At 41.6% G+C, this 554394-nt stretch overlaps 168 protein-coding genes across 168 annotated transcripts; 89 read left to right on the top strand and 79 right to left on the bottom strand.

The window, feature by feature from the left end:
* Positions 1–7129: 7129 nt before the first annotated feature.
* On the top strand, positions 7130–9491 carry EAE98_006151 (uncharacterized protein; the record flags this gene model as incomplete). The annotated part of the gene is made up of 4 exons (XM_038953773.1): positions 7130–7156; positions 7502–7902; positions 8104–8741; positions 9064–9491. The coding sequence occupies 4 exons, from the start codon at positions 7130–7132 to the stop codon at positions 9489–9491; spliced, it is 1494 nt and encodes a 497-aa protein (XP_038810168.1).
* Positions 9492–11844: 2353 nt separating this feature from the next.
* EAE98_006150 (uncharacterized protein) lies at positions 11845–14234 on the top strand (the record flags this gene model as incomplete). The annotated part of the gene is made up of 3 exons (XM_038953772.1): positions 11845–13295; positions 13421–14040; positions 14134–14234. The coding sequence occupies 3 exons, from the start codon at positions 11845–11847 to the stop codon at positions 14232–14234; spliced, it is 2172 nt and encodes a 723-aa protein (XP_038810167.1).
* A 1303-nt stretch (positions 14235–15537) lies between these two features.
* EAE98_006149 (uncharacterized protein) lies at positions 15538–17178 on the top strand (the record flags this gene model as incomplete). The annotated part of the gene is made up of 3 exons (XM_038953771.1): positions 15538–15712; positions 15775–15978; positions 16037–17178. 3 exons carry the CDS (start codon positions 15538–15540, stop codon positions 17176–17178), a joined length of 1521 nt encoding a protein of 506 aa, XP_038810166.1.
* Positions 17179–18294: 1116 nt separating this feature from the next.
* EAE98_006148 (uncharacterized protein) lies at positions 18295–19074 on the top strand (the record flags this gene model as incomplete). The annotated part of the gene is made up of 1 exon (XM_038953770.1): positions 18295–19074. One exon carries the CDS (start codon positions 18295–18297, stop codon positions 19072–19074), a length of 780 nt encoding a protein of 259 aa, XP_038810165.1.
* A 3688-nt stretch (positions 19075–22762) lies between these two features.
* EAE98_006147 (uncharacterized protein) lies at positions 22763–24396 on the top strand (the record flags this gene model as incomplete). The annotated part of the gene is made up of 3 exons (XM_038953769.1): positions 22763–22905; positions 22964–23244; positions 23315–24396. 3 exons carry the CDS (start codon positions 22763–22765, stop codon positions 24394–24396), a joined length of 1506 nt encoding a protein of 501 aa, XP_038810164.1.
* An 848-nt stretch (positions 24397–25244) lies between these two features.
* Positions 25245–26805, top strand: EAE98_006146 (uncharacterized protein; the record flags this gene model as incomplete). The annotated part of the gene is made up of 3 exons (XM_038953768.1): positions 25245–25443; positions 25510–25725; positions 25781–26805. The coding sequence occupies 3 exons, from the start codon at positions 25245–25247 to the stop codon at positions 26803–26805; spliced, it is 1440 nt and encodes a 479-aa protein (XP_038810163.1).
* Positions 26806–27758: 953 nt separating this feature from the next.
* On the top strand, positions 27759–29633 carry EAE98_006145 (uncharacterized protein; the record flags this gene model as incomplete). The annotated part of the gene is made up of 3 exons (XM_038953767.1): positions 27759–27960; positions 28038–28250; positions 28528–29633. 3 exons carry the CDS (start codon positions 27759–27761, stop codon positions 29631–29633), a joined length of 1521 nt encoding a protein of 506 aa, XP_038810162.1.
* Positions 29634–31181: 1548 nt separating this feature from the next.
* Positions 31182–32172, top strand: EAE98_006144 (uncharacterized protein; the record flags this gene model as incomplete). The annotated part of the gene is made up of 3 exons (XM_038953766.1): positions 31182–31495; positions 31570–31729; positions 31795–32172. 3 exons carry the CDS (start codon positions 31182–31184, stop codon positions 32170–32172), a joined length of 852 nt encoding a protein of 283 aa, XP_038810161.1.
* Positions 32173–34390: 2218 nt separating this feature from the next.
* Positions 34391–35260, top strand: EAE98_006143 (uncharacterized protein; the record flags this gene model as incomplete). Its single annotated transcript, XM_038953765.1, has 1 exon — positions 34391–35260. The coding sequence occupies one exon, from the start codon at positions 34391–34393 to the stop codon at positions 35258–35260; it is 870 nt and encodes a 289-aa protein (XP_038810160.1).
* A 1407-nt stretch (positions 35261–36667) lies between these two features.
* EAE98_006142 (uncharacterized protein) lies at positions 36668–39088 on the bottom strand (the record flags this gene model as incomplete). The annotated part of the gene is made up of 4 exons (XM_038953764.1): positions 36668–37874; positions 37928–38013; positions 38069–38594; positions 38649–39088. 4 exons carry the CDS (start codon positions 39086–39088, stop codon positions 36668–36670), a joined length of 2259 nt encoding a protein of 752 aa, XP_038810159.1.
* Positions 39089–39378: 290 nt separating this feature from the next.
* On the bottom strand, positions 39379–41069 carry EAE98_006141 (uncharacterized protein; the record flags this gene model as incomplete). Its single annotated transcript, XM_038953763.1, has 2 exons — positions 40391–41069; positions 39379–40344 (listed from the first exon to the last, which is right to left on the bottom strand). Exons 1-2 carry the CDS (start codon positions 41036–41038, stop codon positions 39379–39381), a joined length of 1614 nt encoding a protein of 537 aa, XP_038810158.1. The 5' UTR covers positions 41039–41069.
* A 453-nt stretch (positions 41070–41522) lies between these two features.
* On the top strand, positions 41523–42260 carry EAE98_006140 (uncharacterized protein; the record flags this gene model as incomplete). Its single annotated transcript, XM_038953762.1, has 1 exon — positions 41523–42260. The coding sequence occupies one exon, from the start codon at positions 41523–41525 to the stop codon at positions 42258–42260; it is 738 nt and encodes a 245-aa protein (XP_038810157.1).
* A 465-nt stretch (positions 42261–42725) lies between these two features.
* On the top strand, positions 42726–43713 carry EAE98_006139 (uncharacterized protein; the record flags this gene model as incomplete). Its single annotated transcript, XM_038953761.1, has 2 exons — positions 42726–42971; positions 43028–43713. 2 exons carry the CDS (start codon positions 42726–42728, stop codon positions 43478–43480), a joined length of 699 nt encoding a protein of 232 aa, XP_038810156.1. The 3' UTR covers positions 43481–43713.
* A 449-nt stretch (positions 43714–44162) lies between these two features.
* EAE98_006138 (uncharacterized protein) lies at positions 44163–45284 on the bottom strand (the record flags this gene model as incomplete). The annotated part of the gene is made up of 1 exon (XM_038953760.1): positions 44163–45284. One exon carries the CDS (start codon positions 45282–45284, stop codon positions 44163–44165), a length of 1122 nt encoding a protein of 373 aa, XP_038810155.1.
* Positions 45285–45780: 496 nt separating this feature from the next.
* EAE98_006137 (uncharacterized protein) lies at positions 45781–46120 on the bottom strand (the record flags this gene model as incomplete). Its single annotated transcript, XM_038953759.1, has 2 exons — positions 45781–45816; positions 45890–46120. 2 exons carry the CDS (start codon positions 46118–46120, stop codon positions 45781–45783), a joined length of 267 nt encoding a protein of 88 aa, XP_038810154.1.
* Positions 46121–48601: 2481 nt separating this feature from the next.
* EAE98_006136 (uncharacterized protein) lies at positions 48602–49237 on the bottom strand (the record flags this gene model as incomplete). Its single annotated transcript, XM_038953758.1, has 1 exon — positions 48602–49237. The coding sequence occupies one exon, from the start codon at positions 49235–49237 to the stop codon at positions 48602–48604; it is 636 nt and encodes a 211-aa protein (XP_038810153.1).
* A 2826-nt stretch (positions 49238–52063) lies between these two features.
* Positions 52064–52924, bottom strand: EAE98_006135 (uncharacterized protein; the record flags this gene model as incomplete). Its single annotated transcript, XM_038953757.1, has 1 exon — positions 52064–52924. One exon carries the CDS (start codon positions 52922–52924, stop codon positions 52064–52066), a length of 861 nt encoding a protein of 286 aa, XP_038810152.1.
* A 5481-nt stretch (positions 52925–58405) lies between these two features.
* EAE98_006134 (uncharacterized protein) lies at positions 58406–60333 on the bottom strand (the record flags this gene model as incomplete). The annotated part of the gene is made up of 2 exons (XM_038953756.1): positions 58406–60035; positions 60086–60333. The coding sequence occupies 2 exons, from the start codon at positions 60331–60333 to the stop codon at positions 58406–58408; spliced, it is 1878 nt and encodes a 625-aa protein (XP_038810151.1).
* A 753-nt stretch (positions 60334–61086) lies between these two features.
* On the top strand, positions 61087–62471 carry EAE98_006133 (uncharacterized protein; the record flags this gene model as incomplete). The annotated part of the gene is made up of 4 exons (XM_038953755.1): positions 61087–61237; positions 61296–61749; positions 61797–62226; positions 62280–62471. The coding sequence occupies 4 exons, from the start codon at positions 61087–61089 to the stop codon at positions 62469–62471; spliced, it is 1227 nt and encodes a 408-aa protein (XP_038810150.1).
* A 616-nt stretch (positions 62472–63087) lies between these two features.
* EAE98_006132 (uncharacterized protein) lies at positions 63088–65274 on the top strand. Its single transcript, XM_038953754.1, has 5 exons — positions 63088–63472; positions 63638–63679; positions 63876–63922; positions 64018–64196; positions 64342–65274. Exons 1-5 carry the CDS (start codon positions 63348–63350, stop codon positions 64789–64791), a joined length of 843 nt encoding a protein of 280 aa, XP_038810149.1. The 5' UTR covers positions 63088–63347; the 3' UTR covers positions 64792–65274.
* A 921-nt stretch (positions 65275–66195) lies between these two features.
* On the top strand, positions 66196–68629 carry EAE98_006131 (uncharacterized protein). Its single transcript, XM_038953753.1, has 3 exons — positions 66196–66830; positions 66922–67611; positions 67662–68629. Exons 1-3 carry the CDS (start codon positions 66531–66533, stop codon positions 68319–68321), a joined length of 1650 nt encoding a protein of 549 aa, XP_038810148.1. The 5' UTR covers positions 66196–66530; the 3' UTR covers positions 68322–68629.
* A 403-nt stretch (positions 68630–69032) lies between these two features.
* On the top strand, positions 69033–71060 carry EAE98_006130 (uncharacterized protein). The gene is made up of 2 exons (XM_038953752.1): positions 69033–70557; positions 70633–71060. The coding sequence occupies exons 1-2, from the start codon at positions 70181–70183 to the stop codon at positions 71030–71032; spliced, it is 777 nt and encodes a 258-aa protein (XP_038810147.1). The 5' UTR covers positions 69033–70180; the 3' UTR covers positions 71033–71060.
* Positions 71061–72991: 1931 nt separating this feature from the next.
* On the top strand, positions 72992–75073 carry EAE98_006129 (uncharacterized protein; the record flags this gene model as incomplete). The annotated part of the gene is made up of 1 exon (XM_038953751.1): positions 72992–75073. The coding sequence occupies one exon, from the start codon at positions 72992–72994 to the stop codon at positions 75071–75073; it is 2082 nt and encodes a 693-aa protein (XP_038810146.1).
* Positions 75074–85714: 10641 nt separating this feature from the next.
* Positions 85715–87386, bottom strand: EAE98_006128 (uncharacterized protein; the record flags this gene model as incomplete). The annotated part of the gene is made up of 4 exons (XM_038953750.1): positions 85715–86142; positions 86197–86860; positions 86913–86938; positions 86990–87386. The coding sequence occupies 4 exons, from the start codon at positions 87384–87386 to the stop codon at positions 85715–85717; spliced, it is 1515 nt and encodes a 504-aa protein (XP_038810145.1).
* A 2698-nt stretch (positions 87387–90084) lies between these two features.
* Positions 90085–90934, top strand: EAE98_006127 (uncharacterized protein; the record flags this gene model as incomplete). Its single annotated transcript, XM_038953749.1, has 3 exons — positions 90085–90164; positions 90214–90557; positions 90615–90934. 3 exons carry the CDS (start codon positions 90085–90087, stop codon positions 90932–90934), a joined length of 744 nt encoding a protein of 247 aa, XP_038810144.1.
* Positions 90935–93294: 2360 nt separating this feature from the next.
* EAE98_006126 (uncharacterized protein) lies at positions 93295–93549 on the top strand (the record flags this gene model as incomplete). The annotated part of the gene is made up of 1 exon (XM_038953748.1): positions 93295–93549. The coding sequence occupies one exon, from the start codon at positions 93295–93297 to the stop codon at positions 93547–93549; it is 255 nt and encodes an 84-aa protein (XP_038810143.1).
* A 1440-nt stretch (positions 93550–94989) lies between these two features.
* EAE98_006125 (uncharacterized protein) lies at positions 94990–95694 on the top strand (the record flags this gene model as incomplete). Its single annotated transcript, XM_038953747.1, has 1 exon — positions 94990–95694. The coding sequence occupies one exon, from the start codon at positions 94990–94992 to the stop codon at positions 95692–95694; it is 705 nt and encodes a 234-aa protein (XP_038810142.1).
* A 725-nt stretch (positions 95695–96419) lies between these two features.
* Positions 96420–97082, top strand: EAE98_006124 (uncharacterized protein; the record flags this gene model as incomplete). Its single annotated transcript, XM_038953746.1, has 1 exon — positions 96420–97082. One exon carries the CDS (start codon positions 96420–96422, stop codon positions 97080–97082), a length of 663 nt encoding a protein of 220 aa, XP_038810141.1.
* Positions 97083–99226: 2144 nt separating this feature from the next.
* EAE98_006123 (uncharacterized protein) lies at positions 99227–100354 on the top strand (the record flags this gene model as incomplete). The annotated part of the gene is made up of 1 exon (XM_038953745.1): positions 99227–100354. The coding sequence occupies one exon, from the start codon at positions 99227–99229 to the stop codon at positions 100352–100354; it is 1128 nt and encodes a 375-aa protein (XP_038810140.1).
* A 389-nt stretch (positions 100355–100743) lies between these two features.
* Positions 100744–101648, bottom strand: EAE98_006122 (uncharacterized protein; the record flags this gene model as incomplete). The annotated part of the gene is made up of 2 exons (XM_038953744.1): positions 100744–101273; positions 101351–101648. The coding sequence occupies 2 exons, from the start codon at positions 101646–101648 to the stop codon at positions 100744–100746; spliced, it is 828 nt and encodes a 275-aa protein (XP_038810139.1).
* Positions 101649–102603: 955 nt separating this feature from the next.
* EAE98_006121 (uncharacterized protein) lies at positions 102604–103494 on the top strand (the record flags this gene model as incomplete). The annotated part of the gene is made up of 4 exons (XM_038953743.1): positions 102604–102699; positions 102796–103204; positions 103291–103390; positions 103461–103494. The coding sequence occupies 4 exons, from the start codon at positions 102604–102606 to the stop codon at positions 103492–103494; spliced, it is 639 nt and encodes a 212-aa protein (XP_038810138.1).
* A 500-nt stretch (positions 103495–103994) lies between these two features.
* On the bottom strand, positions 103995–105133 carry EAE98_006120 (uncharacterized protein; the record flags this gene model as incomplete). The annotated part of the gene is made up of 2 exons (XM_038953742.1): positions 103995–104451; positions 104505–105133. 2 exons carry the CDS (start codon positions 105131–105133, stop codon positions 103995–103997), a joined length of 1086 nt encoding a protein of 361 aa, XP_038810137.1.
* Positions 105134–105172: 39 nt separating this feature from the next.
* EAE98_006119 (uncharacterized protein) lies at positions 105173–105688 on the top strand (the record flags this gene model as incomplete). The annotated part of the gene is made up of 3 exons (XM_038953741.1): positions 105173–105196; positions 105449–105549; positions 105613–105688. 3 exons carry the CDS (start codon positions 105173–105175, stop codon positions 105686–105688), a joined length of 201 nt encoding a protein of 66 aa, XP_038810136.1.
* A 1424-nt stretch (positions 105689–107112) lies between these two features.
* Positions 107113–108893, top strand: EAE98_006118 (uncharacterized protein; the record flags this gene model as incomplete). The annotated part of the gene is made up of 5 exons (XM_038953740.1): positions 107113–107358; positions 107417–107446; positions 108258–108422; positions 108476–108838; positions 108891–108893. The coding sequence occupies 5 exons, from the start codon at positions 107113–107115 to the stop codon at positions 108891–108893; spliced, it is 807 nt and encodes a 268-aa protein (XP_038810135.1).
* A 2410-nt stretch (positions 108894–111303) lies between these two features.
* Positions 111304–112104, top strand: EAE98_006117 (uncharacterized protein; the record flags this gene model as incomplete). The annotated part of the gene is made up of 2 exons (XM_038953739.1): positions 111304–112049; positions 112101–112104. 2 exons carry the CDS (start codon positions 111304–111306, stop codon positions 112102–112104), a joined length of 750 nt encoding a protein of 249 aa, XP_038810134.1.
* Positions 112105–112481: 377 nt separating this feature from the next.
* On the top strand, positions 112482–115699 carry EAE98_006116 (uncharacterized protein; the record flags this gene model as incomplete). The annotated part of the gene is made up of 7 exons (XM_038953738.1): positions 112482–112496; positions 112544–112795; positions 112845–112964; positions 113012–113650; positions 113698–113931; positions 113980–114315; positions 114365–115699. 7 exons carry the CDS (start codon positions 112482–112484, stop codon positions 115697–115699), a joined length of 2931 nt encoding a protein of 976 aa, XP_038810133.1.
* A 16350-nt stretch (positions 115700–132049) lies between these two features.
* EAE98_006115 (uncharacterized protein) lies at positions 132050–139162 on the top strand (the record flags this gene model as incomplete). The annotated part of the gene is made up of 1 exon (XM_038953737.1): positions 132050–139162. One exon carries the CDS (start codon positions 132050–132052, stop codon positions 139160–139162), a length of 7113 nt encoding a protein of 2370 aa, XP_038810132.1.
* Positions 139163–143338: 4176 nt separating this feature from the next.
* On the bottom strand, positions 143339–145152 carry EAE98_006114 (uncharacterized protein; the record flags this gene model as incomplete). The annotated part of the gene is made up of 2 exons (XM_038953736.1): positions 143339–144715; positions 144772–145152. 2 exons carry the CDS (start codon positions 145150–145152, stop codon positions 143339–143341), a joined length of 1758 nt encoding a protein of 585 aa, XP_038810131.1.
* Positions 145153–147568: 2416 nt separating this feature from the next.
* EAE98_006113 (uncharacterized protein) lies at positions 147569–149204 on the top strand (the record flags this gene model as incomplete). Its single annotated transcript, XM_038953735.1, has 5 exons — positions 147569–147609; positions 147936–147961; positions 148085–148161; positions 148351–148596; positions 148653–149204. 5 exons carry the CDS (start codon positions 147569–147571, stop codon positions 149202–149204), a joined length of 942 nt encoding a protein of 313 aa, XP_038810130.1.
* Positions 149205–156219: 7015 nt separating this feature from the next.
* Positions 156220–156756, top strand: EAE98_006112 (uncharacterized protein; the record flags this gene model as incomplete). Its single annotated transcript, XM_038953734.1, has 2 exons — positions 156220–156658; positions 156737–156756. 2 exons carry the CDS (start codon positions 156220–156222, stop codon positions 156754–156756), a joined length of 459 nt encoding a protein of 152 aa, XP_038810129.1.
* Positions 156757–164198: 7442 nt separating this feature from the next.
* Positions 164199–165854, top strand: EAE98_006111 (uncharacterized protein). The gene is made up of 4 exons (XM_038953733.1): positions 164199–164524; positions 164655–165074; positions 165132–165445; positions 165500–165854. Exons 1-4 carry the CDS (start codon positions 164364–164366, stop codon positions 165571–165573), a joined length of 969 nt encoding a protein of 322 aa, XP_038810128.1. The 5' UTR covers positions 164199–164363; the 3' UTR covers positions 165574–165854.
* Positions 165855–168573: 2719 nt separating this feature from the next.
* On the top strand, positions 168574–170502 carry EAE98_006110 (uncharacterized protein; the record flags this gene model as incomplete). Its single annotated transcript, XM_038953732.1, has 5 exons — positions 168574–168759; positions 168844–168927; positions 169094–169145; positions 169225–169789; positions 169839–170502. The coding sequence occupies 5 exons, from the start codon at positions 168574–168576 to the stop codon at positions 170500–170502; spliced, it is 1551 nt and encodes a 516-aa protein (XP_038810127.1).
* A 982-nt stretch (positions 170503–171484) lies between these two features.
* Positions 171485–174834, top strand: EAE98_006109 (uncharacterized protein; the record flags this gene model as incomplete). Its single annotated transcript, XM_038953731.1, has 3 exons — positions 171485–171597; positions 171678–173280; positions 173338–174834. 3 exons carry the CDS (start codon positions 171485–171487, stop codon positions 174832–174834), a joined length of 3213 nt encoding a protein of 1070 aa, XP_038810126.1.
* Positions 174835–175978: 1144 nt separating this feature from the next.
* On the bottom strand, positions 175979–176806 carry EAE98_006108 (uncharacterized protein; the record flags this gene model as incomplete). Its single annotated transcript, XM_038953730.1, has 1 exon — positions 175979–176806. One exon carries the CDS (start codon positions 176804–176806, stop codon positions 175979–175981), a length of 828 nt encoding a protein of 275 aa, XP_038810125.1.
* Positions 176807–178146: 1340 nt separating this feature from the next.
* On the top strand, positions 178147–179747 carry EAE98_006107 (uncharacterized protein; the record flags this gene model as incomplete). Its single annotated transcript, XM_038953729.1, has 2 exons — positions 178147–178167; positions 178410–179747. The coding sequence occupies 2 exons, from the start codon at positions 178147–178149 to the stop codon at positions 179745–179747; spliced, it is 1359 nt and encodes a 452-aa protein (XP_038810124.1).
* Positions 179748–183136: 3389 nt separating this feature from the next.
* EAE98_006106 (uncharacterized protein) lies at positions 183137–185723 on the top strand. The gene is made up of 7 exons (XM_038953728.1): positions 183137–183729; positions 183787–184002; positions 184053–184314; positions 184362–184631; positions 184678–185000; positions 185069–185299; positions 185388–185723. Exons 1-7 carry the CDS (start codon positions 183528–183530, stop codon positions 185477–185479), a joined length of 1596 nt encoding a protein of 531 aa, XP_038810123.1. The 5' UTR covers positions 183137–183527; the 3' UTR covers positions 185480–185723.
* Positions 185724–186333: 610 nt separating this feature from the next.
* EAE98_006105 (uncharacterized protein) lies at positions 186334–188203 on the top strand (the record flags this gene model as incomplete). Its single annotated transcript, XM_038953727.1, has 3 exons — positions 186334–186753; positions 186806–187939; positions 188003–188203. 3 exons carry the CDS (start codon positions 186334–186336, stop codon positions 188201–188203), a joined length of 1755 nt encoding a protein of 584 aa, XP_038810122.1.
* A 361-nt stretch (positions 188204–188564) lies between these two features.
* On the bottom strand, positions 188565–189295 carry EAE98_006104 (uncharacterized protein; the record flags this gene model as incomplete). Its single annotated transcript, XM_038953726.1, has 2 exons — positions 188565–189126; positions 189183–189295. The coding sequence occupies 2 exons, from the start codon at positions 189293–189295 to the stop codon at positions 188565–188567; spliced, it is 675 nt and encodes a 224-aa protein (XP_038810121.1).
* A 4615-nt stretch (positions 189296–193910) lies between these two features.
* Positions 193911–196651, top strand: EAE98_006103 (uncharacterized protein; the record flags this gene model as incomplete). The annotated part of the gene is made up of 2 exons (XM_038953725.1): positions 193911–194868; positions 194928–196651. 2 exons carry the CDS (start codon positions 193911–193913, stop codon positions 196649–196651), a joined length of 2682 nt encoding a protein of 893 aa, XP_038810120.1.
* A 4567-nt stretch (positions 196652–201218) lies between these two features.
* EAE98_006102 (uncharacterized protein) lies at positions 201219–201657 on the top strand (the record flags this gene model as incomplete). The annotated part of the gene is made up of 3 exons (XM_038953724.1): positions 201219–201262; positions 201295–201485; positions 201542–201657. The coding sequence occupies 3 exons, from the start codon at positions 201219–201221 to the stop codon at positions 201655–201657; spliced, it is 351 nt and encodes a 116-aa protein (XP_038810119.1).
* A 1836-nt stretch (positions 201658–203493) lies between these two features.
* On the bottom strand, positions 203494–203805 carry EAE98_006101 (uncharacterized protein; the record flags this gene model as incomplete). The annotated part of the gene is made up of 1 exon (XM_038953723.1): positions 203494–203805. One exon carries the CDS (start codon positions 203803–203805, stop codon positions 203494–203496), a length of 312 nt encoding a protein of 103 aa, XP_038810118.1.
* A 24-nt stretch (positions 203806–203829) lies between these two features.
* Positions 203830–204484, bottom strand: EAE98_006100 (uncharacterized protein; the record flags this gene model as incomplete). The annotated part of the gene is made up of 2 exons (XM_038953722.1): positions 203830–204282; positions 204341–204484. The coding sequence occupies 2 exons, from the start codon at positions 204482–204484 to the stop codon at positions 203830–203832; spliced, it is 597 nt and encodes a 198-aa protein (XP_038810117.1).
* Positions 204485–205938: 1454 nt separating this feature from the next.
* Positions 205939–206175, top strand: EAE98_006099 (uncharacterized protein; the record flags this gene model as incomplete). The annotated part of the gene is made up of 1 exon (XM_038953721.1): positions 205939–206175. The coding sequence occupies one exon, from the start codon at positions 205939–205941 to the stop codon at positions 206173–206175; it is 237 nt and encodes a 78-aa protein (XP_038810116.1).
* Positions 206176–206864: 689 nt separating this feature from the next.
* EAE98_006098 (uncharacterized protein) lies at positions 206865–209159 on the bottom strand. The gene is made up of 5 exons (XM_038953720.1): positions 208750–209159; positions 207958–208697; positions 207315–207865; positions 207214–207253; positions 206865–207119 (listed from the first exon to the last, which is right to left on the bottom strand). The coding sequence occupies exons 1-5, from the start codon at positions 209046–209048 to the stop codon at positions 207070–207072; spliced, it is 1680 nt and encodes a 559-aa protein (XP_038810115.1). The 5' UTR covers positions 209049–209159; the 3' UTR covers positions 206865–207069.
* Positions 209160–210444: 1285 nt separating this feature from the next.
* EAE98_006097 (uncharacterized protein) lies at positions 210445–212142 on the bottom strand (the record flags this gene model as incomplete). Its single annotated transcript, XM_038953719.1, has 1 exon — positions 210445–212142. One exon carries the CDS (start codon positions 212140–212142, stop codon positions 210445–210447), a length of 1698 nt encoding a protein of 565 aa, XP_038810114.1.
* A 6995-nt stretch (positions 212143–219137) lies between these two features.
* On the top strand, positions 219138–221160 carry EAE98_006096 (uncharacterized protein). The gene is made up of 2 exons (XM_038953718.1): positions 219138–219981; positions 220181–221160. The coding sequence occupies exons 1-2, from the start codon at positions 219555–219557 to the stop codon at positions 220666–220668; spliced, it is 915 nt and encodes a 304-aa protein (XP_038810113.1). The 5' UTR covers positions 219138–219554; the 3' UTR covers positions 220669–221160.
* A 469-nt stretch (positions 221161–221629) lies between these two features.
* On the top strand, positions 221630–222484 carry EAE98_006095 (uncharacterized protein; the record flags this gene model as incomplete). Its single annotated transcript, XM_038953717.1, has 1 exon — positions 221630–222484. The coding sequence occupies one exon, from the start codon at positions 221630–221632 to the stop codon at positions 222482–222484; it is 855 nt and encodes a 284-aa protein (XP_038810112.1).
* Positions 222485–223279: 795 nt separating this feature from the next.
* EAE98_006094 (uncharacterized protein) lies at positions 223280–224303 on the top strand (the record flags this gene model as incomplete). The annotated part of the gene is made up of 4 exons (XM_038953716.1): positions 223280–223293; positions 223356–223412; positions 223477–224056; positions 224115–224303. The coding sequence occupies 4 exons, from the start codon at positions 223280–223282 to the stop codon at positions 224301–224303; spliced, it is 840 nt and encodes a 279-aa protein (XP_038810111.1).
* Positions 224304–225652: 1349 nt separating this feature from the next.
* On the top strand, positions 225653–226183 carry EAE98_006093 (uncharacterized protein; the record flags this gene model as incomplete). The annotated part of the gene is made up of 1 exon (XM_038953715.1): positions 225653–226183. The coding sequence occupies one exon, from the start codon at positions 225653–225655 to the stop codon at positions 226181–226183; it is 531 nt and encodes a 176-aa protein (XP_038810110.1).
* Positions 226184–227137: 954 nt separating this feature from the next.
* On the top strand, positions 227138–227854 carry EAE98_006092 (uncharacterized protein; the record flags this gene model as incomplete). Its single annotated transcript, XM_038953714.1, has 1 exon — positions 227138–227854. The coding sequence occupies one exon, from the start codon at positions 227138–227140 to the stop codon at positions 227852–227854; it is 717 nt and encodes a 238-aa protein (XP_038810109.1).
* Positions 227855–229434: 1580 nt separating this feature from the next.
* Positions 229435–231085, bottom strand: EAE98_006091 (uncharacterized protein; the record flags this gene model as incomplete). Its single annotated transcript, XM_038953713.1, has 6 exons — positions 229435–229697; positions 229746–229800; positions 229836–230429; positions 230477–230628; positions 230685–230978; positions 231004–231085. The coding sequence occupies 6 exons, from the start codon at positions 231083–231085 to the stop codon at positions 229435–229437; spliced, it is 1440 nt and encodes a 479-aa protein (XP_038810108.1).
* Positions 231086–231244: 159 nt separating this feature from the next.
* EAE98_006090 (uncharacterized protein) lies at positions 231245–233762 on the top strand (the record flags this gene model as incomplete). The annotated part of the gene is made up of 2 exons (XM_038953712.1): positions 231245–231611; positions 231665–233762. Exons 1-2 carry the CDS (start codon positions 231541–231543, stop codon positions 233760–233762), a joined length of 2169 nt encoding a protein of 722 aa, XP_038810107.1. The 5' UTR covers positions 231245–231540.
* Positions 233763–234818: 1056 nt separating this feature from the next.
* EAE98_006089 (uncharacterized protein) lies at positions 234819–235718 on the bottom strand (the record flags this gene model as incomplete). Its single annotated transcript, XM_038953711.1, has 3 exons — positions 234819–235087; positions 235227–235332; positions 235506–235718. 3 exons carry the CDS (start codon positions 235716–235718, stop codon positions 234819–234821), a joined length of 588 nt encoding a protein of 195 aa, XP_038810106.1.
* A 2525-nt stretch (positions 235719–238243) lies between these two features.
* EAE98_006088 (uncharacterized protein) lies at positions 238244–238620 on the top strand (the record flags this gene model as incomplete). The annotated part of the gene is made up of 3 exons (XM_038953710.1): positions 238244–238248; positions 238322–238504; positions 238563–238620. 3 exons carry the CDS (start codon positions 238244–238246, stop codon positions 238618–238620), a joined length of 246 nt encoding a protein of 81 aa, XP_038810105.1.
* Positions 238621–240657: 2037 nt separating this feature from the next.
* EAE98_006087 (uncharacterized protein) lies at positions 240658–240990 on the bottom strand (the record flags this gene model as incomplete). Its single annotated transcript, XM_038953709.1, has 1 exon — positions 240658–240990. One exon carries the CDS (start codon positions 240988–240990, stop codon positions 240658–240660), a length of 333 nt encoding a protein of 110 aa, XP_038810104.1.
* Positions 240991–241980: 990 nt separating this feature from the next.
* On the bottom strand, positions 241981–242508 carry EAE98_006086 (uncharacterized protein; the record flags this gene model as incomplete). The annotated part of the gene is made up of 1 exon (XM_038953708.1): positions 241981–242508. One exon carries the CDS (start codon positions 242506–242508, stop codon positions 241981–241983), a length of 528 nt encoding a protein of 175 aa, XP_038810103.1.
* A 435-nt stretch (positions 242509–242943) lies between these two features.
* Positions 242944–244141, bottom strand: EAE98_006085 (uncharacterized protein; the record flags this gene model as incomplete). Its single annotated transcript, XM_038953707.1, has 5 exons — positions 242944–243036; positions 243084–243685; positions 243744–243858; positions 243903–244001; positions 244055–244141. 5 exons carry the CDS (start codon positions 244139–244141, stop codon positions 242944–242946), a joined length of 996 nt encoding a protein of 331 aa, XP_038810102.1.
* Positions 244142–245191: 1050 nt separating this feature from the next.
* On the bottom strand, positions 245192–247621 carry EAE98_006084 (uncharacterized protein). The gene is made up of 6 exons (XM_038953706.1): positions 247381–247621; positions 247211–247326; positions 247053–247154; positions 246821–246998; positions 245446–246772; positions 245192–245392 (listed from the first exon to the last, which is right to left on the bottom strand). The coding sequence occupies exons 1-6, from the start codon at positions 247453–247455 to the stop codon at positions 245376–245378; spliced, it is 1815 nt and encodes a 604-aa protein (XP_038810101.1). The 5' UTR covers positions 247456–247621; the 3' UTR covers positions 245192–245375.
* A 411-nt stretch (positions 247622–248032) lies between these two features.
* On the bottom strand, positions 248033–252545 carry EAE98_006083 (uncharacterized protein). Its single transcript, XM_038953705.1, has 3 exons — positions 248632–252545; positions 248397–248570; positions 248033–248337 (listed from the first exon to the last, which is right to left on the bottom strand). The coding sequence occupies exons 1-3, from the start codon at positions 252157–252159 to the stop codon at positions 248212–248214; spliced, it is 3828 nt and encodes a 1275-aa protein (XP_038810100.1). The 5' UTR covers positions 252160–252545; the 3' UTR covers positions 248033–248211.
* A 233-nt stretch (positions 252546–252778) lies between these two features.
* Positions 252779–253108, top strand: EAE98_006082 (uncharacterized protein; the record flags this gene model as incomplete). The annotated part of the gene is made up of 1 exon (XM_038953704.1): positions 252779–253108. The coding sequence occupies one exon, from the start codon at positions 252779–252781 to the stop codon at positions 253106–253108; it is 330 nt and encodes a 109-aa protein (XP_038810099.1).
* A 741-nt stretch (positions 253109–253849) lies between these two features.
* Positions 253850–257386, bottom strand: EAE98_006081 (uncharacterized protein). The gene is made up of 2 exons (XM_038953703.1): positions 256520–257386; positions 253850–256316 (listed from the first exon to the last, which is right to left on the bottom strand). Exons 1-2 carry the CDS (start codon positions 256712–256714, stop codon positions 254109–254111), a joined length of 2403 nt encoding a protein of 800 aa, XP_038810098.1. The 5' UTR covers positions 256715–257386; the 3' UTR covers positions 253850–254108.
* A 1441-nt stretch (positions 257387–258827) lies between these two features.
* Positions 258828–259698, bottom strand: EAE98_006080 (uncharacterized protein; the record flags this gene model as incomplete). Its single annotated transcript, XM_038953702.1, has 2 exons — positions 258828–258834; positions 258977–259698. 2 exons carry the CDS (start codon positions 259696–259698, stop codon positions 258828–258830), a joined length of 729 nt encoding a protein of 242 aa, XP_038810097.1.
* A 1017-nt stretch (positions 259699–260715) lies between these two features.
* EAE98_006079 (uncharacterized protein) lies at positions 260716–261416 on the top strand (the record flags this gene model as incomplete). The annotated part of the gene is made up of 2 exons (XM_038953701.1): positions 260716–260904; positions 260988–261416. 2 exons carry the CDS (start codon positions 260716–260718, stop codon positions 261414–261416), a joined length of 618 nt encoding a protein of 205 aa, XP_038810096.1.
* Positions 261417–261899: 483 nt separating this feature from the next.
* On the top strand, positions 261900–263030 carry EAE98_006078 (uncharacterized protein). The gene is made up of 3 exons (XM_038953700.1): positions 261900–262539; positions 262599–262698; positions 262808–263030. Exons 1-2 carry the CDS (start codon positions 262088–262090, stop codon positions 262612–262614), a joined length of 468 nt encoding a protein of 155 aa, XP_038810095.1. The 5' UTR covers positions 261900–262087; the 3' UTR covers positions 262615–262698; positions 262808–263030.
* A 1757-nt stretch (positions 263031–264787) lies between these two features.
* EAE98_006077 (uncharacterized protein) lies at positions 264788–266868 on the bottom strand (the record flags this gene model as incomplete). Its single annotated transcript, XM_038953699.1, has 3 exons — positions 264788–265100; positions 265171–265179; positions 265634–266868. The coding sequence occupies 3 exons, from the start codon at positions 266866–266868 to the stop codon at positions 264788–264790; spliced, it is 1557 nt and encodes a 518-aa protein (XP_038810094.1).
* Positions 266869–267763: 895 nt separating this feature from the next.
* EAE98_006076 (uncharacterized protein) lies at positions 267764–268383 on the bottom strand (the record flags this gene model as incomplete). Its single annotated transcript, XM_038953698.1, has 2 exons — positions 267764–267916; positions 267973–268383. The coding sequence occupies 2 exons, from the start codon at positions 268381–268383 to the stop codon at positions 267764–267766; spliced, it is 564 nt and encodes a 187-aa protein (XP_038810093.1).
* A 302-nt stretch (positions 268384–268685) lies between these two features.
* On the bottom strand, positions 268686–269057 carry EAE98_006075 (uncharacterized protein; the record flags this gene model as incomplete). The annotated part of the gene is made up of 1 exon (XM_038953697.1): positions 268686–269057. The coding sequence occupies one exon, from the start codon at positions 269055–269057 to the stop codon at positions 268686–268688; it is 372 nt and encodes a 123-aa protein (XP_038810092.1).
* Positions 269058–269364: 307 nt separating this feature from the next.
* On the bottom strand, positions 269365–269964 carry EAE98_006074 (uncharacterized protein; the record flags this gene model as incomplete). The annotated part of the gene is made up of 1 exon (XM_038953696.1): positions 269365–269964. One exon carries the CDS (start codon positions 269962–269964, stop codon positions 269365–269367), a length of 600 nt encoding a protein of 199 aa, XP_038810091.1.
* A 280-nt stretch (positions 269965–270244) lies between these two features.
* EAE98_006073 (uncharacterized protein) lies at positions 270245–270724 on the bottom strand (the record flags this gene model as incomplete). Its single annotated transcript, XM_038953695.1, has 1 exon — positions 270245–270724. The coding sequence occupies one exon, from the start codon at positions 270722–270724 to the stop codon at positions 270245–270247; it is 480 nt and encodes a 159-aa protein (XP_038810090.1).
* A 293-nt stretch (positions 270725–271017) lies between these two features.
* EAE98_006072 (uncharacterized protein) lies at positions 271018–271525 on the bottom strand (the record flags this gene model as incomplete). The annotated part of the gene is made up of 2 exons (XM_038953694.1): positions 271018–271302; positions 271370–271525. 2 exons carry the CDS (start codon positions 271523–271525, stop codon positions 271018–271020), a joined length of 441 nt encoding a protein of 146 aa, XP_038810089.1.
* Positions 271526–272047: 522 nt separating this feature from the next.
* On the bottom strand, positions 272048–272504 carry EAE98_006071 (uncharacterized protein; the record flags this gene model as incomplete). The annotated part of the gene is made up of 2 exons (XM_038953693.1): positions 272048–272126; positions 272188–272504. The coding sequence occupies 2 exons, from the start codon at positions 272502–272504 to the stop codon at positions 272048–272050; spliced, it is 396 nt and encodes a 131-aa protein (XP_038810088.1).
* Positions 272505–272945: 441 nt separating this feature from the next.
* On the bottom strand, positions 272946–273326 carry EAE98_006070 (uncharacterized protein; the record flags this gene model as incomplete). The annotated part of the gene is made up of 1 exon (XM_038953692.1): positions 272946–273326. One exon carries the CDS (start codon positions 273324–273326, stop codon positions 272946–272948), a length of 381 nt encoding a protein of 126 aa, XP_038810087.1.
* A 324-nt stretch (positions 273327–273650) lies between these two features.
* EAE98_006069 (uncharacterized protein) lies at positions 273651–274082 on the bottom strand (the record flags this gene model as incomplete). Its single annotated transcript, XM_038953691.1, has 1 exon — positions 273651–274082. The coding sequence occupies one exon, from the start codon at positions 274080–274082 to the stop codon at positions 273651–273653; it is 432 nt and encodes a 143-aa protein (XP_038810086.1).
* A 278-nt stretch (positions 274083–274360) lies between these two features.
* EAE98_006068 (uncharacterized protein) lies at positions 274361–275027 on the bottom strand (the record flags this gene model as incomplete). The annotated part of the gene is made up of 2 exons (XM_038953690.1): positions 274361–274869; positions 274955–275027. The coding sequence occupies 2 exons, from the start codon at positions 275025–275027 to the stop codon at positions 274361–274363; spliced, it is 582 nt and encodes a 193-aa protein (XP_038810085.1).
* Positions 275028–275559: 532 nt separating this feature from the next.
* On the bottom strand, positions 275560–276579 carry EAE98_006067 (uncharacterized protein; the record flags this gene model as incomplete). Its single annotated transcript, XM_038953689.1, has 1 exon — positions 275560–276579. The coding sequence occupies one exon, from the start codon at positions 276577–276579 to the stop codon at positions 275560–275562; it is 1020 nt and encodes a 339-aa protein (XP_038810084.1).
* A 424-nt stretch (positions 276580–277003) lies between these two features.
* EAE98_006066 (uncharacterized protein) lies at positions 277004–277546 on the bottom strand (the record flags this gene model as incomplete). Its single annotated transcript, XM_038953688.1, has 1 exon — positions 277004–277546. One exon carries the CDS (start codon positions 277544–277546, stop codon positions 277004–277006), a length of 543 nt encoding a protein of 180 aa, XP_038810083.1.
* Positions 277547–278290: 744 nt separating this feature from the next.
* Positions 278291–278767, top strand: EAE98_006065 (uncharacterized protein; the record flags this gene model as incomplete). Its single annotated transcript, XM_038953687.1, has 2 exons — positions 278291–278657; positions 278706–278767. The coding sequence occupies 2 exons, from the start codon at positions 278291–278293 to the stop codon at positions 278765–278767; spliced, it is 429 nt and encodes a 142-aa protein (XP_038810082.1).
* A 548-nt stretch (positions 278768–279315) lies between these two features.
* EAE98_006064 (uncharacterized protein) lies at positions 279316–279669 on the top strand (the record flags this gene model as incomplete). The annotated part of the gene is made up of 2 exons (XM_038953686.1): positions 279316–279424; positions 279455–279669. The coding sequence occupies 2 exons, from the start codon at positions 279316–279318 to the stop codon at positions 279667–279669; spliced, it is 324 nt and encodes a 107-aa protein (XP_038810081.1).
* A 1807-nt stretch (positions 279670–281476) lies between these two features.
* EAE98_006063 (uncharacterized protein) lies at positions 281477–282957 on the top strand (the record flags this gene model as incomplete). The annotated part of the gene is made up of 4 exons (XM_038953685.1): positions 281477–281552; positions 281600–281695; positions 281747–282006; positions 282055–282957. 4 exons carry the CDS (start codon positions 281477–281479, stop codon positions 282955–282957), a joined length of 1335 nt encoding a protein of 444 aa, XP_038810080.1.
* Positions 282958–283327: 370 nt separating this feature from the next.
* On the bottom strand, positions 283328–283954 carry EAE98_006062 (uncharacterized protein; the record flags this gene model as incomplete). Its single annotated transcript, XM_038953684.1, has 1 exon — positions 283328–283954. The coding sequence occupies one exon, from the start codon at positions 283952–283954 to the stop codon at positions 283328–283330; it is 627 nt and encodes a 208-aa protein (XP_038810079.1).
* A 725-nt stretch (positions 283955–284679) lies between these two features.
* EAE98_006061 (uncharacterized protein) lies at positions 284680–285312 on the top strand (the record flags this gene model as incomplete). The annotated part of the gene is made up of 1 exon (XM_038953683.1): positions 284680–285312. One exon carries the CDS (start codon positions 284680–284682, stop codon positions 285310–285312), a length of 633 nt encoding a protein of 210 aa, XP_038810078.1.
* Positions 285313–287938: 2626 nt separating this feature from the next.
* EAE98_006060 (uncharacterized protein) lies at positions 287939–289126 on the bottom strand (the record flags this gene model as incomplete). The annotated part of the gene is made up of 1 exon (XM_038953682.1): positions 287939–289126. The coding sequence occupies one exon, from the start codon at positions 289124–289126 to the stop codon at positions 287939–287941; it is 1188 nt and encodes a 395-aa protein (XP_038810077.1).
* Positions 289127–289143: 17 nt separating this feature from the next.
* Positions 289144–290166, bottom strand: EAE98_006059 (uncharacterized protein; the record flags this gene model as incomplete). Its single annotated transcript, XM_038953681.1, has 1 exon — positions 289144–290166. The coding sequence occupies one exon, from the start codon at positions 290164–290166 to the stop codon at positions 289144–289146; it is 1023 nt and encodes a 340-aa protein (XP_038810076.1).
* A 5083-nt stretch (positions 290167–295249) lies between these two features.
* Positions 295250–296638, bottom strand: EAE98_006058 (uncharacterized protein; the record flags this gene model as incomplete). Its single annotated transcript, XM_038953680.1, has 3 exons — positions 295250–295602; positions 295657–296523; positions 296578–296638. 3 exons carry the CDS (start codon positions 296636–296638, stop codon positions 295250–295252), a joined length of 1281 nt encoding a protein of 426 aa, XP_038810075.1.
* A 652-nt stretch (positions 296639–297290) lies between these two features.
* EAE98_006057 (uncharacterized protein) lies at positions 297291–298347 on the top strand (the record flags this gene model as incomplete). The annotated part of the gene is made up of 3 exons (XM_038953679.1): positions 297291–297573; positions 297778–298028; positions 298123–298347. 3 exons carry the CDS (start codon positions 297291–297293, stop codon positions 298345–298347), a joined length of 759 nt encoding a protein of 252 aa, XP_038810074.1.
* A 6394-nt stretch (positions 298348–304741) lies between these two features.
* EAE98_006056 (uncharacterized protein) lies at positions 304742–305806 on the top strand (the record flags this gene model as incomplete). Its single annotated transcript, XM_038953678.1, has 1 exon — positions 304742–305806. One exon carries the CDS (start codon positions 304742–304744, stop codon positions 305804–305806), a length of 1065 nt encoding a protein of 354 aa, XP_038810073.1.
* Positions 305807–307500: 1694 nt separating this feature from the next.
* On the bottom strand, positions 307501–308478 carry EAE98_006055 (uncharacterized protein; the record flags this gene model as incomplete). The annotated part of the gene is made up of 1 exon (XM_038953677.1): positions 307501–308478. The coding sequence occupies one exon, from the start codon at positions 308476–308478 to the stop codon at positions 307501–307503; it is 978 nt and encodes a 325-aa protein (XP_038810072.1).
* Positions 308479–310068: 1590 nt separating this feature from the next.
* Positions 310069–311673, top strand: EAE98_006054 (uncharacterized protein). The gene is made up of 2 exons (XM_038953676.1): positions 310069–310438; positions 310507–311673. The coding sequence occupies exons 1-2, from the start codon at positions 310240–310242 to the stop codon at positions 311571–311573; spliced, it is 1266 nt and encodes a 421-aa protein (XP_038810071.1). The 5' UTR covers positions 310069–310239; the 3' UTR covers positions 311574–311673.
* Positions 311674–312809: 1136 nt separating this feature from the next.
* On the top strand, positions 312810–313684 carry EAE98_006053 (uncharacterized protein; the record flags this gene model as incomplete). Its single annotated transcript, XM_038953675.1, has 2 exons — positions 312810–312984; positions 313035–313684. 2 exons carry the CDS (start codon positions 312810–312812, stop codon positions 313682–313684), a joined length of 825 nt encoding a protein of 274 aa, XP_038810070.1.
* A 1931-nt stretch (positions 313685–315615) lies between these two features.
* Positions 315616–316999, bottom strand: EAE98_006052 (uncharacterized protein; the record flags this gene model as incomplete). Its single annotated transcript, XM_038953674.1, has 3 exons — positions 315616–315772; positions 315952–316799; positions 316859–316999. The coding sequence occupies 3 exons, from the start codon at positions 316997–316999 to the stop codon at positions 315616–315618; spliced, it is 1146 nt and encodes a 381-aa protein (XP_038810069.1).
* A 1184-nt stretch (positions 317000–318183) lies between these two features.
* On the bottom strand, positions 318184–320535 carry EAE98_006051 (uncharacterized protein; the record flags this gene model as incomplete). Its single annotated transcript, XM_038953673.1, has 1 exon — positions 318184–320535. One exon carries the CDS (start codon positions 320533–320535, stop codon positions 318184–318186), a length of 2352 nt encoding a protein of 783 aa, XP_038810068.1.
* Positions 320536–323250: 2715 nt separating this feature from the next.
* Positions 323251–325874, top strand: EAE98_006050 (uncharacterized protein). Its single transcript, XM_038953672.1, has 3 exons — positions 323251–323794; positions 323850–325320; positions 325380–325874. Exons 1-3 carry the CDS (start codon positions 323423–323425, stop codon positions 325421–325423), a joined length of 1887 nt encoding a protein of 628 aa, XP_038810067.1. The 5' UTR covers positions 323251–323422; the 3' UTR covers positions 325424–325874.
* Positions 325875–327553: 1679 nt separating this feature from the next.
* Positions 327554–330944, bottom strand: EAE98_006049 (uncharacterized protein; the record flags this gene model as incomplete). Its single annotated transcript, XM_038953671.1, has 2 exons — positions 327554–330606; positions 330662–330944. The coding sequence occupies 2 exons, from the start codon at positions 330942–330944 to the stop codon at positions 327554–327556; spliced, it is 3336 nt and encodes a 1111-aa protein (XP_038810066.1).
* A 2269-nt stretch (positions 330945–333213) lies between these two features.
* On the top strand, positions 333214–334474 carry EAE98_006048 (uncharacterized protein; the record flags this gene model as incomplete). Its single annotated transcript, XM_038953670.1, has 5 exons — positions 333214–333304; positions 333359–333513; positions 333573–333712; positions 333774–333836; positions 333886–334474. 5 exons carry the CDS (start codon positions 333214–333216, stop codon positions 334472–334474), a joined length of 1038 nt encoding a protein of 345 aa, XP_038810065.1.
* Positions 334475–335755: 1281 nt separating this feature from the next.
* On the top strand, positions 335756–339114 carry EAE98_006047 (uncharacterized protein; the record flags this gene model as incomplete). Its single annotated transcript, XM_038953669.1, has 4 exons — positions 335756–335986; positions 336047–336795; positions 336853–337822; positions 337876–339114. The coding sequence occupies 4 exons, from the start codon at positions 335756–335758 to the stop codon at positions 339112–339114; spliced, it is 3189 nt and encodes a 1062-aa protein (XP_038810064.1).
* A 1997-nt stretch (positions 339115–341111) lies between these two features.
* Positions 341112–342853, bottom strand: EAE98_006046 (uncharacterized protein; the record flags this gene model as incomplete). Its single annotated transcript, XM_038953668.1, has 4 exons — positions 341112–341776; positions 341830–341995; positions 342053–342142; positions 342203–342853. The coding sequence occupies 4 exons, from the start codon at positions 342851–342853 to the stop codon at positions 341112–341114; spliced, it is 1572 nt and encodes a 523-aa protein (XP_038810063.1).
* A 17470-nt stretch (positions 342854–360323) lies between these two features.
* On the top strand, positions 360324–361564 carry EAE98_006045 (uncharacterized protein; the record flags this gene model as incomplete). Its single annotated transcript, XM_038953667.1, has 3 exons — positions 360324–360945; positions 360999–361483; positions 361532–361564. The coding sequence occupies 3 exons, from the start codon at positions 360324–360326 to the stop codon at positions 361562–361564; spliced, it is 1140 nt and encodes a 379-aa protein (XP_038810062.1).
* Positions 361565–361696: 132 nt separating this feature from the next.
* Positions 361697–363035, bottom strand: EAE98_006044 (uncharacterized protein). Its single transcript, XM_038953666.1, has 2 exons — positions 362369–363035; positions 361697–362298 (listed from the first exon to the last, which is right to left on the bottom strand). Exons 1-2 carry the CDS (start codon positions 362857–362859, stop codon positions 361989–361991), a joined length of 801 nt encoding a protein of 266 aa, XP_038810061.1. The 5' UTR covers positions 362860–363035; the 3' UTR covers positions 361697–361988.
* Positions 363036–368246: 5211 nt separating this feature from the next.
* On the top strand, positions 368247–369728 carry EAE98_006043 (uncharacterized protein; the record flags this gene model as incomplete). Its single annotated transcript, XM_038953665.1, has 4 exons — positions 368247–368262; positions 368367–368513; positions 368561–368937; positions 368991–369728. The coding sequence occupies 4 exons, from the start codon at positions 368247–368249 to the stop codon at positions 369726–369728; spliced, it is 1278 nt and encodes a 425-aa protein (XP_038810060.1).
* A 145-nt stretch (positions 369729–369873) lies between these two features.
* Positions 369874–371088, bottom strand: EAE98_006042 (uncharacterized protein; the record flags this gene model as incomplete). The annotated part of the gene is made up of 4 exons (XM_038953664.1): positions 369874–370182; positions 370235–370263; positions 370317–370490; positions 370551–371088. The coding sequence occupies 4 exons, from the start codon at positions 371086–371088 to the stop codon at positions 369874–369876; spliced, it is 1050 nt and encodes a 349-aa protein (XP_038810059.1).
* A 1821-nt stretch (positions 371089–372909) lies between these two features.
* Positions 372910–374490, top strand: EAE98_006041 (uncharacterized protein; the record flags this gene model as incomplete). Its single annotated transcript, XM_038953663.1, has 3 exons — positions 372910–372967; positions 373361–374121; positions 374206–374490. The coding sequence occupies 3 exons, from the start codon at positions 372910–372912 to the stop codon at positions 374488–374490; spliced, it is 1104 nt and encodes a 367-aa protein (XP_038810058.1).
* Positions 374491–374665: 175 nt separating this feature from the next.
* Positions 374666–376430, bottom strand: EAE98_006040 (uncharacterized protein; the record flags this gene model as incomplete). Its single annotated transcript, XM_038953662.1, has 6 exons — positions 374666–375006; positions 375181–375718; positions 375776–375911; positions 375973–376109; positions 376253–376290; positions 376403–376430. The coding sequence occupies 6 exons, from the start codon at positions 376428–376430 to the stop codon at positions 374666–374668; spliced, it is 1218 nt and encodes a 405-aa protein (XP_038810057.1).
* A 555-nt stretch (positions 376431–376985) lies between these two features.
* On the bottom strand, positions 376986–378299 carry EAE98_006039 (uncharacterized protein; the record flags this gene model as incomplete). Its single annotated transcript, XM_038953661.1, has 2 exons — positions 376986–377902; positions 378041–378299. 2 exons carry the CDS (start codon positions 378297–378299, stop codon positions 376986–376988), a joined length of 1176 nt encoding a protein of 391 aa, XP_038810056.1.
* Positions 378300–379211: 912 nt separating this feature from the next.
* On the bottom strand, positions 379212–380414 carry EAE98_006038 (uncharacterized protein; the record flags this gene model as incomplete). The annotated part of the gene is made up of 1 exon (XM_038953660.1): positions 379212–380414. One exon carries the CDS (start codon positions 380412–380414, stop codon positions 379212–379214), a length of 1203 nt encoding a protein of 400 aa, XP_038810055.1.
* Positions 380415–381251: 837 nt separating this feature from the next.
* Positions 381252–382484, bottom strand: EAE98_006037 (uncharacterized protein; the record flags this gene model as incomplete). The annotated part of the gene is made up of 4 exons (XM_038953659.1): positions 381252–381477; positions 381527–381681; positions 381733–382290; positions 382341–382484. The coding sequence occupies 4 exons, from the start codon at positions 382482–382484 to the stop codon at positions 381252–381254; spliced, it is 1083 nt and encodes a 360-aa protein (XP_038810054.1).
* Positions 382485–382741: 257 nt separating this feature from the next.
* EAE98_006036 (uncharacterized protein) lies at positions 382742–385681 on the top strand (the record flags this gene model as incomplete). Its single annotated transcript, XM_038953658.1, has 6 exons — positions 382742–382880; positions 383187–383454; positions 383505–383519; positions 383565–384001; positions 384051–384259; positions 384308–385681. 6 exons carry the CDS (start codon positions 382742–382744, stop codon positions 385679–385681), a joined length of 2442 nt encoding a protein of 813 aa, XP_038810053.1.
* Positions 385682–386933: 1252 nt separating this feature from the next.
* Positions 386934–388246, bottom strand: EAE98_006035 (uncharacterized protein; the record flags this gene model as incomplete). The annotated part of the gene is made up of 3 exons (XM_038953657.1): positions 386934–387404; positions 387466–387518; positions 387577–388246. 3 exons carry the CDS (start codon positions 388244–388246, stop codon positions 386934–386936), a joined length of 1194 nt encoding a protein of 397 aa, XP_038810052.1.
* A 4174-nt stretch (positions 388247–392420) lies between these two features.
* On the bottom strand, positions 392421–397128 carry EAE98_006034 (uncharacterized protein; the record flags this gene model as incomplete). The annotated part of the gene is made up of 5 exons (XM_038953656.1): positions 396802–397128; positions 396211–396754; positions 394657–396173; positions 394090–394582; positions 392421–394030 (listed from the first exon to the last, which is right to left on the bottom strand). Exons 1-5 carry the CDS (start codon positions 397051–397053, stop codon positions 392421–392423), a joined length of 4416 nt encoding a protein of 1471 aa, XP_038810051.1. The 5' UTR covers positions 397054–397128.
* A 3379-nt stretch (positions 397129–400507) lies between these two features.
* Positions 400508–402298, bottom strand: EAE98_006033 (uncharacterized protein; the record flags this gene model as incomplete). The annotated part of the gene is made up of 2 exons (XM_038953655.1): positions 400508–402115; positions 402176–402298. The coding sequence occupies 2 exons, from the start codon at positions 402296–402298 to the stop codon at positions 400508–400510; spliced, it is 1731 nt and encodes a 576-aa protein (XP_038810050.1).
* Positions 402299–403506: 1208 nt separating this feature from the next.
* Positions 403507–407556, top strand: EAE98_006032 (uncharacterized protein). The gene is made up of 3 exons (XM_038953654.1): positions 403507–405837; positions 405892–406003; positions 406056–407556. The coding sequence occupies exons 1-3, from the start codon at positions 404594–404596 to the stop codon at positions 406830–406832; spliced, it is 2133 nt and encodes a 710-aa protein (XP_038810049.1). The 5' UTR covers positions 403507–404593; the 3' UTR covers positions 406833–407556.
* Positions 407557–409178: 1622 nt separating this feature from the next.
* On the bottom strand, positions 409179–411132 carry EAE98_006031 (uncharacterized protein; the record flags this gene model as incomplete). Its single annotated transcript, XM_038953653.1, has 2 exons — positions 409179–409697; positions 409750–411132. The coding sequence occupies 2 exons, from the start codon at positions 411130–411132 to the stop codon at positions 409179–409181; spliced, it is 1902 nt and encodes a 633-aa protein (XP_038810048.1).
* A 2329-nt stretch (positions 411133–413461) lies between these two features.
* Positions 413462–414564, bottom strand: EAE98_006030 (uncharacterized protein; the record flags this gene model as incomplete). The annotated part of the gene is made up of 3 exons (XM_038953652.1): positions 413462–413866; positions 414226–414501; positions 414559–414564. 3 exons carry the CDS (start codon positions 414562–414564, stop codon positions 413462–413464), a joined length of 687 nt encoding a protein of 228 aa, XP_038810047.1.
* Positions 414565–415009: 445 nt separating this feature from the next.
* On the bottom strand, positions 415010–418248 carry EAE98_006029 (uncharacterized protein). The gene is made up of 2 exons (XM_038953651.1): positions 415708–418248; positions 415010–415658 (listed from the first exon to the last, which is right to left on the bottom strand). Exons 1-2 carry the CDS (start codon positions 418121–418123, stop codon positions 415297–415299), a joined length of 2778 nt encoding a protein of 925 aa, XP_038810046.1. The 5' UTR covers positions 418124–418248; the 3' UTR covers positions 415010–415296.
* Positions 418249–418572: 324 nt separating this feature from the next.
* On the bottom strand, positions 418573–422704 carry EAE98_006028 (uncharacterized protein). Its single transcript, XM_038953650.1, has 2 exons — positions 419799–422704; positions 418573–419741 (listed from the first exon to the last, which is right to left on the bottom strand). Exons 1-2 carry the CDS (start codon positions 421965–421967, stop codon positions 418839–418841), a joined length of 3072 nt encoding a protein of 1023 aa, XP_038810045.1. The 5' UTR covers positions 421968–422704; the 3' UTR covers positions 418573–418838.
* Positions 422705–425078: 2374 nt separating this feature from the next.
* EAE98_006027 (uncharacterized protein) lies at positions 425079–426588 on the top strand (the record flags this gene model as incomplete). Its single annotated transcript, XM_038953649.1, has 3 exons — positions 425079–425404; positions 425457–425491; positions 425546–426588. The coding sequence occupies 3 exons, from the start codon at positions 425079–425081 to the stop codon at positions 426586–426588; spliced, it is 1404 nt and encodes a 467-aa protein (XP_038810044.1).
* Positions 426589–427455: 867 nt separating this feature from the next.
* Positions 427456–430066, bottom strand: EAE98_006026 (uncharacterized protein; the record flags this gene model as incomplete). The annotated part of the gene is made up of 6 exons (XM_038953648.1): positions 427456–428641; positions 428705–428992; positions 429049–429507; positions 429582–429675; positions 429797–429921; positions 429994–430066. The coding sequence occupies 6 exons, from the start codon at positions 430064–430066 to the stop codon at positions 427674–427676; spliced, it is 2007 nt and encodes a 668-aa protein (XP_038810043.1). The 3' UTR covers positions 427456–427673.
* A 1582-nt stretch (positions 430067–431648) lies between these two features.
* Positions 431649–432233, top strand: EAE98_006025 (uncharacterized protein; the record flags this gene model as incomplete). Its single annotated transcript, XM_038953647.1, has 1 exon — positions 431649–432233. The coding sequence occupies one exon, from the start codon at positions 431649–431651 to the stop codon at positions 432231–432233; it is 585 nt and encodes a 194-aa protein (XP_038810042.1).
* Positions 432234–432698: 465 nt separating this feature from the next.
* On the bottom strand, positions 432699–434010 carry EAE98_006024 (uncharacterized protein; the record flags this gene model as incomplete). The annotated part of the gene is made up of 2 exons (XM_038953646.1): positions 432699–433849; positions 433902–434010. 2 exons carry the CDS (start codon positions 434008–434010, stop codon positions 432699–432701), a joined length of 1260 nt encoding a protein of 419 aa, XP_038810041.1.
* A 1593-nt stretch (positions 434011–435603) lies between these two features.
* Positions 435604–437193, bottom strand: EAE98_006023 (uncharacterized protein; the record flags this gene model as incomplete). The annotated part of the gene is made up of 1 exon (XM_038953645.1): positions 435604–437193. The coding sequence occupies one exon, from the start codon at positions 437191–437193 to the stop codon at positions 435604–435606; it is 1590 nt and encodes a 529-aa protein (XP_038810040.1).
* A 2506-nt stretch (positions 437194–439699) lies between these two features.
* On the top strand, positions 439700–440159 carry EAE98_006022 (uncharacterized protein; the record flags this gene model as incomplete). Its single annotated transcript, XM_038953644.1, has 3 exons — positions 439700–439740; positions 439810–439892; positions 439963–440159. The coding sequence occupies 3 exons, from the start codon at positions 439700–439702 to the stop codon at positions 440157–440159; spliced, it is 321 nt and encodes a 106-aa protein (XP_038810039.1).
* Positions 440160–440862: 703 nt separating this feature from the next.
* Positions 440863–441719, top strand: EAE98_006021 (uncharacterized protein; the record flags this gene model as incomplete). Its single annotated transcript, XM_038953643.1, has 4 exons — positions 440863–440881; positions 440970–441147; positions 441206–441399; positions 441457–441719. 4 exons carry the CDS (start codon positions 440863–440865, stop codon positions 441717–441719), a joined length of 654 nt encoding a protein of 217 aa, XP_038810038.1.
* A 2753-nt stretch (positions 441720–444472) lies between these two features.
* On the top strand, positions 444473–446312 carry EAE98_006020 (uncharacterized protein; the record flags this gene model as incomplete). The annotated part of the gene is made up of 3 exons (XM_038953642.1): positions 444473–444727; positions 444791–445831; positions 445881–446312. 3 exons carry the CDS (start codon positions 444473–444475, stop codon positions 446310–446312), a joined length of 1728 nt encoding a protein of 575 aa, XP_038810037.1.
* Positions 446313–446829: 517 nt separating this feature from the next.
* EAE98_006019 (uncharacterized protein) lies at positions 446830–449016 on the top strand (the record flags this gene model as incomplete). Its single annotated transcript, XM_038953641.1, has 6 exons — positions 446830–446972; positions 447024–447098; positions 447148–447687; positions 447745–447960; positions 448011–448294; positions 448346–449016. The coding sequence occupies 6 exons, from the start codon at positions 446830–446832 to the stop codon at positions 449014–449016; spliced, it is 1929 nt and encodes a 642-aa protein (XP_038810036.1).
* Positions 449017–453508: 4492 nt separating this feature from the next.
* EAE98_006018 (uncharacterized protein) lies at positions 453509–454483 on the top strand (the record flags this gene model as incomplete). Its single annotated transcript, XM_038953640.1, has 1 exon — positions 453509–454483. The coding sequence occupies one exon, from the start codon at positions 453509–453511 to the stop codon at positions 454481–454483; it is 975 nt and encodes a 324-aa protein (XP_038810035.1).
* Positions 454484–455599: 1116 nt separating this feature from the next.
* Positions 455600–457150, bottom strand: EAE98_006017 (uncharacterized protein; the record flags this gene model as incomplete). Its single annotated transcript, XM_038953639.1, has 4 exons — positions 455600–455711; positions 455878–456333; positions 456387–456897; positions 456985–457150. 4 exons carry the CDS (start codon positions 457148–457150, stop codon positions 455600–455602), a joined length of 1245 nt encoding a protein of 414 aa, XP_038810034.1.
* Positions 457151–457872: 722 nt separating this feature from the next.
* On the bottom strand, positions 457873–459315 carry EAE98_006016 (uncharacterized protein; the record flags this gene model as incomplete). Its single annotated transcript, XM_038953638.1, has 1 exon — positions 457873–459315. One exon carries the CDS (start codon positions 459313–459315, stop codon positions 457873–457875), a length of 1443 nt encoding a protein of 480 aa, XP_038810033.1.
* A 536-nt stretch (positions 459316–459851) lies between these two features.
* EAE98_006015 (uncharacterized protein) lies at positions 459852–461671 on the bottom strand (the record flags this gene model as incomplete). The annotated part of the gene is made up of 4 exons (XM_038953637.1): positions 459852–460812; positions 460859–460986; positions 461042–461427; positions 461557–461671. 4 exons carry the CDS (start codon positions 461669–461671, stop codon positions 459852–459854), a joined length of 1590 nt encoding a protein of 529 aa, XP_038810032.1.
* A 1860-nt stretch (positions 461672–463531) lies between these two features.
* Positions 463532–464805, top strand: EAE98_006014 (uncharacterized protein). Its single transcript, XM_038953636.1, has 4 exons — positions 463532–463801; positions 463890–463981; positions 464053–464223; positions 464281–464805. Exons 1-4 carry the CDS (start codon positions 463738–463740, stop codon positions 464455–464457), a joined length of 504 nt encoding a protein of 167 aa, XP_038810031.1. The 5' UTR covers positions 463532–463737; the 3' UTR covers positions 464458–464805.
* Positions 464806–467858: 3053 nt separating this feature from the next.
* EAE98_006013 (uncharacterized protein) lies at positions 467859–468606 on the bottom strand. The gene is made up of 3 exons (XM_038953635.1): positions 468451–468606; positions 468146–468246; positions 467859–467995 (listed from the first exon to the last, which is right to left on the bottom strand). The coding sequence occupies exons 1-3, from the start codon at positions 468454–468456 to the stop codon at positions 467947–467949; spliced, it is 156 nt and encodes a 51-aa protein (XP_038810030.1). The 5' UTR covers positions 468457–468606; the 3' UTR covers positions 467859–467946.
* Positions 468607–468998: 392 nt separating this feature from the next.
* Positions 468999–469828, top strand: EAE98_006012 (uncharacterized protein; the record flags this gene model as incomplete). The annotated part of the gene is made up of 5 exons (XM_038953634.1): positions 468999–469073; positions 469158–469196; positions 469256–469339; positions 469415–469738; positions 469805–469828. 5 exons carry the CDS (start codon positions 468999–469001, stop codon positions 469826–469828), a joined length of 546 nt encoding a protein of 181 aa, XP_038810029.1.
* Positions 469829–472638: 2810 nt separating this feature from the next.
* Positions 472639–474710, top strand: EAE98_006011 (uncharacterized protein). The gene is made up of 2 exons (XM_038953633.1): positions 472639–473145; positions 473207–474710. The coding sequence occupies exons 1-2, from the start codon at positions 472920–472922 to the stop codon at positions 474508–474510; spliced, it is 1530 nt and encodes a 509-aa protein (XP_038810028.1). The 5' UTR covers positions 472639–472919; the 3' UTR covers positions 474511–474710.
* Positions 474711–475935: 1225 nt separating this feature from the next.
* On the bottom strand, positions 475936–476992 carry EAE98_006010 (uncharacterized protein; the record flags this gene model as incomplete). The annotated part of the gene is made up of 3 exons (XM_038953632.1): positions 475936–476398; positions 476542–476701; positions 476782–476992. The coding sequence occupies 3 exons, from the start codon at positions 476990–476992 to the stop codon at positions 475936–475938; spliced, it is 834 nt and encodes a 277-aa protein (XP_038810027.1).
* A 1803-nt stretch (positions 476993–478795) lies between these two features.
* Positions 478796–479927, top strand: EAE98_006009 (uncharacterized protein; the record flags this gene model as incomplete). The annotated part of the gene is made up of 5 exons (XM_038953631.1): positions 478796–478851; positions 478904–479135; positions 479186–479254; positions 479307–479630; positions 479688–479927. The coding sequence occupies 5 exons, from the start codon at positions 478796–478798 to the stop codon at positions 479925–479927; spliced, it is 921 nt and encodes a 306-aa protein (XP_038810026.1).
* Positions 479928–480058: 131 nt separating this feature from the next.
* On the bottom strand, positions 480059–481942 carry EAE98_006008 (uncharacterized protein; the record flags this gene model as incomplete). Its single annotated transcript, XM_038953630.1, has 6 exons — positions 480059–480222; positions 480364–480651; positions 480703–480833; positions 480883–481492; positions 481560–481806; positions 481859–481942. The coding sequence occupies 6 exons, from the start codon at positions 481940–481942 to the stop codon at positions 480059–480061; spliced, it is 1524 nt and encodes a 507-aa protein (XP_038810025.1).
* A 1093-nt stretch (positions 481943–483035) lies between these two features.
* EAE98_006007 (uncharacterized protein) lies at positions 483036–486593 on the top strand (the record flags this gene model as incomplete). The annotated part of the gene is made up of 3 exons (XM_038953629.1): positions 483036–483079; positions 483130–484233; positions 484289–486593. The coding sequence occupies 3 exons, from the start codon at positions 483036–483038 to the stop codon at positions 486591–486593; spliced, it is 3453 nt and encodes a 1150-aa protein (XP_038810024.1).
* A 962-nt stretch (positions 486594–487555) lies between these two features.
* EAE98_006006 (uncharacterized protein) lies at positions 487556–489969 on the bottom strand (the record flags this gene model as incomplete). Its single annotated transcript, XM_038953628.1, has 6 exons — positions 487556–488547; positions 488603–489090; positions 489147–489212; positions 489264–489401; positions 489454–489486; positions 489599–489969. The coding sequence occupies 6 exons, from the start codon at positions 489967–489969 to the stop codon at positions 487556–487558; spliced, it is 2088 nt and encodes a 695-aa protein (XP_038810023.1).
* Positions 489970–490653: 684 nt separating this feature from the next.
* Positions 490654–492885, bottom strand: EAE98_006005 (uncharacterized protein; the record flags this gene model as incomplete). Its single annotated transcript, XM_038953627.1, has 2 exons — positions 492370–492885; positions 490654–492316 (listed from the first exon to the last, which is right to left on the bottom strand). The coding sequence occupies exons 1-2, from the start codon at positions 492795–492797 to the stop codon at positions 490654–490656; spliced, it is 2091 nt and encodes a 696-aa protein (XP_038810022.1). The 5' UTR covers positions 492798–492885.
* Positions 492886–495576: 2691 nt separating this feature from the next.
* On the top strand, positions 495577–497313 carry EAE98_006004 (uncharacterized protein; the record flags this gene model as incomplete). The annotated part of the gene is made up of 2 exons (XM_038953626.1): positions 495577–496039; positions 496097–497313. The coding sequence occupies 2 exons, from the start codon at positions 495577–495579 to the stop codon at positions 497311–497313; spliced, it is 1680 nt and encodes a 559-aa protein (XP_038810021.1).
* A 1130-nt stretch (positions 497314–498443) lies between these two features.
* On the top strand, positions 498444–502728 carry EAE98_006003 (uncharacterized protein). Its single transcript, XM_038953625.1, has 6 exons — positions 498444–499600; positions 499659–499786; positions 499852–499916; positions 499978–500307; positions 500354–501590; positions 501638–502728. Exons 1-6 carry the CDS (start codon positions 499394–499396, stop codon positions 502356–502358), a joined length of 2688 nt encoding a protein of 895 aa, XP_038810020.1. The 5' UTR covers positions 498444–499393; the 3' UTR covers positions 502359–502728.
* Positions 502729–503027: 299 nt separating this feature from the next.
* Positions 503028–505768, top strand: EAE98_006002 (uncharacterized protein; the record flags this gene model as incomplete). Its single annotated transcript, XM_038953624.1, has 2 exons — positions 503028–504945; positions 504993–505768. 2 exons carry the CDS (start codon positions 503028–503030, stop codon positions 505766–505768), a joined length of 2694 nt encoding a protein of 897 aa, XP_038810019.1.
* An 844-nt stretch (positions 505769–506612) lies between these two features.
* Positions 506613–507732, bottom strand: EAE98_006001 (uncharacterized protein). Its single transcript, XM_038953623.1, has 2 exons — positions 507313–507732; positions 506613–507202 (listed from the first exon to the last, which is right to left on the bottom strand). Exons 1-2 carry the CDS (start codon positions 507358–507360, stop codon positions 506822–506824), a joined length of 429 nt encoding a protein of 142 aa, XP_038810018.1. The 5' UTR covers positions 507361–507732; the 3' UTR covers positions 506613–506821.
* A 1027-nt stretch (positions 507733–508759) lies between these two features.
* EAE98_006000 (uncharacterized protein) lies at positions 508760–510558 on the top strand (the record flags this gene model as incomplete). Its single annotated transcript, XM_038953622.1, has 8 exons — positions 508760–508824; positions 508881–508926; positions 508993–509073; positions 509147–509168; positions 509243–509295; positions 509363–509920; positions 509971–510224; positions 510273–510558. The coding sequence occupies 8 exons, from the start codon at positions 508760–508762 to the stop codon at positions 510556–510558; spliced, it is 1365 nt and encodes a 454-aa protein (XP_038810017.1).
* A 784-nt stretch (positions 510559–511342) lies between these two features.
* Positions 511343–512989, top strand: EAE98_005999 (uncharacterized protein; the record flags this gene model as incomplete). Its single annotated transcript, XM_038953621.1, has 1 exon — positions 511343–512989. One exon carries the CDS (start codon positions 511343–511345, stop codon positions 512987–512989), a length of 1647 nt encoding a protein of 548 aa, XP_038810016.1.
* A 250-nt stretch (positions 512990–513239) lies between these two features.
* Positions 513240–514101, bottom strand: EAE98_005998 (uncharacterized protein; the record flags this gene model as incomplete). The annotated part of the gene is made up of 2 exons (XM_038953620.1): positions 513240–513587; positions 513652–514101. 2 exons carry the CDS (start codon positions 514099–514101, stop codon positions 513240–513242), a joined length of 798 nt encoding a protein of 265 aa, XP_038810015.1.
* Positions 514102–516792: 2691 nt separating this feature from the next.
* EAE98_005997 (uncharacterized protein) lies at positions 516793–518136 on the top strand (the record flags this gene model as incomplete). Its single annotated transcript, XM_038953619.1, has 1 exon — positions 516793–518136. The coding sequence occupies one exon, from the start codon at positions 516793–516795 to the stop codon at positions 518134–518136; it is 1344 nt and encodes a 447-aa protein (XP_038810014.1).
* A 972-nt stretch (positions 518137–519108) lies between these two features.
* EAE98_005996 (uncharacterized protein) lies at positions 519109–520380 on the bottom strand (the record flags this gene model as incomplete). The annotated part of the gene is made up of 1 exon (XM_038953618.1): positions 519109–520380. The coding sequence occupies one exon, from the start codon at positions 520378–520380 to the stop codon at positions 519109–519111; it is 1272 nt and encodes a 423-aa protein (XP_038810013.1).
* Positions 520381–520991: 611 nt separating this feature from the next.
* EAE98_005995 (uncharacterized protein) lies at positions 520992–522129 on the top strand. Its single transcript, XM_038953617.1, has 3 exons — positions 520992–521167; positions 521232–521377; positions 521442–522129. Exons 1-3 carry the CDS (start codon positions 521080–521082, stop codon positions 522045–522047), a joined length of 840 nt encoding a protein of 279 aa, XP_038810012.1. The 5' UTR covers positions 520992–521079; the 3' UTR covers positions 522048–522129.
* Positions 522130–523317: 1188 nt separating this feature from the next.
* On the bottom strand, positions 523318–524989 carry EAE98_005994 (uncharacterized protein; the record flags this gene model as incomplete). The annotated part of the gene is made up of 4 exons (XM_038953616.1): positions 523318–524207; positions 524260–524461; positions 524517–524783; positions 524837–524989. 4 exons carry the CDS (start codon positions 524987–524989, stop codon positions 523318–523320), a joined length of 1512 nt encoding a protein of 503 aa, XP_038810011.1.
* Positions 524990–525393: 404 nt separating this feature from the next.
* Positions 525394–526906, top strand: EAE98_005993 (uncharacterized protein; the record flags this gene model as incomplete). The annotated part of the gene is made up of 2 exons (XM_038953615.1): positions 525394–525941; positions 526042–526906. 2 exons carry the CDS (start codon positions 525394–525396, stop codon positions 526904–526906), a joined length of 1413 nt encoding a protein of 470 aa, XP_038810010.1.
* A 481-nt stretch (positions 526907–527387) lies between these two features.
* On the bottom strand, positions 527388–528360 carry EAE98_005992 (uncharacterized protein; the record flags this gene model as incomplete). Its single annotated transcript, XM_038953614.1, has 2 exons — positions 527388–528160; positions 528213–528360. The coding sequence occupies 2 exons, from the start codon at positions 528358–528360 to the stop codon at positions 527388–527390; spliced, it is 921 nt and encodes a 306-aa protein (XP_038810009.1).
* A 2018-nt stretch (positions 528361–530378) lies between these two features.
* On the top strand, positions 530379–531462 carry EAE98_005991 (uncharacterized protein; the record flags this gene model as incomplete). The annotated part of the gene is made up of 2 exons (XM_038953613.1): positions 530379–530465; positions 530518–531462. The coding sequence occupies 2 exons, from the start codon at positions 530379–530381 to the stop codon at positions 531460–531462; spliced, it is 1032 nt and encodes a 343-aa protein (XP_038810008.1).
* Positions 531463–532093: 631 nt separating this feature from the next.
* Positions 532094–532592, bottom strand: EAE98_005990 (uncharacterized protein; the record flags this gene model as incomplete). Its single annotated transcript, XM_038953612.1, has 3 exons — positions 532094–532124; positions 532186–532439; positions 532512–532592. The coding sequence occupies 3 exons, from the start codon at positions 532590–532592 to the stop codon at positions 532094–532096; spliced, it is 366 nt and encodes a 121-aa protein (XP_038810007.1).
* Positions 532593–532850: 258 nt separating this feature from the next.
* EAE98_005989 (uncharacterized protein) lies at positions 532851–533306 on the top strand (the record flags this gene model as incomplete). Its single annotated transcript, XM_038953611.1, has 1 exon — positions 532851–533306. The coding sequence occupies one exon, from the start codon at positions 532851–532853 to the stop codon at positions 533304–533306; it is 456 nt and encodes a 151-aa protein (XP_038810006.1).
* Positions 533307–533805: 499 nt separating this feature from the next.
* EAE98_005988 (uncharacterized protein) lies at positions 533806–539213 on the bottom strand (the record flags this gene model as incomplete). Its single annotated transcript, XM_038953610.1, has 2 exons — positions 533806–538775; positions 538830–539213. 2 exons carry the CDS (start codon positions 539211–539213, stop codon positions 534072–534074), a joined length of 5088 nt encoding a protein of 1695 aa, XP_038810005.1. The 3' UTR covers positions 533806–534071.
* A 1263-nt stretch (positions 539214–540476) lies between these two features.
* EAE98_005987 (uncharacterized protein) lies at positions 540477–543749 on the top strand (the record flags this gene model as incomplete). Its single annotated transcript, XM_038953609.1, has 8 exons — positions 540477–540546; positions 540617–540759; positions 540806–540973; positions 541032–541202; positions 541256–542580; positions 542628–542710; positions 542762–543068; positions 543128–543749. 8 exons carry the CDS (start codon positions 540477–540479, stop codon positions 543747–543749), a joined length of 2889 nt encoding a protein of 962 aa, XP_038810004.1.
* An 842-nt stretch (positions 543750–544591) lies between these two features.
* Positions 544592–546463, top strand: EAE98_005986 (uncharacterized protein). The gene is made up of 3 exons (XM_038953608.1): positions 544592–544998; positions 545056–546093; positions 546151–546463. The coding sequence occupies exons 1-3, from the start codon at positions 544690–544692 to the stop codon at positions 546229–546231; spliced, it is 1428 nt and encodes a 475-aa protein (XP_038810003.1). The 5' UTR covers positions 544592–544689; the 3' UTR covers positions 546232–546463.
* Positions 546464–546845: 382 nt separating this feature from the next.
* EAE98_005985 (uncharacterized protein) lies at positions 546846–548711 on the top strand (the record flags this gene model as incomplete). Its single annotated transcript, XM_038953607.1, has 3 exons — positions 546846–547144; positions 547422–547821; positions 547887–548711. The coding sequence occupies 3 exons, from the start codon at positions 546846–546848 to the stop codon at positions 548709–548711; spliced, it is 1524 nt and encodes a 507-aa protein (XP_038810002.1).
* Positions 548712–550944: 2233 nt separating this feature from the next.
* EAE98_005984 (uncharacterized protein) lies at positions 550945–553826 on the bottom strand. Its single transcript, XM_038953606.1, has 3 exons — positions 553162–553826; positions 552934–553111; positions 550945–552886 (listed from the first exon to the last, which is right to left on the bottom strand). Exons 1-3 carry the CDS (start codon positions 553168–553170, stop codon positions 551136–551138), a joined length of 1938 nt encoding a protein of 645 aa, XP_038810001.1. The 5' UTR covers positions 553171–553826; the 3' UTR covers positions 550945–551135.
* Positions 553827–554394: the final 568 nt, after the last annotated feature.

The raw sequence follows: 554394 nt of genomic DNA, 5'->3' as shown, positions 1-554394 counted from the left end.
TTAATATTAAAGAATATATTAAATATAATAAATTAATATTTAATCAAACAAAAAAGAATATTTTGTATATATAAAAAAAGATATTTCAATTAATTAATTTATATTATTGTTTAATTAATTTTAATATAGGAGATTATATATAGCTTAGTATAAAAAACTTTTTAATATAATAATCTTCAAAAAAACTGAATTATTTAATTTAGGGTAAATTCAAGATTATTAGTTAAACTAGAGATTTCTTTTAATTAGATCTATTATTTACTATAAAAATCTATTTTGTATTTCTATTTAGTAAATTTTGTAAAGTAGTAAATAATTTATTTCTGAATAAATCATTGAATTATTGCCTTTAATTAATATTATCAATAATACTGAATAAAAAGTGGAATATATTTTAGCTATTAAAAAAATATATTGATAATTTAAATATAGAATATTATAGTTAAATATTAATGATAATCTTATTTGATATTCTATTTTTGATCTTAAAACTGTTCTATATTTCCTTTATGATTTTTATTTACAAAATCCCTTTCTATTAAGACTTTTTGTATATCTATTTGAATAGATTTGTTTCTATAAAAGTGAAAAGAATGATTATAATTTTATAAATAATAATTAATATATAAATAAAAAAAATCAAAATTTTTTTTTATATATTAAAGTAATAAAGAAATCATAATTTTATAAATAATGGAAAAGTAATTGAATAAAAACTAAATTATTAAAACAATATAATAAAAAATATCTTTTTTTTACCTTAATAGTTTTAAAGTAAGTTAGAGAGAAAGCTTTTATAGGTATTAATGATTATAATTGGATAAGATATAAAAGTAAAGATTAAATAATTTAAATCGAAATATTAGCTAAATTTCTAATTAATAATAATAATAAAAATATATAGAATAATTATAAATTAAAAAACAAAATAACTTTTAATTATAATATATATAATAATATAATTGAGCTTATATTTAATTGTTTATAATTATTTATAAATTATTAAAAGCTTTATTTTTATTTATATTATAGCAAGTCAATGTTATTATTCTAGTTTATTTCTCTATTCCATAGCTTTGATTATATAATATTCTATATTCTTTCAAATAAAAGTAATAAAAAGTATTTCTTTTAAAATATAATTTCTTAATTTTTTTTATAAATTAAATTATTAAAAAAAGAATTAATTTTATTAAAAATTAATAAAATTATAATTTATCTTTATTATATTACTATATTTAATAATAGTTGTTTAATACTAAAGAAATATCTCATAAATCTTTTAAAGAATAAGTACTTATATTTATGCTTATTAATAAGATAAAATAGGTAATAAGTTTAATTAAATGATTAATTAGGAATTTGATAGTATATATTGCTTTCTTATTGAAGATATAGTTATATATACAGTTCATATAAATCCAATTATTCTTCTAAATATATTGTTTTTGTTAATAATCTTTATTTAAAGATTCTAATTTATTAATATTAATAAAGCTAATGTCTTTATAATAGAATATATCAAATTTGTAATTAGATTAATTTTGATATAAAGTCTTTATAATCTTTTTTTTAATAATTTTCTATTATTATTTTTAATATTATTAAAATGATATATTACTATAACTAATTTGTTAGTAAACTCTTTTTTATAATTATTAATATAATTAATTAAAGGATTATATTCTTTTTTCAAATTCTACCTAGAAATATAATAAAATGGGTATATCTAATAAACAAATTAAAGATTAATTTCATTTTTAAGGGTATTATTCTTAATAATTATAATTATATTTATTAAATAAATTGATTATATACTAAAAATAAATAAATAAAAACCTTATTTATATTTCTTATTAGAATTATAATTATTTTTATAATAAAGTTTTTCTTTTTCGAACTTCTTTCTCTCGGCAGGCTGTTTGTTTTGTATAATAGAAAAAGCAGTTGTTCTCTTTTTTATAAATTAAATAGAAAAACAAATCAATAAAATAAATATAGAAAAAATTATAAATAATTTATTATCATATACACATTTTCCCACTATTAAATCTATATTGATAATAGTTTATTTTTATTATTATATTTCTTTTTAAAATCAAAAATATATTAACTAATAAATATAAAAGGGTTAATTAATTAAAAGAAATTTAAAAGAAAAAGGGGATTTAATTAATCTATATACTTATAGAATTCAATTAATTATTAAACTACAAAATGGTTTTCTTTATTTTATATATACCTTTTTATTGTAAAAAAGAAAAACTTATATATATATTTATTTATTATATTATTATAATCAAATAATAATAATACTATTTTATGATTATCAATTTAATAATTAAAATAGATAATTATAAAGCTTGAGGGCAAGCTTTTTCAAAAAAAAGAATAATATTATAGATTAATATCTAATTGTAATTATAATTATATATATATATATATATATATATATATATATATATATATATAATTATATATATATAATTGATATATAGATATACTTGATAAATACTTTATTTCTAATTCTATAATTATAGATTTTAAGGACAAATTGTATTCTGCTCTTGTAGTTCTTCTAAGGCAAAGCGTTACAATTTCTATCTGTAATTCAGAGTTGAACTCTCCTTACCTGTTTTACTGAATTTTTTATATTAATAGAAATACAAATTCCTAAAAACTAATAAAATTACAGATTGGTTTGATATTATTTTAATAAAACTGAAAGTTTTGATTATTTAAATTATTCAGAAGTATAAAGATTATATAAACAAGATGTATATTAATATCTTTCTATATAAAAAAGGGAATATGGTATAGGTTAGTATTAAAAATATAAAAACTAATTGATTTATAAAGAAAGGTGATAATAAATAAATCAGGCTCTATAAAATTCTAAAAGTTTATAAATACATCTATCTATTCTAATTATTTATTATTTTTAAAATCTTTTTAGTATTTTATAATTCACTATTTAAATTACTTTATAGCTCAATTAAATTAATTAGTTAAGTTATAATCAATAAAGCAAAGTCTTATTATAATTAAAATCAAATTTTAAAAAAGAACAACAATACAAATAAAGAAACTAAACAATAAAAATTCGATAAATTACTTGATTGTTATAATAAAAACAGATTTTATTATCAAATTAAATAGAAATATTATTCATTATTATAATAATTAGTTAAGGATTTTAAAGATTAAAAGGAAATGATTATTATATTTTATTTAGTAAATCCAAATAAATCGGATTTGTTTATATAAATAGGATTTAAAAGATCTATTACCTCAAATAATCCTATACTAAATATAATTCCAAAACAAGAATGGGATAAATCGAGAAAGAGTGATTAGTTAATTATAGGTTTTAAAAGAGTTTACTTTAAAAGAATTCATTTCAACTCTATAACAAAAATCAGAATTTTCTAATATTATTCCGAGAGATTTTAGATTTTTATTTAATCAAATTCGTTATTTATTTAATTTAAAAATAATAATAAATTAACTTTATAAATTAATTCTTTATTACAACTTTATCAAAAATTAACAAAATTAATTGGGTTATATTTTAATTTACTTAGGATAAGTAAGCTTTAAGAGAGGGGTATTGTTACAATGTCAATTACATTGCTTTTATGTTTTAGGTATATATTATTAGTGTATTCTATTTCTTATAAGAGGGCTTTACCCTTCCATAGCTCTTCCATCCTTATAGTACAATATAAGTCTTTACCCGTACCTTAACAATAGACTCTTATATGTTAAGCTAAATGATTGTTAACTGATTGACTAACTAACTGACTGACTGTCTGTCTGTATCTAGTGGTCTGTAATAAAAAAGAGACTAAATATGTATTAAAGAGGGTGAAAAGCTTAATTGTATTTCTTATAAAAGATTGAAACTATTTAAGGTACTAGAAAGCTAGAAATCATATTAAAAAGGATTGTAGTATTTACTCTACTATCTAGTTCATTTTAAAAAAGATTATATGCCTTTGTATAGAAAATCAAGTTATCCCTTGAAATGTAAGACCAACTACTTCGAAAATAGAATTAGCTTTCAAACTAAAAACTGTAATACATTATTCACTTTTCAATTTTTTAGTATATTGAAGTCTAAATTATTTTTCCTATTGTATTATTGTATTGTATACAATATCCCTATCAAAACTGAATTATATATAATATATAATCGAAGAATTTGAAGGGTAGGTGTAGAAAAAGATAACTTTATTCGAATTTAAAAGAAAATACTAAAATGATCTGGATATTCTATATTATATAATAGGATTTTCAATTAATATTGAATCATTATATAGTACTCTAGAACCTATTAATAGTTCTAATAATATTCTCAAAACTGTAAACTTAAAATGGTATTGTAGAAAATAATTATAGATTAATTTGTAGTATAATTAAAAGATTGAATATTGTATTATTGAAAAAAAAGGAGATTCGAAAAGTAATTCAAATAAAATCTTTAAAAAGGTGATTTCGAAAGAGATTCGAAAGATTTTAAAAAATAATATTATTCGAAAATTGAAATAGAGAAATCGAAAAGAGAAATCAAAAAATCGAAAAGAAGAAAGATTTCGAAAGGTATTGCAACCTACAAACCATCATTAAAAACATTATAAAAAACTGTAATATATCGTATTAAAAAGAATAAAGCAATTTATAATATTTAAAAAATATTTTCCATAACTAATAGCTTTTAACTTGAAAGGAATTAAAAAGAAATTGGAAACTATATTCATTTTGTCCCTATATAGATTACCAAAAAAAGACTAAATACATAACCGATATCCCTACTATGTATACGGCCCTGCTATGTGCACGCTCTTATTATTTATATAAAATATTATATTAAATTAAATTAGAAATTAAAAAAGCAATGAAATCATTTAAATTTAAAATTAAGATAAATTGATTAAATTAATATAATATTTTTAAATAAAAAATCTGAAATTCTGAAAGTTTATAATAATAATATTAATAAATAAGATATTGAATTTTTATATAAGAAGTTATTTACTTATTAATATATCTTATAATAGAATCGGAAATATAAGTTTTATTTAAGGAAATTATGAATTCTTTTATATTATAATATAAAGTAATTGAAAAAATTAAACTTTTTTCTCAAAATTCTGAAATTATATCAATATTAAAATCTGATAGTTTTTAAAAAGAAAATTCATAAGAATTAATTATTAATAAAATAATGAATTTATAATATTTAATTTTACTTTTGAATTGCATAATAATAATAATCTTTAAAATATAGAGAAATATATTAAAATTTATGATTTATTAATATTTTATTTAATTAAAGATTTAAAAATGAATACTAAAAATTTGATTTGATATAATATTAATTATAACATAAGCTTTTATTAATTATTATTGAAAATTTGATTTCTATAATCTTCAATTATATATATTCCATTTTAATATTAAAGAAAAAAGTTATATCAATTGATTTTTGATTTAATAAACTTTTTAAATATTTGAATTTTCAGGATTTATTAATATTAAAATGATTTTTGTTTAGATTTTCTTTTTTTAAAAATTGATTTAATAATATTTTGAATTACAAAAACTTTTTTCTTGAAAAAACATATATTATAATAATAATTTTATAATTAGAATTTCATTATATATTATAAAACCAAGATTTAAATAATTTTAAAAATAGAATTTTAAAAATAAAAGATTTATTTAAAGAATTTCTTTCAATTAAACTAAAATTTATATATTTTAACTTTCAACATAATTTATTTCAAAAAGATTATAATATTCAAAACTTTAATATTCAATATAAATTTAAATTCGTTTTAAAACTCACTTTTTAATTTCTTTAAGATAATAAAAATAATTAGAAAATCTAATAATCTATATTAAAATCAATTCTTATCACTTTTTTGATTTTTTTGATTTCTTTATAAGAAAATCAATATCAAAAAATCTATTAAAATATTTTTTCATTCTATAAATAGACTTTAATATAATCTTTATTGAAAACTTATATATTAAAATCATATATTCCTTTTCTTTTATTATTCAATCGATTTTTGTTTTAATAATTTAAAATTTTGAAGAATCAAAAAAAAAAAATATTATTGAATTTTAGAAGTAAATTTTATCTTATTCTAATGATTTTTGAATTTTAAATTGATTTTTATTTTGATTGAAAAAAAACGTACATATAGTAGGGGCGTGTACGTAGTAGGGATATCGGTTATTGAAAAGAATAAAAAGTTTAATTATATTTCCTATAAAAGATTAAAGTTATTTAAGATGCTAGAAAGCTAGAAACCACACTAGAGGGGGTTGTAGTATTCACTCTGCTATCTGTAACAAAGATAAAGATAAAGATGAAGTAAAGATATCCGAGGTTCGCTCGGTCGGCTCGGCTCGGCGGATATGGGTGGGGTGGGGTGGGGGAGCTTTCCCCGCCTTTTTTTGGTGGGATGAGAATGGAGACGTCATTTATGATGTGTGTGGTGTGTACTAGGAGCAGCTGATGTTACTAGGTAGGTTATGTATGTATATGTATATGTATATGTATGGATACGTGGTGACTTTGTGTTGAGTTGAGTTGTATTTTACTGCGTTGTTATTTCTATGCGCAAGTAAAGGAATATATAAGGAGATAGGGAAATAAGGAAGAGGATTGATTGATTGAGATTGTGCTTGAGATTGAGATTGAGATTGAGATTAAGAACAGGTGCCAGGCGACGATTTGTACTCTGCGACGGATACGGGATTGAATTTTTGAGGAAGGATTGAAAGTTTGAAGTTTGAGAAGTTGGTGATTGGGATTGTGAGATTGGGATTGGAATTCGAAAAGAGGAGAAGAAGAGGAAACGGATAAACGGACGAGCAAACGGACGGACGAGAGGGAAAGAGAGGAATCGAACGGGGATAGAAGAATAAGAACTAAAGGAAGAGAAAGAGAAAGAAAATACGAAAGGAAAGGAGAAGAACGAGAGTACACGAACGGACGGGAACGAAGTGGGAGAACGGAACGAAATATAGTAAAGGACGAGAATAATAGGGAACGAGAATAAGAATAATAAGAGACGGACAGCGACACGGACAGACAGAGATAAAGATTGCAAAGATGTCCGCGATACGGGTTGCTCCTACGGTTAGTGGGTTTTTTCTTTTCTTTTATCGCTTCTTTTTGATTTAGGGTCGGATGGGGTGAAGGGGGTGGAGGTTGTTTGATTCGGGTTTGGGTTTGGATCTCGTTTTGGGTAGAGTGATGGAGGTGAGGGGTGAGAATGAGAGGTGTGAGATTGAGAGGGGTGAGAATGAGAGGTTGTGTGATTATATGTAGTGAGAGTGTAGGTATGGGAGATACTGGTGTATGGTAGATAGATAGAGGGAATTGGTAGATTGGCAGATGAGAAAGTTCGAGCGCAGCGAGGTTTGGGGGTTTGGGGGCTTGCCCCCATGACTATAGAACAAAAAGCTAACATTCCCTCTCCAGAAAGCCGCTCGAGCCATGAGCCTCCTCCGCACAATCCAATACACCCACCCACCCTCCTGTCCCTGCCACAACAACCCCTCGCACCATCACCACCACCCCAGCTCCTCTCTCCTCTCTCAAACCAAACGGAATCTCCAGCGTAACTATGCCACGCCTATGGATCCCACGCGCGAAAAAGAATATGCGTTTGAGATGGCGGCTTCGTCGATACGGTTTGGACCGGGGGTGACGAGGGAGGTGGGTATGGATTTCAAGAATTTGGGGAGTAAGAGGGTGCTTGTTGTTACGGATGGGGTAGTGAAAGAGTTAGAAGCGATGAAGCAGGTTAGGGAGGGTCTTGGGAGGGAGGGAGTGGAGTTTGAGGTTTTTGAGGGGACCAGGGTGGAGCCGAAGGATACGAGGTGGGTTTGTTGGTTTTCTTTTAGGGAGAGGGAGGGTTTCTTTTTTCGACCATTGGACTTTGCACTCTTTGGTTCGTGTGGTTGAAGAGTAAGAGAAAATGCACAGCTTCAAGTGGAGCAAGCGTATTAATCTCAGAAACGTGATGAAATTCCTGCAAATTGCTGTATTCCAAATGAACACATTTTCTAACAGATGAATAGTATCAAAGAAGCAATCCAGTTCTCCAAGAACTATCAACCAGATGCTTTTCTAGCAGTCGGCGGTGGCTCAGTTATCGACACTGCCAAACTCATGAATTTGTACACCTGTTATCCAGATGCCGATTTCATGGATTTCGTAAATGCACCACTTGGTAAAGGTAGACCTATAGATAAAACTCTCTTACCTCTCATAGCCGTTCCCACCACCGCCGGAACCGGCTCCGAAACAACAGGTACCGCCATCTTCGATCTCGTCTCTCATAAAGCCAAAACAGGCATCGCTCATCGAAACCTCAAACCCCTCCTCGGTATATGCGATCCTCTCAATACACGCACGATGCCCTCTGCTGTACACGCTAGCTCAGGCTTAGATGTTCTCTGTCACAGTTTGGAAAGTTGGACCGCGATCCCCTATTATGAGAGGACGCCCAGACCTCAAAATCCAATCATGAGACCGGCGTACCAGGGGGCCAATCCGATTAGTGATATCTTTTCTCTGCAGGCGTTGAAGAGTACGGCGAAGTATTTGCCAAGAGCGACGAAAGATCCGGAGGATTATGAAGCGCAGAGTCAGATGTTGTTGGCGGCTACTTTGGCGGGAGTGGGATTTGGTAATGCGGGAGTGCATTTGTGTCATGGTATGTAGATTGGTTTCTTTTGCTTGGTTGGGGTTGGTAGTCGATGTTGTTGGTTTGGTGTATGGAATGCTATAAATTGCAGTCTAGAGGACAAGAGCTTTGAAGGTTGAAGTTGTTTCGATTATTGAGTTTCTTTGAAAGAATGGACTTGATGAGATGATGGAAGCATTTTCAAGACTTCAAGTTTGACGTATTTCGGCTCTGACTGCAGTCTGAAATTTCGGGTATACTATATGACTCTTAAGTTATATCAGCGACTACCCACACTACATCAACTAGCAGTATGCTATTCATCTTCCAAACCATATACTAACAGACCTAGGAATGTCCTACCCAATATCCGGTCAAAATCCCGGCTACACGCACCCCGGCTACGTAACCAAAACCCCCATCATTCCGCACGGCGTATCCGTTGCGGTTTCCGCCCCCGCCGTCTTCCGCTTCACCGGTGCATCGAACCCGGAGCGTCATCTGCAAGCAGCAGAATGCTTTGGTGTTGATATCTCGAATGTGAAGAAGGAAAGCGCGGGTGCGGTCTTGGCAGAAGCGTTGGAGAAGTTTCTAGAGGAGTTGGGGGATCAGCCGAGGGGTCTGAAGGATTTGGGGTTCAAGAGGGAACATATTGATGGGTTGATTGAGGGGACTTTGCCGCAGAAGAGAGTTTTGATGTTGGCGCCGAATTTGGCGGAGGAGGTGGGGGAGGAGAGGGAACAGTTGAGAGGGCTTTTTGAGGATGCTATGGGGGGTTGATTGATTGATTGATGGGTTAGTTTGGCTTGAGTTTGTTTTGTTAGTTTATTGGTTTGTGAAGCTTTTGTAAAGTGTTTTTTTTTCTTGAGAAGTTTTGTCCGTTTATGTATACATGTATGTATTGTACTGGACTCAAGTATGATTGTTCAACACAGTATAAAAATTATATCGTTCGTTATGTTACTATTACTGTTATCTGATTCTCTCTCTACAAAGGAATGGTCAATGAAACTCGGAGGTAGAGGTAGAGGTAGAATGACCTCTGACTTTCTGGTGATTGTCGTTGATTGTCTGTTGTGGTCTCTTGAATCTTGAATCTCGACCTCCTTGTTGCTCTAAAAGGGGTTGAGAATGAGTTAACCCTCTTATTCACTTTTTTACTTTTTCACTCTTGGGTTCGCACAATGGATATGGATATAGATATGGATATGGATGTTATGCTTATTTTTTATTTGTGAGGGTGGATAGGTAGGTTGGTAGGTGAATAGGTAGGTAGGGATTGAAAATTAGATGGATATTCACTCCTTCTTTCTTCTCTTTCTTCTCTCTTTTTTTTCTCTCTTTTGCCTTCTTTCTTCAGGAAAGGTTGGAAAGCTTGGAAAGGATTGATAATCTAGGTGCTGTATAGTATCTAGGTGTATCTAGGTAGGTAGTTGGGATGGTTGTTTGGTTGGTAGGTAGGTATGTCTATTTGCTTGCTTGCTTGATTGATTGAATTGGTTAATTGGTTCTCTAGGGAGGAATAGAATGTCAATTTGAATTGGTATTTGAATATGGATTTGGATATGGATATAAATAATTTTGTTATATTGTATTGAATTGAAACGTGAACTCTTGGTTGATTGGCTGTTTATTTGATGAATATTTGGGATTCTTTGTAAATCTTCAAAATAACAAGGAGATAATTCAACTGATCTTTTCATTCTTCAATTTTTTTTATATATCTTTTTGTGAACTTGAGAATTTCAATAAGAAAGGGTGCATACGGTTGAGTTCATACTTGTCGAATTCACTTATTTTGATTTGATTATAAAAACTTTTTTTTTTTTTTACATAACGCTGACTGGCTTCTAATAGTCGGCTCTTAGAAGCGGCTTCCTAGTTCCTAGTTGGGGAAAGCGGTTGTTCTCGGAAAGCGGTTGTTCCCAAAAAATTTGATAGGGAATTTTATTCAATTCTTAGAAAAAGAATATTAGATTTTATATTATTGAATTACTATAATTTTATTAAATTTAATAATATAATCTATTATATTTAGTTTTAATTTTATTTATTATAATAGAAATAATAAATAAATAATAAGAATTAATATTTTATTAATAATTATATAATTTATAAAGGTTGTAGTTGATATAATTCAATTATTATAATATTTTCGAAGTTTTTTGAGAACAACCGCTTTCCGGGAACAACCGCTTTCCCCGACTAGGAACTAGAAGGTTGCTTCTAAGAGCTGATTATTACTTCTTATCTTTAAATTTGGATTTGGATTTGAAAATTTGGATTCGACTTTATCCGAATTTTTGATAATAGGAAAACCTTTACTTTACTTCAATCTTTCTTTTTCTGCGAAGCTGAGAATGAGAAACTGAAGTTGAATTGGAACTTGAATTGGGTGGATACCTGATCTGATTTGATTCTATCCGACTTGACTTGATTTAATTCAACCCCTTGAATCTTTTCCACAAGTTCAACTTAATGTCAACTTCGACTTTATCCGACCTCTTGAGTTTTTAAGTTGTTTATACATACAATCAATCAATTACCTACTTACTGTCATTCGGACCAAACAACAACAATCGAATTTTCACATTATTTACCTACTACGTGGGTGTATTGTATGAAAGGAGCTTTTGAGTTTTTCTTTTGTGCAATCTGTGCAATTTCTGTTATTGAGGGATTTGTGGATTGGATTGATCTGATCTGATTTGAGAAAGCTCTAGAATAGGGGAATTGGAAGATCGAAAGACTGTGTGCAAAGAGGCTAAGACTGAGGATTGGATGAAAAGAGAGTTGAAGACGCAGATGAAAGGAGTCTGGTTTATTTGATAACTACTCATCTAGTAGTTGATTAGATTTAAGTTTGTGGAATTGGGAGAGTGGGAAAGGAGAAGAAGAGAAAGAAGAACAAGAGAGGAGTTGAGAAAAACTAATAATCTGCGACTGGGCTGGACTTTGAGTAAGCTTTGAATAACGTTTATCAATCAGTGTCAGACTTTAGTCGCATTGAGTCGAGTCGAGTCGAGTCGGATCACCATTTTCAAACTATCAACAAACAAATATCTTTCAAGTTCGAATTGTCAATCAATCACCCTCACCAATACCCTTTCATCTCAATCTCACAACCATCAAAATGCCTCACCACCTCTCCTCTTTCTTCAAATCCGTCGGCAGCGTAACCGAAAATGCTTGGGAGAGCGCGACGAACAATCTTTCTAATAGTCCGAAACGAAATCGCGAGCGTGGTTTGACTGTTCGTCAAAGTTTTCAACAAGCTCAGCAAGCTCAGCAGGCCCAACAAGCTCAGCAAGTTCAACAAATTCAACCAAGACGCTTATTCCCAGCTGTAAGACCAGCGCCTGTCCCTACTACTGCTACTGCTACTGCAGATCAACCTATTGGTCTTGGCTTAGGTCTTGGTATGGAAGTGGGACTTGAATCGGCTGATCATGAACATGAACAAGTTGGTATTCCAAGTGGTGTTGAAAATCAAAATCCAAACACAAGTTCCGACGCCATGGTTGATACAATTCACACAACTCACACAAGCACAACCAACAAAATAACTTCAAACACAACCTTCCCGCCACTCTCAACCTCAGCCCTCACAAAGACCTCTAGCAAAAACACTCAAAGAAGTGCGAATAGCAAGGAGACAAGCACAAGCAAGAGTGGAAATAGTTATAATCCGCTGGTCACTACAAGCTCGACATACACGAATCCGAGCGAGAATTTGCCGCCGACGCCAAATTTGAGGGCGGTAGAGGTAGGGAGATTTGGGGATGTTGTTGGTGGTGGTACTGCTGCGATTGGTGGTGGAGATGATAGTGCAGGAGGAAGTGCAGGAGGAAGTGCAGGAGGAAGTGCAGGAGGAAGTGCAGGAGGAAGTGCAGGAGGAAGTGCAGGAGGAAGTGCAAGTCATAGTCAGAGCGAGGAGATTAGTCCGGTCGATGGAATGGGTATGTTTGGTCCTGTTCCTAATCCTAATCCCGGTTCTGCATTTATTTCTAGTGGTAGTGCTGGTAGTGGTGCAGCTAGTGCGGGAGGAAATGCTACGATTGCGCATGAGCGAAGCGAACGTCATGGAAGTATTAATATGCAGACTCCTATTGTCACGGCCTCGGGAACTCGCGTTCATAATTATCGAGGTGTGGATCATGGTGCTGTTATGATTCCTGGTTCGGCTTCGGCTTCGGCTTCGGGCTCGGGTATCAATACTCCAAGATTGATTGCTGCTGGAATTGGTGCTTCTGGACTGGCTACTCAAGGAAGAGAACGCGCTTTTACGATTCCGAGAAAACCTGTTCCAATGACGATTGTGGTTGGCAATACAGGTCTTGAAGTTGTACCTTATGGACGTCCGATCGAGGACATCGAAACTGGCGCTTGCATTGTCAATAGACAAGAATGCATGGACTGGAAAAATCAATTTGAGGGAACAGGACGAGGACGAGGACAAGATGGAGATGAGAAAGATGGTGAAGGTGAAGGTGAAGATGGAGAGGGAGAGGAAGTTGGTGAGAGTGAGGAGGAGAGAAAGGAAAGATTGGAGAAGGAGAGAAAGGAGAGAGAGAAGCGAGATCTGTGAGTTTTTTATAACCTTTTTTATTTTCAAGTTTTTCTACAGTTCTCGAAGCTATCAAAGCTATTTTTTTACACTCGCCATCCATCTACTCTTATCCAAGAAGAACAATGACTAACACTCCCAGCCTCCACGAAAACCCCCTGCTCTCCCATCCGGTCAAGCCTACCACAATTGCCACCGGTACCCCACCCACCGTCTCTCCAACCTATATCGCCTCTACTTCTCTCAGCTCCAAACGTCGGGGTTTTCGTCGCTCATGGACCGCTCCTATCAATGGCTTTAACTTCACCAGCCTCGGTGGAATCGGCGTCATGGGATTCGGAAATTCAAACCAAGATCCAAATATGCATGGAGGACTTGGCGATACGGGAATGGGAACGGGGATGGGAATCAACCAGAGAGGTACTGCCAGAGATAGATATTCTGGAAATAGTAGTGAAGCAATGGGAATGGGTTCTAGACGGGGAAGTTTTCTGCGCAGAGCAAGTGTGAGTTTCAAGGGGATGGGATTGGGGATGCAGGGATTTTTGAGGGGTACGAGTGGAGGTGGTGGTGCGCTTGCTGGAGCTGGAGCAGGTACTGCTGCTGCGGAGAGAATGGGTATGAGTATGGATCATACGCGTGAAGGTGGAGCAGCTGCAGGAAGCGGAAGACCGGTCACCATGCAATCGGAGTATAGAGGTGTAGGTGGATATGTGGGGGATGACGCTATGGCTCTTGCGCGGGAGAGAGTTGCGGAGGCTGGTATGTGTTTGCTCTTGTTTTCTTTCCTTTCCTTTTGTCGATTATTATCATGGTCTGAATTCAAGTCGCTAATGGTTTGTTTGTGATGGATAGAAAATCAACGACGAAGAAGTCATCGCCAATCAATGGTCCTGCCAAAATTCGAATGGGAGGAAGAGTTTGCTACTGCGGAGGAGGATGAGGGTGATGCTTGAGTTCTTGTGTTGCTATCTATCTAGTGCTAGTGCGTTTACGCATACTAGGTGATTCGATAACTAGAAAGGATGGATAGTTTTCATTTTGCTAGGAGGTTGCTTGTTGTGACGGTTGGATGGGGGGATAGGACAGTCACAGTTAGGGGTTTTTAAGAGTGCAATGACTACGACTACGATTATGAAGGAATGGACGAAGTGGAAGAATTAATAAATAAATGGATGGATATGGGTACAAAAATAATGATGAGGTCTAGCTAGATAGTGGGAAGTATGTAGGGGAAGTCTGGGCTGGGTGCTTGATTTAGTCACGCACTTTACTTACTTCGTTTACTTCACTTGTTTCACATAGTAGATAGATAGTCACTTGAGAGATTTGAAATCGAGAGTTGCTTGCTTTTATTGGGATTTGTTTGGTGGGGATGCTGATTTGTTGTGAGTGTGAGTGTGAGTGTGAGTGTGTATGATGTGGGTTTGAATATGGTTGTTGATGCGGCTGTGGTCATAAAACCCATCTTGTAAAAATAGACTAATGAAAATAGACCTGGATCTCTATGAATACCTACATGAGTCCACATTCATACCTACATCATATCCATCCGGTATTGTAAATAAATAGCTCAGAAACAAACACAAACTCACTTGGTTTGGTGGGTATAAGAGTGCATAAGTGGAAAATATGTGAGACGAAGAGGAGTATGTCTAGTTACACTAGAAGTTTGTGTTAATACGTAGGTGTGTTTGTGGTTTTTTAAGAGACTAGGTAATAAGATTGTTTGGGTTTCTCGTTCTTGGGGTTTATGATTTCTTTATAAGTATGTTGTTTTAAGTAAGATCTTACATAGTTTAGGTAGGAGATAGAAAGACCTTTATTGTTTGTTCAGGTATGGATGTAAAGGCTGTTGAGTGAATAATCGTAGGGATATTTGATGCTAGAATTTGTCATGATACTTTATTTCCCCGCTCTTGGTTGGAGAAATTTCTTGATATAATTATTAGCTACAGTACAAAGATGTGCTACTGTCCAATCAAGGAAACTGATTGGCTCCACAGCTTCTTTCTCTCTCTCTCTCTCTTTCTCTCTCTATACCCCCTGTGTGTTGCTTCATCTGAAACCTTTTTGCCGATTCTTTATTTCTACATTTATCTCCTTCATCTTGGATTCAAAGCAACTAAATATTGCAAACATCAAGGCATATCTACAAGGATATTGAATCAACATCTAATCATTCTTGACCTACCACATACCAATACTCTACGTATTTGAAGAAGAAAATTGAGGATGAAAGTCCGAAGAAAATTGAGGATGAGAGTCCCGACTCATCTTGGGGTTGAGTTCAAGACTAAACCCGTTGCTAAACGAGATGTCAAGGACAAACTGGAATCAAGAGCTACTGAACAAGTAGTGCAAGGAGAATTTCGTTTCATTCAAGAGTTTGAATCTTTCTGGAGAGATGGCAAGAGATTTGTTCATGGTCCTGGTATGTTTGACATCTTTGCATGTTGTTTAATTTTGATGGTCACACTACTGAAACTGCTTTAGACATTAGATACTACAACACAAGAGTCCCTGAGTACAAGGAAGAATGGAATAGTAACGATTGCTATTATGTCTCAACCATGGACATCAAATCTCTATCTTATGTCGATACCCCAAAGACAGATCCACACTTAGTTACACACATAAGTGAAAGACAATGGAATCTGCCTCGAAACCATCCACATCACCTACTCAACTTTCCTCAAGGTATGTATGATATCATTTGAAGCATAGAAAGTTTGAATACTAATCTTACTATTTACAGAGGTTCTCGATCTGATCCTGGGCTTCACATTGGTCATCAAAGATCATACTATCACACCCGATGTCACTTCAAGCAACAAAAAGAATTCATATAAAATGTCACAATCGTACACATTGGACGGCCAGAGATATAAACCAGGCAAGAGATATAAACCACCAAAGTTCTTTAACATCGCCCATCCGGTTCCATTGAGTACCATTATCACTAAGAAACATCATGATTCAGAAGGCGCATACTTCATGCTTCATGAAGTTTACCGTCCAATGATAGATGCAACAATACTTCGAGTTTGTAAGGCTATTTCAGTTCAAGGGACAAAGATGTTGTATGAAAAGAATACATTTCAGTTCTCCATGACGCAGGTTACCACCACTGCATGTCCAGGATATCTGGTCTCTGGGAAAGTCCACAAGCCCCGTGTGGTACTGAAACACTGTAGACGAAAACAATTGGATTCCGTCCCTATCCCTGATATGCCAAACCATAATGGGTACTTGCCGATGGCATTTCAGGCAATTGAAACACAGTTGCCATTATTTGATCTTGAAGAATATCTCTACCACGATCACTTCATCCGATTCTTACGCGTCATTGGTCCAGCCAAAGCTGCTATGATCAAAAAGTTACATTTTCACGGATTAACTGTCACACATGAATGTCGAGGTCCTAATCTTCGTCCCATTCCAGCCCAAACCCATCAGGACGCCCACTGTAACTGCGAAGACGACTTGTATGACAGCCTTTTCTTATATATTCCGTTAATCAACAAGTTCTGTACCAGTCTCCAAACAATGGTGATTGGCATTGGAGAAGACAAAATGTATATGCCATCTTCTCTCATACAATCACAGACTACTGTTAGATTTGAAGCTCTCAATGAGCTGTTGAAAACACTGAAGACGGTCCGTCGTCTTGAGATCTATCAATTGAAGGAAGCTAATCCAAACTACTTTGTCTTTGAGATTGGATCGAATAGGATAGCTCACACTTTCCTTGAACTTTATAGTAGAAGAGTTGTAGAGCTGGAAAGAAAGGTCACTAGGTGGTTCAAAGAGAGAGCAGATAAGTGGGAACATGAGGAGATTGAGAGGCAGAAGAATCTTATGACTTTTGAGACACCACCCCAAACAGGAGAAGAGTAATGATTGCATTGGATTTCCCTTGATAGAATTTCAGCATGGATGCTCTGGTCGAACAAAATCGTGTCACCTCAAATCTCTAGTTAGTATTTTGGGACTTTAATCAATATTCTTTGTGTAAAAGTCTTGTGGAAAGCAAGGGAGTGAGTTCAATGACAGATGAGTGGATTGCTGAGGATTCTATTTCTAACCATAGGGGGTACAATCTAGATTAGATTCAATACCACATTGCCATGGATAGTATTGGCCTTCCTACTTGCTCAGCCTTCAATGCAATGTTTAAGAGCATAACTATGTGATAGAAAAATGAACAATGTTTGACTCTGTGGTCATAATCTCAGGAAACTGTTTGTCATGACATTCTCTTCTTTATTCTGTTATATATACACCTCATCCACAGTATCAAAATATCTTGAAGATTTTCATTTAGGTTTATCCCACCATGACTAAATAAACAAATGTGAATAATGAAAAAACAATTTCGAGTACTTTGCTGACAGCCCATAGTTCTCAGTTGATATGAGGGTAAAGAATTTCAAAAATAGAATAAGATATATAAAATCCGAGCGAGAAGCACCAATAAACTGCCAAGGCTCATTTATCTCGCTAATCAGTGTCACATGCAGTTTCACCTGAAATGGAAGGTTCCCAGGACTTAAAGTCTGGTTTTTAACAACAGAAAGTAGCTTCCTTTTCAAGGTCAAAGCGGCTACTATTTTCTTGTGTTATTTTAAGTGCCGGTAATCATCTCTTTGGACAACCTTTGGACAACCTTTGAACAACGCCATTGCCAAATTATTTGCTAAGCAATTTTGACAAATTGAGACTCGAAAGCTACTGCCAGATTACCAGATTAAATCATCAAGTGAAATCGTGTATTTCTATCAGGGGAAGCCAGAAGGAAATGGGTACAAACTCAATTACCACAAATGATAACAGAAGTTTATCAACCTCTATTTACTTTGGCTCTTGGTAAGTTTGAATCCACAATTACAAGTACTCCACAAGGGATGCAAATGTACTCCATATATCTAATAAATTTACAGCGAACCTTAAACCTTTTCCACTACGGAAATTCAGGTTTCGCTGAACCATCTATCAAATCCAAGTTACATCACGATGGTGCGACTTATCGAACCTTCACAGTCGCAAGACATCAATGTGATCTCAGCCCGTACAGCACAGAGCCCAGCCACTTCTTCAAGTGAGGAGGAATCCAATCAAACGAGTAGAATGGTTTCCAAGAGAGTTATTCCAGGCACAAAGGCTGCAAGAACCAACGCGAAAAAGCGATTTCATCATGGGATTTGGATTGAACCATCAGTTAAAGAGTCTGACATGGATTGGAAACCTACTGATGAGCAGTTGACATTTGCGAATGGTATCGGCTGGGGAGATAGTCCAGTCTCGAAAACAGTCGAGAATAAGATGTTCAGGCTTTTACGGAAGGAAGTTAGTGTAACGGAGGGAACAGATGTGAAAGAGAGGACAACTGTTAGAAAGCGAAAGGCAATGAGTATACCTGCGCCTGTTCCAACAGATGAAACGCCTGATAGTACTGATAGACGAAGTCAGAGGGTACGGAAACAGGTCAAAACATATAATGACAGGGCCTTAGCTAGGATAGCTGTATCTTCCAGGGAGGAGTATCGAAGTGATAGTGATGATCCAGAGAGCGCAGCCCAGGAACAAACCATGTCACCTATACAGCCTCAAATAGCGGTGGAGGATCCAGTCGGCTCACCTGCTAGATCGGAGGCCGAGTCTTCGGACAGGGAGCCTGAAACTATCGAGAGACGAAGTCAACGAGCCCGTCCCATGGTCAAAACTTACAATACCAAGATTCTGGCTGGCACAGCTGTGCATACTCCGGCAAAGTACATAAAGAGTCAGACTTGAGGGGTTGAAGCACGGCGACTAAGAATGGTATCTGGACGAAGCCGAAGAAGGAAAAAGGATTAAAGTTTTCTGTGCCGTTGGCATAAGGTTCAAAGCTTGAGAAGCGTGGATATGGGGAGTCTCGGGAAATACTAGAAGCTTATGGTACTCCACATTGTCATCAGTGTCTTTTACCCTGGATGTTGCTACTACGGTAATCTTTGGCTTTCATGTATTCTGATAAGTGTGCGTAGAAGCGCAGAGAACTGACTAATGGAGTGGAGATCAAGACCGGAGGAAATATGTATTGATGGTCTCAAAGATTTTTCTTGTACCATGCTAGCCAGTCACTTTCAAGGCGAGAAAGGAGTGTCACTGGCAGCACTTGATCAACGACTAATGTAAGAAAATGTGTTGATTCGCGTGCAAAGGATCTTATTACTTTCTCGAGATTATTTCAGGCTATCAAGGAACGATTATTTAGACTGCACAGCCTATCAAATACAAAATTGGCTACTCAGAATAAGACTTGAATAATTCAAGCTCGAAAACTATTGGCTTGCAGTAAAGAAATGTTTGACAAATATGTGTGAGCTCAACTAAAATTGTTGTAAAGTATTGGTCCATCCAAACTTTCCTCTTTCTGCCTCTTCCTTCTAAAACGACATGTGTTGATACATACCTACGTAGACGAATCACCTGTTCTATTGATCAAAGACTCAGTAATAAAACCATTCTGATGAGTTAACTGTGACCCATAGTTATGATAGTGACCCTCTAGACTAATTTCTACCATTTGAAAACCTCCTTTTATGTGTTCGAGTGCAGTCTACATTCTTTAGAACCCTCCGCATATGATTCGCTAAGACTAATAATCACTAAAGAAAGTTTATTGGTGAGTAGGGAATTGCTTTTGCGAAGTACACCATCGAAAACTTGATCAGAGATAAAGAGGTCGAGAAGAGTGGTAGTCGGTTTATTTTTGACGCTAGTATGTCGATTTCTACCTTGTACAACTATCTGTATTAATATGTACTCTAGATATAAGACTCTATTACGATAAACAACAGCGTCGTGGCGAGTTGGTTACCTTCCTTTTCAACTCGGAGTATCGTAAAGCACCTCGGCTCAATGAAGTCGATAGAACCTCTGACTTGTTATTGCGTTGTCGTCAGTTGCTTTGTCTAGACCCTATAGATTCTTGGAATCTACCGACATCTCACCCTCGTCATATCCTGAAGTTTCCAATAGGTACGTAACTGCACTTAAAATCTACGTTGGTGATATTGTACATGCAAATTGTATTTTCACTTGTGATTTTTCATGGCTGACTTTTGTGTTTAGTATAGAAATTATCAGCAGAATCCTTAGTTTCATTCTTGTTGTAGAAGAAGAACAAGGCTCCTTGGTCTCAGACGCAATTACCTGTAACCTCAACAGCCAGTTCCTCTATCGAGAACCAGACTACAGTGTTCATTATTCCGAATATATTGGTCCTATATGTCAAACAGATCCCTGGCTTTACTCGCAGTACTCGATTCGATTCCGAAGAAAAACCCACAGCTTTTGCAAGCTCGAAACAGGCAGTCAGACATTGGTGAAAATGAATCATCTAGTTGACGATCGCTTTATCGACGCAAGTTGTTTACGTGTCTGTAAAGACTTTTACAATATTTGTTCAGCGCTACTTTATCGAGACAACAGTTTTACTTTCACTACATATATATCCAATATTTTAAGTTCAGGAATTGGAAGCGCGTGCATGGTAGATGAAAGTAACTCCAGAAAAAGAAACCAGTATGCGAGATTTCGGACGCCTGATCCAAGTCTGCTCTCTCTCAGTGATTGGAATGATGAAATTGGTAAAGGCATTTCTCAAATCAAGGATCCTTTCACGGTAGACCGAATGAGTTGGCTGTACTACGACCCATTTCTTCGATTTCTTCATTCTATAGGTTTGAAAAATGCAGCCCTCTTGAAAACGCTTCAATTTACTGGAATAGCCAGAAATCATACAAGCCATTTACCTAGAGATCATATTGCCGCCCTACCGTCAGATGACATACGACCTATTTTACAACTTTACGTCAAATTTATTAACCAACTATGTCCAGGGATACAGCAAATTACCTTGAACATCCATCCAGAAGAAGGTGGGGACGGAAATCTCGAAAAGGATCTATCTCTACTCTTGGGAGATCATATCAGGGAGCTGAAGACTGTCAAGATATTGATATTACCTACTGCTGACAGTAGTAGTCAGTCTGAGAAGTACGTTTCCATGAAATTTCCCCTTGCAACAGAGACAATGCAATGGTTTACAGACAGAACAGCGAGAAGAGTAGCTGAGGATCGGAAACTCGCAGGATTTATGCTTTAGAGTTTTATGAGGTAGGATTTGCATCAGGAGAAGATGCTTTCTGGGAGCGGTGTTGAGATTTCATTTCCCCAGTTATGTTAATATTTCCATGAGGGTATACAATCAAAGAATATTTTGAGAGTTCTTGTGATATGGCGCAAGTGATCCACTAACAAGTGACTAATAGCTTGTTTCGAGAGTAAGAGTTTAGCTCAAACGTCCTCGAGTGCTACTCAATCTCTATGACAACGAATGCGTTCAATACTTTACAAATGCGATTGAGTATGGAAAGACAAAGCATTTTTTGTGGGGATTTAGAAATTTTCATTATTATATATTCATACCTGTCATTAATTTCTATATAAAAGTGTATAAACTTCTCAGCATTCAAATTTTTTATAACTGATTTCTTAGGCTAAAACTTCAAGCATCGTATAGATTACTGTATTTGTTAAATCAGATAAAACTCGCTATCTGAACAATACAGGAGGAATTGATAGTGGAGAAACCAAAGTCTAGGCTAGCATTTTTTAAGCGAGCGCGGGGTTTCTAGTAAGGGGGTTTTGAATTTCTCCCTAAGAAACAGTTTCGTATCGCAGGATTATAATATAACCATTACAGTCAAATTACTCTCAATTATTAGCTGATTCAAGGATGATTCAAAGAGGAAAATACTATGCAAATGATACGGATTAATTGACCGCGGCTAAATTATCACCGTTTACCGCGCTCGGCGAAGCAAGCAAATGGCAGCGAGACATCAGAAATCGCACCAATGTTCATGAGCCTCAATAAGGATAACATGAAGCGCATGCTTATACTTGGTCGCTTAGCCGTACAAGTTGCTAGTGCTATTATATGATTCACGATCAACTAATAATCATTAATCGCATTATGTGGTACGTTGTGAATGGAGAGGTAGATTCTAGTACGGCATCTTTATACAGATTGAATTATCTGCTTAAAGCTTGATATAGGACCGTACGAGTCCGTATTGCTGATACATCATTAGCAATCCGCCAACCATGAAATAGATCTATGATACATTATTAGCTTTAACGACGATCTTTGTTGAACTCTTTTGCTACGGTTGTTGATGGTACCAAGAAGACTTCCACAAGTACTTATATAAGGAAATTAACTTCCCACCTCAGAAAGTTCTCTTGCTCTCCTTCTCATCTTTCATCAATAACTTCTTTGATAAGGACTCCCTTCTTCAACAAATTCGGCTAACAAGAACTTCATCTACTAAGAATTTCATTTATCAAGACCTTTATCTTACATACAAAATTTCAGATGAATTTATTAAGTTCAGTATCAGGCCACTTCAATCTTCCGTTAAGACCAAAGATGTCTGCAAAAGAGAAAAAATCTTATATGGAGAAGCAAAATTCTCTGAAAGAGCAGCTCCGCGCATCTACCGAATTTCCAGATCTTACTCCTGAGGAGGCCCTTCAGAAACGAGTTCTTGCTCGCTGGATCCATAATCAATGGTTTGTGAAAGATGGAATACGCCATATCATTTGCAGAGGCATGTATATCACTGAACAGCTTTAATCATTCAATGTATACTAACTTGATGATCATTTTAGATATTGAATACTACTATTATAAAGCCCAGCCTCGACTCTGGAAAAATCTTGAACGTTGGAGATCAACGACTGAGACTCAGGTTTATGTCGATTATTGGGACAGTCCGGTTCCGCTAAAGGATGTGGACCGCGTGACTAAGGAGGCACTGGCAGCTCGTGAAGCAATTGGTATTCATCCAAGTGAGGGGGGTTGGAATCTACCGAGATCTCATTCGAGACACTTGCTCAACTTTCCGCAGGGTAAGTTTGCTATCATTAAACTCTTATGATTTCCCAAGTAGATAGTGGCTAACTTTTGTTCAACTTATAGAGATTCTGGACAAGATTATTGGTTATAATCTCATTGTCGGCGAGGACGTAGGCTCTATAGCCCCTAGAGCAATGACTAGTAACAAAAACAGCGACTACCAAGAAGCCCATTACCAAATCGCTCGCCCTCCTTATCCTGGACCTGTTCGCCAAGACCTCCCATGTAATGGGTACCGTGTGTATGCCTTTGCTGAAAGATATCATCCATCCATTGCAATGTTTGGAGATACTTTTTTCGAGAGAGGACCACAATCCATCAAGAGAACAGAAATGAGCGATGAATTTGGGCCTTACATTCAGATGCAGAATGTCTTACGTCCAATGATTGATTCAAGCTGTCTCAGAGCATGTAAAGCTTTCCACAGTTATGGTACGGAGATGTTGTACAGACATAACACTTTTACGTTTGACATTGCAACTTATAGGAATCCGCGAAAATTTATGATGTACGATCAGGATGGACCTCGCTCAAGCTCGACCGTCCTCAAACCAGATAGACACATAGAGAGTGTTGGAGTACGACAGCCATATAACGAATGGTTAGCCGAAGTTAAAGACGTAGTGTCTCAAGTAAAACAATCTGTTAGCGTCAAAGATTTAGCAGGCTGGGCTTACCAAGATCCCTTCGTTCGATTCCTTTATAACATTGGCCCGGAAAATGCGAAGCTTATCAAAACTCTCCAGTTTTCTGGAACTATGAAAACTCATCGCTGCGATCCAGGAAGAGATCATCATAAGAATTGTGGCGAGGGTTTCATGTTGAACTTCCTCATCTATCTACAATTTATCCGTGAGCTTTGTCCGCACTTAGAAAAGCTTGTCTTGAACATCGCTCCGGATGTTCATCGTCGTTACGACAATAAAGAATGGTTGAGATGGTCTAGCTTCCTGGTAAATCTAACTCCGCTCCTGAAAGATCAACTTAGAAAGTTAGAGACAGTCAAAACTTTAATTCTTTGTACCCGGAATGAAGCGAAACCAACTGAGCAGAATCATCTTTATGAACCAATGAAGTTTCCTCTTGCTGTAGAAACATGTAAATGGTTTGAGGATAGGGCAAAAGGTTGGGCATCAAATGCTTAAGATCATTCGAGAGTGCTCAAAAGATAATATATGGATATCAGGTTGAGAGAGTCAAGTCAAGCATGATTTGGTTTCATTGGACGAGGGTGCTAGGAGTTCGGTTCAGTCTTTTGACCTGTGTATCTCCAGGTTTTTCAGCAAGTAATTAATGGACTCCACTGATACATTATCATGAATCATCGAACATTATTTTACACTTACAATCGTGATTCAACAACTTTGTAGAGTTTTACCCAAATAGCGATTTCACTGACAGCTAACGACCAACCCCGTGCACGTATAACAACAGGTGACTTTGAAAAGCTTGCTTTAATTGTATTCCTATTTGCCAACGAATAACTCTTCCAAAATATATAAACACCTTGCATTCATCACCCTAACATTCAGTTCTCATCATTCAAAAACATGACTTTACTGAACTCTCCCGTGAATCGGATGGAAAATTTTGAGCAAGAGAGGGCATGGAATAATGTAGCCGCTGTTATTGCGAGTGATGAATGCGCAAGTAAGAATTGAGCAGAGTGAATATAAAGATTCGTATAGATTCCCACTGAATTACACCATACGGCATCTCGAGTGTATACGCTCGGATTTTTCATTTGAATATTGATGCGCTAATGCGTCGCTTCATGTCTGCTGTATAGACTAGCGTCGAAACAAGCGAGTCGAACTATTTCCCATGGCTTCATAAGCTCCCTTCCCTCCAAGATCCATTCCTACAAAGTTTTCTACAACATCAACTCGAACATCAATTTCAACATCAACACCAACTTCCAACACCAACTTCCAACACCAACTTCAACTTCAATATCAAATTAACATCTCATTTCACCCCTAACTACATCAAAATGCCGGCACCTATGCTTTATGGCCGCACTATTCCGTTTGGACCTTACACTCCAGAGGATCTAGTACAGGCACGCCGCGAGAATCCAGAAGAGAAGCTGGCGTCCAGGGCTTTGGAAAAATACGCCCACGCTAATTGGAACGGATCAGCCAGCAACAAATGGTTCTGGAAAAACAACTGCCGCTACACTTGCGGTGATGGTATGTTTAAATCACAGTAACAATCTAGTAATTTTAAAGATTTCTTGCTTACTTTGATCATTTCAGACATCATCTATAATCAGATCTGGGTACCCAGAACCAAAGAAGTTCGTTGTCCTTACAACGGTAAGAAGTACTTGGTTCCACTGGGTGGTCCCCCAACGCTGTCACAGATCGATGTACCAAAGCCACAGAGGCTTTCAAAGCTACTTGCTCACAAGAGCGATATGGAATGGTGCTTGCCTCGTGATCATCCCCGTCATCTTTTAAACTTCCCGCAAGGTACATTAACTCTAAAATTCCGATTGCAAACTGAATACTAATCATCTGGACACAGAAATTCTGGACGCAATTTTTGGGTTCACATTGAGCACTCAGAATTTCATTGTTGCACCTGATGTCTCTACCTCGAACAAGATGGACAAGTATGAAGACTCTAAACTCCATTCAACCTACACGTTGGTGGAGGCAGGTTATCGTATGGCTCAACCAAATACGCCTCATTTCGAATCTCTCGATATAAGCACAGTGATACACGAGCAACGATATGATGCACAGGGAAAGTACTTCGTTCTTCGCAGAGTTTGCCGCCATTTGATCGACGCAACAATTCTGCGGGTCTGCAAGAGCATCTGTGACCAGGGGAATGAACTTTTATATGCAGGAAACGAATTCAAGTTCTCAACAACAAAGACCGGCAAATTGGGTGCCGCAGAAAGCTTGTTTGAAGATGGGTTAATTCCAAGCCCTGGGTCGCATAGGTCATTTTGCCAGGGAAGAGACTGCCAAAAAGCCACAGAGATACGACAAGAAATGGCCGATGATGCTATCAGTATCATACAAAACAGAACACCGGTGCAAGATCTGTACTTTGATATGTATCACGATCTCTTTGTACGATTCCTTCGTGCCATTGGGCCAAGCAAGGCCGCGATGATCAAGACTCTGCATTTTAGCGGACCCATCAAGCAACACTATTGCTCTCAGGACTCCAGTTGTACGAAAGCTTACAAGTGTTGCGAAGATGACTTGATCGAAAGTCTTCTTTTATACATTACTCTCATCAAGAAGTTTTGCAAGAACTTGCAAAAGTTAGTAATTGTCATGAGGAAAGACTTCGAAACAAGCGATAGCTTCAGGGGAGGGCGAACATTCTATGACTACGAAGAACGAGGACGCCAGTGCTATGCACGCCTGCAAGACTTGCTAGAAAATCAAATCAGAGAGTTGAACACGGTTCAACATCTAGAGGTCTATGAGGTTCACCGGGATGAAGTAGAGTGTGCGAAAGAAACAGAGGCATGGTTTTCTGAGAGAACTCGCCTGCGGGGACTTGAGGCACTTCAAAAGGCAAAACTGTAGAGCAGAATGCAGGCTTTGACTTTTGGTGATGATAACGCCAGTAGCTCTGTCGAAACTTCTGTTTGATGTTTCGGAACCAAGGCTAATGCGTCACGCCTTTCAAGGGACAGCACTACCGATGATCAGGCATTCATCCAGGGAGTTAAGGTGCTGGATTTATAGCAAAAATGTCTTTTAATAATTGAAACATCACCCCACACTCAGATTCCAGGTGCTTATATTTGCAAAATTGTGATGAAAATAACGAATCAACTGTTGAAATGACAAGCTTTTGCCCACTGACTCTGTTCTCAACTATGGGACCATTGATTTATAGTATCAACGAGCTTTGACTAACAATTTACAAGTAAGTCTTCACAAGATGTAGATCAAGTACTTCTTGTCGTTTCTTTGAATTTACTCTCTCTTACTTCCCCTGTCTTATTCGAGTGTTGTTGGACCGTCTCATTGTTTTCTCTGCTCTATTGTATAACTCTATACCCATACTGTGTCGATAAAGCATCGAGAGTGGACAAGATGTACGCTTAAAAGCAATGAGTTGACCGTTAGGGAATGGTACTGTGTTGTGACTAACCATGGATCATTTTCCCGTGTTTCCAGTGCCAAAAGTCGGCACGTGTTTCAACTTGTATTTCTAGCAATATCTGGCTTCACTAGACGAGATACATGAATTGAGTGAAGTAGAAGAAAAGTGAATATGAAAGGTCTGGCCAGAACGGGAAATTGAAGTCTGGCACGTGCCTTTCTCAGTCTCATGCCTCAAATCTCAAATCGAATGTCAGTCACAAACTTCAGTTCAGTTTCCTGCGAGATCAAACCCAACATCAATCACACAAACAAGAATGTTCGAATGGATTGATACCATAAATTGATAGTGATTTCTTCTCTCTTCTTTTGTTTCTCTTCAATAAATTCTCCATTCTCTCTCAAAATTGTGTATTGCCAGAACAAAGATGCCACCACGATTTTCTCCCCGTGTTCCGCGCGAACATATCAGCAATCTTCCGCCAATGACTCAACACGACCTTGATGCCGCACGCAAAGAATTTCCAGAGGAAAAGCTTCCATCAAGAGCCCTGGAGAAGTATGCGAAGAAGCATTGGATTGAAGATCGTTACTTTTGGAAGGATAATTTTCGTTATGTCTGCGGCTCTGGTATGTTGACTCAATCCAAGCTCAAAGAGTAACTTTGATTGCTTGAGGGTGCAATATACTTATTTTGTCAATCGCAGATGTTCAATATTTCACAGCTACCATTCCTAGATGCGAAAGGAAAATTAGCTATGACCCGAAGAGAATATACCACGTTGCTAAAAATACTCCGACATTAGCTATGATCGATCGACCGAAGAAGAAAGGACTCCAGAAATTGGTCGCACATCAAAGTGAAGGCGGATGGGCATTGCCTCGAAATCATCAGCGGCACTTGTTAAACTTTCCTCAAGGTAAGTTGTTCGTTTTATAATGAATTCATAGACGATGAGCCCCTCTTCAATCCCCAACTATCATAATTGTTCCACACTTCTTTCATTTCTTTCCAAGAAGACATGGTTTTATTGTTCGATCTTCTATGGAAACGGGAAAATCGATTCTACAAGACTCCAGAGAGTCCAAAAGAAGATTTCATGAGCATAATTGCGCCAAAATTTCTCATGGTATTATGTATTCATACATTCGTTGTTGATTGCTATTCTATTATTCACCGCTGATTGTGCTTGACAGAAATCATCGATGCAATCTCCGGCTGGGTTTTGACAATTGAGGATCATGCAATAACTCCAGACGTCACAACATCAGATTGGGCACAGGTTTTTAAGTCTCATAAGACCTATTCCCTGGATGGTGAACAGAGTCTTAAATCAGAACTCAGCTTTAACACTATTATCACACAACCTTGCAAAGATCAAGAAGGAAAATACTTTGAGCTTCGAAAGGTATATCGCCCCAAGATAGACGCGACTCTATTGCGAGTGTGCAAAAGCTTCAGAGACAATGCAACCAAGTTGTTGTATAAGGAAAACGTATTCCATTTTACAACCATGGATTGGAGTGAAGCCGGTAGTCCCATTTCTTGGATTGATCGCGAGAATATACGCAGCTGGAATATCGAGGGGATCATACAGCGCCCGTTGCATGAAGTTCCATTACTGTTCACACGAGTTCACGTGACAGAGCCATTTGAAAGTTTCGAGCCCGACTCCTTTGCCGTTAATGACGCTATTCGCTTGATTGAAAGCTCGGGGACTCCAGTACTCGAAGACTGTTGGGCTGCATACAGCTATCACGACCACTTTTTCCGCTTTCTCCAAGCGATTGGCAAAGAGAAGGCTGGAATGCTAAAGACTTTAAAATTCAGTGGAACAGTCATCCTACACATGTGTGAGTTCAGCGGCTCTGCGCATGCCCCCAATGGTTTAACAAAATCGTTGTGCTCTAAGGACCTGGTCGATACCCTTCGTTTGTATATTCCGATCATCAATAGGTTCTGTACCGGTTTGGAGAGGCTAGTGATTGAAGTGCAGAAAGACCCCCACCAAGACTGGTCGTTACTACTTGACTTGGGTTCTTTGGACTCGGCCGAGAGTGTTCACCAACAGTACATAACCTCCCTGCTCGAAGGAGAGCTCCGAAAACTCAAGACAGTAAAAACACTGGAAGTGTATGAATTGTTTGAGGTCGAGGACGCCGCCTCTGCAGCAGAGCCTTTAGTCGATGACCCCGAGCCCAGAAAACTCATGAAAAGAAAGAAGCTTGATATTGCAGAACCGACGATAGTATGGTTTAGGGATAGAGCAAGCAAGTTGGGTAATGGGAAAGGAGAAGAATGAAACAGTAGCAATGAGGATATCTTCAGGGCGCCTCAAATTGCATGATGAAGGATATTTTATATATGTGCCAGGGAAGGCACTGAATGGGGGATGAAGAAGACAGTTCTGAGGAAAGTGCTTTTGCTTTCAGGGATTGATGATGATCTTGTAAGCGGTAGCTAGAATGGAGAGAAATTGCACCTAATTAATAATAGCTTGTGCTCGTCCACGTGAAACTCTCTCAAACGGGTGTTCACCTGTTTGTGTCCGCAATTTCAAGCATTCAAAGTCTCGGATTGTTGATATAGATATCCTGGGGCGATATACCTTTCGAAGCTCAAAGTATGTCCCTTCTTGATCTTTGCAAGGATACCTCAGTATTGGTGAACCGGGCGGATGTCCAAATATTGTTCGTAGATTGGTGATAAGACATTGACAATTCAAAACACTCAGTCTGGTCTTCATATAAAACATAATGAGTGATTTGACACTGGCCCATGAATTTTTGAAAGTTGGAGATGCCTTGGACTTTTGGATCTCGTTCGTTCCTTCAATCGTGCTTGGTGACCATTTGCTGCCCCCTTTTCACATCCATCTTGCCCTCTTCATTCCTCGTATCGTCTTTATTGAAACATTACCACGAACTCTAACATCTCAACAACTCATACATATCTCCGGACTCTTATCTCGTCACATGTTCCAAACACCAAGAGTGAAGCGGACTCATATAGCTCTCCATATCGTCTCACTCCATCAATCTCATCTTAATGTATCATGAATATGCACCGCTTTTCTTCGAAATCACGATTCGAAAAAGGACAAATGGAAGAATCAGTCCGCAATCACGTGCACCTGACTCAAAAATTGGGGCTAGAGTAACCTTACTAGCGCCAACAGATCATGACGGCATCTTTGAGTTCCTCCCCACACTCCGAGACTCCCAACCTTTACTGACATCCTTCATATGAACATCGATTTGTCCTTAGAATAAATCTTATACAGAACATTAACGGATAACCACTTTATACATCATGTACCAATTGTGAAAATTCCGTCTCATATCGCAACGAGATCGCCACTTTCAAGTATAAATTCACACCTTCCACATGCAGATGTGAATCATGATCCTAACATCATACCATCAAAACCCCAACTTCAAATTCTCGTGCGCCGCGTACGTCAACCACATCTTTCCGCAATAGACAATACACCCCATACCCAAGAACCGGGTGAGGGGTCGCAGATGTCGATCTTTGACGTCGATCTAGGACATGCATATTCGGCGCACGCGTTTGTATCGATGTGGAAACGTGGGGTGCGGAGAAGAGCGCTCGGATCCAAATAATGCTTCTCTGTATCGTGTCACAGCGGAAAGAGATAAATTTCCGCGTTTTTGTCACGAATGATATTCCTTTTGAGTGGAAAGAATGCTCCGAAGTTGATGGCTATCTTGCATTGGCGTAGATCATCACCATGTAAGTAATACAGCATCAAATAAGTATATCGACCCTTCTTTCCTTTTTTTTTCTGCTTCTTTTCATACCCCCTACCCCAATTCTTTACAAAATAATGGCATCATCATCGCACCATGACCACACTCCTAATCCCGTCCTCTATATCGGCAACCCCTTAGCCCACGCTCATACCAATTCCTCCAACTCAATATACTTTGCCCCCTTTGCTGGTGCTCTCCAGCCCGGTCTGTATCGAGCTCCCAAGAAAAACATAGCGAATCCTGCACCTTTAGGACTTGCTGCTTTTGCATTGACGACATTTGTATTGAGCTTGATAAATTGGCATACGAGAGATGTTTCGGAGCCGAATATTGTGGTTGCGTTGGCTTTTGGGTATGGTGGGTTGGTTCAGTTATTGGCGGGGATGTGGTATGTTGAATTCTCTCATATCTGTTGATTCGGATTAGAGTGTGTGAAACTTTTGCTGATGAGGAATGACGCAGGGAAATGGCAGCCGGAAACACGTTTGGTGCCACGGCATTAAGTTCCTACGGAGGATTTTGGATATCTCTCGCGATTATCTTGACACCAGGTGGATTTGGAATTCAAGCCTCCTATGAAAATCCAGTACATTTTTACTATGCGTTTGGATTTTTCCTTATGGTATTTCCTATCTTCTCAGTTATACCCCGTTCACCACATAAGTCTACCAACTAACATTTCTCCAGGGCTGGTTCATATTCACATTCATCCTCTGGATCCTCACCCTTCGCTCCACCGTCGTCTTCTCCTTTCTCTTCTTCATGGTCGTTCTCACCTTCCTAATGCTCGGTCTCGCCTACTTGTATCCTGGAGAAGCAGGTCCAAATGTGGCTTTCCAAAAAGCAGGCGGAATGTTTGGACTCCTAGCAGCGTTTGCAGCGTGGTACGTGACGCTAGGTGGATTGGCAGATGATTCGAATAGCTTTTTCACGGTGCCAGTGTGGCATTTCCCATGGAGTGATAAGGGGAGAGAGACGAGAAGGGAGAGGAGTGGAAGTTTGGAGGAAGGGAGTGTTGGAGGGAGGAGGAGCGAGGAACAAAAGATCAGACAAGCGAGTGCTTAGTTGAGGGTGGGTGAATGTTGATGTGATCGGAAATTGATCTGAACGATATTTAAAATGGGTAGATGGGTGTCAATACTCTGTGGAAATAGTTGCGACGATGTAGCGAATGTTTGTAAAAGTTTGAGACGTACATATACCATGCATGAAAGATTTGTAGAAATAGAAGAAATGAATAACAAAAGAGATGATCCAATTGAGAATAGTGTTATCAATGGCCACCACCATTACACTTGTCTTTGAAGCAAGGATGACGTCAAAATCATTCACTGTCAATATCAAAATTTTCCTCGCTCTAGACTATCAGAACTGATGTTCCGCGCTGGTTGCTAGCGGTATTCCGCATGAACCGGAGAATTGGTGAACTTCAATTATTGGGGCCGTGATCGAAGCTGTTGCAGATACTGAATGTGATATCGTTATGGGGCCATGATCTCGAAGGAAAGACTTGAAAGGAAAGATTGGTTACTAGGTACCCAGAGTCCTTCTTTCTGACCGACTTCAATTTCTTCGTGCTTAAAAGTGGCAGAAACTTGGTAGCTCATCGTCGTTGGAAGACTTTGTCGCACAACTTGCGAATAGCTTCAATAATCAAATGACATCCCACACGAGAATCCCACCACCACAAATTCTTCTTCACAACCCAGCCCAAGGCCAAATCTGCAATGAAAAAAAAAAGATTCAAAAACTGGTCAGACGTCCATCAACACCCACCCCAATCCAGACTCCCAAGAGAACCAAAAGAGGGTCGAGATCATCACCACTTTCTATACAATCAAGCCACTGTCTCCAGCCACTCAAACGCCATCCTTGCGGAAAGAACGAAAGCAAAAACGGTTTCACTCTAGGGTATCGAGGATCGACTCATCGTCCCAGTTGGAGTCTGTGGCTCTTGTAGAGAACACAGAAGAAGGACGTTTACTAAAGAAATGATTCTTTGAAGTATTGTCGATACTTTTTTTCCCTGAGGGTCTGGGGACGAAGGGATTTTATAGAAAATGAAAGTGGTCTGTGCGTGGGAGAAGCGAGTGCAAATGCTGCAAACATGGATGGATTGGGACTAGGGTGGAAAAATCTGTAGGAGAGTGGGGCGGGAGATGTGTTTGGACTCTGGAGATGTTTTTGGGATGAATTTTTTGGAGGGGGACGGATTAGCCTTGCTGCGAGGCTGGACTTGGGATGTGCGGCTGTGTGCACATGGCTGTGTGGCTGTGTGGCTGTATGGCTGTCAGTATGGCTTGATTGGTAGATTTATTATTACCTACCTAGGTATGTATCCTACCTCCCTACCTAACCTTGGAAGTTGTCTGTTATATCCCTGCTACTTGGTGAATGGTCTGTTCTGCTTTGAGTGACTTCAGTCCTTCTTCATTCCTCACTCTCATGACTTCGAAATGCTCAACCAACCTGTTTGAATTGAATTGTGAAGTGATCGCTTGGGAAATGGCAACCAGACATTGCGAGGCTGTCAGCATTATTTCCAGTTCTGGCAATCTTGGACACTTTCCCTCGTATTGCTTTCGTTACCTACTCAGTATATATTCGTATGCTCCGAATCTTAACAGAAGAATACGCTCAAACTAAATGTTCAGGATTATTCGCAAATGGCATCAGTACTAGGTAGGATAGGTAAGCTTGAGTTGCGAAATGTTATTCGAGTATCGTTGCAAGTTGCTCTCTGGCTCAGAATTGTGAACTTTGAAGTCAAAGATGTTGTCATTGATTCTATATACCTCTCACAATCTTTGGATTTGAAGCTTACTACTTGGCTCAATGTACTTGTGGCTTGAGTATTGATCAACATATCATATTCCTTCAAACCTGGAATTGAATTGATCTTCAATGAAGAAATACTTGTCCTCTTGCTTAGCCCTACTCTAGTGAGTTGGCTAACCTGACTCATCGACTATAAAAGACTTCCAACTTTCAACTTTCAACTCCAACTCTCAAGTTCTAAGGTTTACTTCAAAAAATACTTCTCCTACATATTGATACTTTTACAAGTATCAATATCTTCTTTCTCAATCCACCTTCGATCGCTAGTGTTACCCACGAAGAGTGATCACGCTACTTGAGTTCCTGAAAGGCCATCTAACAACGGTCGATGATTCATACATTCATTGTCCTCCTATCGTGGTTCATTTCAGCAGTCGCAACTGCAACTTTCATCCAATATCTTACTACTTTTTTCAAAACTCTATATACCACATTTTCATGCAACATGGCACCGAAACGGAGGTCTAAGATTCTCAAACTTCTTCCTTCAAGGGTCAGGAAAATACTTCCTTCTGGAGCTGCTTCAAAAAATTCAGATGATAAATCGTCTGTTGCCAATCCATTTCCATTTCTACAACTTCCTGCAGAAGTGCGGATTCAGATATATGAGCAACTTAGTCCAATTTCGAAACCTAAGTCCAAAGAATTCTTAGTGATCACACGGGGTCATTCAAGAAGAGATCCCGAGCTTGTAACATGTACTACAAAAGGGTGTTCAGAGGAAGATGATAGTCGTTGCTACCCAGAAATACTATGTTTGAATCGGCAGATTTATCATGAAGCCATGCCACTGTGGTATGGGGTCGATAAATTACATTTCTGGATAATAAGCCCAGCAAGCCCAGCAAGCCGATTCCACAAAAAAAAAAATCTACCGCGCCATTTACCTGACTTCCTGAGATTTATGACGTCGCTTCGCATCGACATTTTTACTGAGGATGATGATACATCATTGGCGTTAAAATCACGGAGACCAAAGATGTCTAAATTTTTAATAGAATTTGGAGACCGTTTGGCTGAACATGGCAATCTCAAAGAACTTCACATTCGCTTCTCATTGCGAACACCAATACCACTTCCACCCTCCGCAGCTCCTTCACATGTTCTACGCAGTCTTTTGGAACCTTACTTGGTACCTTTTCGAGGAATATCAGGACCATTGAACCTGACGACATCAATCGACGTACGAGAAGCGCATGAAAGTAATCAAATCAACCATGAGGGAAGGATTTATGCATCGGTGGAGGAAGATGCACGTGCGTATCTGGACACTTTCGAGTCTGAAATGCGTCAAACCACGAAGTTGATACATTGACATGCTACAACCATCACCCGCATCTCCGCTTCCGCAAAATCATTGTAGAATTAAGTCTTACGTGTTTTGATACGAATACACCGTCCCTGAATACGAGATATCATCAATCAGTATTTGACCCCTTTCGGAAACTTGGAGAGATGGTAAATCGATCTACTCAGCAGTACTACATCTCAATATGATATTGATTGCATAGTATTTCCCGATCGCAAAACTTGTCCATCACAATGTATTCTCCATCTATGCGACGAAGGAATTTTTGGCACAATGTCGGTGTAATATTCTTTGTACAAAATCAGAAGCTCAAGTCAGATGTCTAGTAAATACATTTATATAGATTTTTATTATATTAATAGAGATATTAATTAATAAATCAAAAAAGTGATTTTCGATATAAAAAAGTGATCTAAAACAGGGGTGGTCAGAAAGTAGGGTATCCAACTTAGTTATGAATATGAATAATTTACACGCCGCCTTCAACAAGCGAGCAAGAGGCACATTAGAATCGAGTCGAGTCATGACATGTGATTATATAATTATGTAGGGAAATATTAGATGTATGGTGACTTTTAATGTGATAGTGGGATATTGATATCATTGAACATATATAGGAGCTTTTCAGTGATGACCTTACGCATTTTGTGTGGAAAGTTGAGGATTTGCTCGCTTTCGTACAGGAGTGCTGTGGAGGTTGGATGGGTGTAGTGGTAGGATGAGGTAGATTTTGTGGATGTGATGCTTTTAACTTTTCTGAAGAAGGCGGTGATTGTATAGTGATTGTATAGGAATGGTTTCTGGGAGATTTTGTAGAATGGGGAATTGCAAAGTTGGGTACTGGGGTAGTATTAAGATATGTGGTGTTTCGTGATCAGATGGGATATCCGAAAGTTTACGGCAGTTGTTCGATTTCTTTGGCGACGTATAGAGTGGATTGGGTAATTTGTTAAACACTAGGTAATAGGTATGAGTAGATGATAGCTATGCCGATTATTGAATTGAAAATCGGGCAATGGAAAAATCGTCAAATGTGAACTTGGCGATGAAAGTCGTATTCAACATCATTTGGACAATAAAGTTTATGTCGAGCTGAAGATGGAAAATTATTGATAGTGGTTTAATACAACCTAGAGAATCGAGAGATAACAATATCGCAGAGCTTCCGGAGACTATCAACCCAAGACAAATAAAAGCAACGTCCCAAATAACACTGCCTGAGTACTTAATCAAAGATAGAGATGAGCACCTAACCTGGGGAAAAATGCAAAAATCGCGCTTCTAACCCTCGAGATGATTTCAGATAAATAAATAGAAAGCATGATCCGTAATACCAATTTCCGATTCTGATCCGTTGTTGATCGAGTGTACAGTCGTGGAAGATGTCATGTTCAAATCAGTACTTCTCTCGTATCACTCTTCCCCGGGTCTTTTGGGTGAATCCTTGCTTAAGCCATACAAAGTACCATTTCGCAAATTTTCCTCAATCCGTTGGAAATCTGCCTCGGTAACAATTGTATACCAATCCTCGTCTAGTTCTTGAACCATGCTATAACAAATCTGAGGGGGCTCAAAAGGTGGCGATTGTAGAGTGAGCTCCATGGCCGAGTTGGGAAGTAGTCGCTCTTCCCATTGTCCAGGCATATTCATGGAGAACTTTCCGCTTTCGATGAAAGCTTCGTCAACTTGTGAGAGGCATCGGCCTGCACCATTCCTATCGCGACGTTTTCGACCAGCTTCGCATAAGAATAGAGGATCAAGATGTGAGTATTCAGGTCGAGTGAAACTGGTTATTTTCAGTGAAAGATTTTCATGCTGATCTTCGTGAATAATTTCAAAATATGTATCCCTGCAACAATTGATCATATGCCATCTTAATGCAGGATGTGCGGTGCTCTCTTTATCGCTATCCTCCCCGTCGCTATTCTCCCCGTCGCTATCCTCCCCGTCGCTATCGTCCTCATAGCCATGATCCCCATTGCCACGTATAATATATGGATGGCGAGAAAAGAGATCAATTCCTAACTCAAAGAATGGTTTCGACCATATTCGAAAGATGGCAGTGGTAATTTCCAGGCTCCAAAAGCATGCTTTCATGATCTCTCCAACTCCACTTATGTATATTCCAGTGATAGTACGCAGGATGTGCTTTTTATTTGATTTGCATGAATATGAGGGTATTAGTATTTGCTTCAAGATAAGGGCGAGCTTGTACTCGAATGGGACAACTCTATACCTGCGTGCCCCATGAAACCAAATATTGAACAAAAATTTGAGCCAATCGTTTACAAGGCTTAAAATCATGTTTTCCGCAAGATTCCGGCAATAATATGAATCGAAAGCCCCGAGTTGGAAAAACTCTTCCGCAAACCTGGCAACCAAAAAGTCGACAACTTCGGCATCTTTTTCCCTTCTGATGCTCTGTTGCACAAAAAATAGAGAAAAATTGCTTCCGATTGATTGAGCTGGTCTTTGCTGAAATATATAACGCCATACGGAAATACTTAAAGGATTGAAAAAGGCCAGATGTGAGCGCGATTCGTATAACGGCCATAGCTCGAACCCAGCTTCAAATATCGCAGCAAAAGAAGGCAATGTTGATGCCGTGAATACAGAGATACTGTGATGATATATGAGTAAGTTTTCTTGGGACTTGATAGAAGAATAGCCTACATGCCATAATCATCCTCCCAGTATAAATCTGCTCCAAGATCAATAAGCATTGTGCAAAGCTGCGAGTTGTCGTTCGAGAAGGCTATCTGTAAAACAATAAGCAATGCAAGTTTATGTATCTTTTCGTGTTGCGATACCTACATGTAAAAGAGACTCTCCGTCCTCGTCGACATCATGAACAGATGCTTCACCACGATCTAGTAACCTCCGAACAGCTTGAACATTACCATATCTACAAAGTTCAAAAATTGCTGAATCATCTGGTCGACGCCGAACAACATCAAGTGCATAACGATCAAAATTACTTGTTGCCATGAATCTGAGCCCCTTTCGACATGTCGTAAATCCCATTAAAAGTTCAACCAGGAAAGTCTTGGTGGTTGTCGAATTATCGGCATCGTCTGTCCCATCGTCATCGTTATATCGGCGAGTAGTAGAAATAGTTCGGAAATTGAGAGTTCCTAGTAAGAAATTCGTCTTATATTGATTGAAAGACTTGGAAACGCTACCAGCAGAACATTTCCATCCACCTGAGGGAAATAATTGACGATGTGTCATTTCTTGTGATGTTTGAAGTGCAATTTGGTGTGTCGAGTTTGTTGTAGCTATAGAGCTGATATTCGTGCTTAGGACATCGAGCCTACTGCTGACTTGAATCAAAGATGCTCTGTACTCAGTGGGTCAATTAAATAATCATTTTATAGGCAGAGGGTCATATTACTGTTGTCTGCTTCCCTGAAGTAGGGCCATAGTGGTCTTAACGCTTTCAAGGTTATCCCTAAACCTTTCTATCTTGCTCGCTTTCAAGACCATCTGAACTTTTCTCCATTGCCTACCGAGACTCCCATTGGCAACGGATAGCTTTCGCGACAAAACCGAGATAAACTCTGAGAGTTGATCAATATCGTCCTTTGCTAACTCCAGAGCGTCATTGACCATGCTTTCGAAATTTGTAGGTATGCTTCCAGCTTCATATTCAAGTCGAATTGTATGAAAGACGCTAGCCACAAGTCGAAGCTGTTTAGACAAGCGGCGAATGTCTGAAGGAGCATCCTGAACAGCTTCCCAGAATTCAGCTGCTTTCCTCAGGGCATCCCCAAGTTGTACCGCTAGTGTTGCAATACCAATGACGCTTGCTGTGAGACCGACAGGATCCGCCATAATGTACAATATTAAGACTTCTCTGAGAAAATGAATGATAAACAATAAATGAATTAGTATATGTTGGGAGCAAAAGAGTAAGTCGCGATAAACGTATATTTAAGTGGTGTGTTGCACTCAGCATCAAAAAGAGATAAGCCTCGCGCAACCAAACTAGCAAACCAACCATTCGAGTGAGGCACTGCTGCATGACATTGGCTTTGGCTGCAGATGTCACAATTTAACCAGTATACAAGTCGCGAATAGTTATTGTAGGTGGTTGACCCTATTATACTACAGTAATATGTATATCATGACATTCCTTTTAATTCTGCCTCGACCTCCTCGACAACAATTGCCCGAACATCTTCCCAAGAAGTACTAGGTACAACTCTGACGCGTTTCTCTTTTTCTTCTAACCCAACAAATTCTTTGGGGAGTACTGTATCAAAGCTGAAGCTCTTTTCATCCTTCAATGCAAGATCAACAGCATTTGCAAATTTGGCTGGGTGTGCTGTTGAGAGAGAAATGTGATATGCATTTGGTGAGCGGGAGACGGATCGTAATGAAGCAGCTACACCAATGGCTGAATGTGGATCCAAAACGTAGGAACCACTAGTATAGAAATCCTTGATTGTGTCGATGGTTTGCTTATCGCTGACTCTTTCGCTCTCGAAATCTCTGTTCGCAGCCTTGAGAATCTCGTCTTGGACATTGAATCCACCATTTGTTTTCAATTGTTTAAGCCAAACCTCGACTTCCTGGCCAGCCTGCTTTTTATTCCACTCATCATCCATACCAGCGGCAGAGGCATACTCGTAGGCCAGAAACCACAGCAGTCGCTCGAAATTACTGGAGACAAGAATGTCCATAGCTGGGCTAAGAGTCTCCTTGACACCATCTTCGTGTGCTTTGACTCCATCTTCAACGAGTCCACCTTCAGCTTCGACACCATGAACCGCCTTCTTCTCGTAGTGTCCCGTTTTCCAGAAGCGGTATAAAATGTCATTCTCATTCGTCGCAATCACAAGCTTTTCAGCCGGTAGACCCATGCGCTTCGCGAAATATCCAGCCAGAATGTCACCAAAATTGCCAGTAGGCACCACAAAGCGGACTTTGTTTTCGGGTTTATATCCAGACGACTTTTGAAGAGAGAAGTATGCATGGAAGTAGTATGTGGTTTGTGCCAAAATTCTTGCCCAATTGATAGAATTGACAGCTCCAAGGTTCATCGTCTCGTTGATCTGCGGATCCGCGAATAGAGCTTTGACAGTATCCTAAGAACTATTAGACATGTCAAATATATGTAGATGTATGACTCACCTGGCAATCATCAAAAGTGCCTTCAACAGCCAAGTTGTGCACGTTGGCATCCAAAACTGTCGTCATTTGAGCCTCTTGCACAGGGCTGACTCTACCCTTTGGATGCAAGATGAAGACTGAGACATCTTTCTTGCCTCGAAGACCGTAGATAGCTGCAGATCCAGTATCACCACTTGTAGCCCCAACAACTGTAAGATGGTGTCTGTCTTTTCCCTCCTTGCCTTTGTTCCGCCTGATGAGGAAGTATTCGAAGAGATTTCCAAGTAATTGTAATGCAACATCTTTGAATGCAAACGTAGGACCGTGGAATAATTCTAAAAGGTATAGATTATCCTTTTCGCTGAGAGGAACGAGAGGTGTAGTTTCCGGAGCGCGAAATGTAGAGTAACTTCGATTAATGATATCTTTCAAGTCTGCAGGTGGGATTTCGGAAGGAGAGATGTAGAGGGAAAGGATTTCGAATGCGAGGTCAGAGAATGACAAGTCCTTCCATTTTGACTCCCAGTTCTCAGGTACTGATGGAATTTGTTCAGGAATGAATAATCCTCCATCAGCAGCGAGACCTTTCAGCACGACTTCTTCGAATGATAATCCGTAGTCGCCACCTCTGGTCGACAGATATCTTTGTGAAGGGGTATGGTCAGTCATGATGCTCAGTTTAGATTGTGGTTAGATGCGAATAACTTCAATTGAAACAATGTTTTTGATCAATGCAAAGATCCGCTCCGATGTCGGGTTCTATACGGAAACCCCGCCATCTAGCGTATCCTCCGCAACCCCGCTGCCCAGCGGAATATTTTCAACATTTATGATAAATCACTTTGTTCCCGATCGACAGTCTACATCAACGTTGTATTCGACAATCCGTCATGATGGGATCAAACGGGACTGGCTTTTCTTGAAGAAGGGCCATACTTGCACATTTTGTATCACACTGGAGAACGATAAAGTATCATATCTCAAGTATGGAGACCGCGGGAAGAGGTGACTTTTCTCCTTAATCGCCCATTCGCCAGGTAAGTTGCATATTGCGTGATTGTTGGGTTTCTACAGGTGATCATATACCTACCGTTTGAAACAGAAATATCAAGAACATCCATATTGCTTGGAATTGTGATCCCAGAATCACATCATGGCACAAAACATATACGATCAAGATGACTTCTTCAAAGCATATGCTCAGCTTCCACGCTCTGTCCATGGATTGGAAAAGGCTCCTGAATTTGAAGTGTTACGTTCTTGGTTACCAAGCCTTGAGGGATCGAACTTCCTAGATCTTGGATGCGGATTTGGCTGGATGTGTAGATGGGCGCGAGAAAATGGGGCAAAATTTGTTCAGGGTACAGACGTATCTGAGAATATGTTAGCTCGAGCACGAGAGTACCCAGAAGATCCTTCTATCAGTTATCGCAAAGCCGACCTGGAGACGTTACAGATATCTCCAAATGAGTTTCATGTTGCCTACAGCTCTCTAGCTCTTCATTACATCGAGAATCTACCATCTCTTGTCGAGCAAGTTTATAAATCACTGAAGCCGGGAGGAGCTTTTATCTTTTCTGTGGAACATCCCATTTGGACTGCTCCACGGAACCCTGACTGGATTAAAGATGTGGAAGGTCGAGACGTCTGGCCACTAGATGGTTATCTGCTTGAGGGCCCTCGAACGACAGATTGGTTGGCGAAAGGGGTAGTCAAACAACACCGTTCGATTGCTACATATATCACGATCCTTCTTGGTGCTGGCTTCATATTGTCTGCAATCGATGAATGGGGACCAACACCAGAGCAGATAAAGGAATTTCCAGACTGGGCTCGGGCAAGGGATCGTCCTCCGTTTCTACTTGTAAAGGCTACAAAAACGGCCAACTAGAGTACATAAAACACCATAATATTGAGGAATGGCTTGATGCCGCCCGTGCCGGCTTCTTGAATTGCAAATCCGGGCATCGTTTTAGTACTGCTTCAGGCGAACGCGATAAAAGGGTCATCTAAGATGTATGTACCTTTCTTCGATACTCGATGTTAAATCAAAGAACCAAGGCTTCGATTAAGAGATTATTTCGGAAACTTTCGGCTCGTCGTACAATTTAATCAATCTGTATTTGAGATCACATTGCTATCATTATGTAATATCGAAACATCAATGCTTTCAATATCTGATTTCGTTTGAGTGATACCACTTTTTACGTCCCAATGAAGGCCTGCATTACAGGGGCATCAAGCTGTAAGCACAAGCCAGCTAATCCACCGATCATCAATCTCAAAATTCATCCGTTCTTAAGATGACTCCTACGACATCTTTCTGGAGGTCAATCGAGCGTCGTATGCTCCCGTGATGTTCGAATCATCTCGCGCAGATTATCATGGCTGGTTAGAGTTCAAAGAAAATGCCCTGCCCAGCAATATATTCGGCTACCTACTCGTCCAATACTTCCTCCGGCATTTCAAAAGCAAACCTTTCGATATTGCATGCTACGATGATCCCACTGAGATCGCAAAATGCGGGGCACTTGGCCAACGGAGCTTTCTGAAACAACCATTACCAATCCGAGAAGGTCCCAGACCTGAGAAGGGCAAATGGGTACACTGAGGTTAATCCTCCAGACCTCCAAACGAACTACTAACAAGCCAATATAGGTAGTGCCCCACAGGCAGATCAACCAATTCGGTGAAAATTATATGCACAAACTAATCGATCAAGCCATTATCGACCTAGCCAAAACTTATCCTGAGCACGTAATTCTGACTACATCTGCCCTCGAAAAGCACGGCGATGCTCTCTTAATCGCAGAGAAAGTCCCAACACCTCATCTCCCAGCACGGAAAACGAAACGAGAAATAGCACATGTTCATACAGAAGGAAAGAATGTGGATTATTCAATGCACGCAGTACTCTCGCCTAGGGATTGCAAAGATGTGATTGAGAAGGGCTGGGGTGAAAGAATGACCTTGGCTGGCACATTAAAGATGCCTGCGGAATATCTGATGGTATATACCCCGAGAACAGATTCAGAATTGAAGATTGTGAGAGATATCTTGGAGGCTGCGATTGGGTTTATGACTGGTGCGACGAGACCTGTCGAAGAGTAGCGAATAGGCTATTCAGCCGAGGAAGACACATCATAGATCACAGTTTACAGCCTAATCACATCTTTCTCGGGTGTATATGTCTATATCTTTGTGATGATGGAATATCTGAAACAGTCATTTCGAACAATTTTCGGACTCACTATCTTCAGCAAGAGTATCCCAAGTGGGAAATGCGATCACTTTTTCTATCCGGCCACAAGCCTAATTTAACCCACAAAAAGTTCACAGTTCAAAGACAAATATTCACAAAATTTCCTGAAAGGTATTCATTCGAATATCTAAACATTGAGTATCTGGCATAAAAAATAATAGCTATCTAGTGTGTTTTTCTAACCTAGATTCATTATCCACCCAAACCATCCGACCGTTTCCATTCCTATCCTTCCAGGCTTGCGCCATTCTTATATGTACCGTGTGTCCTGTCCCATACCATTTCATCCTATTCCCTCGTTTCATTCATTTCTCTTTATTTTATAAGGGGTATTGTTTTCATCCATCCATAAGAAACCGCAAACCAATCCACACGCATGTCGCACACAAGACCAAAAGTAAAGTACAAAAGAGAAAAGAAAATACATGTCCAGTTCGTTGACCCGAACTTTTCGTTTCCAACCATCAAACAATCAATCGCCCAAATCGCAAATTCCAAGAAAAAGAATCCGACAAAGAAAACCACCATCCATTAATGATTCAAAGGATAAGGATGATACTTCCCATCATTGGGATACATATCATCGTTCGCACTCCCCACACTCCCACCACTCAATCTTGATCCTCTCGTTCCCGCAACCCCAGCGCCAACATTAACAGGTACCTCCCCCCTAATGTAAGGTACCTCATCTCTTTCTCTCCTTCCATAAGTACTTCCCATCGTCATCCCCGGATATCCTTGTGGCGCACTCGTATATCCGCTTGGGGAGGTTCCATAACTAACACTCGCTCTTCTTGCTCGTCCCGGAACTGCATTCGCTCCCATGGAACTCAATGGTGTGAATGGGTTCTGCATTTTAGCCGCTGGCGGAGTACCCGAGTTGCGTTTTTCGCGAGAGGAGGGAAGATCTTCGTCTCTGTATCGAGAGCTGGGACTCATAGGATTAACATCTCTTTCATCATCGCGATAAAGTGGTGAAGATGGTGCATCTCTGTAGCTTGTTCTTCGCTCTCTAGACTGATGTTGTGCTCTAAGTCTTTCGTCTTCTTTCCTCCTAGCTTCCGAATCGCGTTCTTTTTCGCGGCGTGTCATGGGTGGTGTATTTCTTTCCACTGTTACTGGAATTCTTTCTCCTCTTTCCTTCTTCTCGGGTGTAATCTTAACATTGGTATCGGATCCACGGACTCGAATTCCATCACTCTCTTTTGCTTCCCGTCCATCTTTAGCTCGAGACTTCTCTTTCTTCAAATCTTCAATTATACGGAGAGACTCATCCCTTTCACGACGGAGCTCTCGTTTCTCCCGATTGCTTTCTACTAATGTGTCTTCTAGAGAGCGGTTCTTCGATTCGAGAGATTTGATGCGTTCCTTAAGTGTACTGAGTGCTTCATTGAGGGCATGAACATTCTGTCTTTGCTCTGCGCGGTCGGCGTCGGTAAAGAAAGATGCCGAGTTTACTGGCGCAGTAGCGGAATTGGAAGAAGAGGAACCGACTCCAGAATCAGAGGGGTGGCGTTGATGAGAGAATGAGGGACGGCGGGGTGTAGATGTGGTTTTAGATGTAACGGGTGGTGATGAGGGAGTTCCGCCGTGGACTGAAGATCCTTTGGTGGAAGAAGTGTAGTGCACTTTCTTGACGGGCTTGGAAGACATGCTGAGAATGCTGTGTTTGTGTACAAAGGTACGTTTATGTACCACTGTAACTATTTGTGTAACCTGAAAGGTTTGCTCCGAAGCAACTCGTACCAATCGTACGTTGTGTTTCTGACCCGACGATGTCAGATTGCGATTGCGATTGATAAATCAAATGAGAGCGAGAAAATAATTGGATAACGGGTATGGGTATTGATGCAGTAGAAAGTAATCTATTCGTCGCTGATGTGAAATGAATGGATAAATGAGACCAATTCTATTCGAGAATTATTCTTTGCAGGTAGGATGAATGTAGATGCAGATGTAGATGAGATGGGAATCGAATCAATAAATACAAGGCTGAACAAGAAACACCTCTTTTTGATTCCTCATTCCTGGCCGGAAATTTACCAGATATATACTCCTATTCTACACCAATTTCCAAGCCATCCGATACATAGCCATATCATTCCAATACCATAGCCAACCTGCCCCATGAAAATGAACACAAGAAGGATCAATAAACATATGACTCTTCTTCGAAAACCGGTGTCTATTATCTATCCTTCTTGTGCTTAGCCTAGTACCTGCCTACAAAGCATCCGGGTTTCGAAACAATCATGTACCCTTTCTGCCTTGACTCGATTCGAGCTTCCAATCACAGCCTCAGTCCTGCTGGGGTATTTGACATTTCGCACTTTTCCTTCGCGGCTCATGGCGTAACCGGGGTTTGAAAAGGGATGGTTTCCTAATGATCTCACCGAAGTGGATCCTGGTTGATCATCCCGTTGTGCATATTTCTGGCGTAAATCCAATCGCCAGATGATATTTTGTTTATTCCTTCCTCGTTTTGTCATCTTCTACGCATCTAATTACTCGGAGAAGACCCCTTTGCCATTTCCGATGTCTCGAAATGATAAATTAGAGGGATAGAGGGAGAATGAAATTACTTTTTGGGCCCCCAAACTTACTGTATTTTCAACCCGTAGCTAAAATCCAAACATCCCAATTCTATGTCCGAATCTTTCGTAAACTATCAAATGATGATGACTCAGTCTCAAACATCCCTTTCCTCAGCTATCTCCTCGTGGCTTTTCTCACGTCTAATCACGCTGATTGGTTAGCGAACGATCGAGAAAATTAAGCCCTTGTTCTCACAACCCATTTGACCCCAGGAAAGGGGCAGTGTTTGGATGTTTCTCTAGCCTTGTCTATATCGTTTTCTTCTTCCGGGATTTTGAATTCGCAAGAATCGTTCGCAATTAGTCAAAAAACGCCAGGGCAGACCGCTAATAGGTTCTTCCAGGGATGAAATTTAGGCTGTGCCTATTCCTTGACATAAGATTCCTCGATTGTTAATCAATGAGTAGATTTTTAAGCACATCTTATTGGGTACCTCGAGTACTGTATACGGATTAGGTTAGAAATGCCCAATTCGGCGAAGATCGGAATTCATTTATCTACGAAGTAGGGTTGGTGGGTGTCGAGAAAATGGGTGTCAAGGATAAGAATTAAAGTAATATTGTCCGTTGGGTCGACGTTGTACCTACAGATGCTAGTATTGTGGGTAGGACGATTGGAGTTGGAGGACAAAGTTACGAAGGCTTGAGCCTCAAAGAGTGGAAACTTTTCTTTTCTTACTTGTTGGAAAGATCGAACAACGATATGAATAAGATGATGACAAAGTCATGTACGCACAAAATATCAAAGAAGAAATTAGAAAGTGGCATGGGATTTAGACAACATGTCGGTGCGTGAGGTGGTGATGCGGGGTGGCTGCATGAAGGGGCACATTTCGATTGAACAATTCATTGTTTTTTGTTTGTACATGCAAAAGCCCTCCCTCCAATACTGTCGAGATTACTCACACGGTATATCTTTAATTATTCCTCTCGCTCGACCGATCTTTGTATTCCCAATTCCTCATTTCCAACAATTAACCCACCATCCGTCCATAGCACGGGACTCTACATAAAAACACGTACAGTTTTTATGACTCTTTCCCCCTCCTTTTCCCCTTTCGCACCCCCGTCCTGCCTATTCTTCACGTGTCAAAAGTCTCAATTGTCTTTTCGAATTTCACGAATCGAGAGGCTATGGCAATGTAACCTACGCTAAGAGACCTAGACAGGAAACTAGTAAACTGCCGAGACGCGAGTTTGACGTCAAATATGCATCGATTAATGACAGTGTGATAAGTAAAATGCATTTCTTATCGTTTATCGTTTGTGAAAATTAGATGGAGGAATAATGACATGCTTTGAAGCCATTGCTTGTACTCGGTGTATGGTTCATTGTAATTCCTGGATGGACGCTGGAAATCGGCGACTGGAATGTCGACGTGTGAATCAGAACGAGTTTCTGCGAAAACCAGGGATTAACCCCACGATATCTATTCTTTTCTTTTTGTGTGTATCTCTCCAAAATTCTTTTCCTGTACATCCATAATCCATATCAAACTATTACATTACACAACCAGCGACTTCAAGCAAGATCCCAAATTAACCCGTCTGTCCATGCCGTCAATGTGTAGAAGTCCGAGGGCAGAACCGTGTAACCCCTCTTGACCCCTCACCTGAACTTTAACGATCATCCTTTTTTTTCGCTTTCCTTTCGAGGCGACTCTTGTGGGTGGGGCAACGGATACTCACATATCTTATACCATGAAATGGGTTGAGAGTACATTTGCATATGCCAATTAGCGAGAAGGGAAGTCATCAATCTCTGCATTCAATTGCACACACATAAAGCCCCGTGTATAGGATACAAAGCCAAAGGAAAAGCACCAATGAATAAGCGCCGATATCATTCAAAAACGTTCAACAATCTTTCCATCTCCATCATTCAAGGGATTAAAAACTAACAGAAGTAGACTAATATCTGGCGACCAAGAATTAGACCAGTGTAAAAGAGCAAGTGCAAGTGCAAGAAATTAAACCCAATACATTCATTCTGAAGAAGAATAAAAAACAAGCAGACTAAATCTAAGCAGCTACAAGGTGTCAAAATATTAAAGCATTCAACAGCATCGTGAATAAATCCTCCTCTCTTTTCTTGAGTTTTTTCTAAGGATCGTTAGTCTGCGAGTGTTGGTGTATAGGTGCGGCGTATAGTACGTACATATTGTTCGCCACACAAGAACGATCTGTGGCCCTCTTTGGTACTGTCATTCCCAAGGCTTGGTATAAATTGACGCCGAAAAAATCATGGACATCCGCCTCTTTGTCGTTGTCGGTGAAACGCAAAAGATCGACGTGCTCTTGGATGTTGAATCTGAATCCGTAAATTGTGAAATAGACATCGCATCTAGAATGCAATATAGCAACTAGCACCACCCTTCAAACCCCCTCAACACGAAATCCTTTGCTCACAATCCATCTTTTCAACTGTCCCAACTTATTATCCTTCTCCGCCAACCACCGATTCCTCTCACTAAGCTTATCATCCATAACTTTGATCAGCGCGGTCAACCTCTCGATCTCGGCAACTTTATCCTCAAGTCTTTCTTTTAATCCCCCTTCACTCAGAATTCCTCTCCCAGTCAACCCCCTTCTCATCAATCTGACTCTCTCCTCCGCTCTCTCACCCCTATACTCAGCTCTTTCTCTCTTCCCCTCCAATTTTGCAACCCTTTCTTCTAGATATTCGATATCCCCACTCTTCTCTTCACTCTCTCTTCTCAGAACTTCTTTATCTCCCTTAAGTACCTGCACGATATCTCGTAAAGCACTATTATCAGAGATCAATTGCCAGTTCCTGCTCTCTGCAACTGCTAGTTCTGTTTTGAGTGATTCGGCAACAGCTTGTAGTTCTGCATTGCGGTCTTCAAGGTCGCTTGCCATTTCATGAACCATGGTGCGGGATTGAGAAGTGGAGCGACGATGAGAATTTGAATTTGAGCGGAAAATGATGCGTTCGTGGCCGTGACGATCGCGTTCGAAGAATCCACGAGAGCGAGGACGATCGTAGGACATTTGTGTTGTAAATTTGGATTTTGTGAATTGGGGATTTTGGGATCAAGTAGTAGACGAAGAAGGATTTTTGATGGGTAAGTGGATTGGTGAAAGATGAGATTTGAGATTGACTATATTTGACAACAACTTGATCTAGATGTGCTTAATGGGTCCTTTCTCAAAGATATGGATAAAATTGATTGGAATGGCTGAATATGCAAGTAAGTATGACCTGCAGCTTCAGAAGCGCGTATGTATGTATGTGTAGAAACAGTATTGGATGATGCACTTCTCGGATTGTTCAATAAGAAGGGAGAGGTTTACAATATATGTATAGCTGCCTACATAAAGGGAACTCACGCGTGTAGTAGATCAGGCATAGGCAAATTGCAAAATTTCTCTAGCAAATCTCAAGAATATCGAATTTCCGCACAGCCTTGTGAAACATCATGTGGCAAGACGATAATATTTTTGTCATAATCTAGATCCGAATAGAAACTCCATAACAAGATTAACAAGGCTATGAAAACACGACAGAGGATTTCGGAATATTGTAGAAGAAATTCGCGGCTTCGGCGTCAATTCTTTCCATGGATTGTGAAGGCCGAGATAGAGAAACGCCTCGTTTGGATTACTTCATTTCGCATCTCATCCGATCTGATTCATGCTTGACAAAGCGATTTATCCGTCCGTGTGTCATATGTAAGTCCATTTGAACAGAAGCTTCTCGCCACATCTTCATTGAAACGTCTAAAATTGGGGACAAGGGACATGGTGAAGAAAAAAGTCTCACTTGCCTTGTAATGCCTATTCTCTTGTCACTTGCTCCACTCCCCCTCCATGCCAAAAAATCATGCATAACCAAAAATCGGCTCCCCCCATACAGAAACACAACTCCTGTCGTACGAAGGTCCCCAAAAGTACGAGCCACTCAGCTGTCCAAGGATAAATGGTTCGCTCAGAGGATTTTACCCCTCCTGTAAACTTGCGGGAACTAAAGCTTTACCGTATCCAATAACGCATTTTCAATGACTTTGACTCAAAACGAAAAGTGTCAGAGCATAACCTGCTGTGTGACCAACTTTCGAGCCTCTCAATCACTACAATGTGGAGTGGCTGTGCGGCCCCCAAATATAAGGCTGAGGCGTAATCATTCTCGAAAAGACCCGATATCATTTGAACAATGTCTTGCAAAACAATTTCCCAGGGAAGCTTGGCTTCTCAAAGTACAAAACGCTGATGTCAGATTTCCCATTGCATCATTCCACATTCGGAACTTTCCAAACTAGCCACTTCACAAGATAAATCCTAAATCTTTCAGCCACATATTGGTCTGTCGTCACGATGCAATCGTAACGTTATTGGAGAAGAATTTAATGGTTTGATGGCTTGAGGAAATGGCTGGAAATGCGGCGAAGTCATCCAGACCCTGCCGCTCATGATGAACTCAGTGGTCAGAACCAAAGAAACACACGAACAAGACATGGAAAACGTGGTATGATGGAGGGGGAAATCTCTGCAAGGCAGAATCTGTGAAGGCCGGATGAATGTGACACTCGGATATGATGATGAATAGAATTACAATATTTCGAAATATGTGATGGCGTTTCCTATGCTAGAGAAGAGCTTTCGTTCGGCGTTGAGTAAGCGCGAGAACCATTCTTTGCTGGGAACTTGTTATATTGGGCAACCGATTCAATCAAACACGCGGATCAAAAGGTTGCCGAATGAAGAATATCTTGATATACTCGTTCTGGAAGCATGGGAGGTGGATGGATGAATGAGGCTGTACTCTTTTCTCAGCGCGTCGGACACGAGTGGAAAACCTGGAGATCATGGCACAAGTCGCACGTGATTGAATAATAATTATGCACAAGCAAGGCACATGCAACGATTGCATAAATACCCCAATGCACCGACAGCACAACAACACAGACACGAGATTTTGAATCTTACATACATGGAATACTCCTTTTCAGATCACCCACCGGCTTCCCAATGTGAACATCTATCCCACTTGAACTTGGTATATGTCTAGCGGTCAAGCGGCTACTTATGCAAAACAAACGCTGAGTATCGGATGAGATGCGGTGATTCTGTATCCTATGCTATGCAGATTATTAATGCTTGCGCATTGTGGCGGCATCCTGTCATCTTATATACTGTAAGACTTGAGAACATGCGGCCGCAAGCGGTCATCGTCTAGACTGAAGCTTTCTTGAAGAGGCTCGTGTTACCATGCGGGGAAGCCAGCTAAAAGTCATTAAAGTCGTCCTTGTTGCCGCTATTCCACATTACTAACGCCGGTACCTTGATGCGGACTAAGAGCGGGCGGATTGGAAACCGCATGCACTTCGCCCTGATGACGATGTCACAGATATTTGCAATATGAGTTCGCAGCAGTTTTGCATATTAGTACGCGGTGAGTCTATGTATCCTATTCGCCCCCTGACGTTTCCATCTAAAGTCTAAATGGCAAGCTCTCTCTTTACTCGGGTGCACGTGTAAGTTTGAGTAATGATACTCTTGATCGGACCCAAAAGCCAAAGGGGCTACGCGAGAATTGGTCTAGGGATATTTGAGCCAAGACATCAGAAGCATGAGTGGAATTTCTCGAGCATTGAGCAGCCTCCAAGACCAAAAAGTACCTTGGAAACGAAGTAGTCTCCATTCTATGCATGCTAACATTTATCGATATTTCAATTTAATATTTGCGGGGATCAAGTATTCTACAATCACTATGCTCTCAAAATATTGCTAGGAAGTGTAGATTTGACGATGCACTTGCAACAACTATACTAGCCAAATCGATGTACTCCACCGAGCATCTCGAATTTCATGCATCATTCAGACGTCTTTTGATCCATCCATCCACAGCTTCCTCACAAACCCCCAGTAAGCCTTTTCACCACCCTCACCTCTAAACATTTGCGCATGCTTTCCTCCCGCCATCTTAATCCTCTCAACCCTATATCCCTTCTGAGTACCTACTTCCCCGTGCTCCTCGACGTCTTTCCACTCAATGACTTCATCTTCCTCGCTATAAATATACCCCCTGGTAGCTTCCTTCCTTACCAACCTCTCATCATTCAAACCCTCCAATGGTCCCCTCACCAAATCTCTCCACACCCAATGTGGACAGAGATGTACGATAACGTACAATATAGAAGCAGCTATAATCGCAATGACTGCTAGGGGTATATACAACAACCAAGGAAGTTTGGCTCCAGGCACATGGAGCAGCGCGTGCAAATCTCGCTTAAACCACGGAAGGGATGGACAAGAATCATATACGATGCTGGATATAGGAAGCGGTTTTCCTTTCAGAGATTGATATAACCCGGCGATTCCGTAAAATCGTTTAGCACCTCCGTTACTAATGCAATGGACTAACAACCTTGCTCCTTGATCCGATGATTCGGAAAATAAAGCATCAATAGCAGGAGCGGCGTCTTTGCGTCGTCGGGTTTCGGATTGGAGGAGGAACTGAGAAGTCTTCATAGTGCAAAGGACAATGCGAGAGAAGGGGAAAAGATTGGTATAGTAGGTGGTATAGTAGGAGATATGCTTTGGAGCGGCATTGTTCCAGCTGCAAAGGAGGATAGTTGACGGATCGGATGGAGGTGGTGCAGTGGTGGTGGTAGGTGAGTACAGATAGACGCAGGGTGATAGTCTATTGAAAGCAGAGAGGGGTTTTGGTTGCACCATTTTTGTTGCACTTGTCATCGCAATCGGAATTCCTGATATATCACAAAAATTTGAACGAAGAAAAGAAATGAAAGAGGATGAAATTTGCAGGATGATAAATCTTTCACTAAAAGTTTATATCATTCCGCGAATCCGCCGACTGGGCAACTGTGCAGAAAACCTTTTGAAACCAGTCCAACCAAGACTGCCAACGCGGCAATTTTACTTAAGGGATCCTCATGTTGAAAAATCGCGAATCTGTTGAGCAACGGGTTTGCCCCAGTTTGGTGACACTCCCGATACGTACGTATCGCCGGCTCGAAAGCGGGTCTTTCCTTGTCATACCGAGGTCCGTGGTTTTGCTTCGGATGAAATGATATGAGAATTCATCAACGTCCACACTGATATCGACGCTGACAATGGAATAACTTTGACGGTCTCATTCGTTCCTTCTAGCCGAAGATTAATCATTTTGAACATGGCCACGGAGTCACTCAAGCTTTCTGCTATCACAACATATTTCTCGAAGGCTTGATTTCCGGATATCACACAAACGGCCATCCTTCGAAATTAACTCGAAGACTTGCCTGGATTCTCTCAAGAATGATGCGGAATCATCAAGCGATGTTAATTGTATCTCTACATTTAGAAAATATTCGGCGTTGAACTGGGAAATGTCTAAAGCTTAAGTAAGCAATGACATAAGCAATACTCCAATTTCGTGGCCATCGAACGTAGTCAACTTCAATGGCAAAACAATCAGCTAGAACTCACGCCTTTTCAGGGATGAAATCTGGTGGTTGTATCTATGGTATCCTAGAAAACGGCCTATCTGGTATCTTGGAAGTTCAGATACAAGCCTGTCGCATACCCACATCATCTCTTAATTTTAATCCGGATCTGCTTACATGAGCCCTCAGACTGAAGCAGAAAGCTGTTCAAAATGACACAATGGTGAGAGACATGCAGAAAAACAGACGAGTAAGAATAGGGAGATCTAAGAGGGCTAGCGAAACTTTGATCGTAGCTCGATATCCTGCCATATGTCCGAGTGTGCACAAAGACAGACGATACTTTCCAGAAAAAGTAAAAGTATACGACACAACCCGTTTGAAAAATTGAAAAGTTATTATTCTATATAAGTGATGTCTGTAGTATGAAAGATCCGGATGCCTATTTCCTGCCCCTTTTCGCTTATTTTTAACACCGAAAAGACTGGTGAGTTCTGAAATCATGTGGCTGGGAGGGAACATTTATTGCGAAGATGTATTTCAAAGCCTGGAAGACTAAATGGCCACACGAGTGGGACACTTTCTCGCAGGAAGAGGTTCATCTCTCTCGATCTTAGAAGGCCGGAAAAATAATGCGGTCTTATCTTGGTTAAGCAGAGGGAAAACTTTAAGTTAGATTCAGCACGAGTCATTGCGGTAGACGCGAGGTTTCGGAGTACTTACTAGGTTTTGACTATTGTTACCGGTATATTGATGTTTGAATTCCTCATTTCGAGCAATTGCCTATCAATAAAACTGTTATGGCTCAGATTTTGCTATAAAATTCTAATCGAAAACGCGGATTGCACAATCACGAGGAAACTCTTCTGACTCTGGAATGGCCGGAACAAAGTTTTTCAAATACAGTCAAGCTCTGCCATTTCTTCACCCAGATCGCAGATGGGCCAACCCAGTCTGACAAGAATTCCACAGAATTGTACAATGAAGTAGATAAATGTAGCGAGTAGAATAATGGATACGATGAAAGGTGATTGAGGAATATATGAAGGCATTACTTTTGTGACGATGAATCTCGCATATAACAATTTGGCGAACTCTGAATCATTGAAAAACTATAATATCATCATTATATATCAAGGGATATCATACGGCGATGATGTGTTCATCAGGAAGCTGTACTAGCTAAGGAGGTGCTGGATTTTCAGAACCTCAGTCGTAGTGCTATCCTTTCGTAATTTGGGAGATTTCAAGAATTTTGAACATGCCAATACTTGCTTTGGCTAATCAACAACAAAACTTCCGAAATATCAAGGGTAAAGCCGTATCTAATGATGCCCTTCGAAAAGGCGTACTCGCTTAATGAATAAAGTTAAATTTCTAGACTGACCGGAGATGAGGTCAACAACTCATCATAGTCGTTATTATACGGAGAATTACAATGTATCATGTAGCAAGCATCATGATTGACAAGATTGAATATCACATTGGAAGGGATGTGAACATGACACCGTGAATTGCAGTCCTCACAAGGAGAAATTCCCCAAAACTATTGTCCGGTCAATGAGAACCCGTCCTGGTGGTCGCTTATTTCACTTCAAAAGAATCGTATCAAGTAGGTAAGAAACTGATTACTCGCATTGCCTTCTATGTACCCTCAGCTTAATTCTCTCAATGTAGAAATCTGCCATCTCACCTCATTATAGTGATGGAGAGTTTACCGCCGCTTCGCATCATCCAGTTTTTCTTGTGGCTTTCGACAACAACGAACAAATGACCAGAGTAGAGCTCCTCTCTTTGAGCTCGATACTCGATCTGGTTGCTTATGACTATTCACATGATTACATAGGTGTTTGACTACAGTAAATATTTGGCCTCGGAAACTAGTACAAATTATTCTCCACAGGTCAAGTATTTGAAAGTGCCAGAAGTATAAAATGATTGCTCCGAGGGGCTTGAATGGAGCAGGACCGAGAAAACGAGTCACTCTGAAGCAATTGCAAGGCAAAGATTCTCCATGACTCGACCGAGTATTGACTTCCAGACGCCGTGTACTCATATGAATATTTGTAGGAGAAATTCGCTCTTACTGTATCTCGTCTGTCAGCCTTGATATTGTCAATTTTGAGTTAAGAAATCCAAAATTTAGCGCCAGTAGCCTACCTGACAGTGAAAAGCACAGAACGGCAGCGAAAGGAGTTGATCTGGGAGTTAGGAGAGTACAAATGATAGGATACGCTCATCAGGAAATAACTATTTCAATCCAAATCGCACAGCTAATTATATAGTTATTTGCAAATTTGCTTCCCTTAAGAGAGCATAGCATTCTGTGAAATGTATATTTCATTATACCTCTCAATAACAGCTCTTATATAGCAACCTGAAGATATTTTTTACCAACTCGGTAGAGATGATTGAAGAGGACCCTCGCATACGAATCTGGTAAATGAATTCTTAGCGAAGTTATACATAACCGGTATATGGTATATATATTGTGTAGGGATTGTATAAGCTAGCTTATGTAGTGTAAGTCTTTTCATTATTTGTATACAATATATAATCCCTATACAATGCTTATACGGTGTAAACTTTTTTATGTGAAAATAAAATATGATGTGATGTAGATGGGAATAGTTTTAAAATAAAATAAAAAGAAGAGGATCTTTAATATTAGCTAAGTGATGAGTAATCAAGCTGATATTGATTGTTTTTATTTTTATTTTTATTTGAAGTTTTATATATTATTATTATATTATAAAAAATATTAATTTAAATAAAATGATTGAGTAATTTAAAATTATATTTAATATTAAATAAAAATTCAATTAAATAATTAAATATTAAATATTAATTAGTAAGTTGTATAGGAGATATATAAGAAAACTTATATTATATAAGCAAACTATATCATATAGAAAATTCTATATTGTGTATATATTATATAAATTCGCTATATAATGTATATACTGTATACTCGCTACGTATAACTCCACTAAGGATCTCGTAAGTCCCATCTCACTCTAGAAGTCTTTGCAAATGATTCACTTCCCAAGCAGTCAGAATATCATCCATAATCATCAAAAATCTCCTGTTTACCACATAAATATAGATATATCCATAGCACTCCTTTTCCTCACATGGCCGGCCTAGAAGAAAGCTTACCATTTGAAAGACAAATGAGGTTCTGGTAATCTACTTATGCATATCTGTACCCTTAAGAGACTTCCTCAAAACATTCAGTTTCTTAGAATAAATATACAAATGCAAATACCTAACGCAACAATAGGTAAGATAGAACGACAATGACTCCTTGTCGATGGGAACTCATAAGAAATGACGACAAATATTGAACCACCAACAGCATCACGGAATCTTCTATTCCTCACTAAAAATACTGATACTTATCGGTTACAGTTTGTTAACCACAACTCCAGAAGATAGTTCTGGCCGAAAGAACAATAAAGTCTCCAATGCCCATATGAAGGGTTTTCGAGGGATCTGTATGATTTGTTGAAATACCAATACCCCTATTTTGCAACCCTTTTATACCTGTGAAAACCCATGCACAACAATCCTTACTCCCCAAGCCAGATTCAATTCACCTCACCCCATCTTTCCCACTCCATACCCACTCCATTTTTGGTGGAGTACCCTCATGATCACCCCCCTCCCTCCCCAAACAATGATTCACTACCAGCTCCACACTGTGAACAATCTTGTTTTCCATATGCTTCCTTAAAAAGGCTCATAACATCCTCAATCCAGATGCAAACACTTCCAAAATCAAACACATGATTTACGAATGTGGACTGTGGCTAACAATCTACGTTTCACTTTAGCACCATGAACACAGTGATTTCGCCGCTTCTTGGTCCCAGAGGAAACTCTGCTCAGTGTTGTTCAAAAACACCAGACGACAGTATGGGGGAAAACGACGATAAGAATACCAATGACAACAACAATATAACCAGATGACAAAGATCAAAATTACACGTCAGATAACTGAGCACCCTCAGGATCTACATACCATAACCAGTACAAAACTTTGCACCATTCTACCATTATTGGCCGGGCCATGTAAAATATGGTGCAGCTAATGTTTCCATTTATTTGTCAACCTACAGAAAGAAGCCAGAGGTGATTATATAGAAGAAAAAAATTCGCGTAGCATTTGAACATGCCAGCTCCGGGGTCGGAGTCTAGGAGCAGGAAGAAGTGTGAGAAATTCAGGCAATGACCCCGAGCAGATAAGAGCATGTTATGCATTGGACGATAGCCACTGCAGACGACACGGTTCGCTTCGTTGAGCATAAGAATTAAGCAGATCAATGAATGCATCCACAAGAAAAGGATCAATGAATAATCTCAAGATTTTACTACGTAATACTAGATCAGACACGAAACCCCGTTTGGGGAGTTGTGTAATTGTATTCATGTCAAAATCTCCCGCCACTGCAGAACCAATACTTCCTGGTTCTTCCCTCTCGCTATCACGTATGGCCTTGCGCGCATGCTCGTAATTTATGCTTCTTCTACACATAGTCCCATCCCTTTGAGCTTCAGACCAAAATTGGACAAGCTGGTAATAAACCCAAGTTCCGTTTGGATCTCATCCTTGGGCTTCGTAGCCTTTGAGGCACTTTAAATGGATACTTTCTATGACGCATTGAATTCTGATATTTCCGATGATGGCTCGTATTCTCGATAGATTGGCGAACCACTGCTAATCACTTTTCGAGAATCTGCTGAATCATCATTCTAAATTAAGAGAATCTCACTTGGAAGCTGATCCTGCAGGCGTGACTGGAGTTGATTTCGAAGAATCCGCGGCTGAAGAAGATTTTGGGGAGTCTGCGACTGGAACATCCACGCGAGCTCTTCCACCTCCATTTCTACCACCCCTCCTACCCATAGTTCCACCTCTACCACCACGCGGAGCGGGATTAGCAGATGGTGGTGCAGGTGCTCTTGGGGCCGGAACAGCACGTGGTACAGGATTTGCAGTATTCCCCTTTCGTGGCATAACGTGAACGGTGCCTTGGGCCACGGAAACTGGGTTGGCAGCCATTGCCTTCTTTAAACCTTCTGCATCTTCAAAATCGGCATATGCAAAGCCTTTCTTTTTGTCTATTTCAACCATAGAGACCTTGCCAAACTTCTCTAATGCTTCTTTTAGCAATGGTTCGGTCACGCCTTGAGACGGATTGGCATGTTTGATGAAAGCTTGTCGGGAAATTTTGGATGAAACATCCACCTGAGCTTTTGACCCTCGGTTTGAAGTAGCCTGTTGAGGTGCTACCGTAGCTGAAGTGGCTGGAGTAACTTTTGGAGTTGGTTTTGATTGAACTTGGGGAGTAGATGAGGGCTGAGAAGTGGCGGTACTTGGTCGTTGCTGGGGTCTTTGATTATCGGGCTTTCTTAGCAAAACCATAGGTGTGGTTGGGGCAGAAGTAGTGGTAGTTGATGGCTTATTGGTAGACGATTCGGTATTGTGATTTTGATTACCTCTCCTAGATCTTCGGCTACCTGATTGAGCGCTAGGCTGAGCGGGAGGAACTTTTGGACCTGTAGGTGTTGTAGGAGTAGCTGGGGAAGATGCGTTGTTGTTAGAAGTTGAGGTGGGCTTTTCAGTAGACTCCGCCTTTACTGCACTAGCTGTATCACGTTTGATACGACGATGCGCCTGCGAAGGATTGAGTCCGAGATCACGTCGAAGCATACGAACATGAGCAGCGACAACGGCTTGTCTTTCATTTGCAGGAATTTTAGAAGTATCAAGCTTAGGTACATTCTTTTCAGTACCAGACTGAGAAGATGCGGAGGCTGCCGATGAGGTTGATGCAGCTGCTGTTCTCTTGCCAGCTTCCCTGTTCAAAATCTTGACAGCTTCTTGTGTGGTTGCAACTTTGTCGGATTTGGAATCCTTGCTGGACTTTTTCCCATCACCTGTAGAATTCGATCCTTCACTTGTCTTGGACTTTGAAGATTCCTGTTTCTTTGCTGCTTTGGCTGCTGATTCCTTCGACTTATTGGCCTTCTTGTCTTTCAAAAATTGAACCAAGGGAGTTACTGTGACCTTCTCGGCCTTTCCTGTTGGGGGATCTTCGCCCTCTGCGCCAACTTCTTTTGTGGTAACTGGATTAGCTAGACCCTCCAGAAATGCCATGAATTCTGGGTCTTGATCGATTGTACCAGCCCGGGCATCTGTACGACGTTTGAGACCTGCGGGGACTCTGCTGTATGGCGCAAATTCGACAGTGGGTGGTCCAATAAGACAAGAATTTGTGGATGTATTTCTTGCATCTTCAAAACTGGATTTTCGCACGACGTCGGAGAATGGCAAAAGATGATCACTATTGGTCAAGTGAAGATATGCTCGAGAGGGACGGGATGGTTTGGAAGGGCTGTATATATTTGTAAGTAATGTCGGTGCATTCTTCGCGAAAGAACATACTCTTTAGAATCCTTTCCTGGTTTGTATTGAAACCAATCAACCTTCCCTTGCCCTACCTTCCATTCGTCACCAAGCAATGAGCAGAATTCAGTCTCAGTCAATCCGGGAGCCAGTCTGCGAACAATGAGTTTCGTTTTGGAACTTGCTGGCTTGCTAGCAGATTGTTTGGATGCATTTCCCGATGTCTGAGTAGTTGTTACAGAAAGAACACCATTGGTATTATTGCGAGAACCTGCTGTGGTAGCCATTCCGAATGGTAGTTGTATAACGAATGAAACTTTGAGGTCGACTTTCGATCAGATTATTGCGCCGAATGATTTGAGGCCTGTGGGTCTGAATAATTGATATTCACGTTCCTTAATTTGTACGGGCTTGCAGATTCATGAGAAGCACATTGATGTAAAGAATTGCGACGCCCATCTGTTGGAGAAATCACCCACTGGCTTGTATTATGTTTGTGCAGGTAGGAAATAGCATTATTGTGCTCGAATATATGATTGCTGATAAGGTTCAACGTGGGGCATCACTTCTGAGGGAATGCCCTTGGGTCGGACAGCCTAACCACCGAGAATACGGTCACCATTCACATAATCTATGTCAACTTCTTCGGTTATACTACGATATCGGGCATAGCGCAGCATGATTCCAAGTGCACCCTCAGATGAGGCAGTTGAAGAGGTATTCTATCAGGAGGATTACGAACCATCACATTAAGACGACTACGACAACTCCCAGAAAGCCAATATCAGCTCTCAATAGGGCATTGAACAAACCAATTGCGACAATTCCAGAGTGAGAATTGTTGAAAAGAAATCCATACCAACAAGCTATACCTGCAACCTCGAGACGATTTTAGAAAACCCGGCAGATCTCAAAGAGGATTCAGGAACGGACTCAACTCTCCTAAAGTCGAGAAATTTTGAGTCGCCATATAGTCCTGCTTGTTCACGCATCCAAAAGGAAGCTCAAGACTTCGCCATCACCTTATCAGAATACACAACATGAGTCCCACGGTACCCCGCCCTGGAGCTGCGAAATTGGGCCCTCGTTCCGGTCTGGAGGAGTGGTTAGCAGAAGCGAAACAATGTCATTATTTACCAGAGTGGGCAATGAAACAACTTTGTGAGATGGTAAAGGAGTGCTTAATGGAAGGTAACACTCTTCTGAATCATCATTTTGTGTCTTCTTGTACTGATCCTTCCCTCGACAGAGTCAAATATACAACCTGTCGCAACTCCTGTTACCATTTGTGGTGATATCCATGGACAATTTTACGATTTACTCGAACTCTTCCGTATCGCTGGTGGTATGCCGGGCGAGACAAATGTTCAAGCCCCCACCACTGTGATCAACACGGATGCGCTCGAACCACCTACCGAGATTACAGATCCAAAATTGAAGAAGAAGATACGAAGTAGTGACAGTGGTGTGGAAAGCGCAAGTGGAGGAGACGATGATGATGACGATGATGAACCTCGAGGACGACCACGTACTGCAGGTGGATCAAATCGCAGTACGAGTTCCGGAGCAGATTCCGGGATTAATGTCAACAACAATCAAGTCTCTGGAAATGGGAACCAAAATTTCATCTTCTTGGGTGATTTCGTCGATAGAGGATATTTCAGTCTGGAAACTTTCACATTACTTATGTGCTTGAAAGCTACGTAAGTGAATCACTTCGTTTGGTCTGACCCATCTCTAACGATATTAGATATCCTGATAAGATTACTCTCGTTCGCGGAAATCACGAGTCTCGTCAAATCACGCAAGTATACGGGTTCTACGAAGAGTGTCAACAAAAATACGGCAATGCTTCGGTTTGGAAATCTTGCTGTCAAGTTTTCGACTTCCTCGTCCTTGCAGCAGTTGTTGATGGAGAAGTTCTTTGCGTTCACGGTGGTTTGAGTCCTGAAATTCGAACTGTTGATCAAATTAGAGTTGTCGCACGTGCTCAAGAAATTCCTCATGAGGGTGCTTTCTGTGATCTTGTATGGAGTGATCCTGAGGATGTTGATACTTGGGCTGTTTCTCCTCGTGGGGCCGGTTGGCTATTTGGAGACAAGGTTGCCAATGAATTCAATCATGTCAATGGTTTGAAGCTTATTGCTCGTGCTCATCAACTTGTCAACGAAGGATACAAGGTATGCTATTTTACCTGCTAAGATGAGAACGGAGATATGCTAACATTTTTCAGTATCATTTCGCACAAAAATCTGTCGTTACTGTCTGGTCAGCTCCTAACTACTGTTACCGATGTGGTAACGTCGCTTCGATTATGAACGTTGGAGAAGATCTCAATCCTAAATTCAGCATTTTCAGTGCCGTACCAGAAGATCAACGTGCAGTTCCAGCTGGTCGGAGAGGTGCTGGGGATTACTTCCTTTAATTATACCACACGTTCTTTACTGTCGATACATTCTCCAATTTCAGGAGATGCATACTGGATATCCACTTAGGCGTTTGTTTTTTAAAGGTCGGCATTTTATGAAGGCGTCTGTTTGGTCACATTACCCCTGTACAACAATAGTTGAATCTGGTTTCTGTCTTTTGTTTTTTAATCTAAATCGAGATGATGGGTTTGGCTCGGCCTGATCTGGCTATTTGACACGGAATAGGTGTGGAATGAAAGGTATCTATGGATCTTAGACCTTATGAGTTGATGAGTTGATGAGAGATGGTTCAAGAAATACATGGCTTGTTATATGAAGCGTAGCATAAGCATACAAGATGATACAAATTCGAGTCGTTGCATTTCGAAATTCTTAAAGTCATCTCTTGCAAAAACACATGTGAAAATGTGAAAATGGTCCAGTTCACCGCCAAGCATGTAGAGTAAAGGGCCTCCAATTGAATATCGAGGAAATTCGGGGACTTTTGATGTATCTATGCGTGCTAGCATCTACCTACCCCGCACAACCGTGCCGTTCTTACTTTGTGACTCAGGTTGATGTATGGATAGATGAGTCTTTTTTTGTTCGACATCAATTGTATTGTTGGAAATTCTTTTTTTCGAACTAGACTTTCTCTCTTGAACTTGTAGGATCACATTATATTACATTTTCTCTCTGAGCAAATAAAGCATATACATCACTTCTCCCATCTACCTACATATACCTACATATACATATATATTCCTCATCCATCTGACCGGAACCCTCGATTTTTCATCTACGTATTTATCTTTGGCAGTTTTCCTCTGTTCCTCAGTTCCTGAAGTCCGATTTGTAGAGAAGTAAAGAAGATAGAAAAAAAGCTAAGGAAAATGGTTAAATACTTCCCTTCTATCTCTCCAGAACTAGCGGAGTGGGCAATGGCTCAGCCGGTTTTCTTTACAGGCTCGGCGCCAACGTATGGGAAGCATGTTAATCTTAGTCCGAAGGGGTTGCCGTGAGTATCTGATTCTTTTTTTGGTTTTGGGGGAGCTGGGGTGAGGGAAAGAGGGGGGAAGAAGGATGTTGGAGAGAGAGGTGATATGGATGATGAGGTGGAGGGAATGGGAGGGGAAAGAGGAGGAAGAGTAGAGGAAATGTTTACTGATGTTTTGGTGATTAGAGACGCGACGTTTAAGATTTTGGGACCGAATAGTTGTGCTTAGTGAGTTGTTGTTCTCTTTCCTGTTTCTTTTTCGATGGGGAAGTGGAAGATTCGAAACTTTTAGAGGGTGCGATGATGTGTGACTTTAGTGGTCATTGATCTTGGTGATGAGTGCGGTGGTGGGCTTCCTTGTTATCGTCCCTATTTCTACTCGCGGCCTTCAAGTTTGCGGATAATGAATCTGATGCTTTCACAGTATCGATGCAACTGGTTCGGGCGTCGAGACAATCAGCCATATCTATGGTTCGTTCATCTATCTTCCTTCTCCTCTCCTCTCCCCCTTCCACAAAAAGCAACCTTCTAATTTCACCATCTGCCCCTCACTAACTACCTCCAAGAGAACAGTCGCGTAACAATCATGTTCTGTTCTTTCACTTCCTCTCCCCGCATCATGCGATTTTTCTGTACGGGACGTGTAGTCGAATGGAATACACCTGACTTTGCACCTCTATTGGCTAGAATGGGAAAGTCGAATGTGGATGGTGCAAGAGCTGTGATCTTGTTGGATGTCTGGAAGGTGTGTTTTCTTTTTTCTTCCACTGATTTTCATGAATGCATCTTATGATTTAGCGCAATAGAATTCTGCTCTTGACTTCAAGAAATAGAGGGTTCGAGACAAATGGGAGACATTCAAAAGAAAAGATTATTGACAGGAACATTAGGTCCAAACATCTTGTGGCTACGGCGTCCCCCTTCTTACACCGCTTCCTGTTCAAATTGACAATCCATCCTCTGGTCCCTGGACCGATCGTAAAACTCTAGGCCACTGGGCCGGTCAAAAAGTAGAGAAAAACGAAATGCAGGATTACCAGTTGCTGAACAACAGTTACTCACATGATGCCCTACCTGGATTGAAGAGTGCACGGAAACAGAAACTGGGGAATAGTGTTATAAGAGTCAAGGTTGATGAGGCGATGTTCTGGGGAAGGAGAATTGTGAAAGGAGAATGGAGAGGTGTGATCTTGGGAGTGTTGATGGGTTTGTTTATGGCGTTGCTAATGAGAGTATGGGGCAATGAGGGAGGACTTGGAAGTGTAGTAGGGAGAGCAACAGAGGTCAGAGAGATGATGGGGAATTTGACGGGGAGGAATCATTTGGAAGTTGAGCTCTGAGGGAATAAAGCTGCTATACTTTCCTTTTCTCTAGTTTCGAACTTTTTTGGAGCTCAATTTGGAGATGGTCAATATGATTAGATACTCAGGTGATCTTACATAAAGAAGTTGCTCAAAGTTCAAATTGTATATCGATAGTAGACAAGTCCTTCCGTCTGCCGTTACCTATGGTAGACAAGATGTAACCTTACACGCGTCACCAACCAACAATCTAATCTCCCCATCCCCCTTGAAGCCTTACCTCTTTCCTTCCACACCATCTCATCTTCCCCAGATCTCTCAGACGGTATGTCATAAGCACACCTCATTTCTCATTTTCCATCCCTTCCCATTGCAATTTTAAAATTGTCCGGGGATGGTGGCGTTGGTCAAGCTTTTTCGCCAAGCATTGCTTATTTGTCTATCTGGAACATTTTTGTCTGGGATTTCGCGGATATTTGTTCAAATTTGATTCAGATGGGTTTTTTGAATATTGATTGATTGGCGATGCTAGGCCTTATACTCGAAGACATCAGAGCCCACGATGAAAAAGGGTGCGGAGTTGCGGATACTATCTGAATACGGTATTAAACTATATATCGATCCATCAAACTCGCAGCTTTCGTGTTTATCCCTGACAACGGTATCAGAAACAACATGTCGAGAGATAACATCACATTTCTTCGGTCCGGTTTGCAGTATCAGAATTCTTTATACGGGGTCTAGGGGGTCTTTCATCCAGAAGTTCATTTCATTAGATCTTAACTTTATTTTGACCCGTCCAGTACGAGAAGTCGGAGTGCTGCTTTGAAGGAATTCTCGTATTCAAGTTGCTGTTCCTGGTATTGAGTGGAGGAGAGAAGTTCGGAGGGGTGATATGAGGGAAGGTGGACGGCTGGACGGTTAATGCAGCATGGTTGATCTACACTTAGTAATGTTTGTTGATGGCTTGGCTATCGAAAACACGGATGATAGATAGCCTTTTCGGTACGCATTGTGGGTGTCACTTTAACTTGGTATATTATTGTTATTTTGTTCAAATTTTAATATGCGAAGTCAATTTCTCATCGGGCGTTGTATCGCTCTGTTTCGAGGTCTTGTGATCTTTGTAATTAATATCTTTATTTCTTCAAATCATTTATTGTCATCTCGAGGGGGAAAAGAAATTGCCGTTCACCGGTGTTCCTTTCCCATATGGTTACCCCCCTCGGATGTTTGTACAAAGTATAGGAAATGTGCAAGTGCTAAGTATGCCCTTTTGGTTAAAGATCCTCAATACATGCATGTAACCTTACTCATCAATCGCCCCAAAGTTCAAACGCCTTGATGCCGTCCACCAGGTCCGGATATCATCAGGAGACTTGTTCCTGACTGGTGGCTCAGGGTGGCTCACCCTAACATCTCGTATTCCATATCACAACCCTTACACTTACACTTAGGGACCATGAAAAGTATGGATATCTTAATTGGGACAGGATATGGTATGCAGGAAAGATCGGGTTTGATTTCGGTTTATATTGGCTCTTCCTTTTGTTTTGATTTCTTTTGTTTTTGAAATTGTTTACACTCTTTCTGTTTTGCGTCTTTTTTTACATAATTGAAGAGTTGGTGATTGTTTCAACATTTTTTGATTTACACATACATTCAGTCTCTCGTTCTGCTTGTATCGTACGCATTGCACTTGTATTTCGAGTAGTTTACTCTTGTTCCATACCTCCATTCGTTACAGTCTTTTGCCCTCGGCTTTACACAACATCACGATGAAGTACTCACTTATTCCACTCGTTCCCCTTTTCGCGGGTTTATCTCAAGCTGCAAGTAGTGATGATTGGGCTGGGAGATCTATCTATCAGGTTATCACAGATAGATATCATCGATCCTCAGATTTAGATGCTCCTTGTAATATTACAAATTATTGTGGAGGTACTTGGAATGGCATCACGGAGAATCTGGATTATATCCAGAATATGGGATTCACGGCCGTTCAAATTAGTCCTGTCAATTTGAACATTAACAGTACGACGATTTATGGACAAGCTTTCCATGGATATTGGCAAACTGTATGTTTTCTCTTGGCCGAGCTTCTCTCTGTTTGCATGCAATTGGCTTGCTATTGTGATAGCATGGAAAGTTCTAACATCAATATTCTAGTCTCTTTACGATCTTAACCCAAACTTCGGTTCAGCAGATGATTTGTTGAAACTTAGTGCAGAACTTCACAAGAGAAAAATGTACCTCCTAGTCGATGTCGTCGCTAGTGAGATGGCTGTTGACATTGGAGACCACAACATGACAGCAGGAACCAAGATCGATTATTCTGCTTTCTCTCCCGCTCCATTCAACGATGAAGCATCATACAACTCATACTGCCCAATCGTCGATTGGCAAAACGTTACAGAATATCAAAATTGTTGGTTGGGATACACCGGGGTCGCAACTCCAGACATCAAAACGGACAATAAAGAGATTGCAGCTGCGTTAGGAACCTGGATTAAGGAGCTCGTCGCCAATTACTCTATTGATGGAATTCGTGTCGATGGTGCTAAACAAATCACATATGATTTCTTCCAAGATTTCGTCGAAGCGGCCGGTGTGTATCCATTGGGAGAAGTAGATGATGGTGATGCTGCTTTCACATGCAATTATCAACAGTACACTGAGGGATTGGAGAACTACCCAGTTTATTTCACAACCATTCAGGCCTTTACCGCTGGAAAAATGTCCGGTTTAGTCGATATGGTCAAGAGTGTGGGAGCTTTGTGCAAATCTCCACAATATCTTGCCAATTTCATTGAGAATCAAGATCAACCGCGTTTTGCATCTTACAATGATGATGAGACTGTAAGTCTCTTCCATTCATCATCTCATACCGGATTACTAACACAAAACAGCTCGCAGCCAACGCAATGGCCTTCACAATCCTCGCAGATGGTATCCCCAAGTACTACTATGGACAAGAACAACATCTCCAAGGCAACTATTCTCCATACAACCGTCAAGCTCTCTGGGAAAGTAAACCAAGCACAACTGCTCCTCTCTACACTATGACAGCTACTCTCAATACCCTCCGTAACCACGCTATCTCCATCAACTCAAACTACATCACCAACTCATCCATCCTACTCCACAGCGACGATTCCACATACGCAACACGCAAGGGACCAAACGGTGTTCAAATCGTCTCAGTACTTTCCAACCAAGGTTCCAAAGGAGGAGCTTACACCCTCGCCATCAATAGCGCCGCAGACGCTGGAACAAACATGACAGAAGTCATCACATGTACATCATACATCGCAAGTGAAAACGGCACGCTCTTCGTCGAAATGGACAAAGGAGAACCAAGAGTCCTTTTCCCTAGCTACCAGATGAATGGAACAGGTGTTTGTGGATTTGACGTCGATGCTAGTGCGGGAACAGCAACAAGCACAGGAACGGCAACTGGAAGCGCAGCTAGTGCGTCGAGTACGAAGAAGGGAGATGCGAGTGGATTGAGGGTTGCGGGATGGGTGTTTGCGGGTGCAATGGGTGCATCTGCTTTGGCTTTTATGTAGAGGGATTCTTGGGGATTGAGTTGTGGTTAGGGGTCGGGCTACTACATGTACTTATTACTAGGTAGGTATCTGAGTGATGAGCTTGATGTCTTATGTGTGTGTGCATTTGTTTCTAGTTCGATGTACTGCGTGCGTGCATGCATGTATAATGGGATTGGATTGGATTGGATGATAGATATCATGACGATATTTCTAGGAATGAAAGGTGGATTATGTGGAAAGGAAGAAAGAAGAAGAAGAACCTCGGATATAACATTATATCGACTTTTATTTACTTAACAAAAATTAATCAATTAATTATTTTCACATGATTGTTTTGTGACTTTCTATGTTATTTACTTATAATGTTTTTCTGTAGATCTTCGTAATAGTGAAGAGGATGCCATGCTTCGTTGTTTGCTTGTAGGTTGCATATTGATATATTCATGGTTGTCCTAATTGAGATATATACCCGCATCTTACACTTCCACGGTTACTTGTATGCTCAAGCAAGTCGGAATACAAAGCTCGGGATGGATGGATGAAGAGACCATGAAATCTATCGTGTTATTCATCCAAGTAATCATTTTCCATTCAGAAAGAAAAGCGAAAAGAATTCGTTGTACATCTTATCTTACCTACCTATGTAGGTACGTCCTACCATATCATATCATATCATATCATATCTCTACCCCATCCATCTCATCAAGATCTCCAGACCACCCTATCCTAGCTCCTCGATAAGATCAAAGACACATGAAAGGATAAGCATGAAAGGAAAGAAGATCTTAGCGTCAGACTATCAGCGAAACTACCTACCTCACCATCTCCCACTTTCTCACACCCGTCTCCTGATTTGACATGATGTGATATGATGCGATGCAATGTGATTGGATAGGATAGGATAGGCCAATCTCAGATCACATGAACGAAGGAAGGGAAAATGAAATGAAAAGATTTTTGTTGCGTATCTGAAGTAGGAGGAACCTGGTCCAGCTGAAGTGGAGTGAGTTCTGGGAGGCGGGATGGGGGACTGGACCGGGGTGTTTACGTACATGATGTGTGTGATTTTTCTTTTCGATTATGGTTAGTGGATGATGTGTCTTGTTGCTGAGTACTTATTTGTTTGTTGGTCGTCGCTGCGGATTGGAGAAGTGGTTAGATGGATGACTTTCTTCTTGGAATCGAATCTGATTGAATGATCGAAGGTGAGGAGATTGGAATTCGCGCGGGGGTTTGGTATTGATGGTAGTTCTATCGTTTTTGTTGCGAGAAGGGATAAGAGTCGTACGATATCGAGAATTCCTGCAAGACGGGGGTCTTGGAGATGTGGTCAAAATGCTGACAATGTTGGCGGGCTGCTCTTTGTCCATTTGATTTTGTGGTAGAGTCTGGGCAAAGTTGCATCTTACTTTTTGTTCTACATCCCGATTGTTTCTTGGTACTGCTTTGTACACACTTGTGCTACTTCGCATTTTAATGGTTTCTATTCCTAGGGAGAAGTTACACAAGCCATGCTAGCTGAGTAGTCTGCGGCGTTCGATTGGCAAGACGAAGCTGCGGATTGATGAATCAGATGGGTGCATCTGGACCGAACATGAATTGGAGAGCTCTTTCATCTATTCTTACCATTCGATAAAACTCTCTTTCAAATCCCTTCTCTTTGGAATTTTATTTGGAATTTACCCCGCGTTTACCCCTCATTGTGTCTTTTATGGCACAATCTCATCTTCTAGATATTGTTGTTATTTCCCTACCTAATATGTTTCTCGACATAGAAAGAGAGCCGGTACTTTCTGTCATTCATAATTCCCTTCAATCCACAAGTTAATGCGACTCACAACTCCCAAATAATTCAAACCTCACAACCCATCATCAAAATGACATCTCTCAAACCTCGCACTATAATAATAATCGGCGCCGGCCCCCTCATGTCCCGCAGTCTCTCTCTCTACCTCGCTTCTCACAATTGGCAAATCATTCTCATCTCTCGCAATCACTCCTCTCTTCTCTCTCTCGCCTCAGAAATCAATGATCTCAACCCCAAAGCGCCCAAAGTCCTCGTCCACCCAGGCGATGCTAGTATCCCATCTTCTCTCCACAAAGCTCTAGATTGGGCTGCCGAACAAGTGGGTGGAAAAGTAGATGTTCTTTGCTATAATGCTGCACACGTGGCTCCGAGTCCTATTTTGGAATTAAAACCGGAGGTTTTGACGCAGGATTTCAACATTACAGCGATGGGGACTTTGGTTGCTGGGTATGTTTATTCCACATTTATCACAATATCAGAATTGGATGACTGGAAGGAGAAACACTAACTAAAAATCTACAGACAATGGTATATGAGTCACGCCAACACCTCCCATATTCCCCAAGGCGAACATCCTCTTTTCCTCGTTCCCGGTGGCCTACTTGATAAATACCCAGATCCTAACATCTCCGCTCTTTGCGCCACCAAAAGCGCAAGCCAATGTCTTGTTAAAATGTTTCAACAAGTTATGGCGCCAAAGGGAATCCTAGTCGGCGCACCAATTGTAGGAGGAGAAGTGGTAAAAGAGGGGAAGATGTCTCCAGATCGTATTGTGGATGGTGTTTTTAGGCCATTTTTTGAGGAGAGAGAACGGTATGGAGGGAATGAGGGAAAGTGGGTGTTGGAAAGAATTTGGTTGCCGGAGGGGGGATATGGAAGTACAGGGACAGGTGGAATTGGAGGGAATGAGAGTGGGAAGTAAGGATTGTGCTAATAGGTTGACGGAAGTTTGATAAGGGGGGCTTTGGGTGGAATTGGAGGGACGGGGGAGAGGAGAGGAAGGTGAGGTACGAGATTGTGAGTAGTGCCACTGTATGATTATGAATTATGACTAATGTGATTTTTCAATTTGAGGTCTTAGGGGATTAAGCATGCTATAATCAGCAATGATGATGGCAATTTGTTTCTCAGACAATTGGAGACAACACCTGGAGTCGTTCTTATTTTCAACAATCTCCTCGCTCGCCATTTCAAGGGAAATGGTAATATTTGTATCTAGAATGAATGGGTATAAGGCCAAGAAGAAAACGCTTCATTCCAGAAATGATGTGGGTATGGAGTTATGTAGTTCTGTTCTCATAGTTCTGCAGTGTTGATTTATTACTACAAATTCATGAAAATAATACTTGTTGCGTAAGATATTTTCACCCCTCAGTAACCCATGTCCTCTACAACAACTGATAACAATAAGGCTGAATAGACCCGATCTATTCTTGGCATGGAGCTTGTCACTAGTCTTGGTGAAACAATGAAATCTTCGTGACTATGTGTTGAAATGGAAAAACTCGAGTGCTTGTTTGTACTATATCATGACATTGTATTTTTCGGTAAGTTGAACCAGGCCTTTGCAAATACTCTCTCTGATTCTATCCTATCATACACCTGTTTCTAATCAACAATCAATCGATCTGATATTAAAATTCAAAGACATCACTCAGTAGCTGTTAGTTTAGAAAAGGGTTTGTCCCTTTACAATGCCAATATCAGCACAGAGTCACAATGCTGCTAAATAACGTAAGATCGGCAGAGAACCACTGTATGTAAGGGGAGCGGGAGCCCCAAGATTACCGTGTTCGGGCCGTCAAACGAGCTTGTAACTTTTCTCCACATGATAAGCTTTTGAGTATTTGCGATTTTTTAAGGACGACATATCATTGTGGCTCTTGGGAGGGTTTTTATATGATAATATCACTGGGTATCATCTCATCAAGGATGTTTGATTCTTGAAAGAAAAGACCAATGATTGAGAGTGGCTACGCAACCAAAGGATCACTATCGATTGGAGATAAAACTCAATGACGAAAATGCAACGTCTACATATCTGTCAGACAGGAGCAAATGCAGATATATCGGCTTGACTTGCTTTCCAGATTGATACTTGGCATTGACGACATCCATCCGATAGATGACTCCTTCGAGGTTTGAACCAAGCAATGCCCAAAGTTTCTTGAATCAGGGAGAAGCTTTCATTGATCATATATCACACTTTACGATTCCTTGGTTGATGATTTCCAAAATGCTTGTTCTGATCTTCATCCTTGCCGTTTCATAATTTTCATTGGATTACCAACGTCGTTTCAGCATCGGACGTCTGGTGTCTGATCAACCACGGTTGGATTCTTCCTTCCTATATATCTACATGATGAGTGGGAAAAGAATAGAGCAAGACGTCAAAACATGAGGTCAAGGATTCCATGTCGTTTCAAAGAATGAAAATCCTAGTGGATTTGTCGATGATTTGGATATCAGATTGCTGATGAGCGGTATGCACGTATCGTTCTTGTGAAGAATGGGAAATATTCTTGAGAGATCAAATGGGGATATCTTGATATTCATGCTGATCTTTAGTCCTAGGAACTGGACACTACTTGCTGTTTGAATAAAGCCAAGGGATATGTTCATGTATCATAGTTGATCTAAGAAAAGAACTCTCCATCTCTCATATTTTCTCATCTCCCATTGATTTCAGAGCTTTTCTTCATAAACTCTTATTTTTATTCCGTAATTTCATGAGACACTTGCTCATTATCTCCTACATGAGTTTCTCCGATATTACGACCCTAATCCATTCTGTACTCCGATTTCAATAATCCAATGAAGTCCATTTGTTGACGCTCCCTACAAAAATTCTTTCATACTCTCATTTATATCGGCCATCCAAATGGGTGGATTTTCTCAGTCGAGATCTTTTCTCGGCGATGCTATATCGATAGCGTCAACACCTTTACGAAATAGTTTCGAAATAAGTTGTCGATCTCCTGTTACACCACGACGACCGTATTCATCGAACAAAGATGGAATAAAAGGATTATATGTTGATGTCGATCGGTCGAGAGGAAGCTCAATATATGGTGAATCCAAATTTCTTCAAACACCCCGGAATTATCTGTTAACACCAAACGGTCGGGGAAACATAAAATCAAAAGAATCAGATGATGAGGATGAACAATTCGATTCATATTCAGGTACCACTTTAGCATCGCCAGCCGAATCGTTGACCTTTCTTCCACGAACTCCATTATACAATGTAGATCCAAATACACCCGAAATCGCCAAGCTCGGTACCTTTTCCACAATAAATATAATAGTCGGCAAAACCGTCGGAGTAGGGATTTACTCCATACCTAGTTCCATTCTCCAATCTGTAGGAAGCGTAGGAGCCAGTCTTACATTATGGGTCGTCGGATCTCTGATTTCCTTCTGCGGGCTCGCAGTATATCTCGACTTGGGGACTGCGCTACCAAGATCCGGTGGCGAACGCATATATCTCGAGAGGATATTTAGACAACCGAAAATGTTGGCGACGTGTGCATTCATGAGTTATGTTGTGCTTCTCGGATTCTCGACACCCAATTGTATCGTTTTGGGAGAATATATAATGTACGCCCTTGAAATTGATGCAAATAGGTGGAATGTCCGTAGTATTGCAGTAGCAGTCATTACACTAATATGTTTCATCCACGCTCGCTATCAACGAACCGGTCTCCGCATAATCAACATTCTGGGCGTGGGAAAAATGTTCTTCGTCCTCATTGTAATTCTCTCCGGGCTCGCCGGCCTCCTCATGCGCATCGGATCCTCTTCCTCCATCATCCCCCGCCGTCTCAATCTCATCTCTACAGAATACATTCCCGGAGCCCCACAACATCTCTCCACCGCCCAACGCAACTTCTCCCACCTCTTCGCAAACTCCTCTACCCAACCCCACGACTACGCCACCGCGCTCCTCAAAATTCTTTACTGTTTCCGCGGCTACTCAACCGCTAATCAAGTCCTCTCCTCCATTCGAAATCCCATCCCCACTCTCCGCACCGCAGCCCCTATTGCGCTTTCCCTCGTCTCCGCCGCCTATATCCTCGCCAACATTGCATATTTCCTCGTCGTCGAACTCGACGATTTTCGCTCCGCGGGAGTAGTCGTCGCAGGACATTTCTTCCGGAACATTTTCGGGAAAGTGGTTGGTGAAAATGTATTACCGATTGCGGTAGTAGTATCAGCTTTTGGAAACATCGCCGCGACAAGTTTTGCACAGGCGAGAGTTAATCAGGAACTTGGGAGAGATGGACTCTTACCCTTTTCTAATTTCTTCTCGGGAAAAGAAGGGGAAGCGCCGATCCCGGGATTGTTTCTTCATTGGTTTGTCAGTGTGTTGGTTATTGTCGTGCCTCCGCCGGGAGAAATATATAATTTCTTGGTGGATATTGGGGGATACCCCGTTTCGGTCATTTCGGTTGCTGTTAGTGGCGGTTTGTTGTATTTACAACTTACACCGTCGGAGAAATACCAGTCGCCTTTTAAGGCGAAGAAGGTATATATTGTGATTTTTATGCTGAGTAATTGTCTCTTGTTGATTTTACCGTGGATTAAACCGGCAGAGGAGAAGGGCGATGAAAGGTTTCCTTATTATGCGTATCCCGTGACCGCATTGGCGATTCTGGGGAGCGGAGTGGTTTATTGGGGATATTGGAGGTTGAGGGGGAAATGGACGAGAGGGGGTGAAGGGGGGTATAGAGAGAATTTGTTGGGAGAGAGAGGATATGCGGAGATAGGGAGGGAGGGGGGAAAAGGACTGGGGGAAAATGATTGGAGGGAAGGAAAAAGAAATGATGGTGTGGATAAGAGTTTGGGGGAGAAGCTGAAGGTCAAGGAGAGTGGGAATGCGACGGGCTCGGGCTGTGCGTGTAATTGTGCGTGTACGAGGAAGAGAAATGTGGTTAAGGTGGGGGATAGTGAAGAGAGTTAAGTTGGTGATGAGGTGTTTTGACTTTGATCTATGGGAGGAAGAAGATGGCATTTTCTGAGGATTCGGGGTAAGGGTACATATACATAGCGTCGGCGTTCTGTTCTGCAGAGGATAATACGGAAGGAAATGGCATGGAGCGGGAAAGATACCATAGACTGTATTCTACGATCTTATACTTAAACTTCCTTTCTACAAACTTCGTGCAAATTATGCATTGATTGTGCCATCACATTTTCTTGTCGGTATTCACTAATCACACTAACAATGTTTCACATCTCTTTTTGCACAGATGTAAGATCTTACCACTAGATAGGTAGGTAGATATATAAACTCCTCTTCAACCCAACTTTCCAGATCCAAACAATATGCTACGCCAGACATACAGAGATATATGGCGAGAATATCTATTCGCCATCTCCCATCCTATCTTTACATTCCCTTAAATCTCAGCTTTCTCCATTTTTCGAAACTTTTGTTCTATATCCTCCTTTATTAGTAGTGTTGTTACTATTATTGTTATAATTGTTGTTATTGTTTTTATCGTCAGTTTTAACTCTAATCAAGTGTTTTCGTATTAATCTTGTTATTATCCCATAACACTCTTCTGTTATTATCAATCTTTTTACTATTGTCATTTTGACGCTCGCTGCCGTCGAGATTGAATTTTTGTAAACTTCCATATCATTATAAGAGTTCTGGAATCTTCTCACCGCATATTTAAACAAGCTCTTTCCAGCCATCTCATTTTCAACATCTTATTATAAATATTCAATGAAAAACCCAAAAATCATTATTTTTTTAATTAAATTCAAAAATTCTATTCAATTTTATGATGGCAATAATCAACATCAATTTTATCAAAATTGGGGTACTCCTTATCATACTAAAATGATTCAGATATATAATAATAAAAAATCCTAGAAATAGATAGAACAAAATTTGGGTATTCTTCGAAATACAATTAAAAGTATTTTTAAATCGAATTTAGTTTGAATTATATACAAAGAAAAGATTTATAAGCTTTTTATACTAACACCTAAAAAGATTTAACAAATTATGTAGTATTTAAGTAAAGATTAGAATGGAAGGAGAATGACTTTTGAGTAGATTCAGAATATGCTAGGATTGCAAGTTTTAGTGTGTATAATTTGTCAAAAACTATACTGGTATAGCTATAAATACTATGTAATATATCCTAAGCCCTTTATTTCAAGGAAATAAGCAAAAAAGAGGTTGCATTTTGTTAAATCTCATCAATAATAGGGTACTAGTAATATTACTACTACTAGACTAAAGAGAAGGGATTAGAGGAAAATTGTATGATTGAACGAGAGCTCTTTCAAGCTAGAAAAGATTAAAAGGATTTGGGTGATTCATAGACCCAAGGAAAAAAGGTGTTCTATGTGTATTAAATCTGTATATCGTTCAGAAAGAACTTCAGTAATAGTATAGGGTACAATCAACTGAAACTATAAATCCCCATTAATCTTTTTACAAAAAAAATCAGGAGTTAAAGGTATTATTAGTTCAGTATATCATGATTAGATTCTTTAATTTATCATTTTTCTGTTATTTAATAAACTAGGGTTCTCTTTTATTTTCATAAAAGATAATTCAAAGGTTCACTCCGGGCATACTCGACTAGCTCGATTAGAGTATAGCGTACAAAGCTTTAATTAACCTTTCTTCTTATTAAATCTTAATCCAATTAAAAAAATATAAAGGTAAATAAAGGAGGAAATAAAAAAGCTTTCATTTATACCTACTTTTGTTAAAGAATTAAAGTGTAAATTCAGGGTACTTTGGGAAAAGATTGACCCTATTGAATTTAGAGTATATATAGAGAAATTAATTTATAAATTAGAAAATATAATTAAAATATAAGAATTAGTTATTATTTATTAATATATATATAGATTTTTATTAATAAATAATATGGTATTAAATAATTATTAAATTTATTAAAAAATGGGTGGAAAATAGGCAGTGTGCGGTGAGTAAGTTCGATAACTCTTACATAAGCTCCCGTCACATTGGCTCTCCAAATTTCAAGCTTGGAACTAGAGAGATTTCTTGGACGGCATATAAGATATGAAAAGAGGAAGTATAGTCAGGTGTGTTGGTGGTAGGAGAGAGGGGTGCTTTTATAGTCGGTAGTGGGGATTATTTTGCCGGACGGGGAAGGATCACGGGTGATGGGAATGGATAGATGGTGGGTGAAAGATGAAAGATGAAGGTGTTGAATTTTACATTCAATATTATAGCTCAGGCAGCTTTATAGTTGGGGTATATAATGATCTCATTGCTTCTATGGAATGAAGATAAAGATAAAGATATGGATTGGCCTCCTTCATATGGCGGCACGGCTGCTTGGCGGGGGACTTCTGATTGGAATTGATCCTTTTCTCTTTGCTTTGGAAGTTTGTTACGAGCTTGGATGGAGATTCATACACTAATAATTACAAATCTTTGGTTTCTACATATTTGTTGTCTTATCATGAATGATTATTGTCATTCCCCATAACCAGAGCTCGCAAATCGGAAAACAGACGACATGTGAATTAAGGTGACAGTGATAGTTATCTCACCACTGAAGCTTAAGAAACTTGTCCTGATCTGTCCATATAGGAGTTATTATGCCCTCCTAGAGTCCGAATTTATTGGACTGGGAGTTCTACATCGTTTTTGGGGATATTCCATGCTGCGCAGTTGTGTATCTCGTGTCTGCTGTGTGGGTTCTTATATACAGGGCTTGGGAGAAAATGAGTACAGAATAGGTAGGCATGCTCATGTCTGGATCAGTGAATGAGTGAATCTGTGGACGACGGACGTACATGAAGAGTAGCAGTTTGTATTGCCTCCTTACTCCACACCCCTGTTCAATTTCCATTTACGTACACACTCTCATATTGGAGACTTTGTATCTATATAAACGCCTTGATAAATTGTAAAAAAACTTTCATTCATAAAAGACCAATGGCCTCAATCAAGCAATTCATGTCGTGTTATTGGATAAATTTACTCTAGGAAGTAATTTCGAAGGTTTTGCGCGGAGTGAGCTGTTTTCCTGTAGGAAAGAAGTGGATATGAACTAATTTGTGTCGTTTGACAAAGCTATAAAGTGTTTGTCATCGTTGGACTTGATTTTTATCATTCTTTCTTTAAATTATTCAAACATTTTCATCACTTCAGCATACACCAGATAAAAGGTGATATGAGGCATGATCCTCAGATTTGGTTCACTCATTGCATCCAAGTAGTGGAAGATGGGCCCCTATACCTTTAAGATGAGGGTAAGCCGTAGAGCTTTAATGATCTTTGCCTAAGACTATTTACAGATTTATATATCAACGATTCAGAGTTGAAGTCTGAAATTCACTTCCCGTCTACTCCAACTTGAGTGCGGAGAAACCTGTGAATCCATCGCTTGGGAAGTCAGTATTCTCTTGCTGAGTTGGAGGAGTATCAAGTGCATAAACCAATGCATTCTTAGTGAATTACTTCCAGCTCAAAGCCTAGCATCTCGCTTGCAATTTTTCTTGCAACCAGTGAGCATAAAAAAGGTTTAGGGTTAGGAAGGTAAACGAACCATATGGATAAATAGGCTTGATCTCCCGACTAACGATGGTTGAGTGCTGGGTAATTGGATGCGTTAATATCAAAAATATAGTTTAAAATGGCTATCAGAAGATCGATCCATGGAAATGGGAATCAACAAGAAAGAAATTGTTGTTGTCAAATCCTAGAATCGTTGTAATTTGGAAATGATTTATTATCATTTGTTGAACTCAAGATGATAATGTCTTCTTTGCTTCTTTTGAACATTGAATTTGATCAAAAGACTTGAGAATCATGTAGACCTGATCTAAAGTTGACACAGATTGATACTCAAAGAATCAAACAGTTCTCCACGCCATATCCCTTGCTCCTAGCATGCTGCAGGTGTTTAATCATCTTTGAAAAGCTTAGAAGAAGCCTCTAAATGTAAAAAAGACTTCAAGATAATGAGAGGAGTGAATGACCAACCTTGGAGCTTTTCGATTCAATCGGAGACTAGAACAAGGTTTCCCATTCACTACGGCCATTATTGAGTTAAGTCCACTAACAAGCTCGATACACAGCTACTGCATAATATGTGTCTAAAAATGCCTCCCATGGATATAAAGGCTTTCAGTCCTTCAAACTGGATTCCTCGCACTTCCCACTGTGCGCTGTATTCTATCCAGGATGGTCAAACTGTTTGGATTCTGTGTAACCAAGATGTCTTAGTGTTTCTACAATCTCTTTCTGAAAATTCTTGAAACTGACCGTGCTGTTGCTCCGAAGGTGATGATAGTTGATGCTGTTCATGAATGTTGTCAGACTTCTGTTTTACTGCCGAATTCAAAAAGTTCATCAAAGTCTGTACTATATGACATTGTAGATAGTAAATCTTAAATCTATGTTGTAGTATCTACATCCAAAGCAATACCTTTCCGAAAGAAGTCAAAAACAGAAGTCCCTTCTTGGCCTTTGGCTTAAATCTTGTCCGGTAGTTAGTGAGAATGGAAAGAAAACTTTTCATTCTTTTTATATCTGCATCTTGAATCTTCTGACTTGTAGAGACTCTGAAAAGGAATTAGCTCTTGAGTCCTGGGGAATCAGTATTTCAAATGTTCAGCAGCACACTTCTCGAAAGAGCCAACTCAATACTTCGGGTGCTCCGCTTGCTTTTCTGCGACATTAGGATTGAGAAGATGACGTCTACCTTAGTTAAGTTCCCCAGCCTCTTATTGAGATAGATCTATATTTTAACAGTAATTTTATCGTTATGACGCATCGAGCTATTCGCTTCCATTGTTTCTATCTCAATTTGTTGTCGGCGGTATATATTGATATTGTCACTCATTTTTACCACATCTAAATTTCAACGATCAGAGATTTTATTTCTGTACGAGAAGGACATAATTGAGGCTCCGTAGGCAAGATAATAAGCAATATTCGACATAAACCTTGCATGAAGCTGGAACGCTACTCTTTCTGTTGCTTTAAGAATTGTAAATCTCATGATTTAAATACCCATCGATGATTTGAATTGAACTGAGGTTGGTTGCGAAAATGACTCACAGGAGAGAAACTAAATCTAACATGGCCATACTGAGGTTCTTTGTTGTAGTTTAGGTGTATAAATTGGAGTCCTCAAAGTTTCAACACCAAATAGCAAGAATCCATTCAAGACGATTACAAGGGGGTAGTGGAAGAGAGGTTGAGATTGCTTACGATGATGATTCAACTCGTATTAACTTACGAATAGTCAATGGTGCCCGGCAGAAATGTCCATTTCTGCAGTCTTATTTATTGCATTTATCATTTATATCAGTCACTGTTGTCTATTCTAACACTTTCCTTATCCTCTATATACCATCATGTCTATGTGTATAACCAAATATGCCGGAATTGAGAGATTTTCTGCTTAATTATACGAAAACAGCTTCACTGACATAAACTCTTCTGTCTGGAAAACTGCCAGCCTCTTTTGCCAAGCTAGCAATTAATAATATTGGCTACGATTATAGATAGCAGTCATCTTCCTATCTTATATAGTTGTTACATAGGGATGGTCAGAAATCATTCTGCAAGAAATGCATAATTTAAGCGAACACGATCTCTAATTTAGGCTTTCATAAATCCTTTGGTGTATAAATGGGTCGAATCAGAAGGTGTTCGCTAGCAGCAATTATTGAAAATAACATTTACGGGTCTATGATCTCGACCCAGCTCTTTGAACCGAATCAAAGCGTATTAACCAAAACCTTTTCTCGACAAGTAAAACTTTGTGAGAATCCAAGATTTCGGACAAGATCTCGCAATTTCGAATTTTTACTGTCATTTCTTTCGAATACTCAGGTAATGTCTCTCAGAAATTTTCCATCGTTATCAAAATACATCTATGAAGTTGATTGTTTCCATTCACAAATCGTGGACATTCCTCGAAGTGGATTTGTTTCCATGTTCTTTTCGGATGCACCGTGACGTTCCAAGAACACCCCCTTGTTCGTCTGTTAATTGGTAGTTCTACCTTAAGCTACAGATAAATAATACTTGGCCATACTTCCTGTTAAATATGTTAAAATTTATAAATTTTCAAGATGACATGCGCAAGATACACAAATTGACTCTCTAAAGCTGGATGTCTGTGGCAACAGGAGCAGGGCCTGTATGAGTCATCAATTGTATCTCTAGTTAGACTCATCTTCGAATAAATCAGTTCAAATTCTGGATCTTTTCAGCTTTCAAAAACCATGTATTGAGTGGATATACCACTGATACTTTGAGCCCCAGTGTCACCACTAGGAATTATACTTCACCCGACCTTACGGCAGTTGAAGTACTCTCAGGTAGTCGAAACTGATCCAAAGAGGGACAAAACAGGATTTAAGTGTTTTTGAAACCGTGCCTGGGTCACTGTCATTTCAATTCGTTTTGTTAAAAACCCTATCGTCACTGTCATATCCATGTTTCGACCTCTTAGATAGACTAAGATATAAGCGGAACGTTGTCAAATGATAGCTGAGTATTTGAGCAGTCTTCAATGCTATATAGAAGAAATAAATTGAGGAACTTCCATGTCATCCAGAACTCAAGAAATAGCATTGAAATTCTTCGACACAAAAAGCTGGTGCTTACCCTTTTTAGGATGGCGAGGCGCCACTGATACAGCAATGATGTATATTTCCCATTGAGGTCTCATCCTAACCCTAATTTGGCTACCGCCTGAGGCTTTCTTGCTACCGATTTGACGTTGATCTCGTGTGTATGAGATGATAGTGTAACGTCAACAAATATCCCCATCGCGCTCTCCAGAGCTGAGCTTGGAAAACTCAACATGAATACATCATTAATCGAAGACTTGGCGTGTAGATGACTCTGCAGGCATCATCTGAAGTACTATGATAGCATCAATTCGAACTACCTATGTTCTTGGAGGGCTCCAAGTCTTAAATAATAACGCTATGAAAAGTTTGACAGGGCATACACCTCATTATTCCAATGTCTGTGGAGTAAAAAAAATCTTGCAGAGTCGATTCACCTATGACACATCACTGTATCCATGCAAGTTCTGGATATTCTGCTTATTTAAAGATCTAAAAGCTCTACACGTCTTTTCGAATATTTCAATTTTGCCAACATCCCATCTGCATCAGGAGACGGGCAGTTTTCTCTCGCGACAGCTCAAGATTCCGAACGGGTGATTTCATAGTTTGAGTGTGATATTCTCAGCTATTCTATGACCCTGTCCCATCACGGAGAATAGAAGTATTTTATAATAGTATAACGATCTTAGCGACAATGAAGAAGTGCTAACCTTGTTATCATTTCTCTTGACCATTGCTGGATATCAGACGGTAAACCCAGAATCTATTGAAGGTAACATTTGACTCTTGTAGATGCTTTGCAACGCACGCAGAAAAAACTTTCTTGGGGGTCATTCTTTTGGTTGTTTCACTGACACAATCTGCGGTTTTAAAACACAGGGTATCTGCCTTTTTTATAATCGCTCACCCAGTTTCCAAGCTCAACTTTGACATCTCTTCACTCCCCAGAAATTTCAGAAAAACATGTCCACATCTCTCTGTTCATACAATCAAGTGTACCATTAACTTTCACTCTCCTGCCTTCTCGTAGAACCCCGCGTTCCCAGAATTACGCTTCCTTCAGACCCACCGTGACAATCACCAAATCACCTCTCACTCATATAAAAATAGCTCCGTATCCCCCTTCTGATATCCATAGACAGCCGGGCAGTTACGTGCATCCTTCTGAACTATTTTCCACTTTGATCCTAACTAAGCCTGCAAGCATACCTCCTATCCACGAATGGAATATCACGAAGATTTTACTTTCTCGCGGAGAACATGGTGTAATCTGAACTCTGGAGTTCTTGAGATGATAACCTACATTTGTGTTGTCATTACTTGAAGTTTCGTCGAATTTAGAATGAGAGAAGGAAGCAGATTAGGCAACCCTGTCATTAGAGCGATGAATACTGACGAGAATTCTGGAGAAGGAATACTTGCTCTAACACCTCCAGTACCAAGTCATTCTCCTGTTTAATCTCCTTCTCCGAAGCTCTGGATGAGAAATGAAGATCTCTAGGATAGAACCTTTTTGTAGGCACGAAACCTATCCAGACTCAGTTTCAACCTAAGAATACAGATTCACCAATCCATTCAGATCTTTTAGTTTCCCTCACATGCCCGCAGTTTCTTGAGGGGTCCTTGGTTGCAATTCACCACTGTATCTACTTCCATGGTCGAACAATTCACGGATTTTCACTCCCAGGAATTACTTCTCCATCTATAATTGCTCCCTTCTCCTCTCTATAGAAAAGATAATGCTCATTCAAAAATCTCACCACCGCAGTAGGAAGCAACTCCCTCCAGCCCAGATTTCCGGAGTAACCTGGTTTTTCAACGTATGGAAAGTAAGTGACGCCTGTCTATTATCAATCTAGATGCTACAATACGGGAATAATCCTGTATCAGAAATAATAAGTAACTTTTATCGTTATATATATATCTATCACTGTCAATCTTAATTCAACACATCGCAAACCTACAAGCGAGAACTAGGTATCCCACAGAAAGAAAAATAGAGCCAAGAAACCAAAAAGCAAAAGTCAGAAACCCAACGCGACTGTAGCAAAACAAATCATACTTTCTCAGAAGCTCTTGGACAAAGATTAGTTCCTGAACTTAGTCGTAGATACAAAGAGCAGAACAGATATCTAATCTAGCACTTTTATACACCTGGGTATCTCGAATCATAAGATCGCTGAACATCACATCTCCATATTCGGGTAGGATATCCACATCCCACAACTTCAGATCTTCCGCTCCCAAATCTCATCACCTGGGAGTTCTCCCTCCCTCCCCCCCTATAAAGATACGATGATCTCCCTTCCAAAGAAATCAAAGAATAAAGCGATGTATTACAGAAATCTAATGGGATAAATACATAATTTGGTCATGATTTCATTACTCTCAGATTTTACAGGACATTTGTGTGAGGCAAGCACAATTTCGAATTCTGGATTCCGGGATCAGCTCGGAGATAATTCTCGTTGTTATTTAGTTGAGGTTTTGATTGCCGTTGTTGAGACTTATAACTATCATTCCCTAGATTTTTAACAATACATCATCATAACCAGATCAAGGACAACAACTCACCACCCAACAGACATCCTATTCCATATAAAACAAACGACCAAATTCAAATCCTATGACCAAAACACACTCGTCGAGAAGATTCCTAATCTTTCCAGACTATGAAATTCTATAATTGCATTGGTATAGAAAACAAATCTCCAAAACTCACAAGAGAGATCTTTTATATATGAGAGATACGTACTAGGTATACACAAGAACCAAAAACTGCACATGGGGGAATTTTAAGCTAGATATTCTCTGGGGGATGTATTTGGAAGCAGATACCTATATGGATAGACTCCACCTATCACCTCAGCCGCAATGAATAAACTAGGTAATTCACCGCTTGACTTCCGCCCGACTTCCCCTTGCAATTCCTCGACCTAGGTAGCTGGAGGTATATAATACCCTCCGAATAGAAGAGTGCATCTATCCATATTCTCCTCTGTCGAACAACTCATGATGGCATAGGTCTGCTTTTCGAAAAGGAAACACAGATATTCCTATCGCCCGCTAACTTGCTGCTCTAGATAATACCAATCATCTTCAAGGATACCCGTGAACGTAATGAGGTACCCAAACCAGCGCATTCCCACAAATAGAAAAAGAAGAGAGGGAGGGAGTATAGACCATAATCTTCTAGTTTCCAATGACAGTAAAAGTCAAGTAAGATCAAACAACAAATACAAAATCCTTCTTCGCTATTGACTCCCTCCGTCCCTCCTTCTTATCATTATCATCATCAAACAAAGACGAGTACTCACGGAAGAGCTCAGAAAAAGCTGGATAGTAAGAGAAATAGGGAAAAATAACCAAAGGGAACAACCACCAACCACCATATCAAATCTCACAATGAATAGGTAGGTATTTAGGTACCTAAACCTAGGTATCCACAATCGTCCCAGTTCTTGATTGTGCCAAAAAGTGCTCTTGTGAGAGTGAGTGGTCGAGGAGAATAGAAGGGGATGGGTGGGGGGTTATTTATATTGTCCACGGGTATGGTTTATCTTTTGGGATAGGTACCTAGGGATTTGATGATGATGATAGGGTGTGGGGAGGGGGGGGGAGAAATTGGGAGGTAGTTAGGAGGATGAGTGAATTACGATTAGGTGATCTTCCTACTTGGGGATAAAATCAATATCATCCATCTACTACTCGATTCTTTATCACTTGAAAATTAATAGTAGTGAATACCTAGGTAGCCAGCCCTAAATACCTAGGTATGCATGACATAGAATCAATCCACCAAAACCAAAAAAAATCAAAACGCCCAAAAAAGAATCTTCAATTCATTCCATTCATTAACCTAAGAGTCATTATTTGGCACGCGCCACTCCATTTATTTTACCCATTCCATTATGCAAAAAGGCCTACCTCCGTGTGTATATGCATCCAGTGCCCAATATGCTCATCCATCAAATACAACCTCCTCTCCCATAATTCCATTTCACCCCTACCTAGGAATCAACCCAATCTGCACGCCCTTCGCACTACAAAGCGTCAAGGCAAGCTGTTCCCCCCATACCGTGCCATCTCTATCTTCTATGCTTCCAAACTCCTGCAAAAGTCTCACAATCGTATAGCTCGCTTCCGCCAGCGCAAATTGTTGTCCTACACAGATTCTCGGTCCGCCGTTAAATGGGAGGTATCCCCAACCGGGTCGTAATCCTTCTTCCGGGGCCCAACGCTCTGGTCGGAATTCCTCTGCGTCGGGTCCGTATATATCGGTTCGACGATGCATAGTGTAGGTTGACCATGCGACGGCTGATCCTTTGGGAATAAAGATTGGGGATTTGCGATCTGGACCGCCGCCAACAGGAAGAACGGTGTCGCGGGCGGCGAAACGGGCGTTGGCTGGGACGACGGGGTAGAGACGGAGAGCTATTGATGAGTGTTAGATAAGACTTTATAGAGAGTCGGAAAATGGAAACTTACATTCGTTTAGAACGTATTTCATGTACTTCATTCCCTTTATCGTCTCGTAATCCGGTTTTTCGCCACCCAGCTCGTCAACTTCAGCCTGTAACTTTTCCCAAATATCCGATCTGCGCGCAAGAACATGAAAAGTGTTGCTGAGTAAACTTGCAGTTGTGTCTCGACCAGCGAGTAATATATTAAGTAATTCATCCCTCAATTGTTTAGGATCTCTTGTTGCTTTCACCATTTCTGTAAGGAAAACGTATCTACCAGCTCCATCACCTTCTACGGCCTTTTCTTCTTTCGCATCAATTTTAGATAGCGCATCGTGGACGATTTTGTCGACGAATGAATGTACCGTTTTGCATGCCTCATCAAACTCAGAATCGCGCATGAAACTTGATAGCTTGCCCATTGAAAATCTTTTCTCTACTTTCATTTGACCGAGATCAAACGATGATCCAAAATTTTGTTGTTCGGAGCCTTTCATACTGGTGAGTGAATGAACTGATTGACCAAAAAGGAAGTCTGTAGCCGTGTCAAGAGTTAATTTGAAGAACAATGTCTGAAGATCGAATGTTGCTCCATCTCGAGGAATCTGCGAGAAGAGAATTTGGACGTGTTTTTCAAAGATGTTAAGATCTGCTACTTGAGACTTATTGAAGTTTGGTCGTACTAAAGCCTAATATTGAATCAGTATTTGGACAATCTGGATAGATGCTTCCATATCATACCCTTGAATGTTCCCACTGTGCCCCATCTATACAGAGGTTAGTTGTAATACGGAGATTATAATCATCACATGACAAACCTGTGGTAAAAATTCCTTCACCAAGAAGAGGTGCAAAAGCTACCCGTCTTCCTCCTAAGTCATAGTCCTTGAACTTGATTGAAAGTAGTGTCTTGATATTTTCCGGTTCGATGGTGTTGTAGAAATTGAATCCCATCATTGATAGAACGAAGGTATGTCCATTGTCCCTGTATCTTTCGAATCCGGTCTTCAGCCTTATTTTCTGTTTGGATGAATTGATCTGAATCTTGTACATGTCCCATCCTATAATACGTTCGCGTTGAGGTACTCTGTGAACTGGCTTGCAGCCATGTTCCTTCTGAAATCGTCTTGCAGAAATATACTTTGTGATTCTGTTGATAAGAAAAGCTGCAACAACAACAACAACAACAACGAAGAAGAGGCCATGATAGGCCATTGGAGGAGGAGTCGAAGGGGTGATTGAAAAGATGAGATGAGGCTTGAGATGATGAAGCAATGAGATAGATTTGGAGATATTTCTCGGTATTTAGATGGAGAGATTGAAGAGGTCGAGGCTTATTGAATGTACGTTGATATAAGCATTGAAAAGGCTGAGTTCCTAGAACAGCTGAGATTGTGGAGGGGGCTGATTGTGATTGGAATCTATTTGACGGGTTCGGACCATTCAACCAAACGTTTGCGTCAAAGTCTGAAGTTTGAAATTTGAGGATTGAAGATGTTGAAAGAATTGAAAGGATTGATTACGCAACCAATGCTTGATTTGTTTCTTTTCATTTTGCTCGTCGACCCACAAGACGTTGTCTTTCATATGTCAAGGATACTCATTCGTTCAATAACGAGTGATTCATGATCTGATCATGGGTTCGAAGGGATCCTTGTTTTGATGGAATGCCATAAACGATGCATCAAGGGAGAGCGATTTGCCTCAATCGCTTGGAAGGGGATTAAGGTATCATTGAAGAATTCCAACAATTCATTTTGTGTATCAGATCCCATTTATCATCCTAGCTGGCTTACCGGTATCTGTATTGTGCAACCATGTTGAGCATCTTTTAGATCTCACGTACACGTTTCCTACTCTTCCTATTGGTGTTGTTAGGATTTCGTTTCACCCCATTTTGGTTATGTGGTAGTAATCCCATCTCCACGTTGGCTTGATTGAGGCGAACACATCTGCGTATTCTGCTATCCGTAATAGTGGGAGACAACATGCACTGATCATAAGCTGGCGCCATCAAAGTGAATCTTCATGTTTGATTGTGTACGAAGTTACGAAGTTACGAAGTGGGATGTAAGATCTTTGTTATTTGGTTGGTCAGATTACGAAGTTATGAATACAAGATTACCTCGGTTGCTGACTAATTTAGTTTCAAGTTTCTGATTCGTGAATTTCCTGTTACTTCGGCTCCCTGACCAGGAATAGATTATGGCCGAGATCTGCTTAGTTCTTCGGACAAAAAAAGATATTGCATCTCACATCTTTTACCGAACGAACGGTGTACTGGTATATCTGGGTATATTCCTTTATTGCATAATTCCCCAAGGAGAAAGATTTGCATCATAAAATACATAAATTGCATAAGACTTCCCGAGTCTAGGTTCATACATATACGTAGCGGGCATCAATTGAAGATGCGAGTGGACAACAGTACGAGTTCATTATTGGTTTCTTGGTGGCGGGATTCATTTCTTCGGTAGTGTCAAACTAGTAGAAACCATCTTTCTTCGAGGCGAATAAGATCAGGGGTTTCATAAGATTCGAACATTTCGCTCTTTCTGAAGATTCTGATTCGGTTTCTTACGCCAGATTAGTTGTATTCGCAATTCGCCTTTGTGGATTTTTCAGCAACGGCCGAGTTGAACTATAAGATTCGATTTTCTTTTCTCGTTGGCCGTTCGGACAGTCCGGAATTCAATAGTTAGAATGAAATATGGATTACTGCTGAAAGACGATCCTGCTCCACAGATGTCATCCGGGATAAGATTCGAGAGCAGTGGAAGTCGATGTCTTCGTATATGTTTGATTTAAGCAAAGCTGCTTGTCGATATGCGATCTTTTTCCCTGGATTGCTTGCAAAGCTGTACTTTGATTTTCTGTTTCCAGCATATCATGCCCATGCAATTTGGGTCCGGCGTGAGGCCAGTAGCAAAGCAGATGCAGGACAAAATTGATGGATTGAAGCTCAAGAAAGGTTTGTCCATCACTTTTTTTGGAGGAGAACAGTTGCAACTGTTATTTCCCGGATCGTCGCATGAACTATGTTGTTGGGATCGGCGAGGTTGCTTTTCAATCGGTATTGAAAGACGTTCCTTCACTCGGGCCCTGTGAGACATTTAGGATTATTGCCGGTATTCTCTTGCACAAAGGGACCGAACTTACCGATAACACAGGTAGGCCGAGACTGTCAATTTTCCGTCTGCAAACGAAAAATGGTCGTCTTGGCCGAGTTTGGAAGATTCTTTGAAAACACAGTCGGCAAATTCTCCAACACTTGGAATGGGAATGAAATGTTTTGGATGCAGCCACTGTTTTGTTGAGTCTGAGGTGTCACCGAGCTGCAGTCATTATCTGGATGTGAGATGTGAGATGTGAGTATTTCTCCGATTTGATCAATGTAGCCAGTGTGCAGATTTCATCCAGTCGAAAAAGCGGTACGCCAAATCACGCAAAGAAAACCAGACATTGAAACACTGATAGTTTGGTTTGATTTTGGTGTCAGTAGAGGAGGTACATTTCAGTATTTAGTACTCAGAATATAAAAACCCTTACATCCAGACATTTTGGAATATCATTCAAGATTCGAATATAAATGATTATTGTTCAATTTGACATCGAGTATGAAGAGAATACACATGGAGACATGCTTGATGGATCAAGGGACGTGCGTTAGACCAAGGTCAAATCAGAGCAGAGAAACGGTTTCACCACATTATTCTAGCCAATTAAAACAACACCATTCACTCAGAAAAGTGGAGACCTACCTTAGCGCTTATCGTGATGGACTACAAAGGGACTCAACTTCACTCTCATTTCTTGATCTTCTTTCTTCCTTCAACAACGACAATTATTATCTTTCGATAATCAAAGAAACTTCACCTACGGGTCATAAGGCCCGTTAAAAAACTATACAACAATGCCGGTCACCGCTACTACAACAGCAACCGCCGGACGTCAATCCACCATCGGATTCTACGCACCACAGCAATCAGTCTAGTTCGAGTAGTCTTCTTGATCTCCAGAGTTCTTCGCTTTGGGATCACAGCTCTACTCAATTATTCCATGAATATGATTTCGGTTTCGATGTAAATGCTCAATGTTCTGTTTCCTCGGCAGCAGATTCCTTGTTTCCTCTCGATGCATTTACTGCCCCAGTCCAAGAAGTACCTTTCCAGAATTCCCCTGATTGGTACTTGCCACAAACCGATTCTTTCCAATTCCTCACATGGAATGATCCGTCAATAGGAGGAGATTTATCACTTGATTCTTCTTTTCCCATCGCCGCTGGTGCCTCTATTGGTAATGATAATTTCCTGGGTCAATCGGATGTTGGATCCATTGACAATATGTCTCAATCCCATTCATTTCTTGATAATCAAACTCATCGGGGTAAGTTCTGATTCCCACTTCTAACTTCATTTAACATTACTAACATATCTCCAACAGCAATATCCACCGATCAATCTTCCCCTACCTCTTCAAACCCCAAATCAACTTCCTCGCCAACTCACTCATCTCCACCTTCACCCCCCTCTCCCAAAACTCAAACTCCTACCAGTTCTTCATCCACCATATCACGAGTTGAAAAACGCAAGCTAAACACTTTAGCTGCTCGTCGATATCGACAAAAGCGCGTCGATCAAATGAGTAGTCTCGAGGCTGCGCTCAAAGAAGTCGAACGAGAACGAGACGCCTTGAAAGTTCGTGTTGCGAAACTGGAGGGTGAGACGGATATTTTGAAAAGTTTGTTGAGTAAGAAGAATTAGGATCCGGTTTGGAAAGGATGGAGGGGTTTTTGACGTGCTATTTGTTCCCATGGGCGCGATTATCGAGACTTGAATTGAATTATCATACACCACCATTAGTTTGCCATTCGTGATAAAAGAATTGATATGTGAAAGATTTATGAAGTGAGAAATTCAGACGATGTCGGTTCGATAGTTCATGGACCAGCAGATTGATCACTCATATCGGCAAAAAGGATTTGAATCACAGTCTCAGATGCATTGGGGGTTGAAGTAATTTGGGAGTACTCACATCTTCTTCTCATAAGTTCTCATATATCGTTTCAATGCAATCCATTTGGATACTCACACTCTCACATCTTTCGAGCATTAGATCACCATGATATTCTCTATAATTCATTATATATATCATTCCCATCACATACATACATACATCATCTTCCACACAATAACTCATATTTACAACTACAAGAACACTCATGAGAAATATCTCATCATTATCCCTCAGCATGAGTCGAAATGAATACCTAGGTACCTATTCATAGCTCATTATGTTGAGCATATATCACGGTACTTGCGGTGTTGTATTTCTTCTCGTTTATGTAGTGTGTGTGTATACCTATGTAATCTTACCTATGTATCTATGTACCTATGTATATCAAATATTTGCACATACCTACCGTACTCGATCAATGAATGAATGATAATATTCTATTTATCAAACTCATTACTCTACGATATACGTAACTCTATACGTATACCCAGAAAACACATTCATTCTGTCTGTAATCTGTAATCTGTAACAAAACAAAACAAATCTCACCAAACCCTCACCAAACCCTCACAAAATTCCCCCTCACTCTCCTCTCTCCATCTCCCCCTTTCCAGCAAATAAAATATTACAATGACGTTCCTAAGAAAATACTGCGATCTGATTGGGTGTTCGATTATGTGGGGGGGGGAGTGGGGAGTAAAGATGAGTGATGAGGAAGTGTGAGGAATTGTGAGTGATTATGAGTGATTATGAGTCATTTTTAGGGGATGTCACGTGTGCTGCGTGGACGGTGGGGTCTAAAAATAGTTTGGGAGGGGATGGGATTGGAGTGTTGTATTTGTAGAAATGTCTATGTGATGGATCTTAGGGATTCCGATGTATTAGAGATAGAGATAGAGATAGAGATAGAGATAGAGACTTGTATTGTGGGTTTCTTTCGAGTATTGTTTGATTATGTGATGTTTGAGGATGATGCGAGTTTCTGTCATGTGATTTGCATTTTAAGCTAACTAGATTAGATTAGCTTGAGAGAGATACTGCACGTGATGCAGGATTCGGTTGAATTATTGATTTGATTTGATTTGAAGTTGTGAATTGTAAGATCTTATGTGCGGAGACTCTTTCACTGTTGTTTCTACTCGTGTTTACATATCATTAAAGTATATATCATTCAACCTCATATCTCATATCTCATATATTGAGCGGTTCGTGGTATGTATGTATCACGCGGTCTTTGATAACAAGTGCTGTCATATCACAATCTCAGATTCTGATTTTACACTTTACTTGACTTAAATTACCCTTCGATAACCATCCTGGTATATGCAGATACAGTCCATAACCACACAATGCCAATATCATAATCGGTTTCCATCACCATTGTGATTCTGGAAGAGGTGTGGACTTCGAAGATGCTTCTTGTTTACTTTCGTCTCTCGTTCATTGCTGGGGTTGCGATGGGTAGGTTGTAGATACTTTCACATTTTTCTGGAAGTTCAATGTACTCTGTTAATGCAGGGTAATAACAGTCTCTGAATTCTTTATGGTTCCGGAAGCTGCGGTTGGAACTGGCTGAAGATATCTTGCCCAGTCGATAGATCTTGTTTCTCTAAGGGCGTACCATGGGTTTCTTATATGATTAGGGTTTCGTTCCAATTGCGGTCAAACCAGGACCATGCATAAAAACTTGGGGTCCAGGAGAAATTTAAGGTACGAGGCATAATCGGGAGGAACTTATTGCCTTCGTATGCCGGATGACGACAAGGAGTCCCAGGAATAGTATTAAAGTCACGATTTGGAAGTCACCTGCTGTAGATGCACTTCGACTTTGGCGACCATTCTTTCAATATTCCATTTTCTTGTTGTTCAATTCTTTTAATTTCCAATGATACGCAGGAAGATTTATTGATCTAGCCGGCTCAATGTTGGTCTTATTTACATATCTCTTGTCAAACGTGGGTGACGTTACAGTGACGGAGGATTAAACTCCGTGGTATCACAATGTTTAAACAAGCTGAAAAATCGATCCTCTGACAAAATGCAATACACAGCATATATGGCAAACGATAGACATCAGAGACTAAAAAAGAGCATCGAATTCTAGGCGATGGCCTTCGTCGGAAGCGCAATTTCGAGAATCGTTGCCAGTGTTGCAACGCTACAGAACGAGACCACTTTTGCTGTTTCAAGCTTAAATCTAAATTTCACGTTGATCAAATTGAAGGCCCTGAGAGTGTATAAGGGTGTCGGAGAAAGCATCTCGAGTGCACGGAAGCACAATGCTGAGACTGGCGGACTTCACAAGACAGCACGAAAGTTAGAGGCGCTTCTTAACGACAAGGCTCCTCTGGCTCCAGAATAATCCATAATTTTTGGAAAGACGATTTGGTCGATGTGGCTAACTGGGATGAGATTTTGACACTCAACAGAGGTGCTCTTTCGGTCATGAGAGCTACGGGAAATTGGCTCGCAATATCATTAGCTCCTGCTATTTTTGTACAGGCTCAAAGATCTACAGTTTTAGTGCCTAAAGATGTTTGCTGGACCTACTGGAAAGAGCATTTACAGAGAAAAGTCTTTGGTATAGGATATGAAGATATCTCGATTAGCTAAGGTAATTTCATTTGTATTTTGTAGTCGGCTTTTCTTTCCAGATTGCAGATGCTATGCTAGCTCTAATATAGCAGAATGGGCGATCTTAAGAAGTGGTGGGTAAACAACTTGATGCCACCAGGAGACGAATCCTGATGGAGAATTCTTGGAATAAGAAGAAATGCGACTAAATCATTTAGTCTTTGTTCGGTCAAGATCCGAATCATATCAATCTTTTCGCGATATATTATACGTACTCGAGGGTTAAGGATGAGCGCAGCTGCCTGCTAATCAAAATATATTGACAATTCAGATTAGAAGACACTTTTCCTTGGGAAGGATCTTCTGGATGATGTCCCATCGCCATTCCAGATATATGATAGGCTCATAGTAAGAATAGCAGCAACAGCGGGAAGAGTAGCGTGTTTTCTAGAGCCTCTTTTATGCTAGTGTGTGAAATATTTTGGTAGAAGTCTACCGTTTCAACAGTTTGAATCATGAATTGTGATGTTTGACGATCATTTTTATAATGAGATTTGGGTTTTGATATGTAAATGGCGTTCGGATTTCAATTTGTGTCTGGAATACTCAGTGTTACTATGTCTTTTACAAATTTCAAGACTGTTCTGCTACGGTATGATCGAATATGGATAGGATATGAGTTATGTGATCAACACCTGACGGATGGGGATTGAGTTTGTTGTGATTCCAATCGCGCAAGAAAAATTGGGAATGATTCTTTAATTCCCTGAGAGAAGTCGTATGAGTGTTGGATGTATAGAATATTCATATGGTGGGTTTTGAGTAATATTGATGAATATATTCATTCGCGATGAGTATTGGGATCGTATCTCTCTATGAGTCTATCCATGAAGAAACCACCTATACCCTTTCCTTTCCCTTCCGGCTTTAGGATTTTTTCTCTTTCGTTTTTACATACTCAAAATTGAAAAGTTGCATCGAAATACACCATCACTCAGTACATCACGACATCAAGGATAGCAAGCTCAACATCTGTTACACTTCACGCTTACACATTCTTCTACTGTCGCCAAATTCTAAATTGGTATGTGGATGCTCTATACGTTTAGCTGCTGGTGCTGACACAGAATATATTACCAAAGATATTGAGTAGTTACGTCTCTCAAACAAACCATAGACTTTTAACACTCGGTGACCAAGGTCAAACAGCAAATTCGCTTCATTTACGATGGAAGGACATCACCGCCGCCACGGACATTCAAGCCATCGGGGCGATAAACACGATGACACGAAAAGAGCTGAAGAACAACGCGATGACCCGGAATACCAAGAAAAATTGACTAAGGAGTTGAAAGAGCGTAGACGTAGAAAAGAAAGACGCAAAATGGCTCGAAAAGCTGTTGACTCTAAGATGGGTTCACCATGGTGGTCTGAATTGAATGCTTCGGAGGTTCTAGCCCGAGAGTGGATGGCCGCAGAAAGAGAAGAAAGGGTGTTACGTGACGCTGACGAATGGAACAAGATCCATGAGTTCAATAAGATTACTCAATCCGCTCATGATAGAAAATGGAAATATTCCGCTTTTGCTGAGGTGGAGAGAAAATTCAAGATTAAAAAGGCAAAGAGAGATGAAGAAAAGAGAGAAAGAGAACACAAACTCGAAGAAGCATGGAATCGCGAGTTCTACCGCTGGAATGCCGAGCTGGAGGCTGCAGGTATCCAAGACGGCCGATACACAAGACCTGATGAAGACGGTGTTATTTGGTCCCCTCAAAGCCTTTTAAATATCGATAATGATATTAGGAAGATGCATCTCGAAAAATGTATGCCAAGTATTCAAGAGCCTGAAAAGAGAGGTAGACACTGCATGGACTGCAAAGATGAAAAAGAGGTTGGTCGTTTCTGGAATGAGGTCCGCCGGTTCAAACTCTAGGGGCATGAAATATTGTACTGTTAGCAATCCTTCCACTAGGAAGTAGATAATCAGAAATTAATGCGTGACTTTCAATCCGAGATTTAAAATGATAACATGCCACATGTGACGCTAAAGTGACTACCTGAGAGGATGATTACAGAATAAACGAGTTTTGGGCAGAGGAGAGGGGACATACTGAGTTCATTGTACTGAACTTGTCGGTATAGTAGATTTCTGTTGTACAGAAATGGCCTGTACAATAGGAGTCTATTAAAAAGAGATACTTTCACAACATAGAATTGATGTATGATTAATAAGTTCTGTACAATGAAGATCGATTGTTCGAAAATGCTTTATAAATTAGAGATTTATTGCTTAGATATCTCTTGTACAATAAAGACTGAGTGTACTGAAACTACTTGCATAATGAAAGCTCTTTGTTCAAAAAGATCCCGTGGAATTATGATTCATTGTATAAAATTCGTTCATACAGCAAATATTCATTGTACTGCATTGATTCATACATCTTTCTAATCACGGAACACTCAATGAATAACGTTAAAATTTCTGACTCGAAATGATAAATATACACATTCACATCCAAATTTACTCATGCTTCAAATAATCATAACTTGCTTGATTACTCAATACTTAAGCTTCCAGATCCCCACTTCTAACAAACTAACTCCAGTCCACAAAGCAATTCGAAATATCAAACTTCTTCTTACCCACAACAGTACATCATGGCCAATAGACATCAGAACAACTCCAAATCATTCAGATCCCTCGTTCCAAATATCGACATGGGTCCTCTTCTAGGCACCCAACGCTCATGGAACGATATCGAGAAAGCTGTGTCAGCAGAAAAGCAAAGAGAGGAAGCAAGCAAGTCGCCTGCCCAAAAAGCCAAGGAGCAGCATGAACGAGAAGCAAAGCTTGCTAGACACGCTAGACGTATGCAAAATCGTGTCAAGATTGAACGTATGAGAGGAACACCATGGGATACCGAGCTAAAGGCGACAGATAAAGCGGCGGAAAGTCTATTCAATTTCATCAAAGCACAAGAACAAGCCCGACATTCCAACAAATGGGGAAGTAAGATTGCATCTAAACTCCATTCGAAAGCAACACAAGAGCGAATCGAAGCGGATGCGAAACAGATGCTAGTGTTGGAGAGGAACTTTGATATGGCTAGAAAGGCGGAAGAAGAGCGTTGGCTACAGGAACTAGGCGAGGATCGCAGTGCGAGAAACGCCAAGATACATGTGGAGAGTTGTATGACATCAGTAAGTGGTCTACAACGAGGAGGCTCTTGGTGCGAGGACTGTCGGTATGATTGTGCACTTGCTTTTTATGCGGAAGAGAAAGAGCAAAGTAGGCTTAGGGCTGATTATTATCGAAATTAGAGAGTTGGGTGTGTTCATGACGATTTCTGCAGGCTTGTCCTATGGAAATGCGTAATTTGAGTGTACTTAGCTTTTTAATACGGAATTTGAATTTTTTGTTACTCTTGACTTTTGAAATAGATCGTGAAATGATCTTGATATGACTGTGATTGACAATTGATATCGATGAGTCTTGTGAATTGTAAATGTGCATCATCACCTGTGTGAATCACCAACAAAACTATGTCTGATTTCCATCAATTCAATGGGAAAGAACGAGCTATGAATTATTTGGAGTTTCTCGTACTCAAGCGAATCGCCTCCTGCATATTCGAGCTCTCTTTATTCTTTACATTAGAAATTCCGAATACTACCTACACGAACACTAACTTTAGTATTGCAAATAATATTGATTCTTAAGTCAACCTTCTTACCATCAGCTCTATTTTGATATTCACTTTTTCCAATGCTCTGCTCATTGCTCATCCAGAGCCTCACTTTGAATAATTCTCGTGGTCTCGAACCCTATCTGATGGTTCTGCTTTCCGAATCCCAAGCTTCTATTCCAAGTATAGGGCTTGACAGTTAATATTTACTGAGAACAAACCTATCTATATTTGATCTCAATGTATAAATTCACAGTTTCTGCCAAGACAAATAAAATACATGAAGACTAGTTGATGGTTATCAAAGTCTTATGTAACGACACATGCACAGATTTATAGACATAAGCTGAGATGCATAAGATAGTAGGACGGGAATTCTCCCGAACCGAACCTTAAGTTTTGCGCTTTTCGCGCCTGCCATTCCAACTGAGTCTTCAAATTCATCATGCCAAGACGCTGGAATCATCAAACTAAGAGTGTCATCGAGTAAAACCTGTGCATGAAAGATTTCAGGATTAACAAGCGGCGTCGGTTTATAGAAGCACGGAGAGAAACTGTTGATAGGAAGTGAGAAGCAACTTGAGACGCAGCAAGAAATGCAACAGACAGATTGGCAGGAAAGTAAATATTGGAGGCAGAGCCGCGCAGGAGACAGCAAAAAGAGGAAGAGTAGTCACTGGTGCACATGCAGCGTGAAGTAAAAGAGTGAACCGATCAAAAAATAAAGCAGAACATGGAAGAGAAATTGAAATTTCCGAGATAGGACAGCGGGAGTATTCTCCTTGAAATCAAGAGGTAAACCTGGTACGCGAAACTGATCCTGCTCATGTCGCTTGGACTAGTCTTTTAGACAGAGATGATTGTATTCGGGTGGTACGTATATCGAGAGGGTCTCCGAGAAGGATGAGGTGCGTTGCAAAGATGATGCTAGTGCCATTACTGAGAGTTAACGTTTCGCAATTCTGAAGTCCTCGAAGGAAATACGTGCAATTGTAAAGTCGGAAGAATTGCAAAAGTGGTGTCGAATGAAGGAAGCAGAGAGTAACTAACAAGATTCTTTTTATAATCTTTCTTGTTGGCCCTATAAGAATGTTATCGTTGTAGTGATGGGGGGCTAAAATTTTAAATGATATACTGAAAAAGCTGTGTTTTTGAAGTACTAGTCTGTACGGGTCTGAAAATATATATCGGATATAAGAAAAGAGTCAACCGAAAATCAAATCAGTGATGGACTTTTCCTATCGAAAAGCGTGTGATGAGCCAGTGCATCTCCTATCTATCTTCGAGGGAGAGACATTAGAGGAAAGCGCGAGGAACGAGTCCTCATTGTGCTTTTACTTTCTGTTTCTATCACTCTTTCCTCTCCCAATTTCTCCTGTTTTCCTCTCTATTTACTTCGCATCTTTCAAACCAGGCTCTTATACTCGAAAATCAAATTAACAACATTCAATTATCCAAAAAGCATTCTTCAACCGTTGGAAACCAGTTTAGTATACATGTTATATAATTTTACACATCGCTTTTGCACCTCCTATCCTTAATACTTGAGCATTCATCTCCCAATAACTCGACCGTCAATCAAAATACCGCAGCTCATTACTCTATTGAACGATATTCGACAGTCCATTCTTCACACCAAACCTCGTGCGAGTTATTACATACGCTTCCAAGCATTTTTTGAACTGATGACAAGGAATTCTGCACACTTGACCTGATCTTCAGATCCACTGCCGTCTCATAACGTCACGATATCTTTATCCAACTACAGCCAACAACATCATGGAAAATACACGTAAGAGGAAAAGTGTAAGATTTTCCGGAATAGATTCTGATTCTGAAGAGCCACCGTCTATGCCATTGGCACCAAGAATTGGAACCTCTCAAACTGTATCTAATTCTCAGACACCAAGGGTTGAAACCTCTCAAAATGCATCTAATTCTCAGACACCAAGGGCTGGCATATCTCAAGCTGGATCTAATCCTCAGACACCAAGGGTTGGAACCTCTCAAACTGCATCTAATTCTCAGACACCGAGGGTTGGCTTATCTCAAACTGTATCTAATTCTCAGATACCAAGGGCTGGCATATCTCAAACTGGATGTAATCCTCAGATACACCGAAGAATCGAAGCTGCACTTGCCTCAGTACATATTATGGACCCGGTTCCACTTGAACGCCGACGCCACAGACGTATGAGAGTGCGAGAAACGATGGAATCGACAAATGGACCTTGGGACAAAGAAAGAGAGGAATTAATTGCATACGCGAATAAGCTAGCAAGGTTTGAGTCTACAAGACTTCAGATAATCAGATCGAAGAAAGAGAATTTGACGGCGACAGAAGTGGAAGTCATTGAGGAATTGAAGCGTCAAGATGAGAGGAGAGCAAAGAGTGAGGAACGATGGGAAGAAGAATTGAAAAATAATTCGGGTCTGATCAAATCAGTCACGAAGATAAAGAGACGTAACTCAATTAGAAAAACTCTCAAGCAAGAAAAAATTGCTTACGAGGCTGTCAAAGATAATCTCAAAACGCAAGCGAGAGATGCTGAATGCGAAGTCGACAGAGAATATTTGCGGAAAAAAGAGATGGATTATGAAATCAAGAGATTATGGGAAGCTGAAGCGACTAGATGGGAGATGGAGCTGGAGATCCCAACCCTTCTGAGAAAGTCTGGACTCCCGACAGAAGAGCGGGACTATTTGAATATCTCTATAGGTAATTCTTATGTACATAAAAGGTGGTGTATGGCTGGTCCAGTTGATAGGGAGCCGTGGTCTTATCGTAACAATGAACGCAAAATGGTATGTGAGGATTGTAGGGCTGATGAAATTTGGAATAACAGAATGCAGGAGAGCTCAGAATTGCCGGGTACTCCACTTCAGGTTGTCAATCCACTTGTATAAGCGTGTGGGCGTTATGATGTAGTATTTTTTGCCTCAGCAGCGTGCTCATAGAGAAGTTGGCTAGCGAAATATAAAAATAACTTCAACTTTATCAAGTATTCATAATCCCTGCAATAGTATTTTTTTACCGCAGATTTTGATTGCAAGACTGAAATCATTGATAACCTTGAAAGCTCGCTAGTGATCTCATGGGCCTTGACAAGAGTTCAGTTTTAACGAGGAATGGACTAACACTCTAGCAACTTAAACTTGTTCCTTCGAAGCTTCTACTCTCTCCATACTCTGTACTTCAATACATAAGTTTCAGATCCCATCGCAATTTCTTCTTGCATGACACTATCCATTGAAGGAATCGATGTTGTTCAGTTAAAATTGCTTGAAGATCCTATTCAGTGATATCGCAAGAATGGACTTGAGAAAGGCATCCGAAGACTGGTTTGATCATTTTGTTGTTGATGATGATGGAATATACAGCTAGGTGAATGATCAATGTACGACGTCTGAGGAGCAACGAGGTTATGATCTTGGACTTGGGGAATCAGTGTGGTGATAGGAGGGAGGAAGTTCGATATAGCGGGTACGGATATAGAGCTGGTGATAAATATTTTTGGGTGTGTTGGGTCGAGGATAAGTTCCGGGGTGGTGTTGCTGCTGCACTCTGTTGCTTCCTGCTGATCCGACATTGGGCATTTCGGGGATGGAGATAAGGCTTTCGGAGATGATGATGTGGGACCTTTTGCTCTTTTTTTGACCTTGTCCTTCTGGACATCGCTTCTTCCACTTCTCTTGGCCTTTCTCTTCCTTTTTTTGCTCTCCGTTCTCGACACATACTTTCTGGGCTTTTCCGATCCCAGAGTACCGATAACATTGGAACTTTCTCTCGCATCGTAACCAACTGACTTCGACGTATTTGTGGGCCCTTACACTCATCAGCTTTATATCCTGCCCCAGAACTCCATCAATCCACCCCCTCCCACAAAGAAAAGAATAACTCACCATCAACACCCCAATCCTCCCCAGCTCCACCTAATCTCCCACAAACACACCCTTCAAGTTCATGTGCACAACTCTGCATCGGACGACCTGGCTTGCGTACCAAAACCAGCAGTCGATTGGTATGCGTACATTTTGTTGCTCTATGCCCGCGGATACATGGTTCGCTGTTGATTCTTGGATCAGTTGAATGAAGGTAAATAATAGGAAGGTAGAGAGATAGTTGCAGAGAAAATGGATGCGGGAAAGCAAAGAAAAAGTGGGGATACCAGGAGTATTTTTTGGAATCGACGACGGGCATGTTGATCGGGTGCGGTGAGATTCGAGAACAGGGAGTTGTGCTTCAATGAGTATAGATTACTGATCTACTCATGATAGTTTCGGACGATTTTCGCGAGCCGAATATGACTCAGTCGTATTGCGGGCAACAAATAGTTTCAATGAGTAGAGAACAACAACAAAGTGTAGCTAATCCAGGAAAGAAATCTCCACCCATAAATTTTATGTTCTTTAAACCAACACCCACTCCGAATCATCATACCTACTAAGATATAACACCCATCCAAAATTCCACATACAGCCCACACTACACGCAGACGCGTGTACTTACTTTCTCACCTCCTCTCCAGAATCATCGATTACTAAGAAACCTTCTCAACTCCCTCATCACTCTCCCATTATCAACCCATCTCACCAATCCATCTCATCCATCCAACTAACAAGTCAAGTATCCATCCAGCAAGCTATACATTTAGTATACCCAATATGCAAGCCAAGCATACTATGAAAGTGAGCACATTAGCGCAACTTTAGCTGCGCGAATTTGAGCGCATTTTCGACGATTGGGGAATTTCCTATCAGGGGATTGAGAGACGTTGTAGATAGGTAAGTAGGTATGTAGCAGTACTATTACTTTCATCGATAGTTCCAGAGCGAATGTGAGATTTTTCATAATAGTTAATATTGCCACATGACACAGGTCGCTCTGATTAATCGGAATCTGGAAAATTGAGACATTGGACCCCGATTTATTTGATAGTTATGTGTTTGTCGTGTTTGCGCACATTTGAGCAGTATGTAGGTAGCGAGGTACGAGGAGATCCTAACTGTTGATCATAAAATGGATTGAAAATGAGAAAGGACGTATCATACCATATCTTGCATAAAACTGCTCCTGACTTCTCCGATACACTTTGCGTTTCGATACAGCAGGCGGTGATTTGGGTCAAATTCTCGAGGCGATTGAGAATTTCAAAATGAATATGGATATGGATATGGACATGAGTATGGAAATGGATATGTCATCCAGCACTGCGAACACATCTCTATCCCACACTCCCTGTAAGATGTCTGTGAGTCCCTCCACGTCTCCTTCGTATCTCCATCACATTTCCATACATTCGGCAACTTCAAAAGGCCTACTACCATACTAAATTAGCCCACCCTAGATGCTCCTCAACTTCCACACCACATCAACCTGCTACCTCCACCCCTCCCTCCAAGTCCACACCTCCATTCAATTCCTCCTCGTCTGTCTCTTTTCCTTCCTCCTCCCTATACTCCTCGAAACAACCCGTCGTTACCAACGTACCTACGATCGGTATCTGCGTTCCAAGAACGCACATCGTGCACAGCAGAAGTCCCTTGAGACAGCAGACGAAGACGGAGAGGACAAGCTTCTCCTCGGACATAATGACAATCCAAAACGAGCAGATAAAGCTGGAATATTGGAGTGGAAATGGATGCGCATTCCACGGATTTCAATTGAGGTCTGGGAGCAAGTTTCAAGAGCAGGGATTCATGGCCTGCAATTTGCGATTTCTTATACGATGATGATGATGTGGATGTATAGTAACGGTAAGACTTTTTAAAATCTCATCATCCTAATGCCGCCCAGTTCCACTAAAACACCTTACTCGCGGAGCCCATACTAATTGCAAAAGGATATATCATAATCTGCATCCTACTGGGTGCAATGACGGGATTCGGAATGTTCACGCGTGATGTGCTGGAGGTTTCTGGTTATAAACATTTAGAAGAGGGGTAAGTTTGTATCCTTCGAATATGAATATACTTTGCTGGGTATTCGAAACGTAACTAACAATTGATATAGTGAGAATGATGGGAGAGGAGAGAGTTGTTGTTAGATCGGGAAGAGAGAACTTTGGATAGGTTATTTGGAAAGATGAAATGACGGTAAAGTGACTGATGAGATTGAGATTCGGAGAGACTGGGCAAGGAAAGCAGTCGGCAAGAAGTCGAAGAGGGGACAAAGTCTTATTGAATAAGGAGTGCATATCTAAGTGTACATCAATTTATGTCTCCCTGTATCGACTCTACCTACCCATCACACGGGGTGCTGGAAATACCAAGACTAGCTGGAATAGTGATGATTGTTTCTCTTTCAGAACAGATCCTCATGTGGATGCAGATGCCGATTCTCATAAAGTTTGATTCTTGTGGTGGTTGCAAGATGCTGTGGGTAGAGAAGTGTCCCATGAGCCTCAATTTTGAGGACTGTATTCGACGAAACCATATTTCCCAATTTAAATCCCATAATCCAATTTCACATTCCCATTTCGAATGACGCTAAAGTTCAAAAATTGATTTCAAGTAATGACTTTTTATGTCGTGTATCTTGAATTAATTAGGAGGCTTCCCCCTCCTCGTTTGCTACAGGTTCGACGATCTGAGGTGCGGCTTCGTTACTACTTGGGACTGCTCCGCCATACATGTTGGCCAATCGTTCTTGCTCCTTCTTCTCACGTAATGCCTCAGTCTCTCGTCGCATTCTCTCCATATTCCATGCATCATCTTCATTATCATCGCCTTCATCCTCATCTCCACTGGCTTCCCAATCTCCCTTCTCGAACATAGCACGACCGGTAGCTTCTTTGGCAAGTCTAGCTTGTTCTTCACCAGCCTTCTTGTCCATACGCTCGGCTTTCCATTTAGCAAATGTCTCTGGCGTGACTGGTGTTAATGTGCCAGTAAGCTTGTGTCGTTCAGACTCAAGGAAATCCTCAAGGGTAAGTGTCTTTAGAGGTGATTTATCCATAAGAGCCTTTTCTGCAGCACGTTGTTCTTTGGTTTTGAGGACGAATCTGGATACTGGTTAGTGATTGCACAAATAATTGAATAGAGCAATGTAACATACCCTGGCGGTAACTTATGTTGGTACATACACTTGTCCCCTCCATTTGGACATGTCCAAAACCAACCATATTTTCCCTCCTCTACAGCATCGATAAAGAATTTGCAAACTTTCTCCGTTGTAGTCTTTTGATTTCCCTTTTTCGATAATACAACGGAGCGCAGTTTCTCCTCGTCCCAATCATCTGAAGTTTCCTCCTTTCTTTTCTCTGCTTCTGCCTCTCTGGGATCTTGCGCAAGATCGATTTTTGTTGATTTGCGCTCAATGTTAAGGTCGTGTGAGAATTTACACTTCCTACCCTTCTCACAATGGCCCTTCTTATAAAATTGACAGAGAACTGTTTTGGGATCGACACCAAATGGGACTTTCTGAACTTGTACAGGCTTGAATAATTCAGCTGCCTCTTTCTTCGCCGCTTCTGATGCTATCTTTTCTCGTTCTCGCTGTTCTTTCTCGGCTTGTCGTCTCTTTTCATCGGGAGTGCCTCCAGCTTTATACGAAGTTTGCATTCGCTCGATTTGTTTTTGCGCCTGGGCTCCCTTCTTGTTTTTCATTCCAAAAGTCTTGTCTGCCACTGTGGCCGGTGCCTTTTTAGGCTGATCCGGCTGGCCTTTTCCCTTCTTTGGTGGCATTTTGTCGGATTGTTGATCAAGACTCTGTGTATTGTATAGATGACTGATTCAATCGATAATCAGGTACGCACCAGACTCAATGGAAGGGTATCGATATGCGGAAAAGACTGTGTTTGTATTCTCCTGATGTGGGACTAAAGAAATAGTACGGAGTAGTAATTTTTAGACCGGTGATGAAATCAAAATCAAAATCATCATAATCAAGGACTTGATTGATCTTGGTGGGGTTAAAATTTAATGGCTACTTTAGCGAATGGGGCTAGTAGGGGAGTGAAGCTTGGACTTTGGCTCCATCAAGCTGGCCTTACATGAAAGCCGCGAAGCTGTTGCGACACGAACGATCTGACTTGCTTGAATCAACAACCTCAAAGTCAATCACAATTAAGTACAATTGATGTAGATATCGAAGCTTCGTGGTATGTTCCCCTCAAATCTATTGTTTGTTGATTGAAAGGAAAGAAATTCTAATAGTTATTTAGTCTACTCATCGTCTCTCTCTCTTTAAGACCTTACGTGGCCTCCTTCAATACTCTTCCCGAATCGCAATTCGCATAACAATTATACAAGATGATTTCGGACGATGAACTTTACCGCCTCGCGATCTTCCTTGGCTCAGCTGCAATGCTTTTGATCGTCCTCTACCACATTCTCGAAATCAACTCGGTGGAAGAGCCCAAATCAGACAGCAAAGTTAGCTCCACTTCCACATCTCAAGACAGCAAAGCAAACGTGGCAGGAAGATGATTGGAGAGGATAGTTTTGATTTGAGAGGATGACTGCTTCTGCCATAGAGCAGGATATATGTGGCTATAGGGAAACTGGGACTGAAAGGTGACTGTGTATGACATATTTCCACAACTCTCTGGGCATTTGTACTTTCTGGAGTTTTATGGGCGGACCGCTGGACAGATGTTGCTAGAAAGCTATGGAAAACCATGCGGAAAATTCTTGGGCGTTTCATTTCATACTTTGACCCTCCTACTCATAGAGCCAATGTATCGAATCTATTACAAGGTTGTACTGAGCTGCATTTTTGCGCGCTGTATTCAATACATGGGTTTCAAATATGAATCGAGGATTGTTCTGGTAACTGGAGAATTGGTCGATTGAGTAGGAAACCGAGTGCTTATTTGAGTGAATTGCGATATCAAGAAGGGACAGGATATTCCAAGGTTCGAGGAAATAGCATCGAAACCTGTTTGGAGCAGTCCCAATTTCGCTGTACTAAATTGATCTTCGTGTATGAAGATATGAATAAGGTCCTACATACCGTATCCACCTATACTGTAACAATGTATCTGTCTCTTATTCACCAGGTACCCGTAGCCAGTACATGATTGACTGCCTGCAACCCGTCAACCTGTCGAATCGAATCAAACTTCAAAGTCATATGTGGAAATGTGATCAAGAAATCATCCAAAGGTTCTGGTAGAAAGAATTCACTTTGGGCACAGATTGGAAGCTACGCTACCTCGCTACTTGAACTAAGCTCAAATTGGTTAGAGAAGTCATGTGTTGAGAGAAATGATGACTCAACCATGGACTAGCGTCAAATCGTGTCGCAAAGTAAACTCAGCCTCCTTCCTTCCAACTCCTTTCAAGAACAAACAAATACTTCGGACACTTTCGACATAATCCATCGACAACTCGAACTTCAACAACTTTCTATTCATAACTTTTTAAATCCACAAGTTCTTCAAAGAAGTTAACTTTATTAATCTGCGACTCTATCCAGCTTTGGATAATCGCAAATTACCCTTGCCATAATAACAACACCTTCAGGCGCGTCTTCAGCCATAGCCTGATCCTCATAGAACGCATTTCAGCGCATCAGAAATCAAAGTCAGCTAGCTTCTTTCCCATCTTCGAAATTTATTGATCAATTCATACTCGGTCAATACTTTTTCTACATTATTTGATCCTAACGTTACGAACAATAATCAGCCAATTTCTCACTTCCCAACCCAAAAAACTTCACAATGTCTTCTGATAAACTCGGTCAATCTCTCGATGAGATCCTTGCTACTCAAAGAGCATCAGGCACTGGACGTGGTGGACGTGGCGGCGGTCGTCGTGGTGGACGTGCTCCAGGTGGTCGCAACGCCACTGCAGCTCCAGTCGGAGGTGTATCCAAGAGCAAGAAGCCAGTTAAGGGTGCAGTAAAGCCTGCTCCAGCTGGTCCCTCGGGAGGAAACGCCCCATCTCGTATTGTGGTTAGCAACTTGGTATGTCTATCTCATCACATCTTACTCGAGGCTCAACTGCTAACGACTTTTACGTCAGCCATATGATGTGACAGAACAACAGATTAAGGTATGTTGCCGTTAAGGTCTATGGCCTTGAAGGAACTTTTATCGATATTTTTATACGCCTCTTCTTGATTCGTCGAAGTGGTTAAGGCCTTGACCATACGAGGACCTATCCCTATTACCCATCACAAAGTCTTTCTTCATACCTTTGCTCGCAAATCGCTTGATGCATTGGTAGGATTGAAGTTAAGCTCGTCAGATTGCATAAGACCAATAATTCTTCAGGATGCCTGGCAAGCTCCTGATTTCGAACTTGGCGCAGGCGAACGATGGTGTAAATTGATGACTGGCATGCCATTGCATGGCAAGAATAATGGAGAGTTCAGAGGGGTGAAGGCAAGACAGAAAGACCCAGCGAGCAGAGTGGTTGAGCAAACACAGCGCAGCAAAGCACATCACAGCACAGCTTTCATCTTTTTGGGCGTTTGTTCCGAGACGGTGCTCTTCATTTCATGGAGAAGCAGTCGCACCTATCTTGTGTTTATGAGTTATGGAGTTTATGATTCTTTGACGTGCTGCACCTGAACATCTCTCACACAGAGACGCGTCGATGGGATACGACAATCAATATTACCGATTGAGCATGTTGACTGTTCCTCAATTTGAGTCGATTGAATTTGTTCTTCAGACAAGCATACTGATAGTATCACTAACGCTGATCGCTCGCTCGCTGGCTGTTTTCCATGGAGGTGTCGGAACGGAAATCCTTTTGGAATATCGCGAATGCCCTTTTTCTATGTGGACTGCCGACTTCGAAGAAAGTTCCTGCCGTGCATCTTTCTCAGTAACTAATACCATGTGTTTTCAATGATTAGGAATACTTTCACGAAGCCAAATTGCACACCAAGATCGTTCAACTAGTTTATGGTCCAAATGGAACTAGCCGTGGCGAAGCCAATATCACCTTCCATCGTCAAGGTGATGCTGCCGCTGCTGTATCCAAGCTTAACGGTGTCAAGGTTGACAACAGATCATTGAGGGTAATTTTTATCACTAGTCATCGTACTCAAGTTCATTCACTTACTATCAATAGGTTCAACTTCTCGTTGATGCCGAGGCCGCCAGCATTATGGAGGAGAAGCTTGCTAAGAGACTTACGGACCGAATTACAAGCGCGCCAAAATCGCAACCAAAATCTGCTGTTTTTTCAAACAAGCCAAACAGCAAGGATCAAGCTGGGAAGCGAGGAGGAAAGAGAGGCTCCCGTGGTGGTGCCGGTGCCACTAATGCTCGCCCAGCTAAGAAGAAGACTGCTGAAGAACTCGATTTGGAGATGGCCGATTACTGGGAGAGCGGAAACGCCGCGAATGCAGAGACCGGTACCGATGCTCAAGCTACAAATGCTGCTGCTGAGCCAGCTACCAATGGAGACGCAAACATGGATGACGAGATCTTGGTAGGTGTCAACATCTCTTCATTTGAATCATAGCATGCTAACTTTGTTACAGTAAAAATGCTCTCAACTGTCTGTAGAGATATTTACGAGAATGAAGCACCATATTGAGAATACTTCCACACCCTGCACCAACTTCCCTCTTTACGCTTATGTCGATTGTATTATTGCTACTTCCTCATGCTTTCTTTCTGCGATTTTCTAGCTGGGGTTTCTTTTCTACAGATGGGTGGGGTGGTTGGGGCATAGGAGTGAAGTGGAGGAATGACCAATGAGTTCCACAAATAATGGTTTTATGATGAGAGCGAGGATGGGTCGCTCACCTTCCAAATTGTATTCGAGCAATAGCGTCACAGAAATGGATATTTTCCTTTAAGCATTCTTGCTTTGGCAGCTTTTTCTCTCCAATGTTTGTTTTCCAGATCATAAACTACTTAGATGAAATCAATACATTGGCTGTACACTTAACTATAACATCGTTGAATTCTATTCCATGTCTTTTTTCCAACCTCGTGCAGCACTTTAGATGAGTCTCTAAAATAAGATTCAGACATCTAAGTTTACATGACATCGATACACATTCAGTGCTTCCTCCACGACGATGAGTCTAGGTATGGGGTGCTGGGCCTAAAACATTCATGATTGGTATCTTATCGGTAGGTACTAGGTGTTAGTACATGTGTGTGGTTGTGTGACTGTATGGAGCAGGCATGCGTCCTTGTTCGACGAGATGAATGAATACGTGAATTGATGGGTAGGGTTGGGATATGTAGGTTTTTTTTGGTGAGTTTTGACTTTTGAGTGGGAATTTGTAAGGCTGAGATGTGCTGGGTTGTGATGTTTGGGGTGGGAGTGTTCGGGATTGCAGTGGAAATTCATGTCTTGATGGGGGTGAAGAGATGTGCTGGGGATTGAGAGATGATGATTGGGTGGTTTTTGTGTATATAGGTAGGTGTTTTTTTACTTTATATTGGTGTGTTTGTAAATTGGGAGGTGGATTAGAGTTATTTTTGCGGGAGGTGAGTTGATTAGTTGATGTCTAGAGTTTGATTTGTGGGAGAGCGTGATTTAGTATGTATGCAATGTGGTGAGATTAGAGGTGGATTGGTGGGGGACTAGGAAGACGAAGAGAGGGAGAGAGGGGGGAGGAGAATTTGTGAGTTGAGGGCTTAATGTGGTTTGGATGTGCTGGGGTAGGTGAGTGGGAGTTTTGGGGAATGGGAATGGATTGAGGGAAAAGGGAATTTTTGGATGGAGGTTTCGGGGTTGAAGAAGAGGGGGGCATGAGATGTTATGGGAGGGTGTTAGTGCATGGGGGACATGAGGAGAGGAGTGAGATTGGACTTGTGATGGCTTCTGGTATGTGATATCATATGAGAGGAGACTTCGTTTCGGGTGTTTTGGGGGTGGAAATTTGTGATGCTTGAGGTGTGTGGGTGGTACTATGAAGTAAGTCCTGCAATGTGTGGTAGAAGAGGATAGAGGTCATGGTATAGAAGGTCGGATCTTGGGGGTCTATTTTGATTCTTGAAAGACGGGGTGATATGAGTGGGGAGAGAATGGGTGGTTGTTTTGCTCAATAGAGAATGAGCGGTTGGTGGATTAGAAGTTTGGAATAGCATGTGTAACATGTATACTGGAAAAGTAAAATGCGAGGGCACTAAAATTGGTGAAAATGATATGATAGTTGCGATTCATTGATCAAAGCGGAATCATCAGAGATAAAATTGTGTGTGAATAAACCGCGGACTAGGTGTGAAATATAGAGTGTGGCGTATGGGATCGTGAATCAGTGGCAGGGTGTAAGCTCTGCACTGTGGATCATTACTGTTATATGAGGTGCTCGATCTAGTTAGATAGTATCAGTATTGAAGTCGGTGACTACAAGACTTGATCGTCCAATGTTCACCAGCAAACCTGTGAGTACATTAATGACTGTTCATTCCAAGATCTCCTGTCGATTCACAAATTTATGTGCACTGCCTTATGCTCAAGTCTTTTTCCACACCCCCTTCGCGCTTTTTTTCTCCCATCAATCTTCAAACAGAAAATATCCAAAACCAAAACGATAATATACATACCAAACATCCTGACTACAAGCTGTTCGCAGTCCGCAACCTTTACCCAAGACTATCAAGTTGTCCTATTCCGACTTATTCATTCGATCCCCTCGACAGCATTACCACTCGATTCAATCATACGATCCTCGATTATTTCTAGAAATCCATCTTCTCGAGAACATCAAATTCTTCAAGGGCGTCATAGCTCAATACAAAAATTATAAGCCGTTCCGATTGTGTATATGCTTTTTAAAAAGGCATAGATAGACACAAGCGAATTTCGATCATACGTCGAGAAACAACAAAACACGCCAACTCAAATAGTCCTATTTCGAATCAAATTTGCATCGCTTCTCATTGTCACCTTGACGTGCCAATACGATTTGAATCAGCAAATCTTAGTTCGTCATGCCATATAATCTAGGAGAGGGAATATGGCAACCAGCTGATTATGCACCTGACGAAAAGTGCCTTTTGACAAGCTCTCAAAAGAGGCGTAACTTGGGAAAATGGTTATCAAGTAGAACACCGAAAGATAAAGAAAGATACAGACTGGAGAAGAAACAAGAAGATTGTGAAAGGACTGAATTGGAAACATTAAGGGGGGAAAGCGAGAAAAATAGAAAGAACAGAGCAAGAAGTCGCGAGAGCGCCCGTGAGAAGATTGAGAGGAAGCGAGGAACGCCGTGGGATAGGGAGAGAAAGGACTTGGACGAGGCAATACGGACTTGGATACGAGAAGAAGTACTTGAAAAGGAACAAGAAGTTGAGAATGAGAAGCAATGGAATAGAAACTTGAGGTTTGCGACATGCTTTCGTGGAGATAAATCTTCGGAAAAAATTCAAGCGTATATGAAATTGGAGCAGGAGGCTGAAAGAAAGGCGAACGAAAAGGAGAGAGCCCGGAGGAAGCAAGAGAGGATTGCAAAGTTTGAAGCAATGGTGAAGGCAGAGGCAGATCGTTGGACAGAGGAGTTGGACCTAGCCAACGCAGCTAGAGTTTATCCTTATGACGAGACTTCTGAGGACAGAATCGATCTTGTCCATAGACATGGCTGTATGCCAAAAACCTATACTTCTACCTCCAGAAATCAAGAATGTGCAGATTGCAGGGAAGATGAAGCTGCAGCAATGAGGATATACTGGCAAGAAAGGTGGGAGATGGAGAGGAGACTACATCAACGGAACACTTAGTATAATTCTAGTTGACCATCATGCTCGACGTAGCGGTGGATGTTTGATGGTGGATGTTTGATGTATTTTTAACCTAAGAATACTCTCCTTTCAGGGAGAAAGACTGGGAGCTTATCTTCCAATAATAGAGCGTGACTTTCAAATCATAACTTCCCCTTTTTCTTTGGTTAATCGTGCAGAAGAGGATATCCGTTTGATTGGTAAGAAAGCCAGCATGAGACGCAGATTGAGGTGTCGTTCCTTCCACATGTAAACAAACATACATACATTAAAAGTCCGTGCACCGATGGCCTACACTAGCCTTGAGCTCACCCTGGCCAGCCTTGTGTTCACCGAAGGTATTCTATACATTCAACTTCTACAATCCGCTATGAACGCGATGAAATGTTAACATGGCTCTAACTTCTGTATGTCAATTCTTCCATCTCGTTTGGAAAACACTAACAAAGTGCAGTGGAAAACGTTCGATTTCTTCGAGGTCAGCCAAGTCAAACCGCCGGATGATGAGAGTAAATCCTTCTTCGAGAACAACGAAATAAGCTGCGTATGCTCCGGTTCCGAGAATCTCTTCATAGGGAGCTATGATGGAATTGTGCGAATCTTATCCTCGAACTTCAAGATCCTGCGAACATTCCAAGCACACGATGTTGGGTCGATAACTCATATGAAACAAGTGGAAGGCACATCGTTGCTGGTTACAATAGCTGTGCGTGTCAACGTAGGGTGATACAACATCAAGAACTGATGTATTTTAGGAAGATTTATCAAATGAACCGATTCTGAAAGTATGGGCATTGGACAAACCTGTGAAGAAGACAGGCTTGCCGACATGTCAATCGAGTTTGAGTATCCAAAATGGGCGGAAACAGTTTCCTGTCAGTGGCATCTCCGCAGATGTGGATCGATCGCTAATTCAACCCAGATCTCTGCATTTACCGCAATGGATGATCTTTCACAATTGGCTGTGGGATTCGGAAATGGTGCAGTGACCGTTATAAGAGGAGATTTGATCCATGATAGAGGAGCGAAGCAAAGAACAGTACACGAATCCGAGGAACCGATTACCGGACTTTCATTTCGAGAAGAAGAACGACTTGTTAATTTGTACATCGCCACGACTTCCCGTCTCGTGAAGCTCGTCATTTCAGGAAGAGCGCATAATCAATCAGCAAGACCGGTCGAAGATTCTGGATGTGGTGTGGGATGCATGACGGTGGATAAAAAGAATAGTGATATATTAGTAGTCCGAGATGATGCTATCTATTACTATAGAGTCGACGGTCGAAATTCGTGTTATGGTTATGATGGCCCAAAAAGCCTGGTAGCAGTTTATGGGGATTATGTTGCGATAGTCTCTCCCCCCGCAACATCAAGTGCGACGAAATCCAGTGCCATTCGGCGGTTTGGTGGGGCTCATGCAGATGATTTATTCAACACGTCGACATTCACCTTATTGGATACAGATCTAAAATTTGTGGCCCACTCGGAGTCATTAGTTTCGCAAGTCAAAGACTTGTTTATGATTTGGGGCGATTTATTTACGTTGACACAAGATGGAAAGGTTGGTAGTATTGGTCGATATCTTGATGCAAGCTAACAATATAATAGATACATCGTTATCATGAGAAGCCGTTACAACAGAGACTTGAGACTCTGTACCAAAGAAATCTCTACGTTCACGCAATCAATTTGGCTCAAAAGGCTGGTATGGACTCTAAGCAGCAAAACATGATTTTCAGAAAATCGGGGGACTTCTTATATCAAAAAGGAGACTACGATGGCGCCATGCAACAATATCTGAAAGCGATTGATAGCACTGAACCATCACAGGTTATCCGAAAAGTATGTCGCACTTGTGAATTCTTGTTAGGCTGTGGCTAATTTACTTAGTATCTTGATACTCAACGTATTCATAATCTGATTGAATATCTCGAAGAGCTTCATGAACACCACAAAGCAACAGCTGATCATACCACTTTACTTTTGAATTGCTATGCGAAATTAAAAGATATTGATAAACTGGAGAAGTTCATTAAATCTCCAGGTGATCTGAAATTTGACCTCGAAACCGCCATTACAATGTGCAGACAAGGTGGTTACTATGAGCAAGCTGCTTACCTTGCGAAAAAGCATGGCGAACATGAGTTAGTAGTGGATATCTTGATAGAAGACTCGAAACGATATCCGGAAGCTCTACAATATATCTGGCGATTAGACCCTGATGCTGTAAGATTATTCACGTCATGACTACAAAATATACTGACTTCATTAATAGGCTTATCCAATTCTCATGAAATATGCTAGAGTTCTTTTGGGGCATTGCCCGAAAGACACAACTCAAGTCTTCATTGACTACTACACAGGAAGCTACAGGCCAATGAAAGACGTTGTTATCACTTCGGAAGCCCCTGTACAGCATGCTGGGTATGCGGCTGGTGCCGCGGGTGCCGCTGTCAATGCTGTTGCAAACATGAGGGATTTGATTCCACTCCCTTTCATGAACAATTCGACTATTTCTTCACCTGCCACTGTAGGCAATGTTAATGCTACACCAGCCGACGGCCAAGTAACTGAAGATCTTGAACCACCGCCACCGGCTTACAGCCCGCCGCAACCAAGGACTGCGTTCTCTTCTTTCGTTGATCATCCTGAGGAATTCATAGTATTCTTGGAAGCATGTCTCAAAGAGCCGGGCCTGAAAGAACGCGATAAGATTGATCTGTATACGACCCTGTTCGAGATGTACCTACATAAATCGAATGAAAAGAATGGGCGTGATCGCGAAGAATGGGAAGGTAAAGCGAAAAAGCTTATCGAGGGTGAAGATATTCCCATTGATATTTCTAACGTACTTTTACTTTCCCATCTCTCGGACTTCAAGGATGGTACTACGCTTGTTCGTGAACAAGCTGGTCTACGTTTCGATATCTTCCGATCATATGCTGCTGCAAAGGACACTCGCGGTGCTATCAAAGCTTTACGAAAGTATGGCCCCGAAGAGCCTCAGTTATATCCAGCAGCCCTTGCATATTTTACATCAGACCCAAGAATTCTCGAAGAAGCTGGGGACGAATTGGACGCAGTATTGGAAAAGATCGACGCCGATGGACTTATGGCACCTTTACAGGTGATTCAAACATTAAGTACCAATGCGGTAGCAACCATGGGTATGGTAAAAACCTACCTCCAACAGACAATCGAACGTGAACGCAAAGAAATCGCCACCAATCGTCGTACTATCACTTCATATCGTACAGATACGGAAAGCAAACGTCAAGAAATCAACGAACTTTCGTCCAAGCCTCAAACTTTCAACGCCACACGCTGTTCTTTCTGCAGCACACAACTAGATCTTCCCACGGTCCATTTTCTTTGCAAACATAGTTTCCATCAACGATGTCTCAAAAATGATGACGAAGGAAATGTGGAAGGAGACTGCCCAACTTGTAAAAAGGAAAATGACACGATTAAGGCAATCAGGAGAGGCCAGGAAGAGACAGCTGAGAGGCATGATTTGTTCTTGGATATGCTTGGTAGGAGTGGAGATAAGTTTGGGATGGTGGCGGAGTTTTTTGGTAGGGGGGTTATGGAAGTTCCGGGGGTGGAGTGAAGGAGGGATGAGAGATGAATCGAAAAGGGGGTGGAGAAATTGTAGATAGGATGGAGTGGCATAAGATGACATAATAGGTTTGGTTGATATTAATACGAAAGAAATAATCTTTCTTCTATATCCATCAATATGCCATCTCTTATTTTGATTCTATCTACTTGTCGATGTGTCTGTAATTTTCACTTCAAACTTTTTGGGTGCCAAGGTAGTACCAGAATTCCATGCTTGGAACGCTGATCTCTAGAGCTTAGTGCAATAGAGGCAGACAATCAAGCTTGTTTCATCTTGTGTGGCTTGATAAATATCAAAGTTCGATTGTTGCATGACTGAATTTCAGCCACAAAGTCTAAAGCTTGGATTCTTGATGGGTGAAGGTCAGTGCTAAGCTAGGACTGTGTCTAAAGTATTGCTAGTTGGGATGCTGTGGCTAGTAAGGGGGAGTAATCTATTTTTAAAACTCATAATGGCGTAATTGAACGCTTGATGCGTATGATTATGATGGAGTCGATGATCTTTTTTTTTGGCTGAGTTGGGATTGCTTGGTATGTGTGGTGATGAAAAGAGGAGAAAAGTTTATGTTGGATTTGGTAGGTGTGGATACCAAAGATGATGATTAAATGAACGGGAGTGAGTGATTTTGATTGTTAGTTTGGAGGATAGTTGTTGTCCTAAATTCGTGTTGTTAGGGGAAAGATGATGGATGTATCACCTCGGTTGTAATTCGAGTTTCTTTGAGCTGGTCCTGCTCTGCTGGAAAGGGGAAAGGATCGACTGCTTCGTCCGGGGTTTTTTGAGAAGAAAGATATTCTTTCTCCCAGCTCCCACGCTTGTCCCTGGATGTAACTAAAACTTATCCACTAAGAGGAGAAAGTGACTAGCAAAAGTTTTGTTGCACATCTACATTCGTATTCTTACGGGGGTATCCTGACAAGTGGAGGATCAGTATATCGAAGTCTACAAGCCGGTACTGATAGCTCCCTTGCTAATATTGTTAAGTGCGACCAGTAAATTTATTATCATCCACTGATAGCTTTGAGATGGAATGGTATCGCTTTTGTTGCGTATCTGTGATTGAATTTGTGGGGGTATCCTGACATCTTTGGAAATAGTGAGATAGTTGGTGTGGTTAATGTTGGTTATTTGAAGGTAGAGTTCGCTCTAGAGAGTAGGAAAACCTTTTTATTTCTGAAGTTTCTTGGCAAGGAGGAAGGAAATGTATTTTTACGTCTTCTCGCGCTCAGGCCGGTGAGAGATGAGTCCAGGGTGAAAGATAGATAGAAGTAAATTCAATAGATTGAATGAAACCAGTCGGTCAGGTTGGTGATTGATTTAAAGAAATTCAAATACAGAGGAATGAATGAAGGGAGGGAATAGGAGGATGAGAAAAGAGAGAGTAGGGTTTTGGAGGAAATATCAAATGGCTTGAACTCTATCTCCTGATAAAAAAGTACGACCAGGGTCTGGAACGAATGTTAGAAAAGATAATTCAAGCTCATTCTTTCTTCCCTATGTTATTAATTCCTTCTCATTTCCCCAGGCAAAGTTACCGTGGAAGAATTACATTTCTAATTAACAGTATATTGGTGATGTCAAAGCCTAAGATTATGTATCTTACTTCATTAAACTCACTTTACTAACCGAACACTCTACGACCAACAAACTAACTTCCTATCATAGAATTTCATTTCTAAAAAGTTTTGTTGCAGATCTGAATCATACCCCAAAAGGAATAGAGCATATAAATTGATTAGCGTTTGAGAAATCTCAATCCGATAGACTGAGAATAAGGACTTCTAGTTCATGAGATAGGGGTAAAGCTAGAAACATTGAAACTCTTGAATTTAAGTATTTAGTGAATATGTTGCATATATGCATACTACCCGATGAAGTTAGCTCTATGAAACGATGAAATGGGAGACTTCAACCGAGATGAGAGAGGCAGCTAGAGGCAGAAGTCACAATCGAGGCGGGGCCCTAGGTTAATCTAGAGGGAAATTCTGTGGTTTGTTGCATATCTGCATACTACTCCATTAAGTTAGTTCCGTGAGACGATGAATTGGAATATTTTGACTGGTTGAGAGGGGAACCTAGAGATAGAAGTCACAGTCGAGGCGGGAGCTCGGTTAGTTTGGTTTTAGGTTCAATCTAGAGAAAGATTCTGGGGTTTGTTTCATCTCTGGATCAGAAATAAAGGTGTTGGTATGATAAGTAAATCTAATGGTATGGTGTTGGTATGGTGTTGGTGTGGTTCTAGGGCATCTTTTGGGAATTGTTGCTTGTCTGGATAAGAGATAAGGGAATTGGTATGATGAGTGTCTTTATTAGTGTGATCTTCGTGTGGTTCTTGGGACATATTCAAGGAATCGTTGCTTGTCTGGATAAGACATAAGAGGCCTAGTGAGATCTAGGGGGGAAGAGCAAAAGTTCTCAGTGTAGGTATCTAAATATCTGGAAAGCGACAAGGGGATTGGACTACCGTAAAACGCTTGGGGAAAAAATTATATCTAGTCTCGGTAAAACAATCTTACTCGGTAAAGTGATCTTGGCCCTGGTGCGAAAAGTCATCTAGTCTCACAGATATACTTACTTAGCACATCACGCTAGCACTAGTGAGGTAATGACATCAGATAAAGTAATGTCAAAAAGAAAAGCCACCTGTCACCTGTCACCTGTCTTCAATCATCCATCATCTGTAATTCTTCATGATGACCGTAACCTCTCGTTCACCCTCCATTACTAATTTGTTACAACTGGATGATTTGAAGCCTACGACAATTGATAAAATTCACAATCTCGAATGACTGAAACACTAGATAAAAATAATACATGCCGAAGGTATACTTTGCTTCGAGTCTCGGTGTATACTTTTCCCTATTTTCAGAATGAGTTGATGGCCAAGTATGATCTTGAAACTTTGGCTTCCCTATTCTGACCACATTCCTTGTTTCTTCCCTAACTATCGAAGCCTAAAAATTTCCAATCCAGTCATACTCTATATTCTGCCCCAAGACGGACTAACTACTTAACTTTTACCCTAATATTTGATGATCACTTAGTACTTGCCGGCTATTAGAAAAATTCTGCCGACCACCCTAAGGTGGTCGGTAGCACCAACCCTGATCTATAGCAACCTTAATATAATAAAATTATTTTATAAATCAATAGTAAATCAACTATATAATATATAATATTAAATTTTAAAATAAATTGTAATTCTAATTAATTTTTTAATCAAGTATTCAATTTCTAATAATATGTAATTAATTAAGAATTATTATTATAATTCTTAGTAATTTGAAATATAATAAAATATAATATTTTTTTATTGAATTTGAAAAATGATATAATTATTTTTATTAATTTATAGATTTTAAATAATTAAATATATAGATTATCATTATGATTTTAATAATGTATTTTATTTAATTGAATATTTAATATTAGTTTATTATTATCTTTCTTTTTATCCTTAATCTAAATATTCTAAAAATCCTATTAATTATTACTAATTTTGATTTTCTTTTTATAAGATACTTTAAATAAATCTACCTTTCTTTTTTCTCAATTAGTCTTTTTAATTGTAATCTTTTTTTCTTTAATAATTTTTTATTAATTTATTATTTCCAATTATATTTTTTCACTAGCTTCTTTTATTTCTTTTTAAAACCTTTGTATTGTTTTTCAACCTCTTTTTTTATTCTTTTTATTTCCTTTTCTACAACTTTTTATATATTTATAATAACTTTATTCATTATTCTTTATATCTTTTTAATCTTTTTATATATATCCTTAATAATCTTTTTCTTTACCTTTCTAATCTTATTTCATTCCCTTTATACTTTATCTAACTTTCATTAAAAGATTTTATTAATAATAGCTATTAATTTCTTTATTTTTTAAAATTCTATTTCTATTATTTCCTTATTCTATTCCTTTATCTATTTTAAATCTTATCTAATAATTATAACCTTTCTATTATTTATAGGTTTTATATATCTATTCTCATTATTTTTATATAAAAATAATAAACTACTACCCCATTTATCTTATACACCTCTTTCTTTCAATTTACTAATTATCAGTTTACTCTATATACTTATTATTATAACTCCTTTTCGAAATTTATATAAAGAGTATTTACAAAAAAAAATAATAACTGATTTTTATATTTATTAATAAATTTATTATATTTAATAATACTTTTTGTAATATATAATATTATAAAAAAAACATCATTTTCAATCAAATTATACCATTTGTCAGGGAGCGACCACCTGACAGGGTTTATATAATAGATCCACTGTTTCGAATGCATTCGGAATACTCTGTTAGAGTAGATAATAGCAATGAATCAACTAGGTGTAATGTAGCACAAAGACTTTTCATTAATCCTTCTAAACTATGAAAATTCTACAATTTATAATTGTGCGCGGGTTGGCGTCGGCCCGAAGTAGCCCCGCAGGGGCTACTCACGTGCCCTCGCCAGCCCTTACACGGATTGACCGTGACAGAGCCCCCCATATTGCACGTCGCGTCCCGAGACGTGTATGTTTACCTCCCGAACTCGGCTCGTGTAACACAAGAAAATGGGACGCCGAGTGATCGCGTCCGTGCCGCATGCCAAAAGGAAGTAAGAACGCCATAAAGCCACAAACAATCAATAAACAACATTCCAACGCGTTCACCGCTCTCACTGGCAGATCACCAGGGGCTCTATAAGTTCCCTCCAATTTCCTGAGTTCGTTTCCCCTTCTAGCAGATCATTCTTTACTACCTTTTCACTAGTCCTTGTCTTATCATGGCTGCCCCTCAACCCATCGGCCCCCAGGCGATTGCGGCTCGGTCTGCAGTAGGTCCTGCTGGTTTGATTATCCCTACATGTCTTCGTTGCTCCAAGCGTATTGCGTCCTCTGCCCCCGAAGATTTCTGTCACTACGACAAGGGTCCTCACGCTAAGTGTAGCTACTGTCGTGCCCAGAAAAAGGTCTGCCAGTCGGTGCCTCCCCGATACATTCCCGACGTCAACTTGCTGTATCAAACCCAAGCTTTTTGGCAGGCTACTCCTGCTGGTAGTCAAGAGGAAGAGAACGCCGAGACTGTGATGGTACGTCGAAATGAGCGCTACGTCAGGAGTGTGGAGGCCTTTTTGCGAAAGGAGGATAAGCAGGGTGGTACTAAAAAGCCAGAGTCATTCGAGGCATTATCTCTGCTTGCCATAAAGAAGTTGGATCGAATAGGCGATCTCATGGAGCGCCTTGTGGACTCTTATCGAGCTGTCGTCGGTCACCCTTCGTCTCCCCATAGTGGTGCTCAGCTGACTTCTTTGGATTCTAGAATAATTTGCCTGCACTGGATGCCGCTGTTCCAGGCTCCGTCATGAGACTGGTAGCCGCAGTAGATTCGGATGATGAGGGCGACTTCATGGCTCCGGTTGTTCACCCCCGCGCTGTCAACGCCCCCGCCCCGCCCCCTGCTCCCCCAGGAGGTAAGGCTCCGGGTGCCGTGAACATGCTAGCTGGTTCGGAGGGCCGCATCCCCCCTCGTACCGACACTCAATCGTCGTCTCGCCCCCGTTCCCGCACTCGTTCCTCTATGCCCAAGAAGGATCGCCTTAGGTATCCTGATGAGTCCCTTTCTGATCTTAGTGGCGACGAAGAGGACGACCCTTTTCTCCACCAGGTTACCGGTGCCCCTCAACGTTCTGATGTTCCCCGTATTTCTAAAGGTGACATCAGTATTACCACCCCTCAGGCGAAGAAGCGTGCTGCCGGAGATTCGACAGCTTCTGCCCGTCGATCCGCCACCGGGAGCTCGGCCACCCAAGCCATCCTTCCTCCTCGTAAAGCTTCCCGTGCAGTTTCGAAACAAAAGGCAGCGTCGGTTGCTGCTGGTTCCCTCTCTGATTCTCGACGTCGGGACACTGGCGCTCCGCCAAAGGCTAAGGCTCCTCGCATGAGTCGTCCCGTCTACACTGGAGAGTCTGACGCCGTTGCGAGTTCTCCTGAAAGTGTTCGATCCCGCAAACGCCCGCGGGTTGCCGACAACCCGTCGACGGAGGTTCGAAAGTCCAGCGAGGCCCTTGTGAAAATGGAGGAGAAGGAAAGTGTGGATGAGGATGAAGTGGATATGCCTTCGGCGGATGAGGGTGAGCGAAGCGATAGCGATGTAGGTAATGCTATCTTTGGGGTTCTCCTCTCTACACCGGATCTTCTTGATGTGTAGGGTAGAAGGATTAATTCTTGCTATAGGACCCTCTCAACACGCTAATGTAGCGATGCCTTTACGACGGCGTCCTCGTGTTAGTCAAAGGCGTACTCTTGCTAGGGACGAGGCTTTATGGAAGGAATGGCGACAATCTCATCAGCCGAGTACCGACGAAGATTCAGATAATATCGACCCTGATACTCATGAATTGAAGCCTGAAGCATTCCAGAGACGTCAGGATGAGTTGGTGCGCTTGGCAGTAGCATGCGGTATGCCGGCGAGTGAAGGGTTGCGTCCTCGTTCTTATCAGGGTAGAAAGGAGTGGAGGGAGGAACGTCGCGAACAGCTTCGTATTGCTGGTGGTTCGCTTGTGGGTACGCAGCGGAACCCTATTGTCTTGTAGCTTTTTTCCTTTTTTCTTTTGAGCTGTGTATTGGTAGTTCTCTTCTTTTATTGTATTCTTCCAGTACTTCTTTCGCGTTGTCGAGATCGCGGGGGGCTTCCCACGTATCTTCCGCTGGTTGGTAGCCTTTCCATCGGACTAGGTATTGAACACCTCTGCCTCTCTTTCTATGTGCTATGATCTTCTCCACTTCGTGTTCCAAGTGATCGTCTATCTCCTCTGGTGGCGGTGGGTCAGCGGTACCCTGTCGTTCATGCCATGGTTCCAGTAGGGAAACGTGAAAGACATTGTGAATCTTATAGGTAGGTGGTAGCTTGAGTTCATATGCTTGACCACTGGTTTTTATACCTATTACTTGAAAAGGGCCTATGAACCTGTCCGAAAACTTCTTTTTGGGTCGAAGTTGCTTGATATTTCGGGTGCTTAGCATCACTTTGTCTCCGATGTTGTATCGCTGGGTTATCGTGCCATCTGTATCCTTTGACTTTCGGTCTATAGCTGCTTGCCACAGTTCTCTCAATTTTTCCCTTTCTTCATTGAGGGAGGCGATTCGCTCGCGTGCTGCTGGTGCCCTCCCTGTGGCATCGGCGTCCTCGCCGATGTAGTGGAATGTTGGTAGGAATCCGTACATCGCTTGGAATGGGCTTGTGTTTATTGTACTATGCCACGTAGCATTATAAGTGAACTCTGCGAGTGGTAGTAGTGAAGACCAATCGTCTTGTCGGTAATTAGAGTAACAACTGATATAGTGAATCAGGTTCTGGTTCTGTCGCTCCGTTTGCCCGTCGGTCTGAGGGTGGAACGCAGTAGACAACTTGCGTCGTATTCGCAGATAAAAAAGAAAACTACTCCAGAACTTGCTTGCGAACTGTGGTCCCCTATCTGACACGATACCTTCCGGTGCCCCGAAGTCCTTAAACACACTCTGCATCAGCGTTTGAGCGAGTTCCGGTGAGGTGATCGTTTTATTAACGGGTACGTATCGGGCAAGCTTCGTGAACCTGTCGACAACCACTAAAACCGCATCATACACATGCTTGCCCAATTTCGATGGGGGTAGATCTGTAATGAAATCCATAGTTATCTCTTTCCAAGGTCCATGGGGAATAGGGAGGGTCTGTAACTCGCCGTAGGGCTTATGCCTTTTGACAGCGGTACGCTGGCATACCGCGCATGTTTTAATATGCGTTTTTACATCCTTCCTCATTGAAGGCCAGAAGTATTTAGATCTCAAGATTTCTAAAGTTTTAGAGACACCCCAATGTCCACCCGTAGGGTCATCGTGATGGGCTTCCAAGATCTCTGCTCTCAAAGCAGAGTCTGGCGGTACGTAGGCGTTCCCATTGTGTCTAAGAAGCCCGTCGGCGCCCACCTGCCAAGGTGAGGCGACTCCAGCGGAGCGCAGTCTTTGATTCAGGTACTCTTTATTCTTTATAAAATCGTCATCCGCTTGGAGACGCAATAAAGCATTTCTCATCGTCTCTGATACTGGCTCGAATGCTGTTTCGTCTCCTGCTAAAACACAAGCTATCCGACGTGGTATCGACTGTTTGCAACCAGTTTCAACCAGTGAACACTTGAGTTCACGGAACGGTAGGCCACACCCTTCCCTTTGTAAGAGGCCTATGACGTTACGCAGGGGCTCCGTCTTCTTGACGGGGGAACTTTGAAACAGATTCATAATCATCGACCTATTCTTCAGTTTATTCTGAAGGGTCGGAAGCATATCATTTATACCGTCCGTATCGACAGCGTAATCAGGGCGGCGCGACGGCCCATCTGCGGGATTCAATCTTCCGGCCCTATATACTATCTCGAAATCATATGCAGCCAAAACCTCCGCCCACCTTGCTTGCCGGCCATTCAGGCTTTTCTTTGTCATGAAGTGCTGGAGGCTGTTGTGGTCCGACTTAACCACGACAGTATGTCGACTCCCTATCGCATAGTGGCGCCACTGTACGAAAGCGGTATATATTGCTAGTAATTCTTGATCATGAGTGAAATATCGTTGCTCCGCTGGACTCAGCTTCCTCGAATAGAACGCGATGGGGTGCCACCGTTGGATCGGTGCCTCTTTGGTTCCTTCCGAGAAGAGCTGTGACAACACGCAACCCAAAGCAAAGATCGACGCATCGGTTTCGATCATCATACGGAGTAAGGGGTCGAAATGCCGGAGAATAGGTGCCGATGTGAAGGCTTTCTTTAACGCTTCGAACGCCTTTTGTGCTTCGTCAGTCCACTTGAATTCGACCACCATCTCTCCTTTCTTCGTTCCCTTCAACAATGCGGTCATACCGTGAGCCACCGCCGAGTAGGCCCTGATAAACCGTCGGTAAAAGTTCGCGAAACCAAGAAACACCTGTACATCTCTAAGGCTATTGGGTATTGGCCATTCCACTATGGTCTGAATGCGGCCTGGTTCCATAGTAACGCCTGCGGGCGAAACGACGTATCCCAGGAATTCCACCTCATTGGTATAAAAGACGCACTTCTTTAGCTTTGCGTAGAGCTTGTATTCGATGAGTCGCGCGAGGACCTTTCGGACATCCGTCGTATGCGTGGCTCTATCTCTTGAGTAGATCAGAATATCATCAAGATACACCACACAGATGCTATCCGTCAAGCCGGACAAGGCTTGATTGATATATGTCTGAAATGTCGCAGGGGCATTGGTGAGGCCGAAAGGCATTACCCTATACTCGTACTGGCCATACCGCGTGCGAAACGCAGTCTTCCACTCATCCCCCGCTCTTATGCGGATTCGATGATAAGCGTCCCGTAAGTCTAGCTTGGTGAATATAACACCTTGTCGGAGTCGGTCTAGGGATTCACTGATAAGAGGTAGGGGGGTTCGATCCTTTCTGGTGATCCGGTTAAGCCCTCGATAGTCGACACATAGTCGATGGCCTCCCCCCTTCTTTGGAACGAACATGATAGGCGCCCCTGCCGAGCTGATAGACCTTCTTATCCACCCTTTTCTTTGGTACTCATCTAGGTACTCTCGTAGTATTGCTGACTCTTCCTCTGATAAGGAATAAATCGGGCCCCAAGGGGGGGTCGAACCGGGTTCGAGGTCAATGCGATGCTCCATCGGATGGTGTTCGGGCAGAAGGCTACTTTCGTCTTCCGAGAAAGCCTTCTTGTACTCCTGGAATTCTTCTGGTATCTCATGTGAGGTCAATGCGAGTACCAGGCGGCCCCCTTTTATTTTTGATTGCGAGGCCATTTTGTCTGGGAAGATCGCGAAGACTGCTTTGCCTTCCTTCATTTCCCGGTAAAATTCTTTCGCAGGAATGATCTCGAGATTGCTCAAGATGGGGCGGTATCGGAGTGACGTCGACTTCCAATCGATATCGGGGTTGACTGTTTGTAACCACGGGAGACCTAGGATGGCGTCTATCCGTGGTAGGTCCAGCACCGCTGATGTGAAGCTATGAGTGTGGGTTCTCTTTTCCCCTTTTTCATCTTTCACTTCGACAGGGAATTCATGGTCCCCGTACGACGCAATTGCGGTACCATTTGCCGACACAAGGGGAGTGCTTTTCTTGGTAGGGGTCCAGTCCCATTCGATACACTTGCTTTGCTGTATAATATTGGCTTGCGCTCCCGAGTCGACGAGGCATCGGAGCGCTATCGGCTTGCTGTTGTTATTAAAGATCGCCGTGACTGTAAAGATTGTCCGCCCTTCTTTGTGTGGACCCAGCGTCAATGGGACGCTCATTATAATTGCTGGGTCTAGGCGTTTCCCGTGCGGGTAGCCTCAGGGGGGTTATTTTGGCACTCGTTTTCTTTATGCCTTCCCCCACAACGTCTACACGCAAAGTCGTTCCGACAGTTCGAAGCGATGTGCCCTTTCTGTTGGCATTTATAGCATATAGCGGTCCGCATACGCTCCGCATACGATACGTTGGCGGGGTGTCTTGATGTCTTGAAGGATTCCTCTCGAGAGGGTTGATTTGATTCTTGGACCTCTGTTTTAACAGTTAGGGTCGGGTTGTTTTCCAGGTGGGGGCGTTTAGATGGATTTCGATATCGAGAGGGTGATTGGTTATGCTTGCGGGATCGATGTGAGTCCCCTGCGTCTCTTCCTCGGAATAATTTCTCCACACTTTCCAGTCTACAGGCTTGTCTTATAAGCTCATTGCGCGACTCAGGTTGTTGTGGGGATTCCGATATTTTCCTGGCTATACTGGGTAGTAGACCCGCTAAGAGCCTCTCGACCCGAACACTCTCCGCCTCCTGCTCGATGTCCTCCTCAAGGCCTTCTAGGTAGGTTACGAATGCGTTCACAGTTTCTCCTTCTTTTTGCCTCGCATGCACGATCTTTTGGATTGCTCGTCGCTGTCTAGTCCCTTTGTCCATGATAGCGTCATACATGTACTCCCTGAAGTTTTCCCAGTTCATCTCTTCGTAACTTGACTCGCTCATATACCGACGCCAAATCGCCAGGGGCTGCCGTTCAAAGTATTGGATGACATGTTCTATTTTCTTAGTATCGGTGGGAAAATGGTACCCACCGTCGCTTCGAAACATGATTTCTGCCTGGAAGAAGAAGTTCTTAGCTTCCTCGATATTCTTTCCTTCGTATTGTTTCAATCTCTGCAACTTCGGTGGTTTTCCCCGATCAAGGTTGGTACCCTGGTGGGTTGCATTCGGTACGGCTGCGGGTCGGTTATGCTCGACCGGGGTGGTTGCATATAAGATGCGGTCCATAGCCACCCTGTGAGCCTCTCTCATAGCTGCCATTTCTTCTTTCATTTCTTTAAGTTGTTGGGCCAACGACACATCCTCGTTGTCACCAGGGGGGTGCAATTGGGCCGAGTGGGCATCGCTGCCGATACTCTGCAGGAATTGATCGATAGTTTCACCGGATTGGTCTTGAGTCGCACTGCGGGTATCCCGCTCTCCCCTTGGGACAGGTGTTCTTCTTGTTGAAACCATAGTGGTACCGATGGTTGCTCGACTAAGAAATAGTTGACGGATTGCTCTATATAGGGGAATGAAAAGAATTGTTAGAGTAGATAATAGCAATGAATCAACTAGGTGTAATGTAGCACAAAGACTTTTCATTAATCCTTCTAAACTATGAAAATTCTACAATTTATAATTGTGCGCGGGTTGGCGTCGGCCCGAAGTAGCCCCGCAGGGGCTACTCACGTGCCCTCGCCAGCCCTTACACGGATTGACCGTGACAAAGATTGTATTTTGATAAGATAATCTTTTAGAAAAGGAAGGTAATAATTTAGAGAATAAGAAAAATGAAAAGAAAGCAAATATTATTCAATTTAAAATTTGTAAGTGTGGTTTAAAGATATTAAAGTTTTAGGATTGATTTTATATATTTAAAAAAAAGTATATTATAAAACAAATTAATTAGTAAATAATAGTAATACTAATTAATTAAATATTTTCTAATCTTTATAGATATTATATTTATTAATTTACTGATATTTTTGATCTTAAAATAGTTTGTATTAATAAAAAGATATTATTCAAACGTTTTTAGTATATATATAAAAATTAGAATTAAATCAATAATATTTATATTTATAAAATATATTTTTATTAATTTAAAAAAAGCTTTATAGTTAACAAAAAGCAGAGAAATAAATTTTTTAATATTTTCAAATTCAAATTTATTAAACGAAATGCTGTTGTATTAATATTAATATAGGTTTTTTCGAATAGATTAATTAATATTTACAAAATTAGTATTTATATTCTAGTAAATTAATATTTTTATTTCTATAAGAAAACTCTTATATCATTAATTTAAGAATTTGTAAAGATATATTGTTATTATAATTACTATAAAAAGATAAATCTCGACTTTACTTATTATTATTATTATTCCTTTTAATAATAAATCTTTTAATAAGATTTAGAATCTAATAAAATATTACATTACAATATATAAATCGAGAATTTCATTTGATTTTTATTTCTTTTTTTATAATTATTATACAATTTAATAAAACTTTTAATTACATCTTTATACACAATAATACAAAAAAACTATACATAAAAAATAATACAATATATACTAATAATCTTATCGCATATATTATTTATTTAATTAATAATAATATTAACAAGTTTATATATAGAGTTTTTTATAATAAAATAAAAATAAAAATCAAATAAAATATAATATAATATAATCTTTTTAAAAAAACTTTTGGAAAATTTAATAAATTTTTTGAAAAGGAATATTTTTAAAATATAATCTTAAAAAAAAAGTATGCAGGTTACACTAAACTAATCAAATTTGAATAATTCAACAAAATAAACATTATACTTTAAATTTTTATTATTAATAATAATCTAATAAATTTCAATTAAAATATAAATAATTAAGAAAATAAATTATTTATTATATTTATTATTCTATATATAACAATAAAACTAGATTCTGATAGTAATATAAATTTAGTTTTTAGAAATAAAATGAAATATAAAAATATTATAAAAATTTATTATAATTTGAAATTTATTTTTAATAAACATATTATTGATAATAAATAATACAAAATTCCTGAATTTTTAATTAAATATTATTTAACTTTATAAAACCTTATTGAGTAAACTTTTATTAATAAATTTTTTTAAAATAATATAATTATTTTTAATAAAATAATGAATCTTTTTATTATAAATAATCAAGATTTTAAAGAATAATATAAAAAATATAAAATGATTTCCGAATTTTTTTTTATACAAATATTTAATAATACTAAGTTTATTAAAAAAAGTTATGGAAATAAGTTTTATTTTGAATTTATTAATAATATTTCAAAAAATAAATATAAATATATATATATTAAATCAAATAATAAAAAAAAAATTAGATTTATTTTGCTTAATAATAATAAAAACTCTAATTCTAATAAAAATCCTAAAAAAAATCCAGATGATATTTTAAATAAAAATCTTAATTCGAATTATAATCTAGATTCAAATTTAGATTAAAGTAAAACCAAATTTTTAAATATTTCAAAATACAAGAGATTTAGATATAATAAGACTTCAAAGATAAATAAAAAATTAGAATTTGAGATACAAAAAAGGACTTCTAAGTAATACAAAACTAATAAAAGTATTGAAATTTTAAATCAATAAAGCAATCGGATTTAATAATAAATTTCGAAAATAGTTTTAAATTATTGAATTATTAATTTATTATAATTTTATCAAAATTCAATAAAGTTATATCAATTGATATCAAAAGCTGATTAATAAATTGCTATATTTTGAATTATTAATATTTATATCCATCTTTATTTTATTTTTTTTATTTTTTTTTCTTTTAAAATATACTTCTTTTTTTTTTTGATTTGATTGGAATAATCAATTTTTTTATATAGAGAGGAATATGAATAAAACTTAGTATTGGTTATATAATCTCTTTTTGTAATTAATATTTATAGGTTTTTTTTATATAATTTAAAAAAAGCAATCAAATTTCTATTTATTTTTTTATATACTTTGTGATATACTATATAGTATCTATTCCTTCTTTTTTTTACTAGAGATATTATATCTTAGTAACTTATCTATAATATTTATGAAGGACTACTTTATGACCCTACCACCTTCTACTCTTTTACAGTACTTCAGAGTAAATATATTATTAACTCATAATAAAAAAATTTAGTTTATTTTTAGTAATTTTTATTAAAAAGTTATTAAAGATTTTATAAAGTTTCAAATTTATATATAATTCTTATACAAATTTAAAAATTAAATCTCTTAAAGCTTTAGATTTCAATACAAAAAAAATCCTGAAAATCTGAAATTTTCACAATAAGCTAAAAATAATCTATATTATATATATATAAATTTTCAATGAATTCTATCCATAAATAGGAAAGTTAAAAATTTCATTTTTTGTATGAAAAGTGGCCTAGAACGGGGATGATCAGAAAGTGGGGTACCCGACTTATTACATTTATTTAAATCGAAATCAAATCAATAAATTTGCTATAATGAAATATTAGAATACAACATTTATATAGTTTTGACAAGGTATAGAAAAGTTACATTTTAAAAACTGAATAAAAAACTGAGCATATAATTAGCTAGGGGGTTGCGGGATCAGTGAGGCGAGGCATTTGTAAGGGATCTAGGCCATGATCGTAGAACATTCCGGCCGCCGCCTAATTGTGAATAATACCGAGGCCGATAACGCGCATTTAGCATAAACCCCAAAAATAGATTTCTGCCTAATGAAAAAAGAAATTTTAGAATCTGTATAATGTATTTATAGAAATCTTATAAAAAAAGATAGAATTCAACCTTATAGAAGACTTTTTGTAAAATAAATCATATCATTGAATAACCTTTAGGGTTAGCTTTATTTATATATTTTTAGAATTCATTTCGAAATTTTCTATAAAAAATATACTAATATTTAAAATCTATTTTTGAATAGTTTTTTTTATAATATATAAACTACTTCGGAATAAATAAAGCAAGCAAAATAAGCTTAATAAGGATTCTTATTTAAAACTCGAATTCAAACTTATCTTATTTAATAAATCATATAACTAATATAATTTCAAATAGTTTCTATAATATTGAAAAAAAAAATTCAATTCAATATATAACTTTAAAGAAATTAATAGAAAAAAAGAAAAAGAGATTTAATTATTAATTAAAGTTTAAGAAATCGATTAATATATTTTTTTTTATCTATTTCAAAAATTAAAATTTATATTCAATTCTAACTACTTTTATTATATTCAAAAATCTATTTTATATTAATACCTTAATTATTAGGCTTAATAACTAATCAAACCTTAAATGATATCTTTAATACCAAATAGAATATTTTAATTCAATATATAACCTTAAAAAAATTGATAAAATAAAAACAAAAAATACAAAATTATCAATTAAAATTCAAGGAATCGATTAGTATAATAGCTTTTGAATAATCTCAAAAATTGAAATTTATATTTAATATAGAAATATTCTAATCAATTTTAAGAAGATTAAAATTCGATATTCAATCTTTTATTCTTAAAGTATTATTAAATTGAATATAAATTTCAATTTTTGAGATAATTCAAAAGCAATTATATCAATCGATTTCTTGAATTCTAATTAATAAACATATTCCTTTTCTATTCATTTTATCGATTTATTTAAGGTTGTATACTAAATTAAAGAATTCTTATTCTTAAATACACACCACTAAATTCTAAATTAGGTTTTAGCTTAGGCAGAAATCCATTTTTGGAGTTTGTGCCAAATGCGCGTTATCGGCCTCGGTAATAGACTACGCCAATTCCGCACCCCAGCGGCATATTAAATCGGAAGCGCTTCGATCGAGTTATCCGTTTGGTCGGGTGAACCTATCATGAAGTCCCCCAGACGCAGCATGTTTTCTCAGAATACCGTCGATTCACAAAAGCGGCATCCATACCACACAATTATTGCACGACCTCGGACCCGTTCTCGTTCTCAACCCTGGTGCTGAACAGTGGCTGGCTGAAAGCTGCCCACTAGCTTGATTCCTAACCCTTTAGAGATACATAGAAAGCTTGTATGGGTTGGACAACCTTTGCTCACAAGACATTCCCTAGCAGGATTGATTCTTTGGTTAAGGTTATATATTATGGTCATATCTTGTGGTTATACCTCATGGTTAAAGCTTAGTCAATATCTTTTTGAGATAGACCAAGGCAACATCCATTTATTAATTGAACTTAGCAGTTCAATTCTCTGGTGAATCCCTTAGAATGTACGGTGGAAATAGAGGCAAGAAGACCCATATAGCAAGTGGTCATTCGGAGCATGGTGCGGCTAAGGCTGGGGATGGCGGCAGCAGTTCCCATGGCCGACCATCTTTTCCTGGCTCATTTCCTAGTCTTGGGAAGGGCGGAGGAGCTATCAAGTCAATTGGAGCCAACATCGATGTGAACGGCGCGAATGGGACTTTATCATTTTCGGTACCCATCCCCATCTCGAGCTCTCGATCCGGTTTTGGGCCTGCTCTGAATCTTACTTACGATTCAGGGCATGGCAACGGTGCTTTTGGCTTCGGATGGGGTCTCTCACTCTCTTCCGTCGTCGGACAAACATCTCGTAATATCCCCATTTATGATGACGAGAAGGATATTTTTGTGCTCTCCGGCGAAGATGACCTCGTTCCTCGACTCGATAATGACAAATGGCAGGAGAAGACGATTGGGGAATTTCGTGTTCGTGAATATCAACCACGGGTCGTCTCGCAATCTATGCGTATCGAGCGCTGGAGCAAGATGGCCAGCCCTTGGGACATTCACTGGAGGACGATCAATAGCGAAAACGTCACTTCAATCTTCGGACGCGATGAAGACTCTCGGATCTCGAACGGAGCCACGGATAGACCATGTATATTTGCCTGGCTCATTGTTGAGACTTACGATACTTTGGGTAATGCTATACACTTCTCGTACAAACGAGAAGACGAATCTGGCCTCTTCGAGGATGGAATGCCTCTTTGCGAAATGAATCGCTCTAGCGATTCCCGTCAGCGGCAAAAATACATCAAGTCGATCAAGTACGGCAACACCACCCCCTGCCGCCAGATACAAGATTGGGAAGCTTCCGTACAACCATCGCAATGGATGTTCGAGGTGGTATTTGACTATGGTGAGCACGCGCAAGACGTTCCCCTCACCACGGCCGTTCAAAACTGGACGACCCGTAAAGACCCCTTCACAAGCTGCTCCACTGGGTTTGAGATCAGAAACTATCGGCTTTGTCGTAGGATCTTGATGTTCCATCACTTCCCAGATGAGATAGGTGTGAAGGATGCTCTGACCTCGTCGCTCATGTTGCAATACAACGAGAATCCGCATGGTAGTTTATTGTTGTCCTGTACTACTCTCGGTCATTCAGTGCTGAACGAGGCGAGTGGTCTTAGTTACATCACAAAATCTATGCCTCCTCTTGCCTTCAAGTACAGCATATTACCTTCGCCAGAGACACTGCAGCTGAAAAAGGCTGAAACATCAAACATACCATATCTGCCAGGTGTGACCTTTGAGAAGTCTGAATGGATCGACTTGAATGGCGAAGGCTCTCCAGGAATTTTAACCACTTTGGATGGCGGTACCCTGTATTTCCAGCGCAATCAGAGCGCTCTACGAAATAAAATGGGACCATGGTTCACAGACACCCAAGTTCTCTGTTCACAGCCTGTGTCAGGGTTGCCAGAAAAGCATCATCTGCAAGATCTAGATGGCAATGGCTACCCAGACCTTGTGTGTTTTGACACGTTCGGTCGACCTTATGGCTACTTTGAACGTAACGAAACTGGCGGGTGGTCAGACTTCTCTACCCTATCTTCTATCTCGTCTACATTAGTGTCGTCTGACGGTACGATATATATAGATCTAACTGGAAACGGTCTCGCAGATGCCCTGGACCCGCGATCACTTGATTCCCTTGTGTGGCAACAATCACTGGGCAAGCTTGGTTTCGGCGCCCATCAGGTTTCACAAGTACCAAGCACCGGAACTTTTAGACTTCAAGGTGACGATAGGCTGTCTGTCAAATCAACTGATATGACTGGGGATGGCTTGTCGGATATCGTTGCGATTTCCAATGGACGAGTGTCATATTGGTCCAACATTGGTTATGGTAAATTCAGTAACGAGGTCATAATGTCTAATGGACCCGTCTTTGATAACGACGATTCTTTCTCTCCTAAGAGAATCCACTTGATCGATGTGGATGGCTCAGGTACAGCAGATCTCCTGTACATACTCCCAAATGGAGGTGCAAATCTATACTATAATCTATGCGGCAACTCCTGGAGTGACGCAGAATACATTGCTGCTTTCCCTCTAGTAGACAATTTGGCATCTGTTCAAGTCGTGGATCTTCTCGGTTCTGGTACATCGTGTCTTTGCTGGACAGGACCGTCTCATGATGCAGCTGATGCAATGTGTTTGCGATACTTGGACCTAATGAATTCAGCGAAACCACATCTTCTGATATCCTATACGAATGGGATGGGATTACAGGTGGATATTCAGTATGAGCCTTCTACCCATTTCTACCTCGCCGACGAGTCCGAGCTGCATCCTTGGGAAACGAGGCTTCCATTTCCGGTTCATTGTGTCAGCCAGATCACAACTACGGATCAGATCTCCAGCATATCCAAAGCTGTGAAATACAGATATCACGATGGCTTTTTCGATCCACAAGACAGAGAGTTCCGCGGCTTTGGCATGGTCGAGCAATACGAAGAGGAACGTTTCCCTACGAAGGACCTTTTCTTCACCACTTCGTCGTCATTGACAAAGACTTGGTACAGTACCGGCTCAGATCGACCTACTAGTAGGCCGTACTTCTCATCTTCGGCCATCTTTCATCGCTTGCATCAGCTGGATTATCAAGTCGATATTCACGAAGCTAAGCGGTCTTTGCGTGGAAAAATTTTGCGATCAGAAACATATGATTCTACCCCTGAAGGTATTCCGTATGTCGTGACTGAACATGCGTACAATACTATTAGCGTCCAGCTCAAAACAGATCAAACCATCAATGGTGTTATCAGGGTCTTGCCAAGCGAGATATTGACAACAACCCTCGAGATGCAGACAAGTGATCCACATATTGTTCACACCATGGTTTTAAGTACCAATGAATTCGGTGACCCACAAAAATCGGCGACGATCACATATCAGAGCAGATCTAACAGTCCATATAATACTGGGGCTGGGAGAGGAGTCCTGGACTTGTCAACTGTTATCAAGGTCGAGGAAATTGCATACACGAATTCGATCAGCGATGCCTTCAATTTCCGTAAACCATTGCCGTGTCACACAGAGCTGTACCGCATAAATAGCACAGAGCTATCGACAATTGTCGATCTTAACGGACTGGAACAATTTTTAGGAAGCCGGGAGACAAATAACCTTCGAAATGAGACGTTACATGAAACTCGCGTCTATTACAGAAGCTCTGATTTGACTAAAGTGTTACCGCTGGGGAAGCTTGAGACCTTCTCTATTGCGCACCAGACTTTCGTTCTTGGCTTTACTGCTGAGATGCTTGAAGATATGATGCTGCAAACAGGCGAATTTAGAAACCAGGCGGACCTGTCACAAATAGTCAAACAAGGCGGGTACGTTGACCTGGACACGAATGGATGTCTTTGGGCGCAATCCGGGACCCAGTTCTTCTCATCGCTAAAAGAAAGTACTGAGCTTGCAGCTGCGCGTTCAGCTTTTTTCGTTCCAAACTTTAGCACTGATCCTTTCGGCAATCAGTCCACTGTCGAGTTTGATGAATACTTCTTGCTGAAAAGAAGCGTGACAAATGCGCTTGGCAATAAGGTGTCTTGGCAGAACGACTACGAGAAATTGCAATCGGTCGTCATCGTCGATGAGAACTCCAACATACACGAGTGTCTTTTGGATCCCTTAGGGCACGTTGTCGGCACCGCCGTTGTAGGCAAACCTGATAAAAGCACGGGTATGACTGTACAAGAACTAGATCCAACACCCCACCAGGATCTCATCGACAGTTTTTTCGACCAGCCCACAGAGGCTTTGAGTAAGCAGCTCCTGGGCTCAGCAGACGAGCGAGTCATATACGACCTCAAGCGTCGCCATCGTTATGGTACGGCACAAGATAAATTCTACACTGCAGCGATAGCCTCAATTGTGCGTGACGGTTCAGGGGTTGCTGGTGAGTATGATGTAAGTTTGTCGATTACGTACCTCGACGGCCAATCTCGTCCGTATCAGAAGTTCGACTACCATGGCCAAAAAGATTCTGAGTGGCGTTGTGAGAGCTGTGTTCTGAAAAACAGCCATGATGAAGTTGTTCAGACCTACCAAGCGTTTTACACCCACAGTCATTTGCCAAGACCGCCGTCAAATCTGGATGTGCCTGTTCAAACATCAATCCACGACGCCATGCAACGAGAAGTCGTTACACTGTTTCCAAATGCAACCTGGAGCAAGACTGTATATTCTCCATGGAGCGTAATCCATTATGACGTAAGCGACACCATCCACATCTCCGACCCTTCTCGGGACCCAGATATTGGAAGATTTGTGGCTGGACTTTTGAGCAATTTGCAGTGGATATCTTGGCTGGAGACTCGAAAGAAAGGTGACGACTTGCAGCGCCTGGCAGCCGAGAAATCCGAACAATACCCAGTCGCCCCTGTTGTCACTCGTATTACCACTGAAGGTGATGTCTGGAGGGAGACAGAGGGCGCAGATTTACTCCTTCGAAACGTTGAATATGTGCACGACGGCAATCACAACATAATCGCGGAGTACGATACGCAGGGGCGTGCTGTCATCTCCCGGCGATTCAATTTGCTCAACCAATGTATATACCAAGGCACTATGGACGGCGGAGACCACTTTAATTTCGCAGACTGTCAAGGGAAGCCTCTGCTATCATGGGATCGACGTGGCACCATTGAATTGTTCCTTTATGATGAACTTCGAAGAGAAAAGGAGACGTGGGTCACTACCAAGCTCCACACTAAACAACTGATTGCGTCACTCATCTACGGGGAGGAACATCCAACTGCCAAAGATTACAATCTCCATGGCCAGATTTGGAAGCAAATGGACCAATCCGGCATCGCGATCTTCTCAAATTATGACAATCGAGGGAACTGCACTGCTCAGAGCATGCAGCTTTGCAAGGAATATAAGACAGTAATTTCATGGCAGAGTCGAGTTGAGATGGAAAAGACTGTCTACGACCGGCATGACTTTTACGATCATAACGGACAGGTTCTAAAAAGTCACGATGTCAACAAGAACCAGACCAAGAAATCTTATGACCGGCTGGGTCGTCTCACGCAAGTCAGCATGTCATCTCCGGCTGCTTCAGGCGCGTCAGATTGGAAGCCCATCATCTCTCAAACCACATTCGCGGCTGACAATCTCGTGCTGGCTATTACTTACGGAAATGAAATTCAAGCAGCTTATGCTTATAACGCTCTCACCAGACAGTTGGAAAACGAAAAGGTTCGTGACAAGAACGGCAAGGTGTTAGAGGATGTTACCACTGCTTACGACTGTTTGGGTCGCAAAATCCGCAAGGTCAATGATGCACAGCAAGACGTCTTTTTCCGCAATCAACAAATCAAACCTGTGTCTTCATATACTTACGACGTTCTTGGTCAGCTGATTGCGGCCACGGGCCGAGAACAAATTGACAGCAGCGACGGAAACGGATCAATGGCGAGACCCTACAGTTCAGCTGGGAGTCTTGCCAGCCAAGGACAAAGAAGTGAACAGCAACTGTGCGAGTTCCTTGAGCTTTATAAATATGACAGGGCCGGCAATATGACCTCCATGAGTCACCAGCCTACGTCCGATAGGAAGGTCGGTGGTTGGACTCGGCGATACTTCTATGAAGAACCCAGCTTCCTGGACCCAAATGTCTCGAGTAATCGCTTGAGTCGTACCGTGGTATCAGGAACTGAAGAAAGATACGGTTACGACAGCGATGCAGGCCAACTTGGACTTATCACCTCAATGCCCGGGTTTTCTTCTTTGCAATGGGGTTACAACCAGATGTTGTCATCAAGCTCGAAGCAGACAGTGAACAACGGCGTTCCTGAGACAACCTACTTTGTTTACAACCGTCAAGGACAAAGAGTTCGAAAAGTTACCGAACGATCCTCAATTCGAGACTCATTCGGAAGCAAGATGGCTGATACAATCCAAATCGGAGAGGCCAAGATTGAAATGACCTTCACTGGTAATGGGACGCTTCAAAGGACCAGCAAAGTCTCATCTATCCTCGGAGCATCTCGCATAGCCTCTGTTGAAAGTAAAGACGATTTTATTCGAGACATTCTTTTCAGGTACGAAGCAAGTCCCAGTTTGGAGCTCGATGCACAAGGTCGGGTTGTCAACTACGAAGAATATTCGCCGTACGGCGCCTGCACGTTCAAGGCTTCTGCTGGACAGATTGGTGCTTCACGAGAATACCGCTTTCGTCAATACCTTCGAGACTCAGAGACTGGTCTTGATCTCTGTGGTGCACGATATTATGCTTCATGGCTTGGGAGATGGCTGTCGCCAGATCCTGCTGGGACCGTGGATGGACCAAACCTATACGGATACTGCACCAACGATCCAATAAACTTCATCGACTCGGAAGGTACTGTCAAGAGCTTGGAAGTGAAAGGCAAAGTAATGATGACGGATGGAGTAGCTAAAACCATCACGAAAGGGGCGTATAGGGCACTATTCAAAGAAAAATTCAAAGAACGTAACACTCAACGATCAAAAGAAGGTAAAGGCGCCTATGACCCAAGAGTTGCAAACAATTTGTACAACACTGCCCGGCAAGCCAAAGATGAACGACGTAGAGTAATGGTCGAACGCAAAGAGCAACAGAAGACCCAATCGGGTGGCGAGCGGTACGATCGCGCACACTTTTTGGCCAGTCAGCACAAGGATAATTTCAAGGAGTTCGGAATAAATGCCCATGACTACGTTGTCCGACTCCACTCCACATTGAACCAATTCTTCATGAGACAGACCTTTGATAGGTCCTGGACTAAATTCTGGGAGAACAATCATGCGAGGCTCCAGAAAATGGTCGAGGACAACATGAACGGGAACGGTTTGGAGAGGGCCCAAGACGAAATCTTCAATCATACCCGGACCTTGATGTACGACACAGGACTGATCACCCCTGAGGAATTTGATCAGCACCGTATCAGTTACGAGGATCGACATTACGAATGGCCCAAAATGACTTCGGAAAATCCAGAAAACGCTTACTTTGTCACCCCTGAAGTGAAGACCAAAAGCCTTGCAGCGTACGAGGTATTCAAGAACCACAATAATTATGATTGGTTTAATCCCTAGCGTTCAAGAAAGACGAGAGCCACTGCATCCCACTTCCAACTGCTTTCCCTCGGCGAGTGAGAGGCTAGACTAGGGGAAGATAATGGATATGTTGTTTTCATCTAGATTGTTCAGAATCTGAAGCGAGTAAATAAGATTATACTCAGTCTTGATCACATTTTACAAAGCGAGCTTATACTTGATTAATTCATTCAAAAGTAAGCGATCTTGGAATATCGTGTTTGTGTGATGAGAAATGAAAAGGCCATCCAAAATGTTCTAAACATCTATAGACTAGAGAAAGAGAAAGTTCAGGAGACCCTACAGTACAAGTAATTTTGTGCAGGAGACTTGGCAGATGCGGCGCTAGTAGCAACTCTCCATCTTTCTACTCTGCTATTAGAGACTGCATATCGTCTTCATCTGTTTAAAGGATAAGTCATTGAGCCGACAGGAACAGTGTATATTCAACCACAGTTGTGGCCCGACCATAGAGCACCCCATTATGCCTAGGAAGAATTGAAGACACCTTGTTAGTAATTTAATCATATTCCAATCAAACTGAGAGACCTGTCAAATCCAGATGGTATAGTAATGGAGAACGCATTCACAACGGAAACATGAATTTGATCTTGCCAGCGTCTTGAACCAGAGCAGAGCCCAAGGACTAAATTGTCACAAGGGCATGCTCTTCTTAACATCAAGATCGTGAGGCCTATCCTTCAAATTCAAGATTTCAATCCGTTTGAGATCAAGACACAGGTTTGGAGCCACAAAAGCTCCGTCTCGTGAATCATTCCAGTATGAGCTTTCGCTTAGACTCTCAGAAGTCGAGATTGTTGGCTGCTCAAACATAAAGGTATTTTCTGCACTCTTAGCCGCGTCGATCATGATGTGATATGTTTGATGTAACAGCTTCTGGCATCCATCCATACATAAAGGCAACTAATATCATAATATAAAGAGATTTCGTATAATAATTAAATTTACAAGGAAAAGAGCAGAAGACAAAAAAGAGAGTTTATATACTACGATTTCATCATAAGATGAAAGAGCTCATTACATAATCGGGAAACAGTTGATGAAAGATTCACTACATACCCAGGAGGTTTAGGCTAGCCCACCCCATCCCATTTTAAAATCTCTCGGTTAATATAAATATCCCTTCTCTCCCTTCATCGAATCCCCATCAAATCGGAAGAGCAAACACGCACACCAATTGCAACGAAAAAAGAACAGCTGGTGCTTCATAACAGAATCTTTTGTGTCTTCTCGAGCAATTCATGATATAGAGAGCGAAGATGGAAATCTATAAGGATAGAGCTGTCGAGACTTTGTTTTTATTGTCATTATCTCTCCATTAATCTTTTTCATTCCCATAATATCAATCACTACATCCACGACATGAACATCACCACTGCCATCGTTATCCTCATCGCCATCCCTATCGCTATGAGCCTCGCTCCATCAATCATCTCATCTATCTTCTCCATAAAATCCCCATCTCATCCCCCTAACCTATGATTCAAGACGCCGCTCTTCACCCATTAGGCAAAGTATTCTCTATGTTCTCAAAATTCGAATAGAGACTAAAAGAAAGAGGAGTGAAGGTTTATATACTTCCCGCTTCCTTTACCTTGCTCCATCTTTGTATATCACGTTTGTGAAAATATGGGGAATAAGTATTGCTATACCAATCCAAGCACTCTACTACCTCTCTTCCAATTTTACATCACGCACATGTTCCTCATAGAATCCCTCTCACGCACTATGCATATATAAACCCGCCCTCCCTACCTCCACCCTCCTCTATACAAACCACAATCCCAACAACAACAACATGCCATGACGAAAACCTGAGAAGAAGGAAACGGGTTCCAAATCACAACCTAGTCTGATTCAGCCCTTCTACCAGATATCAGATATTCAAGCACCTCCGAGCTCCAAATTCCCCCCCAAATCTCTCTCTATAAAAACATGGAAAAAATATCCGTGGGTGGGCTTTTATCATCATATTCCTCCCTTGTCAATCCAAGTCCCTCCTTATTGTTGCTATCATCATCATCATTTATTTTCTTTAAAAAGAAAGATACTCTCCTCTCATCCCCCTCATCCTCCTCTCACACCTCCCCTTTATCCTCTCCTCCCCAAATAGATTATCATTATCATACAAAAAAACAAAAAATGAAAAATGAAAGACGTAAAAAAGGAGATAAAAAGCTAGGAAAAAGAAGATTAGCAATATTTATATTTCCGACCGAAAGAATTCAAGTTATAAGCTGTAAAAATATATATAATATTAATACAAACATTTATTATCTACCTTCTCCTGCCTTTCCACTTTTTCACCTCTCTTTCAATTCATCTCCTCTCCCCCTCATCTCATCTCCTTCCTTCCTCTCTCCACACCCTTCAAAAAAAAAACGCACCTCAAATACTCTAATAAAATCCCTCATTCACTACATCCTCTCTCTAACCCTTTATCTTCATCTTCATCTTCGTTTACCAACCAAAAAATAGAATAAGTATATCAGGATAATAGAATAAGTAAATAGCGGAATAGAATAACAAAAATTAATAATCTAACGAAAATATCTCAATCTGATATCTAGTGCTAATATCAAACTTTATTCGATTTTTGATTTTTGATTTCTCTTCTTTTCACAACAGTTCTCTCTCTACTTCCCCTTGATTATTCCTCTCCTTTTCTCACCCCTTTTCCCCCTTATATACATCTTTTTCCTCCGCTTCTCTCCCGCTTATCTTTTCCTCATCTCTTATCTATTTCTATCATTTAGCCCTTCCATCCATTCATCCATCCATTCATCCCTTCTTCTTCTTCTTCTTCTTTTTCTTCTTCTTATTTCCTCCCTTTTCCTCTTCTCTCCTGTTCTCGTCTATTCTCATCTCTCCTATCTTTCTCTCCCCCTTCCTCCTCCTTCCACCCCCCTAGCCCCAATCCACTCTCCAATTCACTCTCCAATTCACTCTCCAATACTTAATACTTAACATCCATACCCCCCATACATCCCTCAACACCCACCCCTCAACACCTAAATCTCAAATCAATAATACAAGCAAAACAGCCCTTAGCTATTACTATCATCCATCTAGCATTTACTATCCATTTCCCCATCAATTCCCCAACCCTCACCTATCCATTTCCCCACCCATTCCCTACCCATCCCCCATCCCCTATTCCTATTCCCTATTCCCCATCCCCATCCATCCCCCAGCCCTCACCTACCCATTCCCCATCTCCACCCACACTATATAAATCCTCATTATCATCACCCACATCACCATCAGCAATACACAATACCTCCACCACAATCCCCATCCCCATTCCTATCCCTATCCCTATCCCTATCCTCATTCTTATCCCTATCCCCATTCCTATTCTTATCCCTATTTCTATCTCTATTCCTATTTCTATTCTTATTCCTATCCCTATCCTTATTCCTATTCCCATCCCTATCCCTATCCCCATCCTCATCCCCATCCCCACCCCAATCAGCAAGAAACAAACAAACCTTGAAACTTTCAATTCCTTACATACATATACACGAGAGGAAAAAGTATACAAAGTAAACAGATTCTATATCCCGCAAGAAGAAAAGCTGTAAGAAAAGCCATAAGAAAAGTTATAAAAAAACCTCAGAGATACAAGAAGAGAGGAAATTCATGATATACCATCCATTTATTTACTTATTTACTGTGTGGGATACTCACTCCCACACGCACAATGTACCACACAATACTCTACTCTGCAACCCTGATATCTGCACCTCACAAAAACTCCTTTCCATCCTAATCATCATCCAACCCAGCCCACCTCACCTCAACCTCTTCACCAACCACAAAAAGAAGCCACCTAACAAAAGAAATAGAACTAATATTCTCAGAGAGTGACCCAACCCAAACCATTCATGAATCATAAACCCACCCAGAATCCAACCAGCACATACCGAGCCCTCTCCTTTCCAAAGATAAAAGACAAGAACTCCGGTGCTAAATGGACGGACGGATATATAACTATTTTAACCCCAACTCCCTTGCTCCTTGCTTCACAATGTACTGTCCACCCATTCCATCCCTAAGTATTACCAGAAAAATTAAACCCCTTCACAGCCCAAACCCTAGTCATTCCACCAGAATATAAACATCTCAACTCTCCCACTCATACCCCTTGACCCACTAAGACCTTCCTTGACTTCTTCCTCTAACTGGTGTTGCAGTAGTAGCTGGTGCACTTATATCTCTCCTCGATCCACCCTCTATCATTTGCTTTCTCGGAGTCATCTTGCCTTCTGCCAAACTTCTAGCTCTACCTCTTCTTTCTCTAATCATAGCCAAGGCTTCTTCTCTTGACACTGTCGCTGTCAAAGCTGGATCGATTCTACCATTTGGGAGAGTGAGGGATTTCGGTGTACTTGGTGCAAATTCGATTCTTTGTTCTTCCGAGGGAGAAGCAAGCGGGATACGGGTTGTGGTTGACACTGTGTGGAAAGCAGGTTCATGGTGACGTTCGTGGTCATGTTCGTGTTCATGTTCATGGTCATGTTCATGATGTTCATGTTCATGGGTTTGTGGGTGATGAATTGTGGTTGAAGTGGAACCGTTTAGATCTTCTGGAGTTGTTTCGTCTTTATCTTCGTTCTCAGGGAGATTGATCGGGCTTTGAAGTGATCTGGTGACTTTTGGACTGGTTGGCTCATTAAAGATAGAGAGTAAAGAAGTATTGGTATCGGAAATAAGAGCCGCAGCTGGTGGATCGTGAGAAGGAGTTACGTCTCTTCGTTGATGAGTAGAACTTCCAGATGTTTGCTCGAACTGCATTTTGGTGTCCAAGGATGTATTCTCAACTGGTTCTGCTGCCGATTCCTCAGGTACAGATTTGAAAATACCTTCAGAAGGTACAAAAACTGTACTTGTTCTTTGAGTTTTGGATTGTCTTGTCGAATCTTCACGATGTTCTTGTGTATCAGTTGACTTTCTTTTGTTGGATTTTGGCTCGCATGTATGGATGCTCGATTCCATCTCCAAAAATTCGACTTGATCAAGGGCTCGGTTTGCTCTTTGAATTTCCCAATCCAATTTGCGTCTAAGTTCATCAAGTTCTTCTTGTCCAGCGCCAGATGCCAATGCCATAGCATCTATAGATTTTCGATCATTCTTTGGCGATGGGAATTCGTCCTTGGTGGATTGTGGTAATGGTATATGTCCTTCTGCTGCAATTCTGGCGATTTCTTCATTCTTAGCGATCGTCTTAAATGCATCCCTCTCCTGTTCAACCAACTGAATCTTCTCTTGTAATCTTGTCAACTTTTCCTGCGCTTCCACAAGTTGATATTTTGCTGTGAATGCTTCTTGTTCCCTCTTCACACTTCGTGCTTTTTCTTGTTCCAAACCACCTTGAACCATCCTTAATGTATCCCTTGAAGATTTGAGTTCTTCTTGTAATTTGACAACGACTGATTGTGATTTGAACCCTTCTTTCCGAGCTCTTCGAATTTCCTTCTCCCATAATGCTTGTGTATGTGAATGTGTTTCCTTGGCTCGACCATAGTTTTCCTAATAAGATAAGAGGTTAGCAGATGATCGGAATGACGCGCATGTCGATAACATACCATGACACTTTCAAGTCTTTCTCCAACCTTTCTTTCCCGTTCTTTTCCTTCCTCGACTTGCCTCCTTAATATCCTAGCCTCATCCCTATATCTGCGCATTTCACTCTCCGCCTCCTCTCTCCCAACCATGGCGCGCTTCAAAGCCGCATCATTTGCTTTTCTTTCCAACTGCTTCCCTTGATAAGCCAAAGAATTGAACTGGGCAATCTTCTCGTTGACTGAACTATCTCTTGAATGTTTACTCGATTTCGAACCCTTCTCTGTAGCGGTAGGAGATGTCGGTAAATCCCATTGTTTTTGTTGATTGGCACGTTCAGGAGATATTTGATTTAATGGAGATCCTGGAGGACAATTCTCTGTCAGTTTTTTAGGTGAATCCATGATTGGATTTGATTCAGAATCAAGTTGAATGGATTTGATTGTATAACCAGAAATCTATCAGTCGGTATGATGTCTTGAAAAAGAATTGTACAAACTCTGATATTAAGTTTATGGAGATATTATTGTAAATTGTGGTCCGAGTTTGGATTGTTTACTTCACTTACTAATGCTTATCTTGGTTAGTGTGGTTACCCGGAGAACAACAACAAGGAATCTGGAGCTGAAGCTGACTAATACACATTCAATATACCTAGGTAATGTAGGTAGTACAGAGAGAGGTTTGAAGAAAGATGGGATGAAAATTTATGTACAGAGCGAAGAGCATGAATGATTGGTATGATGGACATCGAAAATATGTGTAAACAGAGAGATTATCTATTTGATATTTCAATGCTTGAATTTTGATTGGTTCTCTTGTCTATAACTCTAATAATTTTGGTAAAATAGCAGTACTTCAAATCCTTACTCTTGACTCCGATCTATTGATTATCATGAATATTTGAAGCCGTATTGCCTATATCAATAAGGAAGAATATGACGCTCCGCTGGGCCACTGCCGTGGAGGCTTCTTCGCTTCGCTCCAGAGGAGATGGATGTGATAGTAGATACTTTCTTTTAGTTGATGATTCTCTCTAGTTCAAATTCCGTAAAACACCACTGACCGATTCCGCCGTTGTCATGGTCGTGTGCTTGGAGATAACCTTGGAGACGACTCTCTTCTCGAATTACTCAGAACTTTTCTGGGCAGCTAACATCATCAAGTTTATTCTCTCAACGAATCCGTATATATCAACATAGCTTGATTTCAACTTCCGATTAGTCTGCCTCCACGGCAGTGGCCCCCGGAGGGCCAGCGGAGCGTCTTTGCGAGACGATGAATCATAATCATCAAAGCAAGCCTCCAGATCCTGATTTATCATGGTCGGAAGTCTTCTGATGATGACCTAAAGAGATCGAAAGTCTTCCACTCCCTCCCCCGCCCACCAACCCCGAAGTCCTCGGGAGTGCCAGCGGAGCGTATTTTCGATGAACTGTGTGTTTCCATTAGTGTTGATTCGAGACTGGAGCTTTCTCAGAAGTCAATCCAAAGTTCTTCCTATACTTATAGCTTGCAATATATGTATGCTCCATCTCACGGTAATGATGAAAAATAGAGAAAGAGTACCGTTGGGTAGACTCCCTGCTCTTTTCGGTTCATCAATATGACGATTGAGTTCATTGAGTAAATCTCAACCGTACCATATCTATTTCATTGAGCAGCCTCATCATATTCCCAAGCCCAACCTACTTATCTTTATACGGCGCCTTCTCAATCATGGTTGTCTATTTCTTCGTATGCAAGTACCTCATCCACAACTAGCACCACCACTTTTCTATGCTTACTGATTGACTCGCCAAAAATCAATATACCCACCAAAGCATGACATTGCAGTATCAAACACCAATCAAGTACACTAAATACTTGAAAAACAAGGAATTTTTTCTTAGAGTGAACGGAAAAAAAAGAAATGGAGACGAAATGGAAGTTATGAAACGGGGACATGTTTTATAGAAGAATCTTTACTCTCGATGCAATTGATAAATTTCCGATCATGATAATGGTATCAAGGGGAGGTGAGGTAGCTTGTTGATGTTGTATACCTAGTCGCCAGAACCCTTGGTCCTAAAAATTTATCGAGGCTACAAGACCAACACCTCGGAAAAGATAGGGTGAGGAGTTTGTAGGCGAGTGAAGGAATGGGATTTTGTATGGGGATGGGAGTGAAGACAGAAGCGAAAGAGAGAAGAAAACAATAATAAGATACGTAGATACGAGTAGATAATAGAGAGGATACAACTATACATAAATGAATTAATCTATTAATATAGAGAAATTCACAATAGAAAACTTATAAGCTAATAGATATCAATAATTATAGAAGAATTAAAAATAGATGCTCAAGTGTCAAATTAATACTTTAGATATTTTCTTAAAAAAAAATTATTATTATTATTATTCTTCTTCTCTTTTCCAACTCTATCAAAACGTATCAATTCTTTGCCGCCATCCAGTCAAAAAGGACCTCAATCTGGATGGATGTCTATCTCTTCTCTCTTTATCTCTCTTTCGTTTCGTAGTAGAGTCTACAAAGTGCGGGAGTGCGGGCAGCGGATAGAAAAGTTAAGGATAAAAAAAATTCCTCGCGCCCGGCTCAGCCGCTAAGCCCTTTTCGTCATTAGTTCCCACTTAGCGCACTGTCTCTGTGGGTAATTTCGGAAGCTGTCCATCTTCACACTTGTTAACATAAAATCTTTTCCTGGGGCCAAAAATACAACTTCTTCTTCCCATTCTTCTTCTTGTTTTTCCAACATCAACCACCTTAATCCCATCTCCTCTCAATCCTTTTTCGATCTTTCGATCATCAATACCGTCAATATGAGCAACTTACCACCAAAGAAGGAGTCCGTCATGGGCGTGTAAGTTATATCTCTTTTCCTTTACCAATTCTGGATTCTCGTTTTCCTTGTGAAAGAGCTCGACGACCATGGATGGAATTTTGATTGATTTTTCGGAATGCCACATGAACAACTACATCAACATGGAATCGAGAGATGAAACAAGAAAGAGATCAATTGGAATATCTCGAATATTATCCAGATCTTCGTTATCCCACATCAATAATTCCTAAAGTTATCGTTGTTGTTCAATGGCATTCCTGATCAAGCAAATATTCCATTTTGGCCCCGAGTTCCCACAAACAAATCTGTTCAAGTCAATCATGATACTGACAATCTTTCCATAGTCCACCTTTCATCATTGACTTCTTGAGTACGTTTATCTCCCCTCCTTCGAAATCGACAAAATTTACAATCTTTTCCCACGGATTTTGAAAAAATAATGGAATTCGGAGGGGTTTTGATATAATTTTCACAATACTGACTTGTGCGATAGTGGGTGGTGTCTCCGCTGCCGTCTCCAAGACCGCCGCTGCTCCCATCGAGCGTGTCAAGCTCTTGATCCAAAACCAGGTATGTTTATATCGAACATTTCTTTTCAATCTATTCTTTCGGATACAACAATTTGCACATGCACATGTGCAGATTGAAGTAATGTGCACAATTTCCACTTCGGGTATCTGAAAATATGGAAAATCATTACCCCAAAACGAAATCCATCCCACCTTGGAATCTACGTTTACTAATACAATCGGTTCATAGGATGAGATGTTGAAGACTGGTCGTCTCGACCGTAAATACGATGGTATCGTTGAGTGCTTCAAACGTACCACCGCACAAGAAGGTGTTGCCTCCTTATGGAGAGGTAACACTGCCAACGTTATCCGTTATTTCCCTACACAAGCCTTGAACTTCGCTTTCCGTGATACCTACAAGTCGATGTTCAACTTCAAGAAGGACCGTGATGGATATGCTAAGTGGATGGCCGGTAACTTGGCTTCCGGTGGTGTAAGTTTATCATTTGAATTCCTTTCATTATACACATACTAATTTAATCAAAAAAGGCTGCTGGTGCCACTTCCCTCCTCTTCGTCTACTCCCTCGATTACGCCCGTACCCGTCTTGCCAACGACAACAAGAACGCCAAGACCGGTGGTGACCGTCAATTCAACGGTTTGGTCGATGTTTACAAGAAGACCCTCGCTTCCGATGGTATTGCCGGTCTCTACCGTGGTTTCGGTCCTTCCGTTGCTGGTATCGTCGTTTACCGTGGTCTTTACTTCGGTATGTACGATTCCATCAAGCCAGTCCTCCTCGTTGGACCTCTTGAGGGTAACTTCCTTGCATCCTTCTTGCTCGGATGGACTGTCACCACTGGTGCCGGTATCGCTTCTTACCCATTGGACACCATCCGTCGTCGTATGATGATGACTTCTGGTGAGGCCGTTAAGTACAAGTCTTCCTTGGATGCTGGTCGTCAAATCGTTGCCAAGGAGGGAGTTAAGTCTCTCTTCAAGGGTGCTGGTGCCAACATTCTCCGTGGTGTTGCAGGTGCTGGTGTCTTGTCCATCTACGATCAAATGCAAGTCTTGATGTTCGGAAAGGCATTCAAGTAAATGTATGTAGAATGGAGTCAAGGGGGGGTTGATTGTGATGGTGGTTGATGATAATGCGAAATGAGCGCCTCTGGGGTCGGTCGCCGTGGTTGAAAAGCGACAAGGTTGAAGTTGTTACAGACATCCATTGCTATGGTGTTGGAGCAACTTGCAATGATAGTTTGCCATAAAAAAGAAAAGACAAACTAGTCGCCGCTGTACTTTATTACCTAAGCAATTTTTCCCTGTTCCTCCTTTTGATCTTGTTGTCTTCAAAGTCATCTCATTTGATTTTCATGTGCCGAAAAGTTTCCTTGGATTATTTTGCGCTGCGAATTCAATACATAGAATGTGAAGATGGATGGATGGTGGTTTGAGAGGTGTTCAAAGAATATGAGGGTTTATAAACTAATTATGTGTTGATCCCTTGCGTGTTGTGATAATATGTCATGATATGAGTATGTTTGTGGTTGCAAGAGTTGAATGTCAAAGTGATTAATTTGACTGGGCCCGAGTAAAGTGCAAATATAAGTAAGTGATCAAGTGTGTGGTGTACATTTGAGGAATGCGTACGCGAGAGTGCAGGTATATACACAATTGATATTTATGGGCTGGGGTGGAATAGATGTTGGAGGCTGGGGAAGGGTGGAGGGGGAAAGGAGAAGTTGGTTAAGGTGGAGGGGAGAGGGAGAGGGGAGAGGAAGTGGTATTTTTGTGTGGGGGTAGGGGTGGGGGGTGATAAGAGGTTGAGGGAGAGTGGAAGAGGAGAAGAGAAGGAAGGGAGAGTGAAAGAAGAGAAGGAGAGAAGAAGGATGAGAGGATGAGAGTGAGAGTGAGAGTTAAATTGGTGCGGTTAATGGGTAATGCTCATGGAAATCGGTCTGGGATATAGCATGGCATTGTTTCCGAATCTCGATTGCTTTTTATATTATCTTTTGAGAAGGTATGAGTGAGTGCTTTTGGAATTTGGAATTTGGAGATGTAGAGGGGAGGGGGGGGATGGGATGGGGATGGGGATGGGGATGAGAGTAGGTAGTGGGTTCGGGTATGGGTATGGATTTGCATATGATAAGAAGTGGAAAAGAGGAGGGTAAATAGAATACATAAAATTAAGTGAATCTAAGTATCAAAAACGAACCTCTAATACCTGGAGAGGAAGTGTCAAACATAGTATACACGAGAGGGGGGTATATATAGGTATATCCAAGCTCGAGTTTCTTTTGTATCAGAGGAGATGGAGTCGAATACATAAAGAACAAAGGTAGCTGCGGGCTGCGGGCTGTGGTGTAGTGTAATGTAGTGTGTTTTCTGACGAGGATGTTTATTTGGTTTGTTTGTTTGTATTGAGCTGAAGAGTGTTTGTTGTTGATGGGATGATTTGGAGAAGGGGGATGGATGGTAGATGGTAGGTAGTTGAGTTGAGTAGAGACTGATGATGATGATGATGATGATGATAATGATAATAGCGAAAGCTATGGCTGTGATGATAATACTTAAGCGGGGTTTTAAAAACGATAATAAAAATCTATGGGATGTAGGTAGTAATCTTATGGATTTGATGGGATAGATAGGAAGTAGACTCTTGAAACTTGAGATGAGAGATGGGAGGAGAGAGCATGGATGGGTGGATGGATTGGAAACACGGGGCTGAGAGTGTGAGATGCTGATAAGCCATCGATGTTGATTCTGTCCTATCTCTTTTAGATATATGGATGAAGTTTCATGAGTGGGAGGCTTTCTAGAAAGGGGTGGAGTGGAGAGTTTGAAAGGAGATGCATGGGGTGAAATGCGGATTTGATAGATGGCTGAATGGATAGACACCCATCCAGTCAATTATGCTTAATAAGAATTCATATCCCGAGTGATATGACTCTCCAATTTATCTAGGAGTTTCCATGATTTCTGGGATGATTTGAGGAAAAGGGATGTGATGTGATGAGTTGCTTCTGGAAAGTTGAAGAGGAGATGTTGAGATTAGAGGTCGTGAGTGGGAATGAATAGTGAGTGTGAGGGGTGTAAAATTTCGCATTTACTGCTCTATGTTTTTTTTTGTTTTTTTTTGCTTGTAGGTAGGTATTCTTGTGTGTGGGTTATAGCTATGTTGTGTGGGATAGATGGATAGATGTATTTCCGTGCGATGTTGGGGAGATGGGTGTGATGGATTGTGAGTGAGAGGGGTAAGAGAGATGGATTGGATGGTTAGGGGATGGGTTGGGGTATTGGGGAATGGATAAAGTAAGAGTTTTGATAACAAGGGAGTGTTGGAGATAGTGAAGAAGAGATGATGATGATAATATCATAGCTATTCTAGCAATGGTAATCCGATGTATTGCGTTTGGAATCTCTGGATCTACTAGATTCGAGCTTCCTGGCATAACCTTTTAGGCAGTAGCAATACAAAAATGACCTGAGAAACAAATAATCGATGGGATATGAATTTTCCTGGAACTAACCAACAGATCAAGAGGGTTTTGATGAGATGAGAAAGAAGAAAAGTTAAAAGGCTTTATACTAAAAATTGGGAAAAAAATAGAAGGGGGAAATCAAGGCTAGAGGTGGATCTGAATGGAGCGTGTGTCTCTTTAAGTGATTTCTGATGCGTATACCGATCTGAGTTTCTTGTAGATCTTAGTTTGAGATTCACTGGAAATCGAAGAGTAAATTTGAGTGATAGGCTAGAGATAGAAATTGAAATATTTGTGTTAGAGGTATATTTAGATGCTATCACCTATTTCGAGTTTTCTTCTTTGTAGAGACTTCTCCTTAAGAAAGTTGGCGCACAGGACAACGTACTGCATTTAGTGGAATATATGAATGGAAATAGAGAATGGAGCAGGGGAAAAGTGGAAGGAAAGGGTGGTGAGAGGTGGAGTAGGATAGTATTGATGTCGCGATTTAAGGTGGTGATATGGGTATAATTCAATAAAAGGTATTTGATAGCAAGAAGTACTGACGTGAAAGAAGGAATATATCGATAATGAAAGTTAATCATGGTAGTGATAATAAGCTACGGATGATAAGAAAAATGGGAATCTAAAAGACTTGGCCCATGTATTGCGAAAGGAAATAGATACATCAGCTTGCTATTATCCTTCAAGGAGGGATGGAAGTACTGGACCCTCGCAGTGATTCCACATGGTATTGAAAAGTTCCAGACGTGATGTGATTAGAGATGAAGTAAGATATAACTATGGGGATTTATATCCAGAATGAAGGAAAGAAGTAGGGCTAGAGATGGAAGAAGCGGTTTTGCATTAAAGCGGAAAATTGGGGGGAATGAGATGAGATGATGTGAGTATGTTGTTAAGAGAATATAGGGCTGTTTTGGCATTGTATATAAATCTACCAACAGGAGTTGAGTTCGACTTTCTCTGTTGGGATAATTACTAGACTCCAATTAGAAGTTGAGCATGTTTGTGGTGTAGTATAGGAGTTTGTAGTATCTAGATGAAAAGAGATTGAGATATTGAGATATGGTTAAAGGGGAATTTGGTAAGGAAAAAGAAGAAAATTGGTAATGTAAAGGGCTAAAATTGAAATGAATATAATTTTGATAATAGATTTATTTTGGATAATAATAATTATCAAAATTAAAAGTCAATAATTGAAAATTTTAATAATAATAAAAAAACAAAATAATTTTTTATAATAAAATGAATAAATTTGAGATTTAAAAAAAATTCTTATAGTTATTAGAAAAAACAGAAATATGAGATATAGAATAGAGATTTTTCGAATTTATAATATTCTATTAATATATTGTTATATATAAACTAAAAATATATATAAAAAAGAGAATGTTTATATAAAAAATAGGATAAGATATGAAACGAAATAAAGTAAGAGGAAAGGAGAATAAGAGGTATAATAGAGAAGAGATATATCAAGGAAGAATATAAGCATATTTGTAGTGTAGTATAGGAGTTTATAGTGTTTAAATAAAAGGAAATTGAAGTATTGAGATATAGTTAGAAGGGAATTTAATAAAGAAAAAAAAGAAAATTGATAATACAGAGAATTAGAATTGGAATGAATATAGTTTTGATAATAGATTTATTTTAAATAATAATAATTATTAAAATAAGAAGTTAATGATTAAAAATTTTGATAATAATAAGAAAACAAAATAATTTTTTATAATAAAATAAATAAACTTGAGATTCAGAAAAAAAAAATTATAATTGTTAGAAAAAATAGAAGTATGAGATATAGAATAAAGATCTTTCGAATTCATAATATTCTATTAATGTATTATTATATACAAAATAAAAATATATATAAAGAAGAGAATATTTATATAAGAAATAGGATAAGATATAAAGCGAGATAAAGCAAGAGGAAAGGAGGATAAAAGGTATAATAGAAAAGAGATATATCAAGGAAGAATGTAAGTATGTTTATAATAGATATATGGGACAAGTATAGGTTGATAGAAACATATACCAAGGTATATCAATACATGCCGTCTTCGGGTTATAATTTTTCTGAAAAGTTCCTTGCAATTTGTCAACTGCAAGAAGTATGGAGCTTTGGTCCCGTGAGTGTTTACAGTGATGGGGGTGTGGGAAGTGGAGAGAAATTCGAGAGAATGCAGATTTGTACACCGAAAACTATTAAATGTGAAGGTCAGGAATTGGTGACTGAGGATCTAGTGATAGCAAGAGAAGCGAGTGATAAATAATCAGAAGAATCGAGGTTGATGATAACAAGAGGAGTTGTTGATGACAATCACGGAAATCATTAACATGCTTCTGGCAAAACTGGAATAGAGACCTTACTGTTCGGATTCTAGAGGAAAAGGCAAAAGGGCTAGGAATTCGAAGCCCATCGCGTCTCACCACTTTTGCATTGTATAGATACAGTTCTACATAAATCTGAAAAGTAAGATTTATATAAAGATCGGTAAAATCTAGTATATTTGAGAGGAGGAAGTAAGAGGTGAGATTTATAAGTCTATAAGAGCAATAATAAGGATGTTTTTTTCCTTCTGATTGTCCGTTCAATATTCAACAAATCATTTCTCTTTTTTTTTTTTAAAGAAGATCGATATTATAGATTTTAACTTCTTTATCAATTCCTATTTCACATTAAGTATCTTGATTAATTAAATAATTCTGTAATAATAAAATATTCTTTTTAGAAAACTTTAACTCTCTTCTATGATACAGATTAATATCAAAACTTTAATATTAATATTCTCAATTTGATAATGACATCGAACGCACTGGAAAGGTTCCGATAGACCCCTTATTCGCTTGTTTGTATTTTCTCACTCCGCTTATACACTAGCCCTGCTTTTTCGTCGAAATACACGCAAAGATCAAGCCCTTAGCCCCGAGAGAGTTCTTCAAGGGATACATTAGACTTTTTGACTTCTTTCCTTCTCTGATCGGCATCAACTATCCTGAGTTAAAGTAAAAGCCAGCCCAACAATTGTAACATCAAGGATGAGCCTCCTATGCGGCCTCTCTATCATTCCAATACTGACTCTCCAATATCATAATTAATATCCTTTGTTATCCCAAGTATCAGACCCTTTTTCTCCAAGCGATGTTCTCGCTGTAATAGCAAGGTATTTTCGCTTTTCATCACGGAGTCGTACTTCTGCATCAAAGGTCTATACGATGACAGAGTAATCCACCCCTCGCTAAAGTCACAACCCGACCGAAAAGTTTGTTAGATGGGCTTTGTATATTGCGAAGTAGAGTACCTTTCCGTCGCACCTCAAAACATCTGCTGTCTTACGGTGTCGAGATATAGGCTCTGGATCTAAACATCCGTATCATGCTTATGCCAGCTCAGCGGCTAAATGACTGTATGAAGCCGTATTTAATTGCATGATTTCTCCTACAGTAGATGATCGAGCTAGGAAAGGGTTGAGTTCGATGTAGACTTCAAAATTTGATAGGTTTAGAATCATTCCGGAAATCCATCTTGGAGGTTAGCTTTTATAATAATAAGAGAATAATATTATTGTAATGATAATAGAAAATCTACTCAATTTAAGCTTAGGAATAAGTAGAATATATAATATAAGAATTAAATTGAAGTTAATTTATAAGAGCTAGACTGAATTGAAATTAAATTGCTTACTTTTTTTAGGTTTTCTTTGAAGAATATCCTAGATTTATATAATTTATAATGAAATTCTAATAGTTTTATATTTATAAAGAAAATAGATTTAAATTTTATCTCATAAAACTATATTGTATTATAAAAAGAAAGTATATCAATCAATGTAGTCTATTTTATCAATAACTTTCTATATGATTTCATATCATTTTATTCTACTATAAATCAATTTGATAAAGGATATTGTTAAATAACTATATATCATATAATTTTATAATATAAAATTATATCACAAATATATTATTCATCAAAATATCTCTTAATTAGTAAGATATCAATAAGTGATTTAATAGACTTATTATAGAGTTTTACAATCCATGCGCTAGTGTCACGGCGCCAACTACGTTGCCTTCATGCCTCAGGCATAGACCATTAGCGTGCCCTACTTCCTATAAGAGGGCCTTACCCTTCCATAGCTCTTCTACCCTTATGGTACAATATAAGTCTTTACCCGTACCTTGACAGCTAGATGGGCTCTGAAGTAAGAAATACCAATTTTAATGGACTCTGAATTTTGGTCTGCTCAATTGTTGGTAGGAATTTCATGTCAAGACATGATTTAGATAGTTTGTTGTATTAGAAAGAAGAAAATAGTTCTAGGTGATGGTATTCAGAACAAAGAACGTTGCCGTATGCCCTTGAACTACAAGGCGATCAAGCTTTCGGTAAAATGATGGCTAAAATGATGGACAGTAGTAGTTAACAGTAGTCAGTAGTAGTTTTCCATATAGTCTCTCCATTTCAACAAACAATTATTAAATTCTTAGAAACTTACATTATCCAGTCCAACTTCGATACTCATTTACAATCCATCCGATTCTCTTTCATTTCAAAGTCACCTCATCAAATAGCAATTGAGTTCACCCCTTACCAAAGTTTCACCACACTGCTCATGTCTTACATCATGCCGATCCTTAACGCCTTACTCTTGGGAGCAATTATCGTATCAAATTTTCTATTTGATTTTGGTATCAGCACCAGCATCGGGAGATTTTGTAATAATTTCGCTTTCGCTCGACTTGTATTTATTCTCCTAGCAGTTTTAGAGATTATCATGTTAATTCCAGAGATCTTGAGGGCTCCCATTACGGCATCCATAGTGATGATCGAGATATACGCTCAAACAATCAAAATTCACACAATGAACACGAAGTCGCTTGCTGCCATCGACAAAAATGGACTTCCCTTGATTCTGCATGGTCCTGAGCGACAAAAACTTCAGTCGCTCCAGAAATATAGCCTCTTTGTTGCTAAGATAGCGCTGGCAGATTCTGCGATTTTTTTGGGAACTATCGGTGTCATTATTATCGCTAGTGCCATTCGATTTGTATCCGCGCTATTAAGTAAGTGAGTGATCGATTTTCATCGCATTTCATGACTTGTAGTCGGAATTTTATGCTAATAACTATATAGAAAGATAGATGCTACTGGTACTTTGTAATGAATCAAGGCAGTCAAACTGCAACCGCGCTACGATCTTGTCATTTACCTAGCAGCTTGTCTGAACAACGTTACTGAAGATTAAATAACATACGCCAATCTAGGAGAGTTGGGCGTTTCGCGATGAAGCTTCTTATCGTCGTCGATGATTAGGGATTTTGCATGGTTGGCGGTGCTTCCTAGTCACCATGAGCATTGTATATGGTTGAGGTGATACTGAGACTAGTACGATTCGCATCTATACAATTCTAAAATGCGCAATAATGATAATAGTCTCCAATAAGTGAAAAATCGTGATCAGAATGAAAATCAGGAATCGAGGATATGTGGATTCAATAGTATCAAATCCACAGTAGGTAGTGAAGATGCTCATGCGTGACAGAAATAAACGTCACGCCACGATACAGCTAGAGCAGGTGAAAAATCTTGCTGGCTCCAAATTCACTTTCTGAAACTGAGTAAAGTTGGCTGATAGAGAAGCTTAATAGGAGAAGCCACATTGCAGCACTCGCTGCATGAGATTTACTAACAGGGTTGCTTGATTCTTCACGTTATCATGAGGCATTTCTAGCTTCTACTGAAGCCAGGATTGATTGAGAAGAAGGGATCAGACGAAGTATCGATAAGTCAGTCGAGTATCGTTGAATGTATAAGACTCGGTAATGTCCATTTTTACCAACAGAAGAACTTTTTGAATAGACCCCCAAGCTCCAGTCAACCCGGGGAAGTATTTGCTTAGAAAAATATGAGTGGCCAGAGTATTCTGGAATGATGTTTGGCGTAAGCTTCCATAGTGTATCATTGATAGAGTCATAAAGAAAGGATTTATCGGAACAAGCAATGATAATATTCGTCAACAAAAAAAACAGATTAAAGCGGTGATGAAAAACTGACCGTAATCAACAGCGGCTTGAAAGTCAAGAATGACAAAAGATAGTAGGTTCACGAGAACAAAAGGTGCCAGTCGGCATATCTGAAGCTGTGGGCAAGAGATTGAGTACTTTAAAAGTGACTCTGGCGGAGCATATTAAACAAGAATGACACCTTGATTCATCGTCTGCAATTTTCCAACTGCAACTACTTTTTGAATGTCAAAGATGAAGATGTGCTTTTATAGTTCTATCTGGGCTATTTTCCGGCTAGAAAGATATTATCCGACGTGCATTCTTGGTCAGAAAGAACCTGGGAGGTTTTCGAATGAAGCAGAAACAAAAACCGAATTGTAAGTCTTTAAGAGCTAAACTTCCATTCGAAATATTTTCCTTCTAGAGAATTCGGATAGTCCTCTGAGCAACAAAAGATGGAATTTGGACACAGGCTATTCGGCATATGATTTTGAGCTATATCATTTCACAACAGTAGATTGGAACTTCTTGATCATACTTGACATACAGCTATGCGCGACATTGATTCGCATAGACATCTAAAAACAACAATAAGACAGTGAAAATCTGCAAGTGTGAAATGTTGAGAAAATCGACGTTGTTAAGGCTTGATGGTTGAAGATCCAAGTTTTGGTCAGATTTATGAACTAAATAGTGGCATAGAGGTGGATTGATAAGAGGTTGGATGTTTGAGTCCCGAATGAATTATTGACTGGTGGCTGGGGTAGATTTACTGCTCAAAGCTGTACAATACTGATCAATTTATATTGAGATGGAATACGAATCCATTCAATACTGTATGGAACTATGTAGGTATGTGATAGAGTCTGTGATAGGCGGATAAGTGAGTGAGATTGTGTGGGGGAGAAGTATATAAACCTTCTCAATTCTTACAGTGATTTTCCAGTCAATGAATATGAAAATTGTGGATTTGACTCTTAGGGTTGAAATTTGCGTGAAGTATGCTCTGCAATTAACTTCTCGAACCTACAGTATGACTCTATGTAACCTTAGGTATGGATGCGGACCTGGGTCAAGTGGGGAAATATAGATAATGAGAAAGCAATGGGATGATAGTATCAATGAAACATGTGAACTGGAAATTTGACGACAAAACTCTTATTGACAGCAAGAAACAGGATAAAGCAGTGGTTATATGAGTATATAGACGTCCCTGGAGATAGCTTCATCTCTCCAGGTGGCCTTCCAGGACACACGAGTTACATTTGGGACTCCCCGAGCGGTATTAACAGTCTTAGTCTCTGAATATCAAGTTACATATCTCTGTCAAGCTTGGAAGATGATATTAAGGGCCATTTTAAAGGAGGAATATATTTCATAGCCCACTCACTCATTCATATCAACTGACACAAGTATCGAATAAGGCATGCTTTCCCATCAGAATCTCCTACCCGTGGGTTCGATTCCAATCCTCATGCTTCTGAAATTTTGTAAAGTGGATATTTAAGCCGAGCAATTCATACTATTGGCGAGTAATCACTGTATGCGTCAGTCGACCTGGATATTGCAAGTGCGGCCTGTATCCTCGCAGAGCAAATAGAGGGACAATTTGGAGTTGAGAACAATGGTATCATATGAGCCTATTCATTGAATGTTGAAAACGAAATTTACAGTTTCTTACCAGCAGCAACGGAGAATGATGTATGTAATGAAAATAACAGTCACAAAGTATGGTGTCACTTTCGACAACGAAAATAGTTTCAGGACTCGAGAGTCTTGGGTTTTCAGGAAGCTCTTAGATATGGCTAGCAACTCAAAAGGTACAGATTCCAAGATATACCATGACGGGCTTCATGCCGCAATATCGCCTGTGCAGGCATGGGTATGAATTGTAATAAGAGTGACGGAGAAAAAGTTTCTTTTATTCAATCGGAGCTTTTTATAGTGATTAAAGAGAGACATAATGTCATTTTCGGCATGGTTCTTTTTTGGCGCAAATCTGAGTGAATTTTGGAAATGGAATTGGTGAATAGACAAGGAGATTATGGAGTTGGGCCTGACTGGGCCGGATCGAATGGTATATAAAGAGATTCAATTCCTACTTTTCGCTAGTCAAGAGTCGAGAGTAAAATGCAGGGCAAAAAGCGAAAGGAGCGAAGGAGAAGAAGATGTGTATCTTTGGACAACGTATGCTTAACATTTCATTAGATTATGGAGTTCTTGTCCTTCAGCTTAAGGAACAGATTATATGACCAGTTGGGGCAGTGAATATTGCTGATCTTTCATGAACATGAATAAAGCGGCAATAAAACTATGATTTGGTGAGAATGTGAATGAATAATTATCGTTGAGATGCATTGGCAGTAATATCGAAAATGATAATTGATAGCCGCCCTTATACAGATAGGTTTAATCGAGTCTCTAAACACCGTAATCCAAGTTTCAAGGAAAACCACACATGAACCAGCAGGAATCGTTGAGCATAGGAAGGTCCTTAAACTCAAGAATGCATCTTTTGTAAACGATTTAGCATTAAGAAAGGATGGAACAGATGTCCTTTTTATGCATGAAGTTACGAGTTGAAGTATTCGCTATCAGCAGGCACACAAGTGAAAAAATCATATCCCATATATCATCTGGAAGTAGTAGATTAAAGCCGTTTAGTAGTTCTCTAAGTAATCATGAATTATCTAAAACCAAGCAAATTTACGCGCCAGGGAGCCTGTCACTTGATATACCGAGTAAAGGGTTCACAGACGCAAGAATTGTCCAGTAAGAATGTGCGCATGATGGGAAAGAATAACATGGCAGATTGAATTGCAGGTAGATGAATACATATTATTGACAACGAACGAAAAGAACGAAAAGAATCGGAGGTAGCACAATTATAAAAATCTGTGAAATCGACAATGCTAATACGAGTAATATAGTAAGACATCACAAAGTCGGTTTCCATTATATCAAGAACATCAGACCCTTGGTGAACATCATTAAAATGAGTACCTTAAGTTGGTATTGAAGTTGCACCTTTGTGAATCCACTTCATAAAAGTCTCGTTCTGGCGTTCAATGTCTTGACTCAGAGTGCTTCTCTTATGGTTCTCTTTTTCAGATCAACTAAAGAAATGACACAGTTTGCGCAGATATCATTGGTAGTATATTAGGCTTGAGAATCTGAAATTGACATTACCTCACCCTTGCTTACTTTGGAAATCTGACCGACCATTAGTTGCAACTATCACCAGGGCGCGCCACAATTGACTTTGGTGCCCATTTAAAGATATAAAATAACCTAAATGGTCTTTCCTTTCTTCACAGGCAAAACCAAGAGCGATATGCACAGAAGTAAGGCGCTCCGCTCCGCGTTTAGTGCCCAAACGATTCTATCAGGATTTTGGCGTGGTGGGGAGTAAAAATGATGTTGCGACGCATCCTAACAACTCGGTTTCGGGCGCATAAATGATGATAAGGAGAAGAATAATGTTATGGCGACAAAAGCGAGAACTACTGACAACAAGAATGAATACAAATTCCCTTAAGAGTTCAGGGCGCTTCTCATTTCACTAGATAAGTAACCTACAACATCTGGGATTATATTTCAAGAGAGGACGAATAGGTATTCGCTCATCGTTAAATGTTTTATGGTGTGTTAAGCTTACACTTGCAAATAGTTGCTCATGGTAAATTTTATACTAGGAATTTACTTCAATATCCCAACTCATTGTGAGGTATCTGCGGAGCTAACTAACTCAGGAGCTAGATGATATTGAGTATCTTTTGTTTAAAGTGGATCCGCAGTCTCGTCATTCCGAGCCATTCATGACGGGAGGGTATATAAATCTTGGAGAATGAAGAAATTCGAAGACTACTAGGAATCGATAGACATACAATACTCAACTCAAGAAAAAAAGGGTCAGGGAGCTAGCTCGATAATGTGGAGCACAATTGCGAGGCTCATTTCGAACTCTGAAGTATGAATACTACGTATCTTGAAATACGACAGTGTTGAAAGTGATGATGTTATTCATAGATGATATGTTCGCTAATACCTTGACGACGTTGTTAAACTAGTATAATTCAACTGCGTAATAACACATGATAATAAAGTCATTCACAGCAAAAGCAGAATTCCCAGCAGTGAATATGAAGAAAGGGGCTAGAAGAAATGTTGAAATCATATTTCGGTATGGTCTTCGGACCTCCAGGACTCGAGGGCAAGTCAGTGGAATCTATTGTGCATCCACCTATCATTTCTTCGCGCAAGTACTTTCCTTTATAGCTTTATCAACAAATATTGAGAAGCTCGCAAGGAGTCAATCTTTCAAGTGAAGCTTCATTACCACTCTTTTGCCAAGAGAGTTTGACACGCATGGCTCTACTGGCAAAGGTTCTTGTGGCTATAAAAACTTTGGATCATTAGCCAAGGAGTTCCATAAAGAAAAGACAGTAATATCTGGATTTGCTTCTACAGGGACAAAAGATCTTTGTGGTGAGCACGCGAGATAGAATGTTATGCTGGGGGAAGAAAAAACACTTGTGATGATTTCTTAGTTATTCTTCAGCACATGATGTTTGAAGTATATAAATCGATCATTTAATAGGCACATGATAGGTTTCGATAATAATACTATTGGAATGACAACAATAAAAAAGGGATGACACTAGAGAACTACCTAACAAGTAATCATGAACCATAAACCTGAAAGGCAGGTATACGATTTTTGCCGGTACCTATTTCGAGCCAAGACACTCCAGTCAGATCCAACATGTCGAATGTATCTTTGCGACAGCTCTTTTGCGCATGACAAGGGTCTCCATCACTTGCCAATACAGCTTGACCTTACGGGGGTGGTGGAAAGATTACTTCTATAGATTTTGCAGGAAAGTTCTTTGAATTTCTCAGTGAAGCAGCATGATGCAAAATTAGCAATGGAGAGATAGAATGAGCGAATATGCCACGGAGATATGGCAGGGCCTTTAGGTTTCTCATATAAAACCTTCTTGAAATTTATCGTGTCGTAGATTAAAGGCTTCCATTCTGCCATCTTTCGCAGTTTAGGCGCCGCACTCTGTAGTGCTGTGGTAACAGTCATTAGGTTCTTGGTGTTTGTAATTTGCAGATCTTTGATATATATTTGGATGGCTACGCAATACATATAGGGGTTTCGACACCTGCGAGAACGGTGATCGAAACTATACAGCAATGGCGAGAGAACGAATCTCGACAGTCAAGTAGTCTCCGGTTTCCGGATTATTAGCCTTCTTATTTGTGGCCTTATTTATGTTTTTCCTGAGGTTCGGCATAGTTACTTGAAGAGCAAAGATATATTCAGAATTCTCCCCCTTAACCTCTATCCACAGTGGTTTTAATTTCCTTTTGATGGCAATACATTTATTTAACTAGTAGGGAGTTATATAGGGATGAGATATGGATGCGATAAGATTTTACAAAGCTAGTTCTGTACAAAGTAAAGACTTTCTAAGTATTGTAAATTTCATTTTATCTGGAACATATAAAGCAAGACTTAGGTAGGGCCATGTACAATTAAATATGAACTTGCTGTGGCGCAGAAGGTCTTGATATTGGTCAATTTGCACTCCAAGCTCCCGCCAGAATAGTAACTAGTAGTAAATCTCGTTTGGGGGTAAAGTACAAGATATTGTTCGTTTGTTGAATGCAAAACTGGTAATAAACTTCGTTCTTTAAGGTGTGACAGTGACTGGGCTGGATAACAATTGACAGTCTTGATAGAGTATAGCGTAAAGTCAAACAACACTCAGGATTGAGTATGGCAACGAGAGAGGGGTCAAGATATGATATCGAGTGGTACAGTACCCAAGCAGGCTCGAAGGAGATACCTAGTAGCTGAGTTTGAGAAGTTGCTTGAACATCAGAATACTATGTGAAGAATGGTAAAGTCTTACTAAATGAGCACCATATAGACTATATGGAAGAGGCCAAATCCACAAGTTCAGAGGTAACCCTCAAGCTCGTAAAATATAACCACACAACGAGATACCCGATGAGTTTTGCCGGATAATTCTTGGCGTCCCTTGCATCAACTACCGTCTTCGTTAGGTGTAGGAGCAAGACTCCGTGATCAAAGACCTCAAATCTGCTACATTTGCTTTCTCATACTCATGGAAGAATTCATGAACATACAGAGCCTCAACTATGAGACATCTGACGCCATATTGCACGCCTCAGACACACCTGGGCAACGCATTGAATTTCCGTTTTATCCGACGATAATATTCAACGCACTGGCATTATTATGATTGACGTCGCTACGTCATTGGGATAGCCCTCAAAGGATATGGAGAAATAGGGTTTTCTTCCAACATAGGCAAATATGAAGATATACTTATCCTCAGAACATCGCCGTCCTCACCATGGCTGAAGGATGAGATGGACTTGATACATATCATATTCTTGTAGAACACACGTGTAAGAAGGATTGGGATTCGGTTTAAACAATCCGGTTTTCCGAACCCAAAAATAAGGCATCCACCATCCACACGGTTAATCTTTAAGGCGACCCAAAATAAATTATTAGTCCGAAAGGTTCCGATCCTCTAGCGTCAAAAGTTTTAATTGTCGTTTTTCTTTCTAATCAATAATATTGCATTTTATTCAATTGACCACCTTATCTTCTCTCCACCAACGAGATATATCTTGTTCTGTCTTTTCCTTCTCTCAGTAGAAGAAGTATCTAATAATAACCTCACCTCTCCTCTCAATTCTTTTTTTCTAGATATTCATCATGGTTGGCTCTACTGGTTCAACAAAGGTGGATGCAGTCGTCCAACAGGTCGCTGCTAACACCCCAGAGAAGCTCAGTGGTTTCGCACTTTACTCCAGATTTGCTTTGGCAGGAGCTGTCTGCTGTTCAGTCACCCACGGTGGTCTTACTCCCGTCGATGTGTATGTATTAGATTTCTTGTTGGATTTTGCGCAATCCGAGGATTCGATTCGATGGATGGAGAGATAGAAGTGGGATTGGAAGTGGGAGATAACCAAGATATCAAATTACTAACATAAATTTTCTCTACAGCGTCAAGACCAGAATCCAACTCGACCCCGTCACATACAACAGAGGATTGATCGGAGGTTTCAGACAAGTTATTGCAAAGGAGGGAGCATCTGCTCTTTTGACCGGTGCTGGACCAACCTTCGCTGGTTACTTCCTTCAAGGCGCATTCAAATTTGGAGGTTATGAACTCTTCAAGCAACAAGCCATTAACATGATCGGTTATGAAAATGCCGTCAACAACAAGACCGCTGTCTACTTGGCTTCTTCCGCTACCGCCGAATTCTTCGCTGATATCGCTCTTTGCCCTCTTGAGGCTACCCGTATCCGTTTGGTCTCTGACCCAACATATGCCAATGGTCTCATTGGTGGTTTCTCCAAGATGTTGAAGAACGAGGGTGTTGGTGCTTTCTATGCTGGTTTCGGACCAATCTTGTTCAAGCAGTAAGTTTTGAGATTTTCAAGCGATTATATCGTTAGGATACTAATGTCATCAAAAAGAGTCCCATATACCATGGCCAAGTTCGTCGTCTTCGAAAAGGTCGTTGAGGCTATCTACACCAAGGTCGACAAATCCAAGACCTCCGACGGAATGCAAACCACCATTAACTTGGGATCCGGTCTTATTGCTGGAATGGCTGCCGCCGTTGTCTCACAACCAGCTGATACCATGTTGTCAAAGATTAACAAGACCAAGGGTCTTCCAGGAGAGGGAACCACTTCCCGATTGATCAAGATCGGTAGAGAGTTGGGTTTCAGAGGTTCATACACAGGTATTGGTGCTCGTCTTGCCATGGTCGGTGCTATTACTGCTGGTAAGTAAATTCATTTCCACATTTTCACATCAATTTACTAATCAATTTTTGTAGGTCAATTCGCTATCTACGGTGATATCAAGAAGGCTCTCGGTGCCACTGGTGGTGTTGATTTGGCTGTTAAATAAATGATTGTATAGAAGCAGTTGTTTAAAAAGGGTTTACGGGATCGTCGGATATCTTTTAGCGAACCCGCATGCATTTGTTTGTTCCAGCAAACCTTTTCTTCCTCGCCTTTATCGAAAAATACTCCGGTCTGTCTTGAAATAGAGAAGGAATAGATTAGATGATGGACTGGAACTTCTAGAAGAGGATGTGGAGGAAAGGAAGGGCTTTTCATGGCGTCTGTCTGTATAATAGAGACTTCTCTCCAATAGAATAGATAACAATTGGATGTGGTTTATGTTGATTGGTTTTTGGCCTTTGATCTCGAGTGTGATGTGGTGTGCAACGTGAAAGAAGATTGGGACCCGAGTCAGTGATTGTGATGTTGGGGTTTACCTCTGTCTCTCACTTTCTCTTCTTTCTCCTGAATCTGGATCTAGATGTGTAGTGCGAACTTGGGAATTTGTTCCAAGGTTACTATGACGACTCTAGGTGGGAGAGGGGGGAAAGGGAAGGGAAGGGTGTCGAAGATTAATATGGTTGATTGTATATCAAAGTACAAGCCTACATCTCATTACCTACACCTCATCACTTCCCACGACTCTCATTCATGTTGTGTGGTTTTCTACCATTGCATTTAACTCTCCGCTCCTGGTATGGCTTGATCTTGGATGCGTATGGCTTGACTCTGGATGTGTATGGCTTGACTCTGGATGTGTATGGCTTGACTCTGGATGTGTATGGGGTATGGGTAGTAGGTATGGAGTATATAATATGTGATGTGTGATATGTGATATGTGATATGTTGCTTTGTTTATTTATTCCATTTGTTTTGTAAATTTGATGGTGATGATGATGATGATGATTGTGGATTATATGAATTATGTGAATTATGAGAGGGGAGAGGAGGGAGAGGAGGGAGAGGAGGGAGGATGGAAAGGAGGGTTTTATTTGTAGGGGGTGGAGGTGGAGGTGGAGGTGGAGGTGGATGAGATGATTGTGTTGGAGGGGGAGAAGGGAGGGGGAGAAGGGAGGGGGAGAAGGGAGGGGGAGAAAGGAGGGGGAGAAGGGGGAGGATTGGGGTTGGAGTTGGAGGTTTTATGGTGGGGTTAGAGTAGGAGAGTAGGAGATGAGGAGAGCAATACGCGAAGAGTGGTTGTTGTGATACTTTTACTGCATATACATTGTTGGATTTTGTTGAGTCCAGGTATTTTGAAGGGATGGAGAGTTTGAGCCGGAATGAGTAACTTGAAGTTCTCGATTTCTTGACAACTTCTCTATATCAGATTGAGCTATATCCATCTCTTCGATGTAGATGACAGTTGGCTCTTTCACGCAACTAAAGTGTATCTAGCAGTGTTGACCTTGTAAGGAATGCTCGCTGATTTTTGTTTGAATATTGTTGGAATTTGAATTTACTCTCAAGCTCATGAATGGCTTTTTGGGTTCGATTGATAAGTTGTGATGGATTGAGGATATAAATTGTGTAGTTGTTGCTCACAACTATTGGGAGATGGAGATATAGCCTCGAAATGGAAACTTGTAACGGAATGTCAGATTTCAGTGTCGATATTTACTGATTAATAAAGAAATTGTGATATAAGTTTGATAGTATTATAATTTCTAATGTTTGCCTTCTGAAATAGACAGCTTCTATTGGAAAAGAAGAGGAATAGATAATTGAATTCACAAACGAAGAACTTAAGGAAGTTTCACCCTTCATTTGACATTGACAAGCGAATGGCTACTGTACCTCATTCTTACTACTTGATCAAGTGGCCTCTAACTTCAATGATTTGTATAGCAAAACATTTCTTGTTTCCAGATTCAGTGTAATACCAATCAAAATTATGAATTCATATAAGCAAATCCATTTTTGCTAGACCAGTTCATCACTATTGTGAATTAGACACCAAACATTTGAGAGGCTCCAAAGAACAAGCCGTGGTACTACCGAATTGCATTTACATTTGATGTCTAGCTCAACGATGATACTGCATATGCATGATGGACGTATTACCATATGTCAGTCCAGCATCGATATCTCACCGCATATTCATCGAATCAGCTTTCATTTTGTGGCTGTGATGTACGAACGTGTGGTTATTGCGGGGGTACGTACCGGTACACATAGTTATGTACGATGTACTCGAGTATCCAATGGTCGTTCGGTCCTGAAACCCCTCCCTTCCCGTCTTTGCCTCTGAGTCGTCCCAATACCAGGGGAGAGGTCTACATCCAAGTACCAAGTATGTATGTAAGTAAGTTGGAAAAGTGCCATGTGTTGTACAATCGCTGGTCATCTTCTCCAAATGCATATAATTGAGAGATATCTACTAGGTATTCTTGGCAGGGGATAGATAGATGCTTGATTCAACAAATCGACTCCGTCGGTAGAGCAGAATATATGCGGGAAGAACAGACGGGAGGATAAAAAGATAAAAAGATGACGCAGATATAAAATTCAATCCACAATCTCAAAACAATGGTTTGATCGGATAATTAATATTTACATCTCTTTCAACCAATCATTTCAATCAATTTCCATATATGATAAATAAACTAAGCTTTTCTGCCAAGATTTACCAAAAGATCCCAAAACAGCTGGAGCTTACATCCTTGAAAAGAGGGGCAGAGTCCTCGTAAGTTTATGGGAATGATGAATGGAAATCAAGAAGGGAGTCGGAATTTTCCCACTAAAGTCTAGAAGTGATACGAAGACCATTATTCACGGTTTAATCAAGGATGGGTGAGTAGATAGATATCCATATGAATACAAGATTTATCGACTTATTACTCTTTTGATTTTGTTTTCTGTTCTCTTCTGTTCTGAATCATCTTCTTCTCGTCTTTCCACTCATACGATACAACTACTTCCATTCCCATCTCTCCTCAAATCCCACCTCAAACCATCAACATCTTAGTCTTCGAACTCGATCAACAATAAATCATCTCAACCATCAATAACTTCATTATCTCAATTCAACTCAATCCTAATCACCACACAAACAACCACCGCAACAATGGTGCACCTTTCCCAAATCCCTAGCAATGATAAGGTTGCTGCTCCCCTCGTCGAAGGGTTGAAGAAACTTACAATGGCTGCCTCGAGCGAGGAGGATCGATTCACAACTAGTGTTTATGGTTCTAGATTTGCTGCAGAGGATCTGCCAGAGCATGAGATGCCGGATGGAGAGATGCCCAAGGAGGTATGTGATTTGATGCAGAATTGGCATCTGAATGCGAATCTGGAATTGGGACAGAAAGACTAATTTTATGTGGTGCATGAATAGGTTGCGTATCGCATGATCAAAGATCATCTTTCACTCGATGGAAATCCGATGCTGAATTTGGCATCTTTTGTTACTACATTTATGGTGAGTTTGTTGAACGATTTCCTTGAGTTTCATGAGCGTCCCGGTCGTTGGAGTCGTTGAAGTCTTTGAAGATATTGAGGCTATCGATCATGCGCACCAATCACGCTGAGTGCGATTGAATCGAGGGGATTTATGAAATATCTTGTTCAATGCTAATAGTATGTAGGAAAAAGAAGTCGAAGACCTCATGACTGAGAGTTTCAGCAAGAATTTCATTGGTACGTCCACTTTCTTCTCATCCTGCTATTCCGCTTTCCATACCTTCTTTACTCCAACTCACGCTAACTTTTCGGGTAGATTACGAAGAATATCCTCAATCTGCAGACATTCAAAACCGATGTGTTTCCATGATCGGTCGTTTGTTCAACGCTCCTACAAATGAAGAAGGTGATGCTGCCGTCGGTACCTCGACCGTTGGTTCTTCCGAGGCCATCATGTTGGCAGTTTTGGCCATGAAGAAACGCTGGAAGAATGCTCGTATCGCTGCTGGAAAATCAACCGATAACCCAAATATCGTTATGTCTTCCGCTGTTCAAGTTTGCTGGGAAAAGGCAGCTAGATATTTCGAGGTTGAGGAAAAATATGTTTACTGTACTCCAGATCGATATGTAATTGACCCTGAGGAGACAGTCAATTTGGTCGATGAGAATACCATTGGTATCTGCATTATTCTCGGCACGACTTATACTGGGGAGTATGAAGATGCCAAGGCTGTTAACGATCTTTTAATTGAGAAGAACATCGATACCGTCATTCATATTGATGCAGCTTCAGGTGGATTTGTAGCTCCATTCACCGTACCAGATTTGGAGTGGGATTTTAGATTAGAAAAGGTTGTTTCTATTAACACCAGTGGTCACAAGTATGTTCTTCATCCCCTCTTACCTACACGACGACTAACAAAACTCTAGATATGGACTCGTTTACCCTGGTGTTGGTTGGATTGTCTGGAGAGCACCAGAGTACCTTCCCAAGGAGCTTGTCTTCAACATCAATTATCTTGGTGCTGATCAAGCTTCTTTCACTCTTAACTTCTCCAAGGGTGCTTCTCAAGTTATCGCTCAATATTACCAACTCATTCGTCTTGGTAAGCAGGGTTACAAAGCTATCATGAGCAACTTGACAAGAACCGCCGATTATCTCTCCGATTCTCTTGAACAACTCGGTTTCCTTATCATGTCGCAAAAGAATGGTAAAGGTCTCCCACTCGTTGCTTTCCGTATGGACCCAAACTCCAACAAACATTACGATGAATTCGCAATCGCTCATCAACTCCGTCAACGTGGATGGGTTGTCCCAGCATACACTATGGCACCAAAGACTGATAACCTCAAGATGTTACGTGTAGTCGTCCGTGAGGATTTCAGTAAATCAAGATGTGATTCATTATTGAGTGATATCAAGTTATGCTGCAGTGTCTTGGATGAGATGGATAAAGATACTGTCAAGAAGAATCAAGAATATATTAAGTCGCATGCTACTCACTCTGGAAAGAGCAAGCATAACCATTCTCACTATAAGAATGAGAAGCATAGTTTGCAAGGAAAGACTGGAAAGACTCATGCTATTTGTTAGTATGGCAGATCTTTGGATTTTGAACTCATGGTGTCGTTTGGATTGGGTATTCGATGGTGATATTTGAAGGATGGACGATGGAAATATTGATAGAATGGTGGAATGGCGGTGGAAAAGGTAAAAACGAAAGGATGGATGGATGGATTCATGGATGGATTTATGAATGATGACCGCTTAACGAGAAACAAACTATTCGTGGATTTTCAGTTGATTTTAAAAGGAAGTATCTAAATATACTCGACTATATACAAATTCATCTGCAAACTCTACATCGCCAGTATATGCATGTCCTGCTTGTCCTACTATATATATATATATATATATATATATATATATATAAACATCTGCCAATACAGGCTATCGACGCTGATCCGCCTCTATCCGTAAGCGCGTACTTGACCCTAGCTTTTCCCCGGGATCGGCACTTGGACACCCTGTATTTTTCTGTACCAGGTATCTATTACTGTAAGACGGAAATTATCGTTCTAGAAACGGAATTTTGCTTCATCTTGCATCTGGTGTTCAACGGTTGGCGCTCATTGGGTTTTATGAAATTTATTTCTTGTTTGATACCCAATCTCACGATTCATTTTATAGTGGGGTGATTGTTTCTGCGAGGGTGCGGTGCAGTCCATGATAGATTGGGCTTAAGGCAAAGAGGCAAAGACAGGAGAGAAAAAAAGGAAAGGGAACAGAGACACCGAGTACAAAACACTAGATCGACAGTGACGACTAGAAGGGACGAAACGCAAAGGGACGAATCGAGAGAAGGAATCCGGGAAAGACAATACGATACCAGGTTGGATGAGACAAATCAAACGAGCTCAACAAACGAGAGAAAGAAACGACGTATGATGTGAGTGGGGATTCCTGTTTGATTGTGTCTGAGGTTTGCGCGAAGTGAAGCAGAGTTTCCGAAGGGATACAGGAAGATTGGCAAGAGGGCTTACGGAATAGAGGATTTCAGAGCTGCAGAGGAGATATGAGCGCTGGAGGTGGAGCAGGAGCAGGAGCAGGAGGTGTACCGCAGAAACAGATCCGCTTCGTAAATAATGAGGGACAACCGCCTGCGAAAAGGCGGAGGGTTAATGCTGCGTATGTATACTTTTTGGAACAATCGCAGAATGAAGGGGTGATTTACCGAGAGTATAGCTAATTTTCAATGCGACATATAGATGTCGGACCTGCAGGAAACGGAAAACCAGATGCGATGGAAAACGACCACTTTGTTCGACATGTACGGATAATGGCCATGAATGCATGGGGTATGCGGAGGGATCTGATGGAGCTACGAACTCGACAAGGAAAGAGGTGAAAACCCCAGATGGTGGGGAAGGAGATGAGGGGGATTATGCACATTCACATCTGCAGAGGCCTGGGTTGTTGAAAGAGAACTCGAGGGATGCGGTACCGCAACAATTTCAACAAAGAGCGAATACGACTGCTGCACGGACGAGAGTTGAGGTTGATCAATCATATATGCACGATGCGTCTCGAAGGTTGGGAAGTGAGGATATGGGGAATAATCGACCTGGAAATCGAAGGGTTGATTACAGAGATGCAGTTCTATTTCCGGATGAGAGTCCCAATCCGCTCGAAAGGGATCAACCACTTCTCAGTGAAACTACCATCAGTGAAAGCCATCGAGTGCCATATTTCAGATATTTTGGACCAACGGCGATTGTACCCGGATTCAAGCAGATGGTAGTTTCTGTTCGAGAACATAAAAGGAGTATGGGTGCTCCATCGTCTTCTTCTCTCACAATGTCACCGATATCCGCGAAACATTCTAGTGGGGGTTCTGTGAATGGAACACCATCTCAAGCGGGGACTGAACCAAGGTCTGCAATCGATATGCCACTCTATGATCCTAATGATCCATTACCGGTCAATAGACTTATCATTCATCTTGTGGAGGTCTTTTTTGCTCATCTGGGTTGTAATTACCCTTTTCTATCGAAACGACAGGAGAATTTCAAACGGCTGGTAGAAGAAAAGAAAGTTGAACCTATTCTTGTAGATGCAGTTTGTGCATTAGCGGCTCGTTTTTCAGATCATCCACTTCTTACTACTTCACACGATTCACCACAACCGAAATCAGAATATGGACAAGTCTTTGCTCAGCGAGCTAAAGCGGCTGTTGTGGATACATTTCCCTGTCCCACAGTTGGAGCTGTACAAGCTTGTTTATTACTTGCTTATGAGGGATTTGGTGCCAATCAAGATAGTGCGTTGTGGATGTATCTTGGATGTGCCATACGGATGGCTGTGGATCTTGGACTTCAAAAGTTGGATGGTGTGAAACATCAAGGGCAGAAAGATCCAGGATATCATAGGTCGACAAATGAAGGAGAATCGGATGAACCGGATGCGACTATCACGGCGGAAGAGAAAAGTGCAATTGAAGAAGAAAGGATAGATACACTCTGGGCAGTCCTCATGCTTGATCGAGTTATCTCTTCTGGAACTGGTAGACCAGTGAGTCTCAAAGATGAAGATCTCGAATTGACACTTCCATCCGTATCCAATAATACAGAAGAAGCATGGCCAGATCCTTTTCCTGCACTTATCCGAATCATACATTTATATGGTCTAGTTTCAGATTTATTGAATAGAATAAGAGGTGCGGACGATATTACACCCGGGTTGATTAAACAGCTCAAGGGCATGGAAAAGGATTTGACTGTGCTGTATCAAAGTCTGGATGGGAGATTGGAATTTTCAGCGACCAACTTTCAACATTATGTTAAGAGTGGGGAGGGAACAAATTTTATACTTGTGAGTTTTTCTTTCCTTCTGGAAGTATGCCGATATGTTTTGCTAATTAATATCAAGGTTCATTTTTGGTTTCACACCTTAATCATGCTACTTCATCAACCTACTTTGATGCAATCTCTCGAAGGACAAGTTCTACAATTACTTCCTCATAGTCGAGAACTCAGCATGTCATCTGCTAAAACTATTGCGGATATCTTGGCTTTTGCTGAACTCATTGATCCGAGATCATTTATTGGAAATCCATTTACATGTCAACCGATATACATCGCTGGGTGTGCTTTTCTTAAAGAGATTGCGTTACATACTTCTCAACCATCTTCTAGAAACCCCAGTCCTCGTCAAAGCCCTCCATCAGATACTGTGAAACCAGGTGGAAATCACAACAATCAAGGAAATCAAAAACAGAAACATTCATTGCTTGCAGCAGCCGCGAATCAAAACTATCAACGATGTCACAAAGCTTTACAACATATCGAATCTTATTGGGCTGGAACACGATATATTCGAGTAGCTATGGAACAGAAACAAAGTGGAATAGATCCACAAGAAGTCGAAACATATACCGCGGAAGAATATACCGAAGCTACTAAACCAAGACATGAAATTATACCTAATTGGAGACGAAAATTCTCTGCAAATTCCCCTGGTAGATTTCCGGAATTTGTACGTTCACCAATGATGGAAGCACTTCCTGGATCTCCGGCAATAGATTTGGCTCAAGCTATTGGTTGGTCTCTGACTGGAACTACTAATTCTCCAAGTTCCAATTTGACATTCATGTATCAAAATCAAAGTGCAGCGGATCATTTGGAGATGAGAGCCCAGAAAGAATATGGACAGGGAAATATGATCTATGATCCTATTAGACAAAGTTTACCAGAAAATACAGCGGGTGGTACGTCGACTAGTGGAAGGTTTGATAGATTTATAGGGGCTTCGAGGAGTAATCATATGCCTCCTCCAGGACCAAAATTCATGCATGGTACGAACTCAAATATTGATGCTAGTGCAACAGCGGACGCGGAAATGTTATTGGGGTTGGGTGCTGGAGGAAATGGGAGTGGCAGTCCATATCCGACACCGAGGAGTGAAAACCATGCTTTTGATCCAGGACCAAGAAATACGATGAGTCCAAGACCAGGAAGTTCGAGTACACCTGGTGGAGGAGGTGGGTATGATTTCTCACATACGCCATCGACATCTAGAGCGGGAGGATTCTATAATCACAACAATCATAATCACAATAATAATAACGCAAGTAATCTACACGGTAATAATATACATGCGGTTAATGGGCACGCAAACGGATCGGGTAATGGACCGGGAAATTCATATCATACGGGCAATCACACACATACACATTCACACGGTTACATGGGTATGGGCATGGGAAACCATGGGATGGGCGATATGATGATGGAGAGTCAGGATATTGATATGAGGGGTTTGGGGGAGGATATGATGCCTTGGTTGGAGTATTTACCGGGGGATATGTTGGGGTTGAGTGGGTTTTTTGGGGAGGAGGGAGAGGGTGGGGGTGGGGATGGGGGGTAGGGTTTAGATGGGGAGGGAGAAAGAGAGGGGAGAGAGAGAGATGGGGAGGGGGAGAGAGGGGGGGTGGCGGGTGAAGAAATTATAATTATATGGTTATTTAATTGACTATGAAGATTTAATTGAAAATGATAAATGTGAACCAATTTTTTGACGATAGATTATTCGTGTTGACTCTTGAGGGGGTAAGAAAGTTGATTTCTCCTCTCGTTGTAGGAGTGAATGAAAGTCGCTAATTAAACTACCCGGGCACCTACTGTAGGTAGATAGGTAGGTAAGTAATCCAGCAAATCTTGTGTATCCTGATTCACCTCTCTAATCGGTTGAAATCATGCTATTGCCATAATACCTCGTGCTATAAGTCACTCGTGCTATAAGTCACTCGTGCTATAAGTCACTCGTGCTATAATACCTCGTGCTATCATCTAAGGTTACTTGGTTAAATCTTAAATCTTAAATCTTGAATCTCAAATCTCAAATCTCAAATCTCAAATCTTAAATTGTCTGATGGATTGATGGATTGATAATTTGTTTCTCTGTTTGTTTGTTTGTTTGTGTCTCTGTTTGTGTCTCTTGTTATTGTATGGATGGTTTGATGATTTGTTAACGTCAACGCCTCTATGCCTGCCTACCCCCCGCCCTTTTGCTTTTTTTGTTTTTTTTTTTGGTTGATTGATTGATTGGTTGATTGGTTTATTAGGTAGATGATATTGTCTTGTATTGATTCTTTTCTATAACTATAACTTATTACATTTTAAGGTTTTTTTTATTTCTCTAGATATATAGATTACAAATTATTATATTAGTTTGTATAGGGATTTATACTAAACTACATATATATACCTATGTATATATATATATACTTTTGATGATTGATTCGTATCTAATCTTAAAAGCTTAAAGGTATACATTAGTAAAAGTGTAAAATATTTATAATCAATGTTCTCAATTTTTCATGCTTTATATAAGCTTCGAGCTTATATTATAGGTATTGAGGCCCTAGCGTATAGACCTTTATAGAAGTCTACTGCAAGAGTCGCTACGCTCGTTAGAAAAGCGACGATTAGACTAAGAGTAAACTCGTCATTTCTTCTTTGTTTTTAAACTTCCCACTCCCCCCGCTTCTCTTACACTGTCCTCCACTCGCTTAAACGATATTGTCTTGCATCGATTCTCTTCTGTGACTGTAACCCAACATCTCTTCTTCTGCTTCTTCAAAGATATCCCCATTACCATCTGATCCCTCCCCTCCAAAACATACTCCCCATCTACTCATTACATAACTTGTCGCTCGCATAATAGAACATATGACAAAGATTGCGAAACAGACGATTGCGAATTCGATGCCTTTGAGTTGAGGGGTATCGAGTTTCTGTGTTTGGGCTTGCACGGAAAAATTTGTGTTGATGAGATCATCTGGGCTGTGAAGAGATGCGAGAGTGGAACATTTATGCGAGGATTGGATATCTCGCTGTAGAGCCGAATTTTTGTTCTCAATGTGGGTTGGAAAAGGAGAGAGTATAATGATGGCGAGACAGAAAATTAGTAGAGTACCGGAGATTATCTGGATGTTGAGGAGTGAAGAGCGCTGGATGGAACAGTGCCGGAAGTGGTTGAAAGTGGGTTGGATGGTTGAGGCGGTTTGGTGTAGGTGGGTGGTGTAGTTGGGATGTCTGCAAATGCAGAGTTTGCGTGGGAGACATCGGTGGGGAGTGGAGAGGAGAGGGGAAGTTTCGGATGGGTCGCCGCTGGAGGGGATGGGGAAGATGAATTCTGAGGGGGGTGGGGTGGGGTTGTTGTCGTTGGGGGAGGGGTTAGGATTTGTTGCGATGGAAGAGGGAGAGGGGGAGCGAGATGTGGATCTGGATGCGGATGGTTTGGTTGGAGTGGAGATTATGCTGGTAAGCGAGGAGGCGCCGGAGAGGGAGTAGAGTGAGGTGATGGATCTCGGTCTTGGTCTTGGTCTTGGAGACATCTTTGGAGTGGGTTTCTGTATTGTCGTTAGATTAGTCGGGAAGGGTGAATGAGAGATGAGATGAGATGAGGTATTGGAATATAATTGTGGATGTGTATGAATAAAAGAAAAAAATTGTAGATTAATCGAGTTGGATGAATACTTACTCTATTCAGACGTTGCAGGAGTTATTTTGTACGATTGGTTTCTCTCGAGAAAAATCTACGAGATGTTAGAGTTCTCAATTGGGATAGAGAAAAGTTTCTTGTCGAGCGGATGTTGATCTTTTGAAAAGTTGATAGGTTGATGGTGAGTATGTCTCTGGAAGTTCTTCGAATTTGTACGTGGGTTTGTGGAGAGAATTCGTCTTCTGTTATAATGTACCACATTCTGAGGAATTCCATGAAGAGGATTTTGTATATAGATTTTTGAATTATTACGGTTGGTTAAGTGGTTCTGAGTGGGAGCTTGGGTGGCAGTACTCCGATGAAGACTTCAGAAAATTGAGATTTTACGGTTCAGAAATTAGAACTGGCAAACTAGTAACCTTGCTTCATGCTGAATTGTGGTAGATTATGAAGCAATTCTTTCTTGTTCATTACTCGCATCATACTAGTCAAGTACGATGTAGGGATTTCTCTAAATTAGATAATGAGAGGAAATTTTTGCAGTATATTTTTGGTATGGTGGCTAGACGACGTTGATGTGCTTGAACACGAAGCAGTTGCAGAGATGAGTCTGGTGGTCTGAGACGAGAGATGGATAAAATGAATTTTTGGAAAAGACTTACTATCCGAGGATCTAGAATCTTGATCGAGAAGTTTCCATTATTCTTCGTGCATACTAAACCGTAAGTTTTGCTGGAAGATGAAATGATTAGATTATAGGGGATACTGTCTGAAGATTGATGGACTCCGAAATTCACATCTACGGTACTAGATGATTCTCTATCATTGTGGAATCTATCACTAACAAATCGAGTCTATTACAAATTTTCTGGAACTAGTACATTCACTTGCAAAAGTCAACTCCAAAAATTTCACATAGCCCCTTCACTCGGTTCGCTTGCTACGGTAGGTAGATATTCACTCTTGTGACATCATTACATAAACAAATATTCTCAAACGCTAGAAGTTACTATTTACGCGCATTAACAATAGCAACCGTTTCATCAGTATCAATTCACCGTATTGAAATCTTCGGGTTGGATACTTAAGGATTTCTTCTCCCAATCCACTCATTTGATGCACAAACATCTTAATAGATGGTTTTCAATTTCAACTTTAAATCATATTCAAATCCATATATTCAGTCGGGAAAATTTACAGAGAATCAAGAATTGTACAAATATAATAATTAGAATGGTTTTCAGTAAAGGTATAGTCAATTTCTGTTCTACCATTCCTTTCTTTTATCTTCCATCCTGCTTTTTCCATGTTACCACTCTCCCTATTATCTCAGCAAAAACTTTACAGTAAATTGACTAATCACCATAGAAGACTCCAAGGGTTTCCGCGACTCTAGAAAACTCACCAAAATACCAAGAAGTGTCGCAGCTAGTGCACATCCCCATATCAAGATGAATTCCAGTACACCTACATTTAACTCACCCGAGAAATCCTAGAGTAATTGTCCCGCTTGTAGGACTCCCGAGACTCCAACACGGACTTGGAAGATTCCTAAGGGGGATAACAAAGACAAGGACAGAACTGGAAGAACTTTTATCTCAAAGATTCCAAGTAGTCCTGGCTCAACGCTTCGCACGAGCCCGATTGCTTTTGCCCTTGCTGGTCAGGTGAGTTTACGTTATAAAGATGCTCCTAGCATTTCTTCATCGGATTCGGGCTCGACTGTTAGGGAAAAGATCGCTGAGGCAATGGCTACAAATCAATTTGCCATTCCCGATCGTGATCTTCCGCTATCTCCACAGGTTAAGACTAGAACAACTGCACCACAAATGAGTAGTCCTCTCGCAAACAAGGGAAAGAGTTTGCCCACTACCGCTGTTTCGCCGCCTGAGCCCGTTATCATTAAGGGTGTCGTTTCTCAGACGGAATCGCCCCTACTTGTTTCTGGACCAATCGCTTCTCCTGCTGTCCCAAGTCCAGTACACACGTCTGACGCATCGTATACCTCTTCCACGCATGCATCAACAAAAGTCTCCACAGCACCCTCAACACCTAGTGCTACTCGCAAGCCCGAAGAATCATTTCCATCACGCCCTATACAAAAGAAAACTCAATCAACACCACTCCTCCCAAAGCGACATCGTTCCTCTACTGGGTCTTCTCGTCACGTTGTTGCATCCAGCGCTCCAACCGAATTCTATGAGTATCATACCATTAACGGTATCATTGATCTTCCTTTCGCCTCCAAGAAATATTCCTCTGGAGATAGCTCTGAATACGATTCTGGCGTTTCCGGCTCCGGATCGACCTCCTCGTCTCGCACGTCTCTTAAAATAATCTACCGGGGCTTTTTGCATAATGTGAGGCCCAGAGTTCTGGGTGCATATATTTTGTTCGGAGGTTCCATCATCTGGCTTGTTTGGATGACTTCGAGTAAAATACTTTCAGGCAAGAAAGGAAATCCAGGTCGTAGCCATGGTGGGATTGGTGGACATGTTCCTCCATATGAAATGAGCATTCCTATATTGACTCCATCTTTTTCTACTCATGGTACCGAAGAGTTTATGCCTGTTGACGAGCCATATCTCACTACTGGAGGTGTCAACAATCGTCAGGCATTACAGAATCCCGACAAGTCATGTCCCAATCCACCGTCGAAGTCCGAACCAGAAGAGAGCTTTTGGGATACCTTGTGTGAAGTCTTTGTGGCTTTGGCGTGGCTATTGGGTATAATTTTTGTCTTACGTTTTATGCCCGTGCTGATCGCGAATTTACTTCTATTCTTTTTTTATGGTGGCGAGGCAGCTGATGGAGATTGGAGTGAGAAGGTGTGATCGAAAAAGTCTTGTTCGGGGTGGAAAGATTGGACCGAATTCTGTGATTTGAAGGTTGAGATTCTGAGAATTTAGGGTGGAAAAATTGTGAGAAGGGGAGTATGCCAAAATAGATTGTGTGTTATGAGATGTGAGATGAAGGTTTAGCATGGCAGAAGATGCTTAGGCACTGAAGTGGCTCTTGTCTTGACTTAAGGGAAGGAAGTACAGAATCAAAAATGATTGCGCGTTTATTTATGGGAGATCCAAGGAAGGATATCTGCATTTTCTGTTATCTTGAGTGTATATTAACGGGGTTTCGGGGCGTGGTCTGGGAGTTGTTTCTCACCAAGGTAGTGAACTTTCACTACCTATGTTTTATTTCTGCGACGAATAACTCATGATAAATGATGGTTGAATATCTCGTCTTCAAATGGAATCTTTACTTGTGATTGAATGTAAAGTATCGACGTGACTTAAACATAACACCACAAGCACTATCATCGAAGTATTTGTTGCCTCTTTCGAATGATTCAATAGCTAGAGCTCAAACATGCAGAAGGAACAGATCTTATATAGATTCACGCGTATCAAGGAAACAGGTTTTGTATACTTGAAAGAGCTGGTACAAGGTCTTGAGAGCAGATTGACTTTTATCCGGTCGGATCCAACAAGTCGAAGTCCAGCTGAATCTACTGAATCACAACATCGGTAGTAGTCTACCATAATCAAATTAGCCCCCGCTATCATAGACACGATTCATTCATGGGCAGATATTTGTAGGCTGTATGTTTAGCTTTAGCCTCAATATCAGCCGTAATTTACAACTCTGGGCAGACGATACTGTCTTGATAGGCCTCCACTTGAAAGCTGCCTTGTGCCGTGATTCTCTCGAGCTAAGGCATTTAATATGAATGAATGAAAACTCTTGGAATCTTGGAATCCCTCGAATCTACCATGGTCAGATATCAATTTGAGATATATTTTACCAACGCGTTCATCTCATGGAGCAGGTCTAAGTGGGCTCTCGGGGATTACAATCTACCACATTGTAATCAGAATTACCTGTTGTTTCAGAAGTCTACGATAATCCACACGAAGAAATCCCTATTCTGCGAGTAGAATTGAACAGCGTATGAAGATTAGTCCTCACTTGAGTTGCATGGTCTTGGTAATGGGGAGTCGTCGGATAATGTGAGGAAGAAGTGCGGGAATGATCCATCTTACGTAATCATTTCAGTCGACATTCCAAGCTCTGAGCTAATGGACCCCCAAGATCGGCATCTAGCTAGTCAATTAGACTGAGATGCGAACAACACCTTATGACTTTGTTTTGCTCCTTTTCCTGGATTATTCGAGCAACCGCGATTAAGAGGCTCTCTGCAGATTGATACACTTACTGCACAACACCTTTGATTCAAAGTTCCTGGGACAGCAAACTGAGTTGCCCCCCGAACAAGCCGAGCCTTTCGATTTAATGCTTTGCTATCTGCGGATTTCCTCGACCGCGGAACCACTAGTAGATTCGACCTCCTAGTGTACTCGACCTCCTAGTCTATGAAACATATCGACACTCAAATATGGCAATGAGGGTGAGTGCAGTGCATCGGGTATTTGAAATTCACACGGCATTTTGGGCAGTCAACTCCGATGAATCTATCGCGAAGCTTGCAAAGTCTCCAATCACTCGCGAAATAATGGCATATATGGAAGAGATGTAGCTGGTGCAGAGGTCTACGCATCAATGCTGGGGAGGTATCGCGAACGAAGGTCTTGCAGGATTGCCATGCGTTCAGAAGCTACGAGATGGTGAAAGTAGGGATAGCCATCAATGTGGTGGTTGCAGGAAAGCCTTCGGGCTGATTGCTGAGCTGCTCCGTCCCCCGACAAGCACTGCTGTTCAAGAGACCAATCTGCAACAAGATGGGCTCTAAGAGATGTTTTCATACATATTCAGACTACGAACCTCAAGATAACTTTCTCTGATACTTTTCTGGGGGTCTACCACGTCCTAGATGGCACATCTTTGAGCTAGGTTATTGATTACGATACGATTGAAGCAAGCACGGAAATATTGACAAAGTGAGGTCGATGTAAAAGGTCAACAAGGGCGAGACTCGAGCTCATCTCATCCACAAGAAATCTTGACTACATACTTTTGAATCCTATACCTGGTGTTATCAAGGAGTAGTTGCTCTAGCTTACGTTGCATACCAATGCTAGAGCTCGATATAGCTAGCTAGGAGCATAGAGAGTCTACCATGGAGGGTTTTGGTGAAACTAGAAATTTTACTAGTTTCTCAAATTGCCTTCAGAGCTTCAAATATACACATCGGAACGCGAGCTTGAAGGATATCGAGTAGTTGTTTTGCATGGCCAACAAATGTTCGCTCCTCTACATCCTTATCTCGCAACAGGCTCCAAAAGAAAAAGGATCAAGCATCACTGGACAATATATAAATTAACTACGCCAATTCCTATTGCACTCCGTATTTGCTCCTGTTCACGAAGCCTCGTCTTGAAGAGGCACGAGCTTACTTTTGGCTTGATCCATTCGACTATTGTAAATATCACAGCTCGTCCAATGATATTTTTCAATCATGAAAAGGACATTCTGTCTTTTCGCGAAGATCGCCATAACTACAAAGTGGACTGGAAGTCATACTACTTGCCTTTCTGCAGTTTCGTAGACCGAACAGATCTTGACAGGGTCCAGAATTCAGGGTTCGGAAGTCACATACCCAGCATAAAGTAACATAATTTGTATAGATTATACACAATTCTGTGTGAATGGAGACCATTGAAACAGGTATTTTGAGGTATGAGGTCACTAGAATTCAACTACGTGAAAAATCAATTTTGAAAAATTGAATGGAGATGAGTTGCATTCTGTGGACTTGTGTAACAAATAGCCCAATTTTACTAGCCTGGCGATTCAAAATCTACTCGAGAGAACTTGGAAAACGTTCTGGATGCCGTCAAACCCTGTTTGGAATCTGGAATTTTGCCTTGGACTTTGGAAAGAGAATCGGGACCCGCCGAAACACGATGGGGGTCACTTCTAGATCATTTCGAAAGATATGAGCATGCTTGCCGTTGTACATCCTTCTTTTCACGATGAATTAGCCCGGTATTTGAAGCTGGAGTCTCGGAGAAAGAGTAATATTTCCTGAATCGAACCCTACATCTTCAGTTCCGTGCATACATATGCAGTGAAACGGAAGGAAGCTCATCTTCTAGAAGATCTCCACCCCCAAATTGACATGCATTAGCTCTCCACAGCGCATAAAGTCGCTGCAGGAACTCCGGCTTTCTTCTTGGATATGGAAGGAGACAAGAAATAAGATTCTGATTGTGGAAAAGTCTCCTAAAATCCGCTTTACCTGCACATATTAACAACCTTTTTGTAGAATGCATTCTATAAATTCCAAATACCGGTCGCATGACCCCCACGAACCTATTTATCCAGGCACTTGGAGATTTTCGGTCCTGACACCGTCTTGGCTACATTATTTGTACAACAGGAAGATGCCGACCAAGGCGCTAAGTGTGCAGTCAGCGCGGGGTCAAAAGCCCCCTGAAATCATTCATGTGGATATTGAAAAGCTATATCTGCACGATCGGACGCATTCAACTTTCGTTTAGTTTCCTCCGCGTCTAGTTATTGAATACCATACCACCTTCCTCAATTCACTTCAACGCCGAACCCAAAGAACGTTCTGGAATAAAATATCTTTGGGCGTCAATATTCTTCAATAGTTCGAAGATTTTTAGGGATCGGGTTTGAAAACAGGGTTGAAAATGGGTCTAGTCAATCTAGGTCATGAAGCAGATCCCGTTCTCACCAGGATTGTTGATGAGGATAAGGTGGCTTGGTGGAGAAAAAGGAATTTAAGAATCTTGTATCTTTTGCTATATCCAACATGTATGGGGATTGAGATGACGTCGGGGTTCGACTCTCAGATGATCAATGGATTGCCGTTTATTCCTTCTTGGAATAAATGTGAGTTTAGTGTTTAGTAAGTTTATTGGTCGGAGGAATATTGATGATGAAATACAGACTTTGGTGAGCCGACGATTGACGGGGCTGGGAATTCGACGTATGCTCTGAAGGCAGAGCTTTTGGGCATTGTGGCTGCGGCATACAGCTTAGGTGCTATTTTGTCGGTGCCGTTCGTACCAATGCTTGCTCAACGTTTTGGGCGTAGGTGGTCCATAATGTTTGGGTCTATTGTGATGGTCGTTGGGTCATTTCTTCAGGGCTTCTCCATCAATGGTATGGCCATCTGAACACCTCTGATTGGGTATACACTCACCTTGAAACAGCTGCGATGTACATCGTTGCCAGAATGTTTCTTGGATTTGGTATTGTCTTCGCAATTGTCTCCGGATCAGCCATGCTTGGTGAATTAGCATACCCGAAAGAAAGGCCAGTTATGACTTCTCTCTTCAATGCATCTTGGTTTGTAGGATCTTTAGTTGCCTCCGGTATTACCGTTCGCACTGCAACCATCAATACAGATTGGGGATGGAGAATACCATCTCTTCTTCAAGCCTGTCCCTCACTTATTCAGATCATCTTCGTCTTGTAAGTATATCTTGAATTTACCAAGATACTCCTAACAACAGACAAAGCTTCCTGCCGGAAAGTCCTCGGTACCTTATTAGCAAGGACAGACGAGACGAAGCATTCGATATCTTGGTCAAGTATCATGCAGAAGGAAATCGTGATTCGGTATTCGTTCGTGCTGAAATGACTCAGATTGAAACAACGATCAAACTAGAAGTAGAAGCTTCTAAACGATCTTGGATGTCCATGTTGAGTACTCCTGGAATGAGACGCCGGGTATTTCTCGCTTCTGCTATGGGAGTCTTCACACAATGGTCTGGCAATACTTTGATTTCGTGAGTGCCCTATTCATTCGCTCATCTCATGATTTAACAAACCCAGATTCTACCTTTCCAAGATCCTTGCCATGATAGGTTACACGGATACCAACACTAAAACCATGATTAATCTCGGATCGACAGCTTGGTCTTTCTTCACAGGAACCTTAACTGCCCTCATAGTACCAAGGTATAAGCGCCGCACTATGTTTTTACTCTGTGCTTGTAGTATGTTCTTCGTGTATATAGCATGGACAATCAGTATGCAACGAGCTATGCTAGCATATGATACCAATCGGCCCAACAAAGCTGCTGCCATCACCACACTATTCTTTATATTTCTCTACTCGCCTTGTTATAATATTGGGAACAATGCACTTGCGTATAGTAGGTACCATCCTCTGACCTATCAAATGCCGAGATCCAAACCCACAAACCATACTAAAACCCCACAGCCTATCTAGTAGAACTCTTCCCCTACGCGGACCGTTCTCGTGGCATCTCCATCGAACAATTTTTCGTCCGAGCCGCTAATTTCTTCACCACCTACGTAAACCCCATCGGTATGGGCAATATCGGCTGGAAATATCTTATTATGTATTGTGTAACCATTTGTATTGAGATAATCGTGATATATTTCTTTTATCCTGAGACTCAGGGACGCACGTTGGAAGAACTTGCTTTTCGTAAGTGTTTGTGTCTTTGGTTTCGTGGAATTCGTATATCAACTTGCGAATCCAATTGAGCACCACTAACTGGAGATCTTGGGAATAGTATTTGAAGACAATGCATTGGCAGAGAAAGCTGCTGTGGCTGTGGAGAAAACCATACATTTTAACCACTGTGAAGAAGCAAGGACTGCATAAAACTGAGGCTGATATCCCGCACCCAATTGTGCGGAAACGGAACAAGATCGCATTCGTACATACTGCATGATTCAGCTGAAAAGAAATTTCTGATACTTCATATTTCTTTTGTTGTTTGTACTTCAACAAACCCCTATTTTTCAACATTTGTTTCTGGTTCCTTCAGCTATTTATCTGATTGTATACATCTTCAGTACAGGTAGAAATCGAACCACAACTAAGAATTTTCTTCAAAATCAAAAAATTAAGCTTCACATCTTGAAATCGTGAAATGTCAATACCTTATCAATAATAATCTCCAAACAACCTCCATCTCGCTGGCGCGTCCTTACACGCAAAGATCCCCACAATACGTGCACGTTCGCCGCGCGTTAATCTTAAATGACCAAAGTTCCCCATTTCCATCTACATACATATCCACTATAGGAAAATTTCCAAAAGCTTGACACCTATTCAGAAATCATGATTTGTGCTTGGCGGTCTTGAATGGATACCATATGGATCACATTGGTTTGCTATCTCTAGAACGTCAGCCGCGTCGTAAGGAGAAGAGGATGTATGCTTTCGGTTTGTACTGTGGGTAGGCTCATTCTCTGAGTCTTTGTGTCTTTGATATGTGAGAGTAAAGTCGATATGAGGTTTCGAAGAGTGCTTTTCCTTTTCTAGTAGATGTTATTTATTGCATTTGCGTCTTTTCCCGTTTCAAATTCTTAATTTTTTCTTTGTGATTTTCAACCCCTTTTCCCCTGAAAATTATCTTTTGTTTTGAGTACGCAGCGCCTTTTGATACCCTTCTGTTCAGCTATTTCATATTCGATACCCCTCTTTCCATAATCAAACTCCCAAATCACCTAATGCGGGGAATACAATTCACATACCTTATCCCCATCCTCTTTGGGCGTCTCATCAACGCGACTCCAGAAACCTTCCCTTACATTCGATCTACAGAATTTGACGCTGGAGATTATGGTGCCTATCCGAATCGCACTTATACGACACGCCCAGACTTGATCTCTCCTCGTCTGAATATCCTCCAACATGATCCGAGATGTGATGATGGATTATATACGATGATATCTCTCAGAGGTGATAAAGTGCATATCACGGGACAAAGCCCTATGATCCATGACCACCAAGGAAATCTCGTTTGGATGAATGCATCGTATGGAGAAACATTTGGGCTAAATGTACAGAGATACAAAGACGTGGATTATTTGACGTTTTGGCAGGGTGATGATTCGGTGGGGGGACATGGGGAGGGAGTTTATATCTTGGTATTTTTCTCAGATGTGTAGACATGTGATCTATACTAACTATCTCATCCAGCTAGATTCCCAATACAAAGAAGCCTACCGTCTAACAGCTGGCAACAACGCCTTAGGAGACCTCCACGAATTCCACATAACACCTGAAGGAACCGCTCTAGTAACCCAATACATTCTCAAAGAAATGGACATCCAATATCGTCGCCGCTTCCGTAAAGGCTGGGTTTGGGATTCCGTAATCCAAGAAATTAATATAGAAACCAACGAGATTATATTCGAATGGCACGCATCCGAACATTTCAACACCGAAGACTCCTATTTTCCAGCAGGGAGTGCGGGATTGAGAAGTAGCCATGGGTACGATTTCTTTCACATCAATAGTGTTGACAAAGATGGATTGGGAAATTACCTGATCAGTTCAAGATATTATCAATCCGTGTCTTATATTGATGGGAAGACGGGTGAGATTCTTTGGGAGCTTGGAGGAAAAAGGAATAGTTTCAAGGATTTGTCAGATGGGAAAGCTACAGCATTCAGCTGGCAACATGATGCCCATTGGACTACAGATCGTAAGGGAATTACCTTATTCGACAACGGGGCACGTTATGGATTGAGACCACAAGTTGAGAGCTCTCGTGCTATTCATGTATCCCTCGATCTTGAAGCCATGACTGCGGAAATCATACGCGAATATGTGAATCCGAGAAAAATCTTAAGTGCTAGCCAAGGTAATATGCAAGTACTCGAAAATGGAAATGTAATGGTTGGATATGGGTACAACGCTGCTTGGACTGAGTACAGTTCTGAAGGAGAAGTTCTCTGTGATGTTCATATTGGATCTCAAAAGACATTCAATACAGGAGCGGTGCAGACATATAAGGTGTTGAAACATGCATGGATTGGCAGGCCCGATACAGTGCCGGATGTGAAGGTGGTGCAGAACAACGTGTATGTTAGTTGGAATGGGGCTACGGAGGTTAGAGCATGGGTTCTGGAGGGAGCGAAGGCTGGCAGGGGAGAAGGAGGCGAAGAGGAATTTCACATGGTAGCTGAAGTTCAGAAGAGCGGGTTTGAGACTAAAATCTTGTTTCAGAGAAAAGCTTGGTGTTGGGTGAGAGTTATCGCTATTGATGGCGAGGGTGTAAAGCTGGAGACTAGTGAGATTTGGGCTACTGGAACAGACTGTAAAGATACGGTATGTTATTCTCTTACTGACTCCCATCGACTCGTTGAGATGTCCCAACTAACGATTCAACAGATCGATCTACCCGAGACAGAGGAAATAAAAGAGGAAGAAGAAGAGGCTGCAAAGCCATTGATACCATCAAGGTTTGTATTAGAAGTAATAGCGCTTGCAGGATTTGCATTTGGAATGTTGGAGTTATGTAGAAGGAAGTTTTGGAAACGGACATTGTCCAGTTTCGGATATAGAGTGCTCCCTATCCAAGCGCAGGATTAAGGTGCCGGGAAATGATGTTTTTAATGATCAGAAATGCTTTGAATTCTTTGATGTTGTGAATATACTTGGCGTACTCATGACCTTGACTTCTTGGCTATTGGCGCCCAGAAGCCTCTTCTGCGGCAATGGAAAGCTGCCTTTCCCAATTAGGATTGACAATTAAACAGCCGCACATCATGCTATGTGGAGAATATCACAAATTTGGGAAATATAATGGATGAAAAATTTGCGCAGTTCTTGACTTCAAGAGAACTGGCCCTTTGAATTTGATATGACTTTTATTAACCCTCTTCGTAGTTATAGCCCCCACAAAACGCCAGACACCATTCTGATATGCATCATCGAACATCCAGAGAGAACCTCATGCTTCGGTAGTAACAACACCGCCAGCATCCTTCCACTTTTGTACTCGTCTTCTGATGTCCGATTCCGTTTGTTGCATGGGATTCAATCTTCTGTCCCTGACCATGGCTCCGTAGTTCTCTCCCCATCTCTTGACCAACTTCTCAATCCATTCTTTCTCCCTCTCACTCTGTTGTCTCTCCCTCTTCTCGCCTGCTCTTGAAGCTTGTTCCTCCAACATCTTTACAATCTCGTTTTTGGATGCGGAACCCTCCTCATTACCGAAACCTTCGAAACCTTCTCCATCCTCGTCATCCGAGTTCAGAATATCGTTCAATGGATTTGATTTCTTCTCATCGTGAATGACCCTGATAATCTTTCCAGTCTCTGGATCTCTCTCGACTCGCGCTTCAGTTGGTGCAAAGTTCTTTGGAATTGCATTCGAGATGGCGAGCTTGTTCGCAGTGGAGGTTTTTGATTCGGATCCCGCAGTCTTCTTCTCGATACCACCGGTAACGGTATTGAGACGACTAGTTAAGCCAAGGCGGCGGTAATTTTGTGTAAGAGTTTCATCTTGTCTCCTGCGATAAGTGATTAGGATTAATTGGAAACATACAAAGCTGTGTAGCAAACTTACCAGTTTGCAGCGACGATTGCATTGCCTAAAGGATTGATACGCTTAGACTTTGGCTTGTGCTTGATCTTATTGTTTCCAGATCTGTTCTTCTTCTTTTGGAGTTCGCGACCCATTTTCTATGATTGCAGATGATATATGAGGTGGTGGAATAAGATTGTTTTGATAATGTATTGTTACCTCTCAAACTCTAACTTCGAAAATCTTCACATTGAATTTGAAAAATTCGAAGCTAGCCTTATCAGCGAGCTTATCATCACATGATTCAGATGATCCATTTTAACATTTCAGATCCCGTGATCCAGTCGCGTGACTCTCTTCCTCTTGTAGAATCGACCTCGGCCCCGAACAGCCTTTTTTTAGTCGTCTCATGTATATCTTCATCATCTCGATCTAATCATGGAAGCGAGAGACTTAAGCAGTGTCTTAATATATACTTGCATTGCGATTAAGCAACTCTCATCACATATGTGAATGTCTTCATCCCAAGTGGGCCTTACATACCTCCAGTTGTGCCTGTCTAGCTGATTGAACTAGAACAGTACAAATGTATATTGCTTCCGCGTGTCCAATAACGTCTCCGGAGATGTCAAAAGTTAACACGGAAGAACCCCCACTCCCCCAATCCCCACGACTTAGGTACTAGATACTTATCTAAAGTATTGTTGTCAAACAAACAGTGATCCAATGCTAATCTATGGAGGTGCACCTATCTAAACGAGAATGGTATTTTCTCCGGGCTTCATATCCGTCAGAATCGTACCTTTCAGCATGGTGTGAATATAAAATTCTGGGATATATATGGACTTGGTTGGTTGTTCATCGGATAAATTCATCGGATATTTGACAACATGTCACTATTTCTATACCGATGGTAATATCCGAAATCGAGGACGATTAGGTATGAATGCTGAAGAAATCTATTTTGCTTTGCTACACGGAGCATGGGCAAAATGCTGTGCACTTCGTACCCCCACAAAGTTGTCTTACTCTCTTCACGATCTACCTCATCTTTCCTATTCTCTTCTTTTCAGCCTTTGCCTTTGAATATTGATTTGTCAGTGGAGGAGGATGAAGAGGCGAAGTCCTAAAAGGATCAACAGCCAATCCCAACGCAGCTGGTGTAACGTTCCATCACAGTCTGTAGATTTCTCGCTTGACAAGTGACTTGAGCAGTAAAGAAATATCTAGACCAATCAGCAGCAAAATATTAAGTGCGAAAGGATTTCGGAGTAGGCGGCGAAGTTCGGCAACGGACAGCGCGATGAGAGGCTAGCGGTAGGATTCAGTTCCCGTTAATTCTTCTTGATCCCCTACAGACTGCATCTATGACTTCTTCAAAATAGCCGCGCAAAAAATCATAAAGAAGGCTGTTGTATCATATGATTCGCATCGTTAACCATCCATTGATCATTCATTGATGTCGGTAGAGCAACTTTAGGCCAAGTCCGTCAATCTACTGAGGAATTGAGATGGTGGGCTGGTCCACCTTGTGGTGCGGGTAAATGAGATAGGTCAACTTGGCATATCCGAGACATCACGAACGATGGCGTATCGGAGATATTACCAATCTTGATAACATTGCTGCGTGCTAGATAGGACGCCAAATAACCCAAAATTTGACAGACCTTGAAAGTTCTATTAGACTTTCTCACAACTAGGTCTTAAATTCTATTGTTAATCGCCCGTTGTCATGATTTCCTTGTTGTTTCGTTAGCTCCCTTACCAATATGTACTCCGTTAATGTTTACTGTCATTATTGTGCTGAACCACCGAGCCACCATGATTCCCGTAAAGTTTAAACAACTAACCTTGCTGATATTTCTAAAAACACATATGCTTGTGAACCAAAAGTTGTCCAAATTTGACTTCAAGAAGAATTAGCTCGTTACTTCGGCTGATCGCTGGAAGGCATCTTTGAACTTTTTGACTTGTACCTGAGACAGCTCGAGGCTAGCAAACCCTCGTAAATTATAAAATTGTACATACATCCGGATCAGACTGGTCTGAAAAATGAGGAAAAGTAGCTGGATATCGCCCTGCTTTTGATGAGATACTGACTCGCGATCAAGATGAAGGAAACGACCGGCAAAGTTGTAACCTCTGAGGGATTAACAGGGATCTATCTATCCCCCCTGATCCACTTCCACCGGAGTTGAGAAGCCACACCGAGGCATCTAAAGCCTGCAATTGGAAGGATTAAAGATATCATGTAGGCACGGATTTGCTAAAGCATATAGGTGAACCGATTGGAAGAGCGCTGGAGGAGAGCTGTATGTTAAGGTTATATGTTTGTGATATAATATTGCTTTGTATCGTTCTTCGGGGAGTTCCATCGTGGCGCCAATTCCTTCTATGCGTCTTCGAAAGCTTCTAGCTCGTATCCACTCTAGGGAGTGCAATCAAATCTTGTTGAAGAGAGGCTTTACAAGGATTGATCGGCTTGGTTGCGGTGCTCGGTTTGTGATTTGCCGAATCAACCTTTGGGGGAGCCGCCAAAGATTCATTTTATTTCATGCAGCGATTGTCTAACTTGTCTTGCAGTAACATATACGGGAATCATACGGAAATACTACACCCCTCTTGTGAATTTCGTTGATGATCATCAAGGATTTTACTTTGATTTGAGGTCCAGCCGTATAGATTCAACAGATCTGCAATTGTCTAGATTGGACCCTTAATCAATGGTCATGCGTATCACAGTGTATGTAATAACAATGATTCTGTTTGTCAGAATCATTACTATTCTTATCATCCAGTCTTTAGCATTCATCCAGAGGTTTGTGAAAGCGGAATGAAGATCATGAGGGGGATCCTAGTGCAAAATGGCCCATAATGAAGGCTAGTCGACGGCCAGATGCATACAAATTGATACAATATGGAGTATGATTGATATGAGTGGCTCGGAAGACTTGATATCATTTTGTGGGTGTTTCTTGCTTAGTCCAATCGAAAAATATGATGAAAGAAATATCCAACTGCCATACAGAAGGATGAAGTAGATTTTTTTCTACGAGACTCGAATGAATCCTATCCGCACCTTACCAGTAGCTCTTCTCTCATTTCTTACAGTTTTGCGTCTTTCGCGCTTTATTAGCTGCAGAATATAAACGAGCTTGAGCTCTGCAGGCAAGTAACCAATCGTATACTAGTTTGCTACCCAACCTCATTAAGACCCATGATGAAGTTAGTTCTTCATGGACAGCTCAGACATGAAAATACATACAATACCCCTCATTAGGTACGGTCAGTACTACCCTCTCCTGCATTCAAATGCAAATAGTATAGTGCTTCTTATCTATTAGCAATCTTACCGGATGTAATCAGACGCTTTGTGCCTTGATCGCACATTGCGTCAGACTGGGATCAAAGAGTCGAATTACAGCAATTTCCTTTCCATCGCCCTTCATCATTTCAATGTCCTGGGTAAAAGTCCTAACTATGCCTTGCATTGTCACATCAACAATCTCGTCATAACGCAACTTTAGTATTGCAACACGGGATATGAACGCTTTCTTGATGTTTTGCACAAGTAAAACAGGGCCAAGGCGAGCTAAACATTGTCAACGGCCGGGCTACTAATTCAGGCATGTGCACGGCAGTACCGAACAATCAGGGGAGAAATAGAATCATCGTTTGCCTCCCCACCGATACTGCATTTTAGTGGTTGCTTGACGCCAGTGGCTTGTCGACAGTTACCTGTTACTTCTCATCTCCGAAATTCCTACACTCTGTTTTAAGCCATATCTGTACCTATCATTTTTAAACTCCTCTCGTCCAATAACTATTATGGGAAATGATGCTAGTAAAATGGGACATGGGATTTCATGACGGTCCAAGATATATAGAGCCTGTTAAAACTAATCATAATTTAGAACCCGGTTGTTGTATGGGGTCTGCTGGCACTTCTCGAGATAGCTTCCGCAATGGCGAAATATCCCCCCGGCTTTCAGATCAACCTCCACGGCACAGAAAATGAACGGACATGCTTCAGTGGATTGATTGTGGATTGAGACATATTAAGCTTATTCATATGAAGCTCTCGATCTCATATCTCTTCACGAAAATCAGGTATATCAAAGTGGGCCAAGATGAAGCAGAATCCTAAAATTAAGCATTCGGACCAAGAACCAATGCAAAAGCCAATTCAAAATTCCTCCAATCTTCGTTCTTAAGCCAAGATTTTCACGAGCACAACCAACTAAGAATATCGTTGATGTTGCTATTGACTATGTGGAAAGTAATTGAAAGAAGCAAAGATTCCTGCATGGAAGGCTGCGTTGTGCTTCCTCTGCAGACAGTGAATAATTTCTGATTAGTCGAATTATAGATTAAACCACTCGGAGGTGGTAGTTGAAAATGGCCCTCGGTTCCTAGAAAAACCGCGCTACTCCCACTTCACTACCCTGTCCACTCTACCCTACATCACAATCTTTTTACATTTCCCTTTTCCCCCCTTGCAAAGCCGCAGTGCTGATCCCCACCCGTTACTTGAATGTGCGCCGGGGCGGACCTACTGTCTAGGGGTCATTCATCGTCTAGCTCGGTTTGCTCCTCATAACTCATTGACATGCCCACCATGTATTTCTCCAAGTATTGCAACCCCAAGCTTCAGCCAACGGCTATTCTCCACATGCTTCTTTGGTTCACTTGGCTACATTATATTTCAATGGACTTGCATTTCTCTTTTCAATCAAATCTTCAAGTTCTTACCTCATAATTACCATCAAAATGACTCTCCCTGTAGCCTGTCCTCCTTCCTCTGCCTCGTCGGATCCGCCTACTGTCGCTCAACGCAAGCGACGTAGGAGAGCTCCAGCCAGCGGTGCATCGGACGATTGTTTCGCTTGTAGCAAACGCAACGTAAAATGCGACCGGAGAAGACCATATTGCTCGCAATGCCTGGAAGTAGGAAATGAGTGCTCAGGTTACAAAACTCAATTGACTTGGGGTGTGGGAGTGGCAAGTCGAGGAAAACTGCGAGGTTTATCCTTACCCGTTGCAAAATCCCCTCCTGCTCCAAAAAGTCCACCCATTACTCGTCCTCGAGCTGCCTCTACCATTGCGAGAACTTTGGAAAAAAATGAAGAGGGTGTTCGAATCAAACTCGAAAATGCAGCTTCTGTACCGGTTAGCCCATTTATGACATATGATTTTGTCAATATGGCACCTCATGGAAACGCTTCAACGGCTACCCAAATGTCAGATTGGAATATAACCGCACCATCTCACGAATTCACAATTCCAAAGTACCATCCTGATACACAACAACGGCATATGCAAAGATCTTTACCCCCACAACTTCATCGGATACATACGCTTAGTATCGGAAGACCAGAAGGACTTTCTAGTTCCGTGGACTCTCTGAGTCCATATCCTGACAGCGAGTATACATCACCAATCAGTCAGTCTTTTCAAAATGATGAAGTGCCCTTTCTCAACAGCCCGGCGCCGTTGTACAACAGCTATTCTTCCAGAAATACCTCGGTAACAGATCAAAGTTCGGATATTATGGGAAACTCACGTGGGCCTACATCATGTCCAGATCAATTTTACGCTCCATCAGAAATGAGCTCAAGCATGAGTTCCCATCAAAATATGTATGACTTATCAGAGGGACGCCAACCTCAAAGATCTCATCAAACGTCTTCTTCAGTACATGAAATCTTCTATGATGATGAAATGTTAGGTGAATAATTTCATTCGACGCGTTTATTGAGACCCCCTTTGCTAACTATTGTTTACTAGGCATTCAAAACTCTCACGAGCCTGAAGTATTTGCTACAAGCGCTAGGTCAAGTCATTTTGGTTGGACTTCTATAAATGAAGATGATGTTGGTTCCCCTACGTCGGAGACAGATACTTATGGTCATATCACTGGGCATGATTCCATGTCATCTTCACTTACATCTGAAATGTCACCTCGAATCTCATTCTTTCTAGATTACTACGAGAAAATCATCTGCCCGTCGGTAGTGGTCATCGATAGCCCCTCAAATCCATATCGCGAACATATTCTCGCTCTAGCATCCTCAAGTCAAAGTCTTCAACATGCCATTTGTGCGCTTGCTGCTTGCAACTTACGCATGAAACGAAAACAATCATTAGGTCAAGATCATTGGCGTCAACCAATTGAACTCGAACTTCAAGATCGTATAAATGCGGGGTCTATCGGCAGACCGGTTTGCACTAGAAGAACCTCCACTCAATCAACATTAACCGATTCTTTGAGCACCGACTCATCGCTCCAAGAAGAATATCAACATCGCTCTCTAGCTGTTTCCCTGCTTAATCAACAATTGACCGACCCTTCCAAAGCCCGCCACGATTGTGTTCTCGCGACACTCTTCATCCTCTGTCATTACCGAATGTGCGAATCTGGTATTGCTCAATTCCGTACTCAATTTGCCGGAGTGAAAAAGATTCTCGGGATGCGAGAATGCGGAACCGAGACCGGTAATTGGGGATGGATGGAATCCCTCTTCACTTATTTTGACGGAATTGCCGCTTCAATCAATGATCGTGAAGCTCAGCTTCGAGGTGGATACCTTGAAATGCTAGCTAGTCCATCTAATCCCAATCACGGGCTGGAAAACATGGCAGGTTGCGACGCTGTCCTTTTCAAAACAATCGCCAAGTTGGGACGCCTTAATCTATTGTCGCAACATCGTCCAGTCATGAACGATGATTTGACCCACCCCCCTCATCCAAATCATATTCACCATGCCAATGGACTTCACAGACCTCGTCTAGCTGGCCAAGCACTTGTCGATTTTTATAATCTTCACTCTCTTTCATTCGACGGCAATGGTTTCGCTTCAACAATGTCTCTTGACGATGAACCCACTTTTCCTATGCAAAGTCTCACACCTCTCTCGCCTACTTCTTGCTCTCCAACAACATCTGTTCCATCCTTCATGTCCACTGACGATCCACAAACTACATTCTGGACCGAATGGAAAGCCGCTCGCCTAGCACTTCAAGAGTGGGAGTTCTCTCCTTCTCACATTGTCTCTTCCCTTCCAGTCACTCCAACTCCCACTCAGCTCCGCGATTTCGGATATATTTCTGAGGCATTCCGTTACTCAGCTCTTTTATACACCGAACGTCTTGCATGTCCCAAAACACCAAGCTCGCATCTCAACTTCCAAAATTTGGTCAGCCAAGTCTTGTTCTATGTAACAAGTTTGGAGACCAATAGTGGATGTGAGAAGTTCTTGTTGTGGCCCCTTTTCATAAGCGGGAGTGAGTGTGTCAACGAATTGCAACAGAGTATTGTAAGAAGTAAATGCAGAGAGATTATGGGGAGGTCTGGATATCTTAATAACTTGGCGGGATTGGAAGTTTTGGAAAAGTTATGGGCAGAAGGGAAAGATGGTAGAGCATCTCCGGATGCGATGAGAGGTCCAGGCGGACCTTTCAAATGGAGTAAGCACATGGAGGGCATTGAGGGTGAGTGGATTATGGTTTGAGTTGTCTATATGGTTGGGGTATTTGTTTATGACGACTTGACGACTACTTGTTTTCTGTTGTTACGATGATATCCATTGTTGTCCATGTCACATTTATCATGTCTTTCAAGTACGTTAAGCTACGCGAGGCCTTTTTTTATTTTACATGTTTATTATAGCCACAATGCTCTTTTCCTTTGCACAATCTGGAGAGCGATTGTGTGTGGTTGTTGATTTTATCTACGGGGGGGTGCTTCTGGTGCATGGAGTGGGTGGTCGGCAGGAATAATGGGTATTGGTCGCGGGCTGGTATGGATACGAAAAAAAAAATGATGGAGCAGGTGGGCGTCACGGGTGCGGAAAATGAAGGATGTCCACTCAATCATGTTATGCCTGCGCCCTTTGTCTCATGAGTTACGAATTATGTCATAGGAAAGAAACTTTATAGACAATATGAGCAATGTTTGATATTGTAGACGTTGATTTCACACAGTGGATTATTGAATGTATTTCGTCCGGGTAACCTCCTCAGTCCATACACAAAACCATATGCATTCTTGATCTCTACCACAACAGGTTTTCTCTCATACTTCAATTTGTTTCTTGACGGTTTGAATGCACTTCGACGTCACGTCATGTCTTCACATACAGGCACATGTGCAGTCACTTGTTTACAACGTACAGATTAATATACAACAAATGCACAAGGCCCAAAAGTCCTCCTATTTCACATTGATCTGCATATGCACCGTTCATCTCTAATCACACCGGTCCCGAAAATAAATTATGGGAAGCGAAGATACTGAATAAACGAATAAATTTTAACTCCGAAAGTGGGATTAGCCTATCTTTCGTGATGCGATATAGAATTGTCGAAATGCCTCAGTTGCAGATAAACCAAGCATTTTCTCGCATATACGAGAAAAAGCTTGGCTTAAACTTAAAAAGGAAAATTGTGCTTCCTCTCGGTACTTGAACTGGGTCCATCAAGTGCCAAGTATAAGGATAGGGACGGAGTGGAGGGATTCTTTGCGGATTGGTGGAATCGAGTGATTGAGGAAGTGGAAGTGAAATTAAGCAAGTCTAAGCGTTGCTTAGTGGGAGGTCGAGATCAAGGTCGTGGACGGAACGGCACGGTAATGGGATTTGGAAGCAATGTGATTGATTGATGGATGCGAAGTGGGCGGATGGAGCTGTGACATAAATGAAGGAGAGGGGAAATTTCCTTAGCGGGTCCGCTCTTGGCGTTATCATTGCATGCCCAGACATATCTCGGAACGAGACCGTGCATACAAATTGAAGATGTTCAGGTTCATGCTTGAACTTTTGGAGGTAGGAATATCAAGTCGATAATCTACTCCGTGGTCCATAGCCTCAGTTGTGGTGTGCGATTGACGATCCCTCCGTTGTACAGGTTCGGATCTGGTCCCTTTTTATGGCTGGCCACAGCGCTTGACATGCGGGATGATCCACATGTAATATCGACAATCTTTGTTGGCAGCTTAAAGTTAATTAATGCAGATCATCTACTCTTTTTATGTGTCCAACGCCTTCACCAAGGTACCGAAGCCTCGGTTTGCGGATATGTTGGTTTTAGAAGTCTCCTAGTTTCCGGAAGTCAAGATATGAAGGGGTCTGGAACAGGCGTTCATTTCTCTCAAGATACCTACAAATCTTTCGTTTGGAGGAGATACAGCCCATGTGGACATTTCCAGCGCCTGTAGAGAGGGTGATCTGCACCTTGCCCAAACTCTATAATCCCGATGCAGATATTTATCGATGCCAAATTACCATGACACTGGCAAGATATTGAAATGTCGAAGCGACTGGAGAGTTTGTATGCCACATGAACTCCGATCCTTCTCAATCGATGGAAGTGAGGCCAGCCAGAATTTATGGACCAGCCAAGCCTTAAATCAAACTCAAAATATCAAATATAATCTCATGTTTTGAGTAGCGATTTTCTCTGCGATTGCAAAGAAGCTTTTTGCTATAGCTGGTCAACACCCTCATCCCATGTTTGAAATCAACTTGTTGTCAATATACCTGATACGTGGAAAGAACAAGTCGTAAAAATTTATTGGAAAGGCTCTACATAGGTAGGCAGACGCCTGTCCAGGCTCAATTTCTTTCTTTGTTCTCCTTCAAACATTTTTTACTTCAGTGTGCAGTGCGAGTCTCATTGCTCCTTCCTTGCGGTTCTCAAGAAAATTGGAAAGGGATACTTCGTTCTTATCCTGTTCGATTCTCCGAGACGCCGTTAGAAGATGAATTACTCGATTACAACATTATACCTTAAGAAGAACATTGTAAAAACTATCAAAAAACTATGCCCGGCGGAACGCACCCCTTTGAAGTCACAGACCAGAAGGCCACAATAGCTAAGTCGCATAACACCTATTACCACTGAGATTGGAGGACACAATCCATAATCCAGCATAGAATGAATTCGATGTCTGGAGCTATAGTGTGATAACCACTGTTTCCATTAATAGCAACCAAGCGGTGTTGAACTAGTCGATTTCCATACAGATGAGCTGAGAAATTCAGATGAAGATGACGATCCAGTCCATTCCAGCTTGACATATCATCAAGTTTTACAAACACTACTTGCAGCCGCCTGCATGAAAAACGGTACCATTGTATCGGCCCAATTAAGAGAATTGACAGAGCTCAATAGAACAAAAACAAGTCCTTGATGATTGGAACACGAATCCTCACAATACCATACCATTCTTCCATTCAGTCTTCCCTCCAGGCTAGGAGACACAACACTTCGATAACGATGTTTTTGATTCTCTACACAATAAGTACCCTCTTTAAGGAGAAGTAATCAGAACGCTCTAGAAGGATGGCTAAAATAGAGGCTTGGCACCCATGGGTTATTTAGATTATACGAATACGAACTTGGGAGCTCACACCCACGACCCCGGTTCCTATACTGAAGGATGGCTCACTGCATTATCAAGGAGTCCCCTCCTGTAAGTCACAAAGGTAGCGTTCGACGAAGATGTACTTTGCAAATCTGAGACGCAGAATTTCGGAGAGAAGATTATCAAAGTCCCTTGAAAGGAAGAAAAAACGTCGGCACTTCGACAGTTGATCAGGCTAGTGGCTCCTGCAAATAATTCAAGATCAAACCCCGCGGCAACCTCCACACTTCTCCTATAGCCTAATGAGCATTTAATTATGCAAAAATATCTGGCGAGTACTTACGGATCTTCCTTCTAGTTCGATGTGTCTTTATTTCAGGTGTTGATCAGGAAAGACGGGCCTATCGGGGTACTTTAAGGGGGTAAGAATAAAGTTTCTGTGTCGATCAATTACTGAGTGAGTGGCACATGGGTTCAATTTGAGAGAATTACCCAAACGACAGTCGAGATTCTTGAGCAGACCAACGGTACGATTTCCTGCAAGATTGTCAGTTACGGACCTGTGATGAATGAAGCCAGGACCAGGCACATAAAATGCGCTGCTCGCGCGAGTAAAGAGAAAATTTTAAAGCAACTTCAAGAGAAAGATCATAAACTGAACATTGCTACCATAGACTGTTACCGGCTCGAAAGGCTTAGGACATTCAGGCACCGCTAAGTTTTGAGGTCTCAACCTCAAAGCCAACTCCAGGACGACAATTAAGAAAAAGTGACGAGAGCAAAAAGTGATTTCTTTTTCTGTGCTAGATTTTGATATGATCCGGTGCAACCAAGGTCTATAAAGGATGGTAATATGTTTCGTTCACTCTCAAGTATGAGCTCTAAAGTCTGAATTACAGTTGGACAATCAGTGATCCTGCATTCCTGGCTTCAATTGGAACTTTCCAATCCTCTGAAATACTAAATATGTTTCAAATATTTAGTTGTTTCAAATATGATAGTTGACTGAAGTTGTAGCGACAAGCATGGAAGAGATCGCCTCAAAGTTTCCAAAACAATCTTATACGGCCAGATACACCAAATAGAAAGCCTAGGCGAAAGGCCTAATTCACTTTCAAATTTTAGTCTGCCACGAAGTTTCTAGAGGGGACCTGGCAGGCTCACGGAAAGCCTCGCCTAAGGTTTCTCGAAGACTATGTTTGAGAAAGATCTACTTGCCAAGCGATCATTGTGAAGAGAAATTTCAACGTCATCCCTTGTGTAAGAAAGTAATCGGGAGTCTAATTGGTGAGATAGAACTCTCCTCAATTTGATTCACATCATACACCACAGTTCGGTGACTTACTGATTGATTTTGATGTAGGGATGGGCTTTGTTCCAAGACAGACCGATGGCGTCGATCTACAATGTGGCAGAGATGCATTGGCCATATCAATTTCGCTTTTCATGTAGCATGATGCCGATAAATTATATAGCAAGACTTGGTGCAATCAACGCTCAAGGAATCTCCGAGTTGCTTTCCACGAAATAGGCACAAATGTTATATGCAGAAGAAGGCTGGACTGGGATTGCGCCTTCCGACCACGACACTTGGATCACCGAGAGGCTTACACAATTCTTTGCACCAGCCGGCTGACCAGATGGTATGATCCAACGTCGACTGATGCTATCATGGAACAACTGTCAGCCTGTCTCACGATTGCCGCTCTGAAATCATGGTTTCAAAAATATATACCACGCCGAATTTTAGCTTGACGCCGTCTGTGCACTACTTCTGTTAACACTCTTTAGACTGAAACTGGAATTGGGAGCTGTCGCGTCAAAACATCCTTCTGCAGATAGCAGCTCCGGCCCGTCAGCGATAATAGTGGACAGCAATGCTGACGATACTAGCCCAGCTGTTTGGGTTCGTAATAACGGATTGGGTTCAGATGGGGAGAAAAATGGTGCCATCCAACAGATTGGTCATTGGCAAGGCTTCAGTTCTCCGAAAAGAACCCCCCCCCCCCCCCCAAAAAAAAACTGAGAGATCCTTCAGAAGTCATTGGATGGGGAAAGCTTCATCTTGAGCAAGTTTTGCAAGTTGCAACTCCAAAAGGGGCTAACCCAATAGCTTTCATACTCCACGATACCTTACACTATTTCTCTGCATAAGAAAGCATGAAAATGAGAATTGTTGGAAGTTCCTTGGAATAAGCGAGTAATTTTCAATCGATCTGCATGCTAATATCAGACCGCATGTCTATTGGCATTTTTTTCTATTGAAAATCCAAGCCGTCGCAACTCCAGTCCTCGAGTTACATACCCATTTGTTAGAAACTTTGGAGAAGAACTCAGTAATCTTACCTCTGAGAACTCTTACTGGAATGAAGAAGAACCGATCGATGAGCCGTCAATCGGAATGGAAGGAAATTGATCAGCCGCTCATGCTACCTCATTTTACGGAGTACGGGACCTTCAGATCAGACCGTCCGGCTATGTAGATCATGCATGAATGACAACGTGTTGAGCGAACACAAAAAGAAGCAACGTGATGGTATGTGCCATTTCTCATTTATTTTCATCGTAGTTCTGCCATAATCGACATTATTTCTAACTCACACCGAAAAAGGCCACCAAGCAGTGCCTGTATTGCAGTGGACTCGGTATATAGACACTCTGAAAAGCACCATCATTGCCGAGAAGTGGAGATTACCTTCGTTAGAGATCATGTACACGAATAGACTCATACAGGAGTGTAAGATTATCAACAGTGAGGCGTGGCAGGCCGAATATAAGCTTTCATTGCATGAGGATAATAGAATATACAAAGCGAATTCAGAATCCCAGACCATTTGAATGTTTTGATTGGATAAATGAATCGAAGACTTCTGATTGTCGTACTGTATTTCGAACTATTGAAAACCTTGGTCGAGTATGTATATCTCTCTTAGAGGCGTCGACATGACCGGCAAATTTTTGAGATCTCTTAGCCCTTCGCCTCAATTAAATCCTGAACTCAAGTGGGAAATTACTTGCTGTCTATGATTGCGTCAGTCTTTCTGTCAAGTCACATGATCTAACTTTGGCTGACATACCTTTCTCCTGACGAGGTTCCATGGTAGGAACCCGCAGACAGGTTCGCACTCTCCAGAAGGTGGATCCTATAGAAAACTAATGGATTATGATTCGAGTGAAGCAGCTGCTGGTAGATCACTGATTTCATCCTTGAACCACTGGTTTTCTTGTATTTTCCGCGAACCTGGTCTAGTGGACGGAAAATATCCTTAGTACATTGAAAGAGACATACCGAGCTGGAACACTTGATAGCCCATCCCATGGAGTACTTTCATGGTCACGAGGGTATGTTATTACAAATTCTGACTTGAGTTCCCTCAAACTGGGAATATCTCCAATGAAAACACGCTAGAAGGTTTTCTTTGAAATCTTTTACCGGTCGCAATTTTCTGACCTAACAGCTTCTCGGTACCAAAGGATTTCACACCTGCTCTAGCATGCCCTGCTGATAAGCGCTTGTTCTGGGATAACTTCGATATGATTGATTTCATTGTGAAGGCGACGTATGTTAAATGGCAGTCGCGATCGAGCATGCTCGCTGAGAACACTCAACCAGCTCATTTGGGGCCAGTGAAACCACGGGAGGTGTTGTTGGGAACAATTGCGACATTTTACTAGTATCTCGCAAACAACCGGTTGAGACGATGTCCAAACCAAGAGCTTGCAGTAGATCCAGATACTTTGAACGACTACTAGTCAATTGTCAAAATCCCACTTGAACAATAGGGCCTTGGTGTTCGAAATCATCTGAATCACGTTTTCTCAATGCGAAATCATAACTTAATAAATACACAACAAGTAACAAATTGTATTTTAACTAACCACTACGATTCTGTCTCTTACTAAGCAAGGCCCTCTTCTCCCTATTGCTGCCAAGGTCAAACATCTCCGTGGCTGGAAGGCACCCCGCATCCTTTGAGACGGCATTTAAGTTTACGTCGCCATCTTCCAGTTGGTGACCAATTGGCGCCATCCACCTTTGTACATACTTCTTGCCTGGTCATGATCATATTTAACCGCGTCGTGGTCCTCCCATCTTTCATGCTCTTCATTGACCAATGTGTGGCTGTCCAAAGTCTCATCATCCGAACCTTCTTCATCGGAGAAGTAGACAGGAATCCCAGTTCTCTGAATGCAAAGATTGAAATAGTCCGCCGCAGCAAATCCGAATCCCCATTTTATTATTTGACGAACGTACTTTCGGACTTGCTCTTCCTGGGCATTAGGTCGAACATTGTTGTCCATCACAAATCCAAAGTCAATGGCTGTTCACAGCTTGCTGTACACGTAATACAGCTGGTCGTTACTCGCACTTTCTGCAAAGAACAGTTCCAGATCTTCTCTCGCATTATTGGTCCGACACATCTCCTGGAATTCGTCTGTGTAGATCGCTTCTGCTATCATGCTCGAAGTTACGTTTTGCATGCGTTCAAGAATTTCTCGCTCCAATTGCGACGCATATGTGTTGACAGCACGACGGTAGTGCGCACGTTCGTGGCTATTGCCAGAATACCGGGTGAGATATGTAGGCTGTATACGAGCGAATTCATCAGGCTCAATGGCTCTCTGAGGCAATTGTACACACTTGACAAGGCTTATTGTCACAGGAGGCAGATCGGCAGTATACTCAGTCTTGACTTTCAATCTCTTTTGCTGGCCTTCAACTTTGGGTAACTGGTTTGCAGCAAGGAAATCTGACACAGGTCTGTGATCTATGTTTGGCTGATAGTAAACAAACCAGTGAGTGTTGTAGTGAAATACGCAACATTTAGATGCTTACCTTGACCTTTTGGCTTGCTGATACTAACTTGGGTTCTTTCCACGCTGCTGGATGGCTGTCTTGATCTCTTAAACTGTTAATGTAATCTCCCGTCGCACGGAAGTCGCGATCATGAGTGATCAGTGGTGGTGGCACGAAAACCATATTGACAGATCGAACGTTACTTGGAGGAACAAGAGGAAGAATTCAAGATCGAGAGTTGCTTGGAATTGAGAGTTGCTTGGATGTACAAGAAAAAGAATTGAAGACGGAAATTGATTTGGAGGAAGAGAAAGAAGATTTAAAAAGAATTGAGAAAAGAAACGGAAAGGAGAGAGGAAATTTCAATAAGGAAGTCTTAAGCGAGCAGGTCTCGTAAACGATCCTTCCCTCTGATGTACCAGAATTATTTCCATCTCGACCAAAGTATTCAAGTATCTGGTCAATTAGAATCAAAATGGCAGGCAAACATACCGAGTTGATCTCTCTTGATGAAGAATTTGAAAGTACTTACAAGTATGTCATCAGCCTTGCCCAAGGAATTGTCGACACTCCTGGATTCTGGCGTTGACTTCTCATCACTTCAACAGAAAACACAGCAAAAGTATTATTTCCAAATTTTACCCTTTCAAATGATGATAAGTGGGCAATAACTTAAACAGTCTCAAAAGCAGCCTCTAGATTATCAGCCTATGAGGTCCAAGTTTCTCCAAAGAGAGCCAGTAGGGGCGAATGGCCCGGATAACCCGCATGTACCACACAAGAAAACACCTTGGCACTCTTTACAGCTTGTCAATGCCATATAATTTCTCAATCATGGAAGGTACAACGATCAGCCGATATCCTGCGAGCTAGCAAACTTGAAAGATCACCCAAAACTGAATCTTCACTTTCAGTTTTGGGAGACGTATCCTCATCATTCTTAACCATCTCCATCTTGATACTCGATATTTCTGTGTATACATGAGTTTTTGTTTCAGACCGACCAGATAGTCTCAATTATTTGCATCTTTCAACGTCATGCCCGAGTTTCCACCATCTCTATCCCTTCTCCTCGCCGTAATAGAAAGTCACTCCCTCCTATCACACTTTGCAAAAATAGAAGAACTTATCGGAGTATGGAAGAGAATCGAAATAAAAGATTCTAGCCGAAGAACTGTGAAAGAAAAGGTCACCAATGTTATCAAGGCAGTCGTGCTTGGTGATGAAGCCGCCGTAGGTGCAGCCACTAGAGATGCAGATTCGAAGGAACTTGGAACTGTAGCAGGTGCAGTCATTCATGTTGTCATCAGGAGTAAAACTCGACCTTTTCCTGTTGCAAACTTATAAACTATCACTAACTTTGATACTAAGAAGCTGAAGTGCCCCCTGATTGGCGCTGGGAAGGTCGTTATTACGAAATTGGTATGATTCAATTGAGCTCTCATAGAAATCGAATCATTTGCACAATGTACTAACTTGATGCCAGTAGCATATACCGAAGATAATTGAAACGATCTGTTGCGGCTGTTGTGCGATTTCACACCGGAAATCGACGTACACGCAGTGGCCATTAACATAGACGTTGACAACCATGTTGTTTGGGAGGTTCCACGCACTTCTTTCATTATCCGGGAATCATGTTAGATATCACCGTTTGCAAGCCTCCTTTGTGGGCTGAGCAAGGCGAAGTTCTGTTTGACAAAGAATACTTCATCTTGGAGAAGGATCCTGCGCATGGATTTTATTTCAACCGACAAGTCAGCTTCCAAAATTGGGGTGTGGCAGAAAGCAAGACAGAAATGCCGTCAACAAGACCAGAAAGATGTCATTTGTTTTGGTTCAGAACAACAACCACAGTACAAAATGGACCATAAGCTACACGAAAAAACTGGGCTGGAAAGAAGGAGGCGGCTTGGGTGTCCATCATGAAGGCGTTGGTTGTCGAGTATCCAAAAGCTGTGAAAATTGAATATATTATTCAGCGGCCTGGGATATCACAAACTCTTGAGGGCTACAGAGGAAGGTGAAATGGTTTTTTGCCACAATCCTCGAGACGAAGCTCATTAGGAGGATTACAACTTCGACCTATCAAAGCCGAATTACGAAGAGTACCATTACTACAAACATGAGATGATATTCGTCTCACCGAAAGACAACGAGGAAACGTTGGAGATGGCTGCCGCAACTTTGCTAGGAGTCCCCGCGAACCATGGAATGAATTCCACGTGAGAAAATAGCAACAGTCCGTAAGAACGCCGAAATGGAAGCTTTCAGGGAGTTCAGAAAGCGGGGTGTGTTAAAGGATGGGGAGTGGGTATATTCAAAGCATGAACGATACATGAAGCGCGCTGCAAAGCAGGCGACTTGGCTAGCCAAGTTTTCAGAATTCATCATTTCAACGGCAAACTCAATTAATCTGCTGGAAATTGTTAATAGAGATGGAAGCAAGGAATTTCGGGTATGTAAATTAACGTAAGACTTACAACGAACATCCACCTACCATAGAGATTTTTGCATTTAAGAACACATAAATGAGTTAGAAAAATTCGACAATAACGAATAAGCTGTTGATGGTTTATAATTCATGGAGATATAATAAGCCATCACAGACTTTAAGAGAAAGCTTCGTGTTGTGGAAAATGGAACTTTAAATATTGGTATCTTTTTATCATGTACATACGCGACGACGGCGACAACAACAACAACGATGGCTATGACCCCATCTACCATAGTGGAACATGCTAACAGCCTATTTGCTTGCATAGAGCCTATAGTCTTGTGCCCAAGTTGATATGAACGGCTTTGACTTGTGAATAAGCTAAAATAAGTGAAAAAAATCAGTAAAAAATCGAAATCAAATCGGAACGACGTCGAAAGATGACGAGATTGATTGGAAACAGAGGGGTAACTACCAATTAATCCAGCCTCTCCCAATTCCCTGCCAATACCACTCTTTGTTTTGACGTTAGCAAGTGATACACGCGTTTTGAAAATGGCAGGAAGGTTGACATACCTGCTTTACGCCTCCGAACGGAATCCTATAGTCTGAATCTTGACTGCTGTTGATCCAAACCATACCCGCTTCGATTCTCCTGGCAAGCTTATGAGCTCTGTCTAGATTAGTTGTAAAGATTGCCGAGCCAAGACCATATGTCGTGTCATTAGCCATTTCCACTGCTTCTTCCTCAGTTTTGAAGCTAGCAATGGCACAGAATGGTCCGAAAACTTCCTCTCTGTAAATCCTCATGCTTGGCTTGACATCTGTGAAGACAGTGGGGGTAATGAAGAATCCCTTGCCTGAAGGATGGGCGTTTGTGAAAGCTTCACCTCCGGAGAGTAGTGTGGCACCTTCATCTTTACCTATTTGAACGTAACCTAGTACGCGGTCGTACTGAGCTTTGGTGACTTGCGGACCTTGGAATGTGGTTTCTGCGAATGGATCACCAACGACCGAAACTTCTTTGACTTGCTTTTTAAAGGCGTCAATGAACTTATCGTAGATAGAATCCTGCACGAGGATTCTAGATGTGGCGGTGCAAATTTGACCTTGGTTCGACATAATACCTTGGACGGATTAGCAAATGGGAGAATTGAAGGATTGTGCTACAGGAGAAAAGAACATGACACGACATGTGGCTTTCGGAATAAAAACGTACCAAAATGCGCCCATTTGACGGCCTGGTCAAGATCTGCATCATCGAAAATCATCAAGGGAGATTTTCCTCCCGTCTCTAAAGTGATGTTTTTCATGGTGCCAGCAGCCATCTTCATAATTTCTTTTCCTGTGCTAGTGCTACCGGTAAAAGCCACTTTATCAATATCTTGATGTGTTGCAATTGCAGCTCCCGCTTCTCTGCCATACCCGTTCAAAATATTTACCACGCCTGGTGGGAAGCCTGCTTCCTTAATCAAGTTTGCGAGGACAAGAATACTCAACGGAGTTTGTTCCGCAGCCTTCATCACAACAGCATTACCACATGCCAAAGCGGGACCTAATTTCCATGCAGCCATACCCAATGGATAGTTCCATGGGATAATTTGGCCACATACTCCTATTGGTTCCTTAATTGTATATGCAAATTTTGCAACACCAGTGTCTATCACTTGTCCATGTATTTTATCGGCGTATCCACCATAATATTTGAAAACAGCTTCCACCTCGTTAACATCCGCAACGGCGTCATTATAGATCTTTCCATTGTCCCAAGTTTCGATAGTTGCAAGTAGTTCTGTATGTTCGGCAATGATAGTGGAGAGTTTAATCATGAGGGAACCGCGATCGGTAGGGGACATATCGCGCCATTCAGGGTTACGCATAGCTGCTCGAGCTGCTTTGACTGCGGTATCGACATCTTCTGCTGATGCAGCATATACGGATGCAATTTCTGATTCATCTCTAACCATGAAGTTAGCAGAGTCGTAATATGCCGAGTTGAAATTTGACATACGAGGGATTAATAGATGTAATCTTTTGACCTGTGCTACTCTTCACCCATTCATTGTTGATGAATAGACCAGTTGGCTGAACGTATTTCTTGCCATTGGGGGCAGTAAGCTCAACAGTAAGATCAGACATCTTGGCAAATGTACTGCTGAAAGATCTGTGATAAGGTCGTAATGGAAGGATAGAGGACTTGGCAGAGAATTCGGTCTTCACTCGAGGAGCTGCACTAGATAATTGCGAGGAGAATCTTCGAAATGCTGTACTACGCAGATATGATTGCAGAGGAGGGATAACTTTGAACATCTGAAGGAGGAAGTTCAAAGACTAGAGGAGATACAAAGCTCTTTTATTGAAGTCACCATAGGTGGTGCAAGTGCGGGGCTTTTTTGCTTCTGACTATTGTTGGTTCGCAGGTTTGTCAAGGTTACAGCTTGGTGTATTGGTGCTTGGTGGGATGAAAAGATAAGGCCAATGATAATCAGATTCTAGTGGAGTTCTTCGGCTGGCCCTTCCTATAATGTATAAGCTTCACGAAGCTGTAGCTCCCCCGCACCATTACCGACGATTGTCTCCCCCATCTCAATAGTAAGAGCAACTCTTATCTATTCAAGACATCTATCTATATTCAATTTCAATCTTTATTAGACATTGAGATGATGATAATTGTGACAGGTTTAGGATTTGATATGAGATTCTCCGGTGCCTCGAAAAGAGCTGTTTGCAAGTGAGACCTGTACATCTCGGTTTCTCTTATCCATACCTAGGTATGCAAGCTACGCCTCTCGCCAGCTTAATTCAATCACACAGCATGGAAAAGGTCAAAGATGGGAATCAAATATGTTATTAATTTTGGCAGTAATGATTTCATCTACCTATATGTACTGAATGATGTAGAACGTGGTGGTTCCAGGGTCAAATAAAGGCTCCTCTAACTCCCCATGGTGTGCTAAACTTGAGGTTATACACAATATCGTTGTACAATCTGATGTTTTTTGTATATGATAAATCAACCTTCCTAGCCCCGGAAAAGCAATATGGTTTGCAAATACAACCTTCTTCCTTCCAAAGCCCCTTTCTTACATGTCTCGGACCCCAATTTTGCCTCCATCCTCGCTTCAGCGTAATATTAAGTGTATATATTGATATGCTTCGTAATCCTCCCACCAGACATTTTCCCTACTTGTCTCTGGGAATACCCACACCCTACTGCCCAAACAAATAAAATAACACTTCTGAAATTAACACCGCTCCTACCAATTCCCAATTGAAAATGGTATTACAAAGTAAATGATGCTTTGACCAATTCCCACTAATTGTCCACACTCCCGTCAGAAAAGAAATGTCTCGCATTTACAAAAGAAACAAACGAAGGTAAGGAACATAATTAGCCGCCAAGGGGTATAATTAACATAAAGAGATGCAAATATCAAAATAAGAAGGTTCGGTCGCCCGAGGGTATGCAGTTCTTTTTGCAGAAATCTTGCGATTGGTATGTATAGTAGTGTCGTTTGAAATAGCGTAAATATACAGGTGACAATCAAGTAAGTATTGTAGATAGAAGAGATCGATTTGTATATTGGAGAATGTTTCTTTGATTAAATTCGGAAAGCGGATTCGTAGAATTTGGAAGACTTTTTAGCAAAGATTTGAAGTGCTGTTGTTTCCATCAAGTGTATTATAGTAAAATTAAGTATAAAATTTATCGTCGTCCACCGTTTTCCTGTTTGGGCCAGGCTCGATCGTATGGCCCTCGCGAATAAGAATCAAATGAAGGAGGACCAGCAGATAACGATGGAGTCGATGCTCCTGTGGCTGTACCAGTTGAAAGATTATCGATGCGTAGAGGGGGCAGACTAGGCAACCCTTGTCCATGAGCGGATTGGAAACCACTTTGAACGGGTGGTAGAGTTGACGCTGGAGAATGCGAGTATGGTACGCTCATGAATTCTCCTTGGGCATCAGTCCTCCGACGTCTTGGTGGCCTTTCGCCATTGTCAGGACCTTGAAAACTCATGGATTGCGCACTTGGTGGAGGAGGACCAGGATAAGACATTGGCCTCATGGAACGAGGACTCGGTGGCCCGTGAAGTGCCATATCTCTAGTCCCAGGATTTCGAAGTAACATATCCCTGAATCGATCCCGTTCTCCCCGGTAAAAGTCTCTCTCTCCTTCTGCTTCTCTCACTCTTCGTTCAAGATCTCTAGTCTGCGATTGGAGTTTTTCGATGTTGGATGAAGCCTCCTTCTCCTTTTCCTTTCTACGTTGTCGGAATCGCGCCGATGCTCCTGCGTTGCGCGCACGCTTCTCGTCAGCTAAACGCGACGCTTGGTGCGTGTCCACGGGTACATGATAAGCCACGCCGTGAGCCGTGGTTATTGTCAGGACACCGTAGGGCTCGGAGGCAGAAGCCTGCCTCGAGCTTGGAGTGGAGTGGAGTGAGGAACCAATCTGAGAAGCATTGTACGGACCTTCTGATGCCGCAGGCGGTGCTTGTAATTGTAATCCACTCCCTTGTTGCACTGATGAACCAAAACTGGAACCTGGAAAATAAGACCCACTTGTCTGAGGATTCTGCCCACTTTGATGATAAGGATAACCGGACGCGGGGGAAGTCTGGCTCGGTGTTTGTGAAGATGCTGAGATGCTGGGACTAGCGCTATGTTGGACACGTCCTGGAACTTGCATCTGAGAATTATCTGCTCGTCGTTCTATTGGAGTTGTGCCTGTAGAGGGAAACCCATAATGTTGGGCGTGAGATTGCCCGGATGGTGTTGCTAAAGGAGGATTTTCTGATACTGGAGTTTGCCCTTGTTCCGGCCTTCTCGGTGGCAAAAAGGGTGACTCTTGTGCATTGATAGTCCCGTGAGCCGGCGCTCTGCCTATACTGGCAGGCCGAGGTGATCTGGGTGTTAGCATTCTGCGGCCTGGGCCCCTTGGGAAATTTGGGTTAAAATTGTCTAAGGAAGGCGAAGTGCTGATGGGAGGACGATTGGAGTAAGGATGAGTAGCTGCCACCGAAGGACTTGCAGCAAAATGTGAAGTTGGTCCGGCTGCTGTAGAGATTGGTGAGTCTGTAGTACCACCACTCAATCGGCGACTGGGAGTTGCGCTTTCAGGTTCTGTCGGGTTCAAAATTGAATGTACACCAAGATCGCGCGATGGTCCTGAGGACTTCCAATCCTCTCCAGTTGATACTGGCTGAGGAGTCCGTGATGAAGGGGAAGGTAGTGTATGATGAGGTTGTGGTAATCCTCGGTTGCCCTGATCTAATTGTCTGTCTGCTTGTCGCCCTCCATGTCGAGGATCATCTCGCATCTGCACAGGTGGGAGAGTAATCTTTTGACTTTCTGGTGGTGAGCGAGATGCAGGACGAGACGCAGAAGGCCTCTGCGACATCGAGTCCTGATCCCCTAACCCTTCTTGGTCTCGAGGACCGGGACATTGACGTTTTCCCTCTCCCTCCCAACTCTGCTGGTAGCTGTGAAGCTTAGAAACAAAATCCGAAAGTCGTTGTTCAAGTAGTTCAGAAGATTGTGTTCCGGGAAAACGATTTAGCAATGAAGACGCTTCCGCGTTATCGGCAAAAGCAACGAAAGAACTTTCGCGCAATGGGCGACTTAGAGGACCTTGAACAGCCAGATCGAATATCTATGGCGCTGGCTTGCCAATGAGGCTTTCCAGCGAGCGGTGAGGGGTCAGCTCTTTTTCTGCTATTCTCAGCTTCGTCACTCGAAGGGTTTAGATTCAATCGTCAAATGAAAAAGCAATAATTGTGCGCATGAATGATTATTTGGGATGTATTTGTATTGACTCCTGTGAGGTGAAGTGGTTCGACAGGGATTCTTTCGGGAGCATAAGATGTGACCGTGAATATGTAAATATGGAACGCGGGCCTTGCCTCGAACCAACAAAGGAATGAATGACTTGTAATACTGTGAGGCAAACTCACTGAGCATTAGAGATGAACAGAGTGGATGCTATAACCAGTAGTGTGGAACAAAACGAAGGCATAACGAGATAAACATACAGATAGGTGGAGATTTTGAGGGTTGGCGCACCACTCACAGTCCTTAACGAGCAAAAAAAGCTTTATGAGTGGTTGGTGAGCACCGATGGGATGTCAGAATCTAGCTCTGTCGGGTTTCTACAGGTTGATGCGGCAGTCTGGTCGTAAAGGAATACCAAAGAATGTAGAAATCGGTGATGAATGACTATAGATGGAAGAATGTGGTGGATGACGCTTTTAGCTCTGCACAGCTTTCTGCATGAGGAGGAAGACCCCAAGCTTTGTGGTTCTTCGAACCGTCCCAGTCCCACGCTCATTGCTCACAGACACTGACCCTACCCTTCACCGCACCAGCACCCACAAGAGTTCATGGAATTGTTTCCAGGGTCGTAGTGAGGCGGGTCTTTTTTTTTCTCGAGGCATTAGCTAGGGTTGCTTGTTGGCTGCAGGCATCGTAGCATTATCAAGGTACCAGGGCTTAAACGTATCCTTTTGAGATGATTCTTAACAAGCCTAGAGGTTCACAATGTCCCAGGAAACTATTTTCTGGAGCCATACCGTGCTTGGTTCCAGCATTCGGAAAGCGGGAGGCCACGCGCAGAAGATCCTTGTGTATCACGTTATATTATATGGATAGACTACATTAACATCCTCCTTTGAGCAAAGGGCGCTTGTTAGAAAAACTTTAGTTGCTGTACCTTACCTAGGTGGGTAGATGTTCTTCACACATCAATTTGTGACATAAAGATATAGATACTTGGGCGCATAGAACGATAATGCATCTAACGCTACACACATCTTGGTAGATGCATAATCTCCCCGCTATTCAAGCACCATACTCTACGACCCCTTCATACGAATTCTTGTTTGACGTACTGAAATCGCTTTGCCGTACTAAATCAGTCTTCCTTTCGGTGAAGGTTATAGAACCATGAAGGATCTCACTAGAAAAAGATAAGCACTTCTTTCTTCAACAATCAGTGCGCTGAAGGAATGGAAAGTAGTAAATTGGGGGTGGGAGGTGACGCTATCCTGCATTAGCACGGTCAAAACATGGTGCTGAAGCCACGGTCTGTGAAATGGAAGTTCCCTGTAAGCTGTAGTTGATCGAGTTCCTTGCTAGTCGAATTAGTTACTTTTCTACTTATACTAGTATAGGCTAAAGCTGATGGGAAGAAGTCGTTGCCATGTTACGCCCTGTAGAAATAAGAAACTTTGATTGATGGATATCATATCGCTTTGCATTAGTACATCCGCAGTCTGCAGGACAAAATCAGTGTGGTTGGTAACCTTTCAACGTGGTGACCAAGTGACCACAGCCTAAGTCTATGTGGAAACGATACACATGCATAGGAAATCCTGCAAGTGAAAATGTAAAGAAAAAGGAAGTAGACGAAAACGGCCATTTCTCGCTCCCAATTCTCCTATTTGATCGATTTCTACAGTTTCTGATATTTTATAGGGAGAAAGCTTTGATATTAGCATGTAAGACAGGTGTCTATTGGCGGATTGATTTGCAATATTGTTTTCTCTTTTTCATCGCTACACGCCACCGAGTAGAAGGACCCGAGAATTCTGACAGCAGGGAGGGAAACTGCATAGCATAGCGAACATGGCTAATAATATTAGAGAGAATTTCGAAGCTTCAGAAATAGTTTCTCTTGGGCCTCGAGATCTGCCACATGAACCACCACATCACATTGGGAGTTTTGACATGCAAACTTCACAGGTTCTACTGAATTAGAAGGAAATTTACGACAATCATGGAAATTATCCAGGTGAAACTTCTTTTTATAATAGTTTAATTTCCTACCCTGTGTTCCAAGCAAGAATGATTTTCCTGAACCCCTCTTGTTGAATTTTAGATAACTGATAGTTGTGTGAGATATATAGTTGAATGGTCTGAATCAATTATGTACCATCCTTCGGAAAGTTCTATGATCGCCCATTAGCTGTAACCACCTCGTACGCCAGGTACAGCATGCACACAATGATGTCAAATCGGAAATATAGCAACATTTTAAACATTTTACCTCTCTCTCTGCTTTTTCTAGAAGAGAAATTTATTGAACTAGAACCTTGAAATGGCGGACCTCGGTGATCTTTGATCTTGCTGCAATCTTAACCCATGTCGACACATTTGATCCGGTGGTCGTACGCTGGCTTGGCCACACTATGTTTCCACACTTAGTTTGGACCAGAGCACCGGTGAGCGGCAGCAAGATGAGCTGCATAAGTTCCAGTCTCCTACGCACTGATGTATGTGTATTTGGGGGATCCTTGAGGGCGCCATCGCATGGAAGTGTAGCCATCAGATTCGACAACCGTTCCCAACAATTCGATATAAGGTATTTTTAACCAAAACATTCGTCAATATCAATCGCCTGTCCCGATCAGATCACGTAACGCGGACAAGAAAGTAAATCACGGAACAAGACAGCGCATATTTGATTTATTTCTTTGCACCAGAAAGGTTGGTCCCTTTCATCCGGCTCTACAGAAAAAGGAAAGTCATGCGCCACGCGCCGTGCCGCTGACGATACTACCTCGAAAAGATGGTCCGCATAACAATTACACAGCGCGCATAGCTGCCCAAAAGGCATATGTACCTGATCCACAGAGATCACATCTATTGTCATATGATGCCCGTAGATCCAAACTCAAACTCGATGGCACAATAGTACAATTTGCGAGTGGTCGTGCCGGCCTCATCTCATTATGCTTGTGTTGAATGCTTACCGGGGCAAGAAAAGTCTTTAACCTCAAATTTGTTGATGAAATACAAATGGATGTGATGAAATGGGACTTGTGTATGATAAACTAACCTCTTCAGCAACAAGGCCGACCGTTCTGTCTCATAGCTTCGGTGATTATGGATACGCCATCTTCGTCCTTCGGCGTCTTCCACGATTGGTTATGTCTCTCCGTCTCTTTGTGCGGACCCTGAGCTCGTTACCAAGCTTTCATGAAAGTCCAAAATTACCAAATACTTAATCCAAGCTCGAGAGATACTCTTTTCATCGATTTCTTAGTAGGCAGAAGTTCCCGAGGTTTCGCGAGCTTTGTACTTATCGACAAGATTGATATCTTCGCTGGATACCTCACCGACGAGCTTGAACTTGGGGAAACTTTTCTGAAACTCGAGAGTCGATGAGAAATTGATGAAGCCAAACTTGGGAAGGTCGCATACCCACTCTCAATCTAGGTTCGAACTATTGGAACCTCATCTTAGCGTTATTACCTATACCATAGACTTTATTTTAGATCCCCGTACCTAGAATTGGTCCACCGAGAACAACAATAAGAACATCTTAACCTTGATAATCTCGATAATCTTTGAACGGGTCACCAATCCTTTACCTCAGCAAACAAATAGACGAGGATTGATGAAGGGGTACAATCCATCTTCTACAAAAATTCCATTAATTCTCGGTAGCACCCCCGAATCCTATGGGCAGGCCTACATCGTCTAGGGATTTTAATTAAATGATTCTGTTTGCTCAGTCTACAATTTTGATTGATGTTGTCAACCCCGGTGAGTTGTGTGTGAATAAGCTTGGCGCTGTCTGATACTTCACTATCAGTTTTCCAGAACTTCCGACGATCCACATGTTGAAATCATTTTACTTTTCCCTACCGTATCTATCAAGCTTTCAAGGTCATCGGGACTTCCGTTTTGAAAAACTAATACGGCTCAACAATCTCCATTTTGCTTACCATCAATTTTGGAAAAGTAGGTTGACAGAACCGAAAAAACGTCATGCCATTAATCAATTCGGCCCTTGGCCCCGATGCATCTTGATAAGTGAGGGAGACAGTATAGGACAACGGTTTATGCGAGCAAGCGATGCGAGCTCGTTCACATCACAATTATGCAGACCATATGATACGACTGTGATTGAACTAAACAACACGCAACCACGCAACCATCAGACCTAATTGGAAAATCTAGGGAAACAGTTGTGATTATACAAGGTGAGCCGTCGACAATATGGATCAGAGCAATCAATCACCGATTTCTGCCAACCCAATTGATTGATGAAAAGAGATAAGTCATATACTGTGAGTCCAGTACCGCAAATGGATGCGAATGTTGAGGCGAGCTAGAATGATTGGCCCTTCAATGCTTGGGTCCCTTGAAGATGCACGTTATAAATTCCCGCACGTGCAGATACCGCATATGTACTTCCTAACGGACACGCAGCGGGAGACAGTCGCAGCAAATGACAGTCATGTGCTTTTCGGAGCCAATGTCATGAATTCAATGCCCCGGGGCCATGTCAAGCGCGATTACTTCGACTCTTAAACATCCCAGCCACCACGTTCGATTCGGTAATACGAAACTCCAAAAATGAAGAGGCTGGGACTTGGTTGATTTGATAATAGTGATCTGAGCTTCCGAAGTTATCAGGCCGCTTTACGGCTATTTGTTGTATTTCAACGGGGACTATTGACATACTACTCCAGAGGAGGATGCAAATCCCAACCCTTATCAATATCTTCGCGTGCAAAAGAATCTTGGAATGTATATTGATTCTGGATTCCATTGAAGTTAGTGGTCAATTCACCATTATGGGTATTGGAAGAAAAATGATATTCACGTCTTTCACCATGCCTGTTATCACCAAACTTGATGTGTACGCGATCCCCGTTTGGGAGTGACACAACATTAACAACTTGATTCCAGAATGAAGGAAGAACACAACCCAAGCAAAAAAGTATCTGCTTGCTTATATTAAGCTTATCCGTGCGTCGCCATCTGCATCTCGTCTGGAAGCAATAATGGTCACGTGAAGGTGCCCCGGCATTTGCCATCGGGGGAGATTCGTCAATTGCCTCAGCAACAGTTTGGTTCTCCACACTATCCTGAGCCTGCGAAAAAACGCATGGCGAACAGCGGTCTGCCTGCTTGTCTTTCCTGCTGTTTGGTCCTAACGGGTCCTATCCGAATCTGCAAGTCGCAAGTAAGTCTTATGGGGCTCGGGATTGACTCTCTTCTTGCGCAATGTGACGAGATAGCGCCAAGTCGACGATATTTATGCGTGCGTTCACTTGCAGCTTTATCCCCATACCGAATCATATCCACCTTTGCCACGCAATTGTCCCAATTGGGATTACGGTATAGATCCGCGACTGTCGGTGAAAGGCGAAGAGACAAAAAGGGGATCTAGCCCCAGCGGTGAAGATTCTTCGCTGGCGCCAATAGCAACATCATCATAAATGGCCAGCATTATTACTTGTGCTTTACGCGTCGTCAAAACCACTACCAATCTATGTTCATCCTAAACTCGAATAAGCATTGCAACATGATGTACAGAAGTAGAAGCAGAAGAGTGGCAATTGAGTTTTTCCACGTCTTGAAGGAGGTGATTACATGCATCTCTTTGCTGGCAAGCTCAGACACGCATCACTAGGTCAATAGTTCTGCATTTACGCGACTAGGACTCAGAGAGCTCTCCTCGGAAACCCAATAAGTTCCAGTGATTTTTTAGTCTGGTGGCTCACCGCAAAACATAATGCCTGATAGCCGTTGAAACAGATTGTCGGTATAGCCTTTCGAGATATTAACCTGCAATTGCCGCGAAGACTTCTATCTCCGAGCACTCGAAGAATAATATGCAGTTAAAGGGCATACATATATACCAAGCTTCTGCGAATGATTCCAAAGTTTTGGTTCCGACTCCGCGGTTCCGACAAATTTAAACGCGATAATTTATTGCACAGAATGGGGAAATTCCGCCTCGGTGGATTATGACGGGGGATGAATTCACGACAATGTGTTTAAACCTTGATCCTCAATTAACATCTACGGCAACGGTGGGCTATCTACACCATGCTCTCATCAATCCTACAAAGCGGGGTCATCGGTAGAGACCGAGAAACTCGGTTTTATGCACGATAATAATGGAGGAAGTGGACGATCAAGAATTGGAGGACAGCGAGAGCGACACGTCAGAGAAGCTGCACCAAAGCTCTTCTTCCAATGCGACGTGTTCGTTCTGTTTCACAGGTCACATGTAGCGGAACTACATAGAGATAAAGCACAGGGAGTATACAATACAATCCTTCCCAATCCTTCATCAGGCTTCACGTGAGGACTGCGACTAGAGTGTCAAATGGTCCGTCCTAGCAGACTGGCTGGGGACTTTCAATACTCGAAACAATTCAACGTTTGAAGTGATTTCAATACCCAAGTCTTTTGGTTGTTATGATGAGTTTCGGGAGTGGAACAACTCTGATTGTCTGACTAATTCCGGACAATAGAAACCTTGAATGTAAAAGACAAGAAGGATAATCAATGAAAGTAAGCAAGAGTAAGATTCCACAGATAAACGATTTTTCCAAGGAAGAAGTGTTTTCTACTACCTCCTGATCTCAATAGCACATATTGTTCCCGCAGTTCCAATGGACTCACAGTAAATCTGCCAAAATTTGCGCCTTTTGCAACGACGGCAAGAGGCCCGGAATACCGGATTTTGCCAAAAGCAATCAGGAATTACGGCACAACTTATATGAAAGCGATGACATATAAAATTGTAGAAGTACTTAGTCCTATTTCTCTTTCTAAGAGTTCCGCAGTGATATAATTTCATTCCATGTCAGGAAGCAATATCTCGAAGTCTCAATTCTCGCTGAAAAGATTTTCCGATGTGACATCACTTGCTTCCCCACCAGATAATCGCCGTGCCATATATACAGCCAGTAACAGCTGTAGTACTCAAGTACCTCAAAATCTGTAGATCACCCTTCCACATTCAAGCAGCAACTAAACTCGGATCTCAGTTCACGATATCGTTTAGTAATGTCTTCCATACAAACATGGACGGTCACGGAACCATACATCAACCCACACTGTGGGCTCGGTGAAGCTCCCTTCTATGAGCCTTCCACCAACACACTCCGCTTTGTGGACATCAAGAAGAAGCGTCTCCATACAATCGATCTGAATGTTGGTCCATCGTCTCTTACGACCATGCAGCTAGATATTCCTGTCGGCGTAACAGCTGATATTGAGGGTATAGATTGCACCGATAGGATATTGGTGGGTGGTAAAAGCGGGATCTACGTACTTAGAAGAAGTGATGGAGAGATGAAGTTATTGAAGAGGTTTTATGATAGCGAGGAAAAAGATGAGAGACTGAGGAGTAATGACGGGGCCGTAGATCCAAAAGGAAGATTTTGGATAGGGACTATGAATGACTTTTGGGTGGGGGAGCCACAAAGTGAAGGTGGGTGACATTTTTATTCCCGACTAAATACTGACCATGAGCCTGAGCTATGAGTTCCAAACAAGCACCAAGTGGGTGTGTAAAACCTCTCGGTTCCAGTTTGTAGTCTGTTGCATGTGATCTACCCCCTATCTATCCCGAATCATGTCAATTGTGCCCTCACCCTATGCATTCTTGCCGCTAAACTCGACGCCTTCAGGTACAATGTTCCGCTTCGACAATAATCTCACACGCCATACTATTCGTGAAGGTTTGACAATTCCTAATGGAATTGGCTGGTCTGCAGACCAAAAAACTATGTACTTTACCCATACAACCGAGCAAACTATCTGGGCGTACGACTACGATGCCTCGACTGGCGATGTGACCAACAAGCGGGTATTTTGGAAACTCGATGGAGATGGAGAGCCCGATGGATTCAAGTTCGACTCTGAAGGGAATATCTGGCAATGTATATTCGGCGAAGGGCGTGTGCTGAAGATTGATCCTCAAGGCAAAGTCGTTGGCGAAATCAAGTATCCAACGAAGTGTGTGACTTGTCCCGTATTTGTGGGCACTGAGTTGTGGGTCACGAGCGCAAGTGATGGGGGCGACGAGTATGCGGGAGCACTATTCAAGGTCGACGTTGGGATTGGCGGGCTAAAGGACTTCAAGTTCAAGTTAGCTAAAGGAAGTGCGGAGCTATGATTCTTCGGACCCGAAGTGTGATTCTTCAATTAGATGAATGGTTATGGAGAACATGTAGATGGAAACTAGACTACTGCACTTACTACTTTTGGGCCTAGTGTTTCCTACCAGTTTTCACAGTGGCTTGACTCAGGAGAGAGCAGCAGAACTCAAGTATCATTCGTACAATCTAAATGAATATTGAGTGCATCGGTGGCTTATCTCGGGGCTGCGACCTTCGAGGAACGTGAAGGAAGTCTTTGTGGCAGTTTTCGAAAGACGGAAACATATTTTTACTCCAATGTTTTCAAACAATGAAATTCCGTGTGCTTCTGTGAAGATAAGGAATCAATATCCTTGAAGAAATTTGATAATTCACTGTCAATTGTAGAAGTAAATATGATAGAAGTTCGCACACTATAGGCTTAGCGTCCCGGCGCGCTACCATAGGCGACAAAATCTTAAGTTAACCTCTAATATCAAAATCGCTTCTCCAAATACCTGCTATTCCTTTGCATCTTCAACACACTTTCACTCATTGATATTGTTTGCTTGTTGAACTATAAAACTATCAAACCGTGGTGTTGCCAACGACTCTCCGCTGTCTTTGACACAGGTACCCTTTTGCTTCACAATCTCTTTCAGCGTCGAGAAGCCCAGACTTCCATACAACCTCATCCATTTTGAGTCAAATTTCAACAGAGGTATGCAGTTCTTCATTCTCCAGAAAGAGTGTCTGGTAGTCTAGGCAGCAGTCCAAAACCGAAAGGCTCTTTGTTCTTAGAATCATCCAAAGCTTCCATCCTTTCAAGTAATATGTTGTTGTAACTTGTTCAAAATTTTCATCTTTCAGAACACTGGAGTTTGGGTTTGATCTATCTTCGATATCTTGTCAGAGCTCAGAAAAGAGTATGGCTACTTTCTTGAGAAACTGTTTACTAACTATATAAATACAGTATCTATCCACCATACTCCATCAAAGATGACAGGTCCACCTAAACACAAAATGCGTTCCAAGTCCGATTCTTATTCCTACGTCATTGATAAAGCAATGGATATCGAAAAATCTATGGGACATCAAGAAGTTATCAAGCAAAGCATTACTCAACGTGCAACATCTTTCTCTATGGGACATCAAGAAGTTATCAAGCAAAGTATTACTCAACGTGCAACGTCTTTCGAGCGTGGAAATGCCATGAACTGGTACAGCAAGTTTCTCGCCAAATGCTACTTCGAATTTCTCTGTGCTATCGCCATTCTTACCTTGATCCCTGTCGTTATTATTCTTGGCTTCAATTGCTACTCCAATCGAACTGAAAGTTACGTGTCTGGGCACAAGTTTCTCGTGTACGATTTCAAGGGTGTTGCTCCATTGAATAACAATTTAGTCCTCCAACCAGGAAGACATATCTGCGATTCAATTACCGATAGTGCTCAATGCCACGAAACATACCTGGAGTATGATATCAGTGGATTTGTCTTCTTGTTTGTTGGAATGATTCTGGTTTTCTCGGTTACATCTAATATAGTCCATAGGCGTTTATGCACAGAGATTGAGAAATTGCAAGGCAGATTAATCAGATATGAAGATTTGTTGAACAATGAGGGACAGCTGTACACTAAGGTCATATCAGAGATCTTATCCGGGGGTTTGAAGAAAGAAATTCTAGAGAAGGACAGTCAAGTTACCAATGTCAAAATGGCTTGCAAGAAGGACTCTGCTGATGCTAAATTGGAGATGGACCACGAGAAGGAATACAATCAAAAGAGAAAACAACTTGATGATATCATTCAAATGAATCTTTCGGAGACTTTGGGACTAGAACCATGCGACTAAAGCTTTAATGTATTCTAGGGGTTCTGCATTCGAGAGAGTTCAGTGTTCAAGAATGACAAGGACTGTTTGCATGTTGCATTCATAGTTATCATGACAATGTAAATGAAAGGCTCCTTTCAATAAACTACTCTGTTCCCCCATCTTGTGTAACTTGGGTGAAAGCTCTATGAAGTGAGATATCTAAGTTGTGTGAAGTTACCATACTGCAAACTCATAGATTTAATATCCATAAGAAAGCTAGAAGTTAGATGAACCAAATAGCACAGCACAATCTTGAATAATTCACACAAGGCTGACTTGATATAAGAAGATAGTCCAGCCTGCTATTCTGCCAGTAATAATAGTTTGAGGAGTCTCGAGTATCCAATTATGATTTTTTTCTAGGCGGTGAATATTTTAACTAAAGCCTCGAGTGGTGAATATATCTTTCACTTTCGGTCGCATTCCCATCTTCTTTCCCACAACAACAACAATTTCTTCAATCCCATTATTTCGAGTGAGAACTACTTTTCTTGTTGGATATCTGAGATTCTTTCTCATTTACCTTCAAGGAAAGCGTCAAGATCTTCTACTCACGTATAATATCATAATTCAGAGCATCCACTCTTTGGCATCGCCTGTACAGTATTTGAACTCTCCTAATAACAACATCTTTGCAAAAACACTTCAAGGTTCGAACTTACTTCCAACAATTTTTCTTTCAAAGCTCTGCTCCTACTTTTGCATCGAGTCTGAGAATTTCTATAATACCTCACTATATTTTCTTCAGTTGTTTGCTCGAAATTAATACGAGTCATGTCGGAATCCATGTGAGAATATCCTCCCCTGATTACCAGTTCGGATTCTCAAAGAGATACTAACGCTCAGGAAGTGAGACTGCTGGCAATAGCTTTAAGACGTCCCCGAATGTTGCGCCTTCGCAATCAAGGTAAGAAATTCCACCATCCTCTCCTTAATCAATTTGAAAACACGAAAGTACTAATATCTCGAAGTGTAACAACCGCCGAGGGATCTTCTCTTTCGTCGGAAAATGAGGTCGCGATTGCTCGTTGGAAATTCAACAGAGCGAGAACCGAAAAAGAACACGCGGCTTTCAGAGAGCGCATGCAATTTCAGTCGGCCGACTTTCATCGATTTCTCGCGGAAACAGCTAGAACCTCTCCAAAAGTTGCGGTGCCTTCTCCAGCTTGGGAAAGCATCCCCTTTCCTATCCCTGTAAGAACCCCTACCATTGTCGAGGAACCTGATAATCAGCATTCCGAGATGAATGCCAGTTTCGATGAGATTCAAGAAGTTCCTCGTCGTCAAGCCACTCCAATGGACTTTGGACTTGGTAGTCAACAGAATCAAGCAACTCTTGACGTTCCAACTTTTAGCTTTGACCGTCCATCTTTCGATGACAACATCGGAAGCATTGAACTACAGTCATTCCCAGAAAGTGAGCTTCGTACCAACTCTGAACATGCTGCCGGTGACCGAGAGGCAATGATTACTGTTGGTGCAGTCTTTGAACTTCTACGCAATCCGTCGGATGTTCGTTATCCTTTTGCCAGAGCTTCTAACATGGCTGCTGTGAGTGACAAAAATTCTTTCTATCAAGAACCCCTAACTAATTTGAATTTGATGGTAGGTTCAAAACACTCCCCACTCCGACTATAACCGCTCCGGTACTCACGTTGATACTTTGGGTGGATACGACGATGGATCTTTCAACCAAGCTGGTGTTGGTGCTAAGGATGAAAAGGAAGACAGAAACTGCTTGTTTTTGCCGTTTGGATGGATCAAACGCAAGCTTAGTAACATCCGTCACCTACTCTGATGTTTTCCGTTTGGATCAGTTGTCAATTGGGTAAACTATTTCAGTTTGAGTTGCTTGAGTAAGTATGTATGCATGACCGGTCTTAAGTTCTTTTCAAAGCCCTCTTTTCACTTCGGGTGTACCAGTAATAATTTACTTTATTTTCTTTCCAAATTCACTCTTGATGAGCATTCGCTAACTTTAACAACTTATAGTTCTGGAGTACAAGAGCTCTTCCATCACATCAACTTTCCTCTCGATTTCGAGCCTTTGTTTCTACCTATCTACAACTGGTAGTGTTTGATGACTCTTAAACATCGTCATTATGCATTCGAGATTTCATTATGCATGTTAAGGATTGGTCTTCGGCATGGTCGATATGAATTCACGCTGCACTTGCGAGTGCTTCAGTTATGGAGGAAAAAATTTATATTGTACCTGTTGTGATTTTCAAAGTCTGTTTCTTCCACAGGATAAGCGCTGTGGTAATGGTTGTAATAGTTTGGAGGGCTCTTGCTTGTGAAGTGCTTTCAACTTTCATGACCAGATCAACTGTAAATGTGCAGAGGAATGACTTAATCATCCTACCATGCAATAAAATTGATCTATCGAACTATAAACTTTCCCATCATTTTATTGGATATATTTGCTGGCAGTGTGTGACTTCATATGTTTACGGTGATGCTTCATGAAGGATCCAGCAATCTGGGATACCAAATTAGAAGTAAGCTTTGGATGTCCAAAAACAATTCACTATCCACAATGAACTCGCATATCAAGCAAACTCAATGCTCTAATTGAATCCAGCAATTGAAAGATTCTATTGAGGGTCTGCAGTCCGGTCTATGGGGATTTTAGACCGAACATATTTTGCCGAGCTACAGCTGTTTCAAATTTGGATATGCCATTATTCTACTATCCAACTTACAAGTCGTACGGTCTCAAAGAAGCTGGTACGGCTAGCTAAACTAGCTCATTATCTTTCTGTCTTACGGTCCGAGTATACCGCATCTTTGGAATAATGATCGTGCCGAATTTATGGCCTTCAACGCTCATCTTCCACATCTCATCAACAGCAACATCAAACCAACATCGCAACTCAAATCGACATCAACAACAACACCGGATCCCAGAATCACAGCATCAAGGTCAACGTCTTCGAATCACGTATTTCGATCCATCTCACCGTCGTTAGTCGGCGTCATCACGATCCATAATACCATCGGAATAACTAATCTCACAGATTTTCTACTTCTTAGAAGCTACTAAACCATCCCTTTCTAACCAGTTATGATCCCTTCCCAATCCCTCGAAGGTCAATCCCAGGCCCCGGAGTCGGTACTAACAAAGCTTCACAGCATCTACACAAAATGTCAGCGACCTATTACCTGCAATCTCATGAATGGTTGAGAAAAGAAGAGCTCACTCGAGCTCGCGAACGAGAGTGGCATCACAACAGCATTCGTAAGCACCAGAACTGGAACGACATCCGATTTCAACTCTCGCCTCAATACCGCAAATTTATGCACTACAAAAACTTTCAGATTCAACGACAGGTAGAAATCGATTATCTAGCCGAGCAAGCGAAAGAACTTTATCTCAAACAACAGGATCCGGAGTGGCAGGCCGAGCAAGCGAAATTAAAGAGACGGGAAGAGTATAGAAGATATGTGGTGCAAAATGATTTGGTACATTGCATGACTTTGGAGGAAAAGTTTGAAAGAAAGATAACAAGAGCCAGAGAGAGAAAAGCTGCTAAGTACCAGGAAAATTTGCAGCGGTATCTCGCGGAATGTGATCGTCAAGATCGTCAAGATCGAGAAGATAAGTTGGCCTACCAAGCTATCGGGGGCTTTGCCCTTTTGTCGGTTGGTGTTATTCTGTTTTCATTCTTTTGTTAGATATTTTCGAGGTCGAATGGTGGGCATGAAGACAGTTTCATGTCCGATTTATTAATGAATAATTGGAAGAGTGATCTTTGGAAGAAAAGACACTACGTTGTCCAAGAAGTTGGGGAGATGTACATATTTGAACAGTCAGTTTGATATTGCACAAAAGGATGGAAATCAAAAATTATGTTAGCAATAATTCAATATGTAAATTCAAACTACTACTCCAGGTCATGATTGATAATGGCATCTTTTTTCACAAGTCTATGTAATATATCACGCTTCGAGGGAAGGGTTCATGAGCGTATCCGAGCCGAAGGATGGGCCGCGAGATCGAAGTTTGAGTGCACTACTTTGAAGCTTGCTGATCCACACATAATATAGAGCGTCGGAAAACGGGAATTATATATGTATATTCAAATTGCACTCATATCATGTGAAACTTTCTGGAGTCTGAACTATATACACCTCTTTCATTCTTCGCAGAACCGTATTTTGTCTCTTCATTCTTCACCAACTGTTTTACTATGCCTCAACAACCTAATTAGAGTACAAAGAAGTGACCTGGTACGGCTTCGATGAGTCTAATACGGTGCAGCTAGTATCTGAGATTCTCATTCATCACCAGATCATATTCGGCGCGTACGGCTCGTACGGTTAATAGATGATCACTAATTAGCGATGTTCTCAACGATGACACTAGTCAGTTACGTGTTGTATACTTTGCATGTCCTCACATACATAAGCACTCAACTCTTCTAATGGAAATAGCTTTCTTCCTTCTACACATAACACTTTTGAAAGACCAAGTCAAAAGATCTTCCTTCAACGCAAAACAGACACATTTCAACTTTGTCATAACATACCACTATAAAGTCAGATCCACTCAGCCCTTGACTCAAGATTGAATCAACATACCCTCAACAATCCAAGTCAAAAGATTTACGAAACCTCGGATCATCAAAGATGTCTTCTTCTCGATCCCGTGAACAAGATTTCGATTCCGACGCAGGTACCCTCGCCGTCAGCAATAGAAACAGCACATACTCCACCAAGTCAGCTGGTCCATTCACTGATGAAGGCGACTTAAGCAGCGGCTCTAGCTACAACACAGCCAAGTCCTCTAGCAAGTTTCTCAATCAAGATCACTTCGACGATGTCAGTAAGGATCTTGAACTCGGCACACTTCCTACGATAAACCCAATTGTCCAAAACTCTACGCACAATAAGACAGCTCGTCGAGGCAATTCCAATACCCTTATGAAGCGCATGCGCCGCAGCAAGTACCACGATCTCTGTATGGTCAGCATCTACTCTTTTGGACTCTGTACCGCTATCCTGTTGCCTATCGCTTTGATTCCAGTCTACACAAACGATATCAAATTCACAGTTTCGGTTGACATGAAGAATATCGAAGTTGTTAACGGCACCGTCAATTACGGAAATGGTACGACTGCTCCGGTCAACGATTTCAATCTTTTTGGTTCTAATCTTACAGTTGCGACTTGCAACTATATCGATGCTAATGATTTGTGTACGAATAATACGCATCACCATGTCAGTATCTTGTGGCCTTGCTTTATTCTGTTTGTGATCCTATTGTATAGATTTATCTGGGATATCGTTGGTGCCAGATATGGTTTGGTCAAGATCAGACTTGGGAGAAGAAGTGCAAATCAGTAAATGGATCTATCATCCATGGAGTGCTGAAGTTAGGAGCAGTGGGCAACGGGTGGTAGAGAGCGGATGGCGGATGGGGATGATAGGTGATTTGGTTATGGGGCACAGAGTTCTTTAAACGATGAACCTCTCGATACTCCCCGCTGTTGCTTTTTTCGCGTCTCTTCCAGTTTTCTGGAGAAAGCGTAATGAATCTCTTTTTAGGTTGTTATGGCTGGGGGGAAAAATGGACCACCAAGAAGCCTCTTGTGGACTGGAATCTCGTTCTGGGTTCATTGTCGGCGTCATGAGTGGAAGGGTTAACTGGGGATAGGTTGGGAGATTAGCTTGTGAATTCTTCTTATGTTGCAGCTTTGCACAATGAGCCTTCAGATACCAATAATTAATCAATTGATAATACCACCTTTCAGTGTAATATTTTGTTCCCGTGAGAGAAAATTGATGACTGGCCCAGAATTTAACATTCGACTCGAAAAATTAGACAGATTACGCACGGCAACTTTCTACTGACTAGATAAACGAGCATCTTCATAATAAACGAGCATCAGTATGAAGACATACTGACACTGGGGAGATCAAGAAAGAATAGTTTCCACTCAAAAGGCCTTCGGTCGAAAAGATGGAGAAAGAAAGGGAAACTCCCGAGAAAAGTACCACAGGAAGAAATTTTCACCATGCTCGATTATTTCTGTGACTCATCACTACATTCATCACGAAAAATGAGACCTCAGCCTATGATTGTTTTCGTTGTTCCGGCAAAGCTACGCTCAAGAACAATTGAGGTTCTGTATTGGATGCGTGAACACCTCCTACGTCATTCATAAGAAATCGAAAAGGCGTAAGACATATCTGCAGCGACCCAAGAAGCTGTGGTAAGCCAGGGCACCGCATTCTCAGAAGCAGAAAGCTTGAATCAATTGGGATTGATCATCGCTCAGCTGCTGAGAGGGGTTCACTCCTTGGCTTTTATTACACCAAAAGAATAGATACATCTTCAACATTCACTTGGTTATATATAGTAAACTCACTGGTCCTTGTGGAGCTAACAAATTGAATGGGGAAAGAATTCGGTGTCACTTTTGCTACATTTGACTCCCTAGGTGGAGCGACATTCATCGCTCCAGGTACGATGATTGCCAAGAAATATGCATCTTCGCAAAATCTCAGGGACGAAAAGACTAAATTGAATCAACGGGTGGTCTAAGAAATGTTGGGATTGAAGGCATATGAAGACTTTGGAATGAAACATCTTGTCGGAAGGGTCTAAGTGTGGAACAAGTATTCCAATAATGAATATGCTAGCTACTATTGAGTGTGAGTTGAAGTGAGGAGTATTTCACCAAGCTAGTACTACTGCAAAATATATATTTGTAACAACTTTTAAACGGAATCGTTTGCTTTTCTTGATATATTCGTCACAAACAGTAGGATCAATAATGCAGGCAGCCTTCGGTGATGTGAGACTAGCAGATTTGGAATTTTCCAAATGTACCCAGTGTTCAATTGTTATAATCGATATACACAGAAAATAAGAAATATTATTAGACATGAAAGAGTATCATCGTAGAAAATCATCCAGCCTCTCACAAATTTGTGATGCTCAATATCATCTCAATATGGTTCACGGAAAGAGACTCTTTCCCCTCTCTTGCAAGTGACACTGCACATGAGATCGCATTTTTAATTTGTCGTCCATTCAACTCAAGTCTCGCGAGTTTCTTGATATCAGCTGGATCGATAGTAAGAGTTCCGTTTTGTTTCGAGATAGTGTTGATGAAGTTGGTCCAAACGGACACGCGGCTAGATTCCGTGAGATCAGGATATTCGACAGAGAAGTGTATGCAGCCTATTCTGGTATTAGATCAAGAGCATTGCTGCTAGGGATATTACGTACTTTGAAAGGCTAGATCAATTTCTGACTTCCGATTTGTGGTCAAGATCAAAATCCCCTAAAATACGCAAGCCTTCGTAAAAAGATACTGACGAGAGTGTCGCGAGCAAGATCGGTTCCTCGTGCTCCAAGAAATACATCCGCTTCATCTATAAGTAGAACACAACACCATCGTCTACTGATCTCTAGTATCGTACCTAGACGTCTATCGACTTCATCGGCAGCGATTCCAAGCTCTCCTGTGCTGACTTGGTACAAGGGACGGGAGGTAACTTCAGCAACAGCCTCAGCAGTTAATGTTTTTCCAACACCAGGACCACGGCTGAGCAGTCCAACGAGACCTTTCCCTTTATTCTCGATGATGTCATCAAAGGAGGCTTCATCTTGTCGGTGATCTCTGACCAATGCGTGAATCAATTTTCGTCTAGTCTCATCAACAACCAGCTTCTCAAAAGCATCCTCATTCCAAACGATATCTTTCAAGCCATTAACAGAGAATTGACCCCAACATTTGTGAGTCAAACTGAAGCCATTGATCCAGTTTGCGCAAATCATTAATTGATCATCACGCGAATCCAAACCCTTACCAGTTATACGGTTTTCTCTCCGGATACGTGGTTGATTCAGACTCGACCAACGATTATTGGACTTCCAAGCCTCCGGATCGGCCATACCACGACCATGAAACTATCAACTTGTTAGTCTAGAAGCTCCGAAAGAACATATTGACATACGTTAGCCTTCTGAACCTTCATTCTTCCATCTGCAAGTTCATAATCTTCCAAACCATAACTCAAAGTATAATCATGACAAATAGCATGAGGAAGAGCTAGTATCAAGGACGAATACTTGCGCCCTTGTTGAATTAAGTTATCGCGGAAGTTATCTGGATTTGCATCATGTTGAATGGGATATACCTCCAATGAAGTATTCTCATTGCACCATCGAATAGATCTATTTCGATGTCCAAAAAGCCGTAACCAAAATCTTTTTCATCATGAGAGATGATGCGGCCGTTTAGGTTGAAATATCGCGTACCATTCGGTCTTTCACGATAAGTCCCACTGACAACCCTCAAAGCCTGACTTTGTGCTATGAGCCTAAACTGCGTGGTCGCCACGTAATCTCCTGGCTTCATCAAAGCCCATAGAAGGTCATATGTAATTTCACCATTATCAAGCAAAGACTCCAAACTTTGTATCTGGGGACCAAAGTCTTCATTTATGAACCGCAATGCTGAGAAATTAGCATATGAGATTACGGGGGAAGTCGTTGCCAATGTTTGCCTGAAATATCTCTGACATTATCTGCTCTCTTATGCTGCGAAGTATTGGGACAAGCATCTTGACGGGGTTACATATACTCCAGAATTATGCATAAGAGTACAAAACTTCATAACTTCAGCGCAGTTCTTTACATGTCTACAGATTCAAAGTTTATTCGTTGGAGGTAAGATTTCTGGTACCAGAAATTACATCTGTTATGGATCTAATGAATCCCAGGACAATTCCAATTTTGGCTCAATTCCAGCCGAACCTGGACAGGACCACATCTCAGACGTGTATTCCCAGCCTGGCTTGCCGCTAATTGTGATAAGAAGCTGGAAACCAAGTATAGCGATTTTTTTGGTGAATGGAATCATGTTTTAGATGGAGTTACGAACATGAGAGGCAGGTACCCCGGTGAAATTGATCGGATCTTTTGGGCTTCTATGGGTCCTACAAACTTCTTGTAACATGGTCAAAGCCGTTATAAAAGCTTCATATTTCAGACTACAGATGGAGAGCCCGATCTGGAAATGCCTTCTCGATACTATGACGGGATTGATGTCGCTGGTCAAAATATGGTGGTATTAAAGATAGATAATTTGTGAGTACATGTACCATTTTTCATGCGAACTGGGGTTGTTGACTTTACGTTAGGGGGAGCAGCTCCGAAGAGCTTGAATTTACTTGCCAACAGTGGAAACTTGGTACTGGTCGTCCTAAACTTACAGGGTCGCAAAAACTCAATGCATCTCGCATGAACTGGTGTCTGTACGATCATCCAGTCAGCAAAAGGGCGCTTGGGCGCCCTGTTCCAGTTTCTCTGACCCCTGATCTTCAGTATCTGCGAATTGGCTCGCAGCTATTTGCTAAGCAAAATGACAAATATACACCAATTGAATTATTCGACAAAGAACTATACTTTGAGGACATGGCCAACTCTGGCCCACATATCGCCGTATCAACAAGACAAAACTTGACGCACGAGAATCTTGCTGATATACAGGCAAAAGAAGATTTGATTCTTGACTATGGGGATTATCTCGTTCAAAAAATGAATCAACAGCTGGCCAAGGGCGAGGAAAAAGCTGCAACCAATATCTCGACGGCTCCAGCTACCACTCTCCAGGAATCGCAATCAAGTCTGTCTAGCTCTTCCTCAAGCAATAGTTCTGTTGTATCACTTGTAATCGAAGATGATATCGACAATGATAAACACAAAGATGAGAAAACCACTATTGAAGAGTTTGATGATCTAGTGGATGCTTCTGATATCAGTTCAGATGGTAATTCAGCAGAGACAGATTGGAGTGAAGGGTCAACATCAGGTGATTCGGATGAATTAGACGACGAGGATCAATGGAACGATTGGGCCAACGAGCGAGTCAACTTTGAAGATCTCAATAACGAGTTTGATGACTCCAACTATCAAAAATCAAATGATGTTGATGATTTCGGCTCCGATATTCCAGAAATTCCAGATTACGACAATCTCTTGGATGACTTCAACGAATCGGAAAACGAAGAAGAAAGGGGGGGTATTGATGAAGATTCCGATATCGAGATGATCCTATCCGGAGCACCAAGATACGTTCTGAAACGGGCTCACTTCGAAACGGACCCCGAAGACACAGAGTCGTCTGTAGCTAGTCATTATTCACAGAGTCTTTATAGTGGTTCAGAAAGCAGCAACAGCCAAGGGGATGAAGATTCCATGGATACCGAAGAGTCAGAGAGACTGGAGAATCTCTACCTTGGGAAGAAGGACCTTGGAAAGGACGCACCTCGCGTTTCAATCCAAACATTTGACACTACGATGCAAGACCAAACGCCAATCTTCCACTTTTCTCAACGTGTATCTGGGGGGATATTCCACTCCCGTCCCAACTTTCACCCAACAGCACCACTTCTGGTCTGGCCCTTAGATGACGGCAAAGTGTTGTTCGCAAATTACTTAACCAATACATACTTCACCCGAGAACTTTGCTGTTCTACATACCACTTCTGTCACATTTTTGTCAAAACCAAATTCTCCTCCTGCGGTAGATTCATTCACTTTGCGGCACTCAAAGGCCGTCCCGTTGAAAAGAAACCTGAAATGCATCTCAGTCTCCAAGTTTCAACCCACCAACTTTCCTCCCGCAAAACGGCCAGAAGTCCTCCTCGACTGTTATTCAAGATAAATGTGTCGCTGGGAGAAAGCGCTCGCATGAGTGCGAGTCGACTACCATATACTTTAACGTGGACGGATATAGAATTGTTCTTTGTTACCCGAGGAGAAGAGTTGAATGTTATGAGGATTCCATTATTCAAAGGAGCGGATGATAAGACGATTCCGGTATGTTATACTCAAAATTCAATCTATCTTCCCCGATCTGCAGAATCGAGAAATGTATATTACTTTCCTCCTTCTCCCTCAAAATCCAAGAAGGAAAAAGAAAAAGCGAAAGGAAAAGAAGAAGTTGGGAAAATTATCATCGGATCAAATTCTTCAGTTCCATCTCAAGGATTGATAGTCACAAGAAGAAGTATGGTACAGCCCCCTATCGGTGTATTGGTGAAGGAAGATACTGATCTTGGGGGATGGAAATGCAAGAGTGTGGATTTAGAGACGGATGAAAAGGGAAAGAAGGAGAGGATTAATGTGCTAGGTGGGAGATTGCAGGGGAAGTTTGAAAGTTTTGATTTGAAGGAGGATTGTGATGTTATTCCTTATTTGTTTAATTTCTGGTGGGTGCAATCGAGGTCTGAATAGCTAGAACTTATCTAACGAAGAGAAAAAGGAGGTGTGCGCTTTTGGTAATACTGCGTTTCGCTAATTTTGCATACCTTCACTAAAAGCCCCAATGGCCATTATCTTAACATGCCAAGTTTTGAGACTATTCTTGAGACCGTACACATACAATGACTAGGTGTTATTTTTGTCTGAAGAGTGAGCAAAACTATTGCCGCTTGAGGTGATCACTGAGCTCAAGGTGTCGTTGGTCTACCTAGGTCGGTACTGTCGAGCTTTTCCATTTTCAATCACAATAAGGTGCTGATTGGCATCAAAGAGTATCAAAATAGTGATCTCATCCGCACTGAAGATTAACCTTAGAGTTTCTATTTCATCTTCCTTCTCCCTTTGCAATTCTCATGTTGTTATTCGCTTGTATTATTCAAACTTCCAATTACGATTTCCGCTTCGTCCTGTAGATTTCTATTTACATTCTTACTATCAGAAAGCTTAGAATAAGATCTTCAATTCTATCAACCTCTTTTACATGTAAATCTGAATTCGAGTTTCTATTCACAATTCCACTTTCACTCATTGTCTTCTTGCGTTTGCAAATTCCAATTGAAACCCAGTATTTGTCTTCAAATTATTGTTTCAAGAAAAAGCTGGAGCTTAAACGATTATGTTTTGGTAGTATCACAATGTTGAATTGCTACCACTACTATATTATCTACTCAGGTTGACCCAAAATGTTTTTTTTAAAGAAAAGGCTCCCCCCTACAAGACAGTCGCCCCCCAAGACTAAGTATAGAAAAAAAGTTTTTGCGCAACTTCAATACGGCCTGTGAGATTCCTCTCTTTGTCCATAAGCAAGCCCCCTGTGCAGTCACGAATATAATGATTCCACCTTCAGTTGCATCACCCAACCATATCAACACCAAGGCTTTTGTCACGGGGCAACATCGCCCCCAGCCTGTCTCCTATCTCAATCATTTGTTTTGAAACCAATCTCAACAGAATAAGTTACGGAAAATTCTCGTCAGAACCCACCGCAATTCTATCAAGTTCCACCCCAAAACGAGATTAGGGGTAGATTTAAATGTCATTTTTCCCTCCGGATGTGCATGATCCGAAAGAAAGACTGGGTCCACAGTACATGGTGCTATCAAAGTTGTTTGTCGGTCCAATAAGGAGAAAGCCACTCCAGGTACCCGAGTGGGTAAGATCGAGACATTCTGTTGCACATAGGGAATTTCCATCGATGGTTGTTAGGTGTTGTTTGATGGCTCCCTGGATAGTCGCGGCTTCTGCAGTTGTGTCACAGTTGCTACCAGTCGCGTAATACACCCAAGAAACACCGTCCACTGAATTAAAGTTAGAACACAGTAACTTTTCATATCCGAGGGTTTTTTCCACCAGACAATTAAGATTGCAGCTTTCGAGATATCTTCACAGCTCCTACTCGTTGGGGAAGAACAGATTCTATAGCAGAAAATGACTTACATGAACCATAAGACTTGCCACAGCTGCCTGCGTCTGAGATAGACTTAATTGCGGATCCAATAGCCTTGGAGATAATTATGGCCTGGCTGATGAGGCCGACGCATTGCTTCACGAGAATCAGTATTGTTTTAGGCATGAAAAGGTCAGCGCCCATGGCCCCGTGAATAGAGCCCATGAAAATTTGAAAGAATCTGCAGAACTTTCCACAAGATCGGAGTGTCCAGTTCGGCCTATTAAATGCCCTGAAAGTTATTGAGGGAAAGATGAGGTTGTACGAACACTGGTTGCTGTCAAGACCCGCTCACAGATCCTGACATTTGTGCGAGGAATGAGAGAAGTGTCAGAAGTTGTTGTGTTGACAGGTGTCAAATCATATCTGATCCATCTGTCTGGCATGGGTTGCCCATTGATGGTTGCAGGACCGTCAATTGCAAGCGAGTAGACCGATGTCATGCAACCCATTGCGAGGAGGAAAGGTGATGTGATACGCATGTTTAAATTGATATATAGAGAAGAATGCGAAAGCGTAGTTGCGCTGGCGATAACGTTCTAGTGGTAATAGTAATGTATTGAAGAGAGCTGTGATGAAATGACATTATCGTGGACGAGCTACCGGTATTTGTACAAAATGACAGCCAAGCTTTCAGGTGAGTGCGCTGTTGGCTCTTTCTCGGTCCTTGTGTGCTGGGTATTCTTACTGCGAAAGAATGGAATTCTTTGATCCATACAATTCATCTCGATACCAACAGTTTGATAATCAATATCTGATTCAAGAAGCACCTTTTTGTCAATACTAAACATGTCACTGAAGTTAAGGTGGGAATCAAGTGGAACTCAGTACAAGAAAATGCCTCTGCTAAATTGCGGAATACTATAATCATACTGCCTCACCATTTCGATACCGACAGTTTGGTAACCAATATCTGAATCAAGAAGCACCTTTTTGTCAATACTAAATATATTACTGAAGTTAAGATAGGAATCAAGTGGAACTTAGTGCTAGAAAATGTACCTGCTAAATTACGGATACTAAAATAATACTGCCTCACCCACAGCGTCCCCTACCATAATTCCGCTTGTACTGCTAGGAATTTTCAGCATGATATTCGACAGGTTATTTTTGTCAAAGCTGTTATAAGCACATTCCAGTCTGTATTTAGTTTACTTGAGCTGTGTCTCTGGCTAGATTGAAGTCTCCGATGCTAATTTATTTTTTACTTTTGAATTTTCGGATTTGAGTACTTGGGAATTATATGTACAAACAGCCAGGGAGAGAACTTGTCCGTTGAAATGTGAGTTCCGCTTCCAAAACTCTGGTAGCTCCGCTCCTCACTTAAGCACTTAACCACTGTCTACGGATGATTCCTCCGACTACCCCACATCCAACCTTTAAGGAGGCCTCTTCTTGCATGGGCAATTAAATAAATTCCCGTCTACATGCATGTGCCCTCCACTCCTTCGCACGAGCTAATACCGATATCCTTACGAAGCACAACCTTTACCGGGCATTGAAGCAAACACTTCAGCAAAAGGAGGGTAATACGTATGTTAGATTCCGATTTACCCTGAGAGCTATGATATAAGAGGAATGATTTCCGACAAGGGCTGTAGTTCCCTATTTACATGTGAAAATTCCAGCAGTATTGCAATACCTGGATCAATTTACCAACAAGAACTCACCCTGAACAACTTTTCAATAAGATTCTTCCTATAAACTCAGCGATGGTGCAACAAAAGAGTGCAATTTTGGTTTGTCACATGCTAGTTGAGATATCAATACATGGAATGTTGCTATGGGGTTTTTACCGTTTCTTATCCCCTTTATTTTCAGTCGGAAGAAAATGAAAGTTCTGTAAATAAGCTTCGACCCGGTAAGATCGAGGGCCCAGAAAAGCTTAGTGCGAGTTCTTGTTGATGAGTCTCCACAATAGATGCCAGAAGACAAGTTTACCAAGTGAGGAACGAGTTGTATTGATCTGAAAGTATGATACAACTGTCGATCTCTTTTATGCCCCACCTAGGTGACTAATAAGTCATGCAAGTGACGCCCTTTGACTACTCCTTCTATCCCCACTCACACGCGGGTGCAGACGGCCCGGACCGAATTGTTGGCTGAGCTTTAGATTGCACCGATCAACTTAGGCCACTCCACAGAAAGACAGGGAACTGTGACGCCCTAGGCGGACAAAAACTGCCCACCGAATCTCTCCAAAATCACAAGACGATGAAAGCTTCTTCACTTCAATACTGCATTGTATCACTAATTATGAAGCGAGTGTAGGAAATCTAGATAAATATCAACATGCAATATGTTCAAAGGACTCTATCTGAATCTCACATCATAGTAATCAATTGAATTGATACATGATTTTGTAACATGACTGTCTCTTGAATGTGCGATTTTTTCTCTCCACAGCGTGACTTTCTTTTTCGATGCTTTGAACAAAGTGTTTCGCCTAATTATGCCGATAAAGCGGGCCTGAGGGGAACTAACTAGCGGGGCCAGGCTTAATTGGATCCGGTCGGATGCATACCGTGTCAACTCGAGAGACTAAGCTTAATTCTACGACCCTGGAGACCAAACTTCCTCGCATGTACAAAAACGGGTTTCCGGGTAAAAATTGTTATCCGTTATATCAACTGATTCAATAAGTTGAGACAGATCTTAACTCAAGCTAGGAAGCTTAACCCCCACAAAGCTTAGCTTAGCTCGGACGCTAGATACTCTCGTTTTCTGTAATCTATCTATGTGCTGTAAGTACCATTGAGTAGGTTTCTTTCAAATTAGGAAGTTCGTAACTTGGACAGTCGTTTTTAGCCCCATATTTGAAAAGTTTTCTCCAACAGTTGGTGACTTTGGGCCCAAGCGGAGCAATTCTCGTATAGATTCGCCGATGATAGCCCATCTGTCTAGCCTGTCATCCAAGCAGACTTGAGCTATATGTATATATTGTATCTCTGCAAGTATCATTATCTACTCAATCAAATAGAGCACTGCATTCATATACTTTATCAAGATGCCGTGAGTCCTCACTTATACCCGATCCGTTTGAGAATTGAACACCCAGACGTATATCGAACCTAACAAATAACAGAGAACTCAATTTTACATCCCGATTCATTAAACTTGAGCAGTCACTGCCATATATCGTTGCGCCTGCCCTCTTTCTGTCAATTGTACTACAAAAATTTATAAATTTTGACAAATTGGATCAAGATGCCCTATTTTGGTCCCAAGTATGCTTCAGCTCAAACCTCTGCTACTATGTCTATAGACAGTAAGTTTTTCGTTCTCCATTTACAGAGATTGGATTTTAACAAGATTTGGATAATTAGACCAAATACACCACAGCATCACCCGTTGATAGAAGCGCAAGAAGAGAAGACAAATTGACGAGATATGAAGAAGTGGCCCTGAGCGACAGGCTGAGAAGGCATGTATTGGTGGAGAGATATTGAAGAAGAAATTTCAATCTTAGATCTGTGAAGGAGTTACTAGTTATTCTATGACATGTGTTCCACTCTTACCTCTACTTGTATACTCTTCATTAGAGAAACGCAAATATTGCATGAATGCTGTAGATTGTGTAACTTCGTTCATACGTGCTCTTAAAGCCTGTAACTGTAAGGAAAGGATCTTGAATGACTATAGTATAATTCCGCAGGTATAATGTGACTCGGTGTAAATTGAGTACCCCAGTTTCGGACTAACATTTTTCGGATCAGCATTATACAGCAAAAATGATCATTTTAACCTATCAATAACTCTATCAGTATTGAGTATTATGGGATTAGATCTTCAATATAGAGTTCCTGAATAAACATCAAGTGAAGATGAATGATACCGGGCTGCCGGGGAATGAGGCCACGGCGTTGTTATTCGTCGATTCAGCCACTGCGACCAACAAAAGTATTCCTCAGCTCTCCACTGAATCAGATCATAGTGGTAAGATAGCCGACTATTGCCTTGAAGCAAGTTCATAGGAGGAGAGTGGTACTTAATATATAGGATATAATGTGTACTAATGAGTGAATACTTTTAGGGGGATAGTATTTGGGCGCCGAATCTTAATTGCGCGTGTGTTATAGACGAGGAAAAGCGAATGCATTGAATTTGTTGAAAAGCTTTCAACTTTTAATAAGCCTACTCTTAACGGCAGGTTACCCTCATGCCCTAGAATTGAGAAGTCATTTGCTCTCATGCCTTTTAGATTCTATGATAGAATTCGTCCATCTCAGGCTAGAATCTGATGTGGAGGGGGGGGGGAGATTCGATGATAGGAGGGTAATCTAGTCACTTTAAACTAGATTCTATAGTTTGAGGGTAGATTCTAATCATTTTAGGCCAAAATCTATAAGTGGAGGATAGATTCTTCGGGTATATTACTACTTTCCCTTTAAACCTTTTTATCGAATTCCTCTTTTCTTTTTGATTATTATAGGCTAGAATCGATGTAGAATGTAAGGGACGTGAGAGCAAAACAAGTGTCGCTCGGGGGGCATGAGGGTAATTTGTCGTACTTTTAGATACATTGCGTAGCCCTGAGGTAAAACATTTCAAATTCAGTGTACATTTTCATTTTAAAATTCGAATGGAAAGAGAGGATTTTAGATACCGAAAGTAAAGTTTCTTAGGATTCAAGTTGTTCTTTATATCATTAACAATTAATTTTGATATATGTTTGTAATAAAGAACTAAGGCCAGTAAATACATATGTTATTTACTATATGGTAAATGTTCAAATGATAGCCGAAAGTAGAGCTATCATTCCCCTTTTCGTGTTAGACTTTATCAAAAGTCAACTACTCATTGAATTAAGCTTTTAATGATACATTTGGTCGCTCTTTAGGAGGGTAACTTTGTTAAAATTCGGAAGCTTTCTGACAAATAACCAGTGCTGTTCAGCATGTTGTTACAAGGATTGAATGATGTAGCATCATTTCTAAAAGATTCATCTTCTTTCTCCCGGTAAAGGTACTGAATTCACTGAAAAATAGCTGCTCCAAGAGAATGTAAAGGGTGGCATACAAATGCAAATTCGACTCCCACTTCAAAAATAAAATCATTGTTCATTAGGTTCAGCATGGATTTGTATAGCCAAACTCGTTCTGAACGCTTGGAATGATATAGTGACTTCCAATCGCTCACTTGAACAAATGGGATGCGAATACAATAAGTTATAAAGTTATGATATGCTGAAACAAATATTGAATTTCATTATCATAAAACAGTACTGTGACTACAAATGTCGTAATCTACAGTTCAAAAACATCAAAGACCATTCTCAGGCCAACGAGCAACTAAATTTGTGTCGCAAAAACAATCGATCCTCGCTCCAGTTCCACTCTTATACAAAATTTTCCCATCTAATCCATCCCAGTTCATAATCTCATATCCCAAGCAATGCTCTGTGCCATGTTGGCCAACACTTTACTTCTTGATGGGTTCTCCCCAAGCATTCAACTGTTGACCACCACTTCCACCACTTCCTCCAGTGGCACCTCCAACGCCTCCAAGAACGCCACCCAAAGCACCAGTAGCTCCGCCAGCAACATTTCCAACAGTGTTGGTAGCGCCACCAGCTACATCACCAACGCCGCGAACAGTAGTGTTCAATGTGTTTCCGAGTCCTTCAGTTGTCTTGCCGAGGGCACCGCCGACTCCGCCGAGAAGGCCACCTTGTCCGTTTGCTTGGGCGCCGCCTGTGAGAGTGTTATCGAGTGCGCCGACGAGTCCGCCGAGGAGTCCCCCACCTTGAGACATGATTATTTTGGTTTGAGGGGTTGGGTTTGTTTTGATTTGGAGGAGGGACTTAGTGTTTGATTTTGATTTGAGATTTAAAAATCGTGTGTAGATTTGCAGATGATTTGTTTGTTGATGAGAAGGAGAAATTACCCGGCAGAAAGCCCCCAGATATATAGTTCTCCAGCTCAACTATTCTCGTCTAAACCCCGTGTTGGCATATGCATATTGACGCCACAAATGGTGGATCACTTCCATCATCTTCTCGATCTTGGGTCAATGGTAATTTCAGGATTTTCCTGTTTTTTCCAAAAATCAAGGCTAGGATCCATGTTGGACCCTGACGTAGATCGGATATTAAAAATGACTGGGATGTTGGACGGTCCAACCAACGGTCTTCCAGAACGCATGTCATGAGTAAACACCTGTCAGACATCAATGGTGGGGTAGTCTGATGATAGGGAGGGATTGAGATTGACGTAATTGATGGAAAGAATGGGTACGGGATCTAGATTATGCATGAGATCGTGATGAAGAGGGTCGCAAATGGGGCAAGGAAGGTCGAACCGAGTCACAGCCACAAAGATTATCATAAGGGACTTCCAAGGTTGCCTTTACCTAGGTAGCGACCTATGTGATGAATTCTTGTTGCAAGCCTTGCTTACAGCTCGTCTGGTGAACGATCGGTTGGAGCCCAAGAATAATAACGTGAGTTTCACGTGATATTTCGGACATTTTCCACAACTCCGCCAAAAAAGGTTGAATGATACCATGAAATGGAAAAAAATAACGAAGCAAATTGCGACGAGGCTCTTCTGAATGACTCGTGTGATGGAACTAGAAGATTGGGAGTCGGCCGATAATGTTTGATATCTAACAAGAATCTAATCATGGTCAAGCCATTCTTCTTCCAGTATGTGAGGGACTCGAAGACCTTATTCTCTAGAGTAACCCATATCCACTCATATTAAAACCTCCAGGAATAATCCCTTAAAATCCGCCTATTCATCTTTAAATAGCCTTGTAACAAAAATCGCTACCGTCACTCGGATATTTATCCGAAAAGAAGGTCCCACTATCATCACTCAAAACCACATAACCCGTAGTATCACCCGTGTTAAAGTCATCCATCCATGAATTGTACAACGTGCAGTTACTGGTCAAGGGCGTCCATGAGTATGATATACATGCTGTTACACCACGACAAGTAGATTGACATTTCAGAATGTCGGCGTAAGGGCCTGATCCGAAATATCGTGCGGCAAGGGCTGTGTCGGCTGTACCTTGGACATTGCAACCATTGATAGTTTTAGTGGCAATTGCGGCGGAGGAAGTGGTGGTAGTTGTAGGGATACTGGTTGTAGTGGGTACATCAGTGGTGGTGGATAAATCAGTTGTGGTGGCTGTAATGGTTGTGGTTGGTGTATCGTCTTGGGGTGCTGCAGTTCGGGCGATGATTTCCACAGCGGGATTCAGTGGAGAAGCAATCGCGAGAGATGCACTCATAAGGAGGAAGAAAGTTGAAGTTAGGCGAGCCATCTTTTCTGTTTTGCGGTCGTAGTCTTCGAGAATTTGAATCGAATGTAGTTCGAGAATATAAATATCTTTGAAAATGAGGAATTGTAGATTTATTTATGAAAAATTATGGCCTTGTACCGAAGATTTCGCGATGACCCTGGGATCTAGAATAAGCAAAATTGAATACTACCATAGATGATTACCATTTGTCAGAGAAATTGGTTCTTTTGCAGGTGCGTTAATTCAGCCTGAATAATTATGGTCTTACAAACTGCACAGAGCCTCGTATCATGCACTTTCGTTGACAGTCATTTCTTCATTCGTCTACCCTGTTTGTTTTTACCTTGCAAAGAATACGAGGAAACCACTAATAGTCAGCAGCTGTGCCGATATTCAAGCTTTTCTCATACGGCAATCAGCTGCAAGCCACTAAATATTTTCACCGCCTTGGGGATTTTATTCAGCTCGTTGTTCACGAACTTGCGTCAATAACGTTCCATGCTGAAGTGCGTTCCGAACATTAGACATAGCAAGGGCTTCTGATTTGTGCTACTTTTCGTTAGTTGAAGAATGCAATTGAAAGTATTGGTGCTTACAACTGTTTCGACAGTGCCAGCAGCCATATGCGGAGTCAGGACAACATTCTCATTTGCTAGCAGCTTGGGATGTACTTGAGGCTCATTCTCAAAAACATCCAAACCAGCGCTGTATAGTTTACCAGACTCAAGGGCTTCGACCAAAGCTTGCTCATCAATTATAGGCCCACGCGAAGTATTGATCAGAATGGCTCCGTCCTTCATTTGTGCAAATTCGTTTGAGCCGAGCGTATACTTAGTATCATCCGAGAGTGGAAGGTGTACTGAAATGACATCGCTTGTCCGGAGAAGTTCTTCAAAAGAAACGTATTTGGTGCCCGGAGGTGTCCTTTCCACGGGAAGGGGATTTCGGTTGTAATATTGAATATGCATGTCAAACGCTGCGGCTCGTTTGGCTACTACACTACCAATATTGCCCATGCCGAGTATCCCCAGAACTTTGCCTTCAGGATCATGTCCTAACCCAGCATGTCCACGCCATTGGCCATTTCGGATTGACAAAGAAGAAATCCACGATCTGCGTAAAGCACCAAGCAAGAGGTATATGGTAGCATCGGCCGTCGCGTTACCAATATTTGCTGGCGAGTTTGAAACGGCGATGCCTGCAAAAATATGTTACAAATCGTACGAAATACGTATGTACTTTGAAATCTTTTCTACCTTGGATAGTGCAGGTATCGATATCAATTTGATCGTACCCAACCTGAGGAGCACAAACGAATTTGACCGATTTCGGCAAAGATTGAATAAGATCGGTGTCAAAACGACCAGTGTACTATTTCTGTAAGCCCATGTCGGCTGAAATGTAAGCTCATGTACTTTGTAAGCATCTTCGCATCTTATTATTACTACCACTCGATCGTAATGCCCGGAATGGCAACCATTGCGGAAAGTATCTCTGTCTCCATCCTTAAGATGCTATTATCTCAGATTAGCATCGCGAACATTTTTCGTGACAAATGAACACTCACAATTAATTCCGCGATATCCGACAAATTGCTCCATTCCGAAGATGCACAATAAATTGTTCCTATGAGCAGCACTTTAGGTAAATCCATCACGACTGTCAAGATTGATTTTTAAAACGACCAGGTCTCTGTGGGATTAAAATGCAGTGAAAATTTGAGAGGGATGGTTAAAGAAGAAATGAGATGAACATCTTACTATTCTATCCAAGAATCAATATCCAGCTGAACTGTCTTGTGGTAAATAGATTGATTCTGCCGAACAGTTGGATTTGTGGATGCATCAATCGTATATGCAATGCGCGACGAGCCAAGTTGAGGGCACGCGTCTCTACCGAGGTAAGGTAGTGGAAAAATCTCACGGATCAGTGAGGCCCATCAAATCTTCGATTGGTATTCAATTACTCTTCACTACCGTCTCGTTAATTGGTGACTTGACAACCGGGTGAAGATGTAGACGACGCAAACGCCTACGACTTGCTCAGCGGGCGACATTTGCCTGCCTTGCTAATTGCAACCTTGCAAATATAGCGAGCAAATGTCCCTGTCAACCATCATCAATCCTGCCCTCCGTCGGATGGCTTTAAGGGGGAGCAGTTGAAGAATGAATCGAGAAACAGACTGAAAATCTTCATTTCGCGAATGAATATCAAATTGACTTCGAGAGAGTAAGTACTCTGTGACCGGAGTATATCCGAGGTCCGAGACAATTCGACGGTCCATGCGGATATTGAGCTGAGGAAGATGTCGATAAGATAAGATAAGATAAGATGATAAGATGAGACTAATACAGAATCTCCGTGAGCTCCAACCATTACAACCTCAAACTCAACCTTGCATCAACTTTGTTTCACAAGACTAGCGTCGTCGTTGAGAGCGTTTCAGGTATATATTTATATAGTCAAACCCCCAAAGGAGGAGGATGAATACATGCATGAAGCAGATGAGAAATTCCGTTGCATGTCTGGTTTTTGGATATTCACCGTTGAAATAGAGAATTTCATTCATTTAGTTTGGTAAATTGTTCTGTTGCACATCTGATTCTTGCGCATCGACCGTTCGAAGTACTGAGTTTACATGCATGATTGATCATTTTGAGTGATGCTGTGGTGTATACCAACATAACAATAATAAGAAAGCAAAGCTACCTACCTGATATTCACTGACGTAATGATTGGAGGGCCAATGTCACAGCCCAGAGTCCCCCTTTTCAAATGGGCTTAATGTAACTAATGATTATTTGCCATAATTATAAAATTTCATTACAAGAAAACAACGCTACATAATCGTATACTCGTAGTTCCAAACACTGAGAAACCAAAATAAATCACTTCAGTTGAGTCCCTAAAAAAGTTAGGGGATTATTGACCATGTCGCAATTAATCGACTGAACTCACTATGATTATCGACTTTCGACTCATCCATTCTACCATCATTATTCTCAACAGCCTCCTCAACCTCTTCCCCTTTCTTCTTCGAGGAAAACAACGAACCAAATGACCATACAGATCCCTTCTTATTTTCTGTTCTCACATCATCATCGGCATCAATGGTTACAGATTCACTTGGTTCTTCCTTCTCCAGGGGCCCATCAGTATCTGCCTTCTTGGCCTTATTTGAGCTCCAGAAAGAGCTAACTCCTTTGGATGCATAAGTGGGAATAGCTGCTCCAGCCTTTAAGCCTGTTGAAGCTGCGCCAGTGAGGCCAGATCCAGCAGCAGATGCGTATCCAGATACACCGGATCCTGCTCTTTGAGAAATCCGGTAAAGACTTTGAAGGTATGATTCTCGCTGCTTTGTATCGAGGTTATTTTCTTGGATATCTGGCAGTGGAATCGCTGCAGCCGCGGCCACAATATCAAGAGGCGAGTCATCGACTCCGTCCATGTCTAAATTAGGAATCGATTCGGTGTCTGTAGCCGTTGCCGTCTCAACATCTTCTTTCTGCACATCTGTAGCATCTTTCGCCGGTGCAGTATCTGGAGAAGGTTCTGGTGGTGGTGGAATATCCACGAGTTTGTTGTCGGCCTGGAACCATTCAACAACTAGATCTCTTGCCTGTTCCGACATTGCATCATAGTTATCGTTGGTCTGTGGCTTGAACATACTCATATGAGCTTGAACTTCATCCTCGACTGCCCCATTAACAGTTCGAATGAAAAGATCGTGAGACTTTTGTCCTGATGCAGGTATTGCAGAGAAAGTTCTCTCCGGAACGAAATATCCACCTGTCCAGTATCCGTTTTCTCCCAATGAAGTATAGAAATTTCGAATTCCAACTCCTTCAATCTTGGACAGTCTTTCAAGTCTTTGGACCATCTCTTTTTGTCTCATCAAAGCACCTACAAACTTCAGGTGGCTTGACAACCATGCGAAAGATTGACCGACGCTATCTCGATTGATGTATGCGAGCCCCTGTCCCAATGCATCGTAACCTTGCTCCGCTCCATCCTTGAGAGAGTTTTTGTTCAAATTCTTGACGCCTGAGATAATAGTCTCGCGATTTCTATATGCCGCCACACCACCAGCAGCAATTGCTCCTACGACACCGGATTTGACTGCAATTCCTTCCCAGATCTTCCATCCTGGACTTGCAGTCCTAGTTGTAGCTGTCAAAGAGCTTCCTGCTTGTCTGGCAGCTTGTTTCGCAGTCATGGTCCCTAAGGATCTAGCACTAATAAGGCCAGCTGATGCCGCTGACATTACATTCCAGATGTTGCTAACCTGCATCGAAGTCAGTACTCATCAAACCAGGGAGGGTTTAGCTCTTACTTTATTATATTGTGAGAAAGCACCATAGACAAACATGGAACGAGCGAGACCATTGTAAGGGGTATCAAAAGCAAGAATTCCTTGGATAAGAGGAAATATGACATGATTGGAGTCCTCATCCTCTTTATCATGATGATCATTAAGAATTGAGAATAGTGCATCAGATGCTACAAACCCTCTGAATATATTGTCAGTATAACTGCAAAAATATGATGATAGAGCTGGCTTTTACCCCATTGAATGTGCAACCAAGATAACTCCCACAGATCTGTCATTTGGTGGCCATGGAGCTTCAGTCTTCTCTTTCCGAACTTCCATAACCTTTGCTTTCAGCCTATGAAGTCAATTTGATTAGAAAATAATCCAAAAGCTATGGTTATTGCCACATACCATTCAAGAAATCGATCTGTACTGTCCAGCAGGTCACCTCTCGTCTCGTATTTTGGATATATCAGAAGTTCAACATCATCATCTGGTAGCTTATCTGCTACACTTTTCTGAAGGTTCTATCTCGAGGGTCAATACCTTCTTTCAAACTACGGATTTCATTATTGGCTTACCTGAGGGAACGTATAAAAGGTCTCTCCATTACCCTTGAACCCATGGATAAAACATAGGAGCAATGTTCGCTTCATTGTAAAGTCGTACGAGTGAATTACTAATAAAATTTCATGAAGAAAACGATCAGCCACGACAGTATGGGGCTTCAAGTATTAATATGGATATGATCATCTTGCTTCATAGATGGATGTGAGGTCGTTAGTGTGAGAAAGCCACTAGAAATCATGGAAACCGCAAACCACCAATTCAGGGTTTTAAGCTTTCACATTCACATGCATTTCTTCATGGATGATCTCATATATAAAGTTTATCAATCCTTACCGCCATGTACGTCATTTCAGCTCGACACACAAGGAATATCGCTGTCCTCATTTTGACGGACATGGGGTTTTCACAAATAGACGCGGGATTCAAGAGAAGGTATGGACAACAAAGGAAGGCGATGTTATTGGCAATGCACGTGATTTGACAATCTTGGCGAACATGAAAAAGACGAAGGCGAGATAAGTTGCAAGTCAACCAAATTGTTTAAGAGTTGTCAAAATCTCATCTCAGATTTGAAATCGGGATACTGAGATCTCAAATTCATTATTGGTAACCTTAACATGGGTCGAAGAAATCTCATAACAAATCCATCTCAATCATCTCAAATGTTGTGAACATCATTGTAAATTTTTGCTAAAATACAGGAAGAACCAAAAAAGTCCGCTAAACATTAAGGATAAAAGAAATTACAGACCGATATTCCCAACATCCAAGACCGCTATAAAATACATGTACATTTTGGAGTAATTTGTAAAGCAAACCGCTCGTAAAATTCGTCAAATCATTTATTTCTTCTTCTTGCCAGTGATGGAATCAACCACCATTCCAAGTCCAAGGCCGTTCAACAGTCCCTTAAGACCAAGACCTCCGAGAAGGTTGTCAAGCAAGCCACCAAGACCAAGTCCGTTGAGCTGTAAAAGTTGTTAGCATTTGTTTAGGAAAGGGGTAATGAGTTCACGTGATGTCTTACCAATTTACCAACTAATCCGAGAACACCACTCAAAAGCAAGCCAACAGCGGCGAGAATTTGAGCAAGTGGCTCTGAAAGAAGGTTCCATAGAGGGTTGATTTCTTTCTTGGCGTGTGGCATGCCTTCAATCTTTCTCTTGGCATTCTCGATGGTCTCACTGACAGTGCCGGTAAGCTATAAATGATGATTAGTAAATGTTCATGTCATCACCGTATCAGACATGGACAAAACATACCTCTTTGAGACAATCAGCGAGATGATACTCTGCTGGAGTGGCTTCATGAGCTGCTGTCTTAGCCTTGGCTTGAGAAGCAAGTCTTCCACCAGGGTCAAGAGCACGGATGGAGGCATTAGCCTCAGAAAGGATACGACCACCTTCTTCGATCAATGGCTTGACCTTGTTGACAAGGTCTTCTTCATCAAGCTCGTCTTTTGGTGTACGCTCGGCTTTGTCGATGTGTGAAATGATCTGTTTCAGAACTGGCTTGATCTTGCCAAGGGCATCTTCGACGCAGTAGATCATCTGACCACAGATCTTTTCATCGAGTGCAGCTTCCTCTCTCTTCTTCTTCTCTTCCTCAGTCTCCTCTGGCTCAGCTTCAGGCTCTTCTACCTCTGGTTCTGGCTCTACCTCTGGCTCTGGCTCGGGTTCATCTTCAACGATATCCTCGAGAAGAGTCACGTGTCCGAGTGAGTTACCCTTTTGATCGACAACATCTCCGTCGTCATCAATCTTCTTGCCCGCACAGAGCTTGAGATCACCAGTTGTCAATTTACCAATGATATCACCATTCTCGTCAACAACATTACCCTCTTTGTTAACTTTGCGACCAGCCATTGGGCTGACATCCTTCTGGACTTCCTCCTCTTTCCATCTCTCAGCTCTACCAAGGACGTTACCGTTCTTGTCAACAATCTCGCCATCATCATCAACAGCACGACCGAAGAGAACGTTGGCATCGCCAGAGACCAATCGACCAACGACTTCTCCAGATGAGGTAACAACTTTACCTTCCTTGTTGACAGTGCAACCGTCGAAGTCTGTGAAAGGACCTTCCTTCAAACCTTCACGGTCACCCTCTGGAACGACCTCGCACTTTCCAATGATATCTCCTCCCTCATTTCTGACAAAACCTTGCTTATCGCACATTTTACCAGCGAGTTGCTTGATATCACCTTCAACAACGCGACCGTAGATCTCTCCAGATTTGTTGACAACGTTACCGGCTTTGTTGACACGCTTTCCAGCCAAGGAAGAGTTGTCGACTTCTGGCTCTGGTTCGGCTTCAGGGGCTTCCCATCTTTCAGCCTTACCAAGAACGTTGCCGCTGGCAGACAAAATATCTCCGTCTGCGTCAACCTTCTTGCCCTTGAGTTTCTTGGCATCACCTTCAATGACCTTGCCAATAACTTCACCATTGTGAACAACATCGCCGTTGGACTCAACAGTAGCATCTGGGAAATCCTCAAATGGTGCTGGCTCTTTGAGTTCTTCCTTCTCTGCTTCTGGAATTGGCTCAGCTTGACCAATCTTCTTTCCGCTGTCACCCCAGATAGCACCGTCCTTGTCACATCGGCGACCGATCATGTTCTTCAAAGCACCTTGAATGATGCGACCAACAACACGCCCGGAATCATCAGTGACATTTCCGAGCTTGTTTACCTTCTTGTCAAAAAGGACAGAGTAATCTGGTCCCTCTGGCTCTGGCTCTGGCTCTTCTTCGGTACGCTCTGCCTTTCCAATGACGTTGCCGTTCTTGTCAAGGATGTCACCATCCTCATCGACAGTCTTGCCAATCATCTTCTTGACATCACCCTCAACAACTTGACCAATGACTTGACCCTCGTAAACGATCTTGCCAGATTTCTCAACAATTGCACCAGGGAAGTCTTCGAATGGTGCTGATCCATTCTCTTCGACTTCTGGGAGAGGTTCGGCACGGCCAATAACCTTACCGGTATCGTTGTAAATCTTTCCCTCCTTGTCGCACTTCTTGCCAGCAAGCTTCTTAGCATCACCTTCAACAAGTTGACCAACTGGGTTTCCATCTCTATCGACAATCTTTCCGGACTTGTTGACCTTGAGACCCTCGAGAATGGAGACAGGTGGAATGTCGGATTCAGCTTCCTCCTGGACGTCTTCAGCAGTATCTTTGGCCTCATCTGTAGCGCCTTCGACATCTGCCTTAGCCTCGTCAGTTGCTCCCTCGAGACCTTCCTTTCTTTCCTCAACGGCGCCTTCAACACCTTCCTTGGTGCCCTCAACGCCCTCCTTGACTTCTTCGCCCTCTGGGACCTGGGATCCGAGATCAGCCTTGGAATCAAGATCAGCCTTGGAACCAAGATCAGCTTTGGAGCCTTCGACCTTGGAGCCAAGCTTGCTTCCGAGCTGGCTAGCGCCTTCTGCGACACCAACGTTCATGATTCGCTCTCTGACGCTTTCTGGAATGGGGAGTTGATCAACTGGAAGTAAATCGACCTTTCCAATGATGGTGCCATTCTCTCCAACAAGGTTTCCCTCATCATCGACATTTACGCCTTGCTTGCCGACCAAAGATTTGAGATCAACATCATCTTGGAGTTTTCCAATGGCCTTTTTGTCGGCATCTAGAATCTCACCAGACTCTTGGATCTCGAATGGACCCTTGAGTTTGGATTGTGGGATGATTGGCTCTTCGACTGGATCGGCATCTGGTTTCGAGACAGCATCTTCGGCTTTGGATTTGGTATCGTTAACTTGTTCTTTAGCACCCTCGGCGGCATCTTTAAGATCTGGCTTCTCGCCTTCGAGACCAGATTTTGCGCTGTCAGCTGGTGACTTGGCACCATCGGCAACCTCTCCAAGAGCATCTTCGGCATCATCGATTGGGTCTGCAGATCCGATGATTTGGCCTTCTTTGTCCAAGACATCTCCTTCCTCATTGACAATGCTGTCCTTGAGTTTGGATGCGTCAATATCGGTTTCGTTGACTTTACCAATGACGTTTCCATCGTCGTCAACGACTTCACCCTTCTCATTAACCTTTCCAGCAGCTTCAGTATCTTCTGCAATTGCACCGGCCTCTTTGCCAGTATCCTCAGCAGTTTCCTTAACGTCGCCAGCTTTGGATTCGAGAGTGTCCTTGACATCTCCAGCCTTGGACTTGGTGGTTTCCTTAGCATCTCCAGCTTTAGATTCGGTGGTCTCCTTAGCATCTCCAGCCTTGGATTCGGTAGTTTCCTTGGCATCTTTGCCAGTCTCAGAAGCCTTATCCTTGACATCTTCACCTGCCTCGGTGGCCTTTTCTTGGACACCATCGGCAACACCATCGACTTCTTTCTCGTCTGAAGCATGGGAAGCCTGAGAAGCCTTGTCTGTGGCCTCTCCAACGTTGCGGGAATCTTCATTTGGATCGCGCTCAGTGAGTTCTTCCTCTTCTTCTACTGGGGCTTCCTCGTCATCTTCTTCTCTTCCTTCCTCTTCTCCCTCGGCAACACCATTCTCCTCGGTTCCTTCATCATCTTCCTCGTACTCTTCTTGCTCTCCATTAGTGAGGTGATCCTCATTGTCTGAAATGGCTGATGGAGCCATTCTCTCTGGAGAATCGGGAGGTTCTGAGCGGGTTTGTACTGGCTCCGGTGTTGATGGAGCTTTTGGAACGTTCTTCTTAACACTCTTTGGTGCAGGTGATTTTGCAGGAGTCTTGGTTGGAGTCTTTGGTGTCTTAGATGCGCTCTTGGGAGTTTTCAAAGTTTGCTTTGGGGATTCTTCGGTGTCTGTCATTATCGGTTGTTTGGGTATCTTTGTAAATTGTAGTAATAGTTGTGTTTAAAGTATTGTACTGTTTATTCAAAAGTAGTGGTCATACAGAAAAAAAGATAGGCTTCGTACAGAACCCGTGAGCTCTTCTTGTATTGGAATATCAGACTGCTAATTTCCGGTTTACTTGGAAGCAAAGCAGCTTGGATAGCTTGCCTATGATGTAAGTACGTCACAGCTTGGGAGCTATGATGCTGCACAGTATCAGCTTCCAGGCTCTATACGTCAGCCACTTAGAGCTGATAGATTGAAATGTCTGGGATGGTGAGCCACACCATGTTGAAATTCCTCAAAGCTGGAAGGCCGCATCTTTCCTGGAAATGTGCGTCATGGCATTCGCCATGGCAATGTAGTGGAGGTGATCACTTGCTCATCATTGGTCGGCTTATTTTGTACCACCCCGCGACATTGTGCTCGAAAATCCTGATGCATCGCGAATCGGTAGACTACCTTTGATCGACAATAGATTTGCTAAAAGAGTGGTTACAAGCTTTATTTTTGGTATGGCCAAAAGCAACCCTGAAAAGATCATAAATTCGTAACCATGGGTCTCTCCTGAAATCGACATGACATCAAACTAATGATGCATGCAATAGTTAAGAAGTTCAAAGCTCCCCCCCCAGTTTTACAACCAAGATATAGAACTCTTTTCAATCCCGCGAAATCTAGCCCCGAATGGCCATCCAAAACGCGTTTCCAGGAACCGAGTGCTCAATCCTTCGACCGCGTTGTCCCACTCGATAGAGTACGTACAGTACAAGGAAGGCAAGCTGCAGGAGACATCTCCTTCAAAATTCAGGCGCCACCAACATCAAGCCACAATTTTTCTTTTCTTGGTTTGATAGAGTATCTCCACTTCTCCATTGGATTCGAGCCCCTGGATCCACCCATTGTTCTGACACGAAACGGTTAATCGCTCCGTCTTTCATTAGCCACATTGCAAGGAATATTTCCTGTTATCAAAAATGTGCGTCGTGATGATAACCATACAGACGCGTGCGATATATTAACATCGCGGAGATTACATCACTAGACCAAGTTTAGTTGGGCCGTGCCGCGCAAAGCACTCGCCACATGCAAATTGGTGGGGACATCTCGGTTAGGCCTTCCCCTTCATTTCGGGTCGAAGCGACAATGTTCTTGTTTTTATAGACTCGGTAACAGGATTTATGCCTGGAAATTATTTTTTGTCATTTTGGTTGGTTACATCATTTGAATTCCTTTTGAATGGATAAATATTCAAGTGCAATTTGAAGATTCAGGATTTGAGTGGTGGGTCGTGGGGTGATTTATTGGGTGAGCGAGTTTTGCATATGCCCTCCTCTACTATGATTGCCATGTTTCTTAATCCAATTTGATTCTCGCATTGTATTAGATACACGCGTATTTCGTGCTCAATGTGCTCGTGTTCATGGTCTCGTGATTTCCCGGCATAGTTCCCCTTGCGAGAATGACCAAGATCTTACAAGAGTCTAGATGCAGCTATTCAAGACCAGATTGGAAAAAGGGGTTTTCAAATATAGACACATCAACAATAACTCGTGTTGGATGGAGAAGAACGTACATTTTTTCCGTCATCTTGTCCATTGGATGAAAATTAGATCGAGTCCAAGTTTCCAGCAAGATCACAATTATAAATGAACTCAGAAGATTTGACCAAGTCGCAAATATTACCAAATTTTTGATTAAGTGAACAGTAGAGCTACATATACATGAATGTTAAACGCTGAAATAACACGCTGGCTTTTGAATCGTAAATTCCGTGTGCTGAAACCATTAATGAAACATAAACTTCAAAAGACTAAACCAAACCAAACCATCCCAGTACCCATCCATCCATACTCATTACCATCCAGCCTGACAGATCCGTCCATTCCGCGAAATATTACCCTACCATAACCATAGCGCCGACCCTAATTACCAGGTCTCATCATAAACGCAGTAGGAATTCTGATTTGCAGACTGATCCCCTCATTTGTACTCTTGACATCCAAGAAAATTTCACTTGGACTACTTGCAGCAGCAGCATCCGCGTTTTGCCCTGATGCGCCGGCCAGAGATCCTACATCTCCAGATGTCGGTCCATCGAGTTTTGGCTTCTCAATGTTGCCGATAGATTGAACTTGTTGTGTTGCTCTGGCCTCCAATTCCTTAGATTTGAAAGAACCAATTGCCTTCCCTGAAAAGTTGGAAGTAGCTTGACCAATAACATTTCCTTGGTCGTCAAAGAGGTAGCCGTCTTTGATAACAGAGATACTCTTACCGACAATGTCATTGATGTTTGGAATGTTAACTTGAAAGTCCTTGGCACTGTCTGTTGCTCCCTCAGCTTGGTCCTTGACTCCATTCACAGCATCGGTAGCCTTATCAGTGCCAGGGATTCCTCCCAATGCACCCTTAGCTTTTTCGCTACTTTCACCCAAAGTTTTCTGGGCATCATCTGTGGACGGTAAACCACCCTTGACATCATCAGTTGAGCCCTTAACGCCATCGAGCTTCTCTCCAGCGGTGTCTTTAGCATCGCCAAGCTTCTTTTGCGCATCATCTTTGGCATTTCCAACTTTGTCTTTGACATCGCCGGCGACTCCGTTGACTTTTGACTTAGTATCATTGACTTTACCCTGGGCACCATCGGTGGCATCCGAGGATTTGTCCTTTAAGTCACTCGCAACTCCATTGACCTTGTCACTAGCATCTTTGCCGAGCTTGGATGCTTCATCGGTTTTTCCTTGTGTAGCATTTTTGACCTCACTGGTAGCCTTTTCAGCATTGTCCTTTACCTTCGATCCAGCATCTTGAGCCTTGGAAGTTGCACCATCAGCAGCACTGGTGGCTTGATCAGCGTCCGGAACTTTTTCAGTAGTCTCCTTGACTTTATCAACTCCTTCCTTGGATACTTTAGATGCTTTGTCTCCAGTATCTTTGGCTTTGTCGGTTGCGCCGGATGCAGTATCCTTAACTTGGTCAGCGCCAGGTGCAGTATCGACAGTGTCTTGAGCTTTCTTGGAGCTGTCATCCGCAAAACCATTGACTTGGCCTTGGGCTTTTTGGGCAGCCTTGGAAGCCTTGCTTAGGAATTTCTTTGGTCGTTTAGCAGCTTCCTTTGCAGGCTCAGGGACCGAGTCTTTTGCGTCTTCGATAGACTTTGTAACTTGCTTAGTAGGCTCAGACTTAGTTACTGACTTGAGAGGCTCGATGCTTTCCTTGAAGTCGTCTGGGATAGGAGGTGCTGAGGTAATAACATCTGGTTGGACATCGGGAATAGCTTCAGCCAATTCATTTTCCTCTTCCTCTTCTTCTTCATTTTCCTCATCTTGATCATCTCCTTCCTCTTCATCCTCTTCTTCCTCGCTGACATCTTGTTCCTCGTCATCTTGAACATCGGAATCGTCATCTACTTCGCCCTCATTTTCGGCTTCATCTTCATTATCTTCCCCGTCTTCCTCACCATCTGCCATTTCGATACCTTCATCATGTTCCTCCTTCTTATTTGCCTTGATTGGTTCTTCTTGTTCAGCCTCACCCTCGGATTCTTCGTTTTGACCTTGGGGTTCCGGCTTGGGTTGAGACTTTTTGGTCTTTGAAAATTTCTTCGGTCGAGGTGCTTCCTCCTTTTGTTCTACCTTCTCTGGCTCTTCCTGTTCACCTTCAGCCTCGGCTTCAGATTCCTGATCTTGCTCTTCAGGTTCTGGCTTTGGTTCAGGTTTCTTGGTTTTTGAAAACTTCTTTGGCCGAGGGGCCTCCTTCTTTGGCTCAGGCTCAACGTGGTCTTCATCTTGTTCAGGCTCGTTGTCTGCTTCCTCGTCATGATCTGGCTCGTCTTGCTCAGGTTGAGGCTCAGGCTCAGATTTCTTAGCCTTTGAAAATTTCTTTGGCTTAGATTTTGGCTTCTCAGACTGGGGCTCCTCCTTCTCAGATTGGTCGTTATCGTCTTGTTCGCCGTCTTTCTCTTGTTCCTCTGGCTCAGGAACTGGCTCGGGGTTTTCGACTGGCTTTTTGAATTTCTTGATCTTTGGCTTGCTTTGGGATTTTGGCGCTGGCGAAGGAGATGTCACTTCAGGGTGTGGTATGTTTTTGTCAGCTGGTGGTGTTGCTGGTAATTTAGGTGCGAATTTCTTGGCCTACGTTGTTTCAATGTTAGCCTTCTGACTTGAATTGAATATTCTTTCAGTCTTTCTTTTTTCCTCTTGCTTTCCTTCTCATCCCTTTGATAAGGTCCTCCTTTGGGTGGAACCAGAGGTGAAGGCCAGGAATTTTGTCCGGAAACAAAGAGGAGTATAACGGTCGGCGAAAGAAGGCATATAAGCCAGAGCAGGAAACTTACTTTGGTGGTGGAGCCCTGCTTTGCGGATTTCGTTACATCGCTGGTATCTTTTGGGACAGTTGGTGTGTTTGGAACCGATGGCTTTTCACTCGGTACTGAAGAGGTATCTGCTTTAGGAGTCGAAGGCTTCTTCTTGATAGGAGTTTTGTTAGTCTTCTTCAAGGCTTTTTTAGGAGCTTCTTGTGTGTCTGCCATTTCTGTGATTTTTGCGGTTGTGGATGATGTGAATTGTATGGAATCTGGATCGTAGCGAGAGGTGCGTTGCTTGACTAAAAGCGTCCACTGATAACGAACAATAAAGTGAGGAGACAGTTTGACGGATACCTTTCACAGGTATATAGAGGCTTCAGTGGTGTAACAGTTAATGGCACTAAAGTCGAATGCTGTGTTCATCTTAGTAATTAGATGCGCAAAGAATGATCTCACTGTCTCCAAGGTGTCCCGAAAACCAAGGCTGGGACCAACTATGACCCAAGTTCTGATTGGAATACATCATTGCGTCAACTTTACAAGAGCTTACAGGCTTCCCCAGAGTAGAACAAGGAAGTTTGGCCCCAGAGTGGATAGCTATAGCAACTTGCATCATATATATGCAACCTTGTAGGATAAGGAAGCTAATTGGACCTGATCCTTCAGCTTACACGCCACAATAGCAAAAAGGAGCGATTCTACGGGGATTGTTCGAAGCCCTGTTGTGATTTCCTAGAAATCATTGATCCCTTTTCGATTTGTCGTTGGTATAAACGTGTCCGATGGACGAGACATATTGCGCACCAAGCGAAGATACCTACCTAGGTAGGAATCATGAAGTGTTTCATTGTCTCGGAGCAAATTCGACAAAGCAATGATACATTTCAATGCATATTTGACACTTTGATGATTTGATGTTCCATCGAGATTTGACACATGATGTAGGCTTACAATTTTCTTCATGTGGAACTAGCAAGGATAGTAGTCTGCGGCAATACTTGCACTCACCAGCCACATTTCATAAATAGCAACACGTGAAAAGAGGACCTCAAGCTAGAAAAACCAACTTGTCGTCCCAGTCTTTTAGTGCAACGCCAATCGTCTAATTGTTTCACATGGACGGACAATAAAATCGGAGATATGTGCTATGAAGTTTTTCGAACGCTATTGAATAATCCGATACCATGCTGAAAGTGACAAAGTTTTTGGAATACAAGTAGTTCGGAGAGATTTCCTATGCACAAAGGACTCTTGCATTTGAGTAACATGATACAAAGCGTTAAAGATCTCATGTTCACGTTCTGAGCGTTGTGCAGTGCTACAACCTACAAACAGAGGGAATAAGTTGGCAATACGAAGAAGCAATTAGCCATGGTTACCAAAATGAAAGTAGAAAAGTTGGAAATTCGACAGGGTCCAGCGGTATCAATTTTCCAATCCGGATATCTGCCAACTAATTTGCTTCATTACCTAAGTTGCTTATGTTGGGAGGGAACACAATCTGCAAGCCACAAAATCACGAGATACTAAGAATCTAACGCCGAGGGCGGGGTGAAAAGAAGAAAGTCTCCGTAGCGATTCCTTCATTGCGTGAAATCGCCATGGTGTATAGAAGCTTCTAATTACACCCCGTATTTGAAATGAGTGGAAAAGGTGACGGCTCGTGATAGTTTCCGACTAGAGATGGACGGCAAAACAATTTCGTAAATTTGATAATAGAAAAGTTGAGATTGCTTTCAAATTTACTGCCTAGATTCTTTGAGACATGACTCAAGTAGTTTTGACAGCAGGGCTAATTTAGAGGGACTCGTGGAAACGACGTGTGCCGTTAGGCTAGTACACGCTATTGTGATTACGACACAGGCTAGAAGATCACTGAAGGTTCGGATGGATTGGTCTATGTATCTGATAACAATTTTTCAATTCCTGTCGGATAATGTTCTCGGTATTTCTGCAACATAATCTCTGCACTTCAACAATAAACGTAACAATCTAAAAGTACAATGACCGTGGAAATTCTTGGTTTTTGATATTGAAAATAAAATCACGACAATCAATATATCGACCAATACGAGCATCTCATGAAACTTCCATATCCAAGATTTTTGATCATTAAATCTAAAAGTACAATGCCATTCATTATCATCCAAATATCCCGAACCCCACCACACCCAAAGCACCGCAGCCCATATCATGAAGAGATACAGTAACACCAAAGAAATATGTGAAAAGCTCTCCATATAACGCACGGTAAATCCAATTGCCTCTAGCAAACATGCTCTCCACTCTATCCAGAACTAAGCAACACGATAGATGTTAGAATGGATAATTTTTGCGTTCAAGACCTGTTGAAAATAATCAGCTCGACCGAGCTCGTAAATTGTATTGAGAGGTACTTGTTCTCAACATTTACACTGAGTAGGATTGAAGATTACGATATATAAGGGGAAGTGGGCGAAGGGGAATGGGAATTGGGATAGAACGTACAATAATGCCAATGTCAAATCACCATGAATCTTGGCTTTCAACTCAATCTCAATTTCAAGATTGACATCTAATCTCAACTTCAAAGGTTGCTTTCCTTGCTCTTTCGCAGCACCACCACCTTGTTGTTGCTGTTGCATTTGCATCATTTGCATTTGCTGTTCGTGTTGTTGTTGCATCATTTGCATCTGTTGTTTATAATCGTTTCCGCCATCTTGTTCGAGGAATTGAGGACGATCTCTCCTCTTACGACGGGGTTTGCGTGCAGGAGCTTCCTCTTCTTCCTCCTCTTCTTCTGGCTCAGGCTCCTTGACCTTACGACGGCGATGCTTCTTCTTCTTCTTTTCCGGTTCAGGTTCAGGTTCGGGCTCGTTGTGAACGGCAGTATCCTCACTCTCTTCTACTTCCTTTTCAGGCTCTTCGTCTTGAGCTTCTTCGCCGCCTTCATTCTCGTCAGCAGTGGCTTCGGCACCAGTTTCTGCCCCTCCATCACTACCAGCTTGTTCTCCTTCATTGTCGTCTTCTACTGATGCCTGTGCCTTCTGCTCCGTACCTTCTTGTTCTTCCTCATCTTGTTCCTCTTCTCCATCCTCGTTTTGTTCCTCATCTTGAGCTTCCTCTTCTTGCTCTACTTGCTCGTTTTCTTCGTTGTCTCTGTCAGGGGTGGCATCAGGAGTTGGCGCTCCCTTTTTACCACCAATCGGTGTACTCTCCTTTGGCGGCATATTGGCTTGTGGATTTGTGATATGTGCTTAGGTGGTGCAGTGAAGGATTTAGAAGATGAGGAAACCCCGTGTACGTGAGGAAAAGGGTATATAGCTAAGAGTCAAAGATATAGACTCAAGAAATTCTTTCAAAATTAGATACGGGGAGGAATCTCACTTAGCACCGTTGTAGTTTTGTCTTATATGAAAGCCAAAAAATGTAAACTTGGAAATTCATGCCAAATTCTATGGAGCAAGCTTTCAAACAACTCAACTATGACATAACCGCTGCCTTCATTTTTATCCTTGTAACAGGTGTAAGATACAGGGGGTTATTGCGTTTTTGGACATAATGGAGGTCAAGAATCTTGGATTAGATGATTTATCGCAAGGATTTTGGTGATAATTGTGGATTTTGACAAACCAACGTATGCGTGTGGGTCATTAAAAGCTACAGGGCTGCTACTTGTACCAAAAAGGTCGAGTCCATCCGTCCACCAATTCGAATCTCCGAGTCTAGAGGCGCATATTTCTGAAAAATCAAGGCTAAAGAGTACTCGAACAAGAACAATAGTAAATAATTCAATGTTTCCTGTTGTCTCCTAAAACTTTTCAGGGTATTTTGGGTGTGAAAACTTACACACTCTCAGTAGCTGTACAGCCTTTACAAGAAGTAAGCCACCGGCCACTAATACCTTGTTCTTCAAAATGTCAAAAAAGCTACCTCCACGAGGCTAGCACAAGTAATGTTTTCGGGTTTCATGATTACATCCGCATGATATCATTTTCAATTGAAGTAGTGAGGGGCTAATTCAGCATTAGACATGGGGTTTGAAGAGATAAGTTGTGGCTGGTGAGCAACCAAATCGACATCTTCCGTCCCCACAGCACCTTTCTAACACTGAATTCAATTAATTATACACTGTTCCAGTATCCACTTCCACTTCCACAAGACCTACCATACATACAATACCACGATAATACAATTTTACGATAACGTTCAACCTTGAGGACAACAAGTCAGATGAAAATCACGAGATGGCATTGTTTTTGATGTTAGTAAATGCCATACCGACGGTGATCGGTACCGCTGAAGCATTAGATGTTCAGAAGAAGGAGGATCTGGCTCAGAAGCACAAAGCAAAGTTTTTCATGACGGCGAATTTTGCTCTGGATGGCAAGGCTGCTCATGAAAAAGAAGCACAGGTCGTTCTACGCGATAATAGGGTATGTTACCACGAGTTTCTATGTGCTAACATCAATATCATGGTGAATATTGAAGAAAGATACTGATTTCGAACGATCTGTAGATGTATCTAAACCACCCCGATGCGCCGAAAGAAGGACATCGATTTTGTGGTTACTATTTCATGTATCCAGGCACCGAAGAACATGGCTTGGTATCGACGATTCAAGATAATCCTCCGATGCTAAATTGGATATTTGTCGACTCAAATACTTTAGAGGTGCGATATGGTGGGCGAGCAGATACAGTGGGCAACTTAGCACACCCATGGGAATGGTCAGAGGATGAAGTAAATTTGACGCTGGAAGAAGATGAAGGATTTGTTGCAGTGGAAGTTGAGCCTGGAATATGGCAAATATATTTTGATAGAAATGGGGATTTCTCTGGTCTTCCCACAGGAAAGAAAATCCAGGAAGTCTGTTTGCTCCGGCGGATGATGTGTGGATGGAATAGTCAGCTAGTACCAGCCGACAGGAAAAAGGAGGGCGGTTAATAATCTCATCACTGGAAAATCACATAACACAAAATGAAAATCTCATGATACCCATCCGAAGTCTTCCCATTCACGCTGCACTGTCAAGCCTAGACCAAAATACTCACGTTACAAACACGCACGAGACTCGACAAATTCAAACTCTTGAAGGATCAATCCTGTACAACAATTCAAAAATAATCAATTCACATGCAATATGACGAAATCCTGCCTCTTTCAATCGAACATGGGGAAAAATCGCGCGAGGTAATGCCTGTAAATGCTTGTATCTGACCCACTAGGATCAATATATTCTTCCCAGCCACAGAACAACTGTTTCGCAATTTGCCAACTTTGACACTGCATGGTTGGTGAAAACTTGCCAAAGAAGGACCTGGAGAAATTAGCTACAAGCTATTACCCCGAAAAACAAGAAAACGGCTTTGGCCGGCAAGGGGGTCTGCATCAAATGGGATGATGACGTGGAATCAGCGCAAGCAGGTTCGATTCTCGAGAAATCCACTCAGTCTTTCTTTTAAAGAACACAGGTTCGAGTCAATCATATCCTCATTCTCCTCATTCAAACAAACATCTTTCCATTTTCTTCATATCCTTTTAGGATAATCCAACCCCCGTTTTTAATTTTCAACACCCTTTCATTCGGAGGTCTCTCGCAGAGCTCTACTTCGACAATGGCTAGTCAAGCCAAGCCAAAGGCTGCTGCCACCAAGACTGCCACAAAAGGAAAAAAGGCTCCTCCCAAAAAGAGACAGCCAGAGCCTGAATCCGAATCGGAAACCGATTCCGATGATTATACCTCCGACGAAGAATCAGAAGAAGAAGCACCACCCCCACGTCGACCGGCAAAGCAAAAGCAAAAGCAACAAGGTGGTGGAGGCGGAGGCGGACCACTCGGTGGTGTCAGTGATATGGTTCCTTTGAATCAAGTTGGTGACACCGTCGGAGGGGCTGCCGGCCAAGTTGGAAATACCCTTGGTAACGTTGCTGGCGGTGTCTTGGGTGGTGGTGGTGAAAAGAAGGGAGACGACAAAGAAGATACACTTAGATTACGGTTGGATTTGAATCTCGAGGTAGAGATCACGCTGAAAGCGAAGATCCATGGTGATCTTGAATTGGCACTATTGTAAGTTCACACCACCTTTATTATTTCCTCAACCCCTCCTGTTCTGACGTTAGTACAAGGGATACTGGTGGATAAACATCTCTTACATGAGTATTTGTTGCAGAAACGGTTAATAATGTCGTCCGTCCCCATTGCAGCTTGATGTAGTCGCAGCTTACTGTATGAACCGACCTTTCGTTATCTTCGAACATTTGATCTTTTCATCATCTGAAAAGTCTTCCATGAGGACGCAACTTGTTAGAAACTGCTGCTAACAAGTTCTTCGTAGGAACTAATTGGCTTTTCGATATTTTGTTGCTGGGAATAGGATCTTTGGATTCTTCGGAGTGGGACATGGGAGGTTAGGACCGGATTCTGATGTTTCGAAGGAGTTTTTGAGTGCATGGAGAATGGGAGATTGGGAGATTGGGATCGGGTTTTGACATGTTCCACACGTATTATATACCCATTATCTAAAGTGGGAAATTTAATGCCTGAATGACTTTTCCAAGCTTGCTTGAATTTATATGAAGTGACCATGTGTGATGATGTAGTTTTTAGGATTCTATGACTGTGTGACGTCGTTGGTGCTATTCCTTCGCGACTTCAGGGGGAGATCCGGAGTGAATCGACCGGAGGATTGATTACAAGAGAGATAAGATGCTCGGTGAATTCAACTGGAGCGATTCTTGCTGTAAGTAACTATTTAGAAGTAGATGACAAGATCGGAATTGCAAATTCTACCATCGCCGTTGTCAAATTGCCAGATTTTTGAGCAAACGTATGCTGCATGATTGTTCGAACAATGGAAAAGATCAAATTTGTAATTGTATCTGAAGCCAGAATTTCTCATTTTTCCTAGGCAAAGAACTCTGCCCCCAAAGGAGAACACCTATAAAGTATACTGGAAATATACAATGCTACCAAGATAGTCGCACATACAATTGGGACTCCGTACTGGAGGCTATCTCGTCCAACGTCATGGAAATTCCACGCCAAAATTCTAGCATACTCGCTAAATTCCACAAACGAGGCCACACATCTTTCAATGCTATATTTAACTTGCAAAAAAGGAGTTAAAATTAGATGTCATGTAGGTTTTCTACAGACAAAAGAGTGGAAAGTAGGAGAGTGATGATGCACGTAATCCGGGGTAATATACCATAACTTCAACTCAACATCTCATTCAGCCATACAAAGCCCCGTGTCTATATAAGTAGTTGCTGGCTGTATCTAGTAGCCGTGGCAAAGAGTCCACAAATGAAATAAAGTTCAGTATTGCAAAATGTTTCAATGCCTCACTGAGATGTTGGAATTCTACCCTCCACCCAAAAAAGTCTGAATTGTTGACCATTCTACCTACAGATAATTGTAGCCACTTATCTTACGCTTTTGCAATATGAAGTAGTCCTGATCGGAGTCTCTGATGCGTTATGAACAGGAATTTACTGGGTTTTTCCTTGAGTTGTTCGGCTTTGAACACCTAGTCAGAGAGGGCCATGTGTAGATCACCAGTCCTCTAGCGAGAAAGATATTCATGAAGACCAAATGTAATAGATTACTTTAATTTGGAAGATCGTTCGTTCACATTCTGTTTGAGCATATCGCTTCCTACAGTAATCTCTCTTCCTTGTGTGTCTTGCAGCTTTAGCAAATTTTACCTCGAATATAATTACTCGAAGGGTGTATGATAGGAGACCTATCTCTAGCTTGGCTCAGCTCATGCTACGCGATAAGGGTACTTTTGTTTGGGTTCTCGCTCCGATCCCTTGTGCAAGCGATTTACATCATTCCTGGGGAAGGGAACAGTTCTTTTTTCTAAGTCCCTCCAAGGGAGACCGATGCTCATTGCAAGGTTGTAGCTCAAAATTTGCTGTTTCTATCAGTGAAAATTCTCCTCTCTCTTTGTAGTACTGTACCAGTAGAAGGTCAAAATGTCATTAAACAATATGCACCGAGATCTTCATGCTCGAGATTCTACAAGTACCTTTCGGGGGGCATATTCCGGGATTACTATTGGCCAACGAGTTTGCTAATCGGCCCCCTAATCCTTCACTTCGGCGGCTCAATGACAGCAACACAATGTCTCAGCGAAGCATTCAAAAAATGTGAATTATAGTTATAAAGAAAGTGTCGTGTATAAATCAATGTCTTCAAAAGCCACCAAACGGTAGAGTCAAATTCAATCATGCTTCCACAAAAAGGAAAATGAACAACGAAACCAAATCATCCCGAGACAATCCCTAAGCCATATTTCAAACTCCTAGACCTAAGCAAAAGACTCCGCAGCCGTAAGAACTGCCGCCGCATCACTCCATAGATATTCCACAGCCTCTAAAACATCAGAAACAGCCGGTAACCAGAACATTACGGTTCCGATGTCTCCATCACCGAATACGTTATCGGTTCCGACACATCTTTTCTTGTTAATTACGCCAAGTATCTTTTGAAAATTGCCATCGCTGAACGCAATAGTATGTTGCAGTGGCTCAGTGTCAGTATAAAGGCTAAGAGCTCTTATATCGACTGCGATGCAATTGCACGTCGCGGTGCCGAGCCATTTGTAGTATTTGTCCTCGTTTCTAGGTAGACGTGTTAGGAGAGACTGGAAAAGAGAAGTTATATTTTTTGACTTCAACTGGAGAGACTAACGCGCAGGCACTGTCGGTGGCCAAACAAATGAAACTCAACAATTATCTCTTATACCAATTAAGAATTCTTCAGTCGATCTTTTTCAAACTTTACTTGAGCTCGTGATATATCATCCAACACATGTGATCCATCATTTAGAGAGATATAGATGCTCAGTTTGCCCAAAGTTTGGCGGATATCCAAAATGGGATCTACTGTCTTTTGGATGTACTATTCAATAAAGGTTTAGGTACCGTTGATTCATGTTGCGCTCGATATAACATGAGCGTTGATCGCATTGTAATGAGTATTCATTTCCACAGTAGATATTCTCAAATTGTTGTAGATCTATGCGGGTAGGGAAGAGAGATCGAACAACGCAAGCCCAGGGGTGACCGAAGAATTGGCACGCATCTTGCACGAATGATACACTTCAGCGAAATTGTGATCATGCACTCGCCCAAACGCCTCCGCTGGAAATAACCACATGCCAATCGCCGTCATATCATCCCGGTGTACCATCACATTTCGCTCTCGAAACCATGATTCATCAAATGCGCTCTCGCTGAGTGGCCGCATCAAGTTAACCCAGTAATTGATGGCTCTCTCCCACTCGTCCTTTTCCATCTGTTGATTGGATTCGACTAATTGGCGTACTCTGAGCTCTACCCCTGTAGATTGGGTCATATGTCCCGTAATTCCCGCCGGAGCTAACTCGGAAAACACGCAAGCAAAGACACGAAAAGGTGTGACATGTCTCACACCTAGGGATTCCTCGATTGCCTTCCAACTATGCAGGTATCGTCGCGGATCCTTAAAAAATGGCATGTTACTAATGTCCGGTTCTATAGGTCTGGGATCATTCTCGATCCACTCGAAGTTGAGATATGATATGCCCAATCTACTCAAGGGAGGCAGCATCGGTAAAGTCTCCATCCACTGGGGCATTCCTACTGGACGATCGAATATTCCTGGACCGTAAACCCGCGTTCGAGTGTACATCTTTTGAACACACCACAACGTTCGAAGTTTTGTGCCGAGGATGTCAGTGAGAGATGCTTGGGCTATGGAATGGCTCAAGGCAATCTTTCCTGCACCTCCAGCGCTCGTACTATCAATAGGCCTATTCGACCCGCAGCTTCCAACCTCTCCCGTAAAGGGCTGTTTGTCTGGAAACAGAGTATCTCCAAGTATAGCTAAGTGCTTGATGCCTTGGTCTCTTGGATCGTATGCTTTGATATCATGGAGGATAGCAGCAAGCATGTTGATATCACGGATGTCATGACCAGGGTGGAAAAACAGAACATCGTGATCAGGGTTAACTCGGATATGGCGGTTGTTTGCGAGTGGTAGACGAAGACAGAAGTAGTCTAGCGCCACCCATCTTGATTCTTTGGAGGTCGAGAAGATTGTGTTGCCCATCTGATTCGCGGCGGACTCATTGATTGCGAGTTCATAGTAGCTACCGCTTATGATATTGCCCATGGAATTGCGAGTAGTGTACATTTGAGACTGAATGTGCTGGATTTCAGTCTGATCAAGAGTTGTGAGATGGATGTGAATTGAGATGAAGCGGGGTCGTGGTTGAAGTGCGAGTAGCCAAATACGTAGACGGATTTCTTTGGGAAGAATGGAAAATTGATGAAAAGACGTGATTTCAATGGAAGGTTCATTCTGTTTCGCTGATACGAAGTGTAGATCGTTGAATAACGTAGTCATGTTTGCCCTACCAAGTGGTTGGCTTATTTTTTCAAACGTTTGTGGATGGTAAAGGTAATTGTAGGGTAGAGTCTTGCTATTTGCGCCGCAAGATACAGGAGCAAAACTGTTTAACGTATATCATTGAGAGAGTCGAGATCAAGATATCTGTCTCCTCTTCTAAGCTGTGCTGAGGTAGCTTCATTAAATGTCCAACAGTTGTTTTTGTTTCAGGATCCGTCAGCCAATCAAGACTGTTGACTCCCACAGGCACATCATGGGGTGATAAGCCCACATTCTCTGTACCCTCAGAGAGGAGTAGTAGACTGAAAGCACTGGGGCAAAAATATCTCGAGGGTAGAAGAATCATTTTGAGTAAAATTATCACATGATCTATGATACGAATCAGATCATGTGATTATCTAAGGATTTATCCGGATTTGACCAGGATTTCTGTCTCAGATAGTAGGTTAACCAATGGAAAAGATCCTGATTTCCTACGGCAGTCCTGTATATGTCAACATCACTAAACGCAATTTCTCCTTTTCTTGATGGGAAGTGTGAATTCTTTCGACTCATTTGTTCAGGAAACGGCGATTGCCTGGAGCAAAATTACCAACATTCATATCACTTACCTACATGAGCATAGACTCCATGAAGACGCTATGAAGAGCTAGGCTGTTCAGCTGTTATGGGTTTACAGATAATGCCAGAGGAAAAATCAATCCTCGAAATGACAACTCACATTTCACGGGTAGCCGCTGACTTATCCGCATAATCATCGATTCCCACGGTAAAAAGCTAGGGACATGAACAAACGCATTTAGCCCACTGCATCATCCAAGCCCAATCAAACTTGCAAACAGAACAAAGCGCGCTTTCCTTTTCCCAAACTATGTTCTCGGACCATAGCTGATCATGCTTCCACATCTCCATCGAAGTCCGATCCGGAATCAACAGCAGTCCCCCTACTCGCAACAGTTTCCTGAGTTAACTCGGTTTCTTGAGTTTCCCCATTTTCACCTGATTCCTCAATCTTGATGTCATATTCCTCATCACTCGTACCTGCCTGAAAGAGGGATATCAGTAAGCATAGTAAGAAATAGCCAGATGAAGTGTACTCACATCCTTGATCGGAGACCTGGCTTTTGCTTTTCTACCTGGGAGACTTCGTGCTGGTGTCTCTGGGGCAATCTTGTTCTCTTTCTCATCGTAGTTATCGAATTCTAATTCTTCGTCGTCGTCGTCACTGTCAACTTTCGAGCGCTTTTGCTTTTTCAAGGGGCTGCCTTTGGGAGCTTTGCTTTTCGTCGGAGATTGTCTTTTTCTTGGTGTTGCTAGTGGCGAGGAATTCCCATTGCCGTTTTGTTCTTGGTTGAAGTCGGGCAACGTCTTTTTGAATCTCTGCCATCGCATTTGTGCAGCTGACTTGGTGGGAACGCTGAGATCCTTTGCAACTCTGTCCCAATCGATGTGGCCAATATTGGCTTGCCTAAGAATGGAAACTAACAACTTCTTTTCTGCGTCGCTAGACATGACTGAATCTGAAGGTACGATGGTGTTGTGAGAATCTACATCAATGTATGTGTGGTGTGAAGGGACTGATGAACAACAAATAAGAACGGATCACTGATAATTAAGTATTTATCACCCCGCAAACTTCATACAGTCTCAAAGAAGTAAATTCTTGAGCTGAATCATTCTCCTACTTCAAATTCTCAAGGTGGATATCGTCATCAGTTGGAAACAATAAACACCCGCTTGGACACTGGTCTCCCCATCAACCTCCTCAATATTGCTTAACAATCTGAGCTATCGTTTTCCTCAGCATAAAAGTCCTAATCAGAGACATCCTCCTCCTCCTCCTCATCCTCATCCTTGACGACCTTTCTTTTCTTTGATGCAGCCTTCTTCTCTCCGTTTGTACTTTCTGCCGCATTCCCTGTCTTTTTGCCGTTTCCCGCCTTCGGTGTAACATTCATGCAGTTCTCCATTTCACCACTAACCTCGTTCTTGGCCGATTTTCCCGCAACAAGACCATGTTTTTGCTTGTATCGTATCCAACGCTTGCCTGCAGCTTTTCCTGGATGCATAGCTTTGATTCCAAGGTCCTTTGCTAGTTGCTCGTAATCTAAAATTATCTCGGCAAGCTTGATTTGTTTGAATACGGCTGCGATAAGTCTTTGGTCTTCGGCGGATTCGGTAGACATTGTGATGGGTCTTGGATTCTTTGTTGGGCACGGGACTGCTGATCAAATACATTAGTCTTGTAATGAAGAGAGGAAGTTACCAATAAGGCGTTACTGACCGAATGTGACTTTACGCTTGGATTTCGCAACTGCGGTGGTTGTTTGGGAGATGTGATATAAAGGTAGACATGCATTTATATAGATACACAAGGCAATGTCTAGATTTTGTTACAAGGGTGCTGAGATAAGGGAATAATTTCATTGCTTATTGTGTTTCTCCCTGTGCATTTGCATCAGAAGCCAAAGAAATACGTGTGGCTGCAGAATCTCAAGCCTCTTGTCCTGACAACAACTCATCCAGCATGTTCCCACCATCCCCAGTCTCCAGCCATTGCATACCAATCTCGAACTGGCCATTTTCCTGCTTAACCGCACCCAGCCCTTCCAATGGTTCCTTGTCTTTGTTTGTCTTCCTGCCTTTGCCTAATCCCGGTTTCGAAGTAGACGCATTCAAAGAATTGCCGATCGACTTATCGATTTTCTTGCGCTGAGCAGGTGGCTCATTTGGTCCCTCCGTCACAGCTGCTCGCTTCCGTCCTCCATTCTTGCCCCTCTTTTTGTTGTCAATTACCGCGGCTGCCTGTCCAATATCCACATCATCAGCAGGTATTTTGTCTCCAGCTGAATCGACAAGTGCCGCCGTTGTCCGTTCAACTTTCATATCATCTCCGGATTTATTGTTCTCGCTGCCCTTGAGCAGTTTTGCCTTGAATCGATGCCAGCGCACAGCAGCAGTTCCGGGCTTGATTCCAAGAAGTGCGCCTAGTTTATTGTTGTCGACAGATGGAAGAGGATCCCAAAGACTGAGAACGGCAATGAGAAGTTTTTCGTCGTCACTCTTCTCAGAGGCGTTAGCTTTTGGAGGCATGGTTGTACACCTTTCGTAGATTTTGTGAAGTGATGGTGATTATTTGTTGGCCCTGTGTTATGATAATGGTGAAGGTCGTTTGGAAATGTAAATGTGTGTAAAGCTGTGAACATTATATCAACAGAATGCAAGCGGTTTCACAGTCTCAATAAGTAATCGTCGAATGTAAATCTGAGCTCCAGTTGATTCTTTATGCATACATGCGACTGCCTATTTGAAAGACCCCTACTCCAGCATTCAGAGACCGAGTTCCATGTGGCTCTGAATCCCTGCAAAGATCTTAAGCCTCCCAAGCATCGTCCGGCCAGCCCCTCTCATTGTACGGCCATCCAAAAACCCCTGACTCTGTGCTATTTGTTCCTTTCTCCGAAGCAATCTGGTTTTCGGCTGGGTCGCTTCGTGGATTATCTCTCTCTCTCTCTTGCTGTTGGACTATCCTAGCATCCCCCTCCGGACGCACCTTGTACCTCCACCAACGCATGGCTGCAGCTCTAGGGTTGATTTCGAGATCTGCACCAAGCAGCGTATAATCGAGTCTAGGTAAAAGCCTTTCCTGATTTATGATGGCGGTAAGGAGTGCTATATCCGCGATTGTTGGCCCTTCTCCAGTACGGAGCCTCGCTTTAAGTCGAAACAGACGCATACCTGCAGCGCCGCCATTGATACCGAGATCTTCCCCTAGCTTATTTGTATCTATACGAGCATATTGCCATTGCTTGAAGACCGCGATAAGAAGCTGGGTATTGTCGCTGCGTGTCATAGCGCTACTTTTTGCTGTGCTGTGGATGCGGAAATGTATCTTTAGTGGATTTATGTAATAGGTTATCGTAGGGTGTGGGTTGATAGATGCTTAGGACTATCTTGCATAGATTTATTCTCACAGTCATTCAAATAGTAAAGCAAAATTCATTAGAGAGTTAACTTCAGGTGTTTCATTGATCAATTCGTCAGCTGATTATGTTGACTTCCTGAAGATTCCATGCAGTTCCCAACTGTCTCAATGATGACCCCGAAACTCTAGTAGACTTCATCCTTTAAGACCCTGCATTATGTTTAAACCAAATCAGAGTCATCAGGGACATCAAATCCAGAGCCTTCTCCTCCGTTCATGAATCTCTCCTCTTTCATCTCCTTCTCCGCCTTTCTACCAGCGCCACCAGCCTTCTTGCGAGGAGCTAGGTGCTTCTGCTTCTTAGTAGGAGAAGCGACGTCGTCCATGCCCTCAATTTCATCTTCGATGCCAGCCTCTTCCTTGTTGCGCTTTTGTGCTTTGCCAGTACTAGCGATCTTTAACTCTCCAACTGTACCATTTTTTATCATTGTTACCATACGACCCCACTAGTAAAGGAGACATCAGTAATTGACCATAGTAAGAGTGTGAAATTGAAAGGGAGAGAAAACTTACACGAATGCGAGCCGCATCGGGTGTCGGAAGACCCAGATCTTCAGCGAGCTTGTCATAGTTCAACTTGGGAACTTTGCCCTCCGAGACAATTTGACTAAATACCGCGGTATAACATTTTTCTTTATCGGTCAAGGGGGTTTGGGACTTTGGTGGCATCCTTGTAGATTTAATTGGATAGTATGGTTGAATTAGCTTGGGTTCGAAAGAAGTTTGTGTGGGCGTGCAAAATTGTTCGTTGGAGGAAATTGTTGATGACAATTGTATGAACGTGGATGTATGTTTGTGGGATTGTGCGGAAATATCGAACCGAAAGGTGATAGGAAATTTACAGGGTAAGAGACTCGCGAAGAGATCGGTTCGGATAGTACTAGACTAGAAGGAGCTAGTACCATATAGATAGATCGAGGCTCTCTCGAATGACTTTACGCATCTTTGCGTGCTTGAATGTTCACTATTGGGCGCAACCCTCGCTGTCTCTAGTTTCTCTTGATTATCATTCCTAGAGAACTTCACACTCAAATAAGACATTCTATAAAGATCTTCGACGGCTGTTCAATCATGATTCATTGACTAACTCCATGCTTGCTATCCGAAATGCATTAACCCATCATGGGATTCCTCGCAGCACACCAAGTGACTGTACGCCCATCCTCCCGTCTGTCTCCTTTCCGCATAGTCTCAGACCTCATCCTCACCAATCTCCTCCTTGACAGCTTTCTTTTGCTTGCCTTTTCCTTTTCCCGCTTTCTGGGCACCTCTGTATACGATGAGATTAGCATGCTTCACTTGAGAAATGAGAACAGACGTTAAGAACCTACTTGACTTTCTTGGTAGGAGAAGGCGCGGACTCGTCCATATACCCCTCAACTGGTACCTCGACTACTGGTCGCTTCCTTGCCGCAGCTTCATTAGGTTCCCTCGAAGCGATAAGATCCCCCATATCTCCAAAATCTCCATCTCTGAACTTCTTCATGAGATTAGACCATCTATTTTTAGAAATTACCCGGTCGCGAAGGCCAATGGCTTCTGCCAATCTCAAGTGGTCAGGTGAGGGAAGGGGTTTGTTCTCAGGGGCGAATTGTACCAGGACTGCAATGAGCATTTTGAGGTCGTCGACACTTGGACTTGCAGGCATATTGAGGTATCTTGTGCTAATTTGATTTGAGGGTTTGTTGTCGGATGTTGTTGTTGTGGAATCGGAGGAGAAGTATGGTATTAAGGGACGTGGAGTTGAAAATGAGATTGGAAATAATGAGCTAACATCTAGGATCCTACACAATTAATATACTGCATCTCAGATGTCAGAAAGTCTCACAAATAGTTCTTCAGTTGTCCATGTAGGTCTGCATGGGTCCAGATGCTTGCATTTGATACTAACTAGACTGGTCTAGTCATGCACTTCCTTTTCCAAGAAAGTCTGACCATCGATACAATTCTCCGACACCCCCACTTTCTGTAGTCTTCCATTGCTTAATACCATGCGCAGACTCAAGCCTCGTTATCCGGGTACCAGCTTCACCCAGCCGGGCTCCGACCTTATAACTTCTCCTTTCGATTCGCTTCCTGCTTTGGTGGTTCATTTTCTGGCGGCGCGTTTGCCGACATTGACTTTCGATCGTTTGGTAGGGGAGGACTCAGGCTCGTTTGCCATGTTGTCCGATTCCTCGGCTGCTCGTTTTTTGACCGGAGACTTTTCTTCGTATTGCTGGGCAGGACTATACTTCTTCTTTTTGTCTGCTTCCGGATCCCGAATCTTGAGATCTCCCTTCGCTCCCTCTTTGAGTTCGTCCGTGAGTCGTTTCCATACTCCTTGCGCAGATGCATAGCTAGGCAATCCGAGTTGTTCTGCGAGAACGGTGTAGTTGGGAACTGGAAAAAGTTCTTTGTCGTTACTTGAGAACTGCGACATTGCAGCCATAAGAATCTTGAATTTATGTTCTATTGGTTGGGGTGGCATGATGATGGAATTTCGCGTGGTGGAATTTGTGTGGTTGATGTGTGGTTCTCGAGATTGGGATGAAATTGCTTGAGAATTATACTATCGCAAAGGCATTTCACACAATTAAATACTGTCTATCACATTTTCCAAGTGCTTGTAAAAAATGAATAATTCACCCCATACCCCAGAACAATCTAGCAATATGATTTCTTTGCCTCGCATATCCGCCCCTTATGCAGAGCACAGACAATCCCCTGTCAGCCACCAACCACCAATATATGCACGACTCCTTCCAGCTTAGGCTTCAGCCCTGCACAATCTAAATCCCAGCAAGCCATTATCTCAAGCCTCATCATCGGGACCATAAGCAAAGATAGCATCCTCAAACGCTTTGTCCCTTTTATCGCTGATCTCCAACTTCACAACTGCCTTTCCCTGTCCTTTGTCTTTCCTTTTCGTCGGGCTCGGGGGTTCAGACTCGTCGTTGTCTTCGATGTTGACCTTTCGCTTTCTACCTCTCCCACTTCCATTGCCAGCTCTATTGACAGCTCTGTTTGCTTCTTTCTTCGGCGAGACGTTGGGGCTGGTAGGAGGAGGCTCGATTCCATGTCGTTGCTTCAGGCCTTTCCAGCGTATTCGAAGACTCTCAACCATGGCTCGGGTGATTTCTGCAGGTTCTAGCTCGGGGTGGAGAGATTGGGCGAGGGCTTTGAAATCGACTCTGTCGATCTGTTGGAGGACTCCAATCATAATTTGTTTGTCGTTGTCGTTCATTGTGGGTGGTATTGGGAAGTGTTGAAGTGACTTTGTGCTCTGTGGAAAAGAATTGGTTTGGTTGTGTTCTGACACTTATTGCACAGAGAAATAGACGTTAATATACTAATTGAGTTCTACTGTAAATTCTATGAATGGATTAGATATGCAAAGATTGGACATTAGAAGAAGAAGCGTGAAGGTTTGCTTTTCGAAGCCTGCAAGTATTCCATTTGTTTCCCGCGTCCCCGGCTGTTACCTAGTTGACCTGAAAAATATCTATCACATTCTCACATAGCCTACGCCTCGTCCTCATTCTGATATCCTCCATCATCTTCATCCTTGACAGCCAAATCTTTCATTCCTTCAACTTCCGCGCCAACATGCACCTCCCCATCCTCCTCTTCCTGCTCATCCTCTGCATCACTAGTCTCTTCCACAAACTTCGTAACCCTTGCTCGTCGGGACGGCAACCTGCGTGATGGTGTGACTGGCTCTTCCATTTTGACACCGAGATCCGGAGCATTTTTGTCGTAATCCATTTCCTCGTCCTCGTCTATGTCTAATTCCTCTTCCTCTTCGTCGCTCTCTTCCTTGATTCGACCGCGTGACTTCTTGGAACTTCCGTGGTTGTTCTTCTTCGGACTACCTCCTGCCTTCTTTGGTGAGACTAATCCAATTTTCTTGCCGACTCCAGCTGCCTTCTTCGGAGTGATTGTTGGTGCCCCCTTTGTAAGTTTTTGTTTGTAGCGATCCCATCTGCAGCGAGCGGCCTTGGATGTAGCCACGCCGATGTAGTTTGCAAGCTCTGTAGATAGTGTCAGGTTAGCTTTTGATGGCATGATTTTGCAATGAACGATGATTTGGGAATGATTGAGGGGGAAACTGTATACCTTCGTAATCAATGCGGCCAACTTCGATTTGGGTCAACACTCCCATGAGGAGCTTCTCTTCCATGGATGCCATCCTGAGAAATAAGATCGATTGTGTATTGAAATGCTTGTGTGCGATTTAAGAGGCTTGATTCTCTCAAGAACGGACTAAGTAGGTTGATAATGCTTTCGAAAGACAAAATCGAGATTGACGAAATTACCGAAGCTTCTCGTCTACGAAACGAAATAGATATCTGCTGATGGGCATCAAGCTCTTTATAGTGGTGTTTTGCCGTTTTTCGAACGAAGCTAGACCGAAAGAGAAGAATTTCTTTTGCTGATCCCAATAGACGAAGTAGGAATACTCCCGGGGGATACACGGGCTACTCGGTTTCACAGTTATGCACCAAAAGTTCATGAAATTGCCTTCTGGCATGAATTATGTCTGTATTCTAAGATCAAGCTTCAAAGTCCACAGCAAAGACGAATTCCAATCGAATTCCGCAAACAAAATCCATCCCGATACCAAACCACATACCCCATTCTCAAATACTGCAAGATACCCACAACACCAAACCCGGAATAGTCTCAAAGTCAAGCCAGATCGGTGGAAATTCAACTTGTATCTAAGCTTCCCAATCTTCCTCGTCACTGTATTCGTCGACCACTCCACCCCTTCTCTTCTTCTTGTCAGGAATTTTTGTGTAGTCGATGTCCTCAAATCCAGACTCAAACCCCTCATCTTGACCATGCCCATTGTAGCCTTCCCCGGTACCGTCACTCGTCTGTATAGTACTCTTTCTCTTTTTGCTACTCTTCGTCGCACTCTTCAGAAATTTTCTCGCCGGCATTTGCATCAACCTCGCCCCCTCTTTCTCTTCAGTCAAATTTCCATCCGGGTCCTCCATCTTTCTCTTGCCAATTTTCTTAGGTGACTCTAGACCGGTTCCCTCCCTTTTGATTTCAAACTTTAGTGGAGAGCCAGGCAGACTTAATCTAGTAGCTTTGGTATTCGCTTCGACTTTTACGGGGCTATTTGCTGCTTCGTCGCTCTCCTTTCTGTCCTCTTCCCCATCTTTGTTTCCAGACTTTATTCTGTGCTTCTTCTCGTCATCTCCGCCATTATCTCCACCCGCCCTGCTTGGTCTGCTAATCCCAAAACTATTCAAAAGCCGGATCCACCTATGCCTCGCAGCATTTTGACCATTAACGCCCATGTCTTGCGCCAAGCGTGCGAAGTCGATCCTGCCAATCTCGATTTGCTTGAAAAGGGCCCTCATAACGAGATTGTTGTTGTTGACATCGGCAGGAGTGGGACGTACCCCATCAGTTCTAGTAAAACATCTTTTGAATCGGTGGAAGCGATGCCGAGCAGCATTCTGACCATTGACACCCATATCTTCTGCTAGACGTTTGAAATTGATGGCACCATGTGCGCCAATATCGATTTGTTTAAAGAGAGCTGTAAGAACGAGATTGATGTTCTGGGTTTCTGCGTCGGTCGACATGATTACTGCGTGTTCGAGTTGGTTGAATGCAAAAGTCAAGGTTGAGGGTGTCACTTTGGCGGAGAGAAGATGCCGTTGACGTTTGGATGTACACGAGGATGTGATTAATTTACGAACGGCAGGTTCGAGTTGATACATCACGGTTACCTGCAGCTAGAACCAGCTCGAGTGAAACTTAAACTTTCTTTAGTTTTACGTGATCAATTGTCTGAATATTTTGATGCAAAATTTACTTTTTTGAAATAAAACCCCTCGATTGTTCTAGCAAAATTGTCTAATCAATGAGACAAAAGGAATATTGATAACGGATGTAGCTTCAATGGTCCCCGCATACAAGGATACATGCATGGATGATGACAGAATTCTATCACATTCGGAATAATGAGTTACAGATGAGTTTTCTTTGCGCCAAATGCCACTGTTTGTATTGATTACGAGAAAAACAAATGGGAAGTTGGAGGTGATGCCTATCTAGAACCTTTCCCCAAGTTCGCTATCGCTGGCATCCTAGCTTCGTCCTTCAAGCCAAACGCCCCAACCTGTATGAATTTTCCAAATCTAGTCAGAAAGCTGCCTCATCATCGTCAAAACCCTCGTCGGATTCTTCTACCTTGATTTTGGTTTCAGCAGTGACCTCATCCTTGGCACGCTTGTTGCCACGCTTGTCCTTTGTGACAGTCTTCTTCTTGACAACCTTGTCCTTAGAGACCTTGTTCTTGACAAGAGATTTGTGATTACGCTTGGGTGTGACACGGAGTGCCTTGACATCCTTTCCACCGACATCCTTGCCACCAACATGCTTTCCACCATTGTCCTTTTTGATAATCTCCTGATCCTCACCACTGGCTTCGGCTTCGGTCCCCTCTGCAATGCCTGCGCCAACAACTCCCTTTTCGGCAGCCCCTTTTCCCTTGCGCACTCTAATTGCGAGACGGGACCATCGCTTTTCAGCAGCTGTCTTTCTGATTCCTAGATCTTGAGCCACGGCCTCCACGCTACCAGCCACGCACGCGTTGATCTGCTCCTTCGGAACTTTCTCGATGACCGCCCACAATAGCTCGATTTCGGCCTGAGTGAACTTGGCTTGGTGGGGTTTTTCCGACATGATTCTGGAGGGTGAAATTTCGGGTTAAGTGCGTGTGCGATTGACTTAAAGGAGGAGGTGACGAACACGTAGACTGCAATTGATGACAATCTAAGATTCTCGATGATTCGAAGAGCCGGAAGATATTTCGATATTTGTTTTTCTTTGGAGGTGTTTTGGTGCTTGTGGAAGTATCAGAACTTCGGCTATTTTATGTGTGGTGAACTAGCGCACAGGCCTTCTTGAGATTGCAACAGCACTGGGAAATGAGAGAATACTAGATATCAGCCTTCTCTTTGAGAATTGAGGTCATGGATAGATACTCCTTGAATACTTTAGATTCAAGAAATATCAAGAGAATTGATTCCACGCATGTCTGATGGGAAGTTTATCCGGTATAATTCTGAATGACTGAAACTTGCAGCCGGTGGTAGATACTTTTGTCTAGAGCGCTGGTTCATGGGCGAGTGTTGCGTTTCACTATTTAGGCACCATTTCTTTCTCAACAAGGAAAAGTCTTTTCAGGCGCGAATTTCCATGGTGTTTATTCGAATGATCATAGAAAGCTTAAGAACCTTTCTTTGGTAGGAGATGTTTCTGCTTGTAGGTAATCATAAGGCTCACTACAAATAGAGACAAGTTGCCATCAAACGACTACTCTCCCAATCGCCACCTGTCAAGCATCTGAAGAACTGTCCGCAAGGCAATACCATATCGACAAGAAACATCAAGCTCGGATTCGACATCTTGACTCCAAACACAAACATGCCTCCCAACCCGAGAATTGACAACAACACTCTTGTTTGGAATGCTATATCCAAACAATTTGATATCGCAGATGAGTTCAGGGGAATCTGGAATAAGCTTGACCATGATCGCTTAATTGCAGATATGGGTGTTGCCAACAAGAATGCAGCCCATCATAGATTCAGGAGATGGATATCCTCGATGGCTGAACAAAGCGGCCAGTTGAGCCCGGATAATGAGGATATGGGGGAAGCTGCGAACAACGATGAACCGCCCGCGAGGGGTCGGAAGAGGGGCGTGAAGCGTTCATTGAAGAACGCGATCAAGGCGGAAGAAAATGTGCCCGTGTTGAACAAGAAAGTTGCAGGAAAGAAATTGGCTACTGGTACGAGAAAACAAATCAAAGGATAAGAACTTGGCTGACGAGGAACAGAGACAGTAATAGCAAAAGTCTCCTTAGACACCGACGAGGATGGCCAGGAAGAAATTTATTGAGATCGTGAACTAGGGGCTCAGGGACAAATGACTGAAGGCTAGCATGACCAAAGGCTAGCGAAGACTACACTGGTTGAAGGCTTAGGTCGAGGACTTGCACTACAATTATGTTATGGACTGGAAAAAGGGGCTAAAGGTGGGGGCTAAAGGTGGGGGCTAATAGTGATAAATATTTGAAAGTTTGGGGGCACATTGCGAGTGGCTGGTATTGCACTTCGGGGCCAGACTTTAGTTTGCAATTGGATCTGAAAGCTTTTCCTGTCCATCATTGAAGTTCCCCTTCATTTTCACCACTTGAATGGTTCTTGAAGAGCCATGTGCAACACCTTGCCTCCGCGCCCCTCAGATGCATGTCCTTCTCCTTGTTTTTACCTTGGTGCGAATACAATAGCTCCAAAAAGTCTTTGAGTCATTATGTATTCGTTGTGCCATAGTACAATGATGTAAGGCATGTGTGAGACAACTACAAAGCCAAAGATAGTTGCATTGAGGAGATTGATTGTTGTGTTCTGCGGTGTGTACCACTGTGATGATTATGGATACTCCTGATGTTCATCAAAGAACAGGTGGAAGATGTGAATGCTTCAATGGTTGAAGGTGTTCAGTTTTGTCAAGTAGCACTTACTGCTACTCCCAGATGGAACTCTCCAGCAGTAGGTAAGTAGTTGTTGGTTGTTTAGTCTACAGAGCTACAGAGGTCTTTTAGTTGTTTTGATGGTCGAGCACGGACCAACGGAACAACATTTAGGGTGCCCGACTTTGCACTTGGCCACAAGATCAATTTTATCTTTCTGAGGTCTTCCAACTTTCAAAATATCAACAACTACGATAATTATGGGAACAAAACAATCACAATGAAGTTAAAAACTCTGGATGAAATGCCACAAAGGAGATTTAGATAGGAAGAATGCTACATGGACCACTTTCCGATACTGTGTTTGCTTTTCTTGGCGAACGAGTAGACGGCCTCGCAATCCCATAGGTCAACTGAAACTCATAGACGGCAGCAGATGCTCACAAGCTCAAGAGATCTGCTTTCCTTTTTGAATCAGCGTATCATACTTCTTCTCAAATCCCGATCGAAATGCAGCTGCAACGAGTGGCACGGCTTCCAGGTCTTGATCAATTGCCTCACTTCTATCGATCTTCGGCTATATCTTAATTTGGGCTCTGGACTATCTACTTTCCTAGACCTATATCATATAAAGGGGGGAATTGTTCTAGAGGAGATCGAGGAGATCGACGTCTGAAGCGGGGTGTGCGGCTCATACCTGGGCAAGGGGAATGGCCAGTGCTTACATTGGGCCCGAGTTGCTGGGCTTTTGTGTACGATTGGGTTGCTACATTGACCTTCGCTCTCATTCATTTTGGAATTCTAGATGCACAAGAAAACTACTTATAGACATGTGCAATACAGTGGTTATTGAGTTACTCGTCTTCAAACACTCAAATGCCTTTGAGATGGCATTGCACATTATCTCATGCGGCATTCGCTACTATATTTCTATTTCTCGGGGGTTTTTTGATGTGTATTGCTTTCGTTCCTAAACCGATTCCAGAGGCTTCATTTAATGTTACCGTGAATACACACATACAGACAACGAGTGCTGTCTGCAACATCATGTTTTCGATTGTCTTGTATGACTTAGTACTGGGCTATTTCCATCTACAGCCCCTCCTGCTTCCTCGGTTGCTCGGTCGGGAGATGGTAAGAATAGGGAAGATTGCATGCTCGACAGATATCACATGTCGAATAGCGAAAAGATAGGATGAATAGCTGCGACCAGGAGAAGTGTATCTGGGTATTTTACACCTTCACAAAAATCCAGACGAGAGACCATGCCAGCATGATATCTATTTTTATCTCAGCATTTCTCTGCGTTCCTGAGACCCAGGAGAGATATTATCCTACGTATCCATTGGGATCCATAGATAATGCACTGTAAGGTTTCTGAGACTTGAAGATATCATCAGGTGATGTGTATCTCTGCATGAAATACGCGTTTTGTTTTGGAATAGTAGCCGAACACTAGCTAATTACAGATTACGGAAGGTACAAGTCCGTTGTACTATTTCGGCTGATTCTTCCGGTTCAATGCCTACGATCTGGTGACAATTAAATTTGAAAGATTTGGTACGGGTATGAAGAATTTCCTTGAACGCCGATTGGTGTTCATTACCCCAGATTTTGTGGAAATCGTGCATGTGCCTTGCGGATATCGTACCGCAAAGCCTGTGGAACTAGATGGATCGTCTAATCACCACGTCGTGGAGATCCACCCACTCGACTCCATCAATCAAATCAGCGGCTTGACACGAAAGAACAAACCTTATATTAAATTAATATCAATTTATGCAGTACTCTTCTTGTGGTCACAGAGAGGTTCTTCCGTGTACTCGAAAATAGTAACTATGGCTTCATGTACTCGTGATTTTCTTCACGAGCATTGCTTGATACGGAAGATTCGATGATTTTCCTTCAGTCACAACGTTTTCTTGCATTTAGTATGCACCGTAATCTTCATTTCCGGACCGACGGGATATAATTGTTCCCTTCGCATTTCTACCGCTGTCTAGGGTGGGTCGAAGTCAGTCTTTCGCCCCGTCTTGTTATTTACATAAATCATCGCTCTGCTCTATTCCTTCATCTTGGCCTGTATCATTCATTCCATTGTATTTCGATCAAAGATTTGATCAAAAGTCTTCAGAATGAAAGTATCAATTGCACTCATCACCTCTTGTGCGGTTGCTCTTGTCAGAGGCCAAGCTGCCGGATATGCAAAGTGTTAGTACTTATAATGATAAAGCTTTATACATGCTGATGATTGATAGGCGGTGGGCAGGGTTGGACAGGACCAACAACCTGCGTAACAGGATATACATGTGTATATTCAAATGAATTCTACTCTCAATGCATGCCAGGATCAGGTTAGATATCTCCCGGAGACAATCGTTGGCGTTCACTAATGTGGTACGCAGCATCCACAACTCTCACTACAAGCACCAAACCCGCCACTACATCAACTACATCAACTACCAAGCCAGGCACCACCTCAAGCACAAGCACTACAGCTGCACCAGCGAGCACCGCTACATCCATAACTGGTTATGCTAAAACTGCAGGAACTGTTTTCCAGATCAATGGGAAGAAAACATACTTTGCAGGAACAAATTGTTATTGGTGCGGTTTCTTGACCAACAATGCAGATGTTGACTTGGTTATGTCTCATCTTGCTTCTGTAAGTATAATAATGCCTTATCATATAGCAACTACTAATCCGTCATAGTCTGGTCTTAAAGTGCTTCGCGTCTGGGGTTTCAATGACGTCACAACAGCACAAGGTTCTGGTAGCGTTTGGTATCAATCGTTCATAGCAGGACAGTCACCTGTGATTAACACCGGTGCCAATGGCCTTCAACGTCTCGACTATGTCGTGCAATCGGCTCAGGCTCATGGAATCAGTCTCATCATCAATTTCGTTAACAACTGGAATGATTACGGCGGAATGCAAGCATATGCTACATACTACGGTATCTCATTGACAGATTGGTACACAAACGCAGCAGCTCAAGCCCAATATAAAGCATATATTGCTGCAGTAGTAGCCCGCTACAAGACAAATACCGCAGTTTTCGCTTGGGAACTTGCCAACGAGCCTAGATGTACTGGATGTGCTACTTCAGTCATCACAAATTGGGCTACCAGCATCTCTCAATATATCAAATCTCTCGACCCCAACCACATGGTAACAGTTGGGGACGAAGGATTTGGTCTCACCGTTGCAAACGATACTTCCTACCCATTCACTGCCAGCCCTGGTACATGGTTCACAGATCTCCTTGCTATTCCCACAATCGATTTCGCTACCATTCATCTTTACCCTGGTTCATGGGGAGAGGTTGATTCCTGGGGATCTTCTTGGATCTCAAGTCATGCTAATGTAACTGCTGCTGCTGGTAAACCATTAGTGTTGGAAGAATATGGCTCACCTACGCATCTCAATGAATTGCCTTGGCAAGGAACCGTCCTCGACACCGCAACTGCTGGAAGTATGTACTGGCAATACGGCGACACTCTTTCAACAGGCAAGACTTCAGATGATGGAAACACGATTTATTATGGAACAAGCGAATATACCACGTTGGTGACCAACCACGCCGCTGCATTGAACGCAAAAGCGGTTCCATAAAGTGGGAATGGGGTCCTGAGAGAGATTCAAGGAGAAGAAAAACAAAGGGGAGTAAGGTGGGACTGTACATAGCTTTCTTAGCTGTAATAAAAATTACACACTGTCGTTACTCACCACATCGTCAAATCACCCCGCTACGCGCCACAAGTTCCTATCTAATGATGTCTACATGAACCTTGGAGAAGAACTCAGAAAATCAATAAAACAACGTTCTTATTGTGCTTTTCTTTTGAGATTTGGCATCGTCAAATAAAATGGACGCGGACTTATAATTTTACAAAGTAAATGCCAACCTCGTTGTAATTCTTGGACACTCCTAAGGTATTTTAATATCGGCATACGCGTTTTGATGACTTATAAACACGTGCTTCTATACACCATCCGCCTTCTTCTTCCCGTGTCTAACCATCATACACTCCACGAAGTCACTCTTTCCATCTACTGGAACCACCAATCTCGCCTTCTCCTCAAACCCAAAATGCTCATAAACCTCCTTGCCAACTGGACTAGCCTCCAGATAACTCTCAACTCCGTCCTCGTCCGCCCTCTCTATTCCCCATCTCATGAGTTTTCCCGCAGCTCCATTGCCCTGATATTCTGGCTTCGTAGCTATTATCTCCAAATACCAATGTTTTCTCTCTCCCATAATCTCTCTACGTCTTTCTATCAATGTCCCGAAAAAGTGATTCGCAACTTCTACACCACAACCTTGAGGCCATTCTGGTAGATCGTTAACTGTAGCCACGGGAGCAGATGTGTCGTTCCACTTTGCGTAAGAGATGATCTCTGAAGTAGAAGAGGAAGAATCTTGAATGCAGAGGAAATGTGATGAGGGATCTTGGATTTCGGAGAGGATGGAGTTGTACCACCAGGTCCATGATACGGGAGAGCGAGGGAAACAGAGGAGAGATATTTCATCGGTGCTAAATGCTGAGAAGTAGATGTTTGTTAGGGCTTCTGCGTCAGCAGTGGTTGCGGGACGAAGTGTGAGATTCATGGTGGAATTGAGTTTGGGGGCCAGAGATGCGGGGTAGACTTTGGACTCAGGTTATAGTATTGTGCTGTCCCAAAGAAATGATAGAAATTGTGATTTTTTGGATTAATTGAGGACCATGAAGAATACCTATTGTTTTAAGTGAAAGCTCACAGTATGCCAAATAGAGGAATTGTTTCGCCGTCGACCTCATCGCCATCGTCGGCGTGAGTCAGCATCTATTCTGCATCATGATTTGTCATCGCTAGGTTAATTTTAGTCCGAACTCAGTGAACTTTTACCTTTTGTAACTTCACAAACATCTACATCTACAACTATCTCTAACAACGACAGCGACTTTGAATAATGTGTAGCTAAAGTTGTGATATAAAATTGAAACTGCAAGGTTGCAGTTCCACATCGCCAGACAGTGGGAGTGCGGGGCCCCACACACTCAGCTGACCTTCTGGCTCCTCTTATTCCTTATTTACCGGCAACTTATCCGAACTTATATCGGGATTTCGCCTCAACATCCGGGCCATCAACAAGCATAAATTAGACTTTTGATATATTAATCCGTTGGAGGAAAAATATACACCAAAGCTTGGGGCCACGGTCACTTTCTTCAATTTCCGTTATCCACTCTTGACCACTTTAATTTCTCGACGTTTCATCCAAGTGAATGATTCCTTTGAGCTTCTAATCTGTTTTCCTGTCGTTTGCAATATTTTGAAGAAGTCAACGTCAAGATGAAAGTTCCTTTTGCGCTTGCAGCTTTGTATCCTCTTTTTCTTTCAGCGTCTGCGAAAACGATACTTGATGTTGAACCAATATATATCGGCCATGTATTCTACCCGCCTTCCATGCATTTCTTGGCATGGACACCATCCCCTCCATCCGTCTCCAAAGAAGTAGCAGAATCACCAAAATCAACAACACCAGAATGGTGTCGAACAGCAATTGACGTATCAGACGCCGCCAACTTCTCAATTTCGCATCCTCAATTCACACGAGGCAATCTAACCAATTTGCGGTTCCACAACTACTTCTCGGAAGATGCATATATTGAGAGAAATGGGGAGCGATGGGGAGAATGTTATATTACACCTGAGAGTAGAGATATTGGGGGATGTACCACTGGAGATCGATGGTTTGGATGGGGAAAACGGACGTGGAGTTGTTGGCCTGTGATTGAGGATGTACCACATCATCAGATTATGGGAGAAGCAGAGGTGGAAATTGGGACAATGACGAGTTTGAGTGTTGGTAGTGGGTATACTGGAGCGATGGAACGACCTATATTGGCCCAAGAAACTGGAAGACCGATGGGTAGTGAAGTTAAGGCAGCATTTACGGCGGTGATGACGGGGTCCAATTATTGAATGAAAGGTTTTTGTTATCATGATCATTATTGAACAATTTTGCTGGGCTCCGCTTTATTTGTTCGTGAGCATTATCGATGAAGCAACAGCTGAAGTGTAACTATATGCTAATCATCCGCAAAATCAAGACTGCTCCCTTCGCCAGACTATTCACCTCGCTCAATATGTCTCGGATAAAATTTATCATAATCAGGACTGAGTCCACGTGGGATGACATGGTCCGCAAGTAGTGTCTTGTCGAAACATTCCTTTATTTCTCTAGTGCTTCTACCGTTTGTAGCTCTCCAAATTCAAGTATTTAAGACCCAATTGCGCTTCTTCCTTTGTTTTTATTACATCTTCAAAAAAGCTAATTTCCTTGCCGTGGCAACTGATGGGCAACTACCTTTTCTCACCTGATTCAATGGATGGTTTAAGAGGTGTGTAACCAATATACCCACACTAGTATGAACAGCACTTATGGGCCTCAAAATATTGTTATGGACTATGTCATGTTGTCGTTCAGCGTCTATTTCGAACACCATAGTTGCTGAAAGCATGAGTAGTTTGACAAGAACGGCAACAGAGAAAGATGCAACAACACCAAAAAAAAAAACACTATGGCAGTAAAAATAGACCTATTGTGTTTCCACGATAGTTCAACTAGCAGTCTTGCGCTTTAATCTAATCTGTAACGGAGAGTTGATGAAGTCTTTTCGCCTCGATAAACCAGCCCTTTCTTGGAATTAGTTTCATCACTGCACGGCAATACCTTCTTACAAAAGCCAAAGTTCAATTATATATATCTCTAGTGAGACTCCGGTCTGCCTTGATTTAGTAAATTTGATATGAATTCGAGTGAATTCTCTCATGTTTGGACCCATAATATATACCAACTGCCACGAATACTAGTTCGCCCACTATTCTATTCCTCAGATGCTGGAGGAACGCCTATAAAAGCTATCAAAGAGACTCTTTGTATGGAACAAGCAACATTAATCCAGCGAACGCAGATTGACTAGGAGTCAGTGGTGAAGTTGTAGATTGTTATATTTTAAAGCACTCCTACTCAACATGGTGTCTCAAACACTGAGAAATATCATTGCCCCCAGCGCGGAGAGGAATGTTTGATCGATTATTTTCATCTCGTAAAACGGGAATCTAGTGGCAATAGAGAGTCATAAGTGACAACAATGAGTGATTATCATACTATCATACAATGCCCAAGTCACTCCAAAATAATTGTAGCCATTAGCCAGAAACTAGACCTCTTAAGCACATTCATTCTCTCTTTTCTGGACTCAAAGCAACAAGTGCGTATTTGTAATGTTGTTAGCTAGTCTCTCTGCGGTCTCTATCACAGTGGCAATGTTGGAGAGTTATATACAGATATGAGGACAAATTAACGGACTTGTTGGCAGGAATTCACTCTTAGCCTTCGGTGGAAAGTCAAAAGTAGTACTTCCGCTTGATTTGTCGCAATTCTGTTTCTTCCAAGGACACTAATTTTGCATCAACCTGTTGTCCTTGATTTACCCTATCTCCTATCTTGATGCGTATTTCCGTCATTTCCAAAGGATATAAAAGAGACATTCTTCTCTTTTCTTAATGGCTATACAATGGACGAAAAAAGTTCACCAAGAAAATGGGGTTTTCGGATTTTCCGTGCTGTAAAAACGTCGAGGTCGGAGTTTCGGAAGGCACTTCGTTTTTACTGGTTTCCTATTACTTGCTTCAGAGGAATAAGTATAGAGAGGGGTAGCTGATATGAAAAGCGTGACAGTGCATGAAATCGACAATAGTAGTTACATTTCGGCGATGAAAATGCCATAGGATACGAATATTGAACAACAATCAAAAGAAAACGATGATCTTTCAGTAGCTTGAGTAAAGTACGGTACTAAACAACACCTGGAACAGAATATTAAATCTCCGCGCTTTGCATTCATTCTAAAACCTTCTCAAAATGGTCACCCTGCTTCGAAATGCAAGTTGCTACGAGAACAAAGGGATATGGAAATTGACCGTCTGGAGACATTTATATAGCGAAGGGCAGATCCTTTTATGGGTATCAGTATTGGTATTTGCAGAGAGTGGCAGTATTCACTCAAAACTATATGACTTGTGAAGTGTCTTCAGGAGTTGCACCCATGTTCATAAACTGTATAATAATTTTCAGATTATCCATCACCTTCCGTCTTCTACCACAAGGTCGAGTGCTCCTTCCACAACCATAATATTCATACCCACTCCCAGATCAAAGTTATCCACATCCACTCATCCCATTTACGTAACCAATATGAACGTCCATCAGACAAATTCGATAGGAGATATAGTTCAGTGGTAGAATACACGCCTCTCAGTGTGATTCCGAAGATTGAAAAGATTTATGAAAATGAGTCGTACCTTGACCCTGAGGCAGTTGGAAGATTCTACCGTGAGTGTGTGAGAGGGAAGTTCGATTCTTTCTGTCTCCATCTTTTGGCGCGGAATGCGATTTTGTGAAATTTTTATCTGTTCTTGCCAAATGTTGTTGTTCGGTAGCCCTTGCATTTTGTTTGGTCTACCCGCTTCAAGGTGAGTCAAAACGGATAACAACTAATTGAATAATTTATCCTGCATAGCATCGTGGGTACCTGGAGACAGATCATTCTGGCACATTGTCCTTCAGAGTTTGATTCGAATTATTTCTTCCTCTGTGAGCCATATCCACGAGCCCGAAATCTTTTCGCACAACCTGTATTTGTGGATCAGACCCTTTTATAAGAATGACAGTGATCTCCTTAGACATTTCCTCCATCGCGTCGGCGGTAGGTTTGCACCAAAACTCTGTGTTTGATCCTCTCATGATCAATGCCAACGGTGAGGATTTCCATACTGGTACTTGCTGTCTATCCATAACGGTAATCACAGCCACGAGACAGACCAGTGAAAGTACTGCCAAGGTTGCTGGAAATGCTATCCACGACCATTGAACGCGCAAACATGTTGCATAGTGTAGGACTTTCCCAACAGCGGGATCTGAAAAAGTACTGTTCCCATGTGTTTGTATCCAAGCCGTGATTATGTCTGAAATGTTTGAAAATGTTTCCTGTACATGTTCAAATTCAATGTAGCCATTATTATACAAGTCCAACATCATTCGAGGACCGACCAATCCATCAAATGAAGTTGTCCTATTATTTTCTCCATGAATTCCAAAATTTAGTCTCGAGCTTGATGCATCGCCCTGGAAGTTGTCGTGCATGAAATCATATAATAATGAATTTCCGCCCAACATATTTGCCATATATAAGCAATGGTGTGAAAAAAGGGATGATACTATGTCATCTTCAACTTGAGACGGGATGAAAGACCTGTTGAAAGCAAGCCATCGTGAAGAACTGTCAAATTTATAGCCTTGTTCTGACAATCCGTCCCTTTCACCTTCCGATATACAGTGTGTATCAATCATTCCGTTCCAATTCCATCCTTCACCGGTTTCATTATTGCCTCCTGAACTAAAGCCCCAGGAGTCAGTTGGACTGCTGGAGATCGAGTGTTCAGTAAGTCGAGTTCCGTTAATGCTCGCCTTGTAATTGCGGATACATGGCTGTAGCGAACATACTGCTGCACCATATCCTTGGAGTCGCCAAGGATTTGATGCCACTGTCATATTACCATCTATCCAAGGCCTCGATGACTCTGGATCTATTCTTTTAGTAGGATCTACAGTCCTCGGAACTATGATGTAGACTATCTCACCGGGGCGATTTAGTATACTGGAAATCATCGATCTTGCCAAGGGTTGGTCGGGGTCATCACTTTCATTGCTGGTTACATCGCTAATCGTCATGGTAATCCAAGAATCTCCTATGAGAATTTGGTTGTTGTGATAGAGTCTAAAACTCCGTCACAATATTCTGTTTCGGAAGTAACATTAGTTTTGGCATTTCCATCATAACAGGTAGTCTCGAAGATGAGTTTATCCGATATCTCTTCACAGCTGCTGCAGTATGCCAGTGTTCCATATGTGTCTGAAAATGTGCAGTTTCCTGTTGTACATTGCCAGGTCATCCAGTCTTCTGGGGCGTATATTGCAGATTTAATTGGTAATCCGGAAGTAGGGTCCGTCATTTTGCTGTGTATCTTGTCAAACTGAAAGGTTCTGGGCAAAGTCGCCTCAATATTTGGTGTTGCTACCTCGCAATCGTATGGCAAAACCAGTTGCTGAATCAAAGGATCAATAGCGACCGCAGCTATCAATATCATGGCACCAAGTCCAGTCAGTGGATTCCGAATATGCCCAGAGAACAATAACTGGATGGAGCCCCATGGTCCACGAGTAGCTCTATCATAACAAACGATGTCGTAAAGTGGACGACGGGAAGAAAACCAAAACCACTGAAGTTGTCCAATGCACGAAGCGACAATAAAAGTCAGACACGTTTTGAACACAAGACCATAGATAGATGGAAGTGTGTTGATTGATATTTGGAACGGCCACTCTGGTAAAGGCTTTCCGGCATTTGGGTATAGTGTCGCAACAATGATGCATGGACAAGCAATAACGATAACGCTTGCAAAGAATTCCCACTTCCAGTCAACATAATACTCCATCAAACACTGGCGAACATCATGGATTTTTGCTTGGGATCGCGATGAGATCGATTTGATAGCTATATCCGATGTACGACTACTGGAATCTAGAAGAGAAGATGCATCGCTGAATGAGGAAGGAAGTTGCGGTATCGATTCAAACTCGTGACCTATCGGTTTGCTCTGAGGCCGAGATTGACGTCTTAAGCTTGGTGGAGTGATATCGATTTCGCCGAAATCCAGGCTAGGGAGGCTCGGATGAGTTGCCACCGTATTCTCGGTGCTCTGATCGGACATTTCGAAAAAAGTTTCAAAGTTTGAAAGGAAAGCAAAGATTTCCACAATATTGATCCTAGAGGTTGAGAATCAATTGATGAATTTGAATAGATTGTGAGGCTTAAAGTAAACAGTGACTAAATCTGAATTCAGGCTTGGTAGGGCCAGTCCAGTCTTTTGAGAGTCTGTAGGTAAGATCATAGCGGCATTTTAAACATATTCTCGCAATCAAAGAAGAACGAAGTAAAATATGTTTGTCCGAGTTATGAGGAAATGTTTCTCTTGCAGATAAAATCCCCCACGAAATGCAGGAGAGGGGCATAGAAATTGTATATACTTTGCCGCATAAAATTTCCCAACGACTTTGTTGCCAATGCATCGAAGTGTGCCCATTCCAAGAAAAGGGGCATAGAGCTGCACCTGTGGATGGACGATTGGAGCTCGTGTAAGCAGTGAGAAATTTACTCTTAAGTTGTATTACCAGACATGCACTTCATTAATAAGATATCTAAAGATCACCAATTTTACGAAACACAGCCTTGTGGATAAAATTATCCCGGTACAAGTTGATTCGCATTGTCACGTTTTGCAAGTACTCGTGATGAGATAGCTTGTTAGGCTCTAGATTATATCCAAACCGCTAGAAATTCATCATCTAATTCAAAACATCTTCATATCACTCTCTTATCTTTTTCTCTATTCCATTGTTTCAGATGATAAAATTGGTTCTCCCATTCCATCATTCTTTCTTTTCGGATTCTCTCATCTATCTATTTGAGGTGTTCAGTTTGTATTTTTCTTTCGGTTTCAACACACTGTGAACCAAGTTGGAGAATACGAATATGAATAATTCAAAGATCTTATTGTAATAATCAGTTTTTTCGATGACACTTTCCTCCTACGGCAAGCTTCCAGTTCTCTCTTCTGGTGTTTTAATATTTACATTGTCAGTCTGAGAGCGACCCAATCAATTACATTCCAGTTAAAACTATTTATTTTAGAAGAAATGTATGTCGGCAGTTATATTAAGGCTCAGAATCATATCATATTTTTTAGTTTCAATTGGATCTCAAACTTCTAGGCTTTCGAGCTATGAGCTATATTGATACGTACAATCTTATACAGATGATTTGATTAAGAAGTTTTAAAAGCTTAGTTTCATCTTGTATTGTTTATAAGGATGAGTTTTTGAATAGAAATGCAGCCAAAAAGAGCTGACAAAGATATTGGAACTAACTAATGGGGTTGAAATATATTAAGTGAGATTTTTTGTAGATGTATCTTCTTCCTGGGCTATTTCTCAATGAAAGAAACTTTATAGAGAATATCAAACTCTCAAGTGTCTAGCTTTTCTACGGATCCACAACAGCTCACTCGAATTGACTCATTGAGAATTTTGTGAGAGGTATTTATCTAATGGGTGAATACACAATTTGTTATTGAATCATGGTTCCAAGCTCAACTTGTCATTGAGAAGTCTAACCTGCAGATTCACTCACTGTATGGAAAACTCAGCAGCAAGACTTCGATCCATCCTACACCCAATCCTATCACATTATCATGTAAACAGTACAACTGTCAATTCCAAGAATTCACAACACTATGAAGACTTATTATCCTTAAACTTCAAGGATCCAAGAATGAGTAAACCTTGAATTCGTACAGGGCTGGGTATCATCTAAAGCAAGAGGGTGGCATAAGTCAGCGCCAGATACAGAAATGCCAAGAAAATTTGATTCACAAGGCATGAGATTGAAGATCTGAATAACAGCATCTATTATTGACTTTTCAATGAAGAGGTAGAACACAACTGAAAATTTAGCTCATCTGATCAACCCCCAAAAAGCTATACAAAATATCAGGAAATGTAAATCTAATTACAGAAAGAGATTCAAATATAATATTGGCATTCAAGGACTGAGTTAAAAGCGCTTTCTGGTAGAAAGAAGAACGTTGTTCGCCTGAGTTCTTAAGTACGTCCCAATTCTCTATAAAGCGGGCCTCCTTAATTTAAGCGAAAGAATCTAAGTATGATCTTGTTTCCTTCCCCAGAAGTACAGTGCTGAGCTGAGACTCCCACTGGTAGTGCGGATCTGTAATGATTTTAATTGAATTTTCCGAAAATCCCTACTAGCCGCTTAATAAGGTCAATCTACCATTTTACTGTCAAAACTCAACCAAGAAGATTCAAAAATATTCCGCAATATCCTGCCCCACTCTTCACTTCAGCCTCCGCCCCCCCAGTCTTCCAACTTCAGTGTATATAAAGACTGAATAATCTTAATCACCCAACTATCAAGATAAAAGCATGAAGAAGCTTGCCACCATACTATTGGGGTATACTTGAAGACTTTTAATCAGCACACATTGATATGAAGTACAGATTTTTTATTCTCAAGTCAGGAGGGTTTAGGCTCGAACATTCATGGTCGGAATGAAGGTTGTGACTTCAAACTATGATCGTGATTATTAGGATTCTTCGACAGTGCTCATATTCGATGATGAGAAAACATATTTACATGCAAAAATAAAGATTCACGGCGATGAAAGAAAATCTCTGATCAAGAGTTGGTTAAGAACTTCACGTTCGTCTTGCCCAATTCAAACGCATCTTTAATCCACTCGCCATATTCCCCCATGTCGTCCTACCTTCTGCGCTCAGTCTTTTACTCTAGAGTAGCAGAATTGCTTTAATCCTCGACAATACTATACACCTGGTCTTAAGGATTTCGGGAAAGGGTTGTGTATTCGGTGAGTGAATCAATAATAGTCTACTCGATGTGCGGATTGCAAGCTTTGTATCACCTGATTCAAAAGAAAGTTGCCGAAACTGTGGATGTATTCACCACCCGGCAAGAATTTAGAAATTGAGAGAGAGCAGATGAAAGATTTCGTTTCTGTCTTCTATATATACCACAAACAAATTGAAGTAGGAGACGAATAAACCAAAGACTTCTCACTGCATCCAATAGGAATCAGCTTACCGAAGCTATAAAATAATAATTCAATCTCTACCGAACATGCAGCAATAGGACAGGTCCTATCTATCACTTCCAGAATGCCGAGTCCCTTCATCCCTCACAGAAAATTCTCGTTAAAATAAGCGAGATGTTTGAATAAAGGGCAAAGATTCGTTTTTTTTGACAGTCATTATTAATGAATGACAGTAACTGAGAGCGTGATTTATGACAAGTTCTTGCTACCATTGAAAGATGTAACACAGTTGACGACGACGGCAAAGAAGAAAAACTTTTAACAAGCCTCCAAATGTTCTGAGCAAAACCTCCGCAATGCGAGTGCACCCCCACAACTTGACGACGGGTGACAGAAATTCCAAAGCCGCATGACCACTATACCAGCATTTGTACTATTCTTTAATTGAAGCTTTAAACACCAAAGAAACTCAAGTATATATGCGTCGCGATTTCCCCAAACTCTTTCCCCCGTCCCCACTTTTGAAATCCGAATTTTTTCACTGAAGTTGATCATTCCACTCTAAACCAATTTTATTCTCCACAAAAATACAGCCGAAGTGAAATCGAGCCTAAATCATCTAATCTGAGCAAAGCCCGTCTCGGGATATGTATCCGTGTGAAATTTCACTCTCCATCCTCTGGGTCCCTGAACTTATTCTCCTGACTAGATATATCCGAACCAAAACTTAACTTCATTGTATGTCTGTCTATCAGCAGTTCTCGAGTAACTGAAATCTCTACAACATAACAGCCAAGTTAGAGTGTGAAAAGAAAGAAACAATCCACCAACAACGGAGGCGCCGCTAGCATCTCATTACAACATGTATAGGAATGGAGGATCATACATGGAGAAACACCTAGCACCTTACCCAGATTGACATTTCCCATTTTCGAATATCTCCCTTACGTTCTTCAAAACCTCCAATCACAATCTCATCTCCACTAATCTAACTCCATCACATGCCGCCCAACATTCCACTCGAGCCCCCCCCCCCAGATTCACTCGGACTAACCAATCCATCCATCCCACTACAGCCCTCCTAATTTTCCCCCTCCGTGCTCCTATATAAAGTCCCAACTCCCCAACTCCCCAACCCCCAAGATAAACATACCAACAAGAAACGCAATCGTATTGAAGGTGGTAACGTCAAAAGATATTTTGCCTGCTGTCTCAAATCACAATACGATACGATACCCTCGATACGATACCCCAGAAAGAACTACCTACCTACCGATCCTCAATTTCATTTCACGAAATATTCACCAACCAACCAATTCTATCCAATCTAAATTTCAACAATGAAGAATTTCCACGAACGACAGGAAAAGTTTCGAAACAGATATCCACAGCAAATACAATACGGTAACGATGAAATTACCTAGTAATCATCAATAAAAAACACCATCCACAAAAAAACACCATCCCTAACCCTAAAATGCTCTCCAAATCTCCATCAATCCCCTCCATCAATCCCCCTCCCCCATCAATCCCCTCCATCAATCCCCCTCCCCCACGAAATCAAACCCAAACTCCCCTCCACCCCAAACTCCCACCCAAAAAGTACCTAAGCAAACCCAAAACCCACAACCCAGCAGCGCTGTATTCCCTATTCGTCATATCCCATCCTGGTGATCCACATTGTACAATAATATCAATTATCAATCTACCCCTTCTGCGAACGATATTTATATTTATATATATATACCCTCCTCTCCCCTCCTCTCCCCGTTCCTTTCCCCATATATCCCAAAGAACCTTGGAATACATTGAATTACGCATTTACTCGTCAAATCTTTATTTCTTCTTTAATGTCCCGCTCTTCGCCGCCCATTAACCGCCCATCAATCGCAAAATTCGGTTAGAAATCCGCGGATACAATACACATATACACACATATACACCAACCAAGTATCCCCCCCTCCCATCCCCACAAACACCTCACCAAAAAACCAAGACCTTGAAAATAAATCATATACCTCAATCGCAAAATTCTCTTCAGAAGTTTTAAAATTCCTTCTTCATGTACTCTAGTAATTACCAAGAAAAAAAGATAATCGTATATTTATTTCATTAAATACCTACTTCTAGATACCTACCTAGCCTTTGCCATTCCCCTTTGCTAAGCCAGTTAATCTTCATTACCCAAAAACTTTCTTGGATCCAAACTGTGAATGTCTGCACTCTTTGCTTCCCCTTCAAATACAAATTCACTCATCAATTTTCCAGTTGCACAACTATTTTGAATACCCCAACATGTATGTCCTGCTGCGAGAAAAAGTCCTCGGATACCCGTATGTCCAATGAGAGGACCGCCACCACTACTAGCTAATGGTAGATAACATGCTTGTCTGGCTAGGACTTTTCCTTTTCGCAAAGGATCGGATATAGATCCTACGTAATCTAGAATATCATCACAACTAGATTCATCGCATACGACTAAATTTGAAGATTTAGGGAGAGGAATTCTCTCATCTCCTTCACCTGTACATTTATTCGTCAATACCAATCAAAAAGGATGAATGAAGAAATACATACCGCAAGCATATACTGTTCCATCAGGTCTAGCATACATCTCTGGATTGACCATCTTATCATGTTTTCTCTTCTTTGCTCCATCTTCACTTTTTCTTCCAAATCCCTTTGGTAAATCGATTTCTGTAAAGACTGCCCAAGGAGATACTTCTGCTTCAATCACAACACTATGCGCTCTTTGTGAAGTAATTGGTGCTTCTGGCCATACATGACTGGTCCAAGGACCCGCAGATAATATGACATCATTCGCAGGTAACATGTGAATATGTTTCGTCTCCTTGTCTTCATAAGTAACACCCTTTACATGATTCCCCGTGTAATCAATTGCGGTAACCGAACCATAAATAATTTCGACTCCCTTTTCCACCGCCAAATCTGCCATGGAAGTTGTGAATTGATATGGATGTACTTGTGCTGTGGTCTCTGGAGTTCCCATTTCCGAATACCATTTTAGATTATCATTTTCGAACCAATCTAAAGTCGTTGGAATATCATCTCCCTGATATTTCTTTTGTTTCTTCATATCGGTTTTGGGTAACTTTTTCCAAGCTTCTCCTTCATTTTCAGTTGGTTCTTTAGGATCGGCTTCCGAGATAAGTCGTGCCTTGGCTCCTATGGAACCACAATGCAATTGACGATAACCCCATCTTTTTGCCCCATCATGTTCTTTTGCCAGTTCGGCATGAAGTTTGTATGAAAGTGGTACAATTGCTGCTGGGCGTGCCCATAATGCAAGCAATCCACCTGCTTTTCCGGAAGCTGCTGATGCGATGGATTGAGCTTCGATGATGGTAATTTTTGTTGTAGAGGGGTTATATGAGGGGTGGCGAGTGAGGTAATAGGCAGATGTACAACCAATAATTCCACCACCTGTTGAGAGTTAGAATGATGAGGTGATGATTGAAGAAGCAGAGAATAACATGCCAATAATTACAATATTTCTTTTCGTTTCCGTAGGAGAAGTTGGAGAAGTTGCCGTTGCCATTGTTCGAATCAAGTGCTCGGATTGTTTCTTGAGCATAACAATGTTTATACAAATAGAGTTTCAGGATGGACAGGTCCTGAGTAGCCGTGCTATGGTAGCTTGAGAAAGGCTTGAGAAAGGCGTGAGCTAGAGTCAGATAAGACCCTTATCTTAGCCCGATGTGGTCTAAGCTGGGCTTACTTAGTCAGCTAAGTGAGTAGTCAGCCAGTCAAATACTAGCTGGTTGATGACTAATAATTAATAAGTTTCTAGTGGTCCCCTAGTCATTCCATTCCACGTGAGAATACTTACTAGCTACTAATGTTTCGAGTGCTTGATGCTTTTTTGCCGCTTCACCATACTGTTTTCATCTTCGGCATTCCCCGCTATATTTGCTAATCTAACCTCGGAATAAATGTTGATTTCTCCACTTTATACTCAGGTAAACTTTACAATTTACTAATTCCAACCAATGAAATCTCTCCATTCTCTAATTCCTCCACGGCATCAAAATAAATCCGAAATTCCTTCCCTTGCCTCAAATTCACACGGTCTAACCTCAAAACCCTCTCAGACCCCTCACAATCCCATACAAAAGCTGTACCATCTAGACCTCCAGAGCCTTCATTTTCTTACAAATATTCCCCTTCTTCAAACGTCATCCCATCTCTTTATGATACCCATACACACACACTTCCAATCCAAAGCGATTCGATCAATACGATTCCTTCATAAAACCCACTTCCCCTCACATTTCCAATCTTCTTCTCCTTTCTCTTCTCTCTCATACCTCTTCGTCGCATTCTCTCGACGAAGTACCTCATCATCCAATATTTGGACATCACGCAAAACAGATTTAACTTTCAAAAAACATTCCCAAAATTACGTGCAACAACATATCAGAAATATCACCATGTCGTCCGCAGCTACCATTTACGAGTTTGAACCTTTGAATAGTATGTTTTCTTTTCCGCATTACTTTGCATCACATTGCATCGCATAACATCTCGTCGCATTCCATCGCAATCCATGGCACATCATCCCACCGCATCCCACCGCATCCCATTGCATCTCATCCCATTCTTGCATACATCCTACCCCTCATGTTCGCACACGAGTAATCTTCACCATCATTATACTAACCACCCATCTCCTTACAGAAAAAGGCGAACCAACACCCCTCTCAGAATACAAAGGCAAAGTCCTCTTAATTGTCAATACAGCTTCCAAATGTGGTTTCACTCCTCAATATGAAGGACTCGAGAAATTATACAAAGATATGAAGGAGAAGCACGGTGATGATTTTGTCATCTTGGGTTTTCCTTGTAATCAATTTGGAGGTCAAGATCCCGGTTCTGATGAGGAAATTCAAAGTTTCTGTCAAATTAACTATGGTGTCTCTTTCCCAATTGTACGTTCTCTGCATACTCCTTCTTTGGATTATGACATGCCATCTATTCTTGACATTGAATCAATTGGAACTTTTACTAACAATTAATACACAGATGAAAAAAATCGACGTAAATGGCGATAATGCCGCTCCTCTCTTCCAATGGCTCAAATCAGAAAAACCAGGTCTCCTCGGTCTTCAACGCGTCAAGTGGAATTTCGAAAAGTGGTTAGTCGGTAGAGATGGAAAGGTCAAGCAAAGATGGGCTTCCACCACCAAACCAGAGGCTTTGGAGAAAGCAGTCACAGAGGCTTTGAATGACGCCAAGTCTGAGCTTTAAAGGGATTTGAAAATTGTGTGGATGTATGATTGATTGCGAAGAAGATGAGAAATCTTTTGGACATTTTCAAATGGGTTTTGCTTGCTTGGTGTTGGTCATTTGAGATCTGGAAATCTGATTAATTCGTGGTTGTGAATTTTGTCTGCGGGGATTATACCATAGAATGAGAAAGCTTTTTGATTTGATTGGTGGATTGGTTCTTTTTACCTGTGCTGGAGATTGTATGTATGTACGTGCGTGTTACTTTGCAAGATCATTAATACGAAGTGAACTGGTGGGGCTCAAAGTGGACACCCTCCCCCTCTTTCATTCTTCTAAGAAAGTTCCTCACCTTCCTATACTTTCCAAAATATATATCGCGAATCAGCAACTCATACGTCGGTCGCTCATCTAGTGGAATCTCCTCATGCGGGATGTTGTATATTGTTTGTGGAAGACTATTTGGTGTCGAGGATTGAAGGATTCTAGTAGTTTAATGATGAAGTAGTTGTTTACCGATGGGGGTTGTTTACCGATGGGGGTTGTTTACCGATGAGGTTGTTGTCGTCGTTGTTGGCGTGGATATTTCCTTTTCTCTGCTTCTCTCCATATTCATATCCATATCCATCCATCCCCCAGAAAAAAAGAATACAAACACTCACCCTCCCAATAATCCAAATCCCTAAACGCAACCCCTCACCCCCTCCAAAAAATCTCAGTTTACTCTTGTATTTCATTCAAACTATACATATTGAGATTGCGCTATACTGATTTGTTGTTGGTTGATTTTGAGGGGGGGAGGGGAGGGAGTTATTGTGGATTTAGGGCTTTATTTTTAAATGGATATTTTGGAATTGTTTATTGTCGGCGCGGAATTCTTGGATTTTTGGGATATGGTTGGCGAAAGGATGGATAGTTGAGTGGGAAGGGATGGATGCTTGATGGTATTGAGAGGTGAAGCAGGCAGAGTGAGGATCGAGGAGTGAGGAGTGAGGAGTAGAGGTGGAATAGAGAGGGAGATGGAGATAGAGATAGAGATGGAGGGGAGAAAGAAGTTCAATGATTCTTTACAAGTGTGTTTGGAGGATTTACTGGATGGTTTCTAAGGGGAAATAGGAGGGGAGTTTATAGGGTTGAGATGGGTTTTTTAGGGTGAGGAATAAAGAGTAGGTGAATTAGATGGGTAGTATTGTGAGCTATTAGGAGATATATAATGCGGGGCCCTTTGGAGAAGAAGTCGTGATTTCTGAGATCATGAATCGATCCCCAAAAAAGATAAAAACGGCTGCTACCAACTAGATTGTAGAAACAGAGTGTTATCTACGCTAGAGACCTTCATTTTCAGGGACTAGAGAATTCTCGGAAGCGTATGAGATGTGGAGTTTTTCCTTCTTTCTCTGGCTTTGGGTGGATTGTGGTGCTACTCTGTTGAGGAGTTTCCACGTCATGCTGTCGTTGAGAATTTTGATTGTTGGTGAGCGGTGTTGTTACTTTGTCTTGATCAACTTTCGTGCTCTCGCCATACCGTAATATCTCTTCAGGATCAATTATAGCTTTCTATTTCCTCTTCATTTTTCAGAAGTCTCAGAGAGTCGAAGAGTCAAATGAATTTCCAAATTTCTACTTTCCAGCTCTTGAATATTCTCTTTACTGCTCACCAGAGTTGTCTATCGTTTCGAAGTTGATGAGGAGGTTATTTTATACCTCGAAAACTACAAATCAGTGTGTGAAAAAAGTCTGTCTGAGATTAGCCGACTCGAGTTTTCAGGGAGATTAGACGATTATACTCCTTATTCACCTCGTTAAGCAAATCGATGTTGTGAATCATCGATCCACACTCCTCAGTCCTACTCCGATACTTTTGCACTACATCTCTTGATACACGAAAAAAATCAGAATGAGAGGCATATATACATAGTACCACTTTTCTGACCACTAAAGCCACTAACTTTTAGAAAGATGGTTGACTAGAAATTTCAAGATGACGCAGTGTTTTAGTGAGAGGTTTTATACCGTCGAAGGAATGCATCTGAATGGGTTGGAAAATCTGTAGATACAATCGATTCCATTCGTAATATCCAATCACTACTACCCTTGGTTTATGATATGTTCTCACTGTTGCCAAGAATTTTGTGCTGTACGTATCTGTCAGAAATTCAATAGTAATCTACCTGTTTTCGTTGTCAAAACTACCACAAACTCAATTCCTCGGAATGTAATTCATTCGTACTATCGACTATTAAGACTTAATGATTGGGAGATTGCAAATAATGAGAGCCTTTTGTTTATAAATCCTTCTTCATTATCTCCTTTGTTAGAGTCGCTCACTTCTTATTTACTGTTTACCTAGTACTCTTAGCATTTCGGCTGTATTTATATCACCACCTGCCTTGAGATTTCTCGCTTGAGTAGAGAGACACCTAACGCTAGTATTGAGAGAGTAATAGGTGAAATGCTGGGTGGTGAAGAAGAATGGATATGAGGATTGATTGAGTGAAGGAGATTGCGTTATCTTTAGTGCCTTCATCATGTACGGTAAGTTAATTTCTTGTATTCACTTTACCATATACGTTTCGTAGCGCTAGCTTTTAGAACCTGAAGCAATATAACAATAGTGTGAACCATAGTACAATATTATCTTCACCATCCCCATGGCGACAGGAAGAAAAACAAGAAAATGTATTGAAACGGTCTGTCAATTCAGCATGACTTACTCTCTACATTACTATTCTAGCTTATGGATCTCAGGATATGGATATAACCAGTCAAGGAGTAGAAATTCGAGATCACCGTGGAGAACCTTTCGTGGAGGGATGAGAAAATTTGTTGTCGATTACCCAGTACTTTCTTCTCCGTTAAGTTTTGAGTGTCATTGTCATTCAAAAATTCACGCTGTGATAGATTGTAGATTGTGATCACACTCAAAAATGTATTTGGAAACTCTAGGGTCAGATTCTATCAGTGTGTTTGGTTATTATTTGAGAGTCACACCAACTTAAAAGACTGTTTGGGTCTGAATCTTGGGAGATAGCTTCGTTCTTACTGCCTATTTGTGAAATCGATTTCTGGAATATACTTACTTCAGGTAAGAAGCGGAAAATATCTATACTATTTAATAGCTGATATCGTGATACTTCGGAGTATGAGGTCGATCTTGTACGGTAGAGATGTTCTCTATAGTTGGGGTTTGGTGGGGGTCATACCCCTCACTCTCAATTCACCTCTCTTTTCTCTTCATGTCCACAATCAAGATGAGACCTCTTTCCAATATTGGGGTATACATATAAACATCCCCCTTATTGATTCACAAACAGTATACAGCATAGATTGACACCTCCGACTTAGGAGACTCGGCAAGGGGAATGTCGGTGATGAATTATTTATTCTAGAACTCTCTTGGGGGACTTCAACAGAGGTTATTCACGTCTTGATTTGAAAATATTGGTGGAAGATGCCACTTTTTATTGTCGCTGACCGGGGATCTATTGTCGTTGAGTTTGAATTAGAGACAATTTTCGTTTACGCATTCACATCAGCAATACCGCCAGGAAACTTTTCTTGTCGATCCACTAGAGCAAAGAAAAATACAATGCATGGGAGGAAGAATACTCGCAACCAGGTAAAATTACTTATTTTCATGTTCTTTACACATTGAAAAAAATCTTTCTTTGAGAACTGATCCTCTTTGATGGGGAAATTGAACAGGAAGATATTCGGTGCTTCTTATATTTGGGAATTGGACTGCTCGTATTCACAGGAGTTTTAACACGTCATCTTCCTCCAATTGATTCAAACAGCTAATCTGAGATTACCAGAGTGGACTCCAAGATCGATCGACAATTCATTCACTGACTTATTATACACGAACCGCGTACATCTCTCACTTAGCGAACAGTCTTCCTCTTGGTACCTATATAAAGAAGTCCTTCTGTCACTCCGAGACATTATAGTTTGTGGGCATTCCTCTTTTCCAATACAATGATGACGCATTCATACCTATTAAATTTCCTGTATATTCGATATTACCAGAGAAGTGTTGTCCAACAAGTTAACCCATTGCACCGGAACTTGATCTAAGTTCCCGTCGTCAGTCTTCCCCGAATCACGTCGATCTTGCGATTGTTGTCACTTCCCTCGATTCTATTGCTATAAATTATCAGCTTATAGAACGAATTCTTACACCCTTCCATTCTCATTCTCATACGGGTGAATATGACGGATAATTTTCTTAGGCATAAGAAATTTGCTTGTTCTGTTCTCGTCTCATGCGCCATTGAAAATATGAATTTTTCTAGTTAATTAATATATTGCACTCCTCACTCTTGGCTCTCTGGTATGTTTTTATAATGATAGATGGGATGTGGGCCTTCGAGAAGCTCTTCTGGGAGTAGGCGCTAGTGTAATAAAGAGCTCGTGTCGCTCGCTTAGGAACAAGGCGGGGGGAAATTTAAGGTGTTTCTTGCATTGCTAAGTATATAATTCTCGCTGTCTCCATGCACCCAAAGTAAATTGCGCCAGAGACTACACCAAAGTAACAAGCGTTGATTCAGGTTGCCTGATTTGTGCATGAATACCCGATTGTTCACGATTGAGTACATCAGGGAGCGGGCTCGAACTATCAAGATATAGTTCTTGTCATTGTCGTCGTCGCAGCTAATTACTGGCGTTGAAGACACATAGGCGCGGATTGTTTGTTTGATTATGTTGTCGCTTCCGAAATTGTTGTCTGGTAAGGCAAGAAGCTCATTGGATATACATCCCTGAATCTCTCATGCAGTCCATAAGAATCTATTTAAAACTATCCTGAATATTTTTGAAACAGTGTCCTCTGTCCTCTGTCGTCGAAATATCCGCTCCTTTCTATACAGTAACATCTGATCCATCTAAAGCCTGCTCGCTATCTGAACTCACCCCAATTTCGGGCGTAAATATCCTATAAACGCTGGCCGCAATCACCCAAAGTTCAAAACCACGCCTAGTCCATATTCTTCCGACATTGCACTTTTTCGCACTCTTTTCAACATGCATAAAGTCCGAGAGATTTCAATCTGGCCCTTTTTCCACAAATGCCTAGAAATGCACTTGAATCTCCCCTTTTATCTCTTTTCCAACCACTCTACTCATACCCTCACTATATTCACAGCGCTCGGAAATCAATAGAAACAGAAAGAGCCCCTCATTAATCCCATTATCAGAGATGCTACTACACATTGGCGATCAATATGTAAGTTAAGATTTTATAGAGATCGAACATACCTGCCAGGGTTCTCGCCATCTCATATTCTACTTACCGTGTCGTCGTACTGTCTAATTAAAAGCCTTGTCTTAGATTCAAAGAAGGTCACATACAACTCGCGTGGCTTTCTTTGTTGCGCATGTCTGATTTGGCGAGTAGTCGGTGCCTATAAATTTTGAATGTGAGGGTTTAGTTGGATATTTCAATATGATGGTTGTCAAATTTTTTGATTGTAGTTCAGGTAAATGAGATACTTTTGTACATTATTTGTGGTCCTCGTTACCCGGGTCGATTTTGGGACACGAAGTGAAGCCATAGTTAATAAGTAAAGGATTAGACGAGAGACCCGTGGGCAAATTATTAGTCCAGTCCTCCGATATCAAGAGCGCATTTCTCTTGAAATAGAATCTCCTCATCTGATGAACAATTTAACACTCTGCGAGGTTTTAGCTCTCCATTCGAAAATTGCAAAAATGTCATTCGTCGCACCTTGGACGAATGGTGGATTAGAGGAGAACCGGTTTGTGCTTTTCACAAAAAAAGTTTTTCTTGTCTTGAGTATCTTGAGGCTCTTGCTTCTCTTTGGCTTCCAAATCAACTTCAACACGTGGCCTGATGCTGAATGATAACATATTTCATTGTGTCTTGGGCTGGATCAGTACTTCGACATCATTGAGCTAACCTGACTTCGTGTTTTGTTGAGATGAGATGTAGAATTTTTGAAATCTTATATGGTTGCTATGTGAACGACGGAGTTACGGGATGGCGTATTCACTTATACAGCTTTGTATTGAATGAGCTAATGATGGATTTTGAAAAAAAGAAAGAAGAAGAAAATTCAGCCCCACTTTTACAGCTGTACCTTGGCAAGTATTACAAAGTAAGCAGTAGTGGCACTGGTAAGCTTTTCCTTCTAATACTTCCTCCACAAACACTTTACCTTTCTCGAAATCCACACCAATTTCAAACACCACTTCCTCTTGTATCTTTCGCACCACAGTCCCTAACGTCCTGCCAGGTAGGTAATCTGTCTTAGAAACTTTAAGGATATTTAAATTTAACAAATCTACAAACAGATCAGTTCTTGCACTCCCAAAGTGCTACTCTCAAAGGTCTTTCAACTTCCAGAAACTTTGGTATCACACAGCCTCACACAATACTGGCCATCAACAACTAGTCATGGATCCTCCTACTGCGATTATTGTTTATAACAATAAGGAACAAGTCGGGGTGCATGAAGAATCATCAGATACTTCCCAACAAAGAGAAGACACCCGGAGTAAGACTTCAACCCCCCATCATTCAGAAAAACATGAGCCGACCTCATCCTCATTCAAAAGATCTTCGAATTCTCCTGTCGGCTTCCTCGACTTGTCACTTGAAATCCGACGCATGATCTATGATGAATACTTTATCTTCACCGAACCGATCTCATTCCAAACTGGACCGTCTCCATCGCTGGCCTTGCATCTTGATAAGAACTATGGTCTTCATACCGCACTTCTTCGTGCAAACAAAAAAATACACAGTGAAGCCACATCATATCTTTACTCCAATCCGGTTTTCAATTTGGTTGGCATCTGCCCTACACAACTACTACCCACTACCGATGCAGCTTTTGCTCATTTTTTAAGACAAATTGGTGTTCCTAACGCAAAGCTTCTTCGTCACCTCGTTATCGAATTTCCCGAATTCGATCCTTCTCCTCAAGATTACTACCGCCTTGGAGAAGTCCCCAAGCCCGTTGAAGATTATGTAAGATTATTGAAGCAAATTCACGAACAGTGTACAGAACTTGTAACACTTAAAATGGCATTACATCAATTACATGATTTTTTTCGGGCATTCATGGATCCCGCTTGGTCTGATAAATTCTCGATTGCTACAGACTGGCTACACAAGCAATTACAGGGCATGCCGTTCTTGAAAGATATCGTCGTTCATCTTCAAATCATCAACCCGAACCTTAGAGGTAGTTATCAGGGCTGGATAGACAAGTCGCGGGACTATGGATGGAGTTTTAAGGTCACGAAGTATGAACTCACGGGAAATAAGGAGGAGGCTCGGGGTGAAATTGTAGAAGCTATTGGGGAACTGGCTCGGATGGGAGTAACCAGGCGCGTAATGCAGCGAGGATATTATATTAATAGACAGACCTCCGATGGAGGATCTGAGATTGACTACGAATTGTCATATCGTGCGGCTTGTTGCAAGATTGAGGAGGGTCTCCTTCAATCAGCATAGGATAAGTCCACTATCATTCGACAATTTCATTCTTAAGCGCGCACCCAACAACTTCCCCAAGATTTTCACCCACACTCAACAGCCATTGTCGTCAGCTTATGTGGTTCTATGATCCGCACCAAAATTCTCATCTGACGGTTGGATAGGAACGAATATGGGGCCTCAGATAGGACTTCTTGAAAAGTCATTAGCTAGTTCCCAAAGTATTCCAGTTCAAAAATTGTCCTTATCCATCCATGTGACATGGATTTATAATAAAGGAGGCAGACCAGTGTAGTGAATTCAATTTTGAACACGTAAATTGATTGCATTGAGCTAAATCTAGAAGAAGTGATGGAGGCATGCAGCGCCAGTGTAATAAGTGCCACGATCTTCCAGCAATATGTTATAATACAACTTTTTTTCTCATGTGTCTAACTACTAAGATGGAACATGTATGATGAACAACTCGTTCGAGAATCCAAACCACGCCAAGCCCCAGATTAACTTACTGGCCTCTTACAGTTCTGTTGGGATTGCTTTGATTGGTTAGTATCTACAGTTGAGACACAGAGTTGGATAGGATAACCTAGATAAGTCTTTCTTCACCCGGGAATTTTTTCGTCCTCACATGGCAGGCTTTTGACCCGCTAGGCACCAAGTTCTGTCACAATGTTACATCTGTAAAAGGATGGTCTAATATAATCTATCAAGAATAGAGATTGTATAAGCAGCAATCTCGACAAATATAGCGAGCGGAAGTTTCTGGAAAGAACGCGCTCTGAAAATCAGGGATATGTTTTTACTTGCATCAAGTCAAAGGGATATAGGTCCCAATAGAATAGCCAGGGCTTTTCTGTTGTCAATACTACCAATTAATGACAGTTCAACATATAGAGATTCACCATGCAAAGATTGCCAATGTTATATACTATGTTCTATTGTTGTTACGACGAGTACCTACTCTCTCGAATATTGACCCATGGAAAGAAAATACGGGAGATTCTCAATTAGAGTACTCGATACCAACTCAACAATCTTGATCGTAAAAACTTTGAACATGTAAAGAGAGGAAACAAGTGAATTCAAGAGTCTAGATCCCTATAATTGAGAAGGTGAATACAAAGAGGCCGTTGAGAGTTTGCTTCGCATGTGGAATCTCAAACATGACGCAATAGTGGTTGAAGCAATATTGAGGGAATGAGAAGGGAGTAGATTGTTATAAGTACTCCTTGAGAAGAAGGATTGTAACAATACATAGATTGAGACAATATGGAACTAATATGGTATGGGGGATGAGAGATTGTGCAAAGAGCATATTCTGGCTCCTGATATAGAACATCCACTTTAATCTGAAAAAGAGTCGAGAGTTGGAGAGTCAATGTTGAATACCGAAAGAGAAAACAAGATTATGAACAACAACAACAAATAAACAAATATCAATAGATGGCATAACGTGTACAAGCGACAACAAGACAAGATATCCCAAAACACATATTAAAGGCAAAAAGATAGTCAAATCGAAGATCAAAAACTCCTAAATTCTCATCTAAAGTTCATCCCATCATATGTGGCGATGGCCAAATATGCATTGTGCATACACATTATATACTGGCGAGTATTAGTTCTCAGCCGACTATCCAAACATAAAGTCGTGATTTCATCCGAAACTCTCATCTACCAGATGCAACAACCACAACCTCCGTGAAATTCATTTACAAGCTGAACTCGACCTTCATAACCTCATCAATTCCATCCTTAATAGCACTAGTCTTAACCTCATCCAATTTCTTCAAAGGTGATCTTGGGTATCCGCCATATCCATAGTAGCTTTGAATGGCACTCTTGGTACCAGCAATAGCGGCCTTAGTAAGGACCCAATCACCCTTACTCAAAATCTTTTGCAACTCAAAAGCCTCATCCCTCTTTCCCTCCCTGTACAACTCCCAAATCTTAACACAGACCTTTGGCATAACATTTGCACCGCCGGCAATGATACCCGAACCACCGGAAACCAAGGTTTGAGCAGTGAAATCACAAATACCACCGAAAGCCATGTAGCCAGAACCTTCCGAGAAGACAGTTTTGGCATTGGTAGCCAAGGCAACTCTGGTAAGTTTTCCTGTGCTACCACAGGTGAATTTGGTACCGATAATGTTGCGGTGTTTGGCCAGACGGATCAAAAGATCCGAATCCATATCAATACCGGCAACGGCGCCTGGGTAATTGTATAGGATGATAGGTAAAGGTGATGCATCAGCTACTTGAATGAAATAGTTGTAGACAGAATCTTCATCCATGAGACCACGGAAATAAGAAGGGGGTAGTAACAGAACGTATTCTCCACCCGCTGCTTCTGATTCTTTGATGAGCTCGATGGTACCGCGAACGGATCCTTCGGTAGCTCCGACAATGATAGGAACTTGATCAAAGCCCGCGGCATCTAGAGCTTCACGAGTTGCACGTGTGACGGATTGTTTTTCGGCGCGGGAGAGATGGACAGCCTCACCGTTGGATCCCATGGTTACGAGACCCACGAGACCGGCTTCGGCGAGACGAACGGCATGTTTCTTGATGGTGGGAATGTCGAGTTCTTCAGTCTCAGGGACAAAGAATGTCATAGTTGGAGCGTAAATTCCATCTCTGAGAGGTCTACGTGTAGCGTGACCGTTGGAGCCGTTGGTTGCCGCCATTGTTATGACTTTTTATATGTGTAGATGAAGAGAAAGTGGGGGTCTAGAGTGGGACGTGAGGTGTTGAGAATTCAGATATAGAAGAGAAAAAATATATCTTCAGAGGGTATATGTAAGGTAGTATGAAGAGAAAAAGAATAAGAGGATGAAAGACTGAAGTAGGAAAGAGTATCTTATGTATATGCTAGCAGCAAAAAATGATGAGCAATCCTCTGAATGACTTGACAAAAATCTATACTAAATTAGTCCGAGGACCGGTGACCTATCTTTTTGTGAATAGTATTAAAAATAAGATTGAGTTGTTTTCTATCAACATGCCGAATCTAGGAGGTCCATGAGCTCGAGCCTGGAATAGTGTGCCGGACTTCCCTGGTAGTTTCTCAATTTATGATCTAAATTTGTGGAAGTGGTGGGGGGACTTTCTAACTTCCCCGTCTAAGATTCTTCCGATTTGCGTGTCAACCATGCATTGACAACGTTAATTGGCAAGAACAAGAAGTTTGAGAAAAAGCGGGTTAAAGTAGAAGGGATTCATAACTTTGAAAGATTTCTGCTTCAGGGTGTACATAACAATGTTCTTGAATTGGCATCTGGTCGTTTTCCCAGTTGCCATGTATGTATCTTTGTACGTATTATTCTTGTTCATCATTTCCTGGCTGTCTAGACGATGATGCACGGCACATCCCATGACTAACGGTCTACTGTAATAGATTTATGCATGTTAAAATGACAATCAATATGGTATGATCAATGCCGTCTGAGCCATTCAGAAGTGTTCCAATTGATGGTAGTGATTGAGCGTTGTTCGAAACATGTGGACTAAAATTGTCAATTCAACATTCTGAGTGTCGTTGATGCTGGAAACTATTTTTCCACCAATAAACTTGCTGATGATGCTAAGGGCGTGGGGTAGAAATGTGGCCAAATTGACATTAGTCCAGGCTACTAAAAAGGGATGCGGGGCAAACTTGGGGAGTGGGAGAGATGTTTCTGGGTATAGAATGGGGAAAAAACCTCATGATCAAAAAGTTATTGTGGATTGTCTTAAGATGATATAAAATCTAGCTAGACGTTGAGGCTCAATCATGCAATATGATCCGTCTAATTTCAAGACTAAGAGAAAAGATGCAGAAGACGTTTACAAATAGGAATGGGAGCACAAGATGCTGTACCTATGAAATCAAGATCGCGGGGTAAAAGTCTTGAATGATTGGAGAATGGTTATATGATGATGTTCCTAGTCGGTATGAAAGCCCTTAACTCGAGGAATTGAGAGATCGTGGTAGTTGTTCCTGAAATGTAACACAATAATGCAGAAATGCTTATTTACGATTGAATCCAAGACTATAGAAGAGTTACACTCTAAGAAAGTGTCGACTTTCCTTCCATGTAGAGTCTCATCCAGGATTCTTCTAGATATCCGAGCCAACCCCTTCATCCCGCAATTTTTCTCGCTTTTTAGCCCCGGATAATTAAGCAGCGAGCAACTCCGATATTGACCCCTCAAATTCTCCGCCAAAACTCGTGATCCAACAATTTGTTCCACAGTGATTCTTTCCTTTATGGTTAAACAAATTAATGCTTGGAAGCTAAGGGTAATTATACCACCACTTTCACTATGAAGTCGACATCATCCCCCACTATCTTAAGCTCTCCATTCACTTGCATCTCAATTGGCTTTGGCTAAATCTTTACTTGTTCTTCATCTTTTCAGAAATTTCAAATACACTTCACACAAACAGGAATCTTAACACTGTCATCATGGCTTCAGATTTGAAACCCCTCAATGTCCTCATGGTGGGAACTGGTGAATATACCACCGGTTTCGTAGGAGGTGGGGCTTCAGGATCAGACAAGAAAGTGGGAGTTGTAGGACTTTCATTATTTGATCTGCGAAGACGTGGAAAGGTTGATAAATTGTCTATGGTTGGCACATCTGGTGGAAAATTCCCAGCTATTCGTTTGTCTCCCACCTCCATCTAAAGGTGTATCTTATTCCCTGCATCACCCACTGACAGAATTGACCAGGCGAACATCTTAACAAGAACATTTCCCAAGTTTACAACAATCTCGACACATCCTTCGATTCCTTCCCAGCAAATGATAAAACAGATCCAGCAGCCTATAAAACTGCCATCGATGCGCTTTCCCCAGGTGATGCCATCACAATCTTTACTCCCGATACAACCCACTACCCCATTGCCCTCTACGCCATCGAACGTAAAATCCACGTTTTGATCACCAAGCCTGCAGTCAAAATTCTCTCTCAGCATCTCGAGCTTCTCGAAGCTGCCAAAAAGAATGGTGTCTTTGTTTACATCGAGCACCACAAACGATTTGATCCCGCATACTCCGATGCTAGACACAAGAGCTTGGGATTGGGTGATTTCAATTACTTTTACAGTTATATGAGTCAACCCAAATCACAATTGGAGACTTTCAAGGCTTGGGCTGGTGTGGATTCAGATATTAGTTATTACCTGAATTCGCATCACATCGATATTTGCGAGTCAATGGTTTCACAGCAGGGATTCTTGCCAGTGAAGGTCTCAGCTAGTGCTAGTAAGGGAACAGCTGTTGGATTAGGTTGTGATCCAATTACAGAGGATACTATTTCTTTACTTGTGCACTGGGTCAAGAAGGATGACCCAAACAAGAGAGCCACCGGTGTGTATACTGCTTCCTGGACTGCACCACAAAAGGCTGGTGTTCACTCAAATCAATATTTTCACTACATGGCCAGTGGAGGTGAAATCCGCATTGATCAAGCCAAGAGAGGATACGATGTCGCAGATGACAAAGTCGGTCAATTGATGTGGTATAACCCATTCTACATGCGTTACGCACCAGATGAGGAGGGCAACTTTGCTGGACAGACAGGATATGGATATGTCAGTTTCGAGAAGTTTGTCGATGGATGCAGATTAGTCAATAGAGATGGTGTTTCTGCGGTCAAGGTCTTGGATGATAGAGGATTACCCACTTTGGGCAATACTGTCGGCACAACCGCTATCTTGGAAGCTGGAAGAAGAGCTTTAGATGAGAACAGAGAGGTGGAAATTAAGGTCGAGAATGGCGTTTGGTCTCTTGTTTAAGAAAAAGGAGCGACGGTTAATACTTTGGTGTTTAATGAACATCACTGCAAGGTGCAGTTGACATGAAATAATTATGATTACTTTGATGATTTCTTCTACTAAATATGCTGCCATCTGTTTCGCTATGGCGTTCTATTGTGCTTTGCTCTCGATAGAGTTGCCGAAATCATTCCTCTTTGAAGACATCTGATGGGATTCAAAGCCTCAAATATCTGATCGCATGTGGGCAGAGCTAAAACCTCCAATAAAAAAACGACACATAACGAATGGAACGTGTGATAGCCCCTTCATTCTCCTACACAATTAATTGTCATGATCCCGACAAAATCTTTCTCAAACAGCTCGTATCAACTCCTTTTCAAATGGCGTTAGTACACCACTCATAAAAGCTCCTCAACAAATTAGCTGCTCGATAATTTCAACAGATATGATTACAGTAACAGCTGGCTACTTTTGCTCTTTATTCGAAGAAGTGGAAAGTTCCACGGTGCCGATTCATTGATGCACTTGCCTGCGAGAGTTCTTCCATGGGTCTGGAAGATGTATACTCATCACTGGACTGGTTATTTGAAATACTCCCTCCGGCTTTTCACTTCAGAAGTCCGTCTCTTTTCATACCAGTAATTTTGGTGCGCAACTAATGCATGTAGTTCCTCCGGCTCGTCCGATGATTGTTCGGAAGAGATTCTCCTTGTGTGGTAAAAAAGTCTTTTTGATACTCCGGTCTATGAAATGTTATTATTCTCAACTAAATCCTTGTCTTATTCAAAAGGGCATCGCAGCTTCCTCGCAAACTTAATAAGCAGGCACTAACATTGCGCATGTTGCGGAGCGAAAAGGCTGCGGCAAGAGCCAGCCCTCAATATTTACTCGTACGGGCTTGCCTAAGATTCCCATATTTATTTATTCTTACATGTCGCAACTTCGTCTTTGGAGTATCTTCGAGGGCATTTCTTTACATTCAAATCAAGAGTCAAGACAAAGGACGGCTACCAATTGTTATTGAATATCAAACTCCTCAGTCCGCACTCACGAAACTGAGCCTCATTTATCTCTAGGATTGGTACTGCAAATAACATTGATATCAGGTGGAGGACCGGGCAATCATATTGTACGTTTCCCTCGTTCCTCGCATGTCAGAAAAATCTCTTCAATCCCTGACCCATGAATCTTTACGCTTTATTTTACGCTGAGTCGTGGATTTAGAGCACATACTGACTCAACACTCAAAAGAACATGGCGCGCGCATCAACAATTGCTGTTACTGGCTTCCCTCTATTCGTGAACCTTTACAAAGAGCTGCGGATGAAGATATGGCATGATACATTGCCAGATGCTATCAAACCAGCTTTATTCCAGTACAAACACGGATGTTGGCACCTTCTTCATCTTACGAAATACGACCCATGTGGTGAGCATGACCCGCTGGATGACACGAAGAACACCTGGGCATGCGTTTAGAGTTCCGCCACAGTATGTTAGGCCATGTACAAATAAAGACGCGCTTAGTATCGGTTAATCACGAGGCTCGTGAAATTGCTGTGGAATGGGCTCATAAAAAAGGGTTTGTTGTTCAGAAAATTGAAGGATATCCCATATTTTCAAGTCCTTTCAATCCGGGGCGTGATATACTATACATTCCACCTAATAAACAGTTTAAGTTTTGGACAGAGACAGATGATATACTTGACAAGGCACCACGGGTCAATCGGAACACCTTGCGAAGAACGTTCGTTCAGAATTTCGCTACAATGGAGTATACACTTGTGCTCAATGACCCTCCAAACCTATGTAGAATTTTCAAGGATTTCTTACCGGTAAGAATGTTGGTCATTCTCATCGAGACGAAACTAGGAACAGAATTTGCTGATAGGTATTTAAATCTACAAAAGCGATGGGAAATCAGAACAGGCGGGGCCTGGGTCTGGGACAACCAAAAAAATTTATGGGACAAGCATGGTAGAGAGTTTCGTGGCAAATTGGGACTTTACAGTCTTGTAGACGAAGTGAGAGGGGAATTGCAAGACGAGCTTACATGCGATGATGGCGCCAACTTCAAAATTCAAGTTGCTGCAGCCATTCCATTTAGACATAGAAAAAGTTCTTATTAAAGACCTGTACAAATACTTGATGGTTCTGCGCTCTAGCAACACGCCTTAGTAGATACTATTCTGTATGTGGTGTTCTTGAGAGTTTGTCTCCCCGTTTTTAAGTATGATGTTACGTCCTAGACTTATATCTCAGTCTAGTGGAGTCTTTATAAATGACTGTTCTTGTTGCCTCATCTTCTTCTTTAGCATTCTGGTGATATTCAACGAACTTTACTGAGAAATCCAGCATCCCAACAGATGTGGAAAGACGGGATATTATATTCTGAGTAACTGAAATGAAGGAATCGGGAAGAAAGTGCCTGTATGAATTGACTTGGTTGTGGAACTAACTTTTGTTAATTGATTCTGAAGTTGTCGAGGAACATAGGCAAGTCTTTCGACTGAGGCTTAAAGTGTCAGCATGAAAATATCAATGGCTTTACACTTGTCGTAGCAGTGTACAGATTTGCATGGGCTTACTCTATACTCTGCTATGTTGTTGGAGTGATTCTCTGTCAGCTGAAAACCTTCAGCTCGATGGTTGTAAGATGCAATTTACATCTAGTTTTTGAAACGCTCTCTTGTCATTTTAGAAGAAACTTATGTTGGCAGACAACTACAGGCTTCGGGTCGATGGAGTTGCAAAAAATCAGGACTCCATGAGGCCTAGTGAGGAAGTTGCTTTGACGTCTGAGATATACAAAAGAGCTTGGAAAGTTGTTGCATGGCTTCCATCAGATCGGAAGTACCAGGCTCGAGACCAGTTTGCAAGCTTTGAAGGTGAAATTGGCCCTGCATAGGATGGTCCACTTCCTTTTTAAACCTTTTTTCACAAGTTTTGTAAAATTGGAGGAAGTTCAAATTAATGCTCGCAAGCACCCAGTTTCGTCGGTTGAAGAGGTTGAATGGAGTTTCATGTCATTATAGAATTTTACACTGGTAAAGGATGTGACTTGTGTAGGAAGTAAAGTTGAGTCATATGAGGACTATTGCTCTTGGAAATGAGTTCATGAAGTGGCAGGACTGGTGAGATGGAATAGAAATCTCAACCAAGGTCGATGCCCAGGGATAAATTGAGGGGATAGCCCAACGAGATCGCAAAACAATGGGCGGTAAAACTGCTGCATAAATATTCAAGCAATGGACCTCACAGAAAAATATGTTCAGCTGACAGATCATGGCTTTCTTGGACTGATGAACAAGTAACTCTCCCATCGTCTACTAACCGCACATATCTCAGCACCTGCGTAGGAATTTACATCTTTCGCCTAAGCTTTCGTACATGAACACCAGAACTTTGAGATTATTATGGATGCGGGTATCATAGCAACACATCTATCTACTTCATGGGCTCGCAACTGGATGAGAACTCGCATTTCGAAGCAGAACTTTTACTGTCGTCACAATCCATGTCCAGTGCCCGATGCGCAGTCTTGAATCTTCGAGAAGAAGCTCACGTTTATTGATCTTATCTTCGACTCCATCGACGAGGTCGGCGATACTTGGACTCGGACTGGAGGACAATCAACGCTGTTCGTGGGCAGCGACTGATCGCAACGGAGATGGGGTTATTTTCGATAAGGTCCCAATTCATTTTGTGGCAGTGTAATCTCATCTGCAGAGTGCAAGATATGTTTGCTCCAAGGGTACTTGATAAGTGTGTTGATTAAATCCTCACGGCCAGTCGTAATAAGACAGCCTCGAGATGAATATCAGCCCATCACTTTATATTGAGATCTTAGAGCTTTCCGTTCTTATGAATATTATGCTGAGAAGCAAATAGCACTCGAAATACAAGAAAATATTTCAATTATGTCCTAATGATTTATCCACTACAAAGCAAAACATTCAACCTGGGGTATTAAGTGTATCTATCACAAACAGTACTTCTTCCACGTCCCAATAACTATCTTCACCTGAAAAATAAATGAAATAAAAGTTGTCAAGCGAACTCATTTCTTCTCAACACTCTTTTTGGCTTTCTTGCTTTTGGGCGAGCAAGAGGAAAGAATGGAATGTAACCAAGTCTTGTAAGTGAATCGACTGCGGAGGGTAGTGGATGAAGATGTTGATGATCGAGAGGCACCAGGAAGGACTTTCTCGATGATTCTATGGAGAGAGAAGAGTAAGGTTAGTCGCGAATTCACAAGTATCTGAGCTAGAAGACCATATAGTGTAGGATCATCTTGTATTTCTATCTTTCTCGCTTTTGTACATTTCAATTTCTCATCCAAATCATTCACCCAATCCTCTATCAACAGTAAGAAAAGTCAAAGCGCTCCACTTACTGCGCCAAGAGAACAGCCCTATAGTAAACTTGTCCTTTGTCCAATTTGTCCATTGCCTCCGCGATACCTGACTCCGTCATAGGGAAAGTTTGAACGATGGGTTTAATTTCATGGAATGCAGCGAAGTCCAACATTTGCTTGTGGGCACTTCTGTTTGCAACAAGGTTTCCTTGAATGTTGATACCAGCGACAAGGAATGGCATGTATGGGATCTCGAGGTTCTGGAAAGAAACTGTCAAGGGGTAGATGGTGGAGCGGGGTGCCATGATTGGGAGGATCAATTCCCAGTTTGGTTGAGCGGCAGTGGTAACGAGGAGACGGTTGATGGGTTTAGAAACCTTGAGTTCCTTAACATCCTTGGTAGCGATAAATTCGTGTGCACCGAGCTTGGTGGCTTCAGCCTTCTTCTTGTCCGAGCTACTCAACACAACAACTCTGCAACCCATCTTGGCAGCAAATTGAATAGCCAAATGTCCCAATCCACCAACTCCCATCACAGCAACAACATCAGTGCTCTTGATACCCTGGAGGGCAGAGAATGTGGTAGCACCTCCACATTGTAAAGGAGCGGCATATTCATCAGGGATGGAGGCTGGTGTGGGGAAAAGGAAGGCCTCACGCCAGATAGCGTGGGAAGCAAATGATCCTTGATCAAGATTGGCATATCCGTAAAGAGCACGTTCTGGACAGAAAACTTCGTTTCCAGTCAGACACTCGTTGCAGTGGCCACAAGAATCGTGCTCGTAACCCCATCCTACACGGTCCCCTTTCTTGAGATATTTGGCATCAGGGCCAACAGATTCAACGATACCAACACCTTCGTGGCCAAGGACCATGTCGGCACCTTTCTAGGTGGGGGTTAGCTATAGAACAAATGACAAAGGGTGGCAATGGAGTATGGACTAACGTAGTGAAGATCTGTTCCGCAAACACCAGAAGCGGTAATCTTTACCAAAACGCTGTCACCTTTGAGCTCTTCTGGCCTAGTGGTGGTGCTCTTGATGGGGGTACCATCTGCTCTGCCCTTGAACACTGTGAAGGTAGGCATGTTGATTGTATTTTAGGAAGAAGTAGATGATTTGAGGATGGATTTGAAAAGTTGGAATTTCAAGTGAAGTTATAGATGTTTTTGAATGTCTTGAGAAGCTGGAGGGAAGAGTAGAAGAGGAAGTTGATTTGATATGGAATAAAATATATTTACTATGGCTTTCAACACACATTATATAATCTTTGAACTCAGGGCCGCTCCTCCATTTCTGGGTCCAGGCACTATCCGGCCCATGGTTCCATGCGTTGGTATTGATTAGTGACAATGACTATCGGCGAAGTGTACAAGCGCATGTACTCACGGGATTGTTCGTAATCAAACTTACCGATTCGCATCCGACAGAGGTCCCTGATGATTACCTGATCTTGAAGGAGAATCCGGAAGACAAATTATGGGCAATCACTGCTTTATGTCCGAGTGGGACCCACGTTCTTTAGGCTTATGACTAAACGCGAAACACAATTTACTAGGGTCTAATCTCCGGATGCCCCATTAGGGCTGAACCATGTAAGCAATGTTGGTGACCAACTGTTGGATGATAAGATAATTTAACGGATCATTGGTTATTATCCACCAACGTTTGGATAATGCAAAGTTAATCTGCAACTACATATCTGGAGTCTCGGAGTTAAATTATAGAATTCTCAATTATGCTACCCCACGATTTTCGTGTCTTAACATGAGCCAATCAGACTACATGCTCATGCGCCGAAGGCTTTTCGGCAACCTTCCCGGCCTCAAGCCAAGAATCGAACATCGCTGGCTTGACACCCAAAGTCGATCATGTGTATCTATAAATCGCTGTGCTTGCGAGCTACGAAAATGAGAGTTCCCCATGATTGGCTCTAGCTTTATGATTGAAGAGGGCCATGGAGTAATTTCTTTGTCATAATTCAGCTGTATGTTACAATGAACAAGTAGATGATATCCAAGTGGTTAAAGCATTAATTCTATACGAATAATTATTGCTGATACAAGAGTAACTACCGAAGGATAATCTCGCTACTCCACAATATTGTTTCCCAATACAGCCACCACCCACATGCGTTTACCATGATGTGCATATTGCCATACCATTGCCAACCCGAGATTGAATTTGAGAAAACTATAGTAATAGAATGGAAAGAAACATAAAGAAAAGAACGCCTGAAATCCATGCCTCTTGTTTATCATCATCATCATTACTATTCCGGAAATATCGTCCCCATATTCGCCCATAACATCTCAAAGTCTGTATATGAATCGGCTGGAAATGTCATATCAATGGATTGAGCCAAGATATCTTGTATCTCTGCATTCGTCTCATTATCGAAAGACAACGAATCTACACCTTGCATTCCAGTGAAGCTATCATCGAGAAGACTCTCATATCCCGAGTCTCCAGCACTCATGACAGATTGTACTTCATCGGGCTTAATCATGACTTTCGACTGTTGCACCATCATTTGCTTCTCATAAGTCTGCGCAAGGCGGATATCGACTTTAGCGCTGAGCTCAGTCATGACATTAGCAGCGCTGGCAGCTTGAGCGAAATTGTTACCAAAGTTATCGAAAACAGCGATGGCGAGGTCGAGAGCACCTCTTGCTGCTCGAGTCTGTGTGCCTTGAGGATATGCGAAGATATAACCGACGAGAGTCATTGCACAGTTCCACTGCCACTGGAAGGATTCCTGCCAACCTGCTAGGATCGATGTCGACAAGATTACATGATGCATGATGTGCGTCAACTGCATAGCATGGCCGACACATTTGAGTGCGATTTGTTCTGAGAGAGCACTGGGTGTGCTTGCTGGATTGAAGATGATGAACGGCCGGCAGAGGTTGGTGCTGAGATTGTGATACATAAGTTCCAAGAGGAGTCGTTGTCGTTGAAGCCACAGTGGTGCGAATGGCTCGATGTTAATATGTGATAGATCTGTGGAGAAGGGGGACCCGCCATTGAGACGATCAGTTTTGAGTGCCATGGGTACACCCCTGAGCCATTCATCCATTCGCTCTAAGTGTGGTTCCAGCATATCTGCATAAGTTGCAAGAGTTTGTAAGTCATCCCAAATGGTTCCTCTTACGTTGACTGTATTAGGGACTGGGGTATCGTAAAATGCAGAGTAGGCAGATCGAGCAACAAGCAACAGTTTCGTATTGTGAAGATTCCAAGTCAACCAGGTAACATTATCACCCAGAGGTGCAAAGCTTTTTCCTGCAGCAATGGCAACATCGCGGTCGTCTGTAGGAAGGGTGCATGTAGTATTACACTCATGAACCAAAAATGGACGTCCGAGTTTCATACTCATTTTACTCTCCAGAACGTAGAGCGTCCACCACATGCGTTTCCGCAGTTCTCTTTCTTTTCTTGGCATTTCTTGGGGAGGCTCGACATGTAGACCAAGCATATAAGCTGTTCGTACAGCAGCGCTGCAAGCGCTGTCTGCCATGTTTTGAAATGATCCACAACAGAGGTATATGGAACAGAGAATATGACATTGGAGAGTAGCTATTGTGGGTGCTTCTAGATCGGCTGCCAGTAGAGATTGACAACGTCGGTAATGCCATCTGCCAGCGATTGTTGCGTCATTGACGTTTACATTAGCTCTCGAGCCGGGGTTATGTGCGCGTGTTACATTGGGCAGAAAAGACATGCCGTACTGCATACACATTGCGAGGATAATATCGACAAGCGCGGAAGGTTTTCTCTCTTTGTCAGAATTCTTCCATAACGACTGGTAATGTTCTTTGAATTCTTGTTCATCGATAATGGGATTTGAGGTATAGTATGATTGCCAAAAGAGCCCAAGAAAGTACTCTTCTTGTGTTGGTGAAAGATAGTCACCAACGTTGAGGGGGTCTTCTATCGGGACCATCATCCCATTCTTGTTGTCTGATGTGTCTGCTGTAGTCGGTCCATCGAGCACCTTACTCGCCGAGTTCGGTAACATGGCATGAGCAGAATGTTTTTGGTGTAGTGAAGCGGTCAAGAAAGTATTGAGGCGCCCGATGAAATAGTACAGTGATGCTGAACCATACCACGTCTTTTGTGGGGAACGCGCTGTGCTAATGTGAATGCCTTCCCATTCTCTCTTGATTGAGTTTGCGTCAAATTCAAGGCCGCTCATACCACCCAAGCCACTCATACCGCTTAATCCAGTGTCATGTCCCGATCGGGAACTTCCAATACTATTCGGCGGTGAAGGAAGTCCATGTGGAGGAAGCATTTGCATGTTTTGTTTGCTATCGCTTGAGCGCTCTTTATCGAGTTCCTTTTCAAGTTCTTGCACTTTTTGCTTAAGGCGTTCAATCTCACGATATGCATGTGGAAGGGTTGCCAACTTCATAGCACCGCTATTGCTGCAGTTGCCGCCTCGAGTTTTGCAGTTGTTACACGGATGGTCATTATCGCATTTGATCCGGTGAACTCGACACCAATCGCACGCTTTGGCCACTTGACTTCGTTTTTGACGTGGACGGGGCCGTGGTGGAGGTTCTGGGGATGCAGAAGTACTAGGCGTAGTAGAAGGCATGCTCACGAAAGTGGTGAACATTTTGGGAGTAATGTGACGGGTATCAAGTAGAGAGACGGAGAGGAGATGCGCTGGAGAGATGACGGTGGCTAGATGGATGTATATGCGACACCGCAGCAACTGAGATTTGATAGCAGATTGCTACAAAACCTAGCAGAAGGCTGTTGCTCGTGATCAACGGTCAATTAGTACCTCCTAAGATCAATTTTAGGAAAGTTGAAAGTCTCAAGATATGAGCATAGAGGAGGATACCAATCCTGTATGTACAGAATATGGAGTTTGTATGATTTGCGGTGTCAAAAGTGCGAGCAGATCTCTGGTATTCTTTATTTGTGCACGGGCGGCACAATTAATGTGTTTTGGGTGCCAAGGGGTCTACCCCAACCAGCCCCACCTGAAGGGACCCGGGAAGATAGATGGCTAGAATGCCACAAAACAACATACGGCTTTTACGGCTTTGTACTATTCGATTTTTCCGTGGATGATGCCTAGTGTCAATACCAGAAAGGTCTAGAGAGAGATGAAGTATCTAACGAACTAAGATGTATTGCTTTTAGACGTGATGTCAAACGCTTTGGTAGGGCTTAACCAATGATTCATCAGAATGCTAATGCTCACAGATAAATCGACATCTATCGGAATTACCGTCGATATCATACCAATCTACATCATGCATATGATGCATTACAAATTTCTAATCGACTTATCTGAAAAGAGTTACCAAGCTTTGACTACTTAGGTACCGGTGCAACTGATTGAGGCGGAGATAGCGTTTTGGGCTTCGGAGAAGAGCCTATCGTGCCTATGAGCCCCATAAAGGCTGCACTAAAACCCATGTTGATCTGTCAAAATGCATCGTAAATAGCACCGGAAAACGCTTGATTATTATCAGCCCTTTCTTTCACCATTCCACCCCACCTACTGAAAACTGCCTGCGGAGTGTATAATCTTATTTCCAAAAGGGAACTCTCTCAGCACGACCTATCAACTTCAAAAAGCTAATCCACAGCACTATTGTCATGGATAGGACGTTATAATCGATAGGAATACCCACTGCGAGTGTACGTACTTTCATCACACCACCTAATTTTAGCTACGAGGTCATTTAATACTACAATCTCACTCAAAACAACAATGTCACCAATTACTGCAAGTAATTGAGTTCTCACACATTCAGATTGCACTCGGGTCCTCGCCACGTGCAAGGCTTTCATTGATAACACCAATTAACGGCCACCCGAAAAGTTAGTACGGCCACAAAATTACTGGCTGGAACTTCAAATTGAACGTACTCGGGTCCGAAGCCGTGGAATCCGAACCACGGCAGAGAGCCGACTCAAGTTTTCTTCATGACAATGTCTTGAATACATGGCCCGGCTTCCTTATATCGGATGAATAAGCCGAGAGATTTAAATAAGCTTACTTCGTTGCCAAAGAATAAGATTTGCCGAGTCCATATGTCTTTTCGCTACTTCTGTATTCCGTCGTTGCGAAAGCGAAAACAGTGGGAATTCTGTTTCAGTTGCGAAGACATAGGATTATGGCAAAGTACCCTTGATGAGCATTATTTGAGCTTCATCAGAATGTTACCGTACGGAGTATGGTAGTAGCCGGTTCACTCGGCATTGTAATCGGTGTTTCTTGGTAAGCATGGCATTTACGATTATCAGCGCAAGGTCCAAATCCTTCGTAATGAAAGGGCTTACCGTCATTGGTCTTACCATCTAAACACCTTCATCTCAGCGTTTCACTTCATGATAGGGCGTTGATTGAAAGACGTATTATTTCTAGATATAGAATGTGCCTAAGGCACGGATCCGATTAAATTACTATCTTATGCAACGGCATGTTTCTTCAGCGGGGGGAACCTTATTAATGATCCCGCGCGTATGGGTGTGATGTAATCCCGCCTATTTTTTCGGGGTCTTGCAGATATGCAGCGGGCCCGAGTCCATACATGCGGTGTATCCTGTGGTTTTCCAGAACCTTGTAGACCCTGAGTTCTGCATGGTCTCGGGGAACCAGGCAACAACCATCAGCATCTATAGCTTAAACATGAAGAAAGGCTCACGTGAGGCTGAGTGAGCCAAGAAGCTTAGGAACTTGGGACCAAACACTCGGATTCACTTCACAAGACTGCCTGCAGTTACTGGGACAGTTTTCAATCACGGTACCTGGCTATTTGCTCTAGCTCTTCAAAATGATGCAGTGATCATATATCAAAATGTTGTAGAACAGAAGGTACACAGTCGTCGGTCTTTGCCCGGACCGGATTAAAGTTCGGGTGCTTATGTGATGAGATCAAAGCCGTGATATCGCCTTGAGACATTCATCAGTATTGGCAGCCCTAGCTCTTCTATAGCTTATCTTCCTCTGCTGATCATGGTTCGAGGATACGAGCTAACGCGGGACTAGGCTCCCGCTGCACGTTCATTGCATGTAAGCAGGGTTACCACATGTCAACAACGTGAAAACGCCAGCAGTTCGGTTCCCAAAATATCGACATTCGTTGATCCTACCTCAGAAACGAGCTGAACAAAGCTTAACCTCGCTGTCTCTGCGCCGTACGCGATATTCCGGCAAGCCAGGGTTCTTTCTTCAACACCCTCGACTTCATGGTATGGAATATGATTCGATGCGGGCTATGAAGTGAGACTATACGATAGTAAACATCATGGGTGATAGGAACGAGGGCGAAAAGGGTCTGAGAAGTGGTCTAAGCATCAACTTGAACGTCTATATAAACGGCTCAAAGTCTCGACGTTAAGCTCAATCCTCATCACCATCATCTTCTTCCTTCCTCAGCTTCATTCATTGCAGAAGAATCTCCTCCGATTGCCATCATCACTTCACTTGAAGATCACTTCATTCCTCGCACCTTTGCATACTATCCTTCTTACTAGCAGATATGTTTAGCAAAGACTTTACAGCTGTCGGGCTGGCAGCTCTCTCTTTGGTCTCTCAATCGCAAGCAGGACCTACCTTGGGTACTTCTCATCTCAAAGCAAGAGCTCTCTTGGGTAACTCTTTTGGTGTTCCTGGACGCAATGCCACTTACGACTACGTTGTAGTAGGTGGTGGCAATGCCGGTCTAACTATCGCCATGAGATTGGCTGAAGCTGAGGCTGGCAGCGTTGCTGTCATTGAAGCTGGAACTTTCTATGAGATTAGCAATGGAAACATCTCTCAAGTCCCTGCCACTGATGGTGTATTCGCTGGAAAGGGTGCTACCGATTGGCAACCTCAGATCGATTGGGGTTATCAGACTACCGCGCAATCTGTAAGTTCTAAGACTATGATTTGAATTGGAAATCACTTACTGACATTCTCATCAGGGAGCATTCAACACTTCTCTTCACTATGCTCGTGGTAAGACTTTGGGAGGTTGTTCTGCCAGAAACTTCATGGTCTATCAACGTGCAACTGTTGGATCAATGCAGAGGTGGGCCGACGAGGTTGGCGATGATTCCTATGAATGGGATAACTTTCTTCCTTTCTACCAGAAGTCTGTCAACTTCACTGCTCCCGACATGAGCCTTCGATCGGCCAACTCCACTCCAGAGTTCGTTGCTGCTGATGCTGCAGTATTCCCAGCTACCGGTCCACTTTCAGTCACTTGGTCCCACTATGCCCAAGCTTTCGGAACCTGGGCCATCGAAGGTCTTGCTCAAATCGGTGTACCGGTGATTCCTGGATTTTTGGGTGGAAGCTTGATTGGAGCTTCATACCCTACATTCACCATTGATGCTGAAAAGATGACACGTGATTCTTCCGAAACTTCTTTCCTCAGGGTCGGTATGAAATCACCTGACCTCAAGGTTTACACTCTGTCCATGGCAAAGAAGATCCTCTTCGACGATAGCAAGAAAGCAACCGGTGTTCTTGTCGAGACTGGTGGCTACCCATTTACTTTGACTGCCAACAAGGAGGTCATCTTGTCTGCTGGTGTTTTCGGATCTCCGCAGCTTCTTATGGCTTCTGGTGTTGGACCCGCAGAAGAATTGAGTGCCATCGGTATTGATGTCATTGCCGACCGTCCAGGTGTCGGAAAAGGAATGCAAGATCATCTGTTCACTGGTGTCGGATACCGTGTCAATGCTCCTACTATTTCAAGACTTGTGAACGATCCTGAGTATGCTGCTGAGCAACTTGAGATGTACGAGAGCACCCCAGCTGCTGGCATGTACACTAGCCCCGATACTGATGTTCTTGGATGGGAGAAGATCCCCGAAAAGTACAGAAGCAAATGGAGCAATGAGACTCAGAAAGCTTTGGCTGAATACCCTGCTGATTGGCCTGAGGTTGAGTACATTGCCATCTCTTCTTTCCTAGGCAACCAGGTCATCGAGGGAACTGATCCAAATGATGGATTCAACTATGCCACATTAGCAATTGCTCTCGTCGCTCCTCGATCCCGCGGATCTCTTACCATCACCTCCGCCGATACCAATGTTGCTCCTTTGATCGACCCAGGTTTCTTGACCGAACAATCTGACGTCGACATCATGGTTGCTTCAGTCAAACGTGTCCGTGAATTCTACGCCACCGATGCCCTTCAAAGCTTCGTCATTGGTGACGAGTACTTCCCCGGATCTAACATCTCGACCGACGCTCAAATCGAAGACTTTGTCCGAACCAGTTTCAACACTATTTGGCACGCAACATCGACCTGTGCCATGGGTCTTGTCAACAATACCAACACTGTTGTTGATAACCAGGCCAGAGTTCTTGGTGTATCTGGCGTCCGTGTCGTTGACGCTGCCGCTTTCCCACATCTTCCTCCTGGACATCCTATGTCCACAGTTTGTAAGTCTTATCCTTCCTATAAAAATTAGCAATTGAACAGTAACTAACACTCCATTCAGATGCTTTCGCTGAGAAGATCGCTTGCGACATTATTGGTTGTTAAGCAGTTCGCCTCAAAGCGCCACCATCCAACATCATCTCTAACCATCACTCCTCACTTTGATCCAACTTCTCTTTATTATGTCGTCGATAGATCCTTTTTAGAAGCATCATGGCTATATCACTCATCTCTTCTTTTCTTTTGACCTCCCGCCAACTGCGGCGGAATATTTTGATGCACCACTTGAGTTCCAAGATATTTCGCACACCAAAGCACGCAGAGTACTCGAACACTATCGATCTTTACGCGCAGACCTTGTTAGCTGGATGCCACTGTACAACAATTGCTCGCATCCTCATTCTGAGGGGTAGCTTGAGCATCGTTGGGTTTTTTCTTTTTTGATGTAGTATTTGGGCGGCGGATTTCTTTCATATGTACCGTACAGAGGAAACAGATGTACTATACAGTCATAGATATATAGTGGTAACCATGTTTTCATATAGCAACTCACACACTTCCCATATGCTTTGCAGATCGTGACCGAGTTTCGTCGATTATGGTGACACTGCAGAATTAGCCAAGAAAGACCAGGGGATTGGCCTAATAGCATCGCGATAATCTACAGACTTTAATACTGAGCAAACGCAGGTTTTTGTCATGATTTTTGCTTTTTGATTTATTTCATACCATCACCACCAATCATTGGCCTTCGCATGGAAAAATAACTGTTGGATAGTATTTGCTAATCCTTGAAACATTTTTAAAATTTTGCAGCGTGTGGAAACCAACTAACACCATTCATTATCCATGCAGATATCAATTTTTATCATTGTCAATCTTGTTCTGTTGGTTGAAGTTGGTGTTCGATGATGTTACCGAACATCATTCATCAAGGTTCGAATTATTATGAACTTTCAAATTCTTCTAATTGCTTAACCAGCAACTTCACCTTAACTTCTAGTATCAATATCTAACTTCAAAATAATGAGCTTTGACTATGAAGATTTTGACCAACTTTCGTCCAAATTCTCAATCCTCATTACTCGTGAAGATTCTGTTCGGGTACGGGTTCTTTTCCGATTAACGTCAGAGATGTCTCGGCTAAATAGAGGATGCCTTCGGATAACACAACTTCACCGAAAATCATTCATTACCGAGCTCTCCCGAAACCTTTTCCGTCCCCACTTCTTCAATTACCTGCAGATCTTCCACTCTACCCGCAGTTCCCATTCCTTCCCGCTCAGCCCCAAAGCGCATGCCCCGAGTCAGAACTAGGGGATGCAATACATTTACAACATTGTTTGCTTCAAAACTCGTAAATTATCCAACCATTTATTGATGGCGAGCAAAATGTCTCATGTACTGTTAATCATGTTCCACGCAGGTCCTCTCACGGATAGTTCAGAATCATGCGGTAGGCTGAATTGAAGTCATGTGATGTAGTTCTAGCCCCCAAATTCAAGCAATAAGCATGTTATTGCTAAGAAAACTAGGATCGCCAAGCAAAGCTGTGAAAGCTTGGTGGTAAGTGGAACAGATCATGTTTATATATTGATTCATGCAAAGGCTGTGTAACGGGACCCGAATAGATGAACCAACGGTGAAGTAAGTTGGGCGGTTCAGCCGACACGGCGTAATTCATTGTATAACCAAGCCGATCACGTGCACCAGTTATGAAGTTCATGATCAAGGTTGATTTTCAAGGTCACATGTGTGTGTGATTGCACCAGCCACTAGGTAAGCCGCTTTACTGAGCCACCCATCACAAGCCACCACAAAACTTAAGGACACATCCATCTCAAAAAGTGGAAAACGCTCGAAGTTAGAAATGGATGAAGAAGATGAAGGATTCTGGAAGGACGAGGGGATTAGAATGATCAGTTGAATTGATCTTGACACCTGAAGATTTGAAGCAATGATCGTCAGGTAACTTATATTATATCCAGTCACTTTTGTTTGGGGCAAATGATGTAATTGTGATGTTATTAAATTTGTTTGTGTTTTATCGATAATTAAATATGAACAATAACCTTAATCGTGATTCATGAATGAAATCCCAAACTCCTGATCCATCTATCCCAATATCTTATCTAAACCAATACCCAAGTCTATCATTCATAAATTAAAAGAGATGCATGAAAAGATACATGAAATGAAAAGTGACAAAGGAAATTCGTTAAGTGACAGCCATGTCTAATTCAAAGCCAAGAAAGCATTTTGAACTGCTACAGGCTCTTTGATACCCCACTGAACCATCCAGTTCTCCAACCACACTCTGTTCAAAGGACCGAGATTTCTCAAAGTCTTACTGGCAGACTGAGAAACGTTGGTAGGTAAGGTACGAGCACCCTTCTCAACGGCACCACCAGCTGCTGCCTTGGAGTAGAACTCAAGAAGGCGCATGGCGGGGTTGGCGTCAACATCGACTTTGCCAGTGCGCTCAGCTTCATCCACGGAAGCTTTGAGTGCGTCAACCCATTGCTCAAACTTGACTGGCTTGACCATGCCTTCAGGGTAAGCGGCGAGGAGGTTCTGTCCCAAATCCTCTTCCCAGCTGGAGAACTGTGGGTTGACAACGTGGAAAGTCTTGCTGTGGAGAGGAGCAGAAGAGATAGCGCCTGTAGCGGCGTCAAGTTCTGGCTGAGATGCGGTCTCAAGGATCTCGCACAAGACCTTGGAGAGCTTGTCGACTGGAAGCCAATCGATGTGATCTCTGGATGGGAAGGTCTCTGGGACAACACCGAGATGGGCGGATGAGACAATGATAGATGGAATGTACTCGTGTTTGTTCCACATTCCCTTTTGTTGTTCAACTGGACCGGCTACGATACCAACACGGCAGACAGCAGTACGGACACCGGAGATTTGAGCGGCTTTCTCGAGGAGGGCCTCAGCGATAAGCTTGGATTGACCGTATCCCATAGGTGCTGCGGCAGTGAAGTCGAGGATCGGTGCCTCAGGAACACCACCAACTCCTTTGTATCCACCAACGGCGGCAATGGATGAGATGAACATCACGAAAGCGTTGTTGGTAGAGCTGGAAGCCATTTGAGCGAGGTTGCGAACACCAGTGATGTATGGCTTGAATGAATTGAGAGTCCAGTTGAAGTTGACTGGCCATTGGCAATGAAGGACGTGGGTAACATTCTCCAAAATCTTAGTGTAGTTCTCTTGTCCAACACCCAATTGAGAGTCAGAAAGATCTGCCTTGAGGAAAGTAACTCTCTTGGGATCAATGGGGCTTAATCCTCTTGCAACGATGGCTTGTTGATATTTCTCGGCACCACCAGCAGAGCGATCAAGAGCGTAGATGTGCTTAACGTTGGAGTCATTGTTCATCTCATTGAGGAGGTATGAACCCAATGAACCGGTAGTACCAGTGAGGAGAACAGTAGTACCGGTAGTGACTGGTGTGACACGAGGCTTGGACTCGACTGGTAGGGTGGAGACAAATTCTTGGAAGAGAGACTCCATGGCAGTCAATTTAGGATTTTTGACTTCCTTCTCGTTAGGATCGGCACTTTGGTAGGCACTATCAGGATCTTCAGGTGCCAAATCTGCTGTCTTGTAGAGGAACTCAGAGAGCTCAACCAAGGATGGATTGGAGTATACAGAAGCTGGTGAAATGGAGTCCGGAGTGAGGTTGTTGCCACCAGTGAGTTTGGCATGGATCTTGAGCTCACGAACAATCTTGATGACATGGAGAGAATCCAAGCCAGATTCGAAGAATGCTGAATCAGGTCCAAGATTTTGAATGCCGGCGGTCTCCTCGATGAGGTCTTTTAGCCATTTAGCGATGTTGGTGCGGTCGGAAAAGTCCACTCGCATGTCACCGACTTCACCTTCTTGATCATCGAGATTCTCGGCAGCAGTGTAGACATCTTCGATATCTTTCTCGTACAATCTGTATGTCTGATGTCTTTGGATCTTACCTTGACCAAGGTAGTGCATTGGGCGGCTGGGATCAACAAACAAGATATGGTACTGATCAAGCTGACCGTGAGCAGGAGCGTGGACATTAGCTTGGGCAATAGCTGGAAGCATGTCCTTGATGAGAGCGTGGCGATCAGCAGCGCTAGCTGGTGGAGCATCCTTGAGGTCGACAAGAGCAGCTGGTTGGAACTTGCCACGACCGACAACCATGGCACCTTTGACGAGTGGACTGCTGCAAAGAGAAGCCTCCATGAGAGCTGGGGCAAGTTTCTCTCCATTGCTGAGGACGATAACATCGTCAGCACGACCTCTCCATTTGTACAAGAAAGGCTTGGCTGGATCAGGGTGGCGAGAGTAGAGATCATTCATGGAGTACTCCTCGAGTTGAGGGAAGGTACTGAAGATACCCTGGTAGTAAAGATCTAATTCAGGCTTTCGCTCAATGTAGAGCTCGTGAAGACCGTCCATGTACTCTCTGAAGACAATACCAGAGTGAGTTGGGTGCCAGTAGAAGTAAGCCCAATCCTCGACGGCAGGAGCCAATCGTGGAAGACAGGCAGTCTCAGTAGCTCCAAAGTTGGAAACAACTCTGCAATGCTTGGAGATAATATCACCGGCAGTCTGGGAGATGGCAGCACCACAAACGAGAATGTAGTTAAAGTTGTGGATACGCTCGAGGGATTTGGGATCGTGGCTCAATTCCTCATAGATGGATGGGGGGCCAATTGAAGCGTCGACACCACCATACTTGTGGATCTCGTCGGCATATGCAGCGTGAGGTACGACATTGGCAGAACCGTAAACAGTGGTGACACCGAGAAGGAGAGACATGGTGATACCGATGTTCAAACCACTAGTGTGGAACAAAGGCATGAGATTGTAAGCCCTGCGAGATTGTTGGTAGACTTCAGTTGTTGGAACATATCCGTCGACTGCTGGGATAGTTCTCCAAGCCTCATATGTGCTGAGGATCTCGTTCTTCCAGGTAATAGGCTTTGGAAGACCGGTGGAGCCGGTAGTGTGGAGGACGAGACATGGGTCGGTTCGTGCCTCAGCAAAAGACTTGCTGTAGGGATAGGCGCGGACCTCTTCATCTTCAAGCAACTCTTCGAGTTCTGGCACTGTTGCAGTGCGCATGTTGCGTTGGCTCAAGATGTTCTCAACATGAGTGTTGCGAGCTGTCAAGAAGATGTGGCAGTCGGACTTCTCAAGAACATTTAGAGACCCGGCGACGCTGTTACGGGGAGAAAGATACAGCATCTTGTATCCGGCTTTGATAGCGCCGAACATGAAAAGAAAGTAACGAATGTCACCTAGTGGCCATGTTAGTATGTCAATTTCATTGTGGAATGGAAGGAATGTACTCACTGTGGCCTTGGTAGGCGACAGCTGGGAATTCACCAGCGGGGGCTTTCCCGAGGATTGACTCCAAGTACCAAGCGGTACGGTTGATTGCATTGGCAAAAGACCTGGCAGATACTTCCACGAAGCCATCTTGTGGCATATCAGTCTTTGGGTAAGCAAAGATTGAATGATCAGGAACCGATCTGGCAAGCTCATCTGGGATGAGGTGAACCAAACGGGCGGGGTTAGAGTTGGCTGCGGCGAAGGCGGCTGGGACATCAGATCGGAGAGTTCCTTGTTGAGACATGTTTAAAGATGGTTTGAGTGATTAAAGAAGTTGAAGAAGTTGATATTATTAGTATGAAGTATTGTTGGATGTAAAGATGGTTGATTGACTCAAAGAAGCTTTAGTGAAGGTGTTAGATGTAGATGGTTAGATGTCTAAGACTCAAGTATTGGAAAACTGGGAAGTGATGTTCTAGCGATGCCTTGATAGAATGTTGAAGATGTTGTTGATGATGATGATAAAAAAGTATTTACATCGACAACATCGACAACTTATATATCAGAATCTCGTTGACTATCGACATAGTGTGAAGTGTATACACTTCCCAAAAGAGTGTTTCCATACCGCGCAACAGGAACATTCCATTGAGCAGTGATGGTATTCGCGGGGAGCGGACAGCCGGAGCAGAGCTAACGGGCTACTTTCGGCCTACTCTATCTTCAATGAGATCAAGATTCCTATACCAAAGGTGTATGAACATTTCCTGCGCGAGATCTAAGATTGCTGTTGGATCTGGAGATGAGATTGGCGCGATTGGGAATTCGGGAGCTTGCAAAAATCTCCTAATGACAACATACCAATGGCTACTCCAGGAGTGGTGTTGCCCTATCTTAGTTTGTTACCTCCTACATGGTAGTAACGCTAGTACCATCGCGCTATGGTACCAATCGTACATCCTAGATCTTGCAGGAGTTTCATGATCCATTGCAACAGACGTTGATGGAGCTTCTAAATTGGGACTGCCAGACACGTTCTGGTCACTAACACTCCGCCATAGCTCCCGGAGCTTGGGCCATACATGCAATTGAGGGGCTTTCCCATGTTTTGATTATGTTCGTGGAGCAAGCATTCTGATAGAAAGTGTAATCTGATAAGGAGTTCAATGATACTTTGCTTTATCGAGTTAGTCTTCAAACTTAAGTAGGTTTGTACGAATTGGGATGCTTCACCGAAGCGTAAGGGAGAGACTGTTGTAAGTCTTGCGTGAGAATTTCCGGATTTCGCACTCAAAATGCAACGGCTGTGTGAAGAAAAATATTACGTACCGGTTTGGGATTGTGCACCAAACTTCACTGTCACTCGAATATGATCATAGCAAATTCATTCCGGTTCTCCTACCGAATCTTAGAGTTTACTTTGTGGAAATACTCCGGTCTTTGTCATTATCTGATATTGTTGAATGGAAAACTATGTGAGAAATACCAGCAGTAATCTTCGATTTGAATCGCTGTTACACAGACATTCTTCTAAACGCACTCTATTGCTTCGAAAGGAATACCCTTTCGGAGTACTGGACAAACAAGGAATGTAGAAAGGGTAAGGTAGTTGATGAGATGACCTAAAGGCTGCTCGAGAGTGGATGTAGAAATATTTATCACACACCTACACATGGATTCTAGACTCTCCAAGAATTAAATATTAAACAATTTATTTTTGGAATGTGTTAATAAATACAACAGATAGTAAACGGTTAAATGAAAGAAAAAATACGTATTTCTCCCGTTGTCATTGGCTATTGGGTTCTAAATCTGGGATTGGGACAATGGCAATGATGAATACGTAATTATGGAAATATTCAGAGTAGTAATTTGGAATGCAGGTAGTAGATATTTCCCCAAGTAGACTAGACAGATATAGGGAAAAAAATAGTACGCTTTTTTGTACCATACATCTAATGCCACTGGAAGAGCATAAAGTTTCGAAAAAAAAAAAGTCGTCACAACATGCTTACATAATTCCTTGGAAGAAGACCTGACAGCTTGTGACTTTCCAAGCATCAATAGCGTTGGGTAAGGTTATACCACAGATATTCTCCGGTTGAAGATTTGATTCTCTTCAACAACAGATGAAATGCATCAATTATCAAACCCGGCTCCCTGTCTCCGATCGTAAACAATCAGGAGCAACCGAACGGGACAAATGCAATGGAAAAGATTAAGGTTTGGCAGTTTCACGGGCCGAGCCTTACAACAATCCAGCTTGAAGAATATCAGCATCGACCCCACATTCTTTAGCGACATTTCACAACATCCTTCCTATTCCCCCTTTTGGTAATGGAGTCACGGAATCTCATCCAAGTCCTATATCGGTGGCCGCGAGTATAGATATCACCATTACCCCGACTATTTGAAATGAAGTGGACACCTCTTTTACTTTTTATTATCCCAAGATATAGCCGCGCCTAATTCAAAATCAGTTCACTCTACTGTTGAAAAAGTTAAATACAAGAATCAATATCTCGAAAAAATAATTAATCAAACCACTTTTAAAATCAATTGAAAGATCAAGCATGCCTTCTTCTACAAAACTTCCAACCCGTGCTTTGGGACGCAATGGTCCTCAAATTCCTGCCCTTGGCCTCGGACTCATGGGTCTAAGTAGTAAGTCCTTCGGAATTCATCAATGAATGAGAACTACATTGACAATTGTTTTAGCTTTCTATGGAAAACCTGGCTCGGATGAGGAACGTTTTGAGTTCCTTGATCGTGCTTATGAGCTAGGCTGCACTCATTGGGATTCGGCTCAAATGTATGGCGACAATGAAGTACTTTTGGGCAAATGGTTCACGAGAACTGGAAAACGCAGTGAGGTGAGATCGCATCAGCTTCCGAACACAAAGCTGAAATACGGGTGCTTATTGTTGTCTAGATCTTTTTGACTACCAAATTCGGTAACCATGTCACCCCAGAAGGTGGTCGCGAAATCCGAAACGATGCAGAGTACATCCGTCAATCTGTAGCAGAGAGTTTTGAAAAACTTCAAACTGATTACATAGATTTACTCTACTGGTAGGTGCACCCAAAATGGTTTCAAGAAAAATGTAGTTTATTCTCATGCGCATCCGAATAGTCATAGATTCACTGGAACAATTCCAGTCGAGACAATTGTTACGGTTATGAAAGAATTTGTCGAGTAAGTCTTCAGTCCCGTCATTTGTCTTTTCAGATACTGACTTCGGAAGTGCTGGCAAAGTCAAATATTTAGGTCTCAGCGAGTGTGGTGTTGATACTCTCGAACGTGCTGTTAAGATTCACCCAATCCACGCGTACCAAATCGAGTACAGTCCATTCTCTATGGATGTTGAGAAGCCAGAAGTTGGACTTCTTGACTGTTGCAAGAGACTCGGCATAGCACTTGTTGCCTATTCGCCATTGGGCCGTGGTATTCTCACTGGTCAATACAGATCAGTCGACGATTTCGACAAGGATGATTTCCGACGAACAATCCCACGTTTTGCCACCCAGGAGAACTTCGACAAGAATCTGAAACTCGTCGATACCATTACTGCAATTGGAAAAACCAAGAATGCCTCCCCGGGACAGGTAACACTTGCCTGGATGATTAAGCAAGACCCCCTCATTTTCCCAATTCCAGGTACCAAAAAGATCAAGTATTTGGAAGAGAATATTGGAGCTCTGTATGTGGACTTGTCAGATGAAGAGGATAAAGCAATTAGACAAGCAATTGAGAGTGCTGAAGTGGTTGGAACTAGAGTTGCTGAGCATCTCATGGGTGTTCTTGTGGTTGATACTCCTCCTCTTACCAATTAATTGGTTCAGGAGATGTTGGATATGGAACATGAGTCATTGGTGAAATTAGTTTTATAGAGAAGACACCTTATTATATGGTGCACCACAGAATTTGACCACGATTTTCTACATACCGCTTGAATATGCTTGTCCTATTTGTGAGGAATAAACTCTGTAATGTCTTTGGCTCAGGATTTTCATGAAAGTCAAAAGATATATGATGAATATTGGCATCTGCTTAGGTACTAGTCGTGTAAACATCTGTTTTATTTCCCACGAAACTTACTATTGAACTTAGGTACCGATCACCATCTCGACTTACAGGTGTCTGATAAAGTGATGATGAGCTATTCTCAATTCCAATGTCACTTACAGTTGATTTCGGGAAATCGAATGATGGCTTTCTCGAAATTGCATCAATGACTGATCATTTATCACTGACAAGCCAATTCTCACATTCAGATGGTGTAGTAGGACAATTTCTGTCGGAAATGCGAGACATACCTACCTACCTACCTGGTAATCTTTCAACGCTTTCGTGGGCTGAGGTTGTGCGTCTCACGTGGCTGGTGAAATGATGACATAATCATTGTTGTGGTGGTCCAGAACCTTAACCCAACCATCACAATCTAAGTTCTACCCCGAGTCAACAAGCACACGACTTCTTCATCTCGGGTGAAATCTTCAACAATACGATAGCCACGTAATATCGTGCTGCAGTAAATATTGGCTAAATGCACCCATTGGTATTCTATCCCGTCAGAAGTTCTGATGAGGTCTGAATTTGAGCTCCGAGGCGTGCACACAGTGCAGGTAATCATTTAGCGTGAACTTGCGGCACTACGACTAGGCTACGTCAAGAACTCCGGTGTTATATCAATTGGCTTCCATCCATTTGTAAACAATCAAAGCGGAAAGTTGCCGAGATGGAGTTATTGTATTGCCAGAGCTAGCAGACAAAGCGAGTGTTTGGAAGAATGAGGGATGTGTGTGAAGCATAGAGTGCGGAGAAAACAATCACCTTAGCAATTCCGGAGTTGAAGAAACTTTAATGAGCGCAAGAATGGGTGAAGTGACGAGGATTGCTTTACCGGACTCACGTTTTCGGTATACAGTCACCAAGCCATGGCTGACCGATGCATCCGAATTCTCAACCCGAAAGGTGTTTATCAAGTCGGCTCCCCAGCTCAGATTTCATTCATTCTTCAGTCCTCTCTCATCAACATCTCTACTATCTCTACATTCTTAATCAATATCTCTTTCGCCCTATTCATAGCCTCCTTAGTTGTCGTTTAGATCATAATGGCCCATCTCACCCCAGAGCATATCTTGCACCTTTACGATACCTTCGGAGAGCTCAGGGTGCTCGACGATATTATCCGCCATCGTTCCAGAGATAATCCTCCTGCTCCTATTCTGGGATATCCAAGAGTTGAGGATAATCCAAGCGATTATGAGACTTTCACTGGTCAACAGCTTGACTCATTCGTCGATGCTGCATGCAAATACTTCATTAAGAATGGGTTGAAGCCTGTAAGTCAACTTGATATGCACCCCCAAGACTCACTGTAACTATTCTGACTCTGAAATTAGGGCGGGAAAAAAGTTATTGGTCTATACTCTCCATCTAATGTTGACTTCGCGGTCACCTTCTTCGCTCTCAGTCGTTTGGGCTACACTGTTCTCTGCCTCTCCCTTCGCATAGCACCCATAGCTATCATCAACCTGCTCAAGCAAACAGAGTGCGAGGTTATAATCCGTGGTGATACACCACAAATTGCTGCTACTTGTGATGCCGTTGCACAAGAAGTCACTTTAAGATCTGTCGTCATTCCTCAGCGGGCTCAATATGGAGTACCACGCCCAGCGAGTGAGAAGCCTTTCATAAGAGAATTCGATCGCGAGGTTGAGACCAATGAGGTCGCCATTGTCATGCACAGTTCTGGATCTACTGGGCTACCTAAACCGGTATTCCTTACCCACAAGAATGTGTTGACCCATCCAGTACAAGGTGCTGGAATGCACAACTTCGGTGCCCTTCCACTGTACCACATGTATGGTCTCTCGACTACACTCCAAGCTATGTACATGGCAAAGAAGGCAAACTTGCCTAGTGCTACTCTGCCAATGACCGCAGACAACCTCATGCTCGCAATTGAAGCAACCCAACCTGAGGTGTTTCACGCTGTACCATATGCTTTGGGTCTCTTAACTGAGCACCCAAGAGGTATGGCATATTTGAAGCAGGCTAAGATTGTCACTGCAGCCGGTGCTCGTACTCCTGATGAGCTTGGTGATCTCTTGGCCTCGGAGAAGGTTAATATTGGTGTCGTATTTGGAACGTGAGTATCCCATTCCACCTGTTTACTTCTGATCTCATGTCAACTAACTTCAATTAGTACTGAAGCAGGTCTTCTTGGTGATACTATGCGCCGTGCCGACGGCGATGACTCATGGAATTACGTTCGAATCTACCAAAACATCAGAAGTTCTATCTACATGGACCCTCTCGGCGACAATCAATTCGAGTGTGTGTACCTTAAGAGCCATCCAGGATTATCCGTCTCAAACTCGGATGACCCCGCGCCTGGTTCGTGGCGTTCGAAGGACGTTTTTGAGCCGCATCCAACCATTCCTGACACTTGGAAATATGTGACTCGTCTTGATGATCGTGTCACCTTGAGCAATGGAGAGAAAGTTCTTCCACTTCCAATAGAAGGTCGTCTCCGTCAAGAAGAGATCATTCGTGAAGCTGCCGTTTTTGGTGTAGACAGAGCTATTCCAGGTGTCTTGATCTTCAGAGCTTCCGATGAGCTCCCAGATGAAGAATATCTTGAGGCTATCTGGCCAGCTATTGTTGACGCTAACTCTCGTGCTGAGGGCTTCTCTCAAATTACCAAGGAGATGGTCGGTCTTGTAGCTTCAGATATTGAATACCCCAGAACTGATAAGGGAAGCATCATACGCGCACAAATCTACAAGAAGTTTGCGGATAAAATCGATGAATTGTATGAAAGTCTTGATGGAGATGCGGAAGGAACTTTACAACTCGATCTCGCCGGTACTGAAGTTTTCTTAACCGAGACATACGAGGACATTACAGGCCATCCTCTGGAATCCATCGATACCGATTTCTTCAATGCCGATATTGACAGTTTGAGGGCCATTCAAATGAGACGTATAATCCAGAAGACTCTTGATCTTAAGGGCCAACAACTTAGCAGTAACGTCGTTTACGAACATGGAACTGTCAGAGCTCTAGCACAATACTTGTTCTCTCTTAGCTCTGGTGGAGGCGAGCAAAACAAAGATAACGTTCCACTGATGGAATCATTGATTCAGAAATACTCCACCTTTGGAGAAGTTGTGGTATGTCTAGTTTCCACGACCCTTTTGATGCCAATATACTTACATGAAAATAGATCTTGACTGGTGCTACTGGCTCTTTGGGTGCTCACGCCTTATACCAGATGGTGAACAGCCCCAAGTTCAGAAAGGTATACTGTCTTGTTAGAGGAGAGAATCCAATGGACAGAGTCTTAAAGTCTATCAAAGATCGTGGATTATCTCTCACTCCTGCCGCAAGATCTAAGGTTGTCGCCTTTACGTCTGATCTTGCCCTCAATGATCTTGGTCTTGGAAAATCTATGATTGAGCAATTCAAGACTGAGGTCTCACTCATCATTCACTTGGCGTGGTCTGTCAACTTCATCATTGGCTTACAAAGTTTCGAACCCCACCTTGCTGGATTGAAGAACCTTTTGGACCTCTCGCTCGCTGTTTATCGTTCAGAGCCAGCTCGTCTTTTCTACGCTTCCTCTATCTCCACAGCTGAGAACACACCTGCACCAGCTCTTATCCCAGATGCTCCAATTGAAGACTTCAATAACGCTTTGAATATGGGTTATGCCCAATCCAAGCTTGTCGGTGAATACATGGTTCTTAATGCTGCTCGTGGTGGAGCCCGAGCCTATGCTCTTCGTATTGGACAGATTGTAGGAGACAGGGATAACGGGTTCTGGAACGAAGCCGAATTCGTGCCATCCATGATCAGATCTGCACTTTCCATGAAAGCTCTCCCAATTTTCCACGAGAACTGCTCTTGGATCCCGGTTGATACCCTTGCCACTGCCATCTTAGAGATTGATGAGAAACTCAAGTCCCTTCCTCGACCATGTGCTATTGACAGCACTAACCCTCCTATTGTCTACAATATGGTCAACCCTGCCACATTCACTTGGGAGTCTCTTCTCGGCGAACTTTCTACAGCCGGTCTTGACTTCAAAGCTATTCCATTCGGAGATTGGTTACAAAAGCTCAGAGAGTCAGCTGCTAACGGCCAAGAAGAGCAAAACCCAGCCGTCAAGCTTTTGGATCATTTCGAACAGCGATACCTTCAGAGTAACAATGGCCATGGCTACAGCGGTGCCGAGGCCACTGCAAGTTCAAGTGGTGCTAGCAGTCCTCGAAGCAGTATCTCTGGTGCTACACCACCAAGCAGCAAGGGAACTAGTATCAGCGACTTTGAAATTGTCGGAGTCACATTCGACACCAAGGCAATCTTGAGAGATAGCAAAGTCTTGCAGAGTCCACCTGATATCATTCAGGATGGATACGTGAAGCAATTCTTGAGTCAATGGTTGAAGAAGTGGGTTAAGTGATTGAAAGCTTATGGATCAGGGGATATGATTTGATGAGATCATGGTATAGAATATATGCGATTACGGCTTCTTTTAGATTTGTATGCGGGGCGCAAAATTGTTGCAGATGACGAATGTTCTCTTTTGTTTTGTTTTCTCATGGGGTCTGGCGTAAATTTTACATCATTCTTGTAATTAATCATTTCTAGCTCACTATTCATACATGAAATGGAAGAAATACTTGAACTTTGGAAAGCCTATTTGTAGAGTATATGTCTGTAGTTCAGCTAGAAGAAGCACTATATTTCACCGACATTATGCTAAGCCCGAGCTGACAACCGCTTCAAGTACCCATAATCTAGTCTCGTGCCGTAAATTCCATCAAAAATACAATTGCCGCCTTGTAGCAGAGAGTCCAAGCAAATTTGAGAGAAATTCTTATCACGATCGCGGTCATTAATCTTGAATCACGACAAGCAGTTTCAGCCATTGAATTATGTTGAGCTCGAAGGCTAACCTCTGAGGTTCGTTTGATACCTGATTCTATTACAACCTACAGTTACGAAGCATATAGCTAGACGCTTGACACATGCCTTTGATGCCCAAGTTCGAGATGGACGTCAACGCGGAATTATTTCAGTCCCATCTCCATGGCAACCCTCAAAACGCACAATGGGTGTATCTATCATTACTAAACCTTCTCTCCCAATTAATAAATTACACATTCTTCAATCTTCAATCCAGCCTCCTGGCTTTCCCACGATCTAGTCTTCGGGCCATGCCGTTGAAGATTGAAAATAGACATGTGCATGAAAAAAGCAGCCAAAATTAAGGACCCAACCGATTTTCGGTTTCGGGTATGTCGGGTCTCGTTGCACAGTATGCATATTCGGCTCGGTAGGACAGGAAATACTACGTGCCAAGATACGGCCCTTTCGTTGACGAGAAGAAATATATTGTACTCGGGGTTTGGGGTATGAGTTGTACTCGGGTTCTTTGATCATACAGGATAATGGATAGTAAGCGAGTTTTTGCTCCGAAATCGCTGAGTATGGGGAATTCCATGCTGAATGGGATTCTGGATATGCGGATGCTGAATGGCATTCTGGATATGCGGATGTGGAATCGGGATATTGGGTTGTTCGATAATAAAAGTTTTGGGGTGCGTACCCCGCATTTTTAGCTTTTCCTATTATTCACCCCCACTACCTGTTGTCATGTTTGAAATGGTCTCGCATGACCAGTACTCATGAAACTTCCAGATATTTTGATACTCAGTACTAATTGGATCTGAGTCTTGACTCAAACTAGAGAGGTCAATGTCTGGAGTCTAGTGGGCTTTTGTTCAAGGATACTTCACTCTATCTTTGTTTCTAGTAGCAAGACATAATATCCACACATTGGCAAGGGCCTTGAGGTCTATCTTCGGTATCAAATAATTGTAAGAGTTCTGGCCCCTGCTCACCGTACCCCTGTAACAAATGTGACAAAATCCCTACAAAAATGAGGTTTTTCCATACAAATTATTATATCAATTATTTTATTCAAATCTTTATATTTTCTTTTTCAAAAAATTGGAAATAATAAATAATCAAAATTGAAATATAAAAAATTATTTGAAATATTTTTTACTATTTTTGTTGAATAGTTATATAATATTGAAATCAAATTTTTCTAAAAATTTTAATATATAATACTTTTTTTATATAAAATAAGCAAATTTTTCGAACTTTTTTGAATTTTCAATTTTAACCCTTTAAAAATACTATTAAAAAAATATTTAAAAATAAATAACATATTTTTTTATATAATTTGAATAATTCTGAATCTTTTTATAATATTATATTCAATTTCATTTTATATGTTTATAAATAAACTAGGATATAAAAAGCTGAATAATTATATATTTTAACCAGAAAAGTGTTATATGTACATTGAGCAGGGGCCAGAACTCTTACTTATATAGCTGAATATATCCTTGATCCTTCTGAAAACAACATTTTACTCTTTTGAGTTTTTTAATACCAAAGTGCCTTATTCCAGAACACACTCTTCTTACTGGCCAAGATATCATCTTGAATATACATCGTATCGTTGAAAACCAACTCCTGGCCAGGCGAAGATGCATTTCCTCCATGTAATGGCCAGTATAGTTTATCCTCCGGCCACATCTTATTTGGGTCCCCAGTTAGGATAAACGACACCAAATATTTTTGCATCTTAAGCGCAACACTGAAATCAATGTCTGTAGTGGTAACAATACCGGCACCCGCTGCAGTTGTAGTTGTAGTGGTAGTGGTATTTGTTTCAACAAGAGTGAAGTTACTGTACCAATAATAATTTTGATCCATGCCGTGAGTAGCTACACCAAGCGCAACCATAGCATTCCAGGTTTGGTTGTTAAGTGCTTCAGTTAGAGCGTAGTTGTGGGCCACAAGCTCGAAGTCCTGGTCCATATCTGCAAAACGAAGTCCTTCACTTGTATAGTCGGTTGAGGGGTAAAGATCTTGGATTTCATTGATGATACCATCTGTAATAGAAGGGAAGTATAGTCGCAGATGGGGAGCGATATCAGAACTAGTATTGACACCCGCGGGTAATTTGTTGTTGACTTCGTGGAGCTCGTGAGTTATTACTAGAGGACCAGTGAAGTTGAAGCGTTTTTGATAGAGCTGAGATTCGTCTGTTGACTTTAGTCAGTAATGAATGAGATAGTATCTAAAATTGAGGACGCACATGTATCGGAAATAAAGTCCCCATCTACACGAGGTTGGAATTGATATGTGTAATTAGCCACCATGTTGGCAGCGGCTGTTTGAAGGGTTGTGAAGTTAACAGAGCGCAAGCATTCCAAGCTACCACCCGAGCACCCAACAGAGCTGGATACATTTTGGTAAAAGGCCTAAATATGTTATGAACAATCAATCCAAGAATTGTATGGAGATATAGAAAATCTCACCTCAGCATTCTGATGACCAGCTCCGGGTATATAGCCTGGCGACATAAGATACGCACGAGCAAAAGTCTGTTCAGCACGACCAGCAAATTTCTACACAAGAAGGGTCAGTCATTGATTTATATTTTGGATTAAAATAGATCAGTTTCATACAGTAATCTGAAAAAGATCTTGTGAAGCACCGGCTGAGAATCCAACGGCTACTATTTCTTCTGGATTACCACCCCAGTGGCTAATATACTTTTTGACCCAATCGAAAGCATGCGCAGAATCCCAAACCACAGCATTCGAAGTTCCGCCTTCGTGATTCAGGGTCGGACCGTTAGCTAGACCTGTCATTCCGAGCCTATAGTTATAGGCAACGAAGATGAAATCTTTACTCAAGGCGAAAAGGGCTTCAGGAGTGACCGCTGTCTTGCTTCCAAAGATGAATCTACCTCCATGTGACCATACAACAACGGGCAGGCTCTTGTTGGCACTATTAGCAGGTGCCCAGACATCAAGGTACAGACAGTCCTCGTAAGTTGCGCAGTCGACATTTTCTGGTGCCAAAGTACCGTCGTTCACAACGGTCTCAACTGGGGGCCATTGTGGTTTTGCAAAACGAAGATCTCCAGTAGGAACAGCAGCATAACGAATGTTTTGGTACTTGTAATATCCAATCGATTCACTACCAGCGGTGGCAACAATGGTCGAATAATCCAAAGTAACGGATGGCATGGAAGTGACCGTGGCACTGGCTGCATTTGCGACGGCAGCTGCTGAAGCAGCTATCGGTAAAGCATATATCGAACACCAGCGCATGACGAAAAGAGACTCTTGGTCGTTGAAAATGAAGCTTGAGATGAGACGAACGCTATGCAACAAAGAGAGAAGTTTGAGATATTGATAAATGTCTTCGGATGCATCCCAACATTGAACGGACAATACGATGTCCGGCAGGTGCCCAGAAGTGGACGACAACACCCCACAAGTGGACGCGTCCCCTTAACTTGGAGTGCCGAGATATGTCACTAGACATTTTTTGCGGGGTGAAGTGGACTGGTCCTTGAATACCTAAATACTGATGATTCATGAAAATCTGCCCAAACACAGGCATCTCCATGGTGTGATTCTTGCACGGGTCTCTATAAGGTTTGTGTAAGATCTGAAATGAGGACTAGGACGCTGTCAGCGGTGTATAAAGCACGGCTGAATGGAGAATTAGGTTCACAAGCCCGAGATTTATCCTCGGGCTAACTTCAAAGCAGAGGTTTCTCGCAAGTTTTGGGGCTTCATGACCCTATCTAGCCGCCAGTCACACCCACAAATGATGCTTCATTGGGGGTACGCAAGTACCTGAAGTGCGCTGAAAACTACTGGTTGATGTGCATTCGCGTCCACCCGTCCACAATGGCTCGATATTAGCAATCAAAGCTTAACTACAGAGCATCGTACAGAGGCAAGCATGTGAACTTGCGATCGACCTCGGGAGCCTTTGAAGCCGACTGACTCAGTGAAGCCAGGGCAGGGCAGCACCTTTCATAAGAAAGTCAACAGAATTGTTTTGCAAACGAGTGCGCGAACAGTGTCTATTGGAACATAATTATAAGTCTGAGACGAGTTTAATTAATAAGATATGTCGCCAGCCAAAAGAGAAGAGTTTGCACTAACATCAAATTTGCTCGAAAGGAGCTGGAGTTCAAAGATGGCCCCGGACGGGGTACACCAGCCACCAGCCACTCGTGGTGCGTGGCGCGTCTAAAAGCCGAAGTAAAGCCGTGTATTGAATTTCGCGCACTCTGACTGTGAGTTCTAAGTTGAGATATCTTCATTGATTTTATCATTTTTGTCCTCTTGATATTCTATGACGCATATCTAATGACATCAATAGAAAAAAAGTTGATCAGCAAGATCTCTTGAACGACGCGGAATCGTACAGCACAGAACAACTTTTCCGGTGTCTCTCAGTACCACCACATTAACTACCCACCTAGAGGGATAGCAATGAATGAGCACTCATGTTGAAGAGCCTCAAACTCGCTTAATATCAGGTCATGTGCGGTCCTTGAACGTATGGAGCTTCATATATCACTCTCAATTTCTCCTTTTGGAAATATTACCATCTCCAGGAAAGCCGTGTATTTTCTCCGTTGCCTCCTTTGGGAAATTTCCACATCCAGCGAAAATTCTCTTCTCTCTATCATCTTGAGTTCAACTGAATGCAATCCGTGGCATCGATATCGATAGATACACACAAGTATCCACGTATTGTCATCCCTTGCTCCTCATCATGAGCTTGCATGACATACAGGTTCCTGCACCTCCACACGCTCCCGGTCGTAATCTCGCAAGAGACTGTACCTCTTGGCGAGATATCAATCCCTTCATTTTCGCTCTATCTGGCGTGATTACCGATATTGAGGTCACAGCGAAAACAGAGCCTGTGAAATCTCTACTTTGTGGCTTGAAGAAATCGCCACTGTCATCACGATATCAAATCTTAGGATCAAGGCCGATGCACAATCTTCATTGGTGACTGCAGGGTACAAAGGACTTGAAAGTGGCTAAGGACACACATTCCATGCCGAATTCCAAATACTACAAGGCCAGTAGATAACTGACATCTATACTAGATCCACTATGTGTCCTCACAGATCTTCAACAGAACCCTTTTAGTCTTGAGGTATAAGGTTTCATCAGCCTGGCAGGGGACTCGGACGAGGTCCAGCAATCTCTTATGATTTTTTCGAAGCTATCTTCGATGATATCAGCGTAATATTTACCCGGCGGTCAATCCTGCAGATGAACCTACTGCATTTAACTTCATAAGACATGAGTTCCCTCCGTATATCCCCGAGCTTTCATAGTCCCTTCGGAAGAAAACAGAACGCCAAGAATAAGCATGTTAGTTACAGCGCAGATGTTCGTTGCTCCGTATTCAAAAGCTCCGTCGGATAGATAATCTTTTATCTTCATCGGCAACGCCGACGCCGACGATGAATCAAACTTCTGACACTCGTACCGTTTTTGCCACTCCCGAATCACTTCAAAATCTCTCCTATCTATGGAAGGATTCATGCCGTGTTCTTCTTATCTACTGGCTGTACCAAATCTTTAACTTTCAAATTATCCGCGGGCTTGTGCCGTTGTCTCATGCAATATCATGATCATAGAAGAAACTATCGACATGTTGACTGGTGGAAATTTTAACAGACTTGATTGTTTGTGAAAAGATAAAGACCCTTCCCGAACTAGCGGACTACATGATACAGCTTCAGTCCTGTTGACCCGTCGTCGCAGTTTTCTTGGCAGTAGCATCTTCAGTGGCAATATATCCCCGGTCAAGAACACATCAGTCCTTGCTCAAGGGTGAGTCTAGTAAAACTTAATCCGCAATCATATTATGTATTTTGAGTGTTATCATTTATCCTGATTGGAAATTGCAGGATTGCTCTCTCAGTTGTCGTGCTATTAGCGAAGTTCCCCTTTAATGAAACGTGATCAAAAATCTATGGTTGTTGATGCTCCGTCGTCGCGAAAAAAGCGGAGGCTCTAGGGACTTTGCAGGGGTCTGAAGTTTCCTAGATGCTTTTCAGAATAATTAAAGGCGTTCGCACTTCCCCAGTAATCTGGAACTCGAATCTAGTTACTCCCTCTAAGCGAGTTTTTTCCGAGACGAGATTGTTTCGAGGTTCTGATGTTATACTCGATTTAATAACGTGTTTCCAAAACGTAACTTTTTTTGATCTAATCAACTTTTTGCTGAATCCTATATTAAATGTATGGACAAGGGAATTCATTTAAGGGAATTCACTTCAAAGGATTCACTTCAATACAAAGGCAACTGTATTAAGGTTATTAGGTGAAAGCGAAGAAAACTAGCTCTTTCAGTAATGCCTATATAAGGTCTATTATTTCCCTTATTTAGCTAGTTCCTTAAATTAAATACAAATAGACATTTAGAGACCTATATATAATAGAAATCATGTCTTCTGTATCTTTCTCAAATTAATATTAATTAGTAATATTACAAATTATTTATTTATTTGAAATACTTTTTTTATTCTTATTTCTTTTATTTCCTATTATTAATATTATGATATTCTGGGTAAATATTAGTATTAGCTTTAAGCAAACTAACAAGAAATCTGATACTAACAAGAAATTGATTTTATTTGATTAATTCATTGGTATAGGAGGATATATCAATACAACAATTAATAATATTAATTTTTTACAAGTAGGTTTCAATATTTCTCTTTATAAAGATCTGAATTTGATTAGTGCTTTTTTTTATCCTTATTTTATTGTTTCTTCTAATCTTTATATTCCTTTTAATAAAGTATTAATTAAAAAAAGAAAAGCTTAGGAAATTAAGGATTTGGGATTCAAAGGAGAACTTCAGAATTATACTTTTTCAAAAGATTTTAATAAAATCAAATAATTCTATAAAGGATATATATTTAAATTAGAAATAGAGTATCAGGCTAATAAATACTTTCTTTTTAGAATTGTTATATATTTGAAAATGGGGGTTATTAATATACTTCTTCAGAATACAATTATATTCGATTTCGAATATATTTGTAAAAGTATATTAAGGAATGTTGATAAGCTGATATTATATAATTTTTGTATAATTTTGTAATATTATAGAGTTTATATTAATATTAATATAAGTGTTAAAAATACTTTTATAAAAGTATTTGATTATAATAAATATTATAATTGAATTATAAATCAATTTTTGGAATATTAATTTGATAAAATACAATTATTTATATCAACAAAATGGGCTTATTTTCCTATCGGATTTGATTCGAGATTATAAGCCGGATCTCCCGAACCTCAAAATGGTAATATAACTGATTAATTAATTTGCTGAAACCTAACAAAGTTGCAGATAATATAATAAAAGGATTAACTTTATTTCAATTTTTATTTTAATTTAGGGATATATAAAATATATTTTTATTAGGTTTTAGAGTTTTATCAATTAATGTTTTTATAGAATCACTTAATAATAATAATAATTTAAATAATAATAATGGGGATAGTAATTGAAATAATAATAACAATAGAAGTGGTAAAGGTAGTGATAAAAGTGGTGGTAGAGATAATAATAAAGGTAATGGAAATAGGGGTTATTTTGATTATTCTAATTATTAAGAAATGATTAATGTAATTAGAATTATTACTTTATTGATTTTTTTAAGATTTACAAAGATAATGATAGATATAAGAATATTAATAATTCTTTTCAATTAAAGATTTCTATATTTACAAAGTATTGTTATAAAATATTTATATTAATTGAAATGACTTTAATAGTCTTCCTTATTATATTTTCAAACATTGTTAGAGACTTTTATTAAGTTAACCTTAATACTCTTTCTAAAATGTATAAGGATATATATAAAATAATAATTAACAATTTCAAAGGATTTGAATATCAATGAAATATATTTTTCAAATAGAATAGAGTTACTTTTAAGGATTATATCGAAAAGAATCTAATTAAAAAAATCTTAAGAAGTATTTAATATAATGATTATAGATTTATATTTTATTTAATATATTATTTTTAGGAATATATATAATTCTCAATTATATTATATTAGGATTTTGTTTGTATATAATAATATTCCGGAATATTATTTTGCAATATACAATCCTTGTTTAACTATTACAAAGCTCATTAATCAAATTAAACAAGCTATTAATTCTTATCAAAAAGCATTTTCAAAGCAGAATATATCATTTGAGATATTTCTTATAAATCGATATTTCTATAACAATAGATTTTTGAATTCCTTTTTTTGGAAACCTTATAATAAATATATTAAATAACAACCTTTTTCTGTATTAACTAATAAGAACAAGAATAATTATTACTTTTCTAATTACAAGAAAAAGGATTATAGATATTACAAGTATATATAAAAAGAGAAAGACTAACTTAAGACAGATTATTATACCAAGTATAATAATCTCGATAATAAGAGTTTTACAAAACAATACAAATAGTTTATTACTAATATTAGATAAGAAAATAATCAAGATAACAATAATAATAATAACAATAATAATAATAATAATAATAATAATAATAATAATAATAATTATCTTATTAATCAATATCTTATTGATATAAGTAGTTCTAAAAGAATTTCCAGGATATTCTTTATCTTTATAAATACTTATAATAATTTTTCAATAATAACTAATCTCAATAATACTATAAGTATTTATAAATTGATAGTTGAAATATTCATTATAAATAACGAGCAATATGGTATTGATATATTCTTTAGTATTATAATTAATACAAATACAGCTGAGAGATCATCTATCGAATACAATTAGTATTTGATATAAAAAAAGATTGAGGATATTGAATACAATATAGCTACTATTGGATAGATAACAATCCAGTATAGTATTAGAGCAATAATTTCCATCAATTTGTTTTATACTAAGCTTCCATTTGAAGAGGTAGAATAAAATATAATAAAAGCCAATCTTCTATTTTTGCTTTTTTTAATTGATATAAATAGACTTAGATTCAAATATAACAATTTTGATAATATTATTATTATATCTAAAAGCATCTATTTTATATATCAATAATTTGATTATACATTTTTACTGTAAAATATTAATATCGAGGAATTGATTAATTATTCTATTGGTAATAATAATTATTATTTTATTAAAATTGAGTTATAATGAATTTACTATTAATTTGACTATCCATCTATATACAAATTCTATAAAATACTCAAACACTCTAGGTATAATAAGAACTTTGAAACAATTAAATAACTTACTAAGTTTTATTATTATTATTAAATCTATAATAAATCATTTAATAGATTCAAATTCTCTTTATTCAATAAGAATTTTAAATTTAATTATATTATACTTGTTAATATACTTTATATCAATAATAATCCAATCCTGTATATTATTAACAAAACTATATGCTTTTAAGCTATTCGATAGTTGAGTAATGTATCTATGAAGTATATATGGGATAAACTCTATAAATACTGAATCAATATATATATTAATCTATTAGAGTATATTATTTATAATATTAATATTAATTTTATTAGAAAAGAGTTTCAATAATATATTATATCAATATTTATTTAGATAAAAATAATTCTTATAGAAATATATTATTCGATTAATATTATTAAAAGATTTTATGTATTATTGTATAAATCTTACAAAATTATTTATAAAGAAATTCATAAACTCAGTATTTGTAAAATAGTTATACTCTAAATAACTATAAAGGCAATTAATAATATTATTAAATCTGATAGTTTAATATTTACTTTATTTGTTTTTGAAATATTTCCCTATATAATTAATACTAATTCTTCAACATTTATTATTCAATAATATACTACTACAATCTCTAAAGCTATAATAAAGATTCATAAATTATATAATTTTATACAAATATAAGAAACTTTGAATATATATAATAAACCCTTTATAACTATACTTTATGATTTATTACTAAATAATAAGATTTTGATTTAAAGAAAAGGTAATGAAATAGCTATTAATAAATAAAAAAAACCATTTTTACTTATTAATATAAAAAGGGAAATATATATTCTTAATCTATCTTATAAATCTATAAGATTTAGATTTATATTGGTAAAGCTGTATTATAAGCAATTAAAAACTAAATATATTAAAAAAATTAAGAAAATTGATTATAATATTAATTCCAAAGTAATTTTGTTAAAATCTAGTAAAGTTATATTACTTCCTTTAGGAATAATAATTATATGTTTAACAAATTCAAAGAAACTTTTTTTAGATTTATTCAAAAACAATTAGATTTCTATTCCAATATTTTTTCTATAAATAGTTATACCTCAGATTCAAGCTTATATATAGAATTACTATCTCAAATATTTTACTATTAATTCTAAGGATTCTATTATATATAAGAAATCCAGAAAAAAAGAAATTGATAGATTAATAATTAAAAGTATATTTGAGATTATATTATTTTTGAATATTCCTTTTAATATATATATTTTCAAATTATAATTTATTAATAAAATTAAGAATAAGAAAATGAATATTGAATTTTATAAATTGAAATTAATTATTCAAATATATAATAATATTAATAAGATATTTGTATTAATATAATCCCCAACAATTTAATAATTATATCAATACATTTTAGTTTCATTAGCCATAAGTATTCAAAAAATAGATATAGAAGTATATATTCGAAATATTATTCAGATATATATTCAATCCACTTCGAATTTGTATTACACTTTTTATATCTATATTTTAGAAGAGATGGATTTACTAATTGATATAATTTTATTAGTTGTTAAACTATTATATAGTATTTCTAAAACAGGAAATTATTAATTCTGGATATATTATATTTATTATTATGAGAAGCTTAAGATATAGTAATTTATATATAACTCTTATTTATTATATACTAATAATAAAGAAACTGAATTTGATATTATAGGATTTCAAATAAATGATATACTTATTGTTGAGGATAATATATTTATATAAGCTAAAAACAAGTAATTCAAGTAAACTGGTTTTATAATTAAGGATTATAAGAAACTTATTTATAATTATTTATTGAAATTTAATAATATCACTTTTATACTTAAGAATAATAATATTTATTTTGATTAAGAAAGGTAATATAATAATCTATAGCTTATATCTATAGGATTTATGAATATGCACGGTATATATAGTAAGATTCGAAAGTATATTTCTATATATAAACAATATATTGTATAATAAGCCTGTAGAGTATATATTATAATTATATATCAACCTAAAGCATTTTTCGATCTGTTTATAGCAGTGTAAACAATCCAACCCAGCAAGAATAATATTATAATATTAAATAAGCATATCAAATAACAAAAAGAAAACTTTACTAAAAAACTTAAATATATATTATTTAATCTAAATTTATTTAAGATTATTGTCTTTACTAATACCTCTTTTACAAACAATAAGAACTATTTATTTTAAATAAACTATATAATTATAATAATAAATAAATACAATAATTGTTAGAGTAGATAATAGCAATGAATCAACTAGGTGTAATGTAGCACAAAGACTTTTCATTAATCCTTTTAAACTATAAAAATTCTACAATTTATAATTGTGTGTGGGTTGGTGTTGGCCTGAAGTAGTCCTGCAGGGGCTACTTATGTGCCCTTGCTAGCCCTTATACGGATTGATTGTGATAGAGTTTTTTATATTGTATGTTGTGTTTTGAGATGTGTATGTTTACTTTTTGAATTCGGCTTGTGTAATATAAGAAAATGGGATGCCGAGTGATCGCGTTTGTGTTGCATGCTAAAAGGAAGTAAGAATGCTATAAAGCTATAAATAATCAATAAACAATATTTCAATGTATTCATTGCTTTTATTGGTAAATCATTAGGGGTTTTATAAGTTCTTTCTAATTTTCTGAGTTCGTTTTCTTTTTTAACAAATTATTTTTTATTATCTTTTTATTAATCCTTGTTTTATTATGGTTGCTCCTCAATCTATCGACTCCTAGGCGATTGTGGTTCGGTTTGCAGTAGGTTTTGTTGGTTTGATTATCTTTATATATTTTCATTGCTTCAAGTGTATTGCATTTTCTGTTTTTAAAGATTTCTGTTATTATGATAAGGGTTCTTATGTTAAGTATAATTATTATTGTATCCAGAAAAAGGTTTGCTAGTTGGTGTTTTTTTGATATATTTTTGATATCAATTTATTATATCAAACCCAAACTTTTTGGTAGGCTATTTTTATTGATAATCAAAAGAAAAAGAATGCTGAGATTGTAATAATATATCAAAATAAGTGTTATGTTAAGAATGTGGAGGTTTTTTTGTGAAAAAAGGATAAATAAAATAATATTAAAAAACTAAAATCATTTGAGGCATTATCTCTATTTGCTATAAAGAAGTTGGATCGAATAAGCAATTTTATGAAGCGTTTTGTAGACTCTTATCGAGCTGTCGTCGATCACCCTTTGTTTCCCTATAGTGGTACTTAGTTGATTTCTTTGGATTCTAGAATAATTTGTCTGCACTGGATGTTACTATTCCAAACTCTGTTATAAGACTGATAGCTGCAATAGATTTGGATAATGAGAGTGATTTTATAACTCTGGTTATTCACCCCTACACTATCAACACCCCCGCCCCGCCCCCTACTCCCCCAGGAGGTAAGGCTTCGGGTACCATGAACATACTAGCTGGTTCGGAAGGCTGTATCCCCCCTCATACTGATATTCAATTGTTGTTTCGCCCCCATTCCCATACTCGTTCCTCTATACCCAAAAAGGATTGCTTTAGATATCCTAATGAGTTTCTTTTTGATTTTAATAACGACAAAAAGGATAACTCTTTTTTTTATTAAATTATCAATACCCTTTAACATTCTGATATTCCCCATATTTCTAAAGATAATATCAATATTACCACCCTTTAGGCAAAAAAGTATACTGCCAGAGATTCGATAGCTTCTGCCCATCAATCCGCCACTGGGAGCTTGGTTACTTAAGCTATCCTTCCTCCTTATAAAGCTTTTTATACAATTTCGAAATAAAAGGTAGTGTTGGTTACTACTAATTCCCTTTTTGATTTTTAATATCGAGATATTAGTGTTTTGCTAAAGGCTAAGGCTTTTTGTATGAGTTGTTTTGTTTATATTAGAGAGTTTAATATTATTACAAGTTTTCCTGAAAGTATTTGATTCTGTAAATATTTATAAATTACCGACAACCCATCAACAGAGATTCGAAAGTTTAGCAAAGCCCTTATAAAAATGAAAAAGAAGAAAAATGTGAATGAGGATGAAGTGAATATACCTTCAGCGGATGAAGGTAAACGAAGTGATAGCGATATAGGTAATACTATCTTTGGGGTTCTCCTCTCTACACCAGATCTTCTTGATATATAGGATAAAAGGATTAATTCTTACTATAGAACCCTTTCAACACACTAATATAACAATGCCTTTACAACAACATCCTCGTATTAGTCAAAGGTGTACTCTTATTAGGGATAAGGCTTTATGGAAGGAATGGCGATAATTTCATTAGTCGAATACCGATAAAGATTCAGATAATATTGATCCTAATACTTATAAATTGAAGTCTAAAGTATTCTAAAAATATCAAGATGAGTTGGTATGTTTAACAATAGCATGCAATATATTGGTGAATAAAGAGTTACATTCTTGTTTTTATCAAGATAGAAAGGAGTAAAAGAAGGAATATTGTAAATAGCTTTGTATTACTAATGATTCGCTTATGGGTATACAGTAAAACCCTATTATCTTATAGCTTTTTTCCTTTTTTTTTTTGAATTATATATTGATAGTTTTCTTTTTTTATTATATTCTTCCAATATTTCTTTCGCATTATCAAAATTGTAGAAAGCTTTCTATATATCTTCCACTAATTGGTAGCCTTTTTATTGGATTAGATATTGAATACCTCTGTCTTTCTTTCTATGTACTATGATTTTCTTCATTTTGTATTCTAAATAATTGTTTATCTTCTTTGATAATAATAGGTTAGCAATATCCTATTGTTTATACCATAATTTTAGTAAAGAAATATGAAAAATATTGTAAATTTTATAGGTAAATGGTAATTTGAATTTATATACTTGACCACTGGTTTTTATACCTATTATTTGAAAAGGGTCTATAAATCTATTTGAAAACTTCTTTTTGGGTTGAAATTGCTTGATATTTCAAGTGTTTAGTATTATTTTGTTTCCGATATTATATCGTTAGGTTATTATGCCATTTGTATCCTTTAACTTTTGGTTTATAACTATTTATTACAATTCTCTCAATTTTTCCCTTTTTTTATTGAAAAAGACAATTCGTTTGTATGCTGCTAATACCCTCCCTGTAGTATTGGCGTTTTTGCTGATATAATGGAATATTGGTAGGAATTCATACATCGCTTAGAATAGGCTTGTGTTTATTGTACTATACCACATAGTATTATAAATGAATTCTGCGAGTGGTAGTAGTGAAGACCAATCGTTTTGTTGGTAATTAGAATAACAATTGATATAATAAATCAGGTTCTGATTCTGTCGCTCCATTTACCCGTCAATTTGAGGGTGGAATATAATAAACAACTTGTATTATATTCACAAATAAAAAAGAAAACTACTTTAGAATTTGCTTACAAACTGTGGTCCCCTATCTGATACGATACCTTCTAATACCCCAAAATCCTTAAATACATTTTGTATCAGCGTTTGAACGAATTCCAATAAGGTGATTATTTTATTAATAGGTATGTATCGGGTAAACTTTATAAACCTATCAATAATTACTAAAACCGTATTATATATATGTTTACCCAATTTCGATAGGGATAAATTTATAATGAAATCTATAGTTATCTTTTTCCAAGGTTTATAGGGAATAGGGAGAATCTGTAACTTGTTGTAGAGCTTATATCTTTTGATAGCGGTATACTGGCATATTGTATATATTTTAATATGTATTTTTATATCCTTTCTTATTGAAGGCTAGAAGTATTTAAATCTTAAGATTTCTAAAGTTTTAGAAATACTTCAATATCCACCCGTAAAGTTATCGTGATGGGTTTTTAAGATCTTTATTCTCAAAGCAAAGTCTAATGGTATGTAGGTATTTCTATTGTGTTTAAGAAGCCTATCAATATTTACCTGCCAAGATGAGGCAACTTTAGTGGAGTACAATTTTTAATTCAGGTATTTTTTATTCTTTATAAAATTGTTATCCACTTGGAGATGCAATAAAGTATTTCTTATTGTTTTTGATACTGGTTCGAATACTATTTTATCTCCTGTTAAAATACAAGCTATCCGATGTGGTATTGATTATTTGTAATCAGTTTCAATCAGTGAATACTTGAATTTACGGAATGGTAGGTTATACTTTTTTCTTTGTAAAAAGTCTATGATGTTATGTAGGGGCTTTATTTTTTTGATAGAGAAACTTTGAAATAGATTTATAATTATCAATCTATTTTTCAGTTTATTCTGAAGGGTTGGAAGTATATTATTTATACTGTTTGTATCGACAGCGTAATCAGGGCGGCACGACAGTCTATCTACAGAATTCAATCTTCCAGTCCTATATATTATCTCGAAATTATATGTAGCCAAAACCTTTGTCTACCTTGCTTACCGACTATTCAGGCTTTTTTTTATCATGAAGTGCTGGAGATTATTGTAATCCGATTTAACCACGATAGTATATCGACTCTCTATCGCATAGTAGCGCTACTGTACGAAAACGGTATATATTGCTAGTAATTTTTAATTATAAGTGAAATATCATTACTCTACTAAACTCAGTTTCCTCGAATAGAATGTAATGAGATGCTATTATTGGATCAATGTCTCTTTAATTCCTTTTAAAAAGAGCTATAACAATATATAACCTAAAGCAAAGATCGATATATTGGTTTTAATTATTATATGGAGTAAGGGATCAAAATACCAAAAAATAAATATTGATATAAAGATTTTCTTTAATACTTCAAATGTTTTTTGTATTTTATTAGTTTATTTGAATTCGATTATTATCTTTCCTTTTTTTGTTTTCTTTAATAATGTGGTTATACTGTGAGCTATTGCTGAATAGACCCTAATAAACCATCGGTAAAAGTTCGTGAAACCAAAAAACATTTGTATATCTCTAAGGCTATTGGGTATTAGCTATTCCACTATAATCTAAATATAGCCTGGTTTCATAGTAATGCCTGTAGGTGAAACGATGTATTTTAGGAATTTTATTTTATTGATATAAAAGATGTATTTCTTTAATTTTGTGTAGAGCTTGTATTCGATGAGTCGTGCGAGGACTTTTCGGATATCCGTTGTATGTATAGCTTTATTTTTTGAGTAAATCAGAATATCATTAAGATATATTATACAGATGTTATTTGTCAAGTTGGACAAGGTTTGATTGATATATGTTTAAAATGTTGTAAAGGCATTGATAAGGTTAAAAGGCATTATCTTATATTCGTATTGGTTATATTGTATGCAAAATACAGTTTTTCATTTATCTTTTATTTTTATACAAATTCGATAATAAATATTCTATAAATCTAGCTTGGTGAATATAATATCTTATCGGAGTTGGTTTAGGGATTTATTGATAAGAGGTAGGGGGATTCAATTCTTTCTAATAATCTGGTTAAATCTTTGATAATTAATATATAATCAATGGCCTTTTTCTTTTTTTGAAATAAATATAATAAACACCTTTATTAAGCTGATAGACCTTCTTATCCACCCTTTTCTTTAATATTTATTTAGGTACTTTTATAATATTACTAACTCTTTCTTTGATAAGAAATAAATTGGGTTCTAAGGGGGAATTGAATTGGATTCGAGATTAATATAATACTCCATCGAATAATATTTGAATAAAAGGCTATTTTCGTCTTTCAAAAAAGTCTTTTTATACTTTTAAAATTCTTTTAATATTTTATATAAAGTCAATGTGAATATTAGACAGTCTCCTTTTATTTTTAATTACAAGATTATTTTGTTTAAAAAGATCACAAAGATTACTTTGCTTTTCTTTATTTTCTGATAAAATTCTTTTATAGAAATAATCTCGAGATTACTCAAGATGGGGTGGTATTGAAGTAACATCAATTTCCAATTAATATCAGGATTAATTGTTTATAACCACAAGAAATCTAGAATAGTATTTATCCGTAGTAGGTTTAGTATTGCTAATGTGAAGCTATGAATGTAGATTCTCTTTTCCCTTTTTTCATTTTTCATTTCAATAGGAAATTTATAATCTTTATACAATACAATTATAGTATTATTTATTAATATAAGAGAAATGCTTTTCTTGATAGGGATTTAGTTCTATTCGATATACTTATTTTGTTATATAATATTGACTTATATTTCCAAATTGATAAGACATCAAAGCATTATTGACTTATTGTTATTATTAAAGATTACTATAATTGTAAAGATTATTTATTCTTTTTTATATAAATCTAATATTAATAGGATATTCATTATAATTACTGAATCTAAGTATTTTTTGTGTAAATAGTTTTAAAGGAATTATTTTAGTATTCGTTTTTTTTATATCTTTTTTTATAATATTTATATATAAAGTCGTTCTGATAGTTTAAAGTAATGTGCTCTTTTTATTGGTATTTATAGTATATAGCAATTTGTATACACTCTATATATAATATATTAGCAAGGTGTTTTGATATCTTAAAGGATTCTTTTTGAAAGGGTTAATTTGATTTTTAAACCTTTGTTTTAATAGTTAGAGTTGGATTGTTTTTTAGGTAGAAGTATTTAGATGGATTTTGATATTGAAAGAATAATTGGTTATACTTATAGAATTGATATGAATTCTTTATATCTTTTTCTTAAAATAATTTCTTTACACTTTCTAGTTTACAGGCTTGTTTTATAAATTTATTGCACAACTCAGATTGTTATAGGGATTCCGATATTTTCCTGGTTATACTGGATAATAGATCTGTTAAGAGTCTTTCGACCTGAATATTTTTTGCTTTTTGTTCGATATTTTCTTTAAAGTCTTTTAGATAGATTACAAATACATTTACAGTTTTTCCTTCTTTTTGTTTTGTATATATAATCTTTTGAATTGCTTGTTGCTATCTAGTTCCTTTATTTATAATAGTATTATATATATATTTTCTAAAGTTTTCTTAATTTATTTCTTTGTAACTTGACTTGCTTATATACCAACACCAAATCACCAGGGGCTACCGTTTAAAGTATTGGATGATATATTCTATTTTCTTAGTATCGATAGAAAAATGGTACCCACCGTCACTTCAAAATATGATTTCTATCTGGAAGAAGAAGTTTTTAGCTTTCTCGATATTCTTTTCTTTATATTGTTTCAATCTCTGCAACTTCAATGGTTTTCTCTAATTAAGGTTAGTATTCTGATGGGTTGCATTCGGTACGGCTGCGGGTTGGTTATACTCAACTGGAGTGATTATATATAAGATGCAGTCTATAGCTATTCTATAAATCTTTTTTATAACTGCTATTTCTTTTTTTATTTCTTTAAGTTATTAGACCAATAATATATTCTCGTTATTACCAGGGGGATACAATTAAGCCGAATAGGCATTGCTATCGATACTTTATAGGAATTGATTAATAGTTTCATTAGATTGGTCTTGAATTGTATTGTAGGTATTCCGCTTTCTTTTTGAAATAAGTGTTTTTTTTGTTGAAACTATAATGGTATCGATAATTGCTCGATTAAGAAATAGTTAACAGATTGTTTTATATAGGGGAATGAAAAGAATTGTTAGAGTAGATAATAGTAATAAATCAATTAGGTATAATATAATACAAAGACTTTTCATTAATCCTTCTAAACTATAAAAATTCTACAATTTATAATTGTGTGTGGGTTGGTATCGGCCTGAAGTAGCCCCGCAGGGACTACTTATATGCCCTCGCCAGCTCTTACACGGATTGATTGTGATAATAATACTAATATTATTTATTAATCATTTATTAAATACAAAAAAGTCATATATAGTATTTTAGTATTCAAACTATACAAATTAGTTTAGGGATTCGATATTGATATAACAATTATTTCTATAATTAGTATTATTCTTAATAAGGAGATTCTATTAGTTCTGTATATTGATTCCAAATCACTATATAACCTATTTATAAAATTAAGAATAATTAGTGAAAAAAGACTAATAATCGATATTATAGTATTATATCAATTCTATAAGTAAAAAGAGATTGTTGAAGTAATCTGGATTGATAATTCAATTAATCCAATTGATGTAATAATAAAAGGAAAACTGTGTTAAGCTTTTGCTGATTTAATTAATACAAATAAGATTGATATCAAGATAATGAAGTGAGTGGAATAGGATTAAAAGAAGAAAGGAATTGATTCTATTAATAAGAGATCAGGGACTTTAATTAGTAAATAGAGAATATTTATAATTTTATGAATTTTTTTTCTACTATTATATTTAAAGCTATAAAAGAGAGTTTCAAATGTATGGACAAAGGAATTCATTCAAAGGAATTCACTTCAAAGGATTCACTTCAATACAAAGGCAACTGTATTAAGGTTATTAGGCGAAAGCGAAAGAGATTAGCTCTTTCAGTAGTACCTATATAAGGCCTACTATTTCCCTCATTTAGCTAGTTCCTTAGATTAAATACAAATAGACATTTAGGGGCCTACACATAGTGAGAACCACGTCTTCCGTATCTCTCTCAAACCAACATTAAAATAATTCAATTGTTTTTAATTCGATCAATATAACTTCAAATTGAAAAAACTCTATATTATAATATAAATCTCAATTAATAAAATCAATAAATAAAATTTGAATACTTTTAATCAAAAATTTATTGAATTGAAAATAATTAAATGAAAATTGAATTTCGAAAATTCAAAAACCTGAAAACTGTTCCAAAAATTATAATTTCATTCAACCATTTCTAATTCTATAAATTTTTAATCAATTCTATTCAAACTTTATTTATAAATTTTGTTAATTGAGATCTATATTATAATACAAAGTTTTTTCAATTTGAAGCTATATTAATTGAATTGGATTTTCCGATTTCAAAAATTCGATTAGGTGATATTCGAAAAAGTGCTTTTTTGGGAGGAAACACGTTATTAAATTGGGTGTATTTAAAAAATCTTCGGCTAAATAAACAAATTTTGTTTGTCTTCTGAGGCATCAACGGACATCCTTGAATCACACATTCTATTCTTTTTTGCTACAATTTATACTTAGCATTGCTATTCAAGAGAAAATTGTTTGCGAATTCAAATTGAAATGATTGGAAATGATTATCATGTTGCTATATTATATGAGTCAAATAATATCAACTTTGTTGCGTCATAATTAATCTAGAATGGAGCAATAATGTACGTGTAGAATATTATAAGTAGCTTGCTCTTAGACTCCATTTTCTATCAATTGGCATACTGATATTTCTGTCATAGTGAAAGATAATTCTACATCATGTACGCACTTTCTTTGAATATGGTACCCGTAAGGCGGTTCCCGCACTATCTTCTTATTTCAATGATTTTCGGTTCTGTGTTAATATCTTCCGTCTTTGGAAAGGAGCTGAATACATCTTCATGTGATTGTCTCTGTACCACTATCATAGTGGGTAACCATAATAGCTATATCTTTAAGACCAGTACAACCTCTATGGGAATTAATCTTCAGACGACATCAGCGCTTCCGATCATCATCACGACAGCTGGGACCTCTGGATCGTCTTCGACGCCATGTTCCGAGACAAACAGTAGTGTTGTTTCAACAAGGCTCAGTAAATCTGACGATTCCTCACAAACAACCGACAATCTCGTAGCTCCTTCTGGTAAAACGGGTCTTTCAATCATTCCAACACCAATATCAACATCTGAATCAGCTAGTCCTTCAACATATATTAAATCGACAACCTTTGTTTCCTCGACATCATCTTCAACTTCATCGTCGCCAAAACCCTCAGAAACCTCTATCTCTTCAGTCTCACAATCGAGTAACTCAATTTCCGTCGCCATACTTCCTACCTCAACACCTAAGCAAACATGCAATTCCGGAAGCAATAAATTCATGGCCCGCGATGACATGATGAATCAAATCAATAAATTCTGTCAAGAGGCTGCTGAACAAGGCACACAAGATAAAGATAGCGGCTCAATACTCCGTACTTACAACCAAGGTGGACACTATGAAGTTGATTTGGAAATTGACTGGCCACCTGGGATAGATATCATGCATGATTTGAAGAACTATTGCTCTAATAACATGACATCAATCATGGATAGTATTATTCTCTATCATCTTTGCGGGTGTATCAAGCTTGCTAATAGTTGACAGCCTGTGACTCCGATGCTGCCAGGAACCCATCAAATTGGAAGACCGGCGGTACACTTCAAGTAGACATAGTTACGTACCGTATTACTCCTCAAGTCAACCAGAATTACACAGCAGGAAAATGTTGGTTTCACCTCGAAGAATTCAAAAGCTTTCCTGGACCAAGCAACGAACATGTGATCTTCGAAGTGCACATAAGAAATATAACAGATGGTATTGGAAATGATATTCCGGTTATGGGGAGTGGAGAAGATGGCTCAAAAAATATTACAAAGGTCGCCGGGGATGGAAATCCTTACGTTTTCAACACCACTTTACCTTTTCCTATTGTCATTACTCCGGAGCTTAATGGAAATCCATCAGACTACATTCAATTTGTATATGGAACCCAGTCTTGGACTACAAGCGTGAACTCTGGGATGCCAAATTGTAGTGTTGGTGGTTGGGCTAATCCTGAGACTTCTTTGGGTGCAATTTCGGTGAGAGCAGTATGTCTTTACGATTTCAAATATGAGCTAATGTATTAATGTGTCTAGAATCGCAACATGGATTGTTACTTCTATTGTTAGCAAGAAGACATATGTATAGCTATTTTTGAGTTTTTGCAATCTTTGAATTTATTGTTAGCTCAAATTATTCATAGAGAGACTAATTTGAAAATCGTGAGAAACAGTGGGAAAGACAGAATAGTAGAATGCTCGTGAATTCAACAACGATAATTATGTCAATGTCTGAAATAGCTAAAACATCAAGAATTAGATTGAATATTCCAGAGTTATAAATTCCTGGACTACAGTCCGGACTATCACATATCCTGTAACTCAAATTATGACATTGTGAAGTTCTCCAGCTCCAAGAACACAGAAACTGCGAACCACAAACTACATCTCCGCGAGCGAGACCTAGCTCCTTGCTCATTTGCCCCGAAACACCTCGCCAAAGGCACTCCACAGATCTCCGTCTACCCCGTATCTACATACTGCACCATGGAGTCTATTTCTTGCAAGAGCCGAACTTCTGTGGCGCATCCAGCCACCCAGTCATTCTGTTTGCAATATCGGTAACATAACTTGGTGTAGCTCCCTCAGCATCATTCAGATTGCTCTTGTTGACCTGGCCAGAATTGTAACATCTAGCTGCTTCATAAATGTTTCCATACTGATTGATACATTGAACAAGTCCGTCGCCTTGAGATGTGCCTTGAGTACCATCAACGATCATTTGGCGAATAGATGCAGCTTGAGCGGAAGCAGATGCGGAGTTACCGACAAATTTTACACCGCCGACGGATTGCATGAGTCCGCTGGGACACTGTTAGTGATTTGGGTTTGAAAGATAGCTGATTAAGAAGAAAAAAGTAAATGAGAACATACGGGTTGTCAGGTTGACTTGGATCTGGGTTCTGGCTAGTATCGATGTTGACACAACCGCTGCTTTCTTGCAAAATTGTGGCGTAGATGAATCTTGGGTCCACCAAACTAGCACTAGCAACCGACAAGATTGAGTTGTACATGTTATCGATCTGTGCCGGGCTGTCACCAGAGCCAAAGGCACCAGTATTGGCACATGATTCTTTGAGATATGTAGTGGAACTGTTCCACATGGCATCAAATGACACCCATTCAGAAGATGATGGGAAAGATTGCCAGCCACCCGAGTAGCACTTGTAAGTATCTGCGCCTTTACCAACACCGATGCTGGTGGTAGAGTTTGGCTCTTTGTTGCCGGCGCCAGAAGTGAATGCTGCTGCTAGGGTAACTTTTGCGTTGGCTGGTGAGGTGGAACTACCGCGAGCATCCAAGGGAGCTGCAAGTGCGGCCGCGGCGAGAAAAGATGCCGAAATAATCGATTGATTTAAATGCATGATGGAATAAACAAGGTTGAAAGAATGACTGTTAGGAAAATAGAATTAAGATTCGGTGAATGAATGTGAGAAAGATACAGGGAAAGCTGATGAATGAAAAAACACGTCTTGCTTTGACCAATATATATACCAACGACTTCAAATTAAACTTTAGGGTTATATCACACAAGAACGATATCAAACCACCTTGCATGATCCGCAATTAGAAGATATGGGATTTCATGTAGTTGCAGAAGATCAGTTGCGTCCCTTTTTGCTGACATTTGTTCCATGCTATAAAATTGATTAGATAATGACGAAAAGAAGGAAGCGGTGTCTCTCAGCTCAACGAGTGCGTTTAACAATGGTATACTACCTAGGTGATGAAACAATGTGCAACACGAGACGCTATTCTATGTTAGGCAGCTGCTCATTGGTGTTTTCAGTAGTCTGAACTGTAATACGATTTGGGATTCTAACTTTGATGGTCTGGGGATATCCTTGTGGAGCACTTTCTGGATTGTTATATCTCCCTGGTATCAACTCTAAGAAAGGGTCCATGAGGATTTCCGTGGAAAGCCATGATACCCTAGAAAATATCGGCACGGATGTTGTGGGGGCCAACAACAATGAATACACACACCCTGGACTCTCGACAGGTAGATTGAAAGCAATAAAACAGCATTTGAAAAGTGAGATTATGAAAGTTACGATAATAACCCCAAATGTCAACACCTTTGTCTCGATTTTCATGATACAATGTAACCTCAAGCTCTGCCGATGCTGATATAAGAATCCCTCGCTGACAAACTTCCACAGAATTAAATGAGCATCAACTCCTATCGGCATAGTTCAGGGGCAGCGCGTGGAATCTGGAGTCCACACTCGATATAGTTGCTTAAGGATCGAGCAAATCCGGATGTCATACCCTTAAATTATGATGTTCTAGAAAAATGCTTGTTTGCCGCTAGGACAGTTTTATTTTGGGGTCTGACGGCGCTAGTGTTCAAGCCACAAGAACTACACCCGATTTAATAACTCGTTTCCAAAGAAAACAAGCGAAATTTTGTGCCTCATCAATTTTATCAATATGAAAATTCAATTTCAATCATTTCTGGATTCATCAATATATCTTCAAATTGAATAAGCTCTTCAGAATAATTGATATCTCAACTAAAGGAATTGATGTATTAAATTTATTAGTAATTTGGGGAAATGGTTGTGGAGTTGGAGGTAAATAGATCAAAAATTCGATTTTGAGGCTGAAAATCAATGTGTTTCCAAGCTAAGTCGGTTACCCTACTTTCGGGCCAACAGGGTTTTGGGCCACCCTTTCACACCAAAAATCACTTTTTAGGCCTATTAATATCTCTATCAATATATAATATAATTCAATGAAAATTTGTATATATATAATTTAGATCGATTTAAGCTTATTCTGAAATTTTTAGATTTTTAGGATTTTTCTGTATTGAAAGCTAGAGCTTCAAAATATCGATTTTCAAATTTGTATGGGAATCACATACAAATTTAGAATTTTTATAAAACCTTTAATAACTTTTTAACAACAATTATTAAAAGAAAACTATATATATTTCTGAGATATTTGAGCTTGAATCTATATAGAAATTCAAAAAAAAATTCAAAAAAATTAACAGATATAGAGATATAGTATACAGTGAGTTTAGAGTAGTATAAATAATCCCTGTCATTTTGAGGGTACCCCTTTAAATATTTATTTATGAGAATTTTTTTATTTTTTCTGAATCTATTATATGAAATATATTATAAAGTGATAGTGAAATTTTACAATATATTTTTAGCAATTTTTATTCGAAAGTTATTAAAGATTTTATAAAAGTTTCAAATTTGTATGTGATTCCTATACAAATTTAAAAATCGATATTTTGAAGCTCTAGATCTCAATACAGAAAAATCCTAAAAATCTGAAAATTTCAGAATAAGCTTAAATCGATCTAAATTATATATATATAAATTTTCATGAAATTCTATCCATAAATGAGAGAGTTAAAATTTCCATTTTTGGTGTAAAAAGTGGCCCAAAAGGGGGGTGGCCAGAAAGTGGGGTATCCGACTTATTTTCAATTGTTTTCGAACTTTCGCTCTAAACTCTCCAATTCGATTAATACCGATTTGAAATAATCAAAAATTATATAAATAATATAATTCATTATTCCCTATAATTTGATCAAATTTTCAATTGAATTGGACTATAATTGATAAAGGTATTGTAGATTGAAATTGGAAAATCTAATATTCAGATGTTTTTAATAAAGCACTGAAATTTAAGGTTTTGAAAACACGTTATTAAATTGGGTGTATTGGACACCAACACCACATCCCCTAACCACATTGGCATTTGAAACAATCCTTCCGTAATCTCCCCGTAAAATCAAAATAGCCGTAAAATACGGTTGTTATGTACAATTATAATGGCCACAGAATACCGTTTTAAGAATCATATTTGTGTAAGATTTTGTCTAGTTTCTTTAGTGTAAAGGCCTCGTAATGGTGGCTGTTGTGTAGTGTAGCGTGTAAATACTAATGACTAAGTACAATCCTCCTCCGATTGATTCTCATGTACGTTTTGTAGTTTTATTATTAGCTCTTTCGATACTCTGGGGCATCAGAAGAGCTCGATTTCACATATCCCTATTACCAAAAATTGAATATATATCATGGATTGATTGATTTATTGAATAAAATAAAAAGGGGAAAGGGGGTAACAAGCGAATGAAAAAAGAAAAGAGGTCTTTCAACGTCTAAATGTATCTTGAATCACTTACTTCGATAAAATTAACAAAATCGATGGAACTGAACTTACTTTTGATGAAAATAAACTTATATTTACAGAAAGTATATATAACTTATCTTTGAATAGCTTTGTTAACGAATCAAAGAGTTGAAAAAATAACAGAAGAAAAGAAGTAAATAATTAAATAATTGACCGCTTAAAATAAGCGATTAATCACTATGTACTCAATCAAAATAAGAGACAGGAATTGAGTAATTTTTCAAAGGACTTCTTTAATGAATTATGAATTCCTTCAAATTAGATACGAGAGTTTGAGAGGATTAAAAGAAAATCTGAGTTTCTTCAAATTCATAATCTGGACTATATGAGAAATTCAAATTATTGAAGTCATTTTAGATAGTATTTAGTTTCCATCTCTTATTTAGGTTACATAGAGTCAGTCTTGAGTTTGAAGTAATCGAATTATTACATTAACAATTTGATTATTACCTTTTTAATTATTTCATTGATTTTATTGAATTACATACATGTATATATTTTGTATCCTTTCTTATTAGGACTTTCTTGATTTCTCATGGCTTGATTCTATAATCTTTTCTTTAAATATCATGAGGAATCACTTTCAAGAACAACCAAAATGATTATAGCAAAAATGCTCCTTTTACCGTTATGGTGTGGAAGGAATAGAGTACAACGGGCCGAATAGTCTGTGATAGCGGTTTCTAAGACTTCAATATTGACGTTAGATCTGACTTTGAATTATCCTGCTGACTGCGATACACTGTCCTCAGATCCCACCTTTATCAGGCATCCATTGTTCGATTTCACCATTAAGAGCCTCTAGAGCGATCACGAGGGAGTATTTCATTGTATAGAGTCATTGTATTCAACCAAAGACGATTTTATCAACCCTGGTCTTACCAACTCTTACACAGTTATTCTCAAATAGACCAAATACAGGTCAAATGATACACATAGTATAGATCATGTTCTTCGTCATTCATTCAACTGTTTGCTACAAAATCGCGGTTGCCTCGAGTAAGACTGACTGGAAGCTTCCACGGATTGGCGTTAAGGTCGGAGATACCGCAGCTGCAACACCAGTTTGCGGTTTACTGTTATGATGGGTTTTCGATCGCTGTGAAAATCAAAGTACCAAGTAAATATTTCAATAAACAATGGGTTTTTAGTAGAATGGCTTGAAGCCTAAATTACCTAGGCAATCTACAAATCCACTTGTCCGCCCTTCCCCTCGACCACGTCTACTAGCCATCTTGCCAAGGCCCGTATCTTCTGGTTCATAACCCAGTCCTTTTCCCCAAAGGCACCCACAAAGTCTCTACCACCTTCCCTATCAGCTTTCTCTTTCCCCCGACGGCACCCACAAAGTCTCTACCACCTTCCCTATCGGCTTTCCCGTTCATGATATACGGTCAAATGATGCACGTCTACATTGCTTTTGCCATCAAGAATCGTGCGTGTATACATATATGAACTTGGGTGAGTGTATGTTCCTTCATCGTATATATTGAAATCTTGTTGCGGATTGTATGCACTTGCTAACTTTTGATAGAAATTGGGCATTGAACAATACTGAACAACACATCCAAGAGACACTTCTCGGCACAACTGATAATATCAGAATGGATAGAGACATCAATCCCTGTTGGTATACAGCATATCCAGATGTGCGATGCTCAAAATATCACCCTGATGGTTACCCCTCTCGCATATGTTCATGTTTGCGAGTCATACATGCGGGGCAGTGAAGATCTTTTCTAAACGGTGATATATTAGATTCGGCGTCTCCGTGAGGCTGTTATCTTTCAAGCCTCTCTCCACTCTTGATAGTAGTGATGCTATCCGTTGCCCCGAAAACACCTGCTCGCTCACTTGGCATATACATATCAGAGATATTTCCACCTCCAATTGCAATGGAAACACCTGTATGAATTCAGTAATATTCTGTTTATATAGAGACAGAGGAGTGTTACTCCCAAGGAATCTAGCGATGGAGCGAGATGTGATGAGGGTAGCGATATTGAATCCTATAATAAAAACACCTCATACTCTCAATCTCAAACTTCAATCTAATATACTTTTCCCCACAGTAATAGTAGTATACGGCTTTTGTGGTCTCAAAGGGTCTGGATGTTGCCTTGCAGGGTTGATGAAAGAATGATCATTTTCCATCAAGAAGATCTACCAATTAAGCGCCAATCCCAGATAAAAAGATTTCGGTGTACAATGAGAGTGAGAAATGTCATACCATGCGGCTGAACAGATGGATTCCGTCATCCACACGGCATTTTCATGTCTGTGTTTATCTTATTCTTTCACAAAGTTTGTTCAAAGCTAGCAAGGATTCAAAACTTATTAAGCTCATCGTAAATTAAAAATGCAGAGATAACCTTGGCTATATGATTTGTTGTTCAATAAATTATTCATCAAATGCTTTTGTTTCAAGGCATTTTATTCCATGAGGAAGGAAGCCACTTAACTCCAAAATAACCTTAAAATAATTATCCTTGCTAGCGTTGGACGGATACCCCGAAAGTATACGATAAATAAGCTTCATGGGCCATGGTGGTGCATATTTTGAAACTCAAGGGACGGCTGGGACTCTCTTGACATGATAAACCATCCCAGTGAACGGGAGGGGAAACTACACATACTGTGATTCATTGAAAGTCTAAGTACTTAATCTATCATCTCACTTGCTCGATTACTCTCATCTCATCTTGTTTTTTAGAACAATTTTGGTTTAAACTTTTACACCAACAGTCTTTACATCTCTATTCCACCATGAAATCATTCTCTACCTCTCTTCTTTCCGGTGCCGCCGTTTTCTCGGCAGTGTCAGCCTTGGCTACTCCACAATTTTCTGTTGAAAAACGAGGTGATAGATCCATATTCTTTGTAAAACTCATGGCTAATGTTCATCAGCTCCAATTGATGGCCTTCCTTCCGGTGGAGTAGTTTCCAACGGCGTGGCCTTTGGATTCCTTCCTTCAGATGGATACCAAGTGACATCTCCAGCCTATACCATGGCACAAATAAACAGCAAACTCGGCGGAAAAGCCAGTACTTATGGATGGTATGCGCAAATAACATCTAGTACATTTACTGGATCTCAACTCCTTCAACGTCTAGATGATGTTGTTGCTTCTGGTGCTGTGTTCCAACCAGCGGTCATGCCGACTATTCCATTTAGTCAGGTAACTAGTAGTGTAGCTAGTCAGGTCGCAAGTGTATTGGAACAATTCACTGCGAAGGGTGTAGAGGTTTGGCTGAGATTTGGTCATGAGATGAATTACTACATTGTTAGTATTAATCATCCCAAACTTTACTATCATCATGACTAACATCAGACTAGACGGATGGTACATACCATGGAACGGCGGCCGAGTTTGTTACAGCTTGGAAGAATATTCATGCAGCTGTTTCCACCAATCCCAAGATTAAAATGTACTGGTCTCCCAATGTGGACACTTCAGATGCTCCGGTTGCACCATACTGGCCAGGCGCGTCTTACGTCGATATAGTAGGTGTCGATTGCTACCCCAGTTCATCATCACCACTCTCTGCCTCAGCCTTCTCAAACTGCTACGGCAATTTCTACAAAACCTACTCCGCTGCTTATAACATCCCATTCGCCATTGGTGAAACAGCCTACGCTGGATCTTCTGGAAATGCTGCGTGGATAAGCCAATTGGTGAATCAAGACATGTGCGAATATCCAAACTACATTGCAGCATCATGGTTCGAGTATAACAAAGAAGAGAACTTCTTGATTGTGGAAGGAAGCTCATCAATTTTGTCTTCTGCCCAACAGTTGCTCTTACACAATACGAAGACGGGCTGCACTACCACTGGGAGCACACCAACTGCCAGCGCTACTACTACGAAGGCTCCCAGTCAAACCGGAGCTTGTACTTGGGGTTGCAATGGATGGGATTGCAGCGCAAGCAGTCCTTGCAACGCTGACTATACTTGCGTGAGTGGTTATTGCCGTCAAGCCGAAGCTTGTACTTGGGGTTGCGATGGATGGGATTGCAGCGCAGACAGTCCTTGCAACGCTGACTTTACTTGCGTGAGTGGATATTGCCATTAAACAATGGTCTTCAAACGACCATACACGGTAGCACAGTCAATCTGCATCTAGAGTCCCGAGCGCCGGCCTAAGATTTTTTGCAACAATAGATATATAAATCAATAAAAGCATCCACTCCTTCACAAATAAGTTATCTTCTCACAACTTACTCTGCATCTTTCTGTTTCTTTTCAATATCCAAGAGCTGTCTAGCCAAATCCACAAAAGTCTCCTCCTTACTTCTGAATTTCAATCCCAACACCTTCTCAGCCTTCTCGCTACTACATGCGAAAGAGCCATCCTCTAGTCCTTTGTCACTGGGGACACCCTTCGGTGTTCTTTCTTCTAATTCTGGGATATTCTTGCGAAGGATATCACTGATATTTTGAGATGATATTTGACCTTCGCAAACAATGAAACGCTGTCCCGATGCTTCTGGGAGAGTTGCAGCGAGGACATGGGCTTCTGCTAGGTCCTGAGTTTTCTTAGATGTTTAGGCCTTTCGAAGGAGAGGGGAATATACTTACACGAACATCAGTGAATGTATGGAGGCCGTCTGGTCACATTAGCTTTTATTTTCATTTTCATCATAATATTGAAGAAACACACTTGGAGGCAGCTCAGCATCCTTAGATGAATTGACCAATCCACTATAGATCCTCAGGTTTGATTGATTCAGATCATTCGTACTATGAATTGTATGTCTCAACGGTCCGTAAACCATCGGAGGGGTCAAAGTTACCAAATCGAAATTCGGTTTCTCTTTCTCCACGAAATCCCATGCTACAAAGAAATCATTAGTACTAATCTATCATCCCAATTTCCAAGGAACATTAATCTTACAAGCCAATTCCGCAAACTTTTTACTAGCCTGATACGCATTATTCGGCGTTCCCTCCAATGCACTCTCCCATGTAGTAGGATTCCAATCCTCCTCCGTATAGACTTTTGGCGGCTGACTAACAACCTCCTCAGCAAAATTAATAATTGCAGCACAGCTACTTGTGACCACAACTCTCTTTACCTCCGGTGCATTTTTCTTCACACTCTCCAAGACACCCATTGTTCCTCTGATTGCGGGATCAAGAAATTCACGATTATCCGTGATAACCTTGTAGAGAAATGGAGAAGCAGTATGAATCACGACATCAAAAGAAGGATCAGATTTGACCACCTCGTCGAAAGCTCCGGGGGCGGTGATATCGGGGACGATCCCGAAGTCAAGATGAGATTCGTAGGCAGGGAAATCGGAGGCAACTCGTTCGGCTTTGGATTCGGAGCGTATTACGGCGCGGACGAAGTGGCCTTGTCTGAGGAGGTGATCGAGGATCCACGAACCTACGAAGCCATTTGCTCCGGTGAGAAGAATACGCTTGGACATTTGGTCAACGTGAGGATGTCAATGATATTGAATTGGAATCCGAATTTCTGCCACGAGAAAAATATGAATAGAGCTGAGGGAAAGGAGCTTTATACATGATTGTTCTGTCCGATCTTTCTTCACGGAACCACCTGAATCGCATAATATGGATCTAGTGTGGAAGATGTTGCATCCGGAGGTGCTTTGAGATGCAAAGTGATTACTAAGATACTACGTGAAATATCACAGTATTAGCCCCGGTTCGAGGAGACTCCCCCACTTGCTTTTATCTCTTCAATTCTTCAATTTAAAGCCTTCAAAGGTAAATCATGTTTCATCCCTATCAGATATAAGTGAAGTGAACTCAGTTAAAGTAGATTCAATAACTTTACCCTTTCTCTATTCGCTTTCTCCTATCTATGTTAAATCGATCGGTTGATCGATATAACAGTATATCTTCAATCTCGCCAGTAATTATAATAATAGTAATATCGAGCTCGGCTGAAAGGACCGGAAGATCCAACTATAGAACTAGAAAGCTTGTAAAAGCCTCCAGGGAGAGGCCCAAGTGAGAAGGGGATCGTGCGTAGTCATACAATCTTTGAGCATTCATATTTGGAAAAGAAGAAAAGTGGCATATTGTTCCTGAGACTATAAAAATTGCGATCCTTTGGCCCATATTCCACAGTGAAGTGGTTTCATACGATTAACAATCACGAATTTGTGGAACTAGTGGAAAGGCAAGACGCGAGGGAAGCTAGAGTTTAGCACATGCTCGGGACCGCGAGTCATTGCTGAATTTCGTATCCTTTCTATACACAATTTTGGTGTTTGACGAACCAAAGTAAGGACTGCCCTCGTCGTTGCTGATGTTAGGATAGTATTTGGATTATGTTGCAGATATATAGACATGACAAAGCAGCTTGCGTCTAGATGACAGAACATGGATAGAAGCATTCTTGTTCCTCATTTTTCTGACAACCATGTGATAATCGTTCTCGGTTGCGATTTCAGATTGCCGTTAGCATTTTACGTGGTGTGGGGCTAGAGCGCTTGACGCGTTATATTTCGGGTGTAAGGTGTGTTTTTAGTAAAGTTTAAGAAAATCTATCATCACGCAAACCCGCTGCGCAGTGACCAGTTCTGCTAGTCGGAATGATCAACATCCAGAGTTCCTAACGCGTCTCGAGCGCGCCCGAGGGCATTTGCAAAGCGTCAGGCGATTAAGAAATATGGCGTCGACTGACAATTGCTACATTAGATTTGTACCGGGCCCAGAAATGGTTCAAGCAATGCAACATCTTGAGTTGTGTGCTCAGATTTTCGGAATCTAAGAGGGATAACATGCATCTGTTCTGGGTACCATCGATTTACTGGGAAGACCATCAGTATGTATCCGAAGAAGAGATAAGAACCCTGATTGGTATTTTAGATGCAGAAATCAGGTTCTTTTGAATAATGCCTGCTTGCATCCTCCTGCCCCCCTCCCCCTTTCCCTCCAGCAGTCAATTAAGCGGCGGTTGCCCAAAAAGATAGATTAGCTAGCTTTGACCAACAGTTGGGTATACTAGCTACATAAAGACAGCTTTTTTCCTTTCTTTTGTTATCTCAATCTTTGAAAACTCTGCTCCTCCAAGTCATGACTGAGACATTTCATGCAAATACTGACATCATGGGGATTTTGTCGCTTCCTAGAGAAATACACATTGCATTGGGGGAACGCCTCGATGTTAAGACTTTGGCATATCTAGTGCTTGTCGCGAATTTCGGGATATATTTACGCCGATTTTGTATGCGCAATGGTATTCGGAATTGATACTTGATGGACCGAGGAAGCCCGATATGCCTCCTTTGCCGTCTAACATTTCGCTGGCGAAGGAAATGGAAGTCAAAATTGATGGTGAGTTTCGCGATTGGGATGAAGCTGATTTTGAGGAGGATGAGGAAGATGAGGAAGCTCAGTCTTATCGGGAAGAACATATTTCACAGCTCAGGAAAGCCTGAGCAGATTACATCTCGCGAATTGTGAAGCTGGGCGTAGGTGTTCAGACTCTGAAGTATGCTAAGTATCTCCTTTAGAGTTCCCATTCCATGTTGAATTAGCCAGTCATAAAACCAATATATCCTGCCAGACTAATCGATAATGCAAATGACGATACTTTGTTCCATGCCTTTACAGAAGAAAGCTTTTAAAAGGCTTTGCAGGCATGTACAAAGCTTAAAGAGGTTCACATGAACGGTATTCCAGATAGCACAATCATGTTGCAATAATTCCAAGATCTGTCATTCCTAGAGCTTCACAATTTCAGCAGCGAAACAACTGGAGTAGAAGATATTGCAAGATTGCTGTCCAGATGTCCCCATCTTAAGGTTCGGGTACTTGGACCTACAGACTATGGAAGTTCGTTTGAACCGTATCATTTAAACACCAGATTGAGGCGAGACAGCAAGTATGCTCTGGAGCATTTGTGTGATTATTATCACACCATATGTGGAGTAAAACCTTTGCAGCTGAGCCGACTTGTCCTTCCAGCCGACTTATCTCCTTTCAAGTCCGCATCTGAAAGGGTCGATAATTATCTAGAGAATCTGACCAATACATCATTCATCACTGACCTGGGATTTTTCAATGGTCTGATCGCAGAGAACCCCAGCAACAGTGACGCTCAATTTTGTGATATCGACTACAGGCTTCTTGAGAACGTGGGTCCCTTGCGCAGTATTAAGGTCACCCGTCTCGACGGCGCACTCAGGGCCTGGACGAATAATGAGGCAAGGAAGATCTCAAATCTTCGAAAACTCGGAATTACTCAGCTGTACAGCATGTATGACTCCCTCTTAGAGGAGTTCAACACGCTCGACCTCCCACGGTTATCCGAGCTCTCAATCAGAGAAGTGACGAATGTACCAAACACTCCCAATCTCCTAGTGCCTGTTTTAGAAAAGCCTCCAGGGTACGATGTGCTAGCTCCATACACAATTCTTGATAGACTTCCAGGCCACGGAAGAAGTCTCACTAAACTCGGACTCTATCTAGATTTTGCTACTCAATGGGTATGTCTCTCTTGCAATTTATCCCATACCAAATGTGACTAGTCAATTATCCCCTTGCCATGATTTATGTTAACTTTGTCATAGGACAATTTTTCAATCCATCTATCCAACATGAAGTCCCTTACATATTTATGCATAGGTCAACGTCGCAGCAGTACCGACGGTCTTCCAGGTCCCAATCCAGACCCTTTTGTGTCGGCTCATGACGCATTATGCTACATAAAGCTAATTTCCGCGCTATCTCCTTCACTACGGTATGTGAAAATTGCATATCGTGCATGGAAGATTAGTACTGGGTCACAGGCATCTATAGTTGAAGTAGACGAAAATGATGAGTTCTTTGAAGAATGTTGGACATGGCGAGGTTGAGGGGATATTATGGGTTGGTGGAGTTGAGCACTTAAGGGGAAAGTGGCGAATGAAATATGGTGGCTTTGTGGCATTTTCCACTTGTTCAATCTTCCCTAAGGTTGTCTCCTAGACACATAGAGTCAGATTGATCGTGAAGCACAGGGCTGTGAAGGCTGTCCAGCGCCAGGAAAAGTCACAATTCGAAATGTGCAATCGTTAAAAAAAAGACGATGCTGTTGGAAGTACTCACCGAGACTGCTGCAGAAATGCATCCAAGAGTGTCTCCATTGGCTCCCGGAGCATACTCGCCCGATATTGAACTACAATTCACGTCAACCCAAATTATTGGAGCACCAATCAGGTTGACGTTTAGGGTGTAGTCTGAAGGCTCAGGTGTATCATATAAGAATCCAGCGCCAGGGCTGTAGCTCGTGCTTAACTCAAAGGGAACTAAGTCATCATCTGAAGGAAAATCAAGCGATGTAGTTGTACCAGCGTCCTCTTCGTATGAACAGGCACCACTAGGGCAGTAGCCTGGTAAGTCAGCTGATTAGCGAAAGCATGCCAAGATTAAATCAGGTAAGAAAGGGAGGTTCGGAGCCAAAGATTTTGTGGAAGTACAAAGAAAATGAAGTAAAAGATTCATATGAGGCTTATGACTTTTTTTTGTGGCTTGAGAATATGGTATTTTAGAAAACATCTACTTACCATTGCTGCAAGTAAAGTTGCAGAGAGGATCGTAGATGGCGGAGTCTAAGTCAAGGGCGCCAAATCCAGTAACTCCAGGCACCAAAGGCGGAGCTGAGACCTCAGTACCATAAACAAGACAATCGCATGGTTCGGGGCAGAAATTGTACTGGCAAGTGTAAATGCACAGCCCGATATAATTTCCAGAGCCCGAACCCGATGTGCAGGCCAAATCTGAAGCGCAAACATCGGGACAATGCCCACGGCTGCAAGCAAATGAACAAAGATCATCATACTCCATGACACCAGGGACCGGCAGAAAACTAGCTGTTACATCGCCGACTTGGGTTGGAGGGATAGCCAAATCACCTTGTGTGTTGCAAGTGCATGAAGATATTGGGCAATATCCATATTGGCAGGACCAATTGCACAGATCAGAAAAATCACCTTCTCCACTACCTCCAGTACATGCTGGAGGATTGAATGGAGAAACACTAGGAATATACAGAGTAGTTGGAGAGTCCACACAAACAGTATTGTTTTTGAAGCCGCAGAATCCCTGTTGTCGTACTTGTTTAGCACTTGATTCGACATGAATTACCAGATAGATACTCACATAAAGACAGGCAAAAGCACATAAGCCCTGGTATTCAATCATTCCATTTGCGAAATAGCCGGTGAACCCAGTGATAGCTGGTACTTTTGGTGCTGTTCCCATCTGAGCGCAAGTGCAAGCTTCAGGGGGGCAATACCTTTCGATCCATTAGCTTCGAGGTGTCGATGAAACACAAACTTATCTCATTTATAACATACCCTAGCCCACATACGAAGACACATATAGTGTTAAAATCATTTGTACCAAATCCCTCAACACATTTTTGGTCAGAAAGACTTAACCCGGATTCACCACTGGTCTCCTCTCCAGCTTTGAAAGCGGTGAAAGCATTCCACTAGACATCTAATTAGCACCAGTACTCTTGAGACAGTGGGTAAGGAAGATTTGGACTTTATTGTGCGCTCTTGAACGTGAAGGAAGCCACAATTTTGTAGGTCTTATTGTTTGGGCAGTAGATTATGGATTCTTCACACTTACATTTGTACAACCAGCGGTACTGGTGCATTCAGTCACAACTTTGAAATTAGTCAGTAAATAAAGGGAAAGAGATTTGAGTAATCATTGGGTGGCTCACTAGTTTTGAAAAAATCTTTTGGAAAAATTACCCCTCCATGGACGTTTGGTCACATGCCAACAGGCCCTGGTATGTGATCATATTAATCACCAACAGTTGGTGCTGAGCACTAGCAAAACCCATGAAATTCATCTCCGTTTCCCGCCAAAAGCTGCCAGTATCGTGAAAACATATGATTTATCTTTCTTTAAGCTCAACGGTGCCTAAATGATACCTGTCTGATAGATGCAATAGTGGATAACGGGAAGACCGCTTTAGTGGATTTTCAACGCTGGGGCCCCTGGCCGGAGCCTTGGAAATGCTTATTACCACGTCCAAATTCGAATTGACCTTCGTAAACTGTATACCAAGTTTGCTCCGAGGACCGGAAGCAAAGAAATTGTGTTCTGAGATATAGATTTGCAAACCCCATGTCACCCCATCAATTTTCCGTATACCCGATTTTGGGGGTGGTGGATATGAATGAGTTGGTGGAAAATTTTCTATCATCGGATTCCCGACACAATAATCATTAGTTGTCTAGTGCAAGATTGCAGCCCTCCTAATAAACAAATATTTGGTAAACCGCACTTCGTAGTGCCCAGGCTTCATTTCCTCTACCGGTCTCGAAAGCTCCTCTTTCAACCGAGTTTTTGTTCAACTCTGTTGAGCTTCTCTTATGATATAACGTCTTTTTCCGAGTATACTATCGGAGGTGAATGCCGTTTGATGGTTAGAACGCGACCAATTCAAAGCCTCCTCGGGGTCCATGCTAACAAATGCACTGTTCTGACTCTTTTGCGCCGCCTCCCATATCTTATCTATGCCAAGCTCGTTTTTCATCCTGAGCTCGTAGAAGTAGCACACCAACTGATCTAGTCTCACCCATGTGTAACCTTGATATCCTTCCACATATGTTCTTCCTGGCACTGGAAATTCAGCCTCGAATGCTAAGACACGCATGTTATCATAGAAATATCCAGATTCCACCACTAAGTCGATGCAGACTGGATCAAATACAAGAAATGTATTTGTGAGAAACCCGGAACCGGCAATTCCATCTTCAAGATCACCTGTGTATTCAGTGGTCGATATTATATCTTCCCTTCTTTGGTATTTTTCTGGGTCTTCTAAAACTTCCCTAAATGCATTTCGGAACTGGGAACCGACATTCCGAAAGGTAATCCCACCACTGTGGCCTTCAGTTTGCATGGAAGTTGGAGTATGCGCAAAGGCAGTGGCTGGCGCATTAAACGTCATATATTTCCACTTGGCGTTGATGATATCTTTTGAGCCATTGAACCGAAGTGCATGTTCGAAAAAGCTACCTAAGGCAAATTGGAATTCCTCAAGGCGTTCTGCATCGATGGTTTGAGCAGCAGCATCATAACAACATACAAAACCCCATTGCTGTTTTCCCTCCTTGTAGAGCTGCTTTATCCATTCCGGCGCGTATGGCAAGGCTGCATTGAGTACACCATTTAATTGATAATTCCGCACAGCTTTCTCGCGGCCCCAGAACTCATGAATACCAATGTTGAAAGCTTCTTCCTCGTTCTCAAGATAAGCTGGAGCTTTGGCATCAAAAAATTAGTCGCCTGCTTCTTCACTTAAATCCATGAACCCATCAGTTATCCTCGAGTTCTCCTCTTGGGTGGGTGATGTCCAGAATCGATCTTTCAAAACCAAGACCTCTGCATCTGTGAGGCTACCGCGATTGGTAACCGCTTTCTCTACCAATTCAGCCCGTGAAAGATTTGTTGCTGCACTTATATTGGCACTTTCAATTTCCGGATCCGGGAGATCAAGGAACACGCGACGTTCCAACTCTGTCAAGCTCGAAGGAGATGAAAGCGACTTTTCCTTCAAAGATGGATAAGCTGCAATGAGATCTTGAAGGGTGGTTTGATTGCGCAAAACTCTCATCGAACTGGCCAGTAATGGCTCAATTTCGGTAGCGGATGATGCCATATTTACTTTTCTTGCTGGAAATTTTTCGAATGTTTGATGTTGTATAAATATGAATGTAAACAAGAGTTGACACGATACATCGAAGTACACCAAGAAACTACCTAGGTGTTGTTGGAAGATACCATATCTCGGTTAGCACCCCGGGTGTTAACGGCGTCCAATCAACGTGACTGTACCGTACATTAGGCCAATCACATGAGAGTCATGTGATGAATGGAGACTCATACTTCGGACATGAAAAGCTCTCTATTTTCAAGCAAATGGTTCTAATGAATATACCACTCAGTAGATATCTACCATAATAGAAAGTGCTACCTCAAGTATTGAGAATGATTTCAGTCACTAGAAAGTAGGTTGTTGTGATGTAGAACGATAAAAATATCTATCACTGATGGGATATGTAAGTAGACAATACCTAAATGGATATCAGAATCACAGGTACCAACGACGAAGAATTTAGAAGCCAGGAAGAGGATTATGGATTCGGTGTTCGGTGACTTGCGCAACCATAAAAACTGCCTTAAAACCAAAAAATCGGTTCCGTCGAGGACATTTTGTAATAGGCGAGGAAATGCAAATCCACATTCAAGATCACGAATTAATGAAGCAAGAGAACTTGTAACGACTTTGTTTTCGCGATCATGCTATATGTACAGATGGTACCAGCCCAAGTCAATAAAAGGTGTGGGGAAATCGCGAGATACCAGATTTGGATGATAGGGTAGCTGTCGATCGATTTCGAAGGCCTGTGATCTCTTCTCAATTCACAAAGCTCTCAAGAAATTGAAGTTCCATTCTTTCCACTGATCATCAGTCCGTCTACGCCAATGGTTACCCATTCTATGTTCGTCCCAACTTCCCGGTTTGAGCCTTGAATATTTAGTAAATCTCATCATAATCGCAATTGAAGACTCACAAGCAAGCTTTTTTCACAGCGAAGATTGCCTCCTCAGTGCCATATAATTCAAAATAAGCATATCGGTTATAAATGTTAGTATTCCGTTTTGTTACCCTAATTCGGCAGTGTGAACTTGATAATCTCACGATCTCCTCGCAATAGGTGTTCCAGACGGATGCGTCAACGTCTCCCTCTGTCATCGTTAAGGAGTCGCACACTCTTCCAGGTTCAGCTCGTTTAGAAAGGCAAGCATGGCTAAATTTTGGCTGGATACCTTTTGTCCAATTATCAAATTGAGAATTGCCCCGTTTTATCTCTTCAATACACCAAAAGCTCGACATATCTGACTTTGCTGGTTGAATTCCAGCGTAAGTAGGCGGTCTAAGCGTAGTGTTTTCGTCTACCGGCGGAAAATACTGAGCGTAAATAATAATCTCCCGCAAGCCAGGCCATCCATTATAGACGTTTGGAAACTTGTCCGTGTGGAAACCATGAAGCACTTTCAAACCAAGATCTAGCTGTCGATTGTAATTACCTTCTGCACGGAGGGAGTTTTCTGGGAACTGGACGGTTGTGAGGGCACTCTCTGTCACATAAGAACAACAAACGTCCAAGACCGATCTGCGATCCTTTAAACAAGAGTAATTTCTATCAACGAGACCACGAGTCGCAACACGCGAAAGTTGTTTTCCCGCCCTAACCAAATTGTCCACAAAGAGGCACATTGTACCAAAACAAGTATTGTAACCGAAGTAGACGATATCGATAGAAGGATCAAAATATGTAAGTCGAGATGGTGGTTCATGCCCTTCAGGACGATTATCGAAATGCCAAAGCTGACATTTTCTCAAAATTTCATCCCGAGTATCTCGACAAATAGGATCTCGTAAGCCTATAGGGGCCTGAGAAGATGCCTTTGTTGCTCTGTATCCATGATGCTTGTCAACGGGATGAGTCGGATCCCATTCGATCTCGATAATCCGGCCAAGCTGCGGACCAAAATAGATATCCCAGATTTTGCGACGTAACTCGAGAGGTAGCCTGGGAAAGCAGTGAAATTTCGTCAAAGTTAGGCTGCATAATTTTCCGAGTGTGTTTGAAGATATCGGAGAAGATTCCGTGGAGACATACTCCGATGGAATTCCCACGATTAAGCGGGCAACAGCAGATGTCGCATCAGCCACGAATTCAGGAGAAGGCAAATCGGCACTTGCCATGATGTCGCAGTAACGAGAATGGGACGAATAACAAGTCAACACTTTTGCTGTATGCAAGCTTTGTGACGAGGAAAGAAGAAGAAGAGTTGAGTCTTGCCAAAAGAATAGGAAACTGAAAGATATATGAAGAATCAGTTCAAAACCTGGCAAAATATGCCCAGGCGGTAAGAATAGGGGTACGAATGAGGGGTGCGGGGTATCCAAAGCCGAAACTGAACACGTTGATATTGATTTGAGTTATGTGAAGGCCTTCGACAAAGTATTTCCAATGATTGGGTTTTCTATTATTCTTGACTCTCGTTCAGTGCCCTCGACAACGAACGCTTGGCTAGGTAACTTCTGTTTGTACTTGATCTGTTCCTTGGAAGTGCGGCCATAGAATTATTAGTCATATAACTTCCTAAGAAATGTACTCACTTTGCGACTGGTATTCGGCGTGATTGTCTTTGGGTGAATTCAAAATTCCATTTTAAATGCCTTCCGGTATGTATGATTAAGCGGAGACGGTGAGACGAGTGTGATGTAGGTAAGTGAAGTTTATTAGTCGTATGAACAAAGTGGTGAGTAGGTGTTACTATTGCAAAGTCTGCGAGACGATTCAATTCATTACATAATACCATTCAAAAATCCCACTCGGCATCCTCTTGCGCACATTCGAATATCAACTGGGCTGGGGACTGATACAAACTCTCAAAATTCTGTAATCACAGGACCAACATTGGCTATTTTGCTGATATGCCATGTCACACTACTACCACACATTTATGATCATGACTGACAGGCGCTACTAACACTCCGTTGATGTTAATTTTCTGATATTCAATTAGTTGATTTACTCTACAAGGGAGCCTCGGCTCCTGCACTGCCCAACACATCTTCAATCACTTCCTCTGGTCCTATACCATCCAACATTTCTCTGATGGCATCTAAGTCACTTCCCCATTGCATACTACGTTCTCTTTCTGGGCTTACGATCTCAATGCGATGAAGGTATATCTTTCTGGCGGCAAGAGCAATAAGAGATGGAGTAGCATATGGAAGGCCGTGCAAAGGCGCGAGGCATCTAATCGGTATCAGAACAAATTTCCGTGTACATATCAGGCCACTCTCACCTAACAAGCTTATCAAAATGCTTTGTAGCAACTGCAGATATACCCGTCGCTACCGCGCGATGTATTCTAAGGAAGGAAGCAATATTTTGTTGATATTGCTTGACCTCAACACTGACTGTAGTATTTTTACTTTGCTGGGCTAAATTTTCGATATCCTATATCCATATTAGTAACAATAACTCAACCGCATGTGTTTGGCCACTCACCATCGGAGATATTCTCGCCCATAAACTTTCTTCCGTCTGTATTGTTGGACTCCTTTTCACAACTGATAATGTGGAACTCGTATCGTCTGTAAACATATCTTCTAGGTTCGGGAACCCATCTTCAGGGTCGTGTACATGAGAAATGAACATGTAATCATTAAGATGTTTTGTCAACCTTGGGCCCTCCCCGCCTGCTATAGCAGCAATAAACAAGAAACGTTTTGGCGCATTTTGTATGGATGTCCTTGTGAACAACCGTTTCGTTCGCATTAGCTCTAGCGCTTGAATCTGTATCTGCTGCGGCGCTTCATCAAGATTCCTAGCAATGATCACATTTGCTATCCTTTTATTATCGGTCGTTTCCGGTACAGGCGGTCTATTGATTGATTGGAAAGCGGGTGTTTGTAGGAAGTACGAGTCGCGACGACTTATCGCAGGAGAATTGGTTCGAGTAGGAGCCGCATCAACGGAAAGAATTGCATGTGCAAAATCATCGAGAGTGGTGTGGCTATTGCAATCGATTACAGCATAGGTTAAGCCGAAGACTTTCGATGCGACCTACTGAGCATTAGCAGCTTGTGAGGATATTGAAAGGGAGGTATATTCACCAGCTGTAACTCTTGTACGAGATCGCCTAGAGCGTCGGGATCTGTATCAATGATACAGTGCTCTTCTGCGACTAAACATATCAGTGCGGCGAGCTCCAAGTCGCTGAGCTCGTGGATTTTATTGATCAACTCCTCGTCTGCCATCAATCGATGAATAGAATAGTTTCACCCAAATCCCATTTCTTAGGTGGAATGTTTATAGAGACAAATTGGATGCTTCACTAATCGGATGCCATAATTCGGATCTATGCTGAAGTCGATCGCATAACATTGAATGTTGATGATCACTAGCGTCAAGCTTTGACCACATCTTAAACTAGGAGCTCTTCACGATTGAACAAGCAACTCGAAGCAACAACAATCACCATCCCAACTATAATGAACAGTTAAGCAATATTGAAATGACAAGTCCAACTGCAGAATGGGAGAAGGTGGGGGATAAGTTCTATCGAAAGATACAGTTATATACAGCCGTATTCGACCAGGACCTAGAGCTTGAAAACTACGTGGTCACGGGATGCTCATATGGAGGAGCAATTGGTGCGTTGCGTTGTTCCTTTTCGATATCGGAAATAGATTATTTTTGCTAGAGTCGCTCTACTGTTTACTCTTTCTAAAACCTCTAAGAATCTGGGAGGCGACGGGTGCTGCAGTCAATCACATCAAGGGGCAATTTAGAAGATTGCGAGACCTCATCTGCTGAGTGGCTTGCACCCATCAGAGTCTCTAGAGCTAGTGCTCCCACTGAACACATGAAAGTGCCGGATTTGCGAGCGTACGGACTTAAGAACGCATGGGGACTCAATACTTTGATGTTTTCATTTGCTTACATGATACTTCATTCAGCTCTATACCGAGACGAAACAAAGCTTCAAACATTTCGAGGATCACAAGCATCTAAATCCAGTATCGATATATACAGTTGTGCTGGAAAGCTGATCAGAAGAATAAACTGGGATCAAGGTTCTATTAAAGGTCTCGGCTGGACCGAAGACGAAAAGCTTATTGTCGTCACCACTGATGGCACAGTACGATGTTACTATGACTTACAAGGAGATTTTAATCAATTTTCTCTTGGAAATGGTGCCGAGGAACTTGGTGTGATAGCTTGCAGGTTTGTGCTTGACATAATTTAGATTGACTGCGAGCTCACCAACGGAATAGATTCTACGGCACCGGGTTTGTGGCCCTGCTCTCAAATAATCACCTAATCTCGGTATCTAGATATGAAGAACCACGTCCAAAATTACTAGCAACGCCCCCTGAAGGCGATGTTCATTCGTGGACACTGATACCACCGACATATACATTATCCAGATCAGTTGAAGTTCTTCTGAGCATTGATCAAACCATACACGTCGCAGACGCTGCTGAATCCGAAGATCGTTTTCTAGACATCGGACCCTTTACTCATATCAGTGTATCGCCAAATGGAAAATTTGTCGCCCTTTACACAGAAACAGGAAATGCATATGTTATCACGAGCGATTTCCAAAGCAGATTGAGTGAATACAACTCCAGATCGAAAACTCCTCCCAAAGACGTCCAATGGTGTGGTAATGATGCGGTAGTTATTGCTTGGGAGGATGAAGTACATCTCATTGGCCCTAAAAATGCTGCAGCAAAATTTTATTATGATGGTCGAGTTCATGTAATTGCTGGTTTGTAATTCCCTGGAGTTAGTTAGGATTCCAGCTAACCACTGAACAGATCATGATGGCGTTCGTTTGATAACCAATGATGTTTGTGATTTTTTGCAAAAAGTACCGGAAGTAACCGACGAAACCTTTCGGTTCGGCACTGAATCGCCAGCTTCGATATTATTGGATGCAGTCGAGCAGTTGGAGCAGCAGTCTCCAAAAGCAGATGACAACATACAGTTGATTAGACCTCACTTAGTTGAGGCAGTTGACACCTGTGTAAGTAATTTTACACTGAATTTCGGTTTCATAGCTGACCGTATTTAGGTCAAAGCAGCTGGTCATGAATTCAACATCCATTGGCAGAAACAACTTCTCAAGGCTGCTTCATTTGGTAAATCTGTGCTTGATATTTACAACAGTGATGATTTTGTAGATATGACCGAAACACTCCGAGTGTTGAACGCTGTCCGATATTACGAAATTGGCATACCTCTATCATACGAACAATTCCTACGCCTAACTCCCGAAAAACTTGTTAGACGTCTCATCAACCGTCGAGAATATCTCTTAGCACTCAAGATCTCTGATTATCTACGACTTCCAACCGACAGAATCTACGTGCACTGGGCTTCCCAGAAAGTCCGTATAGGATCCGAAGATGAAGACACAATCTGTCGCGTAATTGTCGAGAAACTTTCCGGCAAACGCGGCATCTCATTTGAAGAAATTGCCCGAGCAGCCTACGACGAAGGGCGCGGCCGTCTAGCCACCGCCCTCCTAAACCACGAACCTCGCGCCGGAAAACAAGTACCCCTTCTTCTCTCCATGGAAGAAGATGAAATCGCTCTTGATAAAGCCATCGAATCCGGAGACTCAGATCTAATAATCTACGTCCTCTTACATCTCAAAAAGTCACTTCCTCTTGCCTCCTTCTTCCGCGTAATAAACACTCGACCCATCGCTACCTCCCTCGTCGAATCCTCAGCACGAACAGAAGATTCCTCTCTTCTGAAAGATCTCTACTACCAAGACGATCGTCGTGTTGATGGTGCTAACGTCTTTATCCGCGAAGCTCTCCAACAACCCGACTCACGCACTGCATCCGACAAACTCGCACTTGCTGCAAAACTCCTCTCAGACTCCAAAGAAACATCTTTCGAGCTCAAAGCTCTCCACGAAGCTTCTCTACTTTTGAGAATGCAAGAATCTCTTGACCGCGACCTCACAGAATCATTTACAGGTCTCTCCCTAAACGAAACACTCTTCAAATTGATAAAACTAGGCTACACTTCTCGTGCCAAAAAGCTCACCACAGAATTTAAAATGCCGGAAAAAACATCCACATGGATACGTCTCCGTGCTCTTGTCTCAAAACGCGATTGGTCTGCTCTTGAAGAAATATCTAAAAATCGCAAATCTCCAATCGGCTGGTTGCCATTCTATACACTTATCCTGAATGCTGGAAATCAAAAATTGGCAGGGAGTTTTGTGGAGAAGATAAGAGCGCAAGGTGAAGTTAAAGGAAAGGAGATTGTGGAACTTTGGGAAAAGTGCGGGATGAGAGTAAAGGCTGCAGAGGAATGTGTGAAAATTAAAGATGTAGGGGAGTGGGAAAGAGTTTTAGCAGGTTGCACGGCGGGAAGTGTGGAGCATAAGGAGGTAGAGAGAATTGGAGTCGTAGGAGGATTGAAGAAATAGCATTTTGGACTTGATTGACGAAGAGTCAGGAGTTTAGTCCCAAATATAACTTAAATAATTCATTTTTTCCCTTTTAACCTTTTTTGTCAAAGTAGTACATACCTAGATGGAGGGGAGTTTGAGTTCTTTTCCTTTCTTATAATCTCTTTGAATACAAAGACAGTAATTTAATCTAGGTAATTTTTGAGGCTATAAAATAGATATTAGACAGATTGCGACAGAGGAAATAAAAGATAAAGAAGCGTATTGAGATGAACCCCCTACCCGCGCTCTCTGCTCCCATTGCCATCCACCCAGATAAGAACGAGTTCTAGCAGATTATACTTTGCAATAGAGAAGCTTGAAAGCAGGGAAGACAAAGAAAACTAACAAGGGGTATATGATACCTACGAAAATAGAGATCAAGGTAAAAACTTAAAGGTCGGTTTAGATTCAATTCAGAAGTAACAATAAATGCTAGGGGGATGATCGTGAGATTTCTAGGGCCGCACGGGCTCATGAACTCTACTTACGCCCAAACACGTGACTGTGCCGCGCCGGGGAGCTTAGACGCGTGTCATCGATTCACCGCCATTTAATTTGAGCCAAAGGAGCCACACCTGATGGAGCATCATCAACCTCGACTACCATGCAACAAACAGATGGAAGATCCGGCCAGGCGAGAACAATCATGTGATCATTTCTCAGTCTCTAAGAGTCTTGTGTATATCGTCAATTTTGTCGATGAAGAGCCATAATTACGTGTAATGAGACTCGGTGCTTCAAAGCCCTATCTTGCTCCTGGTGACGATGCTGGATGTCTTGGAATGTGGGATATTACTACACACAGTGTATAAACTTACGGTTACCAAAATAATTGAGACTTACAATATTGTAGGGCGTGTACGCAACGCTACTTTTAAAGACCACACTACGAACATTCAGGTTACACATCTGCTTGATGAGCTCACCATCATAGGATATTCAAAGGTAGGAGAACACTTTGGCACTGGGGTCTGAGCACTGGTTTTTGCATTCGTGTCTACCACAAAGGTCATGATCAAAACTTACAAAGCACAGCTGTTACTGATTCAAGACACTTATAAATGACAATATAGTTGAAGAAATAAAATTCCAAATATATATAGCGAAGAGAATATAATATGTACAACTCAGATCAAAGAATCTAAAAGGGGTCCTCCATCTTTCAACTTTCCATCTAGCTTAAAATGATCTTCGGCTAAAAAGGTCAAGAATCCTTCTTATTGATCGCTTAAGAGCAAGCACCAACAACAGTTGGGACGTTCTGGCAAGAAGCGTACTTCTTACCACCAGTAACGGCAACAGAAGACCAAGTCCAGGACTTGCAAGAGGTGCTACCGCAGACAACAACGATATCGTATCCGGAAGAGGCGACAGCGCCGGTACCGACAATGTTCTTGATGGTCAAGCCGCTAATGGGGATACCGCTGGTAGGATCTCCGTGAAGATCACCACCATTGTAGTTTTGCTCGATGAGGATACCGTATTTGGAGATGCTGCTCATGGTGATGCCATCGTATTTGACGTTGCTGACGACACCGGTGTCACCGGCGATAGTCTTGATACGGATAGCTTGGACGGACTTGGTGACAGTGGAGTCGAGGAAAGAGACATTATCGACGGTGTTGTTAGAGCGTCCTCCTACTGATCCGATGGAAAGACCGTGGCCACCCGAGCAGTACCCATTCTTGAAGGTAATGTGCTGAATATCCATGTTAGTGGGGGTTGGGGAGAATGAGGAGCATGGTGGATTGTGGACATACGCTTCCAGAGTTGACAGCAACGCAATCATCTTGGTTGTAGACAGTGGCGTACTCTGTGCAATAAGTTAGTACGGCATTAATACTGGTCGAAGGCATCTCGATTTAACATACCAATGATAACAGTGTCGGAAGAACCGATGTCAAAAGCATCGGTGTTCTTGGCCAAAGCATCACCAGCGGAAGCATCGACAGTGATGTAAGCCAATTCAAGGTTCGAAACACCGTTGATACTGAAAACCTGAACAGGTGGGTTGAGAACGGTAAGAGTCTCAATAAGCGAATCGGTCAAGTCGTGGGCTTGGAAGAACTTTGGCTTAGTCTTGCCACCGCTTCCACCCTCACCGTCCCAGTAAGAAGCGCCATTTCCGTTAAGAATGGCAGTGTCGCGGTTAGCTCCTGCGACCTTGATGTTGTTTCCACTGACGGCGAAAAGTGGTCCTTCCCACTCCTTGAAGCCGAATGATGTCTCTCCTTGGAAGATGACGGTAGTATCATCAGGGAGATCGGTCATGTCAAGAGTGACACCACCGGGGACAGTCAATTCCTTAAGGATGATAGTTGAGCATGATGCCTTAGACTTGCTGGCGGAGGAGTAACCGAGAGAGCCACTGAAGGTACAGGTTGCAGCACGCTTCTCGATGTTGCGCTCGACAAAGGCAGATTCAACCTCGACAGGGCTTGGGGCAGCGGTTGGCATTGGGGCCGCAATAGGGTTAGCCAATGCGGGTGCCAATGTCATGGCGGAGAGCAGCATAGCTGCTATGGACTTGGTGGAAGGCATGATGGTGCTGTTAGAATGATCAACTAAGATAGCCAAGAAGGATGTGAGAAGAAGTGCTTGAGGACAGAGCTGGCCAAGGGATAGCTAAGAGATGGCTAAGAGATGGCTTTATAGAAATTCTTCAGGAGTATTCCTGGGTACACGGAATACAACAGTACGAACAAGTTGCACCAAGCGGCTGATTGATATCGTTGCATGGAATAGAAATCTTGGCTTAGCTATGGTCCATAGTATCCCTACCCCTGAGGGTAAGCTCGTCGAACCTTTCCATGTTTTCCTCTAATCCTTTCACACTATCCACTTTCGCTACTTGTTATGCCCTCCTACAAAGTCAGAGTGCTTTTTACTCTACAGTCCAAAAGTAATCCCACCTATGGTCAGGGTTCCCCCTTTTAGCCTAACGGTTCTCCTATCTGCCGAACAAAAATAATGTCCGTTGTAAATGTTCCGGTGGACTTTGCAACTACCACGTGTGCCCCAGAAATATTCCGTGTTCTTTATATTCCATCTTGGCTCGCATTGTTTAATCTCAGATGATCCAATGATTCCAATCACACGTGTGGTGGGGCGGCCCAAAAGATTAAGGTGGTAGTCGATAGTGTTTCAAAGACTAGAAATCTGTGGGGGGTGAGCGTGCAGGAAGACTCGGGCACTCGGGAACAAAAGAAAAGAGGCATCGGAAATGAGAACCACTATCCATCTCTCCGATTAAATTAGAACCATAATTCAACTACAAATGAAACTACTAAATTTGTTATATAGAAAAGAAAGGTTGGTATTCCCATTATTCTAGACTCTAGCTACCCAGGGCACAGCTAGGTATCACAAAATAAATTCCCATATACAAACAATTCGAAGCGGCAAATGATTCATGCAGCCCGAAGAGTCGGGTAATTTATGGTATGTGGCTTGGGAACACAATGGGGAAACATGCAAGTTACAGGGTACTAATGTACCCCAGTTTTACCATTCCATACCCGGTGACGGACCTGTCTACCAAACCTGTGTGCAAACTCCGGAGAAAATAAAGACAACCGGTCAGAAAAGTTGAAAGGTTCAAAAATCGAAAAGTTCATCCCATCAATCTTCAGAAGTGGGAGAAAAAGTACGTTGGCTCAATTAGGCAAACTAGAAAATGCCAAAGCAGGTTAAGCTAAGCTAGGGCCCATGTAGTTCGATAGGGGTTTATCCTTCAACACCGCTCGATTCGAAATTCAAGTACCAGCAAGGAAATGAGATGACGTCTCCACCGTCCACATCAAGCCGTGTGGGAGGATTAGCAGCGATTATTTCCATTATCAAAATTCAAAACTATCTACTTGTCCAAGTTGTCTTGCTAAGGAAGTATGGATCCCCCGAACCTAAATGCACATACCGCAAGACGCACTCAACAAGAGGGCTAATTGACTATCTAGGAACCCGGCACCATGTGATCAAGACGGGAAAATCGGAACATCAAACACGTCAAAGATCAAGCATCTTTCAAGATCATGATCTTGAAGGGTGTGATCACACCTTTATTGCATGGTCAAATGGCGATGAGAATTGATATGATGAGACTTTTGATCGAAGAGATTCAACAATCTAATGGAGAATAAACTTTCACATATTTCTATTCCTATACAAGTACGGAAGATCAATTGAAGATACTTACGCAATTATTTAATATATACAATTTTGAGAAGGGAACGGAGAGTTTGAGATCCTAGTATTTTCGTCTTGATGGAGCCCTAAGTTTATTAGCGGCGGAGCTTTGTACATACCTAGGTACTTTTAGTCTTTCTGACTCCACAAATAACGTGGTTCGTCACGGAACTGATCAACTCGGACTCGCATAAGACTTCTATCTTCGCCTCATCATTCCTTTCATCTAATAACTCCATAATTTCATATTAGATGATTTAGCTTTTTAAAGCGGTTGTATAGTTCCGGTCCCGAAGTCGATGTATTGGATTCGTCGAAGCGAATATCAATCATCCCATCAACGTAGAGTTCTTTATTATTGCCTTGTAATCCTGTATGTATAGAAACTGTACCAGAGAAGAAGAAAAATCAAGACCAAATCTCATAAACCTGATCTAATCCCTCGCCACCCCCAAACTATCGAATTTCGAAACTTGATGTGAAATTACAAACCCCTTCACCTAAAATAGATCTCCTTCTCAGGATATCGACCCTTGAATCCCACCGGCATCTCATAATCCAATCGAAGCTCTTTCTCAGCCGATTCGGATCAGGATTCGCCTCGTTCATTATCAAGGAGGCTCTCATGCCGTAAAAATGTACACGAATCCGAAGCTAGATGTGTATACTGCGAGTTGACAAAGTATAATATGAGAACTAACCTACTTTTCTTCTTGGCGACGTTGTATGCTTTTTGACAGCACGAGTACGAGTATACCTACCTTCAAAAAGGTATATTTGTGAGTAGAAAAGAGTCTAGGGCTCTCAGTATATAGGAATATACTTTTATCTGATAAGATTTATACTTTTTCAAAAAGTTAAAAGAGCACTTGTTAGATATGCCAGGGCAAAAAACATCCCAGTATTCATCAAGGTGGTAGGTGCACTTGTACAGCGAGGAATGATTGAGTAGGTAGGTAGACAGACGTAGGTAACAGGTATCTATCTAGCTCGTCGAGTGTTCTAAAGCGATGATCAAAAACGAGGGATAGGTATTCAACTAATCGACGCTGCGGTACTTGTGGAAAAACTGTTCACAAAGCGCGAACTGGTAAGTACCTAAGGAGTGTTTAGAATATATCAATTCAACAGATTCCAAGGAATGTGATTGGATACCATACGACATGTTGTTATGGGTCGATGTAACTCTACATTTAAACTTAATGTTGTAGGATGGGATGAATGCAGAGTAAGCGGCTGTGATGGGGGTACACGTCGGATGTGATATGCTAGTTCATGAAACCTTGACACTCTCGGACCCTCGGCGTGAACGGGAAAACGGGATGCTAAACTATAACCTAGATTCTAGATATCGAGGGTCTTTTGATCTGACAGATCAGGAGGATCCTCGATGCTAAGGTCAAGAATGACTAAACTTCGAAACTCAAAGAATCCGCAACATCACTTGTATTTCGCGCTGACGAATTTGATCCAAAAGTGCGTTGACAATATAACAAAGTTCGTGTTTCTATCGATTATTGACTTTTAAGTCTTGGGGTCTCTAACTTTGACAATGAAAAATTGGTTTATTGACTAATTCTTCGATTTTGAAAGAGGATCAGATTTTGACATCTCGTTTAGATTGTCCACGCCAAGGAACGACGGCTACTCGGTTGAGAGAAAGACCGGATTCAACTACTAACGAAACCATTCAATACCTCTATTACATTGTCCCCCTCCAGTTGACATTCTAAATAGCATTGTGGCTAAAGACTGTCCGAATTCTCCCACGAATAGGCGGTCCTCCGGCTCAATGGAAACAGCTACTCAAAAGATCAGATATCGAGTTTTCCATTGATCCTACACTTCCGCCTACAAAGCATCTCCTCCTTCACTCCCACAAAAGCCCATATCATATACAGCTATTCAAGTGTTGTAACATATGATACAAGAGACTCAGACGTACTAGTGAAACTTTAAGCCATGCACATATTCTATTTCATATCACGAAGTGTCCACAGAGACTCAAGCGATAGAGATTAACAAGTTCAAATTAGGATTGAAAAGTACAAAGGAAAGTAAAGAGAAGCTATGAGTACGTACCAATAAGATAGGATGTCTGCTGATACTTTTCTTTTTAGTTGCATCTATCAAGTCTAGTAACAGTTCAACTCAATCTAGAGATGTATCGTTGCTTAGCTTGAGATTCGAGGTTTGGGGTCTGTTAGAAACGGATCAACCTTATGAGTGAGATGTGAGGAATTAGCTGATAACATTGTATTCGGTGAGAATACTGAAAGAGATTTGGTGTAAAAAGGTACTTCAACATCCGTTGTGCAAATATTATAATCGTATGAGATTTCATCTTGTTACTCTACTGACAATGCTATGATGGAGTGTTTGTTGTTAAATATTCTATAGTCTAGATATCAGGTATATCGGCAAACATCTACCATCCAATATACAACATTTTTTGCACTCTGAACGCTCTTTTCCTCTTCATCCCCCTCTCTCACACCTTGGGCATACTCCCCTTCCTACTCAACCCCTCTTACTCCCCATCTTCCAACACTCTCCCCTCCGAAAAAACCACCATTCTCTCGCATCCCCCAATCATCCCCTCCCTATGCGCAACCCCTAGCACCGTCGCCCTTCCAAACTCCTCCCCTACAAACCTCTTCATCACCCCCTCCGTCTCCACATCCACACTAGCACTCACCTCATCCATAACCACAATCGGACACCTTTTCTTCACCCTCTCTATCCATCTATACCTAAGCACCGCGCGCGCCAGACAAAAGAGTTGTCGCTGCCCATGCGATAAAATATTCGAATCAAAGCTATCAGAAAGTCCCTCGATGTCAATCACTCCCGGGAGAACAAGTCCCGATTTCTCCAAAACACCTACAACTTCCACATCATCCTGTTGCAGAGAAAAGGGATCAAGATTTTGGCGAATCGAACCATTGATAAAGACTGGATCTTGGGGTATAACAACCATACGTTCTCGCAGAATCTGTCGCGGAATCTTGAGAATGTCAATTCCATCGATCATTATTGATCCCTGCTGTACTTCCAGCATATGCAAAAGAAGTGCGACAAAAGATGATTTTCCAGCGCCGGAAGCACCACATATGCTGATCTTTTGACCTGCGGGAATATCAAGATTGATGTTTCGTAAACATGGTTCTTGATCTTTGGAATACGATGCTGTTATATTTTCAATTCGAATTGCACCTCTACTGGGCCAATCTTCCGGTACCTCTATCTCTCCATCTCTTTCTCCCTCTCCAATATCCTCATCTTCTTTTCGATTCTCATCCGGAGTCTCACGCACAAACGATCTGATCCTCTCAACCGCCCCCACACTCGTTTCCGTCGCCGTCCAATGAATAATAACCGCCGAAAGCGTAGTATTAAATCCCATAATATTCACCAACGCCAAACCTACTAATCCCGCATTAGCGGTATATCTCAATTTCACCACTAGCGCGACGAGCAGAATCGCCAGAGCGGCAACTAAAAGATCGATGACAAGCATCAACCATACTTGGATGCAATAGAGTAAATAAAAGGGTTTTTGGGAATCATCTAGGAGCTTTGTATGGCGTTGTTGCATGACGGTGTGGAAACCGAATGCGCGGATGGTGAGGAGTCCACTGAGGGTTTCGAGGAAATGTGTGTGAATGGGTGCTTTGGATGAGAGATCCATGAGGCGGATTTGTCGGGAGGTGCAGAGATAATATTTTTGAAGGAGGTAGATAAGGAGGAGGATAAACGGGAGTGCGAGAGAGAAATAGGAGGCGGAGATGCAGATGAGGAGAGCTTGAATGAGGGATGTGAAAATATTGTTAATGACGATTAGAAACGCGATGGGGAGTTCGGAGTCGAGGACCGAGAGGTCATGACTCAAGCGGTTGATGATTGATCCCGTGTCTGTTTTCGTGAGGAAGTAGAGAGGAGCGTTGGAGATGGTCGTGAGAAGTGCGGTGTGTAAAATGGCGGCAGATCGGGGTATCATTTTCAAGAGAAGTGTGCTGGTGAGGATCATGAGCAGAAACATGGAGGTTACTTCGACAGCTATAAGTATACCGAGATAGAAACCATTAATTGAATTTCCATGAATGGTAATAGCACTTGTCCAGTATTTAATCCAGAGTTCTGAAACTTTAGTATGTGTACACACAAGCTCAAGGTTGAATAGAAGTCGCTTAACTTACTAGGAAACTGCAAGAGTAAAGAATAAAAGACCATTATCCCCATCCACATTCCCATATTCCACCATCCTAAACTCTCAAAGTAATATCGATAAGTCGCCCAATTCCCAATCGGACGCTCGAGATCTGCACTCGCAATTTGTCTCGCTGTGTCATCATTATCTTTCATATCCACAGATTCAGACTCTTTAGACGTGTCTGTCTCTACCTGGTTCATTGCAAGACTAGACACATATCCATTCTTCCTAGTTAGATCATAAAACGTTCCTTGTTCGGCTACTGTACCATGAATACTCAGAGCGATGATATGATCCGCATATGATAAGCGATGTGCCGTATGAGTAACTAGTATAGTCGTAATGCTCAATCGACGAAGTAATCCGTGTCTACCGAGTAAGCGAGTAAAAATCTGTTCTTCACTAACGATATCCAGACCACTGAATACATCATCCAACATCAAGATTTTATGACGGGAGTAAACTGCTCGAGCAAGTGCCTAGCAATATTAGTTTCTAAAAAAAAAAAAAAAAAAAAAAAGACAGATCAATAAAGAAAATTGAAAAAACATACAATCCTCAACTTCTGACCTCCCGAAAGCGCAGCTCCTCCAGATCCCGCAATAGTATTATCCCCCTCTGCCATTCCTTCAATGTCATTCTCTAAAGCACAAACATGCATGACTCTTTGATACCATGCAGATTCATAGTCGCTAGTGCCAATGATATTATCTCTAATACTACAATTTTGAATCCAAGAGGTTTGATCCACAAATGCAACTTGAGAGTGGTTGCTATATATGTTTCCTTTTGTGGAAGGAATTTCCCCTAAGAGACCCTTGAGAAGACTAGATTTCCCGCTGCCAATTGGTCCAATGATCATTGTCAGAGTGGCGGGTAGAACGGAGAATGACACATCGGTAACGACTGGAGGGGACTCAGTTGACCAAGCGAGAGATAGGTTTTTGACAGCAATCGTTGCCGGTGATCCAGAACCATCTTCTCGTACTATCAGATTTTCAAGCTCAATCTCAGAACCTGCAGATGCATCCCTAGACAATATCCCAAGCCTGAAACGACCACTTGATAAGCCTTGCACTCGCGGTAGTACAATACGATGATCCCTCTTCGCAGCCGAAGTAAGAAAGCTCTCAATGCGATCTAAACATCCCACCGCAGCAATAAGTGGCGGAACCGCAAACACGATCGCTCGAATGGGCGCAACCAGCAATGCAATAAGCGACAAAGCAGTAAATGCTGATGAAACATCCAAAACTTTCCCATTCACCGAAGCCACAATAACGTATATGATAAACGCCGCACCGGGTGCGAAAATATCAGACATATTACCGAAAGCAATCATAATCACGAATAGCCTTCTCATCTTCAGAGAATTCCTGATTTCCTTTTCTCTAAGTTGAGAAATCATACTCGATATTTTCTCGCTAAGACCTAACATCTTAACTCCCTTGATAGAGTGCAGCATTTTCACCGACGTATCGATTCTCATCTGGATCCTATCCATCCAAAGCTTCTGCGCAGCACCCATATATTTAGCCATGAAAAATGGGCCCGAAACCGCTATAATTGTTATGAACAATGGACCTAAAAGCGCAATGCCAATTTCTCTCTGTAGTAACCATATCGCTAGTGCGATCTCGAGGGGACTAGCCCAGAGATTATGGATTGGTTGTAAAGCGACACAGATACGTTCGACATCTGAAGACATGAGAGTCACTGCTACGGATTGGTCGAGATTTGGTAGGGAGAGTTCGAGGGTGTGGGAATAGATGGCGCTGATGAGAGCGCCTCGTACCATGGTTGTCATGCGATTGGCTTTGTGTTGAGATGCGCTTGCTGTGAGGGCTAAACCGATATAGATGAGTCCGGAAGCGGCGATTAGACCCCAGCCATTGTTGGATGATTCAGAGTCGGGATTACTAACGAGAGAGACAATTTTGTTGATGAGGAAGGGCTGCATGAAGCGGAAGAATGTTAATGCTAGACGTGGTGGAATGGATGCAGTAAGTGGTCCTAACATTGCTCGTAGCATTATCCACATCAAAGTGTGGTTTTGAGGATATTTCGTGCCTATACATCTATTAGTATTCTCTGACAAAACCATTACTAGAAGTGGATTTCAGACGTTTTCTCCAATATTTTCTCAACCTATCTTCACAAGCATCCGACAATAACTCTCCATCCGCCACAAATAAATCCTCGTCCCTAACCACTCCTTCAAACCCCAACCTAAAAAGCGGATTCAACCACCGAAACAAACTTCTCGCAAACAATCCACTCGTACTTTCTGGCGAAAGATACCCATATCTCTGGAAAAGAATCTTTCTTTTCCCCTTCGCTTCCAAAATCAAAAGCAGAAGTTTAACTCCCAAAATAGACGTCGAAATCACGTTACCCGCTACATTATCTCCGCGTAGCCACCTTGTTCGCAACTGTGCGGCATCAAACGGTAACGTTAAAAAGAGATATGCGTTAATAATCGAGCTGGGACGAATATTTCTACTATGTTCAAAATAGGATAGAATGCACAGACCGAAAAAGGCGATGAGTGCGAGGAGAGCCGCGGGTAGCGAGGCACGTGTTTTAAAGGGGGAGTGGGAAATCGTGATTACGTTCACAATTTGAAGGGTACTGAAGATGGAGAGGAGGATCTATTTTGTTAGAGGAAGACTTAATGGGTCGGATACGCGAAACTTACGATTTTGGTGGTGAGAAGATGACTTCTGATTACTTTTCGTGGGGATTTCCATAGGTGCTGAATTCGCGGTGGTATCAAAATTAACAAGAAAACCGAAGGTACGATTGAGAGGATGGTTTCTTCGAAGAGGAGTGTGAAATCGAATGTTATTTTCCCAGGGACCTTGTAAAAAGGTCCGAAGTTATCATCGTCCACAAGACTAGTTTCGTTGAATCCTCTCAGTTCGAGAGATATGTCTGCATAAATCTCCATAATGAGGAAGAATGAATTCAAGCAGGTAGACTACTTAGTATCATTGAGTATCCGAGGATTTTATCCTATTCTCCTCGTGTGGAGACTATTGTCGATGGGTATTGAGGAACAAAATTAATAGATTGCAGCAGGAAGCTCATATATATCCTCTTCAAAGAATCACAACGCCACAAGCATGCACACGACGTCTTCAAAAGCAAGGTACCAACGAATCACATCATCTCTTCCACTACTCGCGCAATCTCGAATCCAGAAACCGAGACAAGAAAACCGATGCCTTCCTCGCCAACAGAAGAATGATCATCAGTTCTACAAAAAAACCATCTGCCTTCGTATCCCTTATTCCCTCCCCGCCTCTCCAAGCTAGAAGCCAAGATGAAACACCGATATCTTTTTACAGGCAGAACAATTCTCACCAACCACACAACCCAAAGAATCAAACCCCAAAATCAAAAGATCCATCCAGCTTCATCTCCAAACCCAAACCTGCAATGCGTCGTCAACAAATGACGACAACAATACAAACAGGCAGCCAAATTCCAGCAGGCATCCATCTTTTTCTCTCCATCCCCCCACCAAATCACCAATGTTTTTCTTCTATAAATATATTCAAAACCTTACTCTCATCACATAAAATAGCCTAAAAATCTCTGTATTTATTATCTCCCTCCTGATTCCCATTCCTCAATATCTTTATCCAATTCAGATGAATCTCATCGAATCTCACCATTATCACATCATCACATCACCATCCAATAAGCTCCCTCCAAGCACCAACTTCCAACAAATTACCATACTATACTACATAAGCACATAAGCGAGATGGTCCCTGTCATTATATATAGTGCTCGGTGCGGGGTACCGAGTGAGTACATATGGATAGGTAAGATTATCTATCTAATGATTTCCCTCCCTAACATATGTAGTATACAGTATATTACAATTCATTCCTACTCCCTACTCAATTCTTAGTATATCTAGATCTAGATCTAGATTCTAGATTCTAGCATATACTCCTAACTTTATATAAAGTATGATACTATAACTATTATTCTCAATATTCTAGAACATGTAGAATATATATAGATATTTATACTCAAAATCTCTCACCTCTAGCTTTCACCTCTGACTATATTCTTCTTCTCTTCTTTCTTACATTTCCCCATCATAATTATATAAAGAGTCGAGTTAAGATGAAGTAAGTAAGTAAGTAAGTAAATAGATAAATAAAAGTAGAGAAAAGTTTCTAAGTATTTACGTACCCTTGTACTCTCATATCCTTAATTCCCGCAAACAAATTTTATTATACCTAGTTTCATAACTAGCTTCCAAAACGTAACTTTTCTATACTTCGTTAAAAACACCTCAATGTTATATTTCAATATTTCAATCCACGATAACTTTATCAATCTGGCTTTGATTTGAATAAGTATAGTATTATAGAATAGAGAATGATTGATTTTATTATTTATTTAAATCTCGTTTTATTCTAAATCATATTAATTGAGATTGAAATTTCAGAACGAAAATCTAAAAACTGAAAGGTTTTATATAAAAGCTAGTTATAATCAATTTACAAAACCTTTGAAATATTACATTATTTTAAATCACCTATCAATTGATCAATGTTATTCAGAATCACTTCAAACTTCGGCTAATGATTGAATCAATTAATCGCTTTCATTTGATAAAAAGATTTTTGATTTTGAATCTATATTGATAAAGTTAGAATTTTGTAATTGATGTTTTTCGACAAAAAGGTTATAATATCATGAAATCACGTTTTGGAAGCTAGTTATGAAATTGAGTATATACCTTTTATATCATACATTATCCATATATTATTTATTATACAACAATCCCAATCCCAATCCCAATTCCAATTCCAATCCAATTTCCATCCCATCCCAACCACAACTACAATAACCTAAACCCATCACCTAAACCAATCACCTAAACCCATCACCTAAACCCATCACCTAAACCCATCTCAAATTCTATACTTTCAAATTCTATACTTTCAAATTCTATACTTACTAGATATCTACTTATATATCCCCCCCCTCCCCTTCCCCCTTCCCCCTTCCTACCCCAAAAAGAAATACTTGATTACTTAACTACTTGATTATTTGATTACTTGATTGTTTAATTACTTGATTATTTAATTACTTAACTATTTGACTACTTAACTACTTGATTACTTAATTGCTTAATTACTTAATTACTTAATTACTTAACTACTTAACTACTTGACTACTTAACTATTTCACTATTTAATTACTTGACTACTTGACTAATCAAATACTAGACTCGACTAAACCCGATAAGCGAGCGAGCAATACTTCCAACCTACTTACTTCCAAGCTGCTTACTTTCAACCTACTTATTACTCTTAATCTAATAACTCAATAACAAACTAAAACTAATCAACAATTAATAATCAACAAACTAATTAACAACTAAACAATCTCATAAATCCCATAAATCTGAATAAAAAGATAATCATAATCATATTTATAAATATAAACTCGAGCGTAGCGAGGATCGGGGGCTTGGGGGCTGGTCCTTATATATATTATAGAATTAGAATTAGAATTAGAATTAGAATTAGAATTAGAATTAGAATTAGAATTAGAATTAGAATTAGAATTAGAATTAGAATTAGAATTAGAATTAGAATTAGAATTAGAATTAGAATTAGAAATTAGAATTAGTACCTACTATAAGAAATAATATATATTAATTACTATATTATATTAGTACTAATATACTTAATAATTACTATTACTTCATATAGTATATTCGTGACTACCTGTCGTTAGGGCAAAAGATTTTTGCAGACGCAGATTCGCGGGATTTTCAATCAAAATATTATAATAATTAAAAGAAACAAAGAGAAATTCGACGCATTTAATAGTCTGAAAATTCTTTTTCCGCTGCTTAGTAATTTATATTATTTAGTATTTACGTTTCTTCTACCTACCTACCTACCTATTCCTACAATAATTGCTTGATTACTTGATTGCTTGCTACTTAATTGAATAATCGATTATATTTCCTTATCCTCTTTATCCTCTTCATTCTCTCTTCTTACAGATCTCTCCATCTGCCGGCATTCATTCTACGACTATTCTATCAAATAGATATCTCATGACAGTTTTCTCATATTCCATCCCATTTCCATTGTTCAACTCTCATCCATCCATCCATCCATCCATCGTACCTTCCTCCTCTCTTCTCCTTTCCAGGGCTCTTCCCAAGAACCTAGTAATCAAAAACAACAACAAAACAAAACGCCACATATGCACACGCATTTAAATGCCTTTCAAATCATTACATCATCCATCAATATCATACAAAAAACACCCCAACTTATTCCATGGAGAAGAGATCCTATTCTCCGCCCGATACATACGATAAAATGTACTTTTTTTCCTTTTTTTCTTTTTTTTTTTTACCAACTTCCCAATTTCCACCCATGAATTCGATCTTGAATATCTTCCCAGCTGAAATTTTTGTATACTCTTCCTTCTTCTTCGCCTTCTTGTAAGACCACTGTTGGGCTACCACTTCCTTCTCCTGCATTTTTCACCAGACCTCCAAAGACTTGTGTCGCTACTCTTCTAAGATCTTTGACGGTTAATCCTTCGATTTTCTTGCACATTTCTCTAACTCCAACCTTTCTTCCGTGTACTTGTACTTGTCTTCCCAAATCTTCTAATTCTACCATCCTCGATTCCAAGTTCATCAATAAACTTGATCTCAGCTGATTCTTCGCACGATTAACTTCTGCAGTTTGTAATGCGCTGAATCCAGAATCGAGAGTGAGACTTTGAAGTTCACGGCACATGACATCAAGCATATTCTTGACGTAGCCTGGGGAACATGAGGATGAGATTCCAAAAAGCCCAGAATCGGTGTAAGAGTGGTTGAAAGCCATGCATGACTCAACCCACCCGTGTTGATTCAAAACGTTGGTATAAAGACGAGAATACATGCCTTTGCCAGGACCACCAGCAGAGAAGGATCCACCACCGCCAAGAAGAGTTTGAAGAGTAGCGAGGGCGTAAATGTCAGGGGAAGAAATGGGAAGAGCTTCGAATGCGATATGGATATGGCTCAGTGCGGGGAGGGCAGGGTTCATTGGCGGTGGAAGAGTTGGGAGGGCAAGAAATCCACCGGTATAACGTGAAGGTTGGTTAAGGTCAAGAGGATTTAGGAAACCATTCTGAACAGAGGCATTTTTGGGTGCGGAAGTGGAGATGTTCTTGAAAAATGGCATGCGTGATATTAAGGTGGATGGCTTTTGTGTTGGTGAAGGTGGTGTTGATGAGGAAGATGATGATATAGAACTGTTGCTGCTAGTTTCACCTGATAATGAATCGAGAGATGTTTCCGATCCTGTTTGTGATAAAATGGGAGCTGATTTTGGCATATCTCCAAAATGTTGTTCGGCGAGTTTTACTGCTTCTTCATGTTGTACCCCCGCAAACGCTACAACCATTCTTTCAGGTCTATAAAAAGTATCCCGGTATTGTTGTATGGTGTTGCTGTTGATTTCAGACAGTCGTTCCTTTGGGCACAATAGAGGATTCCCAAGAGTGTTTCCCTTGTATGCAACCAAATGTACGATTTCCGGAAGAATTAACTCTGGCTTTGACCAAATCTCGCCAATCTCATATTCAGCAGTCACCAATTGTTGTGAAACCTCCTCCTCAGTGATTAAAGGATTTCGAATTGTCTCGGCGAGAAGAGCGACAGTAGTTGGGACCGCAGAGTTGAACGTGGCAGATTGATACATCAAAGATTCTCTTGACGAAGCGCATTGTATATTTCCCCCCAGTGACTCTATTGACTCTAACATCTCATCGCTTGATCTCTTTGACGTAGACTTGAATGCCAATCTATCCATTATGTGACTAACCCCTCTGAGATCTTCATTTTCGTATCTGGACCCTGCATCGATGTATACTCCAATGCCGGAAAAGTGACCGGGTAAAGCTTCAGTTGAGACTCGCACTCCATTGGGAAGGGTAGTGATTTGATCCAACTCAGCGGGATCCTATATGTGACTCATGTTAGTCGAGGTGAAGAGGATTAGAAATTTGGACTTTATTTGTACCTTTTGTACAGGTTCCACTACAGTAGCTAAATTTCTTGAGCGGAAAGCAGGTAAAACATTGGATATGGGTCTTTGAGATGAAAGAGCCCTCCTTAAAACCCTCGTTGAAGGATTTCTTAGCATAATGAATGTTATTTGTAGTAATTGTAGTAAGTTGAAGGTAGAGATTGACTTCGTCGCCGCGAAAGTTTCGTAGCGGTTACATCAATCATGATTGCTTAGTACGGATATTCCCAAAAAAAAACTTGAGTTCGGTATTTACCGGCTGATGGCGGGGGGGCGTTCTTTTGATTGAGGGAGCTTACGTGATCAGGATGAGTGACGGTGATACGGTGATACTTTGCTCCTTTGATACCGTGATAGCAAGATTGAAGCCGAGGCAGCCACTAGCAGCCTCAGGCAATAATCACAATCATGCAGGCTTCGAGGCTTCGAGGCTTCCACCTTCCAAGGTTGCAGCTGTCCACGGCTAGTAGCGCAAGCCGTGGACTGTGCCGTATTCAGACATTGTTCACGTGCCACACATTTCCCGCTTTTTGGGATAACAGAGGCGTTGAATCAGCGACTAGACCAGGATGGACTCCTATCAGGCGAGCCAGGATTGATTAGAACCATGCGATTTAACGGTCAAAGCATTTTTTATCTTTTTTATTGCGGTTATCAAGATTTGGGAGGAGATGAAGTGGGCGTGAAGTTGAGTTGTTGAAGTCTGTTTGGAGTGAAGTGGGAGTGAAGATGGAGTGAAGTTGGATGTAAGAATGGGAATGTATTGATCAGTTGTATTGAGAAGTCTTTATGATTTATGGTTGATTTTACCTATTTTACCTATACATAGTAGTCATACTCAGAAAGAATTTGTATGGATCCAGCCAGGTAGGTCCACGGGGACCCAGGTTTGTAATCTATCGTGGCAATACCATGGATGGCTGTGAAAAGGAACGTCGTTACCAAATCCAGCCCTGTTTCCGGCCATTTTTTATATCACGTCGGTTGCACTCGTGCCATTTCTGACTGATGGCGTATCTCCTATGATGATTTGATATCAATGGCGGTGGCCTGATGGATATCGACCGAGATTATTGCTTGTGGCCATATGAGTGAGTATGTGTATATGTATATGTATGTCATTGTAGGAAGGATATATGTGTGTGTGTGTATGTATGTGTGTGTATATATATATATATATATATTACGGATGTATGTATATGTATATGTTTAGATATTTATATGCTCGAGTAGATACGCGTTATATATATGTGAATGTTATAATAATAATAATAATAGTAATCATAATAATTTATCATCATCATCTCATTACTCAATATCTCGTACGACTACTCCTCCGTATTCTAGAACTCATTCATTCGAGAAATACGATATGCTTCATATATACTTCAGTAATTTTACCCACCTAGATGCAAATGCAATGCTACCTTCATCAACACTCTGAGATCCTCCCTAACAACCACCATACAACCACCATCAACATCAAGATCCAGATATCTTCGACGGTCTATTCGCATTCTTATTCTTGTTAAGGTTTCTAAGAAAAGATATAGATATCCATAAACACATACTTATATCCATATACATGCCTATTTTGTACTTGTACATACATAAGATCTTACACTCTATTTCACACACACACATACATATATACATATTCACATATTTCAACGTCAACACACACACCGCATCTCCATTCAAATTCTTTTTTTCCTCTTCTCTTCTTTTTTTTCATATCTATTGATTTATCCCAGAAACTATACGATACTGATACTACTGTTTAATACTTATTTATACTTATTTATATTACTACTGCTCCTCCTCCTCCTCCTCCTCCTCCCATCTATCCATCCTCGTATCACACCACACTTCCAATCTAGATGTCAAGTTAACGCGCAGCACGCACGACAAGCCACTTGACTTCTCTGGTCCCCAAATCCGATCAAGAACAGACTCGAATCCAATCCAATCCAATCAATCCAATCCAATCAATCCATCCAGATTCAACATCAACAACTCTTTGACTACCACATAGTGTAGTGATAGTACGGGATTACCAGGTATATACCTTACATACCGTACATATCACACACACTATCTCGAGACCATACATCGACTACCTACCTACCACCTCTCCATACATAATCTCTTTTACTACTAGGTAGTTAATTTACCTACCTAGTATTCAAGGGTTTTTTCTTTTCTTTTATCATCACTTGTCTTGAATTCGATCATCATCCTTTGTTATATTCGAATTCAATTCAAATTCAAATACAACAAATCCAAATTCTCATTCTTTATAACATTGTCATCGATTGATTTCAACCAAGATACACCTCCATCTCTCCCCCTCCCTCAAGAAGAATAAAAGTCGAGAATTAACTTCATCCTCGTGCTTCACATTCTCTCTCCATGTATTCCTCGCTCCCTAGTTCGCCCTGGAACCCAACCACTTCAATATCATCACCCATTGTACGAGAACGAAGTGCACCACAAACCGTCTCACCCATCTCCCCACAACCAACTACAACCCCAACATCTCCCACCACATCATCATCAACCAGAGGTCGTCTACGAGGTTTAAGTTATTTGCGAAGTTACACCCAAAATCATTTGTTATCGAGGGAACACCACAATCAAACTTCTTCCAATACAAATACAAATTCGAATTCAAATACAATTTCAAATACACATTCGAATAGCAATCATCAAAATTCACGACCCACACTCTCACACACCTCAAGTTACCCTTCACCTTCATCCCCCACGTCAGCGAGCGCACCCTCTCACGCCTCTTCTGCAGCCTCGCCTGCAACTCCTGCAACTTCTGCAACTCCTGCAACTCCTACAACCGAAATTCTTCCTCGACAAATTTCACCCACTGCACGAAGATCCACAAATCCCCCCGAATTAACTTCTGCAGGTTCGAATAATCAAGAAAATCTTGGATCGACAAGTGGGTGGTTACCGACAGTGGGAGGTCACAGCGGAGTATCAAGAATTGCAACTCAGCCACAACCTACCGCGACTGCCTCCTCTTCAGCCGTCTTATCGGCCAACGATTCATCTGCGATAACCTCTGGTCTGGAGGCGTCGATGGCAAGAACTAGATCTGCAGGAACAGGAGGGGCAGCAGATATGCCTCTACTAAATGACTTGGGAGAGAACACTTCCCAATCAACAAGGGAAACCATGTCGCATCAATTACCATCGATTCGTTTCTCTCCGCATCAAGATCCTCGAGCCCATCGTCCATCTCTCGTATTTGGTACCATGAGTCGAACACTCCCGACAGGAAAGGAAATTATAAAAGTTGGTCGATATTCCGAAAGAGATAATCAACCCCCTCATGCTACGAATGTGCCATCGTTTGCACCAGTGGGTTTCAAGTCAAAAGTGGTTAGCAGACGTCATTGTGAATTCTGGTGCACGGGAGGTCGTTGGTTTATCAAGGATGTGAAAAGTTCATCGGGCACATTTCTCAATCATATACGATTAAGTTCACCTGGAACAGAATCAAAACCATTCCCAGTGAACGATGGCGATATAGTTCAATTAGGTATAGATTTCAAAGGTGGTGAGGAAATGATATTTAGATGCGTCAAAATACGAGTGGAACTCAACAAAGGATGGCAAACTGGTCCTAGCAGTTTCAAGTATGTCTACTAGTTTGATGGTGAATCCAGTGTGTTTGCTAATCTTCTTCCTAGTGTACAATCTCATAAGCGCTTGCGCGAGCTCAACAACAATCTCAAGAAACAAGCCTCCGGTGGTTCGAGTAGTTCCTCGCAAGATTGCTCGATTTGTCTGGGACCTATAGCAGTAAGTCACGACGTTTTCTCCTACCTGATAGCCCTAAACTAACATATGCAAGCCCTGCCAATCTTTATTCGTCGCACCATGTTCTCATACATGGCATTACAAATGTATACGAGTTGTTATCAATGGTCCTGCTTGGCCTCATTTTATATGTCCAAATTGTCGTACAGTCGCAGATCTCGAGGCAGAGCTTGATGAACCAGATGGAGATTGGGAGGAATTGGCCACATCTGATGCGGAGGCTGAGGTGGAAGCAATATCAGAATCGGCAACAAATACAAACAATCCCGTTGGAACTGAGCCGACAGCCCAGGAAACGGTTATACCACGGACGAGTGACCCTATAGCCGCACCAATTCTACCAGAGCCGGAAACCTTTGAACCTTTGAATATGAATCATATCGAAGATGATCTCGACACGAGTGATGATTCTAGTACAGGTGCTCACGCCCACGAAACTAGACTCGAAGATATAGCTTTTCTTAACGTAAGCGATTCACAAGCCAGTTCGGCTTCAGCCACACCGGTTCCTCAAACCAACTTGAGTTCTACAGTATCACCTGTCGACATAATCGCAAGAAAACCAGTCCCAAGTGCCGCCTCCACTTCTCGTTCTGAGCGCGGTTCACCAAGTCCAAATGGGATGCATCCTACATTGGCAGATCCTCTCACGGGTGAAGGACCAATGACACCTAGAAATGACGTGGGGCCATTCATTTTCGATGGTGGTGCAGGGAGAACAAATACAATCGGGCTAGCTACTGGATCTAGCAATCTAGATTATAATGAAACCCCAACAACAGCTCACTCGACACCACATTCTGCTCTTTAGAATTATTCTCAAAAGAGACAATCAATACGAAATGATTTGGCCATGGCAAGATATTTGCAATTTAGCGAAGAAGGATTCTCTATGGGCGACCATATGATATGTCTAATGGTTTGATTCATCACTTTTGTACGGTTACGATAATGGATAATAAACGACAAATAATCTGGGTACATAGTTTCGAAGGAACAATTGAGGGGAATAAGAGATTAGTTTACATGTTAGGGTGAATGGTGATAGGCGTATACCTGGGGGGATTTCAAAGTCAATTGAGAAATGGAGTGTGGTGGAGTTAATTGCTTCTTATATGAGCTGGTTGATTGGGAGGGAATGTATTATTGATAGAGGAGAAGTGGTAGGGGTAGGTGCAAGCGAATGCGCTAAATACGTATGCACTTGCATTTACATTTATTATATATGCTGTTGGGAATACCTAGGAATAGGAGATAGGAATAGGAACAGCGAAAAGCGAAGAGCGAAACGGAGGGAATCAGAACCGAGTAAACTCGGAGCACTTAGTATAGTAGATATATCTCGCTTGTAGTGAATAGGGGAGGGGGTGGATACCTGGAAATATGAGATGGTTTTTATGCTTTTTAATGTTTTTGATATTTGATATTTGATATTTGATATTACTTTAATTATAAGATTTAGATATAGATTTAGATGTAAATACAAATATAGATTCAGATATAGATTTAGATTCAGATGTAGATTTAGATTCAGATATAGATGTAAATATAGATATAAATATAAATATATAAATATATAAATATAGATTTAGATATAGATTTAGATATATAGATATAAATATAAATAGATATATAGATATATAGATATATAGATATAGATATATAGATATATAGATATATAGATATAGATATAAATATAAATAGATATATAGATATAGATATATAGATATATAGATATATAGATATATAGATATATAGATATAGATATAGATATAGATATAGATATAGATATAGATATAGATATAGATATAGATATAGATATAGATATAGATATAGATTCAAATATAGATTCAAATATAGATAAATACAGATTCAGATTCAGATTCAGATATAGATTTAGATATAGATTTAGATATAGATATAGATATAGATATAAATATAAATAGATATAGATATAGATGTAGATTTAGATATAGATATAGATTCAGATATAGATATAGATTTATTTACTTTATAAAATATATTCGAATTATATTCGGATTATATTTATTATATTTATTATACAACTTTAATTTTAAACTTACTCTCTTTTCCTTCTTCTTATTATTCATTTATACTCATTTACACTCTATAAATTTGTTTTCTAGAATTATATAAACAAGGGAATTCCCTTTAAGGAAATGACTTCAATACAATAACAACTGTATTAAAGATATTTAGGCAAAAACGAAGGAGACTAGCTCTTTCAGTAGTGCCTATATAAGGCCTACTATTTCCCTCATTAGCTAGCTCCTTAGATTGAATATAAATAGACATTTAGGGGCCTACTCGTAGTAGGAACCACGTCTTCCGTATCTCTCTCTCAAACTAACTTTTTCTTCTTCTTCTTTTTTTTTCTTTTTCTTTTTCTTTTTTTTCTTCTTATTGCTTATTTATACTCTATAAATTTGTTTTCTAGAATATAAGAAAGACTTGAAAATATATATAGATATATAAATATATATATAAATATATATATAAATATATATATAAATATATATATAAATATATATATAAATAGATATAGATATAGATAGGGACATAAATAAGTACAAATACAAAAATAAGCATCCCTATAATGAGAAAACATGAAATAAAATAAAAAATACTAATATTCAATTCAATTCAATCCACTCCAATTCCATTCAATTCCATTCCATTCAATTCATATCATAACATATCAAATCGAATCATGCAAGCATGCATAAACATTCATACATTGTACGGTACGGTACGCTACGCTACGTATCATTGTTTAGGTACGTACTTCGCGTAATTTAATATTCCCCTGCCCCTACCCCATCCCCACCCCGCCCATCCCCCAAAATCCATATTCATAGCACCCACTCATCAGTTGGCAAAAAAAAACTTCTTTCATCCATCCATCCATCCATCCTTCCCCAAATCCCTCTACCCATGTCACAGAACCATAACTCAGATAAGTCTTCATCAAGCCATCATCCGTCCATCCATCCATCCATCCATTCATTGCCACCCCTTCCACATCCCTCTCAACCTCCCAAAATAAACCCAAATAATCACTGAGCAAACCGCAAAGAAAAGAAAAAACCGCTCCCGCACTACCCCTCCCACTCAAAATATACACAAGTAAAAAACATTACTTCTCAGCTCCAGCCGGTAAATGCAAATTTGCAGCCGTCTCCTTCGCTTTCGCCTTCTCCACAGCATTTAAATCTATTTCCGGAGCCGATGAATCACCCTCGATAGATTGAGGTTCCTCTTCAACTACACTCTCCATCCGAGGTTTCTCTTCATCTTCTTCATCCTCTACGGCTCCATCGAATTTAGGATCATGTCCTGCACCACTATTGCTACCACTAACGCCAAGATTTGATGCTCCATCTTTAACTTTTTGCTGAGATTCTGAAACAATTTTATCTGCTTCGGAAAGTGTACCGAATCCCATATTACCATCACCTTCAACGCCAATAGCTGCATGAGAATCTTTTGCCGTTGCAACAAGAAGTGGTCGATTAAATCGAACAATCATACAAGATAAATTATCCGTACTGAATCGAGCGAGAGCATATTCGACCAGTTGTTTAGCTGCGGCAACTGGATCTTGTTGATGACGAACGAGATCAACTGCTTCTTGATCTGAACAGACATCCCATAACTATATGATTTGATTAGTAGAATTCTTTACAAACAATGAGAAAGATACTTACACCATCACAAGCCAAGATGATGAATTCATCACTATCAGGTTGTATAACAGTTTCAGTCGTATATGGATGACCCGTAACCAAGTCCTTCATATACGCATCTCCCAATGCACGAGTGACTGCCAAAACACCGTTGACACGATTATTGAGGATCAAACCACCTGCATTTGCAACACGTTTTCCTTCATTCTCATCACTACCCTTATGATCATAAGATAGACGTAAAGCTTTGCCATTACGGCACAATACAATACGTGCATCTCCAACATTAGCTGTGTACAATACTCTAGCACGAGAAGAAGTACTTTTGAGTTTTGCCTGAACGTCTCCGGTAGGGGCATTCAAAACGGCCTTTGGCTGTTGTGATGTGGATTTCGAATCTTCACCACCATCTTCAGTCTTTGGTGTCTCTTCAGCAGCTTTAACGGCAGCAGCGGTCGCAGGTGCAATGGCTGTAGAACCCGTGGCAGATGAAGCGTTTGGTATCCTATCCTCCCAACGAAGAACCGCAGTAACGGCAGTACAGCCACTGTTTTTCAAAGGTAATTTCTCCAACTGCGCATCGACAGTTGTAAAGGTTTGATCGAGAAGTTCGGGAATCGGTGTATTCGGATTCTTTCGTATAGTCTCTTCCAAAATGAGATGTAATTTCTTTCCACACCAATCTGCAGCAAATGTACCTGCATGACCATCGAAGATTGCAAAATAACCATTATCTGTCTCCATCATGGATTGTGCGGATACCGGCCGAGCAAGACTATCTGATGAATCACTTGCGACTTTATCTGACTTTTCCGACTTGGAGCTCGAATCGGCACCCACCACAGGTGCAGGTGTATGTAAAAAGTTATACAGGAAAGCATGAGTATCCTCCATCGTGCGACGACATTTCTTATTTTTATCTTCCCAAACCCCGACTTTGAATGTCGATCTAGGACCGGGACGAGATTCTCCCGCCGAATTGTTATGCTGGCCTTGAGGAACCGTCAAGGCCGGATCTTGTTTTCCCAGCTTTTGCAAGGGCGTTTGTACTACATCGTTCGATCGACCACCAGACATGAATCCGGAAGAATTAGGACTCTGACTAAAGTGCAATGAATTTTTGGCACTGGCAAGTAACGAGCTGGCTTTACCGCCGACCCCGCTACTCCGGCGTTTCTTCTCTCCAGAACCATCGCCGGGGATTGCGCGACCTGGGGGACTACCATTCCCGCTACGTTTTTCGGATGTGCCAGTCTCACCATCGAGAGCTTTCAAAGCGGCTGATGCATCGCCTTGATTATTGACACCTGTTGATGAATCGGCGCTCGACTCGGAAGAGGTGGGAGGAGTTGTGGTGGAAGCTAAGGATGAATCTTTTGGTGGGGAACTTGAGCTGCCAAACATTCTGTTGAGCAGACCTCCTTGGGAGGAAAAGCTCCTCCTCTTATTTCCTGCCAGTTTGTTTGATTTAAATAAAAGTGTCTCGTAAAGAGACTGACGGTTGTTATCGAAGGAAGGAAGAAGGTTCGTTTGTTGTGTGAATTTATCGTTCTTGCTCTGATTTGTTTGTGAGGTAGCTTGTTTGCTTCGCCCTCAAGATGTAGGTAGGTTGGGTAGTAGTTGACTTTGTAATATGACCAGACAATGAATGGGATAATGATTCGTAAAGATTTCAATATTGGGGATGAAATGTGATTAATCTGAGAAGTACAATGGAAGTTGAGTTGGGGTTAAATTGAATTGAATTGAATTGGATTGAATTGAATTTGGGTATGACTGAGTTATGGTTCTTGTTCTTGTTCTTGATCTTGTTCCTGGGTTGAGTTGACTTGACTTGACTTGACTTGACTTGACTTGACTTGACTTGAGTTAAGACTGACTGGGAGTTAATTAGCTTGGATCACCATTTCCTCTCCCATGACATCGTTTTTGCGGTCGATTCGTGGGGTATTTGGGTAATTGGGTAATTGGGTATTAGATACACATACCAGAGACCAGGTAATATCGACATGTAATATAAGATGTAATATATATATCCACTCTGATCATACAAAGGACCACGGTGCTGGGATTTAAATAAAGATTGATTGAATATAAATATAAATATAAGTTAGTATGTATATAAATATAAGTAAGTATAAATATAAATCCAATACAAATCCAACTTATAAATTCTCTATGGTGTTAATACTTTTCAAGCACAAGGTATAATAAATACACTTTAATACAAAGAAATCCATTAAATCTGAGAAAGTACTAATGTTACAATAACCTTTATATCCACAAGTACTACCAGTATTCCTCATTGGAAATTACAATTAGACACGATGATTCATCAATCTACATAGGTACATATCAATCTATTCATCGATGACTAGTAACTACTCGGTAGATACTTCAGATCTCCCTCTTATTCGACAACATGGAGATCTTATGACTAGGTAGGTAGGTCCACGGGTACTCCAGACCGCAAAGAAAGAATCCAAAGTGGGAAGGATTATTAGTATTGGATGGATGAATGAAACAAGAGGAGAAGTCTGGGGAAATCTAGAAATACGATAGATTCTCCATTGCTTATATACAACACAAAGAACCTTGGAACATCTAGATGAGATCCTATCAGGTAAGTAGGTATTTCTATCCCGAAAAGGTAATCATAGTACAGTACAATCATTCTCAGTCCTCCAGCTTCTTCAAGCATATTCCTCTTCAAGGCAAAAAGATGTACACACATACATACACACATCTCCAATCTTCAAACTACAAAGACTCAGCAAGTGACCTCGAAATGGCGTTGCACATCATACGCCCAATCCTCATCCCAATCGCAATCCCAACCAAAAATCCCAATAAGTAGGTAATCCCCAAAGCCCAAGGTCCAAGGTCCATATATCTAGATAGATAGATACCTAAACAGATACCTACCTACACCAGACACACGTACAGCCAGGTACACACACATACATGTAATGTTACATGTACAACTTATCTCGTGCCACTACGATATGTACATACCAATATACCAATATACCAATATACCAATATACCAATATACCAATATACCAATATACCAATATACCAATATACCAATATACCAATATACCAATATACCAATATACCAATATACCAATATACCAATATACCAATATACCAATATACCAATATACCAATATACCAATATACTACTTTTCCTATCTATCTACTCAGCAAGCAAAACATATATTCTCAATTCATATATTCATACTCCCATCCTCATCTTCATCCTCATCCTTTTAAGCTTCTTCTCATTTACATTTACACATTGAAAAAGACAGTCAGTCAGTCAGTCATTCAGTCAGTCAGATAGATAGAAAGACAAACAAACATGAGTGAAAAAATCAAAAATCAATAAAAAATTAAAAAAATAAAAATCTACAAGTCCATCCCACCAGACCAAACCAGACCCAAACCACAACCCCTATGAAACGCCTTCCACAATCCTGCGAGTAACGCCAATGAAAGAATCATGAGTCTAGAGTATGTATGGATCGACCAAACATCATGTACTCTTTCCACTCGATATTTCATCTGTCCATTTCGATTCCAGGTTTCCAGAGCAATTTCCATACCGACAGATGATCATTCTCCTTTGCAGAAATGGATTTGCATGTGACCTCATTCCATAAATTCCCACCCCTCCCTCCATCCCTCCCCCCCTAATCAATAGATCAATCAATCAATCAAAAACCCCCACTCAATCCCTCCTCAAACTATCCAATCTCGCCTGCAAATCATCATCTCCCGGATCCGCCGCCCCAACCCCCCCACCACCCCCAACAGCCTGAGCCACCCTCCCCTCCGCCACCGTCTGACTCTGCAATCCCTGGGGCGTCTCCCCCATCGCCGCTTTCAAATCGATTCCAATTTCTTCCAAAACCTGTTCGACGACTTCCTCGCCCTCCTCCTCATCTTCCAGTCCCGTGACATCATCAATCGCATCATCCATCATTTCTTGTCGCTGATCCATAATATCATTTTCCTTTTCGAATTCCATCGCGATTCTTTGGAGCGCGGGGAGATTCATGCTTCGGTTCATGCTGCCTAGAACGCCCGTTGCGCCTTTCATGGCTTGCATCATTTGTTCATTTGTTCGTACCGTCTATTTCAGTAAATCAGTACTCTCTCTCTCTCAATCACTCTCTTCCCTCTTCCCTCTTCCTCCCCCCATCCCAAAACACCTCCCAAGACCCCTCCTCCCCAAGCCCCCCCTAAAAAGAAAAACCCAAGAACAAATGAAAAAAAAAACACATAAAAAAAAAACACATAAAAAAAAAACACATAAAAAAAAAACACATAAAAAAAAAACACATAAAAAAAAAACACATAAAAAAAAACACATAAAAAAAAACACGTAAAAAAAAAACACATAAAAAAAAACACATAAAAAAAAAACACATAAAAAAAAAACACATAAAAAAAAAACACATAAAAAAAAACACATAAAAAAAAAACACATACCTGTATCCTCAAACTAATCGCCTGCAACTGAGTCCTCATACTATAAAACTTCTCCACATATCTCCTCGTCCTAACCAGATCCTTTGCCTGAATCTTCGCCGCCCCCATCTGTCCATTCTTCGCACTCTTTTTAATCTCCTGAATCAATTTCTTTTCCTGGTTCTCCAGCTTCGTTCGCTCGCGATCGAGTTCCCGTTGTGTTTTTTCCAGAGATCGCTGGTGTTTGCGCAGTCGCTCCGCAGGCGTCATGCGCTTGCCAAATGCCCATTCGACGATCTGGAAGGGGGATGGTTAGTGGGGGAGCCTGAGGATGATAAGAGGAGAAGTACATACATTCATGGTTGCGATTGGAAGTGTTTATGGGGATTGAAGGAACAAGGGAATTGGAAAAAGGTGGGAAGGTTGGTGAATTAATTTGGATTATATGATGGTGTGTGTTCGATGCAGCCGCGCAAGTCGTCATGTAGTAATGGTTCGGCTTCGTTCCCAGAATCGTAGCCTTGGATCTTAGCAGCCTTGGCTAAAGTGTACCCTGATATTTAAGGCCCATAATTACAGACTGTACTGTATCCTCGTTTGATGCAACTCAAATCTGAAGACATGCTCACTGGGAGTAATATATGGGCTATGAGCGCTGAAGCTAAGCTTCGAAAAGTCCTAAATCATTTGGAAAAAGCTCACCGGGTATTCCACTCATCTAGGAAGCTCACTATGCACTGATATACTAGGTACCTGGCAACAAGCTCACCAGAGGCAGTATCACAAACGCACATCTCACACATGACATATTTAATGTATGATATTACTTTCTTTTCTTTTCTACTGAGTAAAGTAAGTGGAGAGGGGAGTCCGAAGTAGCTAGGTACGCCATACAATCAATCCTAAAGCTTACGACCAACGCCACTCATATTTCCATTTTCCACATCACCACCCATCCATCACCTGTTCCAGCAATCCATCCCTAATTGTCTTTAAAAATAAATTGCTCAGAAAACGCCATTTTTTATTCATCTGAGAAAGCAGTCATTGACGCATAAGAAGAAAAAGAGATATTGGGGTATAACAAAGAATCTAAGCATCGTATGCAGCAGCCACTCCTGGAGCTGGTCCCTCCAAATCCACACTCTCGACATTATTTCTGATTTCCGCACTTTTGTTGACCAAGTTGCCAAAATATTTTCTAGCAACTTCGCTTTCACCTCTGATCTTTCTGGTCTCTTCACGCTTGGTACCAAGTTGTTCAACGGAACGTTGAAGACCAACTCGAAGATTATCGGCAGGGAATCGAAGAACCTTGCGTACTGATGATGAAATACGATCACTATTGGAGTGTACGTAATCAATTGCGGAAAGTTGAGTAGAGATCTTGGAAGAGAGGCGATGTGGAAGTGACTGAGGAATTTGGTTCAGGACGTAGTAAGCTACAGCGATAGCTAGAAAGTTTTAGTAAGAATATACAACGTAGAATCATGCGAAACATACCTCCTGCTAAAATTCCTGGCACGACCAATCTACGCAAATTGTTGTTACCCATAATCTTTGCGGCAGACAGAGCACCATCAACCCATCCGAATCCACCAATTGCACGACTGCCGAGAACAGTGGCAACAGTCATTGCCATACCAGTTCCGGCCATCTTCTCTTGTCGTTGAAGTAGAGTGGAGAAATCAAAGAAATCCCACAACTCAGTCTCGATATCAAGGTGCTTGGCAAGAATATCGCGCTTGCGCTTGAACATAATGTCGCTTCTAAAGCTCAAGTCTGTATACTCATCACCGAGATGTAAGATGCCAAGTTGCTTGATCTGTGTGACGCCATCAACTGTCTTACGACGTGCATGTTCTTCACAGGCGGAGACTGTAGCAGATATTTCGGACATAATAGCTTCCTTGATGTCATCAGCATACTGGAAAGCACCGAATAGTCCTGGATATGGAATACCAAGATCGTCATCAGCTGTTCTCGCTATTGTGTCGTTAAGTGTTGAGCGGGTGTAATCATAGATACTCTTGCATGTTGCATCAATAGTTCGGTCAATATCATCGCTGACTTCGGCCTTCGCCTTTTGAGAAGCCTCGAGCATTGGCTCGATATCTGCTAATTCCTTGGTAACACGATCCAATTCGGACTGTGCAACCTCTGCGTTGACAGTGGCAAGACTTTGAATATCACTTAGAACATTGAGTAAGTAGGTCTTTGCTGGAGCCAACTTGGATCTAGCTCGCTTCTCGAGAACAAATCGACGCAGTGACTGTTCAAGAATCTCAAAGTCTCTAATCTTTTCCTTGTCCTTGCCTTTGCCCTTTCCTTTCGGATCTGAGCCATCATCGAAGTCCGGTCCATCACCGCCACCTCCACTAGAACTACTGCTTCCGCCACCACTTCCACCCGGTGGACCAGGAGGGCCAAGTGCAGCAGTAGGAATGGCATTACTCGATACGAAATGAACGAGTTCAGAGGATTCCTTGAAAGTTCTAGGACTTAAACCTTGAATTTGCTCCAAAATCATTTTTTGGCATCGTTCCTTATCCCTAATATTATCATATCCATTGACAACCATAAAAATATATGCTTTTTCCGCCGCTGCCGCCCAAATAAATTCTCGCGCAGTTTGTGTAAAGTGGTTGGCCGCCGAGACAACGAAGACGACTACATCAATTTCTTCCTGTCGAGCAAACACCGCAGTTGTTTTCGTAGTATCCAAGTTGAGACCAGGCGCATCGATGATTGCAATATCCACCACTCCGTTATTTAGTAAGGACTCGTCAATCGTGCGTACATCCTTGACATAGACTTTGCATTGTGTGTAGGTATCATTATCAAGGACTAGCTGCTCCAAATCTTGAATCGTGTAAACGTCAAAAGTGCTTTCGTCATGTCGATCGTAGATAGTTTCCTTGTGTACCGCATGTACTTCTTCGATTCCTCCATTTTCTCTGGCATCCAAAACCTCACAGAATATACTCGTGCAAGGTTGTTGATCCTCTGGTAAAATCTTTCGTCGCAGAAGTGCATTGCAGAATGTCGATTTTCCAGTGTTTAAATCTCCCGTCACTAGAACTTTACTCGAAGAATCTTCGATCCGTTCTCGTAGTGAGAGTAAATGATTTATGCTCGAACTAATTTTTCCATCAAGCAGAGATGCGATCGAAGCCTTTTCCAAAGAATGTACCAGCTCGGTTTGATGTAAGGATCCCAACTTCAAATCCAACTTCAAGATAGAAAACTCCTGTGCGATCTGTGGTGTTACAAGTCGGGGTTCCGGAGTTGATCTTGATTCCGCAGCTTGACTCGACTCCGCATTACTGCTACCCTCACCAATAGACGTCATAGCACGTCGCACTTGTCCAGGACGAGGTTCAGGTGTTGATGACCTGATACCAGTTTGCGTATGTACCAAACCTGGCCGTGGGTCCTGTCGATGATGTTGAGATTCTTCGCGCTGAACTGAGGGGTAGATTGCTGGCCATTGTGCGTTCATTTCTTGCAACGACTTCAAAGTTTCCACCACACGATTGATTGATCTACCAAGAGTGACCCGATGTTGATTGTACCATAGTTGATGTATTGCATTTGCCTGCGACCGTCTCTCGTTTTCAGAAACTTCGTTCGATTGTCCTCGAGGAAGGGAAGAGGGTGGAGGAGTAGGTCTATCCGGTGTCAGTGTAGGATTCCATGATGGAACCCCATTCGAGCTTTCGCCAGCCACACTGCCTCCATACCCAGAATCATTGTCAAGGAGCGCTTGTAATCTTGCAGCACTTTCCGGTGCACTTCCAGGTCCAACAGTCATATATTGTGGTCGACCACCGTTTGGTGTATTGCTATTAGAATTGTCGCCGGAACCTGCTTGTCCACCTCTGCCCTTTCCCTTTCCTTTTCTATTATTTTGACTCATGATTGTAAGATGCCGACCATTCGTAAATTGATATCAGTCTGTATTCTTAGAAAGGTGTGGCTAGTTGTTGATAGCATGAAACTTTTGGAGGCGAAATTCGCATGATTCTTCGTTCAACTTGCTCGGCAATTTAAGAGGCGCGTGGGGGTCCAATAAAATCGATAACGATGCTAATTGGTCAAGGTATCCTTGTCCATCAATGACGACAACAAACTTTCGTCGAAATTTTTCAAAAAGATGTCGAATCTACTGGATGAAATATAAATAATAATGGATAGAAAACTCTGAAGAGTCACAATCAAGACTGCTAGGTACCTACCTAGAAATCCTCTTCCATTCACACATTAACTGCGTTGTCCATATTACCCATTTAACCATCATCATCACTCAGAGTATAACGTAACACAGATACATGTCATAGTCGATCACATCCTTTTTCACATCACCCATAACTATCAATCTAACTCAATATTCTATCATTCTATAACATTAATCCATATGCTATGTATAACCACCCATTCAAAATTACCCAACACCCAACAATCATGATTCCGAAAATGCCAGTTTGCTCATCTACATAGGTATCATCTCAAGATTTTCGTAGCAACATTATCAAGTAAAGCCGTTATTTCTTCCCCAACAATATGGTAACATGAGATCAACTCCTTTTGAAAAACATTAAAAATCCGCCGGCATGTACATAATATATCCACAACTACTTCTTTCCTCTCACAGGACTCTGCGCAAATCTAATACCCCTGCTGCGTACAGCTGGTGGTGGCACTCTCGGAGTATCGTCATCATCACTATCGCTCTGTACGCTTTCTCCAAGAGCTGCTTCCCGTCTTCGCTTTTCTGCTGGCGTTTCTTTTTCTTCTGGACCGTTACCGCCACGACTAGGAGAACGTCCACGTCCCCTTCCCCGCCCTCTAGCTTCATCTGTCTCCTCATCTTCCTCTACTCCTTTCAAAGCGTCATGTCTTCTTCTCCTTTCTGCAGCTGTCTCAGGTACATCATTCTTGCTGCTTCCTGCTGGACTGCTTTCTGTGATTGCGTCAATTCTAGCGCCCTGTGCCTTGGCCATTTGCTTTCCAACCACCCGTGCAGTTTGTGCACCAGCAGCAAGTTGTGTATCTTGAGCTTCAAACAATCGTGAGCTCCCTTTTGTTTTATCACTGGCGTCTCTCTTTGCCAAGTCCTTCATCGCCCTGGGTGCATCACTTTCTTCGACAATCTCACATCTTGCTTTGGGATCTAAACCTTGAATTTCTTTCAAGAAATCTTCCTTAGTTAGACGGCGTCCTGCTCCTCCAATAGTAAATCGAATACGACGATCATCATCATCTTCTTCAGCTTCTTTGTTTTCAGTGTTTGGTGTATTCTTGCCAAAATTCCATGTGCCCATGCGAGTTATGCCTTGTCGGACTGGTTCTGCACTTGTAGCATCTGTCTTGGTAGAGTTGTCTACCTTGTTGCCACCAAGTCCTGTCCATGTACCCATGCGGTTTATTCCTTGGCGAACAGCATTATGTTCGCCGGACTTAGGGGCTTTGCTGTTAGGGTCGGGCGGTAATTCGTATGTTTTGACGACTTCTCCATCTTCATCTTCGACAATAATCTATGAATTCATTAGTGACTGGATCGTATCAACCTAAAGGGAAAAAGATAGTCTTACAGATCTACCATACTGATAAGCCAGTGCTGGACCTCGAGTCTTGCGAGGCTCCTTTCCTTTCTTCCCTTTGGAACCTTCTCCTTCGCTATGCTCCTTGGCCTCGTCTTTGTTCCTCCAAACACCCATGATCTTACCAAACTTTTTGTAGGCTTTCTCTGGCCCTTGCTTGACTCCCTTTTCGAGATTCTCAAATTCTTCCCGGGGGGTCCCGGCTCCTGGACTTTTGAGGGTTTTCAATACATCGCCGTCTTCGTTTTCGATTATGATATGATCACCTTCGTCATAAACTTCCGCCTTGTCAGGGTTGCGTTGAGCATCTGACATGTGCTCATCATGTCGCCTTTGCTTCTCGCCATGATGCATGATTTCTTCCATCTCTGGATCGTGCTGGACTTCTCCAAGTTCACCTTCATTTGACTCGTCATCAATGTTTGCTTTCTCGTTATCGGGCGAAGATTCGCCAGGCGTTAATGTATCAGATGTATGTCCAGTTGAGTAGTCGCGACTTCGTCGAGCAGGATAAATGGCCGACTCGCTGATAGGACCACCTGGTCCTACTCCATCGTCCCACTTCTTCTTTCTGCGTCGCGGAATTATCGAAGAAGGACGACTGTTGGCGCGACTTGGATTATCCTCCTCCTTTTGACGGCGCAAGAAGCCTCCAGGAATTCCTCCTGCGGGTGGCAGGGTACCTGGCGGTAATTCATCCAGTCTCATATCCTCGCCATCAGTCTCCGAGCCTGCTGTCTTAGCTTGAGATCTCGAAATCGATGAGATACGAGGGAGACGATTCATCCAAGAGGGTCCATCGTCCCCGGCTTGGGTGTATGACATTGTGAGTGTCAGGGTATTGATATGTTTGCCTAGGGTGAAGACGGCAATAGAGGATCCATGCACGATAATAGAGGAAATAACAAGAAAGGTTACGATTGGCCAAATTACCGTTACCAATTCCCAGTTCGGGGCATCTCGGTCAGGGTACTCAGTTAATGGAGTTGTAGTGTCAGTCTCAAGCTCGGCTCTCGCAAGAATAGCAACAAAGATAGCACCCACTCCAATAGGTCCGAAGTGGCCAGCAAACAGAGCTTCTCGCCAAGTTTTTATGTCGGGTATCAGAGGTTTTAGTGCCATCATGATTGGTATTCGTCGAAAGAAAATGACCAAGATAGCGATGACAGCGAGCCTCCATGGTGAAGTTCCGATTTCCATATCATTGTACTGTTCCCACGGAATAATTGTGCCAAGGTAAACAAAATATGCCAAATTGATAAGGAGATCTATGACGTTGGAAACATGAGATTCTTCTGTTTTCTGAGTAAACCAACCGTCGTTTGAGAAACCAACGCCAGCCGCAAAGCCGACAAGGAGATCATCAACTCCAAGGATACTCCCGGAACCTGCGCAGAATAGAGCAAGGACGAAGTAGAACACGAGAAAACTCTCTCTGTCGACTAAATCGTGTCTTTCCGCATATTTGATTCCGTGCCTGCCAATGTATCCGACAACGAAACCATAAATCGCACCAAACACACACTCGTAAAGAACTGTTATGACAATGAAATCAAATGTGACTTCTTTCGCATTGAGGTGAAATCGAATCAAATATAAGGAAAGGTAGATAAATGGGAATGCCATTCCATCGTTACACCCTGATTCGGCAGATAGAAGATCTCTCAAATGTTTCGGTACTCGTTTTGCGAATTTTCCTTTTCCAACCACCGAACTAGCGAGTACAGGATCTGTCGCCGTCACACATGCTGCCACACAAAGTCCCTGCAGCCAGTTTAGCGGCGGGATCAACCACCAAATGAAAAGACTTGTGATCAACCATCCAAAGGTCATCACGGGTAACAAGAGAAAGACTACACTCCTCCAATGCTTCTCCATGTAATGCCTAGGCAATTCGACCCCGACGGCAAAACATTGAACAACAAGGACAATTCGTGAGAATTCTAGAGTGATCTGATCGGTATTGCCCCAAGTGTCGGGATCGATCAGATTGGCGGCATGTGGTCCAAAGATAATACCACAAATCGTGGCGACAGTGGCTTCACCGATATACATGCGCTCCTTGATGAAGGAAGAACACAGCATAAACAATGAGGTGAAGCCACCCAAAATGATATAAACCAAATGAGGTTTATTGATGGAGAGGTGATCCCAAGCCATCTTGGCTGTCTTAGATGGTTGTCGATCGGTATAGATTATGTATTAGAACAATCGCAATCGATTGGTATCGGTAACGATATCGTGCTAGCGAAAAGGCACTGTCGACGGCGGGGGAGGGGAAATATTGTAGCTCAATCGGTTGGATTGTCTCTGCTCGTTATACCCCAATCAGTCGATTCCCTCAAAAGTATTGCGTGATGTCGCAGCATTCGAAATCTGGTCGCGCCCAGTCGCCGCTCCGCCGTCTATTAATGTATGTTGGCTCTTCCTCCCCGACACCTTTTTTGTAATGATCGGATAGCACGTAGAATTGTGCCGCTCGGTTTCGCAGATGTTGCTTTTGAGATGATGATTATTTTCGAAGTAAAAACAAAAAATTATTGTTTGAAAGAAAGCGAAGAGATTGAGTGAAAGGGTTGTTTACTTTCTCACTACCCATACACGATTAATTCTAGTCCAAGATGCCAAGACCTTGGGAAGCCTCCACTTCTAATTATTTTAAGTGATAAAGCAAGTTTTGCTCCGGATTGATGGCGGCGTAGGAGGAGAAGTGTGGGAATGTTATTTTGTTTGCCAAGTGGAAGGAAGAGAAGAAGAGAGAAGAGAAGGGAAAAGGTGTTGAGTGTTTGAATCTCATTCTTGGGGGAGAATATGATATTTATTATTATTGTATGTATCGTATCGTATCGTATCGTATCGTATCTGAAAGGAAGAGGGAGAGGAAGTCAAATATTCATAGGACTGAAGTTGGAAGATTGATCAATTTGATTGGATGCATTCTAGATGGAACCTAAGGCAAGGATGATTTTGCCTTCTTCCTTACCAAGGTGTGCTCATTCATTCATGAATAATGTAGGTGTGCAGAGTTGAGAGTACTCCGTAGGTAGCTATCTTGGCCAGGGATGGAGAGATCCTAGTAATGAATCAAGTTTTGCTGTAAACCTTTCTATTCTACGATATACCCATACTCATCCATACCCATGCCCATACCGAGATAGTTATCATCTTTTATCCGCCATAATACCATAATACCATAATACCATGCACATCTTGCACACTCGCACTCTCGCATTGGTGCACACTCTGTATATGGATGTCATGGTCGGTAGGTATGGAAAAAAGAGTCCCGGTATAAAATCTTTCATCAGTCTTCATCAGTCGGCACACAGAGCACAAACATACGTCACTCGCTCATCCCAGCCATCTAATACAAATCATTCCTTTGATTGGTCCATTCATCTTTTTTCTGCCAAGTTTCACCCCTTGGCGGTGAGAATCTTCTCCACTTACTTCCCCACTCTTCTCTCCATTCGCTCCATCCACCCCCCACATTGATAATAACATTGACGGCCCGAGATCTTGCACTTCTACTTCACTTCAAACACAACCAACCCAACCAACCCAACAACATACTAGGTACTCTCTTCACCTCCTCGCTTGCGGCTACTCGGAACACCTGGTGTCCAGGAGAAGATATTCTTCAAAAGATCAGATAAAAAGATGTTCATCTCTTCGTACTTTTCTTTTGATCAACTTCTTGCATCTGCAAGTAAATGGACCCCCACGCTGATACTACCGTGCTAGTCGGCTCCTGATTTCCGGTACCGCTATGCGTGATAGATTTATCAGACTCCATAGAATGGCTTGGGAGTCTTTCCAGCTGCTGCAGAGTGCCCATTCAAGCTGAGAAATCATTTACCTACAGTAGTTGTAAGGTACAGTGCGTATGCAACTCAACCTTAAGGTTTTTTTTCCTTGGTCTTGTGACGGTCAATTTTGATAATTAAAGGGGTAGAAGCCGACGGGTGGTTGAAGGGGTAGTCTCCTCAACAGCCGAAGATGATCTTGTTAATATCCAGCAACTCCAGCGAGAACAGCTGGCGAAACATATTACATTTTTGGGATATCATGCTGTGCTCTCTCGACAAATTGCTTCACGAAGCACCATAATCTCCAAGTCTTTCGCACATGAAACCGAATAGAGGACTCCACAGATCGCTGATCTCATCCACCTCGTCTATCAATGTTCATATGGCAGCCCATCCGTCAAATTTGTCGCCTTCCCCTTTCCAGCCAAAGATCGCATGAGCTGGTGGTACACTCTCAAGGCACAATAGATTAGTCATCATTCTAGGCTGAGTCTTTGCGGATGCAGGAGACCCTACCTACATGATGCTAGAGCTACCTAGGTATGCACAAGGTCGGATATTTTCCACCTGGCGCTTTCCCCATAGTAGATGGTATCATATCTCCTCTCATCTAATAACCGAACAACACATGTCTGACGATATGCTGTTCCCAAAAACAATTCCCATCTTGGGCACATCGGCAATGTAAGCTGAGCCCGACAACAACATCGCTTATTTCATGATCAACACAATTTCATGATACTTCATCTAGCTATTCAAACGTCAAGCATCTCGCAAATTTCTCTATCCAATGCTATTCAAGAATTCAAACACGAGGCGCGCGAGTCAGGTTGTTTGGGCTCCCGGTGAACGGGGAGTATGCACCACAAATTCAATCATGTCCTCCAAAAGAAACCAATCTATGAGCATCCTTTTAATTCCTAGCATTCAAGATTTTGATGTGATCGACCGAAATTTCATTCAACATTCTCCGGTACTGGAAATTTATTCGAAAATGTGTAGCGTGTACAACCAATGCACAAGATCTAGAATATAAGATTTGGTGAAATCCGAAGATGAACATTGTCCGGTAAACGCTGTAGCTTCTTGGCAGATGGATTGTGCACTCAGCGGTGATGTGGTTGGAAATTGCTTTGCCAGGAAGCGGTAAACACTGCATTCTCAACTCATCTGTTGCACATCTATGAAATCCCTCGAGAGTTTCAATCCTCATCCATCCGAATTGAGAATCAAAATACATCGTTTGGGAATAAGGCCATTTTGAGGAGTTTATTCCCGGCTTTGGGAATTGTGTGAAATTCAATCAACATTTAATTTTGCCACATCTCACCGCCCAAACTAATGAAACCCCCACCAGAATTTTTGAGTTTCGAGAACACACAATTTGATACCCCTCCCGCCTCCAACATATTGAAATCTAAGCTGGGTTTCGCGACATATAGCTAAGTAGCTGATATCTCAAATGCCTTTAACAGTGGCGGATATTGTCTTCAATGAGCAAGCAAATCACAACTTCTCAAAGACTCTGGGTGAAATCAAACGAAGTACTTTGTCCATACATAACCGGCTTCGATCTATTCTCGAAGACGCAGAATTCGCCCAGTCGGTCGCAAATGCATATCATAGACCACTTATAGCAAATGAGCGATGTGGGAGCTGGTACATTGATCCCAGCAAGAAAGGAGGAAGTGCATACTTCAAAAGTACCGATGGCCATACCGGAGTCTGGAAATTCAGCTCCCGAAGATTGAATTTACATCTGTTAGAGATAATTGGTAAATATGATGGGTTTGTACTCGAGTAAGGTTTCCATAGACCATAGGCTGAAAGCTCCATGCAGATGTATTATTGTAGATTCTACTAGACGTGGAAAGCGTTAGTTACTTCTTAGATTCTATATTTCGCTCCAAGTATACTAATGCTGAAAAGGTATGCCTGATGCATTGAGCAAAACAATCCCAATATGGTGTTGCGTACTAAACCGGGTTTTCTTTCCTGACATTCCAACCGCTCATAAGCTCTACGCTCCACCACAAGTAGTTTCCGATTCCGAGCAAGCCCAAATGGCCAACCTGATCCCTCAATTTGTGCAAGCATTTCAAACTCTCAATCTCCCCATTGACTCTTTCCGAGAGAAGATTCACAAACCCATCAGACCCATTTGGGTGACTCCGGAGTCTCAAATCTCGGAAACAAGCGAGATTTTTGAAGACTTCCATCCCGTTGTTTGTTGTACCGTTTCGCGCAGGGTTTCGGGCGGAGAAATCAGTGAGGGTGGTTATATCCAAGGAGCAGGTGACGATACAGAAAACTGGGCTCATGGACTTACCCCTCCTATTTTCTGGACCAATCAAGAAATCTTATTCGAAACATCGGAAGAAGATTTACCTGGACGCATTGGCACATTGATACATCACACCAGTTCATCGATCAGATCGAACGATCAACTGCGCATCGTAAAACCCACTTCCTGTCTCTCCATCTCGACTATCGACGCGCTTCCACCTCTCCCCACCAATCCCCGTTCCTGCACCATCGTCCTCTCACCAAAACCCACCCCAAAAGATACATGGCACACTGCGCCCTCCCGTCTAGACATCGGACTCGGCGCCAAAAAATTAGGCAGCAAGAATCTCCGCGTCGCGCTCCCAACCATCTCTTCTTTCTTCCTCGAGTACCTCCACACATATTCTGCGCACACATCTGCAGATGCATCAATCCAAATCATCATCGCGTGTGAATCTGGACAGGATCTCTCGATAGGTGTGGCACTTGCTCTTCTCTGTCTGTATTTCGACGATCGTGGGGATTTGAAAATTGCGAGGCAAGAGGAAGAGGAAGAGAATGGAAAGGCTGCGGTAAATAAAGAGTTTGTTCGTCAGAGGTTATCCTGGATTTCTACTTCGATGCCAGATGCGAATCCGAGTCGCGCGACGTTGCAGAGTGTGAATAGTTTTTTGATGTCGTATTGATTGATGGGGTTGTTTTACTTGGATTGGTGTGGGGTTTTGCTGTTGGGTTGGGCTATGTTATATTATGTTATGTTATAGAATTAAAATTAAAACGCAGAGAGAGTTTCTAACCGTAATGACCCCCTGGTTTTTCGGTAGATGAGAGGTGAGGGTGGTGTAATAGGTTATATAATACATCGCACCCTTCATTGCGGGATATGCAAATATTAGGATATATGATATCCCTCTTCCTCTTCCTCTTCCTCTTCCTCTTCCCCTTCCCCTTCCTATCTCTATCCCTATCCGAATTTCATTTCCATTTCTATTTCCACAATATTCAAACTTTGATGTCCCATCATAAATCCCATTTCTGATACCTATGCAAAACAAATTATGAGTTATGAATTATAAATTATAAATTGTAAATTATAAATGGTCTGTCTACTCATCGTAGTCTTACATTCTATCCGAGCTACCCGAGCGCAAGCGCACAAGTTACATTTCGTATATATACATACATACATACATATATGCATACAGTAAGTTAGTGAGTGAGTAACTAACATCATATAATAACATGAATCTTCTAGCATGCGGTGGAATATTATAATTATAATTACATGCGTATGAATATGAATATGAGTTATATAGATACCTACCTAGATAGATATATATATACATAAGTAGATCGATAGACAGATAGATATACATATATAAAATTACAAATCCGCTCTCGTATATAAATACCTATACATAGCAATTTCAAAAATGGATATCGACTTAATACATATCTAAATGAATTTATTGAATTGAATTTTCTCATTTATTTCTGTGGGAAGTTGGGGGGAATGGGATTGTATGTATTGTGTGTATTGTGCGGAGTATGTATACTTATATACTTGTATACTAATGTAGAAAGAATAGAAAAGATTGAGTATGAGGGGAATTATATATTTATAGAACAGGAACAGATAAAATAACCACAAAATTCCAAAGACTGCGCTAAATCTCAAAAAAAAAAGTGGAAGTTAAAATGACAACAACAACATTAACAACAAAGATAAGCAAAGCAAACCTCTTCAAAATACTCATACACTACTTTCCCTCTATCTTCTCCCACGCCCCTGATAAGAGAACTCAATCTTCAACTTCCTCTTAGACGAGGATTCCCTCGCCCTCTCTCCACGCCCATCATTCCATTCCCGATCCGAATAATCTCCTCTATTCCTCATCAGCCTTCTTTCCATCCACGGTTCCCTTTTCTCTTCCCGCTCTTCATCCTTCCTCTTTTTCTTCGCCAGCTTTTCCTCTTTCCGCTCGTGCTTTTTCTCCCGTCTGTTGCCAAAAAAACTCGCCACCTTAAATTTTGAGGGTTTGCGATCTCTTTCTTTCAGCTCTGCTGTGTGTGTTTGTGCGTGTGAATTTGAATGTGTGCTTGAGGCTACACTCCCATGACCGGCTGTTGGAGGATGGAAAAAAGAAATATCTTGTCGCACGACATCTGACTCCACGCCGGAGCTCGGGCGTGAGGTGGCAGCTCTGTGTGGTTCGCGACTTTCGTTGTAGTCGGGGAGGTTTCTGATACGTCCCTCGTGTGCTGAGAGTGCGAAACTTCCCTCGCGTGCCGAGTGTGCGAAACTTCTGGCACGAGAGGGTCGAAGTTCCGTTTTCGCTGGTGCTCTGTCCGGGTTACTGCTGTCACGACGGCTAACACTAGGAGAACTTCTATGAGCAGAGTATGAGTCGGGCCTTCTACTTCTTTGTGATTCGTCGCTAGAAGAATAATGTCCGCTTGACGAAGTGTCCGATTGACGCCTTGCAAGTGGATGTATTGTTATGCGGAGTCGTAGCGCGTTCGATTTTGAGAGATAGGTTCCATCACTTTTCTGTATGAGTTTCCATATTTCACCTTTGTTTTTGGCCAAGATGACGTTTCCACCTGGTTCTTTTAGTAATTTGCCAAGTCCGCTTAGGACACTCTTATATGCGACTTTATTCCTAAGTCTATTACGAATAGATATCGAGGGGTATTGTTCGTCGACCATAGTACCGTTTTTGTATTCCAGAAGCGAATCTTAGCAATGTGTTAGCATTTTTACAACATGACAACCTTGAGTCGCAGGGTTCGAATACTTACAAGTCTTGACCCTGTATCTTTCATGGGTACATGAATCTTTTGGAGTTCCACGAACTGCATCACATAGATTGGAGATTTTTGATACAGAATATTTCATACCTGCTTCGGAGTTAACTGAGCCAGGACCAAATTGAATCATTATCATTTTGCCTTCCTCGATGAGTCTGCCTCTCTCCTTCGGTCCTTTTGCGCTGGGGGGTTTGATGATTTTTTTGGAGAGTAATATATCGACTATTTCATCCCACCATAGACCAAATCGTGTACTATTTGTCAGGTAATATCCGTAGTCTATGATACAATTCAGTAAACTTCCAAGATATACCAATACGAGAGCAATAACTTACATGGAACAGTTCGATCCTGTTTGTGAATACCTATGGACAAAGACAAAGGACTGATCGGTTCGGGTCTACCACTCCACTTCATCTCCGAATTTTGGCTTTCGACAAGTGAATGTGTATAGCCAGGAAAAGGACTTGGCATTGATCTATGCGAGCGAATTTTCCTCATCCCCAAGCTATCGTCGCCAGAAGTGCTACTTGAATCTTCATTGACAGTCTCGCTCTCCGGTCTCTTGTAGCGGGAGCGGGATCGGGAGTGTTCTCTTCCCTTTGGTTTGCCACTAATCATTTCCTCAAGGGTAAGCTGACGCTTCTCCTTGTCCCAATCAAGTTTCCAGTGGCTTTCGTTCTCTACAAATGCGTTGAATGTACTGTCACTTTCAAGTCGATCACGTACCGTTTGGTAATTTTGGTCGCCGGCATAATTGGTAATCCAAACTTTCTTGTTGCTCGACGTGTGGTCTTCGTTATTTGTCAGTAGACGCTTATGCTATACAGACCAGCAGTTGTCATTTTGAAATACTAGGTGAACTTACACGGCATTTTCTTACAAGTAGGATGATATCTTGAAATGGAAAAGTTGGTTCTTCCATTTCTATTCCTCTCTTCTGTTATTCGCCAATAGGCCCACTAAAACGTTGGTAGGTTAATAGAAGTAATGATAGAGTGAGGGGGTAAAGTTATCAAGTAGTTGAGATGGAGGATTGAGAATTGAGGATTGAGGCCTGAGAGAGTTTACAATTGTGCTTACTTCCTTTTCATGAGAATCATGAGAATCATTTGAGAAATAGTCGCGAAATAAATCATCTAAGGTTGCCACATCCAGTTCTACTGTGCAGTTATTCAGGACCTGCAAGTCGTAGTCTCTGAATTTATCTAAAGATTTGTGTTAGACGAACTCCTCTTGATAGATTTCCGGCTGTGTAGCTCGCTGGGAAAGCAACTCACATGGTGAAGTAACACCACTCTTGATTTTCTCGATTCTAGCACTAGGCTTGCTAGCATCATGATGCGACGACATGTCGAAAGTATTTAGTGCTAGGGGCTACTTTGTTCGACACTGTAGATTCCGGGGTTGCAGATAAATTATGCTTGAAAAGGAAGATGCGAAGGTGTATTAATCTAACATTATATTAGGCGCAGGTTTTTCCAACAAGACCTTCAAATTGGGCTTCGCGGTTCTTGTGTATCCGGCCTCCAGTTAAGCTTAGAGACCTGTTTACATTCAGATTACATGACTGTCCCCGTTGATCCTGGTGGCGCAATGATTGCCCCAAGGGTTCACTGACCCTGCGGCCGCGATAAAGCCAAGCTATGATTCTTTTGAAGAGCTACATGAGACTGTCTCCGCCAGCTTCTCCGATAACATGTGCATGGGGCTAAAGAATGGCATTAGAAGCCAGCATCCCCATCGATGGTGTATTCTTTTCGCATGAAGCACTAGGTCTCTGCAATTGGGACATCGACCATATATTTTAGGGGGTAGGATTGGCTGTATTGTATGAAACTTTGATAGGAGAGTTGAGGTTCAATGTGGTCTTATGCTGCCCTCAGGTAAAACGAAAGGATCCTTTGCTACCGACCATGTGGGTTGACCTCGAATGGTTCTTTCGTCTGTACAAGAAGAATCGCCAGCAAAATGGTAGGCTCCAATTTCACTCATAACAACAATCGAGTCTCAAATTCTGACGATCGGTCGTTCCTGCACCTCAGAGGTATCACATAATTATCAATCAAAGTTGAGGAACATCAAGCATCTAGATATTGCAATATGAATCTCGAAATGCGCTTCAAAAAATAAAAGTCTGCACTGCAGCGCAGGATGCGAGATGGGAACCGGCCGAAGTCTGGTCATTCTGTTCAAGCGCGCGGCTCATACTGTGTCGACCGACCAGACCGGACGATACGAGTCGACAAGCTCTTTTACTGTTGGTTCCCACGAATTCGCAAGGACTTGTACTTGCTACTATGCCAAATGACTGTGTGCATGTTCATCATCATTCATAGATGGATACCTTTGCAGTTCAATGTCCTCCGTTGCCGACAATATTGTTTGAACAGTAACCCTGTGTTCAACTCAGTGCCTTGTTTACACTTGTAAAGTCATTGGCAAATGTCAGCAGCTAGGAAACTACTAAAGCACGATAGTGTGCAATTGAATTCTGTAATGTCGGCGAGCGGTCTTGTTATGAAGCTTAACACCAAAAATGCAACCGCAAATGAAGTGAAGAGCTTGTTGAAGCCTCCAGGGCGGAACTTGAAATTATTGTGACCAGTGTGTCGGGGTCGGGAATGTCTTATTTGTAAGTGTTTGCGGTGATTGGCTGGCTCGGTTGGCTTGGCTGGCGAGGCTGGTTCTTCATCGCGTCGCTACCACCCCGCATCTTATCGTTCTCTTATCGCTTTCTTCTCCCAGCTCCCTTTTACGAAGCAAACAAAACGAAGATAGGAATACCTTCCCATCAACAGGAAGACTACTCAAACACGGATTGTCTATTAAAACGAACTGTGAATTGCCCAGGTACTTCTAGTTTTCTTCGGATACTCTTCCCGAAGCTTGATCAAATTATCAAACAAGCTACAAGCACCAAACATCCCACAGAATGGCGGCGGAAAACTACGAAGCTGCCATCACTTTGATTGATGAAGCTCATGCTTTAGATCCAACTATCAGCACAATAAATGGCGAGAGTATACCATACGAGCTTCACTATGCCCAAAAAATGACCCATTATCTCTCTCTCCGCGCTCCCAATGCTTCTCCCGTCCTCAAAGTTGCTATCCGAGCACAGCATTTTCGACGCTGGGAGGTACCACGATCCTCCTACCCGATGACCAAACCCGGGTATCTGAATTGGAGGACCTTTCTCAAGAAACGACAAGCGGATCTCGCATCGGCGATATGTGTTGGTTGCAATTTTACAAGTGAGGAAGCGGAAGAAGTGGCTAGATTGATAAGGAAAGAGGATTTGAAGAAAAATGAGGAGACGCAGATCTTGGAGGACGTTGCCTGTCTAGTGTTCCTGGATGATCAGTTTGATGCTTTTGAGAAGGGTCATGATGAAGAGAAAATCATCTCAATTTTGAGAAAGACTTGGGGGAAGATGAGTGAGGAAGGACATCGTTTGGCCTTGCAGATACCAATGAGCGACACCAGTAAGAGTTTGATTCAGAAGGCTTTGGGATAATTCAGCATTTGTTGGAACAGTGGTGGAGTGGTATAAATTCAAATTTATGGTGTAAATACTTGTTTATGTGTTAGTATATTGATTTTGGCCAAGCAGGCTACAAAAGACCGGAATGGGCTGGGTTGGTGTAGGTTAATTCTCCATGGCGAATGGGCAAATGGTACTGATTACTGGTGTCTAAAAAGCTCACAAATAAACTGATCATAATTATGGATTGGAACAAATAGCGGACGATATCTTCACGGCTTGAATTTCTACTTTTAGGAGGAGAACCACTGTTATCAACCTTGAGATTGTGTTGTCAGCTATGTGGTGTATCTGCAGTATATCGATAAGCGGCATGTTCAAGCGAGCAGTCCTCTCCCTTTGATCCATTTTACATTTCTTTCGATATAATATCGGGCTCTATAACACCACTTCATAACCGCTTCCTCTTTCACTCATATAAATACCCCCTTTCCCTTTCTACATGCCCACCTTCACCATTTCAGCTATCTTCTGCAAATTGTCATGGATCAGTAGACCATCGGTAGCCAACCACTTAACCCACTCCTCTTCTGTCGCCGCAAACATGCGTTTTCCGCAGAAACCTGGCATTCTTTTTAAACGGCAGTCTAGCTGTTTTTTCTCAAATTCTGTGAGGCCATTCTCAAGAGAATCATAGATCCACTCCTTGCAAGTGTCGGAATCCCATTCTCCCATCATATGATACTTGAGCTCGCCAGGCGCATAGAAGGGATTGTCTACCATAGAAGAGTTGACTTCTTTGGAGACGACCGGCAAGGTGAATTTCTTAGTGAGTTCTTCTTCACCGGATTGTGCTGTTTGTCCGGGTTGCGGCGCTACAGGATTTTTGGCCTGTGTGGATTTTCTCAACCGTTCTCTCGCTTGCTCCTTGGATATTTCATCCTCTACTTTCGACTGGTAGAATCGTAATACCTCTTCTCCTGCCATTATCAATTGCAAGTCCAGTGCCTTCAATTCCGACTTCAACTGTTCTATCTGATGATTTTTCTCGTACTTCGCCCTTCCATCACGATAACGCCATTCTTGCGGCAAGCCTATGCGAGTGTCGACAGGCGCTTGACCATCCCGCGCGTGTACTCGTGTTTGTTCTCTTCTTGCCAGATCAATTCTCTTCTGCCTCTCTTTGTACTGGGCCTTGATTTGGCTTATTTCATTTTCAATCTTCTTTTTTTCAAAGTTTATTTTCTCCCTCTCTCTTTTCGTGTCCTCTTGAATTTTCCTTTCCATCTCTTTCGCTTTCTCCTTCGCTATTCTTTTCTCCTCTTCTTTGATCTTCTTGTCCGTCTTTCTCTTCTTCTCTATGGCTTCTTTCTCGATTCTCTCATTTTCCTTGATCCTTCTCTCAATCTCTTTCTTCTTCTCTTTCTCGATTTTCTCATTTTCCTTGGTCTTTCTCTCAGTCTCTTTTTTCTTCTCTTTCTTCTCTTTCTCATTTTCCTTGATCTTTTTCTCGGTCTCTTTCTTCTTCTCTTTCTCGATTTTCGTCTCCTGTGCATTCAAATCTGGCTCTGACTTTGGGAATTCGAACATTGAAAACATCGATTCTTTGGCCGGCTTCTCATGAACCATCCCGGAGCTCTTCTCGCAACCTAATATATATGAGTTATCTTCTCCCACTTGATTTGCTAGTAGTATTCTTACTGTTTTCTTGATGGAAACCTTGCTCGTCATTATCATTTCCTCGGTGGCCACTTCCACTTGGCTCAAAACTTGCTTCCAGCATCGACATATTGTTGGGCGCCATGGACATTTTGGTGTCGAAGATATTGAGAATCGAGATTAAAAATTAAGATGTCTATGTTTGTGTGTGTGTGTGTATGTGTGTGTGTATGTGTGTGTGTATGTGTGTGTGTATGTGTATGTGTGTGCATGTGTGTGCATGTATGTGCATGTAAATGATGGTAAACCTGATGAGAGAAGTCCTACTTGTGTTTTGGTAGAAGGTAGGAGGTGGGAGAGACGTAGAGAGGGATATTCTATCTATTGCATAGGAGCTAGCCCACCATTTTTGAGTTTGCGAATCCAGTTCTAGTCCTTAGAGAACTTATCCTTCTATGGTATAGTATAGCATAGTATACTATGACACGAATTAATGCGATTTTGATGGAAAATCCCATTCCAAGATCCAGAATCCGATATTCCCTCAATTCAAAGTTCATCATTACTTCCGATAGTTCAACCGCTCCACCAATAAAATCCATATCAAGGTTTTAGTATTCCACTTAGAAAACTAACTACATATACTAGCTCGGATTAATGGCACATGCACGAAATAACGGGCCCGTAGCGCTTTTTTGAGTTGATTTACTCACGTAAAGCTGCCTGGTTTCGTTGATGACGGGATTTTCCCTTCTTGGCGAAAGTTAATTTCGATATCTGGTCTCGAATGTTCGATATATTGAAACGAGTATTTGGGGGTTTCTTGAGGTCGTGGGAGATTTTTACAAGTCGATATGCGGGAGATAATTCTATTCATTTTTTATTCAATAAAGTTAGATGAGTTTTCCTGGTGATTAGGAACATATGTTGTGAAAAATATCAAAAGTTGGTGATGGAATGGAAGGGGGAGGTTGCCAAGATGAGAGATATACCGCTAAACGTCATATATTGATTCTTGACGATCAATGGTATTCTACAATTGCCATGAGTATGAAAAGATTTGGACTTGGACTCGAGTAAACAAGTTTGACTGTGGGTCTACATAATCGTCGCTGTAGTAACAAAGACAACTCCTCTTCACAATTACCGCTAGGAGCCTTTCGACGTATGTTGTGATGTTCTCGGGGATTCGTTTATGGAAAATACCTAGGTAGTGTTTAGATCCGCTGTATTTCACAAATGACTTTCTTGTAGGAACCAAAGAACATTAGAGATTGCATAATGATTATCTGAATAATTCGTCTAATGACCTCGAAACTACGTACTCTAACATCAGGATTCACTTGACCGACTAAACGTGCACGCATTTGCACCGTCCCAATCTCGATCATACCAACCAGCGCTTCTGCACAGCCTGGGGCTCTTCCCATTACCATCCATTCAAAGCAGAAACTGGCACACGAGACCAAGGCTCATGTCAGAAGTGCTGAAGAAAGAAAAAACTTGTGAACAAATGAGCTCGGCATTTCAAAATGAGGCAGCTGATCCCCATGCCCTCCTCAATATCAACCCCCAGATTATGTAAAAACGACATCAAGACCAATAACTGATGCAAAAATATATCAAAAACTCGCATTCCAATCTCAATGTCGATTTCCCTCCAAAACAAACCACTCAAATGAAAACAAATAGAATCAATCTCCATCTATCTCCGTTGGAGATTTTTTCTACCAACCACCCTTAATCAAGCAAGTCCATCCTTCCTAAACTTTCTTTCGATAAACTCAGCCTTAACCATTCTTCCCGTATAATTGAAGAATCCAGCTTGCAATTGCAACCATTGTGTACTCCTATGTTTCTCCATCAGATACTCCAGAGTTTCGCAATCTTCTGCTGACCATATTTTATCCGGTCGAAGATGTCCCTGCTGATTTCCATGTCCATTTCCCTGCCTACGTTCTTCCTGTTCCTCATCCTCATCATCTCTATCTCTATCAAGCTCTCCATAAGACTTGCGCTTTTTCTTCTTTTCTTGTTTTGGAGCAGACGCAGCGGAAGCATTGGATTTGGGCTGATGGTAGGGACAATCTGGTGAGATATAGATTTCCTCTTCTGTATCTTCATTGTCGACTTGGGCGGTACACTTGATCTTCTTTTTCTTCTCGGCCTTCTTGGGCTTTTCTTCTACCTCTGCCTTTTCCTCTTCGTTCTCGGTCTTTTCTTGTTCTTGCAAGACTTTGTATCGTGCCACCACTTCTTTCTTGCCGGTAACTAATTCCCCAGAAATTTCCTTCCAGGTCTTGTTTTCTTTCTTCATGGCCATGAGTTTTGAGTCTTGTTCGTTGGTCCATTCGTTTCCGTCAACGGGTTCTGCCTTCTCATCCTTCTTCTCGTCTGTAGTCTCGATAGTTGCTTCGGCAGCCTTTTCTGTAGCTTTATCAGTAACAGAAGGGGTCTTCTCTTTTGAATCTGTGGCTGTGACTGTGGTATCAGCGCTTGGTTCCTCAGGCTTAGTGGTAGTAGACTTGGGGTCATCCTCGCCTTTGGATGTTTCTTTGACATCTTTATCTTTATTCTCATCCTTGCCCTTGTCTTTATCTTCCTTTTCCTTGACTTGGACCTCGACAATAACGACATCCGGTTCGGCTTTCTTATCTTTATCTTTGTCTTCAGTATTTGGGACTGCAGCTATTTCGATGACAACATCAGCTTTGGGCTCTTCACCCTTTGGCTTTGACTCCTCAGACTTCTCCTCGACCACCTTCACTGCCTCTTCTTTCCCGCCTCCATCTTTCTGCAAATTCAATACATGCTCACCCTTATCATCACCATCGGTTTTCTTGACCTCAACCACTTCTTCCTGCTTCTCATCCTTCTTCTCATCCTTCACTTCCTCCTTGCTTTCTGCCTTCTTCTCTTCCTTACTCTCCTCCACAACCGTCTCCAATACCTCCTCTGAAATCTTCGCCTTGACACTCACCACCTCTCCCGCACTCCCGCTCCTACTTCTCTTATGCCCATTCTTCTTACCAACTTTCCTCACAACAAGCATTTCCACTTCTCCCACCATTCCGTCTTGTTCCCGATCTTCCAGAATAACAATATTTCTCCCATTTTTATCCTTCGTAGCCGTTGCTCTGATACGACTATCATTTCTCTGGCGCGTAGCTGCAGGAGCAACATTACTCGGATTGGGAGAATTGATGGAGAGGAGTGAGCCGCCCAAAACCCAGTCTGTAAAGGAGACGTGGATCTTGCCCTTTGTTTTTGGTTTTGCGAGAACACTGGTGAGGGGAGGTTGAGTGGGAGTTGGTAATGGTGGTGGTGGTGGCATGTTGGCTGCTGTAGAGCTTTATTTGAGTGGTTGTTTTTTTTTCGATTTCGATTTTGGGTTTTAGTTGAGATGGTAGATCGAAGATGAGATAACACCTGATATTGCCAAAAGTAAGAGGATAAAAAAGATTTCTCGATTCACCTCGTTATATTGAATGAAGCGTAGTAAGATTCTCACGACAAAGATTGATCCAAGAATTGCTATCTCGATGATTATTGCAAGGGCTATTTCTTCCGGCATTAAAACGCGGGTCTCGAGTTGAGATGAGTTTTGCGTTTTGGTTGATGGCGAGATTGCAAATTGAGAGTGAGGTAGCCAAGAAAGAGGGAATTGAGAAGGTTGTTTGCTTGGAAAGAATTATTTATTCTTTACTGAAGCAATAAAGACTTCAATGTTGTTGCAAAGAAGAGATGGGAGTGATGTGTGTACTAGAGGCTATGTTTGTCTTTTCTTTGCATATGGTTGTTATTGTGGTTGTGTAGAAAGGTAAAGAAGTAATAGAAAGGAAGTTGGAAAGTGAGAAATGAAAGGTAAAAACTCTGCTCTAAGATTTTAGATTTTGTGATTGTATGGCTGTCTTGTTGTGGTCTGAAGACATCGGCCGGGTGACCGGCTGCATTGATTGAAGCTTTTGACAACAAAATTATCCATGCATCCTGTGAAGAGTGATGAAAGTGAAGTCTGGACAAGAGTGAAAGAAAACATAAACTTTCTATGAAATATATGGGGGTTATGATTTTACAAACCATAGAACAATTGGCTGTCAAACATCAAGGAAGAGGAAAGAGTATCTACAGAGAAGAAGAGGAGATATGATTTAGGACGACTACTTCATTGGTGTCGTCAAAAGTTGTGCGTTATGACCCGGATATTCTTAGACTTTGTTGATGGTCTTTTTCGCTACCTTAACATATTGTAGTAATCCTATTCAGATATACTAAATGAAGTATACCACAGTCAAGAGGCCATCTACCAAATCAGTTTACAAATGTGCCTGTCCGAAACCGATATTTGAATGAGGACTTCAATAACTATAGATTTATCCACTAGAAATCGAGACACCTCGAGGACATGACGGCATTGTTGAATGTAGAGTGACATACAGGATACATGTTATCAATGGAAAGAGACCTAGTGGAATATCGAGGGGGACAACTGAACACCATGGGTATAGCGAGTGAACGTATCTTATCATCTAAGAAAAGGGGCTCAAGTGATGCTATACCATGTCATTAAAAACAAGAGTAATCAAGACAGCCGAGAAGATCTTCAGTCAGCTTGATAATTTATTTTGGTCTTCAATGACTTATAGGTGATCCGATATACTGTAGTCAGTAAGAAACCATCTTGTGATAATAGTAGAGCTTGGGTGCCTTTAAGGCTCACTAGTTTGCAACCAGACCTGCAAGTTGTTGGCAGTAAGCATTGCGATACTTCAACTTGGCAACGGTTTACTTGCTAGTCTTCTGCATAGATGGAAGAAATAAACCTTTCGCTTCCTGAAAGTGGGATGTTTCTGGTAATATGTGAAAGTTTGGCTCGAAACCAGTTGTTCACCGTATATCGCTACTGCCTCTCTCGTTCTGTCGGAAATAGTGAAGTCGTTGGGTAGAATTTCTTGAACTTGATTTGGCGGACCGATGCTTTGCGGAGCAAAGGCTTCGTCAAGCCCGTTGAACAAGTCGTCGTCGTTCGGACTGTCGTTCTGAGGATTGAAAGAGGATGGCCGAAATGAGAGGGAGTGGCTGCTTGGCCATGGTACATGTTGCTTTGAGATTGGAATCTCTGTATGGGGCATAAGGATCTGGATTACATCAGCCTGTAAAGTCATCACTTGAAAATTAATTACAACACAAATGATCGCATTGTATAATATAAGACGAGATAGTCCAGCGCTTGACTGAGATAGTGAAGGGCCGAACAAGGGCGCAAGCTCGTGTGGTGCATTCGGAGAGGAAAGCTTGGAGGAAAGCTTGACACGGGGTAAGATATTTGTCTCAATTTTAGTAGTCGATGCTGACCGCTAACGAGCACAGCAATCGGGGATGCCACCGTAGTGTAAATCTTTCCCGAAGTGGCAATGTTGATTCTCCGCCCTATAAATACAACTGACATCGACCTGTCAGGTGAACTTCTTAACAATTTGGTATACTCATGATTGAATGTGTTCGAGATCATTAAGCGCATGGTGCAGACCCCTTCATAGGATCAAGTATGGATAGGTGTCAAAACTATAGTAAATCTGTTGTCCTATGCAGTCTATTTACATCAAGGTGAAATCCCCGAACAAGTAAGAAGCGGGTAGCAGCTAAAAGACTTCGGGTGGGAAGTCGTCAGCTCATGTACGAGAAATTTCTCGCATTTATTGGAAAGAGATGAACCTAGAAAAAAGATTTATTCCACAGAAATTCCCTTCATGATAACTCACACACTTCAAGACTCGAAAATTTGACCTGCATAGGACGTTCCACCATAACCAGACATTCAATCAGATACCAACATCGAAATGGCAAAGTTGCAAACTCTCATCGCGGCAATGATCCTCAGGTGAGAGCGAGCCCTTCGTGTGAGCCAGACCATCTTTGAGATTCTAACTAATCCGCGTTCCCAATCTAGCAGTGCAGCGTTCGCAGCTCCTCAAGGTGACCAAACCCAGGAGTTGACTTCGTGCTTTACATACATCACAATTGCACCAAACAGTATGTAGAGCTGAAATGTGAACGTATAATATTTTTGGACATTTAAAAAGAACTAACCTACAATGTGTAGGTTTATGTCCATCGAAAACTTCTTGTCCTGCACGCCTAGTTTGTATTCAGACTGTGATCAACACTATCACTTTCCCAGCCTCAAAAACATTATGCCCTACTACGCTCACAGTGACGGCGTACCCAAATTTTTGCACGGGTTGCGAGGAAGGATGTTCAACGATCAGCGAGACTGTCACTACAACCTTGGCAGCATGAGTGATTTCAATAGTCTGGACTATGGTCTAACAATGAATCCATTTTCAATGTGGAAGTCCTTGGTAGACTACTTTGAAAAGCTCAAATCTGGAGAGTGATCTGGCTCACTAGAACTCAGGCTCAAAGATGATAGGGAAAGGAGGTCTTGTATTACTTTGGAGTGTATTGCCATGTCATGATTGCGGTTGTGATGAACTGATAGTGCAACAACATTCATTTGAATTTCATAGCAAGGAAATACAGAATTTGAGCAAAGAACACGCGCTTTTGAACTAGTGGTCCAGTAACGCCAGTGATATCATTAGCAGCCCAGTCAATTGATTCGCTGCTTGTCCACTTGGAACACTAAGCACTCGAGCATACTTGAGCTCTAAGAACGTGAATATTTGATCATCAGTATCACTTTGAGTGTCAATATGCTTGTAATTACATAAATTGTATTGTGTGGTAGTTATCTTGGCCAGGAATATTAGAGTAGAATTTGGAGGTGAAGCATTTAGAGTCATTGTCTTTCGCGTTACTTAGTAGTGTTAGCCGTACTTGATTGGATGACTGTATAGCACGTGAATTCTCGCTAAAAGGTCCGAACTTTTTCCCCACCATATTGCAATTTCGAAAATTTTGATTCCCAAATTTATTATCGACAAATCTACGCCAAACCTCACCATTAGAACTTTATCAATTCTACTGGAAGACTGTCATCATGTCTAAAATCACAGTCGGTATGTTATCGCCTTTCGCTGTTTGCCAGGAATACTTTCTCCATTGAGAAAATCAATTGAAACAAATACTAACGTATTCGCCTCACAGCCGGAGTGCGTACCAACGTACAAAGTCTTCTTGAGTACTCTCTCGAGACCAAGAAGAGAAACTTCCTCGAGACCGTCGAGCTCCAAATCGGCCTCAAGAACTATGATCCCCAACGTGACAAGCGTTTCTCCGGAACCGTCCGTCTCCCAGTCGTTCCCCGCCCAAACATGAGCATTTGGTATGTCCACGAAGTCGAATATATATGATGGGGGAGGCAAAGGCTGATTGATGGATAGCATTCTCGGTGATCAACACGATATCGATCGTGCCAAGCACGGTGGTGTTGACGCCATGTCCGCTGATGACTTGAAGAAGCTCAACAAGAACAAGAAGTTGATCAAGAAGCTCGCACGCAAGTACGATGCTTTCGTCGCTTCCGACACCTTGATCAAGCAAATTCCCCGTCTCTTGGGTCCCGGTCTTTCCAAGGGTTTGTTTTTATCCGTTCCCAACATCATATAACTTTGACTAACATTGCTTTTCACAGCTGGTAAATTCCCAACCCCAGTCTCCCACAACGAAGATCTTAGCGGTAAGATCAACGAAGTCAAGTCCACCATCAAGTTCCAATTGAAGAAGGTCTTGTGTATGGGTGTTGCTGTCGGAAACGTCGAGATGACTGAGGACCAATTGATCTCCAACATCATGTTGTCTATCAACTACCTCGTCTCCTTGTTGAAGAAGGGATGGCAAAACGTTGGCAGCTTGACCATCAAGGCATCTATGTCTCCACCCAAGCGCCTCTACTAGATTACCCTTCTCTTTATTGAGCAAGTGGTATGTGGTGGGATTATTGCAAGTAGTTAGGTAAAACAAAAACTCAATACAAGCAATGAACGTTCTACAGCCAATCATAATTTTTTATTTCACCGAGTGATATGGAGACTTGAGATGATGTCAAACTTTCGAATTTATTTCATCACAATTGTAATTGTGATTTATATGTTGATTAACATTAGACTACACGCGGTTTCTTTTCTTTCAATTGTGCGCATCCGCGAACACTCCATTGGCGGCACTACAAATCCGACATTTCGAGAGCCTCAACGTACATCCTGCGACACAGCTGTAAATCCAATAGAACCACCATTGCACGAAAGAGATCCTTGGAAGAGCATAATGCAGAGCAAACGTCTTGCTGAATCTGAAATTCCAGTTCCTTGGCTCTGATGTATGGAGAACATGCAATGGTCACCTATTCATGAGCGAATACGACATGTTCTTAAGCTTGCATGTTCGGCAGCATGTTAACTGGTTGCTATCAGGAAATCAAGGACAACGTACTTTAGAAGAAGACCTCACTTGGGACACGGAAAAACACAGCAGAAATGCTTGGAGTACACGACTTTGAAAATTCATCACTTTTGCACACCAAGTTTTACACTACGGAAATTTACTAGCTATCAGACTACTTCCCATATACACACGACAGCCACAAAGCTGCGTATATGTATATTGGCCACAATACGAGGAGCGCACAAAGCAAATAGATTTACCATAAAAATCCATTATGCAAGATTGTTACTCAATGCGCACTTTCTTTTCACAAAAAAGCAATGGCACAGAGTAAGATATGTAGAGACCACCCCACAGTCAAAATCCGATAGAATCGTCGAAGACGGCTGATAAGGAAGAGTGTTCACCTTCATTCAAGGGGGCCGGGAACGGAAGAAAACCCAACTTTTACTTCGAAGAAGTAAAGGATAACCCTCAGCAAGTCGCCGTAGCGAAGCCCCCATGTAAATGTTATAAGTATTAATTATAACCTCTACTGATGATGAAGAAGAAAGAGAAGAGGGATTCCGGGAGGTGAGCGAGATATTTATATTGGAAAAAAATTCATTAGCTTTTTTAGCGCGCTTTCGGGTGCATTTTGCCCTGTTTGCTCGGTGAATTGTGCACGTGATATGTGCGACTCTTGTGACTCTCTCGTGATTTTAGTATCACGTTTTATGTGCGCCGACCTGTGTAACTCCAAAACATCATTTTTCGTCCTCAAACCCATTTTTCCCGAACCACAAACATAAAGTTCGGATCAGCCTCATACATAGGCAGGCATTCACAATTTCACATCCTCATCCAATTCCGAGTCCCAAGTGAGAGGTTTCTCCATATATCGAAAACTCAGACAGACAACTGCTTGTCAAATACCTACCTAGCACCTACCTACCTAGTAGCGTCAATCAATCTCAATTGTCTGGAGCTCCAACCCCAAACGAACTCCATGTCGATACCAAAAGTATGCCGAGCTGCATCAATTCTTCCCAAATGTTACGCAAGCGTTCCCAGCTCTTTCAACTTATTTATCCTCTACTTTTCGTTTCTGCATCACGATAATGTTCAACGGTGATGCTCCATCTGTCAATGGACACCTGCTTTGACATGGTATGCTATTATCCGTTCTTTCATTGCGCAATTCATCAGAGTATTTGGTCAGCATCTCGCGATTCCATCCATTGCTCTTTACAGAGTTTCGATGAGGCCATCACAAAGCCAACAAACGAGCATGGTTCAAACCTTCCCACAGCTTCTTTGTGCCTTGGGTCACAGAGTATGCTCAGTCGCGCTCTCATTGGCTTGACTCGTGGGTTTGGCCTTTAGGTGAAATTGGGTATGTACACCCGAGTACAAAGGCACCCAGAACACCCAGAACACGCAGAAATTCTCCTACGGAGTAAGCAAATACCATCCCATTTAATAGACCCAAGTAGTACTTAAATCCCCCCTCTTTTGGTTCCACGACAAATAATCGGTACACAGCACCCGGGCTCCTCATTATCAAAATCAAATTGGTCTTGGCTATATATATTACCATTTACTTTTACTACTCGACTACCTACTTTTCAATCTAGATGTTCTGGGGATTTTAGTTTTTTTTTACGATCAATTGTCTAGCGCCATCGAATCCGCCATATCAATTACTCAATTCAGGCATGAAGTACTGCATGGATTGGGTGATATGATCGCTTAGATCCATTTCCTTTTTTTGCCATCCTTCACTGTCCAGTGAATCGGTGAACTTGGGTTACTAATGGCTTTTGGGCCGATCGACTTATTAGTAAAAACTACATATACACATACATATTTCCGGTGTAGGGGTTTGATGTGACGCCCTTTATCTTGACGACGCACGCCTCTTGTGCAAGCACACCATATTTGTTTTCCTTTCTTTTAATGCAGCATATTATTCTTAACATCCAGGATTCTGCACATTGTTATCTTTTTTTTTGAGGAACCTGACGACGAGTTATCATCCCATATACCCACGATCTTTTGAGTTTTCAGTTCATTTACCCACGACAATAAATGGATATCGAGAAGAAAAATATATCTTCCCTCTCGTCCTTACATATACCAGAATTTCACAACCCCAATTACGGATCCGTTGGAGTGCTTTGACCACTATCACATTGGTGGCGAAGAAACAGGAAAAGCTTGGTGAAGGTGCTCATCAGGTTATCGAAAAAAGAAGCCTCACATAGATAAATTTGGATACCGATAACATGGCAATGGATCAAAGAAACGGTGGCTCTGTTGGGGATCTTGAAACCTCATTGGAAGGTGAACGTCAAACCTCCGGGCACACCAGTCAAAACAGCAATGACAACCCCCACTCTTTTTCGCCTTTGGGGGATTCGTTAGAAGAATCTCCGGAGGTAAGGATTGAAAGGCTAGGTAGACAAAGGCCGGAGGTCTTCAAGTCACTATGGGCGGAGATTGGATTTGTATTTTCAATTTCAATGTCACAGGTGCTCACCGTGAGTTCTATCAATCTTTTCCTTTTGTTTGGTTTCAATTCACAGACTCTGACAGTGGAAAAGGAATACTTTGTTTCTGGTTTCACAGTCATACTGCCCACTCTGGTCGACAGTCTAGGAATACCATCGGCCTCGGCGACATGGCCTGCCAGCGCTTTTTCGCTCACTCTTGCTTGCTTTCTTTTGGTGTTCGGCCGCTTATCAGATATGTATGGATCATTTCCAGCATATGTAGCAGGTTTCATTTGGCTTGCTTTGTGGAGCCTGGTAGGTGGATTTTCAACTGATCTTATAATGCTCAATTTCTGTCGGGCATTACAAGGCCTGGGTCCAGCGATGTATCTACCTTCAAGTGTAGCTCTTATCGGCATCATATATCGACCAGGCCCACGGAAGAACTTGGTTTTCGCAATTTATGGAGCATGTGCGCCGCTGGGGTTTTTCGTGGGAATTTTCTTCGCTGGGTTGGTAGCTGAGTTCACAGTTTGGGGCTGGTGGTTCTGGATTGGCTGTGTTTTTGCAGTCATCACAGCTATCACGTCTTACATGACAATTCCTTCTGACATTGCCAAAAAGCGGAAAGTTCGCGAGGCACGCCAGGGCACGGATGATCAAGTGAGAATGGATTGGTGGGGTGCTGTTTTCATTGTCGTGGGACTAATTCTCTTTACTTTCGCCATCATCGATTCGGCCCATGCACCTAATGGCTGGAAGACGCCCTATATCTACGTTTTATTCATTGTCGGGAGCTTGTTGCTTCTTACCGCTGCATACATCGAGATCCACACTAAGCAAGCTTTGATTCCGAGCTCTTTCTTCAAAGTCCCCTCCATGGTACCGCTTGTCTTTGCACTTTTCTTGTGCTACGGTTCCCTGGGAATTTTCTTACTTTATGCCACATTCTATATGACTGGCGTCATGGGTGGTACCCCGTTACAGCTTGTTGCGTGGTATGCACCAATGGCTTTAGGCGGCTGCATAATTTCTACACTTGGTGGCTTTGTTCTCCACCTACTACCAGGAACAGCCCTTATTGTCACAGCTGGAGTAGCCTGGATCGTTGCACCTTTGCTATTTGCCATTGCTCCAGCAGGCGCCAATTATGTAAGCTTTCTCCAGATATTTCTTAATCAGACGCTGACAAATTATACAGTGGGCATATATATTCCCTGCCATGATATGTGCAACAATTGGTATCGACATAACATTTACAGTGGCTAACATATTCTTCACTACTTCCCTATCAGAGTCACAGCAAGGTCTTGCTGGCTCCATGGTGATGCTCATTCTACATTTGGGTATTGCAGTTTGTCTTGGATTTTCAGATATCATCAACACTTACACTTTAGATCGACTGGGCCTGAGACAAAGTTACCACGCAGTATTTTGGTTCGAAGTTGCTTGTGCAGGTGTTTCATTAATAATAATGGCACTCTTTGTCAAAATCAAGAGAGCAGAGAGTGAATTGACTGTCGATGAGAGAATGGCAGCGATGAATGACATGCAATTAGATCAATCGACGACCGAGGCGAGAAATATGGGTGCGGACAGTGCAGATGTTGCAGATGATGGAAAGTTGGACTGATTTTTTTACGCGTCAAAAAGCATGCTATATATCTAGATCTATGAATTTATGCGAAGTTAATACCCTCAGGTCGTTGGATTTTAGGCGTTCGTGGATTTGAGCAAGAGCAAGAGCAAGATGAAGTAGAATAGAAATACACTACTCTATTTTTCCTATGACTTGTTTAACCAACACTTCAGAATATACGTCACTCGGCCAAGAATGAATGGCCTTTGATTCTAGAATGATGAGAAATCTTTGATACAACTTAAAACCCTTTCGAGGGGATGTTTCCTGGCATTCGCTGACATATCAATCCCCAGCTTTTCCTCATACAGCTAGCGTCCGGAATCACGGATCTTTATCTCATTCCGACATTCTTCAACCTCGAACGGTCAAAGATGCATGTTCACCCTGAAATGGCTTTCTTCTCAAATTCAGCATCAATCTCATTGAAAACGGCATGAGTAGACATTCCGCTGCTCACGAAGCTGTCTACAATTCATTCATTCAATCTTACGTTTAGTTGAAGACCAATATGAACCTTCCGGATTCCGAGCCTTCCGCTTGTGTTGATAGCGACACACCGGTTCCTACTAAATTGAGGCGCTCATGTGAAGCATGCAGGGCATCCAAAGGTAGATGTTTACCAAGTAAAGATGACCCTACTCGATGCGCAAAGTCAGTCACTTGTAAATCACGGGAATCTGAAACCTATTGACATATCTGTAGATGTTCAAAAAGCAGGAAGAAATGTGTGTTCTTGGAAACGAAACCTCGACCTAAGAAGATGAGATCTTCTCGAGTGCAAGTTTTCATCCTGTTCATTGAAACTCCAACGCTGACCAATGATCAGGCGTGTTGCGGAGATGGAGCAAAAGCTTGATGGGATTTTGAATATTTTGGCAGCCAAATCTCAAGCAGATTCTCAGCCTAATTCAATCCCAACACCTGAATCTCCCCAGGAAAATATGCCGTTGGATCTATCAGAGATGTTCGAGCTTTCTTTTCCATTACTACCATTGGAGAATACAAGTACCAAACCATTCCAACACATGTCTTTGTCTACACCTCCAAATCTTAGTTACGGTGGCTTGAATGATGTCATTTCGAGGTGCATAATCAGTACCAAACAGGCTGAAGAGGCACTGAAGGAGTATGCTAGTAGAGCTTCAGCCTTTCCGTTTGTGCTTCTTCCTCTGCAAGCCTCTCTAGAAAGCTTGAGGCATGAACGACCCATTTTTTTGCTTGGAATTCTTGCTAGTACAAGTCAAAACAATATCCCCCTGCAACATCTTCTTGAAAGTGAGCTACGCGAAACGATTAGTAGCCGTACAATCATGCACGGTGAGAAGAGTATTGACTTGCTACAAGGAATACTTTTGTACCTCGCTTGGTAAGTTATACTACCTCTTTACACGGTTACAAAAGCGGTTTGGTCTGACCAGTCTAGGTATCACTATCACTATAATCCAGCGAAAGAGAATCTATTCCAGCTTACGCAAATGGCAAATACTATGGTGATGGACCTTGGACTTCACAGGCCAAAGTTTGGTGAAGTACAAACGAGCTATTCAAGCACTCTTGGCTTTGAATGCCCTAAAAAATTCACCTCAGCTCAGATAGAAGAGAAAAGGACTCTTATCGGATGTTTTTGTTTGACATCATCGTAAGTCTCCAATTTTCATGTGGACTGGACGGTAACTAATATTACCGTAGAATTTGCCGCAGTCTGAGGAAACCCAATAGTCTGAAGTATCACGACTATATTGAACAATGTTGCCAAGTATTATCGGAGGTCAGCGTAACCGAGACGGATAGATTGTTACCGTTTTTCACAAGAATTCATCGACTTGGCGAAGAGGTTAACGATGCCTTTGATTACTCCAATCATGGAGAGCTTGCTAAGCTTGATTACGTACGAATTGAGATGTTCAATAGAACTTTGTCTCAACAATTCCAGGATATCCGGAGGTACTTTCCTGCCGAAGCTTGGAGCAATCGTGAGTAGTAGATCTACATGTTCTAGATTTGCATTGTATTAACATATCTAGACATACTGAGAATATCGTATGCACATCTCCGTATATATGTTGCAGAAATCAGTCTTAACGCCATTTCATCGGACTCACATCAATTTACAACCACGTCATCAAATCGAGCCTCCTGGTATCATTCTTCCTCAAGAACAGAAATGTTGATTCGTTGTCTACAGGCTGCGAAGGACTATCTCGATATGGTGTTATCTCTCACTCCCCTAGAATTCTGTTGTCTTACCGCACCAAACTACATAGAATTATTCTACGCCCTCCTCGTCCTCGGGAAATTCACCGAAGGTTGCGATTCCCCATCCCTCGACGGCGACCAAGTCCGCCAAGCCGCAAACCTCCGCTACTACCTTGATTCCATCGATGAAAAAATGGAAAACCTCCTCGTATACAATAATGGCCAAGCTCAACGAAATAGTGTCTGGAACATGAAGCTTCTATGTCAGGAAATAAAGAAGTGGCACACGCGAATCGTTTCTGGCGTTCCGGGTTCCGAACATACAATGATTAATGGTGTAAATATCTCGTTTACACATATCATACCGTCGATCCAAGGACTTTGTGGCGAACTTCTTAATTCGATGGCGGATTTTAGACCAGGGGGAAGTTCGTCGCCGGATGCGATGGCTGATTGGATGGCGTTTATGGCTTCTGAGAGTAATGTTAGGCCGGGGTGATGGGATTTCACTGTTACGTTAATTTAAGGAGTTTGTTAAGTTGGGGAGAAAGGGCACAGCTTTACCCTTCTCTTTGAATTATTGACACGCATTCTTTCATGCTTGTTTCGTGTGATGGAGTTGGCATTGTGGCGTTTGGATATTATAGGATATGGCATGTATATTTATATGTATATGTATACTAGACTGGAAAGTTTTATAGCGTTGAAGAATTAGTATCTGGCGCTGAAGATTTTAGGGTTATAGAATGATAGATAGGTAGGTAGGTATTAATAACTAGACACGCAGCTCTTAATATTTATTATTTCCTTCCTTGTTTCCTTCTTTACAATTTCTGTCTGACTCTGAGATATAGTTAATAGATGATGGAAAGATGTGCGTATAGGTGGATGATTTTCCTAAAAAGACACAAATCTCGAGAGGTGTATAGTAGTGATAATAATAATAGTAGTAGTAGTAGTAGTAGTAGTAGTAGTAGTAGTAGTAGTAGTAGTAGTAGTAGTAGTAGTAGTATATCCAGAATTTCAGATCTACTTATCTGCAAATATACAAACCAGCTTGCGCTTCCATACAACTTTTATTTGAAGCATACTCTCGCGATTAATATTTAAATATCATTCCAAGATTACTTGATATCTCCCACGGTTTGTCCATCGTCCATATCATATGCAGCACAGTCCTTTATATAATTCAGAACCGAGATATCATCTCATATGTGAAAATCTTGCTTGTTGTTTCAAGTTCTCTTGTTTGTCGTGCTTTTGGTTGAAGAAAAATTTGGTATGCGTGGTTGTGTATGTAGATATGTAGATATGTAGATATGTAGATATGTAGATATGTAGATATGTAGATATGTAGATATGTAGATATGTAGATATGTAGATATGTAGATATGTAGATTGTGTGCGAGTATGTTCGGGCCGGAAGTATATCTGATCGGCGGGTTGCACAAACATACGCAGTATGTATTTCAAAGACAGGAACGAGAAAGATTGGATAAGTGGACTTTGTTGAAGAAGAATTGAGGGCTGCTGAGCCGCTCACTAGAGGGTGCTTGCTATTCGAGGATGACCATGAAGGACGGCTACTTGCCGATGAAGAAAGGAATATTTCAATCGGGTTGTTTTGCATGGTTATTTTGTTTCGCTTGGGTTCTCTTTGGTAGATTGGTAGATTTGGAGGAGATAGCTGGAAAAAGTAGATAGAGCAAACGGACTAACGAGCTTTCTTTACTGGAGAGTATATCCAGCCTTGTTGATGTAGATATGCTCTTTTTATATATCAAAACTTCTAATCAATTAATCAATAAATCAATAAATCAGCAAGACGATTCTTCTTCTCTCCCAGAAAAAGGAGACAAAAAATAGGAGTAGCGAAGTAATTTCATGCAAGCTCCCTTGACACAAAAACCCATCTACCAAAAGCAGTCCAAAGGAAAGCAGCAAGCATTATCTAGAACCTCATTCGGAACCTTGCACCAACCTGAAACTCGCGTAATTTCCTCTCTGAAGAGTGGATCTACACCGCTTCTTTCCTTTTTGAGTGATCGAGTGGTGAGGAATAGAATGAAAAAAAAAATTAAAAATTCCTGGTTGGTGAAAAGGGTGGCTGCATATTTCATGGATGGAATTGTGAATTGTGTGTTGGTGCTGGAGGAAATGAATGTGTTGGCACCACAGAGCGAATAATGAAATAATGCAATGATGAATAACCTACGGGACAAAAGATGGAATACTTGGACAGGTATCGTATGAAAGATAGATTCCTACTTATTTCTTCATAACTGTTTGTGAATTGGATGATGATTTCTCATTGGACAATTGGTGTTATTTTCGAGGTACCTACGAGTACCTACCTACGGAGGAGGTAGATTTAGAGAGATGGATGGATATATTACTATACAGGTACATTGTAAATCGTGATAAATGTAAATGCGTAATGCGTAATACTATCCAGTAAGAGCGGTGAAGGGGGGACTTTAGCTTCATCTTCTATTTAGCTAAACCCATATCTCTAAGTTGCATATGCATAAAGTGATGAAGCCAGTCGGAGAATTTCCATCCCAACGATTAATATCCAAATGGTGAAAGAGCAAGCTTCATCTGTACTATTTATGGCTACCTGGTACCTTGACGCTCCGAGATCTGTTGGCTGTTATTGGTCTGGAATTTGGATGGCGATTTGTACATGTAGAGGATAGCTTGCAGCTTGTAGCTTGTTGCTTGTCATCTTGTAGAAGGTTCTTTTTTTGGAGATTCAGTTCCTTGCAGGTGAACCCATGGAGATGAATGAGTGCAGTATCTAGGTTCTGTTCTTTTGCTATGTTGGAAGCTAGATGGCTAGATGGCTAGATGGCTCGCAGAAGAGACTGATGGTTTCATTATTTGTTGTAGATACTTTCTCGGAATAGTCTCAATAAATGTAAGTATATGCATTCCTCTTCAATCTATTCTTGTAGCTTCTTGATAACTTCTTCTAATGGTTATTCGAGAATTGTTATTATCAACTCAACCCTTCATAACCGAGGTTACCCCACTACATATACACATCCTTAAAGCATAATCATAACAATAATCATCTTACATAGTAGAACTAATACATTCATACATTTATACATTAATCCGTCATACACATCCTTCACATACACACCAATACCAAACTGTCATACCAGAAATAATTCTACCAGTCTGTCGTGTACATCGTATCAAACGGGAACGCTCTAGCTTCTTACCAAGATATCAGCCTTTCTCCGTCCCATTTCCCATTTCCATTTCCATCTCCCATTTCCCTCTAATCTTCCCCAAAATGCTCCTCACTTCTCACTTCCCACTCTATCTGTGCTGCCACGTATCTTTGCAGGTCGCTCCATCCAACGCCAAAATATGCAAGTACAGGCGTTCCGCATCGAAAAGATCGTAGCTTGTGCATTAAACCCTCCAACTACATTGCTGCACGACGGGGGAGCGATAATTCCAAGTGTCCAAGTGTGTCGGGGTATTGCATATTACTTACATGTCCATTCGAAAAGAGAAGAAGAGGTAGCGTAGCGTCCATCATCAAAACCTCCTTCTTGATCTTTTCCACGCTCGCCTTTTCTGCATTGCATCTCTTCCAACTTTCCAGATCTTGCAAGAACTCCAATCTCCTAGAATGTGGTTTTGGTCCTGAAGACACAAGATTCTTTTTGATATTTTTTCTTGTATACGCTCATTTTCAATTGGGAACAGCAATTCCCTATCTTTTGAATCGATTCCATTCGAAATCTTCCGTACACAGAAACGTTTTTATTTTTTTCTGGTTTTCCTTTTTGCCGTTGTTCTCCCACATCAACATACGAAAGCTTCCTTGCAACATTTCTCCTCAACCCCCCTCTCCCAAATATCATCTGTACAAAACACATCTGAGAGACGTCCATCGGTCACCGCCTCTCGTGTACAAAGACATTTTGTTTCAGGTGCAATTGCGCCCATTGAAAAGGGAGTCGAAATGTTTTGTACTCATTCAAATCTCTCTCTTGAAGGATTAAAGGGTTCTCGGTGATTTCTTCGTGTGTTGAGCCTGCTACTAGGAAGGCCAAGTACACTTGCAATTGGCTGCCAGGTCATTGTTGCTTCACGCCAGTGAGAACTTATTAATTGTATTATATCTGGTCAGTGAATGGGTCAATTGTTTGAATTGATGTACCTACCTACTCCTGTGGATTTGGGAAGATTTGTTTGGTTGAGAATGTTTTGTTCTGACGAGTTGTAGTATACTTTTGGTGTGTAATGTGGATATCGTCGTTGATTGATTCATTCGACGTTGGGAAATATACTAATTAAAATTAAAATTTTCCTCTCGAGAAGTAAAGACGAGAGAAATAATTCAATCGGATTATTCGGTCCTTTCGATCCTCTGTCCTCTGTCTTCAATTGATTCACTCGGCTGGGCGAATCCATCTTCTTCACACTCTTCAATTCTCCACGATATTCGATTTTTATTTGACGCCTTGTCCACACACAATCAAAGCATTTGGACGCACTCGAATATCCATAGGAGCGACTACCTTGGAACATTGTGAAGATACGACTGGAAGGACTTTTGTTGAAAGGAGGCGGTCTGAAGGATTTTTGTTCATTTGGGGTTGCTGAAGTGAATTCGAATTATTTTGGCTCATTTGAATCACGCTCGCTGTCGAATTTTGCAAGACCTTGTTGGATACATCACAGGATCGTGTCGTCGAAATCTTTGCTGGATTTATCCTCTGTATACGAGTCCACCAGAATATCTTATCACTGGTGCTGTTTAATTGGTAGTTTATACTGCTCTTAATTCTTCGCGGCGACGCGCTCTCTCTCATCACGCAACCAATACTATATCGAGCCGATTCACAATCCGGCGATTGGTTCTATCGCCAGCCTTCTTCATCGAGAGCCTCTGTTTTTGCCTCTTGATCTTTTGTACAAATTTTCACATCCACTTCCACGCAATTCTACATTCACCAATCATCACAATGGCATCCTCAGAGGTCGACACAAAGTTCCTTGGCCAATTTGCCAAAAACATTCAATTGGACCACCCACTGCTGGCTCAAAATCTGTTTCAGATTTTGGGAAATCTCACCATGCTCTCAAAAATGGTTGTGAAAGCGCGAAAACTCAGACGACTCGACACAACCCGTGATACGAAGTCCGTCGAACTATACACTCGAATTATCTGGTATGCGAAAGAAGGTTTGAAAATTCTAGAACAATACGTTCTACCGCTAGTGGCAGGTTTCGGAGAGTTAAAAGTCCTCGTTTACAAACTGAGAGCGAGTTATTATCATCTCTATGTTCTCTTCCACAATACTCCTGCGATCACTCTCAGAACTCCCAAGATCTCTACTCCACCTGGTTTGACATCTCCACGCTATAAAGAAAAAGGCAAAGGGATCGACAATACCCCACCGCCAGACCCACATCGTCCATCCAGCATCCAACTTACCCACGCTCTCGAAGGCGGACCCGTCGGCGGACCTCCCGGTCTCTCTCTCCCAGTGCCAGATATCACAGGAAGTTTTCTCATCCCCGCTCACGATTACCGTCCCTTCGCAACCCAATGTTTCGAAGACGCTTCCATCCTTGCTGATCGCCAACTATGGGGTTCTCACCCTCTGCGCCTCTCTGTCAAAGTCGAATATACAGCATTTATATATGATTGTCTGGATGAAGCGAATCGGTCGAGAGAACTGGCCCGGAAGACGATTAGCGAAGTCTATAATGCGGACGAGGGAATGGACGATGATATGTTTGAAGATGCGGCAGAATTAGTGAGTATTCTGGGGAAGATGATGAAGAGGGGTTTGAGCACAGGCACGAGCGCGGGAACTAGTACAGTGGGGGCCAGTGGAAGTGATGAGGGTACTGTGAGGGGAAGGGGAGGGGAATTGGAGAGAACACCGAGATTACACGGGGATACATTACCGCCGATGCATAACCCGATATGAGATATTTCAGACCGATGACGAGACGGGACTTTTGGACCGTACTGCACCGTCACCATCAAGCAAAGATTCACGAATGATACCCACCCCCCGATTCGAAATATACCAGATCCGACATCCCACTCCCATAGCCTCGAAACCGAAACAAACACCCAATCAAACCGAACCAAACCAATCAAAAGAAGAAGAAGAAACACAACCACCAAACAAAAATATAACCCGGAGGAAAACGAACCGTCTGTAGCTTTGTTTGATTAAGCTACTGCAAAGATTCTGCGCACGTATCCATATGTATGATAATGATGATGATGAGAGAGTGATGGATATGTATGGTATTTGATACGAAAGGAGAAGAAGTACGTGTACGATTGATTGATGGTTTATTTGTTGGATTGATGGATTGATTGAATATTGAATATTGAATCATTATATACCCATGAATACGAGTGATGCGACGGGCATTTATGCGGTATTTGAGTGAACGAGATAGATGATAGGTGGTTGAGTTGGGTTGGGTTGGAGGTTGGAATTAGGGTTGGAATTGGGGTTGCTAATATAATTATGATGATGATGATGATGATGATGATGATGATGATGATTTTGAAATGAGCGATGAGCGATGAGCGATGAGTTGGTGAATGTGTCTGATTTGATTTGATCTGATCTGATCTGGGCTGGGTGAATTGATTTGATTTACTAATATGGGTGGGAGAGAAAACGAGGATAGGTAGTGGATGAATTGCATACCTCCAGCTACCTAAGTAGGTAGGTACCTATTTAGTTTATGAAGCTTTGGTGTGCGGATATAGATATGGATATGTATGTATGTATTATATCATATCATATCATATTATAGCATATCTCCTCACGATCAAAAGAATGATACAGTATTCAAATCCCTATACATATATATAAAAGCTCTTCAATATACCTACCCATCATACCTAAGTACAATACGAATTATTTCATTCATTCACTCCTCTTACATCCATCTATTTCCTCACTTCTCCTCACATCCATCCAATCCCCACTCCTCCTCCTCCTCCTCCTTCCTCTCCCCAACTCCCATCTCACAATTTCGATCCTCCCCCCGATCTCTCCAATCCCGCCTTTTCAAGTTCATTCTTCATCTTCAATTGGTAATTCTTGACGAGTTGTCGGATGCACAGATCGAGCATGACATCTTCGCTGCCGCCGGGGATGCGGGCGCCGGGGATTTCGCGGAAGATTCCTGGGGAGGGGTGGGGGTGTTAGTTTTGGGGGTATTTGGGGGATTTTGGTTTGGAGGAGAGGGGATTGTGATTGGGATTGGGGTTGCAGAAAAAGGAAGGCAAAAGAAAAAAAAGAGGAAAAAAAAAGAAAAGAAAAAGAAAAGAAAAAGAAAAAGAAAAACAAACGTTCCACCACCTCCCCCATCCCACTCTGCGTATACCCATTCCCCCCAAAAAGCAACACCGCAGTCGACGCACAACTCTCCAACACCATACCCGCCCTTGCCTTCGCCAACGCCGTCAAGCCCCCCAACTCCCGATCCGCATCCTCCTCTCGCAACTGCGTCATCATCCACGTGAACCCTTCGATCCAGGCCCAATGACTCTCGAGCTGCGCCCCACAGCGCGCCAAGCGATTCCTTACCACCGGCTGCTCCATCAGCGGTTTCCCAAACGCCTGGCGCCGCAGCACGTACGCAAACGCGTGATGCAGCGCCGTGCGCGCAATCCGATTCACGGAAATCGAGATGCTCAGCCGCTCGTGGTTGAAATTCTGCATCAGGTATTTCATGCCCGCGCCTTCGCTTCCGATCAGATTCTCCCGCGGCACCCGCACGTTGTCCAGCTCGATAAAGGTCGTTCCTGCGGCCGTCTGTCCGCCCACTTTGATCCGACGCATCGTCACCCCCGGATACTGGAGTAGCGGAACAACCAGAAGCGAGAGACCGCCTGGACCCGGCCCACCCGTCCTCACAGCCATGGTAGCGTAATCAGACCAGAGCCCATTCGTGATCCATTTTTTAGTCCCGTCAACGATCCATTCCGCTCCATCATCGCTTTTCCGCGCGGTGGTTTCAATAGCGCTAACGTCGCTTCCGGCGCCGGGTTCCGTAATCGCGATACAGATTCTTTTTTTCCCGGTGAGGAGATCGGGGAGGAAACGGGCTTGCAGGGCGTGCGAACCGAATTTTAAGATGGGGGGAACCCCGAAGGCGAACCCGGTGGTTATGGCGCCGGAGGGCCCGAGAGACCCAGAACGATGCATTTCATCCGTGAATATTAGGGTGTGCATGTAGTCGAATTCTTCGACGGGGAGATCGCCAGGGAGATGCGTGATGCCGATTTCTTTGAGCCATTTTACAGGGAGAGGAGAGGGAAGATTGGGGATGAGGAAGTTGGCGCTGGCGAACTTTTGGTAGAGATTGACTGGATGTGTTGGTTAGTCTTGTTTTCTTGTTGAAAGTATATATTTGGTATGTAGAATTGGAGATTAGATCAAGGGGTAGTATGTACCGGGTACATCTCCCTCTTTTTCCCAATCACCTGCTTCACCCAGTAATTCGGAAACAAGCGCTTGACATGTTTTTTGCCATTTGCGGTGTGAAGCATTGTAATAAGGAGATGGTAAACCCATGAGCCAAGGAGGTTCAGAGAAGGGAATTGGAACTGAGGAAGACATATTTCTTTTGGGACAATTTCAACAAAGCGTGATCTGAGTATTCTAAGATGTTGTTATTATAAAACTATAAAAGTATATGGAGGCTATGTGGAATAATTGAGAAGTCCTAATAAGTAGGTATATATTGAAAAGTATGGGGAATTAGCGTAATGCGGGGTGGAGGCGGGTGTTTTGCCGCATGAACCGAGGCTTTCATGGGTAAGGAAGGGTTGAATAATTGTTGATCTATTGTAGATTCATGTGAAATCATATATAGACAGAGATTCTCTATTCTGATATTAATGTTTAAAAGTTTGTGAAGATAAAAAATTTCATACAGATAATGGAAGAAGCTAATTCTGGCAGAAACACATACTCTCATATGAGTAAAAGGCCACCCACGATCCAGTTATCTAGCTTCCTATCAAAATAGCGGTTGAGAAAGGGCAACCGAAAGATGTTTCAGTGATGGGATGCTTATGGTGCAAACACATGTTAAATAATGCACGAGATTTTTATTGCTGAAGTTTTGAAAATTGATTGTTTTGTATTTGCTTACATACCTGAAGATCTTGAGAGCATCCTACCAGTGAAGAGTCCTTTGCATTTGTTCAAATTTGATGGAGAGATTCCATAAGCGAAACTTCCGTCTATCTCTACTGATGTCATGATCAAATTGACATTATATCTCGAGAAAGATGCAATTACCGTATGTAACTCCCTAGTGCTTCAATAACCACCTATTACATATAGTAATGTTTGAAATATACCCCTAATTCAATTCCTTCTTCCTTGCATGCCCTGATCAAATCATATTTGCACGGACGATATTGTGAAGGATGCATACCGAGCCACGTCAAGCTGATATACTTGAGATCAGGAGCATATCTTTCCTTCTGTCTGACTAATGCCGCAACTGCCGCAAATGACATGTTATCAAAAGAGTAACAGTCTTTCAATGTGAGATTTTGGAGACTTCGAGGGATGCGCTGTAAAAAGGCTCTTGTGTGATCAGCGTCAGGATCGTCACCACTGTACGTCTTTGCAGATGTGTTTTTGTTTATTGAGTCATCAAGAATAACTCCAGCACTCACAACAATCTCCTTTAACTTTGGGAAGTCTGCAAATGAGCCGGGTCGACCGAAGGATCCAGTCTCAACCAAATGGGGGCGTATGTATTCACTTGCCACTCCAGCTTCAATGAATTCGAGTGTCTCCTTACTGGCCATCAAACCTTCAATCATCTCCGTGGAACAAAACGGAACCCTGATGCTGGAGTGCTCTAACGCAAATCTGCGAAGTGATGGACAGGCGCTCAGGAGTCTTCTCAAATTTTCAGGGTGGAGCACACTACGCTCAAATTGCAGGTCCTGGACCCGAGAAGTAAATGTTTCAGGAATGCTAAAGGGAACTTCCGGGGAAAGATCATTGGCATCTTGAACGACGAACTTCTTGAGTGATGGCAGTTCAAGACGATGTACAATTTTTGAAAGTGGTACATCATCATGTGAAATGTTCTTTATTGACATGGAGGTCAATTTAGACATGGAATATGGCGAGATTTCATGTTCCGATGCTCTCTGCATTGTCTGAAGTGCTACTGCGTGGGCAAACATAGGGGCGAAAAACTCTGCAGTAGGGTCAATGGTGCCTGCATTTCCACCACGCTTAAAATTTCCCTCGGACATATGAATCTCCTTCAAATTGGGGAGAAGACAGACAATGAATGCAAAAATACCGTCACTACCCGGTGCCCTGCTATTCCCCCATCCAAAGATAGCTCTGTACCAGAGTTCTGCTTGTTTTTCGCTGGCGCTGGCCTCGATGACCTTGATCCGAATGAGATTACATAAGGCGTTAGCGGGATCGGATCTATCATCTAGGTTGCGATAGAAGAGTCTCCAGATCGATTGGAGTTGTGCACGAAGGAACCACACGCACTGGAAGGTTTTTGGGAATTTCGCAAGATCAGGGCGACTGACTATAGTGCGAAGGAAGAGGTAGTGGCGAGGATCTTTTGGACAAATTTCATCAATCTTGTCATAGAAGGTGATTGTAGAATACAAATAAGGCGTAGCAACTGTGTTGAGCAGATGGCAAGTCTTGCAGAGCTCGCGTGCATCACTAAACTCACAGAATTCAATGATCGCATTGAGAAGTTCGTTGGAGAGAGCGAGAAGTGGCATTCTGAAATGTTGCTTGATTATTCGAAGTTATCTTGGAGATTTCACAGTAGCTGAAATGTTGTCAAACTGTCTCATAAAAGATCTGAGATTTGATGTTGTGGGATGTAGAGAGTGTTAAATGGATAAAAAAGGAAGCCTGGTACGGGCCCAGTTTCCAAATCACTAGGCGAACGTATGGCATCCGATCGATCAGCACTACTATAATCGTACAATAATCGTTTTGGAGGTGAATGAACAGAAATGAAGACGAATTCATCAAACTTGCAAGATTTGATACGGCTCTGTCCATAGATGGCTTACCAATCATCATTCCAGGCTATTCAAATTTTTGTATTTCGACATCAGATCTATATTGAATGGTTTAGTAGTCAAGCTTTGTGGCTGGGGAGGAGGATTTCTAAAGGGTAGAGTACTTACGAAGACCATAAAACCCAAAATATTGAACCCTGATAAAGGTGAGCTGCATCGCAAATTATCAAAATAGCCTCATCTCGGAATCAAAAACAAAAGAACGTTTATTTATAGGCTCTCCACGACTAACTACTTTCTCCATTCTCCGTGATATCTCCCGATTCATCCATACCCTTCGTTTCTTCCGGGCATTTCATCGTAACTCTCCACGCCGCAATTCCCCTCCTCCCAATCACCCTCGTGATCGTACTCCAGAGCCCATCATCCCCAAAATCCATATCATCTAGATTGAGATGCTTTTTATATGTGAAAATCTCCTCAAAGTACAGATCTGTCTGATTTGCCGTATATTTATCTAGGAAAGTGGCGGATGTGGGTGCGATAAGATATGTAGCTTCTGTAAGCTCTTCTCCGGATTTGGGAAGACAAGTTGCTAGTTTGCTGACCTCTTCTATCATGAGCTCTCCTCTGATGCCCATGAGATCATGAGTGTCGAGCACTTCATTTTTGCCGTTCAGTAGCCAAATTGGTGGACTATAAGTTTTCCACCAAAAAGCGTGAGTGGCGTCTAATTGTTTGCTCAAGAAGACTTGAGTTGGGACAACTCCTCCCTGATGGTATACACCCATCAAAAGACCCAGTAAAACATTAAAGGAAATCCACAACCCAACCCAGATACGCAAAGAAATTCCTGATTTGGGTAATCTTACAGATGACAATATTAAAGGAATGGCTGGAAGCAAGAATCGTGCCTCCTGGTGTTTGAAAAATGAAAGAACAACTACACCCGAGATAGCAGAGCAAAGTCGAAGAGGAGCCACAGGTCGTAAGAAGAGAAGTATTGTGGCAGGTCCCAATAATTGTGGGAGATTTATTAGACTATGTTGATACCATGGATGTAGGCCGTGAAGCGCAAGATTTTCCGGTGCGAGATTATACTTTAAATTATTAAACGGTGTAATTGTTGGATGGGAGAAAAGATAGGACCAAGTGACCGGGACTTTGGCGTAGAAGTTCGTATCCAAAGAGATTGCAATAAATGTAGCCAGGAGACCGAAGAGGATCATCGAAACGAGCGAAAAAGGCCTAATCAAAATCAGCTAGGGTAACACAGGTGGGTCGAAAAACTTACTTTCTCTTGAAATGTGGTAATAAACGAAGACCCGGAATGAAGAGAAAGGCGGGAAAGGTAATGCGATTAAATACCCCAAAAACCACAACGAAGGCAAGAATTCCGCATAATGATACCGAAGTATGCTTCTACGACAATCAGCTTCAAATTCCACACTTTAACACATGCTCCGCATCCTCCTACCTTGATTGCCGCGATTTTTTGTATCAAAATCAGACTCCATGCGACTGCCAACGTTTCTATCGAGTTCGAGAATGTGTGTGTTTGATATGTCCAGGTAACGTATGAAGATGCCACAAGTAAGACTGCAATTTTGTAGTGTCTTTTCGATTCAGCCAATTCCCAAATAGCCCAATCTCCAAGCACAAAACTCAAGGTCAACATCAACAGTCGCAAGGCGAAGAACACTGCTATCGGAGGGATTTCCCCATCATTTCCATTTCCTATCCAGAGCCATCGAAGGAGGAGCATCGGCAGACCATATATAGGCCATAATGGGAAGACACTTCGAATCGGATTTTCGGACGTAAATTCCCAGGTTAACTTGACAGGATAGCTGAAGATTTGACCTGCGGGTTGTTAGCAGAGATGCTTTGTAGATTGGATGTCATGCAAGGAGCCCCCCTTTCAGATGTGCCGACTGAATATATCTGCCGGAGCTAAGGGGAAGCTACGTTACAAAATAATATGAAACTTACCAGCTATAACCTCTGGACCTTGAAAATTCTCATCGGGATGTAGATAACTTGGAGAGAGGGCAAACCAAACTCGCAAAAGAAGAAGAAATAAGTATGCACGCCCGAAGAAAGGCATTTCTGATATTTACCTAGGGCATACGTTTGAAGAATGAGAATGTGAAGAAAAGTTGGGTTAAATTAAAGAAGTATTCGCAAACGCGATAAAAGGATAATAACAGAGAAAGAGGTCATTGGAAATGGGACGAGAAAACCAAAGGACACTCCAAACACTGATAGGTATGAGAAGTATGAGAAATATGGGTTGTTGGATACTTTTTCTAACGGAAACGGTTGGAAAGTAAAGTCGCGTTACCTCTCTACCTTTTATTTTTTTCCACTTTCAAGGATGGCATTGGGGGTATGACGGAGATCAGCAATCTCGGAATGACAGGAGATTTGGAATGGGCTGACCAATCGTATTCATTACCGAAGATATTGCTCCTTTCATTCCGGATGCAATTTGTCGTGATGCCCAGATACACGATACTTTGTACTTTTTCCATTCAGCTTAGAAATTATTATATCCTCAATAATTAGGAAAAGGGGTAACGATGAGATGATGAGATGGAGATGGAGAAGATGAGATGAAGTTTAAAATGATGATGTTACACGAAGACAGGTCTTAGGTACTATGTATGTAATATGTAAGTACCTAGCATCCCTAGTCTCCGGTAGCCTCTCGTAGATATCCTATGATTATTACTAAAAGAGATATCCTATGATTATTACTAAAAGTACTAGCATCACCTGCATCAAGCTTTTCGGCTTTTGATTAACCTTTATTGAATGGGTTGCAACCAATTTGAACTCTTCACAGCTCGGAGACCATGGAGGAATAAACTCCATGTCCACCTGCATCGTTTTCTATTTTGGATATGATTTGCATTTGCATAGGTCAGTAGATTAGACATAGAACGATAGAACGATAGAACTCTCACTACCTAGGGATCAAAAGAACAACAGATATTCGAGGAATCAGCTAGAACAACATTATTCACTTGGCAACATAGATAGTACCTAGGTAGGTAGGTACTCTAGTCATACCTAGTAAACTCCTCAACTTCTCGAGCTTCTCTTGTTGAAATCACCGACCGAGTTGTTGAAATTGCCGACCGAGTCGAATGCTCTACATATCTTCCTTGTGTGAAGATAGCACATTACTTCTTCTCTAGCTTACAGATCTAGTTCATCGAGTTCCTACCTGATGCATGATAGCACCACATACATCACGTGCTCTGCTCGTCATGCTGTGCGCGGAGTTGAACCAGAAACCAGACAAGGCTGAGAACCCATAGAAAAGCCACTCTATTCTACATGTAGTACTCCGTACTTTAATAACTCTGACTCTGCCTCTGCCTCGTCCCCCCAATCACAAGAGGACAGTGCACATTTAGATCCAAGCTTCACCGACTCGAACAGAACAGAACATCTCAAGGCTTCCATCAGGTATCAGGTAGCGCTTACTTGGACTGATGATGAGGGAGGCGCTAATCCAAAATAGACGCTGCTTGCTCTGGATTGACATGGGTGCAATGCAAACTGTACAATGCAAAAGAGGCCAAGGGTGATTGATTGTTAGGTAGCTGTAGATGCTTTGTTATTCTTCCAAACTATGCTTCCTGTCCTATGACATGGTCACCAGTGACTCAAACGTTGGTGCTTAGGCAACCGATCGTCTATTCACCGTATAGAAGGCTACTACAGCTACTTCCCTACCCTTCCCTACCCTTCCCTCGCATTCCATTTGTGCCAATTAAACATGTCAATTAATCATGTCCATTTTTTCATGTACCGTGGTTACAATACAATTCACTTTCGAGACTCTGATACTGTCATGCTGTGATTGATGACTTTGGATTGACTTTGGGAGACCAACGCAAAAAGACACTAGCACGTACTAAAATCCTTAATACATGCCTAGTAGTAATACGCTTTTTGAACCAGGATTTTTGCAGGCTAAGCGACTACAAGGCCTGACATAAAGGCGCCTTCAATTCCCATCCACATCCTCCTTCTCATTAACACATACATCCAACAACTTAACAATCAACTCTACACAACTCAACTCTACAATCTCACCAACACACAATAAATTCTCATAACCACCACCTTAACACAGAGAAAATAATATCCTCTTTCAAAATGTCTGAAGGTACCGCCACTACCATCAAGCTCGTCAGCAACGACAATGTTGAAGTCACTGTTGGTAAGTTACCCCGCCTACTATCCGAACCAAAACCCAAACTCAACCCGCAGACCGAGTTCAACAATGAATGCTAACTTTTTATCAATAGAGAGATCTGTTGCTGAGCGCTCCATGTTGATCAAGAACATGTTGGATGATCTTGGAGATGGTGTTCTCGAGACTCCTGTCCCAATCCCTAACGTAAGTTTCTCTGACATCATTTCACCTTTATTCTTATTGAACCTTAAACTGATAATTCTTTCTCTTTACAGGTCAATGAAGCTGTTCTCCGCAAGGTCATCGAGTGGGCTGACCACCACAAGCACGACCCTGCCCCAACTGCCGATGACGATTCTGATAGTCGCAAGAAGACTACTGATATTGAGGAATGGGACCAAAAGTTTATGCAAGTCGATCAAGAGATGTTGTTCGAGATCATCCTTGTAAGTCATGTTCTTTGAAACAAAGATACTTGATCATTACTAACAATTTACCATCAGGCTGCCAACTACCTTGACATCAAGGCTCTTCTCGACGTCGGATGCAAGACTGTCGCAAACATGATCAAGGGAAAGTCTCCAGAGGAAATCCGAAAGACATTCAACATCACCAATGACTTCACTCCTGAGGAAGAGGAGCAAATCCGCCGCGAGAACGAGTGGGCTGAGGATCGTTAAGAATACATCTTAGCAAAATAATGACCACGAATTACCGTATGATACCATCACGAATTGGGGGTTGTTCATAAATGTGGGGTGATGGTTAGCTTCAGTAGCATGGGGGGAGTTCTCTGATTGTTTCTGATTACCAACCGAAAGTCCAGGTTCATACACTTTCATGGCGTGGGGGGTCTATTTCCTAGTTTTTTCTTCATTAGGGTTTACAGTGTGTATGTACACACATCGGGTGGGCGTTTTATGAGGATACTGAAGTGTAGACGGAGGATGTCAATAAAGGATATTACATAGACAGTCTACACTCAACCATACAGGTATCACACAATTGCACTGGTTTTCAATATTATATTATGTCTTCTTTCATCATGTGAATTTGTGATATTGTGGATACAAGCTGATGGAGGTATGTTTCTTTCCAAGCTTCTTCAAAATGTAAGTTGCTCCCTCTAAGGAGAAGTTCTAAATTATTCTTTCTGCTATGGATATTATTACAATTGCACTTCTTATTCTTCCCATTCGCATTCTCATCCTTGATCTCAATCTCAATATCTCCATCTCAATATCTCCATCTCAATATCTCCATCTCAATATCTCCATCTCAATATCTCAATCTCAATATCTCCATCTCAATATCTCCATCTCAATATCTCAATCTCATAAACATCAAACATCAAGTTTTAACCAAATCATTACAATTCTCTTTACTCTTTACCTATCTAGGTGGATAGGTAGGTGTTCTCTCTCTCTCTCTCATATATATACACACACACACATATATATATATACTCTCTTTCTCTTTCTCTCTTTCTCTCACACAAACATATACAAACACACAAATATATACAAATATATACAAATATATACATATATACATATACACATATACACAAATATATATCTTATTTGTTTCTCCTTCTTTAAGTCTAAGGGTTGTTTATGATTTATAAGCTTGATGTGATGTAATATGATGTGATGTAATGTGATGTGATGTGATATGGTTTGGGTTGGTTTGGTTTGATTTGGTTTGATTTGATTTGATGAGAGGGGGGTCGGGGGGGTTGATGAGGGGGGAGGGGAGAGGAGGGAAGGGGAAGGGAGAGGGGAAGGGAGAGGGGAAGGGAGAGGGGAAGGGAGAGGGGAAGGGAGAGGGGAAGGGAGAGGGGAAGGGGTTTTTTATGGTTGGGTTTGAATGTGTGTGTGTGTGTGTGTGTGTGTGTGTGTGTGTGTGTGTGTGTGTGTGTGTGTGTGTGTGTGTGTGTATGTATGGCAACGTATAGTATAATATACTATAATACAATAAGTAAATCCCAGGATATACAATTTTCCCAGAAGAATATCTTTTCCTATTCATCTAGGTACCTCCAGCTATCCCCCCCCAGCTATCATGAATTTGGACTTCTATATACAACCTTGAAAGCTTGTGTACCTAGGACATTGTATCTATTTATCTATTTATCAATTTTATTTTATTTTATGTTGAAACTTTATGTTTTCTTGCGAGTGAGAGTATTATAATATAATATAATATATAAATGGATATATATGGATATAACTATATAAATAGTATAAAGAAAAAAAAGAAAGAAAGAAAGAAAGAAAGAAAGCAAGAACTTTCTATTTGATATATATATATATATATATATCTCGATTTCAAAGTTAACTACACTTACTATTCACTTACTGTTCACTCCTCTCCATTCCTCCTCTCCTCCTCTCCATCCCTCCTCTCCTCCTCTCCATCCCTCCATCCCTCTCTCTTCTTCTTCACCATTTTTCTCTCTTTCCCATCTATAATTTCTTCCCAAAACCCTCTTACAATCCTCTCCTACCTAAATAGTTCCTCTATTTCTCCCATCCATGATACCATAGATCACGAGTAATATTCCAGATCTTCTCTCTCGTATCCATCAAATCCATCAACTTCTACATCTCCAGACCAACACAGTCTATTTTAATATAATATAATACACTCCACTAATTCTCATTCTCATTTCTCATCACCCACACCCACACCCACACCACACCCACACCTACACCCACCTCACATCTCCATCTCCATCTCCATCTCCATCTCCATCTCCATCTCCATCTATTCCCTCCCATCTCTATTTCTATTTCCAGCTTATATAAAAACTACCTACCTATCTTCCTACACCTATATACTATATAACATGCAATATCCAGCAAACTACCTCATACCAACCAGATAATCATCCTCATTCTCATCCTCACCCTCATCCCCACTCAACAGAAAAATACCTAGAAATTCCACTTCCCATGTACATATATATACATACATACCTCCCTACCTCCCTACACAACATATAAATACTCATTCGCTTCTAAACCAAACCAGACATAAATAACATAAATAATACCTCACAACCCCACTAGTTAAATGTATATACCCAGATATGACTTCACATGTATGTATGTGTATACACTAGTTGAACATATATATATACATACATATATATATACTTATAACTTCACAATTCATCTAATCATAATCATAAACATCACATCACATCACATCACATCATACATACCATAACACAACCTGTACGATAGAATAAAACGAATATAAAGAGCAGAGCAGAAGTGTATATAGAGGGGAACATGACACAAAAGGGGGAATGGATGTTGGAAGAGATGAATAGTAAGTGGGGTATATGTGCATGGAGGTGGAGGTGGAGAAAACTGGAGTCGAGATTCCAGATCAGGAGAGATAGAGGGGAAAATGAATTAATATGATGATGCTGGGAGGAAATGGCTAAGAAAGAATGAGTGGGAAGAGAAAGGGAAGGGTGGGGACAGTTGCTGTGAAAAGGGTGGTTGTGAACGAACTTAAGGTAAATCTCAGATGTGGGGAAGATCAAGGGACCAAGGGGAAGGAGGATCCCTTGTAGTTCGTGGATGCAGGCTGATCTGATTGTGCTCTGCAAACTGATCGAGGATACTGAAAAACATTGCCGAAGCTGGATATCCATTCAAGTTCCATGTCCTGCTAGAAACCTTTCTAGGCGTTTCAATCCATATCCCATGGAGATTCAAGATGAGCGTAATCACACCCATTCACAATCACAAAGCGAAATCCACTCGAAACTCCAATAATATAACATGGAGAAATCAACAAAACATCCCATTTCCTCACCGAGTCACTTTGCTATAAACACAATGATCCTCTCTCAATCGCGATATATGCCATTCATTGAACCGGCCTAGCAATCAGAAATGTTACGCCTCCCTTTTCCCAAAGCAACATCCATCAGTTGTACCCTCCTTCCAAACCGAGCAAAAATTATCATTTCATTTCTCCATGCTCCTCCCTCATAAAAATTGCCATTCGTGTCTGAGTATCGTGCGAATTCGGGATAAGTAGCGTAAGGTTTGGTGGATGGGCGAGAAGCGGGAAAAAGAGAAAATCGTATGAGCGTGGGTAGAGGTTGAGGAGAAGATGGAATGTTTTGCTGTTGAAAGGTAATGCATCTAAAGACCGATACGAGTCTTTCTCCAGTGACGTCTCTTTGCGTTGTATCTATTGGATTTAATTAGTTAAAAGCTCGATCGGAGTTGCTGATATTCGATAATGATTCATCTCGACTTTGTAAAGTCGAAAGTGGAATCGAGGAGGTGAAGATGTAATTTTTGTTCTGTTGCCCTGGGGCATTCCAAATCTTGAACATACCGGATGGTGTTACCAGTCCTCAAACGGATCCATTGTGGGATGGGTCTGTTTTGCTTTTGGGCTCTCGCAAGCTTCTGCTTGGTGCGGAATGACTTTTGGGACTGTAGCAAGGTATCGAATTAGCATCTATATGATTTGTCGTATTGTTCTTTTATTTCTTGGCCAGGTCGTTTTGTTGGTATTCGAGATCGTGAATTCCATCTTTTAATGTCGCGCCCATAAATCGTTCTATAATCTCGAATCCATTCCAATTTCCCAGGCCAAGCGATTGAACGTATGCGTCATTTAAAAAAGGCAGTACATACCGGCATCTTGAAAAGTCGGCGTCGATATTGTCGTTGTCGTGCTGGATCAAAAGTCCGATGATAGAGGTTCAATGCATTCACACACCAAAAAATTCTGACGAGGGCTTTATTTCTCGGTTGCCCTTTCGATCGGCCTTCAGGCTCTCAGGCTCAAGTCCTGAGTCGGTGCACGTGAGCGGCTTGGAAAAATAAAGTTATGACTAATCATGATCGGAAACCTCTGGCTCCGCGATTAGGATTGGAAATACGGTAAGGCGCTGCATCAAAGCAACATTTGAACAGTTGACCTCGCTGGTAAAACATAGATCACTTGAGTAGAAAGTCCTACCTTTTGACACTACAAGACACCCCAATTCTCGCGAACGATTACAACATCACGACGACTTACGAATTCTGCAAATTTGGTGATTATTGAGCATACGATTGGGACAAAGAAAGGAAGATTCCAGGAAGACAAGGATAGGGGACAGCTAAGCATAGTTGTTTAGGAGGTCGACTTTAAGAGGAACAGAAAGAGAACAGGAAATACCATTACAAAACTTCCAAAAATGGGCGCAAGTGTTTCGTGGCTGTCGGGGATGCTATTTTCGAAGAAAGAGATCCGGATATTGATTTTGGGACTGGTAAGTAGCAGGCTGAAGGCCTCTTGGGGCATTCGAGGACTAGCAAAGAAGAAGGGGAGGCTAATATATCTGCGAATTGGTTAGGATAACGCTGGAAAGACTACATTACTATATAGGCTGAAGGTTAGTGGCTCTAGACCTTGGCACTACAGGAGGGGCTTTATGCTAACGGGAAACCGCAGATTGGGGAAGTGGTAACTACAATACCGACTATTGGTTTCAATGTGGAATCAGTGACGTACAAAAATCTAAATTTCAATGTTTGGGTAAGATTATATTTCCTCTCTTCATTCTTCTCAAATCTGCCATTTAACAATTCCGAACTGACTTGCTTGTTACAGGATCTGGGAGGACAGACGTCAATTAGACCCTATTGGCGCTGCTACTACGCTAATACGGCTGCGGTAATATTCGTTATCGATTCCACAGACATTGATCGATTAGGCACTGCTTCAGAAGAATTGGCAGCAATGTTGAATGAGGACGAGTTGAAAGATGCTGCGCTACTAGTATTTGCGAATAAACAAGATCAACCGGGAGCGAAAGGTGCTGGTGAGATTTCCGAGGCTTTAAGACTAGGAGAGTTAAGGGATAGGAATTGGAGTATAGTGGCATGTAGTGCCGTAGATGGTAGTGGTGTGGATGAGGGGATGGACTGGCTCGTTGTAAGTGTTCCAATGCTTGAAAGTGGCTTCTGCACTTAAGAAACCGCGATACTAACATGCCAATAGCAAACTGTACAACAAGAGTCGTAATAGAGGAAGAAGGTGCAGAAAAACGACCGTGTGTACTATGATCATGATACAATACCTAAACATCAGTTGAATAATTGACTGGAAGGATCAAACTGGAGTCTGGGGTACAAATCTCAAGCTCCATGTTTTTGCTACACTCATGAATATGAACAAGACCATCATTCTCGGAGGTATAATAGATGCATAGGCGTCTTTGAGCATCTACATCTGGGCCGGGAGCACTGTATTTGAATCTTTATTTGTAATTGAGCATCTTAGATTGATGGATTAGTGATGAATTCATATTGACACTGAAGACATTGAACTGGCCAAAGGTTTGACGTAGCTACCTCTGAGTCTGAAAGCTACGCGAAAACCGAGCTCCTAATCATCTTTTCGCCAGCCGGTTACGTAGGACTGTCTGTACCTCTGCTTTGTGATACAAATCGAGTCTAGATCTTGAGATTTGTCACGACTCATTAGCAAGCCATCGATAGACCAACATGGACTCTGGAGGCGAGGCCACGAAAGGTCTCGTGGATCTTGTCGATATAGGTATGGCAATGGCATAATGGCACATGGATCATTCGAAATGGGAATCTGAGTCTTGTTGTCACATTGGATATGTTTGTAGATGGATCCCTGTGGACAAGACAAGGTAAGGAAGGTCTCTTAGAGTTGTTAGCTAGCAGATTACTTTGTAAGATCACAATTTCGAGGAACGGACGAATTCCCATGCCTAGATTATGAATTCCCATGTGTGAACGCTGGGTATCTAGGTAGGTATCTAGGTAGTAGGCTAGATAGATAAAGAATTTGTGAAAGAAAGAAAATCTTGAAAATGTGAGAGAGTCCACGGGTATGAATGAATGTGGCTATGTACTAGCAAGCTAGCCACAACTTGAAGTTACTAGTTAGTACAAGCGTGATAGATACCGAGATTCGGGATTTGATGATGTGATATTAGAGGAAGTGTGTTTTTGGTACTTTGGCTTGGATATCGTAGGTATGTACGTACTAGGTGATAAGTCGGTATCCACTGTAGTCTGATGGCTGGGAAAACCTTGGAATTTACAGAATGTTTGGTGGAATTGGGGACTTTTCCGAAGATGGTGGATGGATGTTAGATGGTAGATGTTGTAGGATGGGGTTTGTTTTTGTGATAGGATGGGATGGGATGGATCGATTACGACATATCTTTGAGATACTCGAGTACTGCGATACCGTTGTACGATAATACCGCCGCGACTAGGTAGGTCGAACGTGCGATATGCAGCGGCGGATTCCACCTCTCGTTTGGTGAAAGAAAGTTCCCAAGTCATTTTCCTACCTAATACCTATGCCGGGCGTTCCTTTTCCGAAGCTCCTTCTGGAAAGTTGATCCCGATGTGGTAACAAGTTGCCAGCAACCATGATACATGTTGTAATGTAATGTAATGTAATACCCATTATCATGATACATATCCGAGGTCATGTTCACAGAGTATATATAGATACAGTAACATTCTCGCTGGATGACACTGTGATGTATTGTATGTAATGCGCTGCTCACGATTCGTCGTCGGGGATACTTGATGCTCGGCATGAGAGCCATGTGCATCGCGATGTGGTTTTTGCTTGCACGGTGCCCCACCTTGGCTCGATGCTTTGTGAATCGTGACATCGATGTGCGCATTGGAGCTGGGATTGTGGAGTCGTGAGCGGAGCAGGGGGTTGTTGAGAAATTGGAAGGTGGGGAGGTGACGGCATTGAAAATTGATGTGGTCGGTCGGGTAAGATTTTTGGGTGCCCACTGCCCAGGAAGAAGGGAGATGGGAAAGTTGGAAACGAGTATGTACTAGGTAACTACTGTACCTACGAAGCATTCAACAAAAAAGGAGATGCAAAATACATGTGGGAGGTGGGAAAGTGAGGATATACTTTCATATCGTCGTCGCACGTACTTACTTTTGATATGATACTAGAGAAAGAGGGGTCAAAAACTAGTGATTGGATGGTAGGTACTACTACATCTCTAGATACTTTTGAAACTACCTAGACAGAAACTCGTCCCTTGCCAAGCTTCTACAAGAACTATCCATCCATAACCACCAGAACCGATCAGGAAAATGACGCTATGGATGTATGGCATTGGTATGGTCGTTAATTAATTACCTACCTAGTCTTTCAAAATGCGGAGAAGAAAGCACTAAATTAGAGTTCGACGACGAGAAGAAAGCAAAGGGCGAGGATATAATATTGTAACAAATGAGTGTGAATCTGCATGAATCTGTATGAATCTGTATGAATCTGTATGAATCTGTATGAATCTGTATGAATCTGTATGAATCTGTATGAATCTGTACGATGGAGGTACCTACGTATGTATCTCACTCCCTTGTACCTAGGTATGAAGACCAGGAAGAGTTACGTCCTACCCCGAGTTATATCATATATGCAAGTATGAAATGTTTCGAGGGGATGTTGTATATTGTGATGTTACTAATCATACTAATCATGCGAATACTTCCTAAAAAAGGATTCGAAGTACTCGGTAGGTAGGTAGGTAGATGGGTAGGTAGGTAGGTAGGTAATAAGTCTCTTTGAATGGAAATATATATGTCGATGTATGTTTGAAGAGTAGACGCTAGAAACAAAAGAGTAGCGGAAAGACTCTTCCTTTCATATGGATATGGATACTCGAGTACATACAAATAACTTTAACCCAGTTTCCTAATAAGCTACCCAATCTAGATTAGTTTCCTTGATGCGGAATATCCCCCGATTAAATCACCACACTCTCAATCCTTTCCTCTTGCTAATCAATTCCGTTCCAGACCTTGGGAGCTTTACTAATGCAAGTGCACAGTTAACAACCCCCTTCTTTTAATTGGTTGCCACGAAAGGAGGGGTACTTTTCCGGATTTCTACTTATATATTTCCATTCCTCCATTTCTTGTGCCATCTTCCTTTGGATTCTTTCAATTCATCAAAAACATTAAAAGCTTTCTACCATTTCGCCATCACTCTTATCATCACTCTTATCATCATCTATATCCTCAACCATCTCAACACCACTACGTATACTACATATACTACCTACCTGTGCAACAACATCAATACAATAGCAATCATGGTTGCTGACGATAAGCCCGCCTCTACCTTCAAGTACAATGAAGCTCCAGTCTACACCACTTCCAACGGATGTCCAGTGAGACACCCAGAGGAGTTTCAAAGAGTTGGTACCAATGGTCCTCTTCTTCTTCAAGATTTCCATTTGATCGATTTGTTGGCACATTTCGATCGCGAACGTATCCCAGAGCGTGTTGTCCATGCGAAGGGTGCCGGAGCTTATGGAGGTAAGTTCTGGTCTTTTGCTTCATCCTTTCCGTCACCATCATATTGACATGTTATCTGTAGAATTCGAAGTTACACACGATATCAGTGATATCACCACCATTGATATGTTAAGCCAAGTTGGCAAGAAGACCCCTCTTGTCTCACGTTTCTCAACTGTCGGTGGTGAAAAGGGTTCTCCAGATTCGGCTCGTGACCCAAGAGGTTTCTCCGTCAAATTCTATACTGAAGAGGGTAACTGGGATTGGGTTTACAACAACACCCCTGTTTTCTTCCTCCGAGACCCAACCAAGTTCCCTCTCTTCATCCATACACAAAAGAGAAACCCTCAAACAAACTTGAAAGATGCTACCATGTTCTGGGATTACCTCTCAACTCATCACGAGGCTGTTCACCAGGTTATGCACTTGTTCAGTGACCGTGGTACACCATATTCCTACAGACACATGAACGGATATTCTGGTCACACCCACAAGTGGTTCAAGGCCGATGGTACCTTTAACTATGTTCAAGTCCACTTGAAGACCGATCAAGGAAGCAAGACTTTCACCAACGAGGAGGCCGGAAAGATGGCTTCGGAGAACCCAGATTGGCACACTCAAGACCTATTCGATGCCATTGAGAAGGGAGATTACCCAAGCTGGAGCGTCTTCGTTCAAGTTCTTTCCCCAGAACAAGCTGAGAAATTCCGCTGGAACATCTTCGACTTGACTAAGGTTTGGCCACAGGGTGAGGTTCCATTGAGACCATTCGGCAAAATGACCCTCAACAAGAACGTTGAGAACTACTTCGCCGAAATTGAGCAAGTTGCTTTCTCACCATCTCACTTGGTTCCAGGTGTCGAGCCATCTGCCGACCCTGTCCTCCAATCTCGTCTCTTCTCATACCCAGATACTCACCGTCACCGTCTCGGTGTCAACTACCAACAAATTCCAGTCAATGCTCCCCTCCGAGCTTTCAATCCATTCCAACGTGATGGTGCTATGGCCGTCAATGGAAACTACGGCGCCAACCCCAACTACCCATCTTCTTACCGAAAGCTCACTCAAAAGCCTGTCAAGGCTACCAATGATCATGAGCAATGGTCCGGTGCTGCTTTGAGCTTTTTGTCTGAGGTTGGTCCAGAAGACTACGTCCAAGCTAAGGGTCTCTGGGATGTTCTCGGCAAGCAAGAAGGTCAACAAGACAACTTCATCGGCAATGTATCTGGACACTTGGCGGCTGCTAAGGAGGACACTCGCAAGCGTACATATGACATGTTCAGCAGAGTCGACCCAACCCTTGGTGCCAAGATTGAAGAGGCAACCGAGAAGTTGGCTCCTGCTCCTGGTAGCAAGGCTGCTGGATCTGCTCAATCTCGCTTGTAGACTATAGTTGTGTTATAGGATAAGGCAAGGTAGAGAAGATTTTCACGTTGCGTTTGCTTTTTGCGATGATATCTATAATTATTTTATGAGAGACGAAGGAATAGGGAACGGTGATAGGATAGGTTATTTTGGTGGCTTTACAAAATTGGTTTTTATTCTGCAATGACATACCCCTTTTACGATTTCAGAGTCTCTAAGTTTTTCATGCCATTTGGTGATATTCAAAGATATTTTGTGAACATTCTCATACTCTATTTCATTCCGCCATTCGAGACAATAACCTAACCGAATCCATACAAAGGTAATGTCAACTCAACGCATTACGATTGTTCCAAACTTCCTTTTTAAAGTAAAACTTCACATCCCTCCGCGCTTGAAACCACAATTGTCAGGGTCTATTTTTCCAATCCAGATGGATACACTGAAATGCCAGTCGGTAGACGAATATTCGGAAAGTTCTGAATAATACGAACAATAGCATATGACGCCTCCATGAGCGCAAAATCTTCAATTTCACATTATTAGTCACAACCCATGATTCTTCACCAACAGAATCATCACTCACGACCAAGACAAATCCGCGGTCCGCCATGAAACGGCATAAAACCCCATCCCACCCCTTTTAATGCCGATCCCCCCCATCGCTCTGCACGGAAGGAAGATGTTTGCGTCGTCGCTGTTGATGGCCTTGCTTCGATGCATGAGGTAGGGTGAGAAGCATACGCCGGTGTCGCTGGGGATCAGGAGGGGAGGAGCGTGGTTTGAAGGGCGACGCGGACGTTGTGGGGGATTTGGGTGTGGAGTCTGGAGGTTGGGTGGGGGGTGTTAGTGTTTTTTTTTTTTTTTCTTTTTTTTTTTTGAGAGAGAGAGAGAAGGAGGGAATGGTAGGTATGTAGTGGATTCGGGTAGGGGAATAGTTACTTTCGTTCAAGACACATTTCAGAAACGGCATTTTGGATATCTGGGCCCGCGAAAGTGGTGTATCGTTGGAAATGACGAGGTCTATCTCTTCACGTAGACGCTGGAGTGTGTTTGGATGTCGCACGTACGAGGTTAAAGCTGTTTTATATCACATCATCAATCAGCTATCAGCCATCAACATCCTCGCCCAGAAACCCGCATTACGGCACCCAGCTAGAAGGTCAAATGTACCCATCTATCAATTACTGGATGGAGTGGACAGGGACAAGAATACAATCTCGCACTCGCAAAGTCCAACTCAAAAGACACGTCGTGGTATCTCTCCCCGCGAGCAAAACATGCAGAAGCTGATCCCGCACCTCCTCGTACAAATCGGGGATAAAGGGATGGCGTCCAACGCCGCATCGCCGTTTTTTCTCTTGTCAAGCACTGCTTGATGGACGAAGTGCGCGGCGTATTGCTTGATTTCGCGACAGGCGGATGTGTATTGAAGGGCGTGTACAGTCAGTAGAGATTGGAGAGACGGAGACGGAGATGCAGAGCGGAGATGAGATGAGGGAGGTGGAGGAGAAATTTTTCGCGAAGAGATCGTGTTTGGATTGGGAGAGGGGGGAAAGGGAGAGGGAGGAAAGGGAGAGGGAAAGAGGATAAGAGCTCTCGCCGAAGAGAAGAGAAATAGTGGTTGGTTTCCAGTGTGAAGCGGAAGAGGAAGAAAAGGGGTTGCAGATCAATCGTTCCGCTACGGGAAGAGAGAACCGCGAGGATTTTTTCGAGAGGCGCAGAGAAGATTGAGAGGTTTTGGGATTGGGATTGGGATTGAACGCGCGAGAATTGGCGATGGAGGATCGAGTGTGAGTATTTCCAGGAGTGGGAGTCTTGGGTGAAGATTCCTTCGCCGATCATGGGTGAGTTCTGAGCGGTGGGAGCCGAGTCCGAAGTCTGAGGGGCTGGGTTAGGGGATGGGATGCTGGGGAATATCATACGTATAATTTCGAGTGGAGGAAATAAGAAGAAAGGGAAAAGGAACTCTACCTTTGAATCTCGTTCCCAATATCGCTTCCAAATTCTCCGGATCCGTAGTCAAAAACCCATCTGACCCAAACGCCTCACCTGAAACGTGGAACCCAAACCCATTTTCTCAAAATGCTCTGCTTGGAAAGAGAGCAGATGCCTGGAGAGAAGCGCATCGTATTGGCGTTTGAGGATGTTGAGACCCAGAGGCTATTTGTAGAGGAGGGTTTTCTGCGCAGGCTGGCAGTTGTGGGAGGTGCTGAATTGGGTGTTGAAGTGGGATTGGGGGGAGGAGTCAGTTATTGGGGGGTTGGAGGAAGGGGGATTGGGAGTACGTACGGCTTGTTGACTTTTTCGTTTGAGGTGGTTGGAGTACCAGTATGAGAGGAGGATGATGAGGATGAAGAGTTTGAAGATCATGTTTGATGGTTTTCGTTGGATGCTGGGTGTGGTGTGGTGTGGAGAAGATGAAGAAGTTGGATAGCTGAGATGAGGGGGAGAAGGTGTTGTGTTGCGAATCTGTGATGGTCTGGGTGATGTTGCGATTCATTACGATTTACCATGTTGTTATAGATGGAATTAATATTGTGAGGGAATTTGCGTATCCATTGTTTACTATTCTCAAAAGGTATATCAAAGAATGTCAATGTCAATGTACTGATTTGTGTATTCACTGGGGCTCGTAGATGGAGGACTATCTATATGCGATATATTATAATATGTAAATTGACCAGGAAAAGTAATATAAACGAATAGTCCAACTGCTTTTATCAAGCACTAACGGCATTCAAAATTATAGCTGCAGCATCCGATTTTCAGCAGGTAGAGTATCTAGGTATTCAGATCTAAGTCAGAGGGAACGGAATGTGTATGTTTCATTTAACTTGAAAGATGTGTAGAGAGAAAATACCGATATGGTATGGCGTTGTAATCTCATTATGCCATCTATTTCTTGGGATTGGGAGAGCGAATTGTAATTATGATGATGAGGAGAGATGTGATAAGTTGGAGTGAGGTGAGGTTGGCTGGAGAGGGAAGGGGAAGGGAGAGAGATGTATTGGGATTATCGAACTTATTCGTGTCTTCCAGTACGGAAAGATGCAATAATCTCCTTGTATTGATGAGGAAATGGAGAATAGATTACTTATGGAATTGTCTTGATGGATTCAAAAGATGAGACTCTTGACCTTTCTTAAACGAGAGATTGTTTTGCTCATTACGAGGACTGGATACCTAGATATCTAAAAGTTATTAGCGAAGGGGGAAGTGGTTGGTGCATGAGTGAAAGATATATCATATCTACATTTGGTTTCGATATTTTCTGTTGGATAGAAGTAAGCTTATCTTGCGAGATAATATTGCGTTTGAGTAGGTGATCGATAATAAGAAGTGATATGAAGAGAAAGAAGCATATCTATAATTTTATGTAAGCTTTGTGCTTCATACGCACGCTCCTAGACACTATTAGACGATTCAGACAAGATCTAGGGACTCGGAGTGAAAAGTTCATACTTGTTTGGTTTCAACTCAATATCGATACCTGCCTAATCGAAGGCTATAGCTAGATACTTACAAGGTTTGTTTGTGCTACTTTTGATGCTGTGGTTGTGATATCGATTAGCACATAAATACTTCGACAGGGGCATGAGCGAGGAGGGGATTTTAGTACCCGCTTAACTTTCTCGTATATTAAGTCCTGTACTACAGTAATCCATCCAGAATCTAATGGAAAAGACTATTGAAACATTCGTTCGTTTCAGACTAGCGTTACGCACAACTATAGTTGGCTGTAATTTTCCCAGCGGAAGATAGTAAGCCAGGGGCTAAATCACCAACTGTTAGGACTTCTGTGATAAAATACAAAAGACTGATACAATTCCATGCCCACAATCAAATTGTGGCACACTGATGTTACGCGATTGCTATCTGCAAGGTCTTGAGTGTCACCCCTGAGGTCTATCAAGTGGCTTCGATATCGCACTGCCTCCTGGTCTGTCGGCCGAGGCCTAGTGGCCACACCAAACTTCTTACAGCTGCCTTTACGCAGCGTATCAGCGTGCCAGCTTTCGGTTATTTATCTGCTTTAGGGTCGTGTCGTCATTGACGAAAACAATGGTATTCCAATTGTATATTATGAAACGAGAAACGAGGCTTTTCATACTGTGGCTGAATCAGCTTCGCCCTCCAGCTGCCCTTAAAGAATTTGCTAGGGTACTGTGTATGTATTCGATCACCTTCAGCCTGTCGAAAATGCCCCTGCGTTGACAATGCAAGTAGTTTATATTCAACGGCATTATTCATATGGACATAGTAATTAGCATCATCTCAATAATTCATAATCTTATTACGCATAATGTCAGAACTGGCTGCTCTTACGGAAGTCTTTTGTGGAGAGAACCCCATTGTTGAGTAAGTGTCTGGCTCTGAACTACAATATCTACAACTAGCTAAAGCGCCCTAGTATTGTCGCAGTCCATGGACTTAATGGAGACTCGGTCAAGACATGGACATCAAAGACAAACAATAAGTTCTGGTTAGGCGATGCAGATATGCTCCCCTTGGCCATGAAGCAATCTCGAATTCTGACATTCAGATATAATGCTGCCGTCACTGCGCTTTTTGGAAAAACTTCAGCGGATCGCATCCTTCATCATGCTCAGACGTTGATAGCGGAATTGGTAGCCGATCGTCAGGTATGTAGAAATTCCCACGCCGAGGATACGAAAATTCACATGTGCTGCAGATCAATGATGCCGAACACCGTCCCATTATTTTTATATGTCATTCACTGGGTGGCATCATCGTCAAAAGGGTAGGGAAGATGTGAAATTCTTCTATCAGCTCTGGCTCACAAATATTTATAGGCACTGGTGTATTCATTCAGTCGAACCAGTAAAGCGGTTGAGCACCTTCACTCTATATTTGTTTCCACCTACGGAATACTCTTTATGGGAACTCCGCATAATGGAAGCAGCCTGACGAGCTTGGCATCCATGAGCCGACGAATGATAGATGCACTTCTGCCGTCGAAAGTAGTTAGTACCGATGGGCAACTGCTAGACGCGTTGAAGGAAGGGTCCGAAACGCTCCAAAATATCACCGATATGTTCATCCCGTTGATGAAGCAATTCCGAATCTATTTCTTCTGGGAACAGCAGAAGACAGATTTTGGGACAAAGTTAGATTACGTATGTATTGAATTCTTCAATCCGCTCTATAAAAGCCTCCAGGCTGATATCGATTAGGTCGTAGAAATTTCATCTGCCGCTCCAATCCTGGACAGTATTGAGAGAGCTGGACTGCCTTATGATCATTCCAATATGTGCAAATTTGCGTCTCGATCTGCAGGTGGATATACGATTGTGGTGGCAGCATTGATGCGATATTCTAGAGATGCACCGAAGACGATATCGCGGAGATGGGATAATGCAGCGGTGATGTTTATGTCGGCGCGGAAGAACGAGGCGGCAGAGTTGTGCGGTTGAGGTAGTGGAATGGGTCGCAACGTATTTGTATTGGGATGCTTCGGCCGCGAGAGCATCCGCTGGCTTTTGGTACGGATTCTGAACTTTATGCTATTATTATCATTATCGTGCTCGTTAAAATCTTCCCGTACTTATAAATGAACATTGCATCCTTCTTTGATTGAAACCACCAATGTCATTGTCTGTTTCTCCACCCCAGTTAACTCCACTTTCTCGTTCGCAGGTAACTTTACTCCAGGATATTTTCGTAGTATTCTTACAACTGTATAAGCGGCCTCTGTAAGAGCGAAGTCCACTTGAAAAGAGTCAGCGTTGCATAAATTGCCCCTTCATACTCGGTTAATTCCTTTTTTTTGCATTTGTCCTTGTAATTGGGCTTTGCCTCATAATTTGTTTTGCCGTATGTTATCATGTAATAAATCAGACAAGAACTTACTACCGAGACAGACTCTTGGTCCCCCATTGAACGGCAAGTATCCCCATTTCTGATTTGTTGGATTGTCGTTCATCGGCATTTGTTCATTCCATCTCTCGGGTCGATAGATTTCAGCATCCATGCCATAGAGATCTGGCCTTCTATGCATAGTATAGACACTGTAGGCAACGGCGGTCCCCTTTTTGATGAAAATCGGTGATTTTCTATCAGGTCCTCCTCCAGTTGGTAGGATTGTATCGTTCAAAGAAGTTCTCGTATTGACAGGGACAGAAGGATACAGGCGAAGGGCTAAGACATATTTTAGCATTGATCGTTTGACTTTTACCAATAATAACTCACTTTCCTTGAGAACATTTTGAAGGTATTTCATATTTCGTAGCTCTGTTCTATTTAACTCTGATGCATCTCCAAGCAACGCGACCTCTTTTTGTAATTTGGCTAGAACTTTCGGATGGCGTACAAGGAGGAAGCTTGTCAGTAATGTTAGCGGAACCTTTTAATAACAATACTTTAACTCACAATGTCCAAGAAAGAAGGCAGGCGGTGGTATCTCTCCCAGCAACAAGGATATTGACAATCTGTCCTCGCAGTAACTCACGATCGCCTTGCATACTCTTATCTACTGATCTCAAGAAGTCGTATTTCTTATCGGTCCCAGCCTCTGAATCTAGTGAAAGATTGTGTTCGATAATTTGGTCAGCGAATTCGTGCACTTTGCTACAGGCTTGGGAGAATTTCTTCCCTCCAATAAGCCAGTAAAGATCCAAGAGCCGAAATCTCTTTACAACGTATTCTTGTGCAGCATTAAATGCACCTGCAAAATCTTGTTCGTTTGTTGAATCTGGGGATTTGAGACTATGGACAGATTGTCCGAACAAAAATGCAGTGGTTGTGTCAAGTGTGAGACGAAAGAACAATGGCTGTAAATCAACGACCCCTCCTTCTTTAGGGAGAGCATCAAGCAACTCATCAACAGATTCTCTAAAGACTTCCAGATCTTCGTATTGCCTATGGACAAAATGTGGTCTAAGCAAGTCTCTGGAATGTTTCCAAGCTTCGCCGTCCTGAATAAATATTCCTTCGCCAAACATTGGGAAGGAGATAGCACGCCGCGGTCCCATTCCCCAATCTATTTCAGGCATTTCAAGTCAGTAAGATTAAGCAGATAGATATGGGAAGGTAATGGAGAGCCAGACCCGAAAATTTTGTGGACATGATAGCTTCCAAATTGGCGGGATCCACGGTACCATAGGCCGGAGTCAACAAGAAAATTTGCTTCAGAGTATACCCGGTCTGCCTGAAGTGGAAGAGAAACAGCTCCATAAGTCTCGATTCATTATCGGCTCGAAATATCTGCTCTAGACGATCGATTCCAAGAGGTCTCTGGTTCTCGAGTAATGGAGGCGAAAGGCAACCAAGATTTTTTATAATAGCGTGTGTTTCCTATCATTATAGCCTCATTAGTATCGTTATATAACTATTTCTAGGGACTTACCTTATTCTCTTGGATGCGACCGATTACCCATCGTAAACAATAAACTAAGATCCCAAGTATAACCGTGTTTAATACAAAAGCCATCTTGTCATATGGGATTTTTTTTGAAAGAGCGAATAAAAATCAGGCAATGAGCAATATTCTAGTAGAAATCAAAAGCATAGATCAGAGGAAATAATTTGAAGTTCAAAAAGCTATTGAATGACCGTTATACAATATTGCGTGTTGATGTAGGAACATAACCAAAACACAAAAGCGAAACGCGACAAGACTACCAACTAAGAACACTCCAATAACGCTCATTACTAGATTTGAAAGCTGCGAGTAGAATTAAAGCCTGTTAAGGGTGTGTATTCCTTCCTCATCGAGCTCATCATAGTTCCAACCGTTAGATGTAGATAGACACTTATCTTCATTTTAATCCAACATTGAATCTACAGAGGTACATCAGCTCTTGATAATACAGGGGGGTGATTGGAGCGTATAGTGGATCATACTCTGTATATGCCCTGCTCTGTCGGTGCGCGCTGCATATGGATTATCAGGCTAATTAATATATGCAATCGGCCCAGACCTACTGAATTGGAAGAAGAAGGGTTTCATCGCAGAAATCTTTACATTTGAAAGAACCAATGGAATGTCCAAGTACCATGCCCGCGCCTGTGCCTGGCCCAGATTTAAACGCCCGTTTGGTGCACGCTCATGACCTACACGGTTAACCGTGCCGCGAGACTGACTCTTAATGTAAAATGAGAAGGGTAGAAACCGGACATCACCCCTCGATAAGCTCTCTACGGAGTATATATATCTGATCCGATTGGTGTATCATGTACGGAGATATACGCATCCATTTTCTTTACTTCTCTACCCCAGCTTCCAAGGATTAGTTTGCATGGGCAGAATGATATTATTGGCGGGAAAACGGAGGCGGTGAGTCGTAAATAGATGACAATAGTGATGCTGATGGTTTGAATGGAATGCTAATATGAAATCGATAGTAAAGGTGGTGTGTATACAGCAAGAGGTGAGTCCATGTTCAAAATGATACGCTGTTTGCGTAGTCATGAAGTGTGATAACCGGATTAATGCCTTGCTTGGGTTCCCTACCACATTCAGCGAGATAAGGCTTTTCCTTATTCCAACGATCACTCTCATCAATACAAAACTATGATTCAGTATGGAAATTAAACTCATTGCGGAGCCAGAATCACCAAATGTCGAGTATGTTGAGCTGCTGATTAACGTTGTGTCTTTACGCTAATTTGACATAGTTTAGTGGCTGTCCATGGTCTCTGCGAATCATCATCTGAGACTTGGATGAACCCGCAAAAGCATAAAGCTTGGCTTCGAGACCCAGTTCTATTCCCATACCACACTCTCCGAACTCGAGTCTTATCCTTCGAATATGATCCGAGCCGCTTTACAATTCCTGGAAGGGGAGGAACTATATCAAATGGCATCTTAGATCTCGCAACGAATCTCATCGCCGAGCTTGACTCGTACAGACAAGCAAATGATGGTGCGGAACATGCACATCGTCCTATCATCTTTATATGTCACGGATTTGGTGGTCTCTTGGTAAAGCGAGCTCTTGCTTTATCATGGAGCAAAACGAAGTCTGGAGTTTCACATCTTCGAGCCATCTATATATCAACTCATGGTATCTTATTCATGGGAACTCCCCACAATGGCCTAGATGAAACTTTGATACTGAACTCGGGGATTGACAAATATCCTGGCCCTAGTCAATTCATGCTCAACCTTCTCACTGGCTCGGATACTATTAAAGAAATCACAGATTTGTTTGCTCCATTGGCCAAGAGATTTGCCATTTACAACTTCTGGGAGGGACTAGAAGCCTTTTTTGATGACCAAGCACAACAACCAGTTTATATTGTAGATGCGCTATCAGCTGCGCCAATCTGGGAACAAGTTGATAAATGTGGAATAATGGCAAACCACTCAGGGATGGTCAAGTTCAGTAAAAAGAGCGATCCTGGGTATATTGTCGTCTACCAGGCTCTTGAAAAGTATATCAAGGCTGCTCCACGAGTGGTAAGTAGAAGATGGGAGCAAGAAATGGAGCGAGTTATCGCGGAGCGCAAACAGGAGGCGGATGATCTTCTTCAAGAAATACCTTCCTCGCCTTCACAAATCCAAGCGATTGAACCGTATATCAATGTGCACTATATGGTACATCGTTGTTCTAGTAGTTATTTTGTAGGTAGAACAGGTCAAGCAGACAAGGTGAAGGAGATGTTTGGTGACATTACAACAAACCCTCGCTCCAAACATAAAATATTAGTAATTCATGGACTTGGTGGCTCTGGCAAGACACAATTTTCGCTGAAATATATAGAGAACAATCGTCACAGGTACGATCTTGATTTTCAATCTCGATCAATATCGGAGTTTTGCTAATCTTTGCAGGTATTGGGGAATTTTTTGGATTGACTGTAGCAACGAATCAGCTGCGGAGAAGGGTTTTGCTTCCCTTGGGGAGAATGCACAAAAAGCGTCTTCACTTGAAGCGGGCATGCATTGGTTGTCGAACCAATCGACATCATGGCTTCTCGTCCTCGATAATGCAGATGATCCAGAAATGGATCTGTCTAGATTTTTCCCTGCTGGCGGCAATGGCCACATATTGGTGACGACACGCAACCCTGGTGTAAGGATTCATAACACGGTTGGGTATCTTAAGTTTCAGGGAATGGATCCAGAGGAAGCAATTACATTACTTCTCAAGCTAGCTTACCCCGAAAAGGAACCCAAATTCCCTCTGGCCCCGCAAAATCGACAAATGGCTGAGGGAATCGCTTCTGAATTAGGTTATCTAGCACTCGCTCTTACTCATGCTGGCGCTACAATTCGTCAGAATATATTCACACTGGAAAGGTATTTGAAATACTACCTTGGCCACCGCAGGAACATGATTCGCTCTCGTTCAGTCAACAGCTGCACAGATGCTAACATTATATCAACCTGGGAAATTCCATTTGAACGGATTGCAAGCAAGAATTCACTTGCCCACAAAGATGCTGTGGAATTGATACAACTTTTTGCTTTCATGCATTTCGATTCTATCCCAGAGCAATTACTGCAGAGATCTTCGGATAGTATAAGGAAATTGAAAAGTTCCCTCGCTATTTACCCAGCTATTCTTAAGGTCAAATCGATGTGGAATGAAGATTCCCAAATTCGATTTCGCTTAGCAATGAATGTTCTGTACGACCATTCAATCATTGATAATGACCACGAAAAAAAAGTCTGCTCTTTACATCCGGTTGTCCATCGTTGGGCTAGGGATCGACTTAACGATACGCAGCAGAAAGACTGGCTGGGATGTGCGAGTTCAATCCTAGCCCATTCAATCTCGTCAAATTTCGAGATGTCGGAAAGGAAGTTCAGGAAGCAACTTTTGCCTCATATTAGTTCTTGTATCAGTGCCTTAAAAGATATGTATGGATCTCTTCCAAACAACATCGAGCAAGCCGCAGAATTGGAGAAATTTGCTCTAGTCTACGCAGAGAACGGGCAGTGGAAGCATGCCAAGCCACTTCAGGAGAAGGTTGTAAGGTTCCGGGTCAAAGTGCTGGGTAATCAACACCACTCGACCCTTCAAGGGCAGCGAAATCTTGCAAGTATGCACTGGGATCTTTTCGAAGTACAACAAGCCTTGCGACTCCAGTCACAAATACTCCGAGCTCAGTGGCGATCACGCCCTTCGATCTTTTCTTGGATAAAATGTCCTTTGAATCCAATACATACTTCATATTGTGTTGCTCTTGACGAATTCACTCGCACTTTGTGGCTCAGCGGGCAGCGAGAAAAATCACGTCAGACTGGGCAGCGTGCAGTATATGGACTCACGAAAGTACTGGGACATGATGATCCACAAAGTCTGAACGCCATGTTCAATCTAGCACGAACATATTTACATCTTGGCGAATTTGAGAAAAGTCAAGAGCTGCTTGCGCAGGTTGTTCAAAAGAGGGAACACTGGTTTGGAAAGGAACATCCTGATACGTTAATGGCGCGGAACGAGAAAGCTATGATCTCAGTTATATTGAAGCAGGACTTGCTTACAGCGGAGAGTGAAATTTCCGATGTTCTTAAGGCGCGGAAGCAGACTTTGGGAGAAGAGCATGCGTACACCTTGTGGTCAGTGAATGATCTATCCAAAGTCTACTGTGCAACCGGTCGCTGGGGCGAGGCAGTCAAGAATTTGCAAGATATTCTACCAGTTGTGGCACGTACTTTGGGAGAGACACATGTCGGGATGATAATGACGAAATCCAATTTAGCACGCGCATATATTGGATGCAACAGATGGACCGATGCAAGAAACATCATTCAGCCATTACTGAGTGAAGTTCCATCCCAACATCCAGATTGGTTTCATATCAATCAAGAATACATCTCTATTCTACTGCGCCTCGATGATATGGACGGAGCCGAACGCAGTTGTAACGCGGTGCTTGATAACCTAGTTCGATACTCTACGTTTGGACTAGCGCATCCATATACCTTAAGCATTGCGAAACAACTCGAGAAGATCTACAAAACGCAATGGCGTTACGAAGATAGCGATAAACTGATCCAGAGATTTCCTTCGCTGAAAAGATCTTCGCATCCGAACAAGAATCTTCCTTCCAACCCCGATTTGCTCCCTGGTACGAAAACTATCTCGACACCAACGAATCGCAAAATCTATCACTCCAAGACCTTTTAACGGCCAAGAACACGAATTTCTCGCCCATCAGAGACGTCTGCTCTACTAGTCCAAGTAGCTCACGTATTGAAACGATTTTGGCAGTCGTAAGATAACGAGGCATCGATTCGACCCCTCACAAAGATATACTATCCTACCAAGGCAAACTTTGAGAGAAAACTGTCCTCTCTTATCAAAATTAAGAAGCACTGGTGATTATTCTTCCCGTACATAGATTTACTTCATACCACCAGAGAAATCGCAAGACCAAAGCAGGATATTTCTATAGACCTCCCCATCTTCGGAAGCGAGAAGGGTGATTATTTTGTATCTATACTAGGTATTCAAATATATATACTATTCTGATATCACTATAATGATAACACATAACACATCAATATCAATCTAATCCTAATACCCGCCCATGAAGATCCCGTGCGCGAGGAATTTTATAGTGAAGCATACAACTTGCTCGGTTTCCATGAAGTAAGATCCTCAATCTCAATCTCAATCTCAGGCCATCCCCTCTACATACACCGCACCCATCAATCAACTCTTTCCCTCAACACGATGCAGTCAATACCCATAGTAGCCTGGCTTTATTTATACAAGTAGAAAAAGAAGAAGAAAAAAAGACAGAAATTCTCAAACGAGACAACAGTAATCCTATCATCTCCAACCCGAACCCGAAAAGCCACAGGAGGAAAAACGCACTTGCACATTCCCCGTTCCAGACTCATCGCGAGCGCCGAAGCAACTCTGGGTGGAAATCAACATGTGTACATCAACATCCAAGTATGAATATTGAGTACCTAAGCGAAAATAATACACTTTTAGATTCCGCTATAACCCAGATATGTACTTACAGAAAGTCTTTAATTACAATTACAATCATTTCCTTCCAAATGACTCTGACGATAGTTCCTCTTCATAACGAGGAATTCAGTCTTCATTGTTTTCCCAAAGCGGCGTACACATTTTTCCTATTCGGCTTGTCGACTGACACTCCTCCTACTCATGCCTAGATTCTGCAACTCCATACCCTCGCCCAACCCCCCACTCCTCCCTTCACCTTTCCAACTTTCTCTCCTCCTCGCCATTCCCGAACCAGGACCACCGGGTTGAAATTCTCCTCGCTCGGCTCGTCCTTCATCACTATCACCCTCTGTTTCCAGCACTCCTTTCCCATTTTCTCCACTTTCTCCAGAATTATTATTCGCCAGTACACCCTCCCGACCAACATCAGCACCAGTCGAGAATCCCTCCTCCTCAATCTCTTCTCCATGATTACCCCCCACACTAATCATCGTAAACGGACTCGCTGTCGCTCCATCCAATACACTCAATTCTTCTTTCGTGAACCACCTTGGTAGTGCCCAAATTCTAACAGGAATCAACGCCAAAATGATGACTGGGAACCCAACTGCTGCGATTGTCTGTGTGATGGCAAACGTGGCTCCAAAGCCAAAGAGTTGGATTGCGACGAATATCCAGATGGCCGATCTGCGGGGAAGATGTCGCAAGGGATCAGACGATGGAGTCAAAGAGGAATCTTTGAGAAGGAAGAGAATTTTAGTAGTTATGCCATTGCCGAGGAGAGCTTGGATACCCATAACGAAGAAGAGACCTGCCAAGACACCTTGGGGAATGAGATGAATGACTATGAGGAGTGGGCCAGTCATGGTTCCTAGGGTTAAGAGACCTTGGGCTAGATTGCTCACTCGTTGCTCGACGACGTGGGATTTAACTGTTTTGAGATGACCCTTTGAGTCTCCTGATTCGTCGGTATCGGCAACAAGTTTGGTGACGCAAAGAGACTCAGTGTGGAATGGAGCTTGTGGAATAAGACCGTTCGGAAAAGGAATTCCTAACAGGCCTGCTATACCGGTCGTTAGACCAAGGAGAAAAATATCCCAGTGGAAACCAGCAGGCTTTCGAAGGGGAAATTCAGTTCCTTGGGCTATCAGAGAAGATACTATGCCAAGTCAGTAACGGAAAATTGTTGTTGGGATGGATAATTCATCATTTACCATTATGATCGAAGTAAAACAAGATTGTGAGTAAAATGGCAAATGGTATAGCAATAAAAACATCCGAAACTCTAACGTCCCAAAAATGTACAAACCATCCTCGATCGGTTGTCGGATAGAAGGCTCTACTGGTAGGTAGTGTACTTAGATCTATATCTCCCATCTTACCAATGTGTACAAAGCCAGTAAAAAATATGATAGTAAGAGGAGTTCCGTAATCTTTGATAAAAACTCGAACATAGTGTTGAAATAATGGACTGTCTCCAACAACACCGCACAAGAATGCAACGATGGTGACGAGTAGAGCAATAACAATAGAAAGGTAAAACGGCTCACCCGAGCCTTGACGGGTAAGGACTTGGATACCTTTCTGAAGGTAGATGAAAGCTACGTAGAATCCAAAGATATCGCAAGAAAAACGCGTGACATAACGAAGTCCGTTGCATGAATTGGTAATGGCGAGTATCCAATGCATCACTAGAGACCATCTGCTTCCGTTAGTCTTCGCACACACAACAAATTATGAGATATAACAGATACTCACAATCCAATTAGTGCTAAAAATGCAAAATAATTTGCCCCCGTGGGAACAATAATATCGTAAACAGTACTATCTATATTAGCATCAAATCAAATGCGATCTTTACACAGTCATACATACTAGTTGAACACAGTGATTGGCCCGGTAACCCCTACAATAACCAAAGGTTGAGCGGCAAATACAGAGAAAACCACTGATCCCAAGACCGAAGCAAGGAGGACTTCGTTGACTCCATAACTCATATTCGTCTTTGTAAACCTTATATCCTGATCAGACCGAATTTCATCATACATGTCGACAATAGACTTACATATCCAAAGAAAAAGCCAATGCAGGCAAGATACTACCAAGAAGTAATTAGCTCATTGCCAAAGGCCGTATATCCAGCCCTTTTCCATGACCTTTCTTCTCAGAACCCGGAGAATCGACCTTCAAATGGATTATCAACGACGTACTTCGCAAAATACATATAGATCGTGGCCGGCACAACTCTATAATCCCAAGCATCCGTCCAATCACTCCAGTAATATGGCGCCCTTCTCTTCAAATCATTGACCATGCCTCTAAAAAATCTAATTTTATACCATTTCGGGACATGCTTGCTTTTCGCGGAAGCATTTGTATTCGCTGCCTGCAGACCATCATATTCCTTGGGCGCCTCCGCACTACGCGATGTAGGATTTGTATTACTGATATTTAAGGAATTGAATCGATTGCGCCAGGATTTGGCTGTAGAGGTATTTTGGGGAACTTGATGGGAATTGATGGCGGAGTTGTGAGGGAGAGCACTTGGGAGCGAATAAGAATTGGAGGGTTGAGTAGCCATGTTGATTATTTTTTTTTAATTCGGAGAGTTAAAGATTGAAGGGCAGCAATTGAGACATCGAGATGTATACCTAGTATATACAGGGGATTTGGAGGAGAGTTAGGTTGGAGATAAGTTGAAGATAAGTTATTAATTGAGATGTCAATTTGAATTTATTTGTTTTCTGGAAGGCGGTCAAACGGATATGGAGTCCCTTGGCATATTGTGGGGTATTTCGATGATGATGATGATGATGATGATGGGATGAAATCCTGGCGTCGCCTAGAACCTTTCAGGTCTCAAGTTTAGCCGACCAATCACATGCAACTGAACATCACACTACAGCAGTTGAGATTTTCAATAAATTCGACTCAGAAGATAATAACAATCCGAAGAAAGAAAATGCTTTAACCTACCTACTTGCTGTCCACGTCAGGACAGGATGTTTGTGGTATAAAGGCACGATGAAGCTGTACTTTCCAAACAAAGCAGGATATAAGATGATGTGTTTGTAAACCTTTCACCACATAATTCTTCTGTAAAGTAGATAGCAGAATATTCCAGCCCAAGTGTAACAAAGCCTTGCTTAGAAATTGCTATTTACTATTATTGAATCATTTTTCCATATCGAATATGGAATATTGGGTATCTTCATACGTGTGGTTGTATCTGTCGTAAAAAATCATCGCAATCGTATTGTGAAACCTAACGGCTGGAGAGAACTGCTCTCTTCGTTTCATCTTCCTTCACCCATGTCTCAATCCTTTCACCTACGTTTCCGACCAAACTTTCGTATTGCGGCCCTGGAAAGAAAAGACCACAATGTGCCCCAACTTCATCTACTCCTTCCATATAAACTCGGACCCAGCAGACGTCTCTCTTTCCTCCAGATTCCGCAGGCAGCATACAGAACTTCCTGTCCTTCTTCGGCTTCTCCGTCTTCTCCGTCTTCTCCACTTTCGCGACATTTTCTTTTCCTTTAGGGGACTTAGAATTCAATGCAGCTTGCCGCTTTTCCTCCTCTTTTTCTTCCTTCAATCTCTGCTTCTCTTGAGCTTTCATTCGTTTCTCCTCTTCTTGTCGTGCTTTCTTTTCTCTTTTCTCGATTAACTTGCGACGATCTTTGAGAGCACTTTCGCGGTCTTTCAAGGCTTGAGTATAAGCTTTCATAATGCGTTTGTGCTCCTTTTCCGCGATTTTTCGAGAGTCCTTGTCTGTGTAAAGGCTGAGGTCTATTGGCTGAGGTTCCGTCGGCGCATCAGGAATAGGAGGAAGTGGAGGCTCGGTGGATATTGTAGGTACAGTAGAGTTCGCATCGTTCTTGTCATCAGCATGCGATAAAACCACCACAGGTATCTCTTCGTCTTCTTCAATGGGCATTGAATCGATGTGTTGCATTTCTGGTAGTGGTGGCGCATCTTCTTGAACTCCTGAGCTATCACCTAGCTCTTGCATCTGTTCCTCGACTTGCTGCACATGTATATCGTCGGCAGAATCAATATTGGGATCCGTCGTAGTTGTGTTTTCCACTGATGTTAAAGGCTGAATCTCAGAATCTTGTAGACTTAGACTACTCATTCCTGCCTCCGATGCGGCAATATTGTCATTAAGAGGTACTTCGACAGCAGAACTTTTTGGCGGCTTCAGCCGACCAGTACTTGCAGTATAGTAATTTACGAATCTTCTTTGAAAGCTTTGATTTCGATTGGCAGGATTACTTCGCTCAGCAAGATCATCAACATCTTCTAGAGCACGCAATTTGGAATAGCGATTCATCATGCCAGGATAATCTGCTAGACAGCTACCAAATTCTATATGGGACATAAAATACTGTGAAGTTGCCGAGGTTAAGCCACTCAGCTTTCCTGTTAGCCCAACACCTTCAGCATGCTTGTTGACGAAATGTAAGAAGTTTTCGAATCCTTTTCGTTCCGGTATCCTAATATCATTGGGGAAAGGGGCGTTGTAATATGGATCATTGGGTGGTGGGGTAGCCAAAGATGTCATACTTTGTGCATTACTTCCTTGATACATCGTATTCGAATCTGAGAGAGTGGCTGCAAGACTTGCTGTAGATGCAGGACCATTTATCGACGGCGAACTTGCCCCGGCGGGTGACAACGAACCGGTTCTTGAACCTGGAGGATCTGGCGCGGGCCTAAAGAGACTTCCAATTCCACTAACCACAACTCCAGGATGCATACCTAGGAATGGGGTATCAAAACTAATTGTTCCCAAAATTCTATGGCGAAAGCGTCGATTTGCTGGAGGAGATGGTGATTGAAGAACAACCTCAGCAGAAAGAATCCCTCCCATACTATGACCAAGTAAGATGATGTCTGTTAGAGCATCTTCATGAGGCTCTAGCCTGATAACGGACTTCGATTAGCCGTGAAAAATGACAAGAGAAGATATACTTACCAAACGCTAAAATCATCTCGTGCAAAATTGATCGCTTTTCTGGACTTGTACCTAGGATAAATCTTTGTGTGGACGACATGAGTAGCTTCAAGCGTAATACTTAGAAGATTATGAACATGAGCAGGAAAACTTTGGAAACTGGTTTCGTTGCCCATAAACCCGTGAATATAGATGAGTAGTAATTTGCGACGGCCATCTCGATTAGATTCCGAAGGCACTAAAGAGTGTGTAGAAGATGATCTTGGATCGTTTGAACGCCACTGCTCTGAAATAAGTTCACTCCTCTTTGCATCGTCATCTGTGTAGGGCGGAGGGGCCTGAATAGACTCTCCTCGTGGTGGAAGTGGGGGCGGGGTATCATATCTTGTTGTTGGAACTTCTGAACGATCTTGACGAGCTTTCTCTGCTAACTGAGCAGGAGTAGCCATGTTCTTTTTAAAAAGAGGAGGGGGGCGGGGCTTCAAGTGGTATTATCTCAAGGTACTTTATTCGAAAGTAAAATGTGATTGCGATCTGAATATAAATCACTGTATTGTTGGTGATTTGTGTTCATGCAGAGATCATACGCGGATTGATACGCGGATTGATAGGTTTCAAGGTTTCCGTCAGGGGCTGTACAGTGTGCCATTATACCTCGTGATGCAAAATGCCAAATGATGTCTTTATGCGCCACCAAACGAACTTGTTGCATACCTAGGTAGACATTCACAAGATTCTGCATAAAAACGTTTATTATGCATAATATTGTTTTTGATGTTTGTTATTGGTTCCTCAGGAAGGTGAAGGTTGGTAGATTTGTTTCGAATATTCCTCCTGTTTGGATTGTTTTGATGAAAGCAATCCTCCATACCTATATTTCGGCATTCTTCCAGAATCTGAGTTTGAATCTGGATCTAAATCTAAATCTGAATCCGAATCCGAATCTTAGTACAGTACTCAAGTCAAGTCAAATCATTAGCTAATACCAACCTTATAGCCAAAAGTCTATTCCTGATTACAGTTATTAATTCATCATATTCTTTCATATGGAATATCTACAGTAAGCCTAGGTATCAACGTACTGTACCCACTGCCGCGAATCGCCCCAATCTACAGAGAGTCCTGGGCTGCTTGGCCTGGCTGGGCTACTAGCCAAGTAGGTTGCAACCGCCGCATCAAAGCTTCAAAGACTAATGCACAACAATTGTGGTTCATAGCGAGATCTGTGAGGAAAAAGGATCTTATTATTCCTCCGTAGACTCTTTAGTTGCCATTTTAAAATTTTCAACCGCTTAATAAGTCAGGTACGAGTTGCACTAGACTGAGAACTATAATGTGATCCGTTCCTGCAGTTGACTACTAAACTACTTGCAGTAGTACATCTAGGTACATTCAGAGTAGCTCGAGTAGACGTTGGTTATTTGAAAGGATTTCCATTAATATGTCTGATCCTGTCCACTCCGTACAATTTTATGTATGTACAGCGGTATAGAGTACATACATAAATCACCACGAGAAGTACCTAGGACCTAGGTACACCAGCATTCATTCTTTCTACCCGTACCCGAATCTCGCTTCAATCTTATTTAATTCGGACGATTACCGGATATTCTTGATAGCTTTTGGTGGCAGTGACTGAACCATCCATATATTTGTGCCATATATACGTGCCATATGCGTGTGCCATATGTGCGGTGTACCTAGGTATGTGCTACATGTACCTAGCTACCTATAACATGGTGCTGTCCTATCTTGGGAAATCAGGGGAAACTCGTAATGCTCATCCTAATGTTACCGAAAGACATGGAAAGACATCATCTATCGATGATACTTATTATGGACTTTCTCCCCCCCTCCCCCCGTATCCTTTCAATTTTTTTATAGATGTGATGAGCAAACAGATGATGAGATTGTCTCTCTTTATGATGCAGCAGGAGAAGCCATCTACTTTTTAGTTTCTCCTTCCTCGATTCTAGTCTCTCGCCTTCACCCTTTAGTCCTAAATCTTTACCCACATAATAAGGGGGCACGTACATTCTGAGGCTACTGTAGTTTGTGTATTCTTTGCAGCGATCCACAAGTTGACGATAATCAATGTGATTTGATCAATTCTCTGGGGTCTCGACAATCCATGGATTCCCATTTGTTTACCCAGGTACTAGGTAGGTAGAGAGCAGACACTTTGCTGCTTTGAGTAATCCGCGTACTGCGTAATATCATACTAATATGAATGGTTACCCAAGCCATCGAATCCGAATTATAGATCATTACCAAGTCAACGCCCACCCTCTGAGCCTCCTCATCCACAGCGCACACTCAATCATCGATTCCACCCTCATCTTATTGATCATTAGCATGATACAGCGCAGAGATTCATGAATAACCCCCGTTGACCCAGCCGTATTTGCGAACCTAGAATCTTTTGCAGAATGATAATTATGGGACGAAAGAAACGGCTCAGAGACAAGTTTACAACAGACAACCAAAACAACAAAAGCAACCAAAACAACAGAGACAAAATACGTTTTGTTCCCCATAAAATAGCCGGGTACCCTTGGAGCCTCGTGCTTATTATTCGATAACTGCCATCAGTTGCCATGTCGAATTAATTTTCTTTTCTTCTCCGTCCCTCTCTCTCCTCTCGCTCCTCGCCCTCCTCGCTCTCTATTAATAAAATCATTGGACAATTGATTCATTTACCTGGGGATCCACTCTTGCAATCCTTGAGGATAAAATTTCCAACGGGAGAGATAATTCGTCAGCCTGACTATTCACGAACCTTTAAAAAGGACCAAAGGTAACTCTAGCGAAATTGGAAATTGGTTCTTGGCCCGTGCTAAGCCAAGCTAACCCAAAGTGGATCTGTCGTACCTGAGCGAAGAAATGTTGTGTGATCCTGTGAAGCTTGTGAAGTTGTGAGCCTGTCCAGTCGAGCCAGTCCAGTCCAGTCCTGTCCTGTCCTGTACTTTGTAAACTATACCCTCAATCAATATTCACTTTTTTACTCTCACCCCCCCAACCCAACCCAACCTACCTCCTCCCTACCCTTTTCACGAAAAAAAAAATACAAAAAAATTCAAAAGCCCTCTTTTTCCATGACGACGGCAATGAGGGTGACGTCGAAGTTGTAAATATTAAACTGCCCAAGTCGGCGGAAGTCACTCCTTTAAACAATTAGCTTTACCCACTGAGCGCTGTAGACGCAGCTGCAACAAAAAGGGCAACGCCATGAACGACGCTGAGCCATCACTCTTTCTGGCCAGACACGAGCATGCATATGGGCAATCTCATCACAATCATTTAAAACAACACCAAAAATTCCACAACAAACGTCAAACGACGGTCGTTGAAACGGCAACAGCTGAAGCTTCCGCCATAACAGAAGTCTATCAAACAATATCCGTCGTCCAACAGGTTGATGTCGATAGCGATGGATCGACGCTCGCGGTCCAGACCCTTCCGGCAAGTGACTACTCGTCTTTGAATATACAGGCCGCAGCAACAACAACACCCTCGACTTCTTCGAGTACGAGTACAGATATCACTTCCACACTTTCTACAGATCTCGGGGCTCAAGCTACATCATCTGGCCAAGTCGTCCTATCGTTATCATCGAGCACTGATGTGACTTCGACTGCCACTCCTTCCACTAGCTTTTCTACTTTCACTCCTAATTCTAATTCAACTACATGTAAGTTAAACTTTCAGATCCTTTGGGGGAAACAATGTATTAATGTTATGATATTAGTAATTTCTAGCTCAATTCCGAATTCGACTCCAGTCTCAGTATCAGTTTCGATTTCAGGTACATTTTCAAGTTCTACAACATTATTTTCAAATGCAACTGCTTCTCCTTCAATTTCCTCCTCATCATCCACAACATCCACATCGTCCACGTCCCCCACAACTAATACTACCGCAATTCCTTTTGCTGGCTCAACTTCGACATCCTCATTCGAAACTTTCGCATCGACGATAACGTCTTCGTTTTTATCTTCATCTCCGTTTCTTTCTTCGGCCGCATCGTCAACGTCTTCGATCTCAGACTCGAACACATTTTCGTCATCATCCTCGCCATCTCAAACAGATTCGACTAGCAGTGGTATTTACGTTGGGGGAGGTACAGGTACTGGTTCGGCATCTGGGGGTAGTGGCGCTACAAGTACTGCCGTTGCTGGGAGTGGTAGCAGTGGCAATGGAACAGATAATACTTCAACGCCATCGACATCCACGATAGTTGGAGGTGTAGTCGGTGGAGTAGCTGGTCTTGCTGCAATTTTGTTTCTTCTGATGTTTGTATTGAGATGGAAGAAGAAGAATGGTGGCATGTTATCTCTTGGAAGTGTGCCTCCTTCGGCGGTTGCAGGTGGTGGAAGCAGTGGAGGAGCTGGTGGGAATGGCGGCAGCGATTCGGCAAACCAAGCCCCAGGTTTCTCTAATCAAGCTCCCCGTAGCATGACAGAGCGTAGATCACTCGCTATGGCCGTACCTGCAGCGCTGGCCAGTCTCTCGAAAACTAAGCGATCCTCTCAAAACACAGCGACTAATACAATCTCCTCAGCAGGCAGTGAAAGAGGCTTCTACAGAGTATCTGGCAAGAAGCTTCCCTCTGTTTTACAACATGGAGGTGACGGTTATGCTGAGCCAAATCCAAATACATTGAGCGGATCTTTCTTCTATCCCTCTGGAGTGCCTCCTATCCCTAACTCGAATACTTTGAGTGGCACCTCGTTCTACCGAGATTCTCAGGGATTCTATGGAGGACAACCAAGCCCACCTCTCGAACCCACGAATAGAGACTCTGGAGTCCCAGTCATGAGACCTAGTCCCGCAAGAACCCCCGTTACAGAACATGGCCCGTTTGCAGAACCACCCGTAGCTACCCCGCCTAGGCCGGATCTTCTGGGTCGCTCGCACCCCTCACAAGATGGCTCCCATCCCTCAAGATTTACAGAAGAAGTCTGAAATAAGAACTCTCGGCATCTTTTAGGAGAAATTCTGGGAGATCATTGGCATGGATAAATGTGAAGGGTTTCGCTTTCTGGTAGTTGTTGTGCGGCTTCTTTTTGGAATTACCTTTTTAGGTAGTCCTTGGATATCTGCTGCAACTCTGCATTGGGTTTGGCGTTTTTTTCCTGATATGCAGGATTTTTGATACCAGTGAGCGCGTGGAGATTTATCTGATTTGCTGCTTCTTACGTTATGATGCCTCTCGGCAATATTCAGGGGAGGGGGAGTAGTCGATTTAGGATAGGCATTTCTCCTGAGATCAGTACATAACTGATACTTGTTCTTTTCCTTGGAGTAAAGTAGATGATCTTGTTGGATAATATAGGCGCCGCTTTTGTAGCAGCAGGCGAATAGCTAGGTTACAAGATCAGAGAGGATGGAATAAAAGATAATGTCTTTTTATGGATGAAACCCAGCGTGTCATTTTGAAGCTTGGATGCATTGTGCATGGTGATTTTCTTGGATGTGATGATTTGAAGAATTGAAAAAGTGCCAGATTTGGGTGTACACAAACATTAGAGTGGCTATGTATGTATGATGCTGCAGTGATGTATACCCTTTTGAGTCCAAGCGAGGTTGTTAAGTTCTGGGTTGGGGCCGATAAAGTCTCCCACTCGTTTCAGCAGTGTAACAGGTCAAATTGTGTAGAGAATTCATTGGTTCATACAGACACTCCTTGAGGTGTTTTTAACCCCGCATTGGCCGATAGCGTCTAGACTTTGTTACCGTAGTATCGGGGTTAAAGAGTTGTGCTCAATACCGTAGGTATGGGACACAAATGTAATGAAAATGGAAGATATTGGATCAATATGGCCATGCGATAAAAGCCTTTGAGGAGTACAGCAGTACAATTTGAATAAAGTACAAGAGAGAGAGAGAAGGCGGGCCGGCCAGAAGACCGGAAAGCTTCGAAGAGTTATTAGCTCCGGGATCTGTACATGATCAACCTGTATATCGGAGATGCCTTGAAGCTTCTATCCGATGTCCGTAGCTTAACAAAATACCTACTTCCAAGGCAGCTTGCGTGAACTCTAATTCAACATCTTTTGTAAGTATTGTAAGTATTGCATTGACACATTACCTACGATCAGGTGGTCGATGATTGTACCCAAGCGAACTCTAACAAGTAATGTTACCTGTTGAATACCACCCATCTACTGAAGAGGTGTCAAATTAACATAAAAGCTGCTTATGACAGACCATACCTCGAATCTTCTCACCAGCAGAATAATGCTTAGTCAATCAAAGATTATTTTGAGATGGGGGTCGTAGTTTGAAATAATAATCGGTGATATCGTATGAGTCGTGAGATGATCGGTGATCAAAAGACTCCTTTCCTGGTTTGTGTGATGCAACACTTTGAATTTCAGATAGCGAGATAGCGAGATAGCGAGATAACGAGACAATGCCTTTCTTTTCCAATTGACTTCTCCTCATCCATTCTCCTGCTTCTCTATACCTTTCTCCATGTTCTTTTGTCCTTGTTGACCTTTGCCCATTACCTAGATCGGTATGATAATCATCCTTTGAAAGCTCCAGAAAGCTCAGACCATAATTAAAATACCCCTAAGGTCGGTCTTGTCGGCCGTAGCAACCCCTCAGCACTACACTACTGGCAGGCATTATTTACTTCGCCTTTCCCCCCAAAAAGTCTAAATCGCAATACATTTCCTGGCTCTTTCAACTCTTTATTTGGCATCACACTATATCAGATCTCATCTCATCTCATATCAGCTCAGCTCAGCTCAGCATAGAATCAATTCAATCGTCATCAGGCCACTAAGCCTTCAGGATCCACAAACAGCGCCCCAGTCACAAAGAAATCTCGGCACCCAATACATGACCCAGACTCGAGAATTAGTACACTGCGATTAAGCGGAATCTCACACAAACTCCGGTTCCTGGCAACTGCTCCAAGAAGCTTGTACGAATACGAATCAACATCGGCTTGGATGATTTAACGGGGACTTCCAAACGACTCCAGTCACTTGCGCTTCTATTCAAAGTCAACTTGATTACTATGCGATAGTTAACGATGATGGATTCCATGCACCATGATACCAATACTTTCATGCCCCAGATTTCTGCACCGCCCATAATGAACCCCCCGCCTCAAATATTCGGGGCTTACAATGCAGATGGTTTACCGGTTTCGACATTACCCGATTTGAATGGTCCAATTTTTGGTGATGGAACCCTCCTCGATGAAAGCAACGAGGCAAAACGGAGGAGGATAGCGAGGGTACGATTCGAAGTTCTGCGAAGGAAAGTGAAATAGAAAGAAAGGCTGACGATGGCAGGCTTGTGATATGTGCCGGAAGAAGAAGATCAAGTGCGATGGAAAATTACCAGCTTGTACGCATTGTATCAACTACAAAACAGAGTGTGTCTTTACACAAGTCGAGAAGAAGAGGAATCCCCCCAAAGGGTAAGCATTTCAGTTGAACTGTGTGTTATTTTGGCTGCGAATCTTGGCCGCTGATTCCCAGACAGAGCGAAATACATCGAGGGCCTTGAGAATCGTCTAGGTCGCATGGAAAGTTTGTTGAAGCTATCTGGTTTGTCTCATCAACTTGGGCATGTTCTGTTATGTTTAATGATTGACGGATAATGTTCTAGGCCTCCTTAGCGAAGAAGATGGTGGACGAACGGATCTGGGAACATTGGAGAAGATATTACAGGAAAAGAATCAATCGCGGAGAGCATCTGCTGTGCCTGCTTCAAGCGCAACGTCCCCGACTCAAAGTACCCCAGGTGGCCCGCCCGAAGCGAATGGATCGACCCCTAAGAGTACTATCGCATCGCCGGAACCAAATAAAGAGTCCGAGAAGCGACAAAGCAAGGACAGTAAAAGTGGAGAGACTGATGAAAATGGAGAGCCCGTCGAGGCGCTTTCAGATATGATGTGCTCCTTAATCACAAATAACTGTGGAGAAACAAGATATATAGGTACGGAATTTTGTTTATTGAAGATGAGCTATGCTAACCAGCTCAGGATCATCGTCTGGGTTCTCCATATTTTCGCCAAAGGGCATCTCATGGGTCAATGAGAAAACAGGCGATTCATCCTTTCAGGAGATGATATCTTCTGCTTCCGTGGACGATAATAAGATGATGTATTGGAAGCCGGAAGTATTCTCGGATTTGTTTGCACGACCGATATGGAGGCAACTTCCTCCCAAAAACGAGTGCGTATCTTTACTCAAGGACTTTTTTGAGAATTTCAATTGCATGTTTCCCCTTTTTCACCAACCTACCTTCATGCATTTGGTCGATCGACAATACTCCAATGATCCTTATGAAGGCTCCGGATGGTGGGCAAGTCTCAACTGTGCCCTTGCCATTGCTCATCGTCTCCGCGTCATGAGTCATCTCGTGCCACAAGAAGAAGACACAAAAGCTTGGGGCTACCTCAAAAATGCCATGGGCGTTTTCACTGAGCTCACGATGCGGAATACTGATTTACTCAGCGTACAAGCTTTGTTGGGAATGGCTTTGTTTATGCAGGGTACACCAAATCCGCAGCCTTCTTTCTTTCTTGTAGCAGCCGCTATTCGACTTTCACATAGTATTGGACTTCACAAACGTGGATCCGGCTTCAACCTCAATCCGGTTGAGATTGAGCAACGCAAACGTGTATTCTGGATAGGATACATGCTAGACAAAGACATCTGCTTACGCTCAGGGAGACCTCCTGCACAAGATGATGATGATATGCATGTCGAATTACCGAGCGCTGACCCCGAAGACAACATTGGTAATATCCCTCTAGCCGGTGGAAAGGGAAAGGTTAACCTCTTCCGCTTGATGTGTGAATTCTCAACTATTGAGAGCAAAGTATACAAGCAGCTTTATTCGACTAAAGCCTCAAAACAGTCAGATGGTGAACTTCTCAACACCATAGGAGAGCTTGATTCTCAACTTGAAGAATGGAAAGACAGTATTCCAGTTGACTTCCGTCCAGAGCACGAGATCAAGGCTTCACATACCCCTTTAATTCTCCACGTTGTTGTTCTTCATTTCGCTTACTATAATTGCCTCACTACAATTCACCGCATGTCTGTTCATCACGGATATTGGACTAGCCGTCTCTCTAATTACGCTATTCAAGGCCTGAATGCTAGACCTCTAAATCCTCGTGTCTTTTCCTCGGCCGCATTATGTGTATCTGCTGCTCGGGCTTCCATACATCTTATCAAATATGTTCCCCAGGGCGACTTCGCTTGTGTTTGGTAAGCTAGAGTCACATACTACCTGGATTACAAGCTGACATATTTAGGCTCATCCTCTACTTCCCCGTTTCCGCGCTCGTAACACTCTTCGGTAATATTCTACAGAATCCTCAAGATCCTCGGGCACGCTCTGATGTTCGGCTTATGAACCTCGTTGTTAACTTCCTTTCTATGCTGGGCACCGAGGAAGAAAATGGAGGTGTAAAACGCATGCTTGGAGTCTGTTCAGAGTTTGAGAGAATAGCGAAAGTCGTTTTGGATAAAGCAGAAAAGGAGACATCTTCAAGAAGAAAACGAAAGAGTGGCGATGATTCGACCAAAGCATCACATATGCCTAGGGCCGGTCAACCACGAACTCCTATGAACACTACTCAATCCCCCATGCCTGGAGTCTTCTCTCCCAACTCGACAAACCAAATGAACTTTCAGAACGGATTTAGCCCCATGCAAGGAGCTTCTCCTAACTCTAATTGGCAATCCGACTTTGCTCCTTCTGGAGGTGATTTTATGGGACAAAATACAGGGACACCATTTGGGAGTGTTCAAGGCTTTACGAATGGAAATGAGTTCAACTCCCCATTAAATCCAAATTCTTTCCAACAACCTTTTGTTCCTCAGGATCTTTGGCAGATGCCAATGACCCTTGAATGGGACTGGGCAGAAATGACAGGGGGCGCATATCAAAGTTTCGAAAATGGCGTTATGGGGGACCCTAATCTTCATATGAACGATAATTCACATCTACAAAACCAGGGAGGGGGAATGTAAAGCAAGGATTTTGGCGTTCTCATCTATGGAGATATCTGGAGATCAAGGTGTTATGATAGTACTGGGCATAGGAGGGGGTTACATCTGGCATAAATTAAGGGCTCATAGCACTCGCTTTGCATGATGGTTATGGCGCTTTCTGGGAGGATTCGGCTGGCTTAGGGATGATTACCTTTAGCTTTATAAGAGGTTCATAGGGATGGTGTAAATTGGTATCTCCTCTGATCATGTTACTGCAAGGCTTCATTATGCCTAACCAATGTATTCTAATGACTTGCTTTGAAATACGTAAAATAGGCTTGTACTATTAATTTTGAAGAACTACATGAATGTAAAATAATAAAAGTTAGTCAGTTATTTCAATGTCATTTTTATGATCGATTATCATTGGGAAATAAAATACCAGTATGTCCGAGGTTAATAAAATTTATCAAATATATCAATATATCTTTGAGTTTCGATATCGAAAATGCGCTAGTGTTGTAATCAATCAAGCTTAATCGAGGCATCATAATGATTTGCCTCCCACCTCTAACTCCGACATCCACAAACCACTTCGAATACACTCTCAAACCCTCTTAAATAGTGGTCAACGTCACGGCAAGTCATTCCCAGTGACTCTGAACCACGTTTATATCCCAAATACCCCACGTACAGCTCTAGCCAAGCATGACATCAATATTACGACAATGCAGCTCTCTTGCTAGAATTTCTCAGACCACCATCCAATCTGCCGCACGAAATTCCCTCCGTACATCATCGACAGCACCCTTATTACGGTCGCGGATAGCTGCACAAAGAGCGCGCACATTCGTCACCAAGCCGCCAAAGCCAGACAAGGACACGGGGAAGGATGAGTCGGAGGTAAAGTCGAAGAATAAAAAATCGTCAAAACCACCCACCAAGTCCGCTCCCGGGACGGAAAACCTCTACAATGGAAAGACTCCTTTGTCTCCCTCGGAGAATGATGCGGAAGTACAGGAGCCACCGCTGGTGGAAGGATATGTGAAGTTGACGGAGGAGGAGATGAAGCAGCTAGAGCAAGTAATTGCTTCGATGCAATTTGGAAAAGGCCAAACTCAAGAATTAAGGGAATCTTTGAAGGAGATAAATAAGGCAGGAGTGCCATCTGACTTAAGAGATTTGCTGAAAGAAGTGAAGGGTAGACCGATGACTTTGACGGAAGCTGCAAAATTTACAAGACTGGTGTTGCAGATGGCGTGGTCCGCTGCAAAGGTCCAATCACAGGCACAACAGTCACAGGGAACAAATTTCAATTCAAACGAGCCAGGATCTTCTACAAATGGTAACAAAGGAGACCAGAAGCAGGGTGGCAAGAAAGGCAATCAGCACGAAAGCTTCCACTTTGGCAACTCGTCGGATATCAAACTCGATACTACAACCTTATTGATTGGATCTTTCGCAACATACTTCCTATGGCAGACACTCTTTCCCGGCACCAACAAGAAGGACATCACATTCCAGGAATTCCGAAATAACTTCTTTGACAAAGGGTTGGTCAAGAGATTGACTGTGGTTAACAAGTCGGAGGTCCGGGTTGATCTTCACACTGAAGCCGCTGCTGCGATGTATCCAGACTCTCCTGCCGGTAACCCCAACTTTCATTACTACTTCTCAATAGGTTCTGCCGAAGGTTTTGAGCAAAGAATGGAACAAGCACAAAACGAGCTAGGAATACCTGTTGCTGAGAGGATACCAATTGGTTACGCCAGTGATGGAGATACATGGGCTCTTATCTACTCTTTCGGCCCCACACTTTTGTTCATTGGTGCTATTTTCTACATGTCAAGGCGAGCTTCGGCAGGGGCTGGAGGCCAGAGTGGCATTTTTGGAATGGGAAAAAGTCGAGCAAAGCAATTCAATCACGAGACTGATGTAAAGGTTAAGTTTAAGGATGTTGCCGGTATGGATGAAGCAAAGCTAGAAATTATGGAGTTTGTCTCCTTCCTAAAGACACCTGAGCAATTCCAACGTTTGGGTGCTAAAATTCCTCGCGGCGCTATTCTTTCTGGACCACCAGGTACTGGTAAAACTTTGTTGGCAAAGGCAACAGCTGGTGAATCTCAAGTACCATTCTTTAGTGTCAGTGGTTCCGAATTCGTCGAGATGTTTGTTGGTGTTGGAGCATCGAGAGTTCGGGATCTTTTCGCCATGGCCAGAAAGAGCACTCCTTGTATTATCTTCATTGATGAAATCGATGCTATTGGAAAGTCTCGTGGAAAATCCGGTGGATTTTCTGGAGGTGGAAACGATGAACGGGAAGCTACACTCAATCAAATCTTGACTGAGATGGACGGTTTCAACACGACTGAGCAAATTGTTGTTCTTGCTGGTACCAATAGACCCGACGTACTTGACAAGGCTCTAATGAGACCTGGTCGTTTTGATAGACACATTTCTATCGACAGGCCGACCATGGATGGTAGAAAGCAAATCTTCAAGGTTCACTTGGGCAAGATTGTTACCAACGAGAATATTGAGTACTTGACTGGACGATTGTCAGCCTTGACTCCAGGTTTCTCTGGTGCTGATATTGCCAACTGTGTCAATGAAGCTGCTTTGATTGGTAAGTATTTCCTTTTCAATTTTTTGACTATTACTAATTTTGAATAGCTGCCCGAACACAAGCCAAATCTGTAGCTATGTTACACTTTGAACAAGCTATTGAGCGTGTTATTGGTGGTCTCGAGAAGAAATCTCTCGTTTTGTCACCAGAAGAGAAGAAGACAGTTGCCTACCATGAAGCAGGCCACGCAATTTGCGGTTGGTACTTCAAGTGGGCTGATCCACTTCTCAAAGTTTCCATCATTCCTCGTGGACAAGGTGCCCTCGGATACGCACAATATCTTCCTGCTGGCGACACTTACCTCATGAATGTCAACCAACTTATGGATCGTATGGCAATGACTCTCGGTGGACGTGTATCGGAAGAACTCCACTTCGAAACCGTCACCAGTGGTGCTAGTGACGATTTCAACAAGGTTACTCGTATGGCTACCGCTATGGTAACTAAATGGGGCATGTCTAAAAAACTCGGCCCCCTCCATTTCGAAACTGACAGAGAAAATCAACTCATGAAACCTTTCGCCGAATCGACAGCCCAAACCATTGATTCAGAAGTTCGACGTATAGTCGATGAAGCATATGAGAAATGTAGAAACCTACTGGTGGAGAAGAAGGACGAAGTGGGTATCATTGCAGAGGAACTTTTGGCGAAGGAGGTGCTCGGTAGAGATGATATGGTGAGATTACTGGGACCAAGACCATTTGATGAAAATAAGGACTTCATCAAGTATTTCGGCGGAGGATCGTTAGGAAAGAGTGCGCCGCCACCACCGGCGACGGAGAGTACGGATTTGCCAACTGAGGACCCTACTCCTCTTGCTTAGAGGTCGATGGAGAATAGGATTAGAGAAGGCACTGGGGAGGAGCTTGGAAGAATGGAGATTTGTATAGGATGGGATATCCATCACGAGATATCTTGAATGGAGGGCAGGGACGGGGAAGGGCATATCAAAATATGTCGAGGAATCAATGAAGAGAAAAGGAAGAAAGAAAGAAAGAAAGAAAGGGCTACGATTCAGGCAAAAGACCAAACTTCACTCTCCTATTCTGTTTTGTGAAATAAATAGCATTTGCGGCGAGGGATTTACTTTAGATGGACTTGTGACTTGGCTGAATGGGGCTGAGATGAATGATGATATTTGAATCTGCATTGTTTTTGGAGGCGGGGGGGTGAGATGAAGTGAAGTGGGATGGAATGGAGTGGAGTGGAGCGGAGTGGAGCGAAGTAGGTGGATGCAGATTTTTTGAGGAGTGGGGGTGTATGTATTATATTGTGTTAAAAATGAAATATGTATCATCTTCAATCTTCTTTATTTGTTGTTGTTTTGGTGGTGGTGGTGTAGTGGTGGTGCTTTTTGTGGTTGGGAATGGGATGTGAATGTGAGGACTTGAAGGGGGGTAGGGAGATAGGGAGGGAGGTTTTATTCTACTATTTTGATGATAACTGATGTTGTGTATGGAATAGTGCTCTCCTCCGGGTTGTATCTAGGTGTGTAGACTTTTTCATATTCTGTCTAATGTTTTTTTTTTTTTTTTTTTTTTTTTTTTTTTTTTTTTAAAAAAATGATGAGTTTTTCTGTTTGCTCTTTACGTTTTGGATAATGAGGTCATTGGATGGATGACTGAATAAATGCACGACTGAATGGATGAATAAATGGATGGATGAATTAAAAAGTTAAAAAGTTAAAAAGTTAAAAAGTTAAAAAGTTAAAAAGCTAAAAAGCTAAAAAGTTAAAAAAACATCTCGATTTCCATCGACGAAAGTGTTCAACGCGCAGAGCGAAGAGAAAAGAGCGTAGTGGAATTTCCTTTTCCCTTCCCGATCGCTTCTCAGCCCTATTATTTCTCTACTCCCATATATATCTTCATACGTTACGTTACTCCTCTGCTTCATCGGTAGATTCGCCAAAGGCATAAACGGACACGTTTGTTCTTGTATGTGTGTGTGAATCTCTGAGGACTAGTTTTGATGACGATTTTGATTTTGCGTTAGTTTTTACATCGGTTTTGGTTTCAGTCTTTGTATCGGTTTCTGTTTCTGTTTTTGTGGATTGTGAATGCGAATGCGAATGTGAGTATGAGTATGAGTGTGAGAGTGTATGTGAGGGATGTCTCTTTTCCCACATTTCTTGCTGTTCGGTGCGGAATTGATGGAAGAGAGTTAGAGCGTCGAGATGATCCTGTGCGTCGTCGAGCGAGAAGCCGTAGTCGAGTTTGAAGGATTGGAAACCGGTGGGGTAGCCGAGATCGTGCAGCCACTGGGAGGGGGAGAGGGAGGAATTAGTGTGGGTTTGACGGGGGGGAGGTTTGTGTGGATGTGGAGTCTCGTGTATTGTAATAAGGAGGTTAGTGAACGAGTGAAGCTTACTTGGGTGTCGGATTTGGTATTGGGAGCGGGAGAGGAGCGGGATGTCATTTTGTAGTGGGTGGGATGAGAGTCAAATGCGTCAAATTTGTTAGGATATCAAGAAGTTGATTGGACTTCAGGATGTTTGAAGGTTTGATCCTCGATGTTGAACTCACTGCTATTGAAGTAATTGTTGTCAATCTAGACAAGAGAGTCTGAGAGAGGTTCATGCTCTGGTTGAAGTTTCCTTACCAAGCATATTGAACAAAGAGTAATGATTGAAAGAAATAAAGCTGGTTCAATGTAACAATAAACGATAGTTAAACAAAGAGAACGACGGCCAATTTCACAACGCAACCGATACTGTTTCTGTTCCTGATTATTTTACTAGCAGCTTTCTAGAAAGTGGAACATTCGAAGAAGAAAGGAGTTCGAGCTTCCGAACACACCACTAAGTGTGGGCCGCCCCTCTGCTGACATTTTTGACTTACATTATCATGTCTTCAAGACTTTAGAAGAACGGCTGGTACTCACTGGTATCCAACTACATCATAATGAAAAAAGCGATAACACCCTACAAGCACCCGCACGCAAGCAACTTAGCAACTTAGCAACTTAGCAACTTAGCAACTTAGCAACTTAGCAACTTAGCAACTTAGCAACTTAGCAACTCAGCAACTCAGCAACTCTCGACAAGCTCACTAACCCAAAAGAGATGACCTTCCGAATAGGGCTGCAGATTAAAGATGCAAGTAGTCCTGGTCTCTTGATATTTGTAGTTCATATCTGACTACATGCGTACAAGAAGTAGGTAGGATATCAATATTGACTCAAAAGGACTAGGAACGTCTATACCCGATGGTCTCGAGTATCTCGACTAGGGGTAATCAAATCATTCATCTCATATCTGGGTGAGAAGCAGAAGTCTTTGCTTACCTCTCTTTTAGGAAGCAATGCAATGCAATGCAGATAGAAGAATGGATAGATATACTATTGTGTCTGTATGAGTAGGCTCTTAGTAATGCAATACATATAACAGGATCATGTTATCAATTATCTACCTTCTCACCTCCGTATCGCTGGTCGCTTGCTATATATATCCATGTTCAAGTAAACATTGCGAACCCAACCCACCTCACGCCACTCTCAGTCCAAGCTTCCCGCTTCATTAAAGTTTACCTACCTAGTGGCAGTTGAATACATCAATTTCTGATTGGCTCACATGTTTAAGTTTAAACGAAGTGGCTTATCCTTAGCTTGGCCCCTCCAAATCCCCAGCCATAGAGCAACCTTGGAAGCTTGAGCACTTTCCAACGGTTACTATTTAGGACCAAAAATAAGGAAAGCTCCAGCCTTATTGTTATTATTACTACATGAGAGAGTCGTTTTATTTTGATTTGGGTTGCGATCCTACTTCGAAGATCAGCTTGAAATTGAATACTTGATTGTGTTCAACATCCTCTTCAATATGGATTCTGATGATAATGGGTTGGTGACTATTGAGAAGAACCATTTTGAAGCTTTACTGAGAAGGTAAAATGAATGATCTTCCTTTAACCCTGCTGTACGAGATGTACGCAATGTCTTAGCTGCGTGCAATCACTAACCGTTTTGCCCCACAACAGAGCTGACTTCGTATGTCGATATCGATATTTCTTGAGAGGTCGATTGATCGCCAAATACTTATTTGTTTATGTGTAGAATGGTTCGGAGGGTGGTGATTTTGATGCTTCTCAAGATGCCGATAACATTACAATACCGAGAAAGGAGTATGATACCTTGGTGAGCATCTCACCCCATTGCACATTGTGAATTGACAGAAACCTCGACTAATAAATACCCTTTCTTGTGGTAGAAGGAATCCGTTCGTGAATATGGTACGCCATTCATCCATACATATGAGAGGTATTACTTAATATGGTGAATGTGAGAGACTGATTCAATAATCCAGAGAATCTGCGACGCAGCCTTATTAACGGTGGTATTACGGAGGAGACCTTGAATGTGAGTTTTTGAAGTTGTGGCATCCAAGTACCTACAAATTTCTGTTTGCTAACATAACTTTTTCAAGAGCTTAACCAAGAGTGACGATGAAAATGGAGTTGATCAGAGTGCTGCCTCGAATGTGTCTGCGACGCATGAAGATCCTGATGAAAGCACTACCTTTATGACACAAAGTCCTCCTCCATTGACTCCAATTGACCATGGTCACCAAGCTTATACATTTGGCACGCCCCGAACTGGTACAATATTTGCAAGTCGTCCTCAAGAATACAAAAGCTCTCAAAATCATAACTTTCAGTATCAAGAGACCCCGAACCAAAATCTGCATGCCAGTGGTCACGACGACAATAATAATACTTTCGATTTTGAGGCCGAATACAATTCGGAGACTGATTCTCGGCGCCCATCTTATGAGAAGTTTGCCCAGCGTACTGTACAATTGTACAACCTCTCAGAGGGTACTACACATGCAGATGTTTGCGATGCTGTTAGGGGAGGGATGCTGTTAGATATGTATCTTCGCACTCATGATCATACTGCGATTATATCGTTCCTCGAACAGGCCCAAGCTAATGAGTTCTTTCGTCATGTCAAACGCAATGATTTGTATGTCCGTTCAAAGAGGGTGCGTGGTCCTGAGTATACATCCATACTCAAACAACTGACAGTCCGTAGGTCGACATTCGATGGCATGATAGACAATTCATCTTACCAGATCACATCGCAAATCAAGTAAGGGTCGGAGCTACTAGAAACCTTTTCATTCAAAAGTGCAGCCCCAACTTTACCGAAGAAGTCATCCGGAATGATCTTGAGCACATCCATAACCTGGTATTGATTAAGATTGTGTTCAATGGTTCCAATGCTTTCATCTCGACCAATTCTGTTCATAATGCAATGTTTGCTCGTACTTGCATGATGAGTCGTGGGTATGTTGCTTTCATCTATCACTTTAGAGCTCGCTAACTCTTCTTTAGCGCTTATAGGAATTCGAAGATTAAATGGGCTCGTGATGAATGTGCAGCACCACTACCGAGGCGCCCAAGTCCTCAATTCGACAATCCTCCCATCCCAAAGAAGCAGAACACCCCTTTGGCCAATCGTTTCGAACCTCTCAACATTTATAGGGAGGACGAATCAGAGACTGACACCGAGGGCAAAGAAAACAAAATTGTAGGCGCTGATGGTGTAGATGGGAATGCGAGAATAAGACAACGGGGAGGGGCAGGAGTAAGAGAGCAAGATGAAGAAGTGATGGCGTGATAATGGGCATGGGTATTCCAGCTGTGAATATTCATATACCTGGACTTGGTGCCTACAGGATTGATGATGGGGATAGATTTGTCGACCAGAACACTTTTCGATTCATCCGAAAAGGCTGAAGATTGGTGAATACCATCCCTTACATCGGGCTATGTACTAGGGTTGGGAGGCGTTACCATGAGGAGTCTGTTTCTTTGTGTATTTTCTGGTTCAGATACCCCTTGAAGAATGGTCTGTTTGTGCTTCGGATATGTAATAGGTCTGATGAAGTGGTAATTTTCATTGTAAGCGTGGATGACTAGGAGGGTACTTACAAACTGTACTCTGTATAGAAACATCCATAGGTACCTAGTACTTATACGGTCAATAGCGTTATCGCAGCGGAATAATCAAAAGTTTTTGAAAGTCCAATTTCTTGTCTGCGGGTGGTCCACGGATTAATAAAATCCGCCTCCGTACGTAGCATGTTAACAGATTCAAGGATGGATCTGAGGGGTCATTCTATCTAAAAATAGTGCACCCCTCCTTTGTTGACTAAGGTTATATCACGTGTAGATTAACCTATCACAATCTTATCGTATTCGAACGCGCGGTCGCCCAATCGATCGCCCTTTCTTGAACCTTCCTCCTCGCAGATTCCAGTTTCATATGCAAAAATAGCCACAAACCACATGAACTTCAAACTTTCACTAAAATCAAACTGTATGGAAAAACACCTCTCTTATATCTCATAACATCGGCATCTATAATGTAAAGGTAGATACAACATCTACTCAAGCAATCAATGCCCATACTTCCAGACGATAAATGCGACGACGCCTGTGTCATGCCAGGTCATCAAAACCGCTCTTTGAGCTCTGCATCATTCTCGACACTCGCCTTCTCTTCTATTCCCTTGATTCTAACGTTTCTCGTCGTCAGTCTCGTCGTTCTTCAGAAGCTCTTCCCATTGTTAGCTGGTCTACAACAATCCAAGGAAGATCATATTCATTATCTCCCTAGCGATGCCCCTCCCAGTTTGCGACAATCGCATAAAGAATATGGCAAGAAAACTGCAAGAAGAAAGGCTATAGCTATCTCATTCTCTACTACCATTGCGTTGGCTACAGTGCTCGCAGAATTGATTCTTTGCGAAATCTCGAATTACCTAAATCCAGCGGCAAGGGCGTTTGCGCTCAAGATAACGGTTCCTACACTTTTATTTCTACTGGTTGTTCTTATACCATTTCTCGAATTGCAATCAATTATTGCAGGGCTTGGGTGGTCATTCAGCGTATCGAAGAAAGGAGGATTTTCTACGACTGCCTGGCTCCTTCAAGCTACTGGTTTTACAATATGGTTGATGGGGTTTTGGTGGCTGGGGAAAGGGATACCGGGAACTTATATCCACACAATGGCATCTGTACCCGGAAAAGGACTTAGCGAAGCTTGCTTGGATAGAGTTGGTATCATCGGAATTTCTTTGATGGCTCTACTTTCTGGGTTTGCGGCTGTCTCTGCCCCTTGGCAAACATTTGGCGCAAGGCCGAAACCTGTTTCGGAAGCTGATATTGCACGTAAGCAAGCAGGCTTAAATGCTACGAACGATATGCTTGCTGTAAAACGAAGTCGATTAAGAGCTCTTCAGCGCAAAGTTAATGATCATCCAGCTGAAGGATTCATGACGAAGGTTATTGGAAGCATACGAGGAAATACTGAAGTACAAGAATTGAAGGCTTTGGAGCTAGAGATATCTGGACTTTCGTCTATGGCTCAAAACCTTTCCACCTCGCTATCGATGTTGCAAAACCGTTACGCAACGAAACAACGATCCTCTTCACCTCTTGGTAAAATTGTCTTCACGCCCATTTCTTACGCGTTTTCATTATATTGTATGTATCGCATTGGAACGACTACGTTGGCTGTTCTTCGACGTCTTCTCTTTCCGACCGACCCTGCATTCTTCAGTTCATCATCCACGGATCCAGTGAATCGTATTCTCTCTCTCTTCGCTAAGCACGTAAATCCAGCTTTTGATCAATTAGCATGGTCTCGTCAAATATCCTTTCTCTTATCGGCTGTAATCCTCTTCGCCTCCTTCAATTCCGTACTTCAGACCTTCCATATGCTCACCAAAATCTCACCGTCGCTCCTCTACCAAGCTCAAGCTAATCTGGCACTCATCGTTGCACAAATCAGCGCAATGTACGTCATATCCAATGCGTTACTTCTGAGAAGTAACCTTCCATCGGAGATGAAAAGTGTAGTTAGCGATGCACTTGGCAGTCCATTAGAACCGGGTTTTGTAGAAACTTGGTTTGAGGGATGGTTTTTGGTTGCTAGTATTGGAACCGCAGTGGGAATTTTTGTGGGTAGAAAGATTCTCGGTTCCGGCTCAGACTGGGATGATGAGTATGAAGGTGATATGGAGTTGGGACAAAAGCAATCTTGAGAAAAATGGTTTGGGTTTGGATTAGGCATAATTGAGACGCATATTTTGTAGAGGCGTGTATTGTATTTTTATGGGAGTCTGATGACTGAACGGTTTAAAATTGATGGGTATACCTAGGGTGGATTATTTTTGTTGATTTTTACAGTATTTGAATATGGGTTCAAGAGGGGTTACATGGTATATGAATGATGATTGCGAGGGAGTAGTAGTAGTAGTGATATAGCAACATATCGCCGGGTTATCCTGGTGACTACGTGCCTTTGTTTGCCTCCTGAATTGCCAATTCGGCTGCTGTGGAAATCTTCTCTGCGAGTAATGCAGTTTGACTCAACATTGCTGAATGTCCTGCATTGCACCTATCAACTTGAGCACCTGCCGTGGTTGCAAACATCTCCTGGTACTTTGAAGGGGCAGCCTGGTCATTCTCGCAGATGAGATAAGTCGAGGGAAGGTATGTGTATGCAGCATGTGTAAGTTTTGTTTTCTGAACATTGTAGGATTGAAGAATGAGTTGTGATTCCCAGTATGTCGCATCGGAATCCGATAGATCATTATAAAGGATAGAAGCGCCATTGAGGATACCAAAACGTCCATCGGGCTAGAAATATATTTAGTTTCCTCTCATTTGATAGATAACATAGTGGACGATATAGAGTGCTTACCCTAATATCGTTATTTGGAGACTCTCCAAAAGCACCAAGAACCGACTGTCCAACAGGAAGGATGAATGCGCTGAAATAGTACAGATGGATTACGCCTCCAGAAAGCCCTCGAGCCTTTCGATATGCGTATGTAAGTTCCTCGGGAATTGCCTCACTACCTACCAATCCTCCATAGGAATGCATGGCTACCAAGACGAGATTGTTTTCATATTCGACTTGGCGGATGATTTCGAGACGGACAGCAAGGGCATCATCGATAAGAGTGATTGATGGAAAGGCGGGGTCCTCGATATTGGTACAGCTTGGTAAAATTGGATGGATCGTGAGATGCCCCAAGGACGTGAGGTGTTTTTCCAGGGCCTCATATGCTACCGGAGTGTGAAAAGAGCCCTGTACGACCACAATGGTGGCTTTGTTCTTGGATATGGAGCTAGTGATAGAGCTTGCCATGATGGTATATTCTTGCTTCAAAATTAACCCGTGGAGAGGATTGAGACACTTTTAAACAGCTTTGTTGTTTGTTCAGTTACTAACAGGAAGTGCTTCAAAATTTGGTTTGTACGGCTGTGACGGCTGGGGTAGTGTTAACATATCCTCTTAGAAAAAGCCAACCACCCCAACTTAGCCATAACCAATCATGGCACCCAACCCACCCGTTCCTCTGGGCTGGGGGAAGAAGAATCTCCACCTTAGCATGCAGTTGAAAGGCACCGGTCGGCTACTCGGCGAATCGTGAGAATCGGTCTCTATTTCCGTATTCGATTATCCGGGATACATAAGCCAGTTGTATAGGAGGTGTGTGTGGACTCTAGCGGCCGATGTTCCCTGCGCGGTTTGTATGCTCGCTTTGATATCCCCTTAAGCAAAAAAACTGGATTGCTGGAAGAGTCCAATCAAGCGCTTGGTTTGATTTTTTTGAGAGTTTTGAGGTTGCATAAATTAGACCTCAAAACTACTATGTTGTAGGTTGTAATTGGACACTATTAGTCTTGAGGTTTTTAAAGATCTTAAAAAGCCACTTAGATTTCGCATAGCTACTGGTCCGATGGGGTCGTCTCTGCGCCTTGGTGAGAACTAAGAGGGGATGGAACGGGTCGCGGCGCATGCGAAATCATGGCATTCAGCAGACGGAGTTTGGTCGCTCGTTGTTGGGGTGCATCGGGCACGCTATATAAGCGTAGCGGCAGCAAATGAGTGGCATTCACGGTTCTCAATCTTATAGCAAAGCGCATTCGAGCATGCTCAAGTGCTGTGCCTCCAGATGGGAACCCTACGTCTCTCAGGACACTGTGGGAGTTTTGCGCCAGACCAGGAGTACTCCTCGAGCAGCGAGATTCATAATCTTGTCCATCCTCGGGGGTGCCCGTCCGGGCGTGATGGAGGCCATATTTGCCCGCGATGTAGCGGGATATAGTGGCTGCGGTGGCGGCATCTCCACGAGGATTCGTCAGATCCCGTTGGGGATGAATATGAGGCTCGAAGAGCTGGGTATTAGAAGTCAATTATTATTCCAAAAGTAAAGAGTTCATATATATATAATATATATAGCTTTAGAAAAAGGTTTTGAAGAAATTAATAAAAAGTCTTATAATAAACCTATATCTATATTTTATACTAGTCTTTATCTTGTATTAACTCTAACAATTTTTTGCTTAAAAATACTAAATTTGATAATCATTTCCTTTAGAAAATTGATTTAATCTTTTTTTAATCTTTTTATTTGTTTTTTATTTATAAACTCTTCTATCTTTACTTCTTTATTTATTTTATCAAAATCTTATAATAAAATATTCTTAGAAATTAGTTTTACTTGTATTTTAAGATTCGTTTTATACTATTGTTTTTATATAAAAATAATATAATAATACATCTTTATATATATATATATATATATATAGTTCTATATTCATATAGTATACTGGGAGCGAATCACAGGATCACCTGACCAAGTCACATGATCCAATCACATGATCATATCACGTGATCATCGCTTAAGGCCCTTAGCCTAGAACGGCCGGAAAACCGATTCTTTATTAGCTCTTTCAATTTATATATAGTCAGGTTGACGTAACTATAGCGAAATCGAATAAGAAATAAAAAAGAAAAGCTTTATTTAATAAAATAACCGAAAAAGAAAGAGATCTATAAAGATAAAAAGCTAGATTAATAGAAAAAAGTATAAAATAAGATCTTTCCCCCTCGAATATAGAATAAGAAATAAGGAATATCATATACTATTTTATAAAAATCACGTATTTTATAAGCTATTTAGTTATTAATACGAGTCAGCTTCTTATAATAGACTAATACTAGTCTAATCTCTCTTATATTCTATATATATACTATATACTCATATACTAGCTCATGACCTATAATATATACTAACTCGAAATCAAATATAATTTATTCAAAATTATACTTTTTGTAAACCTATTTTAGATTTTTATTATAACAATCCTTATCTTTCTTTTTATTATAATCTCAGTCGTAGTACATGCCTCCCCAAGTTTAGCGGCCGCTGTGTCACGGTGTGGATACACGTGACCGATAAGCGATAAGCTAGGCCCTGTTGGGCTAGCTTACAAGTGAAAACTCTGTATATCTTCACATTGGAAGATCCTGTATCGTAGCTCTTTGAGCTACGTCTTAGTCTACACCCTGTACCTACTGTTCTTAGCACTGTCGAATATAGATTCCTGATCCCGCCTGCCTGCCCCGTGACACGCTGCATTAATCTAGGCAAGGTGCGTCCACGTGCCAACCGCTACTTTCAACATCTATCAGAATCGCACTCTCCCACCGTCTTCTTCCTCTTCTAATACTTCCTCATCTGGTTATTCAAACTCGCTATGCGTTGTAAGCCTCTTCTGTATCGCCTCACTTCATATTTCCTCTTATATCGGCCTCGCTACAACTGAAAATCTCGACGGAACATTAGTCGCTACAATTTTTGATTCACTACCTTGAACTCGATGCACCTGATAACTATGATACATAATGTTTGCTTCAACATATTGTTTGTCTGTCAATATTCTTTAGTAAGATATAATGATAGCTTAACTGCATACTTAGGGTGCGTTCGGATCGATCTATTTCGATTTATTTCAATTATTAGATCTAAATTATTTAGTAAATAAGAAAATGATCAAACAAAATGGACTGGAATGGGTGGCCAAGACATTTGGTCTCGAGCCGCGTTGGACATCTGAGCCGGATATCGCGAAAGTTGAATCAATCGCTCGAAAGCACCTCAACCTCAAAGAAAATGATTTCTGCCATCTTAGCTTTTATACTGAAGGGGCTTTCAATAAACTATACAAAGTCGAGACAGAAGGTGAATGCTTCTTAGTTCGTGTTACATTGCCTGTCGACCCCTTCAACAAAACAAACAGTGAGGTGGCAACTATCAACTTCATTCGCCAAACTACGGATATACCGGTGCCCCAGATTCTTGCGTTTGATGATACTAATGAGAACGAGCTTGGGTTTGAATGGATACTGATGGCTATGCTACCTGGTGGAAATTTGCGAACGAAATGGAGGAAACTATCCCAAGATTCCAAACAGAATTTGGTCAAGCAGATTGTACGATACCAAGCCCAGCTTTTCCGTCACAAGTTCTCTACTATTGGCAATATATTTGTTACTCCAGAATCTCAACTTGTAAAAGGAAGTCTGTCTTCCAATATATTATCAGTTGGTGCTAAAGGAACACTACAAGATCTACAACAGATATCACTTACTCCAAGACAAATAGTGTCAATGTTTTTCTTCTGGGGAGATCATATTACACAAGATGTACCCCGAGGACCATTCACCAACAGCAAAGACTGGCTCTGCGCTCGTCTCACCTTGGCTATTACCGACCAGGAAGAAATTCTCAAAACAACCGACGACGAAGACGAAATTGAAGACGCGCAGGATGCCAAAATCCTCGCCGAAAGACTTCTTAAACTACTTCCCAGCGTTTTTCCTACCACTGACTCTATTCCAGAGCAATCTGTGCTCTTCCATGACGACTTATCTTCGCGAAATATCTTAATAGACGATGACGGCACCATCACCGGAATCGTCGACTGGGAGTGCGTCTCCACACTCCCATTATGGAAAGCCTGCGACTTCCCAGAATTCCTTAAAGGGAGGGAAAGAAACGAGGAGCCGAACAGAAACCAGTACGCTCCGGATGACGAGGAAAACGTCAATGAGTCTGCAGCAGATGCTCTTGATAATGAAGGAATTAACGAGCTCTATTGGGAGCACCTTTTAGAGTACGAATCGACAATGCTCCGCACCCTTTTTCTAAACGAAATGCAGAAAATTGCACCAGAATGGATCGAAGAGTCTACGAAAGGGGCAGTGAAAGCGGATTTTGAAGCCGCGGTGCAGAATTGCGATGGTGGGTGGTCTGTGAAGCGGATTACGGCGTGGCTTGATGCACTTGAGAAGGGCGAGAACTGGAGTTTGAGAAAGAAGCTTATTGAGTAGGTTTAGACTGCTATGGTTTCTTTTTCCTCCACATAAGGTTACAATTTCTTAGTTTAAATGGAATTATAAGATAGAACTACTTTATCTTGCGTTGTTTCACTTTACATGATCCTCGATATACTGTGAAATAACACTGTACTAGTGGTTTAGTTTAGTTTTCCTTTCTTCCCAGATACGCCTCTTATTGTTATGTAGCTGCAGAGCCTCTAATCCCATTCGGTACTAGATGGGCGAGGCCCACGATAGCCTGATCCTTCTCTACACTACCGACACCTTCCTACCTTAGTCAACTCAATATCAATCGTTGGTATCATCATGGGGATGGTGAAGTCAATATAGTACTATGGTTCACACTATTTTAATATTGCTTAAGGTTCTAAAAGCTAGGACTACGAAACGTATTGCTGTGGTGTCGAAAGGCGCTAGCGCAAGCGATAGCGCGGTTATATGATCACTATCCCGACATTTGAATATAAATAAAGATATATTATTAGTAAGAAGGTATTAAGTTAAAGAGGGTAAGAAGACTATAGTTTAAATAATTTTAAGATAGCTAATTTTAGCTTTCTTGTAATTATAATAATAATATTGAAAATGAGAAACGAATAATAGTAATAAATAAGGAATATAACTTTTAATAGAAGAGATAGAGATAGAGTTCGCGCTAATGTATATAAATAATATTATTAGCGTGTATTGAGGCTGTATAAAACAGCGACGAATCTTATCGAATATAGAGGCCGAAGGTTCATCTGTATCGTCTCGTTTAATCGAACCAAGTTTCTTGAAAAGAGTTTATATTGCTTGTAATTTTTAATTATTTTCTAAATGGATGAAATGACCTGGATGATACCTATGCAAAGATGCTTATGAGGTAATGAGACGAAGAAATAAGTAGTTGGCTAATAAATAGGGGTATATAGTAAATCATCATCTCATCTGGTGCGCCTCTCCTCTCTTCACCCAATCTCATCAAGATACTTTGGAAACAAGTTGCACAAGTTGATCTGCCAAAAACTTTGCAAACTCCTGATCATTAATAGCATGATCTTTCTCTAGCACCTCGATTCCCGTCCCATCTAATCCATCCTTGATAGTTTCAAACAGTACTCTATCTGCTTCAACATCATAAAACTTGCCTCCCTCCACAGCCAACACACTTATTCCCTTCTTCGGTAAACACATCTTGACCAGCTCCTTCCTCTTAACCTTTTCCCTTAATCTTCTAGCAATAAACTTGCCAATCTCGACACACTCGTTCTTATCCGTCCGCATCAACGTAACTTCTGGATTATGTTGCACCAACAACCTCTCGCTAAATTTCTCCGGTACTGAATCCCTTGGTCCAAAATTCACACATTCACATGCACCCACACTTACCACTTGCGGAATTCCCATTTCAGCCGCGGCGGAGAGACGTTCTGGACCCGCTGATAATACACCTCCACAAACATGGTCTGTGATTTCCGTCGTTGTAATGTCCAGAACTGCATCGATGCGTTTTTCGCGTATCAATCTCTCCATTGCTTTTCCTCCGGCGCCAGTGGCGTGGAAAATATATATCTCATATTGATTTTTTAATCTGTCGTCATCTTGGAGGATTTCTTGTACTTTTTCTACACAGGGTGTGGTGATACCAAACATGGTTAATCCTATACCTTTTTTCCTCGGTTCGTTCTTCTCATCTGCTTGTCTTCGAAGCTGGTATGCTTTCGCGAGTCCGGAAATCGCTCCAGCCGCATTGTCTAAGATTCCTTTAAGTATGGAATTGGTGCCCGCGATGTCAACGACGCTGTACATCATTGTGATATCTGTTTCGCCAACATATGGTCCTGTGTTCCCACTGGCCATGGTGGATACGAGAAGTTTGGGGAATCCAATAGGGAGAGCATTGCGCATGATGGATGCACAAAGGGATGTTCCCCCGGATCCACCGAGTCCGATTATAGCATGGATGGAGTTCTTTTCAAAGAGAGAACGTGTGAGATTTGTAGCGCAGATGGAAATGTGCTCGATGTATTCACCGCGGGAAAGGTTTGAGTAATCGAGGGGGGAAGAGGCATGGGAGAGGATTACGGATTGGGGGATGCTTATTTCGGGATCAGAGGCGGGCTCGCGTCCTACGTCTGCAAGGAGAACTTTGGTATTGGGTTGGGAGTGCGTGAGAATTTGGGTGCGGAGGTAGAGGATTTCTTCGCGTTTTGAATCGAATGTTCCGAGGAGGAGGATAGTAGGATGTGACATTTTGTTTATGGCTTGTGGAGTTGATAGAGCGAAGCATGAGGAAATTTGTATACTTATCTGAAGTTATGGGTGAGGTGTAACAACAATGTATATGCTGTCCTACCTATTTTAGTAGATGCTGCAGAATGACGTTTCTCTTTTGATATTATTGTGTTGAGATTGACACAACTAATACCAGCTTCAAAGCAACAATGCTGATAGCCTAATGCTCGATTCGACATTTCCATTCGTAAACGTATCAATTCTCACGAGTTGATCGATTCGAATTCATCCGTCAACAATGACAATGTATGTCATTATTGCATATCATTATCTCGACGAAATCAAGTTCCCCACCATAGCTACAAACAAGCTCCAAGGTAATTTCGGGCCGGTGAGATTCTAGTGTCGAAATCTACAAGATGTGAGGGGCCTTGGAGGGGTTTTAGAGGGGTATTTTGGCCAGTGCTAGAGTTGCCAGGCCAGGGGTACGTCAACAATACACAGGCATGTTTACGAGTCGAGCGAGTCAAGCTGTGAGGCTGTCAACCCCCACTACCACATGTCGTCATTTTATGCAGAGAGCTACTTTAATATGATATCAATTGAACAGTTAAGAATTTTTGTATCGGATTCTTGAGACAGTGGGAATGATATATATTGTACCTATTCATACCATCAATATTGTGATATCTCCATTTGTCAACTCGATCTTGCACAATGACGAAAGCTACAACCCGTGATGTTGTTCTAGGAAGACTGAAAAATGCAGTCAAGAATAAGGAGATTATTGTTGGAGCAGGAGCAGGTAGATTAGTCGCTTCCCCATATCTACCATTGGTCTAATGAATCAATAACTAACCGACGAATAGGAATTGGTCTATCAGCCAAATCTGTAGAAGCAGGCGGAGCAGACCTCATTATCATATATAATTCCGGTCGTTTTCGTATGGCAGGGCGTGGCTCACTAGCTGGTCTCATGCCATATGGAGATGCCAATCAAGTGGTGGTTGAGATGGTTCGTCTACAATTCTCCTCTCCAATCTCACGATATCCAAAATCAAAATCTCACCTCATGACAGGCTTCCGAAATTCTCCCCATAGTAAACGATACCGGTGTTCTTGCCGGCGTCTGCGCTACCGATCCTTTCCGTCATATCCCCACCTTCCTCAAACAGCTGAAAGATCTCGGCTTTTGCGGAGTGCAGAATTTCCCCACCGTTGGACTTGTCGATGGACGATTCCGAGAAAATCTAGAGGAGACAGGTATGGGATATGATAAAGAGGTTGAGATGATCCGTGTCGCCCACGAACAAGATTTACTTACTACACCCTACGTTTTCAACGCCGACGATGCGGTAAAAATGACCAAAGCAGGCGCGGATGTATTGGTAGCGCATATGGGATTAACGACTAGTGGGACGATTGGTGCCAAGACCGGAAGTAGTTTGGATGAATGTGTGAAGGCTATTCAGGAGATAAGAGATGCTGCTGTGAAGGTTAGAGAGGATATTATTGTTCTTTGTCATGGGGGACCTGTGGCGGAGGAAAAGGATGTGGAATATGTTTTGGCGAGAACGAAGGGGATTCATGGATTTTTTGGAGCGAGTAGTATGGAGAGATTGCCGGTGGAAATTGCTATCAAGGATAATATGAAACGGTTTAAGGAATTGAAGGTTGGAAATTAGAGGAAATTAGGTAGAGTGTATTATTAGACGAATAGAATGTTAATCTAGCACTCGAAAACGTAAATATGAAGAGACGTTTGGATAATGACACCACTTTACTTCTGACATATAGATGAAAACACCTAATTCAAGAGCTGCAGTGCGAAAAGGAGGAGCAAAGTATCAACTGACATATACCATCTACTGGAAATCACGAGTAAATACATGGCGAAACCGAAATTGAGTCTAGAAACCACTTGGGCCAATCCACTATACTATTTATCATGGGTATATACTGTACCAGTTGATCGCTTATTCTTGCTTCTAATAAAATAAAGATAGGCATTTACTCAATTACCCAGGTAGCTCTTGAACCCACTATTCACTCCTTCTCGCTTCGAAGTTACTGCAGCAAAAGCTCATTCTCGGCAAAAATAAATCCACTACTAAGGTTACACACCTAGGTACGAAAAGGCTTTTCGCTTCTAGAGTATCTGGCTAATAGTAGATAGTAGACCTGCCTAGTGAATAGATCCACAGAACTTTAGCACTTGAACTTATATTTCTACTTTCAAGTCTCTAGACTTTGATCTGAGTATATCCCCTTTGTTCCCCAATTATAACCTCTATCTACTATACAGTCAGCCATCTAACACGCAAACTATTGGCCATTACAACCTCGCAGTGATCCTGCCTCGTTTATCTTCTCTTTCATCGAACACCTAGATAGCGAGGTATCGATCCTGCTAGATTCCTAGTTGAGTCAAAATATGTATTGCGCAGATCTTTTGACAGATGCATCAACTGTCATCTCGGATGTCGTCTCTGAGTGTAAAAGTATTTCTTCTGATTTTTGATGCCACATAATAGGTAACCATTCAGCATCAACACATATAGAGAATATACCTGAACCACAGGATTACCCTCTAGCTTCTAGTAAAATGATTCGAATGCAGGTAATTGCGCCAAGAGGTTCTATTATAGAAATGCTACTAGAAGAGGATGTGAAAGATTGGCAATTAAGTTATAACTTCCCAATCTTTGGTGCAATCAAATCTAATCAAACCCTTTTAGATGCCAATTTTGACATCAAATCGTCTTAGTGTGTTTGGCACCTAGTTGACACTTTTTGGGGCAGCTGGATTGGCTTTGAAAAGGATTTAGTCCTTTCTCTAGAATTTTGGTATATTTCATGTACAATTAGATCCATGTACCTACGTAAGGTAAGCTCCTACATCGTCGACCCAACATGCAGTCAGTCGGGCCAAAAATATACCTCAACATCGACGATCTAACCTATCACTCCACCTCCAAATCCTACTGGTCTCCTCCTCCCTCCGTTCTCTGGAACCACAGCCATAACCTTGTAGACCTTTCCCATACCACTTCCTCCTCTATCAACCAATCGCTTCCAAGCACCCTCAACCCTCTTCTTAACCTCATCATCTTTCTGTCCCAAACTTTTAACCAGCATCTCTGCCCGTTCCTTAATTCCCATACTCTCCAACCACCCTCCTTGTTCCATAGGTCCATGAACTTCTACCCCCTCACTCGCATTCATAGCTGCCTCGGCTAAAGCTATAAAATCTACATCCGCGCTTAGATCTACGATTCCCGGTTCACTAAGAGGAGAAACTCGTTGATGTGCTTTTATTCCTCGAAGAGAATTGGTTGGAATGGTATCACTCGGTCCATAATCCAAAATCAGAGCAGCACCCGAAGGATTAGGTTTAGGGTTTGTTTCTGAACCACCAATCCGACTTGCGAAATCAGCGACAATAGCGTGACTTTCAGGAGATATCTCGATTAGCGAATCGGGTATGGATTTTAAGGCTCGATAGCGAGTGGAGATTTCTGGAAGATAAAGGGAATGCGGGGTCGAGGCTTTGGAAAGCGTAAGTTGAAATTCAGGAGGGGAGGATTGGGATTGAAGGGATTTTGGCGTGTGAACATCGTTGTGAGTGCTATTTGGCGGGGTGGGCGAGACAACCATTTCGCGCCACTGAGGTGTTTTGGCCGTGGATGATTTGGAGGTAAAGGGTGCAAGTGGATGAGTACCAGTGGGCGTTTGGATTGTGGTGGGCTCTGGAGCATTGGGGTTCGGAGGTACTGACTGGAAAGCGTGGATTGGGAGAGCATCGAAGAACTCGTGGGCAACGATGAATGGAGTTTTGTCCGCGCCTATAAAAGTCAATGAAAGATCCTTAATTTTGCAGCTTTTACACGAACTTACCAGAAGGTACAAATCTCATATTTTCAGTCCACATTATAGGAATGCCAGCATACTTGCTGGTACTCTTAAATCCTGTTTCGGTCTCTATCATAGGGGCATCCCCACACAAAAGCTGTTTCTGCGCGTCTCTCAAAGCAGGACTTGCTTCTACCATATAGACAGCTTCTAAACTCTCAGCCATTGGTTTGAAGTTTCTGATTGTCTATACAACGTATTAGCCCACATTCAAAACTAGAACAAGACTGTCTTAACCAGACCCTCAGCATATCATCCATTAATGTGCCCCTCCCCGGACCTATCTCCACCAATTCAACACCCTTTCTCTTCTTTCCTTGAGCCATCCATTCTGCCACAAACCAAATACCAACCAATTCCCCAAAAATTTGTGATATTTCTGGCGAGGTAATAAAATCGCCCTTTTGTCCGAACTGATCTCTCCCTTCTTGTTTCGAGGTATAATATCCACCTACATCGGACGTTAAGCACATCCGCATGAACGAAGCCAAAGGAATTGGTCCTGTAGCCTAGGCCATATCAGCAAAGTGCTCGAGTATCTAAGATGATACAAAAATCATACTGTGATAGCTTCAGAGAGCTGTTTTGCAAGGGGTGTAGACCATTGTCTTGTCTCCGTTGAGGACCATCTCAAAGCCGAATACGAAGCCCCATATCTGCATTTTACAGCACAACGCAAAGAATTACGCGTTTGCAGTAATAATCTAGACCTCATTTTCGGTCTTCTCTAGTATCTCCAGCACATTTCACTGCTTTTCAAAGCTCATTGCAAGGGTAGAAAGAAAGTAAAAATTGAAAGCCTTGCAACCTCGCCTTGCCTCGTCTCCTTGCCTTGTCGTCATTGGCGACCCAAAATCCTCAGCCTCGACTTCAACATTCACTGCAACCTAGGAGCTTATCTACCACTATCGAAAATCTTGTCATGCCAAAATTAATTTTGGAATTTCATAAGAAGTAGATATTTTATTAGATATTTAGAAAGGTCAATATTGCGCGACCTCGAAAAGAATTGGCTCTTTAAATTTGAGAGATCGTTCGTTGAATCTGGACGAGGGGCGTATTGAGCTTCAATTGCACACTTCACAGAAGGCTAGAGTTTATAACCAACAAGGTACAATTATGTCGACTCAAGCCAAGTCGCGCTGGGCAAATGACGAAGAAGATGCTGCGCTGGAGCTGCAGCGCAAACGCGAAAAGGAAGAGAAGAAACGATTGAAGGCAGAAAAACAGAAGAAGCTCGATGAACAAGCTGCCGCTGCTGCTGCCGCGAAATCCAAAGCTCAAGCTCCTTCTGAACCAGAAGCATCCACCGAAAGACCCTCGAAGCGTCGCCGTTTATCACACTCTCCAGCACCCGCTCAAAAGCTCGATTTACCGCCTGCCAAACTACTGAGATTTCCAGCACCCAATTGGGGGAAATGTCGCAGCGTCGAAGATTATGAGAAATTGAATGACATAGAAGAGGGGGCGTATGGATGGGTGTCGCGCGCGAAAGATAGTCGGACGGGGAAGGTCGTCGCGCTGAAGCGATTGAAGATGGAGAATGCCAATGACGGGGTGCCAGTAACAGGTCTAAGGGAAATACAAACGTTGATGGACTGTGAGCATGAGAACATTGTGAGGTTAAGGGAAGTGGTTGTTGGAGAGGATACGAGTAAGATTGAGAAGTACGTTTTCTCCAATTCAGTCATGCCATTTCTATCTTTGCTTTCACGTTTTCCCATTTGCACAGAATATAGAAAATTATAGCTAACAGACACCCCTCAGTATATTCCTCGTTCTTGACTTCCTTGAACACGACCTCAAAACTCTCTTGACATCTCTCTCGGAACCTTTTCTACCATCCGAACTCAAGCTACTTCTCCATCAACTCACAACGGGCGTTGCCTACCTCCATAACAATTACATCCTCCACCGCGACTTAAAAACCTCCAATCTCCTCCTCTCCAATCGAGGCGTCCTTAAAATCGCCGATTTTGGCATGGCCCGCTACTGCGGCGATCCAGCTCCAAAAATGACCCAATTAGTCGTTACGCTCTGGTACCGCAGTCCAGAGCTGTTACTCGGCGAAGAACGATATGGTAAAAGTGTAGATATGTGGAGCGTGGGTTGTATATTTGGCGAACTACTCAGCAACGACGCGCTGCTCCCCGGAAAAAACGAAGTCGATCAACTATCCAAGATTTTCGAACTCCTCGGCCTCCCTACCGAATCCAACTGGCCCACTTTCAAACGTCTTCCCAACGCACGCTCGCTCCGACTTCCCAAGAACCCCAATCCCGCCACTCAAGGCTCAGTTCTGCGCTCCAAGTTCCCCTTCTTGACTTCAGCTGGATCATCTCTACTCTCTTCTCTCCTCAGCTTAAATCCTGCGAAAAGACCTTCTGCGCAAGAAGTTCTGGAACATGAATACTTCAAAGAAGATCCGAAGATGAAGAGTAAAGATATGTTTCCTACATTTCCAAGTAAAGCTGGATTGGAGAAGAAGAGAAGGAGGGGGACTCCGGATGCTCCTCAGAGAGGAGAGGCTCCTAAGGGATTGGGGGGTGTATTGGATTTTAGTGGAGTGTTTGGGAATGGAGGGGGAGAGGAGGTTGAAAAAGGGGCCGGATTTAGTTTGAAGCTTATTTGAGAGGAAGAAGAAAGCGAGTCACTTCCGGCGTGAGGGTCAGAAGATAGGCCAGTGTATGATATGGATGGTATGTACTGAGGGAAACACGTGGATATACCAATTTGTGCTCTGTGTAGTTTAACGAGGCATATTCTTGTAATTTTATAGATGTAAATCTACAGTGCACAGAATCATAAATATAGAATCAGAGAAAAGATTTGTTATTGACTATTATAAACCAATTTGCTCTCAATCGTTCATTAAGTAATTGTAGATTTCTCCCTGCTATCTATGCATGCATGCAATGTGCTAAATCCAGAAAATGCACATGTGCCCAAACCCCAAAACACCATTACCCCAACCCGGATTTTTCATTTTCAAATCTTGCCCAAAGGAATGTTCCCCATATGCAACCCAATATCTTAACGTTCCTCTCCTCCGTGTCCTTCAATCCAACACACCCAAAATTATAAGAAAAAGTTGTAATCTTCATGACAAATTTTTACCAGATAACACCCAATCCAGTGACGAACCAGGTAAAGCTAAGCACAGTAATAACTCCCATACCAAACATCAATTTCAATGCCCTTCTCTCCATGTCAGATAATGCCCCACTGCATGTAGCACATACCCAATCGCTGAGGGGAGTATATGGCTGTGGCGAGTACATTCCAAAAGCATATGAATTATATACTGACAGGTATCCGGGTTCATAAGGCGCATTGATACTTCTCTCTGCATCGTAGATAATCAAAGTATAGGTTTCAGTAAGGAGAGGGTTTCCAACAGCAGTTGATTGGTAGGCACTGGTATCCCAGGTTACTGCTTGTGTGGCATTCGAGACGGTTTGGTTCGTGGCAATAGTATACAATTGAGCATTGGCTTTGCATGTGGCCATAATGTTAACGGCAGTAGGAGTAGCTTCGAGAGATGTATAATTCCAGGCAAAAGTAATATAGTCACCAATTTTGAAGTATGTAGTGGAAGCGGCGGCAGGTGTTAAGAGAGAAATTCCACCTGCTGGGTAAGTTGCATCGTAGGAAGTCGAATTGCCACCAGACTTGGCTGTAGGTTTGGATGACCCAGATTTGGCAGTACCTGATGTTGTTTTCGATCCAGAAGTGGTAGCTTTATTTGTGCCTGAGCCTGAGCTTGTTTTCGATGCTGATTGAGAATCAGTTGCAGATTGGGAACCTGTTTCTGATGCTGTGTTTGTAGACTTTGGGGCTGTGGTTGCCGAAGCAGTGGCAGAAGCAGTTTCCGATGCTGTATTGTCTTCAAGATGTCAGCACGTAAACACGGGGAAGATTGATTATGAGTTTCTTACCAGCAGCAGAAGAGCTTGAACTGTCTTGTCGAGCTACAATTAAAGAGTCCATTTCTGGAAGCCATCTTGGCCATGGCCATGCAGCTACAAATGTGGAAAAGCAGAGTAGGATGATGGAATATAGTTGGATTGATCGTTGAGCCCGCATCGTGTTTGTTGTTGATATCTTCGTATGCCCTTAAATGGCCCCAAATTTCTTGTTTGAATTCCTAAATGTTCTTTCCAATCTTCAAAGTATACTTTGATCCAGCACCAAAACTCCTTCAAGAAATGTTTCGTCTCGTCGATGAATGGTGAGTAAATGTTTAATGGATGTTTTGTTTTGATGATTCTTATAGTCCGATTAAATTTCGATCAAGGTTGTCCGAGTGAAACCCAAAAGTCGACTGAATGGAATAGGTGATTGTCCGACCGAACGAGTGAGGCCGTGTATTTTGTTCTTCAAAAGATGATTAGAAACGAAGGGATTTTGACCGTGTAAAACATTTATCGACGAGAGGATTGAAAGATGTGAAAGGTAAGGTGTTGAAATTGTTGTAGGTAGTAATTCATAAAGGAGTCCGGTCCGGTAAATCGTATGGAATGAAGAGGGTATCCACTAGGAATGTCTCGAGTTTAGCACATTTTGAGTGGTCAGCGAGGTCAGTCAGGTACAAGGTTAGGAAAAAGTTTAGGAGACAATTGAGGCAATGCATTATTAAAATTCGAGCTACCGAGGAGAGAACCTTTCTTATTCGCTCATTTGCTGTCTACCTATACGGGATACTATTAATAGACCTTCCCGGCGCCATTCATTGAAGAAAAAGTACGAGAACTTCCAGATGATCCGTCCGTATCGATTTTCACATCGTCGCGGGTGTGTGGTTCTATACCAACCATCCATGGCCTCTATTCACTTATTCATGTATGTACTCAGATTTTCGGGCAATTTCCTACTCTACATCCTTTCGGGAATCCAGATTCATGTATCATTTTGAGGAATTCAATATACTCTCTCTCAGTCTGATTGATGATTGCATTTGCAACTTTCAAATCCCGATACCATATAGTGAAATCAATAGACTATTCAAGCTATGGACAGTCTTATCATAGCATAGCTCTAAGATTCACTACAAGGGAGTAGCTGTCTTGTCATAAGAGCGACCTTGAAGGGAAACATCTTGGATAACTGGAGGGTCCTACTAGGTGTACACTCACATATCTCTCGAGAAGCATGACCCGAAACACGTGACCTGGCTTCTCCCCCTATCTGATATCCTACGTATTTGTCATACCAACAGAATCTATCCTATGGTTACATGGTAGATAGTTGAATTTTATCTCTCTCTTTAGATCGAGTAATTTCTATCCAGTCAAGGTTTCATTCATTCTCTAGTTGAATATATCTTCCATCTAAACTGCAACTCCGTAATTGTCAATAGCTACATGGAATTGATACTCGATCCGACCGAATATCTGATACTCTCCCAGTATAAATCGGCGGACATGACAAACAACTATTGGCACCCCCAAAGGCCACGGCTTTAGCTCATTGATAATGATTACTATCTTGCTTGTATATATGTATTTAGGGAGTTCTCTGATGGCCTATGGTAATGCCCATCTACGGGCGCGGCTCGGCTGATCTTAGCATTCTTCAAGGTGTATAGTCGTGCTTCATCGGCTTTTAGTAGACAACGCTGTCCAGTCGGTTCAGTGATTTCCCAGATGTACTTAGCTATAGCCAATGTTTTCGAACATATCAACTATACATGACAATGCACAAGAGGAGAGGATAAAAGATATCACTGCAAACCTTGGTTCAATCCTCTCATGAACAATCAGGAGAGCGAAGTCTGGCCTGGAAGCGAGGTGGAGGCGAGCACGATGTGGAAAGACTAGACCAGTCGTGCCAGTGAATGATTGGCGTGCACAGACCACAAGGCTACAACAATGGCCGAGGCGGCGGCGGCGCATTAAACTTCTACATCATTTTCTACTATAACAGCCATCATCTAAAACTCACGATTACTCTATCAATTCTCCGGAGTAATTCTCAATAGGATATCCAGGTCATCCTGATCTAAAATCCGCAATCGAATTTCCCCTTCCCGCAATATTATCAAAGTTCAACTTGGTTTCGAACTTGCAAAACGTGCAAATCTTCCAAGCCCTTAAGTCTACAAGATGCCGAAAGCAGAAGTTGGATCAACGAAGTTTTTAAACAACAAGTTAAAGTCCAAAGGACTCCAGCGATTACGATGGTACTGCCAAGTATGTATATAATTCTCGATGATACATATCAGCCAACTAATATTATGAACAGGCTTGCGAAAGACAAATGCGCGACGAAAATGGCTTCAAAATGCATGTACAATCTGAATCGCATGTTCGACAAATTCTCTTAATCGGAGAAGATCCCAAGAAGTATATCAACGATTTCAGTAATCAATTTCAGCGTGACTTTCTACAATTGTTACGAACATCTCATGGCGAAAAACAAGTCAATTTGAATCATTTCTACCAGGAATACATCAGCAACAAGGAGCATATTCATATGAACTCAACGAAATGGCCATCCTTGACAGAGTTTGCCAAATTCCTGGGCAGAGAGAGTTTATGTCGAGTAGAGGAAACAGATAAAGGTATACAAGTAGCATGGATCGACAACTCACCCGAAGCGTTAAGAAGGCAAGATGCGATTAGGAAGAAAGAGAGACAAGATAAGGGTGATGAGGAGCGCGAGCAAATGCTTATCAGGGAGCAGGTACGTCGAGCAATGCAAGATGCCGAAGCTCGTGGAGAATCAGAGGTGGATGAGCAAGAACGGGGCCTTAAAAGAGAGGAAGGAGAGAAAATAAAGCTTAGCTTCGGTGCTAAGCCTGCCGTCTCAAACCCTGAAAGCAAAATAATTGAGCCAGAGGAGAACAAGACGCCGGCTGGTGACGCGCCTTCTCTCGAAACTGCAAAAGACGAGGACAAGCCTTCTGAGACACCGGCAACTGGTGATGATAAAATCGCAGAGTCTCCAAATCCAGAGACAGCGCCACCAGCCCCAGCCAAAGTTTCCTTAAAGATGGGATTCCAGAGCAAACCAAAGAACGTTTTTGCAGCAGCTAAAAAGAATGCTCTGGGGGGCAAGAAGGCCCCTGTATTTGAGCAGCCGAAAAAGATGAGCGAGGCAGAGCGTATTATGAAGGAAGAAATTGAGCGCAAGAGGAGCAGGGAGCAATCAAATGGAGGACCATCTCATAAACGACCACGATTTTAGTTACCTAGCGATCATGAGGGTTTGGCATTGCACGGAGTTACATTTATAGGCACTTTACGGTGGAAGGAATATGGCGTTATATTTGATACCACATGCATCTGTAGTAGAGCCAAGGCAGGATGTTCCTATTTTTCAAGGATTTTCTGTTCGGCTTCATTGATTGTGTGTCAATGATTTTACTCGGCTCCCAGAAGTCTACATTCTTCCACAAATGGTCGTGAAATTAAATCTGTTATAATATATCGGGCGATTTGATGCTGCTTGATTCAATCAGACGCTTCAGAGCTTTTCCGCGTCTCATTTCTTTGTAGTTGTTCTGATACCATGTCCAAACTCCTTTTAACTCCTTCACGCTACGAACATTATGCACCCTTTGTCCAGATCCAAATTCCTATCCCATAAAGCGTATTTGACCTAATGACAAATCAGCAAAGTTTATGATCACTGTAGTCCTCCTATGCTTGGCGAAAGACGACTCTAGGGCAATGATGTGGTTTTATATGGCTTGGTCTTTCAAGCTCCAAGATAGGAAATACTATACAAGTTGCCAAATATCATATAGACTCCTCATCGTCTCATACCCAAACGGCGAAAGCTCTTACCTTTGCTTGCAAACCATCTCTCAAATCTCTTAATCTGCTTCAGTAGCACTTCCATCTCTCCTACATCCATGTTAGCTCCAATTTATCACATAAACCCCCATTCCAGTACAGAACAACTTACGGAATATATTTGACCCTCGCCTCTTCCTCCATTGTCGAAACGATTTCTTCCGGTAGTTGTCCATTGACTTTCGTCGCATACACACCTCTCACATATCCATCCAGCCGCTGCCATTTCGCGACCCAAGATTTAGATGGATCGGCCAGTGTAATGAGCCCTTCGAAGACTTGAGATGTGCAGTCGATGATCGCTTCCATAGATCCTTGCAGATGGAGAAAATCTTCGCAATTGGGGCACCCTTCTCGCATGAAACGCTAGAGATATGTATGTTAGTTTTGGACTACCAAGTAGAGATGGGAGAGAATAAAGGGAAGGTTGATGCGTACGTTTTGGGTCATGACGATTGAGCAGACCATGCATGCGCGGAGATTGCGCTGCTGATTAGGGGGTACGTAGTTTTCAGTCATTGTGTTTGTCGTGATTGTTTGGCTGGAGTTGAAGTTGCAATGAGAAGGCTTCCAGAATTGGGAGGGCTAGGATTTATATAGTTGAAAGGGTTGAGATTGTCCGCGATGTCAAAGAAAGCTGCAAGGCTGAAAAAAGCTTGGACCAGCCGTCTAAAAATGTCGACACGGCTGAATCTCCTCCCGCGTATCTTACCAGGACTCTGAACATTGATATAAAAATTATAAGTTTGGAAATAATTTCCTTCGAGCGGTAGAAAAATGGTTCAAACTACAGAAATAACCGTGGATGCTCCAATGCAAGAAGCACCCCCATCATCTATCCCCTCAAAACGCAAACAAAATAGTCACGAGCACAAAGCCATTACTATCACAACACCACTTTTTTCCTACATTCATCTGGAACTTCAGACCTCATCTTTCAAGAAGCCACAGCTGGATGATATTACAGCAAAATCATATATCACCTCAGCACTGTTGCAATTTCTGGGACTCCATGGCTCTGCTATCTCTATCGATATTTTGAAGACGGAGGACAAGGAGGTTTGGATCAGAGTCATGAGAGAGGATGCTAGTGCGGTCGTTGCAGCGTTGGGGGGTTGGATTAAGAAGTTGGGCAGTGGGGATGATCAGGTGGGGTGGAGGGTGAAGGGGAGGGCAAATTGGCTGGGTGGCTTGGTGGGAGAGCGAGATATTGAGGAGGTTTGGAATGACTGAGAATTCTGGAGGCCAGAGCAATCTACCTTTACTTTTCGTCAATAACGAGGTCCTCCATAAGCCTGGGATTCTAGTTTTCAAAGAAGAGAGCTACTGGATAAAATGGGCATTGCACCGTCAACAATATCTGATACAAGAAAGAATCGGGCACAGTACATGTTTTTTGTCCGAGTGCGACACGAAGCTTGCCTCCCTAAATATGGAAAATCCTAATCCGGTTATCAATGCAGGAGTTTTCATGCTGACTGGGTAAGCTGTCGATTTCAAAGTCTCTGAAAAAGTTCATGTCCCCGATTCTGAAACATCGGCAAGGAAGACTGGAACTCTGCAAATGACTTCGGGTCAATAAGGTCGGGCCTGAAGCTTTTTAGGCATTGTGCGCACATAACCATGTTCGCTTTGGTCGGTTGCGGCTTCACGAAGTATTGAAAAAGTAGGTTCTACCACGCAATCATACTGAAATTTCCAATGAACTTGATTTACAGGCAGAGCATGTGGCGAGATTCATAGATAAATACTCAATTTAGATGTTAAGCTATGTCACGGTGTGTTTATAAACAATCACTAAAAGAAAAGAAAAATGCTCCCTCTTTGCCCATACAAATTTACCAACCTGATTAATGTCAAGCTGGAACCCCACCATCTCATAACTGCCTCTTCCAGCTGGTAAATGAAAGACAATGGAATAAAATAAGATAAGATAAAAACTTTTGTGGTATTTCCCAATCATTTCAGTTGTTTCAACCCAACGCCTCACATTTTGTATTACGCCCATCTTGAGAAGTCTAAACTATCAACCATTGGCTCATCCCCAATTGTGTCCTTGTCCGGTTCTGCCGTAGACAAAACCGACGATTTTTGAGAACTAGCGTCAACTGAACTAGATAGAAAACTGAAGTTGGCGACAGAAGCCCGGCGAATACTAGTCATGCTCTCGCGGGCCTTAGCCTCGGAAACTGCACCAGTGGATGTACCTGGTGGGGAATTATGAGTAGAATCAGATCGCTTTGGTGCATGCTTTGCTCTGAGCCGATTGATCTCACGTAGACGATTGCGCCATGGTGAAACGTGTTCTCCACCCTCACGATTTGCCCAGACCGAGGAAAAGACTGAAGCATTCATTGCTAGCAAGCGAATAAATTCCGGCAAATTCCTCAGACTGACAATTTTCATCTCAGCAGCAGGAGAAATCTCCGGGAATCCAGGTTTGCTCATGACTTGAACTTTGTAGTATGGGTCTTTTCGCAATTGTCCTTGTCGTGGATCTCTAGCAGCGGTAAAAGAGAGACGGGATTCTGGAGCAATAACAATGTTGACATAGTTGAAAGCAGATGGAAATGTGTCGTATTTGAACGGCAAGCCGGAGTTGTTGAAAATGATATTCACATAGTCATTACCAATATGTCTCTTCTTTTGAGCGCACTGTGGATCCATCTCGAGATTTGTCGGCATCTGTGTTGTCACGTGAAAAACTATTTCAGAAACCCGATCTCTCCAGCAGAATACCTTCTCTCCGTCCGTACCGTACATTGTGTCAAGACCCTGAGCATTGAACTTGGCCCCCTTGAGTTCGGTCACTGTCGCAAGCCCTGCAAGAAATGTATAGTATTCCTCACTGCCTGTGATATTAGCAAGTATCTCGACTTCCTGTGTCTGCTTGTCACCGATATAAATGACACCAACTTTGTGCCCATCCACGGTAAGATTGCGATCCAGAGCCTTTACAGCACGCCTAGTCATGTCGTCATCAGGAAGAGCGATTGGGCGTGTGAACTCAGTGCCTTGCGGAATTGAGGCGGTCAATTGTAGGAGGAGGTGGCTGGGGAGAACAACATTGGCATTAGAGTGTTTTGCGTCGCGTAAAGCATCGGTAGAGAGAGAAATCTGATGAGGAGGCGGCGGGCTAAACTTTTCGCGAACCATATAACAAGAAGTACCTGACGGATGGCGCTTGGTGATTTGCGCCCAGCCTTTGTGGGTAGCCTGTTCAATGGTGACAACACTATGGCCAATAATCCAGCGCTTTTTCAGTATTTCACCATACAGTTCTGGGATAAAGTCTGGATCGGCAGAGGATTCGTCCACATCAGCATAAGCAACTCTTTGCATATAGTCCAAGGTGACTTGTGCTTGCTCATCAATCTTCTCCTTTCCATTCGCATCAGTCGAAACGAGGTTCTTAGCAATCCAACCAACTTGACCAGCACGATCAGTGAGTTTCAAGGACAGAAACCAGAAGATGATAACATGATATGCAAGAGCATATACATACTGTGGTAAATCATCCGAGCTGCTTGCTTGCACGCTTGAATCTACCGAGTTACTTTCTGTTGAAAGTGGCCCCGAGGCAACTCGAGCTCGGGGGAAGTTGTTTTTCGAGCTGTTATCCTTGCTCGGTTGATCTCGTACATTTTGAAGGTATCGGAAACATACAGCGAAAACAGTTCGGTATTCCTCTTCTCGAAAGTTGGCATATAGTTCTGGGAGTCTGGACAAACAAGCCAAAAATTCTAGAATGTGAATTGCGACATGTTGCTGAGTGATAATCTGCGACATCTTTTGAAGAATAGTCACAAGAGCTTTTCTAGTCGATCCAGGAAGTTCATGGCAGCATATCGAAAGGGCATGGATGCAGCATTTGGCAGCCCGCTCCCACGCGCCTACACCTTGTAAGAAGGTCCTAACAATTTCATCTTCCTCGGCTTTGGAAAACTCTCGGTTATAACTTGTGACCATTGTCAAGACGTGAAAGAGACAAATGGCCACGTCAGCTTTGCGCAACCCAGATGATACTGGGGGCTCTTGAAAACTACTATCTCTGATCAAATCGCATAGCAAAGATCTGAGCTTCTTTATCTGAGGAATTGATGACTTGAAAAGGGCTTGGTTGGTCAACTGAGATGGCAGGTGAACAAGAATATAGCTGTAAACTTCCCAATCACAGCCACCATCAAGGAGCTGACAAAGAACATCGAGATAAGAGTCAATGTTCAAGACAGTCTGCACAAGTGGCTGGTAAGGGTTCAAGTTATCGCTGTGGTCAGGCCCCTTCTCTTCAGTATCAGTCAGATCCGGATGGGCGGACTCGACAGAGGTACGGGAGAGATCGTCGGAAGCTTCTACCGCGGAGTCCTGTTTGTTCTCCCGTACTGAATCTGCTTCAGCGATAGCATCTCGAGCCGCAGAGTGCTGTGAGTTCTCTTGATCAGAAACCAATCCTGCAGCATCCATGTTTTGCGCAATGAACTTCTGATCCACATCTTCAATTATTGAAACTAGGCGTATAGTAGCATTGCCATTTGTAGTGTCTGGCAAGGCGTCGACGTCTGGTGACATCCACATCTGGTGGTTACGCTGTAAAGTTCGATTCATGCCACTGCCTAATCTGAAGCTTTGTTTGGGAAGAGACTGTGCTTGACCGCCTGACGTACTTCGAGATAGGCGAGAATTAGATTCATCTGCTCGAGCTAACCGACTTTGCTGGGCGGCTTCATCTGCAGCGTGCTTCTTAGCTAGAGATTCAGCTGTTCGATAGAGAGAAGCGGCTAAAGTATCTGACTCTGTGAAGGGCGTAAGAAAAATTCTGTTCATCGCGTCTGCTCGAAGCCGAAAGAACATTTTTAGAGCAGATATGCGAGAGTCTGTTGGGCAGTCAGAAGCTTGTGCGATGGCAAGTAATTCTTCAAACACCCGTAATGACTTAGAGACATCCGTAAACATGGTCCTCATGAATATTTGAATAAAACCTCTCACAACGATATTGGAAGGGCTGTGCACAATAGGAGGTGCGGCATAAGAAGATGAAGACTTGCTCGACAAGATTCCATGACGAGTCCCTGGAGGCGATCCAAGAGGTGATTGCATTCGATCACTGGTGACCACACTTCTCATAATGTCTACAGCATGTTGGAATAAACTGTCGTCCAAAGTTTGTTCGGCCATCACTACAGCGAAATCAATGAATTCCTGCAGTATTGCAATATCCTTCTCATCTCGAACATATCCCAAGACTGTCACCGCAAAAGCCTCGAAAATCTCCGGTTGATCAGTAACGCTGACGATAACATATACATCTGTCACTGCTTTCAGAGCGTGCAGTCGAATATCGGGTGGGCGGGACCGATCAGCAAGGAAGCCGCCAAGGATCAGGTCAATGTTCTTTTTCCATCGTAAATCCGATGGCGAGCAACATTTGTAGTCTATGAAATGATCAATGACCAACTTTGCGCAAGTGTCTGGAAGATAGGTATGAGATCTGACGAAAAATTCAATGCAGTCGTCTTTCTGAACGAAGTTGAGTGGAGGCGAATTTAATAATTGCTCGACGCGCATAATTAGACCACCAATCAGTTCCCCCATTTTTGTTATAAACTTTTGCTGGGAAGTTTCGTCTTTGGAAGGGGGGCTTCCATTGATAGTATTGTATATCTGAGACCGATTCGTCACTGGATCTGGAATACGTCTAGAGCAGCTAAACACAATATCAAACATTGGTGACCAGTCTTCGTCAAGCACATTCTGCATAATTCCACCTTCATGAGTGAAAAGCGAGTGAATCAGCTGCAAAATATCGCAATCAACCGAGGTACGGTCTAGCTCAAGAACCTTTCGCAGAGATGCCATGAGGAGGGTGAATGGGACCAAGGGGTAACCATTCTTTGCGTCCTTTGCAAGTAGTTTCTCCAATGCCGATATAGCACCCCTTACCTCTTTAACATTCTGGCTATATTGCTTATCATCGGACTTGTCTAACAACGGCTTTCCAACAACTTCCATCAGTATTCTAACCATTGTGAGCCCGTGGTGGGATTTGCATAAGTTGCTGATACATCTCCAGGCGTCTTGATGCACATTCCAAAGAGAGCTATGTATAGAGCATAGCACCTTCACAACTGGCTGAAGCTTGCTATCTGGAATATCTCCATACGTTATGACAGCATCAAACAATTGATTGCATGCTTTGAGATCCGCCTCTGTAGCAGATGACGTACAAATCTCAAGAATCTGAGAAAGAAGGTCGGACGATGCTGAATCGGTGACAATGTTGGAGCTGAATTTGATAATATCCGCAATGAAGACAAACAGAAGAGCTAGATTAGATTCCTCATCTAAAGGCTGTTCCTCTTTTGGGAGGGAGCTCTGACGGGCAGCCTTCTTGAGTGAGATTCGTTCTGCTGTTGCTGCAGACCAAGTATCCTTCAGCCATGTAGTTAATAGTGGGAGTAATTTATAATGGAAACCCGAGAGATCTTTCCCGTGTCGTGATAGTTCGATCAACGATACAAGCTGTAGGTTAAAATCTTCTCTATTTGCAGGATGACTTAATACTTGGAAAAAGCTTGCTCTTTCAGGATCATTCGAGGATGTACATTGAACGCAAGCGGTCAACAATTCGAACCCCGCGATTCGCGCTTGTTGTGGCTGAGTTGGTTCGATTAAATCTTTGCCTGCAATAAATATCATAGAAACCTATTAACAAAAAGTTAGCAAGCGGCAAGTAATATCTCGATCTAATCTACCAACATTTTCCAGGGGGAAATCAATCACAGCACGGCGTAAATGTTCCGCTGCGCGAATGCGATCTGCAAGACTATGCCCTGCTTGTAGCTGTTCAAGAGTTGGCTCATGGTTGAGTATACCTCCATGGCTAAGCTTTTGCGGAATGCTTCCATTGTCGAGCTGTAAAGGACCCGTTGCTGGAGATTGCGTACTTGGGCTTTTGGTAATTTTGCCGCCAGTCAAGCTTTTAAATACACTCGCAATTCCGCTAGAGCTCCTTGGTTCCGGCGTCTGAGCTGCGTCCCCGACAGGTGGAGGCATAGAAGCTCGAGGGTTGGAAACTCGAGGATTTCTTTGAACTCGAGAATCTGTTTCGAAATTCCATCTGTTAGTAAATGGGGGATACATTTTGGATGTCTTTCGTTTTAAGATTTGAATTGCAGTGTTGTGTGCGAATCATGCAATCGAAGTTGACGAAAAGAAAATAACAAGGCAGCAGATGCTTGTAGAGCGCCGAGACAACGATGTTTCCCGATTTTAAGGCAACCGACAGCTAGCTCTATTTTTTCAAGTGGTCTCTAGCATTGTATATGGAGAATTTATAAAGGGTCATGGTAACAAGATGCACATCAGTAGAGAAACGAAACTCGGGACCTATACACTGTAGGCCATTCTAGGTTTAGCTCCATGAGATATGATAGATGGATATTGATAGTCAGCTGATGAGAGACTTCAAGCCCATACTTCTTTATCTGGGCTCGATAAAAGCTTGATCTTGATAAAGCCATTGCAGTGAAAATTATGAGGGACGTCTGATATGTCTTGTACGAATTATCAAATTTAATCAACATGTGTACTTATTCAATCATGGAAATTGATGTTGCATAGTGAAAGGGTGATGGATGCGTAAAGTGAAGCAGCTAAACAGGGCAAAATCCCAGAAGTACGGTGAATAAGGGAGTGAATGGAGTAAAGCAGCGACAGTAAACCGAACCTTCAAAATAGGATGTGAGGTGTGGATGAAGTGAAGTGGCTATTCAAATGCGAAGAATCGAACTTTCGGAGATACCTAGTAGGTAGCATACACACCACAAGTATCTAGGAGCCAGCTAACACACAAACATATGTCCCAAGTACCTGGTATTCATGCGAGAAGGGAGTGTAGGATGGACTTCATCAATATCCTCTATAAATTTTTGTCTTCACTTCTGAGGCTATCAAAATGTTGCCAGGTCTATAAGGCTACAAGGCTGCCAATTTCAATCAATGAAGCACACCAGGCACATTGATGATGATGACACTAGTCTTCAATGAGGGAACTCCTCGGTTTCCTTCAATAACTAGATCAGATAAGAGTACAAAAATCTCAAAATAAAGATGTCAGGGGGTGGTGACCAGCTTGAATGAAATCTCTGGGATACAACGAAAACTCAACGTACATCTTTGGTTCTGGTTTCAAATAGCTCATGAATTGTTTGTTGCTTTAGCTGAAATCAAGGAATCATTCTATAAAGCTCTTTCTGTGTTCCTAATAAATCGGGTCTCGGATTATCTTCACCTCCGTCCCTCCATCCTTTTTAGGTTCTAGAAAGTTTACAAGCAAACATTATTCTGTGTCAATCACCAGCTCTTGATTTCTATTTATTAGATCTTCACACGGTCTCTTTAAATATGTCTTCAGATATTCAAACAGTTGCAGCTCTGCTTCAAGCTACCTTGGACCCAAGGCAGCATAAGCAAGGTTTGTGAACTTTTTTTATACTCATATTACTCATATTTATAAAGTAATTATTGTTAACTGTTTTGTACAGCTGAGGCAGCCTTGAAAGTAGAGCAAGCCAAACCTGGATTTTCTCTCCTCCTCCTCAACATCGTTGCAGCAGATGACCTGCCAGTCAATACGAGGCTCTCGGGTGCTCTATGCTTCAAAAATTTCATTAAGTACAACTATGTGGTAAGTATCTCGCGCTAATTCCCATTCTCTGCTAACAAATCTTCAGGACGAAGAGAGAAACTACAAGCTTCCACAAAATGAAGTTTTCACGATAAAGACTGAGTTAATTGGCCTCATGGTCTCGGTCCCGAACAGTATACAAGCCCAACTTGGAGAAGCTATCAGTATCATTGCAGAATCAGACTTCTGGGACAGATGGGATACATTGGTCGATGTTAGTCACTTGCGTGCCGAATCACTTGCGTGTTGAAGTATTTACTGACTCTATGTAGGACTTGGTTTCCCGCCTCACTCCTAATAACGCTAAAATCAATAATGGTGTACTGGAAGTCGCGCATTCAATATTCAAGAGATGGAGACCGCTGTTCGCCTCAGATGCTCTATACACAGAAGTCAACCACGTACTATCAAAATTTGGTCAACCGTTTGTACAGCTTCTGGCGGTAAGATCCCACCCACTCAGAGATGTAGGCACCAGCTGATCTATCTTTCACAGAGCACCGACCAGCAGATCCAAGCAAATAAGGATAATAAAGAGGTTCTGAAGCAACATTTTGAGACGATGAACCTTTTGATGAAAGTTTTCTTCGATCTTTCTTGCCAAGATCTCCCTCCTATCTTCGAGGATAATATCGGAGACTTATCGAAACTCTTGCACAAATACCTTACATATGAAAATCCTCTTTTGGCAACGGACGACGATTCTGAGTCGGGACCTCTTGAGTTCGTGAAAGCTGGCATATGTGAGGTTTCGACACTTTACATGCAGAAATATGAAGATGCATTTGGAAGTCTTTGCGAGCCATTCATCACAAGTGCTTGGAGTCTGTTAACAACCATTGGACCTGAAACAAAATTCGACATTCTTGTTAGCAAAGCGTTGCATTTTTTGACCGCAGTTGCTAGTCTTGACAAGCATGCTCAAAATTTCAACAATGGCGAAATTCTGAGTCAGGTGGTTGAGAAGGTCATTCTGCCCAATGTTAGCTTGAGAGAAACGGATATCGAACAATTCGAGGATGAGCCCATCGAGTATATCCGAAGAGATCTGGAGGGCTCAGATGCTGACACCAGAAGACGAGCAGCTACCGACTTCTTGCGCAAGCTTCTGGAGAAGTTCGAGCCACTTGTGACAGATGTTGTTGGGAGATATATCAAGCATTATCTTGACCAATTCTCCCAAAACGGTAGCGATCATTGGAAATCTAAGGATACCGCCGTATATTTGTTTTCGGCTATCGCAGCTAAGGGTGTCATCACAACAGGACAAGGAGTCAAAACCACAAACCCCTTAGTGAATGTTGTCGACTTTTTCCAGCAGAATATCGCGAATGATCTTCTTGCGGAAAGCAATGTTGAGCCGATCTTGAAGGTTGATGCTATTAAATTCCTTTATACATTCCGTAGTCAATTGACCAAAGATCAATGGAAGGCGGCATTTGAACCCCTGGTCAAGAATCTAGGTTCCTCGAACTATGTGGTATACACTTACGCCGCAATTACTGTGGAAAGAGTTCTGTTTCTCACAAACGATGCAAACCAGCATATCTTTGGGAAGGAGGATGTATTGCCACTCGCCGAGAGCCTTTTAAATCACTTGTTCCATTTGATCGAGAAAGATGCCGCACCCGAGAAAATTCAGGAGAATGAGTTCCTCATGCGCTGTGTTATGAGAGTGCTCATTGTCATTAAGGACGGCGTTATTCCAATAGCAGATAATGTTTTGCAGCACTTGATCAAGATCACTCAAGTCATTGGCCAAAACCCTAGTAACCCACGCTTTTACTACTATCACTTCGAAGCCTTTGGTGCTTTGATCAGGTATGTACACAAATTCTTTACAAGATTCATTGCTAACTTGAAAAAAGATGGTCGGCGCCTTCACAACCCGACAAACTTGAGAATGATCTGTATCCTACCTTTGCTGGTATTCTCTCTAGCGACGTTCAAGGTATGCTCAATATCCACTCAAAGATGGGGTTCTGCACTAACAATCGTCAAGAATTCATGCCCTATGTCTTCCAACTATTCGCCGCTCTTCTGGAAGCCAACCCGTCCACGACACTTTCCGACTACTACAGAAACTTGATTGCCCCAATCCTAAGTCCTACTCTTTGGGAGTCTCGAGGAAACGTGCCTGCCCTGACCAGATTGCTTTCCGCAATGATCCCTAAATGCGCTGCTGAACTTGTAGCGAATAACCAACTCGAGCCAATACTTGGCATTTTCCAGAAGCTTATGGCCGGAAAATCAAGAACTGAGCTACAAAGTTTTGATGTTCTAGAAGCGTTGATTATTTCGTGCAATGTGTAAGCAACTCTAATTCTCTTCCTAACATACCAATTGTTTCTGTTCTAACATGTGATAGCTCTGCCATTGAACAATATTTCCCTACGATCTTAAACATCATGTTCACACGCCTTAACAGCAATCCTCCCGAAGCGTTTAAGCGTCGCTTTGTCCGTTTCTATCATCTCATCTCATCTAAGGATCAGCAAGGCCTTGGAGCAGATTTCTTTATAAAGCAATCAGATGCTGTACAAGACACCGTATTCGTGCCTCTTTACTTGACCATTATCCTCCCAATCACCCAGCAATTCCCTCGACCACTAGACCGCAAAATCGCCGTCATCTCTTTGACTAAGACCCTGACCGATTCTCAAGCATTTGCTGTTAGATATAAGAAGGGTTGGTCTAAGACTTGTGAGGCTCTCCTCAAGTTGTTGGAGAACCCACCACTACCTGTCACAACCGATGATGTAGTGGCTGAAGCAGATGTCGACGACTTAAGTTTCGGAGTTGGCTTTACACAACTTAACACTTGCAAGAAGGTTGCAGTTGACGAATGGCCAGAGATCACGGATGTAAAGCTTTGGGTGGGATCATATTTGAGAGAGGCAAATCAACGACACGACAGAGCAATTTCAGGTTACGTCAACGAAAGATTAAATTCTGAGGCCAGAAGTCTTTTGGTTGAGTATATGCAGTAGGATGAAATTTATCACGCATGATACGAAGGTGACGAAGTAATATGGTGGGTTTGTACCGATAAAGGAGCATTTCAGCGAGGCAAGCGAAAATTAGGTAGATTGGTTTCCATGATTCCCACAGTGAGTACCTAGTATTGAGAAACAAGATGCATTACCATGATACAATTCGTTCAGATTTGCCTGAAATCTAGAAGTACTTGCTCTCACGGGGATATGAAGCAATCATTTACACATAGATGCTTTGAATCCTGAGACTAGAAGCAATATTCCTCGTTTCCTACCAGTCTATTGAGTAATGAACCACGATCACATACATCCATGGATATCAAAGTGCTTCAAAAACTTTTTGTATTCAGAATTTTTGATGTCCTGTGGAGCAAGCCCTTTCAATGGAGGAAATTCATGAAATGTGCCTGAATGGACTTCATTACATTTTTCAACGCCCACTTCATGCCCACTTCAGATCTAGCAGTAAGAGCTTTCTAATGTTTCAATACAATCTGACGATTAAACATTCTCTCGAACTTATTAGATGCTGATCTAGGGTAAAAAGCAATGTCTGCGACTTATCTTTCATTTCCACGCAAAGAGATGAATTCAATATAGCAAGCTACACGTGACCATAAAATTCAACTTAATCCGCCAATTCAACAAAATCCCTTCAATTTGCAACAACAGGTGCTGGAAAGCCTTCCCAGATAATTTTTCTAAATGTGACAAATAGTCAAAGAGTTATATCATTTTTGAAAATCGGCAAGGAAATACAATCATTAGAAGCTAGGAGAGTGAAAAATAGTGCTGAATATTTAGGGAGATAGATTTGTTTTAACTAGCCCTAGTGTCCTAGTGCGATAACCGAACCTCGATTTTGAATCCTTTGGTGGTGGGGTTTAAATTTTTACTCTGCTTCGACGACGACTCCGAGCAAAATTTCAGCATCATGAGCGCCTTTCAAAACGGCGGCATCGCATCGCGAGCCTTGGACGATGACTCCGATATTGAGGAGGAGGCTCTTGCCAACGACTATAAAGAACAGGTTCAATATGAAGGTATGGAAGAGTTGGAGCAGGTCAACTCGATGAGCATGGCACAACAGACGGATGATATTCAGTCGAGACTTGCTGCTGCTGCACAACCCTTGGACTTTTCTGCTCCTTTGGAAGTCAAGTTTGCAAGCTACGATAATTATTGTAGTTTGTTTCACTTCATTTTGAACTCTGACGGACCAGTTGACCTCGAACCACCATCGGTAAGTTCTTTGTTCATTTATCAACAGACTCGCATGGGACGCTAATTCTAGCTACAGTACTACTGGGCTTGGGATGTCATCGACGAGTTCATCTACCAGTTCAACTCTTTCTGCTCGTACAGAAATCGTGTCGCACGTCAAGGTACAAATGAAGAAGAAATTCAAATCCTCCGCGAGGCGCCAAACACATGGGGATGTTACAGTGTTTTGAACGTTTTATACTCTCTCATTCAGAGATCGCAGATCAACGAGCAATTAGCTGCCATGAAGCGCAATGAAGAGCCTATGGCGGTCGCCGGTGATTATGGTTCGAAGTCCTTGTACAGAATGCTCGGATACTTCTCCATCATTGGATTATTGCGAGTTCATTGTCTCCTCGGTGATTTCAGTCTCGCCTTGAAGACACTTGACGATATCGAGCTTAACAAGAAGGCTATGTTTGCGCGCGTCATGGCCGCTCATTTCACTACCTATTACTATGTAGGATTCTCATACATGATGATGCGCAGATACGCAGATGCCATCCGCATGTTCAGCCACATCTTGATCTACGTTTCAAGAACCAAGAACTTCCAAAAGAACGCCCAGTATGACTCAATCTCCAAGAAGAACGATCAAATGTACGCTCTCATTGCCATCTGTGTGGCTTTCCACCCAACCCGTCTCGATGATACCATCCACACTGCTCTCCGCGAGAAGTATGGTGACCAACTCCTTAAGCTTCAACGCGGTGGACCTGAATCTCTCCCAATCTTTGAGGAGCTATTCCGCTCTGCATGCCCTAAGTTTATCTCTCCTACTCCTCCTGACTTCGACAACCCAGAATTAAACGTCGACCCTCTCGAGCACCATCTATCTATCTTCATGGATGAGGTTAAGACGAACATGTGGAGCCCAACTGTGAAGTCCTATCTCAGGTTATACACCACCATGGATGTAAAGAAGTTGGCTGGATTCTTGGAGGTTGAACCTGAGAAGTTGAGGGGATGGTTATTAGTCAACAAGCAACGCAGCAGACAAATTAGATGGACTGATAATGGATTGTTGGATGGAGAAGTGGTCAACTCTAACGATCTCGATTATGCCATGCAAGGAGTAAGTCTATTAGAAAAAATCAATGCAAAATACAAAATTGCTAATAAATTTTTACAGGATCTCATTCATATTTCTGAAGCAAAGGTCGGCCGCAAATTGGTGGACTGGTATCTCAGAAACCTTGCTCGCACATACTAAAATACCTTTCATGCATCTCTCTTGACAATATTGCTTTCAACTCTATGGCATTGGTATGGCGTACTGGGGGGTGGAAAAGACAAATCCACGAAATGGCTTGTCAAAAATGGACGAAGGCGAGGAGCCTTACAAGTAGATCAAAATAAATTATGAAGTAAACCCCATGTATATGTATGCGTTGCTGTGCTATTCCAGGGTGAGAGAGTATCCATGATTTTACCATCACAGTTGTACCTGTCGTAAGCAACTCACAAGGCTGAAAGGGAAGGCGCGACGACTATCTTGGCATTCAGCATGTCTCATAAAGACTACTAATAACGTAACAAAATGCATACATGATCGTTGATTCACCCATACCTTAGCTGATTAACCAGAATCTTTCAACTTCAGTATCTGGGCATGAATAATAAATATCTAAATAATCCTAGTACGACACCGCTGTTTCTCGCCTGAAGCCTAGAACGGACCACTTCATCCATCCACTTTGACAAATCTCAAACCAACAATCTCAAAGTTCTTATGCTCACCTCATTCGACATAAGCATTCAACAATTACTATAAAGTCGCCTTGAAAGAGACCAAATGTCTAATTTATAATTGAACAACAACTTACCATGTCGGCTCCTACTTCCCCGCACTTTAGAAGCTCAGATTCGCCATCCCCCAAATCTCCCCTTTCACCAAATATTTCTGCGCCAACAAATTCGGACTATTTTTCTTCTCGAAAGCTTAGATCTATCACAGAGCATGTCCAATATGATCATCCGCCTAACCAACGGGTAAACTCGATGTCGAGCATATCCTTCAGAGGGGGTTCGAGAGGTCCGCGGCCCTTGAAAGACGGGAAGGGTGGGAAAGGAAAGAAGACGCTGACTCGTCCTCGTCTGAGGGGCTCGAGTCCACCTCCTCCACCGTAAGTTGTGTCCCATTTCCTTATTCTTTGTGCGACGATGTTTTGTTTCAAGGGAAGGTGGGAATAGGCCGTACCATCAAATCAAAGTATACTTTATTATGTCCCACGCTTTCCTTCCCGGATCCTAGCGGCCGAAATCTGGGGGCGGGTGATCAACCCCACTTGGTTTCTATATCGCGCAAGACAGCTCTCTATGGTTGATCTGGATCTTTATTACATTACTACCCAATATCTCTTTGCGATACATGAATCTGACACTAATGGCGCCCAACAACAGAAAGTTTAAAGGAAAAGTCTCATTCGATAGCATTGGATCGCTATCAGAAGACACAGAGAGGAATACAAGAAGTTACACTCAGAACTCTAAACATGAAGGATATCAATACAAACGATCCTCGAGGACTTTCATGGTCGGCATAGACGAGAATTCCTATTCGGATATCGCTTTACAATGGATGCTAGAGGAGCTCGTCGACGATGGAGACCAAATTATCTGCTTAAGGGTTGTTGACAAAGATTCGAAGTTGATCACTGACAGAGCCCTGGAGGTCAAGCAATATCAGCAGGATGCGAGAGAACTACTAGATGCGATACAAAAGAAGAACGATGACAATAAAGCTGTCAGTATTGTACTGGAGTATGCCATAGGCAAAGTTCATACAACTTTTCAAAAGATGGTAAGTTTGGACCGTTGGGTGTTCGCAGATAATCATCGCCACTTACTAACAATTCGGGTGTCCAGATCCAAATTTACGAACCTGCAATGCTCATCGTTGGAACTCGGGGGCGAAGTCTTGGGGGGTTCCAAGGTTTGATGGGAAACAGAAACTCGTTCTCAAAATGGTGCTTGCAGTATTCGCCCATACCAGTCGTTGTCGTAAGACCCACGGATAAAAGGTTAAAGAAGAAGCAAAAACGAGATGCAGATCCGGCACGTCAAAGTTACACTCGCATTTTACAAGAGAGTGGGGTTAGCGGACATGAAACGTCAATCGTTGCAAGCAATCTCGAGAGTGCAACTGGTCCCCTTATTGAAGCGCACGCGGTAGCAGCTGCTCTTGGTTTACCAGCGGAATTTGATCCCACATTGACACCATTTACCCTTGAAGGCAGCCGACCTCTCAAAAAGATAGATTCCGGTAAGAGCGAAGCGACAAGCACCAGTGGGTTTGATTCTCGACCTCAGAGTCCGGAGATGATTGTGAAGAGCCCTAGATCTGCACAGCTTGATAGTCCCATCATGAGCGGGGATGATTCTAGTGAGGGAGAAGGGGATGATGATGAAGGAGAATTCGAGGCAGTGCCTGGACACTTGTTACTTGGCAACGACGATATCCCTCAGCCAAACCCAGAAATTGAGAAGAAGAAAAAGCTTCATGAGATGGAGCTCGAAGAGGCAAAAGCTCTAGGCCGAAAATCTTCTACTGGCTCTACTGACAGCGTTGATCCAGATGGTAGAGGCGAGGGGAATCGACTAGCCGGCCCGGGCGAATCTTTATACGGAATATCGAATGGCGAATATCACTCTTACGAAAATGCTCTGTTATTGATACCTTCCTTTATTTAGCTTAAGTTAATTTGCTGACTTTTGGAATTGCTCGCACTCGGGCCAAGCTTGTATTGGGTAAGTGAGAGATACGACGGAGAGGAGGGGATGGATGAACTTTTATGAATGAAATGAATGTTATGACAGCAATGACGAGGGCATCAGGTTAAATTCGGGATGGGAATGGGTAAAGGATCGCATCCATGCTTCGGTATATGCACAATTGGGAGGTTGCACAGCTGGCCATGATATGAAGGAAGGGCATATCGGTAGGAGTTTTTGGTCTTTTTCCTCTAATACAAGCGACGCTTTTAAGTTATGAACATCATCCTTATATTATGTTTGCTCCAACAAGTTTAAAATACAGTGAGACCGAAGCCGTGCTGTTTGACAATGATGTTGACTTCTGCATTAGACGGACGAAGAAACCTCGAAGTTAAGGTGCTTCATTGTACTCTATAATGTGGGAAGTTGGGTCCGACACTTAGACACACTCTGACGCTCCTTATAATAAGCTCGTAATCAGGCTGAATATGAGCTCGCGTTTACATCTTCAAGTCTCGTCACTACATGGACCTGGGATCTAGCCATAGTAGGCTATGATCGATCGACAGTATGCCGAACAGACAACTTTGAAATGATAGATGTAGAGATGCATCATCAATTAACGCCTTGGGCGTTGAACGTCGTAGAGCCAGAGTGCTGTTTACGATCGATGTCTACTCTTCACTTTCTTTACTACTTTCCCATGTCATGACAGGAAAGACCCATCTGAAAACTCTGGTTCATTTTTCATTGGCCTTGTTATCTATTTTTGAGAACGATACTTGACTTCATAGACATCGACATACGATACTTGATCACGTTGCAGACTCCATAAATGCTGTTTGCAGGGACTGCTTCGGAAGCTTCGACATCGTTTCTGCAAAGGGGCTCTACTTTGACACGCATATTACTAGAGTGAGGCGTGAAATGATATGGGTAGGAGAAGATCTGTTTTGTAGTCATTGCAATTCAACAGTGAAGGCTTTTCGCAATCTGGAAACCATCGGGGACACTTGAATCCGCAAGCCAGTTGAAATAATTAATTCATTATATTATGTATTCTATCTGTATTACTAAAGAAAGATGTGATGCCTTTCTAGTCTAAGCTGTTGCATACATTGAACAGAATTATGCGCTTCGGTTTGTGCAGAGTGATGTATTCTGTCTGCATCACTTTGGACTCACTTCTTGATATATATCTATCTTGTGGTTTAATAAATTCCTCCCTATCTTCCAAACCAATACTAATTTATATTTCTCTCGACTACGACTACGACTACACCTATATATACCATGCTCCCTCTCTCCTGCAAAAATATCTCATCTCATATTATCCCATTTCATTTCATATCATCCCATCTTCCCGCATCCACCCAGTCCCCACCCACCAAAAGTGAATATAACCTCACCCGCCCGCACCCCCCTCCCAACCACTCACCCCTCCCAAAGAAATTCCCCTCCCAGTCCAAAAACCCAAAAAATTGACAAAAAATTAAGGACGCTCTATGCAACGAATCTTGGAGATTCCTTAATCTAAACCAGGCGGAACTGATTCTGCAAGAAGACAATCGCGTCATAGGCCTGTAAAGCAGAGATGCCGTTTTAGGGCACGTGCATACTCAGACGTTACCACTGAGCCAGCATGGCATTTTGTTTCTCGGATGTGGGAAGAGGTGGGATTGGGGATCATATGGGAAGGGAGGTGAGGTTGGGTGAATTTGGGGTGATGATGATGATAATGATGATGATGATGATGATGATGATGATGATGATGATGATGATGATGATGATGATGATGATGATGATGATAATGATGATGATGATAATGATGATGATAATGATGATGATAATGATGATGATAATGATAATAATGATGATAATAATGATAATGATGATGATAATAATAATGATAATGATGATGATAATAATAATGATGATAATGATGATAATTTGTTGAATATGAGGGATGGGTTTAAGGATGTGGAATTGGGTGAGAGGTTTGAGGAGGTGGGTTGTGATATGTATGTACGTCGCTTTTGCTGTTTGTATAGTTAATAGGTCCGAAATATGGTCTTTGGGTATTCATTGCGCCTTGCTAATTGATCCTATTCTTTCGCAGATATTTAAATATTGTGAAAAGCGCATTGCATCAATCAGTTTCCACTCATTCATGTAAACCATCCATGAGTTTTCTAGACATTTCTCGATTGAGTCCTTGAGGACTATAAATAATATAATCACCCAATCTATCTACGCCAGCCATTCATATCCATATCCGTATTCCTATCTGGTATCTCGAAATCCCTCTTATCATTGTGAATTAAATCCAGCCTAGAAAGTATCCAGTACTGGCCATTACCAACCAAAACTATCCATCATCATTGACCCTCAACCTCCCGCTCACGATCTCCTCCCCAGACTCCTCCCAACAGAACTCATAGTCCTCATGCTTTCCCTCCTCTCCTCTCCTCCGATCGCTTCTCCAATCCCTACCGCAACATTTTTCGGAAACGCCATCTCGGGCATCTCCCACGTTCGCTCTCCATGCCCATTCATATTCACACTGGGCATTCCACTATTTTCCTTCTGCCTCCCATGCACATCATGACTCTTCGAGCTCTTATGACTCTTCGCCACACTTCCCCTCGTCTTATGTCCCCTCACACTCTCAACTTTATCCGCCACCTCCGCATCAAAATCCCACTCGCGCCAAAAATCTCTCTTCCCCCGTGTGGCTCTGCGTACCCAACCAGGCAATAAGCCACCCCGAACTTTGTATGTCCAGTAATCTTTCAACTCATAGTCGTGTGGCATAATTCTTCCTCCTGACATTTTCGCCAACACCCATGCCGATGTATTAAGTAACGTATATGTAACGATTCCAGTAATGAGCCCGTAAGCGATCGAATACGTAAAAGGCATAATTGCCAGCGTCAAGAAAGCCGGAATAGAATCTCCAAGGTACCGCCAATTGATCTCCGTGCACGCGCGTGCCATCATCGCTCCAACGAGTATCAAAGTACAGCCTGTTGCCCAAGGAGGTATACTAGCGAATATTGGCGCGAAGAAAAGACTGATGAAGAAGCAAAATCCGGTAGTGACGGCCGTGAGTCCTGTAACGCCTCCTTCTGAGATACCGGCACCCGATTCGATGAATGCAGTGACAGGAGGTGATCCCACAAAGGAACCCAGAGATATGCCAAAGGCGTCGACGAGATAGGCTACGGCGCTGCCTTCAAAATCCTGCGTGTCTTCGTCGATGGCCCCACAGAAACGAGCCATCGAATATAACGTGCCGGTACAATCAAGGATATCGACGTAAAGGAAAGTGATGAGTGCGGAAGCGAATTGTCCAGCCCCGGCTCCCGTGATATTCCAATCTTGCACAGCTAGCACTCGAGAAATGGGATGAAAGGTGACGATTTTCTTAAAGAACTCGAATGCCGCATCGCCAGAGACAGTAGGAGGGAAATAAGTAACGGAAGTATTGCGCGGCCACGAAACGATAGAGACGAGGAGAATCCCGGCTATGACTGCACCTTTGACGCGGTACATCATGAGAAACGCTGTGAACATCCCCCCACCGAATATGCCAAGCCACATTGTCGGACTTCGCATTTTCCCAGACGTGCAAGTTCCATCTGGAGCAATAAGCTCGGGTATACAGCCAGTTACTTGCAGAGGTACATCGGCATTACTGCCTGTGATAGCACCGATTCCCGCACTGTAAGTGAGTCCGATGAGAGCGAGGTAAAGTCCAATGCCTGCACCGCTGGCTATCTTCAAGCTTCGAGGTATTGCGCGAGCAAGCCATTGTCTGAGCCCGAGTATCGAGAGCGCAACAAAGAGTAATCCTTCGATGAATACAGCTGTCAATGCTAGTCTATATGAGACGGGTCCTTGTCCATGTATTCCAACAACTTGATAAGCAAAATATGCATTTAACCCCATTCCGGGGGCCAGCGCTATCGGCATATTTGCAAAAACACCCATGCAAAAACTCGTCAGTGCAGAGATCGCTGCCGTGCCTGTGACTAAATCTTGGTTGATCTCCTGAACACATATCTGGTAACTGGGATCCGTTGAACTATCTAAGCAGAAGGGATCCGTGGATCCAGGGGGATAGTCGCATACACATGTTCCTCCGGTAGCTTGAAAGATGTGAGGGGAGTTATCAAAGCATAGGTAGAAAACTTACCTGATACGATTGATGAATTTACTGAGATGATGTATGCCATAGCAAAGAACGTGGCAAGACCAGCTCTTACTTCTGTCAAAAATCTAGAGCCTTTTCTCTCGTACCTGTGCCCGGAAAATTCCAGTCTGAATCGTCTTCCAACGGCGCTCTTCGCCACGGTCATATTCGTCTTCTCCACCTAAAGTCTAATAAGCATTAGAATGTCCAGAGATTCTGGGTGATGCGTACCCAACCCATGATGGGAAGATATATGGTGTATCATGCAATGAGATACGAGCTTCCTTTAAAGAGGCTGACTTGTGTGATATGAAGATCTTCTATATGGTCGATGTTGTATACATGACTCCAGTTTATCGTATAAGCTAAGTATTTATTGTTGATCAACCATGCACGATTGCCCAGCGATTGTCCAACTTCACTGACAAACTTAACAAAGGTATAACTGATATGATTTTCTGACTTGTTTGGAATATTCCCGAGAAGTAATAAATCCGATTGCTCCAACAGTCATCCGCTATAGACATGAAACGCAAGATATAAAGGTTCAAGAGAATGACGATGTTGATCTGTGACGAATCTAATACGAGGAACGTCTAGAATACATGTTATGATCGAGAGGGGTTGTGGAAAACGGGTTGCGACTGAAAGCGCGGGATCAAACGTCGAGACCTATAGATCCAAAAGCGAAGGAAGAAAAGATAAAAATACGATGAAAGCAAAGGTATAGATGGCGGAAATAGTAACAGAACATATGGATGGCACATGCCCGGTAGTCACTGCAGCCGTGTGTAACGTGTAGCATGACAAAATCCGTCAAACAAGCTGGATCCAAACTTTCAGATCAATGTGCGTACGGTGGCTCAACGTTTTTCAAAGGCTTAATCAATCGTGCCACCCAGCACCCAATGCACCTTATCTAGGGTCAATTCTTCCGAGGCCTTTTATAACAAAATTGTCCAATGATCATGGGCCGCAAGACTGCAGCCTTTTAGCTTCTGTCGTTCCGCCCCCAGTATCTCTGTGGCACCCCGCTCCATGTATTTTTTCTCATATCGGGACAAGAACCCCACTTGGGAATCAAGTCCGCCAAATTCGGATTACACTACCGAGAGGAGCAGCTCGGCGTTGGCCACATTATCTGATACATTAAAAGGTAATCTGTACAGAATGCTGCTGGATTCGCCATGATCAGACGTAGATAAGTTCGCCTAATGCCCACTAGGAACATGAATTTCTCTCTCACGTTACAAGTGATGATATTCCATATACTCCTAATTGCCGAAGTAGCGAAGCTGATCAGAATATTGGAAGAAACTTCATTTCGTTGGAAGGAAAAATTACCGGACGGCACAGAAAATGTACTGGATACTTTACGAGGAATGTCGGGAAATGAAATCAGCCACCGCGTGCCGAGTCAGTCAAGAGACAACTTTTGAGGCATCCGATATCAATCATCCAAGG

Source organism: Botrytis deweyae (genome assembly GCF_014898535.1).
Source record: "Botrytis deweyae strain B1 chromosome Unknown BDEW_012, whole genome shotgun sequence".
In the NCBI taxonomy this organism is placed as follows: domain Eukaryota; kingdom Fungi; phylum Ascomycota; class Leotiomycetes; order Helotiales; family Sclerotiniaceae; genus Botrytis; species Botrytis deweyae.
The sequence above is the reverse complement of the archived record's forward strand: the minus strand, read 5'-3'. Positions and strand labels throughout refer to the sequence as shown.

Coding starts and splice junctions, on each gene's coding strand:
- EAE98_006132 (XM_038953754.1), top strand. CDS start 63,348: ATGGTTAAATACTTCCCTTCTATCTCTCCAGAACTAGCGGAGTGGGCA. Junction 63,680..63,875: donor GGACCGAATAGTTGTGCTTA/GTGAGTTGTTGT, acceptor ATGCTTTCACAG/TATCGATGCAACTGGTTCGG. Junction 64,197..64,341: donor TCTTGTTGGATGTCTGGAAG/GTGTGTTTTCTT, acceptor CAGGAACATTAG/GTCCAAACATCTTGTGGCTA.
- EAE98_006131 (XM_038953753.1), top strand. CDS start 66,531: ATGAAGTACTCACTTATTCCACTCGTTCCCCTTTTCGCGGGTTTATCT. Junction 66,831..66,921: donor TCCATGGATATTGGCAAACT/GTATGTTTTCTC, acceptor TCAATATTCTAG/TCTCTTTACGATCTTAACCC. Junction 67,612..67,661: donor CTTACAATGATGATGAGACT/GTAAGTCTCTTC, acceptor AACACAAAACAG/CTCGCAGCCAACGCAATGGC.
- EAE98_006130 (XM_038953752.1), top strand. CDS start 70,181: ATGACATCTCTCAAACCTCGCACTATAATAATAATCGGCGCCGGCCCC. Junction 70,558..70,632: donor ATGGGGACTTTGGTTGCTGG/GTATGTTTATTC, acceptor AAAAATCTACAG/ACAATGGTATATGAGTCACG.
- EAE98_006111 (XM_038953733.1), top strand. CDS start 164,364: ATGGTTGGCTCTACTGGTTCAACAAAGGTGGATGCAGTCGTCCAACAG. Junction 164,525..164,654: donor GGTCTTACTCCCGTCGATGT/GTATGTATTAGA, acceptor TTTTCTCTACAG/CGTCAAGACCAGAATCCAAC. Junction 165,446..165,499: donor GGTCGGTGCTATTACTGCTG/GTAAGTAAATTC, acceptor CAATTTTTGTAG/GTCAATTCGCTATCTACGGT.
- EAE98_006106 (XM_038953728.1), top strand. CDS start 183,528: ATGGGTCTAGTCAATCTAGGTCATGAAGCAGATCCCGTTCTCACCAGG. Junction 183,730..183,786: donor TATTCCTTCTTGGAATAAAT/GTGAGTTTAGTG, acceptor GATGAAATACAG/ACTTTGGTGAGCCGACGATT. Junction 184,315..184,361: donor ATTCAGATCATCTTCGTCTT/GTAAGTATATCT, acceptor CAACAGACAAAG/CTTCCTGCCGGAAAGTCCTC.
- EAE98_006098 (XM_038953720.1), bottom strand. CDS start 209,048: ATGTTCAAAGTTATCCCTCCTCTGCAATCATATCTGCGTAGTACAGCA. Junction 208,698..208,749: donor ATTACATCTATTAATCCCTC/GTATGTCAAATT, acceptor CTTCATGGTTAG/AGATGAATCAGAAATTGCAT. Junction 207,120..207,213: donor GGGAGAGGCTGGATTAATTG/GTAGTTACCCCT, acceptor CACTTATTTTAG/CTTATTCACAAGTCAAAGCC.
- EAE98_006096 (XM_038953718.1), top strand. CDS start 219,555: ATGTCTTCCATACAAACATGGACGGTCACGGAACCATACATCAACCCA. Junction 219,982..220,180: donor GGGGGAGCCACAAAGTGAAG/GTGGGTGACATT, acceptor CGACGCCTTCAG/GTACAATGTTCCGCTTCGAC.
- EAE98_006084 (XM_038953706.1), bottom strand. CDS start 247,455: ATGAAGCGAACATTGCTCCTATGTTTTATCCATGGGTTCAAGGGTAAT. Junction 247,327..247,380: donor CCTTTTATACGTTCCCTCAG/GTAAGCCAATAA, acceptor CCCTCGAGATAG/AACCTTCAGAAAAGTGTAGC. Junction 247,155..247,210: donor ACAGATCGATTTCTTGAATG/GTATGTGGCAAT, acceptor TTGACTTCATAG/GCTGAAAGCAAAGGTTATGG.
- EAE98_006083 (XM_038953705.1), bottom strand. CDS start 252,159: ATGACAGACACCGAAGAATCCCCAAAGCAAACTTTGAAAACTCCCAAG. Junction 248,571..248,631: donor TCGCTGATTGTCTCAAAGAG/GTATGTTTTGTC, acceptor CATCATTTATAG/CTTACCGGCACTGTCAGTGA. Junction 248,338..248,396: donor TCGGATTAGTTGGTAAATTG/GTAAGACATCAC, acceptor CAACTTTTACAG/CTCAACGGACTTGGTCTTGG.
- EAE98_006081 (XM_038953703.1), bottom strand. CDS start 256,714: ATGGCAGACACACAAGAAGCTCCTAAAAAAGCCTTGAAGAAGACTAAC. Junction 256,317..256,519: donor AGCAGGGCTCCACCACCAAA/GTAAGTTTCCTG, acceptor GAAACAACGTAG/GCCAAGAAATTCGCACCTAA.
- EAE98_006078 (XM_038953700.1), top strand. CDS start 262,088: ATGGCTAGTCAAGCCAAGCCAAAGGCTGCTGCCACCAAGACTGCCACA.
- EAE98_006054 (XM_038953676.1), top strand. CDS start 310,240: ATGGCTTCAGATTTGAAACCCCTCAATGTCCTCATGGTGGGAACTGGT. Junction 310,439..310,506: donor TGGAAAATTCCCAGCTATTC/GTTTGTCTCCCA, acceptor AGAATTGACCAG/GCGAACATCTTAACAAGAAC.
- EAE98_006050 (XM_038953672.1), top strand. CDS start 323,423: ATGTTTAGCAAAGACTTTACAGCTGTCGGGCTGGCAGCTCTCTCTTTG. Junction 323,795..323,849: donor ATCAGACTACCGCGCAATCT/GTAAGTTCTAAG, acceptor CATTCTCATCAG/GGAGCATTCAACACTTCTCT. Junction 325,321..325,379: donor ACATCCTATGTCCACAGTTT/GTAAGTCTTATC, acceptor CACTCCATTCAG/ATGCTTTCGCTGAGAAGATC.
- EAE98_006044 (XM_038953666.1), bottom strand. CDS start 362,859: ATGCATTTAAATCAATCGATTATTTCGGCATCTTTTCTCGCCGCGGCC. Junction 362,299..362,368: donor CCAAGTCAACCTGACAACCC/GTATGTTCTCAT, acceptor ACAGTGTCCCAG/CGGACTCATGCAATCCGTCG.
- EAE98_006032 (XM_038953654.1), top strand. CDS start 404,594: ATGTATTCCTCGCTCCCTAGTTCGCCCTGGAACCCAACCACTTCAATA. Junction 405,838..405,891: donor ACTGGTCCTAGCAGTTTCAA/GTATGTCTACTA, acceptor TCTTCTTCCTAG/TGTACAATCTCATAAGCGCT. Junction 406,004..406,055: donor TTTGTCTGGGACCTATAGCA/GTAAGTCACGAC, acceptor AACATATGCAAG/CCCTGCCAATCTTTATTCGT.
- EAE98_006029 (XM_038953651.1), bottom strand. CDS start 418,123: ATGAGTCAAAATAATAGAAAAGGAAAGGGAAAGGGCAGAGGTGGACAA. Junction 415,659..415,707: donor GCCAGGAATTTTAGCAGGAG/GTATGTTTCGCA, acceptor AAAACTTTCTAG/CTATCGCTGTAGCTTACTAC.
- EAE98_006028 (XM_038953650.1), bottom strand. CDS start 421,967: ATGGCTTGGGATCACCTCTCCATCAATAAACCTCATTTGGTTTATATC. Junction 419,742..419,798: donor CTTATCAGTATGGTAGATCT/GTAAGACTATCT, acceptor ATGAATTCATAG/ATTATTGTCGAAGATGAAGA.
- EAE98_006014 (XM_038953636.1), top strand. CDS start 463,738: ATGTCTGAAGGTACCGCCACTACCATCAAGCTCGTCAGCAACGACAAT. Junction 463,982..464,052: donor CTCCTGTCCCAATCCCTAAC/GTAAGTTTCTCT, acceptor TTCTCTTTACAG/GTCAATGAAGCTGTTCTCCG. Junction 464,224..464,280: donor TGTTGTTCGAGATCATCCTT/GTAAGTCATGTT, acceptor ATTTACCATCAG/GCTGCCAACTACCTTGACAT.
- EAE98_006013 (XM_038953635.1), bottom strand. Junction 467,996..468,145: donor AGGACTGGTAACACCATCCG/GTATGTTCAAGA, acceptor TAAATCCAATAG/ATACAACGCAAAGAGACGTC.
- EAE98_006011 (XM_038953633.1), top strand. CDS start 472,920: ATGGTTGCTGACGATAAGCCCGCCTCTACCTTCAAGTACAATGAAGCT. Junction 473,146..473,206: donor GGGTGCCGGAGCTTATGGAG/GTAAGTTCTGGT, acceptor TGTTATCTGTAG/AATTCGAAGTTACACACGAT.
- EAE98_006003 (XM_038953625.1), top strand. CDS start 499,394: ATGATGGATTCCATGCACCATGATACCAATACTTTCATGCCCCAGATT. Junction 499,601..499,658: donor AACGGAGGAGGATAGCGAGG/GTACGATTCGAA, acceptor TGACGATGGCAG/GCTTGTGATATGTGCCGGAA. Junction 501,591..501,637: donor GGCGACTTCGCTTGTGTTTG/GTAAGCTAGAGT, acceptor TGACATATTTAG/GCTCATCCTCTACTTCCCCG.
- EAE98_006001 (XM_038953623.1), bottom strand. CDS start 507,360: ATGACATCCCGCTCCTCTCCCGCTCCCAATACCAAATCCGACACCCAA. Junction 507,203..507,312: donor ATACCAAATCCGACACCCAA/GTAAGCTTCACT, acceptor TCCCCCTCCCAG/TGGCTGCACGATCTCGGCTA.
- EAE98_005995 (XM_038953617.1), top strand. CDS start 521,080: ATGACGAAAGCTACAACCCGTGATGTTGTTCTAGGAAGACTGAAAAAT. Junction 521,168..521,231: donor TATTGTTGGAGCAGGAGCAG/GTAGATTAGTCG, acceptor ACCGACGAATAG/GAATTGGTCTATCAGCCAAA. Junction 521,378..521,441: donor ATCAAGTGGTGGTTGAGATG/GTTCGTCTACAA, acceptor ACCTCATGACAG/GCTTCCGAAATTCTCCCCAT.
- EAE98_005986 (XM_038953608.1), top strand. CDS start 544,690: ATGAGCGCCTTTCAAAACGGCGGCATCGCATCGCGAGCCTTGGACGAT. Junction 544,999..545,055: donor TTGACCTCGAACCACCATCG/GTAAGTTCTTTG, acceptor TTCTAGCTACAG/TACTACTGGGCTTGGGATGT. Junction 546,094..546,150: donor TCGATTATGCCATGCAAGGA/GTAAGTCTATTA, acceptor AAATTTTTACAG/GATCTCATTCATATTTCTGA.
- EAE98_005984 (XM_038953606.1), bottom strand. Junction 552,887..552,933: donor AAATTCATCAATCGTATCAG/GTAAGTTTTCTA, acceptor ACATCTTTCAAG/CTACCGGAGGAACATGTGTA.